We start from the raw sequence: 464,869 nt of genomic DNA, 5'->3' as shown, positions 1-464,869 counted from the left end.
AGCAAGGGCCGTGTTGCGACGCGTGGCGGCAGGTCTCTTGTGGTATGGCATGTACCTGTCTGTTTGATCTTTTGGCGGTGCTAGCACCGCGGCCACTCTGATCGGCCTCGAGCAGGTCGTCAACAAATCTCAGAGCAGAGCATCAAGGACAAGATCAACGCTCCTCTGTCCCTACAGAAGGAGAAAGAGTAAGGGCGTGCATTTGCATTGAGACAAGTGGATTCTGTAGTTTAAAAGACACGCATGTGGTATAGATTTTATGCGATCGATTTCGGCTAATTCCTTATGTTAATGCCAATGATCATAGTACAATGGAGATATGTTTCATCAGTTTCTCTTGGCCATCTAACAATACAAGTAGATGCGCACAGATTGGGGCACAATTGCATGTAATAGCACAAGCATAATTCCAAAGCAATCATTAGCTTCAATTGAACTTTTTATAGTAATTCTCCCAACCCAATTCCAACCCTTCCTGAACTCATCCTCCGAACAAAGGATCTCTCCGAACAGTTGCCAATAGATGGAGACTCCAGTCTATTAGATGACCTCGAATCACTCTGCTCACGACCAGAAAAAAATATTTTGAATCTAAATTCTGGCCAGGAACCACCCCGTAAGGGCGAACGGGGAAGCCATGTGCTTGATTGGCTTGTGCACACATGTTCCAAGAGTCCTATATATACTCTTTAGACGAATATAAGATAATCCTATATAATTGTATCCTACTAATATTAATAAACAAGCTATATTAATAAATAAACCTATTAAAAATAATACAGATACAATTTCTCGTTTGAAGACCGTCGGTTAAATAAGTAATCGCTACAGATAAACTCTGATGTCTACAAGGTGAGTATTCCCAATTGACCCTGGTAAAGATAGTCTTATAAACGTCTAGTATAATCGTGATCGTGATCGCTCTGTACTTTGTACACTCAGCGATGCCAGGACTACAGAACTGTGGGGTTGATACTTGAGTTATTTTGGATAGAAACATCTATAGGGAACTTCTAGGATAGGGAAATACTTTTATATAATAAAGTTACCCACTCGTTACATTTTAAAGTATAAGATAAACTAAACTGAGTGAAGGATGATCAGAAAAATCATAATTATCCCTTTATCGTATCGGATATCAACTGTGACAGATATGAAAAATCACATTATTTTGCATATTCTATATGTATCAACTTAATTAGTTCAACTGCACTATCCAAATTGATCAATCGGAGAATAGAATTTCTCTGTTCTCTATTTCGATGTTTAAAGGATGACTAGAAAGTAAAATCAAATATTCAATGAAGCTAATATTATTGAAAGGTTATAGATCCATTAACTAATAAAAATTTTATTATCTTCTAGGTGTCAGATATATATATATATATATATATAGCTTCAATAATTATGAAGAGGTCTATTATACATCAGGATCTTATTTAGATGGAGAAGAGGAGACTTAATTGGATAATCTCTGTAATTAAAAAACATGATAATATTATAGAGAAATCATAAATTAAGAAATCAAGATCTTAAAGCAATAAGGATGGCGGATTTATATAACCATAATAGAAGAGAATGTTTTAAGGAATCAGTTTACGACGTGCATCTTAATATATCACTGATTTGGAAAAAGTAACGTCAAACAAAATTTTAGAAAAGACAATAATGAATAGAATAATAAATTTAAAGAGATGAATATGAAAAAAGAATTTTATGGAATGATGTAAAACCATTAGAGCCAAGGGCAACTTTTAAAGTCAGGGCAACTTTTAAAGTCATCTAAAAATCTCATTTTGAAAGAGTAGACTTTATAATAATTGGAGCTGCAGCCTTTTATATTAATCTATTTAAAAAGAGAACAAACTGACGAATTGAAAGCTTTTGATCATAAATAGATCCGCAGTAATTAAGCTGACTATAAACTGATTTATAATCAACTAGTTAAGTATTTAAAAAAAAAATCTCTAAATTGATATTATTGAAAGTATAGGTTGATAGAATAGGGTGATGATAGCTATTAGTGAGTTAAATAAATAAAGGACAGTTTTTTAAGGCTTTTTAATATATGAGATAGTGGCACATGAAATGAAACTCAGCAGTATAAGAATATAGTATATAAGAGTCAGGTTATAAAAGCCCTCTACTACATAACATCATCTTTATATTGAGCTGTGATAGAAAAATGAAAACACGCTCAATTAATCGATAGCTGACGAGACAGAAAAAAAAAAAACGACCATGTTATTCTATCCTGTTGCGTAATTTATAATAATAATATTGTATATCAATTATTTTCATATTTTCTGACTTTTTCATTAAATACAGACAAGGCAAAATGCTAAAATAAATTTAATGAACTGCTTTGAATCTTGATATAGATAGTTATAATGCTGCTCTAATCTCCCTGATAGAAAGTAATAGAGTTACAGCAGTAAAATAGTATTAGTATTGGAAGGACTATCTACTGGGTGTTACAGACCTCGTCGTTTCAGACTCACGTGATAACACGGGAAGTCAAGGCAGGATTATTGGATAAATGATGATGGATATGCAGGAAGCGACAGGGATCGAGTTGATATCCGAACGGGTCACGTGATATGTATATGGTATATGGCACGGTATACAAGATGGTATATGGTACAGTGGGATGCATTAAGTCTGAACGCCCCTTCCAAACCGCCATTCCGCCACCGCCTTCCTTTTTAATTAGTAATGACATTCCACGCGTTGAGCACTAAGCTCTATATACGACTCTATACAAGATGCCCCGTTCAAGAAATGCTGAATTGCCTCCTCAATTGAGATCACATATATGCAAACTCCATGCAATTGGCTGGGGCGCCAAACGAATTCATAATCTACACTGAGACCTCTCCGTAAACACCATAAAGACCACAAAACGACGCGAAAAAGAGCGTGTTGATAATGTCACTCGCAAACGGTCTGGGCGCCCTTGACAACTTATAGAAGAGCAACGTGACCATATATATGATCTCACTGAAAAAAACTCTCATATTACGATCCGTGATCTTGTCGATGAGGTGGATGGGGTGGTGAAAAAGCGCTCAATTCAAAAGTTGTTGCATGAGATGGAACGCTGCAAATGGAAGCAACTTCGTCGCCCTGAACTGTTAGAGATTCATGCTGCTAAGCGCCTTCAATGGGCCTGAGAGTATGAGAACCACACCCCTGAAGATTGGGCTAGGGTCCAGTGGTCTGATGAGTGTACAGTTGAGTGAGGTGCTGGTATTTGTCCCATCTGAACCTTCCGACGACCATGTGATCAACTACATGAAAAAGATGTTTGTACATGTCAAACAGGGAAAGGAGTTAAGCAGACGTTTTGGGCTGCTTTTGGAGATAATGTATGGACAGGTCTGATCCCCTTAGATGGCGACCCTGATTCAGAAAGAGGTGGAGTATCAGGGCGAGTTATCCGCGATCTTTATGAGGCATTCTTACCTGAATTTGTCCGCCCTGGTGATATCTTTATGCATGATGGAGCACCAGTGCATCGGGCGCGCGTTGTGATAGAAATCCTCCAACAACTAGAAATAATTGTCATGGTCTGGCCACCTTACTCACCTGATTTGAATCCAATTGAGAACCTCTGGGCGATAATGAAACAGCAAATCTATAAGCTCTTATCCTGAACTAGAGCACGCCTGTGGCACTGAAGATACACGGGAGAGGTTAATAGCAGCAGCTAAGGAAGCCTGGCAGGCAATTGATGAGCAGGTGTGCATGAAGTTGTCAGAGACAATGCCGCATCGTGTTGTTAAGGCTGTTATTGAGGCCGACGGCTGGTATACAAAATATCAGTTTTCCTTGGAGGTTTAGACCGGCAGAAAAATTGAATATTATTAGTTGTTGAAAAGCGGTGTGGGGCAGCAGTATCTGGGGGGGTTCAGACTTTCTGCACCTCACTGTATACTATATACGGTATACACCATGGCATATGAAATGGGCTACAGAATCAAAAAATATATAATATAAGGGTGCTCTGTACTTAGCTTAGTTCTTCGCGATCAATTACAAGCCATCCAATAACTTGTTGATTATCTTACGGAGTCTGCTGGAGGGGCGATATATCCATCAACGCATACTGCGATACATGGAAATAATGTAGAGACGACCCTAAGAAAAAGTTAAAATATCAATAAAATGATATTTTAACCGCGCACAAGGATCTGCAGCTATATTTCCATTGCCTTCAGTCCCTGTACAATGCTGGAAAGTGAGTGACAAAGAAAAAGGGAAAAGGGTAATTAATATAATAGGCATCATCTAGTAGAGAGGCTACCAATGCCATATGTATTATTATCTCAACCCTCTTGACTCTATGAGATAATATATTGATAATGTATTGTCAATTAAATTTTAACTTCATATGACTAAAAAAAACTGAACTAGTAGCATAATAGAAACGTCTTTATCTAGTAGTATTCATATATTAGCTAGATATTGAGAGAGCCAAAATACATAATGGTTCAATGAATTTAGAATTAAAGAAGAAATTACATTAATAGCTAATTGGGTGAGAAATGCACTTTCTATCCTATTTGCTGTATTGTGCAAGTTACAGTTTAGTATTTTTAGCTGAGAAAAAATGTCGAATACTATTGGATTGCAAGAATGACTTCCTTGTATTTAGGAAAAACAGATCTATTACGCTGGTATAAGAATCAATCATCAAATGTATAAAAACGCATCGACTTATTGTAAATACCAGGTTCGGGGATAGAATGAAATACACGATATCCTTATCTATTTTGTTTTCTATTACTAGGGGCTCTTTTGGGATTTTCTAGATCAATTTAATTACTGAACAGTTACTTTGAAAACTCTCTTCTAGAAGTTCAAATATCCAATCGAATCTCTTCTTCAAATAATTTATAACTAACATAGTTGAATTCATTTTTTTTTCACTTAACCAGCTCATTTTTTTCCTTTAAATTATACTGGCTAATGCTAAAAGTGTTCTTCGCTATTGAGTGATATTGGTTACAATAATTCTTGCGAGTGATAATAAAGAGTTTATTTATTCAATTTATATCCTAAGACATTGAATCAACTTCCTTCATTTAGAGGGAATATAAATTATCATTCAACATTAAGATAGAAAAGAGGGATTTGTAGAAAACTAAATTGTATTGAAAAAAAAGGCCCTACTTAATTCCATTAATTAACGAGCTAATAAGTGACTAGACAAGTCAAGATATTTATCAAGCTAGATATATTAAAGCTTCCATATAATAATAATTGATTTACAATAAACAAGATCTCCCAACTATATTTTACAGGTGATACAGAACATCCTTCTCGTTATAAGCACGCCGTTTAGCTATTTTTTATGTTAAATTATGGCTCACATAATGTATTAGTAACGTTACAATAAAATAACTAGGGCATCATCATAACTAAGACATCACATCTGCCCTTGGCTACCCACAGCTGCATGCCACCACGTGGGATCAATATGGTGATACTACCCATTGATAGCCACTTCAAGCACCCTGGGTGAGTGCTTGAGTGATGATGAGGATTCTTGCTATGTTCCCTTTCTTCATCACCAACTGATGCCATCTACTCCAATAGAAAGAGGCAATGGATGCCATCAATGAGTTCACAAAGCAGCATGGCTATGCCCTAACAACCAAGAGTTCCAAGCGCCATGAAAAGGATGGCCAAATCAAAGCATTCTATCTTCATTACTAATAATGAGTGATTCTGAAAAAACGTGCCGTAAGAATTGCCCTAGGGTCATTTGAGATTAAGGATCCAGGCCGTAACCACAGCCCAGCACCGCTGCTGGCATCCACTTCCACGTCAGATTCTTGACAATGCCAAGCGTGAAAATAAAAGTAATGTCATCCATCGCACCGGCTATCTAAAATTTTCACCAGGACCTGCATAAATTTTGATGGATGAACACCAAATCCAGGCTCTGCTGACTACACTTCCAAACGAAGGTAAATGGCTATTCAACCACATGAAGCATATTTAATGAGGATGATGTTTTTGATTCTTCAAAATTGCCTTGTATTCTTGCAATGCAATCCATACTTGTTGATCAACATTACCATATAAGACTAACAAATACTGGATTCCCATGCTGGATATCAACGGCATCATTGCAATGAATCCACCCAGCTGTTACATTGCTTTGACATCTCCCTGCGGGCCCCATGAACAGCTTGGCCTCGAACCACCTTGCACCATTCTAAAATGACAAAGAGAAGGGTCTCATGAATGCCTGCAAGAGTGATTGATGAGTTGGCAGGGGTGATGAAGGCCATATTATTGATTCGAGGCGTAAAGGTGTGAATAAACTGCATTAGAAGATGAAGAATATCAAGTAGTAGATCACTGAAATAATGTATAAATTAACAAATTTAATAGACAGGTCATCCAATGAACGGTAAAAAATCTCAATGGTTATTAGCCTCTCTAATAGTCACTAATCAGAAATTAGTCAAGATGCCTGATCTCTCAATATTAATCAATGGCGAGCCTCAATTTGAAGACTGGCTATTTCTAATATCTTTAGACTTCATATAATATAATATATATTGCTAGTTGGTATGAAGACGAAGCATACAAGTCTTATATGCAAGACCATTATAATATCAGAAAGTCCTATTCCTCAGTATTTGGTTCAAATAACGCCAATTGTAAAATATTAATAAAAAGGGAAATGTTTTCACCAGAAAAATACCAGTCCTCCACCACTGGCACTAGTTCTCCTCGCATTGGACGGACAGAGATCCTTTCTGATGTTGATAAGCGATATATTCTTTTACAAATCAAGCGGCCCTTCATCAAAACTGAAGATATCTGCAAATTACTTGGGAAGCCCATCTATACACGCACATCTTAAAAGAATCTGGGTATGGGAATACAATAAAAGACCTCAATTAAGTGAAACACCTAAAATACGCTATGAAAGGGGAGCAGTGGAGCAAGGTTATATGGAGTGATGAATGTTCTTTTGAGCTTGGCAAAGGAAAGCAGAATCAATGGGTATGGCGGCTCAATCACTTCAATGAAAAATGGAAATATAGTCCCATACGCCAAAGGCAAAGCAATATCTATGATGATTTGGGCAGCAATCTGGGGTGGTGGTCACTCTGGAATCTATTGAATGAATCGGGATGAGCAATCTGCTCGAAGAGACATGCAATATTTTAACCTCAACCTTACCTATCAAATTAATATGGAGTGACATAACATGACTTTCAAGAAGTAAAAGGAATAATTGTACTAATATTACCCCGTGACTTGCATAATTTATGCGACCGTAGTGGTTTTTTTAAAGTAATAAAGCTAGTGATCTATTCAATCCTTCGACCCGCTGTATATACTATTTTAAAAAAAATAATACATAGCAATCGTATTTAGCAGAATAATACATCATATCACTATTAATATGATCTTATAATTTTGTCCTTCTTTAAGATAAATCAGGTTTACAACGAATGACGGTACTTTTCATAGCGTAGAAAATGTATATTCTGACTGAATACACAGCGAAAAGACCACTTTCTAAGTTAACCGACTTCCATTGATCGGAAATACTTTGGAATTAATATACACCTAAATTGCACTTTAATTGATCGTATAATATATTCCTTTTTTGTATTATTTTAGATGGTAAGTGGCAAAGAGAGATATCTAGATAGGAACAGGAAAAAAAAATACCACTAATAACTAAGGATTTTTATACAGCCAAATTGTGTAGACTTAGGTATAAATGTACCCTTGGGTATGGGTATGGGACCTGTACCCAAATAAGTATTCGTTTCCAGGTGTATACACATAGGAAAATATTATATGCTCCATAAACCAAGAAACTGTACAGCATTTTTATGAATCAAAAATGTTGAGAGACAATATTCCAGTAAGCAGTTCGAGATTGACATTTTAATATGATTGTTTTGAGAAAAATTTTAATAAGGTTTCTAAAGACTTCATAATCAGCCTATTAAAAATCAAGATCATTGAAGAGAGCAATGTTGAGGATCCATTAAAGAAATTACATAATAATTGCTATCTAAACATTATCGATCTATTGACGTCTTCTCTAAAGCTGCCTCTTTAAGAAATCATCACTTGTGACTACGCCCGCCTGCTTTTGCCTTTTGGGCAGGCAACATTGATATGTATGAGGAAAGAGCGCTGCTTTTTCATATTATTTTAATCATGAATAACTATCGACCTATATTCTTTTCGGCATTATAGAGCTAAACTCCATAACGTAATCCACGGCCGAGTTGCGCACGTTCACCGCAATCAACATGATTTTTGAAGCTTTTCAAGTACAGACACCTTTTAATTAGGCCATTTAAAAAATGGAATGAATAACTATTTACTAGGACACCTTCTGATAGTATGTCCAACAGTCCCACAGCAACTGCAGGGTGGTGGAGCGCGCTGATGAGATACAGGTATAGGCTCATCAACCTGTGCATTAAGCTGTGTATCCAGCTGCTGAATGCGCTCACAACCTTCCTGTACAGACATAAAGAGATCAGTCCCTAGAGAACCATGTGTCCTTGCCTTCTTCTTCTTTTGCTCATTTTCAGCGCGCAGAACTTTGTTTTCTTGTAAAAGAAGAAGGTTCATATTCATTGCTATCTGTGCTGCCTTTTCAAAATATTGAATATGAGAGATTGGACCTAGAAAGTGTTCTCTTCTTTTGAAGACTTCTCTGTAGGCTCTGAACCTTGCGATCAATTTGGCGAGGATTTTGATGTGTTTGCAAAGCAGAGGAAATTGACCCTTCAGCTTCAATAAGAGGTGGGGTCGGCGTACAAAGTTGAAAAGTAATCTTTTTAAGAACCCGGCCTTTATCAAATGGCTTAAGATCAGCACCTGCAAAGCCACATATATTCTTTCCAGTGAAGACCTGATCACACACAGAAGAATATAGATGCAGAAAATCCACTTTATCAATGTGGTTATTTCCAGCCACCATCATCTCAACTAGTTTTCCGTACGCGCGTTTAAGCGGCCCAAAAATACCAACGTCAAGTGGCTGAAGAAGATGAGATGTATGTGGAGCATCAAAGACAGATAATTGCATTCTCTTTGCAAAAATTGTCAAACTCTGCAGTTTGGTGACTTGAATGGCCATCCAGTATAAGCAACAGTTTTGCACCAGTTGAGTATGGTTTGGAAAAAGGATCAAACACTTGCTTCAGCCACTTAGGGCCTATCTCATCTGTTATCCACCCATTGGTGCTATTTGTAAGCTTCCAGGCTGGATGAAGATCAGGCTCTTGATACCAAGGAGCTTGGTGTTCTTTCCCTTTTAAGATAAAACCACTGGTGATATGAGAATCCCTTTTGAGTTGATGCATACAATGATAGTAACCATTCACAGTTGCCCTGGATAACTGTATGAGGCCTTTCACTGCACTCTACTGCAGTAATTACCTTAGATGTTGTACAGAGTCCCATTGCAAAGCCAGTTTCATCAAATTCCACATGTCATCTTCACAGATCCCATGTTCTTGAATAGCTGCATGCACAGTCTCAAACCAATGATTTAGATTTTTAGATCTCCCTGCTTTGCACACTGATATGTAATTCTCTGATTATATCTTTCATAATTCAGGACAGTGCCTTATGAAGGAGGAGGCCCAGTTGACTCCAATAGTTGCATTAGAGTCTTGTGTACATTTGTGAAGTAAAATCTGCACCATCTCATGATAGTTGAATTCGAAAAACCTCATTTATCTGCATTTAGCAATTTCTTGACAAGAGCTTCCTCTTCAAAATCCATTAAATTGTGGCCACTGGCGGGGGTTTCTGATCGTGATTTCATTCCTTTAACCCCATTGCAAAGGTAGCTTCAGACACTCCAAAAACAGATGCAGCCTCTCATTTGGATTGGATCTTTTTATTCTGAATGGCTGAGATAGCCATTTGCATTCGATTTTCTTTAGAAAGAGCATTTTTGTATGAAGAATAGAGAAAAGCCGCATTGAAGAATATGGTCATGAAGAATTATTTGATGGGGGCGGAAAAGGTGCCCAACTCGGCCGTGGATTACGTTACTTAAGTCTCCAAGAATATATATATATGTAAAATTAAATTACAAATAATACTGGTTTTAATATTGTATTCTCCATGATCTTGTCCCTCCCAATGAATAACATTCATAAAAAGATAACTAATTTTACTTTTATACTTTATTTAAATATTATATCATTGAATAAAGCCACTTTAGTTCTGTCAGCTAGATAGGAGTTTATAAATCGAAATTGAAATGAATATATTTCAATTTCCATAATAAGTAGATGAAGGACAAACATATATTTGTTATCCACTACCATGAAGAGTTGATTAAAAAATACATACTAGTAGATTTAAAATTTTTTTTTTAATATATAACTGATATTCAAAATAGTGTATTAGTTAAAGCACAAGAGATATAATAGGCAGATCACCACTGAAGGCCTTTCTATTCGGGAAGCCCAGGCTCTACAGGGAAGGAGCCAGGAGGAAGAAGTTATGCCTACTACATCTACAGAACCAGCGCCCATGTCAGAATACTGCTCTGTTATGGGCACCAGCATGATGTACTACTGAAATCTATTAGGACATAAACGGACCCATTGTCCTAATAGTAATTATTTTCCATATAAAAAACTTTTTTTTTCTTTTTTTATATTCAAAACTCCTGTTTTCTGACATAAGTTGGAGCTGCGCACCGCGCCAGGTGCGCAGCTCGGTAGTTGATTAGATTATTAAGTCAATCTTAATCAGCACTCTCTCGTAAGTCAAGAAGTTATCAAAGTTGGTAACATTCTCCATGTGACTAAAAGAATATAGTGGAGAAGGATCCTATGTGTTACATTCGAGTAACATAACATATATTATATTTCCTCAATTATACCCATGAATATAATCACCTAGAACCGCAGTCAGATTCATACAAATATAAAAGTCATAATTATATTATCTCTATTGCTCTAGATAGTTATATCCCTTTATGCCATATATAGATGTGAGTATATAAGTTAGCTCTACTTTATTGCAGTTATATTGCTATTATGATTCTCTATCTTCAGCGGTGGGATCATCAAGCCAGACTAAAAGGCAGTTTACTTCAACTTTAACTGCATTGGTAATATATTCTCCACTATAGCTAATTAAGATATATACCTGGTCCTCCCAGGCTATAAAGCCTTTTCGAGCCTAACCATTCCTTCTTAACTATATCCTACTATAGCCCATCAGAGAAAATAGGTTGATGAGATCTAACTTATCATCTACTCCATTTCTGAAGTGTATCAGATTGATTTGTGTTGTGTTATGGACTGATGATTTAGTTGGAAACACTGATGATCTAAAATAAAATGACCACTAGATAACTAATTTACTTGATTTTTTTAGTGGTCATATATAGCTATCAGACATCGCATTGTGGATAACCGCCCATAATTCTATTATCTGAGAGAAACCTTCAGTCGATTTTTCTACTTATAACATAATATTGCGGTATATAAAGAATAGGGTGCTGAGATGCGCAATGTTATATCAAAACTCGACGGATCTTACAGTACTCATCATCTCTGTAAGCCCTTGATTAATTCCATTATTTTATTAATGACTGTTTAGATATTTACTATGTACATGCATCAAACCGTATGGATTCCACGTTGCCCAACCTGTCATCGTGACTAACAAAAGATCAAATGACACAATCGTCTCAAAACGAGATAAGATAGAGAAAACTAAAATGGTGTCCTGTCCTTTCATAAGAATTGCTTTAGATAAGGTGGTCTTCAGGCCCGTTCGTCTTAGACAATGACTTATCAGCTTTACGTATTTACATTTTTAAGGGAGAGCTGATACAGGCACACCCCTCTCGCTACAGGCACACACCCCTTGTTGGCTGCCGGCACACCGTCTAGCCGTTTTTAGTAAATTGTGAGTTCTTGTCATGTGATATTTCCTTAGCATATTGAACTGAGATTTATCATTACTATCATGATCGACCATGTACACTAACATTTTGAACTAAAAGCCTTCATTACCCCCTTCTTGAATACGCCTCAAATCAATAATACTGGTAGTTTTCATCACCCCTGCCAACACATCTAATTCTCCAACCACTTCATGAGGTTCTAACTGGTGCAGCAGCCAATATGTCAGGTGATGAGCTGCATACACCATCAAGCATGGCACTTCCTGGCACTGGTGACATAGGAGGTGATTCCAGTACAAGCACAGATTCTGGAGAGTCTGCCCAAGATGACTCTGGATTTGCCTGAGATGGCTCAGGTGCCACTGCATCCTTCTGTGGCTGTCTATGGCCATGCCTTGGTTGCTCACAGGCCAATACACGCTCAAATTCTGATGGTTCTCATTCAGTGCCTGTGATTGGGTTGGTTGATGCTGGTGTTGATGTTGGGGTTGGCTGATTTGACACACCTGAAGGCCTGCCTTGAACAGAGTCAACAACACATGGTTCAAGGATCATTTCACAGGGATTTGGCACAGGCATGGTTTCTGGGGTATAAAGGTGCCATTGCTGGTGGAAATCCTCAGTTTTCAATGAACACTGTTGATCAACATATCTTTTAATCACATGAATACATGGGATACCCTGTGTACACAAAGTCAAGCCAGTACAGTGCTCAGAGATCACCTTTTTCTGGTTATGGAGCTTGTGATTATCAGTGTTCTGTTGTCTTGGCAGATAAGCATCATAAATCGCTGCGACTTTTTGCAAAGCATACTGTGATAGCCAGGTATGCACATCACCATATAGGGAGAAGCAGAGCAATCTAGTGGACTTTGTAACCTGTTCATTCTCCAATGCTTTCTTGCACAACTCATGCTGATGTGTAATAGTTCGCTCAAATGATTGAATAATATAAAGATGATCAGCCACTGAAGTACCAAGGTCCTTCTTGAGGTGTGAGTGGGATGCTTCACCATGGGAAGTTGTACACATGTCCAGATGAAAAGCTTTGTCAGTAAAAGAGTACAGAATTTCTGAATTTGCTTCCTCTTGTCATCATTCAGCCACTCTTTTTCAATGTATGCAACTAAAGGGCAAAAGACTTCATCATCATATTGATCACAGAACTCCTTCCATGCACATTCTGACTCTGAATAGGAAGGCACTCTAACCACCTCCACCACATCTCAAGCATTCTCTTCCAGTGCTCATCTGCTTGGCTATCCATTGCAGCACTGACCTCCTTGTCATGTTGATCAGGCAGAGTTTCCATGCTATCAAGGAGCTCTTTGCAGATAAGGAGGCAGGCTTTTGACAGGATGTTCTTGTTCATATGCCAGAAACAAATCATGGTGTACTATGTAGACATCAGGGAATACATCCTTGCAGGCATTTATGAGAGCCTTACTCTTTGTCAGTCAGAATGGTGCAAGGTGGTTTGAGGCCAAGCTGTTCATAGACCCTGTGCAGAGATGTCAAAGCAAAGTCATATGATGGTTGCTGCTCATTATGGATGAAGGCAACAGCTGCAAAGAAGGTGGATCCAGTTGCAGTGACGCCATTGATATCCAGCATGGGCATCCAGTACTTGTTTGTCTTGTATGTACAGTCCATGATCAACAAGTATGGACTGCTTTGCAAGAGCTCAAGGCAACTTTGATGTGTACAGAACAATCCAACAACATGACCATCAATAATATCCTTCATATGGTTGAATAGCCATTTACCTTCCTTTGGGAGTGCAGTCAGGAGAGCCTGGATGGGTGTTCATCCATCAAGGAACTTGTGACAGAGGTCCTGGTGAAAGTTGTAGATATCCCATGGGATGATGTTACTCTTATTTTCACACTTGGCAGTGTCAAGAATCTGACATGGAGTGATGCCAGCAGCAAGTTGATTTTCAAATATTGTGGCACATTTTTTGATCTTTGCTCAATGCATTGTTGGGTGTGTATGGACAGGTGCTGGGCTGTGGTTATGGCCTGGATCCTTAATCTCAAATGACATTTGTCTGTCTGCCTGTCTCAACTGAGTGTTGCATGAAAAGGGCAATTCTTGCAGTGAGTTGGTTTTGTCATGGACTCACTCATTATCAGCAATGTTGTTCTTATATACACCACTGCAATTGCAATGGAGGTAGTGTGCTTTGATTTGGCCATCCCCTTCATGGTGCTTGGAACTCTTGGTTGTTAGGGCATAGCCATGCTGCTTTGTGAACTCATTAATGGCATCCATTGCCTCTTTCTCAATGGAATAGATGGCATTAGCTGGCCGTGGAGGTAGGGAATATGGTGGGCAATGATCCTCATCATCACTCAAGTACTCAGCCAGGAGTGGTTGGAGTGGTTGTTGATGGGTAGTATTTACCATATTGAGCTCACTTGGCATGCAGCTGTGGGTAGCCAAGAGGGGCAGATTTGATGTCTTTGTTATGATGATACCCTAATTGTTTTACCCTAATCTTATCAACACATGAGTGACCCACAATTTACTAAAAACAGCTAGACGGTGTGCCGGTAGCCAACAGGGGGTGTGCTTGTAGCATGAATGGTGTGCCTGTAGCGAGAGGGGTGTGTCTTTATCACCTCCCTTTTAAGGTACAAAGGTTTGCTAGTCTCGTTATGAAGATTAGTTGTATATTTCTATAACTCCGAGTACAAGCTCATTGATATTAATTAATATATCGAACGTCTAATATTTTAATCTTTTAAATGAGCCTTAAAGAATATATTGATATTTATTTTTTTAATAATGATCTAATTCATTTTCTGAAGGGACATTGAAAATTGTAATATTATAATGGACAAATATTCTTCTTATTTTTATATATATATATATATACAGTATATATATTTAGCAAATAGAGGTTTTTATCTTCTATCTATCATACTAAGGTTTTCTCTGGTGCTTTTCTCTGGTATAGTTATCATAAATTCTCTTAGCTTAGGGCCTGCATAGAGCTACCTTATTAATTATATATTAATAATTGAAATAAACTGGCTGAGTAGAGTCACCTATAAAGAAACCATCATGAACTCCTGGAAAATATCTAATATTAAATGGGATACCACACATACTAAATGGATACTGGATATATATGAAGCATGGCCCATCTCTTCATATATTGAAATTAAATATTCATTACCTTGCTCGGTGACTCCTATCTGCAGATCTGCCCGAAAAATGATTATCATTGAAAATATTGTTATTTTAAACCTTGTCCTAGGTTTAGTCCTAAATACACATGTCAATATGCTATCATTGCATCAAATGCAAAAAAAAACCTATAAAGGCTGGTTCAGCTTCTCAGAAGAACTGTTTAGAAATATGAAATATTTCGGAGAACAGAATTTTACAATAAAATTAGGTTTTAAATCACTGGGAGAACAAACGCTTTATCAAAATTATAAAGTATTACAAATGGCATATAGAATTCTATCCTATTATATAAGATTTTTATCAGCTTTACATATCAAATAAGCTTTAACTTAATCCACGGCCGTATGACGAACACGGCCGAGTGACGAATTTTCGCCTTACCCACTATGTTTTGGAAGGCTTTCAGCCACCAATGCCATTAAATTTGATTATAGCTGAAAATATAGCTATTATTAGGAAAATTCGTATTGTATGTCCAAGGCCGAGAATGGGCGGAAAACTAGAAAGAAGGCAAGAAGAAATGCTAGTGTACGGAATGATTTATTTTATCAGTACGGGAAGGTGAAAATCGAACTCAGCAGCTTGGTTTGCAGCTTAAGTAGGATATTGGCGATTCGACACCTAGGCCTCGTCAGCGAACTCCATCACGCTGTAGTGGCTGTGGGACCATCTAAAACCTTGATTCGCTCATGAAGAAGAACATTCATACTCATTCGCATCTGTGCAGTCTTCTCAAGATGATGAATGTGAGACATTGGGCTGCTGGAAAGCTTGTGATTTCTTCAATTATAAGACTTCTTTGCAAGCTGTGGATCTTGTGATCAAGCTGGCGAGGATTCTGAGGTGTTTGAAAAGCAGATGATATTGAAGCTTCAACAAGTGGTGGTGTTGGTGTACGAAGTTGAAAAGTAATCTTTTCAAGAACCCGGTCTTGATCAAGCGGCTTAAGACCAGCTCCTGCAAAGCCGCTGCTGATATTCTGTTTATTAAAGAGCTTTTCTCGTGCAGAAGGATATAGGTGCAGGAAATCCTCCTTGTCAATGTGGTTATTTCCAGCAACCATCAACGCCTCAACCAGTTTGCTGTATGCGCGCTTAAGCGGCCCAAAGACTCCAACATCAAGTGGTTGAAGAAGGTGAGATGTATGAGGTGGCATGCAGAGACAGATAATTGCGTTCTTTTCGCAAAAGGTATCAGATTCTGCGCTTGGATGGCTAGAATGACCATCAAGAATAAGCAACCGCTTTGCACCAGTTGAATGGTGTTTGGAATATGGTTCGAAGGCCTATCTCGTCTGTTGTCCAGCCATTGTCACTCTTTGCAATCCTATTTTGAGGGAGAGTGCAAGTTCTTGCTACCAAGCATTCTGATATTCCTTTCCCTTTAAAATAACCACTGGTGGTATAGAAATGCCTTTGGAACTGACGCATTCAATAATTGTAACCCATTCTCGATTCCCCTGAATAACTGTACAAGGTCTCTCACTGCGTTCAACTGCAGTAATTATTACCTCAGATGTTTGTTATGGATACCATGTTCCTCAATAGCTTTGTGTACATTTTCAAACCACTCTCTGATGATTTTTGGATCCTCCTGTTTTGCCCGCTGGTATGTAGTTCTTCGATTATATCTTGTACGTAGTTCATGGCGGCATCTGGTAAAGGGAATAGGCCCAGTTAACTCCAAGGGCTGCAGTTGAATCTTGTGTACAATTACGTAGTAAAATCTGTGATATTCCACGTAGGTATTCAGGCTGAATTAAAAAGACTCGTTTATCTGCATTGAGAAGACTTTTTACAAACATCCTCTTCAAGGGCTGTCAATTTATGACCACTGGCACGTGCTTCTGCGTGTGGTTTTTTTCCTTTAAGTCGACGGCGAAGAGTAGCCTCAGATACATTCGAATATCTCGGCAGCTTTCAACATTGATTTGAATTCTTTGTTTTCATTGCAGAAATATCATTTGAATACAATTTTCTTGGGATAAAGGCATTTTGAAGGCTATGATAGGAAAAGATGAAGAATATTGTCGGTTAAGGTAAATCGGGATTATAGTGAGCGTTAATTTGGTATTATTCATAGCATAGAAAATATATATTCTAACTGAATATCACACGAAAAAGACCACTTTCTAAATTAGTCATTTTCACTGATCGGAAATATGTCAAATTAGCCACACCGTCATTTATAATGTAAATTTTTTTTGTATAATGTTATGGATGATAAGTGAGATATAGAGAGAGATTGTATAATAACAATTGATGGGATAGGAACAGAAACAAATACTCATGAGTAAGAATTTTTATGCATGAAAATTATACCCATACATTCAGGCATAAATGTGCCCTTGGGTATGGGTATGAGACCTGTACCCAAATGGGTACCTATATCCATGTCTAGCAATGAGGGTTGCAAAGACTGACGGAAAGGGAGGCCATGCAGGAAGAGCCATCAAGACCATGGCATCCAACACAGTGCATTGATTGCAACAGAGAAGGCCATAATGGATTAAAATACCCTTTAAACAGCAATGTTTTCGCTAGACTCAATAGATTGAATAGAGTTTATTGCTTCTTAGTTTCAGCAATCAGAGACATACAGACTAGTTAAGTCGCCGCCACCGCACAGCTCGGTGATTACGTTCTTATTATTTTTAGAAAATAGTCAAGCTCAATCAAATAATATATATGTTTAATATTTTTTTGCTGATTTAAGTCTGGGATTCATAAATAAAGACAAAGAATGCTATAGACTTTAGATAATATACTTATAATATTTCTTGGGAGGTCATACAGATGCATCTCTCTCGCTACAGGCACACCAACTGCTTAACCATTTTTTTAAAATAGTAAATATTAATCGCGTCATTTGATAAATATGTAGAAATTTTCCTTTCGCGTGATGACAATATTAGGCCACGCTGGACGTCCACTCAAGAATGTCCCTCACTGGGTGTCATCTCAGGGTCATCTTAGCAATCATCTCTAGAATTAGAGCTGACATCAGAATCACCCTTCCTCCATGATTACAAGTTCCACAGAGTGATTGATATAAATGGATTCTCTCCTGATATACTGACTGCACCTATTAAAACTTCACGAAGTGGGCGGGAAATCAGATGTGTTGGCAGGGACGATGAGAATTACCAGTATTATTGATCAGAAGTCCCTGACTGGAACAAGAAGAGTTGATCTTCAAAAATTTTTTCAAATTGACTATATAGTCTCATCTCGCAACGAAAAAATCGCGTGGTATGATTACTCTTCTAGAAAAGTGGCTAAGCATGTGCCTGTAGCAAGAGAGGTGTGTCTATATCACCTTATTTTTATATCGTAGTCAATTGGCAATGATTTATCTGAGATCATTAGACTGATGCTATAAATGGCTAGAAGACCTATAAACTACGAGTGAAAAGTAAAACAAGTTTATTCAAATTTCAAACAAAGGATTCAGAGAATATATATCAAAGACTATAGAATGAGTTTGATTCTATATATAGTCCTATTGCATATATTCATATATCAATAGAGAACAAAGTTAAAATATAAATTAAAAAACTTGAAAGGTGTTCTATTAGTTAACAACCTCTATATCTATAGTATGAATATATAATCCCGAGTTATTAAAAATAATAATAGATTCAAGTTATCTGCTGTTTCAATTCTAGATTTTTAAGCTAGAAAAGAACATAAAGACCCTCTATAATATAATTCCCTACCAAGTGACACCTGACCAGCGGTATATCTCCGACCTATGTCGGAAAATATGAGTCTGTTTAACACCAAAAAAATGCATTTCTATATAAAAAGTAATTAGTTGCGATTAGGACATTGATTCCTTTTATATCCTGCAATATTGCACTCAATGCAACATGTCTGCGCCCGTACAGAGCAGTATTCTATCATAGATGTTGGTTCCATGGATGTAATAGGTATGACTTCTTCCTGACTCCTGCCTGTATTGAGGCCCTGGCCCTCCTGAGTAGAAGGCCATCTTCAATAGCAATCTGCTTAAACAACCACCTTTGAAGCTGCTTTTCATGTGATGTTCACACTTCCTGAATTTCTTGGAGCAAGAATAATAAAGCCATTTTATGACCTTTGATCATCTTGCCTAACTATATTTGATGGGAGGCCATCTTGTTAGCAAATTATTAACAGCAAATGCCTTAATTGCCGCAAGTCAAAGGTAGTTTCTGGTGCTGAATCGGTTGACTGGCTGCCTGGTGGTTTAAGGGTCTTCATTGGCTCTAAAACCAAGACACAATGTATATGAGCGGGTATTAGTCTCGTAAATGAAGATCTTTTGAAGCCAATGCTGACTAATTTGATTATGGCCATCCATTGGGGTTAACTTCAACCCTCCAGTTTGTGTGCTAGCTTCAAATTCAATACCACCTTCAATATGGACTGGTCCTTTGAAGATGATGATGATGGTGGTTCCCATCCTATACTAAAATGATATATTCGATCGATAAAACACATTCTCGGTTTCCAAGCTGTACAACCGGCTATAAATATCAACCGTAATTACTACTTTGCAGTAATAATTATTCCCATTGCATAGCCAATTTCCTCAAAACTGAAGACATATGCAATCCCGTGCTGCATCATAGTGATTTGTACTAGGTCAAACCACTTTCGATCATCGAACCCTCACGTTTTGCGTGTTGATAATTATATCGTCGATATAATTGGTCTTGATCTTGTCATGGCGTCTAATAAAGCTGGATACCCAGTTCTTGCCAACAGCCTGACTATTAGCAGAACCATGCACAATAAGAATATTGGCCCATGTAGGAGTCGTTGCTCTCCATTTTCAGTCAATCCTCTATACCCATTGACGCGCTTATGGCTGCGAATAGTGGTATATCATCATATATGTTAACTAGATATAAAGGAGAAAGAAATATCTGTTATTTGTTTTCATATTTTACTTTGTTCATTATTCACAGTACTACTTTCTACACTACTAATGTGATAGTTTTTCATCTTGAATTTATTCAATTAAGATTGAGTTTTAAATTGAATCCATAACTATAGTATTAAAGCTTGGATAGTGATTGTATATCATGATAATTATTCCAAATGTTCAAATATAATTTTTCTGTTCAAATCCCTATATGATACTAGATAGGAGATATATCTTCAACTATACAATCTATACTATACCTCTTCTTGGTGGTCTGTACAAGAACATTTTTCTATCTATAAAACTCCATTTATTTGATTCCAACAATTATATCATTCTCTTTCCTAAAATGGTAGATATTAATCATGTCATTTGAATAACCTCTAGATTTCCGCGCAAGAATCCTCTCCTGGGAACCTCTCAGGAATCGCCTTGCGAATTATCACTGGAATTAAAGTTGGCAGCAGAACCACTCCTTCGTCCGTCATTATAAGCTCCACAAAGTGGTATATGTAGCTTGCCTCCTCATATACTGACTGCACATTAGAACTTCACGAAGTGGTCACAGGATCAGATATGTTGGCACGAACGATAAGAAGTACATATTATTGATCAAAAATCTGATTAGGCAGGAATAGTCGGTATTCGAGCATTCTTTCATATAAGCATAGCAAATGAGATAATGTATTCCATAAGCAGGCCGCCCACCTCTGTATTGCATACTAATTGGCCCTTTTCCTAACCTTGATATATCAACAACAACAGTTCTAGAGGACCCAGTACTGCTAGAGAAATCATCCTTGAGTAGTGCACTTGTATAAATTCAGCTGGTATATCTTCTAAGCATGTATTTCCTCAGGTAACATAGATTTACAGCTTATTTATTTGTATTTCTCTATTTATCGATATTGTTGAGCTATTGGGTTATAATAAAGGGTACATGAGTCGAATACATTAATTTCTAATATATAGCTTCATGTTCATCCAAGAATTGTCCTTTTTCACATATCGGTTGTTGAGATATCGAGGTTAGAAAAAGGGTCGTTTAGTATGCAATACAAAGGTGGGCGGCTCGCTTGTGTGGACGGCCCGCTTGTGGAATACGTTAAAGAAGCTTTTACTTTCTTGGCACCTCGATTAAATGCTTATATATATCGTGATACCTCAATGACTAATCCCACATTAATAGTAACGTAGTTCCCTACCGAGTGGCGCGCCCGACCGAGCGGCGCGGCTCTATATTCCATATAAAATGGCGGTTTTTATAACCTCAATATCTCAACCACCAATAGACATAGGGGCTTACTATAAGAGAAAGTAATACAGACACCTAATACAAGAAAGTATATTACATTTCAAAGATTCCGTAGCTCTTTGTAGCCATAGATACTTGAATATCGAAAAATACAAAAAAAATACAGTGGTAAATTATATTACATGAAGGATATTCATCTATAAAAGCTTTCTGCTCAGTGTATATAATTTCAGTGACGTAATTTCTATATACTAAATTTCAGGCTCTGTGTGGATAATTTGTGGTTGAGATATTGAGGTTATAAAAACCGCCATTTTATATGGAATATAGAGCCGCGCCGCTCGGTCGGGCGCGCCACTCGGTAGGGAACTACGTTAATTAATATAGACAAATAGCACTAATTTACTAAATAGTTTTCATATAAGCAATGAAGTTGAACAAGACATTAGCCTGCTATATAAACCTTTATAGAATTTCTCTATCATTGACGGATTTTCTCTTTCTCTTTTTCTCCAGATTTGATTTCCCATGTTAGGCTATCTAGCCTAAGTATGAATATCATTCATTTTATTTACTAATCATCGAGCCAGACTCATATGCTCGATCCATTGGCTCAATCTCGCAATTATGAGCCATAGTACTGTATCCCCGAAACTGATTGATATGAAGAACCTGGCCAGCATCGCTCCACTGAATGATACTGTTGCCACTTAATAGGGCCAATTTAGATAAAACAAATGAGATATAAGATAATAAATAATCATGTATCCGGATTAATGAAGGTCAAGGTGAAGAATGACATATGGTGATCTAGCAGTCTATCAACCCACTGCCAAAAAATGTGAATGACTCTATAAAAAAGTATAATTAGCCTAATAAAATTTTGATGATTTTGATAAAATATAGGATTTATCATGTTGAAGAACTTGAGTTGAAAATTTTTCTTATTTAATATTAAACCCAGTCTCAACGGCTTTATAACTTTAATGGAATTGGCTTTACAGAAGCCCAGTTACATGCAACGCCAATTTGCAGCTGTTAGATGGGAAGCCATTTAGGTGATATAAATACCATTATAGCCAGGCCGTGAGGGAGGCTGCTATAGTGACTTTAAAGTGATAGTTTTTTATAATAGTATCGGACATTTAGATATTCAAAATATATACGATTCAAGGTTTTTTCTAAAATGATGCTTTTTTTTCTTTTCTTTTACCTATTACAATGCTCTGAAGAAGCAATCAGAACGCACGTCTTAGATCTTCAGATATAAAATGAAGCATATACATTTCGTAACTCAGCTCTTTTAAATTCATTGGGCAATTTGCGAAAGAAATTATTTTAACATATTCAATACCGGTAATTCTACATTCCCATAAAAAATGGCGTTTTTTTCACCTGCAATTCTCAACGCCATTCCAAGTTACGTATACTAGAAATTTAAGGTAGTATTATCGATGGCCATACACAGTGTATATCTCAGTTTTAAAAAAATCAAAGCTATTATTTACCTAGGTATTATAAATTACCCCATATCTTAAACCTGATATATATATTTCCAATATCTATTCATATATACACATAAAGAACACTTCCCTAATATGAGCCTCGATTAGAGTAAACTGGTTGAGATATCACTGATTTTAAAAAGGGCCAGTTTGTATGGGAATATAGAATTCGCACTTCGGCCATATTCGCCGGTCGCCCGTCGAATACGTAAGATTTTAAAGCTTATATAACATCTGTTAAGAACAGAATCGATGTCACAGTCCTGCCTTGAAGCGAAGTATACATAGCTAAAATATCGCCCAGGTCTGCACTAGAATGAAATCTCTGAACTTTGGAACGTGGGAAAACATGCAGGCTCTGCTTTTCGATGCAGCCCGAAATTAATCTCATGAATTAGAGCTGGACATCATTATTTAATAGCCTGACTTCTTCGCCCGGCTTAAAGGCGGGGAGACCAATATAAGGACAGCCTTCGCAGCGAAATGCGTCTCCTAGTGCACAGCTTCCACAGCTTCCCAATTTACCTTGCACAGTGAAATCGACCTCAGCTAGATCATCGCCATCCAATTTCATGGAGTCTAGTGCCTTGTCAGCATTCGCCCTTTTCCCAGCATCTTCATCTTCAATTTTCCGTGAGAGGCCGCATGTACAGTCTTTGCAAGCTCGCCGACGTTTCCCGGCCTTGGGACGACATTCGGGTGCTAAATATTTTTTTTTTAAAAAAAAGGGTTAGCAATGTAAATCGAAATATCAGGAATTGGCCTTAGCAACCTGTGGGGAAATACTCACGCTGGACGATGGGACGGCCAAGATCATTATCACCAAGGAGGGTATCTTCATCAATAAACTCGTCTGAGCATGCATTGTTATCTTGAACAGATTCCGGGTCCAAATCATCACCAAAATCAATAAAGCCAACGCCAGCGGGTTTTTCGATAATGTCGGGCTTGTTTCCCTCAATTGTAGTTTCAAATTTTGACTCTTGAGTGGCCTTGAAACTATTCGCCAATTTCCCACGGTCTTTTTTCTTCCTCCCAAGCTGCAGCGGTATAGCCTGCTGTTGTCCAGAACTCGGCTTCTGGAAACCTCTCTCACTGTCGCTTACCAACCCAGCCAATATTGCTTCCGATTGGTAAAGACTGTCAAACAACCCAGGCGTCCCCCCTTGGCTGCGTAGATACCCCCCTGGTTTTAGTGATTGAACAATATTTGCAAAAAGTTCCCGCCCAAGGATCTTTAGGCTTTCAGTAAATGTGTCGTTGGAATCAGCCAAGATGATGATACTGTCGTAAGTCAAACCCGGCAAAGACACAAGGCCAAGTGCCAAGCGATCGAGCATTTGCAAATCGGTCGCATTTCGGCCACAAGAAAGAAGGGCTGCGTTGAGTTTATCTGGCTGTGAAGATAATGACGGTGGAGAAAGTAGGAGAGTTTTGCCTGGTGTGTACTGGAAATCGGGCGTGTTGTCGAGCGCAATGGACGGCGCCATTGTAACTAGGCAGCCCAAAAATATGAGAAAGCGTATGCGAGTAGATTTGTTGATCCAAGTAAGTTTCTATTGAGTTGGTGGCCTAAGGTCCGGGGGGGGGAATTCTTCGAGGTTGACATGAGGAAAAAAGAAGAGAAAAGAAAAAGGGTGTTATCACAATGCCTGTGGCAAGACTATCAGTAATACATTACTCCCAGTGGGGAAGTGGGGCATTATGTATCAGTTTTTATTGGGCATGATGATTGATAAGCAGCGATATCAATTGACTCACTTTTCGGCTGCTTAGTCAAAGCGCGGCCATGTAGATAATCGATTGAGCCATATAGCCGGATTTAAATGGATAATTGAGATCATATGCGTAGAAAACCATATGTCAATGGTGGGATATGCGAAGGAACTGGCCTAAGAACCTGGAGCGCCACATATTAGGTCTCCGCATGTGTGTGGCATTAGTAATTGCTACAACCACCTGACCAATTAAAAATCGTGAATGTTACTCTTGACAAATAGCCGCTATTATCTCTATCCATTTGCAACATCATAACTTGCTCGCTTATGGCTTCAAAGACCCGAAACCGCATACTGACTGTACTTTTTCGGTTCTCCTTGATTTTTCGCCTGCTCTGACACCCTCCAAAGCGTTGAATCTGACCATGTCATTTTCCAATCTGGTCTCTGACATTGCATTCAGAGATGCTCATCCTGATGACCGGAGCTCTCAAATTTCCCATGCCCGGTCTCAAGCTACTGCTCGATCATATACAAGCACCACTGCCACAAGTGTCAGTATATCGGGTGATATCTCCAGTCAGTTACATGCTGGCTACAGTCATCCATTAAGTAGATCATGGCAGGCTGAGAGACAATTGACCAAGGTATGCACTGTTTTGTGTCTAGCCTTTTCTTTTCCTGCCCCTACTTCTGGTTTTCTTCGCTGGTCCTGATTTTGAATAGGAAATGCTCATTTACCCGCTCTTCATTACGGACAACCTGGACGAAGAGGCACCAATTCCGTCTCTACCTAACCAACATCGACGAGGCTTGAATCGCCTAGTGCCTTTTCTGAAACCACTTGTTCAAAAGGGCCTACGCTCAGTGATCTTATTTGGTGTCCCCCTGCATCCATCTGCCAAGGATGCATTGGGGACAGCTGCAGACGACCCTGCCGGTCCGGTCATTCAAGCCATCCGCCTCCTTCGATCTCGCTTTCCTCATCTTTATATCGTGACGGATGTCTGTCTTTGCGAATACACGTCACATGGCCACTGCGGAATACTCAGAGAAGACGGTACCCTTGATAATGCACAGTCGGTAGACCGGATTTCAGATGTGGCACTAGCATATGCAACAGCCGGTGCGCATTGTGTTGCCCCATCTGACATGAACGATGGAAGAGTACGCGCCATTAAATTGAAGCTGATTGAATCCGGCATGGCACACCGTGTCCTCCTCATGTCGTATAGCGCGAAATTCAGCGGTTGCTTATACGGTCCTTTTCGAGATGCGGCAGGTTCTTGCCCGTCCTTTGGGGACCGTAGATGCTATCAACTCCCACCAGGGGGTAGAGGGCTTGCCCGGCGTGCGATACAGCGGGATGTTGGCGAAGGCGCTGATATCATAATGGTCAAACCTGCAAGCAGTTACTTAGACATCATTAGGGACGCGAAAGAACTTGCCAAGGATATTCCTGTTGCTGCTTACCAGGTTAGTGGTGAATATGCTATGATTCATGCGGGCGCCGCTGCTGGAGTCTTTGATTTGAAGTCAATGGCTTTCGAGAGCACTGAGGGCATCCTAAGGGCTGGCGCTGGCATTGTAGTCAGTTATTTCGTACCGGAGTTCTTGGATTGGCTTTCTTGAGTGCCTTGTGCTTCTGTAAATAGTGATTACTATCAAAATGGGCACGTGGGATATTGGTGCAATTGATGCTCGATTCCTGCTTACCATGCGAAACTTCTCTACTCAGACCACAGGGTCGTACAAATTGCGAAGTCGGCATACTGCACCTTATACGTTTTCAAAGAAGTTTAGGCATAGTATACACTGGAGATCATATTCAAGAAACTTGACATCGGCCATCAGATGGCCAGGAACAGAGAACAACACAATTGCCATCGCATATCTCTAATTATGTTCGTTTTGCATGCAAATGCTACATATAACTTGGTTTCAGGCCTTGAAATCCATAGGCAACGATGTCAGTCTTAACAACTTCTCCAGGAGCCACGTAGGCGCCTCGTCGAAGGCGCACCCCGGGATAGATTGTACAACCAGCACCGACATAACAATCCTCTTCGATTGTGACGGGACGTCCTTGGTAGCGGCTCTGGGAGCCCTTTCGTTCCTGCATATTTGCATGCGCCATGGAGCTGAGTATAGTGACCCTGGGGCCTATCCACGTGTGGGCCCCAATACTGATGCAACAGTCATCCACGAAGAGACAATTCTCCGAAATCATTACGTCTTCACTGATATGGATGTTATATCCATAGTGGCAATGGAAAGGGGCCTCGACAACAGCCCCTTGTCCAATTGATCCTGTCTGTCGAGAGGCGGTGGCACCAGAAGGTGAATTGGCAATTGAGTTTGGAGGCACCAAAACCTCCTTGAGAAGGCGATTCTGCTCCTTTGTGCTCAAACCAGACACAGGGTTGCAGGAATTATTGAATCGCCACAGAGCAGCCTTGCATCGTTCCCTTTCTTCCACCAAATGTATATCGAACGGACGATAAAGTTCGCCACGAATCATTTTTTCTTTTTCTGTTTCCTCCCCTGTGACGGTGCGATTGGATAGTTGGTGCTCTATGCTAAGTGCCATTCTGGCCTGTGCTTGCGGGCTGCTGATGTCCATGTTGTTGGCGTGCGCAGGTCGCTGATCGATTGCGCCCTGGAACAGTGACACACCTGGTTTTGGATGAGCACTATGTGAAGAAAGTTCTCTGATCGACGGCACTACTTGATAATCCGACTTTGTGTGTTCGTCGCGGGAAAGTTCATGAATTGGCGGGACCTCCCGATAGTCGTTCTTGGCCAAGTGATCCGAGACATAAGCCGTATGGCCTGCACCTGACCAGACTCGTTTTGACCATGACGGTCCACGACTGGATCCAACTCCAGTCGGACTGGTTGTGTATTGTGCAGTAGGTGTACGGTCGTTGTCATCGACTACCATAGGCCTCATTTTCCCCGCCTCGAGCTGATCCGTTAGACCCTGCTGTCGATCATGCTGCTGGCCCATATCATGCATGTAGTGGCTTCCCACATCTGCGTAGCCTTCTTTGGATTGTAGAGGGACCGGTGCCTTCACATTGGACGGCTTCTGCCATGTACTCCGTGACGAATAGCCTTCGCATAGAAACCCACCTCGAATGCAATTGTTGCCTGTCAAAGAGTGGTTAGGAAAAGAACCTAGAAACCCATATCAGATTGTCATGACGGACTCACAGGCAGGATGTTGCTCGTCACACTTCTTCTTTCTCTTGCGACAAGTCATGCAGCCGGTCTTGGTGCGATTACTAAAGACACGTTTTCTCTTCGGGGCTACTTGAACAGCAGCTTGCGGCCGCTCTTGGGAATAAGTGGGCAACGGCGAATTCTGCTCGCTTTGTGCGCCACTTTCTAGAGGGCGGTTAACTGAACCCCACCCTTTCTGGACCGCATCATGACCCTGAGCTTCGCGCTGGAGTGCCTCTGCCAATTGCGCGTCGGAGGCGTCGATTTGCTGGGCACGTTGCGCTTGGGTAATCAGCTGAGAGTCGTAATCATTCCACGGGGCATTTCCTGATGGGGTCCGAGAACCCTCACCCGCTTCGGGCCGAGGGTGCATTGCTGGCGGAGTATTTTTCAGCTCAGATCCTGGATGACCTGTTTCTGGTCCGCTCGTACCGGGAGGCAGGACGTGTGAATCAGCACTATCCTCTAGGCGGAAACCAGGACTTCGGGGAATGCCGGTACTCTGGTAGGAGTTCTGAGGATCCTGCTGTTCTCCTGACTCTGACCGTTTACGTTTCTGTCGGTTGATGCTTGACTGACCATACTGAGATGGAGATCTTTGTGGAGGCCGATCTTCCTGGTCATGTCCAATACCTCCATTTTCTCGCGGGCGTTCCTCCTGGCGGTACTGGGTATCATATCCGCCCTTCCCCCAAGTCTCTGACAATTCCCGATGTCCTTCGTTGCTCGGCGGGTGATTAGGAGTAGGTGTGTTTGTCCCAGACACCAATGGTTCCCTCCCATTAACTGCTGTGAATCGAGAAGGGCTTTGGTCGGCATTCGGTTCCTTCTCCGAATCCTGAACCCCATTCACAACTGCCGCAGATGCAACTGTACTCATATTGGGCGAAAAGGTTATTAGGACTTCGCGTCCTGATCAAAGAATAATAAGAAGGATTTCTTGATCAATCTTTTATACGATCCCTCTTTTTCCGAATCGCGAGCGATTAACCCAAGATATCTTCAATGAGTCCTCAAAATTCCTGGGCCCGGACTCAACGCACCATGCAGGTGAATTGTACACCAGGGACAAATTCTGACAATATAATACCAGGATGCTGTGTGAAAGTAGCACCAGAATATTGTTGGATGGTGAAAAAAAGTCAGGAACAACCCACGCAGATAGCTTCCCACGTCGCTCAAGTGGATTTAAGTAGACAACAGTGCACGCGATTGAAGGAAATCGAGTCAAGTCTATCAAACGCTCCGCAAACAAAGTTTCGATTAATCTGAGCGCATGGAAAAGAAAAAGGATCGATTGTCGAGGCGCGCAAAGACTATGGAGAGCGAGTACCGGATGATTAGGGTGAGGCGGTAAAAGTCGCAGTACAAAGTATGAGATAGTATGGAAATGCGCTTGCAAGCGTAAAGTGGGAAATAAAGTCTTGCTTCCTTTTCCTTTTCTTCTGACAATTTATTTCGTGCTCTGTATAGATTCGATGCTACTTGGATAGTGCCGGTGGTAGTAATGCTAGATCAGGGTGGTGAAATTCGGATGCAGGATAGCTATCATTAGGAACAGTAACGCCGGCATGTATTGAAGGAAGATTGATAGTGCGCAATCCAGTGGACGGGGAAGAAAGAAGAGGAAGAGGAAGTGAAGACAAAAGATAAGAAACCGAGATGAAAACGAAGAAAGAAAAAATAGAGGGAAGCAAATAAGGCCCTCGAAAATAGAGGGGCGATGGGGAGGTACTAGTCAATAATACACTGAGTAGAAGAAAATAAGCCAGCGCCAGAGTTATACTGTAGTGGACAGAGCAGCGCAAACAAAAAAAAAAAAGAGAGAGAGAGAGAGAGAGAGAGAGAGAGAGAATGGGCGCCTAGAATATCATAATACATAGTAGGAAACTTAACTCCTAGAGGAGGGGGAGAGAAAAACCACCAATAGTCCGTAGCGTACGAGTACACAAGTTACATGCCCCGAAAACAAACCAGAAGAAAGACTCGCGCTAGGCTGCGGCTGCCAGCTGGCTGAGCCGCTGAGGAAGCACTTGACTGGGCGAAAGTGACGTTGGCGCGCGATCGGCAATGGCCGCGCGACGACGCTGCTGCCGCTGATTGGCTTCAATCTTCCACAGGACCCGGCTTGGTTTGGCCCCGCGCGGGTCAGCGAGTCTCCAGTTGGCTTGAAGGTTGGGCAATAGCGCGCTCAGGCGACACGCCACTCTCGATCAAAGGAGGGGGGATGGTCGGCTGTCGGCACGCTTGTTCCCGCCTCCCGCCTTCCCCTTATTACATATTTTTCTTTTTTTCTTTCTTTCCGCGGGGGAAGCGCGGCATGGCGCCCTGCCGCGGGAAAAATTGTAGTATATAATACTACTCTGTACAGAGTATGCACTGCAATTTCAAAAATTCTATTAATCATACAATTGTCATTTTTAAATGATCTTTAGTTATATATCCTTTTTATTATGTATAATAAGATGTCTACGTGGTTCACTCTGTCGCTTATTATTAAGGCTATGTGAGGCACAATTGGACGCTCGCCAAATTATTCGCCATTAACGCCGCATTAGATCGACAGGCGCGTTTACTCTGTATATGTATGGAGTAGTATGATTATTCCGCGGTATGTACTCCGTAATACTTGTTAGTGAACTGAATTTGCTTTATGAAAGTTTTGTATAGAGTACAACGTATCATTTGTATGGGCATCGATCCTTTTGTACAGTATCAATTAACATTTTTTTTGGCTAAGCTCACATGTACAGTAATGAGTACATATTGGTACGCACTTCCAAAGTATGTATATTACGGCAAATTTGAATCTGAGGAGAATACAAAATGCACTACTAGGGTGAATCATCTCCTGTATTTAAAAGCGATCTTATGCTGCTAGTTGCGTAACATGCGTTCATACCCTTTCAAGCGTTTAGGCCTCGGATGATAAATAGTAGTAGTAGTAGTATCTCTTGGTAAAAGTCCATCACTCTTATCATGCTGATTGTCAAAGCGAATACACCCGAACTTAAACGGCATACTCTTGTAGTAAAGTTAATGGCATAGGGAGCAACTGCAATTACCTGAATGAGGACCAAAGCTACTCTTTTCTTGCTATCATCATGCTTGACTCCGACAAGTTAGAATGGGATGACTAAGCACAGCGAGCTTCTCTAACTAACTAGTTATCTCTTGGTTGAACGATACCAAGTTCTTCACCGCCAGTGAGCTTGGATTGTATTATCCTTACACCCAAATTTGCGTCACTGTTAGACTCCCTGCCCTTCTCTTTGCTTTTCTTCCTTTGGTGGTTGCTCAACTACGTACCTAGTACATTCCGACAAACCCCTCCAAGGAGCCTCAACCCCACCGACCATTCTGCACGGTCCGAATTTACCTTGTACTCTGTACATCGCTCAGAGATACTTGCAGTTCGGACTTAGCGTCTTCTTCTTTTTTATTCTCCACGCATTCTTTCTGGATCCTGGGCGTCGCGTCGAAGACCGAGTTGTGCAAAAGGCGCCATCGCCAATTTTTAGAGCGGGATGTCTGTTTCCATACAGGAGTTGGACAACACTGTCCAGGCCTTCTACGAGGGCAAAGGGGATTTGGTAAGTAGTTTTGTGCTTGTCTCTGAAAGAGCCTATTCCTCTATTGTCTCCTTTCTCGTTTACTTTTATGCAAATGCAAGTCGGATCAGGATGCTGACATTGTCGCCTCCCAACTATAGCAAAAGCAAGCCCAACAGACTTTGACGGAAGTAAGGACACTGCACGATGCTCACTTGAAACATGCACCTCTAACTGATTGACTAAATTCAGTTCAAGCAAAACCCCGATGCTTGGTTGATCGTTGGGAATATCCTTCAAGAATCATCTTACCCACAGACCAAATGTACGGCAACCCATATTCCGGCGTTATGAGCGAAATGCAAGGGAAGCGAAGGATGATTATGCTGACAAAAGGCAGATCTTGCTCTGCAGGTTCTGGACGATGTGATTATGACTCGGTGGAAAGTTTTACCTAGAGAACAATGCCTAGGTAAATTGGCTTGCTAAAATACAAACTTCTCTCTTGTGTCTAACTGCTTTCAGGCATTCGAAACTTCATTGTCAACTTCATTATCGAAAGCTCTAAGACGGAAGAAAGTCTCAGAACCGAACGCGCGCTCTTGAACAAACTCAACCTCGTTCTTGTTTCCATCTTGAAACAAGAGTGGCCGCGCAACTGGCCGACCTTCATCAACGAGATCATTGCATCTTGTCACACCAGTCTCTCAATCTGTGAAAACAACATGGCCATTCTTCGACTGCTGTCTGAGGAAGTATTCGACTTCTCGCAGGATCAAATGACGTCCGTCAAGGCTAGGGACCTGAAAACTTCAATGACACAGGAATTCTCATCCATCTTCCAACTGTGTTCTGAAGTTCTAGGTACCGCGAACCAAGCTAGCCTAGTCAAAGCTACTCTTGAGACACTTTTGCGTTTTCTTAACTGGATCCCACTAGGATACATCTTTGAGACACCCATTATCAACACACTTTTAACGAGGTTCCTTGAAGTTCCGGAATTTCGCAATGTAACTCTCAAATGTCTCACAGAAATTGGCGGCTTGCAAATTGGAAGTCCTTACAACTACGATGAGAGACTGGTGCACATGTTTACGGAAACACTTACTATAGTCTCCAAGACCATTCCGCTGTCAATGGATCTAAAGCAGGTGTTCTCAAAAAGCAACTCGAGGGACCAGGAGTTTGTGCTTAATCTGGCTCTCTTCCTCTGCAGCTTCTTCAGCGCCCATCTCGATGTATGTCTCGAACCTCTATACCTCAACTAATATTCTCTCCATGAGATCCGGATGTTGCAGTACTAACACATGCACCTGCCAGCTTATTGAGAAGTTACCGAACCGGGACTATCTTACCCACGCACATTTCTATCTTATCCGTATCAGCCAGATTGACGATAGGGAAGTTTTCAAGATCTGTCTTGAATACTGGACAAGGCTGGTCCAAGAACTCTACGAAGAGATGCAGCAACTCCCTATAACAGATATCAACCCCCTGGTGAGCATGGGCGTGAGCGGTCTTTCGAATGGGGGTGCACCGCATCCCAGCACTTTGGCCAATTACCCTCTTCGTAAGCACAAATATGAAGAGGTATTGTCAAGTTTACGTACAGTCATGATTGAAAAGATGGTGCGGCCGGAGGAAGTCTTGATTGTGGAGAACGATGAAGGGGAAATTGTCCGCGAATTCGTCAAGGAAAGCGACACGATTCAGCTTTACAAAACCATTCGGGAGTGCTTGGTTTACCTTACCCATCTCGATGTCGTTGATACGGAGAATATCATGATCGACAAACTTGCCAAACAAGTTGATGGGTCAGAATGGTCATGGGCGAACTGCAATACTCTTTGTTGGGCAATTGGATCGATCTCTGGCGCGATGAACGAGGAAACCGAGAAGCGCTTCCTAGTCACCGTCATCAAGGATCTCCTCGGTCTCACGGAGATGAAGCGTGGGAAGGATAACAAAGCCGTTGTGGCGAGTAATATCATGTATATTGTCGGACAGTATCCTCGTTTTTTGAAGGCGCATTGGAAGTTCCTGAAGACAGTCGTGAACAAGCTTTTCGAGTTCATGCATGAAACACATGAAGGTCAGTTCCTTGGCAGACCGTGAGGAAGTCATATTCTATGCTAACTCACACTAGGCGTTCAGGACATGGCCTGTGATACATTTATAAAGATTGCAAACAAATGCAGGCGACACTTTGTTGCGCTACAGCCTGGGGAGAATGAACCTTTTATCGAGGAGATTGTTCGCAACATGAGGAAGATTACTTGTGATCTTTCGCCGCAGCAAGTCCATACGTTCTACGAGGCGTGCGGTTATATGATTTCGGCCCAGGGTCAGAAGGGTCTACAAGATCGGTTGATCGAGAATCTGATGGCGCTTCCTAACTCTGCTTGGGATGCCATTATAGCTCAAGCAAACCAAGACCCTTCAATCCTCCAAGACGGAGAAACAATCAAAATCATCGGAAACATCATGAAAACGAATGTCGCCGCGTGCTCCTCAATTGGTACTTACTTCTATTCCCAGATAGGCCGTATCTACCATGATATGTTGAATATGTTTCGAGCTTCTAGCCAACTCATCAGCGACGCTGTCGCCAGCGACGGTAATTCAACCCAAATTCGGCGTCATTTGTACCTATGCAGCAAAACTAACGTTTCGTAGGCAACATCGCGACCAAGACACCTAAAGTCAGAGGGCTCCGGACGATAAAGAAAGAAATACTCAAGCTCATTGACACTTATGTGCAAAAGACGGACGATTTGGAAATGGTCAGTATAAACATGGTACCGCCACTCCTCGAAGCAGTCTTGGTGGATTATAATCGGAATGTCCTTGATGCACGAGAGGCAGAGGTCTTGAACGTTATGACAACGATCATTCATAAACTACACGTGAGTCAACCACTACCTACGCCTATCGACATGGATTTGAATTCAGACTTGATCTCACATATTGCGCTTTTAGAATTTGATGGAAGACAAAATACCACTGATCATGGAAAGCGTCTTTGAATCCACGTTGGAAATGATCAATAAAGATTTCCATGAATACCCGGAGCATCGTGTTCAGTTTTTCAAATTGCTTCAGGCCATCAATTTGTACTGTTTCCCGGCCTTGCTCAAACTTGATGCAACGCAATTCAAGTTTGTAATTGATTCTTGCATGTGGGCCAGCAAACATGACAATCGCGAAGTGGAAAACACTGGCCTCACAATGTGTCTTGAACTGATGAATAACATGGCCGAGACTGATGCTCAGACATCGAGTATTTTCTTCCGTCAGTTTTTTATCCCAATCTTGCAGGATGTGTTTTTCGTTCTCACCGACAGCGATCATAAGGCTGGTATGTATCTATATCTACTAGCCCTTCTGGGTGCTAAAGCAACGAGACCGAAGACTCACTATGTTTTTTTAGGGTTCAAATCACAAGCAATGCTTCTATCACGCATGTTCTTCTTCATTGAATCCGGCAAGGTGCAGGATCCTATTTACCCGCCTGATCAAGTACCCCCGGGGACATCAAATAAAGAGTTTTTACAAGAATATGTTGCAAACTTGTTGCAGACTGCCTTCAAAAACTTGCAGGAGTGAGTTATACCATACCTCCCATGGTTGAAGAGTGTGCTAATTCCATTTCAGGATACAAATCAAGCAATTCGTGATCGGCCTATTTACCTTCAATGATGATTTCAATAAATTCAAGACTCACTTGCGAGATTTCCTAATCTCATTGAAGGAGTTTGCAGGCGACAACGCAGAGCTTTATGCAGAGGAACGGGAGCAGGCTTTGCGTGATGCGAAGGCTGCGGAGAGGGACCGTGCGATGAAAGTCGGGGGCTTGTTGAAGCCATCAGAAATGGACCAAGAAGATGAGCTATGACTCGAGCAAGAACTGCGCAGCGAATTCGCGCAACCCGTATCAACCGGAGTTGCAATGTGTCCGGAAAACTCCGGGAACCCATTGGGAGAAGACTGGCTCAATGGTTGGTCTCTGTATGGGCTTTGAATTGAAAGGGAGCCACTTATTTATGGTCCACTTGATTTTGGTTCGATTATCTTCCTGTTTCTTGCTATGAACTGCCAACAACAACTCTTTTTTTTTTTTTAATCCATCCTTTACTATGCTTTGTGTGCCTAGCGGTTGTTCAAAACACAATCTGTGCACATCAATGCATAAACAGTAGATACTTCCTTGGTTTTGCTTATTTTTCTGCAATTTTAGGTATTAGCAGCTCAACTAGTCTCTGCAAAAGAAAAGACTTGAGGTAACCTTAAGTAACCGAAGCTCGATAAATCCCGTAGAAATAAATATACATTTCATCATATGGGGCAAAGGCGGTGGCAGCTCTCGGACTCAGTACTCTGTATTCATTGTCTTTCCCCCCCTCCCTATTCGTCCTACTATTTATCTCATTCTCATTTTTGTCTTATTTAATAACAAGCCTGTTCGTACCGAATATTAAGATTACAAATAATGCCTCAAACTCGACAAATGCCATCGCCTGCAGCATCAAGCTCCCAGGTCCTCCAGGTTCCTGATGAGCAATCTGCAATCCGTATCTCAGGCACATTGAGGCTGAGGGGAGAGGATAATTCGAACTCTTCAGGTATCAACACTGGAAGCGCCCCAAACCGCCATATCAGATGGAGCCAAGATGTTGTTGACAATGAAGGAATGGGCAAGAAGAGTTCGAAAGGTGATGACTCTTTCTTCATTGTTTGCTTTCTTTTTATCACATCGGAAACCGCCATATCGATAATGACTGAAAACTAATTGCAATTTAGTGTGCTGTATATATCATAAACCTCGGCCTGTCGGTGAGAGCAGCTCAGAATCAGAGTCCGACTCAGATTCAAATTCAGATAGCGACAGCGAGACAGATCACTATCAAAACAAACCAAACCATCTACAACATCGTCTGGGTCACAATGAGAGTTCACACCACCAACATTCATCTGAGCAAAACTCAGAAAAAGGACATACAGCCTGCAATACAAAACACTGTGGCAAGCAAGGAAAGCAGAGAAAGCCAAGTCCAAATGCTTACGAGAAAATGCCAAAACCATCAAAAGGGCATCATAAGTCACAGGGCGCATAAATAGTCATGAATCAAACCCGAAATCGCTTCTTTAAGACATAGGAAGAAGTCAGTCAACCCGCTTTCTTGAGGGCCCTTGAGCTCTTGAGACCAGCAATTGGCACTTTCAATTTGATGGGTATGTGCGTTCTATGTGACATATCATGACAGAAACCCCTTGGGAGGAAGGGGGGCATCGCGATTCCGTCCTTTCAAAAATAGACAGAGACCGTTCAATATGCCACCAATGAGTTGCAAATTTCCGGGGAATATATTGTCTACATTAGATGATGTAAATGATGTTATGGTGGCCAACAACAAAAGTGGAATAATGATACCAATGACAACAGTGTATTTGCCCCCTAGTATCGCCAATTTTATTCCTTAATTGATAAGTACAGAATGTCTCGCTGAATACGCACGAAAAAAGAAAAGAGAAAGGGAAAGCTCTGGTATCATAGTCGTCAACGAATTATATCATCATGCTTCTTCTCCTGGTACCTGTACGCCTGGCTCTGCCATCTGTCCCTGAAACCATGCCACGTTCAACATCTGTCTGGGAGTTCATTGATTGCGTACATGCTTCTGGCCCCAGAGAAGTATTGTTTGATATAGCCAACATAGATTCGTCATAATCCAATGCCAATGTACCTGTAGGATTTACTCGACTTTGGTCGCGCTTGGCTTCTCCGGTCGAACCAGTGCCACTCTCAGACGCAAGGATTTGTCCCCTAGGGTTTGATGAGTGACGTCGAGCGTATCTGGTGGCTGACTTTGCGGATGAAGCGGAATTTTTCTGGACAAGATCATTTTCGAGACTAGCTTCGTTATCGGTCAGTTGCCCGTTGTAAATACTGCGATGTCGTGTTGGATGTGTCGGTGCCATGGCCTCAACAGAGGGGCCGTCGCTGCTTGCAGGTAAAGTCTTGCGTTTCCTCTGGGAAACCGTGGTCATTGGATTCCCAGAAGCGACATCTTCCTCCTGTATTTCAAAAGAGGGATTTTGAACACCGTCGATTGTCTCAAAGTGATAAGAGCTTCGCTTGCTGCTCAAATCCTTATTTATCTGATTGTCCCCCCCATCGCTAGCATTCGGGTGGGAGCTTTGGATGTTCGACCTTCTTCGAGGGTTACCACCCGTAACCGCATCCGCAAACTCGCTTGTAGGTCGCCTCATTTTGTCTCTGAGGTTGGGCTCTGCATAGCTGACGACAGATCTCTGACGCCTTGTGGGCCGGGTTGCACTCAACGCACTAGAGCTTGCCTCGTCTTCAGGTATTTCTGGTGCGGATGATGAATTTTGCTTCGATGTTCGGCACTCAACAGAATGCTTTACGCTGTCATCTTCTGTGGCTGATCGATTAACGTCATGGGCGAGCGGCTCCGCATTCATTCCATTTTTTTGGTTGCTCATTTCCCTTCTTCCATTGGTTGAATATTGACAGTCTGTATCCTGTAGGTGAACTTTGTCCTGGGCTTTCTGATCCCGTACAGCCCGGTCCCGTTTTGATAGAGCCGCGTTGATGTTTGTGCTCTCTGTTAGTTTTTAGTTGTTAGTTCTGCTAATCTTGTGTGGGAGCATGAAAGGGGAGCGGCTGCATACTCGGCTCAAGCACTTTTCGCTTGGATGAACCACGATCCCTCGACCCCCCCCCTTTCTCTACCTGGGTTTTAGACGGCGAAAATTCATCATATATGGATGTGTGATGGTCTTCCGGGCTCTGTAGATGGCTAGCTCGGCTATATTGAAAATCATCATCGCCATCTTCCGTTGCTGCTGACGAAAACAACTCGGCTTCTTCCGACATAAATTTTCGCTTGGCTCCTGATTTCAGTGAGAGGTTCATGTCGTGATGCATAGGAACCGCGTCAGGGCTGAAGGCACGTTCCATCTTGTTCACTGCGACAGGGCTAGGTTTTCTCTTCTTTCTCGTTTCGAGAGTTGGAGGAAGTAAGGTACCGATCTTTTCAGCATCGGTGTCCATTATCTGATAACCAGCCAGACCCTCTGGAAGCTCTGGATTGAAGTGAATGCGTTCCTCTTCTTTCTCAATTGGTGTGACTTCTTCTATCTCAGGCGATCTTGGAGAGCATTCCTCATTATGGATGATGTCGCGCAGCTCCTGGGGACTTCTAAAGAGTCAGTCATATCCAAGCGGTGAAGAAGTCTCAAGGCCAGAGGCGCATTCAATATATACATACTCTAATGTCTTCCGTGGGTAGCACTTGTCTTCAAGTATCACTGGAAGTTTTCCATCTTCAGTGACAGCATGGTATTCAGCGTCCGTTGCCCTGCGTCTCCAATCCAAGTTTGACAATCGCGAATGCCCTGGGCCGGTAGACTCTGCTCGTTCGTCGCATAGTTTGCCAAGTCTGCGTGGTAGTGCCCCCAGATCCGTTACCAAGCTACCAAGCTCCGCCAGTTTGCTATCTAGCTTCGCTTTGATGTCATATACACCATCATGTAGCATTTTGACTGCTTCATATCTTTCCAGCTCTTGACCGAGGGATATAGTCTGCTCCCGGAGTGATACATTTTCAGACAAAAGGTGGGAGACTTCGGATTCGAGGCTGCGGATGCGAAGGGACTGTATCGAATTGACTCGAGCAATTTCACGATTTTGCCTCACAAATCTCCGTTTAACTGAAGGGGCGGAAGAAATTGTCAGTTCCATGCAGTTTTGCGTAATAGACGAACAAAAGACGTCGTTTATATTATTCTTGACTTACGAATTTCAATAGATTCGGTAGGTGCAGTAGATTCATTTAATCTAGCCATGCTTGAGAGATGGCCTGCAGGGCAGTAATCGACTGCCCGTCCCTATCCGGATACACGATCCAGGCGGAGACGTTCAAGGGGCTCAAACTCTTAAGAAAGTAATGCAACAAAAGAGTTTGGGAAAGTGTCAGTGAGGGGCATCAATCGATTGTTGCTGAAGATGACTTTGTAAACAGAGGACGATGGTCCTTTTCGTGGTCGGGGATACGAATTATTGGGTCCACACTCCACGCTTGTTGACATTTGACCGAATTAGGAATAGTGCGGCCGCTCGTTGTTTTGGGAAAGCGGGACGGGTTCCAAAGTCATTCACAGAAGAGATCTCCAACCTTAACCCTTTCTCTCCAATGTCATACTATTGTGTATGTATATTCCTTTGATCCCATAGATTATAATAATTAACAGCACGGCCTGTGGGATGCTCTTTTACTTAGTTCCGCGCACATCTCTAATCGACTGTCCAACCCGAAATCTCCCAAGAACTATCGATCTGTGACTCCCGTTGACGATTAGCATGCGTGGCTATTAATGAAGTATGGCTTATACATCTCGACCAACGATGCTACCACCGGGGAGCTCAGGGGCCTCTCTTCGCCAACCGAGTAATCACCAGGCCATTTCTCAGCAGCAATCATCTGCTTTGGCGACACGAATAGCATCCAAAAAGGCAGAACTTGAAAACCTGAGACAACTGCGTGATTTGAGCGCCATGTTGGCAACGCAGATGCAGATTCTGGAGTCGAGAATAGGGACCTTGAATGATGGCACAGAAGGTTTGTCGCGCTAGATGATCTTCAGACAAGCAATCTTATCTCTGGACGACAGTCTGGCTAATATGGAATCTTGTTCGTTTGGCATCAGCGGTTGCGTGCGTTCTTGCGAATTGGGGCAATGTGTTACGAGCAATTAGTATGGCATCGTGTAAGTTTTGCTTCACATTCCTTCGCTATCCAACCAAGAGAAACTTTTGGGCCATCATTTTTAACTCTGTCTTTTTGGGGCACTTAGCAAAAGCGGTTGATCTCAAAGATCCGGCCGGTTCTTCAGAAGACATTGGTGATGGTCACACTGAGACCCCGCTACCGGCAACCCTTGTCCGAATACCTGCGGAACCACAAGAAAAAACGAATGAATGAAGCACGAGAGGCCCCCCAAGGTCAGGTCCTTTTGCGTTTTTGTTTCCCCCTCCTCTTTCGGTGGTTTTTACAGATCCACCCCTACGCTTTTCGCTTTTCTCTATCCTACACCATGAATTGTCCGCGCTTCTCATGGACAGGTGTACTGGTGATTCAACATATGGGGATGAGCCGCAACTCCTTGAATGTCGTCTCTAGGGATATTTCAGAGGGAAGTACGGACGACGCCAGTTCTCCAAAGTGCTCTAAAAGTTGCTTTCTGCTAATGGCTGTCGCATTTGCAATCGACATATGATGGTTTATTGATATTGATACACAAAAGAGGGACGGGGGAACTGCGTTTGTCGGATTTAATTGCGTATCCCATGGGGTGTTCTGTCGGAGGGGGTGGAATAGCGATGTTGCTTTAGTGACAATTCTGGTTAGAGGGTGATATGCGATTCAGTCTAAGTCCGGATTGTACTCTACGATTCTGCCATGTGTTGATAGGAAGGATCGGACATACAAACAAACATGGAATTAGCCAGTGAAAAAACAGTAAATGGGGCTGATGATGTTATCTTTGTCATTTCTGCCAGCGTCAAGGTGGTTACCGTACTCGGTAGTGTGCATGAAGATGATGATCATCCAGCCACTGTTCGGTCGAGAATTTCTTCAGCCAACGGTTTATCTGTCGATGGTCGTGTATACCCATTGCTATTAAGAGCGAGCGACTTGGAGTCCCCTCCACCCCGCTCCTTGTCAGCAGTTGAGAAGTACTATGTTCTCTTTACATGTGATTCCCTCGCTCTGTGACTGAGAAGGGGAGGAAAGGTCGTTACATACAGAATACCGACGAGGTACTTGTATTGTCTATCGTGGATCGAGCAGATAATGCGTGCCTGTCTGCACTGCAATGATGATCTTGGCTAACCATGGGACTGTAGTACAAGTAATAGTACTCGGTACCCCGTACATCAGAGAACAGCTGGTGCAGGGAACGAAGTTTGAACCTAGGTATAACTAGTACTATACCCTGTATTACCACTGCCATTCCTTCCTGCCAGGCGAAGAAGATTGGGTTAACGAGTGGAAATAGAAGATCTAACTCATTTGGGTTGAGCTGGCCTTATTATAGAGTACATGTGGGGTGCAAATTGGTAATATGCTCTAATTTGTAGCTTTTTGAATTAGAGGATGCATTTTTCTTCTACTTTTTTTTTTTCCAGCCAAGCACATGGTCCAAGCATGAAGGCAACATTGATATGAGGTTTTTATTTATATTTTTATTTTTCTGCAGTATTTCCTGGCCCTTCTCCCGTACAGAGTATTGGGAGAATCCTCAGTAATCATGCCTGCACAACACAAACAACGGTCTCTTTGTACTATGTATGGTGTCATAGTTCAAGAGTATTCATACATACCGGTACAAATTATATCTACATGTCATTTATCCTCCCTAGTTGTCAATAGGGGATTGCTGCATGATCAGTTGACAGTCAATGGCAGTGTATCAAATGTATCTCTCTGATCCCTGCGCTTACTGTACTCCGTACAAGTACATAACATGATAAACTTTCAACCCATTTGTGGTAAAGAGGCCGCTGCGCACATCACCCGTCCGGGCCTCTTTTGCCAGACTCCACCCAGGTCCTCTGGCAGGCAACTTGAATCGCAAATCCCCACACTGAGGCAGCCTCTCAGTGGCACATATCGTATGATAACACCATTTTTGCCCCACTGACTGGTCCACTGTGGATTGCGTGACTGGGTCTGAGTGGTCCGACCCCATTCTCTACTCATACCCAAAACAGCCAAAACCCCTCGTTTTCCCCTTCACACCCCAAAATTCTCTTGAGATGGTAAAAAGTATCCAATAGGATCATCTTACCCACAATACCCTCAATCGGGACCCACCCACCCGAAAAATAGTACGACCCAACATCCATACAGACCGTCCATCCATACCGTATGACCTGAAGCCTGAAGATTCACCTTATATACCTGGTAGGCGCCATTCTAGGAACAAATTTCGTACTTTCGAAGCCTAGTACCTACCTCGCTTTCTTCTCTCTCTCTCTCTCTCTCTCTCTCTACTTCTTCTTTCTATCTTCAATTCTTCTTACACCCATCGATTCTTCTTTGATCCTCTTGAAGACTCGAACACTCTTCGTTATTGCTTTGTTTTGCCCTCTTTGTTGCAACCGCAACAACCGCAGCAGCAGCAGCAACAACTCACCATTGATCCAACGGAGTACAAAGATTCGATTTCCTTTCTTCCTCTCTTTGTCCCACGCCGGCAACGGACAAATCCTCTTGTTCCAAGTCACTTGGCCCTCTCCCATTCTCTGCAACACACTGTTTCTAGCGTGGCTCCTGTCAGAGCACGACCTGGACATCAGACAGGCACAAACAAGGAAAATTCTGCGAGTCCACGGGGTGTAAAAGAAAAGAGGAAAAAGGGATTTGATTGCTCAAAGAGATCTTTTCAACATCCTTGTGTTGCCAACGTTGGAAGGTATACTATACTTACCTTATTTATATCTATCTTCCTTGACCACGTCAACCTACGTTTCACGATATCGACTGTTCCGCTTGTTTATCTTGCCTATAAATCTATACCCATACATTTGTCTTTCAATCTTGGAAGCGCACTTTATTTTCTGTCTCGTGAATTGCGTGATATCGTCTCTGAGTCCGGATCACTCCTTTCTATATCTCTATCCAAGAAGTTCTCCTCGGCTACTATAATGGCCACCGAATGGTCTCTGGATTTCTGCCTGGTCTGTGATCGACAGACACTTGGAGGTCCATATTGCTCTCAAACTTGCAGATTGGCAGAACTGGATCTCGTTTCATCCGAACTACCACTTCCTTCATCTGAAGCAACCACAACCACGACAAAGTCTTCCCGTTCACATCCGTCTCGATCCTTGTCGCCTTCTTCATCACAAACATCTCTCTCATCGCTCCGGAGTAACATCTCATTGAACTCCGCCCTGTCAAACCAATTCCAGAACGAGTTACGGGATTACGCCAGCTGTTTCGACCAAGTCCGCGACTTGAAGCGACGAATGACCTCATGATGTAATTTCATCATACGCCGCTTGTTCCTCTTGCTCAAGGGGAAAACTCAATTCATTTCTATGCCTGTTTTCCTATTACCATCTTCGCCAAACTGAAGTAGCGTTTCTTTTTTGCCTTTTTCTTAAAATCTCTTGTGTTCATTATGGCGTTCACACTCTCATTTCATTTCCCTTTTCTTGCTCTCTCCACTGGTTTCAAGGGTACACGTGTGTGAATGTTTGATATACCATGATATATGGAATATGCTTTCGAGTTATTTGGGCCCCTTAGGTGTTTTATTTTGTATTCTGGAGTTAGTTGTCTATTAATAGCTAATTTGTTGATGGTGGAACGAGTAAATAGGGAAAATAATCCGAATACTCAAATAGTTATACATATATACAAATGCTTGTTCCACTCGGGAACATTTTACCAGAATATCACTGTCCTTTTTTTTTTTTTTTCGGTGGCAAGACGTTGCGCCATGAAACAAGTTATACAGACCAACACATCAGCCAACTCCCTCGAACCAACCACTTTAGATCCAAGGCTCATACTGTTCATTATCCTTAGATACTTAGTATTCCATTGGTTCTGTGTTGCCATTATGAAGACTGAGACGAATAACATATTTCTAGCGGTTCAAGCTGATTGATGACACACTTTGTAGAAGCCAGTACTCGCTAAGAAACCGTGCTTAGTTCATTTTATCTTATTTTTTATTTTTTCCTTCTTTCTTCTTCCTCCGGTAGTTGTCATTCTTCTACCTGGACAGCTTTCCAGGAAGCGTCATCAACGAGTGCAGAATGGTTATAGCAATCGGAACAATTAAGTTGATATACTTCTAATCCATGAATTCAGATATTGAATAAACCGAACAAAATTTTATGCCGCCGCTCCTCGACTGTAAGGGGACGTAACCCACTAAACCCTGACTGCAATGCGAATCATCCAGGGCTAACTCCGAAGAAACTGAACAGCCATACAAATCCAAATTCATACCCATAGGTTCAACCATACTTCATTTCATTTCTCATGACTTATCTATTTGCACAGTACATTGTCCGTGACATGATTTGTCCAACATAATCTTTTACGCTTCAACATCCTCACATACGTGCCAGACCCACTCGAAGCGCTTCCCCGTCTCTCGGAACAAATTTGACCTTGTACTTTTTAGGGATCGCGACCAAGCTGGTAGGATCCGAGTTGCCGTGGACAGGGTGCCAATCAGCGTCGTCATGCGGCTGAATCCGGAAGCTCCCGAGCATTCGCATGAAAACTAAGTACAGTTCTCGATTGGCGAGTAGTGAGCCCGCACACATGCGGTATCCCATCCCATAAGTGAACATTGGCGCGTCAGGCTGCTCAAACCATCTTTCCGGTCTGAATTCCTCGGGGTCGCTCCAGACATCGGGATCTATAAATTGTGTTAGCATCTTCTCATTCCTGTCTAGGATCTAGGCCCTGAAAAGTGGGATAAGACTAACCCATATTACACGCCCACGAATTTAGGAAAAAGACGGTACCCTTCGGAATCACAACACCTTCATATGTAATGTCTCTGATGGAGGTTCGGGGGAGCGCAAGGCGAAGGACCGTGTAGTATCTTCGAATTCCCATTAGCTTGGGGTTTGGGAACCAAAAGCCAAAACCTACCTCAGACATTCCCTGACAAGGGCTGCAACGTATGCGCACTTCTGATCATCTTCAGCGTCGCAAATGGGCTGTCCACTCCCATGCAACTTTTGAATTTCCTTAATGGCTTTCTCCTGAATATCGGGACGGCGAGAAAGTAGACAGATACTCCAGGCGACGAGAGTGGTGACCGTGTCAAGGCCACCGGAAAGCATGGTTAAGCTTATGGAAGTGAGCTCTTCAGAGTTCAGTTTCGCCTCTTCGTCCAAAATGACGTTGGCCTGGATACAGGGTTTGTGAGTTCCCTTCTCCATTCGATCATCCAGTTGTCGGTTAAGACCAGTAAGGTACTTGTCCCGACGGTCTCGCATTTCCTTAGCCTTTTTGGAATTCGTACTGAAGGGGTTCAAGCGTAAAAGAGGTACGTAATCCTGCAAATTGCCGGTGGTGCTTCTGAATTTGCTGATCTCTTCCTCGACGTGGGTGATCTCGTCGAATAAATCTTCCTCCTGTGATGCCACTCGCACCCCCCAGTTGAGCGTCAAGGCCAAGCTCAAACTGAGCCGTTGGATCATGGCCATAGGGTCGACAGGCGTACTACCGCCACTTCCGTATTTGAGTAGCTCTTCGACGAATGATTTCGTTTCAACGTCCAAATGTTGAACATAGCTATCCACGGATGGTCTGTTGAGAGCCGATGCGGCGCCCTTTCTGCGTCTCTTCAAAGACTCGCTGTAGGGAGATGTGCCAATGGTTGTGCCAGACGTATTGGAAACAATCTGTTCACAACGGTTGAGCCCACTGAACAAATAACGCGAAATACAAAGGACGAGAACGTAGGAAGAAAAGCTCACCTTGTGGAACGTATAGAATTCAGGCCTTGAACTGAGTGCTTGTGCATTTTGTCCAAAAAGTATCTTGGCAGCGGCAGCCGAATTTATAACAAGAACGGGAACATTACCCAGCTGGATCTGATAGACAGGACCGTAAGTCTTGGACCAGATACGGTATTGCTCAGCAGCATTCTTGCGGATCTGGGCAAGGTTGCCAATCAAGGGCAAGCCACGGGGACCATCTATTCCCTTGACACGGGCGGATGCGCGGACGAACTCATTGAAAATGATATAAATAACAGGAACGAGGACGACAGCCAGCCCCAATGATTGCTGGGGGGACTGGCTGAAGTTGGATAGCAAAGAGGATAGAGCGGCCGCTATCGCCATGATTTTTTTGCCCCCCTCCCTTTTTGTCGACTGAGTACTTTGGGATAGATGGCTCTTGGGGTCTTCAACGCATAGTGGCATCGGCCGACCCCTTATAGAGTCAGTGGGTGGTCTGCATTTTCGCTTGTTCTCTTCAAGAGGAACATTTCCGTCCCTTCGAAGATCGGCCGGAGGATAGATGAATTGGACCAACTCCTCCGCATGACAACTAGCCAGGGAACAAAACTGGGGTTACCCAGCGGTAGGCGAGCAAATGCCTATTCTCTCATTCGCTGTCGTGGGTGGTGTAGCTGTAGCTGTTACAGCCGATGAGATTCCGCACCCGGAATTCTTCCGCAACCCCGGATTTCTGGCATAAGTGAATTCCGCACTACCTTGAGTACGTAGCCCTATATAACTTGTGGTAGTGTATTTTTTCCTCTTTGAATTAAAAAAGATTATGAAGTTTGCGCGCAAAGATTCGTCGAGTTTTGCAAATGTATACTGGATGCCCCACAACAATTCGCATTCCAACAATCTGTCAGTTCTATCAAACTTTTTGCAGCGCCAACCTTCCCTATAAATCGACTACGTATAGCCAATCAGCGAACAGACAGATTCAGTATATCTTGATAGTTGTAGTCGCAAGCTGGACGCCTGGTCGAGGTACTAAAGAAACATGATAAGTAAGGAAAGGCCGAAGTATTCAGTCACAAAATTCATTTGTTATTTCAAATATTTTAATTAACAAGCACCAGACTCCTAGGCAACTAGGGTTATACAGTGCCTTGATCAGCCTGGAGAAAGTATGACAGAATAACTAAGTGAAATGAGCGCAGACAACATTGGGTAATGGATGATCAGGGCTTTAAGGACATAATTGTTAGGGTTATCTTGGCCAGAACCTTCTGTGATTATCTATCAATAACATCTATGTATTCAATTAGATAAAATTAGGTAAAACAGGTTATAATGACAGATAAAACCTTCATGCCCAATGCTTTTTGTTTCGTCGACCGAATTTCGGAGATTGATATACACCACATGACAGCGATCTACCCCACTGCCCAGATTGGGGGATGTTCAGGTGATTGCCGTGGCCCAGGAGAGATTCTAGATCGTCAGTCCATTTAGGGGTCAGGGGTTTCTAGAAGAAATTTTCGATGTGTCGCTACTCCGTACGTAGTGCACTGTATATAGTAGTACTACTAGCAACAATAGTTTTAGCGTGGAAATCAAAAGTTGTTTTATTGCAGCGAACAAGCCAAATAGTGCATCTAGTATCCTTTGTGTTTGTTTGTTATTGACTTGGATACAAACCAAATGGAAAACAAGTGTTCAGTGGGTTTATGACTGCATTGCCTCGTCATCCGCTGAATCCGGATTGCAGTTGGCAGTGGCCTTGGCATTATTATCAGTTTTACTGAGAATTTCATAGCTTACTAAGATAATAATGTTAGCTATCGGGGAATACACATATTTACGCCATGTACCCGCAACAGTGGACCGAGCCAGACAACTGGAAGAGCAAGACCTCACTCAATGTACTCTATACAAGTGGTGACCTCCATATCTTGATAAATTGTACAGAGTAAGAAAAATCGCTATGGTAGACATTATGGAGCCCGTACATATCCTTATGAGGCTAGACATGCTAGATACATACCGCAAGACAAGAAGTGACTATCTTTAAATAGGTTGAAAAAAAAATATGGTTCAGGTGACCTCGTTTATGATTCATGTGACCGTACACGGGATACGGTAAAGCTCACCGCCTACCCAGACTGATCTGACCAGAAATTTCTGCGTGTCACATGGCAGCCCAGCTCCGGAGTTCGGGAGCCATGTCCGACCATCTGGAGGGCCCTCCACCGCCCACGCCGGGGGCTCCCGAGTTCGTAATTGGTGGGATCCCGCCAACAACACTGTCATGGTGACCCGCCCCCAATGGAGCCCCCGATGACGCTATGGACAATCCCAACAGGGAAGTCCAGTATTACCGGGCAGACTTGTATGTACCTGGCCAAGGAAGAATACGAAAAGAAGCCAGGATGGAATGAAAAAAGAAAAGATCCACTGGGAACCTGTTTTCTTTTCTTCTTTTTCTTCTTCTCTTCTCCCACCCTACGTATAATACTTGCTGCACTTCCTGCTGTGCTTGCTGTACTTTCAACTGTACAGCTAATACCCCCCCCCATTGTTCTCCCTCGATTCCTGGGTCATTCACTCCTAACACCCTTCCCTCCTTCCCTCCTTCCCTCCTTCCCTCCACCAACCTCCTTCCTACTTCCGCTATCTATCTATCTCTTCCCTTTCTTCGTCCTTCCTTGATCTACACGAATTGCAACTCACTAATTGATTTGCGTCGGTTGCTTCTCTCGATTTTTGACACGTCTATTCTTTTCCCACACTCCCCATCCAACCAAGGCTGCAGGTCAATTCAGGATACCGTGGCCTCCGTCATCGTTTCTAATATTCCCTCAAACGGACATTGACGTGCTGCAAAAAAGAATTATCCTATCACTGAATTGAGTCCTTTGACTCTCCAGGAATCCCCCACAAAACCAGATTCATCATGACTTCGCGCTTTTCTCGCAGACTCGTGAAACCCCTCCTCTACACCTCGGCTGCTGCGGCAGCAGGTGCTGGTGTTCTATACATTTCCTATCGCCCTCGCAATATCCCTGGATTGGAAGCTCCCGCAGTGCCCCCGCCAGGTTACCGTGAAGGAAAACTGGTCCCGCCTAGTTTCCCCGTGATCAAGTCCCGTTTGGAGCAGATTGAAGAACTCAAGCGCCATTCGAGCGATGATAACGATTACGACCTCCTTGTTATCGGCGGTGGTGCCACAGGGTCCGGTATTGCCCTCGATGCTGCAACTCGAGGTTTGAAGGTGGCCATTGTCGAAAGAGATGACTTCAGTGCCGGTACCAGTAGTAAGAGTACGAAACTTGTGCACGGTGGTGTCCGTTACCTAGAAAAGGCCGTCTGGGAATTGGATTATAACCAGTGAGTTATCTGTTTTTACAGCGTCTTTTGAAGGGTAAGATCAATGCTGATACTTGCGTTTCTTGCCATACAGATACAAACTCGTCAAGGAGGCCTTAAGAGAACGGAAATACTTCTTGAACACTGCTCCCCACCTTTCGAACTGGCTCCCGATCATGGTCCCCGTGCAAAAGTGGTGGCAAGCTCCGTATTTCTGGGCCGGTACCAAATTTTATGACTACCTGGCCGGTTCGGAAGGGATTGAAAGCTCTTACTTCCTCACCAAGAGTAAAGCGATTGATGCGTTTCCAATGTTGAGGAGAGACAATGTGATCGGTGCCATGGTTTACTACGGTATGCACTCCATCTAGCCCTTTCTAAAAATGCCTACCGAGTCGCTAATATGGTCGCCACATAGATGGTGCTCACAATGATTCACGCATGAACGTCTCTCTTGCCATGACGGCTGCGCTGTACGGTAGTACCGTTGTCAATCACATGCAGGTTACTGGTCTGACCAAGGACGCGTCTGGTAAATTGAATGGTGCCCGCGTCAAGGATGTTATTCCCGGAAAGAGTGGCCCGGATGCTGAAGAATTCACCGTTAGGGCTAAGGGCATCATCAACGCAACTGGTCCCTTCAGTGATTCCATCAGAAATATGGACGAGCCTGGTATCAAAGAGATCGTGGCTCCCAGCTCTGGTGTCCACGTCATCCTTCCCGGATACTATAGCCCTGCCGACATGGGTTTAATTGACCCGTCTACATCTGATGGCCGTGTTATCTTCTTCCTTCCCTGGCAAGGAAACACTATTGCCGGTACCACCGACCAACCTACCGAGATCACGCCTCAACCTGAACCGTCGGAACATGATATCAACTGGATTCTTAAGGAAATCCGTGGATACTTGGCTCCTGATATCAATGTTGAGCGGAGCGATGTCCTTGCCGCCTGGTCTGGAATCCGTCCCTTGGTTCGCGACCCCAAGGTGAAGAGCTCCGAGGCATTGGTCCGTAACCATCTCATCACTGTTTCTCCCTCTGGTCTGTTGACCTGCGCTGGTGGAAAGTGGACCACTTACCGTCAGATGGCCGAAGAAGCGGTTGATGAAGCGATCGACGTGTTCGGCCTCAAACCTCGTCACATGTCAGACGTCCCTGACATTAGCGGTGTCGGAGGCAGTGGCCTTGTTTCGGACGGCGCGGTTCTTGATGGCTCTTGCCAAACCCACCAGGTCCGTCTGATCGGTGCACATGGTTTCTCTAAGACCCTCTTCATCAACCTGATCCAGCACTTCGGACTCGAAACCGACGTGGCCAAGCATCTTACCGAGTCCTATGGTGACCGTGCTTGGCAGGTTGCGGCTTTGTCATCCCCTACTGAGAACCGTTTCCCCGTTCGGGGAAAGCGCATTTCCGCATTGTATCCCTTCATTGACGGCGAGATTCGCTACGCTGTCCGCCATGAATATGCCCAGACTGCCGTTGATGTCCTTGCTCGTCGGACTCGCTTGGCATTCCTGAACGCCGAGGCAGCCCTTGAGGCGCTTCCCAATGTGATCGATCTGATGGGCGAAGAGCTGAAGTGGGATTCTCGCCGAAAGGACGTTGAATTCAAGGAATCGGTCCATTTCCTTCGATCGATGGGTCTTCCCGGGACTTTCCTCGAGATGTCCAGAAACGATGTCGAAGGTGGTAAGGTCAAGGATGTCGAGATTGCCGAGCGAAAGACATTCTCCAGAACTGGTGAGTAATCTCTATTGCCCTTGGTCTGAATAACCGGTTAACTTATATACATAGAACCCCCAGCAGACATGTTGGAGCCTGATGTGCAGATGAGCATTGCAGGCCCAAAAGCGGCAGTCTCCAAAGAGACAACTCCGGAGTCGCCCAAAGGAATAAGCCCTGAATCCCCAGCAAACAAATAGATGTGCTATAGAAGGATCTCTGTATAAATAATTCAATTTGTATTATTTTCAATTTCTTCTATCCCGTGTGTATTCAACTTCTCTTGCGTTTTCTCCACAGTTTGGCCTGAGTGCAAGGAATTGGAGAACAGGACAAGGAGTCTACCGTCTTCCGGGGCAGTTGATATTACTCCTTCAGGCAGGTGTGACTGACCGGGCCAACTTCCCTATGGTTCCTTTCTTGCCTCCTCTTACCTCGCTTCCTTCATTTCCGTTACGAGCATGCAGCAGCTCATTGACAGCAAGCATTCAGAACACCTTTCTTTGTCTCTTCCGTCGGCACCGCTACATCCACAATGGAAGAGACATCATCGCATTCATTCGATTTCTAGTTGAGGATTGAAGAAGCCTAGTCGAGAAATTCGCTTGTCAGACGCGATGCAAGATCCCTTTGGAAACAAAGATGGCGCTGCTGTGAAATATACGACCATGACCTGATGGTGGGTTTCTGCACATACATCTTGAACCCATTGTACATGAAGGAGAAATCTAACGTTTGGATGTGACGATAGGCAAGCGGGAATTTTCTCAGAAATTGAACAACACGGGGTTACATAGGTGAGGCGAGGAAACCTGATCTCTCATGATTAGCAGAAATCGTATCTCTGGGAGTTCTCTCACTTCCAAAAGCAATTGCAACGCTTGGGCTTCTCCCGTAGGATGATCCATTGTCAAAAGCGACGAGACTGCTTATCATTCCCAGGGGAGTCTGTTATCATTGGAATCGGTATCTTCACGACAGACACTGAACTCATCATCGGCCAGTTGAAATGTTGGTTTGTGCATATCCATACCATGGCTGATGCCGGCTGGATGCTCTGGGGAGACGCTGGACGCAAGGCCATGGGCATGGCGCAGCTTGCCTTTTTCATCTTCAGCATGGGCAGTCATTCCTGGCATTTTCGATCATGATGAACATTCTGACTGAGTATCTGCGTGCACAGTTGCATCTTCGCTTACTGGTCTGGTCATCTCATTTATCCTCACAACCCCAAACCGGCCTAGCTGTATTCACGTGTATGGTTGGAGTGTCTTCGACTAATATCACACCGAATCATATTCCTCTCTTTCCGCAGTCATCCCCGGGCACGAAGCCTTTGGCTGTCGCGAATGTCATCTTTGCATATGCTGGACATGTTGCCGCCTTCATATTCTCGGAATTGGAAGATCTCATCATCTCAGAGACTCCCCGAAATCACTGGCGCTTTTACAATTCTGCAAGACGTGCTTTACACAGTGAGCGCTATCGTAATATACGTCTTTGTCGGCCTAGGAGTCGCTTCTCCAGCGCTCAATTTTGCCAGCCCACTCATTAAAAAGGTCGCCTATGGAATTGCCGTCCCAACGGTACGTGAACAGTTTTTTTTTTTTTTTTTTTGGCCGGAGGAACACATCGTTGATAACAAGTGATTGAGGAGAGAGTAGATTATAGATTGCGATCGATTGCGTCGTCAACGCTCATGTCGCTGCGAAATTCATCTACATCCGGTCATGCAAGGGCACGTATGCGATGCATACTAAATCTTTCTTAGCAAGGTTACTATGGGCATGTATGTGCGGTGTCCTCTGGGCCATATCTTGATGTATTGCAGAAAGTATAACTACCGGTTTTCAATGATATCTTGCAGTACGTGGCGACCCCAACACAGACCAATAGGGATACGTGGTCAATAGGAGACTGACATTTCTTGCACACAGAGTTTTTTTACTTGCCAGTTGGTCTTCGTTTGCTATCTCCGGTACTTTTTGGTTCTGGCTGAACGAGGCTGTTGGCTCCGGGATCGGAGACAGACGGCCCTGTTCAGTATGACTGTTCTTGTGATGATTGTAGCCGTTTTTGTAGTAAGTCCTTGCAGAAAAAAATGGTATCCTTGCCGAGAAAGTGGCTGATTGAGAAGCAGTTCGTGTCAGGTCTTTATTCGTCCATCGCGTCCATCCACCACCATTTGAAGGCTGGCGTTGGAGGCGGCGCATTTTCATGTGTGAATAATGCGTAATAGATATAGTTACATGACCGTGCATTATGACTGTTGTCGATTTTCTATTGAATGGAGGGGAAGCACAATTTTTTTAAGTTTGGAGTTGATGGCGTCATTCGGTCTCGTTTTCTTCTTTTGCGACCTGCTAGAATAGGGCAGATGCAGAGCATCTAATGACTAGTTAATAGTGAGTTAACTAACCTAGTTATACCTTTGATACCTTAGTCATCATGGGCTTTATCAATCAGCATGGAACCGCGGAACCCGACGGGCGCCTGCAGATGGACCGCTTTTGCTGTCATCCAAGAAAAGCAGCCCATATCGAACGGTACGCATGGACCAAACATAACAACAGGATAAAATGAAAGCCAACAAGGCCAGGTATATTATTCTTTACTATACATGTACAGGGTGTATAATATATGCTTCATATGAAAAATGAAATCCGATGCAATCAGATGCATTCAACTTATGCAGCACTGCTGCATACCACTCGCTCTCACGACTCCAATGATTCCCATCTGTACACGTAGCCGGCCAGCGAAGAAGGGAGTATGAAACGTGGGAAAGCGTGCGAATAAAGAGTCGAAGTAAATGATAAATGAAAGCAACCAATCAGTTCAACCAAAACTCCTGCTGCAATGCAATAATTGTATCTCCCCGGGCTTAAATGGTCTTTTCTCTCTTTCTTTCCCACTTATTTTCTCCCTCCGACGGTAGTTGATGTGGCAGTTCAATAACACTCAACATTGTGTTGATATTTCCCATTGATTCTCGGTATTTGCTGTGCGTCATTGACAGCCTTCCACCATGAGAGCACCACCGAATGGCTGGTAGGTTTGCTGAGTGAAATCTTCATGGATAGCACCGTATTCTCCTTTGCTTCTTTCAAAGCCCGTATAACCCAAAATTTTGCACCCCGCTACGGCGAACAATGCTAGTCGGATTTTTCTGCAGCGCGACAACCGGCGAAGAAAGTTGACGCATGCGGTTCCTTAAAGGAAAAAGAGGGCGAATAAGAAGAGGAAAAGAAGAAGAAAAGAAAAACCACCACAGGTCCGAGAGAAATCTAATCATTATCCGTTTAGATCTCCAATAGATTACGTTTTCGAGGTTTGACGATAATTGTTCCAAAACCGTTCTGTGGCTTTTTGAGCGATTTTCTGGGCGGATGGCGAGTCGTTGAATTTGGACCGTCGGTAGAAATTGAACAGGGCAAACTCGTCGCCTGAGAGAACATAGCTGTCTGGCTGGGCTTCAAGTTTGCGTCTTAAGTCGGCAATAGCTGATTCAAGGAGTGCATTGGCCTTTGGTTCAATGTGACCGTCTGCGCTATCGCGGGCAATTTCAAGAGCTCTGCGAACTTCCGTTGATGTTGAGCCCATATTGGTATATATATGTGTATGTAATTTTTTTTCCTTCTGCCGATTTTTCTTTAAATATTTGATCGCAAAGTAGGTAACCGAGAAATGATAGGAAGAGAGGAATAGAAGGAGTGGGATATTAGAGGCAGAGAAATGGGGAAGAAAGGAAACGAGAGAACAAAAAACGGGGCGTTGCTCTTTTTTAAAAAAGGACAATCATGCCATCGGGAACTCTGTCAACATTCGGCTACTTTTTTTTTTTTTCTTGTTTCTTCGTTAACCTTTTCTGTAAATTAATATGGAATGGTGTGGAGCAGGGGGGGAGGGAAAAAAAATAACAAGTCGTGAATCGAGTCTAATGCAGTGACGTTGTCCGCTGTACACCATAATAATCTAGACAGGGCTAATCATTTCTTGATTCGAAAGTATACCAACACTGAGCAGTACATACTTTAGTGCATAATACGTAGTCCAGAGCTAGCATAAGGAACAGCTGTCAGGATACTGAACAGGAGCCGAAACGGCTCCAAGGGGAAATTTCCGGGAAACACTCCGGGGAAAACCTTTTTTTAATAAACTTTTTTTTTCTCCGAAAGTTTATCATGTGCTTTTGTTTTTAGGACTGATTAATCTCTGATCGCTGGTTTTTCCCTTTCTTACTTCTTAGATAGCACAATACTGTGTACATGACTAAAGTATCCTTCTCCATCTTGAATAATCATGACCGTGTATCTATTTATTTCGTGGCCCATGTGGCGGGTGGAGTTCTGGAAACAAACGGGCTCTCCCGTTACGGCAGCCCTGGACGCTTGGCATAACGGTTTTGTCTGGATAGGGAAAAGATCAGAAAAGTGGTTACCCCTGATTGGCATTTCGGAACCGCGGCCCACGGATTCTGACGGATGTGGACCGTTTGGGAAAGAGACAGAAAAGAAAAAGAACAAAAAAAATCAGGGAAAAAGAAACCGGCGCGTCAGATGAAACAAACGGTTCGAAGTTAATTGCTTGCCTAATATGGTTAGGCGCGGTAACGACAGTCTGATTCCGGTTTAGTGCCGTGTAGGTTAATATTTCGGCCAGTCGCCCTTGCAATAAGCGCTCCTTAACTACATCTAGAAATTTTTCCGGCCACTGTTAATGGTCGCGATTCTTATCATGAATCATGGGCTCTACTATTTGATTAGCACTACATAGTACGTACCCGGGTGCCAACAAGTACTTATGTCTCTGCACGTGCGCGTTGCATCCGGTGCATGATCGGTGGAGTATGTCTGCTTAACGCCTCCAGAAAGTACTTCTAGACATGTTCTTTGATTGAAAGTACGGAGTACCGAGATCAGCAAGTCCTTCGGATGAGCATCCTAACCGAGTACAAGTCGTAACACATAGTCCCTGACAGGGAAGGCAGTGCTGTTCATAATGATTACCGAGATGAGGAAGTGCGACAGGACGACGCTATGTTACTATTACTACGAGGCAGTCCAGACCAATCATCCAGGGATACGCATTTTCTGTCTATCAAGGACCACTGATAAAGAGGAATGGTTGGCTCGGAATGAAGAGTACATGTATACATACGTATTCTATGCAAATTACTATATGCATGGATGTGACCATGGTACCAGTCGAACAGAGCAATACCTGTTTGTTTGAAATAGAAGCAGGACTTTGATAGTCCTCTTCATAGTGATTTATTATTCCATTGATGCCACATATAAATCTAACTAGTTAACTAGTTAACTTACTCCGTAATTCAGTATGACTAATCCGGATCCCGCGAAATCTGCCCCTCCTGCAACTGTATCAATGCAGATATTGCCATATCTCCTCAATAATTTTCTTGCTACAAGAACAAAGCGCATCTCGGAAAAACGCCGGCAAAATGGTATATTATTTTACTTCCAAGGTGGTTCAACCCTCCGCTTTCATATACGTCGGCAAAGACAAGTACGAAAGTATGGACCGACCATTTTCTCTCCAGCTTCGCGACCAAGCTCAAAGAGGTCTGACCTGCTCTGTTCACTTATCATAGATGAGGACTTGATAAATCATGGATTGGACAAGGACGTCTGGTAACTATCATAGTCGCGATTTCTTCTATCTACGAACGCGCCAACTGACTGCTGTCTCTTATCGCTCTCACAGGGTTCGTTTCACTCTCTACGCTCAATTACCCGTCTGACTATTGTCGCACAGTTCCACGTCGATAACTTGTCCAGCGCTCACGTTTATTTACGCCTTCGCGACGGTGAAAGTTGGGACAACATCCCCCAAAAGCTTGTGGATGACTGTGCACAGCTGACAAAAGCGAATTCTATCGAGGGTCCGTTTCCCATCACCATCTAGCGCAGTCTTTCTTTCCCAACCACTCCCAGATTAACTTGGTGAACCGAACAGGAAACAAAAAGGATAACATCACCATCATCTACACGCCATGGGCAAACCTCTATAAAGATGGATCCATGGAAACCGGTCAGGTATCTTTCCACAATCCTAAGCAGGTTCGTAAGGTCTTCGTCAAGGAACGAGAGAATGCGATCGTCAATCGACTTAACAAGACCCGCGTCGAGAAATTCCCCGACCTCCGCGCCGAGAAGGAAGAATACATGAAAATAAAACGCAGAGAGGAGCGCAAAGACAGAGAAGAACAAAAAGCCAGGGAGAAGCAAGAGAGGCGAGAACATGAGCAATTAAAATGGCAAAAAGACCATGCGTACGATGATCTGATGACTGAGGAGAATATGGAGGCTAGCTGCAATCAGGATCGCGACCCTGATTTCCTTGACGACTTTATGTGATTTCGATTTACGATTCATACCCAAAAGCCTTTATCCATTGTCATAACTCAGCAAACGCGATAGGAAGATAGCATGTCTGGAATTGAACCATCCCTAGAATTAAGATCACAATCGAAAGGGCTTGTAAAGCCATGGGCATGGACCGCTGGTTTCTAATTTAATGGGCCGGGAATAGTGATAACAGAAAATCGATAGAAAGAGAACACAATCTAAATTATGAAATTGAATTTTCTGCCATGGTCATTCAATATGGAGAATGCGGACGGGAAGCAACCAGCCACGCTAGTGATGTTGTTGACAGGCGGGAGTATTTCGTAACCATCGCCCGCCCAGGACAACAGGAGCCGCTCCCGAATCCGAATCCCGACCCGATATTTGTTTCAACCGAGAGTTAAAAGGACAAGAAAAACCAAAGGAAAGAATACAAGAATGCCTGAAGGTATAGCCGCTCCTCGATGTTTCGTACATCTCCCCAGCTGGCATTGTCGTTAACCCGAAGCCGACACAGGCGCGAAGTCGAAGAAGAACAAGAAGAACAAGGCTGCCGCGAAGGCAAAGGAAGAAGTAGGAAACAAGAATACAGAAAATGGACACCTAGAAGAGAATATGGAAAACCAATCTGATGAAGAGGCACCGGAGTCGAATGTGTGTGGTTCCATCCAAAACCTTAGATGGTGGAAGACTATACTGAAACTTAGGAAAGCCACAGGGCACGCCAGCCGCTTCGATAAACGGGAAATCTGTCAGCAATATAGCGACCGAAAGAACTGCGAGCAACGAAGACGACGACTCCGATGGAGAGTCTGCCGCTACGACCAAGAATGATACCCAGCAGCAGGCCAAAAGCGACGCTGAACCGCCGGCGCTGGATGCACAATCCAAAGACCGCTTCGATGCCCTTGTTCGAGATCGTGATTCATTGCGGGCAGAGGTGACTGGCATGCGCAAGTCCTTGGAGGAAATACAATCCAGACATCGGGAAGACATGGAAGCACTACGACAGAGGGTAGATGATGCCGAGAGTAAGAAAGGACAGGCGGAAACACAATACCAGAAATTACTGGAGAGGGTCAATACGATTAAGGCCCAATTGGGGGAAAGACTCAAGGAGGATGCTGTATGTCCCGATCTTTTGGTGGTGGTGGTGGTGCTATTGATGGTATTCGGGCTAACCCTCTCTTCTTCTGGCTTTTCGTGTAGGAGGAAATCGCCCAGGCAAGGTCACAAATTGAAGATCTCGAGGGGCAGAACTCGAGCCTCACAACTGAATTGGATTCCAAATCCTCGGAACTCGCTGAGATCGCGAAGGAAAACGAAGAAAAGGCTATAGAAATAGCCACCTTGCGAGATCGAACAAACCTGTCCCAGCAAAACTGGTTGAAAGAGAAAGATGAACTCCTCGAACAGGAATCGTATATTCAAGCTGAATTCGAACAAGCCAAGGAGGCCATGCATAATTGGGAAGTTCTTGCCATGGAAGAACGGTCGATAAGAGAAAGCTTGGGAGAAAAGGTCATCGACCTCGAAGAGCAGCTGGTCAATCTTAAAGACGCCTATGAGAAGGCCGCATCCGAGCTTGATAATCAGTCGTCGACTGTGGATGGCTTACAACGGGCGTTGCAAGAGATCCAAACCGGTAGGCCTCCATTGCTGACCATCTATGACCCAGAAATCACTAACAAGAGGTTATATTATATAGCCCGAAAGCAGGAGCTTCGTGAACTCGTCGAGAGCTCTGATGCTCAGCTAGAAGAACTACGGCAATCTCTTCGTGATGCAGACAACAAATCATCTGAAGCTGAAAAGTCCCTCCTAATTGCCCAAGAAGAATTGGAACGGGTGCGCCCATTCGAGAAAGAAGTCAAAGAGAAGAACCTTCTCATTGGCAAGCTCAGACACGAAGCTGTCACTTTGAACGATCATTTGACAAAAGCCTTGCGGTTCCTCAAGAAGGGAAAGCCAGAGGATAATGTTGATAGGTACTGTTCCCAGAATTCAATGTATCAAATCTTGCTAACCGAGGTCACCTAGACATATTGTCACCAACCATTTACTGCACTTTCTTGCGCTAGATAGATCAGACCCTAAGAAATTCCAGATATTGCAGCTTATTGCAGCACTCCTGGGTTGGACAGATGGTGAGCCCAATGCTAACAGAGGTCTTTCCCTTCCTTTCTCTGTCAATACTGACCGTGAACAGAGCAACGAGAACAAGCAGGTCTTGCGCGACCCGGAACATCGAACACATCTAACAAGCTTCGAGTCCCTGGCACTCCCGTTCGCACGCCTAGCACGCCGACGTTGGCCACAGAGTTCATGGACAACGGCACTAGCCACAAGGAGTCGCTGGCGGAACTGTGGTCCAATTTCCTAGAGCAAGAATCGCAAACCGGGAATGAAAGCGCAGCGAAAAGCGGGAATCAAGGACAGTCAAAATCCTAGACTGATGTAGAAAGGCATGCTTCTGTATCAACTAGCCCTCATGTTTTTTTTCCTTTCTTCTTTGTTGCCTTCGACTTGATGAAACCATCCTTTATTTATGCATTGTACGATAGGCTTGTTCTTATCGAAAGTATTCAAACTCATTTGAGCATCTCAATCACAGTCGAACTATGTGAGTTACAGATCCTACGTGGGGAACATATGTTTGTATGGAGTTACCGCCTTCGGTTCTGCCGCGATACCATGTTGGATTCATGAGTTTTGTCCCTGAATATTTTTGTCGTCTCTTCGATCGATGAATTATTTGCTGGGATCTCGCACTCGCTTTTTACATTTTAGTAGACGACTAACTACATTTGCCTGTTATTCAACCACGACAATGGCGACCAGTGCTGGTACAAATCTCGACACATGGCCCATCCTACAGCAATCGACTAACTCATTTGATCTACAGTGCACAAATTCCGTCCGGTGGTGGTATCAGGCCCCTCTGGAGCTGGAAAGTCAACCCTTCTCAAGAGGCTTTTTGCTGAGTTCCCTGACACCTTTGGGTTCTCGATTTCGCGTATGCCCCTCGTCCAATTTCGCTTTTGAAATAATGTCACTCATTCCCTCTGCTTGTCAGATACTACTCGTGCTCCTCGAGCAGGCGAACAACATGGACGCGAATATTACTTTGCCACCAAGGAGGACTTCTTGGACCTTGTGAGCAAGAGTGGTTTCATCGAACACGCGCAGTTTGGAGGAAATTACTACGGCACCAGCGTTCAGGCCGTGAAGGACATCGCGGAGAAGGAAAGGATATGCATTCTTGACATTGAGATGGAGGGCGTGAAGCAAGTCAAGCTCACTGACCTCAACGCCCGGTTCATGTTCCTTTCGCCTCCCTCGCTTGAAGAGCTTGAAAAAAGATTGCGTGGTCGAGGAACCGAGACAGAGGAGAGTCTAAACAAGCGTCTTACTCAGGCAAAGAACGAGCTTGAGTTCTCCAAGCAACCCGGAGCTCACGATAAGATTGTCGTCAATGATGAATTGGACAAGGCGTATGTTGAATTGCGGGATTGGATTGTTGACGGTGGTAAATTCGGCACGCAGCAATGAGCAATGATTCCCTTACTCAATTTTTCATGCGGTACATATTACATTCGATATCCGAAGCAGCGCTGGACAAAATATAACATATTTTCCTCATTAATAGAAATTAATGAAATTAGGTACATGTAATCGACACTTCCGCATTAACATTGTAGTGTCGGCCCCGCTCTTGCGAACAAAGAACAGCTATTTAGGAAATCAAACCCAGTCAGTTCAAAAAGGAAAAGTGATGATATAGAACATGAAAAAGTTAAAATGGATATCAGTAACAGCTTGCAGGTGAAAAGGAAATGGGGAGGGAAGAAAAATAGAAGAGATGGACTCTCAGAACTGCCATATAATCTGTCTGCGATAATTCATGTGGCAATGATTGGTATCAAGATGCTCGCTACACCAAACTGCAGGAAAAAGAAGATTCATGTGTCTCTAGCCGACAGCTTCTGTGAGGTCTAGTAGCCGTTCATAGTAGCCCGTTGCGAGTTACGACTGAGTTCCCGGTCAGCGGAGGGACTGATAGGCCGACTAGTAGCACTGTGACCGCCTGCTGCGCTGCTCTCCTTCAGAGCTAGAAGCTGCTTGGCACGGAAGGTCTCATAGTGGATCTGGCTGGTGGTCTCGACGAGGTCCTGCAGGTGAGTGCGGGTCAGGAAGTTTCGCAGGTAAACGAATTCGCAGTGGTTTTCATCCTCGACGTTAATCACGCCCCAACGGTTCTGGCGGCCGCGAACTTGCTGGCCGTTGACGACAATGTTCTTCTCGCTACCGACAACAGCAAAAGGAATGATGTCCTGTAAACGTATTTCGTTAGACAAAGGAAAACGTAGTTCCAACTAGTAGACTCCGTACCTTGATCTGGACATTCATAGCACGCTCCTCGTCGTCAAGCTCGTCATTATCGTAGGGGTACATCTTCAGGTTATGGAAGGCAAATTCTTCCTTGATTCTCTCCTTGAACACCTGGCGTTCCTCGAGGGTGAGCGAATCGGACTTGGCGATCACGGGAACAACATTGACGACATCCGACAGCTTCTTCAGAACAACAATGTCAATAGGCTTGAGTCTGATATTTAAACATGGTCAGTCACTGCATGCGCTTAACTATCGATAAAGATATGGAATGACTCACGCATGGCCGGAGGGCTGGATGAAAAACAAGCAGCAGTGGATACGGGTATCTTGGATATAACGGTCACGCTGGGCAGTGAGTTCCTTGCGGAGATATGCCGAATGCTGATCCTTGATGTATTTCACAATCGGGTCCCAACTGAATGCGTCATTAGTTCGATTCGAACGAGTTATAGGTCAAAGGGATCAATCGGGGAAATACCATCTGTCATTGTTGACCTGATCACCGTAGCCAGGAGTGTCTACGATGTTCAACCTGAGACGGACCCCGTTTTCCTCAATAACTAGTAACCATGACTTAGCAAACAACCTCCCTTGACATAAAACCAATGTTGTAGCGAAACGTACTGTGGGAGGCCGCCTGAATTTCGGTGGTCGAACGGACAGGCTCATCAGGAGTGAGACGACCCTTGGAATCGATCAGGTGGGAAGCGAAAATGGTGTTGATCAGAGTCGACTTTCCAAGACCGGTCTGGCCTGTTCACAATAAAGAGGGCACGGTCAGCCGAGGACCCGAAAAGACAATCTGGATAGCGGGGGAAAGAGTCGCTGGCTGTATACATACCAACGCACATCACATTGAACTGGAAACCGCGCTTCAACAGCTTCCGCTCAATCTGCGAAGTGATACTGTCGAAGCCGACATGGCTGCGAGGAAAGACGGTCGCGGTGGGAACCGAAGGGGTAGTAGTCGTGGCCATCGTGAAGAGAGTTGGAATAGTGGTAGTGGTAGGAGTGGGTGTAAACGAAGGATATCTTGAAAGGGGGGAAACAAAAGGCAATTGAGAGATAGAACGAAAGAGTCGAGCCGGCAACGGTTCACCAACGAGTGATAAATACCCAAGAACTCCTTCCTGTCTACACCAGGAAAGTCCCAGAAAGTCAGCGAGAGAAACAGCGATTGAATGCCCTTCGTTCTCTCCTCGTCTTGATCTGGAGGAGGCCCCTTAATGGCTCAGGGGGCCACTAGTCCCGATCGGGTTAGCGCATCTCCGGCCTCCGACTCGAGCCAGATCAAGAACTTTCTTGGTCGGTCTCGATATAGTGAATAATTGGAAGATTGGATCAGTCCTGCGAACACCCCATATATTCCTTTCAATAATTCTAACATGACTCTACGAATGCTCCCGTCTACCATGTCTTCGCAAATGTTTCCGCGACTCCTTTCGTTCTCGCCCGCCGCTGGTCAATGGTCTCGGTCCCTGCAAAGCTCCTCCGTTCTAAACCAAACCCTCTTCAGACCCGTTGGGTTGTCGTTGACCATTCCGGGTCTGCTTTCTGATATTTGGGATTCTGTTCTGCGTGCTGTACCGAAGAAAAAGGTCTCCCACATGAAGAGACGCCATCGCCAAATGGCTGGCAAGGCTCTAAAGGATGTGAAGAATCTCAATACGTGCTCGGGTTGTGGACAGGTGAAACGCGCACATATTTTGTGCCCACATTGTGTAGCGGGTATGACTGCTCTGGAAGAATAGGACGTTTTCACTCAGAATGACGACTAACCACGAGGTCTTTGCTCAATAGATATCAAGAAGCAGTGGGGTAAGACCCAAACGGCATGATTCTCACACGCGAACATGAGACGAGGAAGTCGGACGATAAACAGGATACGAGAGACTATTACGGTTATTGTACTTTTATATGAAAGGGAGTGTGTTATGTGCGGCATGGCATTTGGCGTCTGGTTTATACTGGGGAAAAATATTTGTCTGTTACTGTTTTGTATATCCATTTCTTCCTAGACTTCTGTCCAATGGACACCAGGCTTAAATCTGGGTCATCAATCGCATCTATAGAATCTCGTAGTAGTTTTCTTTCTTTCTTTCTTTTTTTTTTTTCAGTTGTCGGCTTCGTTGTGGACTATTTGTTCCCCAGATGTGAAATGGCCCATTGATGATCTCACCGACGGCGGCTAGGATTTTTGTCCCACCAAGTCATACAACTGCCGCCGATTCCATATTTTCTTGTAGAACACACACACCTCTTGAGGGTACGGGGGATCACAAAATGGTAAGATTGGCAAATCCTAAGATAAATACTGTAGATTGTCTTTATTGATTAACATGACTGTCTAGTCGAAACAATATCTCTCGTGGGGCTCCGCGGACAATGGTAACTACCTTCCTATATCGTCCCAGATCAAATGCAACAATGCTAAGGTGTTTATTCCAGCGCACCCAATTGATATCTTCTCGTTGGCTGTGACGGATAAGCAAATTCTGTCCGCCTCGGGTGCTTCTTCCATTCAGGTCCATTCCACTACGGACCCAGACTTTCCCTTGACTCAAACCATTGAAGGGGCTCATAAAGTTGGCTGCCATCATATCGTGACTGACGGACGCGGTACAAGGGCCATCAGTGTGGGATTTGGTGGTGAGATTCAGATCTGGATTTGCCGTGACGGAACTTGGTCCCATGATGATGCGGGTCCAGGTAACATGACTTTCTTCCTTATCAACTACTTTACCTATGAGACTGACGGAATACAACAGGAATTGCAGATTTTAGTGAGGTTTGGGCTGTTGCTCTGTCAGAAAATGGGCAGTTCCTTGCTGGTGTTAGTCAAGATGGTCACATCAAAGTCTGGGACTTAAACGCCAGTGGTGAACAGATACAGGACTATGAGACCCAGGGCAGCTTCGGTACATGTTTGGATATAGTAGGTGCATTGAGAGCCCCTATTTTTTTTTTTTCGGGCTTCTGGGGGTATTGACGCAGAATAGTCTGCGGATGGTCGTCTCATCGCCAGTGGACACGAGAATGGTAGCGTCTACATCTTCAGTACTGAAACCGGTCGTATGCCATTTTCCTTGTCAGGTATGTCGTATCTATAGCGCAAAGGGCTTTGAAGTCAGCAGGTTCCTCAACAGTTCATATCTGATGCCTCTTCCAGGTCTTGTGAAGCCCGTACGAACCGTTGCTTTTTCTCCTGCCGGAAAGCTCCTCGCTGCTGCCGGTGACTCTAAAGTAATCGTGCTATTTGACACCTCGTCTGGAGAACAAGTCGCAAATCTGTCCGGTCATTCAGCGTGGATCCTGTCGCTTGCGTGGAGCACCACAGGAGAATATCTCTTGAGTGGGTAAGTTACTTTCAAGGCAATTCTTTGCCTCAGAGCGGTTTGAACTGATAATAACCAGGTCATTTGATGGAAAGGTTAAGGTCTGGTCGATAGATACCAAAACATGTGTTGCCACGCACTCCGAGACTGAAAAGGCCGTTTGGAGTGTCAAGTGGCTTCCAAAAGTTGGAAGGTCTGAGGGCTTCGCTACTGCGGGAGCAAATCGAAGCATAGCGTTCTACCGAGAAGCTACGGGGGGTTAAGGCATGGTCTTCTTGATAATTGCGTTTACGGAACATACTGAATGAGATGATTATTATCATGATGCCGATACTGCAGTCATTCTCAATATGGATTAATAGCATTATACAGAAATACATGTAGTTTCATATAGGACGTAAATCGTAAAATGCCTTCCGCCGGGTGTTCATTCATTTCAATGCCTCAACAAACAACTTGCGCATCCGCTTCAAGAACGCACCAAAATCACGATCCTCGTTGAGTATATCCAGCTCTTGCTCGAGGGCCTCCCTTTCCAACTTGGGACGCGTGTGGTACACCTCATAATCCCGACTGGCTGTCCCAAGTTCAAACCAAGCCTCTGCTTCCCAGTCTTTTTCCAGCAAGTGACTATAAATGAATTTCAATCGATCCTCTCTCCCCGCTCCTTCAATCCGAAGACATAGATAATCTTGCCAGAAGTCGAGTTCCGGAACGTTAAGGCGAGTTTGAGCATCCAAATTTCGAGCATGGGCTTTTTGCGCGTCAAGTCTCTGGCTAATAGACTTTTGTGTCTCTGCGATCTGTTGCCTTAAGCGATCCCGCTTGACCAGACGGGCATCGCGCTCTAACGTAATGGAGGAGATGGCGGCATGCATTTCAGCAGCTTCAGCAGCCTCTTTTTGAAGTGTTTGCTCGTGCGTTTGCGACTTGAGATTTAATATTTCGATATCCTTCTGTTTCATACGTTGATCCTCTATCATATCAGGCGATTAATTTCCGATTTCTAGAATGGAGAGGTCGTTTGATTTGCCCTCAACTCACCCTGAAGTTCTGCCAGATTGATCCTGAATTGATTCCTCTCCTCCAAGACTTGCTTCCTGCCTCGCTCAATAAACGCATCAAATTGCATGCTAAACTGAGCCATGCGATTGCGCAGATCTTCAAATCCGAAATTTATACTGGGAAGCGAGTCTGCCATTGAGGGCGCATCTGCGGTAGTTAGGGGTGGCCGCATGCCACTTGTTGAAAGAGACGGGTCGAAAGATGAAGACATTGTAGCTTATCCTAGTCGCAGGACGTTGTGGTATATGTTTGGATTCTATTCAGAAATGGGGTTGTTTTTGTCTCGTGGTGTTGTCGGTTGTTTATCGACAAGCGGGATGCGCGCAGAGGGTATATAGACAGCACAGTCGCCCACCAAACGATAAATGAATAATTCTGAAGGTGTCGGTTCAAAGCTTTTAGGGTCAGATAAAAGGTATGTCAATCCAAGCGTCTCTAGATTCTATCGCACCGAAGGGAAACTAAAGAAGAAACAAGAGGGTGGGTCAATAAAAGCGGCATAATAAGCGGTGAAAAATAATTCAGCAAAATATAGTTGCGGCGCAACGATCATCACTTTTTTTTTCTTTTTCGCATTCTTGATCTTTTTAATCGGTAATACTGCTTTGTCCGGCCTCTTGCAGATGACATTGATCCAGAGCGTCCATGCCAAAAGCTCTGGCAAGCCACCTGCCATTTGCACTGTTTCTATTAGCCAATTCCTTACGCGACTCGATTGAAACGGCCATTGATCGATATGCTTACCGGGGTAGATATTGCGCATATCATCAGGAGTAAAGCAAAGCCCGATGGATGAACATTCAACGAGTGCTCTCCAATATGGGCACTTGGGTAAAGCGGTATATGTACCGGAGACCCAGGCCTGGTCATTTTCTCGTACCCTAAACCAGCGTAAGTCATTTACGTTTTGGCGGAAAGAGGGGCTTTTTCACTGACGCCTGGCCAAGCATCTTCAATATTGTATACTGGAGCAACCAAGATGACTGTAGCCTCTCCTCTCACTGCTCCTCAGTCTTTTTTAGTCGAGAATAAGAACCTACTGCCGAGAGTGCACCCGGAGCTGGCGGCGTGCTGGTCCTTGGTTAGCAACGAGAACTTTTCGCATGTTATCACGACAAGCGAAATATGTGATTCCCAGGTATCTTCACTTTTGGACTTGGGCTGTGCTGTGGATCTCGAAAATGATGATTCGGGTAGTCGGGTTTTGCCAATAGCAGTGTTTGCATCCGGGGAGTGCGGCAACACCATCTCGTTCCGAAGATTGGAGGAAGATACTCTGGAACTGAGACAACAAACGACCTTCATGCGTGTTCCTTCTATCGGTGAAACAGACGCCACGGAATGGAGTGTCGGTGGTGTCCCGATTCGTCAAATTTGCTTTGCGCGGACAATTGAAGAAAAAGCGACATGGATGGCCGCTCGATGCCCTGATTCAACCACGATTTTCCGGCCTTTGTACCACAGAGACCCTGCTCCAAGGCGCATATGCCGTGACAATGATAGCGTACTTTCGAATGACGCTCGTAACTCCCGATTGGATGCGAACCCGTTGGTTGAGATATCAAGTTTACGGACGGGTGGTTTCCCGCACGCCGATATAACATTCAATCCCTGGTACCAGAGACAATTCGCGATTGTAGACCAACAGGGAAACTGGAGCATCTGGGAGGTGTCTGGTCGGCACAGGCGAAATAAGGGCAATTGGGCCGCAACATGCGTGAATTCGGGTTCATTGCCATGGCTCGATAATGGCGATAGTCCTGATTTGGATAACCAACCTCGACATGATGGATGGGGGGTAATTGAATGGGCTGGGGACGTCAATAGCATCGTTGTTTCTGATCGGCGTTGTCCCATGCTTTACCGGATGGAAGGCGATCAAATCTGGTCCATTCCAATTGAGCTTGGCTTGAAAAGAAAGTCCGAATGGATCTTGGACATTAAAAGAAGCCCATCAAACGCATCTCACGTTTATGTGCTCACCACGACGAGCATATTCCGGCTCGAAATTACTGAGTTCTCTGGCGAAGGTGATGTTGGGTCTCTATATCCTCATCTATCCTGGTGCCATTATAGGGATCCTGAAGATACGACACTGCGGTTAAGTGCACTACTTACCAATGAAGGTATGGGCGCTTGTGTATCCGTGGAAAGGTCCTGTACACGTACTAACATTTGTTTGCTAATAAGATTTTTACCTCTTTCTGTACTCACGGCTCAACAACTTTGTGCTGGGTTTTCAATGCCCGAATGCAACTGAGGAAGAGATGAACAGCACTGTACGTATTCCAGATCCATTTATCCTGGATATACCCTCTACGGTCGATGTGTCGCCGGAATCCCAAGATTCGACGAATAGTACACAGTTTTCCACACTCATATTCAAACAAATCGCACATTCGCCAGCATCAGTCGGCAAAAGTTACTATGATTCTAGCGCGAGACTTTCCAAGCTTTTCCTGCTGGACTCGCGACTTGCTGTCTGTGAATCGGTGTACACTGAGCCCACGATTTCTGGCGACACTGAAGAACAGCCTCTCGGGCGGGATGCATTGCGGGCAAAAAGACGCCAACAAAGTGCGCGGAAAACTCGAGCATTTCGTTACCGGAATGATTTCGTGGTCGATGATTGGGATGAATCTATGCGTAGCATGGGTGCAACCGCGATCCCGAGTATGGGGATCTCTACGGTATCACCTCATGCAATTCCTAAATGGACTACTGATTATACGGCCGTCTATGCTGTTGCTACGGGGCGGTTAATTCTCGGATCGAATGAAGGGGAATTTTCACAAGACTCGGAGGAACTGTTAAAGAACATCAATTCTCTAGCAGACCAAATCGCCGATACAGCCTTGAGTGACCAAGCTGCGAATACCCTGTACGTACAGAAGTTGATATTGGCCAAGTATGTTCTGAAATTGACACACTTTAGACTCGAAGTTTTCGGCAGCAGTTTTCTGTTGGATGACATTGAAAAAAGTGCCCAAGCCATTGAAGGTGTCATTTTGCTTTGCAAGCAGCGAGAATCAAATCCTCAAATTGAACACCGACTCTCCATTCTGCCGATTTTACCATTGATGCAGTTAACCGTTGCGAACGAAAGCGAAGGAAAACCGAACCTAGTATATATTTATGATCGTTTGGTCAGCACTTGGCTCTCAAATCTACCCCACAATATTCCCGGACGCACACGGATTACGAAGGAGAGAATCATCAGGAAGCTGGCGGCCGATCTCGTCCTGGCCCGGATCAATATCACTCGCAAACCCCCCGATGGTAAGCATGATGATTATCTGGACAATCAAGATGACGCCAAATTATCGAATCCGGAAACTAGCTTTGGCTCTCATGGGATTGTGACGCCACGACGTTCGTCTGTCCCAGTCTCTGAAAGAGATGGCGGCGGTTCAACCTCTCGAAGCGATTTAGGTGCCACAAACAACGGCGTCTCGGATTCCCAGCCTACAAAAAGAGTGCCGGTCTACTCTACTCTGTCCTCTTTAACGACGTTTAAGAATCAGCCTTCCATGTCCTGGAACGTGGAATCCATGCTTTCCCATTGGGTACCGGGTATGGACCCAGCTGCTTATGATTGGCAGAGAACTGTATTCTCAGTTGAAGAGGATGAGTCACAGCGGATGTCGCGATCTGTGACTCCCAAAAGAAAACAGCGGAAGAAAACACCACAGAGAACGACCATGACTTCTCCGGCACCTCCTCCCATTTCGCCGGCCATTCCTGGCATTTATGGACAGAGCAGTCAGCCGACAAGCGACGGCTTATATCGGGGAATACCACAGAGTAGTCAAGTCACCACTGTGGATGAGGATCTTCCCATGACTCAAGTCGAACGAGGTCTCTTTGGTGGAAGAGAGGCAAATAAGAAGAGCGTCATGAAGACGAGAAAGAAGAAACGGGCAGCTGGCTTTTAGGTTAAACTATCATCTAATCTAATGCAATTTGTACACTATTATTCAAATACCAATGTTGTTCTTTCTCCCAACTAAGCAAGCCAGTGAATGCCAAGACTTTGTATGACACATGGGCGCTATACCCAGATGGGAAATCACATCATCTTGAAACACATAATTCCATAGTAAGCAAACGTCTCCAACAACCCCGCGATAGTCTTACGTTCACGCCTTCAACAAAATACTCAAACAAGACAAGCACTATGTCGGACCATCAATACAAGTTCAACGTCTCCATGAGCTGTGGCGGCTGCTCCGGTGCCGTGGAGCGAGTCCTGAAGAAGCTCGAGGGTATGTTGTGCTTATCGTCCCGCATCGATATCATTGTCCCCTGTCAACACATAACTGTCAACACATAAGATGGTGCTGTGGAATGTCGCACAATTCATGCACCCCTCGGTGTCGTACAGTGATAGGCCGACGCTAAACAGTTTTTCTTGGATCTACAGGTGTCAAATCCTTCGAAGTCAAGTTGGACTCCCAAACCGCCGACGTCGTTACCGAGCCGTCTGTGTCGTACGATACCGTTTTGGCAACAATCAAGAAGACAGGAAAGGCCGTTAATAGTGGTGAAGCTGATGGGCAGAAGATGACCGTTTGACTTGGTCGATCATAAATACCGTCTTTTTGCTTACTCGGGACCGCCTCTTTCTTTTCTTTCTGCGCATCCCTTGGAGGGACCGAACTTGGGTGCGGAGGGCATCACATTTCAGAATGCCAGAGTTGATTCATGCACTTTGTTCTTTTGTCTTTGCATTTCTCGCATTAGTCCTGCCAAGCATGCCCAAGGCGTTGTTGCTTAGGTCAATTATCAACATACCCATGACATGGAATAGCATTGATGTCTTCCAGAAGTTGCATATTATCTTGCAACTCAATAAAGAAACTAGATCGACCGCATATGACAATTGAACAAGGTTATTAATTAGAATGGCAATGAAAACATAATGCTCATTCGAAAGGATGTGCAGCTGGGTATCACGCAACAGCAGGCTCTTGCTTATATAAACATGCTTTCAACCAAAAAAGATGAAATAGCAATATGACAACTCTCCCAGTACTATCCAACAACGTCGATGTTCTCAATCCACAATGACGATAGGTCTGTTATCCGGAATAGGATGGGGTGGTTCTGGGCGTTCAACCCTCCTCACGTAAGTAGGACGTTCCCAGATCTGAGCATGCGGTGTATATTGAGAATGGCTGTGCACATGCCTATAATACCGTTAGTGACGATTGAAAATAATAGTGAATATAAGGTGAGACAGAGGAGGAAGATATAGGAATGCAACTGGAAGTCAGCTGTCTTTGAAGAAGGGGAGCCCTAGCGTCGTGATCATACCGTGCAGAATTCCAAGATTCTTCGTACTGCTGTTTCTGTGACGATGATCCAAGTACCCTGTCACTGCCTAGGGGCCTATGCGTGTCTTCAAAGGTTGCATACCCATGGAAAGGTGCCGCGCGATGATCCAACGGTCGATGATCGCGATACGTGACTGGTGCCCTAGTATCAATATGCCCATCTCTATGCTCGCCATCATGAACCCAGACCCTAGATGGATGAGAAGTTTCTGCAACACGTGGACGTTGCATGGTGTATTCCAGGGGCTCCGGTTCGTATGGAACCGGGCGGACAAAATCATCTGCATAAAGGTGCCTCCTATTAGAAATATCGGTGAAGCGCTCATCATCTCTGTCTCTCCATGTCGGGGCTTGCAGTTGTGAGTCCTCAAGTAGTCTGGAGCGACTATAATCATGGTTTCCAAGGTGAAAAGGGGGTGCCTTTGGATCGAAAGAGATTTGTACTGGTCGCCTATGACTATCATCCACGGCAACGGCATGGGCTGGTGTCGACGGAATTGCATATGATCCTTTAGAAACTTCGGCTGAATGACTATGAGCAGCATAAACCTTTTGCCCATCAACACGTCTAAGTTCAAAGCTAGGGTTGGCATGAACAGGGGAGCCCCGGTGCTGTGGCCAACATCCTGTAGTAGATAAGCCGGTTGGGGTAATGAAATTCCTATGTAGGTGTAAGTCTTCCCGGGAGGAGTGATTTTCTGGAGCAACTTCATAGGGGGCGTATCGTGGTCCAGTGGGGGTATCTGTGAGAACATTTGAAACGACTGATTCAACAACACCAGGTGCAATCCCTGACCGCGGATTCCCATTGACGGGTTCGTAATAAGCTATTCGCCTTCTCTTGGGAAATTGTTGGCCATTGGAGTTGTCCCCACTAGTATTATGAAGATCATTTTGGTGTGGAAGACGCTGTGGCGTCACTGAGCGAATTGGCAGGCTCCGGGGAATCCCTTCGCGTAGGCCATCTAACCTGCCACTGACTGGACGCCTGGGTGAAGAAGGATTTTCAATGGAAGGTAAAACACGATCCTGGGCATCCACATTCCTGGTATGGGAAGAAGCCAGTAGCCTGGGTTGGTGCCCAACTCGGAATTTATTACCATCATGAAATCCTTGGGGGTTATTAAGAATGGGTACATCGGTCAAGCCAAATTGACGGAACGGGTCATGTCCATCTCGAAGAACTGGCTCTCGCCTCAACGGTGCAATATCAGTTGGTTGGGCAATATCTGGATTTCCTTGACTGGGGTGTTCCAACGATGAGTGCACCTTATATGGCACATGAGAGGTCAGTATATTGCGACATGTCTCCTTCTGAGGCAAATTTTCATAAATGCGCCGGCATGATTTCGGCACTTACACGGTGTATGGGCGGCACTGCAGTGTACACGAAGGATGTAGGTTGATCCATAGATCCTGTGCCTACTTCAACACCATGTGGTGGTTGCTGTAGGGAGTAAGGTCTCTGCTGGTCAGTTGAGCTGCCATAAAGCCTGGTGTCAGTGGCGTTTGCAAAATCTCTGTAACGATTGATAGCACGGTCCCAGGCCTGGTATCTGCTGAATCCCCGGCGATCGACCTTGTTCCTTTTGGGTACTTGTGGAATAACACGGAAGCCTGATGGTGCCTCATCCTCGGACAACTCTCGTATGGGGGCCCGCGAAGCTGGATCCGCAAAGTCAATCTGTTTTGTTGGGAGTTCCACGGCGCGTGCTCTGCTGGATACATATTCCACACTATGATCCCGCTTGGTAGACGGCGGGCCGTTTTCGTCTTCGTCAGACTCAGTGTCATCATCATCATCAGAGATAACAATGACTTCCCTAAAAACATCCTCCAGGACTGTTTTCCCATTTTCGTCATCTCCACGCCATGCCACCAATTTTGCCAACGTTGATTCCTCAACTAGGCTTCTTGCTTCGTGGAAAGAGGTCATCTTCAACAGACGGTCGTAATTAGTGTAAACATGACGAATGTGTGCCACTACTGCCAACTGCGCACGGCGAGCGAGTGGCAATTCAAGGGCTGTGCCAACTTTTTGTTGGCCCTGTTCTTGGCTTAGCATTCGCGGGTAGGCCCACTTGCAAGTTTTACTGATAGTACTGCCACGTACCTTCTGAAATGCTGTTTTGATTATCTGGTTCAAATCGTTGTCTGGTATGTTAGGGAAGAGATCCCTTAGAGCGTCTCTGGCCTCAGTGTTGATCTCTATCTGAGAGAGTTCTTGGCTGTCGGATCTAATGTGACCGCCAACACCATGGACGGGCACAACCCTCCCTGCTGCTGTGAGAGATAACCCCAGATTCATACATACAGTAGCAACAACCGCACTTGGAAAGTGAAATCCAATCCGGTGCACGTGTTGAGAGAGATTGTGGGCGCGCATGTGAGGGGTTGTCTGAAGGAAAATTGTGAGCATGGTAGAAACTCAGATAAGCATAAGAGACACTTTTGGCCTACCGTAACAGCATAGATCTTCAAACCATCTTTGCGACAAAGCTCTTTACAAGCGTTTGTGACCTGAGGATTGCCTGCTGAAATGAAGGTATAACCTGGGGGCGCTTTTGTTTCAAACGAAATCTGCCAATCGACCGGTCAAGCTGGTCCATATGTAGAACGAACATAGCGGTAACATACGACACTCCGGAGTTTTTTCTTTTCTTGCGTGATAGATTCCATGATCACTTTATGTTTCTGAGCATTCCTTTTGGCGGTCCTGCTTGGTGCACGCCTGGCCGAAGCCGAAGCATGCCTCCTGAACACTCGTACCATGTTTTTGAAGTAACTCTATGGGTATCACTGCCTTCAAACTGTCTGTCGAAGCATCTTCACCTGGATCAAGCAACGCATGAACAACAGACATTAGAATGCCCACCAACGAGCATGCGAGAGGAAAAAGAAGGGGCCAACGAGAAGAGAGAGAGAAAAAAAAAAAAAAGGAAAACACAAGTGCAATAAAATTGATATGAGGAAAAAAGAGGAAGGGTGTAGGTTCGCTGTAACAAGTTAGTCAACCATTTCTACAATGGCGCGTTGTAGCTAGGCGGCGTCGGGGTTTGATGTCGGGTCTGTAAGTACACAGACAGCTTAACTGACTGGCAGCAAGAACAAAAGCTAAGGCCCGATAAAATCCAAAGCGAAAGCTTTTTGCAAAAAGTCTTTATTCTCGTCTATCTGGGAGAGCGAAAGGTGGAGGAGGGATGGTTAGATAGACGGAGGAAGTGGGAAAGCTTTTGCTTAGTCAGGTTGCGGCCTGATCAACTTCTTTGGGTCAGTTAACGAAGTTGGATCTTTTCGCTAAGATCGTCAGCGGCAGTAGTTGCAGACATCTTGCGACACTGTTACGGTAGTGCGTGGCCATTCCGGCAACTACAATATGGACCAGCGAGCTGTTGTCCACGCATACCGTCATCTCTATCGGCAAGGTCTCAAGGCGCTTCATTATTCTGTACCTGCACGACATGTCCTGCTCAATACCTTGCGATCCGGATTTCGTTCGTCCTCGCCAAACGATTTTGATTCGCAAAGAATTGCAAACACTGTGCGCTTTCTCCAGCAGGCAACTGATGTCGCGGGCCTCGAGCACAAGATCCTGAAGAATTTGATAATCATTAGGTATTGGGAACAACCGCAAGTGAGGAAAAATGCTCGAGTGTAAGACTCCTCATGGATACTAGAATACATTGAGAAACAACAAGGAGAAAGTGCGATTCTAACCTTCCTGAAGCTTAAAAGGTATAGGGATTGAAGGAAGTGAGGCCCATGCCCGCAAAGATGCCAATGAACAGTTTGAGTTGACGCTCGTGCTTCTAAACGAGAGCTTAGGGACATGCCTAAAATGACACTTATGATCTTATTCCTCATTCATCGCCCGCGATTTGCTAGCAAGCAGTGTATGCAATTGATGCGACAGTGTTCAAACCGCGATTATTACCTCTTTCCAGAAGAACAACTGAAAGTAGATGGAGAAAGGCATACATATGCAGCTCAGGGATGAGCTTCCGAACCTGCTTCTGTTCGGAGCCAGCATTGGACTCTATACACTGATTCCGGCTGGGTGAAGTCGGACGGTTCCTCCAGCAAACCATAAGGCAAGGTTGCCCTCGACAATGAGAACCATGCAACATTAATGGAATACGGAGTGCATACGCTTGAATGGGAAACCAATATGTCTTGGAGGAACAAAGATGGAACACTATCATCTCTACCTCCCAAGACTGATACAATACGTATTCCAGTATATCTATCAACATATACTGTACACACTACTATCTTATTACTATCGAGCTATTTTCGCCAGCCGAACAACAGTAGCACAGCGTAGTAGGAAGATTGGGCATTGTTGGCGAGTCTCACGGGCGGCGAATCAGCGTCCGATCCCAGGGGCTCAGTCACATGTCTTCTTCGTTCCTGTTCCGGCGCCCTCGCAGGAAAACGACGAACTGACCAGAGCAAAATTCCATTAAAATTCAGTAAAGAACATCCCTAGTCTGCTCACTCGGTTCTTCTCCTCATGTTCTACTGCTCATTAGATGCTGTTTTCGGCCCTCCATGAGCGGGCTTATCTCCTCTTTGCTGATCGAACCCGTCATTCGTCGGACCCGTCACCTCTCGTCCCAGACGGATACTAGTACTAGCGGCCATTCGGGATCGGATTCCCCTCCGAGCTCTCAGTGCAGAACAGAACCATATCCCCTGTCGGATGACAATGGCAGCAGGGAAATTACCATGTCGGATCGGAACCAAGAGTATATGGGACTAGGGTGTGGATATGCAGGGCCCGGAAATGACCCCGCCAATTTACCGACGACGTCAACGCTGGACTCGGGGGCGACTCGAGACGGGCGCAGGGCGGATACTGCCCCTTCAAGCGATCTAGGAAATGGCTCAGATAATTTTCAGTCGATTGGAGACGACCTGGTATCCCCAGGCTCTGGGCCTGCTCCTTCCGAACGGAGCGCCGAGGCATTCATTACGCTAACGCAGACATCCAACAACCATGAAAGGAGACGCTCACAAAGCCGTGAGTCTGATATGGACGAATCTGGCTGGCAGTTCGCACTTCCGGAAGATGATGGAATGGGCGTGTTGAGAAGGAAGATTCACACTATTCGAGACATGAAATCTAGCAGCGCAGAGAAAGCCCGGATGGTCCACGAGTTGATGACAGAGAAATACAACGCTTCGAGGGGGTATCCTGATAACCTACACCCGCCATTACTAGTTTCTTCGAGTTCCCAGACCCCTGAACGATCCTCGGCTCCTATATTCCATAGGGAAGAGCCATCGTTCGATCATCCGTTATCCCCGACAGTTGCTCTAGACCAACCGAATGATAACCCGTATAATCTAACAGAGGAAGACCTGAAGCCAACCTTCTTTCCGAAAGATGAACCGGAATCACCTGTGCTTGACGCGGAAGACATGGACATCGAGGAGTTCGAAGAAACAGCTATGCTGGGTTGTCAGCACTATAAGCGGAATGTGAAACTTCAGTGTGTTGCTTGCAAGAAATGGTACACTTGTCGGTTTTGCCATGACGATGTTGAGGATCACCACCTTATTCGACACAAGACGGAGAACATGCTATGCATGATCTGTGGACATGCTCAGCCTGCTGCCCATATTTGTGAAAAGTGCGGCGAACAAGCTGCACAATATTTTTGCGAGGTTTGTAAGCTGTGGGATAACAACAGCAAAAAGAGTATATACCATTGCGCGGATTGTGGCATTTGTCGTATAGGCCAAGGATTGGGCAAGGACTTTTTCCATTGCAAGGTAAGCAGGGACTGCATCGCCGGAAACGCAAAGTATCGCTTGGTCACTGAACGAAAAACTAGACATGCAGCGTATGCTTGCCTATATCGATTGAAAACACCCATCGTTGTATCGAACGGTCTACTCAATGTGATTGTCCCATCTGCGGAGATTATATGTTCACCTCGCCGGAGACTGTGGTCGTGATGCGATGTGGACATAGTATTCACCACAGGTGCCTTTCGGACTACTCGAAAAGCTCATATCGCTGCCCAATCTGTAGCAAGACTATTACGAACATGGAATCTACGTTTCGAAATTTAGATCGCACCATATACAGTCAGCCCATGCCAGAAGAGTTCAAGGATACGAGGGCTCTAGTCTACTGTAATGACTGTGGAGCAAAGTCCGTCGTGGAATACCATTGGCTGGGACTCAAATGCGATATGTGAGTCGTTTCTGTCACTAGGTGCTATGGACGGCTGTGCTGATATAGGCAAAATCCAGGTGCGAGTCATATAACACAGCCCAGCTCCGACTTTTACATGGTAACCTTCTCGAGTCTCCGGAACAGGACCTTGAAAGCAGACATGTTTCGGCTTCTAGAGCGAGGTCATCGTCCCATGGCGCAGAGGAAGCCTTGTCGCAAACAATGGCACCGCTACGGATTAATACCAACTCCGTGCAGGGAACGAGCTTTCCACAGCAAAGTCTACCTTCGTCTGCCGACCCAAGTGGCCGGTTTTTGTCATATAGCCTTACTCGTGATCGCGCTGTGTCTCCTGTGATCAGCAATTATTTTGGCTTACCGCCCAACCGTGAAAATGACGACAAATCGATATCAACGTCTCTTTTTGGGAGCCGGACACAAACAGACACCGGAAATGACCATGGCGGCGAGCTCCGCATATGGGGAACTAAACTCAAATACAGCTATGGTTTCCTCAGTCGAGAAACAGAATCGGTCGATGGTGAAGAAGCCGTGGAGTCGTCAGATGCGAGTGTATCAGAGGATGATGAAGACGACGAGGAGCGAGAGGAGGAGGATGACGATGACGACGACGATAGTATTGATATTTTCGGACATCGATGAATTCCAAGGCCGTTATCCAAATTGATACAGCGCTCTGGCGAAGAAAACTGCACGTTCTCAGCAATACTCGACCCACGGTTGCTGAAAGCACTTTAAAAGTGAAATGATCCTCTATTTCCTTATCGCAGCCTTGTCGCAGTCAGCATGGGGATCAATTGATATCAAATATTACAGGACTGTTGCATGATGGCCGCACTCTTGTCTCTTCGTATCTGGAACAAGAGGCTGTAGCCCGTATATGTCCAAGAGATCTACTATGTACGACCGAGAAAGGAGGGTTCGACCATGCAGGTCTAGCATGAAGCCTAGTACAATATATGGATCATACAAGAGCATTCCATAACCGCAATACTTTGTTATCCGTAGTCTGTGGTCAGGAATTAATCAGCCGCTGCTCTCGTCAACATGACTTGCCTAGACGTCATCAGCGTGACTTTCCTAATTGGGCCAGCATGACCGTATAACTGTTAAGTTAGTTAGTCGCAATCGGGGATGCTTATTAAGCCACGTCTGCTTGCGGCTTCGATGTCCTTCGATTTTGCCATCGTCCGGCAGAAGAAGCCACGGATATTAACGAAACAAGATGGGCGGCAGAGACTGTCGCTGATGGTTCTCTTTTTCCCTTTCTTTCTTTCCTCCTACTTCCAACCCCCTGAATATCTCGGAGTTCTCTTCCTGATATCTGGTCCGGATCTGAAACGCAACACGGATCTCTCCGCAGACAATATCGGCTTCAGGAAAGCGTCTCATGCGCCTTGGTTCTACATCCCAGTCCCATGAGACTGTGTTCCACGGGTCGTGAGACGAAATCCGTATTGCATTATTGAGATCGTTACCGATTCCGATTCGATTATATGACACCGTTGGGCTTTCGTCTCCCTTTCGACCTCGTTTGAACGGACCCCCGCTGCTTATCGTACCCGTCTTTCCTCCTTTCCTTTCCCTCGAACGCAGTACTGTCCTTCATTCCCCTCCTGCGCCCTCAACAGACATACCATGCGTCGAAACTCTGATATAGAGATTCACCTTCCGGACGCTGATCCCGCCGTTGCACCGGAGTCCATGGATGAGCCGGACGTGGAAATGTCATCGGAAAAGCCAACAGCACCGCTAAGCTTACCCGCTCATATCGCTGCTCGTTTTTACCGGAAATCCACCGCAGCCAGACGCTCTTCGGTAGCTTCGTCTCGGCGGAGTTCGATTTCTTCCCTCCATTCCCATCATTCAAATGCATCCACCCGGGGCGCATCTCCGACGGATCACATTGCGCAACACGTCCGCCGTACATCTATCCTCGAGAGCCGCAAGGCCAGACTTGCAGACCGCACATTGCATGCAGAAAAAGTGAGAAGACGGGCTACTCTTTCCAAAGCCGCTACAAAAAACATGCACCGAGAGGAGAGAGCGCTAGCCGCTCACCAGTCGCGGGAGCGATTGCTGGCAGAAATCACGGCAAAATGTGAGGAGGAAGTCCGACGGGCAAAGAAGATAGCGGAAGACAACCGGGAAAAGAAGGCTGCGGAACATGACCGATTACGCCTGGAAATGGCGGAGAAGTTTGCAGAGACCGAAAGACGACGGATGCTCTATCAGCGGAGCCACCGGCGTCAGCGTACGAGTAGCCTGCCGGTTACAGAGGAAAAGAAGATGGCTCGGGAGGTAACAAGGTCATTGACCCAAGATGCGGCAGCAAAAACAATTCAGCGAGTCTGGAAAACATATCATGCGAGAACAATTATGCAACAATTTCAGACCCTGGGCATCAACGTCGGGAATATCAACAACATGATTTTCGAGGATGTCGGGGCGCTGCTCTCAGAGGACCGGGTGTTGGATACCATGGCCCGAGTGCTTCGTCTCTGTGGTTTGCAAGATATGACGAACGGGACGATGGGCGGTCGAGGAGCCGTCCGCACGTTTCTGAGCAGCTATCTCATTTTCACACATCCCAAAGAGGTTTTGAGCAGTAATGGGGAACAGGAGCAGGACCTGATTGCCAAAGCGCGGGAGTTACTCGCAGCCTTTGAACAGGTCACATCGTTGCTTCTGTCTGGCTGCTGCTCTCCATCAACTATCTCTACGGAACTCCAAACGTTGTACGAGGCATACAACGTCTTCTTTTCTGCATTCCATGCCTGGAAATCGCACGACTCGAGTGTTCTAACCGAGATCATGCTTGCTCAGTTCGTCGAGTTGGAGTTGATATGGCAGACGGTCAAGGATGACCGGGCCGGTGGTGTTGCAGATGATTATCGAGAAGGGATCCGGCAAAACCAGATTACACTTCTGGCCCGGCTGAAGCGACTCGTGGGTTCCGAAAAAGCGATGCAAATGGTGCGTGATGTTTTGAAGAAGGCCAAACGCGCGAAGAAGCGGAGCGCATCCAAACAAGCTATACCGCGATCGGCAACCGAAGGGACAGCTTCGAATGAAGCGCTGACGGATGGCGTTACGTCTCCGATTAGCGAGACGTTCAACAACGTAGACAGCTCAGTTTTACGGGAGCTGGACCAACAGCGAATTTCGCCGCATGAGCATTTCAGCAAGATGCTCACGGCTCTGCCGGAGAATCGCACGTTGGTCCACGAACTCCTCGTCAATAAAGAATTTAGGGTCGACGAGACCCAATACACTGAACCGCGCAGACACATCATGCAACACATGTGCGCCATGATGAGGAAGGACGTGGAAGCAGGCCTGGGCGTGAATTGGACCATCGCGATGGCCACGGTGGTCCAAGACCGGCTTTTGCGTTCGCTTCGGCCAGGCAACTCGCTGCACGTACTGATTAGTGAGGTTCTCGATCCTAAACTGGTGGAGAACCAGTGCAAGGCTGGCGCATTCTCTTATGAGAATTTCTTTGCGTTTATGCATACCATCCTGCCGAAATTGTGTGCGCCATACCGGGATCCCCAGGTCCACGCATTTGCTGAAGATAAGTCCGGGGATGCCATCGACCGTCTCACGCGGTTAATGGGGATCATCGATCTTCTGTCGCTGGATCACACGAATTTCATGATTCGGGTCGCCGCTCCTCAACTCATCCAGGAGGGTCCTGGGTACGAGCAGCGTGCATTTGACAAGGGCCTCCAGGATGGCACAATAGACTTAGGGAAGACACGGCGATTTTGGCGGACACATCGGCAGGTAATCGTGGACGAGATGAAGAAGCGGGATCCAGATAATGTCAACGGGGAACCCCGGCCTCCAGCCCCAAGGATCTACGCGCAGGGTCTTTCTGATTTGGTCCTCAGCAATGCTGCCGTTTCTAACGACCTGATCCCGGAGACTTTGGAATTAGACCGTCATCGGCTGCATGTCCTGCATGCGACAGCATATAGGATCGTGGCTACGGCGTCGATTCTCCTGACAGCCAAGAACCTACTTAAGCGTGATGTGCGGTCACAGTGGAAGGCTGAAGCGGACCGGATTTTATCGCTGGACTTCAATGATATTACGCCGGGGCGAGTGCAGTCAATCTTGGAGTCGACGCACCCCATGCCCTCCAGTGCTAGTGCACAGTTGGCGGCGACCATTCGGCGGGTCCTGGGACCAGTTGCTACTGCATGTGAGGCTGCCTCTTCTCTTCCTCCCTCTTTGCCCCAGACAACGGTTGAGGCCAATGCGAACGGCGACTCCTCCATGCAAGACTCGTCCTCGTTCTCCGGAGAGGAAGGGGAGCCCGCCAACCATGACTCAAGTAACGGATCAGGATCAGCTGCGAGCAGTTTCAGCGATCCTGTAGCCCGACTGATCCTTTCCCGTCTTCGCGCACATGTTCTCTCTCGCCTCAGTGCATCGAGTGCCAGCGAGAGGGTGCGGACGACGACCACTGCAAGTCAGAGTCTGGCGGGAGCTGGCATGCCCGAGTTTGTCAATGCGGTTGGCAAGCTGGTGGAAGAACTGGAGAAGGTCCGGGAGGTGGACTGGCTTTGTCATGGCGTTTTCTATGAAAGGATATTGGATGAAGGCGTTTCTTTGGGCCAGTGATGGTGTTCATATGGTCTTAATAATTTTGGTTAATAATGTTTTTTTTTTAACCCATGGGCATTAGTATAGTAATGGATGGTGGAAAGGGAGAATGAATCATTCTATATTTATTTATATTTGAATGTTTACTGCATTTGTGCTTTTTATCGACCTCTGTTGCGTGCTGTAATTGTAATCTATCAACCCCGCCGACTTCCTTTTCTACCCACTTCAACTTCTGTCCGAACGATCGAAGAACGCCCCAAACCACGAATGATTTTTAATCAATCCAAAACAGAAATCTCCCTCAATTTCATATGCTAGAGTTTTAAATTGATTCATCATGGCAGGCAAGCCCGCGGCAGCCATCACCCACCTCTCAGACCTGACACCACCATCCCTCGAACGAACCTGGCTGACAGCACCGCATCCGACCCTCCCTATAGTCGCAACCTGCAGTTCTGACAAGACAGTTCGAGTTTACTCACTCACAAACTTCCGGCTTCTCTCAACGATCACCGGTGGGCATAAGCGCAGCGTGAGGACATGTGCTTGGAAGCCGCATGTGCAGGGTGAGAGTGTTCTGGCGACGGGCAGTTTCGACGCGACCGTTGGGATCTGGAGGCGGTGGGATAGCTATGGACGCGGAGAAGAAGGTGGCCCGGGGGGTTGGGGTCTCAAGTCCGGGGATGATAACGCTGGAGAAGATGATGGGATCGAAAATGATGATGTCGACGAAGATGAAGAAGAATGGCGCTTCGCCGTCCTCCTTGACGGCCACGATAGCGAAGTCAAATCGGTATCATGGTCGCCATCAGGAATGCTCCTTGCAACGTGTTCGCGCGACAAGTCGATTTGGATCTGGGAGGATTTGGACGACGGTGACAACAATTTCGAGACGGTGGCGGTGATGCAGGAGCACGCGGGCGATGTCAAATCCGTGGCATGGCATCCGGTCGAAGAGTGTCTGGCTAGTGGTAGCTACGATGATACCATCCGGTTGTGGAGAGAGGATATTGACGATTGGGGGCAGGTGGCTTGTCTCAAGGGCCATGAGGGAACGGTTTGGTGTATTGACTGGGAGGGTGTGGATAGTGTGCCTCATTCTCATTCTGTGTCAACTTCGTTGGCAGAGCAGTGGAAGACAAATAACGCCCTGTCTGGTCCCCGTTTGATTTCCTGCTCTGATGACCGCACTGTCCGTCTCTGGCGAAAGCAGCCGAAAGAACAACAGCAACAGCAATCAAACATGCCTAGCATCATCCGTCCGACAGGCACGGACGAAATCTGGACAGAGGAGGGTGTTCTACCGTCGGCGCACGATCTCTCCATCTACGCCGTGGCGTGGAGCAAACGAACCGGACTGCTGGCATCTGTGGGTGCCGATGGGCGTATCGCCGTTTACCAAGAAAAATTCGTCAATAGACAGCAGGACTCCTTAGCTGGCGAGGCAATATACACGAGTGAGGATAGCACTGCTTTGCCCTCTTCTCTCCAGACAGAATGGAACGTCATTGCGACTCTCGACGGCGCGCATGGCATCTACGAGATCAACCATGTCGCATGGGCAAAGCGCGCGGATCGAAGTCGTGAAGAGGGCAAAGACGAGGAGATATTGGTTACTACTGCTGATGACGGGAGCATCAAGGTTTGGACACTTGGGTTATGATTGTACATATATCAGCATCCTGATAGCTTTAAGGATAAAAAGCACCAACTTATGATGAGATAACATACTCTGAAATACGAAGCATTATATACTAATTATGAATGTTGATAGCATTTATCCATTCTATCCTGTGGTAACAATATCCAGTCCATCGCCATATTCAGATAAATGTAAAATCTGCGTCCCGCCCAAAAGAAGAAGACAAAATATAGTCAGCAAGAAATAGAAGCAAAATTACGATAAATGATCCTGCGCCTGCCCTGGTCTAGATGGCCGCTGCTCATCTTCATCACTGTCATCGCCAACCGCGTAGTGTTCACGATCCAAACCAGGCGAATGCAGATCATCAAGCTCAGACTCGTCAAAATCTCCTGCTTCCACATCATTAGCGCCAGAGCGCTTGTTGTGGAAACGTTCAAGCACAGACGAGCCATTGTGAGAGGTTTCCTTCTGATATATACCCCGGTAGCCGCGGTGATGCCGTCGGCTGCGCCAGATGAAGAAGCCCCAGACAGACACACCGATGATAACGACGATTAGAGCAGCTTCACCGGATTTTGCATAAGCTTTCCACTCGGTTTCTTTGATCCGTTCCTTCTCTTGTTGCTCAGCGGCCGTGCTGTTCGGATGACCACCCACGGAGGTTTGCGGGAGTTTCTCGCCGTCAATGCGCGAATCAGCCGGACTGCCACCAATACTGGCAATGTCCACTCTCATGAAGCGATCGACCATGTCCCGACTCTGACGCGGGAGATCGTAGGGGACCATATGGCTGGCGTTGTAGATAAGGACGTAAGTTAGGTTGCGGGCGTATTGGTAAATACCGGCAGGTTCATCTTCAAATGTCCAGTCATGACGCGGGGCCCACACGCCTGGCGACGTCTCAAAACCAGTTCCTCCATTCCATTTCATGTTGTTAATCAATTGCTCCGTTCCCACATGGTTGCAGATCAGGTCCTTGTCACCGCTGAAGAGAAGGACCTGAACCCCGGATTCAAGTAACTCTGGAAGTAGGCGGACAGATGGGACGGAATTCTGGGCGGTAAATCGACTGCTCACGGCGCCAGTGCACTCTTCCCATCCGGTCTTCTTTTCCGGGTTGATGTTCAAGGCACTGACCACGTCCGGTCGGCGAAGGTATGGTTTGATGTTCACTAGATCCGGGGGCCAATTCATGCCACATGAAGGGAAAGAGTCGCGGAGACGAATGTCGTACATGTTGTAACATTCTCTGTTCCCATCGACAGTGCGCTTCAACATTTCCTGTAACACGTCCTCGCACTCGGGTACGCCGACTCGGTCTTTGTCGGCCTCCAAGCGAGAAAGACATACTGATTGCGACACTTCGAGACTCTTCGCGAGCGAGCTACCTTCTTTGAGGAGATTTTCTTCGTAGGCATAAGGCAGGTATGCCTGGTATTGTTCCACTGGGGATACCCAACCGTTTCCAATTAGAAGACCGCGGAGATTCCATTTACTCGCACCACTCTGGGTCGCGTTTTTATTTCGTTCTTGAATGGCTTTTGCAATGTAAGGTATATGTTGACCGGCATAGGATTCACCCGCAAAGTAGATCTGCGCAGAACGAAGCAAATTAGGGGTAGATCAGATATGGAGTGGTTCGAAAGCAAACACCTACATCATCTCTTTCATATTCCGGAAAAATTTCAAACCACTTCTCGAGAAAGGTAATGAAATGAGCCGACATTTCATCCAATTCATGAATGTAGCTATCCGTGTTGACGTAACTGAACCCGGTTCCGACGGGTTGGTCGACAAACAGCATGTTGGCGAATTCATCCCAGGAGCCTTCATTGTACTCCAAAGTCTGATCGTCCTTGACTCGATACGGACCAACCTCCATTAATGCGCCATCCATGGAGCTGCAACCCGGACCCCCGTTCAGCCAGATGATGGTTCGTTGCCGGTTGGCGATATGGCGGTTTTGGAAATGCCAGAAGAAAAGATTACCGTTGTTGTCTGGATCGACCTCTACATGACTTTAATATGCGTCAGTCTCATCTTCCTGCTGTCCAAGTATCCGTGCATGTGCTTCATCGCAGGCGTAACTCACCCTGCATGCATTTTCAGGAGTGGTCCATCCGGAGCCCCCGGTAATGAGCGGACATAATAATCCGCTGCCGACTTAGCAGATGCTGAGTCAATACTGTACGAGAGAAGTAGCAATAGTGCCCAGGAAGTCATGGAGGAGAGCGAGAGAGCGCTCGCTCCCTTCCTTGAGCCCCTGCCCAAGGATAGCGACATCATTTTGTTGGCTTTCCCTGAACGAGATGACCGATCCCAGAAAAATGCAAAATCTCAAGAATATACCAATGCTTCCGTTAACCGTTGTAATCAGAAGAGAGACAGTCCATTGAAGAAGAGGGCGGCAGAATGCGAGTGTTCACGACTGCATAGGAGCTCGTATCGGAGTAAAGCGCGGACGGATGACGTGAGGAGCCGGGTATCAGGAACAGACATTGAACTAACACCGTCTGGAGCGTGAAGCCGTCATAGAGTATTTGCCAGCACGAAATAAAGAGGGAATCAAACTAACAGAGTGAGGATATATGAAAATGTAGACGAAACAGAAGCGAGACGCTGGCGTGGCCTTCTAGAAAACCCTCTCCCCCCCAAGGCGGTGAGGCAGTGTGACAGGTCGATTGCGCCGTCTTGCAGGCTGTTTCTTGAGTTTCAGAAATGGCAATACGGTATCAATACAATATACGATATAGATCCCCTGCCGGATCGGGGGTTCTTTATATATTCGAAAGAAGTTGAAAGAAAGCAGGAAATCAGCCTTGAACAAGGCGAACCCGAGAGGGACAAAAATGGTGCCGAGAGAAGAAAAAGAGAAAACTGGTGTACAAGTAGTGGTTAGCCTTGCTGCGCCTTGCAGGATTCGGCGCCATTGTTACTATGGAATGGGCCCAGTAATCATTCTGAGTAGAAAGAGCGTTGCAAAAGGCGTGAATTCCTTTACATTCATAATATCGTCTGATATTCTATTTTTTTCTATACAGGATAGTCCGGGTAGACCGCAGACAGGTTAAAATAGATCATCGACACCTTTGTCGGCGTCCTTCTTGATGAGATCGATCATACCCTAGACATGTCAGTACTTATGTGTTCTGCATGTACCTGCGGGTACCAGTAACGTACAGAAGGCATGATCGGTTGGCCATCTGCACCCTTGACATAGCGGAACGGCATTTCGGTGCGCTCATTCTCGTTGATCCGGATCTCTGGGTAATCGACGTATGGAATTTGCTCCAAAGCAACTATTCCTTGATCAGTATCCATTTGATCCGCCGTACAGCAGACAACTCAAGTGGCAAAAGGTCTCACTTTTATCCTGCGAGACTATACGGGTGACTCGCACTGCCGTATCAGTGGTCATCTGCTTAGGACCTAACCGACGTCCTGTGTAGCCTTTTTTTCTCAATTCCTTGGTGCGATCTAGCAATAATTTTGGTCAATTGCAAAGAAGAAAAGAGACATTTCATAGCATCACTCACCCCGCGGAGGATCATCACCTGATTCCATATAGTTAGCTTCCACAAAAGAAGGATGATATACACGGCTGGAAGGGGGAAAAAAAATTAAAAATAAAAAAGCCTACCAAGAATACCACCAAAGAGAAACACTTCGAAGTGATCGCCGTCGGCCGGGCTCAACTCGACCTGGGCCGCCGGATCAAGCAAGCAGACCTTGTCCTTCCGGTCCGCAAAGATCTCCTCGACGCTGCGCTGGTTAACCTCGAGACCCTGAGCGGCAGCCAGCTCCTGGGGCAGCTGCAAAGACGGAGGAACGGAGCTGAGCAGGAATTGAGCTCCTATTGCGTGGGATTCACGGGCAATACAGCCATATTCCAAGGCAGACCAAGCACCTAATTCGGGGTCGAGATGTTCGACCACGAAAGTTGCAGGAGTCTTGCTCATATTTTGTTCTTTTGAGTGAATACTAGAGATCAATATATAGTAAAGCTAGAGAAAAAGAAAAAAAAAAAGGTTGGTTTTCTGGGTGCTCCCGTTGCTGGGAGAATAGAAATTTTATAGAGAGCGCGAAGAGAACCAAATCGGGATGCGATGGACTGTGGAGAGAAGCGGTTGAGCAGTCGCCATATATATGCAATACTTCAGAATATATCATTATAACATGTTGGCCCTCTATTTTTGTTTTTATTCTTTCTATCTTGCAGAAAACATACCCTTATTGCTTTGTGGATGTATGGTGAAGTTTCTGTACTCTGTGTATAGCTTTAATGCCCCTCCATAAGTCTGCATACTTCTGATAATCACCACCGGCACCACCCACCACCACTACCACCACAACAACAACAACGACAATTAAACATACTCTTTTATTGCTGTATACAATTAAAACTGAATTGGCAAATAATATACATATAAAGACAGCGATAATAAGATTCTCTAATTGTATCACTACTGTGGTCACCTGTCCGCCCACCGCCCTCTCCTCCTCCGCCTGCAACCAACTCCATCTTCTACTCTTCTACTTCCTTCTCTTCAACCTCTCCTTCACCAACTGTTCTTCTATCGACTATTTCTATTCTCTCCTCGAATTGCCTGGTTTGATTGTGTCTGTTCGACTCTCCAGATTCTTCAAACCTCCTTTCTCTACCTCTTCGTCTGGCAGGGATCTCTGTCGCCCAACTGTCGCTCTCTTCCCCGCTTCTCGATCGTTGGCTCCTGTCCAGAGAACTTTTACTACTGCGACCACTGCCACGGGTTTTATCGCTTTATCTTCGCTCCATTCACTTGCTTTTTTTTTTTTCTCCTTCTGCAAAAACAGTGCGATCTTGCTCCTGTCGCCCACAATGAATCCTCATCAACAGAACAAGGTTGACATCAGTGTGAGTCTTGGCAGTTGGCCACCCCCAGAAAGAATCCAAGAAGAGACAAGGGATCTGACCGTTGTTACTCGACCACAGTCCCTTAGTCCAGATGAGCAGCGTCTGCTGCGTCTTTATGGCAAAATGCCAAACAAGAAGGATCTCCTCCAGAACAAACTCAAGGTGGGATTGTCGCTCATAGTTCGTTCCCTTGACCATCAATCTAACACCAGCCGGCATTCTAGGAACGGAAATATTTCGATTCGGGTGATTACGCACTCAGCAAGGCAGGAAAAGCCTCAGACGTCGGTGTCACCAATATTGGCTCCCAGCACCCCGTTCCCGAAAACATTCCACATCTGACGGCCACTTCGCCCGGAGCCAACAACCCCGCTGCCGCCAGCAACAGTGGTAGTGCTAGTTCCCAAGGCCAGCAGGTCCCAGGAAGCAGCATCAGCGGCCACCCCGGATCCATTGGGTTCCAAGGCAGAAGCCCTGCTAAAGAGAGCAGCTTCCTGCAACAGGAAACCAGCGCAGAGGATTCCGAGGGCGCCACAGACTCCGCAGCTGCAAAGGGCAAGGACACGCAGGAATCCAATGTTAGTCCACCGCCCGCACGAGGGGGCGTGCCCATCAAGCAATAGTGATCTTCTTTTATTTCCCCCTCTTTCTTGTTTCTCCCTTCTTGCCGGGCTGGTCTTTCTCTCTTTTCGCTTGTTTTTTTTTTTTTTTTTTACGTTCCAATTGCCCATGCAGTGCTTTGTGTTATTAAAAAGAGCCTGGCGCTATGGAATATGTTCTCTTATCCTCTCGATTTCATACGAGAGCCGTGCTTCTCTTTCTTGATCGGGCAACCAGTGTGGACCGCAGCATAGGAACTCGAGGGTGAATGGCCGTTAGAGACGCAGAGTTTCATCTGGCCCGATGAATGTGTGCATAGGAAGACAGCAAATTTCCTGCAACGTGTCATCGCTTACTCCATAATTCCCTCCGGCTCGGCTTGTGTCTCGGTCCTTGCGTGTGCTTGGTCTGCTTTTTACCGATGGCTCTTTTCCATTTTCATCTCCACGCATATGATGCCACGCTTTGCACTCTAGTTACGCCTTTTCTTCTTGTCCATATGACTTCACATTGATTGATCATATTGCCATCTTTCCGAGGAATGTATTCTGCCCTATCTTGTTTGATTTCTCTTCCACGCATTGTCGTTGTCCATAACGATTCTCTTTCTCCATTCATACCTTTTCAACATTGCTCTTTTCCATTTTGAAGCTATTTTTGTGTCTACATATGAATGCATAATGGTTGCAGGCCAACAAATCGAAACATTTACTGCTTGACCCTGTCTCAAAGGAGTTAATATAGACCACAGTATCATATTTCATGTAAGCTAGCTAACTAATCACATAATAAATGAGGCTAAATCAAGACACAGTGCCACTTAAGCTATATCAACCGGGTATAAATGCCCAAAGACAAAGGCCAGGCCAGAAGCAGATAAGCAAATAGACTATATGGAACGGAAGTGTAGACACCATGGTGAATCAGATAAAAGACGAGAATTTAGCGAATGACCTAAAGGGGGTATAATGGCAAGTAGCGAATAAAATCAAGAGCAAAAAAAAAAAAAAAGAGAATTGAGCAGCTTCACACGCTCAATCCGACTGCACGTCATAGGACGCAGACTAGATTGTCCCCGCACTGAGTTTCCACGGGTTCCCTTGCAACCACAGAGCACTGGACGAAATCATGCTAATAATATCACGCAAAGATTGCCTCTTTTGACAAATCAGATTCTTCGTGGGTATCCAGATAAGACGCCAGGATAATAGGTAGTACCCGGGAGACCCAAGCTGTGCGGGTTTCCACCAGACTTTGTCAGGAGCACTGATAAATGGCCCGACCCTTGCATGAGTCGGAGATGAGCAAGAGCGGAATATGCTCGGTCTCATAAATAGAGGTCTCTGTAATGGTGCTGGTAACAGTTTGCTGATTTGGATATAAGCGCCCCCAAGCTTAACGAGGGCACAAAAGAATGGTCGAAGAACGTCGAACCACGAATAATCGTACCTGTCTAGCGTAGGCAATTCAGTCTGCCTTCCAATGACCTGCCAGTCCAGTATCGAGACTGTCGTTTTCGCCCAGGTATAGCTCAACCGCATACAATCCCAGCGTGCAGGCGAGGTTAATCCATCGCCAGAAATTGCCCCCTCCACCTCCTTGGGTGCTCCACCATTCACCGCTACCGCCCATCGCTTCAGAAGTCGAGGAGAAATGCTGCATCAAAAGACTGGTATAGACCGAAATAAGAATAGAGGGAGAGAAGTAGCTGAGAAATCCAAGAAACTGTCCGGCCGCATCAGAGTCATCCAGAGAAGCTTCCTGAAACAAGGCACGGGCTCCGGATTCACGAACAGCCGGGATAATCCGTGTCGAAGCATAGAGCACCAAGAGACGGTAGGCGAGCGAGATAAGAACCGACGGTGTCACTGCACCAAAAACCGCGTTTATCACATTGAAAGCCGCATGGATGATAGACGGAAGGAGGGACAGTGCGTGCATGAGGGTGGTGTAAGATGCCATGATGATGGGAGGCAAAGGGGGGAAATCTCCTGCTTGCGATGGCGACGGAATCTGCTCGACTGGGTATGAGGGCTTGTAATCGGTAAATATTTGATAGATGCACAGGACGACATAAGCAAACAAGAGGGAACTTTCCACGGGATTGCCACGTCCGCTGCCGATCCCCCATGCACACAAGATCACGGCACATGTGATGGAAACACCGATCAGAGCTGCGTCGACATTTGAAATCTCGGGAAACTGGAGGACCCGCCAGAGAAAGTAAACGGAACTGGATATGATAGAAGCGGACATCACCAATAGGCCGATCTATCTGAAAATTAGCCACTGTAATGTATAGCCACAAGAAGAACATGGATACATACCATCCAGCTATCACTGCGTCCACCACGGTTGACCAGCCATCTGGTGATTTGACCTGCAGCCTGAATGACCAATAAACTGCAGAACCCCTCAACCAGCTGAAAAACTGGAGTTGACCAACGCAAAAGCTTCTCCCAGTTGCCAATTGTCACGGTTTCCACCAATCCATCGGGACCGAACAACCATTCCTGAATCGACGAGTCCTGGGCTCTCTTTCCGCTGAAAGTCCGCTCCACCCACGAGGTAGAGTTATCCGTATCAATGGAGAATCGATTTAGTGACCAGATAAGGAGGATCGGGATAATAAGCCATTGTGTAGAACGGATGACAACAATTAACGAGGATCGGAGCCACGACCGGTCGGGAGTGGTGACCTTTAGAAGGGAAAAGAGAAAGTAGAAGGTCGCGAGAGAGAGCGAAAAGGCTAAGCCGCACGTCCTCCCACCTACATCAAATGCTAGTGGAATCGACGAGACGGTGACCGTAAGGAAGAAGGCCGACGAGACGGCGCGGAAGAGCCACATGGGGTTCGGCGTAAGATGAAACGATCACTGGAACGAGCGGGGGTTGTTGATAGAAGGAGGGGTGGAAAAGGATCGATTATGTGACAGCTGCTAGACACACGCGACGAACCAGGGTTGATTCCCAGTTAGGTATTAGGTACCTATTATCCGTATCCCGGAGAGAGCTGAACAGAATGACGAAAAGGGTGTAGATGCCTGACTTTTTTCACATAAAGCTGCTTATCTGTTTGTGCCCCTCACTTAATTTTTTTTTAGCTTCTCTGATCACGTCCGTGTGTAATGTAGTGCCTTTTTTTTTTCTTTTCGATCTTATCTCCAGGCGGGTTAGAGGAAGACAAGTTTCACGTGGTGAATTGACAGTAGCACAACCAAGGCGTAACCACAGTAAGAAAATATGTCCTTTGACGCGTGTGTATGTTCGCTTCTCCGTTCGAGAAGGGTTGAACAAGTCAAAGGTGCGAAATTTGCGCTGGACAGGGTACAGCTGGTTCCTGCGCGGCACTTGCAGGCTGGGGACGAGGCGGTGGGCTCCAGGATTGTAGCGGTCAGAAGCAGCAGAGAAAAACAGAGAAATAAAGCGAAGAGTGTAGAAAAGGAGTTGTAAATGAAAGAATAATCACTGCTGGAAGAAGATCCCAATGATTACAAGAAGATACAGAAAAAGGAAAGACGAAGACAGACAAGAAAGGAATAAGGGACAAGTGCTGAATAGAGAGAAAAACACGAGCATGTGATAGCACGTAAGGCTGATACAGTGATAATTACTGTCCGTATTGATGCCTTACGCTAGTCTTGATATGGACACCACCTGATGGAGGAAGCCCTCTGATAGCAGCCCTAAATATTGTCCCGATAAGGCAATTTATCCAGATTTTCCCTCGAGGTGACAACAACGATATATCGTCCAGACAACTGAATCACTCATTGTTGGTTTATGTTAAGACTTCGACAGCTCTTCAGAATGGCCGAGGAAACTACTACAAAGAAGCTCAAGACTTCTCCTCCCATCATCGGGACCCATAAGTATGTCCTTGCTCACTTCCAATAACGTTTGTCTGGTTACTGATTACGCTTCCTTCTTCAAGCGGTCATTTCCATGCCGACGAGGCTCTCGCCGTCTACCTCCTCCGTCTGCTCCCTACATACTCCTCTTCCCCCCTTGTTCGCACCAGAGATCCGGCTCAGCTTGAGCAATGTCACACCGTGGTTGATGTTGGCGGGGAGTATGATCACTCCCGCAACCGCTATGACCATCACCAACGGACTTTCGCGACGTTCTTCCCCAACCACGAAACAAAACTCTCGTCTGCTGGATTGGTGTATATGCACTTTGGTCGTGCGATTATTGCTCAACACACTGGATTACCGCTAGACCACGAAGATGTCTCCATTTTGTACGAGAAGCTCTACACCAGCTTCATTGAGGCCATCGATGCCAACGACAACGGTATCTCATCTTACGACCCTGCGGCCATCGCATCGGCCGGGATTGAGAATAGGTTCAAGGATGGTGGGATCACGATCACATCCGTGGTGGGTGACATGAATAACCCGGACCCCACCTGCCCGGAAGAGCCCCAAGATGAGGACAGTCTCTTTGGTCGTGCAAGCACCTTTATTGGAAACGTCTTCACCCGCAAGCTGCACCACGCCAGCACATCTTGGCTGCCCGCCCGCACGACTGTCCGTGATGCGTATCACTCGCGACTGGATGTTCACCCCTCCGGCCGCATCATCGTGTTGCCCAAGGCTGGCATTCCCTGGAAGGAGCATCTGTACAATTTCGAAACGGAGGCTTCGGCCGGACAAGAAATCAGCCCCGAAAATGAGGTCTACTACGTCCTCTATGCCGAAAGTACCGCAGAGGACTCTAAGTGGCGTGTGCAGTGTGTTTCGACCTCCGAGAGCAGCTTCGAATCTCGTAAGCCTCTGCCTGAGTCGTGGCGTGGAGTTCGTGACGCGGACCTGGACGGTGTCATTGCTGGCGAGGCAGAGAAATCTGGCAAGCCCAAGATCCCCGAGGGTGCGATTTTCACCCATGCGAGCGGGTTCATCGGCGGTCACAAGAACAAGGAGGGTGCTTTTGCCATGGCTGTGCGGAGCTTGGAGCAGTAATAACGATAGATACACTTTTAGAGATACAATTTATGACGAGCAAGAATAATTCGATATATTCCCATAATTCGTTTCCAAGACGCGCGTGGTCCCCAGCGGACATTTCAGACATAGCTCATCATCCATAAACATACTTACAACATCATTGTGGGCGTCAAAAGCCATTGAAATTGAAATTACTTCAATTCTTGGCCTACCAGCTCCCATTCGACCCTACTTATTCCACCAGCGCCCATCAACCAGAGAGTCTTGAGTTCAGGACCTGTCCAAGCAAAGTTCTGAACGGTGTAGTTGGTCTGGACCGTCAGGAGGAGCTGACCAAAAGAGTCAAGGACATCTACACCTCTTCCGTTTCCTGTAAGTATGTACCCATTTGCAGCCACCTTGAGACCGTCGGGCACGTATTCAGGAGACAAATAGACAGGTCGCTTGTTCATAGCGCGGGTGCCATCCTCGCTGAGGTCGAAGGCGTAGATAGTTCTACTTCCATGTTAGTATTTCCATGCCAGTGAGATGGCCATGAGACCAAGAGCAACATACCTGTGTCCCACTGATGAGTTGAAGGTATTCTTGTGTTGGCCAAATTTCGGGTCAACCGTGTTTCTTCCAGCGCCTGGATGCAGACATGTTAGACGAATACTGTCTTGAAAGGGTTGAGAAGAAATATACGCACCAGTATCACTGATGTACACAATCGTACCCTCCGGATTGAACGCGATACCATTAGGCTGGGTAATGCTGTCTTCTACCACGAACACAGCGCCAGAGGTTGCATTGTATCGGTAGCTGGCAGTTGGAAGCTGAGGAGCGGTGTCGGTGAGGGAATTCCACCATGAATAATCAGGGTCGGTGAACCAGATGTCCCCCGTGTTTGGATGCACGGCAACATCGTCAATCGTGTTGAAATAGTATCCAAAGTAATTGTTGACCAGGGTTGTCGATTTGTTCGTCTTTGGGTCTACCGTTCTCAACCCCAGCCGTTGCTCACTGCCACCGATGGACCTGTTCCCACCTGATGCGCCCCAGACGATCTTGCCGTTGTGGAATGTACCGCCATTGGGAGCGTACACAGGGGGATTAGAGAGATACTCGGAAAGCTTTGGTGGTTCCTGATTCAAATCGACGACCAGCTGGGGGAGATATCCCGGCGTCAACTGGGACAGGTAAAGCTTGTTCTGCGAGGCTACATAGACAGGCGCTTCGTGTACGACCTCGGGAACTTTGAACATGAACTCGTAGCTGGGCTTAGAGCCGAGGACCTCGAGACCGCGTTCTTTGTCGAAGACAAGAAAATCGGCTGATTTGACGTCATTCAACCTAGTACCATTGCCGTAGGTAATGTCGCCAAAAGTCGAAGGGACATCAGCAGTAGATAGCTTGCGGAAGAAGTGGTATCTAACGGGCACATTCCCTATTAACACCTGATCCTGCACACATGGTTCATCGACTTTCGAACTTACGGGAGTACATTAGCATATTTATTGATGCATACCACCGAGGGACCGCAGTCTTCCGAGATCGGGTTGGTAAGACCAGTCTGCGCACGAGTGATACCAGCTAGAAGGAAGAAAATGGCTGCGAATCGCGAATGCATTTTAAGGCAATCGCTCTATGAACGCTCTATGAAAGGGTGTATGTATTCTGTAAGGACCGGGAAGGGGCGAACAACCAGGAACCAGGAACCGAGGGACACTTTTTTTTTTAGGTTGACCTGATGAGGCCATTGGTCTGTTTATATCGTTTCCGGCCCCTGGATTTATTTCCGACTTGATTATTTTGCTGCTGTTTCTCCGCAGTTCCACGAACCAAATGCTAGCACTATTCCATAAAGGCCTCGCATTGCATTAATCGGAGCACGCGTCCAGCCCAATCCAATCGGCAAATCACCAGCCCCAAGGTTTAGCCGGTTTCCAAGTTTGGCTTTCTGATCTGCAATAATTCAATTTATTAGCGGGCAACTAAAATGCCCGATTGTGGGGGGAAGCCCGATCGTCGATGAGGCCGCAAGGAATGCCGAAGAAGTAGGGAGACAACAAGGCTGTTGCCGTTTTCAATCGCAGCAAGTTGATACCGAAGACGGCGAGGTTCGTCTGGACTGAGGCATATTCTCTGCACTCGTGACTCGGAACAACTCCGAACGAACCGTCAGAAACTAAAGGACGGCAGTATGCGGGTTCGGGGAGGGAAAAAAAAAAGAAAAAAGTCGCATAATCGGAGTATTCTTCTTCGATACGGTGACCACGACAACTGCAATTGCAGCGGCAACGACAAGATGATAAGCTCAATGCCGGATTTTCAAAGAACTGATATCCTCAATGCTACCAGTACCATCGCCTGATGTTGCTGCTCCGGCTGGGGTATCTTTGGCGCCGCGATGGATATCTGCCGTGTCTTCACGCTCCCCCAACGCGCGCTGAATGAGTTTGGCCTTGATGACAGCTCCCTTCAGTCGCTCGTCCGCATCTGTCACTGCTTCCTCTGTATTCGCCATGACTAATGATGCAGGATCGACTAGTTCGAGCAGAATATCGAGATTCTTCGCCAGCCGTGCACTAGGCGGAAATGTGGCCATTTCTGCGCAGACGGAAGGGTCCAAAGAAGCATTCAAATCTTTGCGATTGATCGCATTGGTCGCAGAGATATTATCTGTGTCTGTACCCAGCGGCTTGAATGCTTTAGAGTCGGCGAATCTCTGAGCCCAGACCAACGCCTTTCCATACAAACGTCCCATTTCGGCGAATTTTTCGAAGCCCTTTTCAACAGCAAAGACGCTGCCCTCGGTATATCCAGCTTGCGCACCATCAGTGGCTCCCAGATCGTAGCCTTCTTTGTAGAATTCCTCCTCCAGGTCTAAGAGACTCTCCAATAAGTTATTGCTCTCCATCTGGTCAAAGCAGCGCGACGGGTGGAATTAGAGACACCAGAAGGGTGGAGAATTATTTGAACAGCATAAAATTGAATTGTTATGCAAGATCGTGAGTCATGGGTAGTTGCAGTCGAACAGTCAAAAGAGAAGCAAAAAAAGTCGAGTGATGAATCATCCGCACTTTTTCTCTCGGCTTTCTTGTTTGCCCCTCCATCCATAAAATCTTCCCCCCACCCCCCTGTCCTTTTAAAAGTGCCGAACAAAGAATCAAAATGGCTTCAGATTCCAAAATTCTGCCCCAGAAGGGCGCGCGCAATATCCTCGTGACAAGTGCATTGCCGTATGTCAACAACGTGCCTCATTTGGGCAACATTGTCGGTTCCGTGCTGAGCGCCGATGTCTTCGCGAGGTATTTAACCCTCTCTTATCATAGAGGTTTAACAACTGGCACTAACGAACAATCTATTATAGATATCATAAGGCTTGCGGACGACCGACTCTCTACATCTGCGGTACCGACGAATATGGAACTGCGACAGAGACAAAGGCCCTTGAAGAGAAGGTGACGCCAGAGGAGCTGTGTGCCAAGTACAACAAGATTCATAAAGAAGTCTACGATTGGTTTGACATTGGATTCGATCACTTTGGCCGGACCCCGACACAACGACACACCGAGATTTCGCAGGCCATCTTCAAGCGACTGTATGAGAACGGATATCTCGCGGAGAAGACGGCAGAGCAACCGTTCTGTGAAGCGCACGGCTCGTTCTTGGCTGATCGATATGTGGAGGGAGAGTGCCCGCGATGCCATTACGATGACGCCCGTGGTGACCAATGCGACAAGTGTGGTCACCTGTTGGATCCCTTTGATCTCATCAACCCCCACTGCAAGCTCGACGGTGCCACCCCCGTCCGCCGCGAGACCAAGCACATCCACCTCCTTTTGGACAAGCTGCAGCCGCAAATTGAGGAATGGTCTCGCAACGCTATTGGAAAGGGCGACTGGCCCAAGAACTCCCGGGTGATTACTGAGTCGTGGTTGAAGGAAGGCTTGAAGGACCGTGGGATTACGAGAGATCTTAAGTGGGGTGTGCCCGTTCCCCTTGATGGATTTGAGAACAAGGTACTCTATGTGTGGTTCGAGGCCTGTATCGGTTATCCTTCGATTACGGCCAACTACACGCCGGACTGGGAAAAATGGTGGCGTAACCCTGAAGAGGTGCAGTTGTACCAGTTCCTGGGCAAGGACAACGTGCCTTTCCATAGTGTCATCTTTCCCGGTACGCAACTGGGAACCACGGACAAGTGGACCATGCTTCACCACTTGAGCACGACTGAGTATTTGAACTACGAGAACGGCAAGTTCAGTAAGTCGCGCGGGATCGGTGTTTTTGGCAACAACGCCAAGGAGATTGGTGTTTCCCCCGACGTGTGGCGGTATTTCCTGCTGAAGAACCGTCCGGAGACCGGTGACACTCAGTTCGAATGGCGTCCGTTCGTCGACAGTAACAACAGTGAGCTCCTGGCCAAGCTGGGTAACCTGGTTAATCGGGTGATCAAGCTGGTCACTGCTTCGTACGGCTCGACCATCCCTGAGTTCACCATCCCCGAAAGCTTCCAGCCAAACCTGGACGAGGTTACTGGCCTGCTCCGTCAGTACATCGAAGAGATGGAGGGCGTGCACCTCCGTGCCGGTGTGCAGACGGCTATGAGGATCGCCGAAGCTGGCAACGGCCTGATCCAGGCTAACCGCCTTGACAACTCTCTCATCGCCAATGAGCCCGAGCGCGCTGCCGCAGTCGTTGGTACTGTGCTTAACCTCATCCACCTCCTCGCCAGTGTATTCGCGCCCTACCTTCCCTCGACCTCCAAGTCTATCAACGAGCAACTGGACGCCGCCTTCGCCTACATCCCCACGCTGGAGGACATCAAGGACGGCTGGAAACCCACTGCCTTGAAGCCCGGCCACAAGATCGGCAAGGCCAAATATCTGTTCTCGCGCATTGACTCGAAGAAGGCCGACGAGTGGCGTGAGAAGTTCGGCGGTTCTCAGGCTGAGCGTCAGAAGAAGGAGGAAGATGCCGCCAAGGCTGCCGCGAAGAAAGCCGCCAGCAAGGCCAAGAAGAAGGAAAAGAAGGCCGGCAAGCCTGCTGATGCCGCTGCTCCTACGGGTGGTGTCGAGGCTTCTGCCAAGGGAGGCGCAGAGGCGACTACTGCCACCACTGAGGGCAAGAATGACGAAGCTGTTGAGAAGGTTACCGATGGTGTTTCGCAGGTTACGATTCCGACATCATGAACGATTCTATTTGCTTCTCTTTTTACTTTCTTTCGTTATTTCTTTTCTGGGGCTGAATATTACTTTTTCTGTGGGTGCATTTAAACTCTATTTGGGGAAAATAAGCCATAGCATGAGATATGAATGATGTAGACGAACGAAACTAAAATGTGATGTGATATTGAATTCTGATTCCTACTCTAGCCCTAGCTAAGAGCTATTACTACACGAATGCTGACCAAAAACCGTCCCCAAGTACAGTATTCAGCTTCAAGAAAAATTCGCTTCCATATCAGAATTCTCTCCTGTCCATTATCTTTCGACACCCATAACGTAGGACTCCTGGCAGACAAAGGTCTTTTTTTCATTGAAAAAGAAGCAGTAAAAAAGAAGAAAAGGCAATTGCCTATACTGATTTCGCTCGTCGTATGCATTCCCAAACATAATAAGAGAAAAATAACATGAAATAAAAGTAAGCCATTCATACCATAAACAAACCCTCTGTCACACAATCACCTCTTCCTCGCTCCCGCTCGAGGTTTCACTTCTTCTGGTGCAACAGGATGAAGCATCACCTTGTTGGGCAATTGTTGGGTGTTGGCAGAGTAGCCCTTACTCCAGTCGTAGCTCACAGCGTAGGCAAAGATGTTTCCAGTGCGGTTGAAAGCGGTGCTGGAAATTGTTCCCCCAACGGACGGATAGCCCTTCAAACGATGTTTCGCGTCCTTGTCCCAGAAGTGGAAAGTGCCGTCACTACCGGCGGTGCTGAAGGTACCGTGAACAGGATGGAAGGTGATAGCATTGAGAGAATAAATGTTGTTGACGTCGCGTTGATTGGGCGGGGTCTCACGGTGACATTTGAAGCTGAAGTTGGAGCTCGAGTCCTTATCTTCGACATACTGGATGGCACAGCGACCTTCGATACTACCAACGGCAAACCCGGTGGAATCAATGAAACAGTTGACTGTCCGCGTCTGCCACTTGAGGGGAGACTGCATGGTTTTGTAGAATTTGGTGGGGCTATCGAGGTTAACGATGTTGATGTACCGGTCCGCCGTACCGATAACGAGGAGCTTGTTCTTCACGTCCATGGTGTACACTCGCTCTTGACATTCGAGCGAGGCAATAGGGGTGGACTGCCGCAGGTCCCAATATTTGACAGTCTTATCCCACGAGCCGGTGATGAGAAGAGGGGAGTTTCCCGCGGGGTTTGGAATCATATCACAGCATCGAATCGGAGCATCGTGAGCCGCGACTTGCACTGGAGTGGTAGCGCCGGCAGCAAGGTCGAGCATCCGGGCAGCTTTATCGGCACCAGCCCCGACGACTTTGGTCCCATCCTGCGCACACCGACAAGTCAGTTAAATCAAACCCGTCGAGCTTGTCGCAATTTGCAACCTACCGGAGCCCAACAGCAGCTCAACACGGGAGCTTCATGCTCAAAGAGCGCCTTTCCTTCACTTTGTCCCTGCTCGTTGATCTCATAGATGCGGACCTTCTTGTCCCAGGACGCGACGGCAAGGTGTTCACTGGCGGGGGAGAAACGAAGATCGGAGATACTATCCTCTGGAGGAGAATTGAGCGCGACGTCCTTGGAAATATCTCCGGTGGTATTGGTCTGAGCTGCTGATGTCGACGTAGCGCCGACGGAACCGAAGAGCGACATTTCGTGACCGTTTTTCTCTTGCTTTTTTTGCCCCCCTTTTCGTCTTCCTTGAAGAAATAAAACCAGAGCTGGAGAAACAAACAAACAAACAGAAAGATAAGGGGGTATCAAAAAGCACAACTGAGGAAGAAACGACGAATGAGAAACGAAGAGAAGGTCTTCAAAATCAAAACGAAGCGACGCGGTGGAAGTGAAAGAGCTCTTCGTCCTAATGCGGTTAGACTGCAGCCTGAGGCGAAAAAGACAAACTATGTAAACAATGCAATCACAGCAAAACAGTCAAACTAGATGGAATAAGCAAAATAAGCAAACAATCCTAAAGGGCTCAAAGTATATCAGCCATCGTCATGATCAACTACCATGATTGTGGAATGACAATGGCCTGATCGAACCCATGGCTCTGCCTCTACTTCCAATGTTAGCCAGACTTCCACTTTCTGATCGTCAATTTGGAGTATGCATCACACTGCATTCGCCACTCGTATCAGAGTTCCGCCATTCCGTCGTCCAATGTCATACCATCAACCCATGTTCCGGCATAGTCTACTTGGAATTGCGTGTGCATATCCAATGTCAATTTACTCTGGATGTTGGTCATGACGCGTTTTAAAAGAGAAGAAGGCTCATGTGAGACCTTTGTAAGTTTGAGCTACCAGAGTAAGAGCCATTCGCTATCACGTCGAGCATTGTATACCTTGAATCGACTATCCCAAAACGGAAAATGCGGGGGTGCACTACCAAGCTCTCTCCACGTCAGGTGATCTTCCGATGATCCGTCGCAAAGTACTGTCTGTAAACGCACTTTACGGGATATTGCACAGTATGCCATTGTGCAGTGTATCCCTGTATGTGGTGTGGCATTCTGTCAATGAGGCATCGGAAGACGAGGGCCTTGTCATGACCAGGATACAGTCCTGCTTGATCTGATTTGATCCAGTTATAACCCTAGAGCGTTCCTGTAGCACTCGACATAGTAGTATATCACCGGTAGTATCGCCGGGTCTGGTTCGGGGTCACCTGCTCTTCTCCTCTTTTCTCTGTCTCCTCTTCTGCTCCCCCTGCTTCTTCTCCCCCTGCTTCTTCTCATCTGCCTTTCTCCTCTCCTTCTCTGATTATTTTTCACATCATTGTTGCTTAACCCATACTTCGCTATCAGGTAAGGCTCTCCTACCTCCGAGAGCAGCCTATTTGACACTATAACTAATTCCTACTATGGCCTAGTTCACTACTGTCGTCACCATGTCCACCGAACAGCCTGAACTTACCAGGGTTGATTCAGCCATCGCAGGCTTGAGCACATCCCCAAAGGACGAGAAACCTCCCACCGCAAAGATCGAACATAGGCGCAGGTCGTCGGTGGCAGAAGGTGTCTTCAACATCAAGGACTTGGGTAGGGTTTCTCGGTACACTCGGTCCAGTGAAGAGAACTAAAACCATTGATGTTTCTAGAGGCCCAACAGATTGAGCTGGTGCTTCCAATCGAGACGCAAAAGACTGGGTGGTACGTGTGTCCGTCTTCATGATCATTGTTTTCCATTGCTATCATATCCATTGACACCCTTCAAGGAAGCTCAATACCTCGCCAAACAGCATCGAAGACAAGGACATACTCAAATTGTACCTCGTCAATCCTCCCGTCAAGAAGATTGACCTTCACTTCCCACTGGGTTTGGAAGTAGCAGCTCGCAACAACAAAGGAGTCACCATCAAGGATGCGCTGGACGCCATTTACAAGCAATTCAAGAAGAAGGTATCATCCGCCGTGTCCCTGTTGTTTGAACAGTGTTAATTTGTCCTGCATAGTCTGATGATGAAATGGATGCTCCCTATCTCGCTGGTTTCGAGTGGAACAAGAAAGAGTGCTGGACACGTCTGGTTGTCCACCAGAAGCCTCAGGGCCCAGTACAACAGTCACGCAAGAAGGGCAAAAAGGCAAAGGAAGAGGCATAGATGTGATGCTATTGTGTCATCCCATGGCCATGCCTTTATCATGATGTTTCAAAGAAAGGTCAGTCCATTTCTTCTTTGTATGTCTTTCATAGTTTTGTTCCCGGTTCTCTGCTATATTCGAGTTTGGAATAGTATCTACAATATTCCATCGCATATTCGTAGTTCTCATACACGGTCATATCTATCATCTAAGAAAACCGCCGAAAGGATAAGGGTATAAGTAGTAACAACAAATTCATAGCCACCCCGGAACCACTCCCCCAAATAACACCAGCACCAACTCATCCAAGATAGTAAAGACGAGATGCGTATTGAGTCGTTGGTTATTCAACATAGCAAATATCTTCCTTGCCGCACCCTGTGCATTCGCCCGTCCGACGACATTCCCCGCCAGATCTGGCACCAGCGTCGCCAGCACTACGTTAGCTTCAGTGCGACTCTTAGACCGCTGCGACGGCGTCCGCACGATATTCTGCCGCAGCATGCCATTCGGCCACATTGTCTCCCGTGCGAGATGGATATACCTGAGCAGCGACTCGTCTTGAACGAGTGAGCGAGCCCCCTCGCGCACTTTGCGCTCGATGGTCCCGCCCAAGAGCTGGTGGAGCACTACGACCACGGCGCGGCCGCGAAGCCAGTTGTTGCCCTTGTTCAGGTCAAAGGCTTCCAGGAAGAGATCGCAGATTGGCTTGATAAACGGTTCTAGTTCCCGGTCTTCAAATGCATTGAGCTCCGCCTCTGCTTCGGCAGCGGTGACGGAGTCCTCTGCATTGGCAAGGTTAGCTGTTGGTGAAGACGCGCCGGTCTGGTAGCTGGTCGTTGCAGCGGAGATGAGATTCTGTCCAGCCGTGGAAAGCTGGTCTAATACGCCGAAATTGGCCAGGAAATCGTCCATACCATCTGTGACTGAGTTGTATATCCGGGTAACCAGATCCTTCGTCTCGTCATCGCGGGGACGAGTCTCGTCGCGCGAAATGATGGCTCGTTGGGAGAGAAATGCACGTAGGTCACGGCTTCGACACACTTCTGGCAGTAGCAATAGCTTCTGGAGGTAGCTCTCCAATGCCATCCGTCGCTTCTGCAGAAAATCCTTTTGCAATTTCATCACCATACGACGACGCGGAAATTCCAAGTGACGGACTGAGGGGTATCTCGTGCGTAATTTGTGATGCAGGTCGTGAAATTCGCTGTAACGACGGGCTACAGCCCAGGATGCCGCTGGCATTTGCTCCCCTGCATTTCTCTGGACTTCAATCACATCTTTCGAAAGAAGTTAGTTCAAATTGTTCCACGAAATGATTTTGATATGTGACATACATAAAGCATATTCTCGGCCATCTGGCTCCTTGCCCACCACAATGGATTTGATTTGGACAGTCGATCGACCATATAAGCTGTTATCGCTTTCTTGGATGATATACTGTTGGCGCTGCATCTCTTTCCGATGACTTTCCCGCTGGATGCTAGCCTTGGACTTGCGCAAGATCCGCAATTCAGCCGTATTATTGGTTAGCTCAGCTTTCCGTGTCAACGCATCAACCACTAATTCCTGGGAGCCCAGTTTCTCGATTTCGGTGGTGAGCACCTCGATGGCCTCGGTCAAACCAAGATCACCAGGGGCTGCTTCATGGACTTCATCGGCAGGGTCTTTGTCTTGCGTTTCAGCTGGTTCTTCGTATTCATCTTCGATGAATTTTTGCTGATCTGGGAATAGGTCATCATCAAAAACACCCTTTCGTGGGGACTCATCGACGAGCCCTAGTGAAGCAATGCTAGGTTTTGATTTCTCATCGGTTCTAATTTCTTCCCGTGGCAATTCTACCGAGCCGCGCGGTGATTTGGTAGGGCTCCTGCCGTTGCCAAATAACTCAGGTGGAACCAAGTCATCATGGTTATTATTGTTGTCTTCTGGTTTGCCATTCTTCGGCGGTTCATCGGTAATGATATCGTTTAAAGCTGCCTCCATCGTCTCGATAACTTGACTTTGACTTTTTTCGTGTTCAGCACTTTGCGAGTCTTTGCCGAGACTATGTGTAGAGATAGCAAAAGGATCGGTATCGTAATCATCGTCGAATAAAGGGGTGGAACGTTCAGAGTCCAAAGAATTTCGGGGCGATACATCATCGTCGAAGAGCTTTCCTGTGCTCCGGACATCGGTCGATGAAACGGCAGCCCGACGGAGATCCTTCGATTTGGCTCCTGCCTGAGACGTCGTACGGCCAGTCAAAGGAGGCAAGGGCCGTCTTTCAGGCGCCTCAAGACTCGCTGTAGAGCTAGGCTGGTGAGCAGCTGTCCCTCCAGAATTCGAACTTTGATCCGACGAAAGGTATTTATAGTACAGATCTGACTTTTTAAATTTGGGGTAATGAATATTCTCCATTTCCTCCAAGACAGCAGATTGCGAGGTCAAAATCACTGTCCGCGCCTGGTGATACTGATCCGAAGTCGCCCGTTTGCCCGCACTTAGAAAAGCTTTCACCAGTCGGCGAGACCCGTCTGCGACTTTGATCTCAGGTTTTGTCAAGTAAGTTTCGCTGATTAGTGCCATATCATTCCTATCGGTCGCATTCCAGGTCGTTGAACTAGGGGATGTTTCGTCCCCGAAGTCATCTTCAAGTGGATTGCGAAACCCATCAACTACGATCCAGAACTGCACTAACGACATGAGCTTTTGACGGTCCATGAATTCCATGAAGTAAGAGAGGCCAGAAGGATCGCGCATGATGTCCACTAGAGACATCTCGTGATACACTGGTGTGCTATTGCGGCGCAAATGTGATGCAGTTGCCGTAGCATGCGGGACCCTACTACCTCCGGGTGCTGAAAGTTTGAGCACCTTCTGATCAAGGACCCTCTTGCTCGTCTCCAAACGACGAAGATAAACCTGGTCTTGTTCTTCCACCATGCTTTCTCGTTTCAACTGGCTGGCGACAAGCGCTCTAAATCGCCGGGCGTCCGAAAGGTTATTGCATCTCCGAATTGCCCTGACAAAACGTTCAAAGGCACGTTCCGAATCATGCGGCGAGAGTTTGGGAAATGAACGTCCACGTTTTGAATGAGGCATGGGAGACGCATGTTCATCTAAAGCAGCCCGAAGTTTTCGCACGGTTTTGCGATCGTGGAGCGCTGTCCGCCCATATGCTTCCATCAATTGATTCCACGTATCTGGGTCTGAAAGTGTAGATACAAGTGGGAAGAGGACAGCACAGGCGAACATTTCCCGGATCAATACAGCGACAACGCGGCTGTTGAGTATATTTTTTGGAAATAACTGTGGGAGTAACCCAACGGAAATCTTCCGCAAGTATTCCTGTTCTGCCAGCTTCTGATCGGAGAGGGACAGCGCAACCGCCGGGTGAAGTCGCCCCTCGCAGTATTTGCTTGCAATAGCAAGGTCTAACTCTTCCGACTCGGTTACATTCCGTGTCAAATTCCGTCCCCGGACTGACCGCTCGGCGATATCAAATTCTCTGAGATGGGTGGTGAAGATGGGAAATATGCGCGACACAATTAGCGATACCAAATCCTCTGCCTGCAGACGATTTTGAAGATTCCCAATCGCAACCCGAATCATTCTGTCCACGTCGTTGACAAACACCGGGCTCGGGCTGATGTTCTGGTACCATGAAGAAATGAAGTCGCGAATAATCAATGTCAAAGTTCGATCAGCTGCTTCCGATACGACGAACGATTGAGGATAAATGGGCTTGGGGCCATAGATGGAGCGTTGGCGGATTGCGTAGACTTCTCTCTGCCAGTGCTTGGGAGCGATGAATGCCAGGGGCGTAGTCTTCGCACGAAGTCGAGCAGTATCGCGTGTCCGTGTTGTCAAAACCACGAGACCCAGTAATAAAATGAAAGATGCTATAGCACCTAAAGCAACCGCATAGCCAAGATATCGCAGCACTGGGAACCATTGAACCACCAAGCCCCATGCAATGAATCCTCCGAGTCCCCCCAGAACAACAAGTTCGCGACTGCGGGCCATTGTCCCCGGGCGTGAGCAAACGAATGATGACCCATGCCGGTCAAGCGGCAATGATATGCAGATGAGGAGAAATGCAGACCATTGTGAAGCAGCGACAGTTTATCAATTGCTCTATTGCGGATAACAGTGGACCAACATCGATCGTGAGGGACTTTGACAGCTCCCGATGTACGCGTTGAATGGGATATGGCTGTTTAATTGGTAAGAATGGGAGGGTTACAGATTCCAGAGGAACTTAAGAAGCTCTGGCTCACGAAGGAGGTTGAAATAAAAGAACGTGTTGAGAAATGTTTCAGTTGCTTTCGAGATGTCCGGTTCGGGGTCACGGGACAACGACGTCATGTGCCGGCAGTACAACCCGTGACAGTAAATTACGGAAGTATTGTACTTCCACCTCCTTCTCCTCATTTCCCTCTCGTGTCCCTCTTGTCCTCTTCTTCTCTTCTTCAACCTCAACTTCTTCAACTCCTTTTTCTCTTCTGTCTCTCACTCGTTTTTAATCCACCACCATGGCTGCTCTGACGGATTTCGTGGACTTCTCCCAGTTGTCTCTTCAAGGTATGTTTGATATCATTTTCGCGGGATTGACATGTGATTCTAACCTGTGCTGGCCATTTGCAGTGACTGCGCTGTCCATTGCTTTCAACCCTATTTTCTGGAAGTAAGTCAAATCCCCTAAATATATGCCTCAATTGTCTAGCTGGCAGGTGTATGAACATCAATGGCTAACTCTGGTCTCTCAGCATTGTTGCCCGCACTGGTTGGTTACTCCATCTTTCCCCGTGTTCACACACTGTCCAGGCATTGAAGAAAAGCAACCTGCCATTGTCATCGTCTTCGATAATTGCTCATACAATCTCGGTCTTTTTCATCTTGTAGAGTACCGGAATCACTTCTTGACTCGTATATTCGGTAGCCCCTACTATGGATGCTACTTCCTCGCTTTCACCATCTTCTCTCTGGGCATTCTGCGTGACCACCTCTACCAATTGGCCTTGGCTGACCAGCCTTACTACGCCCCTGTGCACCAACCGATCCTAGGCGCCGTTCTCTTCGGCGTTGGCTCCGTCCTCGTTCTGTCCAGCATGTATGCTCTTGGTGTCACGGGCACCTACCTTGGAGACTACTTCGGAATCTTGATGGATGCCCCCGTCACTGGCTTCCCGTTCAATGTCACCGGCTCTCCCATGTACTGGGGAAGCACCTTGAACTTCCTGGGAGTGGCTCTTTATCACGGTAAGGTGGCTGGGATTGCCTTGACGGCTGAGGTCTTCATCTTGTACTGGTTCGCTCTCCAGTGGGAGGAGTAAGTATCCTGTGCTCTCCACTCTCTTGCTATTTTTCACCCGATGCGATTTGTCCGATCTGCCCGTGCAACTACGATCCCCGAGACCCATTCGCGCCCATCGTTGAAAGACGTAGTGTGTCAAACCCACTGACTATATACCGCTGTAGTCCTTTCACTGCCGGGATTTACGCCAAGCGCGAGCGTGAACGTGCAAAGCAGGCCGGCAAGAGCCAGTAAATGGCAGCCTGCCTGCGTTGCCTGGGCCTGTGAGGCATAAGACCAGCACAATGTGCTGAAATACCGAGACTTATTGCAAGGTTGGACGAGGAATTCAACAATCCACAACCTGTGCAATTTCACGACAAGAAGCGTCAATCTCCAGGCTTTTTGACGAACTGCTTACGGGTCCATGAGTACGATACCACTAAGATATTTTTAATCCTCAACGATCGATTGAAAATTCCAGGAATTGGTAGGATAATTTACCTCCCTAAAATGCTGTTTGAATGTAGATAAAAAGACAAGTTAGAGAAGGAACCCTGTGTTCTGTATATGCTTTAAATATTGACCCAACTCCACTTTTTCCGAAAAATGACACCCCTGTGTACGGGATAGCGCTAAAGTATCCTTCAATGGACATTGGAAGTTGTACATGGTCAATAAATCCACGGCGCCCGAGAAAATCAAAACAGAATGACATGATGCGAATATTGTTGAATATTGACCCGGCCTTGGGAAAAGAAAGAACACCGCCAACTCCATGCTATGGGACGATTTGAACAATGAAGAGAAGGAGAGAAAAGAAGGGAGAAGACGAGGGAAGGGGAGAAAAATGATGCAAAGATGAATGTGCTAAAAACGCCGCATCAAGCTCGCCGACCTCGTCCTCTTTTGCCCGTAGCCCGACTTTCATCCACTGCTTCGATCTCATCTTCATCGGCTCCCTTCTTCAAATCCTCTCCTTCCGCTAGGCCCCATTTCTCGTGATCGTACCAGTCTTCGCCATCGCTCATCTCGCCAACATGGCCTTCAGCCTTACACCATTCTAATACGTCTTCTTTCATCCGACACGCACGAAGTAGAGATTCAAGCATGTGTTCAAAGCCTCGGACTGTCTCTTCCTGTTTTTGGATGTACGACCACAAGAGTCGCCGGGTATCCTCGGCTTCGTTCGGTGGAAGTCCGTAATTGGGATCTGGGCGGGTGGAATCTGGAACAAGGAAGAGAGGATGCGGAGTCGGAAGACTGGTGAACGGATCATTAGACGGGGTAAAGGAGCGATGACTGAATCCATCCTCCTGCTGAGGGTTTGATGTGTTGGCCCACGCCCTAGTCGCCATCCGACGATATGGTGCCGGTGACCCATCTTGCATCTCCACGTCCTCTGCCTCTTGGGTGTCACTTCGCGCCTCCATGCCATCATCATTCGCTTTAGATTTCCCGTTTCTGGTTGATTTTTCCTCCGATCCAGGGGGCTGGTTCTGATTTAGTTGTGCATCCTCTGCGTATTCACCATTTGCATGGGATCCATCCGGTTGTACTGTGCCCGGATGCTGGAAGACGTCTCCAACCGTTGTGTCGATCTCTTCAGATTTAGGTTCTTTGGTCTGTTCAACATTCTTTTCTTCTGACTTGGTCTCATTATTTTCAACGTCTGTCATCTTAACATCCTTTTCGACTGGCTGTGATAGTTGGTCTTCCTCTCCTTGGACCGTCTCAGAGCCTTCCTGAGACATTGCACCCGAGAGTGACTCCTGCGCTCCATTCTTCTGGGCCACGGAGCTCCCACCAACAGGAGAAGCTGTCCCACTCGTATTAGGTTCCATGTTCAAGATTCGAGGCTCGAAAATCCATCTGTCTTCGGATGTCTCAACCGTCCCGCAGGGCATCCAGGAGCAGTCGCCTAAGAATTCTCGGTAGAGGTTTCTTGCCCGCCACAGCAGGGCGCGTTCTTGGCGCAGCTTATCTTCAATCGCCTGTGTCATATTTCGGAGGGCTTTCGACTTGTACGCGTGGGACATTGAGGGGTGGGTAGGTAGTTCGGAGGGATGCTTGATGGGACACAAGAGATCTGTGATGAGACAGTCAGCACCGCGATACATTATCCATAATATTGTTAATGACATAATCCAGGATGCTTACGTTCGAGCGCAATTTTAGAGAACGGGTTCTCCTCTGCCGCTGCCGCATCCGCTTCAGAATCTTCGTCATCCTCGTCGAGCTCATCGCCTTCTGAATCGTAGCGCACAGGGTTCGGTTGAAGGATGTAACGCGTATAGCCCGCGTGTTCAATTTTCTGTTCATCAGAGGAAAACTATCAGTAATTTCCATTTCTTTTTTTTTTGGGGGGGGGGGGTGGTTTATTTTGTGCTCTTTTCTGGAACTGGACCAGATTTACAGAGGGTACGATCAAGAGAAGGGAGAGAAACCCAATGTACCTGCTTATAATACTCCTCAGAATTAATGTATCCCAGCGCGCCTTCACGCACATATTGCGCATTTGCCTTTAGCTTATTACCTCGATTTGTCGGTTGCGTGATGGAATCGTCCGGTCCGGAAACTGCGCAGGGAAGAAAAGCCGTCAGCAGTCAGTCGCGGCATTGCAATGGTGCAAATTGTATCCATGTAAGAGACGAGAGAAGGGAATATTATACTCACAATCTTGTTCCTTGCGCAGGGCCCGTTTCATGCCCATAATAGTGTCTGCGATCAAAGCTGCTTGTGCCGCCATGGTTCCGGTGTTTAACCAGCACCGGTTGATGGGAGGCCACTGAAAGAGAGATGCGAGGGAATTCAATGGATGGTACTCAGATATAACAGAAGAAATATTATCCACCACAAGTAGCTAGTCACAGCGTAAATAAAATGGTTGAATGAGGCAAACAAATCCCCAGCAGTACTGTAGTACTATGAAAGAGGTGAGGTGCTGCTGCTGCTACGGCTTCTCCGCCCGGCGGAATCGAAAACAATGAATGATCTCCCGCCACTAATACGTTTTTGGCTGATAAGGGCTACACGTGATATGCCTTCAATATTCTATAACTTTCCTTACATTATAACTATAATTCAAAAGCCACCAACATACTAAATACAGATATTTTCTAGTCATCCGCATCCACCCAAACCAGGATTCCTTTCTTGTCCGACCTCATTTCATCTGTGGGAAGGACCCGCAGTATCTTGTTGAAATAAGTATCTAATACAACGAGCGTTGGTGCAATCCATAATCCCCGTTGAACCGCCAGCAGATTGTACCGTACTGTGTGTCTGCTCAGCGGTGCCAGTTGAACCACGGTCGTCTTCGCACCGCTAAACGCGAATTGTTCGCTGGCTTCCATGGTCAGGTTGAACGTGAGGAAGTGCGTTGACGGGTTTTCCAGTACGTAGTCCATGTGAACCAGCCCGGACAGAGTACTAGATGTAATTGCTGAAGCCAGCACTCGCGGCTCACCGGCTGGTGCAACGAAGCGAGGAATATCTAGGGTAGAGACAGTGGCAGCTTGGTCGACGTCGTCTGCAGAACCCCGCCTACGCCAGTGAATCTCCAATGCGAGATTGAGCGCTGTCGGCCGTCGGTCGCCCAATATGAATTTCTGCACGTCTAAAACGAACTGAGACTCTCGAAGTTCCTCAGGAGCTATCTCTGATGTCCTCTCTGGGCCAGCGATGGTCTCAGAGCCGATGTTACAGGCGGTCCCGCCGCCAGCACTAAGCAACACCACAGACACCTTGTCGATGATCAACGGCTCCAAAGCAAAGGAGACAATCTTGGTATCAAGGCACCATTTCTGGTGCAGACCCCGAGGCTTCGATATGGGCCCATCCTCAAGCAGTTCATCATCAACGTGGAAAAAGTCAGGCCATGGGTGGGGATGAAGGCGCGGAAGGAATTCATAATTCGCCTCAAAGGGCCTGATAATAGACAAGCCCACAGTCTCTGTTTTAATAATGGGGGTCTGAACATCGGACAAAAGGTGATACACAGCCGATATTTCCAGCTGATAGTCCGAGGCATCATTAGTGTCTGTCAATACTAACGACAACTCCTTCTTTGATGAATGCTCCATGATACCGACTGGTCTCTTGATGAAGTGACGATCATTTTCGTCAGTAGAGTTGTCTTCTGTGTCCTGCTTGCCTGAGTTGTTTTCTCCGTCCGCCCATTGAAGCCTTGCCAGAGACTCTGGGCGGCCGAATAACCTCGTCTCGGCTGACACGTCGGCGTCTTCTTCTTCGTCGTTGTGGATGCCAATGGTCAGGATAATTCGTTCGTTGGTATAGTAGATATTCCTCAGGTTAGGTGTTGTAATCCGTATTTTGGGTGGCTTGCGCTTGATTCTACATCGATTAACATCCCGACCCTTCCCTACTCTTCGTTTCGATACTCCCTTGGGTGTTTGCTGCCACCAGGAGAATTCGCGTTGGCTCTGATCCGTGATAAAATATGAGAGGTCAAATTTTCCCTCCTCGATAGACATTGTAATTGAGGCTACTCTGGCCTCGCCAGCCTCCCGGGGGATGCATGTCAAATTAACGACTTTGGTTTGTAAAGGTCCAATAGTCAAGTCGGCAATCCCCTTCAGCGTTGCTGGGCCGCTGTTGGGAGACTGGGCAGTAGAGGGAACAGTCGACATGCTAGCCTCCCGAAGAGAGATCGACTCTATAGTGCACGGAGTAGTGATATCAGGTTCAGCGTTGTTATCAGACTGAACTTTGATTGGACGAAGACAGCCTTCAAAACCTATCTTAACATCTGAGAGCCTTATAGGAGCGGCGGACGAATGGGCAAATGAAGAGATAACAAGCTGGGCTTGTAGAGACTCGCCGACATTCCCTTCGCTCTTTTCAAAAATCAGGCACGCAGTGACTGCAAAGAAAAGGGAAGAGCATATCAGTACTTGAGTTCCGTGAGGGATCTTACAATACCACTTACTACTCGACAGAACGTCCTCGGCTCGTAGAACAACGGAAGGTTTTGGCTTATCCGAAATTCCTTCAAGACTCCTATGGATATCGTAGTGCCAGGATGGCCGATGGTGAAATGCTAAAACGCACCCACATCAGAAAATTGGGATAGAGTTCATTGAAACGCCTGGTTTCTTACCTTTGCTAAGTAGCTCCCAGTCGACTCGAATAACCATTTCACCGTCGCCCATTTGTAAGGCACATTCCCTCAAAGCCGATCCAAACCTTTCCATAAGCGGCCACCAGCCAGAACCCCGCCAGCTGAGAGTCGACCACAGCGGCCGCAGAATATTTAAGCCGTCAGACCACGAACCAATCTGTACGTATTCTTCCGCAATTTCTAGACAAAGGCTTTCCACTTTTCGTGTTTGGTTGCGCTTCGCGAATTCCTCCAGGGCGGCTTTCAAGATGCTCAGGATCAATGACGAATGGTCAAATCCCTTGGATCCCGATAGAGGTGCTTCCACATGTGTCTCGGGGGCCAAGTATGTGTCATATAGATAAGATTTGCTCGCAATCTGTGAAGCGGGTGATTGTCCCGGGGGCATTCGGTCTTCGTCCGGAATTTGCTGCGCTAGAGCTCGTCGTTTCATTGCATGCTTTGCAGAGCGGTATAGCCAATAACCTTCATGGTGAAGTTGCTCCCATGGGTAGAGGCCATCTCCCGTAAAAGTTGGTTTTTCATGCGACGCAAGCGCGAGGTATTGTTCCTGGGGGGAGATTTCCGCGCGGCGAACGAGGTCCGCCATGACCATTGACCACCTAGACTCCCAGGCTTCCCATCCATAGTTTCTCGACCCTTTGCCCCGTCGATTAACTATATCCTGCGTGCGATCCCTGTGGCTGACCCATGACCGCACCGCTGCGGCGGTTTGGCCCGCCCAAAGCAGACAGCGAATGATGCGGATTGCAAGTGAATCAGCCAGAAGGCGCGCATGGTTAAACCGCGGGTTCCAGCCTGCAATGGTTTCAAAAACTTCTTGCCCAAACAGAGTCTCGTACGCGCTTTCATAATTCCTCAGGGCCGCATCCATCTCTTGCCGGAATTCAGCGAAAATTCCTAGTTTGAACTCGTAACGGACATGCCAGCCCTGTAGTGACAAAGTCTGAGACGTCCCGCTGGTTGGCGGTGCTGTGGGTGGGGGGATGCTGCTCCTATTCCGTTTACGCCGTGCATGTTTCGACAGGTCCCGGTAGTACTCCGCCACAGACGGCTGTATCAAAGTGAACAGGGACTTGGTGAACTCCTGTAATTCTCCAGATGTAGCATCTGGGGGAAGAAGAAAGATTGACTTTGGATCCAAGTTGGTCGCTCGCCGAATACTAGCTATCCGGTCGTCTGTGTCTCCAATGTTATTTTCATCACCTTCTTCAGACAGAAGAACAACCATGAATCTAGTCTTGTAACCAGATGATTGCCATTCTTTCTTCAATCCGTTTATCTCTATTTTGAGCTGGTTATCGCGAAGCGAATTCATGTTCGGGTCCAGCGAGAAGGGAAAGAAATTGATCACGGCGGCGGGAACGAGGCTCTGATGTTTCGTGACCCATAGCGGAGGTACCAGCCCGTCCGGGAATGTTGGGGAGCTTGGTGTTAACGGAGATATTGGAGAGTGAAGGACAAAAGATGGTACGCGCAGTATATCATTTTGTTGTCCGCTTGAAGGGCTGGTAGGGGGAGATACCGGCGGGGGATCTGCTTTGCGCGGGGGAAGTGTATAGGACTATGAAATGTCAGCGAGGGGCAATCCTCTTTCTTGGTTTTGAATACGTTGGCAGCGACAGGTAAGATGAGGTGTTCTGTTCTTAGCAGTTCAACAACCGGTTTTCTTCGGGTTGAAAGGGTTGTGTAGGTGCAGCAATCGGGATCATGTCGCAATCCTTGGATTATAAAAAAGAACAAATAACCCACCCGTCCAATGCTCTTGACTTTATATCCAGCTCCGAGAAGCCTCTCATGATTATCGTCTCTGAGGTTCCATGGAATCCGTGTCGCATTCTCATCCAAGAGTACCCTCCGCAGCTCCTCCGCAGTCATACCGGTCACTGGTGGGAAATCCGAGCATATCTTCAAGCCCTTCTCGCGAAGAAGGGGGTAGTCGACCGATTCGGGCTCATCCTTGAGTTTCGCTTCGAGCCCGGATAGCAGAATGAAGGGAAGGTTATGGGAGACATAGTCGTCGGGATAGGCGTCCATTGCGAACAATGGTGCTTCGCTGTAGCGCAAGTCACCGCATGTCTAACTTCGAAACAAGATGCAGGCGGAGAATAGGTTATTTGATGGAGGTCAGGCGATGAGGAATTAAGCAAACAATCACTCAGTTGGACAATCGCTAAGGGAGCAGGCGGAGTATTGCTGGAGAGTGTACTTTTCCGGGTGGAAACATGCATCCTACGTCGATGCCAAGCCTGCCACCAGCGACTTTGTATGTACATAGTACGGGTATTGCAGATTGAATCAAGCAGCCAATGTTACACGTTATTATGTGTAGGTATTGTTGTTAAATTCAAGGTATATAGAGTTCCTCTTCCAGTTTTTTTTTTAAACGAATGGGTGTCGTTGAGATGTGCATGTAAACATTCTACGGTGGTTAACGGCTCCAGTATATATCCTGGGCAGTATGGAGTACGGTGACACAGCCTGTAACATTGCCAGAAACCATGTTGATAAACCAAAGAGAGCAGAAAATCAAGGGGTTTCCAACAATGAACCACCAGATTCAGCATGAACAATGTGATGGCCTGCGTTATTTCATCCGAAGTCGTTGGATCCAAGCCGATCTGACAGGTGGGGGACGAGAGCCAAGGGAATATGATATATCAGTTCCATATAAATGACTGACATAGGCAAGTCGGGTTGGAAAAAAAAAGATTGGCCTTCGTCGTCCATGCGAATAATCGTCCTTTTGCTCCTCCATAACCCGTTCAGTGCATACTTTACGGAGAAATATGTATTCTGTGCGGACGGAGTACACCTCGGCGGATTTCAACGGGTACAGTTTACTCCAAACGCTTGTCCGGTGATCCGGCCATATCACATTCATAAATACTCCGCAACGCCCCTGGAATATACAGATGACTGGGCAAATCATGGAATGTCCGAGTCCAGTCAAAGCTCCGATCCGAGTCCAGCGAGAATGAAAGAGACCATTAACAGATAAGGACAAAAGACCTTCCCTATGGAAGTAATAATTATGGTCCGGTGGAGCTGGACCGGAAGACTCCATCAATGGCGAACTCTAAGTCGAGGACCATCGTCCTATTAACGGAGGACTGAGGAGGGCAACAAGCGTCTAGTGGTGGCCAGTGGCCTACAGGGGCACGGAGTATAACGATCCAATTGTATGAGAATCTCACTGTCACCCTCGCTTCGATCAACTCAACGTGCATTGTGTGAAGACACACGTTGAGAAAGGAGGGGCTAAAAAAGAAAATGTCCCATGCAAGACAAATTTCCCTCCCCTGAAATTTGGATCTGCGAACCGTCCAGCGGTGACTGGGAGAAGCCAAATCTGATTGAATGAAAGACAACCTGCTAAAGGAGACCGGAATATTGGTCTTTTCAGAAGATGTTCGTTTCGCATGAATTATACTGACCATCCGGTGCTGTGATTTGCTGGTGTAGGTGGTCAACAGACGACTCTTCTGGATGGAGTACGGAGTACGGATCACTGCTTAAATGATTTTGATGCCCCTCAATCCCTCGTGGATCGTTTGAATATTCGCGTGGGCCTTGCTTTTTACTCATTGCTTTTTGCCGTTTATCTCCTTTATCAGCCTACTTACTACTCTGTACGGAGTACTGTACTCAGTCACATACAGCACCGCTGCTCCGATACTACTGCAACTCCGTCCATCCCGCCTCCCTCTGTTCTTTGTTCCATCGTTCCTGCGCCTGTCTGCAAGGACTCTCGTTTTTTTATTTGCAAGGGACGCTAAGTTTAATCACTTTTACTGACTGACCGTGGTTGATTGGGTCTGGGATAGGAGAGTCGCGGGCCATCCTCACCAACCACCACCAACCACCAACTTGCGCCAACCCACCCGGATCGAGTTTCCCGTTACTTGATTGGCAGCGTCAATTGTTTTGGACGGCTGCATAGGACCATGCCATTTCGCATTCGTCCTTTCCGCATATCTTACTTTTGTCTGTGATTGTCATTCCCGTGTTTGGAGTTCCCCTGGGCCTGTCGGAGTCCTGCGCGGCGAGCAAGGCCTACCCACCTAACCCACTATCCCAAAGTCAACAAAGGGCGCGATGGATAGCTTCCAGCACACTCCGGCGCCCTCTACAGCGAATGGCGTACCTGCGCAGTCAGCGCTGCTGGCACGACGTCGCAAATCCCTCCCTTCGCGAGCCCACGCGGCAAGGAAGAGCCCCTCGACCGTCGACCCAGCATCCCCCGAAGTTATTTCGTCGTTGATCTCCTCCCTCTCGACAATTTCCGTACCCGTTCAAAGCCATTTTGATAACGTGCCGCCCATTGATCCTGATATCCCTTCTGCTCCCAGTTTTTTTCAAACCGAATTCAGCATCCCGGACCCGCCGCCGTCATCGTCATCAAATGGACCTGGTTTTGGCGTGACGTACGGGGCTCAGAAATCACCGGGCGAGCGACCGGAGAGCCCTTACTTGCACCCAGACGATGCGGCCGATGCGCCCGTGGTTCGCATGGCCAGGGCTCAGCCATCTCCCAAGGTAAAGGCCACGTTCGACCCACCCGCGTCACCCATACGGCCTACGTCCAAGGGTTCCTATACATCCACCAGAAAAGCGTACGAAGGCGCTGCGTTTGGGATCATTAGCGCAGAACCGCCGCCGCCACCAATCTCAGCAGCACCTAGTATCGCATCGTCGAGCTCGGAGGGTCGGAGGAGTCTCAAGGACGCATTGGGTCTGCTAAGAAAAACTTCCCGGGGATCCATCAACGACAAAGAAAGGAAGGCGGATCAAGTGCGCAAAACGACCAGTTACAGCGATACCATGAAGTATAACGTCCCCCGCAATCGGGCGAGCATACGTTCCATGTATTCCATGGTAGATGCTGCCGAACGCCCGGTCAGTGTTGGGATGGAGGCGCGAACAATGTATGCTGTCAGCGCCCCTCCTAGCAGAGATAATCAATCGCTACAGATCCTCAAAGAGCCCGCACCTGGGGGAATTGGAAGTGGCCGAACGATTCCTGCCCGCGAGTCCTCGTTACGGAACAGCTTCTCGCCCAGTTCGAAGTACCACCGCTCGACTCGTCACAGGCGGTATTCTTCTGTTGGTAGTAAGGATGCTAAGGCTGATAAGATCGAATTGGAAGCGGACAATAACGAGGCCGAACAAGTAACGAAACGAATACAGCAGCTGAAAGACCAGCAACAAAAGATCAAATCTGAATTAGAAACAGATAACACCCCAGCCAAAGCCACCAGAGCGGCGACTGAAACGCCTGTTGAGCCACCTGTGCCTTCACAGAAACCAAGTGAGGTACGCCAGGAAGCTTCCAGCCCCGCCAAAACGATTGCCGTAGTCGACGAGAGCGCACCAGCCCCAGCGGTTTTGACGGGGAAGAGCAGAACAATGCCCTCAACGGGGACACCATTATTATCCATGACAGATCAACCACAGTCAAAGTCGATTAGAGAATCACTCGACAAGTTGGATCAAGTGGACAAACTTCGTCATCGGCAATCTCTGGAGCCAACAACTCCGACGAAGCGCCATAAACGTTCTCCCTCTGGCCCCACTTCCCCAGCTCGCGTATCTGTCGCTGTTGATCGCCCGTCAAGCGTCGATTCGGTTGATGTTGCGGTGTCTGACTATGTCTCTTCACCGAAATTGACGCAAAGAATTCCCCATCCAACTACGGGCCGGATGATCGCGTTTTCAGAGGTCGGAGACCCTAAAGGGCATGTTGTACTATGTTGCCTGGGTATGGGTCTTACGAGATATCTGATGGCGTTCTACGACGAATTGGCGCGGACTCTCAAGCTCCGACTCATCACTCTGGACCGTCCTGGTGTTGGCGAAAGCGAACCTTATATGGACGAGACAGGGACACCCCTAGGCTGGCCCGGTAAGTATGCTATTCTACAAAAATGGTTCGGATATGGCAGCTGACTGATTGAGTAAGATGATGTTGCGATTGTTTGCAACCATCTTAGAGTGACCAAGTTTTCACTTCTCGCTCATTCTGCTGGGGCGATCTATGCATTGGCCACAGCTTTGAGAATCCCGCAGCATATCCGTGGCCGTGTTCACTTGCTAGCCCCTTGGATCCCGCCATCCCAACTGTCCAGTATTGGTTCGCATAAGGAGCCCGTACCCGCTAATGCTGTACCATACTCGCAAAGGATTCTCCGTGCTTTGCCGACATCAATCTTGAGGGTTGCCAACTCCAGCTTCATGAGCGCGACAAGTGCTAGTATTACTTCGAGCTTGCCAAAGTCTCCCCGAAGGACTCGATATCGGACAACGATGAAAGAAACATCGAATAACGCGGCCCCGGCTAAGGCTAATGCCCCCCAACGAACGCAGTCTAAAATACGCCAGCAAGGTTATGAACTCGAAGCCCTTGAGAACATGATGCCCGGCGCCTCTTACCAGCCAACCCTCAACGCAAACATCGGCGAGGCTGACCGTGAGGCCACGATGACCGAGGAACGTGAACGCCAAATTGACTATGATAATCGGTTAACCCATAAGATTTGGGAGCTAGCGACCATGAACGCCAACCCAGCAATTGATTTGCTGATATGCTTGGAACGTAACCGGTCGATCGGATTCCGTTATGTTGATATTACCCGAGCAGTGGTAATCCACCATGGAAGCAAAGACACTCGGGTTCCCGTGGACAATGTCCGGTGGCTCGGGAAGACCATGCGGCGATGCGAAGTCCGAATCCTTGAGGATGAAGGTCATGGATTGATGGCGTCTGCGGCTGTCATGGGCAATGTCCTAATGGAGATCGCCAAAGAATGGGAAGACTGGATGATCCTTGTCCAAGGCAAACGGAAGGCGACGACAGCAGCAGCAGCAGCAGCGCGATCCGGTATTGCGCAGCGAGTATAAGTCATTCTTGCGTTTCAAAGAGAAGCTGGCGATCTCATTGGATTTTCGACTCCATTACCAACGATGCCGCTGCTCTGCGGTAATCGGCCATTTACTGTCTAATATTTTATTGATACCACCACCCTAACTGTTACAGCAAGCCACACTCCTTTCATCACATCGCTATATACAGTCCATTGACATTTATGCCTGTTTCATTTTCGTTTTTTGTTTGATCATGATACCACCTGCTTTTTCTTGTGTCTTTAGAGCCAAATACCCAACTCATAGCATATGTATGTAGCGTTTAATCTAATTTGTAATCGTCTGACACTGTATTCAAAAAATTATCATGCTCCATCTCAATACCTACCATTCAAATCCTGCTATCCAGAAGAAAAGGGGTGGGCTGCGCTTATTTGTATGCTCGTGAGATAAGACGCGCGGCTATCGGAAAATTGCCTAATCCAGTATGTAGTATGCCCCCTGCAGAAGCGCACCCCCGCGCCAGTCCTGTTTGACACTTTCGACCTCGTTTGGCGAAAGTTCTATATACACTTATCTTTTCTGTTTGTATTGCCTTGTGCCATATCCTTCATCGCACTGAGACGCACCTGGAAATCTCAGTCGCATTGCCAACGCCCCGTCGTTGTTATCGGAGCTCCTTATCCATGATCGCCAGGTTGTCATTGTCATTTCCGGAGCGCACGATTGAGCTGCTTTCTCGCCAGGAACGTTCTATATACACCTAACTGGGCCACATCGAAGTGCTTTCATATGCGCGTCTGAGTTGAACAACATATTTCGAGCATAAGTACTGAAACTGCACTTCAAAATGATTCTACAACGGCGACTTCGGCCTCTGTTCATTGCTATACTAGTATTGCTAGTAATACTCTTCTATTATTCGGTAAGCCGATTCTTGGTTATGCGACTGCCTCACTATGGATGGAATGCTAATCGGAAATGTGACTTCTTCCAGGGAGACGGAAGCAAGATCCAGAACCAGCGGTTCTACCGGTCTACAGTGAAAGCGATTGAGGCGCAGAGACATGCAGAAAACGAAGCAGCCGCCGTGAAAGCACAGCCCGATCCCAAACCGATCGTTCGCGAAGCGCCAAAGGCGGAGGCTCCGAAGGCGGACACTGACAAAGCCAAGGAAGACAGTGAAGAAATGCAGGAGATACCTATTGCGGGGAGAACTAAGATGACCATTCCGAAGAACAAGGATGATGCGCTCAAGAAGGAGAAGGAGCAGGCTCCTGAAACCGATGACCACGCGGAGGCTAAGGATGAATTGAATGCTATCCTGAAACGGGCCCCAAGTATGTCCACCTTATCCATGTCGTATTGCTGCATGATGCTAACTTTGTTTTCTTCTTGTCTAGTCATCGTTTTCTCCAAATCCTACTGTCCTTTCAGCGCAAAAGCTAAGTCCATCTTGCTCAAGAAATACTCCATTGTTCCGGAGCCGTATGTGGTCGAGCTTGATCACCACAAACTGGGCAGGGCACTTCAAAGTGTCCTAGGCGAAAGCACCGGCCGCCGTACCGTCCCGAATGTCTTGGTCAACGGAAAAAGCATCGGAGGTGGTGATGATGTATCTGCATTGGACCAAGAAGATCAATTGGCTTCGACATTGAAGAATCTGGGTGGTAAGTGGATCCAGGAGGTCGCTCGCAAGAGTCAGGAGGAATAAGATTTCTTGTTCAGCAATGTCATTGATTATTGATTGCGTCGGTTCTCGTTTGGTCGTGATTGTATGCTGGTTTCGGGGCGTTATGGTTGGGCCGGTGTTTTGGAAGGGCAAAACATTTTGTACACCATGGCGAGATATAGACAGCTATGTACTGTAATGTTCTTATAATTGGCATTTCACTATTAATCTCTGCTGTTTGGCCCTTCCTACTATGCCCATAGTTATTCGTTGTAGGGGCTTAAGTAAGCCAACCCTAGAGCGACCGCGCTAAACCGAATCAGTCAATTAAGCGACGCACAACCCGCCTTTGGATTTTCGGTCCACCACCGCCAACGAGAGAACCTCCAGAGGAATTTCGATCCTTTCGACGACCGACCGCACGACGACTTCGACAATTCTCCCCTCGGACATTCTACAGCCCACGCAGTCAAGATGCGGTACATTCACTCCGAGGAACGGCTGCCCATCCCCGAGAATGGTGAGCATTGCGCCAGTTTTGTGTGTTGAATCTTGTGTCTATTCCCTGGCCACGTCTGAGTGAAAGAGGGAGAAAGGGAGAGAGAAAGAGAGAGCGGCCCCGGTCATTCCTGGACGACCTAGACGAGACAACGGCGCTGAGTGGAAAGATCAACGGAATGAACGACCAGACGACCAGAAAGAGCAAGGAAGTACCAGGGAAAATTTTGTCTATCGCAATGGGTTTTGCGCCAGGACGGACCAGGGGAGACTCTTGCGTGGAGAGGGAATCAAGACACAAGATGGGATCCATTGGATTTTGATAACTGATTGCTGTTTCGCTGTTTAGTGAAGGTTCACATTCGCTCGCGCATTGTGACCGTCGAGGGCCCCCGAGGTATGCAACCAATTCCCCATCGGCTTGTGCATCTCACACAGAGAAGACTCCGATCATCTTCTATGCCAAGCAGATATTGTCTACGGCAATTGGGATTCGCGACTGACACGTCCTTACTCCTACAGGCAAGCTCGTTAAGGACCTCTCTCACATTGCCGTTACCTTCGGCCGCCCTGAGAAGAATGTTATCTCGATCGAGATGCACCACGGTGCCCGCAAGGGTGTCGCTACCCTCCGTACCGTCCGCACCATCATCAACAATCTGATCATCGGTGTCACCAAGGGCTTCAAGTACAAGATGCGTTACGTGTATGCTCACTTTCCCATCAACGTCAACATCGAGAAGAACGCCGAGACTGGCCAGTACGACATTGAGATCAGGTATGCGCCAATTGGATCGCGGAGGACCAGTGGAAATCAAAACCAGGAGGAACACTGGGATTCCTCCATATTGGGCATGGACATTGGCTGATGAGTTCTTTACCTACCAACAGAAACTTCTTGGGTGAGAAGTACGTCCGTCGTGTGACTGCTCAGCCCGGTGTCGAGGTCATCACCTCGCCCAGCGTCAAGGATGAGCTCCAGCTCTCCGGTAACTCCCTTGAGGGTGTCTCCCAGAGTGCCGCCGACATCCAGCAGATCTGCAGAGTCCGGAACAAGGATATCCGGAAGGTGAGAACAGAACACACTTAACCTTCTGACTTATGATCATCGCTGACTCTTAGTCTAGTTCCTTGACGGTCTCTACGTGTCGGAGCGGGGCAACATCGTCGAAGAGTAAACGGTTTGACAGGTGTCCGCATGGGTGGGTAGATTTAGGATGTCTGGAGAATTTATGTTTCGCCTACTTGCACTAGGGAAGAAGCAACAAAAGCGAAATACAAAAAGAACGGACCATGGAAATATCAATGCCTTTTTTATTCTTTTTTTCTAATGTGTCCACGGAAATGGCTTGTATGAGCTGGGGGATTACAGGCGTGTAGAGAAAAAGCAATTCAGCTTACGAGCAATTCAATTTCTTAATCCTCATTCCTTATTCTTATCTACTTGGAAATACAGGAGTGCATCGACACTTGTATGCGGCGCGACTAGTTCTCAATAAGACCAACCGCGGCTGACATAGCTGCCTGTCCAACTTCACCTCACTTTGTCCTACTCCTTTATCTCTCTCGACTCTCGTCACCTGCACTTACCTGCATGACTGGCAAGTGACATATTTATTAACCCGAGGTATCGTATATGAAAAAGACGCAACACTTTTCACTTGTAAATGCCGTCCATCCAGCGCCGAAATGGAGTCCTGGGCGGCCATTTGCGGCTTGTTTGCGGCCATTGTCAGCATGGTTCTGGACGTCGCTCTGTTCTGGAGAGATGTACCTTATACTACATATTGGTTTTTGATACTGTCTGTTCGCTAATTGTTCGCTAGAAACTGCTGTCATGGTGGAGGTCCAAGTCTCCTCGAGATAGATTGCTGCATCGTCTGAAGACAGCACGGACGTACGAGGAATGGGAAGAATGCGCTTTTGAGCTGGATGAACTACTGGGTACGGACGTGTGGTATGGAATATCATCCGGTAGATTTTATCTCCATTATACTAAACTTGGTGGAACTAGGCGCCAAAACCCAGCAAACCGCCATTACGACTATCGACTCATTCTCGGGCGATTAGAGGCTCTCATGAGCGCCCGAGAAGATGAAGATATTTTAACTCTAGCTAACCTCCTTCGCTCTGGTCTTGTTCGCAACCTGGGCAACATAACCTCGCCCAAACTCTACGTCCACGCCTATGCAGGTACGAAGTTATTGATCGATGACTATATCACGCAGGTTGCGCTCTCCATCCAACACGTCACGACGTTGCAAACAGCCCCTTCGCACGACAGCAGGTTCTCGTCGCAGGCCAAGTTGGAACTGTTACATGATACCCGTCAGGCGTTTGGTCGTACGACGTTGCTCTTGCAGGGCGGGTCGATTTTCGGGCTATGTCATCTAGGCGTGGTGAAAGCGCTGCACTCACAGGGTCTCTTGCCTAGGATTATCACCGGAACGGCTACTGGGGCTCTTATTGCTGCGCTCGTTTGTGTTCATACGGAGGATGAGTTGTTGGCGTTCCTGGAGGGTGATGGTATTGACTTGACCTGTTTCGATTATCGCCGGCGAGCCTGGTGGGGTTGGTCTGATAATGGTTTACTGGGGGCATTGTTTCAACAAGTGAAACGATTCATCCATAAAGGATATTTCCTTGATGCACAACTCTTGGAGGAATGTGTACGAGACAATCTGGGCGACTTGACCTTTGAAGAAGCTTACGCGCGTTCAAAACGCATATTGAACATTACCGTTGCTACGTCTGGCAAGACTGGGATACCGAATCTGCTCAACTACTTAACTGCACCGAATGTGGTATGCAAGACCAATTATCTACCATATTTCCCGGTCTTCCGCTGACACCTCACAGTTAATTTGGTCAGCTGCAGCTGCATCGAACTCATCTACAATGACCAACAACCAGCCCGTGACTATATACTGTAAAGACGAGACCGGCTCGATTGTCCCCTGGCCACACTCACAAGACGCTGTCTTTCGGCCATGGTTTAATGTGCACTATAACGACGGGGAATCGCCACTATCCCGAATCGCCGAATTATTCAACGTTAACCATTTCATAGTCTCGCAGCCCCGGCCATACCTCATCCCCTTCCTCAGCATCGAATTAGACCTTTTAGACCGACGACAAACTGGCAAATGGAACATTACCCGCTCTCTTATGCGTTTCGTCACAGCTGAGATCCGTCACAGACTACGACAACTAGACTACCTAGGCCTCCTACCGCAGATAGCTGGCCGACTCCTCATTGAAGAAACGATACCCGGGCCAAACTTGACTCTCGTTCCAGATCTCTCGTTGAGCGATTTCTCGCAACTCCTGCAGCGACCCAGCAAAGAAAGTCTGACTAATTGGGTTCTGAAGGGTGAAAAGGGCGTTTGGCCGGCCGTCTCAGCGCTTAAAGTTCGTTGTGCTATTGAGATTGCATTGGATAAGGGATATCAGGTTGTTCGTCGACGGGGGCCAAGGGATACCTCGCCCGTTGCTAGTATGAGCGGACCGCGTCGTCGTCCAAATGAGGGTGCTGTGAGAAGAAGACGGAAGAGTGATTTTGGTTTTGGAAGGAGTACGAGTACATTGGGATAGATGGTCTTTGTGTGAACCAGGAGTATGATTGATGCTGAATAATGAAACTCATGACCTGAATTTACTCGGCAGTATGGTCGTATTTTCTGATGGTAGTGAATCGAGAAGTACAATTGATGGCAAGATGAAGGGAGATGGCTATATATATGCTATATCGCACCGTACTACTTACATATATATTAGTTACATTTTGATAAACAGATATCATACATGACTGTTATCGACAAGACTATTTTGATCGTATATAAGGCACAAGTCAAATACAAGTATATAAAACAACGCAACAAGCAATTGAGCAGGATCACGACTTTGATATTCATACAAGTCCAATTGAATGCTTCAAAAATAAAGACAGAACAAACTGCTGAGAATCTAAAATATTCAATTAAGAATCAAACGAGATTAAGTAACAGAACTAAACAATGGATATATGTTAAACCAAATCAAACCACAATGCCGCGCCGTTGCAGGTGTATCAAAAAGCGTATTATAAACCAGATGTGTCTAAATATCCCAAATTACTTTCCCCTCCTAAAGATTCACGTAATTCAACTAGGGGACAGCCGTATGAGGCCTGTTCGATGGAGGACGATCGGAATTAGGTCGCGCAGATGGAGGTCGAAGCGAGTGAGCATGTCCAGAGACAGGTCTGAGGGCGGTGTCCGCCTGAGGGTTGAATTGCAACGGAGGAACTATATCATTGTTAGTGCCCTTTGATTTCAGAGAGATGAATGTAGGGAAAACTCACTGCTAAATCCATAGCCATGGGCAGCCCCGTCCCGGTTCTGCGGGTCAATCTCGACCTTGATGGACACATCCAGACCACCATACATGTCACTGAGACCGACGCCATCAGCGGCCGGGTGCGTGGTGCCAACGTCCTCTTCACCCCTGTGCAGCGGCGAATGTCCATCCTTGGGCACCTGCTTTGGTGCATAGCCATTCGTAGCTCCCGACACCTCGGGGTTCGTGGGCAGAGCATCGTTTTCAGTGATACAGGCGAAGTTCCGCGATGGCATCGTCACCTTGTTCCAGGATGCACTTTTTTCCACACCGCCGGGCTGCTGGTCGAAGAAGTCCATGAGTGTTTCATCAGTGTGATCGTCGAGATGATGAAGTTTGTTTCTCTGAGCCAGCAGGTTTGCCACTGCTTTAGGAGGCGGCTTGTTGGTGATCGCACTGCTGACGATATTCACGATGAACCGGTGGTCGTTACCGGTTGGGACACCCAGCTTGGGCTTCGAGTAGAACCGACCAATGGCTGCCAAATGAACGTCACCACCCAAAATCGTCACTCGAACCGAATGAGCCTTGGCAAAATCTTGGAGACGGTTGATAAACATCTTCCGTTCCTTTTTGTGTTGACGAGCTGTGTAGTGATCATCCAAGTCGTCCAACAGATCGACTTGACCATCAAACTGGTTGAACAAACCGCCGGCAAAACCAAAACGCTTGTTCAATAGGCGGATGGGCGCAATAACCGGAGAGCTCAAAATATTCTCCAGCCATGCCAGACGGGGATACGCAATGGGAACACCCAGGAGAACCACCAAATGCTTGATATCACCGTTGGCCACGGCAACTTCCCGTTCGAGACGGTTGAAGATGAGGTCGTAAGTGTCTTCATAATTGACCTGGTGACGGGTTCGTTCTGTACGCGCATCCACGCCGATAAACGCAATTCGTCTGCCCAGACGCATGTACAGGTTTCGGCTTTTCTCCTCCACGTACGGACCGGGACGCTGGCCGACAATCCAGCTGTCATCCTCTTCTTGGTTCTCCAAGACATATGTGTTTTCCAACTGTCGTGGGTCTGCACCTGCAGTGCCGTTCACAGCACTCATAGTTTGGGGAGCATCCGTCGTGTACGTGGACAGGGGCGGGGCGATGTGATGCTGGAACAAGCAGTAGTATTTGAAGGCCACACCACCAATGCCCCGGAAGACGGAGCAGCGCATGAAGTGGTCTGTGTAGGAACCAAATCCATCGATGATGTCGTGATCGTCCCAGATGTTGATCTGGGGGATCATCCCGTTGGCGGTCCTAAATGGTTCCGTGTTGTACCAGCGGACGTAGTTAGCGTAGTAATAGTCATCACAGCGGGCTCGCATGTCATTGTCGAAGTCATGGGCGCGGCGCTTGTGAGGGTTGGCAATAGAGGTCCACTCCTTGAGAGGACCATCCACACGGATCCCATCGTTGTAGAGCTGGTCACCACCACCAATCATAACATGGAACGGTCTGCTTTCATGAACCCGCAGCACCTCTTTCCACAAGTTGGGACCGACCCAAGCGTTCATGTCTGTACCAACCGAAAAGCCATTGCAGGAGTGGAACATCTGGCGCATTGACTGGTTCAGTCCAGGGACCACAAAGTTCCAAGGTGAGTTGGCCGGTTCCCCCTCGACATACTGCAAACCCGGAATGTCATACTCCCAACGAGACTCGTAAGGTTCGACGGGGATGGCAATTGAGAACCGCCAGAAGGCCTTGCCTGGATCTTCATAGAGACGCAGTCCTTCAATCACCATCCCTTGCTGGGTCGGCACGTTTCCCCCGTTGACTTGAGCATTATGGATGTCCCCCACGGGGCCTGCCTGGCGCAAGTGAAGCTGCGGCGGCTGAGGCTGACCAGGCTTCGTCACGATCAATACGCTTCCATGCCAAATCGCAGACGAGGGTTGCATGTGCATGTTCTTGAAGTTGATCAGAGGACCGGAAATCACGTCGACGTGCGACACACCATTCTGGATCGGGGCACCTGCGCACGAGGAACGCATAAATTAGCATCACTGTACAGATAATTCGACATATCATATCAATCTCCCGCACGCGTTCACTCACCTTGTGCCCCTGGATAGGATTCTGCCATGCTCCTGCAATTGTCCGGCTAAAACAATACGCGCAAAGAGAACAAAGATAGCAAAGGCAACCACAGAGCAAATGCTACCCACTTATTTATTTCCCTCCTGTTCTATCGAGGGCGAAAAAATAAATAGTCTCTCGAGGCACGGATTAGTCACCGATCCCCAGGGGTTATTGACGGTGATCGTCCGCACGGAAGGGAAATTGCGAGACGCGATAGGAGAACAAGAACCAGGGAAAGTGTGTACAGTAGAAAGAGAGATGGAAAGAGAACGACAGGGAGGAAAAAAAGGAAAAGAAAGACTGAGGAATGAGAAGACGAGCGAAAGTCAGCAGCGGAAATTAGCAGTAGGGCTGACCAAAACAGGAGGGCTGCTATCTTGGGTTAGCGCCGTGGCTAGTCTTGGCGATGACAGGCGTGGAGAGGCCATTGACCAATCGGAAACGATTAGTCTGTGGACCAGTTGCATCTGAGCCACGTAAAGCCACAAAGCAGCTACTGATTGGGCTGAGAGCCGCAGTGGCGCAGCTATCATGCAATGTGTTACGTATCAATGCACATAAGGATGCATAAGGCGCTTATGCCAGGCACATGACATACGGCGACCACATCGTTCCAGAAGGAGTCAAAGAATGCCACTTACTATCAAACCAGCTGTTCTGTACTGGAGATATCCATTCTACTATTAAAACTGCCAGAAATATCAAGGCATATGTGCTCACTTCGTTGTGTCCTGTTCCCTGTATTCCAACATTGCCATAAGACATCCTAGTTCCAGCATCGGCCAGCTTTCCAGATTCTGTGTATTTGTGTGAATTCTTTTTTTTTTCCTTCAGATTTTCCTCCTACTTTCTTCCTCTCACCGTTTCCTGCAATTCAGCTCAATTGAGCCGTACTCAATGACAAAAAGGCGTTCAGACGAGACCAAGCTCGAGCCTCAACCAGGACTCATACAAAAAAAGAAGGGAATGTTCAACGGCGACGCAAAATCCTGCAAGCTGCCACCAAGGTCCAGCACGAGATCAACAAGACAAATCGCAAAGATCGAACGGAACAGATTTTAGGAGATGGGCGCAAAAGATTCAACGACAGCAAAATAACGACAAAATGTGCGTGGGAAGACATCGTACCCAGACAAAAAAAAGGGAAACTGAAAAAGAACCTGAACATAACACCAGGAAAAAGATGACCAGTAGACCAGAGAAGAAACAAAAGGAAAGACAAACGACGCAAAAATTGGACAAAAGGATGAGAAGAGAGCAGCTAATCAAAGATAGGGCTCGGGAGAAGGCGACAAACAGGAGCAGTTAGCTCCTCGTCATCTTCGTTATTGGCCTCATCGTGGATCACAAGACTCCAATTGTCGTTTTCGAAACCCTGTTGCGGCGCAATAGAAAATAAATCCAAAGTATCCTTCACGCAAATTCCCATTTCAGTCAGCAGGGCGCCAAACCGTCCCCGATTCTCCAACGTATCCAACTCCGGCTGTTCCTGGACGAGGTCGAGGACGTTATTCAAAAGGCATAAAAGAGGAGCGTGATGGTATTCGGTGGTTTCGAGACCGTCATCCTGCAATGGGGCCGAGTGGAGGACAACAGGGGACCCGGGACTCGTCTCGAACTCGTCAAAATTCAATTCGGCCCAGAGCGGCGTCAACGGGGCCTGAAGAGGTTTTTCGATGAGAGCGTCAGCTTGACTTTTGTCTACATTAGCCAGCATCTCCTGAAACGCTCTCTCCTGTTTCTCTTTATGTTCGTCTTGATCGAAGGGGGCAAACAGGTCCTTCAGACGGCGTTCGTTGCTAGCCCGACGCTTCATAGCGTCATTATCGCGAATTTTCTTGCATGTGTCCAGCCCGGGAGCATGCCATTTCTTGCCACGAAGACTTCCCTCCTCAACCGACTTATTGTACGTGAAGAGGTCGTTGAGGTACCGGTCGAAGTGCACTTTGTGGGAGAACTTTTCCATGGAAAGGCCTTCGCGGACGGCAAACCACGCCCGATACGAAGCACGTTGCAAGGTGAGACGGATCTCTTCCATGATTTCCTCCAATTCCGACTTGAATATTTCAATACCCTCGCCCGTTTCCTCTGGAATGAGGGCTTCCGCGAAATCAACGGCAAACTGACAGAACGAATACGCGACGACAAGTTCCATACCGGGATCGTCGTGTGCCACGTATGAAGTTGTGCAGCGGGGGTTGGTGCTCAAAAATTCAAGTCGACGGTATCGTTGTTCTAAGGCGGTTTTCATAACATCGATCATTTCGACGATTGGGACACAGTAAATGATGATGCCCTCGTTCCACACACACTCAACGTTGCGCAGGTCCTCAGGCACCCAGGCAAAGTGACGAGCGCAGAGAGTTCTCAAGTTCCAGTCGTATTCGAGCACGTACGCAGCGCCGTTGAATTTAATGTGGTGCTCGGGGACAGGCAAAGCTGCAAAGAGAACACTGGGTTCAGGACCGACGAGGTCAGGATCGAAAGTGTCGTCTTCGAACATCTCATCATAGTAGAGGGAACGGCATTCAACACCATCACGCAACAGAACACCGTTACGCCGCGCCGTGAGGTCTTTCTTGCCCTCGATCTGAAGCAAGTACAAGTGGTAGTCAACGATGTGCCAAGGGTGGATGACACGTGCAGCAAAGGCTGATACACTGGTGGAATCATTCGAATCTTGGGCTTGGAGCTTTGATGGCCCCCCTTTCTTGAACAGGTCACTAACCACCTCGCCGTTAGGGTCATTGTTCGAATTCTTGTCCTTGTCTTCGGCAGCCTGTTTGTCCTGAGCCTCGTTTCCGTCCAAAGGTTCAACCTCTTCCTCGCTCTCAGAGATGAGGAAAGTATCTTCGCAGGAGGACAAGCTACTCTCGACAGACTCTGGCTTCTGAGACTCCACGATGGCCTGTCGGTTCCTCTTCAACTTGAAGAGAAAAGCCATGGGGTCAGCAGGTCGACGAGAGCGAATCCTCATTCGAGGCACCGGGTCCTCGCCAGTGACGTGATTGGCATTGTTGTCATGTTGAGAAGTCTCCTGGCTCATGGCGACTTGACGAGCGAGACCAAAGAGCTCGTTGGGATGCGTATGGTATGGGACGACAAGAGGTGACAAGAAAGGTAGGGCTACGACCAAAGTTGGTTGCTGGAAGCCAAAAGCAAAGGATGAGAAGTGGTTACTGGGAAAAACCAAAGATGACCAGACGTCGAGTTATAAGAGCTGGGAGAAGAAAAGAAAAGGACGAGAACTGTGTGCGAGAGAAAAAGAAGAGGCGAAGCAAAAATTTGACAAAAAGGAACATCAACAACGCGAGAAGCGCCTTTTTACAAACCTGGTGGCGCGTTTGGTCTGTGAATGAAAGATGGCAACCAGATAAGTATGCCTAACCAGGTGATAATGGGTGAGCCCTAGGGACATTTTGCATTGTCTACAACAAACTACAGCTCTATGGAATTCTTACTTTACCTGAGGCTATCTGATTGTCTGAATCTTTCTAAGAAAATTAAGCTGATCACAAAGAGTCCGGGCCTGGGGTCTCTTTGAGGTCGTATTGCCTATTTGGGACAATATATGGTTCCACAATGTAAACAATGCCTGAGGCAGCCTGGATCTTTGTCTTGTTTGTTTCGAAGGATAAAGAGCGAGAAAGAAAGAAAGAAAGAAAGAAAAAAAAAAACATGAGGATTCCCTTGAGCATGGTATTTACAATGTATCTTTGTTTCGACGGCTCTGAAAATATCGCACAACCCTAAGTTGAAGAGAAGGGAGAATCCCGTTACTCTTGAGATTCGGCACATCGACAAAGGGAGTTGACTTTAATTGTCCTTTTTTTTTTTTTTTGGTGCTTCTCTATTATTGGATTCTCAGGTCGCTTTGTTGCTTCTTTGATGGCTATACGGCGAGCACAATAGGTCGAGACGAGATAAGTCGAAGGTTAGTCTATACTAGACTGGATTCGAAAGATTTGTGCTATAATACATATGGCTGTCCAATTTTCATGTAGAAGGGTATAAAAATGCTAACAAACATCTAATAAAACAGGACTCGTTGGAACCGTACGATAACCCAAGAAAGTCAAAACACCAATCAATCAGAAGACACAAGCTTCTTCCACCACGATTTCTCCTCTCGTCGCTTCTTTTGTTCTGCCTTCCAAGCAAGCGCCCATGCCGTGCCCGTGAGATAACCACCAAGATGAGCATAATGGTCAAACCTGGCGGCACGGAAAGGAGCCACCATGCTCACGATTTCGAAGGCGACGAAGCCAGCTAGGACTAGCCACCCGGGCGCTGAGAAGGTCTCCTGCCACTCGCGGGGAAGGAAGAAGATAGTGAGTTTGTCGCTGGTTGGTTGTCAGTTATTGCTATGATATTGGGAGAATTTTTTGAGTTTGCTTACTTTGAGTGGAGCATGCACCAAGCAGCGACAAGACTTGACATTGCTCCGCTGGCACCGAGAGACGTCGCGGCTAGATCCTTGAGAAGCAAGGTGTGTGCCGCAAGAGAAGTGAATGAGCCCAAGGCACCGGCTGCCATGTATAAGGCTAGAAAGTTACCCCGGCCAATATCGTCGTGTACTTGAAGCATGTTAGCATGATTCGACCACCACACCCGAATGTCGAATACTCACGTCGTGTTCCGATAAACCACAGAAGACCCATGTTCAACGCAAGATGTTTCAGCGTCTGGTGACTAAAAACACTTCCAATCATACTCGTTGCGCGAGGCCAAGCGTTAACAATAATAAAATGGCGATTGAGCATTCTCCAAGCCGGTGGAACCTTCCACAAAAGATAGACACCAAGGTTCAGGCCAATAATGGCCATGGCCGTCGCAGCAGCAGGAGGGGTGTCGGGGAACATGCGATCCTGCTTCAGCGGAGGTTCGTAGTTCTGGGCAAAAACGTAGGCAAGGCTGATGGTGAGCAACGTTATCGCCAAAGATGGAATGATCCGGCGGGCCTGCAGACACGTAAGTAGAGTCCTTCATCGTATGTGCATTGAGAGCATACATTGGTCATTTGAGATACGTCGACGCTGTTATCCATACCACGCAAATGGTGTTTCTGAATCCAGGCTAGTAACGGACGTTGCTGGGGGTCGGCGCGCGGTCGAGCTGTAGCACCGGGTTAACAAGGCGCCAAAACCGCAGAAACGCAAATATACCAACCTTCCAGAGCTGTGGTGTTTTCAAACGTTTGAAGCGCCTTATTCTTTTCCGCCTGCTGCTTCAGGATCTCAAGGTCTTGTTGTTCACCCTCAAGCCATTCCTGGCGCTTCTTTTCTTCTTGCTCCAGGATACGCGCCTCGTTCCGCTTGCGAAATTCTAACAGAGCACTCTTTCCAGAGGGATCATCCTTCTCGCCCCGTTCAGCGTCGTAAGTCCCACTTTGCGGTTTGTACAATCCCAGCTCTTCCGCACGGTGGATAAGCTTTTGCTCCTCCTCCACTTCTTCCCTCTCAATACGGGCAAGGATCGCTGCGTCCTCGTCGAGTGGGTAGTTTGCGCGGAGGAATTTGAGAGCTGCATCGAGACTAGGCTTGCGGACCGAATGTGTTATGTCTTCCGGGAGATCGAGATCCAGAGTACCGGCCTCACGTCTACTTTGTAGAACGGCAAGAACTCGGTTAGCCACTATAGGTGAAACCTTTGCCTTTCCAAATATCGATTTAATTTCGTCAGCAGAGAACGGTTCGGGGCGGAGCTGCGCGCCATGTTCAACCGGAGGGGTAGAGTCGGATAGCGAATAACGGGTAGATGAGAATGGTCTAGCAAGAATCGCAACTGAAGGAGGTGGGTTCGATCCGACACAGAGTGGACGTCCCGTGGAGAGGGTAAATGGCGCAAGCCATCCGAAAAATTGTCGGCTGGTATAGTTTGAATACCGTGATGGGAGCGAAGTGCCGGGATCACGACAGGCGGAGCGGAGCGGAATTGCAATGGACGGGGACATGCTCAGGGACCGGAGCCCTGGGCATGGAACCCGCCACGCAACGCAGAATACATTGCTCATATCCTGCGATTATGAGAGCGAATCCAGCTGCAACAGGCTGGGTAGCGTTGTTGGCGGAGAATGAGCCGATTTAAAAAGTTCCGAGAAGGATTTCTCCGAAAGTCACGTGCTTGGTCTTAGGATGCTGACTTTGGGGAGTCCGTCTTTACAGAGTGAGTTTCATGGCATAATTCCTGTCTATAAACTGTAATCTACACGCTCTACAGGGGTATTCCACTACAATATTAGAGCATAGCACTTTGCTGTACGCACTCAATCTACATCGTCTATGCACGTGCTGATAACGATAAGGATACCGGAAACAACCCCCACATTCAGACTGTACACTACACCACCACCAAGACCAGAGGACATTTCCAAGCAAAATGTCGGACCAAACGAACCCTATATTCACCCACTATACCTTTGCAGATGCCATCAAAGAACTTCCTCTCTCCGCTCTCTTCGCCAAAGCCTCTGAGCTTCAAAACTCCATCGCCCACCTGCACCGCTCCAACGATGAAATGAAAATATTCATCACTGAATCCTGCGAATCAGAAGAAGACAAGCGCGAGATTGAAGGCTACGTATCGGAGAACGAAGGTGTTCTTGTGAGGTTCACTGAGCGCATCGCGTTGTTGAAGGCGGAAGTGGAGAGGCGGGGTCAGCAGTGGATTGAGGTTGCGAATACGAATGGGACGGATACGAATAAGGACAATACAGATGCGCAGCCATCAGAAACTCAACCCGTAGTTAACGGAACCGTTGGCAACGAGGCGCGTCGTGACGGCGCAGATCAAGAGACGGGGAATAGAGACGCAGAGGGACAAAACGGAATCTATCTGTGATTATCGGACTCATCTATTCAAAATTTTGGGACCGACTCGCACATATTATCTGCATGGGCATCTAGGACAAATGGAGTCCTGGATAATGAGCGGTTTGACTGGGGGTCGTTGATTCTCAACCATCAGTCTTGCAGTCTGCCTATTCGCTCGAGCAGTGTGGATGGCGACAAACAAGACAGTGTTTTGATAAGGTTAAATCGCACACGGATCCGACAAAGTCGAATTGAACCTCAAGAGTCCTGGTTTTCAGTCCACGTCGTTGGATGCTAGAGCTTTACAGGGACTACACGTCAGGATTCGGCAAAGAACGTTGAAGGACAAGAGGCCAAAAAGTCAAATAATTTCCATATTACACTATTCCTAGCAGAAACAAAGAAACAAAAGCAGAGATTCCATCCAAAAACGAATAGTCGCCATAGAGGTAATGCACTGTGTATCTGACTGGGCTGAACAACACAATCATGCTTAGATGTAGATAATGACGAAAAATATGCAACCCTGATCTCAAGGAAAAAAAAAAAAAAAACTAGTTCAAGCATATATGCAGGGGTAAATGAAGACAAGAAAACCAACAACAAAAACAAGGATATCTGCTAATATACCATATGCTCCAATGTCTTGATCTGATGGGCGTACCGTCCACTGCGTTGATCTGCCCATATCGTTAAAGATGGCTCATTAACAAAAAGCCGAAGCTGTACTGCGTAGAAATTGAGGTAAATAAGTTTCCAACACCAGGTTAGAAGACAATTGATCACCGTCGAGAAGCGAGCAAAAGAAGGACCAAGGTAGCCTGTCACGAGCGTATTTCTAGCTCAGCTAGATGTTTGCTGCGCCCAGTGTCCGCCCCCAACTGCCTCTGGCGGAATGCGCTGTTGCTTGATAAATAGGTCGATAAGGGGCTGCATGGGCTCCATCTCCTTGTCGGAAACGAGCTTATAGTATTTGGCGACGGTCACGAAATGGACGAACGCCATGTTGAGGATGTCATGTTTGTTGATATGCCAGAAAGGGTTCAGCCAGTGAGCATGGTAGAGATGGGCGTAGCAACGGAACATCTGTTTCATGATACCCTGACAGTCCTTGTAGAAAGTCGGCGGGAAGCCACTGGACTTGCCAATCCACTCCTCTGCTGTAGCATTCGCCGGAGGGTTGGATGGGGCAGCACCGGAGGCCTCATTGATGGCAAAGGTATCTGGGGCATTAACCACCTTTTCCGTTGGGAACATGACGGGATCATGGATCTTGCTGATGATCCACTTCTCGACACGATTAATGAACTTGGGAGCCGAGATCTTGGCGGCACGACCGTCCACAAGCCACGTGTAAGTCAGACTAGAGGAAGAAGGGCCCATTAGTCGAACATTCAATTCCAGATTCCATATCTATGGTGCTGTAACTTACCGTCCCGCAGACATGGTTGGGCAGGTGGCCTCATTGCAAATAGAAAGGCCAGTAGCACCATTGACCTCTTGGATTACCTGCAGCATCGCATGAAGCAAACGGTACTGCTCGACAACTATATAGTGTCAATCTCTGGCAAGTATACTCCAGCCATACCGCGCAAAGACCGCTGCTTACTCTGATGGGCCAACCATTCTCCCAGCTCCACATTCTTCGGACAGGCACAGAGAGTTAAGAAGTTACCCCTTACGTTCAGAGGGGCGTACTTCTCCTGAAAGAAATATTTGGGTGCATCGGGATCGTATGCGGCGGGGCTGTCCATTGGCAGCGGTGAACCGAGAGACGGAGAGTTAGGAGCAGGCGAAATCTGGGGAGCTTGAGCGACAGGCAGTGGAGCTGGAGACTTGGGAGCCGCGTTGTTGTTGGTGTTGTTGTTGGTGTTGTTTTTGTTGTTACCTCCTCTGCCAAATCCTTGGCGACTAAAGTTGGGACGAGTCCAAGTTAGCGCCAGTACTTGAATGAAGATATGCGGTGAGAGGCATGATAAGAAACTAGGGATAAATAGAAAGACGCCACGAGAAAAGCGCGCATAAACAGAAAATAAAGTAAAACAAGAGAGAACGGTTCTTTGTGCTGTGTAGCGTTCCTCCGCAGCATGGAGAATCAGGGGACAACCGGAGGAGTTATCAGTCCCTGAACTTTCCCTCCCCAATGGATCACTTACACACTCTGGAAAAAGGTCGCCATTTTGAACCAAGGAATTCCTAAGAGCTGACAAGACAATTAACTGGAATAAAAAAGAATAAACAAGCAGGCGATGGGCCAGGGGAAAGAAGTAAAAGCAGCGCTGAGGCAATTGATGTGAATCGCCTCTTTTGGTCTGGCCCGTGGAGTTGCTCCCGGAGCTAGTCCTGATTGGGAGCGGGACGGATCATCCTGCTTCTCCGAGGCGAGTTAAGCTCCGGCGCGATAAACGAAGTAGAATACTGTAAGAAGGACAGGATTCCAACGCTCAAAGTGATTCCGTTTGATGAAGTTTCAAATACGGTGAGGAGCAAGGATACAGGCTGTTGAGAAGTCAAATCGAATGTTCGCGACTCGGAACTCTTTGGATAGTCGGAGCGCGTTTTTCAGTCGGCCTTGGAACCTGACCGGCCTCGATTCTTCCAATTCTACGTCGGCTCACCGAGATCCATACACATAATGTCCTCATCAGATGAAGAGGTAGTACGTCGTCCAGGACGCTCAGGTCGGGCTCAGAGTCCTGGAAGTGAACACAACAACACCCCAGTCGCAGACAGCATGGATTTAGACCAACCCAATGGCGATGGCGACGCGGATCTCTTTGGCTCAGATGGAGATGAAGGGGGACTGGAAGAACTGGCAGAGGATGAGTATGGATATACGTATTTTGCTGTGAATACGGCAGCCGGCTGACCCTGTTCCATTAGTCAACCCCAGCGAAGACTCGATGATGAGCAATTGGATTCCGGTGACGACGAGGGCCGTTATGATCGAACAGAGGGTCGCATGGATTACGAGGGCGGAGGAGAAGGGGAGTTTGGGGAGACTGTCAACATTATGGACCTGAGCTTGGGTCGAGCGCCAGAGCCAGTGACCACAAATGGAGAGGTATGTACATTGATGAAGGCAATTGCCTGATCCCAATTGTACTGATATGGCGCAATACACAGGTCTACACTATGCCTGTTCCCAATTTCCTATCATTTGAAACAGAAGAGTTTAACCCCGAGACCTATGTTGCGCCCCCGTACGCCACTGCAGCTACATCGCTCTGCTGGCGCCATGACCCGAACGATGCCGCCCTCCTACAATCCAATGCTCGCATTATCCAATGGGAAGATGGATCAATGACGCTTCAACTCGCTTCAGCCCCCAGGGAACAGTACAGGATATCAACCAAGGCACTTGCACCTCTTGACCGATCTGGCAACTATGACACCAAGTTGGATTCTCATGTCTACCTGGGCGCGGCCGCGGAAACCTCCTCTGTTTTCAGATTGACTTCACATTTGACACACGGCCTCACCGTTCTTCCAACAACAATGGAGACGGATGATGCCGTCCAGCGACTCCAAGAATCGCTGGCTGCGGCAACCCGCGGTGGCAAAAAGACTGCAGACGGATCGGCACCGGTTATCGAAGTCAAGGAAGACCCCGAACTGGCCAAGCGACAGGCTGAGCTGGCGGAGCGTGAGAAACTGAAGGCAGCTCGCCGGCGCCAGCAACTCGCGGATCGCGAAATGGATCGCGGTCGCCGGGCTGGCGTTTCCCGCACCGGAGGAGCTGGTCTTACTGTGGGCGGATTGGAAGATGATGACGGCCTTCTCACCACGCGACCACGCACGAAGACGGCTCGCAAACCGAACCGTCGCGGCGAAATCCACACGGATGATGAGGATTATGGCCGCCGGGGTCGGACCCGTGAAGATGAATATGATGAAGATGACGGGTTCCTCGTCGGTAGTGATGAAGAGCCCGAAGTCGGTGACGATGACGATGAGGAAGAAGAAGTGCTGGACGAGGAAGAGGACGCCGATGCTGAAGCTGATGAAGATACTGCCGCGCCTGAAAGGCCGGCTGCTAAACCAAGAGGTGCATCACCAGAGGCCACACCAGCAGGTGAGGCGTCATCTCGGAAGAAGAACCGTTACGTTGTGGATGATGAGGAGGAAGAGGAGGAGTGATCTTCTGGGATTCTTGCCATATCTAATATCTTCGCTTAATGAATATTGCATCTGATACACAGATATAGAAAATGGGCGAACATAATTTGGTGAAAATGGAATAACATGTTGCTTGACATAATACCTGCTGTATACAACAAATTCAAATGCCACAATAACGCTTCGTGCGCAAATATTCGTAACTCGTCATAAGAAAAGCAACCTGCCCGGTTGACCCTAATGCCCCATTTTGCCAATATACCAGATGCAAATGCAACAATAACTTCGACCTTATAGGTGCGCGCCATCTGGATATTCGTGCGGTTCGAAGTTGAATTTGGATATCACATCTTTGATGCTCCGAATCACGCGAAGGCAAAGATAATCTTTCTCATCACTTTGACGATCACCGTTGGTAAGATCACCCTGACCCTCAAAGTTGGCCGACGATTTCTGTGGAGACACCCATATAGGCGCATCTTTCCCTGCATGCCATTTCTGTTGACGCTCCTCGAATTCCGTAACAAGAGAGAGTAAATTCGGCGAATCTGAACAGCGCACACGGCCGGCCGGGTCAACTAGTCCCCCAATGATAGCATTTCTGACTGTTTGGTGAAGCCATTGTCTCCAGCTCTCTGCGGAGTTTGGGGATGACTGTGTTAGTAAAGTCACGTAGGCAGGCGGGGCAGCCTGTTTCCCAAGCTCTACAGGGTCGGCTTTCGACACGCGCAACCATCCATCAGCGACAACATTCAGTAAAGTGCCAGTGAGCATAACATTTTGCACACCCGTGGCGTATGTTTTTGGACATTCCGCGCAACGTATGACATCCCGGGCCGTCTTCGTACCAATAAACAACGAGCATATTGTGTGATGAGAAATCGGGAAAGGTGATAACGAAGAAAGATGGCTGAGACATAAATATAAGTATGATAAGCATGAACATTGTGGCACGGCACTGGAAGAAGAACTGGACTGTGTATCAGTCGATCCTGCAGGTTTTGCGAAAGACGAAGCCGTTGCCGCAGACACGCTGGAGAAATCCGGCCACGGGCTCTCTGTAGCGGGCAATGGCTCCATTACTCCAGTGTTGTGTGCTTGCAAAGATTGGCCATAATCATTATCCATAGATAATAGATGTGGGAAGGCATGCGGCACTCGATACGGTGCACAATAGACTTGAGGGAAGAGACCATCGGCGAGTGCATTTTCTTCAGGTGATTGAGAGCTGTCAAGCTCTGGCCATTGTTCGATTCCCGGTAAACCGCCAAATTCTGTGTCTTCATCGTCTCCACGCATTCGTTTCTTAGGCGGCCGTCCCATTTGTTTCTGTATTGAATAATGGCAGACCAAAGACTGCCTGATGCATCGAGTACAACCCGTAGTCTCTCCGGAACATTTCAATTTCCTTTTCCCTATCCCAAAGCACAGTTCAGTTGTCCATACAAACAAAACCAAGGCGTTTCATTGAGAGGCCGCTGGCGACTTACTACATTCATCGCAAGCTGCATGTCGCTTCAACGACGGTATTGTTTCCACGCTTGTATCATGATTACTGGACTTCATGGAAGAGAATATCAACGGATTCCAGTCCAAACAACCGAGTGACATCTTGAAGGCAATATTAACACCAAATGTATGAAACACAAGGAAGAATTGCCTCCAAATGATGGAAGCGATAAGATGCGGGCAGAAGGCGGTGTGTCATGTGGGCGGTCAGGGCGGGAGCAGGAAGTATCCAAAAAAAAAAAATGTCCGCAAGTTTTGAGTCGCGAATCTCGACATTCTTTCCGACGCAACATCATGGACGCTTCAAAAGGCTCGAAGAAGCGAAAGGCCGTTACGCGCGATGTGGAGGAGGAAGCAGGAACGTTTTCTGGTGATTCTAGCGATGAATTGAGCAAGAAGGATTTGAATGGAGCGCTTTCGGACGATGCCAACGACCTTTCGAGCGATGAAGACGATTCGGAAGTGGAATTGGTTGATGACTTTAGCAGCGATGAAGAGGAGGGTGAGGGGAAGGAGGATATTGATAGTGATGAGATTCCTTCCGATCGTGAAAACTTGGTGAAGAAAAAGTCTGGCGCAGCGGTCAACGAGCCGGCGAAGGACAACGACGACGGCGAATCTAGTGAGGAAGAACAAATTAACTTTCGCATTGAAAAAGACGCCAATGGAAATGATCGCTATCTCTACGACGAGATCAACCCGGACGATAACTCTGAGCTCTCCGAAGCCGACGAAGATGCAAACACCATCGGCAACATCCCCTTGTCCTTCTACGACGAGTATCCTCATATTGGGTATGACATTAACGGAAAGAAGATTATGCGTCCTGCGAAGGGCGAGGCTCTAGATGCATTGTTGGATAGTATCGAGATTCCCAAGGGCTTCACTGGTCTTACGGATCCCTCCACTGGCAAGCCGCTGGAGCTGAGCCAAGATGAGCTGGAGCTGCTGCGCAAGGTTCAGATGAATGAAATCCCCGATGAAGGTTACAACCCGTACGAACCGACGATCGAATGGTTCTCCAGCAAGCAAGAAGTTATGCCTTTAAGTGCTGCTCCCGAACCAAAACGCCGGTTCGTTCCATCGAAGCACGAAGCCAAGCGAGTGATGAAGATTGTAAAGGCGATCAGAGAGGGTCGTATTCTCCCCTACAAGGCCCCGGAGGAGCGGGAGGAAGAGGATCCGAGTGTTATCAAATATGACCTGTGGGCGGACGAGGCAGAGAATGCGAATCCCCATATGCATATTCCTGCTCCTAAACTTCCTCCGCCTGGCTACGAGGAGAGTTATCACCCGCCGCCTGAGTACCTGCCTGATAAGAAGGAGCGGAGGACTTGGGAGGAAACAGACCCAGAGGATCGAGAAAGCGAATTCTTGCCCAATGACTTTGCTTCCCTCCGGCGAGTTCCTGGTTATGAGAACTTCGTTAAAGAGAAGTTCGAGCGCTGCCTGGATCTTTACTTGGCTCCTAGAGTTCGGAGAAGCAAGTTGAACATCGATCCTGAGAGCCTCCTCCCCAAGCTGCCAAGTCCGGAGGAGTTGAAGCCGTTCCCAACTGCCTGTGCCACTATTTTCAGAGGTCACAAGGGGCGCGTGCGTACCTTGGCCATCGATCCGTCCGGCCTCTGGCTTGCTACCGGTGGTGACGATGGAACTGTTCGTGTTTGGGAGCTTCTAACTGGTCGCCAACTTTGGAGCGTAACCCTGAGTGAAGAAGACCCGGTCAATGTGGTCCGGTGGAGACCTGGCAAGGATGCCGTTGTCCTTGCTGCGGCCGCGGGTGACGATGTTTTCCTTGCGGTTCCCCCTATCGTCGACCCCGAAGTCGAACAGACCAGTCTTGAGATTCTTGATGCTGGTTGGGGTTACGCAGCTTCGAGACCAGCTCCGACTGGTGCGGATGCGAACAAGAAGAACATGCCTCCTCAATGGATCCGCCCATCGAGCTCGCTCGCGGACTCTGGCGTGTATGCTGTTATCCCTCTTCGCTACGTTGCCAAGTCGCTCTCATGGCACCGTCGCGGCGACTACTTTGTCACAGTATGCCCGGGTTCGTCTACGCCTGCCTCTGTGGCCATCGCTATCCATACTCTCTCCAAGCATCTGACCCAATATCCCTTCCACCGCCGTATCAAGGGTGGTGGACCCCCGCAAACCGCCCACTTCCACCCATCGAAGCCGGTTCTGTTCGTCGCCAACCAACGGACAGTGCGTGCCTACGATCTCTCTCGCCAGCTCCTCGTCAAGATCATCCATCCCGGTGCCCGCTGGATCTCTTCCTTCGATATCCATCCGACCTCCTCTACTGCTGCTGGCGGAGACAACCTTATTGTGGGATCATACGACCGTCGTCTCCTGTGGCACGATCTCGAACTCTCGCCACGCCCGTACAAGACATTGCGGTATCACCGCAAGGCTATCCGGTGCGTCAAGTTCCATCCTGGCGGCCGCTACCCTCTCTTTGCGGACGCGAGTGACGATGGCTCTCTGCAAATCTTTCACGGCAGCGTTACGGGCGACATGCTCAGCAATGCCAGTATTGTGCCGCTCAAGGTCCTGAAGGGCCACAAGATCACTGGTGAACTTGGTGTGTTAGAGGTGGATTGGCATCCGAGAGAAGCGTGGTGTGTCAGTGCTGGTGCAGATGGAACATGTCGTTTGTGGATGTGATTGTAAATTCAACAGGTAATCTGCGCATTTACCCAATGGCGTTTATTCTTTGTATTTTTGTTTGGGTTGTATAGTTATTCAAGATATATCCATGTAAAAGTTCCTGCTTTATCCCCTTCATAAAAATTATGCTCATCGACAGTAATTTTCATTAGTCACAACTCTGTATTTGGACCCACCTTTGCTAACTTCCTAAAGTAGAAGTTAATTGACGATGGGAACTATACCGCAAACAGATTAGTTTCCCTCGTCACTAGCTCGATGCAGTAAAGCTTCCTCTAGCTGCCAAGATTCCCGTCGGAAAAAAAAATAGCACGTGACTATGAACATTCGACAGAAGTTGAACTTCACCCGGGACCTTCCCAATGAGGATACTGGAAGGAGAAGCGATCGAATTGTGTAGAATTTCTCCGTGGCATAAATATTATATATAGACAGGTGAGCGAGTAATGAGTGTGTGAGAGTACACCATCTCTTCCAACACCATACACCTTCTTCCGAGCGAGTCCTTTGTACACGGCTATGAACCCTGAAACGCCGGAACACAGTGCCAATCATTTGGCTGAGGTAGCAGAGGATGCTGATATTTTTGCTCAAGAGAAGGGTATCAATAATGAATATCAAGGGCCAAATGCCCGAACACTGCCAGATGCAGAGACAATCGAGCGATTAGGGCGACAACGCCCTGTTCATTTCTCGAATAAATGGACAGAATTGGCATTCTGTTTCTCAATATTCATGTGCCAGATCCTTTCGGTATGTCTGCTTGTCCTGGGACTATCAGTGTGTTATTAACAAGATATGCAGGAATACTATGTATCCGGCTCTAATGTCCTTCTTCCCACGTTGATAAAGGAGTTGGACATCCCTCCTAGCCAGTCCATTTGGCCAGCCACGGCCTTGTCCCTTGTCGTCACGGCCACCTTGCTCATATTTGGTCGTTTGGCGGACATGTTTGGAGGATTCGTGCTTTACTTTGGAGGGATGGTGTGGCTGACCATCACCTCACTCATCGCCGGGTTCTCCCAGAACTGGTTGATGCTGTTTATCTTCCGAGCACTACAAGGGCTGGGATTGGCAGCATTCCTACCCTCGAGTATCATGATTCTCGGCAGAGTGTACCGACCAGGACCTCGTAAAAACCTCGTCTTTAGCATCTATGGCGCCTGCGCAGCGCTGGGGTTCTTCGTCGGAATTTTCTTCTCTGGTATCTGCGGTGAATTCCTGTCATGGTCGTGGTATTTTTTCTTCGGTGCCATTTTCTCTGCTATCACGGCCGTGTCGTCTTACTTTTCGATTCCCTCGGATTGGACCGAGAAGCGAGCAACATCCAAGGCTAGTATGGACTGGATCGGATCCGCCTTGCTCGTACCAGGCATGGTGCTGTTTGTTTTTTCCATTGCGGACAGTGCACATGCTCCCCAGGGTTGGAAGACGTCATATATCATTGTTTGTCTGATTCTTGGTGTTTTATTTTTGGGGGCCTTTATTTATGTGGAGGGCTGGGTTGTCGAGAATCCTTTGATGCCGGGCGATTTGTTCTCGGTGAAGTACATGAAACCGCTTATTCTCGCTCTCCTCTGCTTGTATGGCTGCCTTGGGATTTATCTTCTCTATGCATGTCTGTAGTAAGTGTCGTCCCTTTCCGCAGATACCTAATGGCCGATTACTAACATCGTGTGACAGCATGCAGGATTTCATGGGAGCCAGTCCCCTCCAGGTCGTTGCGTGGGCAGTGCCCATGGCAGTTGGTGGGCTCATTCTCTCTGTCGCTGGAGGTTATCTACTCCACATGCTCAACGGAACCATCCTTATTATAATAGCTTGTCTGGGCTACCTCGCATCCGGTCTTTTATTCGCACTGATCCCACTCGGAGGAAACTACTGGGCTTTCGTATTTCCCGCCATGATCGGCGGCACAATCGGCATAGACATCAGCTTCAACGTCACCAACATCTTCATCACCACGAATCTGTCCAAGGAAAGACAAGGACTAGCGGGCGCGTTGATCAACTGTACTCTCCACTTCGGAATTGCCATCATGTTGGCGTTTGCCGATATCGTCCAGGTTCACACTGAGGAGTATTTGGGTCTTCGGAAGAGTTACCAGGCGGCATTCTGGTTCCAGGTTGGGTTGGCTGGATTTGCGTTGGCTGTGGTGATTGCGTTCGTGCGTATCGAGAGTGCGAAGAGTGAGTTGACTGTGGATGAGAAGCTTGAGTTGGAAGCTGCTGCGCGGCAGACTTAGAGGTTTGTTAATAGACATGGTACATAGCACGACTGCATTAACATTTACATTTGCTGTATACAGCGCTAATAATAATAATAATAATAATCAGAAGAGGTTAGAGATATGGTATTTTAATATTACGGAATGAGAATGGAGATCCAAAAGCATCATGGAGAAAGTCCTGAATACACCATCAAAGGCATTTATATACGTCCAACCGTAATCAAAACAACCGAGTCTATGATATATTTACATAACGCCTCCGCTCCAATCCCTCTTCAACTTCTCATACTTCTTCAAATCAGTAACACTGGGCCGGATAAACGACTTGGCGGCCACAAAGTCCTCGAATTTGATGGTATCCCGCCTCTTGATAGCGGAGTATCCAGCTCTGCGAAGCAGACTTCCCAAGTCTGCACCACTGAACCCTTCGCAGTCCTCGGCCAGTTTCCTGAGATCCTCGGTGAACTCGATGGACAGGTTGCGCAGGAGCGTCTGCAATATCTCCACACGCTCCGTTGGGCTTGGCAGGTTCACGAAGAGGAGGGTCTCAAGACGGCCTGGACGGAGCATAGCGGGATCGATGATATCCGGTCTGTTGGTTGCTGCGATGACATAGATGCCTTGACGGCTGCTGCCCAAACCGTCGAGTTCAGTGAGTAGTGTGTTCACGACACGTGCAGAGGCTTCAGAAACTGTATCGTCACGACGGGGGACAAGAGCATCTAGTTCATCAAAGAAGATAACGCAGGGTACAGACGAGCGAGCGCGGACGAAGACTTGCCGTACGGACCGTTCGGACTCTCCGACAAATTTGTTAAGTAACTCGGGTCCTTTAACGCTGATGAAGTTCGCGCGGGACTCGTTGGCCACGGCTTTGGCGAGTAGTGTTTTACCACAACCAGGTGGACCCCAGAGCAAGACTCCTGTTGGTGCAGTGATACCGACGCTTTCGTAGACTTCGGGGTTTCTAATTGGTTCAACAATGGCAGTAGCAAGCTCATCACGGACACCTCCCAATGCACCAATGTCTGCCCAGGTAGTATCGGGAATCGTCGCAAAGCCTTCACGCTTGGATGATGGTTGAATTTTGGGGAGTGCCGTGAAGAAATCCTGATTTGAGACCTCAACCACTTGGGATTCCTCGCCCACGGGGTTCTCTTTTGCATGCATAATAAGCCGTCGCAATTCTTTAATCTTGGGACTAACTTCGTCCGATTCATCTTCGATATCCATTTCCTCACCACTGTTGGATTTCAGAATTTCAAGGTACCTTTTAATAGCAGCAGCTCCGGCTGTCGAGACGAGATCGTTCAAATCAGCACCAACGAAACCCGGTGTCCTCTTGGCCAACGTCTTGAAATCAAGGTCGTCTGCAAGGCGCATCTTGCGTGTGAGAGCCCGAATAATCTTCTCCCGTACAGGTTCCGACGGAACAGTCATGTTGATTTCCTTATCAAATCTCCCACCGCGACGTAGGGCTGCGTCCAAGCTATCCGGACGGTTGGTCGCTGCGAGGACAATAACAGGCTTCCCTTCCGTCTTCTCCAAAGCCAGATCATCCAAACATGTCAAGAGCTGTGCGACAATTCTCTTTTCCATTTCCCTCTGTGCACTTTCGCGCTTTGGCGTAATGGCGTCTATTTCATCTATGAAGATAAGGCAAGGTGCGATTCGTTTGGCCTCTTCAAAGTGTTCCCGGAGCGCCTTTTCGGATTCACCAGACATTCCCGACACAATCGATGGTGCTGAAATAGAAATGAACGGAACTCCGAGTTCGGCCGCAAAGGCGTTCGCAATCATCGTTTTACCGCATCCTGGCGGACCATGTAATAAGACACCTCGTGGTGGTTGGACATTCGACGACAGGTACACTTGAGGACGGGTCATCGGCAGAATCACGAGATCACCCAGGTCTTCAATGACTTCGTCCAATCCACCCAAATCCGTAAGGCTCACATGTGTCGGCGGTGATCTATCGACTTGGGATTCGGCTTTCCGTCGCTTGGAAGAAGATTCGCCCTTATTTTGCCGTTCTCGTTTCTTTGTTGACGTCGATGTAGGTGCCGACGTATTATCAGTGCCATTTGCTTCGGTTGGTGTTTGCGTCTTCGGACCAGTATTCCACATGCTGACGAGGCTCTTATTGAGACTGTTGGATTCCTAAACCTTGTCAGTTTCTTTTTAGACATGCCATTGCGCTCATGCATAAGACGTACCTGGGGCGGAGGCTGCTGCTCTTCTAAGCCCTCAAAGTCACCCTCTACTGAATCCTCTTCATCATCTCCGAATACATCGACTTTCACCAGTTCCACGACTCGCTCGAGACTGTCCTCTAATACCCTCTTTGGTCTCCGGTTCAGGCTGGAATTCGATTTCTTGATGCTGTCATATATGGCGGGAACGGTTAGCCGCAGCTGATCTTTCTCAATCTGGTCGTCGACAATTTTGCGCACAACTTGGTAGACCTGCGGAGGACGAAAAAGGTATCAGTTGAAGAAACACGCAGTGACGAAAATTCCTAGTCTCACATCGCGATCCAAGCCCTGCCGCAAAGTCGGCCTGCCTCCGCGATTTGCCTGGCGCATTTTCACAAGCTCCAGGAGATTATAATGTCCCAATCCAATCGTTGGTCTAGAAGTCGTCAAGCTTCAATTCTTGCGATTTTCCCAGAAATTTGGGCGGGACGGAAGAACAAGTTGCCGGCGAGGATTTGAAAATTACCATTAAACTGCAAATCGACGGGCGGTAAATACAGTACAATACGCAAACAACGTCAATGCCAATTCTGGGGTAACTTTACTTATCTCGCATCATATCGATCGGTCTCCGAACATTCACATTCAACCCCAGATAGACAATGCGGTGACCATGGGCAACATCTCCAGCTCTCCCAAGATATCCGCCCAGGATCGGTAAGTACTGCCTTATTGATAATGGCATACGTCCCATTTTGCGCACCACTTGACTTGTTCCATCCAATGTCAGTGCGATCCTCGACCTAAAGAACCAACGCGATAAGCTCCATCAGTACCAGAAACGCATCACCGTCCTCACAACGCGCGAAACCAAAATCGCGAAAGAATGCCTAGCCCGGGGTGATCGAAGAAGTGCACTTCTTGCCCTTCGCCGCAAGAAATACCAGGAGTCCCTGCTGGCCAAGAGTGATGGACAGCTCGAGCAACTTGAGCAATTAGTCGGGCAGGTAGAGTTCTCGCTCGTGCAGAAAGATGTGCTTTTCGGGTTGCAACAAGGAACGCGAGTTTTGCAGGCTATCAACAAGGAGATGGGCGGGATTGAAGGCGTAGAGAAGCTGATGGGGGAGACAGAAGAGGCGCGCTCGTATCAAGAAGTGAGGACATTGGAGCATTCTACCTGGGTAATCTTATGCTAACCACTTGGTGGCGATATAGGAAATCAGCCAAATGCTTGCGGGAAATCTCTCGAACCAGGACGAAGACGAAGTCGAAGAGGAATTGGCGGCGCTGCAAGGTCCAGTAGTATTGCCAGAGCCTCCTACGACAACTCCAAAACAGCCAGAAATACCAGTTATAGCGACAGAAGAGGGGACGACGGAGCAAGGGGAAGTGGTCAGAAAGGAAGCACGAGCTGCGGTCCCAGCTTCTTGACGCCGTTCGAATCGGGTTTTATCAGTTTAATACTGGAAGCATTACTGGCGTTGGTGGTTGATTCTGTTGATCTTTTCTTGCATGATGTGTTTAGAGCTATGGTCGACTTCAGGCGATTAGACGTTGGGTTTCATTAATTTGTTTATGAGTCCAGCTCACTAATGGATTAAGGTCATCGACGTCGTCTCAATAATGGATACAATCATAATATATGCAATCGCTTTTTCCTCCAGAATACAATTTCCCTTTTCTCCTGCAAATGCTGCGATCACTCACTGTCCGGGCATGATCCGCCCTCCCATCTCATTGATTCCTGTAATTGAGACATGGTCTCCCGGATTCGCTGCCGCTTCGTAGATGAAATTGATAGGTTCACGATTCAATGCCATGAACTGACCTTTGAATCCAATATACCCAACTTTGGTCACATCCTCCTCTCCGTCACTCCAGTTATTTTCGAAAAAGAGAGTGATCGAGGTAGTTGTGTTCCAGTGAGCACGGTTCAAGGGCATCTCAAAAACATCGGCGCCAGGGACCGGCTGTGGAATCTCCAGGGTCTGGGTCGGTTTGAGTTCTGAGGCAGTTGAAAAGTCGAGGTCCTCGCGGTTCTTGAACAGCTTCAGGGTCTTAGGGGCAGACGGAGTCGGTGCAGTGTAGATCAGAAGCGAGTGAACTTTGACCTGACCAGTAAATCTGCATCATTTGAGGATCCATTAGCATATGTGGCATGATAATTTGTTTTGTAGCTAGCATGCTTTGACGAGCTTGGCTGTAGCGATAAGATGAGGGGCATGGCGGGGTAAAATATCGAATCAAGAGAACAGCATAACAGAAAAGAGAAAAGAACTGTAGCGTAAGACCGAGAATTTGGGTTATACTAACGGGATATGCATGAGCAGCTGTTCATCAGCGTCACTCTCCAGCTCAGGCTGGTCGTTCAATCTCTCCGCCCATGACTTCTGAACAATTGCAGCTCCAGATCTTGGTCTATCCTCTGTTCTTGAGTTAGCAGCGACTCTGAGAAGGGCCGTCAATTAGATATACCATTTAGTGTGTTGATGGCATCGAACTGAATCTGGGTGTAGAGAAGGGACTGAACAGCCGGGGTGATGTCGTTGGAATGGTCGTGTTCACCATGGCAATGACCACCATGATGATGATGATTATGATTGTGTCCTGACATTTCGACAGTTTCTGTGGAAGCTATTCGTCGTTTGCCGGTTAACTGTTTGGTGTTGAGATGATAAGACTGTCACCAGAGACGATGGAGAAGACGGAGAAATCTTGGGACCAGCTGATTGCCCAAAAGGGAAGCGGCATGTTTCCGCCCCGTGATGACCTCACCTTCCAATCCTATACCCATAGCTACTCCTAGTACTTTGTGATCTACGTACTGCGATTGATCTTTGATCTGTTGAATTCGTATCAATTCAATATAACTTTGTCTTCAATTCGGGTATAGGGTACAGGTAAATATCTATGAACATGAATCAATCACTGGACTCTGTAAAAGTTGGGAGCATATTCTGTAAGATAGCTCCTTTCGATCTTAGTGACATCTCGAATAAAAGTCTTGTCACCTGTTTGTATGATCTCATGGAAGATGACCCAATCTGCTTTCCGGTTCTATTGAAGAGATTAGCCCAGACAAGTTCAACGTTTTAAAAACAGACAAGGGCGACCCACAAACATCAGCGAACTGGGATGCGCGTGAAGCGTAAGACCACCACTGACTGTCTTAAATGTTCCATCCGGTTGCATCTTAGCAGCATGGGCAAAGTAGCCTGTTGTTAGACACCTCTGGATCTGCTCAGGTTTTCTGCTTAAATCTGCTTGTCGATAACTGGAGGACGAAAGTGATTCGTCGGCCTTGACACCAAAACGTTCAAGAAAGCGTTTAAGCTGGGCCCGGATGCTCACGGCACGTTGCAAAGACCGGTAATTGAGAAGGTTGTCGCGACACCACTTGGAATCCTTTTTCCCTTTCGTGACGAATGCTTGATAGACGTTGAGATACGTCAAGTGGTCGCCCTCTTCGACGGCAAATTTCCTGCGACTGCTCTCTGACGATTTCCTATCACCCTCATGCTGTACCCATACGGCTCCCTGGAGACTGACCATGGCGGCAATCGTGAGAATTTCGCTCAGACAGTCAAATGACGAGGCAGAAAGAAGCGCTTTGCCCATCATAGGATCAACCGCAAGTTCGGCCATTCGTATCCCCAATGGCTTGGTGAGTTTGGCATAATCATCCACAGCACCAAGGGAATATAGAAGCTCAAATGCACGGATAACTAGCTCCGCGGGAGGAGGTGTCAGAAAATCAAACCGGACAATATTATCTATGCCCAAAGCCTTGAGCTGCATAATAACAGGCGTCAAATTTGATCGCTGAATTTCTGGGACTGTTGCATCTTGAAGGTGTTCGTATGCCTCTTGAGTGTAAAGACGAAAGCATTTGCCAGGCTTGGTACGTCCGGCACGACCAGCTCGCTGGACTGCAGCGGCCTTTGAAATGGGCACCACAGTCAACGTTTCGATGCCAGTGCTGGGACTATACGCTCTGAGCTTTGCGAAGCCGCAGTCAACCACGTACACAATCCCATCAATTGTCACTGACGCTTCCGCGATGTTGGTCGACACAATGACCTTGCGCGTGTTTTCCGGTGCTGGTTCGAAAACATACATCTGCTGGTCTGTGGTAAGACCAGAATATAGAGGTAGTGGCTGTAAGGCTTGTGCCTTAGGGTGCAACGTAGCAGCATGATCGGAAATCAATTGAATAGCTGTGTCGATTTCCTCCCGTCCTGTTAAAAAGAGTAAAATATCCCCTTCATCTTCTTGTAGATGTATGTCAAATACTGTTTTGACAGCTCTCTCTACATAGTCTTCTGCAGGTGATTCGAGAAAAAGGGTATCGACTGGATACATTCGCCCCTCGAGACTGATGATTCTTCCAACCTTCCCACCGAGCTCCCCCGGATCCGCGTCATATTTGAATTTCTCTCCCGCGAAGAAATGGAGAAAGTCTTCAGCTTGCAAGGTAGCACTGCTTACTATGATGCGCAGCTCCGGCCGCCGTTTCATAATCTTCTTCAAAATACCCAAGAGAACATCTGTGCTGAGAGACCTTTCATGTGCCTCATCGACCATAATAACCGAGTAACGAGACAGAAGAGGATCTACAAGGGCCTCTCTAAGCAACATGCCATCCGTTAGGAATTTGATCCTTGTAGACGCAGAGGTCTGATCCTCAAAACGGATCGAGTAGCCCACCTCTTCGCCGACCTTGCAGCGCATCTCTTCAGCTACTCTGGTGGCCACCGTACTAGCCGCTACTCGCCGTGGCTGTTGTAAATGACTTCAGCTACTTTGATCCTTTTTTCAACGGGGAAGTCAAACATTACCTGCGTGACCGCGATGGCCTTCCCATCTGCACACCATCCTGCTTGATCCAAGTACTGCGGAAGTTGCGTTGTCTTTCCACTTCCGGTATGTCCAACAACAATGGTGACTGGATAGGTCTCGATAAGATAAAGTAGACTACGCCTATGTCGTGCAATTGGCAACAGTGCAGCAGGCTTGTGTAGCGATGGGATGAAGGTGGTGGAAAGATCCATTTCTGAAGTCATTTTGGACTGATTGTTTGCAAAAGTTGTTCTGAACACACCAGCTTTCTCACGCGAAATTAGGTGCAACTGTTCATTAGAAAAGGCTGGAACATATTGAACTTCAGAAATAACTGGCAGTAAGCTCTAACCCGACTCTCATCGCATGAACACAGACTGTACGGCGCAAGTATAGAGCTCCGCCAATTCTGTGCTTCTGTTACGTAAGCATTCTGAACTTCAATCACGTGTCTCCAACGTCACTGCGAATCTGGAGTGGCTGATGGTTGGAATCCGTTGAAACGTTCGATTCCTCCCGGAATTTCGTCTGCCTACTGGCTTTGGAGTATATAAGTTGTCTTCCGCATCCTGTGATACATTTGTCACCTCGTCCTCCAAAAACATCGCCATCATGTCGGAGGAAGACAAGAGTGTATGTGTCCCTGATCCCCCTTTCGTATACTAGGTTACGGATAGCTTACACTTGGCTTTAAGGCGCCTAACAAGCTGCCCGTGGGGCCAAACAGTCCCAAGCCAGAATCGCCCACGACTGCGCGTCCTTTGGATTTTGATGATGAACCTCAAGAAACCGGTGTCATCAATACTTCTGCTTCCTCAGGAACTGCTCAGCAAGGTGATACGGAAGCTGCCCCGCCAAAGCCCCCGCGTCCATTGAGCCCCCGACAACAAGCCGAGAACACCCTTAAAGAAGCATTTCCGACTCTCGACGCCTCAGTTGTCAAAGCTGTGCTGGTTGCTAGCAACTGGAATGTGGAGCGGGCGTTCCATGCTCTTCTGGGTACGTACAGACTCAAGTCCACGCCAGTGGGATGTGGATGCTAACGCCGCGTCTCTAGGCATGACCGATCCTAACGCGCAAGTTGAAGACGTACCCCCTGCAAAACCACCCCGGCCATCTGCGGCTCAAAGACAAGTGGAAGCGGATGAGATTTATGCCCGTCAACTAGCGGAACACTACAATCGCCGTGTGCCGCAGTCCCGCTGGGACGAGGAAGCTCGCTACCGACAGAGGAGAGGCAGTGACGCATCTGAGGAGAGAGATTATAGCTTTTTCGATGGTACGTTATGCTGACGGTGGATTTGCTTTCATATTATTTTTCGCTAATAGATGTCATCTATAGATGATCTCCCTGTCATCCGTGAAAACCTTCGCAAAGGATTCGAGGACACTCAGACGAAGGTCAGTTCGTGGGTGCAGAACTTGAAGAAACGTTGGGATGGTGAGGGCATGGACGACGAACAGTCTGGTCGAAGTTATGGCGAGGAACCAAATTATAGTCGACCAAGGCGAAGCGGAGATTTGGGCCGTCGCAGTGGGGATCGCGAACGGTATGATGCAGACCCTCAGCTCTTGGATGATGACTTTGCTGCTCTTGAGCTGAGAGACTCCGAAGGTAAGGCTTTCCGCGTTCTTAATCCATCAATCGTCATACTCGGATACTAACTTAGATAATAGCTCCGCCCCCACGTCCCCCAAGGCCGCTTGCCAATCCAGATCTACAGAAAACTTCGTCTTCCTCACCCGACAGGCGAAAGGTGTCCTTCCAGGAGGGTCCCCCGACGGAGATTGGCAGTTCCCAAGGTGCATCCGGATCGGCTAAGCCCGCCCCTCCTAGCAAACCGAGCAAGTGGCAGCCTTTGACTACAGTTGAGCCTTCCCCTGTCGGAGAGCATGATCCATTCAGCCTTGGCGACAGCGAAGATGAGAAGGATACGAAAGCCAGAGACCAGAGCACCACTGGTGAGGGCGAGCAGTCTAAGAAGGCGACGGTAGAGGATGACAACAGCAAGGCAGAGACAGGAAAGTCATAGGCTGTTTTAATTTCTCTTCTTGACTCGCTTAGGAGAATGTGGCTTAGTTTGTCCCAGCTTTTACTGTTTTACTTTTTGTTTTTTATTGTTTATGATACCAAGGTTATCACTGGGAGTATGAGACAGTCGAACCTGTTATTTTATTTTAATACAAGGAATATCATAACCAGTGGCCTATGTTCATAACTGCAAAAAAGTACGGGTATCTTATATATCGTAGGGAAAAAATAATAAGCCAACCGATTAACGCCAGAGATCTAACCTATAAGCACCCAACCATCCAGACATCCCAAGCACAACACTAGAACATTCACTCCTGCATGATTTGCTCGTCTGGATAATGCCCTTGAGAAGCTGCCTCCCGTCGAAGATCCTTAATCACTATCTATATTGCAGGTATTGCAGGTCAATTACGAGGATCATTGGCAGGGAGCGCTGAAGAGCATTAGAAAAGAAGTCGGAAAAAATGGAACCTACCGCCAGCGCTTCCGGATTGACACCGTTCTCGATTAGCGAGACACATAGGGATAGCTCTGTCCGATCGAGATGCGTATTCTAGTCCAATTTAACAGAGATTAATTTGGATACCTTCTTGTTTCAAGGGGAGTTACCACGCACGAGGAGCATTGAGATCTCGTGAAGAATGTCGATGACTTCGCGCGCGGCCTGGCGCTTGTCATCGGCTTGAGAAGGCATATTTCGCAGAGTAGATAGAAGAGAGTTGATATTAAGAGAAGATTTATCTGCGAACTGGATCTAGAAACTATGCGATGCGGTGCTGGGAGGGTGGTTGTCAGTGGATCGGGTGAGGCTCCGCGTCTTCGCGTCAAAAACCTCAACCTCTCCCCATCGCCTCCTCAAAACACCGTCAGGATACCACCATCTGCAACAGCTTACAATTGGATAATACTACACCCTGCTACAGACTTTATTGAAAAAATCTTAAACTGCCACTCTAACGGCCTTGAATGTGGATCCGTCGAAAGAATGCCGGATATCACCATCTCGGACATTCATTCCTTGAACCAAAAGGAAGCATTCGAGATTCTCGCACAGATTGCACGCGTCGAGAAGAAGACGTTCCCCAGCAATGAAACCTTTTTTTTTGGCCAAGAGCTGTGGCGAAAGAAGCCCAATACGCGAGTCTTGTATGCCACCAGTGCCCCGGCCCCAGGTGCCCGTCCTGTTCTAATAGCGTATGCTGTCTATGTCCGGCAGAAGGGAGCAGCCCTGCTACATAAGGTGTGCGTGATAGAGGCACTTCGTCGACAGGGTGTCGGGCAGACATTGATGGAGTATATGCAGCAACGTCTACAAAAAGAAGGGTGCCAGTATATCCAGTTATGGGTGGATAAGGCCAGGGAGCCCGCGCGGGCGTTGTATACTCGCACCGGGTTCAGAGCACGGGAGGAAATCGCGGATTACTATGCCCCTGGACGTACTGGCATCAGGATGGTACTCGATCTTGAATGTGATGTTTGATCCTCCCTGTTCCTGTCAACTCCTTGGAACCTCCGAGCCTTTTGTAAAAATTCGAGGGCAAATGCCAACGACACGAGGGAAGCTTTTCCTGCTGTCGCCCCTTCGATCGCTCCCTAATTGTCCGAAGGGCGAGAAATCGGGCCAGTGGGTTGGACTCGCGTTTTGTGCCTGCGCCAGGAAAGCAATGCGCTTTCCCCCTTGCAGGATCTCTACATTCACAACATGAGTCCCATCTGCATCAGGGGCGGGAAGGAACACGCTCCCTCGAACAACGACGTTAGCACATACTTCGGTGACATCAAGCATATCCAGGTATGGCTTCGTGGAAGGGATCACACGCTTCGCGCTTCTCCTTGTCCGGTGGCCCTTGGGCACGTCCACCTTGAAGGAGAGCTATATTCACCGAAAGGACCAGTAATTCCTTCACTTTTCTTCTTCTTTTTTTTTTTCGTCAATCTCTCTCTACTTTTATTTTTTTGGCTTTTTTTTCTTTTCTTTCTTCTCTCACTGGATGACTGTTTACGCCAGAGTTTTCCCTGCCCTTTTCTAGCCGACCATCTGCGTCTATTAGGATATCGATCCGGGCTTCCTCGGAACCCTCCCGGACGATGGCGCTCCTCGGATTGATTGTCCTCGCCTTTGTGCTGGCTGTTAATGCAAGCCTGAGTGCAAACTATCCCGTGAATGCCCAATTACCCCCTGTGGCCCGAAAGTCCAAACCGTTCGAGTTTGTCTTCTCTGCGGGCACTTTCGGTGGCGCTGATGCGAATACGAAATACTCACTGGAGGATGCGCCATCATGGCTCAATGTGGAGAGCAAAGGACGTATCTTGTCTGGAACCCCTCAATCGGAAGATGTTGGAGAGAAGAAGTTCAAGCTCGTCGCAGATGGTCCATCTGGGTCTGCGAGCATGGAAGTGACCTTGGTCGTGAGCCCAGAGGATGGTCCAAAACCTGGAAAGCCATTGCTACCGCAACTCGAAAAGTTCTGTCCTACTTCAGCACCCTCAACGATCTTCGTACGCCCTGGTGACTCGTTCTCGCTATCGTTCGACTCTGAAACATTTGCCGACACAAGGAATTCGACCGTGTATTATGGAACGTCCCCGGAAAATTCGCCGTTGCCGTCCTGGGTTCGATTTGATCCTGTCGATCTACGATTTTCTGGAACAACACCGAAGGGTGGTCCGCAAAGCTTTACGTTCAACCTGATCGCATCTGACGTGCTTGGCTTCAGTGCTGTCACCTACACTTTCGAAATGGCCGTCCGCCCGCATATACTTTCGTTCAATGACACCCTACAAACATTTAGTCTGAGCCGAGGCGGCGAATTCAAGAGTCCTGCGTTCCATGAGTACCTGACGTTGGATGGCCGAATCCCTACGGAGGAGGATTTGACGGATATCTCCGTGGAGGGCCCTGACTGGCTCAGTCTGGATAACAAGACGCTCATATTGAGCGGCACCTCGCCATCGGACGCGAAGAACGAGAATGTCACCATTTCGATTACGGATGTCAATGAAGACGTAGCCAATATGATCGTCAGCCTGCAATACTCAAAACTGTTTCTCGATGGCGTTGCGGGGTGTGATGCGACCATCGGGGAGGATTTCTCATACACATTTGACGAATCGATTTTGACTGACGACTCTGTTGGCCTTGAAGTGAATTCAGACGAGCGGCTCCCCTCGTGGTTGCACTATGATGCGGGGAAGAAAAAGCTCCATGGCTTTGTCCCGGAAGATGCTAGTTCTCAGAAATACACTGTCGACTTGACTGCTACCAAAGGATTGACTAAGGATACGCGGAAGTTTACCATCGACGTTGCGGAAGCGGGCCAGCATGATCATACAAATACTGACAAATCCGTGGAATCCGGGAGCGCGACTGGCACTGGTGGTAATAATCACCAGAAAAAAGCCGGAACCATTGCCATTGCTGTTATTATTCCGTGCGTCTTTGTGGCTAGCGCCATCTTACTCTTCTTCTGCTGGCGTCGCAAGCGCAAGGGAGGGTCCTCGCACGACGATGAGGACTTTCAATCGCAAAAGCCACCAGCAGGTCCAAATCCTCAGCCAACATTGCCCAAATGCCAACCCTTTGAAGACACGATTTCACATTCCATGCCTCCTCCAACCCAGAGCCCTCCTCCACCTTCACCGCCACCGAAATTGGAGCTGAAGCCATTTTTTAATGCAACCACGTTCGAGAAGACAGATACCTTTGTAACAGAAAAACCGGCTGAGGACGCAACAGCGGACAAGGAGAATGTCCTGCCACGATCAACTGTCGGATGGGATTTTTCGTCATTACACGAGCGGCCTGAACAGGGGCAAGAGCCTGAAGACGTGCTGACTCAAGACAAGCGCCGTTCATTGCATGCAAGTCTCTCAGTTCAGCGACAGACGAGTCAGTCTAAGAGACGGGAGCCACTCAAGCCCATCCAAGGCAGGCGATCGCTAAAACGCAATTCAGCGGCCTCATCACGTTCAAAGCGCCTCTCGAAGCGATCTAGTGGGCTTTCCTCTGTGGCTTCGGGCCTTCCGGTCCGTCTTAGTGGCGCGGGCCATGGGGCAGGCAGTTTTGGTCCCGCTGGTCGCGGATCGTGGCAGAACACGTACCCTTCCATGCAGAGTGATGAGAGCGGGATGGGCAATCTAGCCCCGTTGTTCCCACGACCTCCACCGCGGGCGCGGGAGAGCATCGAGTATGCCAGACGGGCAAGCATGCGCGCGCTAGCGCGAGAGAATTCGACCATTTCGGAGTCTGATTCGCTGGAGGCGTTTGTCCACACTCGCGCGAAGAGTAGGAACTCGACGAACCCAATGTTCTCGGGGCAGAGCAACCGACGAACGTCCTCAGGATTCCGGGCATTAGAACGAAAGCGGAGCACCCTTAGTCGGGCTGATACAGAATCAACCGGAAACTTCAGCACCTACGATCAGCGCCAGTCGCTGCAAGAACGTCCGTACTCGATGGCGAGGTCCGCCTCGATCTATACGAATGATAACCGGCAGTCGGCATACCTACCACCTGCATCACGCATGTCGTACATGCAAGCGTCACCGGCAGCCTATCCGAGCCAGTCAAGCCTGGCGCAGAACTACCGTGACGTGCTCTCACCGCTCCCACACTTCATGTCAGAAGCAAGCTTGGCTCAAGGTGGTCGACGACTCGAGGATGTGGAGGAACATGATAGCATGGTGAACAGTGAATTACAATACGGCGGGGGTCATTATGGGGAGCAACGACCACCGGCACTGCACCGGCTGTCTTCTTCCTGCTACGATTGCCGGCGGATGAGCACATACACGAATGAGGAAGAGTTGCCACGGGGTCGATTTCAGAGAAGCCCATCATTGCCGCTGGATGACCCCCGTGGGCGGCGGATGAGTAGCCTGTGGTCAGCAGGGGTGGGCAACGAGAATGAGCCGAGGGGCATGTCAAGTGAACAAACGTGGCAGACATTGAGCATGGAAGACAGCCACGACTTTCCGCGTGACCGGACAGGAAGTTCATTTGGGGCGTTTTTGTAGAAAGTGATTGTTCTTTCTCTTCTGTTCGTTTTGCATGATATCCAGGCGATTTGTCTTGCATACTATTTATTTAATGTTGGCATTGCATTTGTATTTTATGTGACCTAAAACATGTATACCAGATGTCTTATCTAATACCCTCTAATCGATCAATATACAGTTGCATCCACATACTCAGAAGCATACTTGTAGCCACACCTGTAGATACTTAAGAGTTAGCGATACTAATGCCTAAAGTACAGATAAGATAATCATCCATCCCACCGCCGCTCGGGGCAGTGTGTGGCCCCGAGGGATTGACAGTCGAACATCTTCGGGGTAGATGAGAGTAGAGGAGCAATCTTAGGAATTAGAACACAGTAATAGACAGAGATGTGTATGCTTGATTTCTTTTTCTCCGTTGATCCCATCTGCTCCTTTGAGCACTTGATATCTTACTGCATTCAGGCTACATCCTCTTGGAGCCCGCCAGTAGCACCCCTCACTGATGTTCAACGCAGGGAATGACAGCCTAGAATAAGAAAGTGTCCCATAGGGAGGGGGAAAGTAAGTGCATTGAATAGATAAAGTACTCAATCCACGTTATAAACCGCGATATCTATTATTTTTGGCGAGTCAATTGGTGTCTGTTTTCGGTCATATTTTCTATGTTAGCAAATTTCGTCATCATCAGCAGACTAAGAAAAAACAACAGAGAACAACCAGCGGTGATAATAAGAGTCAGAGAGAATAATAATAAGAAAAAGAAGACATCCAACAGATTCTGTCTACCTCTTTTACCCTCTTTTATCTCTTCTTTTATCATTCTGAGCCCAGATTGGAGTCATCTGGTTCTTCCCGCACGCCGCTCCGCTCCCCCATCATCTGCTCTTCTTCTCACTTTGCCAACTTCGCTTCTTCCTCCTCTTCTCCCCTCGAGCTCTCTACCAGAATCACTTTACTTTCAACCTCAACTTCTTTTAGTTAACTCGACATTGCCACTGCCTCCGCGTTTATCGTTTAATTGTTGCTCTCGTTCTCTATCGGGCGGTGCATGTCCCTCTGACTGGTCTGGCTTCAACAAGTTCCTCTTCCGGTCCTCTCCTCCCTTTCCCCTACTCTCCAGCGCATTAAAAACAAATCTCGAGCGAGAATTAAATCATGGGCCAGACTCTTTCAGAGCCAGTGGTTGAGAAGGTGTGTTCTTTTTTGTTTTATTTCTTCGCGAATCTCATTTTTCTTTCTTTTTTTTTCTCGGTCTGGGTGTCACCCCACATTGCAATTGGTCTGATGCAATTTTGCACGCGGTATCCCCAAAATCTGTTGTTGGGCCGGCATCACTCGTGTATCTGATTGTTTTCTGCTGTTTTACGCTCTTTTCCCTTTAATCCGGTTTGGTTTATTTCGGAGAGAAAAATTCAAACTGTCTTCCCTCGTGCCTTTTTTTTTTCACCCGCAACTCGCTCTCGCTTCGCACACCCACAAGGGTCCTTCTCTTTCCCCCCTATCCCCATTCCTGTTGTGGGAAATAAGAGAATATGCAAAGGGAATAGGGGGCGACCTCTATTGTTATGCTGTTCCCTTTGAAATCACCCCTGAAATTATCGCTAACAGCGGGTCCCGTCTAGACTTCCTCCGAGGGTCAGGATGAATGCTGTATCTACGGTGTCTCGGCCATGCAGGGCTGGCGAATCAGCATGGAGGACGCCCACGCTGCCGTGCTAGACCTCCAGGCAAAATACACAGAGAATACCGACAAACCGACCGATCCCGCCAAACGACTGGCCTTCTTCGGTGTATATGATGGTCATGGTGGAGACAAGGTGGCATTGTTTGCTGGGGAAAACGTCCACAAGATTGTCTCGAAGCAGGACTCGTTCGCGAAAGGCGATATCGAACAAGCGCTGAAGGACGGCTTTTTGGCCACGGATCGGGCGATCTTGGAAGGTACGTGTGTCCCTCGGCTGTTGTTTGGAAAGGTTGACGATCCGTTGCGTTCTTCTTATCTACAACACCCTCATTCCTTTCTACCTCTGCATCACGGCTAACTCCGTTAGACCCGAAGTACGAGGAAGAAGTATCTGGCTGCACAGCGGCAGTTAGCGTCATCTCGAAGCATAAGATCTGGGTGGTATGTTTTACCTCACGCCTGGCGGCTCGATTGATGGGAGAGGTTCTGACAGAAGACTCGGCATAGGGCAACGCAGGTGATTCGCGCTCGGTGTTGGGTGTCAAGGGCCGTGCAAAGCCCCTCTCGTTTGACCACAAGCCACAGAACGAAGGTTCGTGGCTGCTATTCCGATCTCTTCTTCTTTCCATTTCTGATCTGTTCTTCAATTTTAGGCGAGAAGGCTCGTATCAGCGCTGCAGGTGGCTTCGTCGACTTTGGCCGTGTGAACGGCAACCTGGCCTTGTCTCGGGCCATTGGTGACTTTGAGTTTAAGAAGAGCGCCGAATTGTCGCCGGAACAGCAAATCGTGACCGCTTACCCCGATGTGACCGTTCACGAACTCAGCGACGACGATGAGTTCCTCGTGATTGCATGCGATGGTGCGTAACTTCTATCTTGGACTTTCGATCCTCTCCCTCTACTTTCGTCCCCATTCATCTAACCCATCCGTCTGGACATATAGGTATCTGGGATTGTCAGTCTTCTCAACAAGTCATCGAATTTGTCCGGAGAGGTATTGCCGCCAAGCAGGATCTCCATCGCATCTGTGAGAACATGATGGACAACTGTCTCGCGTCGAACAGCGAAACTGGTGGTGTCGGATGTGACAACATGACCATGGTGATCGTCGGCCTCTTGAACGGCAGGACCAAGGACGAGTGGTATAACCAGATTGCAGAGCGGGTTGCGAATGGGGACGGCCCTTGTGCGCCGCCCGAGTACGGCAAGTCTCTCGAGGAACCCACGGCCTCCCATCCCTACTGACTGACGGGGCGACAGCTGAATTCCGTGGCCCTCGCAATCGGAATCGATTCGTGGCAAACCCGGACGACTATGACATGGACCTGGAACGATCCCGTGGGTTCAGTGGTCTCCGCTCGGGCCGTATCATTGTCCTTGGAGATGGAACTGAAGTGATTCCCGATCAAAGTGAGGAGCTGTTTGAGCAAGCCGAGGAAGATCAGGACGAGCCCTCGACCACCGGGCAGGCGCAAAGTGAATCCCCTGATACCACCCGGAACGACCGCGAAGATACCCCTGGGCCCCAAGCGAAGAATGAAAGTGGTTCGGCCAATATATCGGAATCTCCTGCTTCCACGACGGCGAACAATACCAGCGGGGCAGAGAAAAAGTCCTCGTAGTGTGATTGACTGACCGCCCTCTTTTCCCTTTTGGCTTTTGACAACGATACATTGTGATTTTACGACCTGTCCTCTTTTCTCTCTTTATTCCCCTCGTCATTTTACCTTCAACGTTATGTATCCCCTTATCTGTTCTTTATTGTGATAGTGATGCGGCGGAACGGTGAGGAGTTTTATTCCATTTTCTTTTCATTCTGGTCCCATTTCCACGTCTTCTGCTTTGTTTCTCTGCTATTGCTGGAGATCATGGGATCATAGGGTTTACCATATAAGATAACGAGGGAACCCAACCGCGAGCGGTGGGCCTCGACGCGACAGGAGTGCGCCTTGTGGGTTTATGCTTTGATACAAGATACCGCAGAAAACGTTGATTTAAACTATTCATTTCCTCCCTACAGGATGTGCCAATGTACTTAGGGCATGCAACTACTCTTCGATGACGAGCGATGATGGTTGCATCCCCGGCTGATCCCGTGATTCAGGGTACTTCTCAAAGCGGTAAGACGTGCCTATGGTGAGATCGCCCCGCCGACTCCACCTGGGGAGTCACGTGTATGCAAATCCCGCATTACCGTAATGTATGGTACGATACACTCTGAGAAATTTCTAAACGTGCGTCTTCGCGTCAAATACTGGAGAAATAGAGTCATGGAGGGCGAATTATATGGAGAGCGGTATTTACATAGTGTACCCGGTAGTAGTGGGAAAATACAGAGAAAAGGTAAGGCTTGATACACGGGCCAGGAACCCTAAAACTAGCGGAGTATTACTCCGTACCATCAACGGTAATGTTCCCCCTTAAAGTTAGGCCTAAGGCCGTCAGGCGGCCATCGTCATCCATCGGCCATTTTCCTCGTCCGTCCTCTCAACAACCTCTCTTCTTCCCCCCGATTCCCCATTGCGTTTTCCCATCTCTGTCGTTTTCCTTTTCCTTTCTTTCCTTCGTTTCTTATTCTATTGTTTGGTATTTATTTCCCTTTTCCGTCATTTGATCCTATATAATTTTGTAATTCCCATCCACAATTCTCGACGAGTCAGGCCACCATGTCGTCTCCGATTTCTGCCTCAGGCAAACGCAAGCGCAGCGCGTCCCAGACCTTGTCCGTGCAAGTCCCCAAGCCGGATTTCCTGCAGCCCTCGTCACGCGATGCCTCCGGTGAAGACGGCGGTGATGAGTCCACCGGTTCCGCAATTCCATCGCCCGGCAGGCAACAGCAACCGAAAACGTCCGCACCTGCCGCGACCGGTGGTGCTGTGCCCGCAGCCAAGCGGGCCCGCACATCGTCCGTCTCCAATGGCGCGACTGACGCGAAATCGAGCCAAGATCCTGGCGAGCCGTCCGAGACGACGACCCCGAGCAGCGACATTGAGAATGATGAAAGGACACCAGAGTCGAAGAGGGAGGCATTGAAGCCACCGGAGAAGGCTGGATTGATGGATCCGGTTGGATATTCGACAAACCCGCCCCCGGTTGGACGGCCGGTCCGGGTGTATGCAGACGGTGTTTTTGATTTGTTTCACATGGGGTGTGTTCTCTTTCTCCATCGCTGGCTTTTATCCGTTACTAATTGTTCAGTCACATGCGACAACTTGAACAGGCCAAAAAAGCATTCCCGGACGTTTATCTCCTCGTCGGGGTTACGGGTGATAGGGAGACACATGATCGGAAGGGGTTGACGGTTTTGAGCGGTGCGGAACGGGCGGAAACCATTCGTCACTGTAAATGGGTGGATGAAGTGGTCCCCAACTGTCCATGGGTCGTGACCCCGGAATTCATCGATGAACATCAGATTGATTATGTGGCACATGACGATATTCCGTACGGTGCAGCTGAGGGTGATGACATTTATGCTCCGATCAAGGCGCAAGGGAAGTTCTTGGTTACTCAGAGGACGGAGGGTGTTAGCACGACAGGCATTATTACTAGGTATGTTTCCTTTCCCGAAGGGTCTGATTTGGCGGGGTTCTGACTCGGTTTAGAATTGTCCGTGACTACGATCAGTACATCTCTCGCCAATTCAAGCGCGGTGCCTCGAGACAAGAGTTGAACGTGTCGTGGCTCAAGAAGAACGAATTGGAAGTCAAGCGCCATGTGTCTGAAATCCGCGACAACATCCGATACAACTGGGCCTCGACAGGTCAGGAACTCAGTCGTGAATTGCGTCAATTTTGGCAGAACAGTCGGCCCGGTAGTCCGGCTCCTAGTGCGAGAAACAGCCTCGACCTGGGTTCGCGCGGTGTCACCAGCCCAACGGGAAATGGCCCTAAGACTCATCTGTCGCGAGTGGAATCGATCAGTCGTCCAGAGAGCCCAATGGGTAACGGACGTAACGAAGATTTCGCAACGGGCTATAGTCTGGGATTGGTAGGGGGTGTTAGAGCGTGGGTATGTTTCCATAATGTTGCTACAGAGGGCAAAATGCTAATACTGTGTCTAGATGATGCGCACTCGTCGCTCGCTGATGGAACAGCCTAGTCGACCTCAGTCACCAACGAGCGAGGAAGAGCACGAGTCTGATCATGATGCTCGCCGCCGACAATCAGAAACTCATGCAAACACGCATGCCAACACAACGCAAGTCAGCTCATAAATGAATTGACGAGTGATGTTGGTTGTTTACGGGGAGAGAATATACACTAAAACAAAAAAGAAGGGAAATAGGCTGCATTTATGCATCCGCGGCTATTACCATGGCATGTACTGTATTTGTTGAATTGCTTGTTTTTTGAAGGTCTGGGGTATATCATAGAAGATTGTTGGGATATGATAATATATGGCGTTATCGGTAATGTTTAATCAGTTAACTTGCACTACTGTAATACAAGGCACTCCGTAGTCTGAACTTATTGGCCCGGATACCTTCCGCCGGCGCCAATCAACCTGGACCCCTCGGAAGGCTCCGCTCTGTGGGGTATATATCGTTACGGTCATGTGATATTGCTGTCTCTCCTTTTAAATATCTATCTAATTTGGTACATTCTGTGCATATAGAACAGCACTGTATACTTATTCTGTGCTGGATTTAGGATCATCAGTCGTGACCTGTGTCCGCCAAGTCAATCTGTCGAAATCCACCTAAATGCTAGGACCCTCTCTCCCCTCATTCCTCTCATCTGCATGCTGCACCTCCGGCTGAGCGCTCGCATCATCATGCGGCTCCCTCGCCATAGCCACATAAATCGCACTCACCAGAATCAACCCGGACCCCGCCCAGCTCATCGCCGATAGCGTATTCCCCCAAATCACCTTATCGTAAAACAACGCAAACAGCATCTGCGTATACACCATCGACGTCGCGCGATTCCCTGACCCAGCTGCCTGTCCCGGCGGAACATACGCCAACCCCGCAGTCAGCAGGAACTGCAACAGAAATCCGCAAATCCCCAGCGCAACCAGCAACGTCCACTCGATGCTCGTCGAGGGCAGCTTGAAGTCGACGGAGGGCAGGACAGCCATGCCGATGCAGGAGATCAGCGTTGAGTAGACGGAGAAGTAAGTGACAGAGACGAGCGGGTGGGAGCGTTTGCCGATCATGCGGATTGTGGTGTATGCGCAGGCGGCGCCGAGCACGCCGACTAGTGCCATGAGGATTGCAAGGAGATGGTGCAGTTCGTCGGCTTGCGCGCCGTCTTTGTCTGAGGGGCCATCTGAGGGTGCGTTCATGAAGGAAAACGGTCGCGCGATGAGAACGACTCCGCCTAGCGATACTACGCCTGCTAGCTGCTGTTTCCAGGTAAATGTCTCGTGGGGCACAAAGTGTGAGGTCGCGTAGCAACTCAGGATCGGCGCCAGAAAGGTTAGGACGGTCGCTTCGGAGAGAGGTAGATATTTGACTGAGTAGTATAGTCCAAAGACTCCGAAGAAACCGCCCACGGCTCGTAGCGTTAGTAGGCCGATGACCGGTCGACGGCCTAGCGGGTCGGGGACTTGCGCGTACCACATGTAGAGGTAACTGGCGATGACTGTGATAGACATACGGGCGAAGAGGATCTAACTCGTTAGCCGGGCTAAGGTCATTTATAGCAGTGGGCAATACCTGAAAAGGATCCATTCCAGCACCGCGCTCTCCGTCAATCTCGAGATACTGCGTCATAACGTTCATGCTGGCGCCAAAGAACTGCGACAACAGTACTAGGATCATGCCTTTACTTTGGAGCCAGAAATTGTGTCCCTTTTTCTTCCATAGCGTCCAGCGCGATGTGGATTTATCGTCCTGTTCCTGCGACCAAGAGCGCAGTAGCGGTGTTTGAGCATCGTCTAGGTTCGATGGGAAAATACTTCTACTTTGTGTTTGTGTAGACAAGCTGGCTTTGTAGGATTGTGGTGAAGTCATCTTGCAATAAAATTGAATGTACTCCGAAGTAGGAGGAGGGGAGAGGGGAAGAAGGTTCAGCTGAGAAATGAATCTCAATCTTTAAGACTGAGTGCAGATCAGCTGAAGATCACATCACAAGTACAAAGTACATCCTGCCCTAAAACTGTATAATTTACAAAGTATAAATCAGAGTACTCTACAAAACTATACAAAAGTAAACAAATCTCCTCCCCGCTCCCGCAACATATTCCCAACCCGCTCCGTTCCTACAATCCGCTCCAGTTTCATCGCATCCCATTTGGAGAAAATCGCGCGCACCCCTCTCTCCGCATTCTCAACGACTTCCGTCGGATCTATCCCCAGGAACCCGACAATCTCCTTCCAGAAGATTGGGTTCTCCGGCACACCGTACATGACAATGCGCTTGACGCCGCGGATGTCGAATCGTCGGAAGTGATGCAAACGCTCAGTATACAGCAAGACCGAGTGTCGCCCGTTCATGAAATGCGATCGTGCACGCATCATGTCCCGCCCCTCAGTGTATTCGGAGATCGCGCCGAAAGACACGTTAATTGTCTGCTGCGATGTCGCAAAGTAGTTGCGCACACGGACAAAGTCCAAGTACGACGGGATGAAAATCAATATACCCCCTGCGGTTGGGTTCCTGCCGCGCCCGGCCGTAATGTCCTTGACCAGCGATGAGAGAATAGTTGTGGTGAAATGCTTAAATCGCGCATCGGGGTCTTTGTCTGGTCTGAGACAGTCGAACCGTGCGAACGTCTGTTTCGGGGATACGGGCAGTGGCACTTCTGTGATCGCACCATTATAAACTGGCGTGGCCTTGATCTTGCCGGCTACGTTCTGCATGTGCGATGAGAAGACCGAGTTGATCTCTGGTGTCACGTATGAAGACGCCACGACCATTTGTCGGACGTGTCGCGCTTGGTTGTCCAGGTACCACGACCGTACACGACTGAAGTCACATCCGTGTGCTTGCTTTGGCTGCTGGTTCAGGTGTTGCAGAACGTAGTCGACGTGGTCCCAGTTTTGCATTTGCAGTGCGTCCGCGTGGTCGACAATCACCACTTCTATCGATGACAGAAAGTCGTGGTCTCGTTTTTTGGCACTGCAACATGAGTTAGAGGAGTAGAAAACCTTGCCGATTCAGAAAGCTTACTCTGCTTGGTCCATGATGGTCCGTAACCCAAGTGGACTCGCCAGGATCATATCCGAGTTGTAGAATTTCGCAAAATATTTGACCGTCTTACGGGTAAACTTCAGACCCAAACGGAACATGTCATCGTCGTTCCCGCCAAACAGGTCCTTGAAATCATCAGGCTTATTCTCCCAACCCTGATCTCTAGGCCCGGAGAATGTATCCATGAACCGCTTCTTGTTCTCTTGCTGGTCTGGTTGGTAGAATTTGGAAAGAGACTCGAGCACACGCACACAAGCTTGTCGCGTAGGCAGGAGGTAGAGCACTTTCGGCCTTGTGAATCCTTGGTCTCGAAGGTCGAGGTCGTTGTCCGGATCTTTGGCATTGCGTGCGTTGTTCTTCAACACGCGGTCTCGAGTTTTGATCACATGGTTCGCGGCGTGGACAGCCAAAAGATCCCGCAAGGCTTCCTGGTTTTCACTCGTCCTGGCGCCGTACAAAACGTCCTGATAGTCGAAGATGTATGGCGCAAGGTGCTGGGCGTGACCTTCAATGCTGGGGATGTACTCCTTGGCGGGAGATACCAGTTTTCTTTTGAGCTGTTGATGTATTAGTATACTTGAAAGTCACAGTCCCTATGCCACTTACCTTGACATTCGCCATGCTCTTCATCGCAGGTAGTAAAGTAGCCTCACTTCCGTCGTGCTTCGGAACACCGCGAATCAATCGCAAACCATTGATCTCCTTCTTCGCCATATTCCAGTTATTCTTCTCCACTGCTTGGATCTTCGGAGATAGGTCGTCTTCGGTTGGGACAGAGAAATGTGAGTCGAAAGGATCGGTGGCTGAGAAAGTCAGCTTACGCACAACCAAATGGGTGGAAAGTAATTACCATCTTCATCGTCGCTGTCACCCTTGTCATCCTCATTCTCATCGTCCGTAGGTTCCTGGGCCTCTAGGTCATCTTCTAGGGCCTCTAGGTCGTCTTCTATCTCCTCCTCTGCCTCATCATTGACTTCCGGCACCAATTCCTCGTCTCTTGAATTCTCAATCTTCCTCTTCTTTCGGGCTGGTCCTTTAGATTCGGCGGTTGGTTGGAGCAACTGGAGCAATTCGTTATACGGTCGGTCGGTTTGCTGGTCTTCTTCCTCGCTGTCTGATAATCCGACATCCATGGGTTCGCCGTTTTCAAGTTCACTATCCGACTGTTCTTCGGGCGGTTCGCTTCCTTCTTCCGAGGAGTCATCTGACCTAGCAGATTCATTAGCTTTGTCAGTTCTATAGACAGAAGCGCAATGCTCACTCTATCGCTGCGACTCGCGCACTCGAGAAGCCATCTCTGCGACCTCGCGAGGCTCCTCCTCTCCCTCTCCCTCTGCCCCGACCACCTCTGCCACGAGGAGGTGCCATATTCTCCTGGTAATAATATAAAAGTGAGATTCAGATAAAATAAATTGAGCTTGAATAGGCAATGCGCTGTGATGTTGGCGTGGTTGTATGTACCTTATTTTTCGCTCTTTTTTTGCTCGCGGGCTTATCTTATCTTAGCGCGAAATTTCCCACACACATTTTGAGCCGCCGAAGTTCCAGCGGGCGGAAAGAATCAGAGAGCAAAAAGAACTCCACCTCAACCGGCACAATCTCTAATCTTCAGCTGAGAGGGACTGATTGAGCTAGGAAGCGAGCAGAGAGCCGGGAATTATTTGATATACTTCTTCACCATGGCCGGAACCGATTCTTTTGTTCACCTTGCTCGCCCTCTGGGCCCAGCAACAGTGGGGTCTGCACCATCGACCGCTCCTTTGAACGTCGTTATCCAGCCTCAGGTATGTTTGTGCCGGTCGTCGCAATCAAGACGAGGCTGCCGTCGGGTGGAAGGCTGGCTAACGAGGGTAGGCGCTTTTCTCCATCCTGGACCATTCCCTCCGTCGCAACGCCGACCAGGAGCGTGTCATCGGAACCCTGCTTGGAACGAGATCTGAAGATGGAACCGAGGTGGAAATCCGCAGCACCTTTGCTGTCGGACACACAGAGACGACAGACCAAGTCGAGGTGGACATGGAGTACCAGAAGCAGATGCTCGCGCTGCATCTCAAGGCCAACCCGAAGGAATTCCTTGTCGGGTGGTACGCCACATCGTCCGAGTTGAACACCTTCTCCGCTTTGATCCAGAACTTCTACAGTGGCCAAGGTGACGGTACCTGGCCTCACCCCGCTGTTCACCTGACTGTCTCTACGGAACCCGGGAAGGACATCGAGACCCGTGCCTACATCTCCGCCCCCGTCGGCGTGACTGCTGAGCGGGCCGCCGACAGCGCCGCTTTCGTTCCCGTCCCTTATGAGATCCGGTATGGTGAGGCTGAGAAGAGTGGATTGGAGGCTGTCGCCAACGCCAAGGACGCAGAGAACCGGACCGCCAACATCTTCACCGATATCGAGGCTTTGGAGCGCGCAGTCGAGGAGGTTATTGGCATGATCGACCGTGTCTCGAGATACGTTGAGTCTGTTATTGACGAAGAGGCTCCTGCTTCGACAGCACTGGGCCAGTTCCTTCTCAACGCTCTCGCGTTGGCACCCAAGGTGGAGCCGGCTGACATTGAACGCGACTTGTACGTTTTCATTGCTATTATATGTCTCTTGTTGATATTCATCTAACCAAACGCAGCAACAACCACATCCAGGACGTCCTGGTGGTGTCCTACCTTGCCAACACCATCCGCACCCAGATGGATCTCTCCAACCGGTTAGCCACCGCCCAGCTTACCCTTGGTGGTGGAGAGGGATCCGGAGAAGGTCAACAGCGCGGCCAACGAGGCGGCAAAGGAAACCGCGGTGGGCAGCAACGGATTCAAGAGCGTGGTGGTGAAGAAGCCCGCGCGTAAAGAGAAATGAATGGATGAATGACAGTAACATGTGGAAATAATTTCTTTTCTTTTACGGTTTTCTTCTACCCTTTCCGATTTTCCGGTTGATTTATTATTTATCTCTTCCCCTTTGCTCTTCTTTTCCGGGCCTTTGTCTCGTCTCATATTCGGAGATTCTTTGTCATTTTACGGCTCTTTCTCACATTTTGGCATGGAGCATCTAGCTGCCGCCGGGGCAGCACAAAACTAGAAGAAAAGAAGGAAGGAAACGGCGTACGGGAGTCATCTGGCCTTGATCAGATCAGGAAAAGACTAGAAAAGGAGAGATGTACAGCGAGAAAAGAAGAGGGCTTTTGCCTGGTTTACGCAGAGGAACGAATTCATGAATGTAGACCAAAGCAAGCTGTTTACAGAGAGCAATATGCCAGACATGAAAAGTTATTCCCCCAATAGACAAGCGAAAGATGTTCGCTCCATACGGAAATTTATTGCCCAGATTGAGCACCATTGCTGACCCTAGACGCTAAAGCAAAACGCCAGTCAGCGTACATTCAAACCGCTCGCTCGTAGAGTATAAGCTCATCCGAGTTCGCTGCAAAGCTCTCGAAATCTTCCTCCTCGACCAAAGCATCCGCGATAAAATATCACATCGCCACAAGAATCTGGCCGACTGGGCTGGGGTCCTTCAGCTTAAACCTGCACAAACTCCTCACCTCGGCGCGGAGGTTCAAAACTTCGATGAATCGTGAATCACGGTGTTTTATCTGTCGGGATACAAAACGGATAGTCAACTCCATAATGTTCATCGAAAGCAGCCATCCATTTGTTTGCGAGATTGGGGGCTTTGTCTTGCTGTAATGTGATGGTGTCGATGTCAGCTAGAACATTGCCGTCCTGAGCATGATCGTCCTCAGTGTGTAGCTGTGCCCTCCGGACCATTCACTGAGAACTTCGATTCTCTTAACTTGCATCTGAGTCTCACAGCCCGTCAAGCTCATATAATCTGACATTTTTCGCGTTGGTGATTGTAGGAAGAGACAAGTGTAGCCAGCAAAGGCGCTGATATATTTCATGCTCTCATTATAATAGTGATCACACAAAAAACATCGTCACATAATGGCATTATTCCGATATACTCGCTTCTGAAAACATAAATCTCGATTATCTTAGGGTTTCTATTTGCATCTCTCCATAGTTCTCCTCGAATGCCCACCACTACAAGTATACATGATTCACAGACACAATCTGTATCACTACTGTACTGGAATGCATAATATTCATGACTCATTACAAACTAACAGATTAAAATCCTGTCTTCCATTCCTTAAGAATGTTATCACATAAAAGAATGATTTCCTTGGCCTTTACAAGGAGCTCGGTCTCCGAAATCTTGAGTCGAGTCAAACCCTAGTCCCGGCTCGGGTGTTCAAAAACTCGAATAATTCGAAGGTCGTCACAGCGTATCTGTCATGCATTGTATTTGATTTATTTCGATTCCATAATAGGCTTCAAAGATTGCTATCCACTTGGTTGCGCATTCTGCACTTCGTCAACTCATTAATCAATGGTATCTGTATTCGGCAACGATGTGTGCGGTTTCATTTCTTCGTCTGCGCACACAACCGCTAGTTTCGTCTTTGAGCCGCTTATCGAATACTATGTTGCGCAGCAGGCATATTTGTTCTTTCAGCACTTCGAGATAGAACGGGATCTTCGGTCTCATTGCATTGCTGATCAGTTTCCTTTGAGTATCAATAGCCGCTGCGGTTGGCTTGAAAAGATCGGTCTCGTCTTGCTCTTTTCTCCGAGCGTAATTTCACGTATAATCACCCCTTTCCATTTCTGCATTGTTGCATCGAGACGACAGGTTTGTGTTGGGTTAGCGCGAACTTACATTAGCCGGTGCTGCGTCTGCGGCGGGCGACAAAATGTCAACCTCGGCCCTTGGACCCGTTGGACGCGAGAGAATTACATTCTTAGAGGCAGTGGGGGATCATGGTCAATGCCGGTTGCATGCGAGTCATCGGGAGCCGTTGGGGACAGTATATCTTTGGCATCTGGACTAATGATAGGAGCCGAAGCAGGCTTCGTGGTATCTGTTGCAGCATTGGGTTTCTGAGAAGAGTCGTCAGGCTAGTAGATATCCCGTGGCGGTCCGCGAGAGTTGATTCCTTCTCGTCCGCCTCTACCACGTCCTCGACTGCGATAATCCCCGTGATTATCCCGGCCATCTAATCCGAACGACTATCACCAAAGTCCCGTCTTCCCGAATCTCTGGACTGTTGGCCACCACGCTCGCGCTTATAACTGCCTTGTCTTGCGGGATCCAGCGGCTTCAAATACGGAGAGGACCCGGCGGACCTGGGAAACAGGGTTCCTGGACGATAGTTTGGTCTGTTGCTCTGTGGCCAGTAGGAGGATTAAAGCTGGACTGAGACGGTGCAATTGGTGATATGTTGGCCTCTTGGGAGGTTTCTTGTCATTTGGTAAGCCGCTCGCTTTCCTCGTCGAGGCGTCTCTTGTTGTTTACTGGCGACATCGTGCCAGTTGAAGAGGTACGAGGGTGAAAGCGCGGGTAATTAGGAGAAAGTGACCAGGATATCAAACGATGAAATACGGGAGCCTGAAAGAGGAAGGAAGTGGGGGTTGAGGGGAAATGGAAGGTATTATTGTGCTTCTCTTGCCCATTTGAGAGAGGAAGACCACAACCGGATTACAGAGATCAAGCTTCACCTGGGTAATATAATTACTGTAATTATCCCTATTCTAAAAGATTTTTTTAACTTTGCTAAATCGAAGACATATTGCGTATAGCAATATCTTTGTGTATACCCAGTCATACCGTGGGACTCTTTGAGGAGCATATCTAAAGGAATGAATAATTGCTCCATGAAATTTGAAGATACTCAGTCTCGCAGGCTGCTGGTTTGATAGCTTGACAGATCGTTAATGATAGGCTGTGTGCATATCTGGAGTTTAATTATCGATCAGTAAACATGTACTCTGTTTTTCGGGATGATTTGTCTCATTATTTTATAATGCCATTTTCGCAATAGGAACTCCAGCCCAGATACCCTTATTATAATGCCACTCCAATGCATATGGTGGTATAACTTTGAAGATGTATAGAAAAGAACCCTTGAACGCCCCGATCCCAAATACCCTAAGAGACCATGACCTCGGCCTTAACCTTGCTTTCGTTTTTTCGAGATGGTCTCCTCAGTCGCGTCCGAATCTCTCCTAGCACCCCTCTTGTTCTTGCCCTTATTCTTTTTCCCTGCAACCGAGGTCGCATCCCCGTCCTCAACTTCATCCATCCCCTTCTTTCCAGCATCCTTCAAGTTCGCAATCTGATCATCATTCTGATCGAACGCCTTCCGCGCCTCCTTCAGCTCACGCTCCATCCGTAGCAATTCCTGGACACGACCGAGCTTGTTGGGGTCACGGCGCAGCGCAAATCGAAAATCATCCACCTTGATCTTTTGGCGCCGCGAGTAGGAGGCGTACTGCGCGGCTCCGTGACACATTTCGAGAATGAAGTCGGTGACGATCTCATCTAGCACGCGAACTGTTTCAGGGAGCGGCTCGGGGGGGAATGATGGATGGGGACTTGGATCTCCGTAGGCGAGAAGGAGGAGGCGGACTGTAGATAGGTGAGCATGTGAACGTCTTATCGAGCGATAACTCAATCGGGGTGAAAGCATACGCTCAGATGGAAAGTTCATCTGGCCCTTGTGTCTCGCAACGCGCGCTCTTGGCTCCGCCATTTTCTTCTTGTTTTCCTCAATCTGGGATGATATGTAGCAATAGTTGCAATTGATTCGACTTAGAAACACCGCAGAGGCGACAAAGCGGTAGAGCGGGCGGTAGAGCGTGGTCATTCTGACAGCAGTATCAGAATGACACTCAACATTGGGCTCACGATCTGGAGATCCCGCTTTCATCTGCATAGTCGAGATAGTTATTGTGATCAATTCGTCTTGTCTCTGCTTGATCGTGCTGCTATATTGGAAGAAGGAGATAGAGAAGTCAGGAACTAACAACTGAGGGGATCATACACTACAACATCTCCCAAGATGGTAAGCGACCATGCGTGAGCAATGCCAGTATAGAAGACAATCCTGACCTATATTCTTTATAGTCCGCGCTTTTCAACTTCCAATCCCTCCTCGTGGTCATTCTCCTCATAATCTGCACAAGCACCTATGCTCACTCCATCATGCCGGGGATCATGGACCGCAACCAGAATGGGTAGGGTGTCCCCTACTATCTCGACTACTGAATGGCCATCTTGAACTGATTATGTACAGTTTCTTCGGGATATTCTGGAAATGCGCTCGGATTGGGGAACGTCTCAGTCCGTACGTCAGTATTTGCTGTGTTCTGATGGCTGTGAGTATTCCCTGATATGCGTCGCTTCTGTTTCTTGACAGGAGACTAACACGGGTATCTTGTTAGATTTCTATTTTCTTCGGCGGTTAGACTGGGGTTGGTTTAGCTCCAAGAATAAAACAAAGGAAAAGAACCAATATGTGCATCTCTCGGAATTTTGTGCGTTGCTCTATAATATTTCATACGATACATTGTCATGATTATTGCTATTGTACATAGAACCGAATTTTTACAGATCATCAAACAACCGAATACGCAATGAAACACCAATGCTCCTTGATCTGGTCTCTTTTTTTCCCAAACAGCCATATCAAAAGGGTATCTTATGCATCTAATACTTGGCTTTCTTTTTCTCAATCAAACGTCGCAAACCTTGCTCGAGTAGCTCCTCATGCTCCCGCGCCGCCTCTTCCTCCGGGGATCTGGTTACCCGTGGCTCTGAGGGTTTCTGTTCCCCAACGTTCTCTTCTCCACGGCTCATGGCTTCGACCTGATCGAACTCATCCATAACCTCCCACAGTCGTTCGGGGTTATGCAGGTAGCGCAGACTCCTCATAGTATACTCGTCGACCGCGAATCCCTGCTCTTCCATCGTCCGAATTGCCATGGCAAGGTCTGGGATATTCTGGGCATTTGCGTAGCCGTTGATGACAGTATTCCAAACGACCTGGTTGTATTCGATATTGTGCTTGGCCATCATTTCCTTGACTTTCTCCGCCGCATACAGCTGTCTGTTGTAGAGGAATGCGCTGAGTAAAATCGTCCAGGTCTGGGCAGCAGGTTTCACATGGTTGATTGTTCGCTTTTCAAACTCGTTGTTGACTGCTATGGTGGAGGGTGATTGTAACATATCTTGGACAATACGTACGCAGAGTCGCATTCCATGAGGGTTATCACGCAAGGTACTGAGGAACACATTGTACGTATGATCCGTCGCTGCCAGTGGAGCAAAGTGCTTGTGGCCCTGTAGTACAAGCTCCCGAAATCTTGAGTAAATGCGCTCGACGTGCTGATAGCGCCGCTGACAACGGAAATATGTGGCGATAACTAGGAATAATGCTATCAAAGTCGGCTGCTCGTTGAGGCCTTTTACCGTAGGTGTATACTCGGAAGGGACGAGGAGGAGTTCCTTCAAGGGAGTGATGTCGTATAACTCAACGTAGAGGTCCAGCATAGCGTAGAAGATCCGGCTCGGTTCAACGTCAGCGTCCATATTCCTTGCCACAAAAACGTAGTAAGCGTGCATAAGTTTGCTTGCGACGTGGGAATTCCTGCGAATCTCCGGAAGGCCCTCAATTTCCTTTATCAATGTTGCAACACGTTCTCGATCGCCGCGGCCGACAGCATCCGTGAGTAAAATGCTGTACGTATAAGCGTCAAATTCATAACTGCGGTTTTGCATGAAATCTAGCACATCAAGCCCTAGCTGGGGATCGCCTGTCCTGAATGCATTGAGCAAAACGAGGTTCATCATGTCCCTGTCAGGTCGAATCCCCATCTCAAGAAGTCTGGGGAGAATGCGAAAATTGCGGCCGTTCGGCCCATCTGCCACCGAGTCAAGTGTCAGAATCTTACAACAATGGCGCATAACCCCCGTGGAATCCATGTTGAACCGTTCATCATTGATCGTGGTGATGTACTGAAAGGTCTCTAGCGCACGTTCGGCATCCTGGTGTTTGACAAAACCTCTGACAAGATTCAGAATGTTCCAACCACCCAAATTATGCCCCTCTTTCATCCATTGGAGAACGTTGCATAACCCGCTGTAATCGGTACATGCCATGTAAAGCCGAATGGAGTTCTGAGGCACCTTGGCAATTGGCCAATTCTTGCGATCTAGACAGGTTTGTATGACTGACGCATGTGTGAGAGACCCTTTGCTCCAATACTTCCATTCCTCGGGATAATGGGTGGTCAAAAATTGAAAACAATCCACAACCATTCTGCAGTCTGGCTTTTGGTTGCTCTGCGTAGTTATATATAAGAACTCCGGAATGGCAAGTGGTGAACGCTGAAGCAACCACAGTGCTAAACGCTGCCAATGTGCAGCCTTCACATGTGGTTCCAGTTCTTCCCACGCTGTTTTAAAAGACCCAAGGCAGTCTTTTTGGATCATAACTATCAGATCCTGCGCATCGTCCAACAAATTGAACGCTGGCTTTTCACTTATGGCTCGTGTTGTGTTGTGCTGTTTCGCCCATAATAGTGTGTTCAATGCCGATTCCCATTGTTCAAATTCGGTCCTCCCTGAATACAAGAAAGTCACATTTGGGTCCAATGACAGACTTCTCAGCGACACATCTTCGTCCGCAATGTTTTCGATCTTCGATTTTACTTCGCGATTGAACCAGCCCACATATTTTGTCGGAATGCCCCCTCTCCTGAGAATCTGTGGCGTGGCGCCAACATCGTTTGGCTCACTGGAGCGGCTACCTTCATGGGGGGGTTGAGGGGGCTGCTGGGTACGGTCCTGGGTGTCATGTTGCGAAGGCATTGATGAGCCTGACTCGCGCATATCGTGTCGACATGTTCCACCGATACGATCGTTATCAGCAAAAGCCGAAGGGTTGTGGTGATCGGTTTGTAGAGAGGGAGGAACGTGTTCTACGATGTCATCCTGTCGGACGGCGGAGGACTCCACACGCCCAACCCCTGAAGCCGCAGTATTCGAGTATCGCGCATGACCGATGGAATATATCGCAGCGTTCGATTGTATCCTCGGTCGATGCCAATGTCTCAGACTTATCCTGCGTTGCGGGGCACAGGATTGCAGTCCGGAGCTGAAGCGGGAGCGGAGGAGCGGACACAATGACATTCAGGTTTTCGTAATCACACACATTAGGGAGACGGTGTATAGTAGATCAGGATCAATCCATCCACGCGGTTCGAGTTGAGATGTAAGGATATTAGTTGAATGGTGGGCGTCTGGTAAAAGTGGTGGGACGTAAGTATGTACAGAATTTCCCGTCGGAAGAAGAAGAGATCCGAATTCGCTCTGCCGGAAGTGTGGCTGGTGATCTGCAGATGTGGCGCATTACTTCCGATAGTACATCTCAACTGATATTTCTCTACAGCGCGCGCTACTTCGTACACAGGAGCAACAGAAAGATTCGTCGTTTTCAACCCGTTCAGGATTTTGATATTCAGTGGAATTTTATTTGAGATTATCTTTCAACACCGTCCCCATGTCTTCAAATCACGCCTCCCTGGACGCGGCGGCCACAGAGCGCAAAGCACGTCTGGCAAAGCTCGCAGCATTGAAACGAAAGCAACCGGAACCAGAAACCTTGACAGAAGCTCGTGCCGGCGATGATGAGATGACAGACGCAGCCCCTGATGTTACGACGACATTCCTCTCCGGACGAAACTACGATCCAGAAGCACGCGGGCCCAAGCTGGGATTTGAACGTGCCCCGACAGATGGGCAAACCACCTTGGAACAGCAAGCTGCTGAAATTGCCAAGGCCACCGCGGAGCAAGCGAAGAAGGACGAGGAGGCAGACCAACCGATAGATCTTTTCCAACTGCAACCGAAAAAGCCTAATTGGGATTTGAAGCGCGACTTGGATGAGAAGATGAAGATTCTTAATGTGCGGACGGACAACGCCATCGCAAAACTTGTACGGCAGCGCATCGAAAATGCACAACATGCAGCCAAGGAGAGAGGTCCGAAAGGGGAATCGGGAGAGGAAGTTGGTATCGAGGGAGAAATGTTGGTTGAAGGAATTCATATGCGTGAAAGGGAAGAAGAGGACGACGATGAATAAACGGCTTGGATGATACCCTTGAGAAAATCATGGGCAGCCCTCAGGTTATGTTATTTGACATATTTGATCGTCGTGTTCTCTATTATGCACATTTGAATAGGGTTTGCAGCATAAAAAGAGGCGTTGGAAGGCGTTCTGTATCAATTACATGATTATAAAGGATACTAATTTCAATGGTTTTATTGTACAACAGTTTGCTGACTGACGTTTCAACACGATTATCCAACAATAGCCTACCTACCCATGTTCATGGCCTGTGTCAATGCCAGGCGCTTGCTAAAGGGACTTAGACTGCGGTCTCTTGAAGACTGCGGCGCAGAATGGCCAGGCTCATGCCTAGGTCGTCTGCCAGAAGCATGCTCAGAACGACTTTGTGAGGGCTCGGGCGGAGCCGCGCCCCTGGAACGTCTTCTGCGATGTGGAGTCAAAGAACGCCGGCCCCTTGCGATCTGATCACGATCTCTACTCCGACTTCGAGATCTGTATTTCTGGCGACTATCACGGGACAAATTCGCGGACCGTCCACGCTCAGTCGGACTGGATTCCCGTCGCCTCCGTCGTGTGTTTCGGTCGCGTGCCCACTCGTGGGATCGCGAACGATCCCTCTCACCAGATGAATAAGGCGAAACAGAACGTCCAGATGAAGAATCGCTGTATCCCCTTTTCCTTGTCCTTGAATGCCGCGACCCTGCCCTGCCATCGCCGCCATGCCGAGGTGAACGCGATGGCGATCGATTGGTAGATATCGTTGATACGGAATTCATAGAATGCGCGGATTCCGATCGTGGTCGCCTCGATGACTGATCCTGACTCTCAGCCCAGCCGGACACATCGTTGTCTTGTTTTCTACCGCGCTCCTCTTCTCGTTTCGCTAATAGCTTGTCCGCCAGACCTTCTCTGCGGGCAGTCAGTCAAGCGCTTCAAGGGCCGCAGCAGTTTGAAGAGAGTAGGTCCAACGTACGTCCGTAAAAGGTCATTGGGAGTGTCTGAGGAGAGCTTTGGCCTTAGCTTCGGATTTTGCAGTTGCTGCGTGCGCGATGGTCGAGCCAAATATGGTCGTTCTTGGGTCGACACTGTACATTCGTAGCTGTAATGTCGTAGAATAAAGTCAGAAATAGGCATAAAATCGCATAAGAAGCGAACACTTATCTCGTTTCAAGCATTTCTGGCACAGAGTGCTCGCTGATGCCTTTGTAGGGCCTCTAAGGCCGGGAGCATTTCGATATCGATTATTCATTTTGGAGTTGAGTACGGATACAAAAAAAAAACAGTGAAATATAAAAAAAAATATGCGAGAGCTAATGTTCTTATTGGAGATAATTATGCACGCCGACAAGTACAGTAATAGTCATCCTAATAGCAATAAGAGCAGTCCTCTCTTGCGGCTATCGAGGCTCAATCGGCGTTAGACGCGCGTCTAATCCCACCCGCCATCCGCCCACGAAAAACCACAGGCTGTGATCGCCGCCGCGCTCTCACACTCGCTCTCACTTACTCCCGACGTTTCCTCCACCACATCCTTCCAGAGTCGCCGTCTGGATATCCCATTTCGGAGGTCTACGGGTAGTTATTTGTATCTCCGTATTCACCGGGTACCTAGGTGCCCGTCGCGGATCAGCAACAGAGCACGTCTTTGTTACGGCTTTCCCGGTCGACCATCCTTTGTCTCTTTGAGTAGGAGAATCCTCTTCTCCCTGAATCATGAACTCGTCGTCCTTCTGACCATCGTGTAAGACCAGTCCATCTCAGTCATTGTCTTCTTATTATCTTGCCTGTGAAATTGAACCTGTATTATCCCAACCCTCATTCGAAAAGTCCCAACGTCTCGCTCGCAGTCCACGGCACCGTCGCATATTTACTGGTCCTGACTCCTGAACAGCTTTCCTTATGGCGGACTTGCTTTTTCTGAGATATGTCGTCTTTCTTTTCGGGTCTGTCGTGTGAAGCGGGATCTCCTAGTGGCCTTATCTCAATTCGAGTTTCGGTTTCGTATTTCTCCAACCCGCAACACCTCGAGTGCAGCCGTGCCATCACTATCACCGAGTGTTCGTCTTGATATTCATTTCTCTCCCCATACTGTTCTATCAACCGAGAAGGAACTTTGATTGTCTCGGGGAACTATTTCATTCACTATGGCATCCGAAAGTCCCGCTACAGGCGAACATCGTCTTTCATTTGCAAAGGTATGCTCCCAATGCGAAGCCGTTGCAGTACGTCATATAATCGAGGCCTCATATAACTGACTTACATAAGATTGTTGCTATGCCCGCACCATCGAAACCGATTGCTTCCGTTGCGATTGATGAAAAGGACGGTTTACAGCATGTCGAAACATCTCTACCCCCTGATACGCAAGGCTCCAAAGACAGTATACCGAGTCAGAACAGTTCAATCAACTCCCAACGTAATGAATCTAAGTCTGCCGACAGAGATGTTGATGCACTCAGCCAAGCCGTGCAAGATGCCCGTCTGATGGATAAAAACTCTCGGCAGTATTCCGAAGCCTCTGGTGATACCCACGAAAACGGGGTCCTCAAACGAGAAACTTCTTTTGAAGATGATCGGACCCATCTTTCGAGCTCTTCAACGAAACCCACTAGCTTTGATTCGAAAAGTATGGTTTCCGTGGCTACATTCGCAATGGACGAGAAAGATTCTTTGCGGCCAGATGATAGTGCTAGTGTACAGGCCATCGACGAAGAGGAATCTGTTTCTGGAGTTGCATCAGGTGCGCCTAATTCTCTGACTGGCTCGGAATCTGGTGCTCGTGGATTCAGGGATGCTAGTATCCACAAGCCAAGGGTGATTCTCCCACATGCTGGATCTGCATACAATGAAAGCATCCAAAGATCCAACGGTGCAATTAACCCAGACTCTGTTTCCAATAACTACATCCTTCCCAATCCGGGGTCAACATTGCATGGGTTCCCTCAGGACCCAGACGAGAAGCTTTTAGAGGCAATGAAGTCTCCAAAAGATCGTCTTTTAATCCTTCAGTTAGAGGACAAAGTCCGAAACTTCATCCAACATTCTAAGTAAGCTTCCGGCAACCATCGCATAGAGACATGTTCTAACATTTGACTACAGGGAGCAATCCTTGGAATTGCCACCATCAAATGCTTTTGGGCGGCTTCTCGCGCATAAGCTGGGTGACTACTATCATTTGACCCATTTTGTGGATAACAATGTCACATCGGTTCGGCTTCATAGAACACCATTTTGTCGGCTGTAAGTGATTTATTCGTTAACTCCACTCTGGGACACAATTGATCAGAGTTATTGACAAGTGTAACAGGCCGGCACCTCTGTCTGCTTTGGAACCTGCCAACAACACGCCTCCTCCTCCAGTACCAGCCATGAAAATCATGCGTCGGACAGATGGAGAAAGGCCTTCTACTGAGGGCAGCACAGCAGCGAGTTCCATTCCTGCATCGGAGGCTGGCGACAGTGGAAATGAACGTGGTGGTTCCTCTGCTGGGACATCTGCCAAGGACAGATTAACATTAACTAGAGAAGAACGAGAGGCTAAGTATCAGGAGGTTAGAGAGCGTATTTTCCGTGACTTCCCTGACTCGAAATCGTCGGACAATTCCAATGGCGATCAAAATGCCAATATGTCTCGTTCAAGTTCGACAAGTGGGCGCAAGAAGGCACAGAGACAGAAGACTCCTCATGATGACAGTTTCGAGGCCAGGTCGCAGTTCAATGCTTATTACCCAGGAATGCATTATGCGCAGGGGCCGGTTCCGTACAATGCTGCTATGAACGATCCCTCATATCCAAGTCAACCACCATATGTGGTAGGACCTGGTGTGGCGCCTCCCGGTATGGGTTACGCGCCCAGTGGTCAAAATGGTGCCATGTACTCGGGACCCATGCATATGAATTCGATACCTCAATACCCTATGCCGGCTTCCCCACAGATGTCGTCGAATGTCCCTTGGCAGGGTGGGAATGTACCTCAGCAGTCCCCTTTCTCTGGATATGCATCCATGCACTCGCCGGCGATGATGAACCAGCAGCCATCTGCAAAGTCGTCACCAGCGTTAAACAACTACGCTGTTCCGAATTCCATGCCATATCAACATGGGCCTCCTAATTGGTCTTCTCCCGCATATCATGGGAACTTCCCACAACCGACATACCGGAACCAACCCCCTGTTCATTGGCCGAATTACCCATCGCAGCCTATGGCGTCTAACCCGACATCATATCCGTATGCCCAATATCCAGGACAGCCGTTGAATGTGGGCATGGGAATGCAGAATCCACATCCCGCTTCTTTTGCTAGATCTCCGTTTAATCCCCAAACACGTTCCTTCGTGCCAGGTGGTAGTGGCCCAATGCCACGACATCCGGGCAAGTGCAATCAACCTGGCATGCCCCACTATCCAGCAATGCATCCTGGTTTGCAGCCACAGTGGAACGGATTCTCGGACACTAGTAAGCTTGCGGAGGGACGTAACGCATCTCGTGGAGTCTCTTTGAACAGCAGAGACTCCATTGCGAAATGGGGCACACCATCCCATCTCCCTCCAAAACCGCCACCTTCAGAAGTCCCTTCTGGGTTTGACTTGAAGCCCCGGAATATCTCAATCTCGAGTGACTCTCACACTGGGAATGCGTCTTCCAGTTCCAAGAACGGGCCACTTGTTGTCTCAGGTGGAACAAGTGTTCCATCGAAGCCTAACTAACGTGTTACTTGTCAATAGCCAATCCGCGGGTCAGAACAAACGGCATCTGTGCAACGTCTTTAGCCGTGGATTAATCATGTTGGCTCTTATATCAGAATAGCCGTGCTGTAATGGGCCTGCATGCCATTTAGAACGACTGAAAATTGAACAAGAACGGCGATTTAGGTACATATTGGTCTTGTTACATAGCGGCTCGCCCATGGTAATCGCGGACACTGTTGCGTGGGCGCTTGGAATGACATGAAGCCATTGCTCAATATTACTGGTAGATCGAAGAAATGACATTGCTAAATAGATCAATCTGAGAATGTGAAGTAACTACCTAGTACTAGTCTTTTGGTAACCCATCTAGATCATATGCATAGTCAAATCTCCATACATGGGTTATACAGGATAACATGGCATGAAATGAAAGTCATACATCTGCGCAAGAAATCGGAGCTAGAATTACATGATCATGAAGAAAAACGAGCCATGACTGAAAGATGAACAGTCACAATAATGCCCACTTTTAGTTTAACAAATTTACCGTCTCTTCGTCTCAAGAACCTCCTCCGCTTTTGACGCTGCCGGCTGCGTCTTCCCATCCTGAAGTTCTAACCGCTTGATCGCGCTCTCTAAATCCTCAACACCATCCTTTCGGAACTGGGTCACCTTCCTAACGTTCATTGTCGTGATTTCACCAAGGGTATCCAAGCCCTGTGCGCGTTGACGCGCAACGGTCCGAGCAGTAAGGTGGAATCGCATGTCCTTCGGTCCGTCGACTAGCTCGAGAATGGCGCTGGGGGCTTGATCATCCTTCTTGGGTTCGACCCGCAATACTCGTGTATAACCACCTGGACGTTGCGCATAGCGTTCACGGAGGGGGCCGAAGAGTTTGGGGAGGATATCATGCGGGGTCTTGTGTTCAATATGTTAGCTGCGCATTCAAGGTGGGGGTAAATGAACGCCCCCGAAGGTAAATCAAACGTACGTAAAAAGTTGACAGGGCTGTTCTCCTGCTAGTCTCGGTGTTCTTCTTGCCCAGGGTAATCAATTTCTCTGCCAATCGTTGAGCCTCCTTGGCCTTTGGCCATGTTGTTGTGATCGACTCGTGCTTGAAGAGGGATGTAACCAGATTCCGAAGCAATGCTTGACGATGGGCAGAGTCACGGCTGAGATGACGGTATTTGTTCGCGCTTCCGGCCATGGTGATTATATTTTGAGGTTGAAGTCGGGAATTTCACGGGTCTGCTTTCGCTCGGTTCTGTGGTGGAGGACGTGGGTGAAATCGACCGGATGGCTTCGAATTGTAGTGAATATTTTGCTGAATCAGTCAATCGATTGACCGCGAGCTGCGAGATGGGACCGCGGGGAATTCTGGATATTGTCGAGATCGGCTGAAGTGATGGCAGAAATTCGATTCTGGGAGCTGGAGCCGCAGCGGCCCAATCGGAGAGCGAGTTTCCGCTCCGGAACGCCGCAGAATTAAACGTCTTGATTTTGTACAGAAGACATCTTTGTATACTTCTACTTATCAACTTGCTATCTAGGGCGGAATTAAGTGCTGTTATTACAGGAAGAAATTGGGTAAAGGGATTTGAACATCGTCTCGTCTCGTGTGCCACAGCTTCCGTCTGTCTACTATCTCGCAAGGACCGCCGCCAATCGCGCTATTCAGTCATCAGATTTTAAAAAAAATAGGACTTGATCTTGGAGTATAAAAAGAAGTGGCCATTGCTCCCAAAAAGTCGGAAATATGGGATTCTTCACTGGCTTCGTACGTTGGACCAATTTTTTATCTACCTTTGATTGAACCAAAAACACAAACAAAACCACTAACCAATTCCTCAATAGTTTGCTGGATTCGCCTTAACAACCTCAGTCCTCTACATCACAATACAAACCCACCAGACTAACCGCATCAACCAACGCAACACCATCCGCGAACAAGTCCAAACCCTCAACTGGACCTCGTCCCCCGTAGGCGCATACGACCGCCGATTCATTCCTCAAGATCAAGATCCCAGACGCAGTACGGAATATGGGACGTACAGGCGGGAGCCGCCAACTACGAAGGATATGTTGAAACATCGTTGGAATAAGGAGGTGGAGACGCTGGTACGAAAGGCGCATGAGAGCCGGTGGGAGGATGCGCGGGAGACTGTTGCGGAGGGGTGGAATGCTGCGATGAAGTACGTGAAGAGAGAGTAAATATGGGTTTGATTGTATTGGAGAGAAAAAGTTGAGCGGATGCTCTGTGTATTATAGATACCCTTGTTATGAACAGCGTCATGATCATTGTATCCATTATTATTTCTATGTGTGTATTAGTTTATAGGTGCTATATCATACTGTGATGTTGACTGGCTATGGCTGTCAATCCAGCGCAAGAAAGCTTCCCTTTTGCATGAGGACATGTCTACCCAAGGGATTGACGCAGCAGGTTTGTGGTCGGGGGATGAAGGCTCCGCTGAGCAACATTTGATGATCGCCCCTTGAATGCAAGTGTAGACTGTTAGATCAATGTCTCTCACCCCGCATTGGTGGTAGATGGTGCCGTGGTAGTAGTAGTCATGCTGTCAGTGTCGCTCCAAATATCCTTGCTCTCCCTCTCCACAGCACGCATAGCCTGAGCAACTTCTTCGAGTTTGGCCACCACATCCAACACACCATTATTCACCCGATCAAAGTACCGGTCGTTCGCCTCACGCCTCTCGCGCGCCAGGAGGATGTCGCGTTCAGTTTCCTCATCCAGATTCCGATGATTAATATCCTCTGCTGTGACATTCGGGTTCTCTTGCAACGATGGACGGCGCTCCGGCGTGTCGACCACTTCGTCCGCCTCGCTCCGAGCCCATGCCTGCGCAAGCGTCAGCTGTTTGCGTCGCAGATCTTCCAATGCCTCTGAGTGCTTTTCCCCAAAAACATGCTCTCGAGTCACGGCGCTTAATTCAACCTCGGAGAGGGCACTTTGCATTTCCTGCCAGATCGCATCAGAGCTATCCACTTCGCCCTTAGACTGCGCGCGCGAGCGAAACGGCGATAGCGAATGACTTTGGGTGCTAAAAGAATCATGAGCACGAGGAGTGCGACTGCGCTGCGACGGCGGAGGCTGGCTGGCACCTCGAGATCCTACATTGGATGGAGGCTGAGGAAGTGATAGATTGGATGCATTATGAGAAGGGGGTCCTTGGAATAGCGATGGCGGTGGGAGGCGCTGAGAGCTGATCTTCCTTAAATGGTGAGGGCTGTCTTTGGATGTGCTGGCCATATTTTCCTGGGTTAATGATGTCTTGTACTCCACGTCGTCTCTTATCGTCGACTGATAAAAGGGGAATACATGTTATCGATAAGAGCGGGATATCTATTTCTCCGCTCCGGACTCGCTTAGCGGGCCTTAGGGCGAGCGGCGCACAGCAGAACATTTTCGGCTCTCGAGTGCCTTTAGCGAGACGACATTCGACCTCTTCGACAACCACCCCATCAGGCCTTTAGGCGATATCTTTCCAGTCGGTACGTACACGTTGTTATTGCTGTTGTTGCGGTCGTGGGTTTGTCGGTTTTTGATGTCGAATTTGGATATGTCAAAATTGCTGGATTTCGAAATGCCATGGGGCAAACCCATACACGACAACCGCTGCTCTCCCCCCGCCGGCGGATTCTTATCAACCTACGAACCACCAGACAAAATTCTAACAGTTTTCGATTCTAACAGTTAGCCGTCCGTTCGAACATAATACGCCAAGATGGGTAAGGGCCAGCCTAGAGGACTCAACGCCGCGCGCAAGCTCGCGACCACCCGCCGTGACAACCGCTGGGCCGACTTGCACTACAAGAAGCGCCTTCTCGGAACCGCCTACAAGTCGTCTCCCTTCGGTGGTGCTTCTCACGCCAAGGGTATCGTCCTCGAAAAGGTCGGCGTTGAGGCCAAGCAGCCCAACTCCGCCATTCGGAAGTGTGTCAAGGTCCAGCTGATCAAGAACGGCAAGAAGGTCACCGCTTTCGGTGGGTAGTCCTTTTCATTTATACCTGTTCCTACGTCTGCTTCATGGTTGAGAGAATTACGAGAAGAGCTTGGGGACAATCTATGGATGGTGAAGGGTGGAAGCATAGCGGGGAACTATGGCGCATTTCGGTCAATATTTGGTGATATATGCTGACTCTGTGATTCAACAGTCCCCAACGACGGTTGCCTTAACTTCATCGACGAGAACGACGAGGTCCTCCTTGCCGGTTTCGGTCGTAAGGGTAAGGCTAAGGGTGATATTCCCGGTGTCCGTTTCAAGGTCGTCAAGGTCTCTGGTGTCGGTCTGCTCGCCCTCTGGAAGGAGAAGAAGGAGAAGCCCCGTTCGTAAAGAATTTGGCTGTGGATGCAACGGAAAGACGAGGGGCCCGTGCCATGGAGAAAGGAACCGGAACAATGAATTAAGTCATGGGATCTGTCCGATCTATGGTCTGGAAATTATTATGGTTCAGGACGAATGACACTGCGAAAATATTGTGCAGCTACTACGATTGATACTCATAAAAAGATGGCGCCATGATTGTTTTTTTCTTTGGGAAAGGGGCCCTGGATAAACATTTCTTTTTCTTTTCAATCGTGCACCGGTGTCAATCGTAGATTTGGTAGTTGTAAGACCTGGAATCCATATACGATTCATGGTACTGTTCTACGGCAAGTTCTACTATACGGAATATGTGCATCCGCATTGTTTTGGACGTTCTATAACTGGGTATCGTCACTTTATATTCATACCATCATCCGTGTTAGGACCATTTAAATCGATCCATTAAAACAATAGCGCCATTTTCATTGTCCTTCTTTCATATGCCCTTTTTTTTTTTTTTCCCTTGTCCGCAACACAACTAAAAGTGAATGTCTTCCTTGCGGTAGTGATCCGACACGATACGGTAGAGATAAGATGGCGCATGGCCGCCCCTGTGAAGTCAAGTCAGTCATACCCGTTTCCCAGAGACATAGAAAGGAAGAAAGAGCCCACAAATTGGTAATGTAAAGGTCGACCAACTCCGCAGGAACATAGTCGTACAGCGGATTCTGGACATCAATCTGATCAACCAGATCACCGTCCTCGTATCCAATCACCTTACTGGCGTCTCCATACTCGATCAACGACTCAAAGTCGAACGGGTACACCGGGCTGAGCTTATATACGCCACTGACTACTGTGACCGGAGTCTGGTGCACCTTGGCTGCACGGGCAATGACTCGAGTGCCTGCTGCCGCGACAAGTCCACCATTCGCGAGGACGGAGTGAGTACCCAATATGACCTTGTTGACGCGAGACATAAGAGCAAAGACAGCCGAGTCGGGGATCAAAATGACGGTGATCCCCATGGCGATAAGCGGTTTCTGAAAGGATTCGGTATTCATATATTCCTCATCATTGGCGCTAGCGCCGCTTACGGTAGCATGCGTCGCCTCATGGTTGTTTGGGAACGATTCGGCAATAATAACCGTAAATCGCCGCTTGGCCGCGGCCTTGAGGAGGAATTTCTGAACGGTGGTCGAGGAAGTATGGGTGAGGATAATTTCGTTGGAGTGGATATGGTCGAGCGCATATGCCGAGATTTGGTCATCGACTTGTCCCAGCTCATCGATAATCTCATTGATTCCTTCCATAACTTCTGCGCGGATGTCCTTGCTAGGGCCAGGCATTCTGCCGGAGGGGGAGGCTGACGAAGGGGTACCGGGGAGCGAGGGTTCGGGCTCTGGGTGAGAAAGGAGGCTGAACATGGATGTCAATGAAGTTCTGGGGGCCGATCCATCAAGACGAGCAGATGGAATATCCGAAGCGTCTGGGAAGAATGTGAGTCAGTCTTGAACCTTTCATGAAGAGGGTTACAGCGCAACCGACCATCAGGCACACGAGGGGTATGCGGTTGACTCTCCGAGCCAGCTTCACTCAGGTTGAAATCCACCTCTCTGTCATCCTCTGCTTCGTCGCGAATCAGACCCAAAACCCGTCGAACAATGTTGCCCACCACCATCTCTCGCGGCTGCGCGGCCACGAGACGCCTTCCCACATTCTGTACCCGCTCGATCAACTTGACCGCATCTGTAGTCCGACAAGCCGAGATAACACGAAGGAGGAGGTAAGCCGTAGCAGTTGCGCATGATCTCGAGTGACGAATCTGTCTTCGCTTGAGCAGTCTAGTGGGGTGCAAGGTTAGCAGAGGTGCTCTAGTAGAGCAAGACGCCGGGAAACGCACGAGATCAAATTGTCAATGGAAGTATCGATCGGATTCGTCTTTAGCGACTTGAGAAACGATGCCAGATCGGGCGTCAAGGCCAGTGACGTGGAGGGCATTTTGTATGTAGCTCTGCGAGTCTTTGATGAGTCTTAATGCAGTCCACGAACACCGTCAAGGAACATACCAGAGAGTCAGCTTAGAACCACCCAGAGAACCTCAAGCAATATACCTCCAGCAATCTTCTCCTCGATCTAGTTGCTGTGGTGAGAGTATTGGTGACTGTCGTGTAGTGGTGGTGGTGTGGTATGAGTCGGGAAGTTCAATCATTTTTGTTCCGCCTGCCTACAAGAACCACTGACGACTTTCCCCCACACCGTTCTCTCTACCACTGTATTGCTGGCATCATCATTTTCGACTCGGGCAGTTGCATACCTTTTCTTCACCTTTTTGCTTCTTTTATAACTATCTCTGTATAATCCATCTATGATCCCTATTCTGGATGCTCTTCTGCCCATTCGCTAGGTAGTCGCAGCAAACAATTACAGCAAACAGCGTCGCGGTGGTGGTCCCGAGGAACTGTCCGGGTTGTCGAGACTGGCGCATTGAGGTTGGTATCGCAATGCCCTTTGGATTTCCTCTTTTTCTTTTATTCTACCCTGATAACCCTGTCATGATCTCCCATTACCCCGGTTGGAGTTGATAAGATCAATCAGACGGTGAAACCTCGTGGCTGGAACTTGGCTGACAATTAGCCTCTTTTCCGCGCTCTCCCTCTCTCTAGACACCTGCGCCAGCCGTGACGCCCATGGGCCGTGCTGGAAGATGAACTCGCTGAATATCCTTTCGTCTCGAGTCATTGGCCAGTCTTCCAATTCGAATCGCATCCGTCAACGTTCCCGTTCGCAAGGAGACAACGTTCCACCATCCAAGAGTCCGCCGGACGATGTCGGAAAGCACCGGTCCTACAGCGACGACGAGGTTTCTTCGAATAACGCTCTAGAAAAGCAGGATGGTGATATATCCGAATCGACTGAGGACATAGCCGATACTGTTGGGGGTCCTGTATTAAACGAGAAGTCGCCGTTACTGCTACGCGAAATTAAGAATGACGGTCCATTGGCTACAAGAAGCTCTCTGGAATTGATTGCTCAGCGGATATTCGATGCGATCACGGAAACCATCAAGTTTATTCTATCTACATTGGCGGCCCCGGGAGTGTTTGCGGCGCAATGCTTCCGAGAGGATGACGGACACTATTCCCCCATGGCTCCGGTGCGAAAGCTCCGACGATCTATCGCAAGAGGTTCGCATAGAAAAGGAACGAGTAAAGGCGGAAGCAGGCAAGGAGAAGCGCGCAACCGTCGCAGTACACGAAAATCCAAGAGCCATATCCCACGAGAGTCGATCGCGTCGAGTACATCTGAATCGGAAGGGAGCGTTGTGAAGGGTCTCACTTCGGGCGGTAAGAGTCGAACGTCTAACAAAGCGAAGATTTCGAGTTCAGGCCAGACTTCAGATGCCCCCCGTCGTTCAATTCGGATCAAATTGCACAACGAAGAAGCCCTGCAGCGGCAAAGACAACGTCGGAGCCAGAGCGCCGATCTGCGGCAGTCATCGCATGATGACACTTCCCGGTCAAGGACCGTCAGTCTGGATAGTATCAAGTCGCCCACATCTCCATCATCGTCTGTTCATCGCATCACCAAGTACCCGCATGCTCCGGCTCCCCCACGACCGTTGATTCCTCCACGTCTGCCTTCGTACACTGCGGCTCCGCGCAATGCCAAGATTCCGCAAAAGACGCTTGTTCTAGACCTTGATGAAACCCTCATACACTCACTGGCGAAAGGCGGCCGCATGTCGAGTGGTCACATGGTTGAAGTCAAACTGTCAACACCCATGACCACCGCACTCACGCCAGGCGGACCGCCCACGATGCTAGGACCGCAGCACCCGATTCTCTACTACGTTCACAAGCGACCTCATTGTGATGACTTTTTACGCAAGGTCTGCAAGTGGTTCAATCTGGTGGTCTTCACGGCCAGTGTCCAGGAGTACGCCGATCCGGTCATTGACTGGCTGGAACAAGAGCGGAAGTATTTCCAGGCGCGGTATTACCGTCAGCATTGTACGTTTCGAAACGGGGCGTATATCAAAGATCTGAGCGCAGTGGAGCCGGACTTGAGTAAGGTGATGATCTTGGATAACAGCCCTATGAGCTATATTTTTCACGAGGGTACGTTTTTTCCCGGATTGCCTATACAATACGCAAGCTAACATAACCAGATAACGCCATTCCAATCGAAGGTTGGATCAACGATCCAACAGATAACGGCCTACTTCACCTGATCCCGATGCTAGAAGCGCTGCAATACGTGACCGACGTCCGCGCCCTTCTTGCATTGCGCAGAGGGGAAGCAGAAGCATGAGAATCGCGCATGATTGTTTATTCGTCCCTTTCCTGTAAAGATGGTTGGAAAAGAGCCATGATCGTATCATATTATATCATACCCCCACTCACCATGCCCTCTCTGGTTATTATTAGTTTTGCTGCAGCTTTTATATTCCTTGTAATAAGTTGAATTCCTTTTGTTCCGTTCTTCGTTGATTGCATAGTGTTATTTTACAGCATTTTGACTGACTGGAGAGGGTGACGCTGTTTTCTTATCTTTATATTCATCATCGTTGTTGCTTGTTAGCATAGTTTTGCAGTGGATGATATCAATTGACTGAATGATTAATGGGTTGTATTCGCCGGACAAGGTTTCCTTGGTAGATTCGATTTGATATTGATTCATGTATTCGTAATGCTTTGCTATATACTGATATATCACTTTTTATTTTGTTTTCTCTTCACACGTTTACAGACCCTTGGCCTGCTTAGCCTCCGAGACAGCCTCCTTGAGAGCAGCAATAGCCGAGTCAATGTGGTTGCGGTTGGGGTCAGTGACACTGACACCCATGTGACCGAAACGGATGTACTTGGTGGCAATCTCCTTGTGAAGACCGGCTGCGAAGATGACGCCGCGCTTCAACAGCAGAGGCAGCACATCGGTGGGCAAGAGACCCTCGGGCAGGTAGATGGCAGTCATGCCGTGAGCCTGGTTCTCAGGCTTAGGAGCAAGCTGCGACAGACCCAGCTCGGCGACGGCGGCCTTGACGCGGTCCGAGGCCTGGGTGTGAGCGGCGAAGCGCTCCGACAGCGGACGCGAGGTGATCTGGGTTAGGGTGGTGTGGAGGGCGTGGACGAGCTGGGTGGAGGGGGTAGCGAAGTACGAGGGCTTGAGGTTCTCGTAGTTCTGCATGACGGGCATCCAGTTGGCCATGGAGGCGTAGTAGGAAGCCGGAGGGGTCTGGCGGTTGCGGAAGCGGTCGACGGCGCGGGGCGAGGTCATGACGATGCTGAGACCGGGCGGGCAGCCAATGGCCTTCTGGCTGGCGGTCAGGACAACGTCGATGTCCCAGGCGTCGAAGGCAATCTCCTCGCAGCCGACGGAGCAGACACCGTCAACGACAACGAGGGTGTCGGGGCTAACGCGGCGGACGAGCTCGGTGACACCCTTGACGTCGCTGAGGACACCGGTGGAGGTGTCAACGTGGGTGATGGTGAGGAGCTTGTAGGTCTTCTCCTTGAGGGCTTGCTCGATCTGCTCGAACGAGGGACGGTCTCCGATGGGAGCCTTGAGCTGGGTGGCGTTGGCGCCGTAGGTTTCCAAGCAAGCAGCGAACGAGTCGGCGAAGTAACCGGTGTGCAGGACGAGCGCGTTCTCACCCCGTTCGATCAGGTTCGAGGCGACCAGGTCCCAGCCGAGGGTACCACTGCCGGAAACGACGAAGGGCTGAGCGGCGGGGTTGGAGGACTGGAAAAGTTTGCGAACGAGAGTCAAGGTCTCTCCGAAGGTCTTGACAAAGCCGGGAGCTGTGTGGGACTCACTGGTGACGTTAGTATTTTTCTTTCCGACTTTCTTTCCCTCATTTTTCGTCCTCTCTTCGTCTTTCTGGAGCTCTCGGTTGAAGGGTACTCACGCATAGTGGCCCATGGAGTGGAGGACCGCATCGTCGAACTCGATGGGACCGGGGATGAGGAGAGTGGGGTGAGGGGCTTGAGTAGACATATTGGCAGCTGATGATGGTGATGTAGAGGAAGAAGTAGTGGTTGTCGTAGAAGATTGTTGTGGGTTATAAGAAGTTATGAGCGGTGGAAGGAGGGGCTTCTGGAATCTCTCGGTCGAAAACGGAGCATTCAGTTCGGCCTCCGGATCCGACAGGTGCCTTGCGATCAAACTCAGGCGTTGGCGACTGTCGGGCATTCTCGTGGCTTTCGGTTTCGATTCCGAATATAAGATCTTTTCGATAGGACAGTACTATGTAGAATCCAAAAGATATGAAAATTTCCTTTTTGGGATAGGAATCGCCGGCGCAAAATTGGCCAGTAAAGTGAATGAAGTAAAAAAGAAAAGAGATCTCTCAAATATATCAAGACATCTGCTCAATTCTATTTATATACGAACTGACTCTCTTGATGCAGTCTGAAGCATCCATTGTCTCCTTTTATGTCGGGATCAGTACATGCTCAAATGCCGGTTCGCATATCGTCCGAGTAGGAACTACGCACGTAACAAAAAAAAAAAAAAAAGAGAGAGAGGATTGACAATGGCCAAATCTCGCCCATCCTCAATGATAGCCTAATTAACTTTAGCGGCTTCACTCCGGCTTTTCTTGAGCTATTCTTCGTTTAGAAAACTCCATCAAGTCGGTATCTCCGGACGGCGTTTGTATGCTATGTCCGTATTACGAATACTATCATGCACATTTGGAGGCCACTGCAAGAGCAACACCAATTATTGTCCAATAGTGATAATTTATGATATATTCTCTGACTTCCATTAGTTGCTTCGAATAAAAGCATTATAGACCCTTGCAGACCGACTGTTTTATGGTAAATACGTAGGGCTGCTATATCACGTGGCTGCTAGCTCCCCCCCGCAAAGCTTCAATGAACGGCCATCGTCTAGTGACAGACTGCGGACTGCGCTTCTCCAGTTCTCCGTGCTACGATCATCGTTGTTCGTTGTGGAATGTGCTCTTGACTCTTTATCCATTGAATTATAATCAAGATGGCCTCCCGTCTGGTCCTGGTCATCGGTGACCTTTTCATCCCTGACAGAGCTCCTGTGAGTGATGGCTTCGTGTTCGCTCCGTGAGTGAAGAAGGTCGCTGACTTGTTCCTAGGATCTCCCTGCTAAGGTGCGCGTCGCATTCCTTTTATGAGTCTCTCGCTATATATCTATGGCCATTCGATTGACACAATCTAGTTCCGGAAACTATTGACGCCAGGCAAGATCGGCCAGATCCTCTGTTTGGGTAACCTGACGGACCGCGATACCTTCGAGTTCCTCCGCGGAGTCGCCCCCGATTTACAACTAGTCAAAGGTGATTTCGACGTCGATTCGCCCAATCTACCTCTCTCTAAGGTCGTTACCCACGGTAGTCTCCGGATCGGTTTCACGCATGGCCACACCATTATTCCCTCGGGGGATGCAGACGCTCTACTCATCGCCGCTCGTCAGATGGATGTCGATATCTTGCTGTGGGGAGGTACACATCGGTTTGAGGCGTTTGAAATGGAAGGTCGCTTCTTCGTGAATCCCGGAAGTGCCACCGGAGCCATGAGCACCGGGTACTGGCCTGAGGGAGAGGACCCTACACCCAGTTTCTGCTTGATGGATGTAAGTTTGACGGGATATCTGAATGTCGCACGCAGCTGATTCTCTACAGGTCCAAGGTGATGTGCTCGTGCTTTATGTCTACCAACTCAAGACGGATGCCAACGGAGCCGAAACTGTTGCGGTCGAGAAGGTGTCTTTCCGTAAAAATGCCCTTCCCGCTTCATGACTTATGCCTTTGTTGTTTTCGCTCGATTGTATATATCCCAGACGTTTGCGCATGCTTATTTGATTCCAGCGTCAAGTTCTCATCAGTAATACTAGACTTGTGTATCTGCTCTTGCGTGTTCATTTTAGCATTGATGTTAGGCAGAAAATACCTAGCTTATCAGAACCCAACTTAATAAAAGCAACATTCCTGGCAAATAGTGAATGCCACATTCTAAAAACATGCCATTGTTCGTCTTGTATTCAATGCTCAAAGGCCGTGTTGATGACAAAAGCCGCTAAACCAAAACAGGCAACTGTGACTTCTGGCGTCGATCCCAGTCGACATCACCGTTTTCTCTGCTTGTAACTCCTTTACCTCCAGGTGACAATTGCTTCTTACTCCCTCGTCTCTTTTCTATACTTCAATTCAATTGGAGTCGCATCTGTTCTCTGCTTGGTCGGATATTGTATTCTTCCAGGCCAGAAGATCTTATCCGCGCGGCACGCTAGGCCAGACCAGCAGAAAGTCATCATTGCTTCTCCACCATTCCTTGCTCGGGGCCTTTCCCGACTCTGTGGACCAAATTAGCTGGATTTTTCTTCTTTCTTCTATTCGAGAATACCCCTAAAGCCTGTTTTTTACTCTTTTTACCCTAATCAATATGGCGACGGAAGGGCAAGAGATCCAGGATGTGCCCGTGGAGGAGACGAATCCTCAGCAGGAAGGGGGTGGTGACGATGAGGTATGCTTATAATTCCACAGCTTGTATTTCCATTTCCTTATTATAATGTCCGGAGAGACATGTGCTAACAAACCCTCTAATATAGGAAGAAATCGCGGCGATGAAGAAGCGAGTAGCAGAAATGGAATCCGAAGCGGCAAAACTGCGCGAGATGCAGTCCACCCTCGACCAGCAAACGGAGAGCCTGGCAGAAAACAAAGAAGAGATCGATGCCCGGAGTGTTTTCGTCGGTAATGTCGATTACGGTGCTTCGCCCGAGGAGATCCAGGCGCATTTCCAAAGCTGCGGCTCGATAAACCGCGTTACAATCCTGTTGGATAAATTCACCGGTCAACCTAAAGGGTACGCTTTGGATAATCGCGAAAATGGTATAATGGGGCGTTGACATGTGTTGACTCTTTCGTGCTATAGGTACGCCTATGTGGAATTCGCGGAGCCTAGTCTTGTGGCCCAGGCACTTATCTTGAACGAGAGTGTTTTCCGTGGTAGAAATCTGAAGGTGAGTTCTACAACGCGTCTTCGAATTCGGTTTCAATATTAATGATGGCCCCATCAGGTTGTTCCCAAGCGAACAAACCTGCCCGGTATGGCTCGGGGACGTGGTCGGGGAGGCTTTCGGGGACGTGGCTATGGCCGGGGAGGCTTTGCGCCTCGTGGATACCGTGGAGGCGGCTATCGGGGTCGTGGTCGAGGCTACGCACCGTACTAATAGGGTCCAAATCCGTGCATTGACTCTCACGCCAAGACTGCGTGCATAAGAATGGGATAAACCAGAAATAAAAGGGCTCATCAACGCTACTTGATGCTTTCAAGAGGAGCAAAGTATGCTCTCCCCAGTGCACAAGCGGCTACTTCGTTGGATTTTTTTTGGAGTTACGGGGAGCTGGGATGTTACTGTACGATAAAACCACTATCAAGCAGCAGACTGAGGGGGAACATTTTCGAGATACTTTCTTTTTCTCTTTTGCTTTCTGTGATATCATACTTTACGTTGATCTATACTTCTACTAGTCCATGGCATGAGAAAACATTGCCCCAGAGGATCCTTATCCCTGTACCCGTACTCCGTACATAAAAAAGAAATGTTTCTTCCACCTTGCATTCAATAATTTGCTGCATTGATAACGAGACTTGAGCAATATAAGAACATAGCGTGAACTATCTGCTCTGGGTATAGTCACTAAGCCCCTACCCCAGATGTATATAAGTGCACCATGAACCAGATCCAGCAACCATAAAAGCCCGGCATAGTAAGGTCATCAGGTGCGACACACTTCATGCAGACTCCATTTGCTGATGTTGTTGGTGCAATTGCGTTGAGCAACGAGATGGAGCAAGAGAGTACTCCCCCCTCTAAGTTCCCTTGAGGTTCAGTGTTGGGTAATTTGTACGATTGAGTCGTAGCTCCTCTTTTTTTGGATGAACATGGCATATGTGGTATAGTTGACATCGTTCTGGGTTCTCCTGGAAGTTTTTCCTGGCCATATTGTTAAGAGCTGTTTTTCAGCATATTATCATGTATGTGACTCGAATCTTCTAGCAGCGCAGGAACATGGTTTTAGGCAGAAGGCAAAAGCCCTGAGTACGGCTTTCCACCTCGTTATTCCTGGGCCGAGAATGCGTGAGTTGAGTGCACTTCGTCCAGCCGGAGGCACATGCATATGATTTCTCATAGAGTTGAAAGATGAATTTGGTCCACGAGCAGTTGTGAATCTACTTGCTATGATACTCGGCAGTGATTCGTGTGAGTGCACATAGCTATATCAGTGAACGGGCGTAGAGGTAATAGTCCTGTTCCATCAGATGCATAAGCTGGTTTCAACAGCCTGGTTTTTGGTGGAAAGCTTGGCATTTATAGAACTGCCTCCAGCAAAGAGTGTGACGTATAGTCTGTTTTTGTCTTCAATGTAAATTATAGGGCTGGAATTAATAGACCAATGTAGTAAGCGGTCTACCGAAAGGGAAATCATGAAGCCTAACTCGATAGTCTGTATACTCCGGACAAGCGAATACTACGAGCACAATAATTAGTGAATGTAATTTGAAAACAATGGATTGAATATTTTTTAAAAAAAGCTTATAGGACACTATTTAGCAGAGTGAGGTATATAATTGCAGAGCTCGGTCAGCCATCGCAGGAGCTTATAACCTCCTGACTAACCCGGCGACCAAAACGGCCGAACCATCTGTCTTCTCACTCTTTCTCTCTCGTTTTTTATCCCCCTCTCATCTACTACATTCATCTTCATCTATCTCAGTTTTCTTCTTTCTCAGTTAATTCTCGTTTACTACAGAACTACAGTTACAGCTACAGCTACTACTATCTACTGCTGCACTCCGGCTACTCCGCCCAGCGCCCCTCGCTAAGCGCCTCATTGGCCCAGGCGGCAGTTCAACGTCAGGACTGCTGGACGTTAGTGTGCTCAGCCCCCTCCAAGAGAGTCCGCGCCGCTTCTTCTTCATTCTCGTTTCCTTTTCTTTCCGTCTTTCTCTCACTCTCTATCTTTCTATCTTCCGATATCCTAGATTTTCGCCCTCTGGAAAGTGCCATTTTGTTCGTTCTCAGTCGCCCACTTCAGATCGGGCGAGATCTCCTGATTTACCGACTCGGCATTCTCGCGGCCATCGGGTTGTCGTTTTCGCTGCCGTCAAATCAGCCCTTCTCCTCCAGGCGTTAAACGACGATCTCTTCTAAGACATAACCCACCCGATCGTTTCGATCCATTCTTCGGTCCGTTCTTCCACCCCCGCCCATACAACAGTCGCTTTGCCTTTCCCCGTCCGATTTCCGTCCGAGATCAATACTAGCAGCACTAGAAGGTGGTGTTCTGTTCTTTTGCCGGACAGAGGTGGATGCGCACGCCGCAGTTTCCCCGCTAGGCTTGCCTTGATCGGCCCTTTTGCTCTCAGAGGTGTGGTACTGTGAGCGTTTCCGCTGTGGCACAGAATGAGCTCCAATCTACCTGCGTACGTGCTTTTCTTCCTTTGTTCTATTCGGGCCCAAACTGACAGATCATGAATACAGCCAGCCGAATCTACGGCTCACAAGTAAGCAAAAGAACTAACTGTCCTCTTAAACCATCAACGGAGAAGCTGACACTCGACTCCGCAGTTATCGCGGCGGATGGGTTATACAAACGCGATGTCTTCCGTACGTCTGGCTCCTTTGATAATCGTCCTGCATTGTTTCTCCTTTGTCGGCTGACCAGATCATTGTAGGGTTTCCCGATCCGTTTGCCGTGGCCACCGTCGGAGGTGAGCAAACCCACACGACGTCCGTGATCAAGAAAACGTTGAACCCATACTGGAATGAGATGTTCGACCTGTACGTCATACCATTTCATACTCTCGAATTATAACCTCAGCGATTATAAGCTGACAATCGTCAATTTTCAATGTGCAGTCGGGTCAACGAAGACAGTATCCTTGCCATCCAGATTTTCGACCAGAAGAAGTTCAAAAAGAAGGATCAGGGTTTCCTCGGTGTCATCAATGTGCGGATGGGAGATGTGATTGATGTACAGATGGGCGGTGATGGTGCGTCATTCTGTTCGCAAACCACCCCATGTCTATGTCTAAGCTAACCTTTGCGCGCCTTTCTATTCAGAAATGCTCACGAGGGATTTGAAAAAATCCAATGATAACCTAGTTGTGCATGGAAAGCTCATCATCAATCTCTCTACCAATCTATCTACACCAAATCCCACTCAGCAAAATGGCAGGTCACACATTCCGTCCTCATCATCGACCGGGCTCGTTCCGCAGGTCACCTCACATCCTGCTGGCGATCCGTCCTCGGCGGCCGCATCGAGCGCGTCTCTGAATCAGCGTATGTCGGCCACAAGACCATCCAGCGTAGTCGTTCCGGTCAACGGAGCTGTGCAGAACCCCCACAGCCAAAGTTCTCGCACTACCAACCTCAGTTCGTTCGAAGATCAGCAAGGACGTTTACCTACCGGGTGGGAACGTCGGGAGGACAACCTGGGCCGAACCTATTATGTTGATCACAATACTCGGACGACTACCTGGCAGAGACCGTCGAATAACTATAATGAACAAACTCAGCGCACTCAACGGGAGGCCAATATGCAGCTGGAGCGTCGGGCCCATCAGAGTCGGATGTTACCGGAGGATCGGACTGGCGCGAGTTCCCCGAACTTGCAGGAGCACCAGGCTCAGACCCCACCGGGCGGCAGTGCTAGCGCTGTCTCCATGATGGCTACGGGCGCCACCACTGCAGGCACTGGTGAGCTTCCGCCGGGATGGGAACAACGGTCGACACCCGAAGGACGGCCCTATTTTGTTGACCATAATACTCGGACCACGACATGGGTTGATCCCCGACGACAGCAATACATTCGCATGTACGGACAGAATGCAAATGGCAACAACACCACGATTCAGCAGCAGCCAGTGTCCCAATTGGGGCCGTTGCCGAGTGGCTGGGAAATGCGTCTGACCAACACGGCTCGTGTCTACTTCGTGGACCACAACACCAAGACGACCACATGGGACGATCCTCGTCTTCCATCGTCCTTGGATCAGGGTGTTCCTCAGTACAAGCGGGACTTCCGACGCAAGCTGATCTACTTCCGCTCGCAGCCCGCTCTGCGCATCATGTCCGGCCAGTGCCATGTTAAGGTGCGCCGGAACAACATCTTTGAGGACTCGTATGCCGAAATCATGCGGCAAAGTGCCTCTGATCTCAAGAAACGTTTGATGATCAAGTTCGATGGTGAAGATGGACTGGACTATGGTGGTCTTTCTCGGTATGAATTCTTTCGAATCTCTTTGGGACTTTGGTCGCTAACCAATTTTGTGCAGTGAATTCTTCTTCCTTCTTTCCCATGAAATGTTTAACCCTTTCTACTGTCTTTTCGAATACTCCGCCCATGATAATTATACCCTGCAGATCAACCCTCACTCCGGCGTGAACCCAGAGCATTTGAACTACTTCAAGTTCATTGGCCGCGTTGTAGGTCTGGCTATCTTCCACCGTCGTTTCCTTGATTCGTTCTTCATCGGCGCGTTCTACAAGATGATGCTCCGAAAGAAGGTGTCGCTTCAGGATATGGAGGGTGTTGATGAGGACTTGCACCGCAACTTGACATGGGTTCTGTAAGTTAATCATTATATGTGTTCTATGGAGGACTGGGTTACTGACAATAATCTTACAGGGACAATGATATCGAGGGCATCATTGAACCTAACTTTGCCGTTGATGATGAGAAATTCGGAGAACGTCGGACTATTGATCTGATGCCGGGTGGTCGGGACCTTCCCGTCACTAACGAGAACAAGGGCCAATATGTTGAGTAAGTTTTGTGTCCTAATGATGGATTTTATATTGTTTCTGACTGGCTTCAGGTTGGTTACGGAATGGAAGATCAAGAAGCGTATTGAAGAGCAATTCGATGCATTTATGTCCGGTTTCAACGAACTCATCCCGGCCGACTTGGTCAACGTGTTTGATGAACGCGAACTGGAGCTGCTTATTGGTGGTATTGCGGATATTGATGTGGAGGACTGGAAGAAGCACACGGACTACCGTGGCTACCAGGAACAGGATGATGTTATCCAGAACTTCTGGAAGATCGTTCGCACCTGGGATGCGGAGCAGAAGTCTCGTCTCCTTCAATTCACCACCGGTACCTCGCGTATTCCGGTCAATGGTTTCAAGGATCTTCAAGGCTCTGATGGACCCCGACGGTTTACGATTGAAAAGTCGGGTGATCCCGGTGCATTGCCCAAGTCGCATACCTGGTATGTATTTTCTCTCTATGTTTATGTTGCGCACCTGGCTAAAATAAATTTGCAGCTTCAACCGACTGGATCTTCCTCCATATAAGACGCATGATACTCTTGAGCATAAGCTGTCTATTGCCGTGGAGGAAACGTTGGGATTCGGTCAGGAGTAAAAGGTTTGAGTCGGAATATACTGCATACTACCATAGTTCATCTGTCTTATCTGTCTTCATAATAATCCTTGCTGGCAAGATCCTTCATCCGGCGGTTATTTGTTCGACCACAATTTGGCGTCTTCTTCCTCCTCCTCAATTCCCCTTCACCTTTCTATACTGTGCTTCCATTAGCTGGGACCAAAATGCGACACGCAGATGGGCATGAATCTTCTTCGCTTTCCGTTTTTTTTTTTTTTATTTTGTGCCGGCGGAGTTTGTATATATTGTATTATCTTGCTGTACGGGTTCTGAGAAGCCTGAGCCATTATCGATTGGAATGGGATTGATTGACCAAGCAGTTATAAGTATTCTGAGTTTTACAGTGAATGAGTGTCTTCATGCTTGACCTTCCTAGCTCCCTCTTTGATTGCAACCATTCATTTCCCAACTACCATACCACCACCGCCACCACCATCCCCGTCGCCATCACCACTATCTTCATATCACTATCCGTATCACTTCTTGCTAGTATAGTGCTTCGGGTAGATACGGTTAGGCCGGTATGAGTGAAAAGCGAAGAGTATTTGGTAAGGGACAGCGGATCTGATGCAGAAGATCGGCCACTGACTTCGAGCGTAGGTGTACTGGAAAGCGTGCCAAACTTCCCCCACTCGAGCCAGCTAATGGTGCCAAATCTGCCTGTGTGCCCTCGGTGTCACACACATCGCTAATGAAACGAGAAGTAGAGCAAAGGAATAAGTCGTTCCTTCCAGACAGATGCATAATTACCAGAAGGCCACGACCACTAATGGTGCCATCCGTCTCCTCCTAACACTCCCACGCACTGCATGTGAAATCCAACTTCACCTACTGGGTGCCCATTGGAATGTTCATGGTGGTCAACACTTTCTGACTTTGCATGCTGCTGATGGTGATCCATTTGTATGTACCTCCAATCTTTAACTGATGATGTCGCTGGCTTGCGTAGAGTTCTCTGTTTGCAATCGCAACGGGTCACCCCGATTCTGAACGTGGGATTCGTTCATTATGAATGAAATATACTTGCATGAAGGCTATTTGATTGCTGATGTTCCACCATTCACCAAGCCACCCTGCTCAAGTCCACATGAATTGCCATTCGAGAGATTGCTGGCCAACTGAGTCTGCCGTTTATACATATACTTAAGTAATCCAGAAGACGAACGAACGACAGCGATGGGGAGACCTATACAAGTCGGTTTTCCTGCTTTGGTTCCGCCTACGTCCCCCGACCCCTTCAACCATTTCTCCCAACGTCGCTCAAATGAAACCGTTTTCGACGACAGCCATGGGCTTACCCATTCCCAATTGGAAGCGCTTTGGCACTGTGCTCGCGAAGTTTTCAATGACGCCAGAGATTCTGATATGTATAATCTCGGTTTCCCATTAGGCACTATATGACATCCACTGAATGACATGAGCACATAGGGATGCTTAGGTATAAAGCAGCTGCCATGTGGAACACAGCTTTCTAAAAACAAGGCCAATACTGAGCTACAACATACCAACAGTACCGTTTGAGATTTGCACCATGGCTATAGAATATAGGAACATACACAAGGGGGCACATCCATTAATAGACGCATGCTTTTAATATAAAGGTATTGTCCAACGTGCTCGGTGCTTCCATATTCCATGCAAAAGTTGTGCTCATTTTGAGCAATCAGAAAACAAGCGAAAAGACAGCAAAAGATGCTTTGCTTTAGCCACTCTAGCTATTCCGGTACTGACAGATGAGGTCTAGGAAATGAAAGATTTTTTTTTTTGCAAGTCAAATCCTTTCTCTCGAGCAACGCCAAGTCAGATACAGCCTTATCTTGACACACTGAGCTGGTGACGGTTCAGTATTAAAAGTAACCGCGAATCTAACGCACTCTTGTAGACCTCAAGCGGGACAGCTGGTTATGGTATCTGATTGTTCTATTAGCATTGCGGTGTCTAGGGACGCTACAACCAGTCCCTGTCCTAAAACCTATCCATCACACTACTCAGGTCGATGCCCAGCCTTATGTCTTATGTTTCTTTGGGGAAACAGATATCGAAAGCCCAGAGATGATAAGTGGATAAACAGGCATGTTGTGGAAGGAAATTCCATACTTGTCTTGAGCAGTGCTTGCAGAAACTCATATCACAATATATCACCCTTGAGGGTTTAAACCTAGGCATTACAGAATTGGACTGTCTATATACCGACCTGAATGGCCAGAAGACAGCAAAAACTATCATTGACAACACCGCAAGAAGGTAGACCAAGAGCAAAACAATCGCGCTTCTGGCTGCACTACTGAATTGACAAACTTGTGATGTCTCTCCCAGAACATGTGGATAGAAAGCAGAAAGGATATTTATGCAAGAAGATAACTGATCAATAGCCTGACAAGCGACCTCAAATTTCAGTTATAGGTCTTCCAGAGGACGTAGGGCAGAGGTCATTAACCGTATGATAACACATATGGGAGGCCGATGAACATAAGAAACTGGCAGAGTCATACCTCGCTATATTGCACAATCTTAGTGAAATGGGCGATGCGTTAGTGCTGTGTGCTCAGTGGGGCAAAACAATGGGACTGAGAGTATATCATCCGTGCTTGCTAGTACAAGGCTGAGTTGTCCCTGGGGTAATTCAGATATCCAGGCTATTTATTCAGCTAGCTCATACCACCACAATGGATGCCAGATTGATTGCAAAAGTTGTTGAACGACGTGAACGTCTCTAGGCCCATCAATACACAATATCGGAAAATCCGTCCTCGAGTCAACATATCATCTATCATCGACCCCTTTTAGGAAAAAGAGATAAGCTGAAAGCAACCATTCATATAGAGATAACAAGGGTTCACCATATTTCACTGCATCCCAACTTTGCTCCGATATAGTTTCCTTAGATACAGAATACAGCTCAGACTACTCGAGACATGCCTGAACCTGTCTTCTCGGTGAGCGAAAGCAACGACGCTTGAGCAGTGAGGTGAAAGTGTGAGTATTTAGAGGTCCGTACATCAAAAAGTGCAAGAGGACATGGGACCAGACTAGTTGGTAAACAAAGTCAAGTCACAATGCAATGCAATATGTATTATATCACTATCTATATGCAATCTCACATGTCAATATACAACTAATGTACAATACACACTCGAACAAGATAATGACAAGATGATGAGAAACGGGTATCATAACTCCATGACGAAACCAAAGCCAAAACCAACGTTATTTCCGATACGATCGATACGATCGATACCGATATCGATCCATTACACCCCATATGAACCGTCGACAATGTGCGTAAATCGCCAGCACTTGTCTCTTGTATTTCCATGCAGCTGCAAGAAGCGCTCCTGCTGCACATGCGGCTATGAGGAGTTGATGGAAGCCGTCGCCGTCTGGTTCGGCGATAGTGGGGGATGGTGTTGTGACACCGGAGGTCTAAATCGTCAGTTTTATACTTTTCTAGGTCCGGTAAATGGTGACTTACGGCAAAAACCCTGGTATACCCCAGTTCCTCCCCCTTAAAGTCAACCGCAGCAACCCGGTAGAAGTACCCATCAACAGGCGCATCCGGTGCCAGCTCAAGACGCGTCTCAAATCCCTTCTTTGGTTCGTAGCCGAGAGTTTCAAACTCGGCCGACGCACGATTGGTAGTCCGCTGCAAGAGCCAGCCAGCAATTTCTGTAGCGCCATTCCAGCTGACATACACTGCGTGCGACGACTTTTCGGCATATACCGCAAAAGATGGTGGCCAGCTGGGCTTTCCAACCCAGTTGGCTTTTTGCGCACGGTACGACTTTATCCATCCGAACCAGAAGAACATGGATGGGCCGTAGTGGGCGTCACAGAGGACTTCGGTTCCGTCGGTGCTGAACTCCGTATATGCAGATGGTTTGCCCCAGCCGATGAAAACGTTACCTGTTTGTGGCAGAACTTGCAAGTTCCCTTGGGAGTGGCTGCTAAAATGCCCCGGGCTGTGGTAGACGTGCAGGGTGCGGGCGGTCCAGTTGTCGAAATCCAGCTCAATCATTAGGCCGCGGGTATGGTCGGCAGTTTTCTCGTGTTCGTTTGCGCCGTTGTCCAAGAGTGTGATGATTCGATCCGAGTGCCAGCGTGCGTCGTGCTGCCAGGTAAATCCAGTGGCTGAGCCATCGTCGGACAGATCCTTGAACATGTTGCGTTTGCCGCCTAGGACCCAGAGTACCTCCCCTGTTGCGCTAATGCAAGTCACCGAATGCATGTAGCGGGACGATGCGAGATACGTTCCATCGGCTCGTTTCTCGATACTATTGATATGATAGTAATCGTAGGCCCCGGCTTGGTGTGGCGCATAACCCTTTTCTCCAATGTCGAAATAGGAATCATCCAGGTTGTAATAATCGCCAGCGCTCCACTGGAAAATCAATTCGCCTGTTTCGATATCGACTTCCTGGAAGATACCCTCATAGATCCAGCCATTTCCCGATTTGCCAGAAGGGGTGAGGTCCGTCTCCACGAGATCGTAAATAGTCATCAACGCCGTCCCTTCATCGGTGATTTTGAAATCGTGAACATCGCCATGGAGCCCATTAGCAGGGGAAACGACATGGGCCACGTCATAGGATGAATTTAACTATTATAGCCTACATTAGCTAACTGCGTTATGCGGAGAGTAAAGCACGCGACAAAAAGCCAAGATCTTTTACGTACCATGTAGTATGACCCCAAGCCTCTCGTTCCATCATCCTTCCCCACCCAAAACGTTAGGTAATCCTGGTCTCGATACCGCTGGACATTCAAGTCCATAACCATGCCCCAATTCTTTTCGATCCAGACGAGGTTTCCGCGGTTATCGTAGATTAGCGGTCCCGGCTCGGGATAGAAATGGCCACGCGGACTGAGCAAGACATGACTGTCTTCGCAACGGGGATCCCATCGCAAGAGGTTCACTTCTGGCGGCGCGATACCGAACGAACGGAAGGGGGTAGTCGGGTGGGCGCCCAGTAAGCCGAATTCGTACAGGAAACTGTGCCAGGAGAAAAAAGCCGAGGCGAATCCGAGGCGCAAGAGGAAAAGGAGGACGAGTGGTATCAACGACATGACGGGTTTAGAGAGGAATGAGAGTGAGGGGGGGACAGGAGAGGAGAGACAAGATCATTCTTCTATCCCGTTTCTTGCGCGTTTCCAGTCCGAGCGTTTCTCACTCGTCCATTGCTGGAAAGAATTTAACCCGGATCGGGATGCCATGATGGAGTAGGATGATGAACACATAATCGGGGGGAGGCTTGGCTTTCGGGGTTACCTCGGGTTTAGATTCCAAATAAGGAGATGGAGGCGAATTGGACAGAGAATTGGAAAAACTGATGAAGATAACAGTGGAATTGGATGAGGATGAAGACTTGAAGATAGAGAAAGAGAAGAAGAGGAAGAAGAAAGAAAAGTGAAGCTAGTCAGAAATCAATACGAAGTCACGTTACTTTGCAGCCTTGCAGGCATCCAGCATTCGCTAAAGTACGACATGTGATCTACAAGTACGAGCACGCATGTATGGTGATAATATTCCATTCATATTCCAGTACTGAATTCCAGTATCAAACGCCATAAGAAATCATTCATATCGTCAATCCATCGACATCCCAGGGCTTCAATCCCTCAGGGCGCTCAGAAAACCATTCTGCAGTCAATCTGAATACACAGAATTTCCGTCTTCGTGGTAATTACAAACATGTCTCGTTTATCAGAAGGTGAAGGGGCGGGGGAAAAAAAAGAAAAAAGAGTCAAGGAAGCGCCATTACAAAAAATAACTGAAGGTTCTAGCCCTTCACAGAAAAGGAAAAGGGAAAAGGAATTCACCTCCGACCGTGGCCATCTTTCCCCTTCGACGGACTGCTGTCCGGACTCAATTGGGGACTGACAAAGCTCACGCGCTTCTCCTCTTTGTTGTTACCACTATCCAGCGCGGTCGACGAAGAAATGAACCGGTCATTCTTCTTTTTCTGGTTTTGGGAATGAGGGTGACTCCCACGTCGCAACGACTTTGGCAGAGGCGTCGCTGTGGGCGCCGGATTCGCCAGCGATGGAGGTCCACTTTTGGGCTCCGTGGCGGCTGCCGTGGTTGAAGAGGTCGTCTCATCGTCACCTTCCACGTCGATGTGACTGAAGTCTTGACCGTCATCATCTTCTGCCTCCGATGAACTAGGTCCAGGACTTCCAGTACTATCCGACCTGGCATCGCCATCATCGTCATCATCGCTCACCAAACTGGGGGCTTGGTTGGATTCGACAGTATGTGGGCTAAGGTTCACCGTCAGATCCATTCCGTCAACGTTATCTTCCATGGTCGAAGATGGCGTCGATCCGTAAGAAGGGATATAAGAAGCCCCCGGTCGCACGGGGTTCAATGTCTCCAACGGCTCAGGTTTGCGTGCATCGTGACTGGTACTAGGTTGCTGAGATGCACCCACCGTGCGCATGGGTTGTCGACCTCCACGAGCCTCCGACATGCCTGCATTCAGGTCTGTCGATGATGAAGGCGGGACGGGGTTCTCATCTTCCGATCCTTCGTCATTTTCATCGCCAGAAGAGTAGGCCTCGAGATCAATCGTGGCCTTGGCCTCATCAACTAATTGGCCGAGATCGACCCCAATGCCCTGATGTTGCATGAACGAAGATAGATGAGGTGTAATAGGCGAGGCCAGGAAGGAAGACGAAGCCTGGTTCGCCATTCCCGGTGTACGCCGGTTACCTTCTGAAAGAGAACGGATATGAGCATTGCGAGGTGTTTCCACCATGGAAGAGGATGGTAGGCGGGTTGACTCAGATCGCTTCCGAGGTGTTGCCGCGTTCTGTGCAGCAGCAGCAGTTGCTGTTGCAGGAGTAGTAGCGCTAGACTGAGAAGATTCAATCACATGGGCTGACCGTACCAGGGGATGGACATAACCAGGGGCGGCTGCAGGGCCGCTGGACGTCTCTGTCTTGCTCTCCCCGACCACCGCACCGGCTTCGTCCACCTCGACTGGCTCACCAGAAGCCACAGCAGCAGCATCATGACTGGCAAAGTTGCGATTGTGTGCGATACGGCAATGGTTGATGAATCCCTGGGTGCTAGAGAAGTTGTCTCGTCGACAATCCAAGCAAACCAGTTTGACCATCACGCCATCCGACTTTCGCCGGATGATCATGGGACCAGCCCGTTCCCTAACAGGGGGGCAGCCGTTAGACAGGGCCTGCAGCTTCGCACCACTGGCAGAACCGCGTTGAGGCCGAGACTTGGTTAAAGCAGCATAATCGCCTGAAGTACCACGTGTAGAACGACCCTCAAAGGGGGTTGTGCCAATAGTGTTTGCGCCTGGCATGGAAGAAGCAGCGCCCCAAGATGTTCCAGCGTCGATGTGACCACCGCCGAATCGAGGATCGGGAAGCAACCATTTGGCGTAGTGACGAGAGTAGGGCCCATCTGTGACACCCCATGGGGCAGGCGACGACGGTACCGGTCCATTTCCAGGAGGGCAGACCGCCATGCCTGTCCCGTTGGCCAACGAGGGCGACAAACCTGCGACTTGCGAACCGGGATAGGGAATCTCAGAGCAGCGACGCATCTGTTCCAACGCGACTTGACATTTGGCGAGTTCCTGATCGATTAAACGTAATTCGTTGTGTTTAAGCAGCACTTCTAGACTCAGTTGGGCTTCCAAAGTCTCTCGTAGCTTGTCGACGTTGACACTCTTAGTATGCGATGCGACCAGGGATGGCGGTTGGTGATGGGACTGTTCAGCGGATTGGGAGACAGAACTCTGCGACGATGGCGACAAGGGAGCGACCGGCGCATTGTTACTGTTAGCACTGGGGTCGCGACCGAAACATAACTTGGTTGGCGCGGGAGTGTCGGGCGCATCGGGAGAGGGGGAACGCTTTCGCTTCAGTTGTGAGTTCGATTTGAATGAAGACAGAGGGAGACTATTCTGTAGAGGAACGCCGTGCGAGGCGCAAGATGGTGGGGTTGCGAGCATTGGGAGGGAGCGGTTGCTGTGGTCGGTGATGTTGTTATGACTGTCGTTGTTGTTGTTGTCGTTGTGTTTGTTGGGAATGGTATGGTTGGTGATGTCGCCTCCAAGAATTGAGGGCCAGGGGAGCAGGCGAAACATCCATGCGAAGAGGAAGTAAAAGGATTAAAGGCTAGTCGTATTTATACAGTCATGGAGAGAGCAAGCAGTAAAGGAAGAAGTAGCAAAAGTATAGAAGGAGGGGAATTGCGACCGTGGAGGACAAAGAGGTCAGGTGATATCAGAAGGGAGATAAGTTCGAAATGAGGAAGATGACAAACAAAGCGATTATGATATATGACAGGTCTGATGGAATAGATAGATGTAAGAGGGAGACACAGATACAATAGAGGACAGAGCGATAGAATCCGGAGTAGGGAAGATGAGCGATCCACGGATGGCCAGAGAGGAGGTGGCGTAATCGCTGAATCAGCGTGTTTATAAATGACTCAGCTGCTGTGTACAGTGTTCAGAGTATTGTGCACTGGTATATTTACTGGTAGAAAGCAATAGCAAACAGTAGAATGAGAAAGACAGAAGACACAAAACGGAAGAAGGAGAAGGAGAAGGAGAGAGGGCGAAACACAACCCCCAAACTAAATATAACGAATCGAAGACGATCGCCTCAACCGGATGGAAGACACCAAGAAGCCAAACGGATGCCTGCGTGTCCCCACTCTCCAGTTCCGCTGTCCAATGGTCACAGACCGGATCGCTCCCCATTCGTCGATCCATCCACCGATGATGCATAAGCGGGTCTGTGACCGGAGTCTGGAATGGCCGGTACTGAGGGCGGTGTATTGTATGGTAATTACGTGCTTGCACTGTACAAGTACTGTCTTATATGTGCAATTGAGAGAATAGAACAAGTAGTACCTTTACAGGTACATAGAAGAAAAAAGAAAAGACAATCAAGATAATAATATATGTCTATGCGCTACCCCTCCATAACTGTTATCTGCAAGTACATGTGTGCTGGCTGCTGGCCTGCCTAAGGTCAATATACCATTGGGTACCTATCAGAACTCTAAAGCGGTAAGCTAGTTGTCTCATCATAAGTACGAGCCCCTGACACGTCACGTGGCACCACGGCCTGCAGACCTTGTATGTCCGATTGAGTAATGTGATATGTACCTCCAGAGTTCAAGAGAGCGCACTCCAGATATTTCTCGGGCTGATTCACCCCGGATATCCCGATCCCTCACCTCCGGACAATCCGAGAACCCTGCGGGGGAAACCGCAATGTCTTCCTGTCACTCTTTGCCCCATGGAGAATGTCCGCCGTTATGAAGAAGTGCCAAAACCGTCATATAAAAGGCGCATAAATGCCCCTCAACGATCATGCACGACATCTTCAAAACAACCGCTTCCTGACCGCCAAAATGCACGTGTGGACTTTCCTCGCAGCCTTGGGCACCATCCGCTCCCTCGTCCAAGCCGATTACGTCGACTGGCGCTCCTTCAAGGCCAATGGCGTCAACCTTGGAGGCTGGCTGGTCCAAGAGTCCAACATTGACAGCGCTTTCTGGGCTCGCTATGGCGGTAACGCGACGGATGAATGGACCCTCTGCCAAAATCTTGGTCCCCAATGTGGTCCGGTTCTCGAGCATCGCTATGCCACCTTCATCACCACCAAGGATGTCGACCATCTGGCGAAGGGTGGGGTGGCCGTCTTGCGTATTCCGACTCACTATGCGGCGTGGATCGACCTTCCCGGCTCGCAACTGTACTCGGGAAACCAGACGGCTTACTTGAGGAATATTGCGAACTATGCCATCACGAACTACGCGATGCACATCGTTATCGATGTCCATTCTCTCCCGGGAGGACTCAATGGTCTACCCATTGGAGAAGCTATGGGCCATTGGGACTGGTTCAATAACAAAACTGCCTTGGATCAGTCCCTCCAGACCATTGACAAGGTCATCGACTTCGTCCAACGCTCTGGTTCCCCAGAGTCTTACACTATCGCACCCTTGAACGAGCCAGCCGACCTTAACAAGGAGTCCATGTCCAATTTCGGCACCCCGACTGTTCTGTCTGATGACGGCGCCGCGTGGGTGTCTAAGTATATTAACGCTGTTCTTGACCGGGTTTCCAAAGTCAATCCTAAGATCCCCGTCATGTTCCAGGGCAGCTTCAAAAATCCCGACTACTGGTACGACCAGATACCTGACGATGCCAACCTTGTTTTTGACGTGCATGTCTACCACTACGAGCATCCGCCAAACACCACCTCCGCCAACCTTCCAGCTCAACTCTGCGCCGACGCGAAAGAGAAAACCGGTACTGGTAAGTTCCCCGTCTTTATTGGCGAGTGGTCTATCCAAGCTGCACAGCGTAACTCCCTTGCACTCCGTGAGCGAAACCTCAACGCTGGCATTGCGGTATTTGGCCAGTATGCCCAGGGTAGCAGCTACTGGACTGCCAAGTTCACGGGCAATGACACCGTCAATGGTCAGGGTACACAGCAGGATTACTGGAACCTCGGAACATTTATCGACAATAATTGGATTCATCCTGAAAACGAAAACATCTCATGCTAGTTGCGTTCAAAGAATAACGAAAAGACCGATATGTATATAAGCACCCTCAGTACATAGAGTACAATGAAAAAGACCAGCTCTTCACCCCAGCAAAGACACCATCATAATCCTAAAAACACTCCGTACAACCCCCCTAAAAGCTCCCCTCCTTCATCCTCAAAATAAAATTCACCACAACAGCCGCCAACAACGCCAACGCCAACACCGTCGGCCCAAACCGATCATCAATCCCCGACTGTCCTCTCTTCCTAATAGTCTGCGCCCGCCAATGAAACGTCACCAGCGCATATATCATAGCTGCCATAGCAATAAACGTGAACAACCCAGCCGAAATACGGCCAACACGGTCGCCGAAGTTCAGAAGGCCGACGGCGAGGCCGCCGAGGATGACAGTGAAATTGAGCCAGGAGAGGAAAGTACGCTCATTGGCGAAGAAGACTTTTGGTTCGACGCGGGTGGGGAGGGCGATTCGTTTGCCTGTTTGGTTTTTTGGGGTTTGGTGTTAGCTGGAATGTTGGTTGTTGAATGGAGGGAAATGAAGGGACGTTGAGACGTTACGTACCTGGGGCGGTTTGGAGAAGAGGCTGGCTTGACATTTTTGATTGGCAGGCGTTGGAATCACAGGATTGTTCGGTTTGCAAAGCTTATTGGATTAATATTCTCTTTCTGAAGAATAGAAAAACAGTGAAAGAATGTCAGATATCAAATTCAACCAAGCTGCCGCAGCTTAGAGAAATCCGTCGCAATGCCAACAGTACCAAGGGAGTTGATGTAATACATCAGGTGACCAATCAGGCTACGCTTTCGGCAGCCACCGAGTGGGTTTCTGCCGCTGTCGTCCGCCAGCGGATCCTCCACGTGCACGGTCTTGATGCCTTAGGCGTAATATTTGTATAGGGCTCGATCCACAGAGAACCAAACAAGCTGTGCTGTTGTTATGGTGCTCGCATGAAGCAGTAGTAACTGTCTATTGCAGTGGTACTTGTTCTCTTATATCAGACGGAACTTCTATCACAATCTAGCACCAGACAAATTGTCAAGTGTGAGCTCCTGATTACTGCCGATTGAACTAACCTGCTGCTTGACGAGACGCTCTGTTAGATAAACTAATTCGCAGATGAACAGCACGTATTCTGAATTTTTGCTCCGGAAATAAATTTCACTGGTAGGAAAAGACTGGAAAGACCTGCGTGCTTCCTGCGCCTCTGATCCAACGAAAACCTCATCATGTCTGGAGGGCATCTCGTTCGGGCAATGAAAATGATCAAGTTGTCATCAAGCATAGTCACCTAATAACAACCCTGATAAGCTATGGCCAGCTTTCCACAAAATAAATGGATGTGAAAACTCGCTTCCAGACTGCAAAGTTCATCCGCAAGATGATCGATATTGTCCCAGCCAGCTCAGACTTGCTGAACATGATGGTCTTGGAACCATTCGAGAAAACGCACGAAGGCCTCTTACAATGCGAGATATCAAACAAATAAGGAAGATGGCGCTTTGGGGACTGCGAGAGGTACACAACGAAGGGCTTGTATATTGTGGTAAGTCTCATTGCAGGAACTGACGAAGTCCAAAAAGGCAAACTTACTGGGATGACAGACTTTTAGATGGAAAATATACTTCAGACAGGGTTCGACTAACGTAATCCACAAGCGAGCTGCGCACCCAAGCGAGCTGCGCAGCTCCGACTTATGTCAGAAGACAGGAGTCTTTTAACACCAAAAAAAAATGCATTTTTGTATGAAACTAATTACTATCGCGATTAGGACAATGGGTCCGTTTATGTCCTAATGTATTGCAGTCACTACAACGTGGTGGTGCTCGCACAGAGCGGTATTCTGCCATGGGCGCTGGTTCCGTAGATGTAGTAGGCATGACTTCTTCCTCCTGGCTCCTTCCCTGTACGAGAGCCTGGCCCTCCTGAATAGAAAGGCCTTCTTCAGCAGTGATCTGCCTCCTAGATCTCTTGCGCTTTTGAATTTGTTTTTCATGTGAAGCTCGCAATTCCCGAATTTCTTGACGAGCAAGAATACCTTCATTTAAAGCCATTTCATGATCTTTGATTATCTTGTCCAACCGCATTTCTAGAAGAGATATAGGGCTTCCTGTATGCCTTTTAAGCAGAGTTTTAACTGTAGATGCCTGCTTTTTCAGTTGCCGCAAGTTATAAGGTGCCTTTGGTGCTGAATTGGTTGACTGACTGCCCGGTGGTGTAGGGGTCTTAAGTTGGACAGTAAAACGCCCAAGCACCTCCTCTGGATTGAATGGAACCAAGCCGGTAGCCCTAAATCCACTCTTGATATTATCTGGAGTAAATGCTTGCTTCCGAGCTTCTGGATACGCCTCAAGAAAGTCAAGTTTATCCATATGGTTGAAACCCTGCCGCATCCGATTTGCAACCCAGGATCCGTATGCTCCCTTTAAGGGTGAAAAACAGCTCACATCAAGAGGCTGGCAATAATTCGATGAATGAGGTGGCATACAAATAGGAATGATATCGTTCTCACTGCATACTTTATCGAATTCAGGGGTTAGATGGCTACCATGGCCATCTAGAATTAAGAGGCGGTATTTTCCAGTTGTGCAGCTAGTAGTCTCAGGGATGAAGACCTTTCGAAGCCAGCGGAGTCCAATTTGGTCTGATGTCCATCCATTAGGACTAACTTCGATCCTCCAGTTGTGTGGTAGCTTCGAATCTTGATACCAGCCCTCAATATGGACTGATCCTTTGAAGACGATGCATGGCGGCAAGGCCCAGCCCATAGAGTTGACACACTCAATAGAAGTAACCCATTCCCTATTGCCAGGCTGTATAACTTGACGTCGGCCATACATATCGGCTCTAGTTACTATTTTTGCAGTAGCAATTAGGCCCATTGCATAGCCAGTCTCATCAAAATTGTAGACATCTTCATATGCAATCCCATGCTGCATCATAGTGATTTGTACAAGGTCAAACCACTCTTTAATAATCTTTGGATCTTCACATTTTGCACGCTGGTAGTTATACCGTCGAGAATAACTAGTCTTGAGCTCATTATGGCGTTTAATGAAGTTGGACACCCAGTTCTTGCCAATGGGTTGGTTGTTGGTAGATCCCCGCCCTGCAAGGAAGATATTGGCCATATCTTGAACATGAGATGGTCTGGGAGCTGCTCCACGTCGGTCCATAGAGAGAATCCAATGTAGAAGTGATTCTTCCTCATTTCTTGTCAATTTATGGTTGTTGGCGCGCTTTTCAGCCCGTGGAGTGATACCATGGAGGCGTGTTCGGAGGGTTGATGTCACAACCTGGCTTCTCTCGTATCGTACCTAGGGTTCTAGTTAGTTGTATTTCGAGACTGGACACTTACCCTAAGTGCCTCCCAAGTAATCGTATGCTCAATGCCCCTCCGGGTCCGGTTCAATAAGTCGTATGCGTTGATGGGTATGTCGCCCCCTCCAGGCTCCGTAAGATAATCAACAAGTAGAAACGATAAAGGTAATGAATAGAGAAACAAGGCCAACCGAGTACGTATACTGGGTTGTTGGTTAAGTGCGGACGAGTCAGAAACTAGAAGGTAACCAATGCTGAATGACTTGTATTGATCGCGAAGAACTAAGCTAAGTACATGAATGAGTGTCCTTATATATGTTTCCTCCTTCATAGCCATCATGTCCCTTTGCTATGCTGGGTATGATTGTCATCATATCTGATCATACCTGTTGCTATGTTCGGATCTGATGAAGGATCACGTGACATACCCGCTGGTTCGGCCAATTCGATCCCTGTTCCTCCTACATTTCCTTCATCAACTATTATCCAATAGTTTCTGCCTCGACTCTCCATATCATCACGTGAGATTAATACGTTGAGGTCTGTAACAGTTGATTCAGGCACCTGAAAATGGCGTGCTGCTTGCCGTACAGTAGGAATTTGGGACTTCTGCAGAGCAGATATTGCTAATTGGATCTTCCCCTCTTGCTCAATTGAATTTCGTGACTTGGGAGGCATTTTTGGTAGAATAGTATTAGTTTGATTTCATTAATTAGTTAGAGACACGCGGAAAGTGCGGAGATGCGCAGCTCGCTTGTGGATTACCTTATGAGAATGCGTCTAGTGATGACTAATCACTGCCGTTGATGCTCTATGCTAAGCTGGCTGATCTTGGTTCCGGTAAGATATGCCAACAACACTTGATGCACAATCTGATAAATATCTTGGTACCAAGCCGTGGTGAAGTAACCTCGATTGCATACAGAAGTCCAAAAGCCTACTTCAACAAACCTTGGACTAGGGCCATTGATATCTGGGCATGGGGAATAGCAGTGGGTGTTTTTCCCAGCCATTGGATCACCACAGAGCACTAACAATGTACAGGTTTCCACCTCCTCCAAGCCCATATTAATTTCTCTTCACATGGCGTATACGACTGCATAACTAAAGACGGCATGCTCGAGCAGAAGGCAAACGCAGTTCGAACAGTCCAGAGCCATGGTGTTCCAGAATTGCCATTTTTCGGTCGATGTTGACTTGGGAGACGAGCATTGCACTGATCGTCTGGTAGCTCAAGGGTTCCGGAGTTTGACGTGGTGTTCCTTTATGCTGTTTTGGAGCCAGATTCGACGAGGATGTTGACTGTGGATCAGGGATATCTGGATGTGTACTAACATAAATCGCGAAGCAGCTCGCACTATGGTGTCTTTAATTGATGTACATTGGACGTATTTAGCCTGGGGTTAACCTAAAATGGTTGGACAAGGAAGCCAGAGCCAGGACTATGAAAATATATATTTCTCGATGACCGTAGAGCGATGTAAGCTAATCTAGATATATCGTTACCAGGCATCAGACCAAACTCAAGCGAATACCAAAAAGGATTTTTCTACTTGTCATTCAAGCCTTGTGCAAGAACAATTCTGTGAGTATCTACTAACTATATATGTGGCGGTGCTTATCCACTTTCCCCTTTTCGGACTAAATAAACAAGCCACACGATGATGCTGATGCCACGGAGAGCAATAAACACGGCCGACGCTGTCGCTACAGAATATTTACAAAACAGTCATTATCGATTTTATTGCCATCTAACTGCGCTAATATCCAAGGTGAGGTTATTTTCACTATGCTCCTTCTTGATTGATTCTCCCACCTCCTGGAGAAGTGTTTGCTGCTGTTCGCTGTTATCTCCTCCCCGCGCGCAATCGACTAACCATTGGTTCTTCAAGTTAGATCGGATACATATAGGTCGAGAAATACTATACCTTTTTTTATTCATAATGACCGCCGAGCAGAGAACCGCCAATTCTGTACGTCGATTGAGCTACGGGCCGACTGGAATGCAAATCGAGATCATCCCTGCTGACAATGCGACCAGCCCTTGCCCATCGAGGAGCTTAGCAAGGTCACGACTGAGGTGCGTTCAACTTCCAGACTCTAACCCAGGAATGCGGGGAATACTCACAAATCAATCATAGGCCTGCGAAACTACCCTCGCCGAGGTAAAAGAATACGACCACACTAAAGTTGGGGACTGGAATTCCCAGATCATCGTACGTTCCCCACACATCCCAACCCAACAAGCCTCCCAGACATACATATGATAACAAATACACCGCGCAGAACACAATCCTTAAATCTCTCATCGCCGCAACCGCCCCCTCCACCCCCTCAACACCGGCTCCCTACCGCTTCACCGTGAACAGCACTATCGTGCAGCAGGGAGTCGTCGACAAGGCCACCGCCGCGGACGGTGAACACAGCAATGCCGGAAAGCGTGGGATGCACTCTGCCGCCGGTGCGTTCTGGGATGTCAACCGGGATGGAATGTGGACGTTTAAGTACCCCGGGGCTGAGGAGAGGGGTTTGGATGTTGTGGTTAGTGTGACTTGGTTTGCTGTCGGTTAGCTTTGATTAATATGTCTTGGGCTGTTTATTTTTCGGGTTGGATTTGTATATCCATGTTGGTTTCATATTTCGTGAGTATTTAATTCGCCAGTGCATATAATTCAATGGGATTGAAAAGTTATAACCATTCCCCGAGGACATTTGGAACCTGAACAATCAACTTAAATCCCTGGGTATGCTACCGCCAACTATAAATAAACATATCCCAACACAATTGATTGAATAAAACCTCCCAGCAGACAAGTATGATCCTAACTCCGACACAAACCAATGTATCCGGCGCCATGCTATCCACACAAAACAAGAGAACAAAAAGAAAAAATTACCGAGGCTCAGAATAATCGTTCAATGCCACACATACCGCCCCGCGATGGTGTCCGTTGTACTGACGAATAACCTGTCCTGTGTTCAACTCCCAAAGACGAGCGTAGTGATCACTAGAAACCGTAACCAAATAAGCCGAATCGGCAGAGAATGCACAGTCCCACACCCACCGCTGGTGCTGGCTCAGTACAGTTTCCAAGAACGGAGTGCCCGTGGTGGGATCCATTGGCGGTCCATCTGGTTGTGCAGGGAACGGGTTCGGAGGTTCTTCAGCCGGTGCCCGCGATCCAGCGACTATGCGGAAGGCGTTGAGATCTTGAATTCTGTTCCTTTCTTGAATCACTGCTGGGTCTGTGCTCTCGGCTGTTGGTGACGTGGAGCTGTTTGTCTCAGCTCCGTTACTGATAGCTTTGGCCTTGCCCTTAGCGGCAGCTGCGGCCGCCATTTTTGCTGGGGGATAGTCGTAATCGAGGTTCCAGACTTTGGCTGTATGGTCCGCTGAGCAGGTCGCAAGGTGCTTGACGTCTGGCGAGAGGAGAATACGAATGAGGTAGTCTTTGTGCGCTTGAAAGGTGCAGATAGGAACAATCCGGGTCACTTCGACATCCTGGATCATTCGCCAGATGTATACATTACCCTGAAATATTATTAGCTTACTATCTCCCTTGTCCATCATTATCTTAAGAGGAATACCTTCTTGTTCCCAGCGCATAGCAAGGAACCGTCACTGGCAACACTGACACTCTGGACCGCCACGTCCTCCTCGGGAATCAATTGATGCGTGCAGACGCTCTCTCCCAAGTCCCAGACACGAACGATTCCAGCACGGTCACCACTGACCAGTTCTCCTTGATTAGGATGGATAGCAACGTCGTTTACAGGAGCCCGATGCGCATAATTGCGTTGTAAACTGCCCGTCCGTGTATCCCACACCTTGACCGTTCCATCTTCGGAGCTGGTCACCATCCACTTTCCTTCGCAGTGGAAAGCTACCCCAGTAATATTGCTTGTGTGCCCATCAAACGTCATGATTGGGTTCGGATTTGTCGACTTGATATCGTAAAGCTTGACATTGTGATGACCGGCGGCCGCCAAGTAACGCTTATCGGGTGTGATGCAGAGGCGATTCACTTGCGAATCCGGATGTTGGATGGTGCGTGAGCAGATGCCCGACAACGCTTCCCAGAAGCTGTTCCGTACCAATTAGCCCTGACATAATGAATACCGTATGAGAACGGCGGTGCAACTAAAGCATGAGCTTGGACATACCGAATAGTATGGTCATAACCCGCTGTTGATCAGTCATACCCGGTCAGCTTGAGTCCGTTTGCTCACAAGTAGATACCGCAAGACAACATACCCGTGCAAAGGATGACACTCATCTTGAGCTCCTCGTGTTTCTGGAGGGCCTGGCGCTCAGCAGCCCAATAACACTCGCGTTCTTCCACTAAAAAGGGACTGAAATCCCCCACTTTCGCTATTGCTGCTCGAGGTGGATGATGGAACAAGACGGTTAATAAGCCGACGTTGTTTCCCAGCATGGCTTAGTGTGACCGGGGCGGTCATGAGAGCGGTGGCCAACAAAAAGAGAAGCAGAAATTAATTTGATCCTGGACTATCTCTTATAGAAGAGGAAGAAAAACAGATAGAGCAGCCATTATCTTCATTTATTTGAGTGTGGAGGGTCTCTCTTTGTTCTATCTCAACTTTAAATTGTTTATATTCACTCATGCCGTCGTTTGCGCCGTTGGATTCAATGTTGGTCACATGATTGCAATCTTGTACATCCTTCAATGACTCTGCTCTCTTAACTTCACCTCGTCACACAAGAGCTACATTCCGTCAAGATGGCTGTTGTTTGATTACACGGCATCCTGATATCTTTTTGTTTGTTATCCGGATTACCTTGACTGTCTGGTTCAGACTTCGAGGCGATAGCCTGGCACGCGCGTGGCGCAAGGCATCGTTCTCCTTGTGCTAGCTATCGAGTGTCTTTTGGCTGAAGGTACCGTGTTTGGACTCACTTTATTGTGTGAAATATTTTATTTTTCTTTTCTGGAAGATTGGTTTGTCCATTTTCTGACGTCGTTGCCGCCAACCAGTCTACGTCTGCATCGATTTGCCTTCGATACACCTTGCACGGACCGAGTCAGACACCTCGAGCCACCGCACCAGAGAACCGCCTACAGAGGTGACGAAACTTGATTCTTGGGATTCAAAAATCTTCGACTAAGTTCAGTCGAGATGGTTGGAAGCGTGGCTGAAGGTATTTCTAAGTGCCCTTCTTTTTCACAATCCCAAGACCTTCAAGAGCTTTATGCACCTGAGGGCCTTCCATCGCCTCCTTCTTTCAGTCATATGCATGTGAATGATCTGGGGCTTACACCTTCCCCTGGGTCGCAGCAGCAGCAGCAACAACAGCAACACCCGGCTGATGCCACCCATGCATCGTCCCAATATGAAGAGCGTGATAAACCCAATGACGGAGAAGCTATAGTCGAGAAAAATGCGACAGAAGATTCTACGCAACAAGCAGAGGACTTGTCAGCTGGCGCGGAGGAACCATTATACGATCCCCTCTTCGATTCGGACTTCGCTTTCCAGGACCTCGAATCTGACTTCCTTTCGCATAAACGCGCTCATAACGAAGCATTTCCCGAAGATTCCGGTGCTGAGGAACCCCTAGAGAAGCGGCAGAACCAGGATGGATCAAACGCGGGTGATGCGTTTTCGGACGAGGCCCCGTCTCTAACGCCTGATTCATCTCACCGGCCGGAATATATCGAAACTGCCCTAAATACGCCAGCCGGTATAGAGAGGTCGCATACGCCAAACTCGTTTCTTGACTCTCTTGACCTTTTCCCAGAGTCGGAGTTCCCTACGTCGTTGGATAATACGGTGCTATTCGATAATAACCCAATTCGCCCGGGTCATGCGACACCTCAGGATCTAGGGCCAGAGTCTGCTTCCACCAAATACGCCCAGTTTTCTACCGCAGCACAGTCTGCCAGCGATGTCACGCAACAGCGGTTTTCGCTCGATGCGCAAGATATACTTTCCAACACAAATCGAGAGATCTTACAGCGGGCGGACGATATTCCACAATATGTGTCCCCATACCCTGAATACAGAGGCCCGTTGGGCTACCTTCCATCGACACCGAGCCTTCATGTCAAGTGCGTTGAAGTTGTCGACGAGCGTATGAATTATCGTATGGAATGTATTCGCTCCAAGAACCACCAACTGACATCCGAGCGAAATAAATATAAAAGCTTTTATGACGAGTTTAGTACGGTGGACCAGGCGACGGGGAAGACCAAGCATGAGTTGCTTCACCATGATAATGCGATGCTTCGGCGCAATGCTACTCGACACCAGAAACGGGTTGAGGCTTACAAACAGGATATTGAGCATTGGAAAAGCAGGTTGAATGAAGTTTCGACGCTGTACAACAATCTCCTATATGAGGTTGCTATTCAACGGAGACTTCCTGAAATTGCGCCACCCTCAGCCAAATACAAACCCCGACCAATCCAGGTGCCACCCCAGCCACCCGCTGTTCCAAATGTGAGACCTCAGTTACCGCCGTATCTTCCTCCAGGGGAGCTGCCCCCAAACCAACAGCCTCCTCGGAAGCCATTTCCTAGGCGAGATGCTCAATCCACGTCAGACACAGCCACAGCGATAGCTACCGCAAATCAACCCCCTCCCCAGCCTCCTCATTCCTGCCCAGCACCAGCTCCCACGGAGGCTCGTAGCTCGCAAGCAGTTACGATAGACCTTACAGAAGACGATCACAACACGGCCCCCAACCATCCTCCCGATTATTCCCCGCCGCCTTCTGGGGCAAACACAGGCAGCGGGGCGGAAGTACTCCAATCCTTCCGACAGAAAAAATATTCCTGGCTCAAGGGACCAAACCAGGTGCCAAGCGCCACGTATCGGACGGGATCTTCTCTCAACAAAGCCAATGCTGATCATGCGGCAACCGGGTCAGGAAGCGGTCATACGTCAACTGACGATCCTCAGCCCTTCTTCCCACAAAACGGGAACGATAGTCATGGCGTTGAGCAAGATGAACTGGTGCGGATGATGGAAGAGGAACTTGCTCAGTAGATGTGAACTGCGCTGTTTCTAATGATCTCTTTTCCTTTTATCGTGTTCTGATATCCAATTGTCTGTGATGTGAGATCCAGGGCGTTTACTTGCATAGCGATGTTTTACGTATATACTTTTATGCATTCTTATTGGACAGAAATCAATTACGTGAGGGCAACATCCCTCAATCGTGCTGTAATATTTTGTATCTGCCCCAACCTACCCACAATAATAAACTCCGATTAAAGCCTAAACCGGTGTGTAACCAACAACCAACCCATAACAAAACACCATGTACCGTCGAAAAACTCCGAATGGTTTACCAAGGTAAGCCACTATACTATGTACGGAGTACGTAGATACAGAATAAATGGAAAGTGAAAGAGAGATCTCCAGTATCCCATGCCAGCGCATTGCATATGCCCAAAGCCAAAAATAGCGTATTCGACGACGGGGATTACCCCGTACATACGAGTAAGCAATCCACCCTAGGCAGAAGTTAATAGTAGCGTGGTGCAGGATGCATGCGCCAATTGTTTTTGACAGGTAGGGATTTGGCTTCAACTGTTGGGAGTGTCATCCCGGCATTGTGTGTTGGTAGATTCGTAATGGCGACATGCGGAGATATGGAGATGGAGATGACAGATGACAAAAAAAAAAAAAGCCGTCAGATGGTATATAGAACAGAACAAGAAAATATTCTACTCAAAAAGAAATGAAATCAGAGTCAAAGACAACGAAGAAAATGCAAAACTGTAGATTTCGTAGGCCATCAAGCCTGACCATCCTCCTTCTCATGCGTCGGCGAAGCGGAACCACTGGAAGCACTGCCGTTAGTGCCATTGGGCGACTGTTTCAGTTGCTTACGCGCCTTCCGGCCACCACAGCACGAGGCGCAGCATGAGCCAAATTGGATGATAAAAGCGATGAGGTTGAACGCCGACGCAATCCACATGAAAGCCAGCATGCGGGTGCCCAATGTAGCGCTGATGTTGAACTCGGAGCTCTGTGACATAAACACATTCTTGAAGATGGTGAACATGACAGTAGCGACGACGGCGGCGACAATGGTAAAGAGGGCAGTGAAGAAGGTGAGGAGGAGGAAGGGGAATGAGCGCAGGAGGACGAAAGTGCGCCGGCGGTGGGGAGGGTGAGCATGATTGACAGAGGGGTCGGGGGAGATGGTTTGCGGCGGCCGAGAGGAGACGGCGAACGGAGAAAGGAAGATAAGGATGAAGGAAAGGACGGTGGAGACGATGAAGAGGCCGAACATCCAGTGTGAGGCAACCCGGGCGATTTGGAGCGCATCGGTGATGTCCGCGGGGAGGGCAACTGTATCTGGTCAACAACTGTAGTATATCTCTTGAGGGTTATGATACATACTGGTAGCCCCCGAAAGCAATTCGTTCAGGATGATCTCGAGAGGATTGAACCAATACATGCTCTGAGTATTGGAGCAATGTGTAATACCCTCATTGGCGTATCCTTCACAGAAATTCCATAACCCAACTTGGTAAAAATCATGCAATCCGATCGTCCGCGCAATACTGTTGATAAGGACAGCATTGGGGACGGAGATGGGAATGATATGGGTGAGGTCGAGCTTCATGAAATAGGTATCGCGTATAACGGGCTTATTCGAGATATTGCCAATGCAGACGAGCAACAAAAAGATCCAAGCCAGTAGGTACAGCAGCGAGCGCAATCCTCGATGCCATAACACCGTCGAGCGTTTCCTCCCAGGACCCGACGGTTGGGGGGACGAGTTGTCTTTGCGGAAGAGGGCCATAATGATGGCCCGGGAAATTGTATGTTGTGTAACGATATAGAGAGAAAGATAGAAGACAGAAAGAGAAAAAAAGAGAAAAAGACAACAAAAAAGCAGATGATGTTGGATGGCTGGGTGGTGACGTTTAGGCGCCCACCGGCGGTGTACGGCGGATGGATCTAATCAATCAGCGACTGCCTGCCCCTGGGTGGTAGCGCTGTGCTACTATGCTTGATATCGACTATTGTGATATATATGAACAGTGAAAAGAAAGCATGAGAGAATAGAGAAAGGAAGCACAGAGAAATAAAATTCGACCCAAGGTCAATTCCGCTGAGTCAATCTGAAGCTCTATTTTTTTGTTACAACGTGACAATACGGGTATGTACGAAAAACACCCCTGTCTGAGTCCCCGGCGTCATGCTGCAGAAGGTCCTTCAATGGATCAACGTGTCGATCGAGCGCTAGTGGCGACTATTTTGGCTCTAGACCCTGTCTTTCACAGCCACTCATTTCCACTTTGGGCGGAAATTTGTGGCTGACCTAGTTAATCATTCCCGATCTGTACAAGTACTCGATTTATGTATTGGGTTGTTTTATGACCAATTTGACACTGCTCCATTTTATGTGCCTCTTTAATTGGCCTATGAGACCCGACGCGGCGTCAGCGATGGAAGTGCCCCACCTCTTCCCTTTTTTGTGGTTGGTCGAACCAAAAAATCTCGGCCGCCTGATCCTGCCTCCTATCGGATTATATAATCGCTGACTGGACGATCTTTTTTCAACTTTCATCATATCTGACTACAAGAGTATTCTGTATTACTCCGGAGTCCACCTCACGACTGCTTGTGCTGCTGTTGGAGATCGATTTAGGCACTAAAAGAAGAGGGAGATCATTCAAAAGAGGTAAGTAGAGCAGAACTCCAGAAAAAGACCGAGGTTGATGCTGACTTTGCCGCTCTGTAGGCGCCTGAGCCGTGGTCGGACACCTCATTAACCTCATCACCGCATCACAACTCGTCATCTCCATCATACTTCGTCGTCCTTTCGGAACTATGCGGTGGACAACGCATCTTTTTCCTTTGTTCCTTGGGGCGGTTCTCCCTTCGCAGGCGCAAGATGAGACGCTCGCACTCACCAATTCGGCGTTCACTCTTGAGGGAACATTGACAAGCGGCGGCGGAGTGACGGTGCCCACTGGCGAATATCAGACCTATTCCTCGACCATTACGCTGTCAGACGACGGGGATCTCACATCTGCGACCGTAACCGGCTCCGGCTCTAGCATGGGTGTCGAATCTGCAACCGGCAATGCGTCGTCCAGCTATACGACCACATCGGATTCCGTAACAATGCTCGTCGGTGGGATGCACACTACTGTCCTGGGTAATGCCTCGGCCAGCGCGACCAATGCGACTGCCAGGCCAACTTCCACACCCGTCGTCAACACCCAGCCTTGCAATGGCTACCCAGAGTTTTGCGCGAAGAAATACTCCAACGTCACCATGGTGGCCGCTCATAACAGCCCGTTTGTGAAGCCGGGTAACGTGGCTGCCAATCAAGTGCTGGATGTGACAACCCAGTTGAACGATGGCATTCGGATGTGTATGTTTTCACCACCCCCTTGGACGTAAGATATACTGACAGAATAGTGCAATTCCAAACCCACCTGGTCAACGACACCATGTATCTCTGCCACAGCAGCTGCGACCTGCTCAACATGGGACCCCTTGAGGATTATCTCGTTACTGTCACAGAATGGATAAAAACGCACCCATACGACGTGGTAACCATCCTTATGGGCAACAGCGACTACGTTTCACCAAGTTACTTCACCAAGCCCGTTGAAAACTCCGGCCTGAAGGATTTGGTCTATACGCCCCCCAAGATCCCCATGTCGTTGGACGACTGGCCATCCCTGTCGAGCATGATTTTGTCCGGCAAGCGGGCGGTCATGTTTTTAGACTACCAGGCCAACCAGACCGCGGACCCGTGGCTCATGGACGAGTTCTCCCAGGTGTGGGAGACTCCATTCTCGCCTACGGACAGAGAGTTCCCTTGCACTGCCCAACGACCCCCGAATTTGGTGCCCCAGGATGCCAGCAACCGTTTGTATATAGCCAACCATAACCTCAACTTGGAGTTCAACTTTGGTTCTCTCAACCTGTTGATTCCCAACACCGCATTGTTGAACGAGACCAATGCTGTTTCTGGATATGGCAGTCTTGGTCGTATGGCGGATAACTGCACTAGTATGTCCACTTTTCCTTTTTTCTTAAACCGTCGATACTAACATTACTAGCAAACTGGAACCGCCCACCAAACTTCCTTTTGGTCGACTACTACAACATAGGCAACTTCAACGGCTCAGTCTTTGAAGTGGCCGCCGAGATGAACAACGTAACGTATAACGGCCAATGCTGCGGTACGACATCAGCAGCGTCAAATCTGGCCGGTCTGAACATGATGACCATGCTCCTCGTTATTGCAGGAGTCCAGATGTTCACCCGCTACCTCTGATTTTTTCTGACTTATTTTCGTTCGAGATATCTTTTTGCTTGTTTACACAGGATGTAATGGAGTTGGGGCTTTGTTTTATTTTGTGATCTACGAGGGACGATTGCATTGTACAAAGCACTTAAAGTATATAGCACTCGTACATAGGGTTGGAATTGAATATCATGTTGATAAACACCTAAGGCATATATCCCTAACCGGTTAGCGCACCACCACCGCCCACCCGCATCATCAATAGCCCGCCTCGGCCATCATCACTCAATTCCTGAACTGGACAGCAGCTCACTCAATTGACACTTTACCTCTTTATAAACCACCAAACACCGAAGCCCCAGCCCAGAGGCTACGGGCAAACAAAAAGCCGCCAAAATGGTCGACATCGTCCCCCTAAGCAGCTACCCCTCGTACATCGACCTCCTCCCCTCCATCCAAACCTGCAATATCACCAACCTCCCCGAAAACTACTTCCTGAAATACTACCTCTACCACGCCCTCACCTGGCCGCAGCTGTCCTTCGTCGCCGTCGTGCGCCCCAGGAACGGATACACACAGAACACCGGCCGATATGCGGGCGGGAAGCCCGGGAGCGGGGATCTGTCGGGCCAGTATCCCAAGGTTGTTGGGTATGTGTTGGCGAAGATGGAGGAGGAGCCGACGGATGGGATGCAGCATGGGCATATCACGAGTATTAGTGTTATGAGGACGCATAGACGGCTGGGGATTGCGGAGAGGTTGATGCGCATGAGTCGTATGCCCCCCTCCTCTTTTCATTGATGGTTAATCTGGATAGTGGTGCTAATTGAATAGAACGCGCAATGGCCGAATGCTACCGCGCAAACTACGTCTCCCTGCACGTCCGTGTCTCCAACAACGCCGCCCTGCGCCTCTACCGCGACACCCTCGGCTTCCAGGTCGACAACGTCGAGAGCAAGTACTACGCCGACGGCGAGGATGCGTACGCCATGCGCATGGACCTGTCGCCCATGTGGCTTGACTGGAGCGCGATTGAGAAGGCGGACCGCGAGCGCGAGAAGAAGGAGAATGGGGAGGCGGCAGATGAGGGCGATGAAGTTGGGGATTTGGGGAAGAAGGATGCTGAGAAGATGGTCAAGGTGAAGATGGGGAGGGCGTTGGGTGTGGGGGATTTGGTTGAGAAGAATGAGGCGCAGTCGTAGGCTGTTTGTTGGGGATTGTGTACCATTGGATATTGCAATTGAAAAGTATTGTGATATGATTCTCTCTAAATTAAACCTGCACCGGACGCCTGTGTATGTTGACAAAAATGTACCCTCATAACCTCATGATTTTCGCCAAATAGACCGAAATAACAACATATGCAAGTAAAGATACTGACAACGCTTGTGAACACCTTGACAATAGATATAAAACACAATGACTCTAATCGCTGATCACTGATCATCCCTTACTCCAAATAGTAAGCATGTCTTGTCTCATCACCCAGATTCAGCGTGAGACTGCTTGACTCAATCCGAGTGTCTAGACCCATTACTTTCTCTGCTTCATCCCCTTTTGCTCTTTGCTTTGCCTTCGAGTGTTGCTATCTGTCTGTGGTTCGCCACTGGCGCGAGACTCGTTCTGGTGATCCCCTTCATGCAAGGATGCAGTGCTGGGCGTGCTGATAGAACTGACTTCACTAGACTCAACGCTCGAAATAGACCTCGCCGTCGATGGAAACGATGCAGACGATCGAACCGTCGGCTGGCTCGCATGTTTCTTAGCCTTCTCTCTTTCCAACTCGAGATTCTGCAAGCGTTGCTCCAGAGGTAATTCCGCCGAACGTGAATGAGAGTGAGAAGAAGCAGGTAGAGGGGCAGTCTCTACTTCAGCGCCGTCTCTTTGCAACTGCTGGAGTCGCTGTTGTTCTTGTCGCCGACGACTACGCCTCATCCGTCGCTTTTCGCGCTGTTCTTCTCGTGCCCGACGTAGCACATCCCGGAAGGCCTTTTTTGTTGCGCGCATTTCGTCCTTCATTGCTCGTCGTTCTGTCCAACTTCGTTGGGGCTGGTTCCATGACCCGCCGCGGCGATCGTCGTACTGTCCCCATCCATTTCGCGAGCGTGACTGCCGGTTTGACTCTCGTATCACGTCTAGTTGGCGCCGGAGGCCGACAGCTGCTTCGTAGAGATTGCGGTCATGGTGGTCTTCTAAGGAAAGGAGCTGCGCGCGGACAGTACCGAGATCAGAGGAGCTCAGTTCTGATGTGGTGGAGAGGGAGTCGATTGATGTAAATGATGAATCGGAAGTTGTGGAAGCAATAGATAAACTGCGATGGCGTAGATTAGGTTGTGCGATCGTGCGCTGGGTGGTAATGTTAGCGTTGTGGGCTTCGTTATCGTCTTCGACAGCAGTCGTACCGGTGGCTGAAGCGGCGGCAGCGGGAGTAGTTGGTGCAGAGACTGGGCTAGGGTTCACGTTCGTAGTCGCGTTGGGTTGATGATAATAATGATATGGATAGTTGTTGTAGTAGTTGTAATATTGATAGCGTGGATCCGGCCGAGGATAACCAGCATACGGACTTTGAGCCTTCCGCCCCGACAACCCAGCCTGCTCCTCCAACCAGCGACCATGCGCTATGGCTTGCTCTTCCACCTGTCTTCCATAATGCTCAGCGTGGGCACTGAGTTTGTCGCCATATCGCTCAGCTTGCTCCGTGATATGGGAGGCAAGTGAAGAAATCCAACCCAAGGGACCGCCTTTGGAACTACCCGAGCTTGGCGACTGAGGAGGAGGGTATTGTCGATTATTCCAGCCCCATTGATATGGTTGTTGGTAGTTATATGGTTGTTGTGGTTGCGGTGAATATGCATGTGTGGGATAAGTATTGTGAGGTGCTGCTGGTGGATAGAATGCAGCTTGGCTATACGGCGCCTGCGCGTAAGGTACAGGAGCCCCGCCGTACTGTTGCGGATATGGATATGTCCCATGAGCATAACCATTGTTTGCCGGTGGCGTGGCAGGGTGTCCCTGTGCCGCTGGAGGTGTACTCGACTGCGACGACTGTCTCCCTCGACCAAATACCGACTGCGTCCGCGAAGATCGGCTTTCTTGGTTTGCCCTCGTCGCAGCAGGATAACACTTAGGACATAGTGAAGATGTCGGCGCGTGCCCCGGGTCAGTGATGTAAGAAAACAATAGCCTGGCGGCACGAGGTTCAAAAAAACATTGATTCCACTCCGTAACCACAGCCGTAACCCGCAATTTGCGCTGCTCGTCCGTCTCCTGCGGCCTATCCTTGCGATCTCGCTGGATCTGCGCTCTCAATTGCCGTGACAGATGTCCCGATGTTGACGCAAGTCCCAAATGCGGAGGAAACAGATACCTCAAGAACATATCCCAGTCCTGCTGAGTGATCTCTCCGTTCCGCGAATTCCAGCACCGCGGCCGGCGGGGGAAATCCTTCGCCTGACTCCGCGGATATATGGTCAAATGGTGATGCAGGATTTCTCTGCCATCGTCTAATACCGTGGGCGGTCGTTCGGTAAAGTATGCGACGGCGGATTCGAAGTTGGCGGGCGTAAAGCGAGACGATGGCGATGATGGGGAGCCGATGAGCACACTGCTAGAGCTACTCCCCGATGTGGCTATTGATAATGGCGAATTCCCACCGCGTAAATGCAATAGCCCCCCATTGATACCACTCGCGATCCGGGTATTGTTTGGGTTCGGGTCGACGGCGGAGTACGGGGGAGGGGGTGCCTCTTCGGAATCCATCACGGATGTAAAGGAGGAGCCGATAATGAAGGCGAAGATCAAGAAAACGTCAAAGGAAAAAGGAATGGATAGGTCTCGATAGGTCAACGACCCGGCATCGCGCAATCAACGGTAAGATGACATCGGCCGACTGGGAAACGTGTGTCAACAGCTGGAGAGTCAGCATTCCGCTCGTATAGCAAAGCAGCAACCACGATAAAGTGAGAATACAAGCATACCTCGCACATTAACCCACATACAGAAGCCAGTCTACCGTCGTTGAAAGTAGTAGTAGTAAGTCGAGGAGAGCCCAAAGAGCGGAGAGACATCGAACCGGCGGAGAAAAACCGTTGGGCGATCACGGGGCTGCCGGTCGCTGATTGGCTGTCGTGTTGTTGTACTAGCAATGAGGGCTTGTGTATGATTCTGAGTCTATTGCTTGTTCCATTAAGTGTATGTTTGTATGTTTATAAGAGAGTGCTCCTAAACGCCGTCTATGGATACCGATAAAAGCCCGCCTACCAAGTAACAGAGCAAGAAGAACATGTCAATCCCACGCATCCCCCCATCCATCATCCTCTTCCTCGTCCTTAGGCGTCGTATCAATCTTCTTGGCTGGTGCAACAACTGTCTTCCGCTTAGCTGCCGGAGTATTAACAGTGCGAGAGGCTGCTGTAGTAGTTGCTGGCTTGCTCAGTCCCTTTGGCAATGGCTTTTTCGATTTGGCCTTGGACTGCGCAGCCAGCCACCCGGCAAAATCGGGCTCCCCGCCGTCGTCATACGGAACAGCGGGTGGTTTGGGCGATGTTGTCAGACTAGGTAAAGGCTTGGGTTGGGCTACAGGGCTGAAAGGATCGTTATCCTTCGATGGCCGCTCCTCTTCGTCATCATCGTCCATGGCGCCCCACGCCTCGTAGACATCTTCGTCCGCTTTTCCGGATTCCTCAAATTTAGCAGTGACCGTCGCCGGTTGTTCTGATACCGAACGGTTGAGTTGGGCTGCAGGACGCAGCGTCTTCTTGGCTGGATCCGGCTCCACCGCGGGGGTCGACGTGGTTGAACGGGGTACAGATGCAGAACGGGCATTGTCCGGCTCCGCAGGCTTGCCATTGGTGGTTGGCTCAATCTCACCATTAGCTGTCGTTATCTTATTGGTGAATGACGAAATTGCCCATCCGGCCCACGAGTTGTCATTTGATGTCCCGATACGAGCTGCATCCTTGGTGCTTTCTTCCGGACCGGCCGACGGTAATGCCGTGTCGGGCATCATGCTGGTGAATTTCCTAATCCGCTGGAGGTACAGGTCGATAGTCTTGTTTGCTTGGTCTCGTATGATCCTGGAACATTTGAGCAAGAGGTAACCCAAAAGATGGAGGCATACCTACTTTTCCTTATCAAGAAGTACAGAACAGACAGCGGGTAAAATCTTAGTCGCACAGTCTTCCTCCGTAAAGTAATCCATTGTCGCGCCCAAGGCCATCAGACCGGCATTCCGAGCATGAACAAAAGGATCCCGGATGGCCCTTGAAAACGCTGCGATGAGGACTTTCGATCTCGACTACACCAACATATTAGCATCTGAGTTCTGGGTTGAGGAGAACCTTGGTGCATACACTCTGCCCCAGATTCTTGGCAATCTTCCCCAGACAAATGGTAGTATTTGTCCGAATACCAGGTTGCTCATCGTTGGCCGTCCGTGCCAGAAACTTGAGCAAGTCTCCGTTAATAGTACGGTCACTCAGCTTGTTGATTACCGTAAGCACAGCCTTGACGGTCTGCTCTCGGACGACAGGTGCGACATCGGTGAAACCAGAAGTCTAGTAAACAATTAGCACTTAACTCTACAATGCAAAACACACCAGATTTCTCACCATTGGGGGGAAGATTCTGTCGTTGACGACCTTCTGGGGAAGGTTGTCAATCATCACAGGTAGATGGTCCAACAGACAGACCCGAAGAGCGCGATCAGGGTTCCCAAACAACCGGACAATGACTGGCGCTAATTTGGAATTGAACTCTTCCGGTGATAGTTTTGATCCAATCTTCAAAATAGCCCCAAGAACTTTGGGACCGCCGCCGCCAAATTCGACCGATTTAAGCAACTCCGGCAGTACTTTCATCTTGAAGAACTCTTCTGGGAAGTCCTCCGAGAGCTCATCCAGTTCACTGTTCAAGTCAGTACCGCTGCGTTACCGAATTCTAGGAACAAAGAAAGATACATACTTGATGAATTCCTCCCGCTCAGCATCGTTCTTGAGACCCAGGGACTCAATGTCATCTGCTAACCGGATCAACGGTGTCTGAAAGAACCCTCCGCTCTTCTTCCCCTGTTCGACAAAGTGTGCCGGGCTCAGACGAATTTTCGGATTAGCCGCGCAAAGACGCTTGTAGCTCTGCTGCATAGTTGGCGGAATGTTCGTCGTCTTGCCAAGTTGGTCTCCTCCCGTGAAACCGCCATTAAAGACTTCGAACACCAGGATACCAAGTCCGTAGGAATCAACAGCAGTTAACGGATGGCGCTTAGTAATATCCCAGCCGCCTTTGACAATTTCTGGAGGTGTGTAACGAGCCGCATCAGGGACGATACTGCCATATGTCTATCGCTTGTCAGCCATGCTCAGCCCTCTTTCGCAAGATGCTCGACGAACATAGATAATCGCATCCTCATCATTCATTGAACTGAGGATCTCAAATCCTCCCAGTTTCCATTCTCCGCTTTCGCTCGTGAATACCGACGCGGCCCTGACGGCGCCGTGAACTGACGAGGCATCTTCGTTGATAAATTTGAGCGTGGACTAGAAGCCAGATCAATCAGCCTCGCACTAGACAGTATGTAGACCTATAACGAAGGTGACGTACCGACACAGTATGTAATCCCCATTTCGCCGTCTCTTCACTCAGACTCCTCCGCTTCACATGCCAGGATAGAGGGACAACCCGCTCGGTCACAATATAAATACTAGTCTCCGTCTAGACGTTGTAAGTCTTGCGTTGATGTGCCATGGCATAAGGCTGCAAATACCTCAATCGTATCTATCACTCTAATCACACCGGGGTGTCTCAAAGTTCTCGACTTCCGCATCGCATTCTTCGCCAACGGCAGACGGGACTTGTTCGACGCGATATCGAAGGTGAAGATACTGCAGGGCGAGCCATCCTCCTAGACATCATAGAAAATCTTATCTTAGCCTTGTATTCCATGCCAACAATGAAAGCGCCAAATGTCCGGATTGAATCCATACCCGTTTCGTCGCATTATGGAGGGCCCAGATCGAATCGCCAATATCAATTCTGTCGCCAAGCGAAAACGGAAACGAACTGCCCTTGGCGATTGCAGACGCCACGGCGGATTTAAGGAAATCCATAGCGGTAATGAAAGGAACGGTATGGTCTAACGGCTAGAGGGTGCGAAGGGTGACAGGCAGGCGGGATCTGGCGTTGGATTGGCAATGTGGGCCAGGATGCAGGATATTTTCCGGTTTGAACTGACAGGCCGGCCTTTTCTCCGCGATGGAAGAGGTTATAGTAGTTATTAACAAAAGAAAGGCCAGCTCGACCGGTTCGGGGCAGTAGAGGGAGTGGTTACTCCTGCTTGTACTCGTCGGGCGGACAGCAATAATGCCCCGCCCCGATTTGGTTTAGGGTCTCCGCTTAGAGCTCTCCAGATCTTGTTCTCACCACCAAACAGCAAGTACACCTTCTGATAATTACTTCAAAATGATCATACCGTCCCAAATCTCCTGATAACTCTCGGCTACTCTTTTGATATAGAGCTAACACCACTAATGCGGACAGCTAGCCAACAGATAGCTACGCGCCACAAGCAAAGCTCTAGGTACGCGTTCCAGCTCCCTTTTTCCCTACGAAAAGACAACAAAAGCATCACATCTCCAATGATGACCAAATGGTAAAAGGTCAGACCGCGCAAAATTCCCCAAACCACGAACCGCATACTCCCCGAAGCGTACTCTCCCCCTCCCAGCGCGAAACCGAGACCAGCAACAAAATCCCCTCCCTCGACCCATCGGACCAGGAAAATATTTTGTTATCAGTCCTCAACATCTGTGATAATCCTCGTGTCTTATCTCCTTTGGAACTTGAATCTCTCTTTCGCACCCACTCGTCCACAGCCTCGAAACAAGCAGGCTGGTAGACACATGCTTTTTACCGTAAAAGGCACAAGGTCAAAGTCGGAAGAACCACGGCGTCTGGCCTTGGAAAGACATGTGTACATCAATCAATTACTTGACATAAGGCCGTTATCTGGGGTTCCTTGTTCCACTGCGCTTCCATGAGGAGATCACAGGAACTAATGGCTACGGCGGACATGGTTGCGCGTTAGTGGTCGCAGTGAGACTGCCGGACGAGTGGGACAAAAGAGAGTGAATAGGGAATGAGGGATTAAGGCGGGAGGTTGTCAACGGGTGTTGGGGCTGGGGCTGGATTGGCGACTGGTTTCGATGCCGGGGGGCTATGGTGGACTTTGTGTTGGTCTGGGGTTGGGAAGGATGAGCACCGCGGTTGCGATTTCGTCTTTGGGGTGCTGGATGATGTCCAAATATAAACTGAAAAGACCTGAGGAGATGTTGCTTTCCTTATTGCGTTTGCCGTTTTATTTTCATCATTGGTTGCATTCATTAGCTAATTATGTTGACAGGACACGGCTCTACTGCAATAAACGACCATTTTACCTCTACGATGAAAAGATTTGTTGACAATAGAAGAATGTTGATAGCTATCTATATACTCGATACCACCAATTGAACATCTTCCCTCGCTTTATCCCTTTAGAACCGACCAGCCAAACCACCGCTGGACAACTCCCCAACTCCTTGTCAAGACGCGATGTTGTAAGATTCGAGTTCAATTCATGTCGCAGACTTCATCTGACAGACCACGGACTGGACAGATTCGGCTGCCTCACATGACAACGCAGCCTTTGTAGAGCAGATCTATAGCCACACATCACATGTCCAGTCAGTAATTGATTCATAAGGGAAAGGCTGTGACATTAGGGAAGAAAGTCACCATTGGGCAAAGGGCCGGGAGTGGGAGTGGGAGTGGGAGTGAAAATAGGAGGAGCCATTTTGATGTATGTAGTGGGTTGGATTCTGAGTGTATGATTTGAGAGAAAGAGTAGAAGATGTTTGTGAGTGATGAGAAGATTGATGTTCAAGTTGAGGGAGACTTCATAAGGCTTTATATCTCAATTGCATGGCTCGAACATGATATGTACAGTGTACACCAGTGAGGTGAGTATAGACTGCTACTCTTCAGAAGAAAATGCATTTACAATAATAAGCAACTGGTATCAGGTTTTGGGCCTCCTAGAATGTAGAATTGAACAATATCCTCTAGGGCATGCTTGATATTGTTCCTGGACAAGGCTGTGGCTGTCTTCTTTGAGTACGAACTCTTTGATTTCATTGACAACCGGACAACCGTTACCTTTGCCAGTTACGATCCCTTTCTTTGATTGCTACACAAATGGGTTTCAGATCCTAGAAGTGGATAAAGATATTCAAATATCATATATGGTGCCATTGACTATCATCGATACGTATGGCCTTGACGTAAGACATGAAATCCTGAGTCTCATCGCTAGATGATTCGGAAAATTCAGTAACAGGTTTCCAACCAGAACATGGCTTCGCAAGTCCATGCATAACAACTTCATGGCAATTCATCTCCAGCTATACAGGCGCCTCAATTCGGCATATACAATTCTCGCTTCCCCATGCGCTATCAACCGCCGGAAGGGACTTAAGGGTCGTCCACCTGAAAGGATGTCAGCACTGACCATTTGCAGATCGGCATCCTCGTGCAGCATACCAGCAATATTGTTGATAGCTAACCGACTTCCCCTGATATGGAGACCACTGTAAAACGAAATTCAAGATACACGAAAGCCTCAAACACAAATAAAGCCTTTGAGCCAAAATTGTTGAAGTTGCCAATTGTGAACAAACCCCTGATTGAATCCCTGCAAAGCCCCAGCGCGGGAACCAAAATGCGGGCGACATTTTGTTAATGCTGAAGATGGCCGCGGCGGGGAGTCCTGCGAACAAAGCTCGAAATTCATTTCACTTCGTTCTCAGCAGCTTCGGGAGGATGAGATGCGGCCGGCGGTGGTTGGGAAGGGGGTACTTGAGGAGTCATTTGCGGCACCTGGTTGAGACCATTGCTAGGGGTCCGATGCTGGTGAGGGGGATAATGATGCGCTTGACGAGGACTAGACTGGAAGTGCGGTTGCTGCTGGGGGTAATTTCCGCGTACCGGAGGCATGTGTCCTGCCTGTTGAGCAGGATACATAGGTTGCCCAGGCTGCCCAGGCGTCATGAACATGGCGGGTTGGGGCGGCTGACCGGATTGGGAATTCTGATGCATCATCATCGGGGCACCCCGGCCAGGGCTCGGGAATCCGCTATGAGGCTGAGGGGGAGGCGCATGTTGAGGATAAGCGTGGCTGGGATTGGGCGAATACATCTGCATTTGAGGGGTATAAGGAGCCATGCCTTGAGGAACTCCCATAAAAGGACCACCGGAAGGTTGCTGGACCATCATGGGCGCTGCCATAGCTCCCTGTGGATTGACAAACTGAGGGGCACCCGGGTAGTGCCTCATATGAGGGGGCGGAGGTGCCCCCTGATTCATGTAAAATTGAGGCATGGGCTGCTGGAACCCCAGCTGCGCATGCGGGGCCATAGGAGATGGGTAGGCAACGTGGTTGTGCTGTAGTCTGGGGGATGGGAACATTTGCGAGGTCGAAGACGACAACTGCATGCGATGGGGGTCGTCGAAATGAGGAGGCACGGAGTGCTGTTGAGGATGAAGATGGGGTCCATGTGGTGGGCCAGATACCGGGGGCATACCCGGAGCCGCCTGCTGGAACGGAAATGGCATCTGAGGTTGATGAGGCAGTTGGGGGTTGGAGTTGGCACGATGCTGAGGGAACATGCCCGGCACAGTGGCCGGCGACTTGAACATTTGCAGGTAAGTCTTCTCTTTATTACCATCAGGAACGTCCCAGGTGGGCAGAGTCCTATAAGCCGGAGGAATGCCACCGTTAAAGGACGGTTTGTCCGCCTGCTCGGCGGCCTCCTTCTTCATCCGTTTGATAGCGTTAAACTGATCGTTAAGAGATGGCCGTTCGGTGATGGGACGGGGCTTCTTCGATCCGAAGAAAACAGACGGGCTCGCGGCGCGAGAGATGGAGCGGCCTCTGGAGGCAGGCTGCGGACTTGCTGCAGCGCCAGGAGTGAACGAGCTCGCGGCCGGGTTAGGCTTGAACTCCATAGCCCTAACATTGAACTTCGTAGATCCTGGTGTCTTGTTCGGGCTGCTGACACCGGATCGCTCACCAGCCGGGCCTGAGGGAGGCAGACGGGCATCCTGAATGGGCAAGGGTGTCGGAACGGATCCCGCGGCGGCTCCCTTTCGCTGCTGCAGGTTGTCTGCGAGACGGTGGCTAAGCATGCCGGAGCCCGGGCGGCCCGGTTGTGGTGCTTGGTTCTGGAATCGCCCACTCGGTCCAGCGTTGGGCCCTGTGGGAGGATACATCTGGCGACCGCGGTTGAGATTCGATTGCGCCTGCGGAGGCACTGGCCCACTCGCAGGACCTGGGCCACGAGGGGGCGTGGGCTTTTGGTCGGCCATAACTGGAGTGGCCCTGCTGCTAGTCGTTTTTTCTTCTTCAGTTTGCGACTGAGCTCGACTGATAATCTGCTCCTGCTTGTTGGGGTCTTTTGCGAGAATAGGGACCAGGTCCTTCGGGACCGGGGTCGCAAGTTTGAAATTCTTGGAGAACTTCATCAGTTCATTCAACTTGACATTGCGATCATAAGAGACCTGGTTCCGACGGCGCTCCTGCATTTTCAGTTTCTCATTGTTGGCAAATTGCCGGAAGTGATCCAGAACCTCGGCTTCCACGTTGGCAGTAGCGTTGTCCGGCGCCCGTTTGGGTGCTGGTGGAGCAGTTGTTGTTGCGGCAGCCTTGTCGGGAACGGACTTCTGTTGCGCATCAGTGGCCGCTTTAGCTGTTGCGGTCGACGGTCCTGGTTGGGGTTTAGGAGAAACCTGTTCCTTAGCGTGTGTTGAAATCGGGGCCGCTGGCTGCTTCAAGCTCGAGGGCGCAGCAGCTGTCGTAGCGGGTTGTTGAGTGGTGGTGGTGGCGGCAGCAGCAGCAGCAGCAGCTTGTCGTCGCGCCGGCGGAGTGTACTTGTTCGGCTGTCCCGACACGAGCGGTGGGAAGTTCTTCTCATCGCGACGAACGCCGCTGTACTTCTCCTCCTCATCCTCGCCAGCACCCTGAGCCGGTGCTAATCCTCTTTCTTCCCTGAGGTGAGGATTGTCCGTGTCGGCGCCTTCAATCTCACGAGCAATGCGAGCGGCCTCGGCCTCCTTCCGCTTATAGGTGGGGTCGGAACGGTCGATCGTGGTAGTGTAGTAGGCTTCATCGTAGTTACTTGTGGCACCGAAAAGACGTTCGTTGGCTTCAAACTGATCCCAACCTGTCGTATTGGTCGAGGTTTCAAGGGGCGCCTCGATATCATCCGCCGCCGGCTCCCAACGCTTCAGAGTCCGCTCACGGATCGCGAGGTTCCCGGAAATATCAGTATCAGTTCTAAAGCCAGCGGAAGCTCCTACCAAAAATGTCAGCGCTCAAAAAAGGGATTTAAATGAGAGGTCTAATCTCGCATACCGTTCGGCGTCTTTATTGTGACATCAGCCGGCGACACGTCTGCTACAGAGATATCCAACACGTCCTTGGCATCAAAGACCATACTGTGCTCGGGTGGTGAGCCCAAGAAAGGAGCAGCGACTTCGCTGACTCCGTTGGTTCGCGATTGATCAGGTTTGGTTCGTTGCACCATCTTGAGCACAAAGGACGACTCGCTTGCTTCAAGGTTCGAAGAAGAGAAAATGCCAGTGAATTTCTCACCATTCTTAGTAGTGACAACAGCGTTCAAGCCCTAAAACCAGTTAACTCTTGCAGTCCTGCGGAGACACATGTTATGCGGGATGAGCTCACAATGAAGCTAGTAACCAAGAAAACCAAGCGGTCATGCGCATGGTGGTCCGAGGTGTTGGTCTCCTTGGGCACCTTGGTAGGAGCAGACTGTTTCTGATGGGCCATGTTGCCGTTTTGTTGCGAGTATCTCTGGGTGATGGGGTTCGTTCCCTGGGTCCAAGCTTTCTGGGAGCTGCTACGTCTGTGGGAGAAGCACCGTGTTAGCCAACCGCACACATCAATCATGATTCGACCCAATCAACGATTTGACATAGAGATGTAAACATCGATGATTAACATGCTCCGTTTTTTCGAAACCAAAGACCAGCGGTGTCTTGCGATGACGCCAGAAATCCAACGGAGCGAGCGAGAGGGAAGGTGCCGGCAATCGAGGCATCGACAAATATAGCAGAAGCAAAAAAAGGACAACGTACCTCGGGCCGCCATCAACAGGGGAGGGTCGTCGACTATCGGGCACTCTGGTGCTAGCGCTGGGCCTCAACGAGGCTCTGCCAGTGGGATTCTGCGACGAAGCATTACCCGATGCGTTGTTGCCAGTAGACACGGGGTTGGCGGTGGAAGCCATCAGGCTTAGTGGTCGTCAATCGGAACGATCTCACGTCGTGGAACCGTACACGACGCAAGCTTTGTGCAATGTTGGAGGAGGATTTAAAACGAGGACTGAGGCGCAAAGGCCACACACAACAGACAGCCGCCCACGCAAGAAACGCACACCGCCTAAGCTCACCGAAGCCTAGAGCTAAATTGGTATATGGAGAGGGCGGAGAGGAGATCGAGAAGGCGGATCAGACGTCAAGGAATACACTGGCGATGGAATTAAGAGGCGATAGAGGGAGCAAGAGATCGGGGTATGTGGATCAGGGTGTCGATAAAGAGAGCGGAGGGGACGAAGGGGGGTTGTTCAGAGCGGGCAGATCCAAAGTGACTGTCCGCAACAAGAAGAGAGAGGGAAGAGAAAGTAAAAAGCAAGAAGAAAAGAAACCCAAAGAAACAACAAGAGTCGTAGTCAGTCGTTGACTTGTTGTGGTCAGAAGAGGCGAAGAGACCTGTAGTAGTAGTAGTAGTAGTAGTAGTAGTAGTAGTAGTAGTAGCTGGTAGTGTGGAGGAGAGGTGAGGTCTGGTTCGGGAGGGTCTGGTCACGGGAGTGGAGCTACACCATAGTATGAGTAGTAGTAACTTTGTACTCTGTAGAATAGATTCGGGTATACTGCAGTTACAGTGCATTGTTTTAAGAAATCAATTCGATTGTCCGTGCTATTATTTTTATAATGCCATGATCACGATGCTACAGGTGTCCTCGCACTACAAGTACAGCACTCCAACACTGAGGCTACGGAGAGACGCTGAGAACCTGAGAGGCTCAAATGCGCTTAGCCTACTCAGTAGTCAATGTGTTCTCCATAGTGACCTAATTACACCGGTCACAATGGGAGATATTCTCCATTGGAATCCGATGGCAGGCACAGAGGGGTACAGAGTATTGAGAATTATGCTTATTTGTAGCTTCCATCGGGCACTATAAGAAGCCATCACTCCCTAACACTGATACTAATACCGGGAACAGACGCTTACACAGTATTAGTGCTGATTCTTCGGGTGATCTTCAGCAAGGTATTGGTAACCGACTCAATGTACCACAAACATCTATCATTAGCTTCGACTGACATTCTGTTTAGAATACGCGCACCGCCTCTATCACATTGTTTTCTCTGAACGGTACCGGCATGTTGATGTTCTTGAAGCTGGCAATCTCAGCACTGTGAGCTCCTTTACTTTGCCAGAGAATTCTAACCCTCTAGCGTGATAGCATGGTATTCTGTTATTGGTAGTCACAATTCTGCTATACCCTCTTTTTCTCTTGTTGAACCAAATTGAATTGTTTTCTTGTTTGTTCTTTAGCAGCAGCAGTAGTAGTAGACTCCTCAAGTCTATTCTGACATATTAACTAATACATCTATTCTATCTTACATGAGACGAGATGGGTATCTTCTATACAATCCAATCGTGACAACATTCATACCAATCACTCCCTTAACTTCAAGTGATACGTCTCCAACACCTCAAGTCATCTCACTTGGAGCCCAAAACATAGCATTCTCCCTGCCCTTCACAGTCTTTAGGAACGTAGTCACATCCCTAACTGACTTCTTCCCAACATAGCAGCAACCAATCTACCAAGTCCCAACGCCAACCCCATATATAGCAGAAAACTAACCCTAAGCAGATTCTCAAAATTCGCAAGTCGCTTAGGCCGCATCTGGAGGGTATCATGGAGGATGAACTCCTGCACTGCAGCATTGGATATTGAAACGTTGACGACAAGGTAGGTCATGGTGGTCGGTTACATCTTCGGTGAAATTCTAATCATGGTAGACTGTAGACATCTAATGTAAGCGCGTGATGTACATCGCTTAGTTTGTAGATATTGATTTACTTGACTTGCAGCTCTTGTTCTCTATCCCAAAAAAAAAAAAAAGAAAAAGAAGAATCTTTTTACCGGTGGGCTGCTAAGAGGAAATCCATAGACGTTTTCAATAAACAGGCTAAGGCGACCAGTTGATGATAGATTCATGCACACTGTGGATGGAAGTTAGATTCAGTTTAGGGCATCAGTGACCGCTCGTCGATCTCAGCGGGCATTCTGAATGTTACTAGTTTGTGCTCTTGATGTAGCTAGGGCGTGTTGAGCATGACAGATGACCTGATAACTGCCAAAGGGCAAACAAGAAGAGAAGAAATAATAACAATTGAAGTCAGTACATTGAGATGCCCCTCTTCGCCTCCCCCACTAAAATACCCATATAGAGCCTTGGACACGTTTCATGACTATTTTATTCATTTTGAGAATCGAGGCTCGGTACGTTCAAATGCAACATTTCTTTGTGCCATAATACCTATAGACAAAGTCTACACATACATCTTCAAGTGATCACTCAGTTCTCGGAATGAGGCTACCAGAAGCGTGTAAGCTCAGAAAGGTTGGAAGTCATCAGTGTCTGCAACAGTTTGCTGGTCCTCTTCACATGGATTGGTGTATGATGCTCACGTGATATCTACAAATCCTCCAGATCCTTTTACAGCTAACCTTACTCCGCAGAGAAAATCTCTTTATGTTGCGAATTAATCATGTTTCTCATAATCTAGGTACAGAGTTGTAATGCTGGATATCGGGAAACCGAGGCACCCCGCCATCCGGAACAAGCAGTAGACATCACTTTCCCCCAAAGAAGAATGCAGAAGCTAGAAAAGCATCTGCAATAACCCCATCTGTACCCCAGAGTAAAACATGCAGCAATTGAAACAAAGATAAAAAGATAAAAAGTATCAGGACAAAAGGCGGAGGCTGGCTGTGGACATGTGACCGGCCCGCGGAGTGACCACCAGATATGTTGGCCCAATTTGAAGTTCACTCCTACTATCACCACCACCACTAATACAGCTCTGGTTTCGGGCTTACTGACAAGCAAGCACTTTGGGTCAGTCGCAAAGAGGCTGGTCACTCTGTGCTTTCCCCCTCTCTTCTTGTTTCTTTCTTTCTTTCCTTCCTGGGATGCAATATTGATTTGCGCCCCCTGCCTGGACTCTGTGCGAGCTGATCTTTTTTATAGCCTCCTTCTTTTCTCTCTGTCTTCTTTTCTCTAAATCCTTTCTAATCCGAATCTATTCTTATTTTCCTCTCTCGTTTTCTCTTGATCAGCCCTATACATGCGCTCCTCGTCCTCTCGTTCCCAGCGTCCGCATCCTACCGGAAGTCCTGGTCCATCACGAAGCCCGCCTCCCCAACACTTCTCGACCGGTTCGGGGAGCAGTGTTGAGACAGCCATGACATCCCAGTCATCCGCACCTCGCAGTTCGTCGTCGAGTTCATCCAGATCCCAGCAGTCGAGAACCGTCGTGGTAAGTCTTGAGGAGTGGCTGGACTGGCAGTCCACGTTCCTTCCGAGGATTCCGTGCTGATGATGTTTCCTTTTCTGTATGAGCAGCCCGATAAGCAGATTTCCCAAATCGAGAAAAGCGTGACCCATCTTCTCGTTGCCACGAAGCAGTTACTAGAAACCCTCACACAATGGTCCCGGAGACAAGCCTCGGAGAACGAAGTGTCCGACGTCTACGTGCGTCTGGGATACGAGTTCAACCTGGCATGTCGTGCATTCAATGCGATCGGCGTCGATACATCTGATCTAGGCCCCGTGCCAGACCTGCTGCGTACCATACTCGAGGATACTCTCAGTCAGGATGCGTCGCCACAGAGCCTCGATCGTTATCTTCCACGGATTCGGGATATCATCATAAATCTACTCCATGGGTTGAAGAAGAAACAAGCTCGTTTACGATCGCGGCAGCAAAGAGATGACAGTAGGTCATCTTCAGGAAGACAAGGCAGTTCCGGGACCGGGCAGACGGCTGTTATGAATCAAGCGTATGAGGAGGCCACAACGACCGCCACCTCCCCCAGATCAAGAACTGGGCGTCGTTATGGAAGTAATGGCTCTGCCGAAGACCCGTATACCATGCCCCGAACGAGTTCAGCTGGGCATGGCGACTCGCGAGGGACAAGCTATTCCGAACGGGAAGCCTCCAGACAGGAGGCCCAGCACATCCTGTCCCAGTCGTCGCCCCCGGAAGATGCGACTCCCAAGCAAGCCACTCCGGCTCCATCGTCCCAGGCGCCCTCCCCCTACCCAGCTCCACCCCCGACACCGAAACAAGATGACGCTCTGGGAGCTCTTCAACGAAGTGGCGAGTTGGAACGGCGTGCATCCCGGCGGTTTTCTGCATATCAAATCCAAAAGCACCTAGGCACGTCCTCCAATGGAGTTCCTATGCTTCCGACCCAAACGACACCCATCCCTAACCGAGGCCGTGATGTCCGCGAGTCCTTGAACGCTGTGCGGTTACGAGGATCATACGCCCATGGGAGACAGAAATCCTCAAATCGCTTCCAAGATCCGTCTTCCGCCAAGGGTACTCCGTCCGAAACGCCAGCAACCAGTACTCCTGCGGCTGAGGACGAGCGCAGCAAAGCACGGGCAGAGTCCTCTACCGACCCAGCGACCGCCAGGACCAAGACCCCGGATGGCAAGAGAAGCTCTACTCCTGAACCTGATACGTTGACCAAGCCCACAGTCGCAGAGCCAACAGAACCATCTCTGGAACTCCCACGCCCTCCAGAGGAGCCTACTCTTGGCGAGGCGTTTGAGCCTACAAAAGATTCTAGTGCCGACTCGGCGGCTGCTCCGGGGACGCCGACGTCAGGTCACCGACGGCCTTCAACGGATGTTTCCACGCCGCCTCGCGGCGCTCAATACGTTTCTGACCAGCCGTCTCCTGGAAAGGAGCTGACCCTCTTCTTACAGTACAAGAGCAAGATCAAGAAGTATGTTTTACCCGAAGGCCCCAGTGGTCTCACAATTGGAAGACTTCAGTTGGCTTTTATTGAAAAGTTTGCCTGGAACACACACAACAATGGAGTGGACCTTCCAGAAATTTACATTCAAGATCCAGTCTCGGGAGTTAGACACGAATTGGAAGATTTGGCGGATGTCAAGGATCGATCGGTGCTGGTATTGAACGTGGACACGCTTGAGGAGGTTCGAAGGCACTTTGACGATGGCCTTGGGGGTGTCCGACGCTTGGTCGAAGGTATCAAGGGAACCCTGGATGGACATGAGACTATGATGCAGCGTGTGTCAGACCGTCAATTGGAGGCGGCTAAGGAGATGGCCCGTTTGGCGGCTGCACCCCCTGCTCAGGTCTCCGGCTCCCCGAATATTGTTGCTGGGGCTCAGAAGGGCAACATCTCGGCCAACGGTAGTCAACTCGCGGAACTTCAAAGCTTACGCCGTGACCTTGCCGTTCTGCGCCAGACGTACGCCGATTTCAGCTCTGATATCACCAGCTCGATGAACTCGATTCGCTCCAAGGCGGGCAGTGTCAAGAGCGCCGCGGCAGATGTTGCTGTTCCGTCGTATGAAGGAGATGCAGGCCGCTCTCGTATCAATTCTGGGAAGAAGGAACTCGCTGATGAATCTGAGCGACTGGTGTCGCGTGTTGACGACCTCCAGGATCTGGTCGAAGACCTCCGCAAGGATGTCGTCACTCGCGGTGTGCGCCCACTGCCCAGGCAGTTGGAGACTGTCAGCAAGGATATCGCTGCAGTTACCACGGAGATGAAGAAGATGCAAGAGTTCCTGAAACGGGAGAAGCCGATCTGGACCAAGATCTGGGAGAAGGAATTGCAGATGGTCTGTGAGGAGCGTGACCAACTCACCATGCAGGAAGATCTCGCGGCCGATTTGCAAGATGACCTCGAGAAGGCTTCGCAGACGTTTGCTCTGGTCGAACAGGCGACAAAACAACAGGCCATGTCCAATGAGACTCCTAACGGCGTCACTTTGCGGCCCACAGGGCGGAACTTGGCCATTGACCCGGCAGTCGACCCGCTCAAGGCGAAGGATGGTGTCCTGGGCGAAGTCCGTGCCCTGCAACCAAATCATGAATCGCGTCTCGAAGCCATTGAACGGGCAGAAAAGGCAAGACAGAAGGAACTAGAAACCCGACGTATCGGCAAATTCCAGAAAGAACTGGGCGCATTTGTCGAGCAAGGGAAGCTGAAGAAGAGCGGTGGCGTGGAGGAGACGGAAAGACTTCGTAAGGCCAAAGATGATCGCGTGCGCAAAGAGGTCTGGGAGCGCATGCAGGCTCGGGCGGCGGAGATGGAGAAGACTGAGGCTGAGGCTGAAGCTGCGAAAGCTGCCGCCGCGGCATCTGGAGAAGGCGAGGCTGAGAAACCGGAAGATTCGACCGATGATACTGAGAAGCCTGCGGAGGAGGGAGAAAGCAAGGAAGCTAAAGAGGGAGAAGAGGCGGGCGAGAAGGCGAAGGAATCCGACGACGAGGGCAAGGACAAAGAGGAGCCTGCGAAGGATGAGACTGCTTAAACTTTTCCTCGGCGTGTCTCGACGTTTGCGGCTCGACTGGCATTATTTTGGAATTGTTACCAGTGGTCTATTATCATTTAGTGTGTTGCTGACGATACCCTGTCACAAGTTGCTGTGGCCTGTTATGTGGGATGGATCACCGTCCCTTCCTTTATGTTTATCTTTGGAAGTATTCTAGCATCAGAGCGTTGTTACATTGGCATTTGTTGGATTTATTCGAGTTCGATATTATTCTCCATCATCCATCGTATATCTACAGTAGACCTTACGGGCGGTGAAACAGTGCCCAACCCCAGCCATCGGATTGTCACCAAGACAACAAACAATCGACCAATGAATCTCCGGACAACACAAAATGGATCCTCCCAAATGAGACTCTTATTTAAACTCATGATCAGCACGATGATCTCCCTTTCCTATCCATCGCTCTGATCAACAACTTACCAGCATTGACTGGTGCCACGAGTCCATAAGACAGCACAATGCGCCTTATACACGCTCTAGCAGCACTCTCGCTCCTCTTCGAGACCCCGCGCGCTGAGGATAATCACGAAGGCGCAATTCAGCGACACAATGCCGAAATCGAAGCTGATTTACTACGTGATGACAAGCCGATCCGCGGCGTGAGGAAGATGAGCAGTGACGAGGGCGAGAAGTTCTTCTTGGATTATTGGTCTTACGATGGCTCCGATGGATTATCAATGGGCAATCATACCGGCACTGATAATGATGTTACCGATGACAACATCCAACCAAGATCCTATCCATTCCAACCAGCGTCCATCAAACAAGCACGAGGCATTTCCCTCTTGCAACGAGACTTCCAATGCCCCGCTGGCACCACCGGCTGCACATCCATCAACCGCCCGAGCAGCTGCTGCACAACCGGAGACATCTGCGAGTTAGTCCAAGATACTGGGTCTGGAGATGTGGGCTGTTGTCCGCAGGGACAGACGTGCTCTGGGGTTATTGGATCGTGCCAGTCAGGGTATACGGCTTGTCCGGCGAAGCTTGGAGGAGGGTGTTGTATTCCGGGGTATGAGTGTGTTAGTGGTGGTTGTATGTCTGCTCTTTTGCCGGTGGTCTTGTGAAATGACTAACGATGATGGCAGGTGCGTATGTATCCACCGTGACGGTTACTGTCCATTCAACGGTGTTTGTATCTACCAAGACCTATACGACCCCTCCGTCTAGCTACATCCCTAGCAGCACGAGCACCGGCACCAGCAAGACAAGTTCCGACGACCTCGTACCTCCGGCCCGACCAACCAGTCTTTCGACAGCCACAACCTCCAAATCAAGCAGCGAGACAGGCTCAATCTGTCCGATCGGTTTCTACGCCTGCTCAGCGGTGTATCAAGGCGGATGCTGCCGTACAGGACGCGACTGCGATACAACCTCCTGCCCAACGATATCCTCGACGGCGGTCGTGTCCAACAACGACGAGACTATCGTGGCGCCAGCAGTGAGTACGGGTTCTGCGTCATGTGCGAGTGGGTGGTTTGGCTGTGATGAGAGTATGGGTGGGGGATGCTGTCCGACTGGTTTTACGTGCGGTTCGGCTAGTTGTACTGCTTCTACTGGAGGGAGTGTAACTGCGACGGGGACTGTTGCTAAAGAGACTGGGGGTGGTAGTGGGAGGTCGTTGGATGGGAGGATACTGTTAATTGTACTAGCAATTATGGTGTTAGTTTAGGAATCATGTCAATATCACTTGGATAAATAAGACCTTGTTTGTATACACCTCCGGAATATGGCCTGTTTGTATACTGCCCACTTCGGTAAGTCTCCATGCGGGGGACACTTTTCCGGATTGGGCGAGATTCGGGTGTTTTGCCGGTGAGCTTCTCCGAGCGTCAAGTCACTGCCCTCTTCTCTCCTCTTCTGTCCCCTCTTCTTTGTCCTCTTTCTTTTTCTTTCTTTCTCTCTTTGATATTCTCTACGTCTCGTTTAGTATATTCTGGTCAATTGTCTTTTATCCGTACCCCGCCATGTCTCAAACAAACACCCAGAAGCCGCTCCCCTTCGGCTACCAGTTCGCTGCTGGTGCTGTTGCCGGTGTGTCTGAGGTACGCATTATATACTCCGAGTCGTCTAACCCGGGTTCATAAGAGAGATTGCTGATTCATACTCGTGCAGATTCTTGTCATGTATGTGCGATTATTAATTCCTTGTTCCTTATTCCTTATCACACGGCGATATCGGCGTCGTAATCGGATTCGAAATCGGGCGCATTGGCTAACATGTGAACAGGTACCCGTTGGATGTGGTCAAAACAAGAGTGTACGCTTGATTGTTCCTGGGTTTCAATGCGCTGTGCTGACTGTGTATAGTCAACTCCAGACCAATGTCGCCGCCGCAAGCGAAGAGGGATACAATGGCATGTTCGACTGCTTCCGCAAGATCATCAAGAATGAGGGGTACGCCTACCTACAAAGAAACAAGAATGAGAAAAAGAAAGCTAATGAATTAGTCCCTCCCGTCTATACCGCGGAATCTCCGCCCCCATCCTAATGGAAGCCCCCAAGCGCGCCACCAAATTCGCCGCCAACGACAGCTGGGGCTCCTTCTACCGTAACCTCTTCGGCGCCGAGAAGCAAACCCAAGGCCTAGCAACCCTCACTGGCGCTACCGCAGGAGCCACGGAAGCCTTCGTCGTCGTGCCCTTCGAACTCGTCAAGATCCGTCTGCAAGACCGCTCCTCCGCCGGGAAATACAACGGCATGTTCGACGTCGTCCGGAAGATCGTCGCGACAGAGGGTCCGCTCGCCATGTACAACGGCCTCGAGTCCACCCTGTGGCGCCACATCCTGTGGAACGGAGGATACTTTGGCTGTATCTTCCAGGTGCGCGCGCAGCTGCCCAAGGCCGAGGTTGGTAACAAGGCGCAGCAGACCCGCAACGATCTGATCGCTGGTACAGTCGGTGGTATCATGGGAACCGTGCTGAACACTCCCATGGATGTTGTCAAGTCGCGGATCCAGAACACCACCAAGGTGCCCGGACAGGTGCCCAAGTACAACTGGGCATGGCCTGCTGTTGCGACTGTGATGAAGGAGGAGGGCTTTGGTGCGCTGTACAAGGGATTTATCCCTAAGGTGCTGCGTTTGGGCCCTGGTGGTGGTATTTTGCTGGTTGTGTTTACTGGTGTGATGGACTTTTTCCGTAAGATGCGGGGAGAGTAAGTACACTTGTGGTAAAAGATAAAAGGGAATGTGATGGACGATAAAATATGCTCATAGATTGATATGATCTTGAAAAGGAAAATGACATGCAGATACCCTTATGGCCGGGTGATAATAAAAATAAACGGAGGATCTTGGATATGCAATGCAGTTGTTCTGACTTGATATTCATAAGTATGGAGTAGCCTTGACATCTCTGTTTACGGACGAGACAGTAGTAGAAAGTGGAGTATCCATGGAATGGTAAGCAAGTAAAAAGAATATATATATTTATAGATATGAACCATGCACAGCAATACCAATGCACCTCATGCCCGAAGCAGTGGACTATAAAATAAAGAAAGGAACATAAATTCCATTCAAACACTCGCATAGCTCGTATACCAATTAGTCTCCCAAATCGGGAATTAAAGACAAACAAACAAAGAAGCACAGTAACACTGAAGTGTGTAATAACAAATCGCAAAAGCAAAGGCAAAACATAGGGTATCGACGTAAATAATGGAAACACAAAAGCATGCAAAACAAAGACGGAAGAAGAGATTAATCCCGGAGACGAGAGTAATGCATAAATGTCGTCGTAGAGGCATAAACCTAATGGAGAGAGGAATATCGCCGAAGCGTTACCATCGTCATCATCATTCTCGAACTCTGGACAGACAGGTCCTGTCGTAATAAACCAATCGCGAGAGCAAACAGTAAAGCATAACATAAGCACAAAAAGAAAAACCCAACTAAACAAGCGTATAACCCATGGACCCCTGTACAAACAAAAGAACCGATAATCCCAGGTAATCAACTGCGTAAACTCGAGAGAAGAAAGAATGTGACAGAGTCTGAACATATGTCACCCGTACGCCGGTCAAACTGTCATGTCCCCCGTTTGACGCCTTGTATGCAATATGCATCATGTTGTGACATGCACTCGTAGATCAGCCTGGCTGAAAGTACGGAGACGCTTAGTTCATCTCCATTGCGTACTCGTCTTCTTCCTTGAAGCTCATCCCAGCGTGGCCTGAACTGTTCCAATATTGCGCTTGGCCAGGACCCGTGCTAGGGGCGCTGCTAGCACCGCTGTTGTATGACGGGCTCAAGCTTTGGGGACTGAGAGCGCCAGGTCCAGACACGGCATCACCCGCAAAATTCGTGTGCTTGGGTACCCGAAGACCACTGCCAGGGCCCCTGGTGTAGCTGAAGGAACTAGGGTCATTGCGCTCCAAGGCATCGAGGATCTCGCTTCGCATCCGCTTCTCTTCCTCAGTCTGCTCAAATGGCCAGGTTCCACCGAGACTAGTGATCAGCTCGGCCAGTTCCGACTCCTGCTGGAGCTTGACGTGCATAGACCACATCAAGTCTCTCATCCAACTCACAGCACCGTTCAAAATGTCGCCTTTGTTCGGACCCTTCTCCTTCTCCTCAATGGGCAAACCCATCGTAATGTTGCCTGCAGTGGCCCGGCGACCATTGCCGCCGGCGAGCAGCGAAGTTGCAGCGTTCGTGCTACTACCCGACGGAGACATGGTGTTGTTGACCAGTTGCTTCCGGACCTTGTCATCTTCCAGTCGGTGCTGAGGCACCAAATGCGACAAATCCTGGATCCGTTCGTTGATGTTGTCACGTCGGCGACGCTCGACTAAGTTGTGAGAAGCCCTGCGGCGACGGCGTTTGGCTTCTTGCGTCTCCTGCTCCGGCATATGCCCAGGCATATGATTGTCCACTTTGGCAGGCAACGAAGCGTGCTTTCCAGATTTCAGGATCTCAGAGATACCGGCGTGGTGGGTCTGAGTGGGCGGAGACGAGATGGGCGATTCGCCAAAAGAATGACCGCTTCCCGGGGTACCATCCCATTGGTTCGAAAGAGTCTTCTGGTGTCGATGGTGCAGGTTTGCTGTACGGATAGGCTGACTCGGAAAGCTGCCAGATTCCGGGGTTCCCAAGGCCAGTCCACCCATGGCGGGCGTCTTCGGGGTCATGGGGCTGCGAGAGTCTGATATCGATCGGTCGATGACCTGCATACTTGGGCGACCCTTGGCACCATGGAAATTTTGGTCGAATTGGGAATTGGAGCGCTGGAGATGAGTTGGGATGGACTGAGCTTGCTGGTTCATGTTCCGGAACTGGTCGTATTGAAAGTTGTTCTGCATGAACGGGCTTTGCATAGAAGCATCGGGAGCGTTGGAATACATATGGCCCATTTGACCTGGGTGACTCATGGAAACCCCGCCGGCTGGTTGCTGTTCCTGGATGAAGTTCATATTATCGTTCCGTGGCATGCCATTCTGGCCGCTGAGTTCGAGGTCGAGCAGTTCATCTGTATCGATTCCGGAGTTTCCGAAGTTGAAACTCGACGAGAGATTCTGCTGAGAGCTGAAGGGAAAGGACATAAAGCCACTGTTCTGCATTGTCAGATCGGAGGGATCGATGCCCTCGTTGGAGTTGCCAAACTGATTAGGCATGGCGTAGCCGGAGTGCGACATGATGAAAAAATTCGAATCACTGTTCTCGTCAGGCTCATTCTTTATGAAAAGGCTTGCTTCGGTCATGGTGTAGCTCGTTGCACCGGCCGTGGGCCGATTACTCGTTCGGTTTAGGTCGAAACTCACAGACAAGTCGGCGTTCCTGATTAAAGGAACGTTATGGAGGTCGAATGGAAAACGCCACACAGCTCTATATGCTTGCGCTGTACAAGAACCGGCGAGGCGCGAAGTAGATCAAAATAGGAGCCGCCAAGTATCTGTGCTCGCGCATAAGGTTAGCCATGTTGCACTGAAAAAAATCCTGGATAATTCATTCGCGATCTGGGTAGCACCTCTGTATGAGTCAACTCCTGCCAGTTCTGAAATCCCAAGTATTAACAGCCGTGAAACGTGGCAGAGTTTCAGAAGATGCCAGAATAGATTTCACGGAGAATATGCCACCAGACTGTATTCCGGGGCGAAGGATTTGCCTACCTTCTAGACGATGGCGTTCATGTGAAAGGACGCGAAGGAATCGATGATCGGCTCTCGACGGTGGATTCGTTGACGGACGATAGTACTCCGGCAATGAAGGGTAGTCCGTAAGAACCGCGGACGTAAGGGTTTGGATGGGAAGCGATGGAAAAGCGAAAGCGATTTGACAGACGGCTGAATCGGCAGGGAATGAATGCACTGGAATAATTTGACCGAATAAGGCAATTGTTGCCGCCCAGCGCGAAGAAAAATAATTCCGAGTCTGATAAGTTTTCGCTGTGAGCGATCGCAATCAACAAGAGGAGAACATGCAAGAAAACAGTAAAGATATCAGTAACAAGGCCAAGAGAAGCGAAAAAGGCGTATTCATAAACCGGGGGAGGCGAGGTGGAAAAGAGAAAAAGGAGACAAAAAAAGCGATGCCCAGAATGGGTCCAGGGCAACCACGGATTGGAACAATGCGGGATGATATCAAAGAACGTCCCAGAGGAATCCGGAAGGAATTTAAAAGACCAGAAAAGCCACTGGCATAAAGTCACTCGTATTGGAAAAGGGACACATTCGACAGCGATGAAACAAGATGAGTCAAGAGAATCCAAGTAGTAGTAAGAAAGTCTTTCGTGGGGAGAAGACAAGAATGAGGTGAGATGCGATGCGACGAGTGGGGTGGCCAGATCAAGTTGGCGGTGAGATCAGGCACCGCGAAGATAAAGCCGGCAGTATATTGCGATATGCCATGAACTGTCCGGGGTAGACTTTTTTCTTTCTTTTTTCCATTTCTAATGTAATTTATTTCTGCTCTGTATCGCTTCTCCTGCTGTCTCTGATATTATCGGTCCATGTCCGTATTGGCGATGGTGGTGGATGGTGTGCCTGATCTGCCGCAATGAGGTGATCGTGGATGGTATTCTGTATCCATGGAACCCGGAGTGTCTATCAAGAACCCTGCGTAGTATGCAAGCCGTCATATTATGGCCTCGTTTCAACCGGGATGCTCAGAAATCCTGCAAGATCCTTGACTTGGTGATATCGCTTGTTGAGATACTGTGCCGAAGCCCTTCTCTTTTCGGACTCCTTCCCCGCGATCTGCCCGCGGACGATAAGAACAAGGCATTTGAGACACTCATGTAAGGTTTCCGGTGTAAGTTTGGAGGCGGTTTGGCTCTGTCCAGTGAAATCTTCGTCTTCCATGGGCTCGTTCGCCGATGAGGGGCAGAGAGGGGTTTGCGTTACTTGTTGAGACCCCCGAGGCACGGGTTCCAAATCCGAGGGTATTCGGCGGTAACGGTAATGGCGGAAGTTTGGCCAGAACAGAAGAAAATAATGAGCAAAAAGCGAAAGAAATGTTTATACTTACTCAGTAGTCAGGTTCTTGCAGATGAACTGGAAGAAAAGGTAAGCTTGGTTGTCGGAAATATGCTTAATAGTGATGCGAGATAAGAGTGAGAAAAAGCAAAGGATGACGATGGCGAAGAAAGGAAGAAAGAAGAAGGAAGAGGAATACGAAGACGAAGAGGATGTCGATGGCGAATCTCACGTGGCTGAGCCGCTCAGGCATCCCCAAAAGAGAAACTCAACGACAGCCTCGTCCAAGACTGACTGTCTTTAGGTATGACGAAAGAAACATCATGACTTACATGTGAAAGACGAGGTCAGATTGTCTCATGAACCCTAAGGTTGGATATGGCTAAAGTCGGGCAACTCAGACGGGGTGATGCTGCCCTTTTATATCTCCAGCCAGTAGGAGAGATTGTGCCAGATGGATGAATTCAGTTCAGGGGAGTGAGCAAGGAGGACGGATGTGCCGTGAGAAAAAAGTAAAAGACTACACCAGCCGGGGAAAAGACGGACTTTTTAAAGACAAGCAGGATACTCTTCTATACCTCCCATTTGATATACGGCTGGGTGATGGTCATGCAGGATGTCGATCCATTCGATTCATATCAACCAGCTTGATAACTAGAGTTTCGCTCGATCATGACGATGATGTTATGTTTCTGACTGCACAGGCCCTAATCAGAACGGCGTCCTCAAGAGAAGGGTGGGAATCTGAATGGTGATAGGCTGGAGCTAACTCCCAGGCACCTGCTCCTGACTTGAGGGGGGCAATGGCACCCTAACTCAGACTACTGCTGATGATGATGATGATGGATGCTGATGGAGGGTGGAGGGGGGAAAGACTATCGAGCGGTCGAGATGGTGGTACAGTCCGATACTATTTTGGAAGGCAAGCCTTATCCCATGAACACTGTTTGGCGCCTGTTCGCCAATCAAACCGTGGCATCCAGTCTACTATGACTCACGTTTTCGACAGAATGTATCAGATGCCTGGTCGAGCATACCATGGCCTAAGAGAATCTCCTTTCTGTCCTATCCTGTCTTTTGAAGGAGGGAAGAAATGACATCCGGGAATCCGTGTACTAGCGGCATGCCATGTGGAAAGAAGAAACGATCTCTACCTGCAGACGCTGTATGCAATAATTTCCCATCTAAGATCGACGATTAAGGCTGACCATAGACCAGAGTATACCGATAAAGACGGGAGTACAGCAACACAGCGATGAACCCGGCGAGCTTAGGCCCCATCTTACTCAGACGCAGACACCTAAACAGGCGAACTGCATCGCGTCTCCTCGACGGACTGTACAGCCACGGACATCCGAGCGTTATTGTCTCGGAAGCAGACAGATCTATGCCACCATCAGATACGATAGACGGGTCCGTGACACTTGCAGATGCAAATCCCGCCAGGGAATGACGTCGATTCCCGAGAAGAGTGCAACTTCAACTTTATTCATGACGACAGCAAATATAAATAAAAAATTCCGGCCACCAAAAATTTCAGCCGGATCGCGCGGTGTAGAGTACAGAGTACATACGGAGTACATACGGAGAACCCCTCCGGTATAGTAGATAATTTGAAATACATCCAGAACTGGAATGTCGAGAAATCAAATCATTTGACATGCGGAATGCGATTGGCATCCACCAATCAAACCTCCGAGAGAGTAGGAGTACTCCGTACATACGAGGCAACTTATTTATCGACCTCGATAGGAGATGATAATAAATGTATGGCATTTTAACTTTCAGCATTGCCGTCCCGGCCCGTCAAGGTTCAGTGGTTCTATGGTTTACGCAAGGAGCACACAAATCATGTAGACAATAGTGAGCAATAGCATCATGCATTGGAACAAAGACACTGTACGGAGTAGATGGTGTGCGTACATAGTAGTAGTCGGATCGCCACTGGGGATCTTCTGCAACGGTACGACTGCCATGACTCGCCATACATCCATAGTACTCCAGAGACAACGGTCTGGTCTGTGCGGAAGCATATCCCACGGGGCGCCCACCTTGGAGCGTGTTGGAGATAACTGATATGCCTATCGCGGTTAGCGTAAGCTAGTAGACATACTGCCAGCCAATGAAAAATGAGATTGTCTCATCGCACGCGGACCATTGGTGGAGACAGTGGGGCCGCAAGAGACTAATGCTAAATTAGGACTAGTGTCACTCTCCTCTACCATAATGAGCTTTGATTGGCCATCGGAAACCAAATCCCCCCGTCTCCGAAGCTCAGCATCACCGCCATCATCACTGTCCACCTCACCACTATCACTTCTCTTGCCGCACCACCTCAAACCATTCACCACAACAAAAGAACAGACATTCTAGATTAATTACGCGGAATAGAATAATCATACCGGTATGTGATAAGACCAGGGTGGTAGTGGTGGTGACGGTGACGGTGACGGTGACGCTGTCCTGAACTGAAACCACTAACCCACCCACACCCTCCGATTTTGGCTTCCCCTCCATCCCCTCCTTTCCTAGAAAAAGACTGTAAAAGAGGCTGTCAGCTGATGATTGGATGCCAAATCTGCAGCCTTTCAAGACGATCGTCGCCTCGAAAAACCTTCCTACGTTACTTCTCGATTCGCGCGCATCCTGTGTTTCTCCTCCGTATATGGTATCACCACCGGCACCAGCATCAGCAATAGCATCATCTTGCAGCTCTTACTGCTTGTTTATTTCTTTCCCCTCCATTCTCGAGGATCTCCGCATTCTTGCGCATACTCTTTCTGTTCGTCACTTTGCGCGCTTGACGGCGTCGCAACCGGATACACCCGACGCACACCACTTTCCATCCCGGCTATACTGCTGGACGAGCTAGTTCGATACCTTCTCGACAAGGGTGTACGTGAACTCTTGTGAAAGAAGGATATTCCTTTCGCTATTCGATATCCTACGGATTCTCATCAACGATCCGGGGAGACGATCACAAGCTAATCACTGTCGCCTTCCGCTCACCTCTCATCCGTTCATTTGTCGAGCCTCGTTCCCCGTATCCCCCCAGTCATCTGGTCCACCGTTGTGATTGCGCACCGCCATTACAACGACTGTCATCGCTTGCTCATATCTGCAGATCATCTGCACATACTCATTGGTTTCCGTCGTGCATAGTCCCTGCAGACGTTGTTCTGACCGCTGACTGACACTTGCGTACTGCATCTGCCTTTCTTTCTTTCTTTCTTTTTTTTTTTTTGAGTCCTTGCGCGCTCGTACCTTGATCGATCCATCCATCGGGATTGGTGGAATCTAATCCATGGCTTCAACATCCTTCCGCGATTCCGTCAACTCCTTGGGCTGGTCTCGCCGCGATCCCGACCTCCCCGTCCGCACCAGCAACGATACGTCCTTCCTATCTCGACTACAGTCATTTAATCCGTTTGGAGGCGAGGGATATGTGCAGCTGCCTACTCATGAGTCCCCGGGAGCGCCGTTACCCGCGGCCAATCGGCGTGATGAAGAGGACAGTATTCTTGCCTGTAAGTGCCAACCATTAATACAACTCTCAAGTGATCAATCTATTGCCCATATTCTCTTATGTTACACTGGCTAGTCCACCTGATGCACTCTGTACCTGCATTAAACAAAGGGAAGAAAACTCGTGACAGTGAAACGAAACTAACGATATGCAGTAAGTCGATGGGATCGGATGCTCATATTTGTGGCATGCAACCTTGGTGCCGCTGTCTGCTTCTTTCTTTGCTTTTTCCTCTTCCCCGTGTTATCGCTGAAACCCCGCAAATTCGCCATTCTGTAAGTCCTTCCCTGGTGCCACGAGGATCTCCATATCCCCCGACATACCAAACCCTGGAATGCGGACACTGTATCGAGCGTCGCATTCGTCATGCGTGGCTGAGGCACGCGTCAGGGTCGATGCATATCATTGCGCACTCGCCTTTTTCATATTATTCAGATTATTCAGATTATTATTGATTCCGAGCGCTTACTAACTAACCGGTTTTCGCTCTGCAGATGGTCGGTCGGCTCGCTATTGTTCCTGCTGTCATGGGCGGTCCTCATGGGACCTTTAATCTATGTTAAGCATTTGATCTCGGGATCTCGGTTGCCTTTTACGGCTGCCTATTTCGGCTCGATTACGCTGACGTTGTATTTTGCCATCGGGGTACGTCTTTTCTATCTTATCCGTTTTTTTTTTTTTTTTTTTTTATGGAATACGAGTCAGGCTTTGCATGTGCGCTGCAAATGCAGGTGCGTCGCATCGTGCCGTCAAACTTGATATCGCTGCACTGCATTCCGATCCCGATATTGAAAATGGAAGTACACATGATCACTGCTAACTCTTTCCAATAGCTCCACTCCACCATCCTCACTTTCATCTCGTCTATCTTCCAACTCGCCGCTCTGATCTGGTACCTAGTTAGCTACTTCCCGATGGGCAGTACGGGGTTGTCGTATATGGGGCGGTTCGGGGCGCAGCGCGTTACGAATTGGGTGACTGGTTAGGCATCACTCTGTTATGCAGTTGTGATCGGATAAAAGTACTATAATATCCATGGAGACTTGATGGGATGTAGATAATTATGCGAATATGTATATTGTAATACCATGCTAGCTAGGTGGTGATTTCTAATCGCTGACACTTTTCGCTGTTCCTTTCGCCATACTCCATACAAATTTCACGTCCCTTTCATTATTCATATCATATCATAGACATATCAAAACAGATTACTTCCGACTCATAACAACCCCCACAGTCCCCTGCACAACCTTGACGCCCGGAATCTCGGCCTCCCAAATTCCCGACTCGCCTCCGGAGCCGACCTGCAACCACCTCGCCAGCAAGTCATTACTCTCCTTGGGCTTGACGTTCGGCGACACCGTACCGACCGTGACGTGCGGGAGTGCGTTGGCGCATGGCCAGAACCCGTCGTCACTGCCACCGTTATTATCTGCGTCACCGTTGTTGGCGGTGCCATCGTCGGATGGCAGGATGCGGGCGACAAAAGTCATGAGCCGGGAATCCCAGATGAGGCGTTCGAGCCGGATGCGCGCGGAAGCCAAGGGGGGTGTTTCGGAGGTATCGGCGGGGTCCTCGTTGTGCTTCTCGTGTAACTTGTTGATGTAGGTTTTGAAGTAACGATCCCAGAGCTGTGGGTGGTCCTTCTTTGAGGCGCGGTGGATGAGCGTCACATGGAAGGTGGCCTGCACGCGCCGGCTGTTCACCAGTTGGTGGTACAGACGGGCTTTTTCTGGCGGGGTAGATGGCGGGAAGAGAGAGTGGAGGAGGTTGGAGACTTCTATTGCGGGGAGGGAGATGTTGAAGTATTCGATCTTTTTGGCGAGAGCGACGGGCGAGGGTAATCCTGCGGCCGGCTGCTGCTGCTGGTTGTTGTTGTTGTTGCCCTTGTTCGTGTCTTGCTTTTGTTTCTGCTTGCCGTAGGAGAAGCTGAGATCCTGCTCAACTTGGTAGTCGTGCATGGCCGAGTCGATTGCCTGGTCCAGTTCCTGTGCTGAAGGCACCTTCGGTACCAGGCTCGGGTAGGCAGAGTGCAAAGCATTGATTACCTTTTCCAAGTTCTCCCGGGATGAAGCCGAAACGTCCAGGTTGATAACTTCGTCAAAATTGTCATCCGGTGCCCGCTCTGTGTCCACACCCTGGAACCGTCCTAGGAATCCTTCCATAATGCCAATGATCTCGTCCGTACTCTTGCTACCGGCCCGGATCGTCTGGTGATTGTCGCCTCGGTCCAGCACACGTCGTCGAGTCACCTCCCGGATGCCGTCCAACATTTGGTCCTTGGGTTCGTGGACGTACTGCATTGCGACAAACCGGGCATTCGGGACAATTTCCTGGATGTCCTGAATGATCTGCTCTCGCTCGCGCTTCATGTGGTTATTGCGGTCCGCGATAACGACCGGGCACACGGCGAGGGCATTCGTAATATCTATCACAAACTTCTTCTTTTTGTTCTTCATCTGGGCAATGTTGTCGTTTTGCACGTGGCCCCATTGGAACAGCTTTGTCAGCGCAATGGCGACAGTCGTTTTGCCGCAACCGAGCGAGGCCACAGGCACCAGGACCACACTGTGTTCCACCTCTTGACCTTCAGTCTCAGTTTCCATGGCGATGATCTCAGATCCGTTCAGACCACGCTCCCGGAGGAAGCCATTACGCATAGAAATGATCCCGTGGTTCTGGTTGTAGAGCTTTGCCAGTCTGGGATCCTTGACCAGCTGTCTCCGGGCATACTGCAGATATTCCTCGGTGATCTTCTTGTGCTTCTTGATTCTGGGGACCTTTCCAGCGATGACCGACTTGGTGCACTCACGCCACTGTCTGTACATGAGATAGGGCTCTTCAAACTTGTACTTGAAGAACCAATCCCGATAAACACCAGAGCCAGGTTCAGTCTTCTGGCATCGAATGACGAATCCCTCGGTCTCCCGACCGTCCCACGTTCCAGTTTCAGCGCAGTTGTCGAGGAATCCCTTGGCTGACTGAAGATCCTCAAACAGGACGAAGTTCGCCTTCTTAAAACCCCATTTGTCGGCGAACTTGTGTACTTCTGAGCCCGGAAGCGTTGCAAAGTATGGCACGTTGAAGTTGATACCATGGAGATAGATACCCGCAGCGGTCTCGTCGTAGGCAAGAACGTGTTCTTCGAAACTGTCATCACAGAGCTCTCCCACGGCGGTTGCGTTCATTTCGCGCAGTTCCCGGGCGAGATCCTTGGCAGTTTTTCCCACGGCACGAACATGTGTCTCAACCCAACGCTCTCCAGCTTCAGCATGGCTGACGTCGGCGTCTGCCCTCTTTCCAGTAGAGTGCTTGCTGCAAACCAGCAGCGTCCCATCCTCCAGGCCCGATATGAATATGATGCACCCATTCTCTTTCACACTCAGCTCGTAGGGTCCCCGCGTCTGCGTCTCGATATTACGCCACTGTGTCGCATTGGTCTCATCAACGTTGAAGAACTTGTCGTATCCACGCGTCACGATTTCAGCAGTTCCATCCTTTCTACGCGTAGTGAACAGGCCTCGAGCGTAGGTAGGGAGATCTTGGCGTTTGTATTCGTGATCTAGGAACTTCCACGAGTCGACGGAGATGTTCGTCAGGGCCACGGGGAAGGTGGACTTTCTGCAAGAGAAGGTACGTTTGCCCTCGCTCTTGGACTTCTTGGTCGCTGCTTCCAGGCTGTTGACGAGCTGCTCGACTTCTCCGACCTTTTGCTGCACCATGGTCGCGATGTGTCGATGGGGGACGAATGGGAACGGCGTAGGAGAGGAATGGAAGCGGGGTGAGAGTAAGGCACGAGATGTCAACAAAACGGGGGTTGACGATGGGATTTTTTGTCCTTTTTAGATCAAGGTCGGAGACCTCAAGGAACAAAAACGAAGCGCCCTTCTTTATAGGAGTGGTTGAGAGATTGTGGTGGAGTTAAGAAGTGAGAATGAGGGAGGAGTCACTGTCTTTTTTCTGCCCCGCAGCAAAAACAAAGCTCCGACTTCTTTTTTTACCGCCGGCGGAGTCTTCATTCAACTATCTATCATTAGCTATATTATTGCTCTGACTAGTATAAGGTAGGTGAATCGCATACTCTGATATGGCTATTTGCTATGACTGTGTAACTGACGGACTCGCAGTCATCATGACTCAACCCAACGCTTACATCCTGGCGGCGGACAACCCTCAAGCAGTGCTGTCTCTGCTGCGCCAAAACCCTTCCATCGCTTCGCAACAGGACGAGCACGGCTATTCCTTGTTGCACGCAGCCGCATCGTACGGACACGTTGATCTCTTGCGCGCCCTGGTAAAGGAGTACAATGTGGACGTGAACCTCCTCGACGAAGACGGCGAAACCTGCCTCTTCGTTACCGAACGAGTCGATGTCGCAAAATGCTTAGTCGAGGAGCTTGGCGTGGACTATAACAGACAGAACGATGAAGGGTTAACGGCGCGCGAGACGATCGAGACAGATGGTGTCCCGGAAGTCGCAGCATACCTCCGTGAGATCGCTGGGATTGCTCCGCCACCGGAACAACCCGCAGATGCACTGAACCCAGCGCCCCCATTGCCACCGAATATCAATGTGAACCTGGGTACTGTGTCTGAGCAGGAGGCCAGCGCTGGGTTAGACGAGGTGGATCCGGAGTTTAAACGGCGGATTGATGAACTGGCGTCTCGGGAGGATTTCCACAGTGAAGCGGCGCAGAGTCAATTGCGGCAGTTGGTTATGGATGCGATTAATGGGTCGAATATTGAAGCGGATGGTCGGGGTGTGCGACGGAGGACGGACTAAACGCCATCTTTAGAGACTGTCGAGAGGCGCGATACCAGCACAGTCTCAGCATTGCCGTTGCTTTCCCTACGCATAGGGAAAGACCCACCGGGTACCTTGTCGATACACCGTCAGGATCCAAATGCCTTCAATATGCCCTTACTGCTATCTATCAGATCTAACAGGTGAACACTAATGTGCGATAGTCGACGTAGTCATAGCTGGACAGGCTTCATCAAGTTAACATTATTCGTAGAGTATTCAGTAGCTCTTCATGCTTTGTACCTGGACATAGGAAATCTGTACACCATGCCTGTTTGGACTATATATGCAACAAAGGAACAAAAACTGGCAAGATAATAACAAAGGAAATCCCATCACCTCAGACACCTTCCCCATTTAAGTTGTTGATACAAAAATCACTTTGTAATCCATTCTCCCTCGCACAGTCTCTTCGAATCAGGTATTCTATCAGACATCAGATCAGAAATGGTGCCCCACACCAGATGAGCTCGATTCGATCCTCATGGCTTCCATAAAGCCTCGCGAACACATCATTGACCAAGATAGTGATATTATGCTTCAACTTGAAGGCACACAATCCACACCAAGATTCAGAGATGCCTTGTTGGATCGCAATACTAACCAAGCATTGGGAACATATGCTCACTGTGAAGTTCACATATGATGATGTGAATCTGGATAGAGAATTCATACTCCAGGTACATATGAGCCCACCTGGGGTCGCTACCCATTTGTATATGCAACACTGGCTCGAGATGAGATCTAGCCTCACGGATTGCAGTCAAGATTGGACGCTCAACCCCGGGCAAGAGTTCATTGTTTATTCTCGGAGTACATGATTGTTGGGTGGGGAATAGGGTTGTTGAGAGTATATTCCTTTGAGAGTCATATTTGATCTAGACACATAACTTCCCCCCCCATGGCCGAGTGGTCTAAAGCGCTGGTTTTAGGCTATACATATACAGAATACCAATTATAGATACCGCTGCAGAAGAATATCTGGACACATTACGCCTTCAACTCCAACCCACGATGTTGCCTTCTACCCGAGCGCGTTCTCAACCACGGTCTGGATCGGACAAAATCTGGAATCCAAAATGAGTTTCGGCCGAAGGCTTTTTGTGGGCATTCCGGAAATTTCACCGGTTGGCTCAGCTGTATCCACTGCCTCTACCCGAAGTGCACTGTTCCCTGGTCCTCGGGGTATAAAAGGGCGCGCCGAAGAACCGGGAGTCCTGTACACGGTTCATTATTCGTTTTTAGCAAAGACTATGTCCGGAGTAGGTCTCAAATGGACGGATGAGATACCTAATGATGAGGATGCATGTCTGCAATCGGATACCGGTCCAAAGGATATGTATATGGGAGAAGGTATTGCTCGGTGCTGCTTGATTGGGATGTTCGATTAAGAGATTATCTTGTGCAGTACGAAGGACTCGGATCTCGACTGGCGTTAGAATCACTGTATGAAACGGTTCTTACTACCATCATTTCAAGTCATACCTGTTTCATCTGTGTCTGTGCCTGCTGAGATTATTGCGCTAAGAATAACACTGCAGTCGGCCCAGCCCTAGTAGCAGCCAAACGCTAAGTCCCGGAAATAGGACCAGCGAAACATGACTGGCTGCGAGCTGACCTCCACCCTGATCTTCGTTTCGGCTTCCGGCAAAAATCAAGTTTGGCGCGAGGGAATCAAGTAGGAAAACTGGGAAGGGCAAATATGACTGGCTGGGGAGACTATTTCCCCAGGTGGTGGCATTTAGGACAAGGAAGGAAAAGAAAAAAGAGGAAAAAAAAGGGAAAGACCTCCAGGATGGCCTTTTTTGATCGATTCTTCGATTGTACTGATTATTTTGATCGAGAATACATTTTTTTTTTGGTTATTATCGTAATTTTTCTCAAATGTACGAACAGCAACGATGACAGCCCGATCAGCAATACCCAAAATCAGCGCCTCGCAAGAACGTGAGGTTCATAAGTGAGACGAGCCTCCACGAATGGACTGAGAATTCGACCATTAACTATCTCGCCAGATATTTACCAACATACTTATTGCAAGGTCCATGCAGCCAATACATCTCGAACGACGCCCAGTTAAACGATGTCGTGCCACGATCGTGTCCAGATCCGGTGCTTACAGCCTTTGCCCAGATGGGTGCTTTGAAACTAAACGCGCAGCGAGCAATGATCTCTCTCTTTGGTCGGCACAATCAATACGTGCTAGCCGAAGCCACACGAACACTCAGTTTGCAGGACGACGCCGACCACGACCCGGGTGATGCCCTATGGGTAGGATGCTGCCAGTTAGACTATGAGCAGAGCTTCTGCAAGTATGTTTTCGACCTGTTTACTTCGGGGGAGTGGCCCGGGAAGATTGTCGTGATGGTGCCGAACCTGAAGCATGATGCTCGCTTTGCGCAGTCTTGTGATATACAGGGGTTTCCCTATGCGCGCTTTTTCACGTCTGTTCCGATTGTATCCCCAAAGGGGGTTGTTATTGGGGCGTATACCGTACTCGATAAGAAGCCTCGGACGCAGCTGGGCCCCAAACCCGCGAAGTTCCTTAGAGATATGTCGAAGACGGTGATGGATTATTTGCAAACGACACGATTAAAATCCCAGCATTACCGGGCCGAACGCATGATGGTAGGAATCGGGAGCTTCCTCGAAGGGAAGAGCAGTCTACGTAACACATGGTTGGAATCTCGGTGGGAAGAACGAACGGCGTCCAAAGACCAAGAAGCAATGGAAGGGCAGATCAACCTAGCACAGCAGACGAAACAAATGGAGGATGAGAAAGCGCAAGCAACTAAAGCCACCAAAGAAAGATCCGCCACTCACCATCTGCGACCGTCGATCAAACCCGAGATAGAAGCTGCATCAGATTGGGGTAGTACTACCGATTCTCTCTCCGGACAGGTAGCAGATGCTTTCTCCCGTGCAGCAAACATCGCTCGCGAAGCTATTGAAGTAGAAGGAGTCGCCTATTTCGATGCCAACTTCAGGTCCTACGGTTCGTTGGTTGGCCTGTCACGATCTGATTCGGACTTTAGTGGATCAGAAGGCTCTCCTCTAGGCGATACTGCTCCAACAAGAACATCGCACGATTCGGAAACATTCACTAAGCTATCTGAGATTCTTGCATTTTCGACAAAGATGTCATCCAGCGTCAATCGCGAACCTGTCGACGATAGAGCCCCGGCAATGTCGGAGACTCTTCTAAAGGGCCTATTACACCGGTACCCGCGAGGAAAGATCTTTAATTTCTCGGAAGACGGCATGCTTTCCTCGAGCGACTACACCGATGGCGCGTTTCATGACTTCTCGAACAATAAGAGCAGCAACAGCAATGCCCAGGGCGTGAAACGGGCGAGAAAATACAAGCAAACCCGGCAGAGAGTCCGACAAAATGATGCAAAAGCCTTGTTGGAATTAGCCCCCGGTGCCCGAAGCATCATCTTCATGCCGTTGTGGGATTCGCACAAGAAGCGCTGGTACTCGGGTTGTATCGCCTGGACGCGGATTCCACAGCGCATCTCCACTCTGGATGACGAGCTGACCTTCCTTTTCGGCCTTGGGAATAGTGTTATGGCAGAGGTCCATCGGCTGGGAGCAGAATACGCCGAGCACGCCAAGTCAGATCTGCTCTCCAGTCTGAGCCATGAATTGAGGTCTCCGTTGCACGGGGTGTTTGGTACTGTCGAGCTGTTGAGTGACACTACGTTGTCTGCTTTTCAGTATGCAATGGTTCATGCGATCAATTCCTGTGCTAGCACATTGCTTGACACTATCGACCACCTTCTCGACTACGCCCGTATCAACAGACTTCAACAGCCAGGCCGAGACTCTACTGCAAGCCATATTGGTCGTGATTCATCATACGCTGACCAGTCAAAAATCACAACTAGCGCTCATCTCCCAGTGGCAAAAGATATCTCAGATGCCTTTACCGCGATACAGCTGGACTCCATTCTAGAGCAGGTTGTAGAAAGCGTCTTTGCCGGCTACGCCTTCCTGCAGGACCCAAGTATGCCTTATCGAAAACTATCCACACCAATGGGTATCTTCCCGAGAAGTCGTGTACAGGCCGACTATACCGCGGGGAAAGTAAAAGTGATACTAGTCCTTGAAAACGCTAGCGATTGGAGGTTTCTGACCGACGCAGGCAAATGGCGCCTTATCGTACTAAATATTCTCGGAAACGCCCTCAAGTTCACGTCAACTGGACATGTTTGTGTTACTTTAGACGCCTCTTCTCTGGTAGATGACCAAAGTGACCCCGGTAAGCCGGAAGAATCCCAAGTCACTCTCACCGTGGAGGATACGGGAGTCGGCATTTCCAAACGATACGCACGAGAGGAGCTGTTCACGGCCTTTTCCCAAGAAGACGCCCTTTCCAGCGGCAACGGCCTTGGTCTGCACGTTACTCGACGAACGGTTCTATCCCTGGGCGGAGAAATCAAGATCAGTTCCCAGAAAAACGTCGGCACCAAAGTCGTGACGAAATTGAACCTCCAACGACCCCCGGAGTTCGCCCCTCCTAGCGCTCTGGGCCTGAACGTATTGGACGCGACACGAGAGATCACGCGTGGCAAATCAGTCGCCATCCTACGATTAGGATGGAACAAGGCGGACGAGATCCTCTGCTCGTCACTGAGTAAGATATGTCGAGATTGGCTTGGTATGGATGTACACGTACACATAGTCAGCGCAAGTGTATCGCAGCATCTGCCTCGGTGCGAGTACTATATTGTCACGCGCGAGGATATGAATTTGTCGTCTATCACGCCCGCCCCTGGCGAGCGCTTCGCTCCCCCGGTTATTGTCCTTTGCTCCTCGCCTGCAAACGCGAGTCGCATGTACGCCGCTACGCAGGCAGGAGGTAATGCAAACGTGATCGAGTACATCAGTCAGCCATGTGGGCCTCACAAACTAGCGAAGACGCTGAAACTCTGCAGCTCCAATCAACAGATCAAACGCGAGTCAGCTGGTGAACAGGAAAGTCTGTCTATCCGACCCGCAAGATCAAGTCCCAAAGTGGATTTCATGAGTCCAGAGCAGTACACGAGACCTCTCAAGCTTCCTGAAGTGAGAGTCGCCCAGATCTCATCACCATCTCCTGCTACGTTGTCACCGACTCAGACCAACCCGAATCAAATCGACACAACACAAACAGTACTAATCGTAGACGACAACGATATCAACGTGCGAATTCTGGTCGCATACATGAAAAAGCTCGCCTATGACTACGTAGTAGCACGGAATGGTCTGGAGGCCCTAAACGCCTTCAAAGCAGAACCCGTCAAATTCAAGTTGATCTTAATGGGTGAGTATATATATCTGACACAGCATTGCACACATACTGATAACTGAACAACCAGACATCTCCATGCCGGTCATGGACGGTCTCGACTCAACAAAGCACATCCGCGACTTCGAGAGACAGGAACTGTTCGCCAACAACAACCCTCCACTAAGAAAACCCGTGACCATCGTCGCCCTGACTGGTCTAGGGCAGGCGGATGTTCAGCGTGATGCCATAGGGTCCGGTATGGACTTGTTCCTGACGAAGCCGGTGCCGTTGAAGAAGTTGGCGGAGATTATTGAGAATACAGACGCCTTTACGAGTGCGGGCTTTGGTTTTGATGGTGTCGATATGGCTCATGAGGGATGATTTTGTTTGGTTTTTGGTTTTTGGTTTTTGGTTTTCTTTATTTGATACCCTAAGTACGATAATGACTATTACTGGCTTTTTCGAGATTGAATGACCGCGAGTAGCCCACATCCGCCCTTCACAACTCCCTCACTACAAAGACCAGTGATCCTGTACATTTAATCATAGTGAATACATTGCTAATGGGTTACTATATCGGGCTGAACTGATTCACATCAAAGTCCTCCCAGATGGGGCCACCTTTAAGCTGTATAATGGTCAACATTGTGTCTCTGCAATGCTGAAGCTTCTTCAGGCTGCTATCAAACAATCCTGTGGGACATTGACCTGTACAATAATCAGAAATTGACAGATGTTGGACATGAGTGCCACTCGAATAGTGATGAGTACAATACAGTGCAGATCATTGGTCAATTGAAGAGTGTGCCAGAAGAGACACAGGGAGAAATTATGAGAGACTTGACATTCTCTGTTTGATTTCAAACACTCTTTGGCCTAAAGCTTACCCATACTGGCTGGATGGGATCTGTTATTTCTCACGAAGGAATTCGGCCTTATGTCTTCTAGTACGGGATGACATACTATGGAGAATGTTGGTTTACATGGAGCCTTGGTGGCAGAATGATATTGTCTACTGGACTGTGGCCATTACTTATGGGTAGTTTAAAAATGCCAATACACAGACGATAAAAGCTTCTATCAGAAGCAAGGAAATACCGTCCAAAACAGCAATTTGCAGTCGAATTGCGGGAAGTTGCACAGATGGTGGCATGGATCAGTCAACACCTTGATATTCATGCATTGATAAAGCTACGATGTGAGTACGGACAGCTCACGCCAAACACGTTATGGGATTCTATGCTTACTATAGGTGGTTATAGCTCCTCAGAATGCATAAATGCATCTTTCCTGCTTTATTTCACAACAAATAGTGGGATAGCGAATACTGGATTGCACCTAGTGGCCGACACCCTCAGGAACTCTTGCATATCGACATTCAGTCTCAAGGGGCTAAGAATACCAAACGTCAGTGCATCAACTGCTGGAGATTCATTCCATCAACAGACATACGATAACGGGATCTTACAACCAACGCCATGTGTCAAATCTACGAGTGTTTCCGAGAATCAGATTCTCAGGAGTATATTACTCCTTATACATTGTCGGGCCAAGTGGCATTGGAATGAGCTTAGTTCAAAGGTACTTGGGGCCGTTTTCGCAGCCTCAGGAGAACTGAGCATGTCTCACCCAGAAAGTATATAATAGATTAGGCATTCATACAACCTGATCAAATTGGTGACAGCACGGTGATCCAAAATTACTGTTTAGAGTAGTACTGACGCTTCACAGGTTATCATGCTCTGCTCATCACTGATTTGAGAGCTCCGGCAGCCTATGCATAGCGAACAGAAAGAACATGAATCAACGACACGCAGCAGAAAAGACAAAGCGTCGACCCCAACGGCATTTACGAGCTTGGTGGTCATACACCGAAACACCATTGACTTGGCGCAGGCCAGACTTTGAATCAGGCTACCGAGCCCTTGATACAACAATTGTGGTGGAGTTAAAATATCACTCTGGAGTCCCAACCAATCTCGTGAAAGGCGAGATAGCTTCCAGACAAACCTGGGGACATATGCTAACAAACCACATCGAAACCAAATATTCTCGAATCCTTGTATTCAACATGCTAGGAAACGTCGCAGATCTGGGCAGAGGATTGAGCGATAGAGATCGAACACGTCGTACTTTATACAGGTGATCGGCCTTTTCGAGATCTTTAGACGGAACGGATACCACTTTTGTCTGGATGAGGGAATGGAGACACAGATGGGAGCGAGTGTCGGTCTAGGCGATACAGGTAGACCACATGTTTATTCTATATCAGGTTGGGCGTTGCTTTATTGAACAGTTCATCCTATGGATATGCGAGCATCGACATGGCATACTATGGCAGCTTAGTGAAGGGGAAAACACACACACACACAAATTGGTTTTGGGGGGGGGGGGGGGGGGATGCTATCACTCCCGTTAGCATAAGTTGAGATAGCCCCGATATATATAATTTCCCGAGCACTGTTGACAAAGCTACCTGGCTATCTAGCTGCTCAATTTAAGCCAGAATCTCATCTAATGTTTTTCGAACTCGCATACGCCGGCACAGGAAATGCACGGATGTAATCGAGTTCATTAGCGAGCCATGAATCTCGCATAGAGGAAACCGGATACAGTAACGCCTCTCACGCCACTAGAATCCAAGAATTAGCGATCAATGCGGCCCAGCCAGAGTGCTGGAAGTTAGTCGTGCATATTTAGCGCATTCAGCATCGGCACAGATGTACCCGTACTTGTAGATCGTCTTCAGCCGCACGACTCTTAGCTATCACAGATCGGCAGAGATGGTCCACCGAGATGCATTAATAGATTGTGTATGAGGAGCTGAGGCTGAGTTGAACAATAAGGAGCTTAAAGAGCTGTTTATTTCTAATCCCTTGTACACCTGTCTGCGTGTTCCGTTCTGCCATCTACACTTCTACCTGAGTCGCTCGATATGGATACCGATGGATCATCGCGATGGCGCCAGTTGGATATCGGTGTGATTGAGGATGGCATTGGTTACTATTTTCGTACTTCTTACAGTTCCTAACTTTCATGATTTCTAAATCGCCAATGCACGAGGACTGGCAGCTGCGTTTTCCTTCCGTCGCGCTGGCCAAAGTAACTATCTATGAGCGCGCAACATATGCTGGTGACGCAAGGTCATCAATTAGCTGCGGTGCGAATGGAAGTCGATGGCGTGAACATTGCACGGGCGAAGCCTGTCATTATTGAGAAGCTTATCCGGCACGACAACGGGACTGGGGATGGTCAGGATGTTGATTTGTCGAGTTACATTGAGCAATGGGGATATATGGGTCCTCTCCTCATGGTGAAACCGGCCTTTATCAGGTGCTCACGGGAAGTCAGGCATACTACAATTTCTATCGCATGGATATGTATGCCATGTTGATGGAATTTGCCACAGGGCCTGGGAAAGCAGAACCTCGTGCGCTGCGACTGCATCATGCCTGCGCATCTGTGGATTATGACACGGGCAGAGTCACCTTCTTGAACGGGGTGACTGCCACTCACGATCTGATCGTTGGGGCCGACAGTATCGGGGTAAGCTCATCTGCACCCAGGACAAGCGCATCAATTAATCAATACGCACTTACAGTCCGTCGTCCGCCGCACCCTAGAATCTTTCTCGGAAAAAAGCGAGAAACTTCAACCTCCTACCACCGCATCATCCCAACCTCCGAAATCCACCGCCTCAATCTCTCCACGCCACCCAGAAACGGCCTTGAGTATTGGGGCGGCCAAGGGCTCGACAAGATCATCGCAGCAGCCTGCCGCAACGGCGATATCCACTCGTTCTATACATTCTTCCCCCTCACCAATTCCAGTTCGGCAGGCGAGGGATGGAATTTTGCCGGAACACGGGAGCAACTGCAAGCGCCGTTCTCCAAGCTCGATCCAACGCTAAGAGCACTCTTTGATCACGCGGTTGATATCAAGCCGTGGAACTTGTGCGTGCATAGCCTGTATCCGTATTGGACAAAAGGGCGCACATGTATTATGGGCGACGCAGCGCGTTCAATGCTCCCGGATCAGAGCCAGGGGGCGTGTCAGGCTATTGAGGATGCGGCGGCGTTGGAGATTATTTTTGGGCCGTTGTACAGCTACACAACAGATGTGGGGGCGGGGCTGAGACTGTACGAGCAAATTTGGAAACCTCGTACGAGTAAGGTGCAAGCAGCAAGTGCACGAGCAAGAGTAGATCTATCTGAGAGGATCGACTTTTCTTCGCAGAAAGGGAGCAAGCTATACGAGGTTGCTGACAAGAACAAGAAACTAACTATTGAGGTAGTCAATGAATATGTATCACTATTCATTATCAATTTGAGGTACAAGCTAACAAAAGCACAGGTATGATATGTACAAACATGTGGCATCGCTGGCAGCTGCCAAATACCGTGCTCGACAGGACTCCGAAATCATTCCATCACGCCTTTAATAGATTATTTGCCATAGAAAACCATTATTCGCTGTAAAAAACAAGAACAACGTCAAAAAAAACATTACCTAAACCCAAGGTGCACAAGAGAGACTCGGCAAGTTTGCCAGATGTGTAGTAGAGCCCTCCGCTGCATACTTGGATGAGTTCCCAGCCGGCCTGATATGAAGCCAAATCTCATCAAAAGCATTCAGCTCAATTTCAACACTCCCCTTGAAAATTTCCAGCTCGATATCGACCCGGAACTCGCTGCTCGGCTTTCCATAGAACAGGCCTAGGTTGATTCCGGAAATGTCCACGGCTACCGTGGCTTCTAGGGAGACTGTGTCGATGGAGCCGGAGACCTGCCAGAATCAGTACCAGTCCCGATCAGAGGAGCGAGAAGGTATACCGTAAAAGCACCGACGGTAGTATGGAGCGGCAGGCGAGTGGTGCTGGAGAGACGTCTGGTAACGAACACATCGTCACTCGGAAGTTGTCTGATGGTGTAGGAACCGAAGGCTTGTTCCGACTTGTGGACAACGAGAGCTAGGTCAAGTCAGCCAGGATAGAGAGTTCAGGAATGTTGGAGACAGACCGCTGTGATACATTGTGATCAATTTACGACGTGATAATAGCTGAGCTGAAGATGGAGCGTGTTGATGCGAGTGGACACATACGGCTACACTAAGCGGCGATGGCCTCCTTTTATACTCTAGCCGTATGCAAATAGTACGTAGTACAAACTCCACTTTCTAGCACAGTATGTAGAGATCTGCAATGTGATGCCGATTGTCACGCCGTGCGCCACCGAATACGAATCCGGCCTCTGATCTCTTTGAGAGATTGATAGTTAAAAGTTAAATCCGCGTATTAGGGTTTGGTACAAAGAATGACCTGGTTGTTGAAATCTGCTTTCTGATACGATCTGCATAGACGTGATCTTGGATTTTCCAATCTAGTTGCTGTAAACTCTGTGCATGTGCCCTGTTGACTCGAGCGTAACTAATGCTACGACAACCATGGATAGCTATCCTTCCGCCGCCGAACAGTGACATCCGCAGAAGCATCAGAAGCAAAGAAAAATACCAAAAAGCGATGGCCGTGGCCGCACATCACCCGGCAGCTGAAATTCATACTTCAGGGGAATATGACAAAGAGCAATCTTGATTTCTGTAAGCACTAGATTTCGTCCTGGACAAGCATGCTTGCCCAATCCCCATCCCATGTGATCGGGCGACGGTGTGGTGGCTTGTGCATAGGTCTCTTTGTCGGGCGCTGTTTGTCGGAGTGTGAGAAATCTGTAGGGGTCAAAGGTATCGGGCCCGGATAGACGCAATACCCGGGTCAGCACCGGACGAAGGATTCGAGGCCACCAATGCAGAGCGTCTGCGGCGATAAACGTGTCAGTGGAGTACGAAACCACAACCCGGAGCCATTTTTTCATTGCGGCTGCAGTTTTCTCTGGATCTCCCATGTATGCTCTACCGACTTGAGGTCCTTCGACGACAAGCTCTCCCACTGCGCCGATGGGGAGAAGGCATTGATAGTCATCTCGATCCACCACCGGGAGGGCACCAGTGATGCAGGTCTCGATGTTAGTGGCCTCAGAGCCAGGGCCCAAGCGATCTTGCACACTACATGCCAAGGCACATTCGGCTGGTCCATACGCGTTGATCAATTGACACATGTGGGACCAGCGGTCGACCACATCCGAAGCCTTCGCTTCTCGAATTTGTACTACCGTCTTGACACAAGGGACATCTGCGGGACGCAGAGTTCGCAGAACAGAGGTGGTGAGGCATGCGTAGTCCACCTGGTATCCGCACATGGCATCGGCCAGCGAATTGCGACGCTCCCATTCGGACGGCACGCAGAGACAAGCCCCGGAAACCAGGGCAGCGAGGTGGTCCATGATGCTGATATCGAAGGTATACCCTGCGAATTGGAGCAAGTGAGACTGCGGTTTAACGGGAATCAATGAGTATAGTGCCTGGAGAACTTGGCCAACTGAGAGATGTTCCAGGACGAAGATCTTTGGCTTCCCGGTGGACCCAGCTGTAAATCCGGTATACGCCGCATTCCTGAGTCCTACCTCTCGTTGGGTTTCCAAGCCATTGTACTATTGATAGAAGCTGTCCGAGAGGTCAGCGGCCAGTGCGATCACCTAGCGACCAATTTGCCCAGCGATATTCACCAAGGCGTCCGAGGTTAGGACGAGATTGACATTCAGCTCGTCACAGAGACGCTGAGCCTGGCGAATTGGATGAGCCGGGTCCATGAGAACAAAGATGCCTCCGGCCTTCATGACCGCCATCTGGCAGAGGACGGTAAGACGTGACTTCTCGAAAAACAGCGGCACGAAACTCACCGCTCCCACGCCTCTGGTTTGAAGATAGGCTGCAAGTCGGGAGGAATACCGTTCCAGTTCTTCATGGGTCATGTCTCCATCCCGTGCACATACCGCCGGTGCCGTGGTTTGGAGCTGGTATTGACGCTGAACCAGCTCAAACAGGCAGGACTGTTGGTCGGGGAACATGCGCAATGCATTCCACTTATCCAACTCTAAGCGTCATCCGCGCTGACTGGATCGAGTTGCGACAAAACTGTTGAAGCCGCTGGGTAATCTCATCAAGCCAGCATCCAATGAGACGGCAAGGATCCTCAAGCATGAATGGATCGATGATACAGAATGGCATACACTACAACTGAAGCCCAGCATCTTGGCAATCGCAGCCCGCCTACTTGTGAGGGCCTTCTGGGAATATCGACTTTCTTGCCTTTGTGCCCGCGCCCTCCTGGATGACACGCTTCTCTGGCAGACAATCACAGGAAGGAGCACGGCTGTACCGGATAGGAGATTTGGCCTCGATTGCTCCTGATGAGATGTTGCACGGTCTGGGCCGATATGATCTCCAGACCAAGTTACGAGGGCAACGAATCGACTTGCTTGCGATCCAGCATCATGTCTTCCACTCATTCCCTGGTGCCCGGGACGTCATGGCCGAAGTGATCTCGTGCAGTGGCCAGCCGGAGGCATTGATGGCATTCGTTGTCAGTAGCGATGAATCTACCGCCAACGAACAGAGCAAGGAAGTCAGTTTCCTGTCGCCATCGACTAAATTTTCTTCTGCCATTCGAGCAACGCAAACTCAGCCGCAGCTGGAACTTCCTCCATATGCCGTGCCGTCAATTTTCATCCCCATCGCTCATATGCCTTTAAACGAGAACGGCAAAGCCAACCGTCATCACATCGTTGGAGCAGCAGCTTGTCTTACTCTGGAAAGATATGAAGAGGCTTGGGACAGTGGGAAAGTCTATGATCATTCAGAGAGATATCATTACTCCAGCATAGACTCATCCTTCCTGAAAATTTACCAGCTAGCTTCCATAAGTACAAGTCCCACCCTGGAAAGAATATTTCGAAGATATTCATATTAAAACGCCGGCGTCGGGCATTTCCGTCTTAAAGGATCGCGCAGGATTCGTATTCGGCCCCGATAAGGCGCAGTAGGAACTGGCAATTATGAGATGGAATTGTAAAGCCAAGAATGTTTATATTGCACTTACTCTGAAGGAGTATGGAATGATGGACACTTGCCATCTTCATGCCGTATAAATACGCAGACGACATTTTCCAAAGAGCGGTCTCATAAAATCAGCGATGGCAAACCCCAGTGACCTCCCCGTGATCAATTTCAACTCATTGAACGAGAAAGATGCACAGGGTCAGCGCACATCAGCCTCACTCAGCGAACGACACCATCTCTTCCTTTCCCTGCGCGACACTGGTTTTGCATATCTCAAACACCCCGGAGTCAATCAAACCACCGTCGATGAACTATTCTCTCATTCTAGACGCTTCTTCGCCAAGTCACTGGAGGAAAAGATGGAGATCCTGGGAAAGATGGACAAAGGTCGCGGTCCAAGCCAGGGTTACTCGAATCCTCTCCAACTAGCCCACAACCCCAAGACGTCGGACTTGAAGGAATTCTTCGGCATGTATCGCGACGACGATATCGAGAAGCCCAACCAGTGGTTGGAAGACGCCGAGTCGCGTGCAATGCGTGCGGATCTCGTCCGTTTCTTTGACTCGTGCCACGGCGTCATTCTCGAGCTGCTGAGCGCTGTCGCTGAGGAGGTCGGACTGCCCCCGGAGACTTTCCACTCTTTCATTGGCGAGAAAAATCATTTCATCGCTTGCCTGCATTATCCCGCTACGGAGCGCGAGTCATTCCAGACTCGGGTGCGCTCCGCCCCTCACACGGACTATGGATGTATGACTTTGCTGTTTAACGATTCCGGAGAGGGATTGCAAGTGCTTTGCAACACTGGCGAATATGAATACGTCCCACGGAAAGATGATTGCGCTGTGCTAAACGGTATGCCAATACCATTCATCCTTATTGAAAGCGGACCCTGACATCAGAATAATAGTCGGAGATCTCCTCTCCCGCTTCTTCAACGGTGCCCTGCCTTCGACCATGCATCGGGTCGTGGAGCCTCCCGCCACGAGAAGCAGCGACCCCCAGGTCGAAATTGTACCGGATCGTTATGCCATTGCATTCTTTGGACACTTCAATCTCGACCTCCTCATCAAGCCGCTGGACGCACTGGTGTCGGCCACGAACCCGGCCAAGTTCGAATCTGTTGTTGCGGGTGAGCACGTGAAAGCGCGTGTGAAGCAGTTGCATGTTGCTGGCCATAGTCTTAAGGAGGAGAAGGGAAGTGAGAGTCGGGTGCCAAGTGTTTCTGCTTAACTGGCGGGGTAATATTGAAGGATAGTATTAACAGGGGAATTCGGGATATAAAAAGAATTTCTATCTAAGCCTTTCGCGCAGTCAACCATCGGAGCTTGGGCGTATATACAATCTGTTTTATCCCCTCCACAAGATCGTCCAACCACGATAGATACTCCTGGGGGGTTTGGGCCACACCGGGAATCCCCTCGGCTGATCTAGTCAGTACAGTAGATAGTACTAGATAGTCATGTATACAACGTACCAGGAATCTTCCGCACCAAGTGACGGAAGGACTGTGGCAAAAGCTCTGCCGTCCAGATGCAGTCTTGCGGTCTCTTGGGAGTGGCGCCATAGCCCAGGGGGTAGGTCTGAATCTTCATGTCGTGAAAGCCTAGCGAGAGGAGATCTGAAAATTTCTTCCAAATGTGCAGGTCCATGCCGGAAGATCCAGTCGCCCACTCTTGCACCTTGGCCAATTTCTTTCGCTGCACAAGCTCGTCCGCGTACGAATCCAGAACCCATTCAGCCTCGACCAGTTGTAGCACTCCACCGGGCTTGACCGCATTCGCCAGATTGGCCAGCACTGTCTTCCAGTCGTGGGCTTCAATGCCCTAAACCAGCAGCCGTTGGTGCACCGGGTCGAAGCTGTTCTTGAACCCCCATGTCTCTGGAAAGGGCTTCCGCACGTCGTGCTTTTGGGGTGGAGATGGGGATCAGGACGGAATAGGGCACTGTCTAGGTGTCGATCACACGGAGATCCAGATCGGATCGTCCAGCCCTCGCCAGATAGCCATGTACCTAGTCAAAATCAAATTTGCTCAATCTGATTTGCTCGGTCGGTTCGACTCACCATCGGCGCATCCTGAATCCAGCACTCTGGCTCCAGTGGGCAGATCGATCGGGATCAGCTTATCATCGGTCGCCGCCTTGATGAAGAAATGTTGCCGTTTCAGGCGTTCAATCTCGTTTTGATGGTGGGGGAGCAAATAAACTCTTTCGGTGCCGCTGAACTCGTCCTGGGGTTGGTTTCCCAGAGGGGGTTGTACCGGCAGTGGTTGAAGAGGTGCTTCCATGTTGGTATTTCTAATAATTTCTGATATAGACTTGCACTGCATGAGCTGCGTCTTTTGAATGTCTAGTCTCTTGAATCCAGTAAATGGCCCAGGACTACAATATCGACAGGGAAAACGCCACCACTCCAGGATATGATTATGCTAGATTGTTTCCAGGTCCCCAGCCTCAAAAACCGTCACAGCCATGGCAAGCACAAGTCCGGCCCCAGACAGAACAATGTATCTCAATGGCCCTTTCCGCCCCCAGTCCAATTTGGCCCGGTACGAGAGTGTCCATTTATGGTGGACTCGGGCAGATTCTGCAGAGGCAGCGACAACAACCTGGATTCCTTTAGACCTGTTTTTATTCATCAGTGGAGGGTTATGGGCAGCAGACAACAAGAAAAAAGACATGACAGTCTAAAGCAGGGGCCCCATCCTCTTCGTAGCCGAATACGAGATGTCTTACTCTAATAAACACAAGATAAGCCTTAAGGTACTTTGTGCTAAGCAGCATAGCCACCTACATGGGGTCTACCACCTCATTAGGAGTACGTTCAAATGCACCAAATCTTTTCATGCAGTAGAACAAAATTGAATGCAGGAGGTAGCGATTGGCCTTCTTCAGAGTTAAAAGAATTTGTATACGAGTAGTAAGATAGTCGAAAGACAGCATCATACAGATTGTACAGGAGCTTGCACCGCCGGAAGAGCCATTCCATTCGCCATCTGCACAGATGCCGCATGGCCCATTTGCTTAAGCGCCCTGCGATTGATCTTGAATCCTGTGGTAGGAAAATGCGACAGACACCGGACCCCGCCAGTCAACCTCCTCAGCCCCGTCAGCCTGGTGTTAGCAAACTCCAGGATCTCCTGCTCCAGCTTTATTAGAAGTTGCCGCCTCCGGACATACCCAGGCTTGGGGATGACAAACGCATATGGCTCGTCCAATTGCGTAAACTCGTTGCGAATACTCACAACCACGACGCTGGCCACGGCCGGATGCTCGAAAACCACCGCTTCAAGCTCCACGGCCGAGATGTGCGTGCCATACCCCTCGCCTACCTTGAGGAGCTCTTTGATGCGGTCAACAATGAAGACGTTGCAGTCCTTGTCCAGATAACCGTAGTCGCCCGTGCGGAACCAGCCCTCCTCATCGAAGTCTCGATTGGCCTTCTCGTTGTCTTGGTAGCCTCGGAAACGACAAAGTTGATTGCGCACGAGAATCTCCCCGGACTCTCCGGGTCCCAGATCTTGTCCGGTCCTCATGCTGATGACTCTGGCCTGTATGCCGTTTACCAGGGTGCCGCTGAATCCGCCACATCGCGACTCCTCGTTGCATTGTATGGAAATCAGCATAGTCTCTGACGTGCCCCACTCCAAATCCAGATGTACGCCATTGAACTGCTCCGACACCGTCTTTCGCAGGTTCTCGTGCATCGGCGCGCCAGCCGTGAGCAGCCACTTGACACTGCTGACATCCACCCCCGCGCCGCGCAGGTCAGCCCGTGCCAAACGGGCTGCAACGGGCGGAGAGAGGAACAGAAATGTAATGCGGTGGCGCCCGATCACGTCCACTGTGGTTTCATCGAGGCTGCCTTGCATCAGGACCACGGGGATACCCAGCAGGATGTTGAGCCCCATGTGCAGCTTGGCGTTGATGAAGAATCCCAGCGAGAACGGCGAGAGCCACACATCGTGTTTCGGATTTGTGTTATCTGGTATCGTACCGATGGTGCCCTCCATGCTGGCGATGAAGTGCGCATGGCTTGTCAACACCGACTTGACTTTGCCTGTGGATCCGCTCGTTCGATTGAGAAAGGCATCGTATTCTGCGGCCTCAACCCTGGATTTCAGTCGGAAGAAGTCAGTATCAGGTCGTCCGCGTGGAAGTAGAGTCTCCAGCGACGCCCAAACTTGGCCTTCCGTGTGATTCAATGTAATTATACGAATGGCATCAGCCAGGCTCGCCGATACCTCGGCCAAGGCCAGTAGGTCGCTATCAGTGATGAGCAGCTTGACGTGCGATTCTAGCAGTCGAGTGGCGATATCCGCCTCGGACATTTCCTGTTGTACGGGGATGAGAGCCACAGTGGCTCCGGCAGCCAGCGCCGCAAAGTAAGCGATGGGATATTGAATCTGTGCTGGTTAAAAATGGCAAAGAATGAAAGTATTCCACTGTACATACCCTATCTTTGGCGAGGATACTGACAACATCTTTAGGTTGGATATCATACTCGGAGCGCATGACATCGGCGAAGCGTCGACTTTTCTCTTCGAGCTCTGCTAACGTGAGCGTTTCCCCTGCTTTGTCGTCTCGATACAGCACTCGACTCCATGGGTATGAACGTCGCCCATGGCGGAAGATGTAGTTGAATACATCCGTGCTGGGTACAGGAGGAAGAGGGAACCTAGACTCAAAAATCATGGTCAACCGCTTAGACGACTAGTTGAACGGCTGTATACGTGAGGCACTTCAGTGACCATATAAAAGAATAGCGGTTGAAACGCGCTGCGATGATGATTAAATATAGGTATTCCATCCAGCGCTCCGCCGCCACGTAAACCAATGATAACCCCCCTCGATATTGTATACCTGCCTAAGCCTTGGAGCTCCTATCACGCATAAACTTTGGTGCAATGCCGTGACTGTGATGCGGAGTTCACATGGGCTTGATAAAGCTCCGTTGAGTCCATGTCGTGTGATTTGTGGCGAGCACTCCCTGATGAAGCTTATAGGCATCCATAATCCACTATTTCTTCTCCCTCGTAATGAAGGATGATGGGCACTGTCTTTGGGCCCAACCTTGTGCGGCGCTGGGTCGGCCCTAATTTAGTATCGCCCACGAATCCGAGGTCATTGACTCTCGCAGGATTCAATTCCTGGTCAAGTAGAGGGACACGAAGGACAAATTATCCACGTGAAACTAAGACAATGACGGTCAGATCCGCTCAGGACTGGTGGGACTCGGTCCGGACCATGATGGCTGTCAAATTCAGATGGGCCTCTGCAGCACCCGTAAAGGACACCGGCTCTGTTGTCTTTCAATCTGGACATAGCATGAGTTATTCACTTTGACTTACTTCTGTTTCCACAACTTATAGATAAATTGACGATGGTCTTAACTGCTGGTGAATCCGATCAACACCGAGCTGACTCGACTCCACTTCACGGCGGCCGCTTTAGGACTTCCAAGGCAGCGACTGTGCGGAGGTTTCCAAGATGCGAGATCGTTGATCGTGCAGCAGAAGATAAAGCTGCTGCATGAGAAGTCCCGTGTAATCAGCGACATGCCGCAGCTGCCCTGGTGACAGTGGGGAGAATTGCCAAACCGCGGCCATCGAGACATTGCCCAGTGGCTCGTAGGTGTATAGCTGTATAGCTTCCGCGGGGAAAACGTCAGTGCCATGCATATTCACAACTTATATCACGATCCAACTCACCTTTTGTAGGGATACTTTCATGCGCGGGCGGCCCTGGACCTCATAAATTCGTTTCCTTCGCGCGCCAGGTCAGAACAATGTTTGAACAGCACTTCAAGACATCCCGGATCTCGATTTTTCGAGCTCTGTGATAAACCTAGTTGTTAAAAAAATAACATCAAAAGTATAAATGATCCCAAAGTATACGCTAACACAGTAGATAGTCAGCGTATTTATGCCTGAATATTCCACAGCCTTGTCCATTCTGCATACAGAACAACTGTCCGATATGTTTCATAAGATATCTTTTCATTTCTTCAAAGCTCCACTACGCGAGCCTTTATTCCCTGTTTCCACTATTATGTATACCATGTTATCATGACTGACTCTATGTGCTTGCGTTATGAAGACTACACAGTCGGGATAATCTGCGCATTGGGATTCGAGATGAACGCCGTCCGCTACGCACTAGACCGCGAGCATGCAAATTTATCAATCAAGCCAAACGACTCGGATATATACATACTCGGGGAACTAAGCTGCCACAATGTGGCAATTGCCTGCCTTCCCGGAAGTCAAGGCAAGAGCTCAGCCGCAATTGCAGCGACTAATATGGCGCGGATATTTCCCTTGATCAAGTATCATTTTCTCGTAGTATCGGAGGAGCTGCTCCGAGCGGAAACCATGATATTCGCTTGGGCGACGTGGTGTTGAGCATGGCCAGTGACCAGCATGGGGGCATTTTGCAGTATGATTACGGGAAAGACACTGAGAGCGGTTCCACTCGAAAAGCGTTTACTGGGTCGCTCCAGCTGCTCTTCGGGCTGTGGCTTACAAGACGCAGTCTGACCTTCTATCCCGAGGTAGTGAAGTCTCAGATTATCTACAGAGATTGTTACTTAAGCCTAGCTCGGGAGCGGCCCTCTATCAGAGACCATCAGAGAGGATATACTTTTTCAAGTCGACTATTCGCATACTCCGGTCAGCAGTCTTGTGGGCAATGTGACCGGGCGAGGCTTCTTCAACGTTCACCACGCCCGGACGATGACCCTCGGCTATTCTATGGATTGATCGCATCAGGCGATAGGTAAAAAGTGCTGCGAAGCGAATTGCCATCAGCAACGACCTAGGTGGGGATGTTCTCTGCTTTGAAACGGAGGCTGCAGGACAGGGACTGTTCTCCATACCCTTGATCACCCTTCCGACGTCTACTCAATCGGTTTCTCACCAGATGGTCAGCACAGAGCGACCCTCACCGCATGCCGTATGGTTTGGCTTTGGGACTGGAGGACTGGAATAGTGCTGGGTTCTTATGGTGCGGGCTCGGCTCAGCTCCATCATTTCGATGAGTAATACAACACATGCCCCCCGGCGCTCCGCTACACGCCAAATATCCAATACGACCGCCAATGGATTCTTTATAATGGGAACAAGATATTATGGCTTTCAGTTACGTATCAGCCGTACGAGTATGGAATTGGCGGTTGCAATCTCATTATCGGCTGCTATGCGGGACAAATCCTTCTTCTAAGCTTTCCTTTGAATCCCAGTTTGCTGATCTAGATTGTCTATCTAATATACTATTGCATATAAAGACCTTCATGTGGATCAAAACCCTTAATTTTGTAACTAGATAGCAGGTGATTCCGAAGTACACGCTCAAAGGGCAGGAAGTCACTTCCGATCATCGATATGCTATCTCGGAAGCCTCAAATCTATACTAGGCAAGTCATTCCGGAATAGGGCTAGTCCCTTCCATCTCCTTCCCCCTTGGTCCTCCAACAAGTCCATGTGTAATAGCTTTATGTCAATGAATCAAGAAGTCAAGGTCAACAGCATGCTGTCAGCCAACCCCGGGAATTATCCAGTATGGAGAGCCGAGAGCCGTCCCCGTCTGGGGTGCGGAATCTGGGGTAAAGCGTGGAGTATATCATTATAATTCCCTCAGTCTACCCGATCAAGTCAGTATGCGATCCCGACGGTCATCAGTTATGCTTATCTGGGGTATCTTGACGACCCCAGGCACGGTGATATCAAGATAGCCCTCCGGAATCCATCCGCAATGTGAAAATACGAATCATGATTTTGCCCTATCCTGGCTCTCCTCCTTTCTTTTCCCCTCACGAGTTACGGAATGTTGCACAGTTATGTATGCCCCTCTCGCTACACCTCCTTTTTTTTTTTTTTTTCTTCTTTTCGCTGTTTCAATTTACACTCTCTTGTGAGCCCATTGAAGATACAGTATGAGTCAATCCCCGGATATACACCCCACTACTACTCTGGAAGCCGGCCAGGAAGACAAACAGAAGATACAAGATCCACCTTTCCCCGACGACATCCAAAAAGCTGAAACCGCACCTTATCGCCAAGATGTTTTTGGTGATGAAGAGCATGCAGAGATCAAGTACAAGACTTTGAAGTGGTGGTATGGTTCCCTTTCAACCATCCCTACTGAAACATACTACATCAAGCTAATCATATTCCGCGCATGCAGGCAATGTGGCCTCCTAATGGTCGCCGAAACCATCTCCCTCGGAATCCTCTCCCTCCCCGCCGCCGTCGCAGGCCTCGGCCTCGCCCCAGCAATCATCATCCTCATCTCTCTAGGCCTAATAGCCTCGTACACAGGCTACGTAATCGGCCAACTGAAATGGCGATACCCGCATATCTCCAGCATGGCGGACGCAGGCGAGGTCCTCATGGGGAAATTCGGTAAAGAGATACTATTCGGCGGACAGATATTGTATCTTGTTTTTCTGATGGCGAGTCATTTGTTGACATTTTCGGTTGCTATGAACACGATTACGGTGCATGGGACTTGCTCGATTGTGTTTGGGATTGTGGGGTTGGTGCTGTCGTTGGGGTTGTCGTTGCCCAGGACGTTGAAGAATATGTCGTGGCTTTCGTTGGCTTGTGAGTCTCCCTGGCATAGGGTTAGTCGGTCTACAGAACTAATAGGGTACAGCATTCATCAGTATCTTCACAGCGGTCCTCCTCACAATGATCGCAATCGCCATACAGAACCCCAAGCCATCCATCACAGCAACCGTGCCAACAAACCTCGTCACCGGTTTTACCTCAGCCCTCAACATCTCCTTGTCTTACGGTCCGTCTGCTCTCTCCACCCGCACCCCTTACTGGAAACCCACAGCTGATAGCTAGCAGCAAGCCACAACATCTTCTTCAACGTGATTGCCGAACTCAAAAACCCCAGAGACTTTCCCAAAGCTCTCACCTTGCTGCAATGCATCGATATCACCCTGTACCTCGTGGCAGCGGTGGTTATATACTGCTACGCCGGCGACAGCGTCGCTTCTCCGGCCCTCGGCTCAGCAAGTCCACTAATTTCGAAGATTGCGTATGGTCTTGCGCTACCGACTGTACGTTTCCGTATCACCCTGGAGTACCAACAAAGATATCACTGACTCCGCAGATTGTGATCGCTGGCGTTATAAGCGGTCACATCGCCTGCAAATCAATTTATACGCGCATCTTCGCGGGTACAGACAGAATGCACAAGCGGGATTTCACGGCCGTTGGATCGTGGATTGGGGTCGCGGTGGCTCTCTGGGTCATCGCGTGGATCATTGCAGAGGCGATTCCGGTGTTCAGCAATCTTCTCAGTCTTATGGTAAGCCCGTCTCATCCTACCATATTAATACTTGTAGATTACCTGGCTGATTATGGTAAAAGACGGCACTCTTCGCCAGCTGGTTTAGTTTCGGTCTCCCGGGTATATTCTGGTTATATATGAATAAGGGATTATGGTTCTCTTCGCCGAGGAAAATTCTCTTGACTTTTGTCAATCTGACTTGTACGTGTATTGGTATTATTATGGTATGTCTTTCTTCCTTCCTTGTTGTGATCATCATGGCTAACGAGTTCAGTGTGGTCTTGGTTTGTATAGTTCTGGCAAGGCTATTCATGATGATTCGAGTAGTGCTAGTTTTTCATGTGCTGCTACTACTGCATAACTGTATTTAAAGCGAGGTCAAGTGTGGATTTAGTTATCTTAGCGAATGTTTGATTGATATTGTTACGAGGCAAGACGATATCAATAGACGTAGTAGCTAGACTACTCCCATTCGAATTGTACGTTATGTACACCATGCTAGCAAACCTAAGCAAACAGAGGTGAGATGCTCTTCGCCCTTCTAAAATAGCAAGAAGCGAACCAATCATAAGAGTACAGTGTAAAACGCTATTTTAGAACCGTGAATCAATGAAAAAAAAAGAAAAAGAAAAATGCCGTAAAGTTGGGATATAAGCAACATGAAAGAAATGAAAGGGTAAAAAAGAGTCATTCCCCAGAGTACACTCTAGGTCCATATCTTTCATTGTTTCAAGGAATCATCTTGCTGATTCGAGGTGTCCTCCGAGTTCTCGCGAGGAGCTTCGTTCGACGTCTGCTCCTGCACGCCGATGGCCTTTGCAGCAATCGATTTCGCCTGACCCTCGTTGACCTTACCATACACCGCCATGGCGTTGGCAATCATACCACCAAGGTCACCGACATTCCCCGGCACAACGACCGCTGTACCCTCACGAGCCAGCTTCGAGAACGCGTCAACGTACTTCTCTGCAACGCTAAGACTGACCGCTCCGTGAGCATTCTCCTTGCCTTCCTCGATCGACTTGGCAACGGCCTCGATTCCGCGAGCGGTAGCCTGTGCCCTCAGCAAGATGGCTTCTGCCTCACCAGCAGCATGGTTGATATTCTCTGCACGCTTCGCCTCGGATTCGAGGATGACGGATTGCTTGCGACCTTCGGCAATGTTGATGGCGCTCTGCCGTTGACCTTCCGAGTCGAGGATCTCTGCACGCTTCGAACGCTCAGCTGTGACTTGGCGGTGCATGGCGGAGACCACCCCTTCGGGGGCGTGGATATCGCGAATTTCATAACGCAGGCAAACAACGCCCCACTCCCTGGCTGCTTCGTTAATCGCTTGAGTGATATTGGCGTTCAAAGTTGTCCGCTCTTTCAGGACGTGGTCGAGAGTAAGCTGACCGATCTCGGAACGCATCGTCGTCTGTGCAAGCTGGGTGATAGCGTATTCCGCATCTTCAACGCCATAACTAACCGGCCCCATGTATTAGCCAACCCCTCTCACCGATGCAAACAGGTCAAGAAACATACCTAGCCTTGAAAGCATCAAAAACCCTGGTATATAACACCCCATCCAATTCCAACGTCACATTATCCGCGGTAATAGCATTCTGACTCGGAATCTCAATTGCCGACTCCTTCAGACTCTTCACATACGCAATCCGATCCAAGAATGGAATTAACACCGCCAACCCAGGCTCCAGAATCCGGTGGAACTTCCCCATGCGCTCGACAATCCATGCTGTTTGCTGGGGCACGAAGCGGATGACCGTGTTCGCGGGGAGAGAGGTGCGGTTCGCGAAGTAGGTGGTAGGAATCCCACCGTGGCCGCCGGAGCCGGATCCTAGGCTGAAGAGGGACGATTCGGGTGCGGTTCTCCGTGGGGTTGTGGAAACATGGCGTGGTCGTGGGGTGCGGTTGAGGGTGGTGTAAAGGCGGAGGCTCTGCGGTTGACGGACGAGACGGTTAGAGGGGGTTTGGAGCAGCCGTGCTGGCTGTCTGAGGGCCACCTCCATCGTGACAACGAACGGATAGGTGATAGTTTGGTAGTGGCGAGAGAATACAAGAGGAATAGCTTGCAGGGGGAAATTCAGTCGCAGCGGGTTTGCCTGTTGGGGAAGGAAGTCGAAGCTGTCCGATGTCATTCACCTGCGAGTTCTGATTGGTCAAAGCATGTTTGTTGCCCAAGGCATAAATATTCGGTGATATGTTTTCTCCGAATCTCATTCTTCACTACAGAATACATATTTGTTGACTACGATGGAAGAAGCAATGCAGAACTATATATTCAGACTGCCAAAGAAATCTAAACAAGTGAACGAACCGTATCCGAGCCGTATTCCAAGCCACTAATAGTCCCATAGACAAGCAATTTATCCATGGTATGCACATCGCGTTACTTTCCAAAAGTAAGCCGATACCCGTACTATGCAAGATGAGGAAGATAATTAGAAAGAAATAGAATAAGGTAGCCCAAGCCCGCTCCGAAAGACCATCAACGCCGGTGCGAGTCGTAAAGGAGACTAGAAGATGTGAGTGGACGCGACTCTGCCATAGGACGCAGTCCCTATTATCATGCCGGTAGAATCAAGTCAGGGCACCTGACAAAGTGAGAAAAGAATCGTGTTTTCAAGGTTTTTTTTTTTCCTTTTTCGTTTCATGCTCGTACTAATATCAAAATGTAGTAAAAAAGAAGAAAATAGACGTGGCCGCAGAATATTAAGCAAAACGAAAATCCGGATCTCTATGGTCGTTGAAAGAAAAAAAAAAGAACAATTTTTGGGGTCCGGCATACTGTCAAAGCAAGCGTCGGACTTGAAGACACTGCCAGCAGAGCATGCCCGGACTCCTGGAACGAATTTTTAGGAACCCCCCCCGTAGCTGAACAAAAGAACAAGATAGAAGAAACAAGAAGTAGCCGAGACGTGGAGTGCGCATCATATCGCAATCTGCTGTACGGCGACAATTGCATCTCGACCACTTGAGAGAAGGTAAATGCAAAAAAACGGAGACTCAAACATGATGCAAAATCATAAAATCGCACGAAAAGGCGACAACAAACAATGAAATAAAATGGTAAAGAGAAGAGAAAATAGGGTAAAAGAAAAGTCAGAAACAAAAATCACTTTTCCAGCTCGGCTGTCAAGCTAGCATCGAGCACACAGTCGATCTTTTTGCGGTTTCTTTGCATTGAACTCCACTTTAGCAGGTTGAACGTAAAGCAGAACCATCCTATCATCCTGCTTCGTGGGTTTAGGCCAAATCTCCAACAATATCGTGACAAAGCCTCGTCGCAAGAAGCATCATAAAACGAATCAGCCTGTTGAACCCGTTGCTGGAGCATCGTACAAGTAATCGTCAAACGCTAAACTCCTAAACTCATTGTACATTTGTGCGTTGAAATTTTTGAACCAAAAATCGCGACCAGAATTGGTACAGAACGTATGTCATGATCACCGTGTCGGATCGCGGTGAAAAAAGAATTCGTTTCACAAGAACTCTTTTTCGAAAAGCATATGATTCGTGAACAAGTTTCGAACGATTTTTATAGGTAATATCGCTTCTTCGCGTCGAAAAATCGGCGGACTGTCGGAAACTGTCACTTGGTGAAAATCACCGGACGCCGACATCCCAGGCGAAGAGAAGAAGGGAGCCGTTTCTATGTTTAGTTCGCCTGTTTGCAAACCGTTAGTAATATATTACAAAACGAGATTGAAAAAAATCAGGAATTTTTGGTCTTTGCCGTAACTGGGAAATAATGGAACATACATTTGCAACCTCATTCTGCGGGGCCACAGGCTTGGAAGGCGAGAACTCCGGGGCCGCCGAGGATAAAGATGTTTTCGAAGTGCCATTTGGCAACGAATGGTGGTGGCTCACACCGTTAACAGCTCCCTCGACGTGGTTCTGGGCCGGCGAGTTCTCAACTCGCGACGGAGGGGGTCCTTCGCTCTGAGCAGAGGGGTCACGCTGGTCAATCGGGAAAACCCACTGCGCCCAGTGCTCTCTTGGGCGCAATCGGTCGACGCCGTCTTCGCCGATGTAGTGCTCGACATTGCGAAGTTGACGCGAGACGTGGCGAAGGAGTTCATAGTCCTCGGTCAGAGTCTTGATCCGCTTGAAGTTGGAAATGAAGTTCAATGCAACGAATCCTTGCGAGTCCATGTGCTTCCGGAGGAACAAGTCCTTGCACAGGTTGTCAACGGAGAAGTAGTATTCACTGTCGTCTTGTTAGAATCAATGTTAATTTGGTAAAGATGGAAAGAACTCACAGTTGCATCGAAATCATGCTCATAAGAGAGAAAGGCTCCATGTATGGCTGGTAGGGGAATGCCGTCATGGGGCCGGCGGGCATAGGCTGATAGGCGGCATACATGGTGTTGATGTCGGCAGGGAAGGGGTAGACACCATACATAGCCGAGTTAGGCAGCGAGGGAGACCGCAAAGGAACGCGGTTGTTCATGCTCTTGTTGTAACCAAACGACTTGGGGTGAACGAAGGAGTGCTGCATCGGGTTGTAGAAGGGGGCTTGCGAGCCATGTCCCGAGTGGCCACCGCGTCCCCGGTGAGAACCACCCCGTCCGCGCTCGGGACGCGAGTCACCACGCTCCCGGTGGTGGTTGTGGTGGTGGTTCTCGCGATCGGCGTGGAAACCACCAAAGTCAGCGGACTTGGGTCCATTCTCAAAGCGGCGGTCCTGGGTCACACCATTGCGGGCCTGGGGATCAACGGACAGAGGAGTCCTGTCACCCTTGTGGGCAGACTCATGGTTTCTCGAGAAACCCTTGCCATGACGGGGGAATGAGTCTCCGTTGACCTGCTTGCCAACGTTTGTCTCGTCCGCTCCCTTGGGGCCACGGCTCCGGTCAGCGCCCTTGCGCGAGTCGGGAGCACCGACAGGAGCCTCAGCGCTGTTGGATCGTTTCGAAGGGAAAGAGTTGGCCCGGCTAGTGTTGGGCTCGGAAGCCGTCTGCTTGGCGGCACCCTGAGAGGCTTGGTTCGAAGCAGTCTTCTCGGCGGCGGCGGCGGCGGCAGCGGCGCCATGAGGACCGTGACGACCAGCCTCCCTTCCACCTCGTGCGACACGGCCACCTCTGCGAGCACCAGCAGTCGGAAGCGGGGTGTTGAAGACTGCGCTGGGCACGTAGGGAACGGGCATCCATTTCTCCTTGCCATGGCGGCCACCAGCGCTCTTCTCGGTCTTTTCAGTCTTGTCGGCCTTTTCGAGCTTCTCCTGAGCCTTCTTCTTCTCCTCACCCTGGGCAACCTGGGGTGTGGGCCACATCGAAGCATCGGCCACTGGAGGTACATCTGTAGAGCCTGTCAGTTTACTGGTGTCAAGAAAATAATAGACCCGAAGCGGTAGGAACTAGCGTTGCGATGAATTCCCCGAAAAGGATCTGCAGCAGAAAAATCAACGCGACTCCTCAAAACTTACCCTCATCGCGGCCCTTGGCTCCATCAGCCTTATTCCGCTTAGCACCGTCAGGCGCGCCATCTGCTCCCTTCTTCTTCAATGCTGCTTTGGGCAGCTCCTGCTGGGGTTCGCCCGTTGTCGAAGACGCCGCTGATGCAGTCTTGGAAGCACCAGTCTTGCTAGAAGCGGGTTTCGAAGCCGCCACAGCTTTGGCCTTGGCCTCTTGTGCTTCTTTTCTTTGCTGCCAAACATTGACAGAGGGCAGAGGGGCTGCCTTGAGCTCCTTTGGTGGGACATCCTTCTTCTCATCCTTCTTCTCATCCTTCTTCTCATCCTTCTTCTCATTGGCCTCTTCTGTGGGCTTCTCAGCTCCTGATACTTGGGACTGCTTGTCCCATGTCGACTCCGAGGAACCGTTCACTGTATTCGAGTCTTCGTCCTTTGGTGCGGTGGTGGACGAGTTGGCAACACTGGGAGAGGACATCCCGGAGATGGTCTGGTTGGCGTTGGCGGCCGCAGCGGGTTCCGCTTCCTTGTCACTAGGGGCGATGGTCTTCTCTGCCTCAGCAGGAGCATCCGTTTCGGTAGTCGCAGGGGCCTCGTTCGCTTGCGCACTGGAATCGGTATTTTGCTCCTCAGGTTTCGAGGCGGGCGATTGTGTTGCCGGCAAGCCCTTTGCTGCTTGGGCGTAGGAAAATGTGGCGGCCATTGTTTTCACTTTCTGAAGTGTTGGCGAAAGATAATCAAGTATATCCGTTCTAGATACGAAAAGGGAACTGTTCTGCCAGAGAACGTTGGCTGTCCCTTGGCAATCCAGGAAAATGAAAAAGGGCGGCGAGAATTCACCAACAGCAGTGGAAGTCAGACAAGAATCAGCTTCCTCCTACTTATAACCCCACCAACTGCAACTTCCCGTGGTAATGGAGAAACACTCCCACACAGTTGCAGATTGTAGACAAAGTATCGATCCTTCACCAGGTCGAGGCTGGATAGCACGCGAGTATTCGTGTGAACGATGTGTAGCTAAATCTCGGTACGAAGGGCGTATCTAGCACGCGGATCGCATCGGTCTAAGCGCTTGAATGATTGTTGTTTTGAACGTGTGAAGGATGGGCGAGACGACGGGAGGCGCAGTCTGGGTAAACAGACTTTCGTACAACGAACTCGTGGTTATCCGGGTCGTTATTCCTGCCCACGGATTGTCAAAGCTGACGCGCGCACACAGACGACAATGGGCTCGTTCGAGAGACGTTCGGTAGTTCCGAGAGGACGTATCGACGAGTGGTAGTTGGATAGGGATTCGAAAGGACGAGAGAGCAGCACGCTGAGCCTTTCGATTTTTTTTTACCGAGAATCCAACAGGTACCTTGAGGTCAACTGGAAAGAAACCCCTTGACGGAACGGAGTCGAGAAGCGCTAAAGAGGCACCAGACGACGGTTACGAAGGAGAGGTGGGTGTGTGAATGTGGAAGTCGGACCTTGAGGTAACGATAATTTTTTTGTGGGTGTGGGTGGGTGTGGGTGAACACTTTTTTATGGGCCTTTTTCCTTCCTTTTTTCTGGAACGTCCAACGAGAAGTCAGATACGCGATGTCAATAACGACCAGAATAAACAACTAACCTCACGTTAGTAAGAAGAGAAAGAAAAAAGCAGAGAGGGTGTATAGAGGATCGACCGATCAAGAAAAAAATCCCGCGAAGGACGAGAGGAGAGATCGGAAGATGGAGGAATGAAGCACCGACAGGCAGAACTTCAGGCGACACAGACGCCAACAGGCGAAGAGAAGAGAAAATAAAGGGAGGAAAAGATGCAGAGAAGAAAGAAGAAAGAAGAAGTCAGGAAAAGACGTACTATGTAGGAAATGGAGTAGGCAAAGTACAAATGTGAAAAGTCCCTCTTCTGTGTGTATTGTGGGTGCGTGGATACACGGTTATGGAGGTGGCATTAGGTAAGCTGGCGCGGGAAACAGGAGCGTTTTCATTACAGAGTACAGCCAAAACACGCACAATTCGGCCGGCGGATGTTTCCGGTTAGGGTCTCCTTCTATCCGTGTACTTTACTTGTAGGTACAGACTACAGAGTACTGCATGGAGTATAGAGGGGCTGCCCCTCATCTACAGAGCGCAATTTAATGCATTTTGCCATTTTATTGCTAGTGCTCCAGAGTAGTGTTATTATAGTATTATTGACCTCTCTTAGAGAACCTTTTCTCTAGTATCAAATATTCATGTTCCTGAATTATATAACCGTACATTGCAGTCATTGCCGGCAATTGCATTGTCAAGGGACCCTATGCTTCTATCCAGGTACTTTTCTTGTCGTCACTTTAATCTCTCTATGCTGTACTCCGTATCATGCAGAATAATAAGAACAATGAGGGGACTGTCCCGGCCATTTGGGTGGGAGTGCTATTACCACGCATATATACAAGTAGTACATTCCACCGATCTAACCACTACCATGAGTAATCTGAAGATTGGTTGTCCTGAACCAAATGCCGTACTGATTTATGTAAAGAAATTGATACTTTCATGCCAATTCCTTGTACCGGAGTCCACGATCCGACTGTTATCCAAAGCATAGACGCACGTACGTCAGAATACCGGTAATACCGATACCTCATAGATACATTCAGCACAATCCTGTCGCATAGTACTGATCAAGGCGAAAAGCAAGGTAGACCGCTTGGATATATATGTATGTATGTATGTATACATTGAATACTATGCGCGGATTCTTGTACTCGCCACTATGCACATGCTTGGTTCTATTTTAGACCTGCCTGTAGACCAAAATACAATAATGGTACCGGCATCCCTTCACGTGCGGTCCTTCACTGTCTCGGAAATGAACAACCACCGAGTCAAGCTACAGTACAGTAACAAAGGTATGTGGGTTTCAAAATAGAAATGCTTCTTATCTCAGACAGCTAGCCAGCCACATCAGCAGCCAGGAACTGTATTGAGCATTGTACAGGCATGGCCATGTACAAGCATGTACCTGCGTGCGCTCAGCCAACGAGAAGCCAGCAGTTACCATCTAAATTACTCCCCGTACCGTCCTATGTAATACCAGGAATGCACCGTACCCTGTCAGTCATCACATGACCCTGGCAGCCGTTATCCGTGGCCCGGGCGCTACTGTACGAATTAAATGGGGCTGGAATAATCGCTTAAACCGCGTGGTTTATTTGTCTAGTTCGTGGTCCGGGTTTTACCTTACTAGGGCTGACGCTGCTGGAGAACGGAGAACCCCCGGGCGTAGAGGAAACTAAACTCTGAATGGTAGGTCGGGGGTCTTCGGAGGTTCGGTGTACTAATATCTGCGATATATTTCTTTTAGTGTGCAAGCGTCGTTGATTGGATGGGTGGTCTATCGGCTCAGCTAACTATATAACTACCGGGCAGAAAGCGAGGGCGGTGAGGCACGTGACCCGCTGGGTACTAACTGAAACGGGGTCTCTCGGATCGTAGCTCAGAAGGGAAATCGGGAGTCGATTTATTCCGGACTAACGAGGTCTATATGGAGAGGACCAGCGGAAGGTAGAGCTATATTGTCTATCGAACGTGTATGCGCGTATGTAGCTGATTGAGTGCTTAATCTACAATATGTGTGCACACGTTGACTATAAGAATCTCCTGACCTCGCTACTCGGGCCAACTATTTATCCGATCGATCCTCATCACTCCCCTTCGTTCAATCGCCGCATATTCAAATCAATCAAAAACAATATCTGGCAATTTGATAAGCGGCGGTTGGACGCACGCTTCAACTTCTCATAGATGTTGAATTCTCTTTTCTCGCTTAATTAAGCGAGCCCCAGGTCTTCAACCAACCGTCCTTGACTAGCATGGTTGGTAACCTTCGTCAAGCCATCGGCAATCATCTTGTCGGTAGAGAGGTGCTCAAGGCAGATCTCCCCATTACCTATGTGGTCCCGGATGGCATGGTATCGTACGGCTATATGCTTCGTCTTTGGGTGATTGATTGGGTTGTCAGCAATCTTTATGGCGCCCTGGTTGTCCTCATAAATGGTAGTCGGAGCGTCACGATAAATGGATCCCTTTCCTATTGCATATAGGAAATGTCTAATCCAAACCGCTTGTTTGGCTGCCTCCGATACGGCCATATATTCAGCTTCCGTCGAGCTCTGTGCAGTAACCGATTGCTTTCTGCTCGACCAGGTGATTGGCGTGCCATTAATAAAGAAAATGAAACCAGTAGTCGACCGGTTCTTTGCTGAATTAGCGTACGCGGAATCAGCATATGCATATAACCCTTTTGGACTCCCCTTTGCACCAAACGTTAGGCCATAGCCCATGGTGCCTTTCACATATCGAAGCACATGCTTGGCCGCTGCCAAATGGACCTTCCTTGGCTCCGCGAGGTATTGAGACAGTTGATTGACTGCAAAAGCGATGTCCGGCCGTGTGGCTATCACCAAGAAAATCAACCGCCCAATTAGTCTCCGAAATAGCTTATGCTCAGCTCGTCCAAGCAGTGAGCTATCCGGCGCTTCCAATTTAATGCTCGGGCCAATGGGTGTGCTCACAGGCTTGCAATCAGCCATGCCAAATTCATCAAGAATTTGTTGTGCATAGGACTGCTGGTCCAGTTGAATAGACCTGTCTCTTCCCCATGTGAAGCGAATACCCAACAGCTTCTTGACCAATCCTGAATCAGTCATTGGATGGAACTCCTTGAGCTTCTGCTTCACCACGTCGATGTCATTGGCATCCTTGCCAAATATCACTATGTCATCCACATACACAGCGATAATCAGGCCCCTACCATTGATGAACACACTGGGGTCTGCAGTAATCGGTTTAAAGCCTATCTTCTTCAGGAAATCACTAATCTTTCGATGCCATAGATTAGCAGACTGGCGGAGGCCATACAGCGACTTCTTCAGCTCCAAAACTAGGCCTCTCGTGCTAGTAACATCTGGATCAAAGTCCTGCAGTCCTTCCGGGATTTCCATACAATTAGGCTTGTCGAGGTCGGAACCAGCGAATGCATTATTAGCATCAAGCACATGTGCCAATAAGCCTAGCTGGGCTGCTATAGCCAACAAGATTCGTAGGCTATCTATTCGAAATACTGGTGCAAACGTCTCGTTGAAATCGTCATCTGATTGCTCATTTCCCCTGGCAACCAGCCTGGCTTTGAAGCGGTCAATTCGGCCATCCGGGCCTAGCTTCACATCGAACACCCATCTGGTTGATGAAATCGTTCCTTCGGCTTCCTTCCGGGGGATTAGCTCCCATGTGCCAAAGCTTATTAAGGTGCTCAATTCTTTGTGAATCGCTTCCTTCCATTTCGAGCCATATATTGGATCATTAACGGCTTCGCTATACGACTTCGGTATACGGATTCCAGCTTTCTCACGTGCAGCACATGCTTTCTCTGCAACCTCATACTCTCTATCAGTCTGCAATAGCTCTGCAGCTACTGCTAGCCTAGCAAAATGGGCCCGCATGCGCTGAGCTGGACGATCATTATTCCCAGTGTCCTCCCCTTCAGCTTTGCGTTTGCGGCCATACATTTGCTCTGTTTGGCGGCTCTCCATCATTCTCTCTGATGGTTGACGTACGCGAGCGGACCGCCGTTCCATTTCAAGCTCAGACCGGTGGCGTCCGTCTTCAGGAACCGGTTCAGGCTTAGGCATATCCTTTGGTGTTTCATCAGCCTGCTCTCGGGGTTCTTTCTCAAGCACTTCGTTGTTTGTATATTCCACAGGAGCTCTCTGCTCCACCTCCCCTTCAGGCTGAACTTCAGACAGTTTCAACGGCTTATCTGTTGTGCCCCCAGTTGATGAAGAGGAATTCCTTTCCTTCTCTCCATCCTCTTTATTCAGTCGCATATTCAGCAATTCTGGCATTGAATTAATTGTCGGTTCGTTGGTGTGGAAGGGCTCATTGACTGGCAATCCTGCTCCAGCAGGCTCTTCAGTAGGCCTCTTAGAAGTCATTCCAATGGATGCTTGAGCAGGCGCTTCGGTAGGTGGTCCAACAGGTAGAACAGTACTGGTCAGCAGGCTTTGTATGTCAACTTGACCAGCTGACAGTTCGCTCAAATTGCCATTTTCCCGCTCTCGAAACTCGGGGTTAGTGACCAGCTTCAGTTCACTACCACCTCTAGGCAATACTAAATACTGCTTGTTGCTCTTCCCATACATCAGGAATGTGCCCTCCATTGCTCTGCTTTCCAACTTGCTCTCTGGTTTATGATAAAAGAGCACTCGGCAACCCCAAGCACGAAGATGGGCCAAGTCAGGCCTATGCCCATGCCATAGCTCATATGGTGTTTTCTCATCTTTGTCAACTTTCTCATGGCCATCTTCTTTCCTCTTCACCAATAATGTCCGGTTTCTCAGGTAATTTGCCGTGACAGCAGCATACTTCCAATAACGCTTGCTAATACCAGAGTCAATCAACAAGGCACGCGCTATATCCATAATAACACGGTTGTATCGTTCCGCCACACCATTCTGTGCTGGTGTTTCAGCCTCAATAAATTCCAGTTCAATGCCTTTCTCTTCTGCCCATGGTCTCAATGCCACAAACTCAGCAGCATTATCAGTACGGATGACCAATAGCACTTTCCCTGACTGCCTTTCAACCTGGCGCAGCCAACTATCCAGTGTGTGCATTACACTTTCAGCCCTTCGGTCCATCTTGATGAAGATCCATGAATATCGCGTGCAATCATCAATCAATGACAGGTAATACCTTTCCTGCCCTATTCCTTCGCGATTTGGACCCCAAAAATCCATGTACACTCGTTCAAGCGGCTTTCTAGCTCTAGGAATTGGCGCATGGCTTTGCTTCTTCACCTTCTTGGCCTTCGCACACACCTCACAGTTATCATGGAGCAACTGGTCTCGTTTCCCCAGTTTCAGCTCATCTAGCTCCATATATTCAACACAGGTGTTAAATCGGCTTCTTCCTGCATGACCAAGGCGTCGATGAATGAGCTCCTGTTTCATTCGCGTTTGCTCATCGGCAGATAGGGCCATTCGGGCGTATTGCTGTCTTTTCGCTGCTTTTGGGCCAATAAATAGTGCATTGACGTGCCTGACTGAATGCAAGTATGTGGTCCGTCCATCTCGTTTTCCTTGGGCTACCACTTTCCCATCCTTCTTGAGCACATACCCCTTTCTAGAGCCAATTGATTGAAAGCCAGCCATATGTAGAACCTCTAATGACAGTAGGTTCTCTGCTAGGCCTGGCACATACACCACCCTACCTAACCTGGCTGACATGCCGTTTGGCAGGTTGAATCGAACGATCCCTCGTCCCTTGATGGGCATCTCAGTACCACTAGCAATAATCAAATGACCTCGGCTAGTCTCATCAAGGTACTCAAAAATGCTTCGATTGCCAGAGCACATACTTGTAGCACCACTGTCAAAGCACCATCTTGATGGATCCATTCTAACTCGGTGTGCTCCTTCTATGATGTATTTGGCCCACTCAATCTTATATTCAGTGATGGGGCTAGCTTGCACATCCTCTGTTGCACAAGCATCATGCTCTTCAGGGAATTGGGCTTCTTCACATGTGAAGCCATCTTGCACGTCACTATCTTCATCCACATGGCCATCTCCAACGCAGCTACCTGCATCTTCAGCAGTATATTCAACAGCACATTCAGCTGCATGCATAGCAGTTTCCTCACTTATGTCTGCCACCTCAATGGCACGAGTACCATACTCGCTCATGTATCCGCCATCATCATTATCATCATCATCATTGTTGTTGCCAGCCATGCTACCTCCTTCCTTTGCAGACTTCCCTTTCTGCTTGGAGAATCGATTGGGCTTCTTGTTCCGGCCATCTCGGCCACCTTGGCGCTTGCTTTCATCAGCGCTAGCATCATGATCATCACGCTTGCTCAGACAATTCCTTGCTCGATGTCCAGTTTTCCCGCAAGCAAAGCACTTTGTGCCTTTCTTTTGAATCCTTGATGCCTTCTCAGTTGGTCCGCCTCGTAACTGGTCAAAATCTATTGCTCGTTTGAGCACATAGCTCTTGTTCAGGTTAACATCTGAGCTCATCACAGTCCCTTTGAGCATTGCATACTCTTCCCGCAGGCCACGGAGATACCAAATCACAACCAATTCATCAATATCGATCTTTTTGCTGCCGTTCATGTCGATTAATTCGCGTCCTAGTTGTTCGATTTCGCGGTAGGCGTCTTTGGCATTCACATTGGAACCTTGATACCAATTGGCCATTTTCATCAACTGCATGGCCTTCATCGCATTTGATGATTTCAGGTACGCCTCTTTCAGGTAGTCCCATTTCGCGCCGGCATTTGGCAGGTCCTTGATCTCCAGGACAATAGTGGGAGTAAGGCCTTGTTGAATAATCATGTCCGCCTTCATATCTACCTTCGTCCATTTCAAATTGTCTTTCCGTATTTGGTTATATGTCTCCTTTCCTACTTCGTAGTAGTAATCAATCGCCTGCCATGCAAATTGGACCTTTAACTGACTCTCCATTGCATAGAACCAGTATCGAGCGTTTTCCTCGTTCAGCTTCTCGATATTGAAGGAGTAGATCTTTATGCCAGGATCCTCTAGCGGCTCCTTTGATGGCATTTTGCTCTCACTTCCAGTCCCTACCATCATGACGTTCTCACAACCCAATAGGCTCCGCTGAGCAGATTACTGGCCGATAATCGTGTAGGGAACTAATCGAGGGTGAGGCCCGTAGTCGGAATCGTATCGATCGGTCTATAGAAGATGTTAAGCGACTATAGAACCCCCGGGGTGCCACACGCTGGTTAGGCGTCGATATATCCAAATATCTTGGGCAGGCCCGGGCTCATAACCAATGAAACGGGGTCTCTCGGATCGTAGCTCAGAAGGGAAATCGGGAGTCGATTTATTCCGGACTAACGAGGTCTATATGGAGAGGACCAGCGGAAGGTAGAGCTATATTGTCTATCGAACGTGTATGCGCGTATGTAGCTGATTGAGTGCTTAATCTACAATATGTGTGCACACGTTGACTATAAGAATCTCCTGACCTCGCTACTCGGGCCAACTATTTATCCGATCGATCCTCATCACTAACAATTTCCGAATGTCACGTGCGTCATGCCATTTTATGGGGTAATTACAGGAAGAATTACAAAAGTATGTGAATAGCTACCAATGCCGTACAGCGACAAGCACCTGCTCTCGTGGATCTAATTCCACATGCGATTGCCCTGCCGCCAGTCCCAACCGTGTGAGCACCTGCCAGGTCGGCTTGCGCTTCAGCCCTTCCCGTACCGGGATCTTTTCAAGTGCATCGTATCCGTTGAAGTATTTGATGAACGTCGGCCATGCCTTTCGCAGTGAGATCTGAGATCCTGCGTGCTCCCTGCTATTGTGAGAAGCGTCCACACTCTGCTCCCCGTCATCCGGGAACTGGGAGACAAGCTCTTCCAGCCATCGCGATTCCAGCGGAGATGCGCGATGGGGCGAAAGGATAAGAGACGCCGTTCTTAAAGGCATGTTGTGGTCCATGAGCGAGTGTGAGAGATGCATTTTGTCAGCCATCGGGTCGTGATACTGACCAGGCATGGGTGTCTCGTCCCCGCTCCCTTGGCTACCGAGGGAAGATGATGAAGAGGAACTGGAATCGTTGTCGACATGCTCATCGCGTTCATTTTCAGTAGGAATTTCAGGCACCGAATTTGGCCCAGTTTCAGCCAAGAACTTATCCATTTGCTCTTTTCGGACGGCCCGCTCCACTGCCATTTTGATCTCTGAGGATACCTTGATTCTGCCAAACGTACGAAGTTGCGTGACCCACCCTCCACGTAATAACCAAGCCAGGATATTGAAATACGTATCCTTGTGGTCCTTACTTGGGATAAAGCTCCCATAAGGTCTGGGCGTGCCACTCAGAGCTGACAGCATCTTTGGCAAACTCGGGCATGTTGGGAATGCCTGATGGAAAGCAGCAGTAGCGACGTCAAGCTTGCTCATATCGCAGTTCGGGGAGACGATATATGTATCTCTATGATGAAGCGGAGGTATGGCGCGTGCACGTCGCCAGTAGACAAGATGGCTCGCTAGCATTTGGATGGTCGAAAGTGGGATTCCTGAGGCAGTCGAGATTTGCGCAAAAGACTGAGTGGGTTTAGAGCATCGAATATAGTGGACTAGGGCGGGAGCAAGTGCGCTCGCAGATGCTTCGACATCTTTTATTATCGATGCCTCGTTATCGAGCAACAGCAGAGCGAAATGCTTCGCAAGTACTTGATGCGGCGCAGTGTTCTCATCAGCCGTCGGGTCATCTACCGGTGTCACGCTATCTGCAGTTGTAAGCCACAGTCCTGGATACGCCTTGTCGGTTGGGCCTGGTAGGTAATGCGTCGAAGTGAGGGGGGGTATCTGAAGTGATATCGAGACGTCAGGACTGAGGGAGAGAGAAGCAATTTTAGAGGCAGAAATGCTAGTATAAAGCGTGTAGATGGCTCGGGCGAGCGATGAGTGTGATATGAGCTCAGAGTAGAGATTAGTGACAGAGGATCCTAGACTTGTCAATATTAAACTACACAGAGCGTGGTTAAAGCAAACTTACTCTTCTCCTTAGCCTTCTCCTTGAAGTGCGAAATGTTCTGCGCCTCTTTCCAAACATAGTCCGTACGCGCTTGCTCCCATTTCAAAGCTTTGGCGAATTTCTTGATGATATTGTCATATACCTCCCGCAACCGGATCGAATACTCCAGCAACGGAGGATCAAGCACAAACACCACGTTAAACATGGTCATGGAATCCTTATCATCCCCATCCACGACTCCCCCAGAATTCCTCGCCGCCTTACTACTCGTCCTAGACGTCCGCTTCAGCTCCGGCGAACCAATAGCCTTGGGACTGATCAACGTATCCGTAGAATCCGCCATCGCCTCAATGCCCTCCTCCCGACCAGCGCGATCGTCAGCACTCTCGTCATGGCTCTCTCCTTCCTTCGCATACGCCTCAGACCGGCGCTTGCTCTTCTTCTTCCGTCGCTGTTTCCGCCATGTTCCGTCCTCGCGCACAAACACAGGCCACCCGACAAACGCAAGGTCGTTTATCCCAACCTCGAATCGCCGCTTATGCCAGCTCCGCGACGGGCTCAACAGCTTCTCCCATACATCAGCCGGTAGCCCCAGCAAAGTTTCCCACGGGGGTATAAACGGCCCGTTTGTAGGCGATGAATCCTCCTGCCTCTCCGAACCTGCACCCGTATCATCCTCAGCATCAGAATTGGGCCCGCGCTTGCGAAACAACGCCCGACCCGACCCCAACGAGCCCGGCCGCTGCGACTGCGACGCCTCCCCTGGCCCAGAACCACCACCACCAGTGCCGCCCCCAGCACTAGTACTAGTCATCGGCGACGCAGACAGCGGATGAGAATGGTGATGCCGGTCCTCGACCCCGAAATTACTCATCCGTCTTGTCGTCGACATCCCACTCCCCGCCAGATGGCTCTGATTCTCCTCCTCCTCGTCATCAGACGTTGAGCCAGTTTCGTCGCTGGAACTCGAGTCATTGCTTTTATTCCCTTGGGCGCTTTTCGAGCGAGATGCGCGGCGGGTTTTGCTGGCGGGTGGTCGGAGGCCGTTCTCGCTGAGGGGGTTGGGAGGATAGTGGAAGACGAAGCGTGGGCCGGCGCGGGAGCGCACGATTAGGATTATTGCTATCAGGCAGGGGTCTGGGGGGCGGACTATTGAGGACATTGTTGGAAATTGGTAGTTGGTTGCGCTGGCTGGCTGGGTTGGGTAAGATTGGGTGAAAGTTGGAGCGGGCGCGACTTTATCGCGATAGGAAACTTCCCCGCATGTCACTTTCGCATTTTGCATTCTGTAGTATGTAGCATTTAGTTCATACTGATGCTTCGTGGAATTGACTGGTGTTTAATTCACCATTGCTTTTAATAGACAGATAGTAACGTGATGTACCATCACACATGCTATTGCCAATTGTACAGTCCGGTCCATATATATATACACGAACAGAGTGAAATAACCCAACCAACGCCATAAACTGAGTTCATATACGCATCGTCATTTCCAAGAAAGCACCCCAGAAGGGATCTCTTTGAATATCATGTCAATTGATTTTCCCTCTTCCCTCTTCACCCCTCAAGCCTTCGGTCCCCCGTTCTCCCCAGACCCAGTCCCCGCACTATCCCTCCCCTGACTCTCCTGCTTCTCGAAAATAAGCCCGAGATTCTTGAAATCATCCGGCGCCATGAGATTCCTATCCAATCAAAGAGACGATAGTCAGCTAAAGTCCTCATATCCATTCGCAGTATGAACGGCGATCAGCCGATCCTCACGATCCCCGGGTCTAACGCAACGCACTTTTCCATCCGGCAGCCCAGGTAATCCTTGGCCATCAATCGACAGTCCGGGTCGTTGACGCCGCCTTTGGTCTTGAGGCATTTCAGGTAGTTTCGGATAAGGTGTTTGCATTCTCCTGTTACGGTTTGGGAGGCCGGTTAGTTCGCTGATCTGCTAGCGAGCAATTCGAGTATCGAATTCGACATGGACGAGGCAATGCATAGCGTACCTTCATGGTCAAGAGGAAAGCTTCCACGTTCCGGTCTATGAATTTGATGTTAGTTTTGTGTTGACGCTGAGGCAATGGGGTAATGGGAGCTGAAACACTCACGGAGAGGGCTTGTAATTTGTCGCGCCGGTACCTGGACTTCCGAAACCCATTTTGCAAAGATATATCGTCTTGCAAAATGACAAAGTCAAGAAATGGGATGCTCCATTTCCATGAATGAATCCCGAAAAGTCGGGGACTTAAAGAGCCAAACACAGCAAACAGGACAAACAGTACCAACTGCCAGCGCCGATCCAGATAGAGCTCAATTCATGTCAATCGCAGAGCTGCATTGCATTGTTGTTTGTACTGTAGCCGATAATCTAGAAGCCAGCAATTCTTGGTACAGTACAATTGCAAAGCTAGTGATTTCTCGGGTTGTAGGTTGTTTGGTCTATACGCTTCGGCTACATATAGTTGCTTGTCCTCCATATGTCTACTCCGGATACTACGACTACAGCACTGTTTAATTGGAATCGTAGTGCTTAGCAGAGTAAATGAAATGTAATATAATGAGTGCATCTAAAGGAATATCATACATAGCATGCCTTCAGCGTACTTTGTACCTTTCTACAAACCCCTCAATCCGGCCTTATATATCGATGACGTCCAACTCCACCTTGAACCCTCTCCTCATATTCCCTACTCATCACGCCTTCCCAAGAACCATACAAGCGAATACCAACATCAATCGATCGACAAAATGCCAATGTATGTTAATCAACTTTCCGATTCTCCAAAGGTCCTCGCCAACTAACCAACCACATCAACCAGTCGCCTAGAAGGAAGCTGTCAATGCGGCGGCGTGCAATTCGCCGTCGACTCCAAGACGCCCGTTCCATATCAACTCTGCGCCTGTAGTATTTGTCGGAAGGTTGGTGGGTATGGTGGGAGTGTGAATTTGGGTGGGATCGCAAATAGCCTGAAAGTTTCCAATGGGGAAGAGTTCATTAAGTACGCTTCGAACCGAACTATATTCCCGGACAGAGGACGGGCTGACGGAGTAGAAAATACTCAGCAATCAAAGCACGCGGCACACCTGACGAACAGCGCTGCTCATCGGAGCGCAACTTCTGCTCGAACTGCAGTACCATGCTGTGGTTGTGGGATCATCACTATCCCGAATTGATTCATCCGTTCGCGTCTGCAATTGATACGGATTTGCCGGTTCCCAAGGAGATGGTTTGTGTTATGGGCGGCTCGAAGCCGGAGTGGGTGCGGTGGCCGGAGGGAGCGAAGAGTACACATGAGACGTTTGGAGGGGATAGTCTGGAGGGATGGCATAAGAAGCATGGGTTGTTTTACGACTAGGTCTACGACGCACAGAAGAATTGAGAATTATTGAACGTTTCATTCATGGCTATCTAAAAGAATATGCTTCGACCTGTGATATAACGTTAGCCGGGTTCATCCAGCGACGGCAATATAAGATAGTGAGAGAAATCAAGTTCAGTTCTCCAAGGTGAATCTTGTTTGTTTCTTCAATGATGTTCGGAAAGAACACAGCGATTAAAGAATTCATCAGGCGACGGGAAGGCGAGGAGACCATCAGAAAGGACTTACACTAAAAATTGCCAAGGTAATCCTTTACTACAATGGGATCTATTCTATTCAAGAACGAATCAGTATCCAAGTCACGAAACATGAATGATTCGAAACAACGAAGATGTTGTCAACTAAGTCAGGCTTCGACAGTTAGCATAAAGACAGCCAGTAGATATGACATTGTAGAGAACTCACCTCATTAAATCAGAATTTTTGTAAAAATGTTCATCTCCGGGTGTACCGGATCAAACAGTGTGAATAACATGTTCATCATTTGATGTTGACATGCAGAGGGCATAAAATAAAGGATGTTGGAGGTGGAAAATACCTATGGATACGTTAATTAGGATCAACCAAGCCCATGACACGAGCAATGTTGAACGGATAAGACTCAGGTGACGAGTTCTCAACAAGCTATACACCCCCAAACACCCGCAAAGTTTGTACGCTTTGCTTGGAATGGATGCCGGGAGATGTATGCGTTATGTCCGCCCGTTCGTTCAAAGTATCCTCATAGAAGGGAGTGGTAGGTAATCGAATTGGTTTATTTACCTGTTCAACAGCATGTTAGTGACTGACATCACAAGAAAATGTGTTGACAAGCGAGGATGAGTAGAGTAAATCAGACAAGGCTGAAACTTGAGTGTATGACAGATTCCACATGGATCTTAAGATTGAGGAATGCCTATAGCGTGTCTTAAGGATCATCATCGAAGGGGTGGTGTTGTGCAGTGCGAAAGAACAGAGTATGCATACCTTTTGCTACAATATAGCGGGAGATGCGGATCAATCATGGCCGAAGTTATATATACTGGACAATAGTTAGCAACATGTACCACGACAGGCTGCAGCAAGCAAATAATAGACGACGCAAGTCAGAGTAATTCTAGAGACTTATAAAAGAGTCCGTCATGAATTTTCGGTGATGGATACTCCTGTTAAGGAATTCATCCTGAAATTGGAGAATGCTTAGGAGGGAGAATTGGTGATAACTCACATTCTACTCTCTCACTCAAGTAGAGTGTCGCTGGCGTCGAATGGCAGTCATTGTGCCTGTCAACGAAGTTGAAGCGTTGAAGAGTCGAAAAAAAATTTCTGTGCGGTGCGGAACCGCTTTTAAGCCGCCCGCTAGTGCTCGGTAAGCTACAGGAACCACTAGTGCAGTGGGCCTAACCGTAATAGGAAATGTCTATACAACACGCTTTGTATCACGCTTGAGTGAGAGCAACAACAATTGAATGTTGATAGAGAGTTGTAATAAGAGGCTCGGAGAGCAAAATCCATGAGAGAATACAAAGACGATGTCCAATTAAAAAAGCTGAGGCTCCGATGTGCCACTGTACCGAATTAGGAAGGCATACTGTGTCATGTGTCGTTCTGATTAAAATGTTTCGGACTATCAAAGAGTCAGTATATTAGAGATATGTCCTTAAGTGCATAAATACGACTCCTGGCTTAATTTGAATAGATGGAAGCGGATATCTCAACCGATAAGGCCAGCTGCCATGACGTCAATTGTATTCCACAAAGGTCCCAGAATGCTCAATTTCTCGAACGCTTTGACAGGTAAGAGACCAGCTTTAACCAGAATCGATCACCCGACATGCAAGGTGCTAACGCCAGCATAGGCTTGAAGCTCGCAAGCGTTAAAGTGTGCCTTGTGATCCGGGCATCACCATCATGAAAACGTCAGAACTATTTTGCCATGGAACGTCAATTTGACGTTGCAGTCAGCTCTAGGCATATAACGGCGTCCGAGAACAAATACCAGGCAATCGAGACACGAACTATAAAATACTTCGACCTAACAAAGACATGATTCACGACAATGCCAACTAAGTTCAAACTCAACACCGGCGCTGAGATCCCTGCCATCGGATTCGGCACCTGGCAAGACCCAGAATCTCAGGAGAACGCTGTTACAGAGGCCATCAAGGCAGGATACCGCCACATTGACACTGCTCAGGGGTGAGTAGACTCGAGGCTCGGTTGAAAATCGCCTACTAACGGGAATAGATACGGAACCGAAGAACCCATCGGGAAGGCCATTAGATCCAGCGGAATCCATCGCAATGAGCTGTTCGTAACAACAAAGCTTTGGCACAATGCACACCACCCCGACGATGTCCCCAAGTCTCTGCAGGGTTCGCTCGACCGTCTGGGTCTGGACTACGTTGATCTGCTTCTGATCCACTGGCCGGTGGCATGGAAGCGAGGCGACGAGCCCTTCCCCAAGGACTCGAGTGGTAATCCGATTCTCGAGGATATTGACTGGCTTGATGTACGCCCCATCAGCCCTTCCTCAATCCAGACAAAGCTAACGCACACAGACATACAAAGCAATGGAAAAACTCATCTCTACCGGCAAAGTAAAAGCCATTGGCGTCTCAAACTTCAGCAAAGCCGAAATGGAACGTCTCCTCCAAAACGCCGCCATTCCGCCCGCCGTGCACCAATTCGAAGGTCACCCATGGCTGCAGCAGCACGCCTTTGCCGACTGGCACAAGTCCAAGGGCATCCATGTCACACATTACTCTCCGTTCGGAAACCAGAACGAATTGTACTCAGGAGCCGGACATCTGGGTAAATTGATCAATGAGCCGATTTTGGGGCAGATTGGGGAAAAGCATGGGAAGAGCTCATCACAGGTTGCTTTGGGTATGTTCCATCCCTACAACTTCTTGTGATAAGAAATATTGCTAACTGGTGCAGCCTGGGCTATCACGGCCGGCCACTCCGTTCTCCCCAAGTCCAAGACTCCCTCGAGAATCAAGTCCAACCTCGAAGGCGACTTTAAACTGGACGCGGATGATATGAGCAAGATTCAGCAGATCGACCGTAAGCTGCGGTTCAACGACAGCAGTGGAGAATTTGGTCGGGACTTCTTCCAGGACCTTGAGGGTACTTCTGTTTAATCGAGGATTGTGTATTTCAATATAGTATTATCCGTAGCGCTATATAATGAATTCCATATTTTCATGATATAAAGTACTTTTATGTTTCTAATCCATCTATTAAATTCCGTCGTTCGTTATCCTATTCAAGCCTCATTGCCTTGGTTCTGTTCTGTTTGCTTCTATGGCTGCCTGCCCTGATTTCTGCCTCCACCCATATGTAAGCCGTTTTTTCTCTTTTCTTTTTTTTTCTCCTTGAACTATCTTCCTAGGAAAATTCTATTTTTATATACTGCCATCTACTAGACTACTGCCATATACCCATCTATTACCATCTATCTACCATCCATCCTGTCCCTGGTCCACGGAGGGCGGCCGGAACTGGAACACACGAAGACCTCACAGGCACCTTGGTTGGCGGCTGGATAGGGTGCAGGGACGACGTTACAGCCATACTTACCACTTAGTAGAACAGCAACAACTGGCCCTGGAGGGAGACGGTAAAAACCCTGGGTACCAGCCAGTGGTCCCAGCGAGTTGTCGCCGGTCGACTGGCCATGCTGGACTGTGCGGACTTTGTCTCAACGGAAAGGACTGGTTGGGCGGTAGATTGGGCCTGGGATATCGGTGTTTGTTGTGTTGATGTGTGTGTTTTGTTCTGTCTACTTGGTGGGGTGGTTGGGTTGCCCCGGGGGGGGGAGGTATAGACTGCGAGGCTCCCCGTTTTGATGTGGCATCTGCTACAATAGTGAGAGTATTCCTCCTTTCCTCTTTGGGCATTCATTGTCTCTTAACTTGGCAGTACCTTCATCCCAGTTTCGAACTGAATTGTTCAATCCAGATACGAAAAACGCCTGACTGCTTGGGTTGAGTATTATTTTTTCAAACCCAATCAAGCATCCATATACATGAGAAACATTTCTGGTTATCCTACATATCGTTCGCAGATCTCAGCTGAAATAATTATTGATGTAATAGCAGCTTCCCCGCATTCCCAGCTGAATTATTTAAGCTTAGCGACCAACCATCGGCTTTGGCCCACCACCAAAAATTTCACACCATGCGCAACATAACCCCAAATCGTTTGGGACTGTCATACATCCTGGATTGGATAATTATCATGTACACCACTATCTACTATTTGATATAGCAGAGCTTAACAAGGATACAGCATTATCGCCTCAATCGGCTACACCTGGTCCAACCAAACCCCCATCCACCGCCCCTTCTCCCTCACAGACCCGAGCATCTCCTACCCGGAAACAAAACATGAAAAAGTCCCGTTCGAAATTGCCTTAATACTCGCTCTGATCCTCCCGGCTCTCGTCATCGCGCTCGTAATCCTACTCCGCATCCCGGGACACACAGTACACAAGGATACTCCGCGCTCGATCGTCTGGAGATACAAACTATGGGAGATTAATGCGGGTTGGCTTGGGTTAGCGCTGGCGGTTGCCAGTGCGTATGCGGCTGCAAAGGGGCTAAAGCTTCTCTTTGGAAAGCCGCGGCCGGATCTTTTGGCGCGGTGCGATCCCGATTTGGAGAATGTTGCTGCGTATGTGGTTGGTGGGCTTGGGCAGGAGTTGCCCGGGGCTCCGGTCTTGGTGACCTCTGAGATCTGTCGGAACAGGTCGCATGGGTTGACGAAGACGGGGTTTGTGAGTTTTCCGAGTGATCATGCGTCTTGTGGGTTTTTCTCAATTTCTCAATGCAGAAGCTATGTGTTGCTAACAGGGACAGTGTCATTTGCCGGATTGACGTATTTTAGCCTCTGGCTATGCTCTAAATTCTCCATAACATTCCCTTATCTTTCCCTCATTCCGCCCAACCACTGGAACTCGCACGAAGAACAAACAGACAGCTCTGAACCCAATCCTCACCCGGAATCAGCACTCTCTATTCGCGAACAGGGAGCCGCACCGCCCATTTACATGCTCATTGCCCCGACTATACCAATCGCTGTTGCGTTCTTCATAGTCGCATCTCGCTGGACCGATCACAGGCACCACGGTATTGACCTTGTATTTGGATCTGCTATTGGTATATTTTTCGCGTGGATTGCGTTTCGGTTATATAACCTGCCTATTCGGCGTGGTGGAGGCTGGTCATGGGGGAGCAGGAGTCGTAGGAATGCCTTCTTCAAAATAATCGGGGTTCCAAGCCATGTCGGTAATGACAATTGGGCTGCTGAGCGCGTGGAAAGTGGCCAGCTCGCATTGGTTTGATGGGCGCATCTAAAACACTATTGGACATATACATCGAATCTTCAAAAATCAATACAACGTAAGGGTATATAACTGCATAGCAAAGTACAAAGATACCAAAATCACCGCCACCCCCCAACTCTCCCCTCATCCCACCTCGCCTTAGCCTCCCTCCTAGCCGCCAACCTCCCCGCCTCAGCTCTAACCCGTCTCACCCAATCCCCAACCTCCTTCTCCGTAACATTCCCATGATGATCCTCCTCAAGAAAACTCTCCTCCACAGCCTGACAAATAGCCTCCTGCTCCGAAATCGATGCAGACAGCCGCTGGTACAGCGCGCGCGGCGACCACGGCGCCAGCGCGGCGTCCATCTCGGTCTGTTTCTTCCGCCACGAAACTTCGAGTGATTGGTGTGTTAGGAGAAGGGATTCAGTTGAGGCACGGGAGTCGGCGAGTTGGGTTTGCAAGTCTAGGAGGTGGGTTGCGAGGTCGCGGTTGTACTTGAGCAGGGATTCAAGGTGTTGTTGATGCGCTGTGTGGGAGGGGTGGTGGCTGGAGAGAGCGGAGATGAGGGAGGGGTCTTGGAGGATTGTTTGTAGATCAGTGGTTCTACACAATGATAATTAGCCAGTCTGTATTCCTATGTGTAGGGTTATGAGTCTCACGACTTATCCCGCACAATATCCGGTAACCACCCCTCCTCCACCGTCGGGGGTCTGGGCAGGTTATCTGGAGCCGGCGACTGAGCAGCTTTCACAGACTGCGCTCGCGCTCTATCCTGACTGTGGTATCCATCCTGGTATGTCTGCGGTGAAGGGACGGGAAGAGCGGGATTTGTTTGTGGCGTGCCGTTTCGACTGACATCGTGACTGCTCGGTTTCGGAGGGGGTGGTGGAGGGGTATCGGCGTTGAGAGCTGGGTTCATCACAAAAGCCGAAGACGAGGGAGAGTATGTTGAGGGCGGTAATTGCGACATGGTGAATGTGGTCTGAATTTAGGGTGTGTTGTTTATTGGTGGTGTTGTAGTTACTCGTCGGATTGACGTTGGAGATGCGGAGAGGATCACATGTTGGTGCCTCATTATGCCTTGTTTCTGCCTGAGCATAGCTGAGTATGCAATGGAGACACAATGCTACAAAATGAAAAGTAAAGAGCCTCTCAGACGGACCGAAGATAGAGACTGGTCTCGATTCATTTCCGAGGAGCCCCATTATGGACTTTCAAGAAATGTTCACAAGACAAGCCCTTCCGGTCTCTATTAGGCAAGGAATTCCGACAAGGAATAGACCTTATCAACACAGGTGGTAGAGAGGTCATTGTTCCTTGGTGCTTTCAAGAACTACTATGGAAGGGATGAAGGCATCGTAATTACGTTCCATGTCCATTTCTTATACTATCCACGAGCCGCCTAAAACTGCCACTGCCTCAACCAATTCCCCATCAACTCCCCCGAAATCGGCCCCATACTCTGCATCGTCACACTCGCCTCCTTCGTTCTCTCTACACTAAGCGGGACAGAAAGCGCTCCATCACCATGGACCAGGCTCCTATAGAAGCCTAACAGCTTGAGAGCGGGCTTCGTAGCAAGGTCTTCGGCGGAGGGCTTCTCAATACGCTCGAGCTCTTCGATCCACTCTTTCATGTCGACGGTTTGGATGGCAGTATTACTGTAAGCTTTGTGAATAGAGGGGAGGAGGGCTTCCCACGTTGTGCGTGTTGGGTTAACGAGGTGGAAGACTGCGCAGGAGTTTGACGCCTGGATTTGGCGGGTGTGGATGAGATCTTGGATTATGGTGGAGAGGATGTCCTATACTGTTGTTAGTGCTCTGTTAATACAAATTCCTGAGGGATGAAGACCTACCACTGGAATCCAATCCACCGGTGCAGCACCTAACGTACGAGGAATCCTACCGATAGTCTTGGATGTTTGCACAATAGCCGGCAACCATTCCCACGAATTCCACATTCCAGCCTCTGTGGTAGGACCGGCAATCTGTCCCAGACGGAGAATAGTTGTCGGCACACCCGCCTTCTTAGACGCAGCAAGGCAGATTCGCTCACAAACATGCTTCGCCTCCCCGTACCCCTGACGAAGCGCGACATCGCATGATTCGAACGGTACCTCTGGGACAGTGCTTCCGTCTGAACGCTTCCATTCCCCTATAGCACCGATGGAGGACATGAAGTAAAAGTGTGCGTGGTGAGTACTATGCGTACAGAAGTCGACCAGCCGGCGGACGGCCTGGATCTGGTCCTGGAAAGAGTCAACGGAGATGTTAAAGTCCATTCGCCAAGCATTGTGAATGACTATGTCGACTGTGGAAAGCATCTCGGTGTATTTAATGGAGCTAGGAAGTCCGAGATGGTCTTTGTGAAGGGAAATGGTGTGGAATTCCACCTTGTTTGCTTGGGGGCTTTCGAGCGCGGTTAGACCTTTCTGTTTGAAGCTCTGGATTTGGCGCTCCTGAGCGTCGGTGGTGCGGTTTAGACAGTAGACTTTGGAGACACTGTTATCATTCAAGAGGTCGTTGAGGATGTATGTGCCCAGGGAGCCTGTGGAACCGGTCAGGATGACAGCATGTCTTTTCCCCGTGCCATTAATGCCGTTGCTCACGCCGTTTGTGCTTGCTTTGGACTGACGGAGGTCATCTGTATGCCTTTTGACCAGGGCATCGACCCGCTCAGCCCGTGCAGTTGCGTTTTCCTCCGTTTGAACACCGTGCACGATATCGTAGAGAAGGTTGGAAAGCTTGTCAACGCTGGGGTTTGCGTAGATCATCTGAGGTGTGAGAGTCCTGAAGCCCGCAACTTGGAGAATCGTGCTCAACTGCAACGTCTGAAGCGAGTCCAGACCAATACTATACAGATCCATTTTATCCGTGAACTCCGCTGGTGAGAGGCTTATAGCCTCTGAAACCATGTTCCGGACGACTTGGAGGATGTCAGATAGCTCAGTAGCCCCGGAAATTGCGTCAACCCAAGCATCAGCTGATGCACGTTTGTTGTAAAGAGCCTCGATCTCGTCTTGGTAGCTATCGGTTACCAGTCGTCGCTGCGTGCTTCCCTTGGGCGTGGTGCTGAATGGTTTTTCGCGAGTTGCCACACCAATCTTGTCTTTCATTACTCGACCATGAGCCACGCTGATATGGTTTGCGTCTTGCACTGTCGGCCAGATCTCCTCGATGAACTGGCTCTCGCCTGGTACTTCTTGGTTCCAATTAGGTTCGGCTATGAGGGCTGTTTGGAACTTGCCCAAACCAACCACGACAGCTCGAGCGACCAACGGATGTCCCTCGATAATCTTCTCCATGGTGACGGGGTTGAACTTCTCGCCGTTGTTCAGAACAATCACGTCGTCTAGGCGCCCGTGAAACTTCCACAGGCCTGGCTTCGTCGGGTGGGGCGAGTAGAGGTCTTTGGTGTGATATGATGGAATATCAGGGAACGTATGGAAGATGGGTTGCAGATCCGGCCTCTCGTGCCTGTGCAGGACCATCTCCGCCAGTCCACCCTCACCAATCGATTCCATCTTGATACCGAATGTCGGGCTCCATTCGAAATACGACCAGTCTTCCTTGTCCTCTGGAACAAGCGACAAGACCCAACCGCCTTCTGTCATCCCAAGGAAGCTAACCAGTTCGGTACGCTCGCTGACCTTACGTCCAACATCGGGAGAAAGGGGACCGCCTCCAAAGTAGACCTGTCGTAGTCCCGAAAGAGCATCCATAGATGCGGGGGATGCGGTCATGTCTTCTAGGATACATGGTGGAAAGAGAGCTGCTGTTGGCTTTGTGGCATTGAGGGTTGTTGTCAGAAGGTCGGTCGACAGCGGCTTTTCCGGTAAGATCACGCAAGGGATTTCATGGAAGACGGTCATAACCATTAAGGAGAAGCCCATCATGTGGAAGAAAGGTGTCGTTGAAAGGATAAGGTCGTTGCGAGTCAATCGATCCGGTACACCTGCTGTTCGTCCTTCTGGGATGGGGACGTATCGACCATGGTCGAGGGCGCCAAAGTAGCCGTATGTGAGGTGAATGGGCTTGGGAAATCCTAGTAACGTTTTTTTTTCTTTAGCTTGTTTCTCTAGCAACGCTTTACTAGTCACTTACCAGTAGTTCCCGAGCTGTGAGCAATGAAAGCCACGTCATCCTTGACTTCATCAAATGTCTCCGTGAAGGGGTACAGCTCGGTAGCGCTTGCTAGCATCTCACCCAAGGACGGAATCTGCGCGCTCTTTAGATTAGAGCGGCACTCTTCGATCTCCTCTGCCTTTTGTTTTCTCTCCGAACTATACGCAAGTTTTGAGCAATCGGTCATTTCCAGAAGGCGGAGCTGCGCCGCCTGAGAGTTCCGAGTGGAGGAAAGTAATGGCTGTCTCCGATGTCAGCATAGACGATCTTAGGTGCCATGTTGATGCTCCGCTTACCTGATAGCCAGTCTTGTTGCAGGCCATGACAATAATCAGATATCGAGCGTCATTCGCACCGAGATAAGTCAAAGTCTCCTGTGGAGAACTATTGTGACGCCCAAACGACTTCTCTATCCACCAGGACATGTAGTTCACTGCGTGAGCGAGCTGTCTGAAATTCAGGTTCACGAAAGACTCTGAACTGTCTGTTTTCTCCGGCATAATACAGACCGTTCTCTCTGGATCTCCCTCGGCGATATCGTCAACAACATTGGCCATAAGCCTTTTCCCGATCTTGTGAGTGCCGTTCTCTGCCATGTTGCGTTTTTGCTGGTAGTAAGAGTCATGTAGAATAGCAAGGATCAATCTGTGTCCATTCACTGGGGCCTGCTAGTTATTATACCATAGCTCCCTTACCCAGCGGAATGATATTGCCGAGAGGTAGTACCGGCAACAGATCCAGCTGCTCGCAGGAATTGCACAGATACCAATCAGCTTCGTTATCTCAATAGTCTCCAATCTCAGCTGAAGATTCCTGCTGATCTGCATATGAATGTAACAGTATTTGATAATACTTGTCTCGATTCTTGAAGTAAGGCTATTGGATCCTAGTGCGCCTATTGTTCACTTAACCCAGCACTATGACGGAATGTAAACTAACCACTGTTACGTATCAGATCAAAAACACAACAAAAATAATCAGTATACCAACCCCGATCTCAGCCTCAGTCATCCACCGAGGAACCGCCGACAGGGAGTCTCTACCAAGAGGGGCTATCAGTCCACACACAGATCACATACGAGCCTGTTCATCACCAGGCAAATCTCGAAAAGTCAGATCCACCCCGCGCAAGGATTACCGGATATGTCTCGATTGAGTCATGTGGCTTGAACAACACGACGACATTATGGCGAGATCGGCCATGATAAACCATGCCGATCTTCTCCTGCACGCCCCATGATTCAGTGACTGATCCACAAAATGAGGGGAACAGATCAACGGGTTTAAGTGGCACCCAGATCGGATATCCCGAATAGATGAGCAAGCCTGGAATAGCTATGGCATTGATGCATACGAATGCAAGGACAGACTAACCCTGCAGTTGACGAGCTCTGATACCTGCGTACCTGCATAACCACAAGATGAGCAAAACCCTTAATATTTACAGTATGACCAGTAAGAGTAATTGCAGGAATTCGAAAATGAAATGTAAGATGCGGCCATGTATCTACTCTCCCGTCTCCGGTGGGACCCGATGGGATCCGGGGATTAGGGCTACCATCACGTGACCCAATTGACGCTGAAGGTTCGCTGGAAGGCATATCTAGTCTTTTTCACTGCATTTGAGCCATGCAAAACCACGATCGAAATTATTAAATGGTTGCCTGATCTGGTGCAGTAGCCAAGAAGCTGGTGATACACCCATCCCAATTCCCGAGTGGCGACCCCGATCCCACCGGCGAGGACCCATCCATGTAAATGAAATGCGTGCCCTGCAGGCATGCAAGCTTATGGCGCTGATGGCTCTGCGTTCCAGGTGCTCGGACCAAAGGCAAGATAAGCGAAAATCTGTATTTCTGATATTCATATCGTATATTCCTAAGCATAACTGGGGCTAAATCGTAGGCTCGCAATGAACACGTAGGCGCTTTGCTCTTACACATGTTATCCAGGAAGAGGAGAGCTGAATGAAAAGCCTGTTTATGGTAATTTGAGTTTGTACAATTTATAGTTCATCTGCAGGTTAGTCAAGCATATATGAAGGAAGCTGCGAGGACTGCATCGTTGCCGCATTTTTTTTTTCTTTTGGGAGAAGTACTCCGTACGTTTGTCCCAGCAGCTTTCTCCTTAACTTTGAATAGCCGCCATGTCTACATCTACTCATTCCACACCACGATCGAGATCTGATGACTCGAGGAGCACTCCCGTCACTGAACATAGTGATAGTGTAAGCTTTCAACCATCCGAAGAAAGACCCAGATACTGATTTAGTGGTACAGGCTCGATTCCAAGACGTTGCAGTCGTCGGCATGTCCTGTCGTGTCGCCGGCGGCATCCAAAGCCCCGAACAACTCTGGCAAGCTTTGCTGGGCCAAAAGGTAGCATCTACCGAAATGCCACCCAAGCGCTGGGCACCATATCACAACCGAGACCCCCGCAACTCGAAAGTAATGAGCCAAGTACCCAACCGTGGATACTACATCGAAGATATCGAAGGATTCGACTGTAAGTTTTTCGGTATCTCTCCGAAAGAAGCAGAGCAGATGGACCCACAGCAACGTGTCTCGCTTGAGGTTGCTTGGGAGGCGCTCGAGGATGCTGGGATTTCTGCGAAGACGCTGGGTGGTAGTGACACTGCTGTTTTTTGGGGCGTGAATTCGAATGATTATGGAAGTCTTATCTTGGAGGACCTGGCGAATATTGATGCTTGGATGGGAATTGGGACGGCATATTGCGGGGTTCCGAATCGGATCTCGTATCACCTGAATTTGATGGGGCCCAGCGTTGCTGTTGACGCGGCATGCGCTTCTTCACTCGTTGCTGTTCATCATGGCGTCAAAGCCATCGTCGGAGGTGAATCCAAGGTTGCGATCGTCGGTGGCGTGAACGCACTCTGCAGCCCAGGCTTGACAACGGTCCTGGCTAGGGCTGGGGTTATTTCTTCCGAGGGCCAATGTCGGTCGTTCGATGATACCGCGAATGGTTACGGTCGTGGAGAAGGTGCCGGTGCCGTTGTCCTGAAGAACCTCAGTCAAGCCGTCCACGACGGAGATCACATCATGGCAGTCATCAAGGGCAGCGCGGTAGCCCACAACGGCAGAAATAACGGTATCATGGCCCCAAATGCCAAAGCACAAGAACTCGTCGCACAGAAAGCACTCAACACCGCAGACATAAGTCCCCATACGGTGCGCTACGTCGAAGCCCATGCCACATCCACTGCCCTAGGAGACCCAACAGAAGTTTCCGCGGTTGCAAAAATCTACGGTATCGGAAGGCCAAGTGACGATCCATGTTATATTGGCTCTATCAAGCCCAACATCGGCCATCTGGAGGCTGGTGCAGGAATTATGGGTCTCATAAAGGCTGTTCTCGCTGTCCAAAAAGGCATCCTACCCCCTCAAGCGAACCTGCAAACGCTCAATTCACGGATTAACTGGCACGAAGCTGGCCTTCGGGTCGTGCAGAAACCAACCGATTGGCCAAACCCGGATGAGCTGCGTCGCGCAGCCGTGTGCTCTTATGGCTATGGCGGAACAGTATCACACGCCGTTCTCGAAGAGTTCCCGCAGTACACGAAGCCATCTGCGTCAGACGGAGAGAATATCCACAGCACGGGCGCGCAGCTATTGCTTCTGTCGGCACCTCAGGAGCAGCGCCTGGCCTCTTTTGCAGAATCACTCAGCTCCTGGATTCGCCAGCAGGGTTCTGAACTTGATCTGGCTGGCGTGTGTCAAACGATGGCTACTCGACGTAGCCACCACGACTTCCGGACATCTGCAGTTGTCGAAGACATTGATGGCGCCCTCGCTGCTTTGGATTGCATACAGCAACGCTCGAGTAGCGATCCATGGACTGCACAAAGTCGTATCCTCCCGTCCAATGTGAGAAAGGATGTCGTCTGGGTTTTCTCTGGTCACGGGGCGCAGTGGACGGACATGGGGAAGGAATTGATCAACAACCCGGTTTTCTTTGATACAATCCAACCAATCGACGCTGTTATCCGCGAGGAGATCGATTCGTCGCCCATCGAATGGTTGCAGCAGGGTGACTTCGAGTTGTCAGATCGCGTTCAGATCTTGACCTACATCGTACAGATCGGAATTAGCGCCGTACTTAACAGCCATGGCATTTTTCCACAGGCAGTCATCGGTCATTCGGTAGGAGAGATCGCTGCTTCTGTGGTTGCTGGTGCGCTTTCACCGGTCGAGGGAGCGGTGATTGTCACACGGCGGGCAATTCTATACAGGCAGGTTATGGGCTATGGAGCGATGGCTTTGATCAGCCGGAGTTCTGAGGATGTTTGTCGGGACCTCAACGAAAAAGATACGAGTACTGTGACTGTTGCTATCGACACATCCCCGTCATCCTGTGTTATCGCTGGCCCCAAAGAGGACGTTGCCAGTATCATTCAGCAGTATCAGGAGCAAGGAGTCAAGACTTTCACCGTCAAGACAGATATCGCATTCCACAGTTCCGCGGTCTTGGGTCAACTGGGAGATCCTCTTTCGGTAGCGCTCCAGGATGTCTTGCAACCTACTCAGCCGACAGTCCAGCTGTATTCGACTTCGCTCTCGGACGCTCGAGGCCAAGACACTCGGGATACCAGTTACTGGGTGGACAACATGGTCAGACCAGTACGGCTGACTTCTGCTGTCGGTGCTGCCATTGAGGACGGCCACCGGAGGTTCTTGGAAGTCTCCAGTCACCCTGTCGTATCCCACTCAATCAGCGAAACTATCATGGACCGTGGCATTGACGACTTCACAGTCCTTCCCACCCTCTGCAGAAACCAACCGGCGGAGAAGAGCATTCTCCATGCAGTTGGTCGACTGTACTGTAGCGGAGCGGATATCAGCAATTCGAAACAGCATGTGGTGAGCAAGTGGATTCAAGGGATACCAATGAGTCCCTGGATGCATCGTCCCCTATGGCGCGAAGCGACAACAACTGGAACCGCGGACATGCATGATGTTGACACACACACTCTTCTGGGCAAGCGGACTGCTGTGGCCGGAACCGAGATGGTGGTTTTCTCGACGACTTTGGACCAGGAAACGAAGCCTTTCCCGTTGAGCCATCCGGTTTCTGGGACAGAAATCATTCCTGCCGCATGCTTGATCAATACCTTCCTGAGAGCTACTGGCAAGTCCACGTTGCAAAACATCAATTTAAGAGTGCCCGTTGCCGTTGGTACTCCGCGAAACATTCAGGTGGTGGTGCAGCAAGATCATCAGGTGAAACTCATGTCACGACTAATAGAAAGCGAGCAAAGCGACGAAAGCTCTTGGGTCACCCACACTACTGGTCATAGTTTCAACACTCAATCTGATGCCACCGCAGAAGTGAGGTTCGACATACCCGCAGTGAAGACCCGTATCGGCGCACAGCTACGGGATAATTTCACCATCGACTACCTCGTAAAGGTTGGAGTTGGCGCCATGGGATTCCCATGGACGGTGACTGAGCACCATGGCAACACCAACGAAATGATCGCACGAGTCGACGTCGCCCCAGGGGTGGGAAGCATCAATGCCTGGAACCCTTTGTCGTGGGCACCGTTCCTGGATGCTGCAACATCCATTGGATCTACCATCTTCTTCGACATGCCTCGATTGCGCATGCCAGCGCAGATTCAGCAGGTGGATGTTTTCACGGAGCAGAATCCGCCCAAGGTTGGTTGGGTTTACGTGCAGCAAGACACCAGCACGGAGTATTCCAGCCATGTCCATATACTAGACGAGTCTGGAACATTACTAGCCAAGTTTACTTCCATGCGTTTTTCGGAAATCGAGGGTACGCCTGGTACAAGCGGAGGAAACATCGCAGGTCTTGTGCATCGAATGGCATGGACACCAGCTCTGCCCGCAGAAAAGCCTATTCGCGTTGAGAAAGCCATTTTGATCAGCAATGATGCCTCCATGACCGACATTTATGCAAAGACCTTGCCTGCCCATATCCGGTCACTTCAGCTTTCTGCAGCCGTTGATCTTGGCAACCAGCTTCCACACGACTTTGTACCCGAACAAGGCACGGTAGTCGTTTACATTCCACACGAGGTGCATTCACTTCAGGAAGTGCCTGTTATGACCGAGCACTTCACCTGGCAACTTCTGGAAATCACAAAATTTGTCGCTCAGAAGTCCCTCCCTGTCAAGATCTTCGTGCTTACTGATGATGTGACGCGAGGGGAAACACCGACTGCTCTCGCCCACGCACCGCTACTGGGCCTCAGTAGAATCATTGCTAGCGAGAACCCTGATTGCTTTGGAGGTCTCATTGACTGTGAGCAACGGGTTATGCCTCTAGCCGCCATGAAATACATCCAGGGGGCCGACATCATCCGCATCAACGACGGAATTGCCCGAATAGCTAGACTTCGTGCTCTTTCCCCAGAAGACCGGAACCATCAACCGTCCAAATCGCTATCTCGACCGGAGGGTACCTACCTCATTGTGGGTGGTCTAGGTGTACTTGGACTCGCGGTGGCCGAGTTCTTGGCTGAGCAAGGAGCTCGACGTCTGGTGCTTGCTTCCCGACGCTCGCTTCCGCCGCGGAGAACCTGGAACGATATTCACGATAGTGACCTGCAGTCGACAATCGCGAAGATCCAAGCCCTGGAGCAAAAAGGTGTCAGCGTCCACACCGTGTCTGTTGACATCGCCAGTACAAGCGCATCCAGTTTGCTGGGAGCATTGGACCGGCTGAGTCTTCCTCCAGTCTTGGGCGTGGTTCACGCAGCTGGAGTGCTAGAGAACCAGCTCATCGTGGAGACCACTCAAGACGCCCTCAACCGCGTCCTGTCAGCCAAGGTTAGCGGAACACTGACTCTGCATGAGGCCTTCCCGCCGAAATCACTGGATTTCTTTGTTCTGTTCTCCTCCTGTGGCCAGCTGTTTGGATTCACCGGTCAAGGCTCGTATGCCAGCGCGAACGCTTTCCTCGACACACTCGCCACGCATCGCCGGAGTCTGGGTGACAATGCGGTTGCTTTCCAGTGGACCGCGTGGCAGGGTATGGGCCTGGGAAGTGATAGCGATTTCGTCACTGCGGAACTCGAAAGCAAGGGTATCACAGATGTCAGTCGCCACGACGCTTTCCAGGCGTGGCTGTACCTTGCACAGTACGACATGGATCACGGCGTGGTGCTACGCAGCCGCGTCTTTGATGAAGAAGAACCGCTTCCAACGCCCATCCTAAACGATATCGCCATCCGTCGAGCCTCAGAGTCTAGTGACGGTAATCAGAGTAAGACTGGCAGCAAGCCAGCACTGCCGTCTTCTGGACTGGAGCTGAAGACATATCTCGATGAACAAATTCGGACTTGTGTGGCCAATGTCCTCCATCTTTCCGCGGACGAAATTGACTCTAAGGCGACCTTGTCGGATCTTGGGTTAGACTCTGTGATGAGTGTCAGTTTACGACGACAGCTTCAGCAGGCGCTCAAGCTCAATGTTCCGCCAACTCTGGTTTGGAACTACCCGACGACGCACCATCTGGTTGGATGGTATGTTGAGAAGCTGGCCCAGTAGATACCCAAGTGCTTTTGTATATAGAACTCCAAAGGCTCCAAATTCCTTGATATGAGCCCTGCCCGTTATATTAGTTTGTTAGCGTCGTTATAGAATTGCATATACCTTCCCATTCTTGTCATCAGCAGTAGCCCTTGTAGGGGTAGTGACTGAGAGCACTGTTCTCGTGACACTCCTAGATTGTTGGCGGAAGATGGCTGGAACGTCGATGACTCTCGAGGTGATGAAAAAAGAAGAGAGGAAGAGAAGAGAGTCCCCGGAGTCACATGGCTCCACGTGACAGAGCATGAGAAGTGCCATCGACCTCCAAGTACAGAGTAGTTAGGCATTGGTTATATTGAGTAGTCGACTTTAGATTTGATTGTCCAAAGCACCAAGGGTAAAATAGCCTTCTCTGATCATTGTTACGGCACAAGTCACAGATATATATCAACTCGGGGAACCTGGTAGACCTGCCTTCTCAGCATAGTACAGACACCAGACAACACCATCACAACAACACTTATAGCGTATTCTTCTCTAGTAATGATAAATAAATAACACGGACGCTGGCATATGAAATTTGTCTATGGAACGCTTAGCAGTGTAGTAGACTCATTTCATGGTATGTATGAAGCTCGGGCCAATCACGGGCGCTGATTGGATCAACGAGAAATCGCGACTCTTTCTCCGGGCGCGCCCTTCTTGGATTTCGATCAGAACACCCTCTTAACGGAATCAAGGCCGGTCCTTGTGCGCGTCGCCATATTTTATACGTTCTTTCTATTCATCTCCAATAACCAACCTCCTCACGTCTCGACGCCCTATTCAGAAACCCCCGTTATTCGATACGTACGGCCTACGCTTTGCGATGATCCAACGCAACAGTCCTCCTTCCTCCACGTCGATCTACCAGTGAATTCGAACAGAACAATCTCGCTTTTGTTATAAAGGAGCGCGTTCCTAGCGCCATTCGTTGCGATGCATATCATCAAGCCAGTTTGGCTGACCCACGGAGGTACATATCTAGGGCGTTTCGATGAACGTTGGACTTCGGGGCTGAGAAGAGCAGCGGAGTGGTGACGGTCATCAGAAAGGGAATGTTTGCTTATGGATGGCTGACAATTCTGTTCGACAGGCGAGAGGAAGGACTTCGAAGTCTACAGTTGTGATGTTTCCCCTGATGGAAGTCGTCTAGTAACTGCTGCCGGAGGTGAGTAGTGCTGCGATACCCTTGTTGCTTACCCTTGTTGAAGCGAGGGAAAATGTGAATTATTGCGCCCGACTCTGACCCCTCCGTTCTCCTTCTAGATGGATACGTCCGAATATGGTCCACAGAGGCCATCCGCAATACCGCAAACGCAGAAAATGCGAACAAGCCGAAGCAGCTCGCGTCGATGAGCAACCACTCGGGGACGATCCATACCGTTCGATTCTCGCCCAACGGAAAATACCTGGCGTCCGGTGCGGATGATAAGATTGTGTGCATTTATTCGCTGGATTCAAATCCTCCGTCGCATGCATCTACGTTTGGTAGGCTTTTACAACCCATGTTCTTACGATTACGCGGAATCTTGGTCTGAATAGCTGCTGATGTTCTCCGTAATCAGGGACGAACGAAGCACCACCCGTAGAGAATTGGCGCACCATACGGCGATTAATCGGTCACGATAATGATGTTCAGGATCTGGGATGGTCATACGATTCTTCGATTCTGGTTTCGGTGGGCTTAGATTCCAAGGTGGTGGTGTGGTCGGGGCATACATTCGAGAAGCTCAAGACACTATCCATCCACCAAAGTCACGTCAAGGGAATTACCTTCGACCCGGCAAACAAATACTTCGCAACCGCCAGTGATGACCGTACCGTTCGAATTTTCCGCTTTACCTCTCCACAGCCGAACTCGAGTGCTCATGACCAGATGAACAACTTCGTCCATGAACAGACAATTTCCGCTCCTTTCAACAATTCTCCCTTAACGGCCTACTTCCGTCGATGCTCCTGGTCTCCCGATGGTATGCATATCGCAGCCGCAAATGCCGTCAACGGACCTGTCAGCTCCGTTGCAATTATCAACCGTGGCTCGTGGGACGGTGATATCAACCTGATCGGACATGAAGCTCCGGTCGAGGTCTGCGCATTCTCGCCTCGACTGTATTCGATGCAGCCCGTGACTAAACAGGCGCTCGACCAAGGCGGCGCACATAACCTTGTCACAGTAATCGCATGTGCTGGAGGAGACAAATCGTTGAGTATATGGATCACCAGCAATCCACGGCCTGTAGTCGTGGCGCAAGAGATGGCCGCCAAATCGATCTCAGACCTGGCATGGAGTCCTGATGGAACGTGTCTATATGCTACTGCGTTGGATGGTACGATCTTGGCAGTAAGATTTGAGGACGGGGAATTGGGTTTTGCGATGGCTATGGAGGAGAACGAAAAGTCGCTTACTAAGTTCGGTACCAATCGGAGAGGTGCTGGCATCACAGAGACGACGGATGGACTGTTACTCGAGGAGAAGAGTAAGGCGGATGAAATCAAGGGCGTTGAAGGCCGAATGGGTGCATTGATGGGTGATGGCCATGCTGCGGCCGAGGGCGAAATGAATGGGAAACCTGCGGCAGCAGCGCCGCCAAATGGTACGCCTGCTCGTGCCCCGTCGCCTGCGCCAGATGTGCAGAAGCCAAACGGGACCGCCACGACAGCAGCTGCAGGGGCAACTGAGCCGGAGAAGCCCGATCCGTACCAAGCTAAGCTGGAGAGACTGAAGTCGCGTCCCACATACACGAAAGAAGGAAAGAAGCGCATTGCTCCATTACTCGTTTCTGGGGCTGGGGCTGCAGAATCCTCTCTGCCACAGGCTCGATTGATGGCATCTATTAGCAACAACCAAGGAAAGTCGGACGCACCACAATCAATTGTTGATCTTTCCAAGCCCTTTGACGGCTTACCCAAGGGTGGACTTGCGGCGCTACTCTTTGGAAACAAGCGGAAATTGGCCCAGCTGGAGGGAGACGAGGATGGACATGTGGAAAAGCGCGTCGCGTTCGCGAGTCAGAACGGCGCTACACCCATTCTTGCGGCCACACCAGACGGCTTACTTCCTGCACAGCAGCAACCAGCTGTCACAGGTCAGCAGCCAACACCAGAATTCATTCGACCGGCAGTTATGAACCCGTGTATGGCAATTAGCCAGCTCCGCCTGGCTGTGCCGAAGATCCGCAGTCAGATTCTCCGGGCGATTGATGAAAATGGCAAGCCTACGGAACCCCCAAGCACAATATCGACGCCAGGGGAGTCAAACAAGTCGCGTATAGACGTAGTGTTTGAGGCCCGGAATCCGTCACCAGCCAGCTTGACTGGTCGGGCCGTGGATCGGGAGCCTGTCCGTCTTACACTCTTCCGAGGGGAGCAGCCACTATGGCAAGACTTCCTCCCACGCAGCGTGCTCTTGGTGACAGGAAACCAAAGCATGTGGGCGGCAGCCTGTGAGGATGGGTCAGTCTATCTTTGGACTCCAGCTGGTCGTCGTCTAGTTAGTGCTCTCGTACTGGAGGCACAGCCTGTTATTCTGGAGTGCCACGGTCCATGGATCCTTTGTATCTCGGCAGTGGGCATGTGCTATGTCTGGAACGTTGAGCATCTCTCCTCCCCTCATCCCCCTGTTTCACTACAACCGGTGCTCGATGCAGCGCTTCACTCTTTGGGGACCCACCCTACTGCAGCTCCGGCGATTACCAATGCACGAATCAACTCTGAAGGCCGGATTGTGGTTGCGTTGACGAACGGTGAGGGTTATGCATACTCTCCCGCCTTGTACAATTGGCAGCGTGTTTCCGAAGCGTGGTGGGCGGTTGGTAGCCAGTACTGGAATACCACTGAGGCACCTGTTGGAAATCTTCAATTGAAAGAGTCGCAACAGGATCCAGAGGCGAGAAAGGCCGTGTCGGCCGGCATTATCCCGTTCCTGGAACGCAACACGACCAACGAGACACTCCTCCGCGGCCGAGCATACTTCTTACAACGACTTATCAAGGTTCTCCTGTCACGAGAAGGCTACGAGAGTTTCGAGTCGAGCGTTTCGATTGCTCACTTGGAAAATCGTCTGGCAGCGGCACTCTCACTGGGGGCTAAGGAGGAGTTCCGGTTGTACCTGTCGATGTACGCCAAGCGTCTTGGTGCCGAGGGGCTGAAGATGAAGGTGGAGGAGCTGCTCAAGGGGCTATTTGGGGGATTGTTTGAGGAGGATGATGAGACAGGACCACAACGGCGTTTGCAGGCCAATGAAAAGGAGGACCGGAACTGGAAGGAGAGCTCGGATACCCTGTGTGGCTGGCCACGGGAGGTGTTGTTAAAGGAGGTTATTCTAGCCTTGGGTGAGTTTTTCATCGTGTTTCTAATCATTGAGCTGTGGCTGATAAGTGTTCAGGTAAACACCGGGATCTCCAACGGGTGACGGTTCCGTACGCGAAGCTACTGGGAGTGGTCGATGAGGAGATGGAATCGGGCGATGCCATGGAGACATAAGGTCCACTGTCGGCTATTTATACAAGGATGGCGTTAGATGCGATATACGGGATGGGTGGTCTATTGCTCCTTTGCTTTTTAGTAATGTATTATATCTTGTCTTGCTGTCTTTCCCCATGCGGCTAGGGCTTCCCCGTCACGTGGGCGGTAAGCAGCACACACGAACCGAAGCGCAAAACTCGGGATGGCTTCAATTTTTCCCATTTCAATTTCTTCTTTTTCCACGCGAAAAAACGATTAAATTCCGTCATAGCGACTCAGGAGTCGGGATATTTCCACCGGATTCCGTTATATTGCCCACCTAGTCTAGTGGGCAGCCGACATCACGGCTCCCTCCGCCTTGGTCCTCCGATCGGCAGCTGGTTCTGCTTGTTCCCCTCTTCTCTCTTCTGCTGCTCTTCTCTCTACTACTACTACTACTACTACTACTACTACCACCACCACCTATATTACTCTTTCTTGTCGCTTTTATAGCAGCAAGAAGAAAAAGAAGATGCCCCCGAAGAAGGCCCCCGTGCAAGAAAAGGTCCTGCTGGGCCGACCTGGTAACAACCTGAAGAGTGGTATCGTATGTGAGCACGTCCCCACCTTTTTTTTTGCCATTTTTTTCCAGCCGCCGAAATTTTCTCTCAAGCTATAAATTCTCGCTTCCCCTGAGATTTTTCTTTTCTTCTTTTCCCACACATCTTTTCACATCGCAATGTGATTTAACACTGTGACAGGTTGGTCTCGCCAACGTCGGCAAGTCCACGCTCTTCCAGGCCATCACCAAGTCGTCGCTGGGTAACCCCGCCAACTTCCCCTATGCCACCATCAACCCTGAAGAAGCCCGTGTCATCGTCCCCGATGAGCGCTTCGACTGGCTCTGCTCCCACTACAAGCCCAAGTCCGAGGTCCCCGCCAACTTGACTGTGTATGATATTGCCGGTCTGACCCGTGGTGCCTCGACTGGTGCCGGTCTGGGTAACTCCTTCTTGTCGCACATCCGTGCCGTCGATGCCATCTTCCAGGTCGTTCGGTGCTTCGATGATGCTGAGATTATTCACGTTGAGGGTGACGTCGACCCCGTTCGGGATTTAACTATCATCAACGAGGAACTGCGGATCAAGGATATTGAGTTTGTCGAGAAGGCGCTTGAGAATCTGAAGAAGCAGACCCGTCGTGGTGGTCAGACTTTGGAGATGAAGAAGCTCAGGGAGGAGGAGGCCACCGTGGCCCGAGTGCTTGAGTGGTTGCAGGAGGGTCATGATGTCCGCAAGGGTGACTGGGGCCCGAAAGAGGTATGCTCTTTCCATTCTTTTACCCCTTCCTCGTTCCCTTCTCCGCGCATGACATTACATGATGAACAAGAGCTTTGCTCGATAATCCCAGCTCGTCGATGGCCTCACATTTTATAATCCAACCAAGAGGTCATATGAGATGAAGTCCCGTCTGATCAATGTCATGTGTTTCCTTTACACAATTGCGTCCATTAGTCTTGCTGTGGCAATGCTAACATGGATACAGGTCGAGGTCATCAACCCTCTCTTCCTTCTCACTGCCAAGCCCGTCGTCTATCTCGTCAACCTTAGCGAGAAGGACTACATTCGCCAGAAGAACAAGTACCTTCCCAAGGTGTTCGAATGGATCAAGGAGAACTCTCCCGGTCCTCTGATCCCCATCTCTGCTTCGTTTGAGGAGCGCCTGGCTCTCATGTCTGATGACGCCGCCGCTGAGGAGGAGTGCAAGAAGCTTAACACCAAGTCTGGTCTTCCCAAGGTCATTACTACTATGCGTCAGGCTTTGAACCTGTCCAGTTTCTTCACCACTGGTGCGGATGAAGTCCGCCAGTGGACTATCCGAAAGGGTATCAAGGCACCAGCTGCCGCCGGTGTCATTCACACTGGTATGTTCCATCCCCAACTTTATCCTTCAAATGACATATACTAACAGCGTGACAGACTTTGAAAAGACTTTCATCCAGGCTGTTGTCTACAACTACACCACTCTGCGTGAGTACGGTGATGAAGGTGCCGTCAAGGCTGCCGGAAAGATTATGACCAAGGGCAAGGATTACGCCGTAGAGGATGGTGATATCTTGCTCATCAAGGCCGGTGCTGCCAAGGGTTAAACCGGTTTATAAAATAAAAAATGTAGTTGCTATGTTCGGGCTTTTTGATATATGATTCCCACTCGGACCTAGACTATGCATAATGATCAATGAAGATGTACAAATACCTTTTCACCTCGTACTCTGCATACTCTGCATACCAAATCAATTTGTACTCCAATAGTAGTAGATCAGTGACGTCGCCCACGTGACCAACATAGCCCTTCCCCGCGTCAGCCGCGTCGGACCAAACGCGCAGTCCGTATCGCTGCAAACTCCGCAACGACAAGAGTTCAGAATTGAGCAGCTGTATCAAGCTCTCCGTGGCTAAAATGTTCAAGAAAGAGTGAGTATACGTTATCCCAGCGCTTGCGAAACCCCCCAATCCCGTTCCTATCCCTCAGGGTCCTCGCGTTGAAACCCTCGTTTTCCAGACGGTCGAATCAGACGACCGAACAGGAACCCTCAAAACAAGCAAAAAAAGCAGAAGCTAATAATGCAATAGTATCGCCCCCAGCACAAAATCAAAGGTCAAGTCCTCGGTACAGCGAGGCTTGCGCCAGAACTTCCTCGACTCATACCCCGGTTTCGAGCCGTACATCGAGCAGATCCTCCCGAAAAAGGCACAGCTCGATTCGATCAAACTGTCCGTCCTGCCTCCTATTATAAACACTTCAAAGGCGCAAGCTAAATGCAGGAATGAAATGCAGCCCCGAAAAATCCACCCTCTACACAATCGACTCCCAACCCCTCTTCTACCAACCCCAAGACGGCCCCCCGATCCCGCATCTCAAATTAATCCACGCCTACCCCTCCGCCCTTCCCACGATCCAAATCGATCGCGGAGCAATCCGCTTCGTGCTCTCCGGCGCCGCGCTGATGGCACCCGGCCTTACGAGTCCCGGTGGACGGTTACCGGATGCGGAGCATGCGTTGGAGAAGGGGACGATTGTTGCAGTTATGGCGGAGGGGAAGGAGAATGCGTGCCTTGTGGGGGCGTTGAAGGTTGGGACGGAGGAGATGAAGAGTAAGGGGAAGGGGGTTGTTATGGATGATGGGCATTATTTGGGGGACGGGTTGTGGAGGATGCCGCTCGATTAGAGGGTTGCGTTTGATGGTTGAGAGCTGTGAATGACTTCGTTTCTCTCTATGGCATTTCTTGAAAAGGTTGAGATGCTGGTCGATATTCATTTTAGGACTGACTGGAATAGATAGTCACTTGTATCGCATACTTAATGGGATCTACCCGTTCACTCTTCCTTTCTTCTGCCTTTAACCTACTTGGGTCTGATTTTACCCATCTCGAATATAACTGTCACGGAGATCATATTATATGGCCACGATATAGGATATGGCAACTAAGGTGATCTAACGAGCTATACGCTGGTTCTAAGGGAATAGTAACTTGTTCCCTGAACCCTCCTTGACTGGCGGCCGAGATTGAGCTCGGTGCAATTCTCCAATACTATATGCGGGATTTTCGACAAACAGCTAGCTCAATTGACCGTCGATTAGAAAGCCCCAGCTTTGATGACCAAATCGTCGTTTGACACATTCGGCACTTGAGAGTTTTAAAAAAATGACGACCCCTATTTGGCAATCGTACAAAGAATGGACATAGTTTACACAATTAGCGGAGCTATCACGGACTGAAGCTTTATGAAATGAAGGATCGTTGCAGTTATAGAATGATTGTATCAAGAAAAGCCATCAACCCAGAGCTGTCCCGAAGGCAGAATAAGCACGACCAAGCCAGCATAGGATATGAAGGGAAGTTCAGGAAACGTGAAAACAAACTTATGCAAGGAGCCATACTCCAGTTCCTATTCTATGTTATTCAGCCTACCTTCGTGGTCAATGGCACCCCATGTCAAGGGAACTAAGTTGACACGTAAAGCCTGGAAGCGAACTAAGCCGCGAAGGCGATCCTGTTCTAGATACATGCTCTTTCGTGAGGGCATTAGATCAAATCTCTAAATTCTGCAATGACCTTATGGAATATGGCATTCAACTAACGATGCCACAAATCAACGAGATTAGTGGAAGGACAGGTCAACAGAGATCCAACGTCAGAACGAGCTGGATAACAGATGAAGATGAATGATAACATGTGCCTGGTGGACCTCTTTCAAGTGTTGATAGCAGAGATCACTCGAGGTGAACCTGTTTCTTTCCTCTGTTGTCACATATACCAATCGCAGCAGCTGTTCTTGTCCTTTACCGCCAGCATGCTTGTTTCATGGTGGTTTACTGCATCAGTTGGATATCGAGTCTATTCCTTCGGTATGCCAGTTTGTCTACACTTCTTCATGTGAGATTATACGCAGAAAGTGCAATTGACAGGTTGTGTTCCCTTGCTAGCCCACTTTCAAAGGCTAGTATGCGCATTTGGTCAGCATGCTTATACAGATTCCTGCGGTTCCAAGCACCTTCAGGCAGCCGTCCTTCCTCCCGAAAGTAAACTTATAATGGACATTTCACACATCGTAGCTAATTTCATGAGAGGTGAAAGGATCGAAGAGACTCCAGCCGAAGACGCTTCCTGTCGCTACCCTGTGAGGTTCTGCGTTTGAACCTCTCAGGCTTCGCTGGATAGGTTTATACACCGGTGCAAAGTGAAACCGACCACACGCGAACGTTCTCCTGCCTTTATCTTTCTTTCTTTCTTTCTTTTTTTTTTTAACTTCTTCTAATTGCCTAGCGACTCTGTAAATTATCTTCTTCCCAAAAGATCCTTTATAGACGTCTCAGTGAACATTCAAAATCACCATGTCTTCCAAGCACACATATGACCCAAACAGAGAAAGTACAGATCTATCCCTCGAGGACCCAAAGCCCAACAACGCCATACACGACCTACAAAACGAGATAAACGACTTGAAACCCAAGATGTTCCAGCACCTCGCAGACCAGGACCGTGTTTACTCTCAGTTGCAACAAGGTATAAACGAACTTGGTGCAAAAACTTGGAAATGAAACAACAATTCGAAGATCATGATTAAAAGCGAACACGAGCTACTCAGGGACATTCGCATGTTAGTTAACATGTCAAATAGATATGACCATTCTGTGGACTTAAAACGGGATGCCGAATAGAGTGGGATATCTATCAAGACTCAAGGCGATTCTAATCGGTTCAAACGTTGACAATGACATCAGCCTTAAACGCATTCGTGCATGCACAGGTAGAGTTATAACTTGTCATTATCCAGAATGAAACCGTCGACTTATATACAAATAGCAAAAACATGAACAGAACATCGTGTACGTCTAAAGATCATCAACACCACTCTCCATACTCCCCGCAACATTCCCCACACTCGCATTAGAAGCCATATCACTAGGCAACTGGCCTGATGGCATCGGAATAGGTGACGACGTGGGCGAAATCGACGACCACGACGGCGTCCGGATCGGAAGCGCCAGCCCTAAGCCCTTAACGCTAGTCCCAGACCCGTTCATCCCATTTCCTGGAAGCCCGTTCGCATTTCTCAAACCTGCTCTAGCGACAGCTCGTCTAAGCATATCGCCAGAGGCGTCTAGGGCAATCAGAAAACGTGCCAGTTCCGCACAGAGCTCCCAGTCACTTCGTTGCGATGCCAGCACGATTAGGCGGACGACGTAATCTTCGATTGGTGCATCGTCGCCTTCTAACTCGTCCTCGAAGGCTTGTAACACAAGCAAGTAGCCAACCGCTGTTTTTAGGGAGTTGAGCTTTAAGGCTTGCTCGAAGAGATCCCTTGGTGGTGGGAGGTAAGTGAAGAGAGTGCGCCACATTCGCAACTCGGTCTTGCGTGTGCATTGGACTACGATGTCCAGATAGGTTTTGGTCGGGAGGGAGGCTTGGAGGAAGGATATCACGTATGGGAGTAATGGTTGGTGTTTCTGGGATGGGTCGCTGGTTTTGCTGCTTCGGCTTTCATTGTCAACTTCGTCATCTAGAACGTGGTGAAGTAAGATTTCGAGTGCGTGTGCGAAGTATGAGAGATGGGAGAAATGTTGGCTGAGTGAGAGCGCGCCGGGCATATCAGACTGAACAAGGCTGTGCTGGAGGAAGTGAGGAAGGAATAGATGTGTCTATCGCTAGTGTTAGTATTCTCTCTTTAAAGTACCAGAGATAAGAACATACCCGAATGGCAAATTTCAAAATCGCAAAAGTGACATCTCGCCGTTGGATCGTTTCAGATTCTACTCCCAAGACGATACCTTTATTCAAGAGCACCGACAAGGGATAGAAATCAAGAGGAACCTCGATAGGCTTGGGTACCTCTTCGAGTTGTAAGACCTCCTTCACATCGCCCCAGGCGAGGAGATTCTTCCCACTGAACGTCCAAAGAGAATCTCTCAGCGACTGATTGGTCGAGTACATCTTGAATGCCATATCGGCTGAAGGACTAGGAGGAAGTGACACATCGGGAGCAGAGGAATCAAACGCAAACTGATCACGCATCAAGATGTAGTATTCTACGTCATGGGATATGATCCGCATGTCATACTTCAAATCGCCCGTTTCTGAAACTGATGGCTGAAGAAGAACAAGGTTGCCGTCGACCAAGAGAAGGACGGAGGCCAACTTGACATCCTGGGAAGGATCACCATTTCCTGTTTTATCGTCAGAAGAAGGCATCATATAGGGAAAAAAAAATTAGTCTGACTCACTCATCTGATCCTCAGGCAGGACCCAGCTAATTGCTCTTACCCGAGTTGGCGCTCGTACAATGCCGTTGAAAGCGATTTGTCCAACAGGCACAAGTGTGATATGGGAATGCGTCGAGTTGATGATGAAGTGGTATAGAACGTTATCATAAGTATAGACGAGGAGAGAGTCTTCACCAGACGGTCCAATGAAAACCACAGGCGAAGGAAGGTACTCTATATGCAAGATGGAATTATCATTCAATGGCAGTTCCCGTGAATATAGGCGTAGCTTGTTCATGTCAGCCTTCAGCGGTCTCATCAGTTATTAGAAAAGTGATCGTACCTCGTATGACCCGTCGCTATCAATAGCGGCAATCAAGATATGCCTGTACCAACACATACCGCCGCGCACAGCAAATGAGTCTTCTACCCTGGGGTCCTCAAAAACCTTCCAGCGGCCACTGTTGACACTGTAGTGTGCTAAACCCCGTCGACCTGCAATAGCCACGTATCTTCCGTCCTGCGAAACAACAGACGAACGAATGGGCCATTGGGAGTGCAGGTAAGTTGGTGGATATTGCGCATGATGCCATAAAGAGTCCTTGCCCGAGATGGTCATCAGATCTGGTAGATCATGGCCGCGATAGAGAATGATCTCCGTGCTTGTTTGCAGCAAGCCCCTGGCTAGATTCGCAGACGAAAAACAGCCAGTTAAAGCGCTTCGTGCTGTCTCCAATATCCACAGACGACGATCGCCCTGCCTCGTTAGGATTATATCTGATCCTCCGCCTATCCAGCATCCGTTAGAGACTCCGCTTAGCCAGTCTTCAGCATTAGCAGCAGTATGAGGACGATCTGTCAAGAAGCTATTCCCGCCCGGCTTGCCAAATACACTCCAGGTCATCCAGCCATGTTCGTAACCAGCAAACAAGCAGTAACCATCTGGCGAGTAACTCATAAACGTCAAACCCCCAGTAGTGGAGGGTGACGCAGGAGGTTGGAGCTTCTGTGAAAGCGGAACGTTTCCCATGTAATCTTTGGCTGTGTAGACAAGAACATCTCCATTAACGCAGCTCACCGTCAACAGTGAGAACCGCGCATTTACTGCAACTCTGATTGCTTTCTCGCCATCATCCTTCGGATCATGGAAGCAATGGCCCCTAAACAACTTTCTAGTAGCCTCTGGTTCATTCTGCTGTTCCGAAATCCTCTGAATTCCATACGCCTGTCCCTCATTGGTCACCCATATCAGAAGGTTCATTGCGCGGTCGAACACCATATCCGCAATCGTCGTCTTCTTGGAGACGCCTAGAATTCGACCCAGGAGCTCAGATGAGGTCTGTGATCCACTGGCATCTGGCGTCCAACGGATACACTGAATAGCTGGAGGCTTCACAGTGGCCACAACAAGCTCATTGTCCAATGCCAGCGCCTTCACAATCCCCGATTCTATTTTTATGGCCATCCGAAAGCGAATATTTATCTCCCGGATTGCATTAGCCTCCTCCCCGGCTGACAGACGGGCTAGCTGCTGACGACGCGACTGGGTAGACTGGTCAAAATGCTGTTGGTAGACTCGACTGTTCGGATCGGAGGTTATCGTATAGGTGAGAAGATATCCATTGAGGGTCTGCACGGCAAGGATCGTCGAGTCAGGACGCATCAAAAGGGCCACGTTAGGCCCGTATGTTTTCATCGACGTCGCGGATCGAGCAACCGCAGCAACGACGGCAGTAGGCTATTGACATATCTCCAGTCAACCACACCGCAATACCAAAAGCACGGAAGAGGAACAGGTATACCTTGGTCTGCCAAACTGCAATGGACGAATCCGTCATCGTCGCAAACAAGTGACCACTGCGCGATACACAGAGGCCACTAATGGGCTCATCCGCCCATGATTCTGGCTTCGACTCAGGCCTATTATCGGCAGGGTCTACCGACTCGTTCTGCTCCGGGGAGTTCTCATTCTCATGGTCAACTGGTTGATCTTCATCGAATAAAGCGGGCGGAATTCTGGGCCCATTGACCGCGTAGACCCGGGGGACACCATTGGGCCAATACATGGCTCGATACAGGGACGATAGTCACAGCGGGAAAAGAGAGCTCACTTCGAGTCATCTTCGTTCGCAACTAGCGTAGGGGACGTTAGTTACTCCGTCGGACTCCGGCCAGCTTCAGTCCCAGAATCGCGACCATATCCCGTCCAGCAAAGTGTTCTCCGAAGCCCTAAAACCACACTAGCTGTGTAGGAAAGAAAAGAGGGAGGAAGAGACAGATAGTCTAAGAGACGTCCAGAAGCTACTCTGGGGATCGCCGAGCACGGGGCTCAATCACGTGCACCCGGAGCTTCGCCCATACAGAAGGCATAAAGTCCCCCCGCAGCGCCGCCAAAAAAATCCCCCGCGACAAGTCTCCTTTTCCTTCTACTATCCCATTTTTTTAGTTGATTTCTATCGTTTTAACCGGTCATCATCATGGTAAGAATGTCTGGCACTGTTTCTTTTACTGACAAGTATCAATAAATGAATGCTGACGGATTTGTTTGCAGGCCCCCAACGATTCCAAGAAGCGCTTAGCGCTCGCCGTCATCGATTTCCTCGGTTCCAGCTTGAAGGATGGCACTCTCACTGCGGATGATGCCGAATCGATTGAGATCGCCCAGTCATGCATTGCGGATACGTTCAAGGTCGACCCCTCCGACGAGGCTGCCGTCAAGGATGCCGTGGGTGGACAGTCATTGGTAAACATCTACAGCGTGTACGAGAAGCTCCGGAATAGACCGTCTGGTGATGCTTCTACATCTGCCTCCGCATCTTCCAGCAGTGCACCAGCCCCAGCAGCTGAACGGCCCACGCCCAAGCCTGGTGTGCCCACTCCGGAGTCCGATAAGTTGAAGGCTGAGGGTAATGCCGCGATGGCAAGCAAGGACTACGAAGGCGCCATCAATTTCTACACCCAGGCTCTGGAGATCTCCAAGGCGAACCCCATATACCTTTCCAACCGGGCTGCTGCTTACTCTGCCTCCGGTCAGCATGAGAAGGCCGCGGAGGACGCAGAGTATGCCACTGTCGCAGACCCGACATACTCCAAGGCCTGGAGCCGTCTGGGACTCGCCCGTTATGACATGCAAGACTACCACGGAGCCAAGGAAGCCTACGAGAAGGGCATTGAGGCTGAAGGCAACGGTGGCAGCAGTGCCATGAAGAAGGGTCTCGAGACTTGCAAGAGGAAGATTGACGCTGCCCAAGGTATGGAGGCTTCCAACGCTGGTAACGAGGGTGCACGTGGCGCTGGCGCTGGCGCTGGTGGTATGCCTGATCTGTCCTCTCTGGCTAGCATGCTCGGCGGCGGCGGCGGCGGTGGCGGCGGTGGTATGCCCGACCTCGGTTCCTTGATGAACAACCCCATGTTTGCGAACATGGCCCAGAACCTTATGAGCAACCCTGACGCGCTCAACGGAATCATGAACAACCCGCAGCTGCGATCGATGGCTGAGAACTTTGGTCGTGGTGGGGGAATGCCCGATATGTCCGCCTTGATGAACGACCCCAACATTGCAAACATGTAAGTTGTGTTCAGGTAGTACATTTTATAAATCAGATGCTAAGGAATATGCAGGGCCCGGAATATGATGGGCGGCGGTGGACGAGGAAATTAAAGTATAATAACTGGCTTGTTGGAGGGGTTTGGCAATTGATGCTCTTTTCGATGATTGTTATTCGCCTAAGTTGCTATTTTTCACCCTGAAGTTTACGAGTTTATGGTAAAACCTTGAAGCGAATGGAGTTATGTGACGATACTACACTACTAGTTGTGAGACCACTTTTACCACAGAAGACGAGTAGTGTAATAACAGAGTGCTGGACAGGTCCAGATGCAGTATTTTCGATCAAGAGTGGAGGAGTTGATGCTGAATCTTTAACAAAAATAGACGCCACACACACCCAGAAGCATATAAAATTGACCAGACAATTCATCAATCAGTACGCCTGTAAGAGCGCCCCGTTATTTTTGTGGAATCCTCCGTCTTCAAGACGAGTCGTTAAATTCCACGTGAGAACAGGCGGAACACAGCATCGATACAAGAAAAAGAGAAATCAAATTAAACAACAATCATATAATCGTGGTTACTATCACGGTGAATAGCGCCGGTTCCGCCTGCGCTCTATTCGTATAGTCGATATTGTACAGTCAGAATGATATCAAGACAACCAAGAAATAGATGGGGAGAGAAATTTCATGAGATAAGAAGCACCGTTAAATCAAGAGATGGAAGGAAGAGGGAAGGGGCGGTAACAAGATGTCGTAGGAAAACCGATAGGACGTGCGGTGGCATATATGAGGGAAAAGTAAGCTTTTTAGATGTAGTCACGAGCAGCCTTCTGCAACTCGATCAATCTCCATCCGCGAGTCTCCGGGTTGTTGACATCTTCCGGAATCCTGGTGAGACCGATGGCATAAGTGACCAGCTGCACTTTGTCCTCCATACCGGCGGCAAGTTCGTTGGTCTTCGCATTGCGGAACACGTGGACTTCTTGCGTACGGCAGGTGACAACGAAGACGGGGATCTCGCCGGGTTCTAGCATACGGGCATTAGAGATGTCAACGCCACGAATGTCAAGAATGCGGCCATCGGACTTCAGGCCTGCAGTGGTGTATTGTTGCGAAAGAGCAGCGTAGACATGGAATTGGGCGTCTGACAGCCAGAGCTTCAGCGTTTCAACATCACCCTTGACGTAGGCGTCAAGGACTTCAGGGAGCATGTATTCGCGCATTTCTCTCAGGAAGGACTCAAGCTGGAAATTAGGATCCATCTCCCGGAACTTCTTGATGACTTGTGCGGTTTCGTTTTCGGCAAAGAAGGAGGCGACTCTGTCAGAGATACTGCGTGCTGTGCTGATCAACGGGTTCTCCGACTCATTGTAAGTCTCCTTCATCGTGAAGAGCTTCTGCATCATAGGGTTGGAGTCACGGAATTCGCGCCACGAGTCCTTCCACGCAGCGTCCTTGTGAACGGTGACGTTGGTGCCGGCCCTATGAGAAAAAGGTAAATATTAGCACCACAAGTTGAAAATAACGTAGATGTTATAGATGACGACTCACTCTGGATCCTCAACCATCGGTCCAGTGCTGCGACGCCCAGACTTGGCCTCCATCTCTTCACGCAGTTGCCTTTGTTTCCGACGCTCCTCTTTCTCAATCCAACCACCATAGCGGGAGCTGCTACCATCGTCGATGGCATCCTTCACGCCACCAACAGCAGTCTTGTAGGCGTCGGTCTCTCTCACGGGTCTTGTAGCCTTCTCGATACCTGACCCAGTGGCGTTCACACCTTTCCGGAGACCCTTGACAACAGATGTGTTCCATGTCCACGCGGCACTCTTGCCAATAGCTTGACCAGTTGTTTTGAACGCTGTGGAAGTCCGGGAACTTGCGGCTTTACGGGAAGCCTCGTAAGCGGCACGTGCCTGCTTGACCCTCTCATTCTCAGAGAATTCATGTGCCGAGGAAGCAAGAGCCTTTGTCGATTCGTTCCATTCCTTGGACGCCTTGAATTCGGTTTGGAGCGTTTCTGTGAACACTTGCCATGGGGACTTGTCACCGTGCGGCGGGGGAGGCGGAGGTGTTTCCTTCTGTCCTTCTTCGTTTCCTTCTCCCTTCCCTTCACCCTCTTCCTTAGAGCCCTCTTCCTTGGCCTCATCGGCCTGCTTCTCTTTTTGCTGTTGCTGCTGTTGCCATTGGACCGTGGAGGCATGGAAAGATCTCGTCAGAGGGAGTGCCGTGTACGGAGAAACCAGTTGGGATACGGGGCGGTTGACCACCGTCGTCCGGGCGTTCATAGCGGCATTTAGAGCTGTCGAAGTATAAGCCCGGTTTAGCAGCTGCTGGGTGGCCACTGCATTTATCTTAAGACCCGACAGCTGAAAGCGCAAAATGGCCGCCCGCGCGGTGGCCGACATCCTTGTAGCCGGAATCATGCTCTGCACCGATATTATGGCTCAACTTCAAGATTCAAACAATGTCGACAATTCTAGAACCAACCTGGGCCCCGAGATGTTGTATTTGTAAAGCGGGACAAACAGAGCAGGGCGTGGAGGGGGAGGCAAAAGAGGAATGATTGAAGCCGCGGAGGGAAAAAAAGTGCAGTTGCAGTGCCAAGAAATCCCAGACTTTTCCGATCTTTTCCTCCCGAATCTTTTGCCCGCCGATTTACTACCACCTCCGCATCCATCCCACATTATGAATTCGCAATTTACGAGTGCTCTAGCAAGAGCATTGCCTTCAATTGGTAGACAATGCCAGCTCCCACCATCCCCTCTTCGCCTGGTGCGACCCTTTTCTTCCTCCGCTCCCCGGACCTACGAGAGCGAGAAGCAGCGGTTACGTGCGACTGAACGCCAGCTTTTCGATGCGCAAAACGACCAATCTGCCGAGGGTTCATCTCCGATAGCGACGCTGACGCAAATGATGCAAGGGCAAGAGAAGCCGCCGGCCGTAACAGAGGATTTCGAGCACATGAGAGAGAATTTAGAGAGCGCTTTGATCAAACACCCGTATGGCGACAAGCAACCACCACACCATCTCCACGTTTACGCGCACAAACACAATACAATCCTGACTCTGACACGACCGAATGGCGACCCCATACTCGTGAGAAGCTGTGGTCACTTGGGTTTCCGCAAATCCCAGCGTTCTGGCTATGACCCAGCGTACCAACTATCTACCCACACGTTTGGCCTGATGCAAGAAAAGGGTCTGCTCTTCGATATTCAGCGACTGGAGATTGTGTTCCGTGATTTTGGGCCTGGCAGGGAAGCATTTACCAAGGTTCTACTAGGTAACGAGGGGAGGAACATCCGTGGGCTGGTTAGCCGAGTCACCGACGCGACCCGGATCAAGTTTGGAGGTACCAGAAGCAGAAAGGTCCGGAGACTGGGTTAAAGTGTTATCTTTATTTTCTTCTGTTTGATATTTGGGATACTGTTGTGAACTGCATATGCCTTAGTTCTTGCAGGGAGCAATAGGGAAATGGCACGCATTGATACGAGTCTGATACTCAACACGAAAACGAATACCATGGCTTCACATCTATCCAGTTAGGATTTGTCCTATTCTTAACGTGATGCCGGAGGGAATAACCGTCTAGATAGCTCTGGTATCCGTTTCTGTACACTAGTCCTCATGTTATTAGTACAACGAATATTTTCTTTCTTTGGATTTTCTTCTGTTCTTATTGGCATTATATGTATCTCTTCCACCTATTCACTTCTCTTTCTTCGCTTCCCTCGTATATAAAAATCCCCGATCTGCCGAATGCGGTATAGCGTCATCCCGGCCAATCTGGAATCTCGGCCTTGATAGTGACAACAACAGCAACACTGTTCTCACCACCGTTCTTGCTGGTTTACCAATCCTGCATTGCCTCTTTTTATTCAATTTCTGAAGAATAATTCAATGAGTGCTTGACTTCTTCGCTTAGTTCTCTCACGGTCTGTTTACTCGCCGTTCGGCATATGCGCCGGAGCTGCTCCTCATACCACACCCCTCTACAGCAATCGGCGAGCAGCGCAACGCACCCCTTTCAACATTAGAACGAACGGCTTGATGAGTGCTCGAGATCTTTCACCGGGCCGTCGTCCAAGACCGTTTGGATGCACCCTCTAAACCCCTTCCTTCGTGCCTTCTTTAGAAGCACTGTTCCGGGGCAATGTCTGCCTATCGAGAATCATGTACGTTTCGCGAGCCGGATGGCGTCCATCCCAAGGGCTGGTTCTGATGTCTGTTCTCTCTATAGGTCTTGCTAGTACCGACAACCGAATGCTTGACCGGTTCGCGCGATCGTGAGTCGAATCTCTACTACTCCGATATCGTTGGTTCGGAAGACTTCCTGGGCAGTCATGTTCTACGGATTCCGCTCTCTGCTGGGCACGCAGGTGGAAAGGACGATTCGAACGTCCGCGATAGTCGAGGAAAGGCAAAACAAGTGTCAACAGTCAACGGGCGGACAGTGATCATCAAGGAGAGCTCGGTTTACAGCAACAAAGGTGGGGATGTTCTCGAACAGCTCGAGTGCGTGCAGGAGCTGACTATATGCTATTTGCGGTTCTAGGCTTCAAATCTCTAACCCAGGCCCAACTACTGTCGGATGCCCTATACTACGCCCCGAACAACGAATCGCAACCATGGCTCGTCTACTACATCTCTCGACCCTTGATCGGCTCCTTCGATCCCGGCAAGATCATCTCTGCCGCAGTACCTGACATGCTTCCAAGAAATGTCGAATCCGACAAAGAAACAACCTCAACCGGTCCGGTTTCCTCGCCGCCCAAGAAAGTTATCAGGACGTTTGGCGAGCTGTTGCTGAATTTCCCAATGATTGCACGGCAGATGCAATCGGGTCTTGACAGACTGTTTCGGGAATTTGGCAAAGAGCTAGGGAAACCGCTGCCTCCCCCGCCATCGCGGTCACCTATGTTAGAAGACGATGAGAGATTAAGGGGCCGTACTGAGTTGAAAGCGGATGAAACAGCTTCGAACCGCAGTTTATCGGCTTTTGGGCAGGAACCGTTGCCGTTCAATTCAGGGGAGTACTTTGAGGATGATGAGGATCTCATGCGCCGGAGCTTGGAGACTGCAGTAACTGCGGCCATCGACCTTTTCCGTCTTGTAGACAAGCAACAATTATCGTTCTTAGGAGCTACTACCGATCTCACCGGCCCTCTAGTTGAACGGTTGATCGAGCGGTACGTCGCTGAACAGGTGCATGAACCGCTCCTTTTCCCTCGGCTTTGCAGCTTTCGAAAGTCTGAAGACGCAGACTTGGATTATAGGATTCGTCAAATGGAAAGTGTTGATGTTTCGCAAGTTGGGATTACCGTCGAAGGGGGCCGTGACGGTAAGAGAGAATTACTGCAACGTCTTGGGAGAGGAGTGGAGGTGTTCCGAAAGATGTTGGAGGCGAAGTGTCCTCACGATATGCTGGGTACGCTTCTGGAAACGGTCAAAGTGATATCGTTCCCCGGCAACTACGACAAGGCTGGTGCGTCGGCCTCTGAGAAGAAGACGGCGCCAATGATGGTCAACGCTGACATCTTGGTCTCTTTATTGCTTGTTGTGGTCATCAGATCTCAAATACGACATCTCCAGGCCAGGCTCCTTTACATGCAGCATTTCATCTACATCGACGATGTCGAAAGTGGAGAAATGGGATATGCTTTGAGCACTTTTGAGGCCGTTCTTACGTATCTTTTGACGGATTCAGCGGGCTTGCGAAGAGCAAGTGTCCGCAACAGGCGCTTGTGGAACGCCACAAAGGCAGGCAAAGTCTCTGATATGAAGGCTATTCTGGAACCCGGCACTGACCACGAGTCGCTGGATGACGAATTACCCGTGGAGCGAGAAGGCAAAACCGTACTCTTCAAGACAAATGAGGATGACGAACCTCCACGCGATACTTCGTCCGTGCATAGCGTGCCAGTCGGCTTCTCAGAAGACGATGAACCATCATCATCTCATATAGAAGACGGTTCATCATCTGAGATGCCACCATTGGCTCATGTGTTCCCCTTCCAGACATGGACTGGCAATACTTCCCAAAAGGAGACCCGGCGTCCGCCGAAGAGGGTCTCCATGGATGTCCGCAGTTTATCCTCTTCGTCAGCTGTCTCATTCGCTTCGAGGACAACCACCATCGGATCGATGACCAGCACAATCGAAGGTGATAGTTCGATCGAAACATTGACAAAAACACAGGATCCTGCCGGGTATTCAATTCCAATGATGGCCGTCGAAAGTCGTCAGCCTGAGGCGTTGGAGTATCTGCTGAGCCTTGAGGAATATTACCCACTACAGGATATACTTACAGACACGAACACTGAAGGGACAACACTGCTTAGCGCAGCTGTCCAGCTGGGACACACGGAAGTGGTGAACATCCTGCTTGACTTCCTTTTCAGATCGACCGACGAGAGCACGCTCGTATCCTATTTGAAGAAGTCGGATGTACATGGACGCACGGTTGCTCACTACCTTTTCAGTACGCCGTCTGTCATATCCACACTGGGAAAGCTTCTCCCCTGGAAGCAGCGCGACAAACATGGACAAACGCCACTTTTTGCACTCTGCAGGTCTTACGACCATCCTGATTACAAGTTCATGATCAATGATGCATTGAATGCCGCCCAGGATGCCCAGGGAGATGGTAAAGCGATACGCCTTGACGATCACGTCGATTCGAGGGGTAATACATTGCTCCATATAGTCAGCGATCCCGAGGTAACCCTACGAATCCTCGAAGGAAGCGATTGCGACCCGAACGCAACCAACGAGAAGAAATTCACGCCGTTAATGACAGCTAGCAAGTATGGTCGTATAGACCAAGTTCGACTTCTCTTTATGGATCCCAGAGTGGATGTCCATCTCAAGGAAATCCGTGGATTAACAGCTGTCGAGATCGCCAAAGACGACGAAGTACGCAATCGCATCGACGACCTAATACTCCTGTCAAGCCCTCCTTCAGCATACGATGATCCGTCAGGCCGGGTCACTACAGTGGTGCGTTCATTCTTCGTTGAGGATGCGACGGTTCGATTTGTTTTGAAATCCGGTGCACCCCACTCCCCTGAGAACGAAGCTGAATCTAGACCCGGCTCCGCAACATACACAGTCACCACCTGTCGACGCAGTTTCTCGGATTTCGAGAACCTAGCCAAGGGTCTCTCACTCGAGCACCCAGCCTCCTACATCCCGTCACTCTCGAACTTCCGCAGCCCCTTTCAAATCCACTCCAAACCGTCCCGTGCCGTTCTCCATGATATGCAAGAGAAGCTCGACCGGTTCCTAAAGATCCTCCTCACTCATCCAACCTTCTCCACTCACGAAATGCTCTGGGAATTTTTCCTTGTCCCCGAGTTGCATCCCGACATGATGGCAGATCGATCTCTCCAAAAGGCAGCAGCTCTTTCCGAGACTATAGCTGAGGACTACGCACCTGTCACACTCGAGGGAATGCGAGAGGCGGAACAATTCGTCACACACGCGCAGGAGGTCGTCCGCGCTGTGCATGCGAACACACGCAGTACCATCCGCCGCGGACACTCCCTGCACAATGCCACTTCAGACCTCGCGGACGCAGTCACCCTCTGCACGTCCGTCCTCTCGACTCTAAAAGAACCAACCAACGCCCTTCCACCAACCCACATTGACGCTTTCGCCCGCTACGCTGGGTTCCTCTCGACCTCAACTTCGGATTCCTCTCCTCTCTTGCAGTACCTCACTGCCCTAACCTCCATTGACAATACGACCGCCGCAATCCTGTCTGCACTCTCACGACCAGTTAACCTTATGTCCACACTTGCCACTACAAACAGAACTCTCTCCCGCACGCACTCCTCACTCGTTTCTTCTTCCCTTCCACGCAGATTCAATCTCAGTTTCCCGGGTCTCGAAGAATCGCGCCAGAAATCCGTGCGAGACCTCGAGAACAAGATCAACGAGTACGAAGCACAGACAGCGCAACTTTCGAGGGAGATTACCTGGAATAAAGACGTTGTTGTTAGCGAGCTTGCCGGGTGGACGTCATGGAAGGAGAAGGTTGGACGAGATGCGATAAAGTCGTTTGCGAGGGATATGCTTGTCAGAGAACGGGAGAGGGGAAAGAGGATAGAGAGGTGCTTGAGAAGTGTAAGAGATATCGGATCTTAGGCTTTATTGTTATGGTTTTGTTTCAATGTCTTCTTCTTACTGTTTAAATATGGGTATTTTAGATGGACTGGAGTCCGGACATGCTAATGAAGTATGAATATATTCTGCTACGAGCTGCATTTTTCTTATGAAAAGGCACACCTTGCTCCTGAGTTTCACCATCAGTACTGATTTCTGGAAAATTATTTTGCAATTCACTGCCATGATAGCCTCTAGCCGTACATCTTCCCAGGAGAAAAGCTTGGCGCCTGGAACACCAAAATCAGCACCCAAGGAAAACACGTCTTTTTCACGCGTCATTTGACCGATAGGGGCCTCTAGGCACCTATAAACCACCATGGAGGCACAGGAACTCTGTGGTGGTGGTATATCGCACGCGTCACCCCCCGGAGTGGACAACGTGGCCTCCCAGTTCGCGGAAACAGAAGATATGCCAGTCACCCCAACGCCAATCCGTTGGCGATCTGGAAACATGATGCAACCTGAATTCAATGAAGGTAGCATGGAGAGTGCGAGCATGGATGAAAATGAGGGCCAGGAACACTGGCAAACCAGAGGATCCAGCAGGACCCCCAGCCGGGCCCCCAGCCGGGCCAGTGAGGCCAGAAGCGGAATCAGGCAACGAAAGTCTACAAAAGACATTGATTGGAAGGTCAAAGCATCAAACCTCTTTACTAGATGTGAGCAAACACGCCCAGGTGTTGGTGGGTGCTTTGGAAGCAGCCCAGAACCAACAACAAGAAATGTTTCAAATGGTCCAGGAACAGGTACGGGCACACCTAGCAGAGGAGCTGTCCAACTGGAGAGCAGAACAGCAGGTTCATGAAGGACTCTATCTAGAGCGGGTCACAAAGCTGGAACTGGAAGTTAGCAAGCTTCGCACAGAGCTCACAGAAGCCCAGAACACTATCCAACGAATCAAACCAATGAAGCAAGACACACCAACAACAACCAATGCCCAATCAAGCCAAACGAACCAACACAATAGCAGCAAGGTCCCCAAGATAAGGGAAGCAACAAGCCAAAAGTCAAGGCAACAACCCACATTTGCAGACCTAGCTACGCTGCTTTCCACTAGACCTGGAGGGCAGGAATGGCAGGAGGTCACCAAAAAGAAGCAGAAGAACCGGCAAATCCAAGCAGTTGCTGCAGTTAGCCAGCCTGATCCAACCAAGCTTAAGCCAGCCAAAGACACCCCCAAAGAGGCACGGAGATTCCTATTTCGCCGGGAGGGAGGCAAGGCTGCCCCAAGATCAGAGAGAGAGGATATCATTCTGGCCATCAACCGAGCAGTAGCAAAGGCACACTTCCCAGCATTCATCCGGGTAGTGGACGCAGGATATACCAACACTGGAGCGATCACAATCCTTTTGGAGAAAGGTACCCTAGGCTCTATGCTCCTACCTGACTATAAAGACCTATTGGTCACCGCAGCTCGGCAGGCGGATCCAGCAGTGATATCGGTCGAGCTACCTGAGCAATGGTACCGTGTCAAGGTCCATGGGGTCCCAATTAAACGTTATCTCACCTGTGGCCTGGCTCTGGCCCGTGAAGAGATTGAGCTGGGGACTGAATACCAGCTGAAGAGGAACCCAACATGGCTCCGGAGCTCAAAAGAGCTACACACCAGCAACCAAAAGTGCTCAACTATTGTTATTACAGTTGGCTCACTAGAGGAGGCTCGAAGGCTTCTTATCAACGGCATTCGCTTTGGGGGGTCCCGATATAAGACGGAGCAATACTGGGAAACAGGAGTGGATACAGTCTGCCCCAGGTGCTGCCAGCTAGGCCACCGAAGCTTCAAGGCCTGTGGTGACCACCCACCGTGCTGCTTCATATGCGCGGGGCCCCATGAGGGCACTGAACATGTCTGCCGGGTGGTAGACTGCCCAGCCAAACCAGGAACTGCCTGTAAACACATCCCGGCCAAATGTGGCACCTGTGGAGGCCCACACCCCGCAACAGTAGAGAATTGCCCAGCCAAGCGAGCAGTGAGGAAGGAACTGAGAAAGAGAACTGTGGAGTCTAAGGACATATCCCAACTGGCTGAGAGACCTCAGCAAATGACCGGTGTGGAACCAGCTATTCTGAGCTCACCAGGATTCGCTTTCAGTGTGGTCAACCGAAACCAGCACCAATCACGACCACGGAGCAGCTCAGCTCCTAACAGCCCCCAGACCCAGCGATATCTGGGGCCCAGCCTGACAACAGGCCAAGAGGACACTGAGATGAGGGGCACTGACACCCCAGGGCAGTCAATGGCCCACTAATGCGACTACTCCAACATAATTGCCGCAAGACTTATGCAGTCACTGTTGCGGCTTTGGAGGCAGGACTGGAGCTAGGGGTGGGACTAGCATGCCTACAGGAACCATATATTGATATGGAGTTCCGACATGGAGGATATCAGATATATTAGCCAGAAGCAGGATCTCTTCGAGACCGGCGAGTGGCAGTAGCAATCCGGCGGGATATATTGAATGAAATGATTGTGGAGGCCCGAACAGATCTCCTTGATCACCCATACCTCATGGTAATGGATGTATGGGAGTTAAATCGGGCCCGGGAAAAAGCACGAAGAACCAGGATAATCAACTGCTATGACAATTGGTTAGGAATCGGCCATTGTTGGCATGGGGGGAATGAGAGACAGAGAAGAGCACTAGAGGATGTGCAATGGGACCAAGTCCTTGAGGGAAGATGCCTGCTTGTGGGAGATTTCAACGCCCATAGCCCACTATGGAACCCTCTAGCAAGAGCCCGTGTGAACGCCAGACCGCTAGAGAACTTGATAGACGAAGCAGGTCTCTACATCAACAATGAGCTAGGAGTTTCCACTCGACCGAAAAGAACTCCAGGGATCTCAATTATCGACTTGGCTCTAACCACGGTTAGTATGGGGCCTCTGGAAACATGGGTGATTGACCAAGAACACCCAACTGGCTCCGATCATGAACTGATAGTCATGGAATGGACCTCTCTGGAGCGAATACCCATAATGCCCTCACAGGATGTAACAGGGTGGCAGATCCAGACGCTTCAAGCCAACCCACAAGCCCTGGAAGAAGCCAAGGGGGATTGGCAAGCAAGAACAGAATCTAGACCCTGTTTGGGGGACTCTTGCTCATCAGAAGACCTAGCTGGGGAAGCCACATGGATCCAGGAGGCCCTGACAGCAGTATTAAATCGACATGCAAAACAGCTACGGGTGACTCCACTATCAAAACGCTGGTGGGGAACGGAGATTAAAGAGGCCCGTAGGACCTACAGTCAGGCAAGACGGGCATGGCAGGGTCAAGAGATCTCTACAACAGAATTGAGAGAAGTCCGAAATAACTACTATCGAGCCATCCGACGAGCGAAACGCACCTGCTGGGAAACCTTCCTGGAAGGGACAGCTACCCACCCTGGCTCTGTGGACACTGTGAGATGCTGGCAAGCTCTGAAATACACAAAGCCCAGAACAGCTACAACTACGCCAACCCTGCATGGACCCCAGGGGCAGCTAGCCAGCTCCCTTGAGGAAAAGGAGGCCCTAATTCGGGAAACAGCCTTCCCCCAGGTACCAGGAGATAGCCAGGAAGTTGAGATCTCCCAAGGGTCCTGGCATAGTCAGGTGGATGAAGGAATAGTGAGACATGCTCTGTTTTACCAGGCAGTACAGAAGGCTCCAGGAATCGATCGTTTGAATTTTCGAGCCCTCCGGCTCTTTGTTACAGATCTCACTGCATTAACCTCACGTGATAATGCGGGGAGTTGAGGCAGAATTACTGGCTGATAAACAATGGTGAGAATGCAAAAGTACAGGGATCAGTTAATATGCCGCAGCACAGTCACGTGATGGTATATGTCTTGGCAACGATAGATATCTACCATTTGGTATACCTATACTGTCCAGTATACATCTACCAGATAGCAACGATATACCAGGATGGGAGGAGGATATATAAGGACGCTCATTCATGTACTTAGCTTAGTTCTTCGCGATCAATTCAAGTCTTACAGCATTGGTTACCTTCTAGTTTCTGACTCGTCCGCACTTAACCAACAACCCAGTATACGTACTCGGTTGGCCTTGTTTCTCTACTCGTTACCTTTACCGTTCCTACTTGTTGATTATCTTACGGAGCCTGGAGGGGGCGATATACCCATCAACGACTATTGAACTACGGAGCCTGGAGGGGGCGACATACCCATCAACGCATACGACATACCGAACCGGACCCGGAGGGGCATTGAGCATACGACTACTTGGGAACACTTAAGGTAAGTGTTCAGTCTCGAAATACAACTAACTAGAACCCTAGGTACGACACGAGAGAAGCCAGGTTGTGACACATTGATCGCCAGTCGGTACGAGTCAGGTTTCGAGACTATATTGACTTAAAACACGAGCTGCAACCATGTCCAACAACAGTAACAGCAACACTACTCCTAGATCCTCTCGTGGATCTGAGGGACGAACTCCGACTTATGAAGAACTCTTTGGAATGGTTAGCCAGCTGCAGGAAAGCATCACTACTTTGGAAGAACGACAGTCAGCCAAAGCTATCAAAGTTCGACCACCGGAACCCTTTGATGGTACTCGATACAAGTTGCGACCCTTCATCACCCAGCTGGACTTGTATGTCCGCATGAACCGGAGCAAGCTTATCTTCGAATCCGACAAAGTCCTACTTGCAGCAACTTATTTGACTGGACCAGCATTTGATTGGTTTGAACCTACCTTGCGCGACTTCCAGGAGAAAGATGAACAATACCATAACGACAATACCACTGAGGTTTTTAGCAGCTTCACTGAATTCAAGAAACGACTCCAGAGAACGTTTGGAGATATTGACGCCACACGGAACGCCGAACGAAAGCTATGGCGACTTAAACAGACAGGATCAGTAGCCAAATTGGTATCTGATTTCCAACAGATCATCACCCATTTGAATTGGGATGAAACGATGTACATTGCGAAATTCGAGGAAATGTTGAAACCAGAGATTCAGGAGAAACTGGTTTGGATGGAACGACCGACTTCATTGAACGAACTCTTTGAACGAGCCGTCAAGATTGACAACACCCTGTATGACCTTAGAGTCAGACAGAAGGAGTCACGATATGGGAACACCTTTAGAGGAAACCCACGAATGAGCCACTATCGATCGAACGATAAACGACCAGCTCAACCACGAAGCCAAGGATATGAAGATCCCTATGGACCACGACCGATGGAGCTGGACGCCACACAGCATAGGCCCTTCGTATCCGACAAGGAAAGAGAACGAAGAAGGAAAGAGAAACTTTGCTTCACATGTGGAAAGCCGGGCCACATGACGAAGGCATGCAGGCAACGACAGAATGTTAGGCCTCAGCAACAACGACACGATAACAAGCAACTGCACGCTACCCAGGAGAGAGGAGCATATGACACCACAGGAATTGTGAACCCTGAACTCAGAGCAACGAATGATTCTGGATGGCACATGCAAGAGGCTTCGGATGAGCATGGAGGACCATGGAAACCCAGAACTATGATTGTACCCAACCTGAGCCCATTGAGGAGGTTGATGGAAGAACAAACGACCCTCACCACAGAGGAAATTGATGAGATCATGAGTTCAAGCGAAGAAGAATATTGGCCCAATGAACGGATGGTGGGATCCGACAGCGGAAGCGACAAAGCCCATATAAGGACGGATGGGTCCGAAAAAGCCATCAACGAGCCAGTTCATGAGAAATCACTCGGCGAACTGCCCAACCAAGATTGGTCAGTTAATGATTTCCTTGACGAAGAGTACGGTACTCAGTGGAATGGCCACGATCCCAACGTGGAGGAACTCCATGAGATACCGGAGACACCTCAGAACGCAACTCCCGGAAATGATGAACATGAAGAACAGATTCTGGCAGAAGACGACGAGGGATACACGAAGTCCAGTGTGTATAGCCCTATTTCAAAGCAACAGCTATGGTCCAAGCGATATACGGAACAACGAAAAGCCGACGAAGAAACGAATACCGACGTTGCCGCATACTTCATCGATGATATTGTTATTTCACTCCAGGAGAACCCCAAGAGGCTCTCTAAGGGATTAAAGGAATTATTCAATGAATTGAACACCTACTGCCCACATCAGAACCTGAAATGTTGGGAACGAGCGAACGAAACTTGGGATGAACACCTACGGAAATGCGACCAACACCCATACACGTGCCATTACTGTGGACAGAACAATGGAGAATTATGGGGATACTTACGAGACATCACGACCAAACGACTACGAGGCCCCATCCACAGCTCATGCAAGTATGATTGGTGTGATTGCGTGCACTATCGAGAGCACCCAAAGCACAACCAATTACCTTGGATTGTGTGTTATAGCCACGCATGTGGAGAACACTATGATCGAAAGAAAATGGCGCATTATTTCCCAGAACGACCTAAGAAATATAATGACAGTTGTCCTTGTTGGGATTGGAACTGTGCATGCAGAGGATATCTACTGCATCCAGAGCATTCAAGTATGCACTGGACTGCATGTTATGAAGATGACTGTATAGTCCACTTCGAACCCAAGGATTACTACCCAAGTCCACGACGTCTACGGCAACCAAGATGGCAAGCAAGCCTATCAGCGACACAGCGAGGATACCACTTGAAGTTTATGACACCAGTCCTCAATCAACTAGCCAGAGTGATGGTTGACTCAGGAGCTACTGGAAATTACATGGATCCTAGATTCCAGCGACAATTGGGGATCTTAGGGATTGAGAAGGCGCAGCCAGAGCCTATCTCAGGACTGAATGGTGAAAATTTGGGAAGTCACCTGACGGTCGAATCGGGATTTGTCCCTATGGCTGTAGCGGATCATGAAGAAAGGATCAATTTCGACGTGACACCGCTGGGACAATACGATATAGTGTTGGGGATTCCATGGCTCAGGAATCACAACCCGGAAATCAACTGGAAAACTGGACAGATGAACTTTGTGAATTGCGATTGCCCAAGAACAACAAAAGGACCGAGTCAACGGGAGGCCGGGACCTCACCACGATCTACAGGCAGGAGACCTGGTAGATACGTGAAGCAACCGAGAGGTGGGTTGAGAATGAATAACAGAGAAACGAATGACACAGCGACGAATATTGTTTTAGCAGCCACCAGGGCCTCAGAACGACATTGGCTGATGAATTTACCCGGATGGACACCGGACACGATCCAGAAGTATTGCGAATACTTGATGGACGAGGATATATCCAAGAGATCAGCGCCGATTGAGGAATATCGCTCAGAAAGAGTTGATAGCAACCAAGAAGCATCAGACTCAGAGCTAGGCTCATGGGAATGGATTGACCATAAGGAGCTAGCAGCAACGACTCAGGAACCACAAATTCCACAGGAGTATATTGAGTTTCAGCACTTGTTCAAACAGCCTGAACGACCTGAACTACCAGACCACGGACCACACGATCATCGCATACCCCTTATGGAAGGGAAGACACCAACATGCAAGAAGATCTACCCAATGTCAGAACGAGAATCGAAAATACTACGGGAATATATTGAAGAACAATTGGCAAAAGGATTCATCAGACCATCAACATCACCAGCAGGGCACGGAGTCCTATTTGTACCGAAAAAAAGATGGAAGTCTACGGCTATGTGCAGATTACCAACCACTCAACGCCATCACCATCAAAGATCGACACCCATTACCACGAGTTGATGAAATGCAAGACCGAATTAGAGGAGCAAAATGGTTTACCAAATTTGACCTTGTGGACGCCTACAATCGACTACGAATTGCCAGAGGAGAAGAATGGAAAACGACCATCAGAACGAAATATGGACATTATGAATATTTGGTCATGCCATTTGGGCTTACCAACGCACCAGCATCATTCCAACGATTCATCTATGATGTACTTGGAGTATATCTTGACATCTTTGTGATAGTCTACCTTGATGACATCTTGGTCTTCTCCAGCACCTTTGAAGAACATGTGCAGCATGTCAAGAAAGTACTGCAAAAACTCGACGAAGCAAAGCTACGATTGAAGTTGAAGAAGTGCGAATTCCATGTTCAGGAGACTGAGTTCTTAGGACACTGGATCACTACAGAGGGAATCCAGATGGATAAGAACAAAGTTCAAGCAATCTTGGATTGGCCAGAACTGAAGAACACCAAGGAAGTTCAGCAGTTTACAGGACTTGTGAACTACTACCGACGATTCTTGAAGGACTACTCACAATTCATGACGCCACTGTTCAAATTGTTGAAAAAGGGACAAGAGTTTCAATGGGGACCAGAACAACGACAAGCGTTTCAACAAGCCAAGGAAAGAATTGTATCTGCACCAGCACTTATGCAGTTCGACCCAGAAAAGGAAACCACGATTGAAACAGATGCATCAGACTATGCCATTGGTATGAGGATGACTCAACCAGGACCAGATGGAAAACCACGAGCCGTTGCATTCCACTCACGAAAACTAGTTCAAGCGGAGTTGAACTATGACATCCATGACAAGGAACTGCTAGCCATAGTGGTAGCATTCAAGACTTGGAGAGTTTATTTGGAAGGAGCACAACACACTGTACTTGTGAAAACAGATCACAAGAATCTGACCTTCTTCACAACAACCAAAGAGTTGACCCGAAGACAGGCCAGATGGGCTGAAGTACTATCGCAATATGACTTCAAGATCATCCATTGCAAAGGAAATGAGAATGGACAAGCAGACGCACTCAGTCGACGACCAGACTATGAGATCAAAGACCGAACGATCAATCCAGCAATATTGAAAACGAATGAAGATGGAACCATCAGCTATAACCACCAGGTGTTAGCAGCGACGATGCATACCTCAAACGAACCTTTGGAAAAGAAAATTGTTGAAGAAACACAAAAAGACAAAATGATCCAGGATATAATTGAAAACTCAGCAGAAAACAACAAATTGACCATTGATGACAATGGATTAGTGTACTTGCACAATCTCATCTATGTGCCAAAGAGCATGAGAAATGAGATCATCAGCATGCACCATGACACTCCACTCCACGGACATTTGGGAACAGAGAAAACAGCTGAACAAATCATGAGAAACTACTACTTCCCAAACACGCGAAAAGTTGTTCAAGAATATGTGAAGAACTGTGAAACTTGCATTCGAGATAAGGCAGCAAGACATCAACCCTATGGGAAAATGCAATCCCCGGATGCTCCAACACATCCATGGGAATGGGTTACCATCGACTTCATCACACAGTTACCGACATCACAAGGATATGACTCGATCACAGTCATCACAGATCGAATGACCAAATATATTCATTTGGTGCCAGCCAAAGGAACCATGACCGCAGCAGATATGGCACAGATATTCCTGAAGCATGTCATCACCAACCACGGAATGCCTCAGAAGATCACCTCAGACAGAGACAAACTGTTCACTTCAAAATTCTGGACGACACTCACGAACTTGATGGGTATAGAACACCGCCTCACCACAGCCTACCACCCACAAGCAAATGGTCAAACTGAACGAACCAACCAAACGATTGAGCAATACCTACGGCACTACATCAACTATGAACAAGATGATTGGGTTAAATTCCTACCCATGGCACAGTTTGCATACAACAATGCAGAGCACTCAACACTCAAAGTAACGCCATTTTACGCCAATTATGGATACCACCCAGTGCTGTATGAAAAGCCACGACCACAAGAGTCCACATCAGAAGTGGCAAATGAGACGGTCCAAAAGCTGAAGAACTTACACCACCAACTGTCAAGAGACATCGATTTCATGAACCTACGAGCGGCTATATATTACGACAAGCACCATGGAGAGGGACCTACCTTGAAGAGGGGGGAGAAAGTATTCCTGCTCCGCAGAAATATCAAAACGAAACGACCAAGTCAAAAGCTCGATCACCAGAAGATTGGACCTTTCACCATTGAAGAAAAAACAGGACCAGTGAATTATCGCTTGAAGCTACCGAAATCAATGAAGCGCATACATCCAGTATTTCACATCTCGCTATTGGAACCAGCACCGAAAAACGCCACACCAACGGAAAATATCGAAATCGAAAGCGACGATGATGAATATGAAGTTAAACGAATTCTGGATTACCGACAAGTTAATGGACGACCATGTTACTTGATCAAATGGAAGGGATACGATACCTCTGAAAACACATGGGAACCTATCGCGAACTTGACTGGTTGCCACCAGTTGGTGAAGGAATACCACCAGCGACAGCAGAGTCGAAATTCTCCCAGAAGGAAGGAGAATCCATTACCTGAGACAAACTAAGATCCTTCGACACTGCCGCAATTCGAGCAGCCTCTTCATTGGCTGAACGCTCAAGCTCTTGAAGATCCTCAGCGCTTGGAGGATTCTCTTCGTCCAATCTTTCCAGCATATTCGAATCATGAACCAGCATCCGACTACCACGCTCATTCAAATACTCTTCTTGACGTTCAAGACGATTCAAGGTGGCATATGAAGTAGCAATCGACTCACGAACCTTTCGGATTTTATCTCGCAACTCCTTGCGGGACTTCTCTAAACGATTCCACTCCTTTTCATCATGAAATTGACGCTCACACTTGCGACCACGACGAGTGCACTCAGCACATTTTTGATATTTTGAATCCATGATACACGTGTGCCCACGGAGGAAACAGAATTCACAACGAGGCTCAACTGGAGAACCGAATTGAAGGATACGGTTATACAAACGAAGACGGCGAGTCACCTGATCAGAGCCTGACATGATGAGCCATGAACAAAAGATTTGAAAATAAGGAAACCCACCTGGGAACTGCCGCAGCTTTATGACTTTCGAGGACGAAAGCCTGAAAGAGGGGGAGGTAATGTTACAGATCTCACTGCATTAACCTCACGTGATAATGCGGGGAGTTGAGGCAGAATTACTGGCTGATAAACAATGGTGAGAATGCAAAAGTACAGGGATCAGTTAATATGCCGCAGCACAGTCACGTGATGGTATATGTCTTGGCAACGATAGATATCTACCATTTGGTATACCTATACTGTCCAGTATACATCTACCAGATAGCAACGATATACCAGGATGGGAGGAGGATATATAAGGACGCTCATTCATGTACTTAGCTTAGTTCTTCGCGATCAATTCAAGTCTTACAGCATTGGTTACCTTCTAGTTTCTGACTCGTCCGCACTTAACCAACAACCCAGTATACGTACTCGGTTGGCCTTGTTTCTCTACTCGTTACCTTTACCGTTCCTACTTGTTGATTATCTTACGGAGCCTGGAGGGGGCGATATACCCATCAACGACTATTGAACTACGGAGCCTGGAGGGGGCGACATACCCATCAACGCATACGACATACCGAACCGGACCCGGAGGGGCATTGAGCATACGACTACTTGGGAACACTTAAGGTAAGTGTTCAGTCTCGAAATACAACTAACTAGAACCCTAGGTACGACACGAGAGAAGCCAGGTTGTGACACTCTTGTGGGAATGGGACAGTCCTAGAATTGTTGCTCTGGCCCGACAATGTTTCCGGTTGGGTCTACATCCACCAGTATGGAAGGTAGCGAAGGGTATTCTGTTAAGGAAACCTAATAAACCAGACTACGCAGCTGTGAAAGCCTACCGGGTGATTAGCTTACTAAACTGCCTAGGGAAGGTGGTTGAAAAGATAGCGGCAGATGCTATTGCCCACCACTGTGAGACTATGGGAATACTACACCCAGGACAGATGGGAAGTCGCAAGCAACGGAGTGCAATTGATGCAGTGGCATGTCTAATACAGAACACCCATGAAGCCTGGAAATTCCAACAACTTATGGGAGCACTATTCCTTGACGTGAAGGGAGCATTCGACCATGTGAACCCAAGCCGACTGATAGCCCGACTGATTGAATTCAACCTAGATGGGGATCTGATCCGATGGGTACAGTCCTTCTTGACCGACAGATGGGTACAGCTACAGATCGACAACACACAGTGCCCAGCACACCCAATTAACTCCGGGGTGCCACAGGGCTCGCCAGTGTCACCAATTCTCTTCATTATCTACCTCAGCGGTGTATTTGATGCAATTGAGAGGAGGGTGAATGGTATCCAGTGTCTCTCATTTGCAGATGACATAGGCCTGCTCGCTCCAGGATATTCAGTTAGAGAGGTCTGCAAGAAGCTGCAAGAAGCTGCCAAGGTGGCCATTGAGTGGGGGCATGGTAATGTGGTCCAGTTTGATGCGGGGAAAACAGAAGCAGTCCTACTTACTCGCAAACGGGGCCGGGAACTGAAAGATCAGATTCAACGAGCACAAGTGGAGGTAGATGGCCACTGTGTGCCCTTCAACTTAGAGGCAACGCGATGGCTTGGTGTCTGGCTTGATTCTGGGCTGAATCTCAAAGCGCACTATCAGACCTGTATGCGCAAGGCACGGGCTGCAGAAAACAGAGTACAACGCCTATGCCAGAGTCATGGACTGGCCCCAGGGCTAGCTCGTCAGGTTCAAGTAGCAGCAGTGCAATCAGTAGCTCTGTATGGAGCAGAGCTCTGGTGGCAGGGCCAGAAGGATCGTCTAGTGGGTATACAGCTCATGATCAATCGACAGGCCCGTGCAATTACCGGCATGTTGAAATCCACTCCTGTAGGGCCACTAGTTCGTGAAGCGGGCCTGGCACCAGCAGAGGCCCTGTTGGAGGCTCGACAATTGAAATACACTACCCGGCTGCTCAGCTTACCGGAGAACCACCCAGCTAAGGAGATCCTCCCAGTGAGCTTCCGGGAAGGGGATCAGCACACCCAACCTGGGGAACAGACCCCAGGGAACCGACAATGGGCTGAGAGAAACAACCGAGGCCGATGGTCCCTGGGACAACACCTTGCTCGACAACTAGCCAATATTCTACCAGTGGACCCATCTGGGGGCTTTGAGAGCACAACACAGACAACCAGTAGCCAGTTCCCAGGCCAAATAGAGATGCTACCAGGTCCAGAGGCCCTAGTAGCAGCGCAATCTCTCCCTCCAGAGCTAGCAATCTGGTCAGATGGATCAAGATTAGAAAATGGCAAAAGTGGGGCAGGGATTGCTTGGCGAGAGCCGGGAGGAACATGGAAGACCCGGGGGTTCCCATTAGGCAAGGGATATGAGGTCTTTGATGCAGAGCTTCTGGGCGTTGTGCGAGCGCTCCAGTTAGCAGAGAAAGTGGGGGATCAAAGACCAGTCACTATCCTGTTGGACTCCCAAGCTGCCATTGCAAGGATGCGACACACCCAGCCAGGTCCAGGCCAAGCATTAGTGATCCAAGCACATGCTATAGCCAAGAGACTACATGCCCGAGGTTGCCAAACCACTATTCAATGGGTGCCGGGACATGCAGGAATAGAAGGGAATGAGAGAGCTGACCAGGCAGCAAAACAGGCAGCCAGTAAGCCACCAGGAAGAGGCCCAAGAGAGATATCCCTGGCCTTCACCTGTAGAGCCCGAACAGAAGCCATTATAGCACAAAGGCAGAGATGGCTCAACAAAGAACTTGGACAGCGATCCCAACAAGGTCAACGAACATACAGGCCACAGAGGAACTGGCGGCTCGACCCGGCAGCTGCAATAGCTCCCAAACACCTAGCAAGCCGTTATTTTCAACTGAAGTCAGGACATGCCGCTATAGGAACATACCTACATCGGATCCAGGTCCGGGAGGATGCAACCTGTGAAGGATGCGGTATATCAAGGGAGACAATACACCATCTTCTCTTTGAGTGTCGGGAATGGCGACACCAACGAAACAGGCTCTACAAGGACCTAGAGACTGACGGAGTCTTGAGACCCACCACTGCAGAAGAATATCCACAAGGACGACTTTTAGGTGAGCCTAGAGCTACCAGAGCGCTGCTGCAATTCCTAGCCAGCACCAGCATAGCTCTACCCCGGGCGCACCTACGGCAGACGGCAGAAAGGGCCCAAAGAGATGACGAATGGGGACTGGAAGCATTGGAGGAAGCAGTTAGAACAGGAGAGGGGTAGCAGGGAGGGTAGCCCAAGGCTGAGAGTCAGCCTAGGCCACACCCATCTTGCTCCAAAACACAAGGAGAGCACGGTGCTCAAAAGCCCTGCGCATACAGGCGGTCTGGGGCGAGGAAAAGGATTGGAAAGATGTTAGAAGGGGGCTAACGCCTCAGGAACCTATGGGGACAAGAGACTGTAGAATAGCCACTGACCTCGAGTCCACGAATCATGGTCTATCATAGCTCTAGGGCTCGGTATGGACAATAAACTTGATTAAATAATAATAATAATAGCCTCTAGCCGTCACTCTTCCCTGGCTTTTCCTTCCTCCATACTGCTAGATATTTCATCCTATATAGCACCGATATAGCATACACCAAAGACCGACATATTAATCTAATTCATATCCTTGATCAACACCGTCTATACGGGCTTCAACGTTGTGCAATTTATGGCCACATTGGAGGGCACAAGAAACAGACGTCCACCAGAATATCCACCAGATCAACGTGCAATGAAGGCTAAGAAGCCACTCGCTTTGGTATGTCTTTTTCTTTCCTTGCTCATGAATTTTCATCTCTGCTGATATGATGCAATTGCAGTCAGAGACGTCATCCTATACAAACTACATCATTTACATGCTACGGGAATAGGAGAAGACCATATATTGGTCTAACTTGCCATAAAGCCCTAAAAATCATCCCACAAACCCCATATCGAACGATTCATTTTGTAAATCAATCCCTCATATGAAAAGTCTTGATCATATTGAGCCAGCGCTACATACTTCCTCAACACGGTACCATCATCCTTCGCCTCTGGTGATTATCCTGATATCCGATTACTTATGGTCTCGGTCAAACCTGGTCTTTTTAAACCCTTAAGCCTTCGAGTTCAAATGCAAGAACTGTGGTGTTCACAACGTTCGAGTCTTCATTGTCGAATGGACACCGTTGGAATTTTGCTGGCCATGGCACACGGCAAATCGTCTCAAACTTCCGAGTACAGAGAGAGCTTCAGAGAATCTGCTACTGATAAATAGGGCTATTGACAAGGCCCGAAAAGAGGCACTCAGGATGCTGGTCGGACTAGAAAGATATATTCTAAGTGGCCAAGCGGAGCTCGAGGGTGTACCGAGAGGGCACAAAGTGTACAAAATGAGCTTCTAATGTGTTTATTATTGTCTGTTCCGGTGGCTCTTACAACAGTCTGAGCCTTTTGCTAATATCATAATCACAATATATCAAGGCACAGATCGAAGTTCTGTAGTATGTTGTCTTTCAGCATAACAGACCCGGAACGGTCTAGTGATGACTACTCGATATCAGCGAACGTATTAGCCTTGATAAACACTTCATTACCGTTTGCCATTCCTAACAGGCAAAGGGAAGTCTACCTTGAACGAATCCCTGTACTAACAGCATAACATCAACGAGAGAAGCTATATAAGACCCAAAGTGAATCCCAACTAAACCCCGGCTAGACCCAATACAACATAAGAATAAACACAACCACCTCGACCACGAATCATAACGCCAACAAAGAATTGGAATAAGTGAACAATCTATTCATCATCAAATGTAAACAGAGGTGAACTCGACCGTTGAATTCTCGGTAGGAAAGACATCCGATTCGGTTTGTCAAACGGGCCCGGATCAGAATACCTGGTAAGCCTGCTCTCGCTCGTCGTTGAGTTTCGAGGAGGAAGCTCGCCATCGTCCTGCGAAGCGCGCGAAACGGGTTCGTAGATATATTGTTGTAGTTCCGTAGTTGCGGAGAACGATCTGACACGGTTCAAAGGATTCAGAGGTTTCGGTATGATAAGGACCGGTTTCTGAACAGACTCGCGAAGCTTGCCAGCGGGAGGAAGAGCAGGTCGACTCATGCCAACGACATTCTTTTGCTCTTCATTCTCCTGCTCTTCATTCTCCTGCTCTTCATTCTCCTGCTCTTCATTCTCCTGCTCTTCATTCTCCTGCTCTTCATTCTCCTGCTCTTCATTCTCCTGCTCTTCATTCTCCTGCTCTTCATTCTCCTGCTCTTCATTCTCCTGCTCTTCATTCTCCTGCTCTTCATTCTCCTGCTCTTCATTCTCCTGCTCTTCATTCTCCTGCTCTTCATTCTCCTGCTCTTCATTCTCCTGCTCTTCATTCTCCTGCTCTTCATTCTCCTGCTCTTCATTCTCCTGCTCTTCATTCTCCTGCTCTTCATTCTCCTGCTCTTCATTCTCCTGCTCCTCATTTTCCTGCTCCTCATTTTCCTGCTCTTGCTCATAGAACGCAGACAAACGGCGAGAGAAGTTGTTGTTGCATTCAGCTCTAGACACGCGGTAAACCCTAGTCACAGAGCCCATTTCCGGGTCTTCCTCGACTATGTATTCTGGAGGCGGAGAGCGTGGAAGCGAGCGATCGATTTCGAACGAATAAGCATCCCGATCCGACTTGCTCTCCTTGTTCAAAGGCGCAATGGAAGACACCTCATCACCGTCGATGGTGACACCATCGTACTTGGGAAGCAAGCTCTTCTTATCCCGTCTGCACCGCTGGAAAAACCTTTTCACCTTCTTCAAGTACAATACCAACAGAACAACAAATGCCACAACAACAACGATGATAAATATGACCGCGAAAGCAATCGCGTGTTTCTCGGTGTTCCAGTGCGGTACCAGATTGACCGGTGTTGTCGATGGCGGGTCGTCGGCAGTTTTCGTAGAGTTTGTGGAAGAGGTTGTCTGGGTAGCATTGGTACTCGCTGTCTCGTTCACGGACATAGACGTTGTCTGAACCGCTTGGTCATTGGGTTCGGGCAAGATATGGTATTCCTGGCGTTTTACAAGACGGATACGCTTGATGCTGGTTGGCTTGACCCTTTTTTGGGACACCAGCAAGGAGTAGACGCCATAACCTGTTTCCCCTGCCAGGGTACCATCAGGCAGGGTTGCCGATGTCGATGTCTCGAAGACCAGCGTGGAAGGCAACGATAACGTCTGCGTTACAGGAGCATCGCCTGCTGGGGACGGTTCTCTCTGGAAGGGTCGAGCGACGACAGCGGTCAGAAGGCCAGCAAGGATGATAAAAATGAACGTTCGCATTGTAGACGGGATAAGGGTTGATTCGTATATGCAAGATGGTTAAGAAATGAACGAAATGTTTCGAGTCAATGGAAAATGGAGTTGGTCGGACAGACTATCGAAACAGAAGCTAGTGAGGAAGAGAGGGAAATGGGGAGGTGGAAGGAGGAAGAAGAACAAGAGGAAGAGGTTACAGTTGGGGTCGAGGTGGATGACTTGATAGCTGGATTGGGCAGGCACATCCAGAACGCAGCTTCCCCGACCCTCTTCCCAATTTGGCAAATATACAGGAACACTGGACAATTTGTTGATGTATGAACTTTTGATGTCGATGTCTATTGTGAGGTTAGTAGTAATTACACTTGCTGAACATATATTTAGAAAGAGCACTCAGGCCGGCCGTCTTCAAAACTCGCCAACGCCACTATAACAAGCAAAATACATGAGATATAGAAGTAAACAGATCCACCGTACGCCTGATGATTTCGTTAATCCAAAGACCGAGAAATATGAAAATAAATAGACGCAATAACGGCCGAAAATGAGGAAAATCATCCCGTTCAGTTACCCAGGTCCATACGACCGGATGCAGTATCGCCGACGACTCCTTCGCCCCTGGTGTCGAGAGGATCAAAATCATCCTCCTCCTCGGATTCACCTTCGAAATCAAAGTCCTCGAGATATTTAACTTCAATGCCAGCTCCCTCCAGACGTTCGATCATATCCGCACGATACCGGTCCTGCCAGCGGGCAAGCGCAGCACTCGCGTGAACGCGGAATCCAAAGATACGGGGTTCGTAACGGCGCACGCTTTTTTCGGGGTCAAGTGCAGGGTAGACCTGGAAAAGTATGCTGTGGAAAGAAGACCCGAAATAGGCACCATCGATGGAAGCATGGCGAGACGACTTGGGGTTGTAGATATCCTCGCATTTCGCGCAGAAGAGCTTAACTGTGCTCATATTCGGGATGTCGTGCTGACCCATAGGGAGCAGGGGGTGTCCGTCACACATAACACGGGGACACTTGCCAAAGTCACCTCGTTTGTACTTGTCAAGCTAAATTCCAGAGTAAACTTGTTAGTCCCAATTCGTATTGGCGCAGAGAAGGTGTCATGGGCGTACCATTTTCGAGAGACCCCGGGTAGTAACGATGTAACGAGCATGAACCAAACCATACAAGTGACGTGCTGACTTCTCGATTTGCTCGCGCAAATCATCATCTGCATCGAGGTCGAAGACATCCGTCACGAGATCAAGCGCATATTGATAGTAAGGCACTTCGGTGTTCAGGCCCGTCAAGTTAAAACGGTCGGTCAGGTATTCCTCGTCAATCTCACAGAAATACTCATTGCCGCGCGAAGAAATGAACTGCAAAGCCAATTGTCAGCAAACTGTGGGAAAATGATACTAGCTGTGTAGGGAAAGAAAGGCTGTAGAAAGGGATTGAACAGCAGGCGTCGAACAGAACCAAGGCTCGAAAAAATAGCCATAGTCCACCTCTTGCGATATTCTTAAATCCCAAACACAATCGAGACATTAATGCCCTCCGCAGCCCGAGGTACCCAGAAAGGGAGGGGAAGCAAAAGTCCACTCACCCAATCCCTCCAGTAACTGGTGTAATCCGAGTCCGTCTCGCTGTTAAAATCCTCCATCATCTTGCCGAATTGATTCCCGGACAAGCAGTACCGTCAAATGTGAGATGAATTATGTTCTTTGTTTTTCCGGCCTGTAGCAGTTGCTGAGAGAAAAATCCGGGTTGGAAATCCCCAGGGCAAGATAACCCCCAGAACCGTACAGCTGTGAAAGATAGGCTCAGGACATCAAACTTGACACTGCCAGAGGTAGGACAGGGTGGTTGCGTTTAGCGACAGAGCAATGTGGCAGCGTCGTCTCGAAATCGCGATGATGGCAGTGTGTGTGCTTCGTCTCCATGCTGTTATCAGTGGATCATCCTGTTCCGGTTAGCGCGGGGCTGGCGGTGAGTGTATGTCCGTTGTGACTTTACCGCCTCCACATACGAACATCAGGTCGTGTGCTGGGATCAATGGCTACGACAGCAGATTGAAAAGATATTAACATTGTCTTCAATTTCGTAAATAATATAAGATGTGCATAGTACTAGATATGATAGTAACAAATAACATAAGGAAAGCAAATGAGTGGATATATCTGTCAAACTGAAGCAAACAACGCAATTACTGACGCACCGCGGCTCGGTCACATTCTGCTATGAACTTCTGGATGCCTTCCACACTGTTGTAGCCAGAGGTGCTACTGGGGACACCAGCGCTAGATATCTCCGGGAAATATGCACGGTCACCAAGGTCGCTGATGTTGATGCTCGAGTATTCCGACGGCGAAGCTGATTTCCATGGGTTCGAACCGAACATGTCTTCTGCCAGAACAAATTCGTTCTTAATCTGCTTTGAGGACCCTCGTGATGAAGCCGACTTGTTCTCTGAGGACATCATCGCTTTCCAGTCGACTTCTTCAGGGACCTGTGAAGCTTCACTCTGGAAAAAGCACTCCATCTCCGGAGATGCCGGAACACTGGGCGCAAATGGGAAACGAAGAGCCAAATCAGCACCTGCATGGAGATCAAAGTCTTCATCCTGAATGATCCTGCCTCGCTGGACCCCGACTTCATCGCAAATGCGCTCGACCGTCTCCGCATCGCACCCAGGGAACCGCACGCGGATCGTTGATCTATCATGTAGCTCGATGGGCAAATCACCCAACGAACTCAGACGTTTGAGATCATTGAGCACAGCGGCGAAGTCCTTCAATGCACGAGCAAAATCGACAGAGAGCATGTCCATAAGACCCTCCGAGTTAAGAGTCTCAGCATCAGCAGTGTCTACAGAGGTAAACTTCTTTTGAACACCGGCCATGGCGGTGATGGTAGGCGAAAGCTGGAAGTCAATGTGGGAACCAGGAGCAGTGCGAGGGATAGCGGTCATCTGGCGCTCAGCCTGGTCCTGGATCTTGCTCACAGCTTTGTACCGCTTGTTTCCGGAAATTGGGTCAATGCCATCGAAGCGGAGTTTCTGTCCGGAAAGGAAGAAAGCCCGCACACCCGCAGATACATTATTGATAACCTGAGCAGGGGCAGCTGGTCCATGTGAGAAGAACCGCTGTCCCCCGATACGGCCAGCACCATAGGCATATCCACCTGCCGTACGGCCCAGAGTACCTCCGGTCAAGTTCGGACGGAGCGTCGACGCAAACGGCGCACGGGTAGTCAGACGGCCAACATTAGTGGCAACGCGGGATGGCGGATAAGCAGCACGCTCTCCCTGGAGTCCGGTCCGGATGTACGAGATAAACGAACTCGCCGCACGGGTTGAGAAAGGACGGCTCCGGGCTTGGCGGATAGCAGCAGCTCGGTTGATGGGCTGGCGAGGGGTGATACGTGCATATGCCGGCTGGACTCGAAGTATTTGTTGAGTCGGTTCTGGTAGTTTGGACCTAACGGCCTTGTAGGCCTTCTCGTAGGCGAACCTAATCATTGTCAGACGATAGGCATGCCGAGATAACCGTCTACGAGTTGACTTACCTAGCCGCTCTCCAAAACTTTGGGAGCAGCAAGTGCCCGCTTGAAGGCATCATGACGGTTGATGAGAGATTAAGTCAGTGACAATGAGATGATGGTTGTAGTATTCTGAGGGATGGAGAGGCTGATGAGTGATTCACTCCGCACGAGTGGCGGTGCAGGCACATGACCGAGTCGCCACAGTCATATGATTTGCTATTGTCCCTGGTAAAGGATACTCGGTGGTTAATTTTTTTTTATGAAAAACTACACCTAGTACAGAGGTAATGGGAACGATAATGATAATGGAGGGCATTGTACTCCATCTATGACTTCATGCAAGTGCATCATCTCCACCGTCCCACTCCAGGCAAAGCTAGCCGGTAGATCTCCCATGTTCGAGTGGAATGCTCTACTACGTAACTGATAAAAATAGGAGAATGTATTTTATTCATTCAGGCATTCAATTGGATATCTATAACCTCTATTTTATTGAACAAGGATATCATCACGTGAAAGGCATTTACTCGTCATCACCGAAGAAGACCTTAATAGGGAGCCAGTCATCACCGCAGACCTTGAAACGGTCCTTCAGGTTGTCCAGCTCGTTGATCTCCTCAGCTGTCAAGTCCCAGCCGTCAAGCTGGAAGTTACCCTCAATACGGGCCTTGTTGACGGACTTGGGGATGACACTCCAGCCCTTCTGGATACCCCATACGAGGAGAACCTGCTGGGGAGTCTTGCCCTTCTTCTCAGCAAGCTTCAAGAGAGTGGGGTCCTTGTAGAGAGGAGAGTCGGTGGATCCGAGGCAAGAGTAACCAGTGGAGTGGATGCCCTTGGAGGTGTTGTAGGCGACCAGCTTGGGCGAGGGGTTGTTGGGGTGCAGCTCAATCTGGTTGACGGCGGGGACAATCTTGGTGCTGGGGTCGTTCAGGAGCTTCTCAAGGTTCTTGATACCAAAGTTGGAGACACCAATGTTCTTAACCTTGCCGGTGGCGGGGAGCTTCTGCATCTCTTGCCTGTATTTGTTATTAGATCCTCGCCCATCGTGGGGCTAGTTAGAAAAAACATACCAGGTCTTGATGAAGTCCCAGTCAGGAAGGTGCTTCTTCAGGTCGTTGGGGTCAGTCGAGCTGGGCCAGTGGACCAAGTAAAGGTCGACATAGTCGAGACCAAGGCTCTTGAGAGACGAGTCAATTCCCTCAGGCACACGGTGGTGCCAGGGGTTGTCGAGCTTAGTGGTAACCCAGATCTCCTCACGGGGAACGCCCGAGTCACGGATACCGTCACCAACCTCGGCCTCGTTGCCGTAAGCCAGAGCACTGCCGCCTGTTAATATGGATTCCCTTCTGCAAATACCACCGGTGATCTCGCAGGGCGCAACTCACGTGTCGATGTGACGGTATCCAGCCAAGAGAGCGTTCTTGACGGCCTCGCGGACCTCATTGGGCTTGGACTGCCAGGTACCAAGACCAACGGCCGGGATCTTGGCGCCGGTGTTGAGGGTGTAAGTCTTCCTGTTGAAGCAGCTGGTTAGTTTCGGGATACACGTGCGGAGTAGTAGGAGTGAATAGAGGGGATCACTTACTGAGTGTGGAGGTTAGACATTTTGTGCGATTGAGGGTTGAATTCTTAGTAGAGTGGTAGAGGATTCAGAAGGGAGAAGAAAAGCGAATGTCAAGAAGAGAGGTGGCTTTTATAAGTAACCGCTGAGCCACCAGGTGGGAAGGCAGGTCCATCCATGATGTCGGCGGAGGGGCTGCCAGTGGGGGAGGGACATCATCCAATTAACCGGAATGGCTGGCGACTTATTACCCGTCAATTATCCCTCGGGATCCCGATGGAGTAAACCCCGATGCGACATCCCGAGGCTCTGTTGCTCATTCTTCCTCATTTTGCTCATATTCTTCCAATCTCGTACTGAAGTTATTTATCCGAGTTCTGTCTATGCGTACGGTTTAGGAAACAAAATAGCCAGCTAATTACCGGGTGATGAGTGATCGCGCATTTTGGCTAAATAAAAGCGGGGCCAATATCATCCAATTAGAGGCACATTATCCCCACCGCCTCATTCTGCCACAACCATCCTCGGAGGAATGTCCAGCGCGACAGCCCAGGGCGCGGCACTATCTCCGCTATTGAAACAATCAATTCTCAGTCTGTCCTGATTTACCCGATCAAAATGTCTTCCGGCTTCGTCTCAGCAGGCACAAACGAAGAACCGGTAGAACGCGATGATGACTGGCAACGTGTCCAACGAGAACTCGAAGAGGAACGAAAGCGCAAAGCGGACCTGAGCAAGCAAGATGGCGGGAAGAGTCTCTACGATGTCTTGCAGCAGAACAAGAGTAAGATTTATCACTGATTCGGGGCATTGGCGAAGGGCCCGGTTCGCGCAGAATCGTTCTGGGCTGACATGTTAGGGGTGATATCTTTCGGGTAACAGTGGCCAAGCAGGAAGCCTTCGAAGAGAAGATAAAATTGAAAAACCAGTTCCGGTCACTTGATGAAGACGAAGTTGATTTTTTAGACTCGATTATGGAATCTACACGGGCCCAAGAAGCGGCTGTGAAGAAGGACACGGCGGAACAGCTGGAGGTATTCCGGAAGCAGCGGGAGGAAGCTGAGAAAGCCCTCCTAGAAGACGGCTCTGCCAATGTCGTTCCAGCTGCTGAAGGAGAGGACTGGAAGATCCCGGGGCGGAAGCGGCGACGGGAGAAGAAAAAGGACTCTCTGATTCCGGGTAAAAAGCGCAAGTCGACCGCTGAGGGTACTAGTGAAGACTCTCCACAAACTGAGAAGAAAGCGGAAGGAAGCCAACCCGCCATAAAGGAAGAGCAAAACACAGAACGAGTATCTGCGAAAAGTGGCCCAGCTGCGCCTCAAAAAGAGCCGCAATTGTCACCAGGCTCTAACAAACCTGGAAAGCCCGCAGAAGGCACGAAGGCAACAAATTCGAAGCCACCAGAAACCCCAAAACCAGCAGCATCTCTTGGCTTGGCTGACTACGGTTCTGATTCAGAATAATTACATTAGGATCCGGAATACCGGGCACCAAGCTCGCAAAAAACTATTTGGATACAAGGGAACGGAGCCTGTCCGTAATCGATCAATCATGACTGCAGGCCAGTTGCCACCAAGAAAATACATTTAAGGTACTCTACGAGTTTCCTCTTAATGGCGGTTAGATGTAATATCAATGATGTTCACGTCGGCCACGTCTTAAAAGCGTGCTCACTGATGGTAGCACATACAACACAAAATTCCATCCAACAGTCATACATCCTTCAATTGAATGCGTAGCTCTTCACTAAAACTAACCAGCTAATAAGATATCCCATCGCATCAACTTCTAAAACATGCATGTAAAGATAAATCCAGGCAAATCGTGGGTATACCGAACATGCTCAGTAAAAGTCAATATAGCGAACGAACCTCTCTTCATCCAAAACGGAATTCAACCTGTTTCAATTGCGTCAGTCATGCTATGGCTCCAGAGCAAGATGCCATGCAAGCTTACCCATCTGGTGCAATATCCATAAGCATACGATAGTTAGGGCCGAAAATCCGATGAGGTTCTGGGGGATCTTTTTTCGCGAATGTCTGTATATTCGAATCAGCGTCAGCATCAAGACATGTACCCTAACGAGACGAAACATATGAGACGTACAGTGGCATCAGTAGAAGTAGACGCCCATGGGTGATGTCATCTTTATTCAGGGATGATCCTGGGGAGTATATTATTCAGTTGCTACAATAATGTGAGGATTTTCATTTAGACTTAGGATGGCATTTGCATTAATTATCACGTTATCATACTCGTAGCAAAATCAAATTCAGAATATTTCCGGGTATACAAAACATATTTAGAAAAATCCAACGTCATGAACAACACCCTGCTCATCCAAATGGATGTTCAACCTACCACCAAAGCAGCTGTTAGCCATCTATGTGTCCAGAAAAGGATACTACACCTAGCGGATACATACCGGTTCGGTCTAAGATCCATAGTTACCGGATCATTAGGCTTGATGATACGATGGTCTTGCGGGAGGTCAGTCTTTGCAAATGTCTATATTCGATCAGTATGGAGCGTTTTATTTAGTAGAAGAATCAGCATACGTTGACATCACTAGTGTTCTCGCTAATCTTCTTGCCGGCAAGCTTGCTGAGCCACTCGCCCTTATCACCCTTGGAGACTTCGGGAATAACGAGAGGCATGATAGTTCTCTTTCGTTGTTGTTTTGAGTACAACTTCCAAATAAGAGGGAATGGAAGATATCCAAGATGGGATAATTTTATGGAAAGTGAGATCTCAGCTTATCTTTAAAAAGGGGACTCGAAGAGATGATGTCATATCTATTCCGAGACCAGCGTGTGGCGGTTTGTGGCTTTGGTGGCGGTGCAGGTACCGCTTGTCATTTTGGGAAGCATATTCGTGCGTTGTTTTTATTGATAACCACGGTAAAGGTCTTTTGCAATAGTCAGAATGTTTTCAATGCTGTAGCATACTAGTTAGATCAAGATCGAAGGATGAATTGAATCCACTCATCGGCGTCAAGGTACAGATAGGGTTACCCTAAGTTAGAAATACGAGATCGACAACTTGCAAACACAGCTCAGCGGATTAAGAAGTCATTATATATAGTTCATCCACCGTGAGCAAGAAACACATGCCTAGGTAGTGAATTGAAATTAACTGCAGTATTAGATCTACGGAGCAGTTTTGCATGAAGATATAGAAAAGGGAAGAGAACAATGGAGCGAGAGAGAAGACGAAGACAACCTGCAAACATAACCATTAAACTTGGCATTCTTCCGTGCAGGAATTGACATTCTGCTTCCCAGTCCAGCTAAACAAACCCCAATATATGCCACAACAATGTTCGCACCTCATCCGACTTATTCACGATGGTACGATCGCTTCGCTCTTAGCGTATCTAACGAGGCTTCTGGCAGCATCCACATTCCCGAGCACAGCAACCAGAGCGAAGCTCGCAGAGAAGCTCATCCTCCCATTCTTCTTCATATGGTCGTGCGTGATCCTCTAAAGTCCAGGAGCCAGGAATCTGCTGATGGTACAATGCAACAAACCTTTGACTAGCTTTTCAGAGACCAAGTCTGATTCAGTAAGGCCCTCCTTTATTCCTTCCAATGAAGCCGCCTCCTTTGGGTTTAAGCTTAGACGATGCCTGTGTCTCCTGCAACATTTCCTCCTCATCAACGATCAACGAGGTACGCTTCCTTTTGCAAGAGCTCTCCATATATCATGAGATTATTCTAGGATTGGAGATAGTCAATTTGCTTTTTTTTTTTTCCTCAAGAGTGAACGCTTTGCTGATGGCTCGTACTGTTTTACGAGATTTAGATATCCTCGCCGCCATAAGCGGTACTCGAATCCAAGGAGAACGTTTATCCGTCGTCTTCTCACGACAATGATGGTCAGCCCTAGAAGAGCCGCTGCAAATACGCTGAGGAGTACTAGCATGGCAGAAACTATGCCAACCTCAAGCGACGGAACGGCGTCTATACTCGTTGTTTTGTGGTTTGAATAATGACAGTCAGGGTTGAGTGATGACTCTTCTGGTAGGCATCTTTTGTTATATACTCTCAGCCAGGCGTCATACATCGGCTTTAGGGTTGTTCATAAGAACAGTACTAAGCCGGTGATTCTTGGCTCTGTCAAATTGTTATATATTAACTATGATATCACATTACGAGATAGTTCCTGGATCGTGGCAGCAATTGCCCTTGCCAGTTCGTCGCCCTTCTCCCACGGCTCATCATGCTCGCCCCTCAGCTGTAGCCAAATGACACGCCGAGTCTGCTCTTTCCGCGCTTCCCAGCGGTAAAGAACATTTGTCATCGCATTTGCTTGACCCCTATCGACCAAGTTGTCCTCTTCCGAATGTGCGACTATGGCCACCAAGCCAGACTTCCAACCACGCTCGACTCCAGATAAACCATCTTCTCCTTTGACGGCGGGCGATGCGGCATCCCAAACAGACTCATCAGAGCCAAATGCTCCCTCGGAGAACTCCTGATATGCAGTAATATGCTTATGGGTATCTCGCAAGAGTCTCACATCATAGATCCCCTCGGTTCCCAGGATCGCCTTCGGCTGAGCAATATCTTCTTCCTCATCATGCAGTTGCAGTCTGTCCATGACACATTGGAACGCCAAAGTAGCTCCACAACTGTGTCCCGCAAGAAGGTATTCCTCCCCGAAGCCGTAGGTGTTCTGCAGAAGCCTCAGCGCCGCTTGCACATCGCGGATGTGATCTGGGTGTTTGACATTGCGCAGTTCGTACGCATCCGTGTTTTGCGGGTCTTGTGGGTGATTCGGATGAGCACTGAGTCTGTAGCTAATAGATGCGAAGCCGGTTATGCGTGAGAAGACGGTGCTGTAGGTGGGGTTGGATTTGAGAATCGATGCGGCAGGACGGAGGAATGAATCAGCGGTTTGAGTTGGATCGCGCCAGGCGCCGCCATGGATGAGACTATATTAAGGTATTGTTAGTTGGATTTATTGACTTGAGATGACTGACTCTGGGGTGTGAACATACACCACCCAGAGGCCAGTCGCAAGTCCATTCGGGACTGTAGCGACGGTGATGGTCTGGAGAGAGTGAGAGCCGTAGCGGAGAGTCTCTTCAACAAGCTGGTCAGCCATGGTTGTTATGGGATAATTTAGCCCGAGATAAAGGAAGTGTAAGATTACGAGGAGATGAGGGGAAGCAATTTGGCTATCATTCGCGATTGGCAAGTATGTACTACCATGTCGATTGATTCTGGAGCGAGATAACTGCCCACCAACCTGCCCCTGGATCAAACCACATAGTATTTTTTTGGGGGAAAGGCCTTTTTCGTCTCCTAAGAAAGAAAACAGTCTATTGTTCTGTCTGAATTTTCCCAATTGGGCCCAAGTTGAGGCTTAAGAGTTGCTATCTTTTAGTCTTGGCACGCTAACCCGATTAGGTGCTAGGCGGTGGAAATTGTCTTCCACACAAACCAGCCCGACCTGTCCTCCTCCACCATCGCTGCCAGTCGTCCATACGTTTGTCTGCGCTATATTCAAAATGGCCGAGTAAGTTTATGCCTAATGATATTTTGTCTATAGTCTTGCTAATATGCAACAGGAAAGGAGCTCCCCTCGCGGCCGTCAAGGTCGAGGCCCTGGTACGACTCCCCTCCGTGAAAGAAAAAAAAATCACATACTCATAAACCACGCGTATAGGTGGCCATGAAAATCATCAAGCATGGCTCCCAGTCCTTCCCGACCACCGCTACCGGTTCGATCGTTGGTATGGATGTTGACGGTACTTTGGAAATCACCAACTGCTTCCCGTTCCCCGTTGTCGATTTGCCTCCGGAGTCGCACTTTGACACCACTGCGCCCAACCCGGCCGCTGCTGCTCCCCGTGCGAAGGCAAACGTGGTCTACCAGGCAGAGATGATCCGAATGCTTCGCGAGGTCAACGTCGATGCGAACAACGTCGGTTGGTACACGAGCGCGAACATGGGCAACTTTGTCAACATGAACGTGATCGAGAACCAGTTCTTTTACCAGAAGGAGATGAACGAGCGGACAGTTGCTCTTGTTCACGATGTCAGCCGTAGCGCTCAGGGTACCCTGAGCCTCAGAGCGTTCCGTCTGTCGCCCAAGTTCATGACTGCATTCAAGGAGAACAAGTTCACGGCTGAAGAGTGCGATTCGTCTTATTCCAATAAAGTGAACACAGCTGACATATCAAAAGATTGCAAAAGTCCAACTTGAGATACCAGGACATCTTCGTTGAACTGCCTGTCGAAATTCACAACTCCCACTTGATCACCTCTTTCATCCACCAACTCCAGACCCCTAACCCCTCGGGCCCTACGGACCTCCCCCCATCTCTGGCCGCCTTGGAATCCAGCCCTTACGCCAAGTCGTCCGTCCTTACCCCCAACTTTGACAACCTGTCGCTCAACGTGGACCCCTTCCTCGAGAAGAACTGCGACCTTCTCTTTGACAGCATCGAGACTCACCACACCGAAACCAACAACTTCCAGTACTACCAGCGTGCGCTCGCTCGTGAACAGACCAAGATCAACAACTGGCAGCAAAAGCGCAAGACCGAGAACGCCACCCGTGCAACCCTCAAGCAGCCCCTCCTTCCCGAGGACGAATGGCAACGGTTGTTCAAGCTGCCCCAGGAGCCTAGCCGCCTGGAGAGCATGCTCAATAGCCGACAAGTGGAACAGTACGCGCGCCAGATCGACGGCTTTGTTTCTGCCACGACAGGCAAGATGTTTGCCGTCAAGGGTAACCTTTTGCCCGGAGAGACCGCCAAATAAAGTTGGGAAGAGAGAGGTGGTGGATGTCTCTTGATATGATCTGTGTCTCATAACTAGGGGATTCTGGGTTTGCATATATGAATATGACCTTTACGGCGTAGGGAGGGGAAAACTTTTTTTTTCGCTTTGTATCTGATTGATCTTACGAGTTTCTTTGTTTGCGTTATTCCGGTGACGAATAGAGTTACGGGATATGACCTGCATTATGTCTCTGTTCTTTCTTATTTCTTTTCCCTCCCAAGCTGACATTGCTGTAGAGCTGCGAATTGCGCTATATTGGATAGGGCATGGGCCACACGTGGTGGCGGTGGTAATGAGCATGGCGATGACCTCATTATTCCATCGTCCGATTAGATAAGATACCAGTCTGGTTGAGTTGCTTTCATTCAGGCTCTTGTGATTTGTTAGAATTCATATTCTTGTTCAATCTTCGTGAATATCTAATTGCCCTAATGTATAATACTAACACCGACATCTGGATTGTACGCATACACCAGCCCTGCCCGCATTCACCCGGTGATGGCATACATCCATTCATTTATACAAGAAGACCACTGGGATACATGCAAATACTAATCGCTAATACTTGCAGGCCGGCGCCATAGCAGCCGTGACAGTTGACTTCCTAGTCTACCCCTTCGACACCCTCAAGACCCGCATCCAAGCTCCGGACTACGAGAAACGCTACAAAGATGCCAAAACCGGGGCCATAAGACGCGATGTTCTCTTCAAAGGTGTATATCAGGGCGTTTGGAGTGTCGTGCTATCTACGATTCCTGCTTGTATGTCCCTTTCCTCTGCATAAATACCCCAAATACCCCTGCTATACCAGTGTGACAACATATATATATCTGTGCTTACAGACGATGTTAACAAACAGCCGGCGCATTCTTCACAACCTACGAAGCCGTAAAATACACACTCGGGGAAACCAGCAGAACAACACGCGCCCAGCGCTCTTCCCAATCCCAAAACGAAACAATTCACAAATTTCCCGTCTTCCACTCCCTCCCCACCCCCATCGTCCACGCAATCGCCTCCTCAACCGCTGAAATGGTCTCCTGCCTCATGATCACTCCCGCAGAGGTACTCAAACAGAACGCGCAGGTCATCGAGAAAAGTGGTGGCCAGCAGACTGCTGCGATCCAGGTGTTTTCGCGGTTCAGGCATAAACCGTGGAAATTGTGGAGTGGGTACGCAGCGCTTGTGGGGAGGAATTTGCCATTTACGGGGCTGCATTTTCCGCTTTTCGAATATGTGCGCTCACATGTTGTTGATTGGAGGCAGGAGGAGAAGAGAAAGGATAAGGGTGGGAATGGGGGTGAGTTGGGGCGGATACAGGAGTGGAATCCTGTGCTGGAGCGGGCAGTTTTGACGGGGTTTTCGGCTGGTTTATCAGGAATGATTGCTTCCATTGTTACTACGCCGATTGATGTGATTAAGACGAGGGTTATGCTTGCTGCTAGTAATGGATATGTCAGTGGTGGTGAAGGAGGGGATGCTGCTCCCGGGCCAGATACGATGAAGAAGATAGGGACGCGGGGAACGATTGATGTTGGGAAGGAGATTTGGGAGAATGAGGGCATAAAGGGGCTTTTCAAAGGAGGGTTGATTCGGGCTGCGTGGACTGCCGTTTCGCTGGGGTTGTATTTGAGTATCTACGAGGCAGGGAGGTTCTATCTTGAAAACAGACGGAAGGATAGGGATGGCAAGGCACAGGAGAAAGAGGGCGAGGGTGTTATATAGCATCGCGTGGTTGCTACTGTATAGATTGGATAGATTGTTTATTGGACTCATAATCAAACTCGTCATTAAGAATACATAGAAGTGGTATATATCGTTGATAATAAACAGATCGTGCAAAACACGGGAAACATCATAACTCATAACAAAACATAGGCGTATATTCAAACATGAAATCATAGGCATGAACAAAATCATCCAAAGTCGTCAAATCATTAGAAGCTGTCGTGTCAAGCTGACCGAATCATCGCATTTCCACAAAGAAGCGAATGGCACTATCCCACAGTAAACCTCTTCAACCAACCGGGCATGATTCTACCAATACCAGCCTGCGCACCATGCTGATCACCACTTCCGGAGCTACTCTTCCGTTCATGTTCGGGGTGAGGCTCATCGCGCCTCCTCGGGCGCCTCTCTTCGATTTCATGATCTGGATGACGCGCGCGTCTTCGTGCCCGTCGACGCAAGTCACGGCGTGCTTCCTCGTCTGATGAGATCGAGTGCGTGTTCAGTGGCTCGTCTGGCGGGGGCGGAACGTCGACTAAGGTTGGCACGACCGGTGGCGGCTCTGGCGGATCATCGGCTTGGGAATGGACCCAGGATGAGATCTTTTCTCTCTTCCCTCCAGACATCATTGGCGGCGGGTCATTAGGGGGCTCTGGGCCACGAGACCTGTGACGACTCCGTCTCTTGGCACCTTCATCGACAGAGCGATGGGAGCGGTAATGGCGAGGTTGAAGTTCAGGTTCAGTGTGGTACTGGTATTCCTCGGGAGGAAGTTCGTCAGGGACTCTGTCTCCGGCACGCGAGCGATGGCGTCTTGATTTCGTGCCGTGTCTTGACATTCCATTTGTCATCTTCTCGTCCTTCATGCGACGTCGTTCGCGTCGTTCTGCTGCTTTCGCTTCGGCGCGCTCTTCAGCTTCTCGGGCCCCATCTTCTTCGCGGGCTCGACGCTCCTCGCGCGCAGCTCGACGAGCTCTCTTCTCCTCCCGACGTCTTTCCTCTTCCTCCTCTTCTCGAAGTTGTCTTTCGTGTGCGTCACGAGCAGCTCTTTCTTTTTCCTTTCGCCTAGCCCGTCTCTCTTCAGCGTCGCGAGCCTCCATATCGTCAGGAGCTCCATAGCGCGAAGCACGACGTGCTCTGCGAGCCGCTCGTCTAGCCTCCGCTTCTTCCGCCTCCGGATCTGGGAAGTCTCCAGGAATACGTTCAGTGGCGAAACCCTCAGCATCAGTATCTTCCCTCGCATGGCGTTTCCTTCTATCGTCCCGTCGCCGGCGTCGATCGTCCCGTTCAGGATCCGTCGCGTACTTGTCCTCATCGCGATGGTAGTGACGGGACTTGCGCCGGTCCGGCACTTCCTGACGGGTCGCCTTTTGTTTAACCGATTGGAAAAATCCCATGAGACCCTCTTTCTTTGGCACAGTGTTGGAGCGTTTGAGGCGTCGTTCACGGGGTGGTGGTTCGACAAAGGCGATGTCGTCAGGTCCTGAAACCACTTCCGGGCCCTGATCCGCATCACCCATAGCAACGTCGTCAGGAGGATCATCGGGCCGAGGTTTTGACTACGTGACACAAATAAATCAGCGAACTGTTAATTATTCACCTAAAGAAGATGTTTACTTACCTTTCTACTATGTCGCCTTTTCGGGTTCCTTGATTCTCTTGAATCTCTCGGCGACGGACCCTCGGCATCTTCTTCATTCACGATGACCATATCGTCATCCCTATTGCCATACGAATGAGCCCCTGTATTAATGTTAGATATTGTTCATTGTAGCGTAGTAGCGAATGACCAAAGTATAAACTTACTAGATCTTCTCTTAGATGCATGCTTGTCCTTTCGCGACTTCGAGCGACCATCAATGCCACCGTTCGCATCACCACCCAGACCCATCATTCTGGCCACCTTATCAGAGACCATTGGTCGATCCTCTGGCGGCGGTGAAGGTATTCTAGGCTCATCGAGCTCCAGAGACGGACGCCTAGACTCATGCCGTCTGTACGATTTCGACCGGCCAAAGGACTGCGGCCGCTCGCGGAGAAAGACGTTCGAAAAACCCATTTCCTTGTTCTGCTTAGTTTCTCGATGTCTTTCTCTTCGTTCCTGCCGCTCCCGTTCTTCTTGCTCAATTTCAGATCCAGATGACATCTTGCCCTCGTTTTCGAGTCCGCGTGATTTGGAGTGCCTGTTGGATTTCGATCGCCTTGGGGTCTCTGCGTCTCGATACTTAGAATCTCGACGACTTGGCTTGGCATCGGGTTGCTCAATACGAGCTCGCTGCTTTTTCTTTCGCTTTTCGGGCTCGGGCTCAGGCGGGGGTGTTGGAGGAGCCCTGTGTTCGACTTCCGGTTCCTCTGAGGGTTGAGTGTCCTCCGCTGGTGGCTCCCTGACCGTTGCAGTCTTCTTGCTTCTCTTGCTCCTCTTCGCAGGTTTCTCAGGCTCGGGCTCGGGTTCTGATTCAGGCTCCGGTTCAGGTTCGGGCTCTGGCTCCTGTTCCGATTCGGAACTTGACTCAGAAACTTGTTCTGGCTCTGCCTCTGGCTCCGGTTCGGGTTCAAGCTCAGGAGGTTCAACGATCCTGGATCCCCTTTTCTTCTTTTCTACCTTTGGCTTCGGTTCTGGTTCAGGCTCAGGTTTAAGCTCGGGCTCTGGATCAGGAGAGGGTTCAGGTTCTGGCTCGGCGAACTTGGACTTCTTCTTTTTCTTCCTCTCTGCCTTTGTCAGAGGAACTGGCTCTGGCTCTGGTTCGGGCTCTGGTTCAACAGCCCTAGCCTTCTGCTTCTTCTTCCTTTCCGCCTTCGTTTGAATTGGCTCTGGTTCTGGCTGCGGCTCTGGTTCTGGATCAGGTGCGGGTTCAGGCTCAGGCTCCGGTTCAGATTCTGCAGGTTTGGGTGCTTTCTTCTTGCTCCTTCCCATAAAGAAGGGCCAAGAGATAATGGGTTCTGGCTCTGACTCAGACTTGGGCTCGGGCTCAGGTTCAGGCTCCGGTTCTGGTTCTTCTCCTAACGACTTGGACTCTGATTCAGGTTGGGACTCAAGCTCAGGCTCCGGTTTAGGCTCCGGTTCCGGTTCAGCAGGCTTGGGCTTCTTCTTTTTACCCTTTGACACGAAGAATGGCCAGGTGATGATTGGCTCTTCCTCAGATTCTGACTCCGGTTCTGGCTCGGGAGCAGGTTCTGGCTCTGGCTCTGGCTCTGGCTCAGGCTCCGGCTTCGGCTCAGGCTCAGGCTCTGGGGGAGGCGGAGGGGGTTCAGGAGCAGGTTGGGACTTTTTCTTTTTCTTTTTCTCCGTTTTCGTCAACAGAACCGACCAAGGATCAGGCTTAACAGTCTTAGACTTTCGTTTTGGCGGGGGAGCAGGCTCAGGCTCAGGTTCTGGCTCCGGTTCTGGTTCAGCAGGAGGTTCGGGTTCTGGCACAGGAGCGGGTTCTGGTTCCGGCTCAACTGGTTTGGACTTCTTGGTCTTCTTTGGCTTTGATGAGAACAGCGGCCAGGATAAGATGGGTTCCGGCTCTGGCTCTGGCTCCTCAGGTTCAGGTTCTGGCTCCGGTTCTGGCTCCGGCTCTGGTGCAGGGGGCTCTAGTTCAGGCTCCACTGGAGGTGGTGGCCACTCAAAATCAACTCCAGGAATTGGAAGACCTCTCTTCTTCAGCGACCTCTCACGCCTCCTCTTGTCAATACTTGAGAGGTTATCCCAATTATCATAGAGAGGATTATCTGGCAAAGTGGGTGCTGGCACTGATCCTGGTTCCAGTTTTGGTTCAGGCTCAGGCTCAGGCTCAGGCTCAGGCTCAGGCTCAACTGCTTTCTTCTTCTTAGTCTTCTTCGGCTTTGATGAGAACAGCGGCCAAGATATGATGGGTTCCGGCTCCGACTCCGACTCCGGCTCTGGCTCTGGTTCTGGCTCAGGTTCAGCAGGTGGTTCCGGCTCCGGCTCAGGAGGCGCCTCAGGAACAGTTTCGACTATCTTGTCCTTCTTTTTCTTTTTCTTGTCGGTGTTGGACAACAATGTAGTTGGCGGCGGCGCGTGCGATGGAGTTGGTTCTGTTTGTGGGTCCTGCGGTGGGTCCGCCCCGTGTTCTGGCTCTGGCGTGGGTTCCGGATCAGGGGGTGGCGCTTCGAGGTTATCATCAAAGGCGTCCGGAAATCCTCCGGGCACCGAATCTCGCTCCGCCGCCTTGACTTTCTTAGACAGCTCAGGTATTCTCGACTTGGATTTAGTTGGCGTTTTCTCCTTTATCTTCTCCTTCCTGGCCTTTTCCAACGTCTTTAGAAGAGACGTCTTCCCCGATGATTTGGACCTTACGGGGATCTTCGTTGGCGTTGGCGGGGCGGCTGGCGCGTCTACCTCGTCTGCAGCAGGCGCGGGAGGCGCCTCAGGCTCAGGTTCGACAGGTTCAGCTGGCTCTGCTGGCGGCTCATCGCCAACGTCAATGAGCGGTTCTTCAGCAGGTTTCGGCTCATTCTGCTCCTCCTCCTCCGGTTCCTCTGGAATGGTTGGCGTCCCGTCTTTTTTCTCGGGAGTCGTAGAATTCTTAATGCCCATAGCTGCAGCACTAAGCGTCGCCCAGAACCCTTTTGGGCCATTTGATTTGGAAGACTCCTCCGTCTTCTTCGGCGGCTTCGAAGGAGTATTCCATTCGTCGTAGTACGGATCACCTAGATGATGCTCGGGAATAGGTTCAGGATCTCCGAACAGACCCAGAGAGGGTGGAGTAGGCGCGGGAGGTGGAGGCTGCTCTGCGTATTTGCCGTTCCTGCTCTCCTTCTTTTCCTGGGGAACAGCCCAAAGACCCCAATCGTCGGCGGCGGGTTGCTCATGCTCGGGAGATTCCTGTTCTGGTTCCGCGGGTGGTTCAGGTTCAGGTTCCGTTAGAGGTTCAACAGGCGGCCACTGAAAATCAACTCCAGGAATTGGAAGACCTCTCTTCTTCAGCGACCTCTCACGCCTCCTCTTGTCAATACTTGAGAGATCATCCCAATTATCATAGAGAGGATTGTCTGGCAAAGTCGGTGCTGGAGGCTCGGGCTTGGGCTCGGGCTTGGGCTCGGGCTCAGGCTCAGGTTCTGCTGGAGCAGGTGGCGGCCACTCAAAATCTACCCCAGGGACTGGAAGACCTCTCTTCTTCAGTAGCCTCTCGCGCCTTCTCTTGTCAGTACTCATGAGGTTATCCCAACCATTGTAGAGAGGATCATCAGGTAAAGTTGGTGCTGGGGGTCCAGGTTCGGGTTCGGGCTCGGGCTGAGGCTCAGGTTCCGCTGGAGGTGGTGGCCACTTGAAGTCTATTCCAGGGACGGGGAGACCCCTCTTTTTCAGCAACCTCTCACGCCTTCTCTTGTCAGTACTCATGAGGCTATCCCAGTTATCATAGAGAGGATCATCTGGCAAAGTGGGCGCTGGAGGCTTTGGCTCTGGCTCAGGTTCTGCTGGGGGAGCGGGCGGCCACTCAAAATCTACTCCTGGCACTGGGAGGCCTTTCCTCTGCATAACCTTTTCACGCCTCTTCTTGTCATAACTTGTGAGGTTATCCCAGTTATCATAAAGAGGGTTGTCTGGCAATGTGGGCGCTGGTGCTGGTTCTGGCTCCGCCTCAGGCTCGGGCTCAGGCTCTGCTGGAGGAGGCGGTGGTGGCCATTCAAAGTCAATTCCTGGTATCGGGAGGCCTATCCTTTTCATCACCTTTTCACGCTTCCTCTTATCATAACTCGAGAGATTGTCCCAGTTATCATAGAGAGGATTATCTGGCAATGAAGGTGCTGGCGCTTGTTCTGCTTCTGGTGCTGGCTCGGGCTGGGGCTCAAGCTCAGGTTCAGGTTGAGGCTCTGCTGGAGGAGGCCGTGGCCATTCAAAATCCACACCTGGTATTGGGAGGCCTTTCCTCTTCATCACCTTTTCACGCCGCCTCTTATCATAATCTGAGAGATTGTCCCAGTTGCCATAAAGAGGGTTGTCTGGCAATGTGGGCGCTGGTTCTGATTCTGGTTCCGGCTCTGGCTCAGGCACAGGTTCGGGATCAGGTTCCGGTTCAAGGACAGGCTCTGGCTCAGGTTCCGCTGGAGGAGGAGGGGGTGGTGGCCATTCAAAGTCAATTCCAGGGACTGGGAGACCTCTTCTCTTTAGTGACTTTTCGCGCCGCTTCTTATCCTTGCTGGATAAATCATCCCAGTTATCATAGAGGGGGTCGTCAGGTAATATGGGTGCTGACTTTAGCCCCGGCTCCGGCTCCGGTTCTGGTTCAGGTGCTGGTTCAGGCTCGGGCTCGGGCTCGGGCTCTGGTTCTGGTTCTGGCTCAGGTGCCTCCGGAGGTACGGGCACAGGTGGTGGCCATTCGAAATCTATACCAGGAATCGGAAGACCTCTTCGCTTTAGTGATTTCTCACGTCGCTTCCTATCCTTGCTAGATAGATTGTCCCAGTTGTCGTAAAGAGGATCATCCGGTAACGTAGGCGCTGGCGGTTCAGGTTCTGGCTCGGGCTCTGGTTCAGGAGCAGGTTCTTCCGGTTCAGGTTCGAGATCTGGCTCGAATCTGCTCTTTTTCTTCCTTTTCTCCTTAGGAGGATCCCATGCTGACCAGCCATCATTTTCTTCCTGCACCGCTGGTGGGGGTTCGGGTGCCGGTGGAGGCTCCTCAAAAGTCGGATGTTCATCGATAACAAAACCCCTCGTAACCCCCCTCATGCCAACTTTCTGATTACTTGACGAAGTCCAAGCGCTCGACCAATCGTCGTCCGGGCCAGCAACCTTGGGTGCCAGTGGACGATTTAATGCAGACGAGGATGTTGCACCAAGTAGGATATCAAGAGGACTCGTTTTCTTCTTCTCTTTCTTAACCGGTGGATCCCAAGCGTCGACCTTCTCAGCGTTCTCTTCGGTAGGTTCTTCGGGGATAGGTTCTGGTGCGGGCGGAGGCACCTCCATCTTGGATTCCCTCTTCGTCTTCTTCTTGTCCTTTTTCAACAACCCAAGACCCCAGCCCCATGAGTTATCCTCGGGCTCTTCCTCCTCTGCGGGTGGCACTTCGGGAGCAGGCTCTGGCTCTGGCTCTGGAGCTGGAGGAGCAGGCTCCGGTTCAGGCTCGGGTTCTTGTTCTTTTGAGGGCTCTTCCACGATGATGTCTTTCTTCTTCTTCTTCTTATCCTTCTTCGTCGTGACAAAGGCGCCCCAGTCATCCTCTTCGGTTTGTTTCATTTCCGGAGCATTGTTTGTAGCAACTGCAGGTTGTTCGAGGTTGCCGAAATCAAAACCCCCTGGCGTCCTCTTCGGGGTGTCGTTTTCGGCGCCGGAGGACCAGTGGTTGCTGTTGCTGTCTTCTTTCGAGCTCCTGCCAGTAAGCCAACTACCAGCCCAACCACCAAGACTGAAACCTTTTGATTGTGTCGCAGGAGCGTCCGAACCGGCCTCACGCTGCGGCGGGGGCTCGTTCAGATTGACATCCTGGAACGAATCTGGAGGTTGTTCAGGTTCAGCCAGCGTAGTTACCTATACTCGAGTGTTAGTGAAGAGTTTTTAAATATCAAAGTTCAAGAGCATCGTACCTTGCCCTTCTTTTTCTTCTTCCCAGCGGCGGCCTCTTCTGCTGCTTTCCTCTCTTCCTCCTCCTTGGCTTTTCTTTCCTCCTCCTCTTTCGCTTGCCGCTCTTCCTCCTCCTTCCTCAAGCGCTCTTCTTCCTCTTTCTTTTTCTTCTTGTTCTTCTTCCCAGCGGTTGCAGTCAAGCCCAATTCATCGTCATCGTCGCCTCCCCCTCCACCACCGCCTGCGCCGTCGTCTCCGTTTCCATCGCCCGCACCACCTGCCTCACCGCCGCCTTTCCCATTGTCCGGGGGAGGTTGTTCGTTCGGCGGTGGTGTTTCCTGCGGTGCGGAGTATTGGACTGGTTTCTTCTTGGTCTTTTTGCCGCCCTTGTGTTCGCGAATTGCGGAGGGCGATTTGAAGTCGACATTGAACGCGGATTTGGGCTTCGAGAGTCTCGAGGGAGCGGAGTTATGGACGAGGCATTTCTGCTGGGCTAACGGTGCAAGAGCGGAGCAGTATTCTGGGGGAAGATCGTGTACGGCATCATGGTAGGAGGGTGGCGGAAGCGCATAATAGGCGATCGATTCGTCGTCTTCGTTTAGCAAACTCGGTCCCGGGAACTGCCATTGTCAGTGACATTCTGTAGTCCTGTAGTAATAATAAACTCCAAACACACCTGGTTCATCCCCAATCCCACCCATGGATCCAAATTCCGCGACCCGATCCGAGGAGCCACCATGTCATATTTCGAGTCTGCCAATCCATGGCATGATTTCTGGGATAACCGGCTATGAGGAGTTACGCGCAGAGGTCCTGGTGTGCGCGATCCTGCGGACGAAGTCATGGGATCCATGCTGCCGCGACAGACTGCAATCAAGCAGTCCGTTTGTTGATATTACCCGCGATAAGCCCGATCCTCAGCAATCAATGGTGCAAACAAAACGGCGCAACGAGGAATGATGACAGAACTGATCGGTATAATAATTGATTTGCGCCAGGTTGTCGCAGCCGGTCACACAGAGCAGATGGCAATGCCCGTATGTCGCCGTGCAGCGGGGGAGTATCACGACAGAGGATTCATCAGGAGGACGGTAAACAACACTGGATGCACGACAAAATAAAATAATAAAATATTGATAATTAAGTGAGAAAAGTATTATACTAAATTATAGAGAGATAAGAAAAAAGAGAGAAGAGAGGGATGGCGAAGTCATCGAACAGCAGTGATTCACGGGCGGTGGGGGAGAAAGCAGAAGAGAGAAAAGGTCACTGGAATGCGTGCAGAGTGCAGCTGAATAGAATAAAATTATGCTCTGCACGATCCAAATACTGGAATGGCTGGTGATTGTCTTATTTTTTCCTTTCTTGCCGTCCCTTCTTTTCCCCATACGCTGGGGAAGAGAAACCGGTGGCTGGGGAGCGTCTGCGCTATACTACCCGAAGCTTCGCATCCCCGAAGGATTGGCCATGGAAGAAAAGATAAAAACCAGGCACCGTCTCTCTACCAATACGAATTTATTAGGACAGGTTATTATTTACAGGATATCGAATCCCAGCGACGACACATATTCCATCCTCACCGCATCAGAGGAGTAACAGCACTCCCGGGCTTTGACAGCGCCCTGTCGCCAATCATGGCTGGCACGAGGAGAATTGCCAGTTGTCAAGCATTGCAGGGCGGATCACCAGGTCTGAATTCGCATTTGCTACAAATTTTTTAACTATCCTGAATGTAGACGTTGACTCATCCCGGGGCATTATCATCCCACATTATGCGTCTTGGGACAATCTGAAGATAGCCATCTGCATCGGAGAAATGTATATACACGCAGTGTATACGCACGCAACGTACAGAGTACAGAGTACTTGTATGTAAGTCTCACGCGAGAGTGGTACTTTGGACGTGCGGATCAAGGACTGACACCCCCAACGTGCCCGACAGTTGAAACTCTCATCCTCGTGCCATCAACCGGCTTTGCTGTTACTTGCATTATCTGTTCCAGATGTAGTGATACATAGTTAGCAATCCAATCCGATCTTTAAAAAACGCGAAGATAACCTACGTTATACAACGGCGATTCCACATCATACTGCCCCTTGTCGTTCAATTCCGGTCTTGCCTGGCCATCACGCTTTACAGCTCCCAGTCCAACCTTAGAAAAGTCATATCGTCGAACGGCACATGCTATAATCACCCGCGCCTCCAACATCGCCAATTCTTGTCCGATGCAATTGCGCGGACCCCGCTCGAACGGTCGCCAGGCACTGGGCGGTGTCCGGTGAGTGTTGCTGTCGAGCCAGCGCTCCGGGATAAAATCATCCTTGGTGTCACCGTACACAGCTTCGTCGCGATGCACGAGTGTCTCGCAGTTATACACAACCATCCCGTCCAAGCACAGAGTACCTCCATCGTCCGGAAGTTGGACAGTGAATCCGGAGCCAGGGCTCATATACCGCGCTGTCCCAGAGGGTGGATAGAGTCGCATTATCTCCTTGATCACAGCGGACACGTAGTACATGCGGCTAATCAGTTCCTCACCCTGGGAAGAGCACAGCTTGTCTCGCATCTGGCCAATGCCAGAGTCAACTCCAAATATCCCATCAAGCTCATCCCGGATGGCCTGCAGGACGTGCGGGGTGCGACTGAGCTCGTAAAACGCCCATTGCAGTACAATGCTGGTCGTGTCGTGACCGGCGAAAAGGAAGCTCTTCAGTTGGTCGCAAGTCTGGTCTAATATATTGGAGTCTAGATCATCGGCTCCCTGGAGACTGAGAGAAAGCACACTGCGGTCTTTTCTACTCCCGGTACTCTCAGATTGCTGCCGCTCCGCGAAGACACTTTGAATGTGTTTTTTCAGCAGCAGATCAATTCGATGATCTAATTGTCGTCGATGTAGAGCTGTTCGCGGGCTCAATAGCCAGGTCCACTGCACGCTCCTGTTGCTACTACTGCCGCTTTGGTAACTGGCGGTCAGTTCACGATAGAGCTGGACAAATTCACTTTGGTGCTCCTCGTCGAGCTGGGCATTGAATTCAATGCCCATGGTCACCGCGCCTAATTTACAACATCAGAGCCGTCCTTCGTCAGACCGACCAGCAAGCATAACTCACCGATGATGTCAAACGTGAGGTTGCTGCACAGTTTATCCAACCTAAAAGCCTCGCCACTGGCAGCATATCGGTCAAGGTTCCTCAAAAATTGCCCTGCCTTATCCATAATCGCAGGCAAGAGCGTCACGAGATGCTTTGGCGCAAAGCCAGGGTTGAATCGCTTGCGAAGGCCTTTCCATTCTTCAGCCTCGGCAGTCAAGATGGATCTCGGACCAAGTAAGCGTTCATACAGCCGCATCGTTGGTGACTTATGCATGCTATACGGAAAGCTCTTGGTGCTTTTCGAGATCTGTTCGGCCACTTCGTGGTTCCCGACCACGCACAGCACGTATTGGACGGGCCGAAGGTCCAAAATGAATAGGGGCGCATTGCCGAGATGTCTTTTGATCTCGAGGAACACAATGTCTATATATGTCAGTACACGTCCATTTACATCTGGGTATTGAGAGGAACTCACCAATATGTCTATCGGTCTTACCGCGGGCAATGAACTCATGCAAAGCTTTTAGATGGCCCCAGGGCAAGGACGGCTTCAACTGTGGAAAACCAGCATATTGCTTTAAACGGATATGACAGAACCTATCGTACAGATAAAAGGCTAGCAAGGGAGCCAGGGCCAGTATAAGCATGCGAAAAGCCATCCTCCACTGTCCGGTGCTGCTTCAGTTGTCGAGCGAATGGACCGAGTGTCTCTCGCTATGTATTACTAATCACACTGTAATTGCTTCGAAGAACTTTATTGTTCCCTCAAGTTGAAAGGAATATTTACCGGTTTGAAGGATATTATTGCGGATTCATGCTGATGCATGGGGTTGGGCTGGTCTGTCACTACAAATTTTACTTGCAGTTGCATTTCAAGGATCATTATAAAAAAGCAAGCTAATGGCATACATGTTGCAATAAGCACTGAATGGAGCACATAACAGCATACAGTTCATTAAAAGACAATTCAAAAACACCCTCAAGACCGTAGTCAACTAAACGTAAACATAGTGATCCTTGCGCCTAACAAAATACAAAACAGTGCCCGTGACGTGCGTTAAAATCCTTTTGGCCTATACCGATCTATGTCGAGGTCAATTAATCAAGCATCCTGACCATATGTCTGCTTGTACTCTTTCCTGTAACGTTCAATGTCATTCGCCTGCAGTTTTTGGTATTTCTATATCCTTCTGTTAGCTTTCGTTGATGAAAGGAGTCCCGCGTAGCTACATACCACTTTTTCGGCATCCGTCAAACCCTTCCATTCCTCTGCCACCCGAGTAATCATATCCTTTGCACCCATGTGCTTGAAATCGCCATGTTCGAACCGTTCGGTAAAGTACAAGAGGTATGCTGTTCTCGGGCGCTTGACCAATCTGTCATCGTGAAGTTGGGGAAGAGAAGCCTTTCCGAGCTGTGCCAGTCTCCGGCGGGCGTGGTTCGCTTCTTTGATTTGCAAAGGAGTGTGTTTCTTGAGCCATTCGTCGTAGGCGGCAATGTTGGAGGCTTTGTTGGCATGGGCGGCAGCAACATATCTCTGTTTACCGAAGTCAGCCGGTGTCCGAAGCCAGGAAATAGATCTGGGGCCATCAAACCTCTTTCTGCTCCGGGCTGATCGATTTCGCCAATTCCACGGCGGCCTTGAACGACGCCACACCCTTTTCGTTGTTCTTCGCAGCTTCGGGATACACACCCTGGAAGGTGACAGTCCAAGGCTGCTCTGGGAGCCTCTTTGGAGGCTCCAAAGCAGTGGCTTTGAGCTCCTTAACCTTCTCGCGGAACTCCTTAGCTTTCTTGGCCTCCTTCTGCTTCTCCGTCAACACCTTCCTCTTCGGCTTGGGCTTGGCCTTAGCCTTGGACGTGGTCGTGGTTTTCTTAGCTGTCTTCTTCTTAGGGGCGGCCTTCTTGCCAGTCTTGGTGCTCTTGGTCGTCTTCTTCTCAGCTCCTGGCTTGGAACGACCACGACCAGCAGTAGTAGCGTAGGAGTTGATCAGACTACCAGCACGCACTCCCACAGGAAAGATACCCTTGGTAGCTGGGTTCAACAGAAGGCCATTAGTAGCTGGAGAGATACGTCGAGCGTGGCCGTGGATGAAAGCGACACGAGGATGAAAGAGGACTTTAGCAAGGTGAAGGGGCCGGAAAGCACCTGCACCCCGCGAAGCCACGTTCAAGACCATTTTTTAACAAATGACTGAAACTAGACCGCAGTAGGTAAGTGTTTCTGCAGGTGCTAGTGGATGATGTGCAAAAGCAACAATGAACGTTGGACTAGCTTCCTGTTGTGGCAGGGATGGAAAGCGGGAGGTGAAGCTCGCGTCCCCCGTTTCGTTTGATTGGTCCCGAATCGGGGAAATTGCGGCACGTGATTCTATCGATAATGCCATGTCACATGACTGATAACCACCTCGGGACTTTTCCAAAAGGAAATAACAGCGTTAGCCACTCCAGGAACAACGTCGACAGTCTTGCTATTTGGTCCCATTTCCGCCGGCAATTCAACCAAGGGTAACCATACTCACTCGCTCTGTTATCCTAACTACCGCACTCAAGTTGCTTTTGAGTCCCAGTAATACTCACTCATCGTTGCCCTGCAACAATGGCTCGCCACGGGGATTCTCGCTCACCATCACCTGTAGGCAGCACATACTCTTCGTCCAAGCGAAGTCGCAGAGATGATGATCGCTATGAGCGAAGCAGGCGAGATGATGGACGCAGTTATCGCCGGTCTCGCAGCCCGGGGGTATGTCAATGGTTCTCCTTTCCAGTTTCGTCTCAGTTTTCTAACTCGATTATACAGAGGCGATACCGTGAACGTGACCGTGATTTATACCGGAGACGTGACCGCTCGTTAGATAGACGCGATGATTATCGGGACGAACCCAACTACAGACCTAGTCGGAGAGAGCGCTCTCGCGACCGTCGGCGTTCCAGAGATAGAGATGATGACCGCGATTACCGTCGGAGAAGTCGCGAGAGAGACTACCGAGGCAAGCGAGATGATTCCCGCAACAGGGCTCGGAGACGGACAGACGATTCTGCTGACTTGAAGCACAAGTCTAGACGGGATGATAGCCGTGACCGTGTTTCGGACAGGAATTCACCGGTATGTCATCCATTCTTACTGTAACTAGTATGGTTGGTTGTTTCTAACATTAATCCCTTTCAATAGGCCTCGAAACCATCCACACCCGCCGCAGCTCCCACGGACGAAGGAAAACGAGCCGAAAGACTAGCCAAGTTGGAAGCATGGAAGCAAAAACAAGCTGCGGAGAAGGAGCGGAAGCAACGAGAACAAGCTGAATCTGGTGGCGCGAAGAGCATACTGGAAGAAATAGACAGAAAATCTGGCGCATTGCCAACGGCGAACGTACCCCATGCCACTGCTGCACCAGCTATCGAGGCCACGTCTGCCGTACCCACTCGAAAATTCGACCCGAAGGCGATTGCCAAAAACGCCACACCAACTACAGCTGCTCCCGCCGTACTTGGCGAGGATGTTGCGGTTCCGCAAGCTATCAAGGCATCTGCTGCACAACCGAGTGTGCCCTCAGCTGCGTCTTCATGTAAGTGTTTCCCGCTTTTTCCTGATGCTTATCTAAAACTGATGCTGACTCTCTGTCAAGCTGCCTTCAAAGCAAAGGGCAATGTTGGTGGATTTGGATTAGGCTCCAGACCCTCCGCAGACACCGAGAAACCGTCCGCCACCAAGACACTTGGATTTGGCGAAGAAGAATCCACACGAAGGAAACTAGAGAAGCTGCCTACTCCCCCATTAGATGATGCAAAGGATACCGTTCCTGCGGCAGATGATGAAGACGACGATGTCGATATGCAAGAGGGCGGGACCGAAGAAGAAAATGCAGCTGCAGCAAGGGCGGCCGCTGAAAGACGAGAAGAGCGATTACTCCAGGTGCAGTCCAATGGTCAGCCCAACGGAGATGTCGAGATGCAAGACGTCTCCCATCAACCCAAAGAGTCCATAGAGGCGGAACAAGAGGAGGAGGTTGATCCTTTGGACGCATTTATGTCGGAATTGGCGGATTCGGGTCCGCCCAAAAAGACCACTGGCGCCAAATTTTCCAAACAGAAGGAACAGGAGCCAGAGGCCATCTTTGCGGACGAGTACGACATGACGGCGGTGGGGGATGGTGATGCTGATGACTTCCTTGCCATTGCGAACAAGACCAAGAAAAAGAAGGACATCCCTACAGTTGACCACGCCAAGGCTGAATATGAGGCTTTCCGAAAGAAGTTCTACACGGAGCCATCCGACCTGGCCCAGATGTCCGAAGAGGATGCAGCAAGCCTGCGGCTGGAACTTGATGGGATCAAAGTACGGGGAGTTGATGTTCCCAAGCCTGTGCAGAAGTGGTCTCAGTGTGGGTTGGGCGTGCAGACTTTGGACGTCATCGATAAGCTCGGCTATGAAAGTCTCACTTCAATCCAGGCTCAGGCGATTCCAGCAATCATGAGTGGCCGTGATCTGATTGGCGTAGCCAAGACAGGTTCCGGAAAGACCATTGCATTTTTGATACCCATGTTCCGGCACATCAAAGACCAGAGGCCGTTGGAGAATATGGAGGGACCCATCGGTCTGATCATGACTCCTACCCGTGAGCTGGCCACTCAAATCCACAAGGACTGCAAACCGTTCCTGAAAGCTCTAGGTCTTCGGGCAGTCTGTGCTTATGGAGGTGCGCCGATTAAAGACCAGATTGCGGATCTCAAGCGTGGCGCCGAAATCATTGTGTGTACTCCGGGTCGGATGATCGATTTGCTTGCTGCGAATGCAGGCAGAGTCACCAATCTGAGGCGAGTTACCTACGTGGTGCTGGACGAAGCAGATCGTATGTTTGACATGGGTTTCGAACCTCAGGTGATGAAAATTATGGCAAATGTACGACCCGACCGTCAAACCGTGTTATTCTCAGCAACTTTCCCGAAAAACATGGAGGGTCTTGCTCGCAAGACTTTGGCCAAACCAGTTGAGATTGTTGTTGGAGGCAAGAGCGTTGTTGCACCTGAGATCACGCAGATTGTCGAGGTCCGCAACGAAGACAAGAAGTTCGTGCGACTTCTCGAGTTGCTGGGCAATCTGTATGACGACGAGCAGAATGAAGATGCTCGAGCCCTGATCTTCGTGGATCGTCAAGAGGCCGCCGATACCCTTCTCCGTGAATTGATGCGCAAGGGCTATCCTTGCATGTCCATCCACGGAGGCAAAGATCAAGTGGATCGTGACTCGACAATTCAGGACTTCAAGGCGGGCATTTTCCCCGTACTGGTCGCCACCTCCGTTGCGGCCCGTGGCCTGGATGTGAAGCAGCTTAAGCTCGTTGTGAACTACGATGCACCCAATCACTTGGAAGATTACGTTCACCGAGCTGGTCGGACCGGTCGTGCTGGTAACACCGGTACCGCGGTAACCTTCCTGACGGAAGACCAGGACCGATACTCTGTGGACATCGCCAAGGCATTGAAACAGAGCGGACAAGATGTGCCAGAAGACGTTCAAAAACTGGTAGATTCATTCCTGGAGAAGGTTCGAGCCGGAAAGGAGAAGAAGAGCACTAGTACGTCGGGCTTTGGCGGTAAAGGTCTGGAGCGACTGGATCAGGAACGAGATGCGGCACGAATGCGTGAACGCAAAACATACAAGACCGGCGACGAAGGCGAAGAGGAAGATGAGAAGGAAGAGAAGAATGAGAAGGCCGAAGAGAAATTCAACAAGGTCGTCTCACAGGTACAATCAGCCGCGGCATTACCAGGCGTTCCCAAGGGCATCGATCTGGACGGCAAGATCACTGTTCACCGGACTGAGAGGGACCCGGCCAGCGCGTCGAAGAACCCATTGGACAAGGTTGGCTCTGCAGTTGCTGATATCCACGCACGCTTGAGCAAGGCTGGTGTGATGAGATCCGGTGTGCCCATTGATAACCGTGGACCGGATGCGGGAGCGTTCCACGCAACTCTGGAGATCAACGACTTTCCTCGTAAGTCCCTTCCCGTTTTCTTTCTTTCACATTATTGTTTGCATCGTTACACGAATCAATTGCTAATACACTTGTCCAACAGAAAAAGCACGATGGGCCGTCACCAACCGCACGAACGTGGCCAAGATTCTCGAAGCGACGGGTACATCGATTACAACCAAGGGAAGCTTCTACGGGGCGGGCAAGGGACCTGCACCGGGCGAGAACCCCAAGCTCTATATTCTTGTTGAGGGTGAAACTGAGTTGTCAGTTACCAATGCGATGCGCGAGTTGATGCGGTTGCTCAAGGAGGGTACGATGGCAGCTGCGGATAGTGAATCGAGGGCGCCGGTGGGAGGACGGTATAACGTTGTTTAATCCTTTTCGCCTGGTTTTTTTATGCAGTATACCAAGTGTATTATATTGGACATTCAAGTGATTTCTATTGCAACCAAACGCACCTTACCATAACTCCATAGCTCCGCTAGCGCTAGAATGAATGCATATGCGCGAACCCGCCAATAACCAGAACCAACAAGCAAAACCCATCTAAAATAAAATCAAATACGCTTTCGTATCGGCATCATCAACATGTATACTCGAGTATACCAAACCAACGACTCATTGCCACCTCCTCGCCTCAGCCGCCCCATCCGCATCTCTAGCAGCCCGTTCAGACTGGCTCGCCTCATTCAACGCCTGCGCCTGCGTCATGGACTTCTGCGCCGCCAACTTCGTCCCGAGCTTTCCTTTATTCGACGATTGCGCTGCGTCCGCTCGTGCCTGCACTCGTTAGCTTGCGTCCTACCACCACGGGAAAAGGGACATACCTGCGCTGCCAACGCCGCTCTAGTCCGCGCATCCATCCCCGTCCCCGGCCCCTCTTCACCGCCACCTAGTGTCCGCCCTGGAACTGTGAAGGGCTTTTGGTTGTTTGGCGCGCGGGCGGAGGGGGCGCGGTTGTGATGCTGGTGTTGGGAGGGTGCGGAGGAGGCGAGGGAGCGGCCGGGGTGGGAGAAAGGGTCGTCGGGTTTGTTTGCGGAGCGGGAGCAAATGTTTCCCATTGTGGTCTATGTTTATTCAGAATGCGCAGATAGGAGGATGGTAGTTGTGAATATGTGAAGGAAGGTGTAGTTGGACTCGTCGCAATCGCAGTCGCAGTGGTGTTAGGCAGCCGTCGGGTGCTGGCTGATTAAAGGGTGTCGGGAACGAGGACGGAGTATGCGATTCTGACTGAGCAGACCAGCGGTGATGTGCTCTGGAAGATGTCGAAAGTATCAAAGGTATCCAGAATCCAAGGTATGCAACAGCGGACTGTGCTGCATGCACAACGCTCTTATGCAGTAACAAACGAGGCGTTGTACACGTGACAGAAATTAGCGGAAATTGACTCGCCTAAACCAGGTTAACAACTCAATCGGGCTAGTCAAGCGCATAGCCCGATGTTGCATCATCTCCCAATCAGCCGCCCTCTGATTGGCCGCCTGGCTCACTCCCAAGGTCCTCCGCTCTCCGCCGTCCACAAGGTCCTCAGCCAAATTGCCGCTGTTGTCCGCCCAGGGTCAATTCCCCCCCCCCCCCCTCGCCCGAAAAGGAAAGAGTAGCAATTCTAACAGTCGTGATTCGGTGGTGATGTCGACGATGGAGAGTGTTCCTGTTGCTTGCATCTCCCCCCACCTGTAGAGGGAAAGCTCCCAAGGTCCTCATTACGAGAAGTTGAGTGGCGGCGGTCACGTTTTGAAGTCTTGCTTGCTGCTGTCTTTTCCGATGTATCGGCTATCTGACTGAAGCACTGTCCACACTCACTTTCGCTTTTTTGAATCCTCTGTTTCATACTGGCTGTCGTTGGTACTGAAGGTCCTCTAGCTACAGGTGTGTTCATTCAGGTCGATATCAGTTTTAAGACTGATGGTTAACCTTGTTAGATTTTTAGTCTTTTCACCGAGGACTCTCCGTCTGCAAGATCTCCGTTGATCCTGATCCCCAAAGGCACAAGAGCTTTGCTCGCGTGTGCCCTTCTTTCCTTTGGACTAGCCCCGGAAGATTTTGCAAGATTTGCGCAATGGCTCAGAACAAGGACGACTACTGCCTTGAGTGCCATTGGGAGGGTTTCCGCCTCGATGGCAAAGAGTCTAACGATACATCAGACCCCAAGGAGAAAGAGCCTGAGCCTGTCTGCCCCGGAGAGGAACATCATACCTTGTCCCGGTGCGATGTGGATGAGACTTGCTGCGAGGTGGATGACTGTGCGGATAACTGTTCCATCACTTGTCCGTCGGTATGCGATGGATTCGTTGATTGCGATCAATCTGATGCGTGTTCCGTATCACATTGCGATGATAACTGCAGGAGTGACGAACCTGTGTGTTTTGAAGACCACTGCTTCGATGGAACCGAGAACAATGCCGACCACGGCTTGGAATCGTTTTTAGGGCTGAGTGCCCCCTTGAATCTGGAGACGAGTGATCTTCTCTCCTCGACTCTTGAGCACAGTCAGCTTGAGCAGTCAAAGCACACAGACCCCCCGGCTCCGGCTAACATAGGCCCTTCTTCTCACCACCCTAATCCTATCGACTCGTCCTCCTTCCTTCCCCCGTACTCGTCTACCCCAGCGGCTCATTGCCACTCGCATGTTCCGAATCACTTCAATAACTGTCATTTTCATCACTCGGTGCATCCGTCGTATCCTGTGCAGAATGGAGTTAACCCGGCGGATGTTTTCCACATGCTGGGCATGTGTCCGGACCTGTCGAGTTGCCCGATCCCAGAAGAGCAACACTGTCAGCACAATTACCACCTGAATGACACATCGGCCTTCTTCTCATGCTTTCACGCCGAAAACCATCACCTCAATCACACTACCCATAATAATAATGTCGACACCAATACCACCACCAACAATGATAGCAACTGTCACCATCATCACCGCCACCAACCAAAACCGGTCAACGCGGGCGGTCGTGCCCCAGCTAAAGGACCCTGCCGTTCTCACCATCGCTGTCGTATCCACGCCCACGGCCATGCCCACCCATACTCTCCCTACTTGCGACAATCTCGATCGAGCATCAGTTCCCATTTGATCTCCAGTCCGGGCGAGACCCCTCCGCCACTAGATGGCGGCGCCTCATCCGTGATCACCAGCCCAGAGTTCTCTCCTGTTGATCGGGAGATTCACGTCTGCAAATGGACAACCACCCTTCACGGAATTAAACATTCTTGCGGGGCTACGTTTGCCGATTCAGGTGCTCTCCAGAGGCATCTCATCTCCGGCCATATGTCCACCGTGGATGGAGCTAAGGGTAATGGTTACTATTGCTGCTGGGAGGGGTGTCACCGACCGAACGAGCCGTTTTCACAAAAGTCAAAGCTTCAGGGGCATTTTTTGACGCATAGCAACTGTTCGTCACTTCCCCTTTCTTTTGTGATTGGTCTGGTACTAAATGATATAGATAAAAACTTTAAATGTTCCGTCTGCGGCAAGGTGTTTGCCCGACAAGCCACTTTAGACAGGCACGAACGAAGCCACCGGGGCGAGAAGCCGTACAAGTGCACAGATTGTGGGAAGACGTTTACCGACAGCAGTGAACTGAGTATGCCCTCTCCCAGTCCTTACTCTCTGCAACAACATAACTGACAATGACAGAAACCCATTCGCGGACACACACTGGAGAAAAGCCATTTAAATGCACTTACCCTGGGTGCAATTTCCAAACTGGCGATGTAAGTTCCTGTTCCCATTAGTATTAAGAAAATAAAAGCTAACCTTGCTAGTCCTCCAATATGTCAAGCCACCGCCTCACACACGGCGAACGACGACACAAGTGTCACTTCTCGGGGTGTAGTAAGAGCTTTACACGACCTGGTATGTCACCCGCTCCTGTATTTTTTTACAATCAATTATACTGACAACGCATAGATCAACTCAAACGACACATTAAATCCACACACAAGGAAGAAATGCCGCCTTTTTCCACATCACCCGGGACTGATGAATTCGCGCTTTCGTACGGGATAATCGCTTAGTTGGTATACGATGCACGCTAATGAGGGTTCGGCGTTCCGGTTTCTAAAACATTGAATTTGGTTCATGGCTATGATACCTATTGAATATATGAGTATTATACTGGCGTCACCGCCACATAGATAGACCCAATATACTCTTAATGTCCTATTCTACAATATGTAGTTAGATAACACAATCAAGCCAACCCCAAAGGTAAAAAGGTAAAAGAATCAATCAGCCTGGGCCCTATCCTCCAACAATCCCACCGCATTATCCAACTCCCTAACCCTCTGCCCGACCCTCTTCCTAACCTCCTCCCTCACCGCCGGCTCAATATCCCCGGGATCATACCCCGTCCCCACAGCATCCATCCCACTATCATCCGGCTGCGCCTGCTGTGGCTGGTGCGATTCGGCCGTGGACCGGATCTCAGAGGATGTATAGAGGGAGTAGGTTGCGAGGAGCTGGTTTAGGGCGTCGCGGCAGGATTCACGGTCGGAGGCGGCGTAGATGGTGGCGTTGTCGGTGCTGTCGGTTGCGATTTCGAATTCGTCTTTTGCAACTTCGTACCTTTGTTTGGTGTTAGTGCCGTTTTGTTGGGGGCGGGAAGAGAAAGTGGGATGATGAGGATGGGGGAAGGGTACAATTCCTGTAACTCGTCGACGAGAAGATCGGCTTGAGATTTACCGGTTGTGGCGCCGAGGGCGTAGCCTCTAGTTTGGACTTGGTTTGAGATTGGTAAGGGGAATGGTTGCGTCTGCCTTGAGCTTTGGCTGGGGATTTGGACAGATAATGCTGAAGCTCCCAGGAACGGACGGAGTGTTGTGGATGGTGCTCTCGCGGCTGCTCGGGTGAGCAGGGATGTCAGACGGGTTGTTCGGAGAGACATTTCGTAGAATATGAGCGGTCAATTGGTTATAGATATTGAGTAGATGTTGGTGTTGTGTTATGTGTTGATATTTGGGTGAGGTCGAGAGGCGGTTTGAGTATTGTGATGTCATTGTTCCACGTGATATCATACTAAATAGAGAACTGTGTTTGTCTGAATGCATTGAGCAATTGATATTTTATTTTTATCTACAACACACTTCGGATACAGAGAGCTTATATGCCCATCCTCATCCCCCCATTAGCACAAACCACACTCCCCGTACACCATCCCCCATCCCCCGTACATAACATCCCCACCACCCCCGCAATCTCACTCGTAAAAGCCGGCCTCCTCCCATCCATCTTCTCCTGAATCGCCGTCTTCTGCTCCTCTGTCAAACTAGCCATCTTCTCATCACCTTCAAGCACCTTACTCAGCGGCGTCGCATCCATATACCCCTGCATCTGGCGCCAGAACGCCTCGCCAGTTGCAAAGTACATGTCCCCGACGACGGGGCCAGGATTGATGGCGTTGACGGTGGCGCAGTCAGCAAGCTCACGGGCCCAGGTGCGTGTCATTGCTTCGAGGGCAGCTTTTGTGCCGCCATAGACGGATTGGCCCGTGAAGCCTAGGGAGGATGAGACGCTGGAGATGTTGACGATGCGGCCGGTGCGGTTTTGGGGAAGGAATGGGGCAGCGGCCTGCGTGAGAAGGAGAGGAGCTAGGACGTTGACGTTGTATTGCCAGTAGAAGTAGTCTGGGTCGATAGGGCCTTTGGTTTCGTCGTTGAGGAAGCGGTCTTTTGAGACGCCAGCGTTGTTGATTAGGATGTCGATTTGAAATTTGCCATCTTTGCTGAAGTGTTCCTTCGCTGCGGAAAGAATGGTGTTGGCTGCGGTTTGAGTGTCACAGAGGTCTGCTTGAACTGCGTGGCAGACAATGGCGTGCGTGCTGGAGAGGGTTTTGCAGAGGGATTCGGTGCGTTCGCGAGAGGATTCTGAGGTGTAGTTCAGCAGAAGAGAGCAGCCTTTGGAGGCGAGGTTGTGGGCGATTGCTTCGCCAATTCCTGTACCTGTTAAAAGTGTATCCTGTAGAAGAAGTGGATTGTATACTTACCCCGCGATCCGCCGGTGACAATGCCAAACTTCCCTTCCAATGAGCGGGACATTCTGTTCAGTGTACGACTGCAATTGAAACTCAATTAAGAGAAAAAGAGATAGAAGGAGAAGAAAAGAGAGAAAGAACAGTTGATAAATTGTACTCCGGGTAAAACCCGTTGTCCCCTCTTCGGTTATATCACGGTTAATTCCCAATTAGGAAACCATCAATTACCCGCTCTGGCAGATCTATATACAACCGCAGACTCCGACGCTAAACCTTCAAATTCTTAAACGCCTTCGCATTCTCCAAAATTGCCCTCTCCACCGGCAATCGCTCCATGCTACTCGCCCCAAAGAACCCATGCACCCCCTTCGTCCTCTTAAGTACATACTCCGCATCTCCCGGCTCTGCAACAGGCCCCCCATGACACAACACAATAACCTCCGGATTGACCTTGACAACCGCATCCCTAACCTCCTGCACCATCCTCACACCATCATCCAGCGTCACAGCCGTCTGCGCGCCAATTGTTCCGCTCGTCGTTAAACCCAGATGCACAACAATGACGTCAGCGCCGGCGCGGGCCATACGCTCCCCTTCATCGACATTGAAGACGTAGGGCGTAGTGACGAGGTCAAGTTCATGGGCGATGCGAATCATCTCGACTTCCTTTTCGTAGCCCATGCCTGTTTCTTCGAGGTTTGCGCGGAAGTTACCGTCGATGAGGCCAACGGTGGGGAAGTTCTGGACGCCGACGAAGCCGATGGTTTTCAGTTGCTTGAGGAATTCGGGCATGGTACGGAAGGGGTCGGTGCCGCAGACGCCGGCGAGGACGGGGGTGTTGTCGACGATGGGGAGGACTTCGTTTGCCTTCGTTTGTTAGCTTCTACTCGATACATTGGGCAAGATGTAGGTGCGTACCATCTCAACCACAACCTGATTAGCATCCGAGTACGGCATCAACCCAGCCAACGAGCCTCGTCCGGCCATGCGGAAACGACCAGAATTGTAGATGAGAATGAGGTCAGCGCCTCCCTTCTCGATGAATTTGGCAGAGAGGCCAATGCCTGTATCATCAGTTTTTGCCGTCGTCCGTATCTGTCCTGGGGAGGGATGGTACCAGCTCCTGCTCCAACGACAATGGAGCCATCGGCAATAGTCTTACGAAGACTGTCGAGGACTTCTTTGCGGGTTGTTGGACGGGGCATCTTGTATACTCTGTGAAGTGTGGGGAGTGTAAGGGGTCTCGTGAAATGTCCAAAGCACGATGATAAAATAATTGAGGGGATCCTCAGCCCCGCAGCTGAAGCCCTTATAGACAATTCCTCCGCTATACAGTTACCACCACATACAAGAACACAACACAACACAATGGCTACAATCCTCCTCCTAGGAACCTGCGATACCAAGCTCGATGAACTCCGTTTCGTCCGTGACAAAATCCTCACCAACCCCAACGCTACCAAAAGCAAAGTCATGCTCCTCGACCTCGGCCGCTCCCCAACCACACACCCCGACATCACAATAACCCACCACGACCTCCTTTCCTCCTCCAATACCAATGTTGACGTATCGAATCTCTCCCGCCCAGAATACATAAAACAAGTCCTCGCACTCGCCACAACGACTGTCGCCAATCTCTACCAATCCCACGCCATCCACGCCGCAATCGGCATAGGCGGATCATGCGGGACATCACTTGCAACGGGAATAATGCAGAATGCATTACCCGTCGGGTTTCCGAAATTAATGATTTCGACGATGGCATCTGGTGATGTGAAGTCGTATGTTGAGGAGACTGATATCACGATGATGTATAGTGTTGTTGATATTGCGGGGAGGAATTGGGTTCTCGAGAGAATTTTGGGGAATGCGGCGAGTGCTATTTCTGGTATGGCTGGGTATTATCTCCAGAATGCTACGGGAAATAAGGATGGTGGTGGAGGGAAGAAAAGGATTGGTATAACTATGTTCGGAGTGACGACGCCCTGCGTTGATCGGGTTCGTGAATACTTCGATGAACAGCACCCAGGAAAATACGAAATCTACGTCTTCCATGCCACCGGTGCTGGCGGAAAGGCTATGGAGCGTCTCATCTCTGAGTCCCAGCTCGACGCTATCATCGACCTAACGACCACTGAGGTCGCAGATGAGTTGGTTGGCGGTATTTTATCAGCTGGCCCGGGACGATTGTCCGCTGCTGCTGCGAAGGGGATCCCGCAGGTTATCAGTGTAGGAGCATGTGACATGGTGAATTTTGGTACGAAAGAGAGTGTTCCGACGCAATTCGGGGATGGTGGGAGGAAGTTGTATAAGCATAATCCCAGCATTACGCTGATGAGGACGACAGAGGAAGAATGCCGTGGGATTGCAAGGTTTATTGGAGAGAAGTTGCGTGGTGCAAAGAACTCGAAGAAGGTCCGGTTTGTTTTGCCCACTGGGGGTGTTAGTATGTTGGATGTGCCTGGGCAGGCGTTCCATGATCCTGAAGCCGATAAGGTGTTGTTTGATACGCTTGAGCAAGAGCTTGCTGAGACTCCGATTGAGATTCGACGGGATACCCGCGCCATTAACGATCCAGGGTTCGCTGTAGCAGTAGCTGAATCGCTGCTCGAGTTGATGCAGCTGCCTTAGATACACAAAACTTACGAGTTACGTATTTGAAAGTATGCATCATTATACATTGTTTATTAAGAAATACCCTGTAAGCTTTGTTGAATGCAAACATACTCCAGGCCGCCCGTACAACTAAACAAAACCTAAAACAAAACCCCATATATGCCACTTTTGTCTTGCCGTTGAGGACAAAAATTTTTGAGCTCTAAGTTGATAAAGAGCCCGTGTGTTATCGTAACATCGTCATCATGTTGAAACAAATGTAAATGTCTATAGAAGGTGTATCAAAACGTGGACGTGAAAGGGAAAAAGCGAAAAAAAAAAAAAAAACAAGGTTAGTAGCGGTAGATGTCACCCTTAAAGGGACCCTTGACGTTCAGGCCAAGGTAGTCGGCCTGGACAGGGGTAAGCTCGGACAGCTTGGCGTTGACGTGGTCCAAGTGAAGACGGGCGACCTCCTCGTCGAGAACCTTGGGGAGGACGTAGACGCCGACGGGCTTCTTGCCGGAAGCACCGAACTCGGTGTACTTCTGACCGAAAGCAGTGTCCTCAGCACGGAAGAGGGCGATCTGAGCGAGGACCTGGTTGGAGAAAGAGCAGGACATGACGAAGGAAGAGTGGCCGGTAGCACAGCCAAGGTTGACAAGACGACCCTCAGCCAGGAGAATGATGTTACGGCCGTTGGCCATGGTGTAACGGTCAACCTGGGGCTTGATGTTCTGGACGGATTTGGCGTTGGCCTTGAGCCAGGCAACGTCAATCTCAATGTCGAAGTGACCAATGTTGCAAACAATGGCGTCGTTACGCATGACCTCGAAGTGAGCACCAGTCAGGATGTCACGGCAACCAGTGGTGGTGACGAAGATCTGACCCTGAGGGGCAGCATCCTCCATGGTGGTGACCTCGTAGCCCTGGACCGCGGCCTGGAGGGCGTTGATGGGGTCAACCTCGGTGACAAGGACACGAGCACCCATGGAGCGGAGAGCGTCAGAGCAACCCTTACCGACGTCACCGTAACCGGCAACAACGGCAACCTTACCAGCGATCATAACGTCGGTGGCACGCTTGATACCGTCAATGAGCGACTCACGGCAACCGTAGAGGTTGTCGAACTTGGACTTGGTGACGGAGTCGTTGACGTTGATGGCGGGGACCTGGAGCTTGTTCTCCTTGAGCATCCTGTAGAGGTTATGGACACCGGTGGTGGTCTCCTCGGAGAGACCGTAGCAACCGTTGAGCTGCTCGGGGAACTTGTCGTGGACAAGGGCGGTCAAGTCACCACCATCGTCGAGGATGAGATTGAGCTTCTGACCATCCTTGAAGGCAGAGAGCTGCTGCTCCAAGCACCAGTTGTACTCCTCGTCAGTCTCACCCTTCCAGGCGAAGACAGGGACACCAGCGGCGGCAATGGCGGCGGCAGCGTGGTCCTGGGTGGAGAAGATGTTGCAGCTAGTCCAGGTGACCTCGGCACCGAGGGCAGTGAGGGTCTCGATGAGGACAGCAGTCTGGATGGCTGTGGAAGTCAGTACCAATCCGAGGAACATTGCTTAGAGAACATACTCATGTGAAGACAACCGGCAATACGAGCGCCCTTAAGAGGCTGCTCAGCACCGTACTTGCGGCGGATGGCCATGAGACCGGGCATCTCAATCTCAGCGAGCTCAATCTCGCGGCGGCCGAAGGCAGCCAGGGACTAGGAGATAGTCAATGGATGAGGACACCGTGGGGATAGGACAGTAGTACGTACGATGTCGGCGACCTTGAACTTCTGAGCGGGAGCAGCCATTGTGAATAGTTGAAAAGGGTGCTTTAAATGATGTTAGTGTGTTGAATGGATGAATTGAAGCATTTCAAGACGATACTTACAATAGAAAGATAAGGATTATATGGGGATAAGAGAATGGGATGGAGAGAGAAAAGAGAGAAGAAGAAAAGAGAGAGAGGGAAAGGGGAGAAAAGAACAGAAGAGAAGAGGGGAAACAAATTGAGCTGCGGGGCTGGCGGGCGGAGAGTCGGCATTTCTATCCTTCCGGGTTACCGATGTTGATGTTATACATGATACTACTACTACTACTACTACTACTACTACTACTACTACTACTACTACTACTACTACTACTACTACTACTATGCATATTCCTACGATGGAAATAATATTGATATTATGATTGGTGATTGATTCCGGCTTATGCTCATCTACACTCCATCCCCAAACCGGTAGTGGTTCATCCATCGCTACAATATCACATCAGTCAGTGCTGAGTACGAAGATAGCACAATACGGAGTAGTATAGCGCTTACCTTGTCGTATGGCTTGGAAGAATCACAGAACCGGAGATCTGTCGCCAGTCTAATCACATTGTCCGGATCATTGTTGACCGTCGATGCATGGATCTACGTAATTAGTGCCTGTTTTTCTGACCGAGTCCAGGATAAAGAACATACAGCATGCGGCTTGTGCAGAACAACATCCCCAGCCTCGTAGGAAGATGCCAGCCATCGACGACCATGTTCCTTTGCAAACTCAGCCGGAAAGTCGGAGAGTAAGCCGGTGGCCATCATATTCGAGTTGAAGGCCGATCTGGCTTCTTCCTCTGTGAGGCCTGCTTGCTTGGCTCTGGTGGTGAATTCTTCTTCGATTTTCAAGCCAACCGAATCACCTGCAGTCGTTAATTGCTACGCTCTGCAGCACATTCTTGGTATATAGGCTGACGTACCATCCTCAAGGTAAATCAACCCCCCGCCATTCAACTTGATATCCCCAATAGGCACCCAAGCAGTAACACTAGTCGGGTCTCCATACCTCAAGAAGATCTGATCATAATGCACTCCAATTGGCTTCGACCCTGGCGGATTATTCCTAAGCAACGTCCTCTTAAACGACAACGTATCATCCCCCCACCCCGTAAACCGTGCCACAAATTCACGCAAATCCGGATGATTGCAGAACTTCTCCGCATACCAATCCTTGTAATGCGCCTCGATCGCCTTGTCCACAAACTGCGCTGCGCTGTCACCTCCCGGGCGGCCGTTGTTGCCCACATGTCCCGCGCCAATGCCCGGGTAGTCGTCGGGGGATTTGGTCTTGTTGAAGATGCCCTCGACGGGGTCGGTGTTTTCTTGAAGAACACCAGTTGGGGCGAGGAAGTCGAAGTAGCGGCGGCGCATTTCTAGGACATCCTCGCGGGGGAGGAGTCCCTTGACGAAGAGGTAACCGTCTTGTTCGTAGCGTCGACGGAGTTCTTCGATGGGCATGTTGGGATCGGAGGGTCGTAGGAGAGCGGCATTTTCAGACGTCAAGGGGCCGTCGTTGACGGCTAGGTTTTGAGCTTGGATTCCGACCATTTTGTTTTGTTCAGTTGTGTCTGAATGAGTTGGGTTCTGGGTTGATGCTAACGAGGATCTATGACCGTTTTATATCATGGGCGATCGGAAACGAACCGATATGACATACCATGGATAGTAAAAGCAGCCCAATTGTATCCAAGGAATATCAATCCACTATTTACGGTGATTTGATTTGCCGTAGACCCCGCACCCCAGATTTGAAATTGATCATTCATTGTTGTTCAGCGTCGAAATGGAGGGTCTCGATGTCGTGGATGTGGTGGAGTAACAGTTGAATGGGGTAAGAGTTTACGAACTCTATACACATCACGGGCGGGAAAAGATGCCTTTTTCTACACTCCATGTAAAAACAGAACATTCTATTCATAGGCAAGGGTATCAAATGCTATGCTATGCTGTCATGCTCATGTGCAACTGGCTGACACTCAACTCCAATCCCTCATCTCCCACCCGGACACATCATCCTCAACAAACAACTCCATCGTCGTGAACTCAATCTTCTCATACATCTCACTCCCCGCCGCCCTCGCCTTCTGATGCCATGGTCCCATCCCCCCATTCCGCGCATGCTCTCGACTCTTCCAAAGGCATGTCGCCAAATTTCGATACTCCCCATCTTTCCGCCCATACCAGTATTTCAACAGCCCCCCGCTCTCTGTCGCCTCCCGATGCGAATAGTCATCTAACAGACCTAACCGGTCTCCATCCGCATCGGGAAATAATCTCGACCGAAACGCGACGACATAGAAACTTGTTCGCGGAAAGTGGTACCATTCTGCTTGCGAGAGTTCGCGGAGGAATGAGAAAACGGCGGCCCAGTTAAAAGACTCGAGATACGGGGCTACGGCGTAGTCGGGGCGGATGGGGGTGAATATGGTGAGGGCTTTGGCGAAGAGTTGGTTTGCGGTATCGAGGGTTGTCAGGTCGAGGAGGTGGGTTGGGGAGTTGTAAGGAGAGGTTATCAACAGATTCTCCTCTGGTGATTGAGTATCGTTGGAGTTACCATCGTGGAGTTTGAGTTGTCGAGATGCAGCGGCTTCGAACTGGAGTGCGTCCGAGTCGGTTGTTATCTGGCTGTGGTGGTAGAGGGTGGTTTGGCGTCGTTGCGGGAGAGGTTGTTTTGTGTGTTGTATGCTGACAGTTGGAAGGATGACATTGCCAATTCCAGGAGCCATTTCGTCTTTATTTGACTGATGACAGACAGAGACCGAGCGTCGCGGCTATATCGGATTTCCAGGATATCGAATGTCTTAATATACAGAAAGCCGACAAGAACCACTAATGTTAAACAGGAGTCTGCAAAGAATAACGGGAAAATAATAAGGAGAAAAATCTTCAAGCCGTATAATCCCTATATATACCCTAGAAAGCACTAAGCACACTATCTGCACACTCCTTTCCTTCGCAATGTTTAACACCGAAGCACGCAATATTCTGTCATCGGGAGAAAATGAAAATCTCGGTCCCGGTGGTTTGGAGACTCTCGATGCCCGAGGAAGGGAGAAGATCTATGGGTCCGTCTACTATGTCTATTCTTTATTTTACCGCTACTTTGGAGACTGATTGATTCCATCGTGTTGGTTGGTGGCGGTAATTGATTAGGGTTTGCCGTGCGCATTTGAGACAAAAGTACCCCATACAACGTCAATGGATCTAACAGTAATATCGGAATATCCTTAGACTTTTCAGAACTTTGAAGGGTAACGCTTGCCCCTGAACATGAGTCTTTGAGCACGACATTTTCTCCATAATCACATACTTCCGACGCTGAATCATGGATCGTTTACGGATAGAAAAATCCCATTAATTTCTATCGCACACTGGTATCATGCAATAAATTCCGAAATCAAGCCTAATTGAAAACGCCTTAAAATGCCCGAAGAAAATGACAAAAAAAGAACTACTTCGATGGCGGCGGCGGAGGCCCCATCTTACCCTCACCCGTATCAACCTTCTTCCTCGACGGCAATGGAGGAACCTTGAACCCGTCATTCTCATTATTCTTGTTCTGTGACTGCGATCCTCCAACCTGTGTAAAGGTACCAGACTTGAACCACCGGTCCTCTTCGGCCTTGCGCTTGCGTGTCAACTCGCTCTGCACCTTGGGATCGACGAGCTCCAGGCCCTGCACCGGTGTAAACGCGATGGTACTTGCTGTGCCAGATCCTCCCAATGAAGTGCCAACACCTGATGCGCGGAGTCCCTTTGCTTGTAAAACGCTGGCGGTACCACCAGGACCACCCTGGCCGAAACCGCGCAGCGATGAAGCGATGCCGCTGCTGGCAGGTGTCGCAGTACCCCAACCCTTGTTGGATTTGCTGAGCTTAGCCCGGGTTCGCTGATCAATCTGGGTGGCTCGGATACGTCCGCCATCTTGTTGACCAAGCATTCCCAGGCCGACGGTTCCTTCACCAGCGCCGTATCCGACTTCTGCTTCCTCTTTACCAAAGGCAACGCGGTTTTGGGCTTTGCGGATCTCGGTCATGGCAACAGCCTCCTTGGCCTTTCGGGCTCTTCTTCCACCTCGCTTTCGCGACGGCTTGTCATCGGGCGCGGGAAGGGCCTTTGTGCCAGCGTTCGGTGGTGGTTCGGTAAGCTTCTCCAACCGTTGGAAGCATTGCTGCTTTAAATCCTCGCCCAGCGATCCATCAGGACTGAAGCCAGAGACATCTGCTCTGGTAGCAAGAACCATCTTGGCGGAAACGATACGGATTGCCTGTCGCTTCAGATCGTTCGGGATCTCTTGAATAAGAGGCGAGTGGTACAAGAAACCTTGCGAACGGATACTAGTATTCGTAGCAAAACCCAGCCCCTCATTTCTCTTCGATCCCTGGGCAGCTAAGTTACATGCTGGAATCTTCGCAAGCTCGCGTAGCCCACCCGTCTGGTTGAGAAACTGGGCGGCGGTTTCCGGTGAGATCAAAACGGCTAGATTAGGCGCAATCTGGTTCATGCGAGACTGAATGCTCTCCGTGAGCGCCGTTCGTTCCCGATCCAACTTGATGATCTTCTCGCACGTATCAAGCACAATCTTCAACTCCGACTCGGTCATTTCACGGCCAATAGAGGTCGTTCCTTCAACAGTAACCGCAATCACGGACGGTTTATCCAAAACTGCATAAAGCGTAGTACCGACCAAATTGTCCGTGGATTCTGCCAGCGTCTTGATATCATTGAGCGGACCATTCTTGATAATCGCAGCCGTCTTCGCGTAGTCGATCGGATTCGCCACGAGGGTTTCCAGCTCTGGGAATCGAATTGAGTAGTGATCGCGCAGAACCTTGTGTAAACGTGTGAGTTCGTCGCCAGTAAATACGGCTCTGTCGAATTCGTTGGTGGTTTCGGGGGCTGGCGCTTGTTCCATCTCTTCGTCGCCGGGTTCTTCAGCCTCTGCTCCTCCATCTTGAAGGCCTTCTTGTAGACCCTCTTGCGCAACATCCTCCTCATCCTCCTCAAAATCTCTCATGAGCTCCTCGACGTTCGACATGTTGGTGATTCACTGGTCAGAGACTAACAGGTCAAGCAGTGGTTAGGAAGTTTTCCGCCACTGTCGAAGTAAGTTGGAGAAGCTTAGCTTAGCTTAGTCATCCAGGGCGGCGTGGAGGACCGAAAGTGCAGCTTTGCCGACCTTTTTGTTGGCGCAGATTCATCAACTCGACGTACGATAATACGATTGTGTTGGCGTGAAAAGGTCATTAGGATTCTTATTGCTTAGGGACTGGTATATCTTCTTTCAATCCTTTTATCTTGATTACCTCCCCTCAACCCTATCGGACAAACTGACGGTGACGGATCTGTCCAGCTACAATGGAAGCGTCACGAGGTCCTCCCAGGGTCAAGAACAAGGCCGCGGCGCCAGTCCAGATTTCAGCGGAGCAGCTGCTCCGTGAAGCCGTCGACCGACAAGAGCCCGGCGTCCAAGCACCCACACAACGATTCGCCGACCTCGAAGAACTCCACGAGTACCAAGGCCGGAAACGAAAAGACTTCGAAGACTACGTACGGCGCAACCGACTGAACCTGAACAACTGGCTGCGCTATGCTGCATGGGAACTCGAGCAGAAGGAATTCCGACGGGCTCGGTCGATTTTTGAGCGCGCACTGGATGTCACACCAACCTCGGTGGTGCTGTGGATTAGGTATATCGAGTCGGAGATGCGAAATCGGAACATCAACCATGCGCGGAACTTGTTTGACCGGGCGGTGACGATTCTCCCACGTGTGGATAAGCTTTGGTACAAATATGTGTATATGGAGGAGACGCTGGGGAATATTCCCGGTACGCGGCAGGTGTTTGAGCGGTGGGTGTCGTGGGAGCCGGATGAGGGAGCTTGGGGTGCGTATATCAAGCTTGAGAAGCGGTATAACGAGTTTGAGAGGGCGCGGGCGATCTTCCAGCGTTTCACGATCGTTCACCCGGAGCCGCGTAACTGGATTAAATGGGCTCGCTTCGAGGAGGAGAATGGCACCAGTGACTTGGTGCGAGAGGTGTATGGGGCTGCGATTGAGATGCTGGGAGAGGATTTCATGGACGAGAAGCTCTTTATCGCGTACGCCAAATTCGAAGCGAAACTCAAGGAATATGAACGTGCGCGGGCGATCTACAAGTATGCGCTGGACCGGCTTCCGCGCTCCAAGTCGATGACCCTGCACAAGGCATACACTACATTTGAGAAACAGTTTGGTGATCGTGAAGGGGTAGAAGATGTGATTCTGTCTAAGCGCCGGGTGCAATACGAAGAGCAACTCAAGGAGAACCCTCGAAATTACGATGCTTGGTTTGACTTTGCACGACTCGAGGAGACCTCTGGCGACCCCGAGCGGGTGCGAGACACTTACGAACGAGCAATTGCCCAGATTCCCCCATCGCAGGAGAAGCGACACTGGAGGCGGTACATCTACCTGTGGATTTTCTATGCGATCTGGGAAGAAATGGAGGGCAAGGATGTTGAGCGCGCACGCCAAATCTACCAAGAATGCCTAAAACTTATCCCTCATAGAAAGTTCACATTCGCCAAGCTTTGGCTCATGAAAGCGCAATTTGAAATTCGTCAGATGAACCTGCAAGCTGCGCGGAAGACCCTGGGCCAGGCGATTGGCATGTGTCCAAAGGACAAGCTTTTCCGTGGCTACATCACGCTGGAGCAGCAACTTTTTGAATTCCTGCGGTGCCGGACACTGTACGAGAAGCAGATCGAATGGAACTCGTCGAACAGTCAGTCGTGGATTAAATATGCTGAGCTGGAACGGGGCCTGGATGACACGGAGCGTGCACGTGCGATCTACGAGCTGGGCATTGACCAGCCGACACTGGACATGCCGGAGTTAGTGTGGAAGTCGTACATTGACTTTGAGGAGTATGAAGGAGAATACAACCGCGTGCGGGCACTGTACGAGCGTCTGCTGGCCAAGACAGACCACGTTAAGGTGTGGATCAACTACGCACGGTTCGAGATCAACGTCCCGGAGGAAGAGGAAGAGGAAGAAGAAGAGGAGGAAGAACGACCCATCAGCGAAGAAGCCAAGAGCCGCGCGCGGAAGGTATTTGAACGAGCCCATCGCGTGTTCAAAGAAAAAGAACTCAAAGAAGAGGTAAGCTCCCTTTGATTCTTACCCATATCAACCCAGAACAACGATACTAACGATGACAGCGCGTGGAACTTCTCAACGCATGGCGATCTTTCGAACACACACACGGCTCGAGCGAGGACATCGACAAGATCGAGAAACAGATGCCTCGGCGGGTCAAGAAGCGACGAAAGCTGGACGACGACCGGTACGAGGAATACATGGACTATGTGTTCCCGGCGGACGACCAGTCGGCGGCGAATCTGTCAAAGCTGTTGGCCAAGGCACACCAATGGAAGCAGGGTCAGGCGTAGTCTGTTGGTGTTTGTATATTTGGTTGAATATCATGGTAATGCAATGCATACTATATCAGTAACTTAACTTGTATGCTTGTATTAGTAATATGCAAATGAAATGGGCCCAGCGCTCGTGAAAACGCAGCCAATCATATTTACAGCGAAGTGGGGAAGTGGGACTCCTTCATTATCATCTCCACTTGTAATACGATACCGTATCATCTGTAATATTCACTGTACCCCGTATGATACCTCGAGGTGCAGAGGTACCTGCATGTGCAATAAGACATTGACCAATCGGAGAATGATTTAACATGCTGCCTTGTTCTTCCGTTTCTATTATATATTTTATAATTTTTTTTCATATATTTTTACTTTTGATATGTTTTTTTTTTTTTGAGTGGGATTGAGCAATTCTTGTTTGTATCGAGAAATTTCTTTGTTTGATGAAGATAAGGTGATCGACCGGGTCAACCAGGTTGTGACTTCATCAGGGGGAGTGTCAGTCAGGTACACTCCCAAATGAAGAGATGAACCTTTCCAATTGCGAAATGAATGACTCGATGTGCGCGAGTTGAAGACCCTGTTGCATGAATCAGTCTTTGACTTTGATATCAGCATAATACCTCATACTACTAGAGGGACCTCCGTCAACTGAAAAACGAGGATACCCCTGAATCAAACTCTGCACTGCATGGATAACCTTGCGTTGTTTGTCTAAAGCTGTCAGATTGAGTACAGAGTAGATGTAGGTATAACAGGGTACGGAATATATAGCAGGGAACATTCCGGTACAGTGATTTGAAATTGCACCAGTTTTGTGCTGGGATTGTGGTGAATGCCGGAGTCTGCGATAGATTCTCTTCGAGTAATAGACGACATAGCTCTGTATAGATCTTCTAATTACGGAGTACGAAGTACTCTGGCTATACTCCGTAGAATCGAGAAATTAAACAAAGGGATTAAAGTGCACTTGTATCATAGTGCTAGTACAGTAGCCATAGTGGTGGTCCTATGGTGTCTTGTCTCCCTTCTCCTCAACCTCAACTTCACTTCACCTCCTCCCCTTCACTCTCTCTCCCTTTCTTTTTTTCTTCTCTTTTCTTCCTCTATGCAGTCTCTCTCTCTTCTATCTTCCTCCTCTTTCTATCCTTTTCACCTTTTCATCCTCTCTTCCCTCTCTCTCCTCTTTTACCTGTGCTGGCACTCGGTAAGATCCCCCCCCCCTGACCTGGCCTGAGCTGCCTCCGTCGTTTCATCCCCCGTCCTCCACCACCGAACGTTATTACGGTCGTCCTGCTGACATCCTTCCAGACTTCTTCGTCTCTTCTCTCGGGCTTTTTCCTCTTGTCACGCCATCATTCTTTTCCTCCTCGTTGATTGCCCTTTCGTTCGTTGTTGACTTTCTGTCTCCCTCTGCCGGTTTGAAACCGTGCGTTTGCCCATTGTCCTCGATCCCCTGAGCATAGCTTTCGACGAGTATATCGCCTTTCGTTCGTTCAATTTCCGATCCGCTCCGACCGATTCCCCTGTTCGCTGTACCGTTCCTTTCTGCAGTTCAGACGTCGAACAGAGTTTCCTGCTCGTTTACAAAAAAAAAAAGAAAAATAAACTTCACGGCCGCTTGGCAAGAGGCAACCGACGCGCGAAAATACTCTTACTTTGGTCATATCAAGGATTGCGACACGGATATTCCCATCGCGAAGAATAACCAGGGCCTCGATCTATCTACCTTTCTTTCCGCCCCCCTCGCTGTCCTTGACCATGAGATAGTGCTCTGGCAGCCACCCTCCATTCTCTTTTGATATCACCACCCTCATTCCCCTGGCTCCACGTCTTTCGTTCTTCCGCTCGTGCCATTGACTCGGCGGCTGGCTATTCTCCGCCTATCCTTCGGCTGGTATCCTCGAAGAAAAGAAACATACACTAAACCCTCGAAATGGTTGTTCCCAAACCCCCCATGACATTGGAGGACCATTGCTCCGTCATTCACGACAACACTCTTTATACCTACTCCGCCAATGGCTTTGCTTCTATCGCTCTCAGTGAGAATGCGACCTGGAGTAATCTCACCATGGGAGAGCCCGTCTCCGGCGCAGCATGCGTGAAAAACAAACAGTCCTTGTACGTTGTCGGTGGAACTAGCTCATCGTCGTCCGATTACACAGGATTGCAACGATACTCGTTCCAAGACAAGAAATGGAAAACCATCTCACCAACGTCCGAAGACATGTCCAACCGCACCAACCACGGCGCCGTCTTCCTCAAATCCTCCTCGTCCATCTTTGTTTACGCTGGTAACCGCGACGGTAGCTCTACTCCAACCTCCGATACCTTTGTTATCAACACCGCCGAACCCTACAACGTCTCCTCATACAGTGGTGCCGACGCATCGCCCGCTAGTGCCCCTATCCTATTGCCCTGGAGCGATGATCAAGCCGCTTTGGTCGGTGGTACGACAACGGCCCGGAAGGTCCATTTGTTCAAGTTCAATGGCACTGGTGACTGGTCGGATTCAGGCGCAACTCTGCCCCAGGCGCTGTCGGATGACGTCAAAGCCGCTCTAATCAGTGGCTCCGATAGCAGCAAGGTGCTCCAGTCGTTCGACATGAGTGAATCGCCCAATACGGTCAAGAGCTTGTTGTTGGTGAACCCTGGCGGCAAGCCTGCAAACCCTGCCAAGGTGCTTGGCGCATCATCCAGGAAACGTTCCAGGCGGAGGGCCATCAGCGTGGACAACTACCCGAAATACGATGATCAATATGCGTCCTCAAAAACGTGGTCGCAGTTTTCGCTAGCACAGGACGACGATGGTAAGCTGGTGGCCATCTCCGGCGGCAGTGGTACCAACTCGTTGGCCCTCTTCAACCAAACCTCGAATAGTTGGATGAACGCCACCAAACTCTTCTACGGTGACAAATCCATGCAGCAGATTCTTCCCTCTCCCTCTTCGTCGACTACTGCCACCCCAACCAGTTCTAACTCCACCCCCAGCAGCCCCTCCGCTGTTGCAGGTGGTAATGGATCTAGCAGCGGTAAGGTCGGCACCATCGTCGGTGCAACGCTAGGAAGTGTCATTGGTTTTGTCGTGATCTTGATTGCTATCCTGTTCTTGCTGAGACACAAGAAGGATAAGCAAAAGGCGGCTGGCCAAGGTCGCGGAGATTCTGATGACAAGGACCGATTGAGCATCCAAGACCAGGGCGAGCCGCTGACGCGATCCGCGTACCCTATGGCCAAGAGTCACGCTCCGTTGGGCTCGTCGTCAGTGGACTCGTTGGCTATCTTCTCCGGCAAGCTTGGCGACGAGAAGAAGTCTCAGGCAGCACCGGCCGCGCACCCTGTCTACGGTGGAAAGGCACCGACTAAGAGCCCTCTGTCGACTGTACAGTCCAGTCGGGAGCTCCTCAGCGGACCATACACACCGGATGCGGACAAGGCTCTCGAGGCCAGCGAGGCTGGAGCTGGAGGTCGTCCTGGAGACCGGAGAACTGATGAAGGTTGGAGCAAGTACTTCCAGGATAACAATGCTACAGACTTAGTTGGCATGCAACAGCAAGACGAACCGACAGCAAGCGCAGACCTAGCCAAATCCGAACGACGAGGAAGTGCATGGCCCATGACAACGCTCACACCGCTGAACTTTGGCTTCCTCGAAGAGCCCAAACCACTGGGACGTGTAGTGACCGGCAGCCCGACCACCGAGCACCCCTCATCTGCAACGGAGGGCCACCTCGTGATTCCAGAGGGCCAGTCAGCCCGCATCTCCAGCGCAGACTCGATAAGTTTGGCATCAGACAGCGACTACGGACGCAGCCGATATTCCTCCGGTATCCCTGCAGAAGGTACACGGTGGGTCGGCGCAGGAAATGACGATTACTTCGGCCGTCCGGTTAGCAGCATGTACAGCCAGAGCTACTACCCGAGCACGAACAACGTGTCGTCGATGGCAGCACCGTCAGTGAACTACGACGGAGTCCGTTCCTCGCAAGCGCGGCAGTCGAGTGTTATCATCCCCGATACACTCGATGAGAACGGGCCATCGATCCGGAATCAGACTAACGTCAATACGGATATGAGCTGGCTTAATCTGAACGCCGACCGCTAAGCTCACTGAACATATTGATACCATTCATTTTTTGATATGTTATGATTGTACATGGATGCATTCTTTGCCTATTTTTCGTGTATTTTGCTTTGATTTCGTCTCGTCTTGAAGATGAAGTGGAAGAAAACGAAAAGTTCCAACTCATTGTCGATTTTTTTTTTTTGCCTGTTTCTCTCTCGTTCTTGTCATGGGTGTACAGCTTTGCCGCTATCTTATTTGTTTATTTATCTTCAGCTCTGTTAGATACCTGTCACTGTCTGTCTATCTGTCAGTGTCTGTCATTACCGTCTTGTCATGTTCGTGTCATCTTGCGCTATCTGGGATATTTGGGAAGGGAATTTATTCAATCATTCAAGTGCAGCAAGCAATCTACGAGCGTTGAGCGTTTCTATTTATTTATGCGCATTAATAGTATAAAAATCCACAGAGTAATACTTCGTTGATAGAAAGTAGGTTCACTTGCAGCAAGCTGTCTACTACGTAAAATAACAAATTCATTTCCATTATTTGATTCAATTTGTTCTACTTATCCATCAAGCATAACATAAAATAGCATAAATAATAGCATTATCATGATATCATGTCATGAGTCATCAGATCTCCCATATCATAGCATATGATATCATAAATCATGATCCTCCACCCCTGTCCTGCCCTAGGAGAATTCCATCATACCATCAATATCAGAGGTTCAACGGTTAACGGTACTGCACACATTAGCCTCAAAGTCAAAACTCGGAACGAACCCTCGCAGATCCAAGGGTCCATGTGGGTCATGTCTTATCGTACCTCTTTATGGCTCCGTCTCGGGGGACTCCTATATCGACGTCTGGAATCATCACTTGCAGTTCCGCTATCGTCGGAATACGAGCCATCGTCGGAACGAGGGGGCGATGATCGACGGCGGTGATGGTGGTGCCTACGGCGCCGATCATGGTCCCTGTCCCTGTCACTGCCCCTGTGGCTGGTGTCGCTTTCTTTCGAGTCCTCGAGGCCTAACGAGGCGAGGCCTTGGTTGATGTAATCGGAGACACTCTTGCTTCGTCTTTTCGAGCCGCGAGAGTGGCGGGGCGATCCGTCATAGCTTTCGTATCCATCTTCGTCCGAGTATGCACGGTCTCGCGTAGGGGACCGGCCACCACCTTTACGAGGCCGGGACTTGGATCGGTAATGATCATACGCCTTCTTCCCCGCTGCAGCGACTAGTCCTGCCGCAGCAAGTTCCTTTCCCCGGTTATGGCTCTTCGAGCGACCGCGCCTATGACTATGGCCGCCATCACGGGACCGCGGCCTCGATCTCGACCGTGGTCCGTTCACAAAATGGTTCGTAGCAAGACCCGCCAGCGTAGACTCGATGATATGTCTCTTCTCATGCTTGCGGGGGTCCTTGTCGACGAGTCCATCCGCGCCACCGGCCGTGATAGCAGCAGTCAGGATGCGTTTTCCCTTTTCGCCTTTCCATTCACCAGGTTCGTTGCGGACGCGGAACGCCTCGATAGCACCAGCCGTAATAGCTGCACGGATGGCCTGTTGCATTTTCTCCTCGCTCTTGCTACGGGTGCTCTTCTTGCCGCCGCGGGCGCGGCTGCGAGATCGGCCACGGCTTGGGGACGGCGAAACAGAGTGCGCCTTGTGATGCCGACGCGAGCGACCACGGTCATCGTAATAACCATCCTTGGAGCGATGGTGACGGTGTCGACGGTGATGGCCATGGTCATCGTACCCATCGTAGTAACCGCTGTGCGGCCGACGAGAACCCTCCTGGATGGTGGCTACGCGGGACGGATGGCGTGAGTGGGTTGGTGGGTAGCCATGTCCGTAACCACTGCCGTTGCTGTGGCTGTAGCCATAGTAGTCGTGGTTGGAAGGGTATTCGCTGCGGGGGATGGAGTCGTGACTACTCCGGCCGGGGACGACGTCCATGGAGCCGTGGTAGGGAGGGGGGTTGCGATCGCGGGGTGGGTAGTAGTGACGGTCGTAGTATGCCATTTTTTTTTTAAATGTATCAATAGTTGATATGTTTGATGAAAGGATGTAAGAAGATGAGGTGAGATGATGAGATGGGATGGAAGATTGAAATAAGAGGCTAGAATTGTGGCGAGGGGATGAGCCGCGGGGCGATGACGTCGATTGGTTGAGGATGGGAGCTGAGGAATGCAGGACAAACAATACAGAAGAAAAACAATGAACGGCAGAGAAAGACAGAACAAGCATGAGAACTGGACCTAACTAGTTAGTGAATGAGCAGTGACACGTCCTGATGCATTGGGATTTACATCATTCAAAGTTAATTGATGCATTGCAGGACATTGACATAGGCATACAGATCAACATAGATACAGATACTGAGTATGAAATACTCGTGCAATACATCACGAGCATCTAGTATAGATGTAGAATAGAGATGGATATAATCAAGATAAGATAGCCTAGATGGATCCATGGTATCCGTCCAACAGTAGTTCGGTGGTTCCATGGTTCATTGTCATACAAACACACACAAAGAAAAATAGGAGTCGAGGGATCGTAGAATCGCAGATAGGGAATCAGGCATCAATCGGGAATCACAGAAGAAACAAAAACAAAAAAAAAAAAAAAAAAACAGCCAGATATACAATCAATGGTATAAGACAGAAATGCAGACATTGCTCAACATGCGCCAAAACCAATAGAACGCTTGAAATATCCCAACCAGGTAACGATAACCGGAAAAAAGAAAAGAAATGAAAGTATGGAGCACTTTTCACTCATCCACTTCATAATCTCCATCACTATTTGGACGTAACTCATTCAGTCAATGGACTCAATATGGCGCATGTCTGACACTCAGAAACTCCTTCCCATCCGACTGACTTATCGGCCGATGATGCTGATGCTGATACGCCGCCGGGCTTGTCCTCCGGGCTGACCACCCGCTTGTCGGGGTGCTAGAACCACTCTCCCTCCCTGACCCTGAACCCGCGCCTGGGGTAGTGTTCTCCTCTGAAAGGTTGCGATGCGTCCTGATATGTTGCTTCATGTTATCCTTTCTGGTAAACGCCTTGTTGCAGATCGGACAATGCACACTCTTCTCGCCCGTATGCTTCTTGCCATGCCGTGCTGCATGCCCGGAGGTGGTGAATGTGGAAGAACAATTGTGACTTGCGGCGTATGGACAAGGGTATTTGTTCTTGCGAACGCCTCGCTTGGCACTTGCGGTGGTTTCGGTTGTGGTGGTGGTGGTGGAGGAGAAGGAGGAGATGGTCGAAGTCGAAGGAGAGTCTTTGGGGGCACTGATGGACGACGGCGAGGGAGGGTCTGCGGAAGTAGCGCTGCGAACATGCTCGGATGGTGCAGTCGAGGAAGTCGGAGGGAAGTAGGAGTCGGAGGCAGAGGAAGGATTAGGTTGGAAGTAGGAGCCATAGCTGCTAGTGGCATAATCGTAGGAGCACACGGACGATCCAGGCGAAGAAATGCGGGCCGCTTCAGTGACTGGGTCGAAGGAAGAGGAGGAATGGTGTCTGATCAACCGAGGGCTCGAACGGACGGTAAAAGACGGATGGTCGTCATTGTTGAGGATAGAGACAAAGTTGGGCCTAGAAGCCATGATCATGATGTTTGGTAATTTGATATCTGCAAAGGTCAGTCGAGGCCATGCATTGACGATCGAGTCAGCGTACTGTTTATATAATGTTTGCTTGTGTAACTGTGTAGATAGAGCGAGATGGACTCGGAGTCTGCAGGAGTAATGCCGGTATATGTATGCACGCCAGCGACGGCCGTCAATAAAAATAGAAGGACAAACGACACGACGCAAAGAAGGCGATGCGAAGAAGAAAAGAAAAACGAGAATAAAAATAAAATCAGAGCCGACACGAACTGACGCTATCTTGAAACTCCAGGGTCTGTCTTCTCCAGAAGCTCGACCAGTGGGGCAGCAAGCAGTCAGTAGTAGTATTCTTGTCAGTTGAATTCGTTGATTTAGTCTGTATATCAGTGAAGGAATGAATGAAATGAATGACTGCTATTCTTTTATTCTCTCTCTTCTCTTCTTTCTTTTGTTGTACTCTGTATCCATCTTCTCCCACCCGAAGAAAAGAAAAGGGACTCATAATCCTACCAGGAGAAGAAGAAGAATCTCCGAAGTACATCCATACTTTGGGCCATTTTCACTCGGCCAATTAAAAAATTATACTATACGCACTAAGCTACAAAAAGACTAGTGCAGTCCCTGCCGGCACCGGCTAGCTTCCGCTTATTCAGCGTTTTGTCACATATAACCGGCGATCTTTGCCGGTTCAAGGCTTGTTACCGTTCCATACGGTATTTACAACCACAGACTAAACAAGCCTCGAAGTGATGACGAAGCACTCTGAGTCTACTCGGGGTATCTGGGTGGATATCATTCTCGTGCTGCTTTCACATACTATCACTTTCTATAATTGACCCCTCTATAGCGTCTGTATCCTTACAGAATAACATATTATTTGTGCAGCAATCGGTCAAGTGGGATCCCTGCTAGTGTACCCTTGTATGTACCCATACGTATCCTATACAGTACTATCGTATTACAGACCCCGATACGAAGATATAAAAAAAATTCCTCGATAGTGACTCGGCGGTCATCCATATGCAGCACTAGGCAAAAACGATTATTTTTTTCTGCTATTTAGTTATCCAGACTCACCCAGACTCTTCTCACAGGGGCCAATAGGCGGCCCTTGAGTCTAAAAATGCCCCATCCACGGCGCCTTCTGGAAGACCCTCGGGGTTAAAACTATCCAGGAAGTCACGTCCGATGCCGGAGTCGAGTACGAATACATTTTGAAGTCTTGAGGCAGAGAAAAAGAAAAGTAATTTAGCGTATGAAATTGTTTTCTAGAGAGACATCTAGTCCTTGTTTAGACTCCGGAGTATGTTGCTGCGCTAGATAGAACCCTGGCCCACTGCGTACGTAGGACCCTAGGGCTGTCAACAGCCACAAGGCTTAGCCTGACGTGTCGTATCTGCATCTGCTTCAATCAGAGTACTGTAGATATCGGTAGATATCCGGAACTATCAATCAGCATGTACGAAACCGTAGATAACTGCAACATACTCGACTCATCTTCTACTCTGTACTATACCTCTGTATATCAGTATATTTTCTATTCTACCACACATTTATAGATATACTCTGCTGTCTCGAGCTGACTCTATCCTCCGGAGTTGTACTAAAGAGTAGTCGTCACCAGTGGATCTTATCACTAGATCGCACTAACCCAGCACACTAACCACAAACACTAACCTCCGGCCAGGGCTGGTGTAGCCGCCGAATACGTAAGCCACAGACCCTGCTGCGTCTGCCTGGTGGACTTACGTAGATGCGTACGAATTGATTGTGGGTATTATATTCGTGTTGAAGTTCTTGTTGAGAGACAGAAGAGAGTGTACATACGGACTTTCGGAGAAGCTGAGTTTGATGTGATGTGATTGATTGGAGATAGTGGCAGTTGAGACTCGGCAGTTGGCAGTGACTATGTACCACGTAAAGAAAAGAATTGAGCAGAGTAGAGTCGAGTCGAGAGTGGTGGTGTAGAGATAGAGTAGTGGAAATGTCATGTTAAAATCTCCGGAAAATAGACGACTTATGTAAACATATTTTCCGCATCCCGAAATAGTAGTGGAATGTATACGGACAACAAAAAAACATAATTGTATTTTCCTGTTCTCTGTGTTCTATAGTCTAGCAACAACTGACCAACCTCTCCAAGACTTCGGTTATATCATTCTGTCTTTGTTCTTTGCCAATAAAGATTCCTTCTCCCTACAGATACCACACCTTGCACTTCTGAAACCCCTGTATACTACTCTACTCTGCAAGAATGCATTCCATTCCTCATAGCACAGCAACAACAGCAACAACACAACATACATATACCCCCTTCCCCAGGTTTCAACCAGATCTACCATACTCATCTCCACAGGACTTCGTATAGTGTCAAAATGACACCATTAACGACCCTACTGACCCTCCTCTCTCTCCTACCCCTCCTCCAAGCTTATCCGATTTCGTTACACCATCGCTCTCCAGCTCCAGTACGACCCATTCCTAGTTTGCCAAAAAGTAAACAAAGCTAACCCTTGATTGATAGAGACTTATCCCGGATGTAAGCGATTACCTCTCGAAATACTTCGCCGACATCGGTCTCCAGAGTCTATACGAGAGCTTCTATCCATTTGACAACAAGCACGATGCCTTTGGCGATATCTCTTCCTCTCTCGATCCGAGCCCCAGTTCGCCTACATCGCCCTCGCCGACCCCAGAGGCGACTGAATACTCAAGAGCGAATGTGATTCCGACAACGACAGTAGCTCCAGCCCGGAGTTCAGACCCGACACCAAGTACGACCTCAACCACGAGAACGAAACACAGTTGGTGGGCGAATTGGGATCTTGAAAAGATGTCTTCCTCGGCGCTATCGTCGAGCTTGACTGCTACACCAACGCCGAGTCCGGACCCGAGCTCGTCGAGACACGGTTGGTGGGCGGATTCTGATCTTAAGATCCTGTCTTCCTCATCGGCGTTGGTAATCCCAACACCGACATTGACACCAGTGACCGTGACGCCTGTGAAGTCTACAACGCCGACATCTGCCACGCCGACATCCTCGACTGTGGCGTCAGCAACCCCAACTCCCTCTGCAGATACTGGCAAGGATGATGGGGATGATCTATGGGATTCGTTGTTTGATGCTCTTTCCGGACGAATTCGGAATGCGCTGGATAGCAGCGATGAATTATGGTTATCGGACGAATGATGTCAATTCTGTATTGAGGGCTGGGATGCTATAATTTTTGTTAAATCCGTTATCGCCGGACGGATGGAGTTAGGAGTTAGTGTCCAGAGCAGAGCTTATTTATACAGAATACACCTACTTCTCTCTATATCTTCTAAACATATCCACAAGTCCATTTCATTCTGTATACTCTACTCACCATCAAAATGCCCACCCTCCTCGGACGTGAAGTCGGCGCCACCGGCTATGGCACAATGAGTATGCCACCTCCCCCACAATCAATAATTGAGACCCCCATACTAACTCAACATACCCAGGGTTAACCTGGACCCCCACCCCACCCCCTCAATCCCAAAGCTTCGAAACCCTCAACACGGCTCTCGCCCACGGCGCCAATTTCTGGAACGCCGGTGAACTTTACGGCACTCCCGATTTCAACTCCCTGCATTTGCTCCACGCCTATTTCTCGCAGTACCCGGAAAAAGCGGACCAGGTGATCCTGAGTATCAAGGGCGGTTTGAAGCGAGGACAATTGCTCCCTGATGGGTCGGAGGAGAATATCCGGCGCTCGGTGGATGAGTGCCTGAGGGTGCTGGATGGGAAGAAGAAAGTTGATATTTTTGAGTGTGCGAGACAGGATCCCAATACGAGTGTTGAGCAGACCGTTTCCATTCTGGGGAAGCTCGTGGAAGAGGGCAAGATCGGGGCCGTTGGGTTGAGTGAAGTTGATGCAGAGACTATTCGACGGGCGTAGGTCTTTCTACTACCTTTACTGTTTAGGGAATTTTACTGACATCTACGATAGCGCTAAAGTCTGTCCCATCGCGGCCGTCGAAGTCGAAATGTCCCTCTGGGACACTTCCATCCTCGAAAACGACATCGCTAAAACCTGCCATGAACTCAACATCCCCATCGTCGCCTACTCCCCTCTCGGCTGGGGCGCGCTCACCGGTGCCTTCACTAGCAAAGACTCCTTCCCCGAGGGCGACTTCCGTCGCAACCTGCAAAAGTTCCAGGACGAGCACATGGTGCACAACCTGAAGCTGATCCAAGAGGTCAAGAGCCTTGCTGAGCGGAAGGGTGTGGCGCCGGTTCAGATTGCGCTGGCTTGGATTCTCACACTGAGTGAGAGGGAGGATATGCCGACTATTATACCGATTCCGGGCGGTTCTACGAAGGACAAGGTCACGCAGAACCTGAACGGGGTGCCGCGGCTTTCGGAGAGTGAAATGGCGGAGATTGAGAGGATTCTGAAGGAGAACCGGGTTGTCGGGAAGCGGTACTATTAGGTGTACTAGTACGGTTGTATTTGTCTATATGAAAACTTTTGTATGTTAGCAGTGTAATTGACTGGGAATGCGTTTTGACACCGATGAAAAATGGCAATCAGATCAAGTGTAGAATGTCGACATGCAATCTCACGGCTCACTTGGAGAGGAGATTGTCTGTATTGCAGAATTCTTATTTTTGTTCATCATGCAGATGACTAGCTCGGAAAATAAGTTGTACTCACCATAAGTTAGCAACTGCCGCATAGAGTCCAGCAATCCCGCGTAGTTGTAAGGGTTCGTAGGTGGTCAGGTTGTGTGAAAAGAAAAGCAGTTTGTGCGCGAGTTTTACTAGCCTCGTCACGTGCCGATATCCTCGACTCGGATACAGAGTAACCAGCTCTAACCTCACTCCTTTACTCTTTACCTGCACTTCACCTCTAATCCTTCATTTGTCGCGTCTTCACCCCATTACCATCGCAATGGACTCCCCAGGATCCCCCCTCTCATCCATCGCCTCGGACGAAATCTCAGATCGCGAAGATGCAATCCCATCCAGCGCCAACACCAACATGCCTCCTTCCAAACGCCGTCGCACCGGTCTAGCCCCCCAGGATGGCAACACAACCCCCGTCTCAATAACCTACCAAGACCAAGAAGACTTGCAACCGCCCGCCTCCCCCTCGACGTCCATCTCCTCCGACACGTCCGGTGAAATCCCCAACTCGCCCACCACGCTCGCGCTGCTGGGGAATAGCCAGGAGGAGGACTACAGTGGACAGGGCAGTGACCAGGTGACGGTGTGCCGGTGGGAAGGGTGCGATGCGGGGGATTTAGGGAATATGGATGATTTAGTCGGACATATTCACAATGAGCATATTGGGTCGAGGCAGAAGAAGTATTCGTGCGAGTGGGCGGATTGTAATCGGAAGGGGCAGACGCATGCTAGTGGATATGCGTTGAGGGCTCATATGCGGAGTCATACGAGAGAGAAGCCGTTCTACTGTTCTTTGCCGGGTATGCTTTCCGTCTACCAACTTGCCTGCGTGTCTGGCTAACTGTCGCAGAATGTGATCGCAGTTTCACCCGCTCAGACGCGCTAACGAAACACATGCGAACCGTTCATGAAGCCGAAGCGCTACGCCCTCTCGAGGCTCTCAAAGGCACTACCTCCCTTCCTGTCATCGGTGGTCCCACCGCAACACCAGCTAGCAAGCTCCAACGCATCAAGCTCAAACTCTCCCAACCACCGCGCGACGATGCTAGCGAAAGCGCAGCCGAAGAGCACCCACCCGCAGTCCCAACCATCGATAATGACCTAGGCGACATCGACATCGACCTCCCCGAATACGGCCCGGAAATCGGTTTCGACGAGCACGAACTCTCCCTCCCCCCACGAGATCTCTACCGCCTCCTCCGTCGCCAGATCCACTGGGCAGAAAAGGAAGGTGAGAACCTGCGCGCAGAATGGGAGCGCACAATTCCGAAGCGCAAACAGTCCTGGTTAGAGAAGGAGAGTGTCTTTGACGACGTGATTGACGCGGAACTGCGCTGGTTCGGGACGATTGTCGGTGTGCATGAGAGGGAGGGCACGATTAATGATGTGACGAATGAGTTATTTCCGGCGCCGCCGAGGGAAGCTGAGCGCGCATTGAAGAGGTATAAGCTCGAGAAGGGGTTGATGCCCGAGGAGGAGGCAAGGCAATTGAAAGAGACGGATTACTTTTATCAACCCGGGCAAAAATTCCATGTGGACTATTAGGTATCTTTTCTTTTTCATTGAGTGGGCGGTCTGTTTCATATGGGAAGTACAATGGCGTTTTTATTGGAAGCATCTTTTATTCTCCATGCTTCTTTCGGGCTTTACGGAATACTTCTCTACTAATACAATTTCTCTGACTACCGGAGTATGTGGTTTCCTACCAGTATCACAGTTAGCGGCGCAAACATTCTGTACAACCATCACATTTGCGTAACGGCTCACTGCAGTTGGTTTCCTATTATTCTTCCTCTCGTCTTACATCCTGCGCATCATCTCAACAAGTACATAGAAAGCGAGCTCTTTGTTGCATCTTCTCTTCTACCCTCTCCAATAAAAGCAAGCGTCAGAGATCCTCCAATATGTCCGAATACGTTCAATATGTTCGTTCATCAGCTACCTCTACCTGAATGAATCAATCAGAACTAACTATTCCAGAAACTCCAAATCCGCTACGAAAACTACGACGCCTACGAGAAATACGATAAAGACATCCAAGACACGTACAATACTTCTCTATCTCTCAGAACCGAAGCATGCTCTAACATGCCCAGACTCGAAACAAAATACGGCGAATTAGGCGCTACGCACATCCAGCGATGCTATGTGAGTCCGAGCGTTCGCCTGCTCCTGGTAACTAGGTATGACCACCTATGTCTTCGAATAAAGATATGAAGGGAACTGAGGGGACTAGTTTCGAGGCACCGGATGGTATCCTGGATGAGCTGAGAAGTGTGAAGTTGGGGGAGGGTATTGCTACAGATATTCGAATGGAGGAATATAGGAGGCGTTGACTTGGGTGGCATCTTCACATGGTTCTATACTGCTCTGGATAAAGCGATATCAAATAGAAGAAACTTGACAGCGACGGCACTCAAGAAGGACTGCGGATTTAGCGTGGTTAGAGGTACATTGTCTATTTCCTATGCTGTCCTCTCGGATTCTCTTTCCACGTACAACCAATACGAGCCATGCACGTTTGTCATGATTGCTTATGCTTAAATTTCAGAAATACCCAATCATGAAAGGATGGCATTCTTTTCTGCATGTTACGTAGCGCCTCAATGCGGCTCTGTGTCAGCTGAATCCAATATCAGATTCTCAATGTTGGGTATAAAAACGAGATCTCAGCACAATCTGAGGATAGTCTCAAATTTAGAATGAACCATACATAAAGCAGAATGACCCTTTACTATGTATGCTCCTTTACCAGGTTCGGTCGAGCCAAGTCTAATCTATCTCTTTGCTTCTAGAAACTTACAGTCCAGTTCCTCAATGAGGACTTTTGCAACATGTACAGTCGTGATATTTACTACATGTACTTCTCCTTTCTCTGCTACTTGTATCCATATGCTAACCCTAGACATACAGACTAGAAACCAAATTCAGTCGATTAGGCGTTACGGAGATCGAACCGGGAAATACAGATCCATATTCCCATCTAATATCCACTGCCACGTAAGACTCGTCTGGCGTATTATATTCGACGGTGCTTGAGTGCTAACAAAAACCAGCATCGGGGCGCCACCCAATGTCTTCTTTAGTGATTTGCGGGATGTACGATTGGGAGATGGTATCAAGACTATTGTTCAGCCGTTATCCTAATTCTGTGAGTTGATTACATGTGTCAATCGGAGTTAGATGCATGTACATCGGGCAAAGAAGGACTGACGCACGTCAGCGGTTCATGCCATCGATGTAGGGTTGGGTCTTTGGTTTGTCCAGCAGGGTCTGGCGGTAACTATTTTCTATGCTATTGTTTCGGGCTTTCCGGAATATTTTTCTATATTCCCCGCTGCTGGAACAGACTTATGCATCTATTCTGCAAATCCATCACATGCCCTGCGTAATACTACATCACTCTTGTCTATAGGGCGCTCACTGCAGATGTTTGTTTCATGCCCTTGTCTGCTTACGCCCGACGTCATCTTGGGTATAAATAAGTAAGATAGATATTTGCCGTCTATTCCATACAATAATACGATCAATTTTGGTTTTTCTCCATTAAGCCGGAAGAAGAAAACATAATCCTGCCCGAGATGCACGAATACGTTCGTCCACCTCCTTGGATACGATCCACCAAGCTAATGGACCGCTTAGAAACTCATGATCCGCTACGATAACTACGTCGTCTACGAGAGATATGATAGCCGCTTGCAGAGAATGTACTATTCCCCGATCCCTGTGCATCGTGACTCGACTAACATGTTATCTACCTACAGAATCGAAACCAAGTTTGGTGCAAAAGGTGCTACGAATATCCAACCGTGTTTCATGAATCCGAGCCTTCCTCTACTCCTGATTACTAGGTGTGTCTTGTCGTTTGTCATTATCCTTCTCTAAGCAGGCTGACAAGCTATTTTAGCTTCCATGCACCGGCTAGCGTCTCGCTGGTTGAACTGAAGAGTGTAGTGTTGGGGGAGGGCATTGCGACTGATGTTCAGCCGTTGGAGGAGTACAATAGGTTTACACTTGGTTGATATCTTAGTAGTATCTACAAGCACATGAGCGTAAGTTCAGCTACGGAGTGGAATGAAATTGAATCTATTAACTACACAAAACATTGCAACTATAGAAAAGTTTGATTTGGGACAGCGTATTTCAGACTCTGCAGAATTACGCCTTCGGCTGCCAAAGTATTCCCTGTTCCTCTCACACTTTGCTTACTGCATTCTGCAAGATCGTCACATTTTTGTGTTATTAACGCTACATCCTACGTACCCAGCTCCTTGTCAGGCTCATTTTAGTGCAGTTATTTGCTTCCCGGCTTACATCTCAGCGATTCTACGGTATAAAAAAGTAAGAGATCTATGCTGGGTTTACAATGTAACCACCATTCTATTCTCTACGATCTCGACTCCTCGGAAGGAAAAGAAATCTGCTGTGCAAGATGCCTGACTACATCAACTACGTTCGTTCATTCTCAACGCTTCTTCCCTTTTCCTAAGCCTTCGATTTGCTAGAACTGACGATGTACCAAATGCTCAGAGACTCCTAATCCGCTATGACAACTACGCCGCCTACGAGACATACGATAAAGATATGCAAGAAATGTCAGTCCTCACTATACCACCCTCTCTTTCGTATACCGTATCTAACAAGTACCCGTTTCCAGACTTGAAGCCAAATACAGCGAACTAGGCGCCACGGATATCCAACGATCCTATGTGAGCCCGAGTCTTCCTCTACTCTTGATCAACAGGTATGTCCGGCTGCTCTCTCACATCTATGAGGACGAATGAAGCGACTAACAAACAAACTAGCTTCAAGGCGCCGGAAGACGTCCCATTGGATGAGTTGAGGGATATAAAACTGGGGGAGAATATTACGACTGATATCCAGCCGATGGATGAAGCAGGCAGTATAGATATAATTGATGTTGAGGTCTACTCTACGGAGTGCTATAGGAATACAGGTCTATTGGTCCATTGACTCATTACCGAATAAGAGCAAGTACATATCTGTGTAGTACGAATACATCTCTCTGGCGCTATGCATGTTTGTCAGTAATCCTTTGTCTGCTTTTTCCTGAGCTATCCAATCAAACAGATGAAGGTGATCTTTCTGCATGCTGCCTACATGGCTATCGCTGCAGGTTCCCCGTCAGCTGAAAATCAGTCCCGAATTGAATCTTGAGTGTATAAAAACAAGACTTCTCAAGGACAATGTTTCTGAATCAAAAAGCCCAAGGACCAAAACACAAACCCAGAAATACACGCAAAAATGGTCTTTTCATATGTAAGTCCGTTTAGCACTTGCAGTCAGCCCAGATTCTTTAACTAACTCTTCATTTTCCAGAAACTCACGGTCATATATTCCTGCGATAGAGCTTACGACATATACGAGCCTGTTATCTACCAACTGTAAGCCCTTCTCTCTTTCAATCTGTTCACTAGTATTCATATAAGGTACTAACATGTCACCCAGGCTAGAAACTCAATACGGCATGTTAGGCGTCACGGACATCCAGCCAAAGATTACAGACGCATCTTCCCATCTTATCTTCACTACCATGTATACCACCGCACTATCTCATCTGGCGTTTTACCAAAATGATGCTCGATCACTAACAATCCCAGCTTCTGCGCACCGGAGAACATCTTCCTAAGCGATTTACAGGATGTCTGGCTAGGAGAGGGTATCCATACTATAGTTGAGCTGTTGTATTAGCCAAGCATGCACGGATTGATTGATCTCCACTGCAAGAATCAACAGAAAGTCGGATGAGTTGAATACCGGACGGATCAGTCAAATGCGATGCAATGCATGCATGCATACTTTAAGACTGACTAGGGTTATTTTGTTTGTTCGGAGACTTGTACTCTCGTTGCACGGGAACTAGGGTCTGGCGTTTGATTGGAGGTATAATATCTTGGATTTGTATTCTTTCGGATCTCGCGGAATGCCACACTCTTTGCTTATTCTATCTCCATGCGCGGCTCTCACTGCAGTTCTAGCTTGTTTCTTTCTTTTCCCTCCCGGTCAGCTTATGTTCCGGTCGTCATCTAAGGGTATACATATAGGAAGTGAAATAAAGTAAATCTCTGATGAATCGAAACTACATCATCTTCCTTCAAAATGGCACGATATGTTCGTACACAATACTCAACAGTCCATTCCCAAGACTTCCCAAGACTAACCCCATACCTTCTAGCAAGTTCTAATCCGCTATGAGCACCATAAAGCCTTCATGAAATACGATTCGAATATCCAGAACATGTAGGTGCCCTCTCTTTATATGTAAATACACCCAAACTCTAACGAGGCTGCCAGAATTGAAGACAAATTCGGTGAGATGGGTGCTACTGATATCGAACGGTATCACATGAGTCCGAACTTCCCTCTGCTACTGGTTACTACGTATGCCGGGCGCCCTTCCCCAGTACCTTATTGATTGCCCAGGAGCTATGAAGAGCAGCTTCGAAGCGCCAGATGACGTGTCGTTGGAGGGACTGAATAGTGTCAAGTTAGGGGAGGGTGTTGCATTTGGCGTACAGCCAAACTAAGAATGAACTATACGAATAGCACGATATCAAATGAATTCTTTCTATTGACACATTAACGAAACATGAACACATCAGATATCGAACTCCAAGACGAATCCCTGATAAACATAAGATACACGAAACGGAAAGGACCAACCCAAACATAGTACATTGGACCCCTGTCCCAACTATGCGGGTATATAAATAAAACAATATCTGCGTCAGGGAGTCAGGGATCGAGACTCGGTGAATATATAACACAAAATCTGAAAGTATAGCTGAACAACGCCATCACGCCATGCAAGTAGATCTTTCATATGAAAAAGATGAAAAAGCGCGTCTGCGCTTTTTGCGCTTCGTCGAATCGTCCCCGTACGCCGGATGCCATGCTGTCCCAATCAATGCATATGTACCTCGAAACAGACAAGCAAAACGAAAGAAAGGCATGATCAACAAGTGGCCTTGCCAGATCCATCTATATATAGACTGGATGATCCTGGCAGGAAGAAACGAAAGAGTCATGCAACCCAAACGCTGCAAGCAAAAAAGGAGATATAGCGCAAAAGAAAACGCTTGATAGCACCACCAGAAAGCGATTGCAGAAAATCGCAAGAAATAACACACATAGAAAAAGATAACAAATAAGAGATCATGCCCGTACAATAATAAAACATGCCGAAATATGCTCATGCTCATCTAATTCCCGTTGGACACAGGTTTGGCCGAATGCGCATGCAGTTTCTGGTACATTTCGCGCAACTTGGCTCCCCCTGCATCCTTGTTTGGCCAGTAGTTGACTGAAACATAATCCCTATTATATAGTGAGTAACCATGACCCTGTTTTGTTCCGCTAGGACAACTTACCATAACCGTATTTCCAAGGAATGCAGCGACTTTTCACCATGCAGAGTTTTCCGGATAAAGTCACCGATCAAGCCAAGAAGACGTCGTAACTCCGAGGCCCGCTCCAATTTGTTCGAAAAGTTCTCTTTCGTAACCGCAGACACCTTCTTGAGATCTTCCCGGATGGGCTTGAAGAACAATCGAGACATGTCCTCTTTCCCAGAGCTACCGTTCTCGCCGCTCTTGCGCCGACGCACCTCTTCGCTTGATGCATCTGAGACCCGACGGGACCGGTCGTTGTGATGTGATCTGGCACGAGAATCAGGAGTATGGTGCCTATCCACGCTGTCGCGATGAGTATGAGATCGGTGCCTCGACCGATCTACTTCCCTTTGGCCCTTGCGGGACATCGAAGGAGCTGGTGATGCCGATACACTAGCACTGGCTGGGGCGCGCGAATTTTTCCGGTTGTTGCGGTGATGGTTTTCAACCGCCCTTCTGGCGCTGACACTGGAGCCATTGGTAACCTTGTCTCGCAGCACAGACAACAGATAATCGGCACGACGAACCAGGTGCACCGCACCAGGCGACTTGGTCGACTTATCCTCGGTAGTAAGCCGTTCAGTCTTTCGTTCCACCCGGTGCTCTTCGAGGAAGAACTTGTCCCCGAGTCCCAGATCAGTATCATCCCGAATTTGAGACCATGCACCATATCCGTGACGAGCAATGCCAATGCAGAGCATACCGTCCTCCCGTGCACCCCAGCTGCAGGTGTAATCTGGAGCCTTGGTAGCTTCCGGGACGCGGAAGTTCTTGAAGTCCGACACGGCCGCCGCTGCATCCCTCAGGATGCGCATCTCGGCAGGTCGCTCGACGATGGTGTACGCGTTGAGCCGCTTCACCCCGTGGAGGTCAAACAGAACCGCCTTCTTTTCCTTCTTCGTTGGCACCTTTCCTGCCTTCTCCAGTGCTTCTAACTTGTCCATATCTTCCCGCACCAGGCTAGTAGCTTTGTCGGTGATTTCACGAAGCGAGGCTTTGACAGTCTCTCTGTCACGTTCTAACAGGCGAGCCTCCCGAATGACATCCTCTTCGCGGTCTTCAATGTCACCGTAGCGTAAGAATGCCCGCATGAGATGGCGGTATTCCTTTTCAACAAGCGGTCGCTTCGGATCCAGGGAACGGTTATTGTCGGATTCGTGTCCATCATCCATGCTAACCTGTGCTCTGGCTTGCCGTTTTGCTTTGCGCTCTTCACGAGTATCTCGCTCTTCCGTAGGCTGGTTGCGCTTGCGTGGCCGATTCTGCTCAATGACATCCGCAAGATACCGTTCATCGGCCTTCTTCTTCTCATCGGCCTTAATCTCTTCGAGCTGTTCCTTAGGGATGATGTCATCCCAAGTGAGATCGTCCACCTTGATATCAACATAGTTGAAGGCCTTGAGGAACTCTTCGCCACCATCTGCTTGGATCTCTTCGGCCTGCTCCGTTTGATGCAGTTCGGCATTGGCGAGAACGGAGTCGATATCGAGCTGCTCCAGCTTCTCCTGGTTGCCTGTTTGCTCAAACATTCTCTGGCCGCGACGCTTGAGAATACGAGAAATATCATCCGTCGAGTTCGGCTCGCCAACGATGCCTCCACGAGCCATTTTGGTCTGAATTTCAGACGCCTCCTTGTCAGTGACACCACGCTGGATGGTAATCCATTCGAGCAGGAGCTTGTTGCGAGCTCTTTCGATTACTTCTTCCTCGACAGTGTCTTTGGACACTAGACGATACACGCTTACGGGCCTTGTTTGTCCGATCCGATGGGCCCGTGCCATGGCTTGCAAATCCGCCTGCGGGTTCCAATCTGAGTCGAACAGAACGACCGTGTCCGCAGTCATTAGGTTAATACCAAGACCACCTGCTCTTGTAGATAGAATAAACGCGAAATCATTGCTGCCAGGCGCGTTATAGTGTTCAATTGCCAGGCGGCGCGAAGCAGCAGCGATAGTTCCGTCAAGCCGTTGATAGGAGTAGCCACGGTAATCCATGTAATCACCCAGGAGGTCCAACATCTTTACCATCTGACTGAAGATCAGGACGCGATGTCCGTCACGTTTCAACTTGGCTAAGAGCTGGTCAAGCAACATCATCTTCCCACTACTTGTGATCATCGCACGCAATACATCCTCCCTGCGTACGCACCCGTCCAAAATCTTAGTCTCGGCAGTAGGAAACATGAAAGGGTGGTTGCTTGCTTTCTTGAGTTCCATCATTATGTTCAGGAGAGATTGTTTCTGCCCCTTGGCTCCGTCGTTCAAAGCGGCATAGTTTTTGGTCAGAATGTTCTTGTAATATTCCAACTGCACATCCGAAAGCTCGACACGAATAATTTTTTCGGTCTTTGGAGGAAGATCAGACTCGACCTTGGACTTGGTCCGTCGTAGCATGTAGGGCTGGATAGCCTCGGTCAACTCTGCCAGCTGGTGAGACGCAGCCTCTGCATTCAAATCCATATCTTCATCAACCTGGATCACACCTGGGTTTAAGAAGTCAAGGAGAGCGGAGAGTTCAGCAAGGTTGTTCTGTATAGGCGTGCCAGTGATGAGGAGACGGGCCGGTGATCTGAATTCGAGCAGCTTGATGTAAAGTTGAGAATCACGGTTCTTTAGGCGATGTGCTTCGTCGACAGCCATGAATTGCCACTTGAATTGGCTGAGGAATGCAGAATCCTGGAGGACATATTCGTAGGTTGTGAGCAATACGTTGAACTTGGGGCGCTTGGGATTCCCGTCCATCATGAGCTCGTGCTCTTTGAGGACGTTTCTAGCGACTTCGTTGCCGTTATAGACGACGTAATTCAAGTCCGGTGTCCAGTTATCAAACGTTTCGGCCCACGACGGCATAGTCGAGAGCGGGACGACGACGACGAAGGGCCCCTGCTGGTGCCTTACATGGCGCAACCAGTTAATGAACGCCACGGTCTGTACTGTTTTCCCCAGACCCATCTCGTCCGCGAGGACGACATTGCGATTCCTGGTCCAGTTGTATGCCATGAAATTTACTCCCTTCTCTTGGAATTCTTTCAGCTCTCCGTTTTGCAAAAAACTCGGGGTGCCCTTCATGGCCTCAAACTTTTTACGCGTCGCGGGGTTAGACTCGGACTTGTCAGAGATGGGAGGGCGTGATGAACGGTCGAGGAAACGATCGATTTCCCGTTGGGCAACCTGACTGACGAGCTCTTCACTCTCCCACGTGCAGGAGTCGTAAAAAAGACGTTTCCACTTGACGAGATACTCGGGGCCCTCCTCTTCATCCCGCATTCCAATAACACGCTCAACTACTTTGTAGTCCTCAATTGCTTCTACGTCTCTCTCACGATCCAGGTTCCATTTTTCGCGATCCTCGGGTGGCACGTCATCGTCCATATGAAGGCGGATCTCTTCGGACAGGATTTTGCGAATGTAATTGTCAAGGCGACGGGTGCTACGGCAGTTGGCGAGAGTCTCGGATGTCTCCCACGTCGCGTGATAATGTGACTTCCCTTGCCATTTGATGTAGAATTCAAAGTGGTGACGATCCAAATCAGTGTTCTCGGGATCGACGCCCTCTTTCAAGCGATGATTGAGGACGACATCCACCGCGGGACGGTTGTCTTCTTCCACGGTGTCATTGACCCAGTAGTTCTCCATCACATCTTCAGGGTCATCTTCAAACATCGACTCGTCATCGTCCTCTCGGTAGTTCGAGACCTTGGATGCGTTTCTGGTGGAGAAACGAACCTCGCCGTGAGGAGGGTCATTGTTCGACGCGGCCTGCAGCAGGCGTCGGCGCTTAGTCTTGCTAGCACGAGCGCGTGGCCCTCCGTACTCATCACTATCCGAATCTTCAGTTTGATCCTCTTCCTCTTCTGAGGAGAACGACGACTGGGTGGCGGAGTGGGCGGGACGTTTCGAGTTTTGTCGGGGTGCGGCCTGGCGTCGACGTTGTGTACGCGGCGCGACTGCATCCGAGTCCGAATCCGAGTCAACTACTTGACGCGTCTTGCGAGCACGGCCACTTCTCCGAAGCCCATAGAGGTCAGGATTCTGTCTCATGAACTGGGTTTCATCCATTGGAGAGGAGTTGCGCTTAGTGCCCCTTCTCGCTTCAGAGGATGAAGAGTTTTCATCATTGGAAGGGCTGCTCTCCTGGACTCCATTCTCCATTGTAAATTCTTCTTCATCCCCGTCCGCATCGGGGGAACGAGCATCGTAGGACTCGGACGCGTCGCGAGGAGGATGGGAGGCATTGCTATCTGATTCATTGCCAGCGAACTCGTCCTGGGCACTGGCTATATCGAAGACCGGGGTGGCCATGTCACCGTTGGCAACCGCAGCCATGGTAGAGGAGTCGAAAGTAGATGGGATCACCACGCTAGTAGCTATCGACGACGAAGAAATCAGCATTGAGACTCCACGCAAGCCCGGAGGGAGACGCAAGAGGCAGTAGGGGTAAATCAGACATACGCGACTCAGTATTCAATCAAATCGAAGCAAAAGACCCCAGAGGTCTAGCAGAAGATGAGGTATGATGTAGGATGATGGATTTTGATGACGGGTGCGATGAAAACGCGACAAGAGATGATGACGGGGCAATCCGTGAAAATTCAGATTCGAGGGCAGAATCAGACTCAGGAGACGAAATATCAGGAGTCCTCAGCCTGAAAGAAATTCATGAACATCCTCAGCAACGTACATGTACAAGTTCTTGAGCTTTTGCGGTGGGTCGATAGACGTGGAGAAGTAACCCCAGTCGCGCACGACTCTTTGCAACACGTCTGAAAAGGCTAAGAAATAACAGAAAAATACTCACGATCCATAGCTTGGCGACCCCAGAATTGGGGAAACGCAAAAGATCAATGAGGAAAGGAACGAATGCGGGTTGGTGGGTGGTTGGCTGAGGCGTTGAAGTGGTGGGGGAAGAAGAACGGACAAGAAGGGAGAGAGAAAGAGTGAGAATCTGAGTTGGTCGTCGGCGGCTGTGTTTATGCCTGAGGCCCATAATTCAGGCATTAAGGCTAAGTGTGTGTCACGTGGATCACGTGATGGCACAAGCGAGTCCCAGTTGAGATTAGCACTGCTTATGTATCACGTGAGATTCGGATATATGTCCGGGCCGGTACATAAGCTGTCAGCCAATCAGCATGCTTACAAATAATGCAGGATTTCAGCCTCAGGCATTAAACAGTAAGACGCCCACGAACAATAATAATGAGAATAAGAGAGGCCAGCAAAAAAAAAAGGTCCAACTGCCGCATTCATTTCTCTCTCTCATTCTGACTTTTTTCGACTCATCGCAGTTGTTGGACAGTATCTATTTATTGTGTGCTGTTTGCTACGGTCGAGATCATCAATCGGTCATTTAGTTGGGTTCGCTTTTTTTGTGGATTCTTTTTTCCTTTTTTACAGCCCACTTTCTCCCCTCACAATTTACATCACAACAACCCCGACGTGTATAGTTGAGATCGCGCGATATCAGACACCATGTCTGACAAGTTGACCCGGTATGGCGTTCGCCTAGTATCTATGGATTTGATGAAAGAAACTGACTGGTGTTCTGTCGCTCAGTATTGCTATTGTCAACAGTGACAAGGTTCGCTTCGAAACACCTCTTCCCCTACAACGATGGATTGCGATGGTTGCTAACAGGTTTTATCTCGCTTAGTGCAAACCGAAGGTACGATAATCGCACCTACGTTGGAATGTGTTGCGGTGATACTCATAGTTTGCAGAAATGTCGCCAGGAGTGCAAGAAGTCCTGCCCCGTCGTCCGTACCGGAAAGCTCTGTATTGAAGTGAGCCCCGAGTCCAAGATCGCCTTCATTTCGGAACGCCTTTGCATTGGTTGCGGTATCTGTCCCAAGAAATGTCCGTTCGGCGCTATCCATATCATCAACTTGCCTACCAACTTGGAGACCGAGGTCACCCACCGGTACTCGGCCAACAGTTTTAAGCTCCACCGTCTTCCCATGCCCCGTCCTGGTCAGGTTCTTGGTCTTGTTGGAACCAACGGTATCGGAAAGAGTACGGCGTTGAAGATTCTGAGTGGAAAGTTGAAGCCCAACTTGGGACGCTATGAGAACCCTCCGGACTGGGAAGAGATTCTGAAGTACTTCCGTGGTTCTGAGCTGCAGAGTACGTGTTCTTTGCTCTCAATAAACGGATCAGTATGGTTACTAATTTTGCGCAGACTACTTTACCAAGGTGCTCGAGGACAACCTGAAGGCTGTCGTTAAGCCTCAGTATGTCGACCAGATTCCGAGAGCTGTCAGGGGCCCCGTCAAGGGTGTCAAGGACTTGATCAAGGCTCGGACTCAGTTGGACAACTTAGACCACGTCATGGACATCCTTGGTGAGTACTCTCTTTACTATTCCGCGGATGACTCAGTCGCTAATATTCATATCTTGAATAGAGCTTCACCAGGTTGCCAGCCGTGACATCGACCAGCTCTCTGGAGGAGAATTGCAACGTTTTGCCATTGGTATGGTCTGTGTCCAGAAGGCCGATGTGTAAGAGGACCCTTTCTTTTTATAAAACTGCTCTCGGCGATTCTAACAACGCGCCAGTTACATGTTTGACGAGCCCTCGTCTTACCTCGATGTCAAGCAACGTTTGGCCGCTGCCCGCTCGATCCGTGAGCTGCTCCGCCCCGATGACTATGTCATCGTTGTTGAGCACGACTTGTCCGTGCTAGACTATCTCTCCGACTTCATCTGTGTGCTTTACGGAAAGCCCGCGCTTTATGGTGTTGTCACCCTCCCTGCTTCCGTCCGTGAAGGTATCAACATTTTCTTGGATGGTCACATTCCGACCGAGAACTTGCGATTCCGTGAGGAGTCCCTCTCTTTCCGTCTCACTGAGGCTGGTGACGACTTCCTGGCCGACAAGGGACGTGCCTTCACTTACCCCAGCATGACCAAGACCCTGGGCAACTTCAAGCTGCGCATTGACGGCGGTCAGTTCACCGACTCTGAGATTATTGTCATGATGGGTGAGAACGGAACTGGAAAGACCACCTTCTGTAAGATGCTTGCTGGTGCTGAGAAGCCGGACGGCGAGGCTTCTATTCCCCGCATGCACATCAGTATGAAGCCCCAGAAGATCACTCCCAAGTTCCAGGGTACCGTGCGCCAGCTCTTCTTCAAGAAGATCAAGGCTGCTTTCTTGTCGCCGCAGTTCCAGACCGATGTCTACAAGCCGCTCAGGATCGACGATTTCATCGACCAGGAAGTCCAGAACCTCTCTGGTGGTGAACTTCAGCGTGTCGCTATCGTCTTGGCTCTTGGTATGCCGGCCGACATCTATCTGATTGACGAGCCTAGTGCGTACCTGGATTCCGAGCAGCGTATCGTGGCCTCTCGTGTCATCAAGCGTTTCATCATGCACGCCAAGAAGACCGCCTTTATTGTCGAGCACGACTTTATCATGGCCACTTACCTTGCTGACCGTGTTATTGTCTTCGATGGCAAGCCGTCCGTTGACGCTCACGCCAACTCTCCCGAGTCCTTGGTCACTGGCTGCAACAGTTTCCTGCGCAGCTTGGATGTCACTTTCCGCCGTGACCCCAACAGTTACCGTCCCCGTATCAACAAGTACCAGTCCCAGATGGACCAGGAGCAGAAGTTGCATGGTAACTACGTAAGTACCTGTCTGCACTCGGGAAGCATAACTTTAGTGACTGACATTCTATCTTATAGTACTTCTTGGAAGAAGAGAGCTGAAAAGGGCATCCCTGGCAAGCATAACCGCGACCATCACCGACGTGATGGGCGCGACACCCACCCGCGACAAGACCGGCGTCGTGGTAAGCGGAAGAGCCTAGTTAATCGTTCCGGCTTTTTCAAGGCCTCTGCTGCTCAGAGCAGACGGCGTCGATGCGGTGTGCGCCATTGTGACGGTGGTGAGGCTTGCGCGACGGAGGATGATGGCGATGACGACGATGACGATGACGGATGACTATTCTGCGTAGGAGTGGACTGTCTGTCCTCCCTAGTTTCCTCGCAGGTTACTGTCAAACAATCATCTCGATATCGCCCATACCATCCAACGCCAGCATGCCATTGATTATCTTGAATTGTTTTCTCGGGAGACTCCAGCATAGGAGTTTCCTTAGGGCTTTGTGTTTGTGGGCATCGGAAAATGTTCATTTATGGGTTGGGCATTTATCATCGGAGTTTCTTTGGTTTCGCAAAAGCTTAGATGATGTTATGATTTATTTAGATGGCTTTTAGCTAGTGAGGATAACTAGGGAAGGGAGAGGTCAAGTTCAGACAGATAGCTGGCTACCTTCCGTTTATCCTAGCTTGAATTTGAGTCGATAATTGCTATTTCGGTCAGCTTACGTTCAAAGTAGCCGGTTCGGCTGTGCATCTACTACAGAGAGAAGTCTGCTGGGTGCTTCTGTCGTTATAATTGACATGTACAGAACATTTCGCATCTTTCTTTTGCTGTCACAGCTTAGACTCAGTGGCAGACGATCCTCTGTCAATGAGAGGTGGGTTTCATGATGGTTGAGAGGCGCGCTTTTTGTTTTATGCTCTTGTCACTTTGTTCTTTTACTTTTTGATAATTCTACGTGTATGTACCTAGTAATTAAGGATGCGTCAACATGTCGATTTTGGATCTCTTATTAAATTGTAATAGCGCAGCTGCTTCTTCGTTCTCCATAGACCAGTGTACCCGGCTAGTGGTCTGACATGTGACTAGACCAGCATGTCCGAACGAGAATGCAGGGACAAATCAACTCTTGCTTATCCTGCAAAACGAAGTGCAACCACCAAACTACTCTTCCTCTTCAATCTCCCCCTCCTCGCTTCCGGAGTGAATAGCCTTGTCATCCACCTTCTTAGCGTCCTCAACAGGACCAGGGGCAGGTGCAGCACTACCAGCTGTACTAGCAGGTGTCCGCTCCCTCCGATCCCTATCCCTCCTTGCGCCTCGACTACGTTCACGTTCACGGCTAGGATCCCGCCGATACCGCTTCGCAGAGCGGCTGGCCACACTCTCCGAGTCGCTGTCACGTCTGCGCCGCCGCTCGTTCGTGCTGGGCGTGTCACCACCGTAATCGAGCTCGTCGCGGCCGCCGCGCGGGTCCCCGCGGGTGCGGTAGAGTCGCTCACGTTCGTCTTCACGGTCACGACGTTCGCGGTCGTAGTGGCTAAGAGGCCGAGTGCTACGTTCGCGGTCCCAATCGCGTTCACGATCGCGATCCCGTTCTTCACGGTCACGTCCACGCTCGCGATCCCGTTCGCGGTAGCGCTCCCTGTCACGGTCTCGTTCGCGATCGCGGTCTTCACGTTTGTCGCGGCTGGGTGAGAACCCGCTGACTTTGCGGTAGGAGCGTTCGCGGTCTGCTTGGGCTTTGCGGCGGTCTGCTTCGTAGGCGTCTGGTTCGGGGGTGCGACTGACGCGGCTGGGAGCGCCGCGTCTTTCGCCACGGTATCGGTGGTCGCGGTCGTAGTCTCGGCGGCTGCCGCGATCACGGTCTCGAGAGCGGTCCCTATCCGCATCTTCCTCTTTCTCCTTCAGACGACGGATAACCTTGTCGAAGGCGGCTTGGCGGAGTTCGTCGCTTTCAATTGCCTTGTATTCTTCCAGTCTTTCAACCCTAGGTTGGACTTGGTCCCAGGTATCAGTGGCCCGGACAGGGGGATCCAAATGCTTGATCCGGGACCGCAGTGCGTCGATGGCCCGTCGTTGGTGGCGGTCTGCAGCATGCTTTTCTTCCTCGTTTCTCCGGAGGGCCTTCTCTTGGACGCGCTGGAAGATGAGCTGCAGAATATCCGCATCAAAATCTGCAGTCCGGCGATCAGAGAGCATGACAGAGTTAAATTCTTCGAAAGAGGTCTTGGGTGTAACTTCGAAGCGTTTATCCTGAAGAAATGCGTCAGATAAAGTATCATACGAGCTGAGCATGTTTACTCACATCAAGCACATCCAACACATCGTTCCGCGGACCACGCAGTGAACGCTCCTCCTCCTCCAATACATCCCAGAAGAGGTCCAACGGAGAAGATCCCGCATTACCGAGCATTCCTAGGTATCGAGGATCTTCTTGGATCAAGGGACGGACATTCATCCATTTGCTACCAGCCTTGATCTTGCCGTGAGACCGCAGCTCCTTCAACAGCTCAATGAACTGTTCACGGGCATGGCGCTCCTTCCTTTGCTTGACTGCCTTGTTCTGCTGGCGCGCATCATTGAATGTTCGTTCAAGAGCCTTAATATGGTTCTCAAAAGCGGTCAAAATATCAGACTTGCTTAGGGACTTGAACTTAGTATCACTTTGGACAGTCTCGTTGGACTGGATAATGGATTGTGCCTCAGACCAGCGAGTGTACGGCTCCAGATCCAGAGACTTCATGATATTCATCAGCTCATCCATGGCAGCCTTTCGCTTAACAGCTTCCTGCTCAACGTGCTCCTTCCTAAGCTCGGAAACGTACTCTTCAAAGAGCTGTCGCCTCTCATTATCATCGTTTGTAGACCGGAAGATAGTCTCACCCTCAATTATTGGCCGAATGGTCCTCCAACGACTGTAGTATTTGATTTCAGGATGCCGTTTCAGCATGGTATTGAAATCTGCTCTGAGCTTAGCGAATCGTTCTTTCGCCCGATCCTTTTCCTGCATGCGAACCTCGACCGCGTATTTCTCAGAGGCTGTTTTGCGGTCTCTTGGGTCTTTGAGGGCACGGTACTGCGGATCCTTGATGATAGCACGCATTGTCTGTTCCCATGACCAATCGGGCTGGACATTATGACGTCTCAGCATTTTCATGAATGCTCCCTCCGCTTCATCGAACGAGTTATATTCCGGTTCCGTCTGCGCGCCTAACACGGGGGCAACTGCTGCCATTCCATTCGTATCCGGCGCGCCGTAGCCGCCCCGTCGGTCGCCGAATCCTCGACCATAATCGTCGCGCTCTCGCTGCTGTGGGTAGGAAGGAAACGAATTGACTCCGCCTGCGACAAACGTAGGGCCCCTACAGTCTTCCCGTTAGCACCACCGTTATCTCCCCTAAATCAGACTGAAATTTACGTTGATTGTGGCTGCTGGGACACTTGAGCCTGCGCAAGAGCTTCTTTGTAAACATCCGGCATATCCCAAGTACTTTGCTTGGTTTCCGAGTGGTACCAGTATTTTCGTCCGTTATCAAGAGTCTGTTCTTTCCATGGTTGATTCGCCAGCGCGCGCTATAAACAGAACACAAATTATCAGTAATGCGCATGGAATAAAAAAAAGGCAAACTAGCGAGTGTACAAACCTCGACTGGGGTCATCAGCTCAACGGGCTTCTGCCATTGCGTCGCTTGCGTCTGGACATTGTAGTAATAGATTCGCCCATCGGCCTTATTGCGAGCCTCCTGCCATAAGGAGGCCGGCCCCGATGGGGCATTTATCGGGTTCATGATGGGCTGTCGCGATTGAATCGGAGAATGAACACCGGCAGGTCGAACAGCAGCAAAAGTGAAGCTTGAAGCTGTTCGGAGAATCGATGCTCTGCCAAGATTGTTTGCACTGTTTGTACATGACAACCGCCGCGGGACTGTATCAACAACCAACAACTACGGAACACTAGACCCTCATTTTTCCTCTCAAATAACAGTTAATATCAGGAGCTCAGTGTCCTCTAAATTACTAACGTATCAACAACTTTTCTTTCTTTGCGCATTTATGTGGTAGGCACATTGCGCTCTTGTCACAATGCTGGGCCTCGAGGTTCCAGGGGAATTCCTACGGCATGCCGTTCTAGACACGGTTGTGCCTAATGCTTCTGACATCGACTTAGAGGCTGCGCTGACGTCTGCCCTGGAGGCAGGCGCAGATGATCTGACAGATGTCCTATCATATATTCCCCAGCGCTCTGTTGTATTCTTTGGTACGTACCAAGTTGAAGCCCCCAGACCGAACTCCGTCTCTTACTCATCTGCAGTAATATAGATGAATTCTGCAACGCTCGTATCGTCCTGAGATTGTCCAATTGCTCGGAAGAAAGTCTAAGGCAACACTTGCAACATCTCGAAGTCCGGCTCGATACCTTTGCGATTGATCCTGCCGAATCTGTTGCGGAGAACCCGACACCGACAAGGGACTTGATCTTCTCGGGGGCCGTGAGTGGGAAGGACGAAGACCCTTTGGTGGTTTATAATGAGTTTGAGGGGGAGAACGGGCGTGGAAATCACGTCTATGTGATTTGGAATGTTCCGGCATTTCTCAGTAAGGATGATTATTTGAGTGGGTACGTGATTTTTCATGCTGATAGTATACCAGAGCGCCCTCGCATTCGCATCCAACATCCGTCGCTTCTTTTCATCGCATCTGCTAGCCTGAACCCGACAGAGAGTCGACAACGTGAATCCCGGGACGATGACTATCTTCCATCTCTAGTTCCTGCGTCGACCAATATCCTGCAGCCCTTATCAACGGATAAGAACCGCCGTACGGACCCATTCCTTCCTGCGTCGAGACTCTTACGAGTTGTGCCGGCAACTTACAGCGAGGACCCGATTTATAATGTTCAGCAACAATCTGGGCACCCGATTCGCGTTGTACCCGCGGCAGGTGCAAGGATACGTTATTCGCGACTGAACTCATACTCTGGTCGGCCCACCACGGTTGCAAGCCTCGATTTCGAAGTGACTCCATTCATAAACTGCGATGTCACGTTTGACAAGGCAGAATTGAGCCTTTCCGATGGGACGATCGAAACCCTGTCCGATGTCCCGGGACTCAAACCACCTATAAGATGCCGTCCGAGAGACGACGTTACCCTGATGTACAAATTAACCCCCGAATACGGACCCGATCCTAATCCCTCGACGACCGTAATGGTCAGCACCTTAGACATATCCCTAGAAGCAGTAATCAACCTGGCAGAGAATTGCCAACCACGCATCGCCATGAGATGGAGGACAAACGTGGATTTCTCCATGGCGCTCAACCCAACATTTGGTGGACCAAGTCAAGCCTTGCAGCGAAGCAACCGCCCAACAAGTCTCCCTATGACACCAAACCAAAACAGTGGGAATCCTCCCTCCAACCGGAGCTCTTTCAGGGAACGTGCCTACTCCGTGACAGATGTGGGTGTGACCATTTCATTCTCTGGTCCTGCCAGTGTGGAGGTTGGCAGGCCGTTTTCTTGGGGAGTCTTTGTTGTGAATCGCTCGACCGTCCCTCGGAAGTTCGCTATGGTGGCCATTCCGCGAAGGAAGCGGACAGATCCACGAGGGCACGTTGCTCGGCCATCGTCTTCGTCTATGTCGAATCGCAGCAAAGAAAACCAGGTGGCGGAAGCAGTGACGGATGATAACATTGTCCATGCGATGCAGAAAAGCGCATCTGGACAGGAAGCTGAGTTGGTTTGTTTGAGCACCGATGTTCGAGTTGGGTAAGTTTTCTAGCTTTACCCTTACCTATCGCGTATCAGTCTAACCATTTCTTAAGGCCACTTCTGCCCGGCACATGCCATTCAGCGGAACTGAAGTTGCTTCCCTTGTCTGTGGGCTCACTCCATCTGGAGGCTGTACGTCTGGTTGATGTTAATACGAACGAGACGACCGATATCAGGGATCTTCCGGACATTGTAGCCACCGACTGGAAGGGGCCTTCGTAGGTTTGCTTGTTAATAGAGTTTTCAATGACAGTATAGCCAGCAAAAGTCCATGGTATCTATGCGAGTAGTACTTAGGAAATCGATTGTGCCTAGCCATGTGCAAAAAGCAGTCTTGCAAATAACCGCATGTCATCTCGCTTGCGTTGGTAATCTTCATTAAGTTTTGCGACCTACATATAGACATACACAATGATTTGAAAAGAGAAAATCCGTAATTTAAGACTGGTAAAAACGTAGACTCACTCACGACACGACTTAATTGAGCTTCGTACCATGGTCTCTCCACTGGCAGTCGAAATGAACAAGTATCGCCAACGCTTCTGACATTCAGAAACAACATTGAAGCAAATCCAGCAGCAAATAACCAGAAACCCGAACAGCAAACCCAGAGAGATCTACACATTCTCCTCCCTGTCGCCATCTGGACCCAAATCCACATCGCCGACTGTCTGAAATGTTTTTTCCGGTTTCCTGGCTAACAGTCAACTGTCACGAGAGGGTGGCGAGTTGGTCAAGAATTCTATCGAGCAAGAGCACAATCTTTTTCTTTTTCACATGCCAACCGAGACTGATCCAGGAGAACTTGGAAATTACGTTAGCACCTGTACTTGCTCAAAGCAAAAAGTGTCATCTTACTTTTGTGTTATGGTTGACACAATGGAATTTCCAATCTTCCCCATCCGTAGCAATTCCATAGGCCGATGCGTCGCGTTCATCGACCTTCCTTCTAGCGGCATGGACGAGGACTAAAGGATGGTGAGTCAGTGTCCAGCCAAGAAGTGTAATTGAATATTTCCTAGTATTTGTACTTACTCATACACTCAATCAGCTGGGGTTCAGCGAAGTATGCAGAGTACCTCTCTGTGTCGACCACGGCGAGATTTGTCTCTGCATTCTGTGGGCTGCTGTACCATAAGGAGTAGTCTGCCTTTCCAATCTATATGACCGGTCTGTCTTCATTTCTCTATCCTTGCATGTTGACCTGCGTCTCGCTTTAGAAACCGAAGCGAGTTAGGGCTCTGTTGAGAGCCCTTGGTGACGAATCCTTCGGGTTTGTCCTACTTTGTCTAACTGAATTTTCTGTTGGCTACTATCACGATGATAGCAAGGTCGATAAGAGGGCACGAAGAAAGTTCGCTTGTGGACGGGTGAGTCTGGTGAATGAACTGTTGGTACTTATGTTGCAGGTTGTGGATGAAAGGTCATCTGAGATGTGAAAGGAGTCAGGAATCTTGGTAAAATAGACTTTACGAAAACTTAAGGTTAAGACAAATAACATTTCTCTATGGGTATACAGGTTACGGCGAGTTGCCTACGCAGGCAAAAGCGAAGCTACAAGGCAAAGCATACTGTGATTCGAAATTGACACTTAACGCTCTTAGCCAGGAGCTTATCGTCTATTTACATTATTGCCCAAAAAGCCGAGAAACCCGACTGCTTTTCACCCATATCCCTTCCAGCTTCCTTCAGTTGGTCTTTTCGTGTGTGGTGTCTTTTCGAGAAAAACGATGTTCAGCATAGCGTGCGATCAAGGGCGATTCAATGAGCCCTGATTCCGAGGTACATAATAATGATATCATCAAAAAACGATAATACCACCTCATCCCTTCGGATTTTCCAATGACTCCTTCTCGTCGAGGAGACGTAGCTCGTGCTGGATAATTACATTCAACTCCTCTCTGTTATCGATCCACGACTTCATCAGATTCGTTTGCTTTTCCTGCTCCTCTGCTGGAGTACATGCTTTGTTGATAGTTTATAACAGCTTAACTAGCCTCCTGAATCCGCGAATTTCAAGAGAGCGCTCAATTGCAAATAGGAAATTAATCGACCATCGCTTGAGATATATAACAAGTAACTCTGCGCCAACTGATAAAAACACGTTCCCCGCTTCCCACATGGTTGAGGTTGTTGTTATCAAGTGCCAAGTGTAGGTCAAGCACTATTCATAAAGGAGCAATGCCATCAACCAGTCGTTATAATTGTTCGTCTATCGTCCATTGCATTACTTAGTGCTTAACGTAGAGTTATTTATAACCTTACACAGACTTCGAAGTCTAATCGGTAAGGTATAAACTCGATGAAACATCGGTAACAGCAGAAAGACACTCTTTTATAAGTATAAAAAAAAAGAAAAAGCATTCTTTACTTCGATATTTAGGGTCAAGTAGAGTGGTTTTAAGGAAAATCTTCCAAAAAAAAAAAAAAAAAGGCTTGAGATGCTGTTCAGAACTTGCTCTACCCATGTGAGTGAGCTGAGGCTTGGATGGGAATAGTGTTTGTTTTTGATTTTTTTTCTCCTCTCTTTCTGCAGTCCTTCGCATCAAGCCTGTACAGAAGCGATCGACAATGTTATAGAGGTGGCGGTGTGCTCGAGCAAAGGAGTTGATGGATGTATATTTGTAGTCATATGGTGATTCATCGAGATGGTATGCAATTTGGAGGATGATTTTGGCTGGGGGGAGAGTTGCGGCATCTTTGACCATTGGAGCTGCAAGCAGTCACCACAATGTCTTCTGTCTGAGTAGTCAGTCAGCTAAGGAGCAAAGATAGAAGACGAGAATGGCTTTCAAGCGTGTAGGGGTAACAAAGACGTAGGGCTGAGCATCAGCCAATATCATGTGCCCTATGCACTGTGATTGGCTGCTCTGGCGCCCGCTTATCGCGCGATCGGAATCCCCATGTGTCCTTCAGAGGGAGACTCGATATCGCTGTGATCTTCGATGGAAACTCCACACTTGACATTCTGTGACGTTTGTATATCGTGTGCCATCTATTTTTACGCTGGTCTTTGAGGACGCCCAGCGCTTACTTGTTGTGTCCGGCTGTTATTCTCCCAGTTCTCGCTACCTCCTTTTCCCCTTACTCTGTTCTTTGCGTCATACTGAGGCCCGGTCCACTGATTCTGCCTTGCCTCCCCCCATTCTTTTGGCTTTGGAATCAGGTGTCAGTCTCTTGCTCATTTTCTTTTATTTATTGTCTCTCTCCTTCGTTCTTTCAATATGCTCTCATTGGTGCGACGCCGGTTTCTGGATGGACTAGACAGGAGGTATATCTATGGTCGTGTGGTATGTATATATTTCTCCACACCATGGCGTTTTAGAACGACTTGGAATTGTCTGGCTCCATCACTTCTTCTACTCCCTTCCATGAAAAATAAAAGCCAATACACTGACCATGTACTCTTGTCTCTCAACTTCAGCCCTTACTTCACGCTATAATCTTTCTGATTGAGATGGTGATCGCCGCGCGGCTGGCGGCCAAGTTCAACTCCTACTATGCGGAGAGGCCGGGTAAGATGACCGCTCGACTATAATACTCGGACCCAGCTAATATGACTGCTCACTCCAGTGTTGACTACTATGGTCACCAACGCTGTAAGAATATTTGCCGTCAAAACCGAACGAGTCCGTCGATTTACGCTGAATAATGTCTTTAGGTGCTTGGTGGAGTCGCAGATACCGTTGCACAGTTGATCTCGGGCTACAGAACCCAAGTACCAAACAGAGCAGAAACGGACAGCGATTTGATTTCGATCGAGATTCATGAGCTCGACAAGAAAAAACCACCTGCTGTGGGAGAGTTGGACTTTGCGAGCAATCGGCCACCACCATTTGACTTTGAGCGGCTTACCCGCTTCATGTCCTATGGTTTCTTCATGGCGCCCGTCCAGTTCCAGTGGTTTGGATTCTTATCGCGAACATTTCCGCTCACCAAGAAGAATCCGACTATCCCGGCTCTGAAACGGGTTGCGGCGGACCAGTTTCTATTTGCGCCGTTTGGTACGGACCCATTGCGCTGTGAAGTTGATTGGACATTGCTAACTTCATTGTTTTAGGTTTGGTGTGTTTCTTTTCTTTCATGACCATCACGGAAGGTGGTGGTCGACGGGCCCTGGCTCGCAAATTCCAGGACGTATACATCCCAACCCTGAAGGCCAACTTTCTCATTTGGCCTGCAGTTCAGGTTCTGAACTTCCGAGTTGTCCCTATTCAATTCCAGATTGTGAGTTTTTCCAAAATCCACGGAATTGTGTGCACTGATTGCTGACCTGTCGCAGCCCTTTGTGTCCATGATTGGTATTGCCTGGACAGCATACCTTTCTTTGACCAACTCTGCTGAAGAGGAGTAGAGAACTCCATACCCGACATCCGATAACTGTCAACGACGTTCGAAGCAAACTTATCAATTAACGGTTGCATTTATTCCTACTTTTATATCTTTTCGTTTTTTTTTTTTCTACAGGTCTTCCATTGTTATCGGCGCTCAGGCGTTATATATGTTTCTGGTGCGTTTTGTTTGCTATAGTGTATCAAAAAGCTTCTTCTTTTTTATTATTATTTTAGTCAGTTATATTTAGAGTCAAACTTATAAGTAGACCTTTTTTATAGGAGATATCGAAGGTATAAAATTATTTATAGATACAATTCATAATAAATTTGATTTGGAGCTGGGAACATACTACTTTCTATAAACAAACATCATGAAAAGAAACTATAATGCAAGGAAATAATAACAAGTTGGGTCGGTAGCTCAGTGGTAGAGCATCAGATTGCAATGTGCCAACAAGTAGCCAGTTATCTGGTGGTCGCGAGTTCGATCCTCGCCCGGCCCTTCTTTTTTGTCTTTACTCTTTTTTTTTTTTTTTTTGCCCTCCCGCGTTTCGGAACCTTCCATAATATAACAGAAGAAGCATACGAAAATCCCACGGCTGTTGATAATTCCCTTTCACCCTGTGTTAATTCTATTCTCCCGAGGCTCGAGAACAGCCCCGGACTGTTCCGTCATGGATGGCAGGGGACTCTGATGTCAGTCCCGCATAAGCCCGATAGGCCTCCCACGCAATAGAGCAATGCCTATTATTATTGTCCGCATTCGACTCTCTCACCGGACGCCCCACCGATGCTACAGAGGACCCCGCCGCTGAACCGACGTTGTTTCTATCAGGTTCACCGTGAGCACTCCTGGGTATTAATTCCTGTCTGATTCCTCTCTTCTCCTTTCTCCCACATTTACTTCTCTAAAAGGTATATCGCACGTTACTTTCTATTCTCCCTTGTACGTACTAATAACCGAGCTATAGTCATCATGTCTCTCAGCAACAAGGTCGCCATCACAGACGTTGACCTCAAGGACAAGCGCGTCCTCATCCGGGTACGTTTTCCACTGGAAAGAATCCCCAAGGACGGATCAATGCTAACAATGGATGCTAGGTCGACTTCAATGTCCCCCTCGACGCCGACAAAAAGATCACCAACAACCAGCGTATCGTCGGTGCCCTCCCCACCATCAAGTATGCCGTCGAGAATGGCGCCAAGGCTGTCATCCTCATGTCCCATCTCGGCCGTCCTGACGGCAAGGTCAACCCCAAGTACAGTCTGAAGCCCGTTGTCCCCGAGCTCGAGAAGCTTCTGGGTCGCAGCGTTGTCTTCGCTGAGGACTCCGTTGGCAAGGAGACCGAGGAGACCGTCAACAAGGCCTCCGGTGGTCAGATCGTTCTGCTTGAGAACCTCCGTTTCCACGCTGAGGAGGAGGGTAGCTCGAAGGATGAGCAGGGCAACAAGGTCAAGGCCGACAAGGAGAAGGTCGCTGAGTTCCGCAAGGGATTGACTGCTCTCGGTGATGTCTACATCAGTAAGTTTCCATTTACGACTGGTTTGGCCTAGGGGATTGCTAATGGTTGCAGACGACGCTTTCGGTACCGCTCACCGTGCCCACAGCTCTATGGTTGGAGTCGACCTTCCCCAGAAGGCCTCTGGTTTCCTGGTCAAGAAGGAGCTTGACTACTTCGCTACCGCTTTGGAGAACCCTCAGCGCCCCTTCCTTGCCATCCTCGGTGGTGCCAAGGTTTCCGACAAGATCCAGCTGATCGACAACCTACTCCCCAAGGTTAACAGCCTCATCATCACCGGTGCCATGGCCTTCACCTTCAAGAAGACCCTTGAAGGCGTCAAGATCGGAAACTCCCTCTTCGACGAGGCCGGCAGCAAGATCGTCGGCGAGATCACCGAGAAGGCCAAGAAGCACAACGTCGAGATCGTCCTCCCCGTCGACTATGTCACGGCCGACAAGTTCGCCGCCGACGCTAAGACCGGCTATGCCACCGACGCCGACGGTATCCCCGACGGCTACATGGGTCTTGACGTTGGCGAGAAGAGTGTCGAGCTGTACAAGAAGACCATTGCTTCTGCTAAGACCATCCTGTGGAATGGTCCCCCCGGCGTCTTCGAGATGGAGCCTTTCGCCAACGCTACCAAGAAGACTCTCGACGCTGCTGTCGCTGCTGCTCAGGCCGGCACCATCGTCATCATCGGTGGTGGTGACACTGCCACCGTCGCTGCCAAGTACGGTGCTGAGGAGAAGCTGAGCCACGTCTCGACTGGTGGCGGTGCTTCGTTGGAGCTCCTGGAAGGCAAGGACCTGCCTGGTGTTGCTGCCCTGTCGAGTAAGTAAATGAGTACCCTGTAAGAAGGGACTTTTTTTTTTTTTTTTGGAAATCTATACCTGGCTATTTAACCAGTTTTCCTTATATACTCTCTAGCTTGGGAGACACGATGGTTCATGAATGTAATGTACAAGAAAATTCAGATTAATTAAACGAAACTATTAAGACATTTGAAATGGGATTCTAATACAAGGTGACATTAGAAGCGGGTCCCAAGCTTTGAGCTTGATACGATATCCACCTTATTATAGACCTGAGTATTTGACGAGCAACAGCACATACATGTACTTGATGACGGTTCATTCATTAACAATCAATAGTGATTCGTAGCATATAGTAAAGTACCGTACCAGCCACAGCCGCGACAGTAGCCGTATCGCAGCAGACAAAAAGTCTCTGCAGGGCACACAGCACACCCAATGCAGCCCTTTTTATCCGTATTTAGACCGATCTCCTCACTCAATATCCCAGCACGGCACGTCTAGCATCGCTGCGACCCGGCGGCACCCATATCGACTGTCATTCGTTTCTTATCCCATCTCTCGATCAATTAACTCGACGCCTCGACCTTCTTCAGCTCTTCTCTGTAAATAATAATCCATCAGCCTTATGCTTCAATCCGCATATGCTATGTATTCCTTGTGGGTAGGTAGGTGGGTAGATAGCAGACAGGCGGGGAACGCACTGTAGTTGTTTCGAGAAATCCTCGGCGGCATCATCGTCATCCCAGCTCTCCTCCCACAAGTGTGCGTTGTCATTTGCTGCTACGGAGGCTTTTTCGGCTTCTTCTTGGTCCCAGTCTGTGGATGGTGTTGTGTTAGCGTTTGCGTCTTTGAGTAGCTAGGTAGCTGAGTTGGCGGCTGGCGCCGGTGGACAGCTGGAGGGCGGCTTCCTTCGCGATAAAAGGGCAAGTATTGTCTACCTTCAACAGGGAAATCCTCAAACTCGTCGTCTTCCTCCAGAACGGGAGGGTTCTGTTGCTGCGGTTGCTGCGAGAGCTCGGGCTTGTCCTGTGTTGTGTTCGACATGGTGGGGTCGGTGAGGGTAAAAAGAATTAAGGCAGAGAAGAGGTCGAGAGCGGAGTGATAGAAAGCTGGTTAATTAAAGCTCAAGGTAAAAGGTGGAATTAAGAGCAGGTGTTGTTGTATGAGGAATCTGAGATGGTCGAAGGAGGATTGATTGGCGATGATGACAGGATGGACTTGGCGCCACTGTCGCTAATCTCCAACTAGAAAGACTCCAGGCACGACTACTCCGTACAGCTCCAAGAATACCATGCATACAATGATAATCATATAAGAAAATGCCAATCTACGCTGAGACTCAACAGCCAACCTGACTTCATCGTACTCTCTTTTGCTCTCCGACCGGCGAGAACCTCTGCTCGCATCGATTACTGCATTCTGTCGACATCGCCTCAATCTCTCTCCCACGCCTCGTTTCTCGCCTCGCCTCACCTCTGCATTGCTCAGCTCTCGTCGTTCTCGTCAGCAGTGTTATGTTGCCATCGCCCCTCTCTCCTTCCCTTGCGCCGTGTCTAATGGAAGTGTCTGCATTCTTCCCAATCCGTCGTCCGTTTTCTTTCATCGGGGTCCGGAAGTGTCCGGCTCGCGGTTCTGACATGCGAGAGCCATAGTTGATCTTCAATTTCGAACATTGTCATTTCGCATCCCGAACATATTCGTTTTTTATCTATACTTCTCGCATTCTTTACTATCATTCTTTATATATCATCGCGATCAAGATGTTCAAGGTTGGATCGTGGTTTTATGGCAAAAAGCCCGCGGCTCAGGTGCAGTCGCTGGACTCGTTGGTTGAATTGAGGGACCGTGAGTATTTTCCGGGGATGATAATGGATTTGCGTGAGGGAAGAACTGCCAGCTGACTATAATTGAATGTGAATAGTCGAGGATGCGCTGCAAGGTATGACTTGTTCTAGAACCATAACCCTGGTCGTGTTACATACTAATGGTGCCCCCAACAGCTGCGACCTTGATCATGAACGATGATGTCGATGGTGCCGAAGATGGTCTTTCCGAGGGGACTTCGTCTTTTCATAATGTGGGTTGTTGCTTGGGAATCAAGACGATTTGGTCGATGCGCTTACACTGTTCGCGGATAGCTCGGAAAAGGTGTAGTCGCATTTATCCGGGCAACGTTAGGTTTTGAGCAGGAGATTATGCGGCAAGGTTCGTTCATATCGACTGCCATTCTTATCGAAGCTGTCTCTAAACGACAATGTCTTACAGCATCCGAACGACTCGTCGAAGCCGAAACCAGCGCATCCAACGACCAACATCGAGCTCAGCACAATGCGCACGCCCCGAATAGCTACCACTCGCAGATCTATGCTCCCGGAACCGAGTTTGCGCTTTGTCAGGCAATGGCACAGCTCATGAGTGCTGTTGTTGGTGTCTTGAATGAGAGTCTCACGGAGAGTGTCAAGGGTTTCTACAAGCTGAGAAAGGCGTATCTGACCCTCGATGCGATCCTGAAGATGGAAGAGAAGTTTATGCAGGAAAGACAATCTGGGCAGGCTTCAGCATCAACCAGGTCGAGCGAGTCATTGAACAGAGCCCGTGGAATAGGGAAAGCGCACACAGATCCCACTTTGTCACATTCATCGGATGATGCGCTATCACGCAAACTGGACGATCTCGATGTTTCCCACGATTCGGCTGCTGCCTCGGCAGCATCTGTAGGTGCATCGACGAACATGCTCAACATCGATCCCGATTCCGATCTTTTCAAGAACCAGATCGACGTCTTCATACACTCTGGGGCCAATTTCTGTTTCGGTATTCTTCTGCTGTTGATCTCGATGGTGCCGCCGGCATTCAGCAAATTGCTCAGCATCATCGGGTTCTACGGGGATAAGCAACGAGGATTGCGGATGCTATGGCAGGCGAGCAAGTTCCACAACTTGATCGGTGCCATTGCGGCCTTCGCAGTGCTGGGATACTACAACGGGTTCGTTCGTTACTGCGATATCATGCCAGACGCCATACCTGGAGAAGACGGCGACGTCGAGGGGTACCCGCAAGAACGACTCGAGGGTTTGCTTGCAGACATGCGGAAACGGTTCCCGAACAGCCAGCTTTGGCTTCTTGAAGAATCCCGCATGGAGGGTGCTAACAAGAACCTTGAAAAGGCACTAGAGCTTTTGTGTGGGGAGAACAAGAGTCCCCTGAAGCAGGTGGAGGCCCTGCGAGTTTTCGAGCGGAGTCTGAATGCGATGTATCTTCATAAATACGAGCTCTGTGCGCAGTCTTTTCTCGAGGTAAGTGTCCTGAACGCCCCTGAATATACATCTTGCTGACTTTGCAGTGCTTCGATCTCAACTCCTGGTCTCGAAGTTTGTATTACTACATCGTCGGATCATCGCATCTCACCCTTTACCGCCAAACCCTCCAAAAAGATCCCACCGAAGCAGCCAAGCACGCCGAGAAAGCCACGGAATACTTCCGCGCAGCACCCCCGTTGGCCGGCAAGAAGCGCTTCATGGCACGCCAGTTGCCGTTTGACGTGTTTGTGAGCCGCAAAGTCGCCAAATGGGAAGCCCGCGCCAAGGAATGGAAGGTCCCGCTCGTCGAGGCAGTCGGTGTGGACCCCGTCGAAGAGATGATCTTCTTCTGGAACGGACACAGCCGCATGACTCGCGAGCAGCTCGAGGCTTCCTTGATCAACCTGGCGTGGTCCGAAAGCGACGCCAATAGGACATGGGCACGGGAGGGTCTGGAGGAGAAAGCGATTCTGCAACTCCTCCGCGCTGCGGTTCTGCGTTCACTCCGGAAACACGATGAAGCCAGGGACCTTCTGCAAACGCACATCCTCAACCACGACAAGAACCAGTTCAAGGGGCATCTCAAAGACGACTGGATCTGTCCCGTGGCGCATTTTGAAATGGCCGCGAATCTATGGATGGAGCGGCCAACGTATATCGCTGAGCATGGGCATCCTACCTCTGACCCCGAGAAAACAGAAACCAAGTCCTCAGCCACGGACGAGAAGATCGAGCGGCAAAAGGCCCTTGCGTGCAAGGAGTATCTGGAGAAAGCGGCAAGATGGGAGAGCTATGAACTTGATGCTCGGATCGGACTCAAGGTTACTGCTGCCATGGAAGCTGTGCGGAAGTGGGAGAGCACGCATGATCCTGCTGCAACTGCAGGGTCTTCATGATTTATGTTTGATGTACTTGTATGATTTTCTTTTGGTTGTATTGGGATGAAAAACACGAATATTGGTTTTGGTATTTATGTATAGTGAGGATTTTGTAGAATTACTTTGCTTTTGGATAATGGTTGGATAGATGATTGACTGTTCAAGATTGAATATACCGTCATGCATACTCACGGAGATATGCAAACTCCGTATACAAATCCCAGCATGCTCGGACCTGGTTTACTACACCGAGTCTCGGACTTGCAGTGTCAACGCCGACTGCCAAAGAAAGAAACAACGAAAGAAAGCAGCTCCACGCTCAAATCACGGGTGGGTTTCGGCTAAGACCCGCGGCAAAAGCTTGTCCTATCCGTTGTCGGAGGGTTCCGTTACAGGCCTGCGAAGGATATGATAGTCTGCTAGAATCCAGATGTGATATTCCTGTCTTCCTGCATTGCGCCGTGAGTCATCTGGCTGTTGACCTGTCGAATGGATGCTTAGAGACTCCTATCGGTGTAGGGCGTCCAACGAAATGTCAATGCCGGGCTTAACGACTGTCTGAAGTACCCCTATGGAGAGGGCCTATGGAGTACTCCCTACGGAATAGGCCCGATGACCCACCTCTGGCTATGGCCCGGCAAGCGATTCATCGCTTCAAGGCTCGGTTTCGGACCTCCGATGGGGTTTTATGGAGCCGGGTAAAACGGCATTGCCACTGGGGAACGAATCCAATGCGCCAAAGTAAGCGCGAGCTTGAAACGATCAGTCAGTGATAGTCTGTCTGGCGTTTTGAAAAATTCACGGCTTTCGAGAACGCCGGACGGCTCCACTTGTGTTCGGAGATGCAATATATACTACTACCGGGTCCCTACTTTTTTTTTTCCTGGTCGAATTCCAGTGACGTCTTGGTCACGACTTTTTTGACTATACTGTTACCACGGCTAGCATCTTTCTTGATATGCTTTTTGATATCTCATGAGATATATCTAAATTGACCGCGGAAAGTTATCCGGACAGCCTATTTCCTTTCGGAAAATTTACAGACAATGACAGAGCACGATCGTGCCTCTCGATCATCCAGCGACGAGGACATTTCCTCCATTGACGATGAGAGACAACATGCAACCAACGGCGATAGCACTGGAAATGGAGGGAACTTGGAGAAGCAGACCACTGCGTCTAGCTTATCCATGTTCGAAAGTCGCGCGCAATCGGTAGTTTCGAGGATTCGGAGTCGAGATCCCGGCCAGACGATGCCGTTCAATCACCCATTATCGCATACGAAGACCTCGACTGATGTAATTGTTGATTTTGATGGACCCGATGATCCGTATCGGCCGTTGAATTGGCCGTTTCATAAGAAGGCGATTACGACGGTGTTGTATGGGTTGACTACTATGGGTGAGTATCTTGCTTTGAAGATTCCTTGACCGTAGCTGACAACTGAATAGGCGCAACTTGGGCAAGTTCGATGTATGTTCCTCAAGACGAGAGTTTTAGGCGTGGGATACTGACTAGCTAGCTTCTCTACCGGCACTGCGCAGGTTGATGCGCAATACGGCGTTGGCTCAGAAGTCGGTTTACTAGGAACCGCATTGCTCTTGTTTGGTTTCGGTAAGCTACCTATAAACCACCCTGTTCAAGCACTGGCTAACTCGTGTTCAGGCATCGGCCCCCTTATATGGGCGCCGCTATCCGAAGTCTACGGCCGCAAACCGGCAGTCTTAATACCCTACTTTATCGCCGCGATCTTCTCGTTCGGCACAGCAACAGCAAAAGACATTCAAACGATCATGATCACCCGCTTCTTCACAGGCTTCTTCGGTTCCGCACCAGTCACCAACACCGGCGGCGTCCTGGGCGACATCTGGACAGCCGAGCAACGTGGCGCCGCCATCGTCGGCTACGCCATGGCCGTCGTCGGAGGCCCTGTAATTGGCCCAATCGTCGGCGGCGCGGTCGTCCAAAGCTACCTCGGCTGGCGCTGGACCGAATACTTAACCGGCATCCTAATGATGCTCACACTCACCCTGGACATCCTCATCCTCGACGAATCCTACTCCCCAGCCCTCCTCGTCTACAAAGCGCGCCGCCTGCGCTTCAGCACGGGAAACTGGGCCCTGCACGCCCGCCACGAGGAATGGGACGTCACCTACAAAGAACTTGCCAACAAATACCTCATCCGCCCCTTCCAACTCCTCGCCACCCCCATCTGCTTCCTCGTCGCCCTCTACGCCTCCTTCGTCTACGGCATCCTGTACCTCTGCCTCGCGGCGTTCCCAATTGTCTTCCAAGAAGTCCGCGGATGGAACGCCGTTGTCGGCGCGCTACCTTTCCTTGGCATCCTAGTCGGCGTCCTCTTCGGCGCAGCCATCAACCTCACAAACCAGAAATTCTACATCGCCCGCTTCAAAGCAAACAACAACTTCCCCGTCCCCGAAGCCCGCCTGCCGCCCATGATGCTGGGCTCCGTCTTTTTCGCCGCGGGTCTCTTCATCTGGGCATGGACGGGCAATTCGGCGTCAATCCATTGGATCGCACCCGTCATCGGGACCGTGCTCATGGGCTTCGGGTTCTTCACTATCTTCCAGGCCGCGCTGAACTACCTCATCGATACGTTTCAGAAGTTTGCCGCGTCTGCAGTCGCGGCGAATACGTTTGTGCGGAGTATGTTCGCCGGTTCATTTCCGTTGTTTGCGCAGATTATGTTCCATAACATGGGTATTGGATGGGCTGGCTCGGTGCTGGGGTTTATTGCTGTGGCGCTGATTCCGATTCCGTTTTTGTTCTATATCTTTGGAAAGAGGATTCGGGCGAGGGGGAAGTGGTCGCGCGCGTCGGTTTATGGGCATGATTAGCCTTCCTCCTTCTCCTGGTATGAGATGAGGATTTTGCTTGGGTTGATGAAAATACTTTATTTGGGATTCCGTGGTGCATATTATGGGTTTAAAAAGTTATGCTTTCTGTTTGCGACATACCCCGACTGTCAACTGTTAATGTTATTGTCTAGTTTGTGATACCATTGATATGCATATGCGTGGTTAGGGCTCTGCACATATTATGATGGGTTTGCATTAGCATGGTTGTATCTAAAAACTGGTTTGGAGATTCAATACTCTACTTTTAATAGACTGGAAAATATTTAGTAGAAGGAGATCCCTGTAGATTGCTCATCTGCTCCAAACCAAAACATCGAGATACAATACATGCAATTACCCTCAACTCAAAGAAGAACTCAATCTCCTTAAATCCTCGAAAATGAACTAATAAACCGGGGAAATTCTAAGCCAGCAATCTCGACTCAAAATCAAACTACGAAATAACCATCGTCTCATCCCCATCAACATCTTCCTCATCCTCATCCAACGCCCCAAACTCCCAATCCCCTCGTTCAATCCTACTAACCCGATCCAATTCACCCTGATACTCGCGCCGTAAATGATCCAGCGTAACAATCACCCGTTTCTGTGGTGTCTGGTTCTGGTTCTGGTTCTGTGCATAACCGTGACCCTGAACGGAAGAAGAAGAGGGACGGCTTGCGTTAGAGCTTGGCCGGCGGACAGTAGGCGAGTTCGGGTCGATGTCGTCCATGGAGACGTTGCCGTCGTCATCGATTGCTTGCGTTTGTCTGCTGCGGGGTCTGTTGCCCGGGCCCGTGGGCTGGGTGGAAGAGAGGTCTTCGCGCTCGACGAGGATGTATGCTTCGCTCTTGTCGACGCAGGCGAGGAGGTTGATTAGGGAGAGGAGTTCGTGTCGGATTTCTTGGCTCTCTGGGTCGTCTTCCTCGACCATGGACTTCTGGTCGTCGGCTTCCTTGGCCTTGGCGAGGGCGAGGTGGGATGAGGGGTTATCGCGTGCTTGTCGGAGACGTTGGACGTTACGGTAGGCGATCTCGGCTGCGCCGCGGTAGTCGGCTCGTGCGATGCGGTAGGCCTGGAGGATTCGTTGAAAATCGGGCGTGGAGTCGGTCCACTTGTTGTTTTCGGTTTCCAGGAAGGAGTTGAAGGAGGATTGTTTCTTGGCGAGCGAGACGAGTGTCTCGTCTACGTAGGATGCAAGGTTGGGGACGAGGGAGGTGGGGAAGTGGAGGATTTGCTTGAGACCGGTGCTTCCTGGTCCCGATGCTGCGAGCACGGTTGTGATGAGGGAATTGAGGGCAGATCGTTGCAATGCGACGTCCTTGTATCGGGTGAGTGCGGAGTATGCTTCATCGAAGCGGCAGGTTTTTAGTGATGCGTGGAAGAGGCGGGACAAGAGATCGGTTCGTAGGACGTTATACTCTGGATCTTGCTCGCTGAGCTCGCTCTCTAGTGTTTGCAATGCAAGACTGGCAAAATCTGCAACGTGCGAGAATGACCGCACTTGCTCGAATATCGAGAGAACATGCTGGAAGTATTTGGGAAGACCGTTGTGGAAGCAATCCACGGAAACAATGTCGAGGAGCGTCGACGACATCTCATGCAGGTTGCCCAGAGGCTTTCCACAAGCTTCAAAATGTTAGCTAAAATTCATCCAAAAACAACCGAGGGCAACTTACAAAGAAGATAGGCAGCCTTCCGGAAATACAAAGCCGCAGTATCGTATTCCGACATGGCCACGTACAACCGTCCTTTAACGTAGGTCGCCCAAGAGGTTGTTGCTTGGAAACGTAGAAAATCCCACGCGAGATCGATGTTGTTCTTCGCAATGAGGTCGCACTGGATATAGACCAACGCATTCGGGTAAGCAACATCTCCTTGACGCGTAACCCAAGAGAGGACATCTCGGATTCCAAGCGTCAAGGTATAACTCTGTGATCGCCCAATCGCTTGACGTGGCTTGATGTCAGAAGCGAACAAATCCTCAAGAATGGTGGCCACCCTCTCGCCCTTGTTAAAGCCTGTGTCCTTCTTCAATGAGAACGGCGAGTCCGAGCCATCAGTTGCATCGCTTGCCGGCTTGCCAGTGCTCTTCCGGACATTCGAACTAAGCCAGTGCATCATTTCATATTCTCTGAGCAGAGGAATGATGCTAGAGAACAAATCAGCTGCATCAAAAGTCGATCCCTCCTCCTGGTCCACCTCGCTGTCTAAGAAAACAACAAGGACAAGTAGGTCAACGAGAAGTTGACGCGTTTGCAAAATCATCTCCTGAACACCGTTCACCGTAGCCCTGACTCCGAAGTGTGTGGCAAGAAGGTCCGAGTCCTTCCCAGGTCCAAGCGGAATTGTGTCCAAAATCGCGTAAAAGACCTCACTCGGCAAATTATCGATACTGAGATGCTCGTTCATAGCAGCGAACAAGCCATCAAATATCTTATTGGAGACCCGCTCCCCAAAGTCGCAGCGTTCCCGGAAGACGTCCAATCTGTCTGGGATGGACGAGGACGGCTCAGTGAAGATCTCCGCCTCAATAGCACCCCAACAAGCCGCTTCGAGTTCAGCCGGAAACCTCTTCCGGAAACCGGAAGCAACCTTCATCAAGTGAGACGCTTGTTCGAACAGCTCACCCACTTCCGATCCCAAGTCCCTGTGCGACCAGCGGTCCACGATCTTGGCTCCTTCCGAGCGAAGTTCAGCGCCAGCATTGTGCAGGAGAAGCTCTGTAGAACTGCACTCCCGTATCACAGCGCAACTATCAGCAAGGAGCAGCCATGGGGTTTCGGAATAGGTGTCATAGGCAATAGAGACAGGCTCGAATCTCCGCCTGTTAATGTCTTCGGCGGTCTGCCAGAACTGCCGCCATTTGGTGTCTGTATCTGTGGGGTATCTCGTGAAGTCCATGTGGTCATCTGCATATTTCCGGAGACACACTGTTCCTGCGATTGTGGTACAGAGCCTCTCTGGGAGAGATGCGCTCTTCTTGAAGCTGTTAGACGTTGATGCGAGCGGTCTGAGAGCCTCGTTATAGATGGCCAGAGCAGTCTCGAGCACCTCTGGAGTAAACCTATTGGGCTGAAAGAGGTACTTCAACCACTTCTCGGTCGGATCAACGATATCGGAGGAGACCAACGCCGGTGGTGCCTCCTGTCTGTGTGACTCCATCGCTGTCGAGACCCAATTTGTATACCAGTCCCTCTCCAATGTGTCAAAGTTGAAGTGCAAGGTGTACAGCTGACACAAACTGTTGTTCTTCCAGAGAACCCACAGCTCCATTCCCTTGCCTGCTTCCGCGGGCTTAACCTGGAAGTCGGCAATGCTCCAGAACAACATGTTCCCTGTTGTATCTGGGTCCATTGGCCTGAGGGGCGCATCCGGGTATAGATCCTCAATAACCAACTGCGACGTGAGACCCCCCTTAACGGCCCAGAACTTGAAGCGTCCATCCTCGAAAGGCGAATATGTGGCCACGAAATAACGGTATTCACCATCTAATGCTCTCTCTGCGTTGAACACGCGGATAAATGACGATTCGGACGGGTTCAGGGATAAGAAATTGGCATCGTTCTGTTGCACTTGGCGGTTCAAGAGATCCTTCGAAGCGACAAGTCTATTCGTGGCAAGGTTCCAGATCTTCAATGTATGGTTCAGACAGACGACAAACACGTATGTCTGGTCTGATGTAGTGGCAATCGCATTGGCGACGTTTTGGTCGAGGTTGCGTCCCCTGTATTTAACCGGCGATGGTGTATGCCAGCGGACGAGGCCCCGGATCGAGGAACCCCAGGTTCGTTCGTCAAAGGTAAGAGGAGACCAGTTCGAGCCTAAGAAATCATAATCAGTTCCCATACCCCGATCAGAAGCCTGTGTTTAGGAAGAGAAATAAATACCGTCATCACCAGACCTCCTGGTCAACCGCAGAAGAGACCCATTATCAAGGGAAACAAACAACTCCAACGGACTGCTAGCATGAAGCCGGTGGGGATACGAAAAGGCCAATGGTGCCGGAACACACGTCTTGCACCACTCCGATACAATATCATCGATCGCAGACACCCTGCGGAAGAACTCAGGCCGCAGAGTCAAGGTGTGCAGCTGCTTCGACGCCGTAATAACAAACACGTTCAACGCCTCATGCTCCTCCAAATCCGCGAACTCGACACCGCATGGGAGGATCTCCTCCTGAAAGTCCAAGCGCAGCGTGACATTATATTCGTGATGCTCGATTCCGGCCTTGGTCAGGTCAACGCAGTGGATTTCCAGGACTCTGTTGTCGTTGATCACTCTCCACAGGAACGACCGGGGATAGAGCTTGCGTTTTCGAAAGTAGACGGATCCCTGGGTTGCGAGATGGCGTTTTGTAAATTCCTCGTCGTCCTTCGCTACTGGCAAGTCATTATCCGTCAACGCAGAGATCGAGAATCGGGCCCGGCGTTGCGCGCTCCCCTGGGTTGGGATCGGGATGTTGACGACGGTGGTCGAGGAGTACGGCCGCAGATCGACCCGGGTGTCTTTGTAGATTCTCACCATGGTCGTGGGAATTGACGACAGAACAGCTTCTTAAAACCAGAATCACATTCAGTTCAAGGGCTCCATGGTCGACCCTCGTTAGCTGCTGCTTCTGGCGCGGTGTTGACTTTTCTCTTCGCTGAAAGGCGCAAAGAAAGGCGGAAAAAGCTGAAGCTATTTTACAGTCTTGGCATCGGTCACCGCCATCAGTATATGTACACGTGAATGCTCGAATATCTACAAGCAATGAATATTCTGGAGAAAATTGCTACAGTGACTTGAGAACAACGCGGATTATCCCCGAGAAGTCCTTTTATGGAATATAGCGAAATATTCAACCCGACAACCAACCCGGAACATCGGCTATACAACCACCACACGCAGCTTCAACACATCTAGCCAAACTCCTAAAGTAGAACGGCCTTCCAGTTAACCCAGGTCCATAGTGTGCATATTTGCCGGAATTCGTCATGATAGCGCCCGTTGACGGCGGAATGATCGGCTCAGTAATCATACACCAACAGGTATCAGTGATGAACTGAACCCCGAATGCTTCTAGCTCCTCAACGAGGCCAGCCTGAGAAGCTATGCCGTAGGCAGAACGTCCGCAGGTAACTGTAATAGCAATGTTCTTATCTTTCGCGCGCCCTCGACAGAGTTCAGCGAGCTTTCTGGTTTCTGTCAGAGAGAAGTGGGGGTTTCCAAGGGACACCAGGTCCACTGGTTGAGGATGAGATGCGCTGTTGAGCTGATTCCAGCTCTCAGCCAGTTGCTTCAGGTTTATCTCGATAGAGCGTGGATGGAATTTTTCGTTTATTACAGCGTCGAGTGAAGTTGCTTCGGGTGTGGCACCAACGATATGGAACATCGGAGCGCTCGACATAGTCGCGAATGCAGCCCCAAAAGCTCTTAAATCGTCTTTGCATGGGCTGAATGACTCGATCCCCACTACCACCGGGATCTGACAGGGGGATATAGCCCCTACATGGTAACCTAGGAGAGGATAAAAAGAGTCATCGATCTTCACGGCTCCGGGGACGCCTGTAACCGTCACAATAACTGAAGCCAGACGATTGGCTTTAACATGAGGACCCCCCTTTGGTGCCCTACCAGTCAGAGCAATCGATATGTCAAGGAAATCGGGGTACTTCATGGTCTTTGCCCCGAGTACACTATTTGCGTAAACAGCGGCATTAGACTCAGCCCAAGCCACCTGCTCACCAAATTTCGGCGCGCTTTCGAGTTGATAAGGAGCGCAAGTAAATGTCGGGCGTGCACCCATACTGATGTAGGTATCTGCCAGTCTTTCAGCAGCTTCACCGAAAACGGGATCGATTCCTTGGACACGCCATCTTTTTTGATCAATGGATATGGAGTTGAGGGAGGTTGGAACACGGACTTTTCCTCCCCAGTCTCTGAGCTTCTCTGCAAAGATGAGACATCCTGGCCCTGTGTAGATACAGCCGTCCACGTGGACTTGGGTGATGTCCATCAATTTTCTGGTTCCTAGTAGATCTGCCATCCGGAGGATGATCCGCATTGATACCCGGGCGGCTTCGCCGTAGGCACCATCGAGGAAGGCTCTGTCAATATCTGAGAGCTCTAAATCACTCGCCAGAGGTAGAGACTGAATGGCACCGGTCTCTAGTGTATGTTTGTCCAGATTAACGAGAGACTCATCACTATAAACCCGACCATTGACGACATGTACGAAACGGCCATCCAACCCCAAAACCTCCCGAAAACCCTCCGGTCCCAGCATCACAACCGGTATAGACTTCCCAAACACCTCCTCAGCAATCATCACCCCAAGGGTCAAAATATCCTCCCTTCGCTCAAACAAAATCGCATTTGGCCCCTTATCATTAAGCAGAAGCTCCAACATAACCCCGCTACCAGAACATGAGCCACGACCACCCGGGATAGCGAGAATAGTGTCTTGGAGAAATTGCCCGCTCAATGTGTGATGACGGTCGATTATCTCGCCTGTTTGGGGGTTTATGCCGCCCCAGAAGCTCAGTTCTATGTTGCTGGCGAGGAGTCGGCCGGAGGCTTTGCCTTGGACGTAGGCGGCTCCTTGGAATGTGCTTGGGGACATGGTCCTCGAGGTATGCCGAGTTATGTAGGTTGCTTTTCGGCGGGGTAAGCGCCCAATTGATTGAATGGAGAAAAGGCAGTAACAGCGAGATGCGGCCCCACACCTCCAATGGATCATCATTCGGTTTTGGGAACCGTTTTATGATGACCTTTGGCAAGAAGACGAGAAACAGTTACAAGCCAAATGTGAAGAAATAGGCATTCCTCTCGAATTCGTGAACGATGATCTCTCCCTGGGATTGTGGACGCGGACAATTTCATAGCTTTCTACCGGCCATGAAATGTATATATTCATTTTTCTATTCGTTTT

The 464,869-nt window shown here is 49.0% G+C and overlaps 178 protein-coding genes and 1 non-coding gene across 179 annotated transcripts; 96 read left to right on the top strand and 83 right to left on the bottom strand.

The window, feature by feature from the left end:
- Positions 1–12,033: 12,033 nt before the first annotated feature.
- Positions 12,034–12,333, bottom strand: ACHE_31015S (uncharacterized protein; the record flags this gene model as incomplete). The annotated part of the gene is made up of 1 exon (XM_043277696.1): positions 12,034–12,333. The coding sequence occupies one exon, from the start codon at positions 12,331–12,333 to the stop codon at positions 12,034–12,036; it is 300 nt and encodes a 99-aa protein (XP_043135550.1).
- A 10,871-nt stretch (positions 12,334–23,204) lies between these two features.
- DRE2 (electron carrier) lies at positions 23,205–24,300 on the bottom strand (the record flags this gene model as incomplete). Its single annotated transcript, XM_043277695.1, has 2 exons — positions 23,205–23,512; positions 23,601–24,300. The coding sequence occupies 2 exons, from the start codon at positions 24,298–24,300 to the stop codon at positions 23,205–23,207; spliced, it is 1,008 nt and encodes a 335-aa protein (XP_043135549.1).
- Positions 24,301–24,953: 653 nt separating this feature from the next.
- Positions 24,954–26,160, top strand: HEM2 (porphobilinogen synthase HEM2; the record flags this gene model as incomplete). Its single annotated transcript, XM_043277694.1, has 2 exons — positions 24,954–25,175; positions 25,255–26,160. The coding sequence occupies 2 exons, from the start codon at positions 24,954–24,956 to the stop codon at positions 26,158–26,160; spliced, it is 1,128 nt and encodes a 375-aa protein (XP_043135548.1).
- Positions 26,161–26,452: 292 nt separating this feature from the next.
- CAS91 (maltose acetyltransferase) lies at positions 26,453–28,633 on the bottom strand (the record flags this gene model as incomplete). Its single annotated transcript, XM_043277693.1, has 2 exons — positions 26,453–27,681; positions 27,745–28,633. The coding sequence occupies 2 exons, from the start codon at positions 28,631–28,633 to the stop codon at positions 26,453–26,455; spliced, it is 2,118 nt and encodes a 705-aa protein (XP_043135547.1).
- Positions 28,634–31,280: 2,647 nt separating this feature from the next.
- CRM1 (exportin CRM1) lies at positions 31,281–35,199 on the top strand (the record flags this gene model as incomplete). The annotated part of the gene is made up of 11 exons (XM_043277692.1): positions 31,281–31,346; positions 31,466–31,495; positions 31,557–31,629; positions 31,705–31,776; positions 31,830–32,542; positions 32,625–33,396; positions 33,451–33,921; positions 33,981–34,210; positions 34,284–34,662; positions 34,735–34,906; positions 34,959–35,199. 11 exons carry the CDS (start codon positions 31,281–31,283, stop codon positions 35,197–35,199), a joined length of 3,219 nt encoding a protein of 1,072 aa, XP_043135546.1.
- Positions 35,200–35,793: 594 nt separating this feature from the next.
- YPI1 (PPP1R11/YPI1 family protein) lies at positions 35,794–36,418 on the top strand (the record flags this gene model as incomplete). Its single annotated transcript, XM_043277691.1, has 2 exons — positions 35,794–36,016; positions 36,105–36,418. The coding sequence occupies 2 exons, from the start codon at positions 35,794–35,796 to the stop codon at positions 36,416–36,418; spliced, it is 537 nt and encodes a 178-aa protein (XP_043135545.1).
- Positions 36,419–36,869: 451 nt separating this feature from the next.
- ACHE_31009S (shugoshin family protein) lies at positions 36,870–39,176 on the bottom strand (the record flags this gene model as incomplete). The annotated part of the gene is made up of 4 exons (XM_043277690.1): positions 36,870–37,933; positions 38,001–38,527; positions 38,600–39,041; positions 39,128–39,176. The coding sequence occupies 4 exons, from the start codon at positions 39,174–39,176 to the stop codon at positions 36,870–36,872; spliced, it is 2,082 nt and encodes a 693-aa protein (XP_043135544.1).
- A 535-nt stretch (positions 39,177–39,711) lies between these two features.
- ACHE_31008A (DASH complex subunit DAD2) lies at positions 39,712–40,312 on the top strand (the record flags this gene model as incomplete). Its single annotated transcript, XM_043277689.1, has 3 exons — positions 39,712–39,949; positions 40,038–40,097; positions 40,185–40,312. 3 exons carry the CDS (start codon positions 39,712–39,714, stop codon positions 40,310–40,312), a joined length of 426 nt encoding a protein of 141 aa, XP_043135543.1.
- Positions 40,313–43,041: 2,729 nt separating this feature from the next.
- On the top strand, positions 43,042–43,377 carry ACHE_31007A (uncharacterized protein; the record flags this gene model as incomplete). Its single annotated transcript, XM_043277688.1, has 1 exon — positions 43,042–43,377. One exon carries the CDS (start codon positions 43,042–43,044, stop codon positions 43,375–43,377), a length of 336 nt encoding a protein of 111 aa, XP_043135542.1.
- A 1,089-nt stretch (positions 43,378–44,466) lies between these two features.
- ACHE_31006S (cytochrome P450) lies at positions 44,467–46,299 on the bottom strand (the record flags this gene model as incomplete). Its single annotated transcript, XM_043277687.1, has 4 exons — positions 44,467–44,777; positions 44,848–44,966; positions 45,017–45,774; positions 45,850–46,299. 4 exons carry the CDS (start codon positions 46,297–46,299, stop codon positions 44,467–44,469), a joined length of 1,638 nt encoding a protein of 545 aa, XP_043135541.1.
- A 2,473-nt stretch (positions 46,300–48,772) lies between these two features.
- GUT2 (glycerol-3-phosphate dehydrogenase GUT2) lies at positions 48,773–51,114 on the top strand (the record flags this gene model as incomplete). Its single annotated transcript, XM_043277685.1, has 4 exons — positions 48,773–49,206; positions 49,280–49,539; positions 49,604–50,932; positions 50,987–51,114. The coding sequence occupies 4 exons, from the start codon at positions 48,773–48,775 to the stop codon at positions 51,112–51,114; spliced, it is 2,151 nt and encodes a 716-aa protein (XP_043135540.1).
- A 947-nt stretch (positions 51,115–52,061) lies between these two features.
- On the top strand, positions 52,062–52,469 carry ACHE_31004A (uncharacterized protein; the record flags this gene model as incomplete). The annotated part of the gene is made up of 1 exon (XM_043277684.1): positions 52,062–52,469. The coding sequence occupies one exon, from the start codon at positions 52,062–52,064 to the stop codon at positions 52,467–52,469; it is 408 nt and encodes a 135-aa protein (XP_043135539.1).
- Positions 52,470–54,232: 1,763 nt separating this feature from the next.
- On the bottom strand, positions 54,233–54,517 carry ACHE_31003S (uncharacterized protein; the record flags this gene model as incomplete). The annotated part of the gene is made up of 1 exon (XM_043277683.1): positions 54,233–54,517. One exon carries the CDS (start codon positions 54,515–54,517, stop codon positions 54,233–54,235), a length of 285 nt encoding a protein of 94 aa, XP_043135538.1.
- Positions 54,518–56,546: 2,029 nt separating this feature from the next.
- Positions 56,547–57,294, top strand: ACHE_31002A (putative DUF814 domain protein; the record flags this gene model as incomplete). Its single annotated transcript, XM_043277682.1, has 3 exons — positions 56,547–56,642; positions 56,693–56,819; positions 56,894–57,294. The coding sequence occupies 3 exons, from the start codon at positions 56,547–56,549 to the stop codon at positions 57,292–57,294; spliced, it is 624 nt and encodes a 207-aa protein (XP_043135537.1).
- A 429-nt stretch (positions 57,295–57,723) lies between these two features.
- ACHE_31001A (putative Golgi matrix protein) lies at positions 57,724–59,736 on the top strand (the record flags this gene model as incomplete). Its single annotated transcript, XM_043277681.1, has 7 exons — positions 57,724–57,733; positions 57,803–57,939; positions 57,998–58,411; positions 58,495–58,930; positions 58,994–59,273; positions 59,326–59,432; positions 59,495–59,736. The coding sequence occupies 7 exons, from the start codon at positions 57,724–57,726 to the stop codon at positions 59,734–59,736; spliced, it is 1,626 nt and encodes a 541-aa protein (XP_043135536.1).
- Positions 59,737–60,031: 295 nt separating this feature from the next.
- On the top strand, positions 60,032–60,837 carry GUK1 (guanylate kinase; the record flags this gene model as incomplete). Its single annotated transcript, XM_043277680.1, has 3 exons — positions 60,032–60,131; positions 60,191–60,301; positions 60,362–60,837. The coding sequence occupies 3 exons, from the start codon at positions 60,032–60,034 to the stop codon at positions 60,835–60,837; spliced, it is 687 nt and encodes a 228-aa protein (XP_043135535.1).
- A 443-nt stretch (positions 60,838–61,280) lies between these two features.
- aspD (septin aspD) lies at positions 61,281–62,657 on the bottom strand (the record flags this gene model as incomplete). The annotated part of the gene is made up of 6 exons (XM_043277679.1): positions 61,281–61,619; positions 61,678–61,891; positions 61,958–62,095; positions 62,159–62,240; positions 62,305–62,433; positions 62,522–62,657. The coding sequence occupies 6 exons, from the start codon at positions 62,655–62,657 to the stop codon at positions 61,281–61,283; spliced, it is 1,038 nt and encodes a 345-aa protein (XP_043135534.1).
- Positions 62,658–63,065: 408 nt separating this feature from the next.
- ACHE_30998A (mitochondrial 54S ribosomal protein bL32m) lies at positions 63,066–63,518 on the top strand (the record flags this gene model as incomplete). The annotated part of the gene is made up of 2 exons (XM_043277678.1): positions 63,066–63,408; positions 63,481–63,518. The coding sequence occupies 2 exons, from the start codon at positions 63,066–63,068 to the stop codon at positions 63,516–63,518; spliced, it is 381 nt and encodes a 126-aa protein (XP_043135533.1).
- A 445-nt stretch (positions 63,519–63,963) lies between these two features.
- Positions 63,964–65,278, top strand: ACHE_30997A (SKI complex subunit WD repeat protein SKI8; the record flags this gene model as incomplete). The annotated part of the gene is made up of 7 exons (XM_043277677.1): positions 63,964–63,966; positions 64,032–64,068; positions 64,129–64,389; positions 64,449–64,615; positions 64,680–64,773; positions 64,850–65,036; positions 65,095–65,278. 7 exons carry the CDS (start codon positions 63,964–63,966, stop codon positions 65,276–65,278), a joined length of 933 nt encoding a protein of 310 aa, XP_043135532.1.
- A 168-nt stretch (positions 65,279–65,446) lies between these two features.
- SPC25 (kinetochore Spc25 family protein) lies at positions 65,447–66,291 on the bottom strand (the record flags this gene model as incomplete). The annotated part of the gene is made up of 2 exons (XM_043277676.1): positions 65,447–65,991; positions 66,060–66,291. The coding sequence occupies 2 exons, from the start codon at positions 66,289–66,291 to the stop codon at positions 65,447–65,449; spliced, it is 777 nt and encodes a 258-aa protein (XP_043135531.1).
- Positions 66,292–66,868: 577 nt separating this feature from the next.
- Positions 66,869–70,015, top strand: ACHE_30995A (uncharacterized protein; the record flags this gene model as incomplete). The annotated part of the gene is made up of 3 exons (XM_043277674.1): positions 66,869–66,971; positions 67,028–68,206; positions 68,271–70,015. 3 exons carry the CDS (start codon positions 66,869–66,871, stop codon positions 70,013–70,015), a joined length of 3,027 nt encoding a protein of 1,008 aa, XP_043135530.1.
- A 242-nt stretch (positions 70,016–70,257) lies between these two features.
- ATX1 (copper metallochaperone ATX1) lies at positions 70,258–70,655 on the top strand (the record flags this gene model as incomplete). Its single annotated transcript, XM_043277673.1, has 2 exons — positions 70,258–70,345; positions 70,504–70,655. 2 exons carry the CDS (start codon positions 70,258–70,260, stop codon positions 70,653–70,655), a joined length of 240 nt encoding a protein of 79 aa, XP_043135529.1.
- A 481-nt stretch (positions 70,656–71,136) lies between these two features.
- On the bottom strand, positions 71,137–74,188 carry ACHE_30993S (DUF2293 domain-containing protein; the record flags this gene model as incomplete). Its single annotated transcript, XM_043277672.1, has 6 exons — positions 71,137–71,269; positions 71,397–72,685; positions 72,777–73,463; positions 73,530–73,814; positions 73,877–73,996; positions 74,054–74,188. The coding sequence occupies 6 exons, from the start codon at positions 74,186–74,188 to the stop codon at positions 71,137–71,139; spliced, it is 2,649 nt and encodes an 882-aa protein (XP_043135528.1).
- Positions 74,189–74,792: 604 nt separating this feature from the next.
- On the top strand, positions 74,793–75,258 carry ACHE_30992A (uncharacterized protein; the record flags this gene model as incomplete). The annotated part of the gene is made up of 2 exons (XM_043277671.1): positions 74,793–75,070; positions 75,144–75,258. 2 exons carry the CDS (start codon positions 74,793–74,795, stop codon positions 75,256–75,258), a joined length of 393 nt encoding a protein of 130 aa, XP_043135527.1.
- A 709-nt stretch (positions 75,259–75,967) lies between these two features.
- On the top strand, positions 75,968–78,266 carry ACHE_30991A (RING finger and CHY zinc finger domain-containing protein; the record flags this gene model as incomplete). The annotated part of the gene is made up of 3 exons (XM_043277670.1): positions 75,968–77,194; positions 77,257–77,621; positions 77,681–78,266. The coding sequence occupies 3 exons, from the start codon at positions 75,968–75,970 to the stop codon at positions 78,264–78,266; spliced, it is 2,178 nt and encodes a 725-aa protein (XP_043135526.1).
- Positions 78,267–79,262: 996 nt separating this feature from the next.
- On the top strand, positions 79,263–82,256 carry ACHE_30990A (IQ calmodulin-binding motif domain protein; the record flags this gene model as incomplete). The annotated part of the gene is made up of 1 exon (XM_043277669.1): positions 79,263–82,256. The coding sequence occupies one exon, from the start codon at positions 79,263–79,265 to the stop codon at positions 82,254–82,256; it is 2,994 nt and encodes a 997-aa protein (XP_043135525.1).
- Positions 82,257–82,578: 322 nt separating this feature from the next.
- On the top strand, positions 82,579–83,904 carry cia1 (iron-sulfur cluster assembly protein CIA1; the record flags this gene model as incomplete). The annotated part of the gene is made up of 1 exon (XM_043277668.1): positions 82,579–83,904. One exon carries the CDS (start codon positions 82,579–82,581, stop codon positions 83,902–83,904), a length of 1,326 nt encoding a protein of 441 aa, XP_043135524.1.
- Positions 83,905–84,138: 234 nt separating this feature from the next.
- kexA (serine-type carboxypeptidase kexA) lies at positions 84,139–86,172 on the bottom strand (the record flags this gene model as incomplete). The annotated part of the gene is made up of 3 exons (XM_043277667.1): positions 84,139–85,479; positions 85,544–85,904; positions 85,979–86,172. The coding sequence occupies 3 exons, from the start codon at positions 86,170–86,172 to the stop codon at positions 84,139–84,141; spliced, it is 1,896 nt and encodes a 631-aa protein (XP_043135523.1).
- Positions 86,173–86,953: 781 nt separating this feature from the next.
- On the bottom strand, positions 86,954–87,845 carry ACHE_30987S (SAM-dependent methyltransferase; the record flags this gene model as incomplete). The annotated part of the gene is made up of 5 exons (XM_043277666.1): positions 86,954–87,010; positions 87,067–87,185; positions 87,253–87,363; positions 87,423–87,440; positions 87,527–87,845. 5 exons carry the CDS (start codon positions 87,843–87,845, stop codon positions 86,954–86,956), a joined length of 624 nt encoding a protein of 207 aa, XP_043135522.1.
- Positions 87,846–88,744: 899 nt separating this feature from the next.
- On the top strand, positions 88,745–89,403 carry ACHE_30986A (endosulfine family protein; the record flags this gene model as incomplete). The annotated part of the gene is made up of 2 exons (XM_043277665.1): positions 88,745–88,942; positions 89,005–89,403. The coding sequence occupies 2 exons, from the start codon at positions 88,745–88,747 to the stop codon at positions 89,401–89,403; spliced, it is 597 nt and encodes a 198-aa protein (XP_043135521.1).
- Positions 89,404–90,847: 1,444 nt separating this feature from the next.
- Positions 90,848–92,229, bottom strand: ACHE_30985S (ICE2 family protein; the record flags this gene model as incomplete). The annotated part of the gene is made up of 2 exons (XM_043277663.1): positions 90,848–91,651; positions 91,708–92,229. 2 exons carry the CDS (start codon positions 92,227–92,229, stop codon positions 90,848–90,850), a joined length of 1,326 nt encoding a protein of 441 aa, XP_043135520.1.
- A 934-nt stretch (positions 92,230–93,163) lies between these two features.
- On the top strand, positions 93,164–94,344 carry ACHE_30984A (MYG1 family protein; the record flags this gene model as incomplete). Its single annotated transcript, XM_043277662.1, has 2 exons — positions 93,164–93,252; positions 93,315–94,344. 2 exons carry the CDS (start codon positions 93,164–93,166, stop codon positions 94,342–94,344), a joined length of 1,119 nt encoding a protein of 372 aa, XP_043135519.1.
- Positions 94,345–94,520: 176 nt separating this feature from the next.
- Positions 94,521–95,938, bottom strand: ACHE_30983S (SMP-30/gluconolactonase/LRE family protein; the record flags this gene model as incomplete). Its single annotated transcript, XM_043277661.1, has 4 exons — positions 94,521–94,824; positions 94,885–94,957; positions 95,018–95,739; positions 95,805–95,938. The coding sequence occupies 4 exons, from the start codon at positions 95,936–95,938 to the stop codon at positions 94,521–94,523; spliced, it is 1,233 nt and encodes a 410-aa protein (XP_043135518.1).
- A 687-nt stretch (positions 95,939–96,625) lies between these two features.
- Positions 96,626–97,228, bottom strand: ACHE_30982S (Yae1 family protein; the record flags this gene model as incomplete). Its single annotated transcript, XM_043277660.1, has 1 exon — positions 96,626–97,228. One exon carries the CDS (start codon positions 97,226–97,228, stop codon positions 96,626–96,628), a length of 603 nt encoding a protein of 200 aa, XP_043135517.1.
- A 254-nt stretch (positions 97,229–97,482) lies between these two features.
- Positions 97,483–99,506, top strand: RAR1 (methionine--tRNA ligase MES1; the record flags this gene model as incomplete). Its single annotated transcript, XM_043277659.1, has 2 exons — positions 97,483–97,619; positions 97,682–99,506. 2 exons carry the CDS (start codon positions 97,483–97,485, stop codon positions 99,504–99,506), a joined length of 1,962 nt encoding a protein of 653 aa, XP_043135516.1.
- Positions 99,507–99,997: 491 nt separating this feature from the next.
- Positions 99,998–101,151, bottom strand: sonA (putative nuclear pore complex protein (SonA); the record flags this gene model as incomplete). Its single annotated transcript, XM_043277658.1, has 2 exons — positions 99,998–100,825; positions 100,888–101,151. The coding sequence occupies 2 exons, from the start codon at positions 101,149–101,151 to the stop codon at positions 99,998–100,000; spliced, it is 1,092 nt and encodes a 363-aa protein (XP_043135515.1).
- A 1,239-nt stretch (positions 101,152–102,390) lies between these two features.
- On the top strand, positions 102,391–103,101 carry ACHE_30979A (uncharacterized protein; the record flags this gene model as incomplete). The annotated part of the gene is made up of 4 exons (XM_043277657.1): positions 102,391–102,541; positions 102,601–102,652; positions 102,718–102,901; positions 102,955–103,101. The coding sequence occupies 4 exons, from the start codon at positions 102,391–102,393 to the stop codon at positions 103,099–103,101; spliced, it is 534 nt and encodes a 177-aa protein (XP_043135514.1).
- Positions 103,102–103,336: 235 nt separating this feature from the next.
- Positions 103,337–107,089, bottom strand: rgsC (putative intermediate filament protein (Mdm1); the record flags this gene model as incomplete). Its single annotated transcript, XM_043277656.1, has 2 exons — positions 103,337–104,361; positions 104,419–107,089. The coding sequence occupies 2 exons, from the start codon at positions 107,087–107,089 to the stop codon at positions 103,337–103,339; spliced, it is 3,696 nt and encodes a 1,231-aa protein (XP_043135513.1).
- Positions 107,090–107,598: 509 nt separating this feature from the next.
- Positions 107,599–108,614, top strand: OPI3 (bifunctional phosphatidyl-N-methylethanolamine N-methyltransferase/phosphatidyl-N-dimethylethanolamine N-methyltransferase; the record flags this gene model as incomplete). Its single annotated transcript, XM_043277655.1, has 5 exons — positions 107,599–107,647; positions 107,711–107,750; positions 107,833–107,849; positions 107,969–108,395; positions 108,545–108,614. 5 exons carry the CDS (start codon positions 107,599–107,601, stop codon positions 108,612–108,614), a joined length of 603 nt encoding a protein of 200 aa, XP_043135512.1.
- Positions 108,615–109,243: 629 nt separating this feature from the next.
- Positions 109,244–111,108, bottom strand: ACHE_30976S (RXT2 domain-containing protein; the record flags this gene model as incomplete). The annotated part of the gene is made up of 4 exons (XM_043277654.1): positions 109,244–110,448; positions 110,520–110,673; positions 110,816–110,937; positions 111,036–111,108. 4 exons carry the CDS (start codon positions 111,106–111,108, stop codon positions 109,244–109,246), a joined length of 1,554 nt encoding a protein of 517 aa, XP_043135511.1.
- Positions 111,109–111,478: 370 nt separating this feature from the next.
- On the bottom strand, positions 111,479–115,539 carry ACHE_30975S (uncharacterized protein; the record flags this gene model as incomplete). Its single annotated transcript, XM_043277652.1, has 4 exons — positions 111,479–113,244; positions 113,311–113,421; positions 113,482–115,066; positions 115,255–115,539. The coding sequence occupies 4 exons, from the start codon at positions 115,537–115,539 to the stop codon at positions 111,479–111,481; spliced, it is 3,747 nt and encodes a 1,248-aa protein (XP_043135510.1).
- Positions 115,540–117,600: 2,061 nt separating this feature from the next.
- Positions 117,601–120,402, top strand: ACHE_30974A (uncharacterized protein; the record flags this gene model as incomplete). Its single annotated transcript, XM_043277651.1, has 2 exons — positions 117,601–119,407; positions 119,465–120,402. 2 exons carry the CDS (start codon positions 117,601–117,603, stop codon positions 120,400–120,402), a joined length of 2,745 nt encoding a protein of 914 aa, XP_043135509.1.
- An 814-nt stretch (positions 120,403–121,216) lies between these two features.
- Positions 121,217–122,080, top strand: ACHE_30973A (uncharacterized protein; the record flags this gene model as incomplete). The annotated part of the gene is made up of 3 exons (XM_043277650.1): positions 121,217–121,291; positions 121,364–121,706; positions 121,770–122,080. 3 exons carry the CDS (start codon positions 121,217–121,219, stop codon positions 122,078–122,080), a joined length of 729 nt encoding a protein of 242 aa, XP_043135508.1.
- Positions 122,081–122,512: 432 nt separating this feature from the next.
- On the top strand, positions 122,513–123,714 carry RPL9B (60S ribosomal protein uL6; the record flags this gene model as incomplete). The annotated part of the gene is made up of 5 exons (XM_043277649.1): positions 122,513–122,558; positions 122,886–122,933; positions 123,059–123,314; positions 123,428–123,605; positions 123,664–123,714. The coding sequence occupies 5 exons, from the start codon at positions 122,513–122,515 to the stop codon at positions 123,712–123,714; spliced, it is 579 nt and encodes a 192-aa protein (XP_043135507.1).
- A 511-nt stretch (positions 123,715–124,225) lies between these two features.
- Positions 124,226–126,130, top strand: ACHE_30971A (triacylglycerol lipase family protein; the record flags this gene model as incomplete). The annotated part of the gene is made up of 4 exons (XM_043277648.1): positions 124,226–124,306; positions 124,363–124,493; positions 124,551–125,340; positions 125,396–126,130. 4 exons carry the CDS (start codon positions 124,226–124,228, stop codon positions 126,128–126,130), a joined length of 1,737 nt encoding a protein of 578 aa, XP_043135506.1.
- Positions 126,131–126,682: 552 nt separating this feature from the next.
- Positions 126,683–129,002, bottom strand: ACHE_30970S (uncharacterized protein; the record flags this gene model as incomplete). The annotated part of the gene is made up of 3 exons (XM_043277647.1): positions 126,683–126,822; positions 126,879–128,891; positions 128,975–129,002. 3 exons carry the CDS (start codon positions 129,000–129,002, stop codon positions 126,683–126,685), a joined length of 2,181 nt encoding a protein of 726 aa, XP_043135505.1.
- A 1,257-nt stretch (positions 129,003–130,259) lies between these two features.
- Positions 130,260–132,044, bottom strand: ACHE_30969S (uncharacterized protein; the record flags this gene model as incomplete). The annotated part of the gene is made up of 1 exon (XM_043277646.1): positions 130,260–132,044. One exon carries the CDS (start codon positions 132,042–132,044, stop codon positions 130,260–130,262), a length of 1,785 nt encoding a protein of 594 aa, XP_043135504.1.
- Positions 132,045–133,393: 1,349 nt separating this feature from the next.
- Positions 133,394–135,011, bottom strand: ACHE_30968S (rhomboid protease PCP1; the record flags this gene model as incomplete). Its single annotated transcript, XM_043277645.1, has 4 exons — positions 133,394–133,575; positions 133,629–133,959; positions 134,010–134,113; positions 134,168–135,011. The coding sequence occupies 4 exons, from the start codon at positions 135,009–135,011 to the stop codon at positions 133,394–133,396; spliced, it is 1,461 nt and encodes a 486-aa protein (XP_043135503.1).
- Positions 135,012–135,376: 365 nt separating this feature from the next.
- On the top strand, positions 135,377–135,838 carry ACHE_30967A (uncharacterized protein; the record flags this gene model as incomplete). Its single annotated transcript, XM_043277644.1, has 1 exon — positions 135,377–135,838. The coding sequence occupies one exon, from the start codon at positions 135,377–135,379 to the stop codon at positions 135,836–135,838; it is 462 nt and encodes a 153-aa protein (XP_043135502.1).
- An 815-nt stretch (positions 135,839–136,653) lies between these two features.
- ACHE_30966S (Mob1/phocein family protein) lies at positions 136,654–137,989 on the bottom strand (the record flags this gene model as incomplete). Its single annotated transcript, XM_043277643.1, has 4 exons — positions 136,654–137,173; positions 137,243–137,357; positions 137,420–137,721; positions 137,967–137,989. The coding sequence occupies 4 exons, from the start codon at positions 137,987–137,989 to the stop codon at positions 136,654–136,656; spliced, it is 960 nt and encodes a 319-aa protein (XP_043135501.1).
- A 456-nt stretch (positions 137,990–138,445) lies between these two features.
- Positions 138,446–139,950, top strand: ACHE_30965A (Paf1-complex subunit LEO1; the record flags this gene model as incomplete). The annotated part of the gene is made up of 3 exons (XM_043277641.1): positions 138,446–138,636; positions 138,694–138,874; positions 138,937–139,950. The coding sequence occupies 3 exons, from the start codon at positions 138,446–138,448 to the stop codon at positions 139,948–139,950; spliced, it is 1,386 nt and encodes a 461-aa protein (XP_043135500.1).
- Positions 139,951–140,220: 270 nt separating this feature from the next.
- On the bottom strand, positions 140,221–141,252 carry ACHE_30964S (Zn(II)2Cys6 transcription factor rglT; the record flags this gene model as incomplete). Its single annotated transcript, XM_043277640.1, has 1 exon — positions 140,221–141,252. The coding sequence occupies one exon, from the start codon at positions 141,250–141,252 to the stop codon at positions 140,221–140,223; it is 1,032 nt and encodes a 343-aa protein (XP_043135499.1).
- A 480-nt stretch (positions 141,253–141,732) lies between these two features.
- On the top strand, positions 141,733–144,108 carry erb1 (ribosome biogenesis protein ERB1; the record flags this gene model as incomplete). The annotated part of the gene is made up of 1 exon (XM_043277639.1): positions 141,733–144,108. The coding sequence occupies one exon, from the start codon at positions 141,733–141,735 to the stop codon at positions 144,106–144,108; it is 2,376 nt and encodes a 791-aa protein (XP_043135498.1).
- Positions 144,109–144,630: 522 nt separating this feature from the next.
- ACHE_30962A (putative MFS multidrug transporter) lies at positions 144,631–146,356 on the top strand (the record flags this gene model as incomplete). Its single annotated transcript, XM_043277638.1, has 3 exons — positions 144,631–144,864; positions 144,916–145,736; positions 145,795–146,356. The coding sequence occupies 3 exons, from the start codon at positions 144,631–144,633 to the stop codon at positions 146,354–146,356; spliced, it is 1,617 nt and encodes a 538-aa protein (XP_043135497.1).
- A 231-nt stretch (positions 146,357–146,587) lies between these two features.
- On the bottom strand, positions 146,588–148,926 carry ACHE_30961S (putative AAA family ATPase/60S ribosome export protein Rix7; the record flags this gene model as incomplete). The annotated part of the gene is made up of 3 exons (XM_043277637.1): positions 146,588–148,501; positions 148,558–148,806; positions 148,870–148,926. The coding sequence occupies 3 exons, from the start codon at positions 148,924–148,926 to the stop codon at positions 146,588–146,590; spliced, it is 2,220 nt and encodes a 739-aa protein (XP_043135496.1).
- A 283-nt stretch (positions 148,927–149,209) lies between these two features.
- VPS20 (ESCRT-III subunit protein VPS20) lies at positions 149,210–149,967 on the top strand (the record flags this gene model as incomplete). Its single annotated transcript, XM_043277636.1, has 3 exons — positions 149,210–149,253; positions 149,327–149,690; positions 149,752–149,967. The coding sequence occupies 3 exons, from the start codon at positions 149,210–149,212 to the stop codon at positions 149,965–149,967; spliced, it is 624 nt and encodes a 207-aa protein (XP_043135495.1).
- A 272-nt stretch (positions 149,968–150,239) lies between these two features.
- Positions 150,240–151,150, bottom strand: ACHE_30959S (PITH domain-containing protein; the record flags this gene model as incomplete). The annotated part of the gene is made up of 3 exons (XM_043277635.1): positions 150,240–150,660; positions 150,850–150,961; positions 151,012–151,150. 3 exons carry the CDS (start codon positions 151,148–151,150, stop codon positions 150,240–150,242), a joined length of 672 nt encoding a protein of 223 aa, XP_043135494.1.
- Positions 151,151–151,461: 311 nt separating this feature from the next.
- ACHE_30958S (putative ATP dependent RNA helicase) lies at positions 151,462–153,599 on the bottom strand (the record flags this gene model as incomplete). The annotated part of the gene is made up of 3 exons (XM_043277634.1): positions 151,462–151,593; positions 151,654–153,315; positions 153,375–153,599. The coding sequence occupies 3 exons, from the start codon at positions 153,597–153,599 to the stop codon at positions 151,462–151,464; spliced, it is 2,019 nt and encodes a 672-aa protein (XP_043135493.1).
- Positions 153,600–153,987: 388 nt separating this feature from the next.
- On the top strand, positions 153,988–155,408 carry CUE5 (CUE domain-containing protein; the record flags this gene model as incomplete). The annotated part of the gene is made up of 5 exons (XM_043277633.1): positions 153,988–154,008; positions 154,071–154,374; positions 154,433–154,654; positions 154,718–154,990; positions 155,053–155,408. The coding sequence occupies 5 exons, from the start codon at positions 153,988–153,990 to the stop codon at positions 155,406–155,408; spliced, it is 1,176 nt and encodes a 391-aa protein (XP_043135492.1).
- A 310-nt stretch (positions 155,409–155,718) lies between these two features.
- On the bottom strand, positions 155,719–156,104 carry ACHE_30956S (mitotic-spindle organizing protein 1; the record flags this gene model as incomplete). Its single annotated transcript, XM_043277632.1, has 3 exons — positions 155,719–155,793; positions 155,886–155,963; positions 156,027–156,104. The coding sequence occupies 3 exons, from the start codon at positions 156,102–156,104 to the stop codon at positions 155,719–155,721; spliced, it is 231 nt and encodes a 76-aa protein (XP_043135491.1).
- A 69-nt stretch (positions 156,105–156,173) lies between these two features.
- ACHE_30955A (GNAT family N-acetyltransferase) lies at positions 156,174–156,890 on the top strand (the record flags this gene model as incomplete). Its single annotated transcript, XM_043277629.1, has 1 exon — positions 156,174–156,890. The coding sequence occupies one exon, from the start codon at positions 156,174–156,176 to the stop codon at positions 156,888–156,890; it is 717 nt and encodes a 238-aa protein (XP_043135490.1).
- Positions 156,891–157,112: 222 nt separating this feature from the next.
- ACHE_30954A (putative transmembrane glycoprotein) lies at positions 157,113–160,426 on the top strand (the record flags this gene model as incomplete). The annotated part of the gene is made up of 2 exons (XM_043277628.1): positions 157,113–157,202; positions 157,421–160,426. 2 exons carry the CDS (start codon positions 157,113–157,115, stop codon positions 160,424–160,426), a joined length of 3,096 nt encoding a protein of 1,031 aa, XP_043135489.1.
- Positions 160,427–161,566: 1,140 nt separating this feature from the next.
- Positions 161,567–163,717, top strand: PTC2 (PP2C family serine/threonine-protein phosphatase; the record flags this gene model as incomplete). The annotated part of the gene is made up of 7 exons (XM_043277627.1): positions 161,567–161,602; positions 162,034–162,352; positions 162,463–162,536; positions 162,603–162,687; positions 162,749–162,955; positions 163,039–163,299; positions 163,356–163,717. The coding sequence occupies 7 exons, from the start codon at positions 161,567–161,569 to the stop codon at positions 163,715–163,717; spliced, it is 1,344 nt and encodes a 447-aa protein (XP_043135488.1).
- A 1,044-nt stretch (positions 163,718–164,761) lies between these two features.
- On the top strand, positions 164,762–166,308 carry ACHE_30952A (choline-phosphate cytidylyltransferase; the record flags this gene model as incomplete). Its single annotated transcript, XM_043277626.1, has 4 exons — positions 164,762–165,243; positions 165,294–165,644; positions 165,698–166,103; positions 166,156–166,308. 4 exons carry the CDS (start codon positions 164,762–164,764, stop codon positions 166,306–166,308), a joined length of 1,392 nt encoding a protein of 463 aa, XP_043135487.1.
- A 485-nt stretch (positions 166,309–166,793) lies between these two features.
- ACHE_30951S (DMT family transporter) lies at positions 166,794–168,051 on the bottom strand (the record flags this gene model as incomplete). The annotated part of the gene is made up of 2 exons (XM_043277625.1): positions 166,794–167,708; positions 167,755–168,051. The coding sequence occupies 2 exons, from the start codon at positions 168,049–168,051 to the stop codon at positions 166,794–166,796; spliced, it is 1,212 nt and encodes a 403-aa protein (XP_043135486.1).
- Positions 168,052–168,237: 186 nt separating this feature from the next.
- Positions 168,238–169,159, bottom strand: UTP25 (rRNA-binding ribosome biosynthesis protein utp25; the record flags this gene model as incomplete). Its single annotated transcript, XM_043277624.1, has 1 exon — positions 168,238–169,159. A coding segment is annotated over one exon (922 nt), but the record flags the coding sequence as incomplete, so codon positions are not given.
- A 1,751-nt stretch (positions 169,160–170,910) lies between these two features.
- Positions 170,911–172,071, top strand: ACHE_30949A (eukaryotic translation initiation factor 3 subunit F; the record flags this gene model as incomplete). The annotated part of the gene is made up of 3 exons (XM_043277623.1): positions 170,911–171,015; positions 171,086–171,798; positions 171,855–172,071. 3 exons carry the CDS (start codon positions 170,911–170,913, stop codon positions 172,069–172,071), a joined length of 1,035 nt encoding a protein of 344 aa, XP_043135484.1.
- A 3,167-nt stretch (positions 172,072–175,238) lies between these two features.
- On the bottom strand, positions 175,239–175,820 carry TAF13 (putative transcription initiation factor TFIID subunit 13; the record flags this gene model as incomplete). Its single annotated transcript, XM_043277622.1, has 1 exon — positions 175,239–175,820. The coding sequence occupies one exon, from the start codon at positions 175,818–175,820 to the stop codon at positions 175,239–175,241; it is 582 nt and encodes a 193-aa protein (XP_043135483.1).
- Positions 175,821–176,129: 309 nt separating this feature from the next.
- Positions 176,130–176,535, top strand: ACHE_30947A (protein kish; the record flags this gene model as incomplete). Its single annotated transcript, XM_043277621.1, has 4 exons — positions 176,130–176,132; positions 176,195–176,304; positions 176,364–176,445; positions 176,512–176,535. The coding sequence occupies 4 exons, from the start codon at positions 176,130–176,132 to the stop codon at positions 176,533–176,535; spliced, it is 219 nt and encodes a 72-aa protein (XP_043135482.1).
- A 241-nt stretch (positions 176,536–176,776) lies between these two features.
- On the bottom strand, positions 176,777–179,260 carry ACHE_30946S (pentatricopeptide repeat protein; the record flags this gene model as incomplete). Its single annotated transcript, XM_043277620.1, has 1 exon — positions 176,777–179,260. One exon carries the CDS (start codon positions 179,258–179,260, stop codon positions 176,777–176,779), a length of 2,484 nt encoding a protein of 827 aa, XP_043135481.1.
- A 370-nt stretch (positions 179,261–179,630) lies between these two features.
- ACHE_30945A (CCDC12/cwf18 family protein) lies at positions 179,631–180,212 on the top strand (the record flags this gene model as incomplete). The annotated part of the gene is made up of 1 exon (XM_043277618.1): positions 179,631–180,212. The coding sequence occupies one exon, from the start codon at positions 179,631–179,633 to the stop codon at positions 180,210–180,212; it is 582 nt and encodes a 193-aa protein (XP_043135480.1).
- A 233-nt stretch (positions 180,213–180,445) lies between these two features.
- ACHE_30944S (zinc finger CCHC-type containing 10) lies at positions 180,446–181,449 on the bottom strand (the record flags this gene model as incomplete). The annotated part of the gene is made up of 3 exons (XM_043277617.1): positions 180,446–181,109; positions 181,174–181,309; positions 181,362–181,449. The coding sequence occupies 3 exons, from the start codon at positions 181,447–181,449 to the stop codon at positions 180,446–180,448; spliced, it is 888 nt and encodes a 295-aa protein (XP_043135479.1).
- Positions 181,450–182,344: 895 nt separating this feature from the next.
- ACHE_30943A (putative R3H domain protein) lies at positions 182,345–184,906 on the top strand (the record flags this gene model as incomplete). The annotated part of the gene is made up of 4 exons (XM_043277616.1): positions 182,345–182,395; positions 182,466–183,247; positions 183,300–183,440; positions 183,508–184,906. The coding sequence occupies 4 exons, from the start codon at positions 182,345–182,347 to the stop codon at positions 184,904–184,906; spliced, it is 2,373 nt and encodes a 790-aa protein (XP_043135478.1).
- Positions 184,907–185,431: 525 nt separating this feature from the next.
- On the bottom strand, positions 185,432–186,095 carry ACHE_30942S (mitochondrial 54S ribosomal protein bL17m; the record flags this gene model as incomplete). Its single annotated transcript, XM_043277615.1, has 2 exons — positions 185,432–185,806; positions 185,880–186,095. 2 exons carry the CDS (start codon positions 186,093–186,095, stop codon positions 185,432–185,434), a joined length of 591 nt encoding a protein of 196 aa, XP_043135477.1.
- A 549-nt stretch (positions 186,096–186,644) lies between these two features.
- Positions 186,645–187,099, top strand: ACHE_30941A (MICOS complex subunit Mic12 family protein; the record flags this gene model as incomplete). The annotated part of the gene is made up of 2 exons (XM_043277614.1): positions 186,645–186,665; positions 186,743–187,099. 2 exons carry the CDS (start codon positions 186,645–186,647, stop codon positions 187,097–187,099), a joined length of 378 nt encoding a protein of 125 aa, XP_043135476.1.
- Positions 187,100–187,418: 319 nt separating this feature from the next.
- Positions 187,419–188,159, bottom strand: ACHE_30940S (DUF5315 domain-containing protein; the record flags this gene model as incomplete). Its single annotated transcript, XM_043277613.1, has 1 exon — positions 187,419–188,159. One exon carries the CDS (start codon positions 188,157–188,159, stop codon positions 187,419–187,421), a length of 741 nt encoding a protein of 246 aa, XP_043135475.1.
- Positions 188,160–188,634: 475 nt separating this feature from the next.
- Positions 188,635–189,243, top strand: rps23 (40S ribosomal protein uS12; the record flags this gene model as incomplete). The annotated part of the gene is made up of 2 exons (XM_043277612.1): positions 188,635–188,893; positions 189,065–189,243. The coding sequence occupies 2 exons, from the start codon at positions 188,635–188,637 to the stop codon at positions 189,241–189,243; spliced, it is 438 nt and encodes a 145-aa protein (XP_043135474.1).
- A 511-nt stretch (positions 189,244–189,754) lies between these two features.
- On the bottom strand, positions 189,755–191,217 carry GCD7 (translation initiation factor eIF2B subunit beta; the record flags this gene model as incomplete). Its single annotated transcript, XM_043277611.1, has 4 exons — positions 189,755–189,827; positions 189,889–190,705; positions 190,765–191,060; positions 191,120–191,217. 4 exons carry the CDS (start codon positions 191,215–191,217, stop codon positions 189,755–189,757), a joined length of 1,284 nt encoding a protein of 427 aa, XP_043135473.1.
- Positions 191,218–191,923: 706 nt separating this feature from the next.
- Positions 191,924–193,530, top strand: nemA (Nem1-Spo7 phosphatase catalytic subunit NEM1; the record flags this gene model as incomplete). The annotated part of the gene is made up of 2 exons (XM_043277610.1): positions 191,924–193,337; positions 193,388–193,530. 2 exons carry the CDS (start codon positions 191,924–191,926, stop codon positions 193,528–193,530), a joined length of 1,557 nt encoding a protein of 518 aa, XP_043135472.1.
- Positions 193,531–193,962: 432 nt separating this feature from the next.
- On the bottom strand, positions 193,963–195,411 carry ACHE_30936S (alanine--glyoxylate transaminase; the record flags this gene model as incomplete). The annotated part of the gene is made up of 2 exons (XM_043277609.1): positions 193,963–195,034; positions 195,128–195,411. 2 exons carry the CDS (start codon positions 195,409–195,411, stop codon positions 193,963–193,965), a joined length of 1,356 nt encoding a protein of 451 aa, XP_043135471.1.
- Positions 195,412–196,218: 807 nt separating this feature from the next.
- VPS29 (vacuolar protein sorting-associated protein 29) lies at positions 196,219–196,996 on the top strand (the record flags this gene model as incomplete). Its single annotated transcript, XM_043277607.1, has 4 exons — positions 196,219–196,275; positions 196,334–196,348; positions 196,417–196,830; positions 196,880–196,996. The coding sequence occupies 4 exons, from the start codon at positions 196,219–196,221 to the stop codon at positions 196,994–196,996; spliced, it is 603 nt and encodes a 200-aa protein (XP_043135470.1).
- A 643-nt stretch (positions 196,997–197,639) lies between these two features.
- Positions 197,640–198,429, top strand: SGN1 (polyadenylate-binding protein; the record flags this gene model as incomplete). The annotated part of the gene is made up of 4 exons (XM_043277606.1): positions 197,640–197,720; positions 197,806–198,062; positions 198,132–198,219; positions 198,277–198,429. The coding sequence occupies 4 exons, from the start codon at positions 197,640–197,642 to the stop codon at positions 198,427–198,429; spliced, it is 579 nt and encodes a 192-aa protein (XP_043135469.1).
- A 2,238-nt stretch (positions 198,430–200,667) lies between these two features.
- Positions 200,668–203,638, top strand: ACHE_30933A (NEDD4 family E3 ubiquitin-protein ligase; the record flags this gene model as incomplete). Its single annotated transcript, XM_043277605.1, has 10 exons — positions 200,668–200,687; positions 200,746–200,768; positions 200,833–200,871; positions 200,940–201,045; positions 201,124–201,257; positions 201,328–202,489; positions 202,545–202,838; positions 202,898–203,035; positions 203,088–203,483; positions 203,539–203,638. The coding sequence occupies 10 exons, from the start codon at positions 200,668–200,670 to the stop codon at positions 203,636–203,638; spliced, it is 2,412 nt and encodes an 803-aa protein (XP_043135468.1).
- Positions 203,639–206,866: 3,228 nt separating this feature from the next.
- Positions 206,867–208,723, bottom strand: ACHE_30932S (arylsulfotransferase family protein; the record flags this gene model as incomplete). Its single annotated transcript, XM_043277604.1, has 3 exons — positions 206,867–207,082; positions 207,132–208,256; positions 208,334–208,723. 3 exons carry the CDS (start codon positions 208,721–208,723, stop codon positions 206,867–206,869), a joined length of 1,731 nt encoding a protein of 576 aa, XP_043135467.1.
- Positions 208,724–209,472: 749 nt separating this feature from the next.
- ACHE_30931S (uncharacterized protein) lies at positions 209,473–211,767 on the bottom strand (the record flags this gene model as incomplete). The annotated part of the gene is made up of 1 exon (XM_043277603.1): positions 209,473–211,767. One exon carries the CDS (start codon positions 211,765–211,767, stop codon positions 209,473–209,475), a length of 2,295 nt encoding a protein of 764 aa, XP_043135466.1.
- A 1,223-nt stretch (positions 211,768–212,990) lies between these two features.
- Positions 212,991–214,211, top strand: ACHE_30930A (uncharacterized protein; the record flags this gene model as incomplete). Its single annotated transcript, XM_043277602.1, has 1 exon — positions 212,991–214,211. The coding sequence occupies one exon, from the start codon at positions 212,991–212,993 to the stop codon at positions 214,209–214,211; it is 1,221 nt and encodes a 406-aa protein (XP_043135465.1).
- Positions 214,212–214,344: 133 nt separating this feature from the next.
- Positions 214,345–214,807, bottom strand: VTC1 (putative vacuolar transporter chaperon Vtc1; the record flags this gene model as incomplete). The annotated part of the gene is made up of 2 exons (XM_043277601.1): positions 214,345–214,688; positions 214,774–214,807. 2 exons carry the CDS (start codon positions 214,805–214,807, stop codon positions 214,345–214,347), a joined length of 378 nt encoding a protein of 125 aa, XP_043135464.1.
- A 4,384-nt stretch (positions 214,808–219,191) lies between these two features.
- On the top strand, positions 219,192–220,101 carry ACHE_30928A (dynein light chain Tctex-type family protein; the record flags this gene model as incomplete). Its single annotated transcript, XM_043277600.1, has 4 exons — positions 219,192–219,503; positions 219,572–219,610; positions 219,672–219,746; positions 219,817–220,101. The coding sequence occupies 4 exons, from the start codon at positions 219,192–219,194 to the stop codon at positions 220,099–220,101; spliced, it is 711 nt and encodes a 236-aa protein (XP_043135463.1).
- A 322-nt stretch (positions 220,102–220,423) lies between these two features.
- On the bottom strand, positions 220,424–221,966 carry LST8 (WD40 repeat domain-containing protein; the record flags this gene model as incomplete). The annotated part of the gene is made up of 4 exons (XM_043277599.1): positions 220,424–221,062; positions 221,119–221,614; positions 221,695–221,716; positions 221,786–221,966. 4 exons carry the CDS (start codon positions 221,964–221,966, stop codon positions 220,424–220,426), a joined length of 1,338 nt encoding a protein of 445 aa, XP_043135462.1.
- A 703-nt stretch (positions 221,967–222,669) lies between these two features.
- Positions 222,670–224,541, top strand: ACHE_30926A (uncharacterized protein; the record flags this gene model as incomplete). The annotated part of the gene is made up of 1 exon (XM_043277598.1): positions 222,670–224,541. The coding sequence occupies one exon, from the start codon at positions 222,670–222,672 to the stop codon at positions 224,539–224,541; it is 1,872 nt and encodes a 623-aa protein (XP_043135461.1).
- Positions 224,542–225,295: 754 nt separating this feature from the next.
- Positions 225,296–226,312, bottom strand: ACHE_30925S (SUR7/PalI family protein; the record flags this gene model as incomplete). Its single annotated transcript, XM_043277596.1, has 2 exons — positions 225,296–225,855; positions 225,907–226,312. The coding sequence occupies 2 exons, from the start codon at positions 226,310–226,312 to the stop codon at positions 225,296–225,298; spliced, it is 966 nt and encodes a 321-aa protein (XP_043135460.1).
- A 1,034-nt stretch (positions 226,313–227,346) lies between these two features.
- ACHE_30924A (PI-PLC domain-containing protein) lies at positions 227,347–228,811 on the top strand (the record flags this gene model as incomplete). Its single annotated transcript, XM_043277595.1, has 3 exons — positions 227,347–227,896; positions 227,944–228,543; positions 228,594–228,811. The coding sequence occupies 3 exons, from the start codon at positions 227,347–227,349 to the stop codon at positions 228,809–228,811; spliced, it is 1,368 nt and encodes a 455-aa protein (XP_043135459.1).
- A 366-nt stretch (positions 228,812–229,177) lies between these two features.
- ARD1 (peptide alpha-N-acetyltransferase complex A subunit ARD1) lies at positions 229,178–229,983 on the top strand (the record flags this gene model as incomplete). The annotated part of the gene is made up of 2 exons (XM_043277594.1): positions 229,178–229,556; positions 229,616–229,983. The coding sequence occupies 2 exons, from the start codon at positions 229,178–229,180 to the stop codon at positions 229,981–229,983; spliced, it is 747 nt and encodes a 248-aa protein (XP_043135458.1).
- Positions 229,984–230,314: 331 nt separating this feature from the next.
- ACHE_30922S (uncharacterized protein) lies at positions 230,315–232,540 on the bottom strand (the record flags this gene model as incomplete). Its single annotated transcript, XM_043277593.1, has 1 exon — positions 230,315–232,540. One exon carries the CDS (start codon positions 232,538–232,540, stop codon positions 230,315–230,317), a length of 2,226 nt encoding a protein of 741 aa, XP_043135457.1.
- A 526-nt stretch (positions 232,541–233,066) lies between these two features.
- ACHE_30921S (COPI-interacting protein CEX1) lies at positions 233,067–235,884 on the bottom strand (the record flags this gene model as incomplete). The annotated part of the gene is made up of 9 exons (XM_043277592.1): positions 233,067–233,856; positions 233,905–234,077; positions 234,133–234,336; positions 234,391–234,685; positions 234,743–235,116; positions 235,168–235,314; positions 235,379–235,489; positions 235,542–235,679; positions 235,762–235,884. 9 exons carry the CDS (start codon positions 235,882–235,884, stop codon positions 233,067–233,069), a joined length of 2,355 nt encoding a protein of 784 aa, XP_043135456.1.
- A 2,713-nt stretch (positions 235,885–238,597) lies between these two features.
- ACHE_30920S (putative PAB1 binding protein (Pbp1)) lies at positions 238,598–242,115 on the bottom strand (the record flags this gene model as incomplete). Its single annotated transcript, XM_043277591.1, has 4 exons — positions 238,598–241,161; positions 241,221–241,491; positions 241,551–241,731; positions 241,964–242,115. The coding sequence occupies 4 exons, from the start codon at positions 242,113–242,115 to the stop codon at positions 238,598–238,600; spliced, it is 3,168 nt and encodes a 1,055-aa protein (XP_043135455.1).
- A 3,140-nt stretch (positions 242,116–245,255) lies between these two features.
- On the top strand, positions 245,256–248,491 carry BUD6 (formin-mediated actin nucleation enhancer; the record flags this gene model as incomplete). Its single annotated transcript, XM_043277590.1, has 2 exons — positions 245,256–245,447; positions 245,534–248,491. The coding sequence occupies 2 exons, from the start codon at positions 245,256–245,258 to the stop codon at positions 248,489–248,491; spliced, it is 3,150 nt and encodes a 1,049-aa protein (XP_043135454.1).
- A 482-nt stretch (positions 248,492–248,973) lies between these two features.
- On the top strand, positions 248,974–250,187 carry ACHE_30918A (putative GPI anchored protein; the record flags this gene model as incomplete). Its single annotated transcript, XM_043277589.1, has 2 exons — positions 248,974–249,550; positions 249,604–250,187. 2 exons carry the CDS (start codon positions 248,974–248,976, stop codon positions 250,185–250,187), a joined length of 1,161 nt encoding a protein of 386 aa, XP_043135453.1.
- A 295-nt stretch (positions 250,188–250,482) lies between these two features.
- ACHE_30917A (putative mitochondrial 2-oxodicarboxylate carrier protein) lies at positions 250,483–251,676 on the top strand (the record flags this gene model as incomplete). The annotated part of the gene is made up of 3 exons (XM_043277588.1): positions 250,483–250,560; positions 250,631–250,911; positions 250,965–251,676. 3 exons carry the CDS (start codon positions 250,483–250,485, stop codon positions 251,674–251,676), a joined length of 1,071 nt encoding a protein of 356 aa, XP_043135452.1.
- Positions 251,677–252,635: 959 nt separating this feature from the next.
- ACHE_30916S (basic helix-loop-helix domain-containing protein) lies at positions 252,636–254,219 on the bottom strand (the record flags this gene model as incomplete). The annotated part of the gene is made up of 1 exon (XM_043277587.1): positions 252,636–254,219. One exon carries the CDS (start codon positions 254,217–254,219, stop codon positions 252,636–252,638), a length of 1,584 nt encoding a protein of 527 aa, XP_043135451.1.
- A 4,282-nt stretch (positions 254,220–258,501) lies between these two features.
- ACHE_30915A (uncharacterized protein) lies at positions 258,502–258,804 on the top strand (the record flags this gene model as incomplete). Its single annotated transcript, XM_043277585.1, has 1 exon — positions 258,502–258,804. One exon carries the CDS (start codon positions 258,502–258,504, stop codon positions 258,802–258,804), a length of 303 nt encoding a protein of 100 aa, XP_043135450.1.
- Positions 258,805–259,236: 432 nt separating this feature from the next.
- On the top strand, positions 259,237–260,444 carry SFT2 (putative Golgi traffic protein SFT2; the record flags this gene model as incomplete). The annotated part of the gene is made up of 4 exons (XM_043277584.1): positions 259,237–259,459; positions 259,613–259,733; positions 259,953–260,103; positions 260,292–260,444. 4 exons carry the CDS (start codon positions 259,237–259,239, stop codon positions 260,442–260,444), a joined length of 648 nt encoding a protein of 215 aa, XP_043135449.1.
- A 222-nt stretch (positions 260,445–260,666) lies between these two features.
- On the bottom strand, positions 260,667–263,180 carry ACHE_30913S (tRNA ligase; the record flags this gene model as incomplete). Its single annotated transcript, XM_043277583.1, has 1 exon — positions 260,667–263,180. One exon carries the CDS (start codon positions 263,178–263,180, stop codon positions 260,667–260,669), a length of 2,514 nt encoding a protein of 837 aa, XP_043135448.1.
- Positions 263,181–263,590: 410 nt separating this feature from the next.
- ACHE_30912A (ankyrin repeat protein) lies at positions 263,591–264,241 on the top strand (the record flags this gene model as incomplete). Its single annotated transcript, XM_043277582.1, has 1 exon — positions 263,591–264,241. The coding sequence occupies one exon, from the start codon at positions 263,591–263,593 to the stop codon at positions 264,239–264,241; it is 651 nt and encodes a 216-aa protein (XP_043135447.1).
- Positions 264,242–266,163: 1,922 nt separating this feature from the next.
- ACHE_30911A (uncharacterized protein) lies at positions 266,164–269,918 on the top strand (the record flags this gene model as incomplete). Its single annotated transcript, XM_043277581.1, has 3 exons — positions 266,164–266,222; positions 266,278–269,570; positions 269,626–269,918. The coding sequence occupies 3 exons, from the start codon at positions 266,164–266,166 to the stop codon at positions 269,916–269,918; spliced, it is 3,645 nt and encodes a 1,214-aa protein (XP_043135446.1).
- A 2,746-nt stretch (positions 269,919–272,664) lies between these two features.
- ACHE_30910A (uncharacterized protein) lies at positions 272,665–273,896 on the top strand (the record flags this gene model as incomplete). Its single annotated transcript, XM_043277580.1, has 3 exons — positions 272,665–272,850; positions 272,889–273,827; positions 273,891–273,896. The coding sequence occupies 3 exons, from the start codon at positions 272,665–272,667 to the stop codon at positions 273,894–273,896; spliced, it is 1,131 nt and encodes a 376-aa protein (XP_043135445.1).
- Positions 273,897–274,046: 150 nt separating this feature from the next.
- Positions 274,047–274,568, bottom strand: ACHE_30909S (uncharacterized protein; the record flags this gene model as incomplete). Its single annotated transcript, XM_043277579.1, has 3 exons — positions 274,047–274,322; positions 274,370–274,506; positions 274,556–274,568. The coding sequence occupies 3 exons, from the start codon at positions 274,566–274,568 to the stop codon at positions 274,047–274,049; spliced, it is 426 nt and encodes a 141-aa protein (XP_043135444.1).
- A 458-nt stretch (positions 274,569–275,026) lies between these two features.
- Positions 275,027–276,496, bottom strand: ACHE_30908S (uncharacterized protein; the record flags this gene model as incomplete). Its single annotated transcript, XM_043277578.1, has 2 exons — positions 275,027–276,079; positions 276,155–276,496. The coding sequence occupies 2 exons, from the start codon at positions 276,494–276,496 to the stop codon at positions 275,027–275,029; spliced, it is 1,395 nt and encodes a 464-aa protein (XP_043135443.1).
- Positions 276,497–277,621: 1,125 nt separating this feature from the next.
- Positions 277,622–278,717, top strand: ACHE_30907A (isopenicillin N synthase family dioxygenase; the record flags this gene model as incomplete). The annotated part of the gene is made up of 2 exons (XM_043277577.1): positions 277,622–278,339; positions 278,395–278,717. 2 exons carry the CDS (start codon positions 277,622–277,624, stop codon positions 278,715–278,717), a joined length of 1,041 nt encoding a protein of 346 aa, XP_043135442.1.
- Positions 278,718–278,781: 64 nt separating this feature from the next.
- On the bottom strand, positions 278,782–279,772 carry ACHE_30906S (uncharacterized protein; the record flags this gene model as incomplete). The annotated part of the gene is made up of 3 exons (XM_043277576.1): positions 278,782–278,909; positions 278,962–279,300; positions 279,550–279,772. 3 exons carry the CDS (start codon positions 279,770–279,772, stop codon positions 278,782–278,784), a joined length of 690 nt encoding a protein of 229 aa, XP_043135441.1.
- A 654-nt stretch (positions 279,773–280,426) lies between these two features.
- ACHE_30905S (AMP-binding enzyme domain protein) lies at positions 280,427–282,179 on the bottom strand (the record flags this gene model as incomplete). The annotated part of the gene is made up of 2 exons (XM_043277574.1): positions 280,427–281,890; positions 281,940–282,179. The coding sequence occupies 2 exons, from the start codon at positions 282,177–282,179 to the stop codon at positions 280,427–280,429; spliced, it is 1,704 nt and encodes a 567-aa protein (XP_043135440.1).
- Positions 282,180–285,417: 3,238 nt separating this feature from the next.
- Positions 285,418–286,893, top strand: ACHE_30904A (uncharacterized protein; the record flags this gene model as incomplete). Its single annotated transcript, XM_043277573.1, has 6 exons — positions 285,418–285,599; positions 285,669–286,087; positions 286,140–286,280; positions 286,340–286,554; positions 286,608–286,805; positions 286,843–286,893. 6 exons carry the CDS (start codon positions 285,418–285,420, stop codon positions 286,891–286,893), a joined length of 1,206 nt encoding a protein of 401 aa, XP_043135439.1.
- A 615-nt stretch (positions 286,894–287,508) lies between these two features.
- ACHE_30903S (SPFH domain-containing protein) lies at positions 287,509–288,796 on the bottom strand (the record flags this gene model as incomplete). Its single annotated transcript, XM_043277572.1, has 2 exons — positions 287,509–288,250; positions 288,312–288,796. 2 exons carry the CDS (start codon positions 288,794–288,796, stop codon positions 287,509–287,511), a joined length of 1,227 nt encoding a protein of 408 aa, XP_043135438.1.
- A 1,649-nt stretch (positions 288,797–290,445) lies between these two features.
- On the bottom strand, positions 290,446–292,906 carry ACHE_30902S (La domain family; the record flags this gene model as incomplete). The annotated part of the gene is made up of 4 exons (XM_043277571.1): positions 290,446–290,454; positions 290,550–291,000; positions 291,053–292,091; positions 292,219–292,906. 4 exons carry the CDS (start codon positions 292,904–292,906, stop codon positions 290,446–290,448), a joined length of 2,187 nt encoding a protein of 728 aa, XP_043135437.1.
- An 8,449-nt stretch (positions 292,907–301,355) lies between these two features.
- Positions 301,356–303,922, bottom strand: NPR3 (nitrogen permease regulator 3 family protein; the record flags this gene model as incomplete). Its single annotated transcript, XM_043277570.1, has 2 exons — positions 301,356–302,731; positions 302,782–303,922. The coding sequence occupies 2 exons, from the start codon at positions 303,920–303,922 to the stop codon at positions 301,356–301,358; spliced, it is 2,517 nt and encodes an 838-aa protein (XP_043135436.1).
- A 405-nt stretch (positions 303,923–304,327) lies between these two features.
- Positions 304,328–304,909, bottom strand: COX19 (cytochrome c oxidase assembly protein Cox19; the record flags this gene model as incomplete). The annotated part of the gene is made up of 4 exons (XM_043277569.1): positions 304,328–304,445; positions 304,550–304,664; positions 304,758–304,792; positions 304,860–304,909. 4 exons carry the CDS (start codon positions 304,907–304,909, stop codon positions 304,328–304,330), a joined length of 318 nt encoding a protein of 105 aa, XP_043135435.1.
- Positions 304,910–305,499: 590 nt separating this feature from the next.
- ACHE_30899A (GFA family protein) lies at positions 305,500–306,107 on the top strand (the record flags this gene model as incomplete). The annotated part of the gene is made up of 3 exons (XM_043277568.1): positions 305,500–305,507; positions 305,571–305,750; positions 305,804–306,107. 3 exons carry the CDS (start codon positions 305,500–305,502, stop codon positions 306,105–306,107), a joined length of 492 nt encoding a protein of 163 aa, XP_043135434.1.
- Positions 306,108–308,169: 2,062 nt separating this feature from the next.
- Positions 308,170–309,256, top strand: ACHE_30898A (aldo/keto reductase; the record flags this gene model as incomplete). Its single annotated transcript, XM_043277567.1, has 4 exons — positions 308,170–308,309; positions 308,358–308,622; positions 308,672–308,999; positions 309,054–309,256. The coding sequence occupies 4 exons, from the start codon at positions 308,170–308,172 to the stop codon at positions 309,254–309,256; spliced, it is 936 nt and encodes a 311-aa protein (XP_043135433.1).
- A 1,039-nt stretch (positions 309,257–310,295) lies between these two features.
- Positions 310,296–311,460, top strand: ACHE_30897A (uncharacterized protein; the record flags this gene model as incomplete). Its single annotated transcript, XM_043277566.1, has 3 exons — positions 310,296–310,357; positions 310,407–310,921; positions 310,976–311,460. The coding sequence occupies 3 exons, from the start codon at positions 310,296–310,298 to the stop codon at positions 311,458–311,460; spliced, it is 1,062 nt and encodes a 353-aa protein (XP_043135432.1).
- A 101-nt stretch (positions 311,461–311,561) lies between these two features.
- Positions 311,562–312,415, bottom strand: ACHE_30896S (vacuolar protein sorting family 37 protein; the record flags this gene model as incomplete). Its single annotated transcript, XM_043277565.1, has 2 exons — positions 311,562–312,048; positions 312,105–312,415. The coding sequence occupies 2 exons, from the start codon at positions 312,413–312,415 to the stop codon at positions 311,562–311,564; spliced, it is 798 nt and encodes a 265-aa protein (XP_043135431.1).
- Positions 312,416–312,847: 432 nt separating this feature from the next.
- Positions 312,848–316,165, bottom strand: ACHE_30895S (putative NRPS-like protein biosynthetic cluster; the record flags this gene model as incomplete). The annotated part of the gene is made up of 4 exons (XM_043277563.1): positions 312,848–313,246; positions 313,301–315,489; positions 315,549–315,810; positions 315,866–316,165. 4 exons carry the CDS (start codon positions 316,163–316,165, stop codon positions 312,848–312,850), a joined length of 3,150 nt encoding a protein of 1,049 aa, XP_043135430.1.
- Positions 316,166–317,715: 1,550 nt separating this feature from the next.
- On the top strand, positions 317,716–323,101 carry 6METHYLSALICYLIC (type I polyketide synthase; the record flags this gene model as incomplete). The annotated part of the gene is made up of 2 exons (XM_043277562.1): positions 317,716–317,796; positions 317,849–323,101. 2 exons carry the CDS (start codon positions 317,716–317,718, stop codon positions 323,099–323,101), a joined length of 5,334 nt encoding a protein of 1,777 aa, XP_043135429.1.
- Positions 323,102–324,477: 1,376 nt separating this feature from the next.
- Positions 324,478–327,607, top strand: hir1 (putative histone transcription regulator Hir1; the record flags this gene model as incomplete). Its single annotated transcript, XM_043277561.1, has 3 exons — positions 324,478–324,613; positions 324,691–327,456; positions 327,510–327,607. The coding sequence occupies 3 exons, from the start codon at positions 324,478–324,480 to the stop codon at positions 327,605–327,607; spliced, it is 3,000 nt and encodes a 999-aa protein (XP_043135428.1).
- A 493-nt stretch (positions 327,608–328,100) lies between these two features.
- On the top strand, positions 328,101–329,717 carry ACHE_30892A (YchF/Obg family ATPase; the record flags this gene model as incomplete). Its single annotated transcript, XM_043277560.1, has 4 exons — positions 328,101–328,175; positions 328,330–328,887; positions 329,114–329,492; positions 329,548–329,717. The coding sequence occupies 4 exons, from the start codon at positions 328,101–328,103 to the stop codon at positions 329,715–329,717; spliced, it is 1,182 nt and encodes a 393-aa protein (XP_043135427.1).
- Positions 329,718–330,028: 311 nt separating this feature from the next.
- TMA20 (translation machinery-associated protein 20) lies at positions 330,029–330,797 on the top strand (the record flags this gene model as incomplete). The annotated part of the gene is made up of 3 exons (XM_043277559.1): positions 330,029–330,042; positions 330,202–330,342; positions 330,407–330,797. The coding sequence occupies 3 exons, from the start codon at positions 330,029–330,031 to the stop codon at positions 330,795–330,797; spliced, it is 546 nt and encodes a 181-aa protein (XP_043135426.1).
- A 2,169-nt stretch (positions 330,798–332,966) lies between these two features.
- On the bottom strand, positions 332,967–336,400 carry ACHE_30890S (RIC1 family protein; the record flags this gene model as incomplete). The annotated part of the gene is made up of 5 exons (XM_043277558.1): positions 332,967–333,773; positions 333,826–334,298; positions 334,356–334,623; positions 334,678–336,072; positions 336,137–336,400. The coding sequence occupies 5 exons, from the start codon at positions 336,398–336,400 to the stop codon at positions 332,967–332,969; spliced, it is 3,207 nt and encodes a 1,068-aa protein (XP_043135425.1).
- Positions 336,401–336,811: 411 nt separating this feature from the next.
- ACHE_30889A (putative Hsc70 cochaperone (SGT)) lies at positions 336,812–337,995 on the top strand (the record flags this gene model as incomplete). The annotated part of the gene is made up of 3 exons (XM_043277557.1): positions 336,812–336,814; positions 336,886–337,901; positions 337,956–337,995. 3 exons carry the CDS (start codon positions 336,812–336,814, stop codon positions 337,993–337,995), a joined length of 1,059 nt encoding a protein of 352 aa, XP_043135424.1.
- Positions 337,996–338,695: 700 nt separating this feature from the next.
- tim44 (protein translocase subunit TIM44) lies at positions 338,696–340,315 on the bottom strand (the record flags this gene model as incomplete). Its single annotated transcript, XM_043277556.1, has 2 exons — positions 338,696–339,371; positions 339,441–340,315. 2 exons carry the CDS (start codon positions 340,313–340,315, stop codon positions 338,696–338,698), a joined length of 1,551 nt encoding a protein of 516 aa, XP_043135423.1.
- A 262-nt stretch (positions 340,316–340,577) lies between these two features.
- ACHE_30887A (mitochondrial 37S ribosomal protein uS11m) lies at positions 340,578–341,279 on the top strand (the record flags this gene model as incomplete). The annotated part of the gene is made up of 1 exon (XM_043277555.1): positions 340,578–341,279. One exon carries the CDS (start codon positions 340,578–340,580, stop codon positions 341,277–341,279), a length of 702 nt encoding a protein of 233 aa, XP_043135422.1.
- A 710-nt stretch (positions 341,280–341,989) lies between these two features.
- Positions 341,990–346,040, top strand: ACHE_30886A (putative VPS9 domain protein; the record flags this gene model as incomplete). The annotated part of the gene is made up of 3 exons (XM_043277554.1): positions 341,990–342,067; positions 342,133–342,382; positions 342,448–346,040. 3 exons carry the CDS (start codon positions 341,990–341,992, stop codon positions 346,038–346,040), a joined length of 3,921 nt encoding a protein of 1,306 aa, XP_043135421.1.
- Positions 346,041–349,038: 2,998 nt separating this feature from the next.
- ACHE_30885A (uncharacterized protein) lies at positions 349,039–349,800 on the top strand (the record flags this gene model as incomplete). The annotated part of the gene is made up of 1 exon (XM_043277552.1): positions 349,039–349,800. The coding sequence occupies one exon, from the start codon at positions 349,039–349,041 to the stop codon at positions 349,798–349,800; it is 762 nt and encodes a 253-aa protein (XP_043135420.1).
- Positions 349,801–356,250: 6,450 nt separating this feature from the next.
- ACHE_30884S (uncharacterized protein) lies at positions 356,251–356,823 on the bottom strand (the record flags this gene model as incomplete). The annotated part of the gene is made up of 1 exon (XM_043277551.1): positions 356,251–356,823. The coding sequence occupies one exon, from the start codon at positions 356,821–356,823 to the stop codon at positions 356,251–356,253; it is 573 nt and encodes a 190-aa protein (XP_043135419.1).
- Positions 356,824–361,625: 4,802 nt separating this feature from the next.
- ACHE_30883S (uncharacterized protein) lies at positions 361,626–363,152 on the bottom strand (the record flags this gene model as incomplete). Its single annotated transcript, XM_043277550.1, has 1 exon — positions 361,626–363,152. One exon carries the CDS (start codon positions 363,150–363,152, stop codon positions 361,626–361,628), a length of 1,527 nt encoding a protein of 508 aa, XP_043135418.1.
- Positions 363,153–363,691: 539 nt separating this feature from the next.
- Positions 363,692–364,785, bottom strand: CKB2 (casein kinase II subunit beta family protein; the record flags this gene model as incomplete). The annotated part of the gene is made up of 3 exons (XM_043277549.1): positions 363,692–364,186; positions 364,253–364,498; positions 364,726–364,785. The coding sequence occupies 3 exons, from the start codon at positions 364,783–364,785 to the stop codon at positions 363,692–363,694; spliced, it is 801 nt and encodes a 266-aa protein (XP_043135417.1).
- A 540-nt stretch (positions 364,786–365,325) lies between these two features.
- Positions 365,326–366,739, bottom strand: ACHE_30881S (uncharacterized protein; the record flags this gene model as incomplete). Its single annotated transcript, XM_043277548.1, has 2 exons — positions 365,326–366,631; positions 366,687–366,739. 2 exons carry the CDS (start codon positions 366,737–366,739, stop codon positions 365,326–365,328), a joined length of 1,359 nt encoding a protein of 452 aa, XP_043135416.1.
- Positions 366,740–367,185: 446 nt separating this feature from the next.
- On the bottom strand, positions 367,186–368,270 carry gcy1 (putative glycerol dehydrogenase Gcy1; the record flags this gene model as incomplete). The annotated part of the gene is made up of 4 exons (XM_043277547.1): positions 367,186–367,681; positions 367,736–367,984; positions 368,051–368,179; positions 368,251–368,270. The coding sequence occupies 4 exons, from the start codon at positions 368,268–368,270 to the stop codon at positions 367,186–367,188; spliced, it is 894 nt and encodes a 297-aa protein (XP_043135415.1).
- Positions 368,271–368,844: 574 nt separating this feature from the next.
- Positions 368,845–369,689, top strand: ACHE_30879A (uncharacterized protein; the record flags this gene model as incomplete). The annotated part of the gene is made up of 2 exons (XM_043277546.1): positions 368,845–369,010; positions 369,109–369,689. 2 exons carry the CDS (start codon positions 368,845–368,847, stop codon positions 369,687–369,689), a joined length of 747 nt encoding a protein of 248 aa, XP_043135414.1.
- An 839-nt stretch (positions 369,690–370,528) lies between these two features.
- Positions 370,529–370,883, bottom strand: ACHE_30878S (uncharacterized protein; the record flags this gene model as incomplete). Its single annotated transcript, XM_043277545.1, has 3 exons — positions 370,529–370,583; positions 370,652–370,734; positions 370,785–370,883. 3 exons carry the CDS (start codon positions 370,881–370,883, stop codon positions 370,529–370,531), a joined length of 237 nt encoding a protein of 78 aa, XP_043135413.1.
- Positions 370,884–372,363: 1,480 nt separating this feature from the next.
- Positions 372,364–373,335, bottom strand: ACHE_30877S (arylformamidase; the record flags this gene model as incomplete). Its single annotated transcript, XM_043277544.1, has 2 exons — positions 372,364–373,162; positions 373,229–373,335. 2 exons carry the CDS (start codon positions 373,333–373,335, stop codon positions 372,364–372,366), a joined length of 906 nt encoding a protein of 301 aa, XP_043135412.1.
- A 406-nt stretch (positions 373,336–373,741) lies between these two features.
- On the top strand, positions 373,742–374,999 carry ACHE_30876A (putative eukaryotic translation initiation factor 3 subunit EifCh; the record flags this gene model as incomplete). The annotated part of the gene is made up of 4 exons (XM_043277543.1): positions 373,742–373,749; positions 373,802–373,841; positions 373,900–374,369; positions 374,420–374,999. The coding sequence occupies 4 exons, from the start codon at positions 373,742–373,744 to the stop codon at positions 374,997–374,999; spliced, it is 1,098 nt and encodes a 365-aa protein (XP_043135411.1).
- Positions 375,000–376,052: 1,053 nt separating this feature from the next.
- Positions 376,053–376,745, top strand: ACHE_30875A (putative mitochondrial carrier protein; the record flags this gene model as incomplete). Its single annotated transcript, XM_043277541.1, has 1 exon — positions 376,053–376,745. The coding sequence occupies one exon, from the start codon at positions 376,053–376,055 to the stop codon at positions 376,743–376,745; it is 693 nt and encodes a 230-aa protein (XP_043135410.1).
- Positions 376,746–377,017: 272 nt separating this feature from the next.
- Positions 377,018–385,111, bottom strand: ACHE_30874S (uncharacterized protein; the record flags this gene model as incomplete). The annotated part of the gene is made up of 5 exons (XM_043277540.1): positions 377,018–378,307; positions 378,370–378,491; positions 378,555–384,225; positions 384,282–384,878; positions 384,935–385,111. 5 exons carry the CDS (start codon positions 385,109–385,111, stop codon positions 377,018–377,020), a joined length of 7,857 nt encoding a protein of 2,618 aa, XP_043135409.1.
- Positions 385,112–386,168: 1,057 nt separating this feature from the next.
- Positions 386,169–388,010, bottom strand: ACHE_30873S (cytochrome P450; the record flags this gene model as incomplete). The annotated part of the gene is made up of 4 exons (XM_043277539.1): positions 386,169–386,252; positions 386,322–387,313; positions 387,370–387,774; positions 387,827–388,010. The coding sequence occupies 4 exons, from the start codon at positions 388,008–388,010 to the stop codon at positions 386,169–386,171; spliced, it is 1,665 nt and encodes a 554-aa protein (XP_043135408.1).
- A 443-nt stretch (positions 388,011–388,453) lies between these two features.
- Positions 388,454–389,531, bottom strand: ACHE_30872S (HMG-box domain-containing protein; the record flags this gene model as incomplete). Its single annotated transcript, XM_043277538.1, has 3 exons — positions 388,454–388,531; positions 388,586–388,888; positions 388,947–389,531. The coding sequence occupies 3 exons, from the start codon at positions 389,529–389,531 to the stop codon at positions 388,454–388,456; spliced, it is 966 nt and encodes a 321-aa protein (XP_043135407.1).
- Positions 389,532–389,950: 419 nt separating this feature from the next.
- On the top strand, positions 389,951–393,704 carry PRP5 (DEAD/DEAH box RNA helicase; the record flags this gene model as incomplete). Its single annotated transcript, XM_043277537.1, has 5 exons — positions 389,951–390,094; positions 390,152–390,457; positions 390,524–390,917; positions 390,978–393,347; positions 393,430–393,704. 5 exons carry the CDS (start codon positions 389,951–389,953, stop codon positions 393,702–393,704), a joined length of 3,489 nt encoding a protein of 1,162 aa, XP_043135406.1.
- Positions 393,705–393,947: 243 nt separating this feature from the next.
- ACHE_30870S (uncharacterized protein) lies at positions 393,948–394,390 on the bottom strand (the record flags this gene model as incomplete). Its single annotated transcript, XM_043277536.1, has 2 exons — positions 393,948–394,109; positions 394,157–394,390. 2 exons carry the CDS (start codon positions 394,388–394,390, stop codon positions 393,948–393,950), a joined length of 396 nt encoding a protein of 131 aa, XP_043135405.1.
- Positions 394,391–395,388: 998 nt separating this feature from the next.
- On the top strand, positions 395,389–397,349 carry SUR1 (C2H2-type zinc finger protein; the record flags this gene model as incomplete). The annotated part of the gene is made up of 5 exons (XM_043277535.1): positions 395,389–396,724; positions 396,776–396,916; positions 396,970–397,046; positions 397,098–397,188; positions 397,243–397,349. 5 exons carry the CDS (start codon positions 395,389–395,391, stop codon positions 397,347–397,349), a joined length of 1,752 nt encoding a protein of 583 aa, XP_043135404.1.
- Positions 397,350–397,559: 210 nt separating this feature from the next.
- On the bottom strand, positions 397,560–398,218 carry ACHE_30868S (uncharacterized protein; the record flags this gene model as incomplete). The annotated part of the gene is made up of 2 exons (XM_043277534.1): positions 397,560–397,899; positions 397,974–398,218. The coding sequence occupies 2 exons, from the start codon at positions 398,216–398,218 to the stop codon at positions 397,560–397,562; spliced, it is 585 nt and encodes a 194-aa protein (XP_043135403.1).
- Positions 398,219–398,433: 215 nt separating this feature from the next.
- Positions 398,434–399,368, bottom strand: ACHE_30867S (SDR family NAD(P)-dependent oxidoreductase; the record flags this gene model as incomplete). Its single annotated transcript, XM_043277533.1, has 2 exons — positions 398,434–399,266; positions 399,317–399,368. 2 exons carry the CDS (start codon positions 399,366–399,368, stop codon positions 398,434–398,436), a joined length of 885 nt encoding a protein of 294 aa, XP_043135402.1.
- Positions 399,369–399,571: 203 nt separating this feature from the next.
- TM1 (TIM-barrel enzyme family protein) lies at positions 399,572–400,899 on the bottom strand (the record flags this gene model as incomplete). Its single annotated transcript, XM_043277532.1, has 3 exons — positions 399,572–400,171; positions 400,223–400,368; positions 400,422–400,899. 3 exons carry the CDS (start codon positions 400,897–400,899, stop codon positions 399,572–399,574), a joined length of 1,224 nt encoding a protein of 407 aa, XP_043135401.1.
- A 151-nt stretch (positions 400,900–401,050) lies between these two features.
- On the top strand, positions 401,051–401,935 carry ACHE_30865A (Tm-1-like ATP-binding domain-containing protein; the record flags this gene model as incomplete). Its single annotated transcript, XM_043277530.1, has 1 exon — positions 401,051–401,935. One exon carries the CDS (start codon positions 401,051–401,053, stop codon positions 401,933–401,935), a length of 885 nt encoding a protein of 294 aa, XP_043135400.1.
- A 317-nt stretch (positions 401,936–402,252) lies between these two features.
- Positions 402,253–403,703, bottom strand: SAH1 (adenosylhomocysteinase; the record flags this gene model as incomplete). Its single annotated transcript, XM_043277529.1, has 3 exons — positions 402,253–403,430; positions 403,478–403,610; positions 403,665–403,703. 3 exons carry the CDS (start codon positions 403,701–403,703, stop codon positions 402,253–402,255), a joined length of 1,350 nt encoding a protein of 449 aa, XP_043135399.1.
- Positions 403,704–404,113: 410 nt separating this feature from the next.
- On the bottom strand, positions 404,114–405,262 carry ACHE_30863S (uncharacterized protein; the record flags this gene model as incomplete). Its single annotated transcript, XM_043277528.1, has 4 exons — positions 404,114–404,152; positions 404,219–404,311; positions 404,363–404,577; positions 404,635–405,262. 4 exons carry the CDS (start codon positions 405,260–405,262, stop codon positions 404,114–404,116), a joined length of 975 nt encoding a protein of 324 aa, XP_043135398.1.
- Positions 405,263–405,690: 428 nt separating this feature from the next.
- On the bottom strand, positions 405,691–406,440 carry ACHE_30862S (uncharacterized protein; the record flags this gene model as incomplete). The annotated part of the gene is made up of 1 exon (XM_043277527.1): positions 405,691–406,440. The coding sequence occupies one exon, from the start codon at positions 406,438–406,440 to the stop codon at positions 405,691–405,693; it is 750 nt and encodes a 249-aa protein (XP_043135397.1).
- A 725-nt stretch (positions 406,441–407,165) lies between these two features.
- Positions 407,166–408,752, bottom strand: PRP31 (U4/U6-U5 snRNP complex subunit PRP31; the record flags this gene model as incomplete). Its single annotated transcript, XM_043277526.1, has 1 exon — positions 407,166–408,752. One exon carries the CDS (start codon positions 408,750–408,752, stop codon positions 407,166–407,168), a length of 1,587 nt encoding a protein of 528 aa, XP_043135396.1.
- Positions 408,753–409,072: 320 nt separating this feature from the next.
- clf1 (putative cell cycle control protein (Cwf4)) lies at positions 409,073–411,147 on the top strand (the record flags this gene model as incomplete). Its single annotated transcript, XM_043277525.1, has 2 exons — positions 409,073–410,857; positions 410,917–411,147. 2 exons carry the CDS (start codon positions 409,073–409,075, stop codon positions 411,145–411,147), a joined length of 2,016 nt encoding a protein of 671 aa, XP_043135395.1.
- Positions 411,148–412,143: 996 nt separating this feature from the next.
- ACHE_30859A (uncharacterized protein) lies at positions 412,144–412,592 on the top strand (the record flags this gene model as incomplete). The annotated part of the gene is made up of 2 exons (XM_043277524.1): positions 412,144–412,339; positions 412,444–412,592. The coding sequence occupies 2 exons, from the start codon at positions 412,144–412,146 to the stop codon at positions 412,590–412,592; spliced, it is 345 nt and encodes a 114-aa protein (XP_043135394.1).
- Positions 412,593–413,068: 476 nt separating this feature from the next.
- ACHE_30858A (uncharacterized protein) lies at positions 413,069–415,237 on the top strand (the record flags this gene model as incomplete). Its single annotated transcript, XM_043277523.1, has 1 exon — positions 413,069–415,237. The coding sequence occupies one exon, from the start codon at positions 413,069–413,071 to the stop codon at positions 415,235–415,237; it is 2,169 nt and encodes a 722-aa protein (XP_043135393.1).
- A 698-nt stretch (positions 415,238–415,935) lies between these two features.
- ACHE_30857S (uncharacterized protein) lies at positions 415,936–417,226 on the bottom strand (the record flags this gene model as incomplete). Its single annotated transcript, XM_043277522.1, has 2 exons — positions 415,936–415,944; positions 416,027–417,226. 2 exons carry the CDS (start codon positions 417,224–417,226, stop codon positions 415,936–415,938), a joined length of 1,209 nt encoding a protein of 402 aa, XP_043135392.1.
- An 814-nt stretch (positions 417,227–418,040) lies between these two features.
- Positions 418,041–418,829, bottom strand: ACHE_30856S (C2H2-type zinc finger protein; the record flags this gene model as incomplete). The annotated part of the gene is made up of 1 exon (XM_043277521.1): positions 418,041–418,829. The coding sequence occupies one exon, from the start codon at positions 418,827–418,829 to the stop codon at positions 418,041–418,043; it is 789 nt and encodes a 262-aa protein (XP_043135391.1).
- Positions 418,830–421,201: 2,372 nt separating this feature from the next.
- On the top strand, positions 421,202–422,016 carry ACHE_30855A (uncharacterized protein; the record flags this gene model as incomplete). Its single annotated transcript, XM_043277518.1, has 2 exons — positions 421,202–421,294; positions 421,351–422,016. 2 exons carry the CDS (start codon positions 421,202–421,204, stop codon positions 422,014–422,016), a joined length of 759 nt encoding a protein of 252 aa, XP_043135390.1.
- Positions 422,017–422,201: 185 nt separating this feature from the next.
- Positions 422,202–423,284, top strand: PLR1_1 (aldo/keto reductase family protein; the record flags this gene model as incomplete). Its single annotated transcript, XM_043277517.1, has 3 exons — positions 422,202–422,253; positions 422,313–422,745; positions 422,801–423,284. The coding sequence occupies 3 exons, from the start codon at positions 422,202–422,204 to the stop codon at positions 423,282–423,284; spliced, it is 969 nt and encodes a 322-aa protein (XP_043135389.1).
- Positions 423,285–423,835: 551 nt separating this feature from the next.
- On the top strand, positions 423,836–425,025 carry ACHE_30853A (C2H2-type zinc finger protein; the record flags this gene model as incomplete). Its single annotated transcript, XM_043277516.1, has 2 exons — positions 423,836–424,280; positions 424,331–425,025. 2 exons carry the CDS (start codon positions 423,836–423,838, stop codon positions 425,023–425,025), a joined length of 1,140 nt encoding a protein of 379 aa, XP_043135388.1.
- Positions 425,026–425,384: 359 nt separating this feature from the next.
- ACHE_30852A (uncharacterized protein) lies at positions 425,385–425,816 on the top strand (the record flags this gene model as incomplete). Its single annotated transcript, XM_043277515.1, has 4 exons — positions 425,385–425,405; positions 425,461–425,525; positions 425,577–425,663; positions 425,717–425,816. The coding sequence occupies 4 exons, from the start codon at positions 425,385–425,387 to the stop codon at positions 425,814–425,816; spliced, it is 273 nt and encodes a 90-aa protein (XP_043135387.1).
- Positions 425,817–427,128: 1,312 nt separating this feature from the next.
- Positions 427,129–427,502, top strand: ACHE_30851A (uncharacterized protein; the record flags this gene model as incomplete). Its single annotated transcript, XM_043277514.1, has 3 exons — positions 427,129–427,187; positions 427,245–427,331; positions 427,388–427,502. 3 exons carry the CDS (start codon positions 427,129–427,131, stop codon positions 427,500–427,502), a joined length of 261 nt encoding a protein of 86 aa, XP_043135386.1.
- A 410-nt stretch (positions 427,503–427,912) lies between these two features.
- On the top strand, positions 427,913–428,454 carry ACHE_30850A (uncharacterized protein; the record flags this gene model as incomplete). The annotated part of the gene is made up of 4 exons (XM_043277513.1): positions 427,913–427,933; positions 428,011–428,075; positions 428,138–428,224; positions 428,286–428,454. 4 exons carry the CDS (start codon positions 427,913–427,915, stop codon positions 428,452–428,454), a joined length of 342 nt encoding a protein of 113 aa, XP_043135385.1.
- Positions 428,455–429,600: 1,146 nt separating this feature from the next.
- ACHE_30849A (uncharacterized protein) lies at positions 429,601–429,916 on the top strand (the record flags this gene model as incomplete). Its single annotated transcript, XM_043277512.1, has 3 exons — positions 429,601–429,612; positions 429,677–429,741; positions 429,796–429,916. 3 exons carry the CDS (start codon positions 429,601–429,603, stop codon positions 429,914–429,916), a joined length of 198 nt encoding a protein of 65 aa, XP_043135384.1.
- A 787-nt stretch (positions 429,917–430,703) lies between these two features.
- ACHE_30848S (chromatin-remodeling ATPase CHD1) lies at positions 430,704–435,696 on the bottom strand (the record flags this gene model as incomplete). The annotated part of the gene is made up of 3 exons (XM_043277511.1): positions 430,704–430,818; positions 430,872–435,258; positions 435,690–435,696. The coding sequence occupies 3 exons, from the start codon at positions 435,694–435,696 to the stop codon at positions 430,704–430,706; spliced, it is 4,509 nt and encodes a 1,502-aa protein (XP_043135383.1).
- An 882-nt stretch (positions 435,697–436,578) lies between these two features.
- On the top strand, positions 436,579–438,598 carry RLI1 (Fe-S cluster-binding ribosome biosynthesis protein; the record flags this gene model as incomplete). The annotated part of the gene is made up of 5 exons (XM_043277510.1): positions 436,579–437,011; positions 437,067–437,228; positions 437,290–437,386; positions 437,444–438,515; positions 438,575–438,598. 5 exons carry the CDS (start codon positions 436,579–436,581, stop codon positions 438,596–438,598), a joined length of 1,788 nt encoding a protein of 595 aa, XP_043135382.1.
- Positions 438,599–439,658: 1,060 nt separating this feature from the next.
- ACHE_30846S (snoRNA-splicing protein PRP40) lies at positions 439,659–442,285 on the bottom strand (the record flags this gene model as incomplete). The annotated part of the gene is made up of 4 exons (XM_043277509.1): positions 439,659–440,750; positions 440,803–441,859; positions 441,916–442,070; positions 442,142–442,285. 4 exons carry the CDS (start codon positions 442,283–442,285, stop codon positions 439,659–439,661), a joined length of 2,448 nt encoding a protein of 815 aa, XP_043135381.1.
- A 295-nt stretch (positions 442,286–442,580) lies between these two features.
- On the top strand, positions 442,581–444,489 carry ACHE_30845A (TRAPP trafficking subunit Trs65 domain-containing protein; the record flags this gene model as incomplete). Its single annotated transcript, XM_043277507.1, has 4 exons — positions 442,581–442,755; positions 442,818–443,093; positions 443,148–444,264; positions 444,321–444,489. The coding sequence occupies 4 exons, from the start codon at positions 442,581–442,583 to the stop codon at positions 444,487–444,489; spliced, it is 1,737 nt and encodes a 578-aa protein (XP_043135380.1).
- Positions 444,490–447,491: 3,002 nt separating this feature from the next.
- ACHE_30844A (Mpv17/PMP22 family protein) lies at positions 447,492–448,621 on the top strand (the record flags this gene model as incomplete). Its single annotated transcript, XM_043277506.1, has 6 exons — positions 447,492–447,557; positions 447,692–447,782; positions 447,841–447,866; positions 447,929–448,271; positions 448,328–448,494; positions 448,550–448,621. 6 exons carry the CDS (start codon positions 447,492–447,494, stop codon positions 448,619–448,621), a joined length of 765 nt encoding a protein of 254 aa, XP_043135379.1.
- Positions 448,622–449,011: 390 nt separating this feature from the next.
- ACHE_t30017A lies at positions 449,012–449,104 on the top strand. The gene has a single exon. It is a non-coding gene; the product is annotated as a tRNA-Cys (tRNA).
- A 473-nt stretch (positions 449,105–449,577) lies between these two features.
- pgkA (phosphoglycerate kinase pgkA) lies at positions 449,578–450,942 on the top strand (the record flags this gene model as incomplete). The annotated part of the gene is made up of 3 exons (XM_043277505.1): positions 449,578–449,643; positions 449,703–450,123; positions 450,176–450,942. 3 exons carry the CDS (start codon positions 449,578–449,580, stop codon positions 450,940–450,942), a joined length of 1,254 nt encoding a protein of 417 aa, XP_043135378.1.
- A 542-nt stretch (positions 450,943–451,484) lies between these two features.
- Positions 451,485–451,962, bottom strand: ACHE_30842S (proteasome regulatory particle lid subunit SEM1; the record flags this gene model as incomplete). Its single annotated transcript, XM_043277504.1, has 3 exons — positions 451,485–451,518; positions 451,620–451,734; positions 451,857–451,962. 3 exons carry the CDS (start codon positions 451,960–451,962, stop codon positions 451,485–451,487), a joined length of 255 nt encoding a protein of 84 aa, XP_043135377.1.
- A 716-nt stretch (positions 451,963–452,678) lies between these two features.
- On the top strand, positions 452,679–455,113 carry IML2 (TTC39/IML2 family protein; the record flags this gene model as incomplete). The annotated part of the gene is made up of 6 exons (XM_043277503.1): positions 452,679–452,763; positions 452,840–452,857; positions 452,919–452,995; positions 453,057–453,123; positions 453,184–454,214; positions 454,262–455,113. The coding sequence occupies 6 exons, from the start codon at positions 452,679–452,681 to the stop codon at positions 455,111–455,113; spliced, it is 2,130 nt and encodes a 709-aa protein (XP_043135376.1).
- A 1,028-nt stretch (positions 455,114–456,141) lies between these two features.
- Positions 456,142–457,953, top strand: ACHE_30840A (MFS transporter; the record flags this gene model as incomplete). The annotated part of the gene is made up of 4 exons (XM_043277502.1): positions 456,142–456,496; positions 456,547–456,568; positions 456,618–456,709; positions 456,761–457,953. The coding sequence occupies 4 exons, from the start codon at positions 456,142–456,144 to the stop codon at positions 457,951–457,953; spliced, it is 1,662 nt and encodes a 553-aa protein (XP_043135375.1).
- Positions 457,954–458,407: 454 nt separating this feature from the next.
- On the bottom strand, positions 458,408–462,483 carry ACHE_30839S (nucleoporin Nup120/160; the record flags this gene model as incomplete). The annotated part of the gene is made up of 3 exons (XM_043277501.1): positions 458,408–459,582; positions 459,633–461,777; positions 461,844–462,483. The coding sequence occupies 3 exons, from the start codon at positions 462,481–462,483 to the stop codon at positions 458,408–458,410; spliced, it is 3,960 nt and encodes a 1,319-aa protein (XP_043135374.1).
- A 313-nt stretch (positions 462,484–462,796) lies between these two features.
- On the bottom strand, positions 462,797–464,560 carry ACHE_30838S (uncharacterized protein; the record flags this gene model as incomplete). Its single annotated transcript, XM_043277500.1, has 1 exon — positions 462,797–464,560. The coding sequence occupies one exon, from the start codon at positions 464,558–464,560 to the stop codon at positions 462,797–462,799; it is 1,764 nt and encodes a 587-aa protein (XP_043135373.1).
- Between the last annotated feature and the right edge of the window lie 309 nt (positions 464,561–464,869).

This window comes from Aspergillus chevalieri, chromosome 3 (assembly GCF_016861735.1).
Source record: "Aspergillus chevalieri M1 DNA, chromosome 3, nearly complete sequence".
Taxonomy (NCBI): Eukaryota; Fungi; Ascomycota; class Eurotiomycetes; order Eurotiales; family Aspergillaceae; genus Aspergillus; species Aspergillus chevalieri.
Note: the sequence above shows the minus strand (reverse complement) of the source record. Positions and strands in the feature narration are given on the sequence as shown.